The sequence below is a fragment of the Copadichromis virginalis genome, linkage group LG20 (genome assembly GCF_057382275.1).
Source record: "Copadichromis virginalis isolate Kocher_CV1m ecotype Utaka linkage group LG20, C_Virginalis_male_GT1.1, whole genome shotgun sequence".
Lineage (NCBI taxonomy): Eukaryota > Metazoa > Chordata > Actinopteri > Cichliformes > Cichlidae > Copadichromis > Copadichromis virginalis.
Genome location: NC_140637.1, coordinates 2292023 through 2860470, shown reverse-complemented (window position 1 = coordinate 2860470; position 568448 = coordinate 2292023). Strand labels below are relative to the sequence as shown.

General features: G+C 41.8%; 30 protein-coding genes and 4 long non-coding RNA genes across 57 annotated transcripts in view; 20 read left to right on the top strand and 14 right to left on the bottom strand.

The window, feature by feature from the left end:
• tac3a (tachykinin precursor 3a) overlaps window positions 1-1174 on the top strand; it is a 2144-nt gene extending 970 nt beyond the window's left edge. Inside the window, exons 3-7 of the mRNA XM_085444052.1 lie at window positions 1-22; window positions 312-341; window positions 425-478; window positions 561-627; window positions 893-1174. The exon at window positions 1-22 is cut by the window's left edge and continues 78 nt beyond it. Coding sequence (XP_085300178.1) covers window positions 1-22; window positions 312-341; window positions 425-478; window positions 561-627; window positions 893-911 — 192 coding nt within the window. The 3' untranslated portion in view covers window positions 912-1174. The remainder of the gene's footprint in view (window positions 23-311; window positions 342-424; window positions 479-560; window positions 628-892) is intronic.
• A 151-nt stretch (window positions 1175-1325) lies between these two features.
• Window positions 1326-8578, bottom strand: c1galt1la (core 1 synthase, glycoprotein-N-acetylgalactosamine 3-beta-galactosyltransferase 1, like a). 2 transcript variants are annotated; one of them, XM_085444050.1, is made up of 4 exons: window positions 8126-8578; window positions 6976-7230; window positions 5897-6561; window positions 1326-2230 (listed from the first exon to the last, which is right to left on the bottom strand). In XM_085444050.1, the coding sequence occupies exons 2-4, from the start codon at window positions 7184-7186 to the stop codon at window positions 1895-1897; spliced, it is 1212 nt and encodes a 403-aa protein (XP_085300176.1). In that variant the 5' UTR covers window positions 7187-7230; window positions 8126-8578; the 3' UTR covers window positions 1326-1894. The 2 variants fall into 2 exon arrangements, with proteins under 2 accessions (XP_085300176.1, XP_085300177.1); XM_085444051.1 differs by having other exon boundaries at window positions 8357-8578.
• A 4754-nt stretch (window positions 8579-13332) lies between these two features.
• On the top strand, window positions 13333-16980 carry LOC146683991 (uncharacterized). The gene is made up of 3 exons (XR_014917069.1): window positions 13333-13398; window positions 15113-15196; window positions 16885-16980. It is a non-coding gene; the product is annotated as an uncharacterized LOC146683991 (long non-coding RNA).
• Window positions 16981-23934: 6954 nt separating this feature from the next.
• b4galnt1a (beta-1,4-N-acetyl-galactosaminyl transferase 1a) lies at window positions 23935-45494 on the top strand. The gene is made up of 11 exons (XM_085443815.1): window positions 23935-24014; window positions 26594-26805; window positions 26880-27062; window positions 27427-27533; window positions 27858-27895; window positions 27993-28173; window positions 29042-29134; window positions 29237-29424; window positions 29975-30115; window positions 42968-43205; window positions 43384-45494. The coding sequence occupies exons 2-11, from the start codon at window positions 26594-26596 to the stop codon at window positions 43593-43595; spliced, it is 1593 nt and encodes a 530-aa protein (XP_085299941.1). The 5' UTR covers window positions 23935-24014; the 3' UTR covers window positions 43596-45494.
• Window positions 45495-49669: 4175 nt separating this feature from the next.
• On the bottom strand, window positions 49670-56749 carry slc26a10 (solute carrier family 26 member 10). The gene is made up of 18 exons (XM_085444388.1): window positions 56310-56749; window positions 55799-55909; window positions 54539-54696; window positions 54285-54449; window positions 54041-54193; window positions 53883-53965; window positions 53631-53778; window positions 53441-53554; window positions 53165-53242; window positions 52985-53080; window positions 51723-51829; window positions 51462-51531; window positions 51116-51298; window positions 50937-50991; window positions 50673-50761; window positions 50491-50545; window positions 50250-50356; window positions 49670-50158 (listed from the first exon to the last, which is right to left on the bottom strand). The coding sequence occupies exons 1-18, from the start codon at window positions 56572-56574 to the stop codon at window positions 50120-50122; spliced, it is 2076 nt and encodes a 691-aa protein (XP_085300514.1). The 5' UTR covers window positions 56575-56749; the 3' UTR covers window positions 49670-50119.
• Window positions 56750-77290: 20541 nt separating this feature from the next.
• Window positions 77291-79858, top strand: sp5l (Sp5 transcription factor-like). Its single transcript, XM_085443564.1, has 2 exons — window positions 77291-77681; window positions 78038-79858. Exons 1-2 carry the CDS (start codon window positions 77472-77474, stop codon window positions 79076-79078), a joined length of 1251 nt encoding a protein of 416 aa, XP_085299690.1. The 5' UTR covers window positions 77291-77471; the 3' UTR covers window positions 79079-79858.
• A 939-nt stretch (window positions 79859-80797) lies between these two features.
• On the bottom strand, window positions 80798-122743 carry arhgef25a (Rho guanine nucleotide exchange factor (GEF) 25a). 5 transcript variants are annotated; one of them, XM_085442882.1, is made up of 17 exons: window positions 122493-122742; window positions 121428-121566; window positions 94824-95131; window positions 94209-94319; window positions 90579-90703; window positions 89372-89438; window positions 88842-88945; window positions 88587-88656; window positions 87062-87151; window positions 86684-86776; window positions 86327-86377; window positions 85777-85854; window positions 85459-85650; window positions 85034-85214; window positions 83865-84094; window positions 83491-83625; window positions 80798-82724 (listed from the first exon to the last, which is right to left on the bottom strand). In XM_085442882.1, the coding sequence occupies exons 1-17, from the start codon at window positions 122586-122588 to the stop codon at window positions 82599-82601; spliced, it is 2196 nt and encodes a 731-aa protein (XP_085299008.1). In that variant the 5' UTR covers window positions 122589-122742; the 3' UTR covers window positions 80798-82598. The 5 variants fall into 5 exon arrangements, with proteins under 5 accessions (XP_085299008.1, XP_085299009.1, XP_085299012.1 ...); XM_085442883.1 differs by having other exon boundaries at window positions 80798-82721; window positions 122493-122741; XM_085442886.1 differs by lacking the exon at window positions 83491-83625 and having other exon boundaries at window positions 122493-122743.
• Window positions 122744-133601: 10858 nt separating this feature from the next.
• ankrd33aa (ankyrin repeat domain 33Aa) lies at window positions 133602-137076 on the top strand. Its single transcript, XM_085444595.1, is given in 5 exon segments — window positions 133602-133885; window positions 134028-134157; window positions 134243-134383; window positions 135385-136191; window positions 137033-137076. Coding segments are annotated over 5 exon segments (1380 nt in total). The 5' UTR covers window positions 133602-133627.
• A 4202-nt stretch (window positions 137077-141278) lies between these two features.
• Window positions 141279-151595, top strand: acvrl1 (activin A receptor like type 1). The gene is made up of 10 exons (XM_085443424.1): window positions 141279-141865; window positions 146589-146660; window positions 147479-147715; window positions 148034-148239; window positions 148350-148449; window positions 148827-148973; window positions 149072-149347; window positions 149488-149685; window positions 150412-150542; window positions 150652-151595. Exons 2-10 carry the CDS (start codon window positions 146591-146593, stop codon window positions 150793-150795), a joined length of 1509 nt encoding a protein of 502 aa, XP_085299550.1. The 5' UTR covers window positions 141279-141865; window positions 146589-146590; the 3' UTR covers window positions 150796-151595.
• Window positions 151596-154323: 2728 nt separating this feature from the next.
• acvr1ba (activin A receptor type 1Ba) lies at window positions 154324-171113 on the top strand. The gene is made up of 9 exons (XM_085443048.1): window positions 154324-154557; window positions 163924-164160; window positions 164257-164517; window positions 164659-164889; window positions 166424-166591; window positions 166688-166844; window positions 167567-167691; window positions 167787-167917; window positions 168500-171113. The coding sequence occupies exons 1-9, from the start codon at window positions 154494-154496 to the stop codon at window positions 168623-168625; spliced, it is 1500 nt and encodes a 499-aa protein (XP_085299174.1). The 5' UTR covers window positions 154324-154493; the 3' UTR covers window positions 168626-171113.
• Window positions 171114-173590: 2477 nt separating this feature from the next.
• kmt2d (lysine (K)-specific methyltransferase 2D) lies at window positions 173591-203458 on the bottom strand. 3 transcript variants are annotated; one of them, XM_085444911.1, is made up of 55 exons: window positions 202740-203458; window positions 200381-200463; window positions 200091-200199; window positions 199801-200003; window positions 199497-199606; window positions 199248-199410; window positions 198632-198803; window positions 198385-198499; window positions 197989-198167; window positions 197613-197890; window positions 197356-197475; window positions 196408-197201; window positions 196156-196281; window positions 195889-196002; window positions 195661-195765; window positions 195395-195576; window positions 194928-195092; window positions 194664-194773; window positions 194487-194531; window positions 194197-194385; window positions 193915-194097; window positions 193687-193809; window positions 192968-193089; window positions 192743-192872; window positions 192573-192659; window positions 192413-192490; window positions 192157-192315; window positions 191954-192023; window positions 191553-191791; window positions 191374-191447; window positions 191058-191108; window positions 189333-190949; window positions 189082-189240; window positions 188634-188752; window positions 186550-188480; window positions 186340-186463; window positions 185874-185955; window positions 185715-185781; window positions 185340-185572; window positions 182329-185229; window positions 181969-182118; window positions 181697-181861; window positions 181450-181597; window positions 181275-181356; window positions 181013-181185; window positions 180659-180783; window positions 180433-180568; window positions 179955-180076; window positions 178482-179862; window positions 178246-178382; window positions 177887-178017; window positions 177191-177476; window positions 176998-177071; window positions 176785-176893; window positions 173591-176709 (listed from the first exon to the last, which is right to left on the bottom strand). In XM_085444911.1, the coding sequence occupies exons 2-55, from the start codon at window positions 200427-200429 to the stop codon at window positions 176617-176619; spliced, it is 15189 nt and encodes a 5062-aa protein (XP_085301037.1). In that variant the 5' UTR covers window positions 200430-200463; window positions 202740-203458; the 3' UTR covers window positions 173591-176616. The 3 variants fall into 3 exon arrangements, with proteins under 3 accessions (XP_085301037.1, XP_085301039.1, XP_085301038.1); XM_085444913.1 differs by having other exon boundaries at window positions 194487-194528; XM_085444912.1 differs by lacking the exon at window positions 202740-203458 and adding an exon at window positions 202498-202595.
• Window positions 203459-206643: 3185 nt separating this feature from the next.
• dhh (desert hedgehog signaling molecule) lies at window positions 206644-211629 on the bottom strand. Its single transcript, XM_085443609.1, has 3 exons — window positions 210566-211629; window positions 208202-208463; window positions 206644-208035 (listed from the first exon to the last, which is right to left on the bottom strand). Exons 1-3 carry the CDS (start codon window positions 210872-210874, stop codon window positions 207230-207232), a joined length of 1377 nt encoding a protein of 458 aa, XP_085299735.1. The 5' UTR covers window positions 210875-211629; the 3' UTR covers window positions 206644-207229.
• A 5339-nt stretch (window positions 211630-216968) lies between these two features.
• lmbr1l (limb development membrane protein 1-like) lies at window positions 216969-230427 on the bottom strand. The gene is made up of 17 exons (XM_085443608.1): window positions 230176-230427; window positions 225164-225248; window positions 223464-223497; window positions 223005-223144; window positions 222462-222565; window positions 222224-222347; window positions 222062-222130; window positions 221907-221971; window positions 221182-221254; window positions 220828-220914; window positions 220643-220719; window positions 220449-220526; window positions 220267-220340; window positions 219944-220034; window positions 219794-219860; window positions 219224-219385; window positions 216969-218658 (listed from the first exon to the last, which is right to left on the bottom strand). The coding sequence occupies exons 1-17, from the start codon at window positions 230236-230238 to the stop codon at window positions 218573-218575; spliced, it is 1479 nt and encodes a 492-aa protein (XP_085299734.1). The 5' UTR covers window positions 230239-230427; the 3' UTR covers window positions 216969-218572.
• A 19-nt stretch (window positions 230428-230446) lies between these two features.
• dnajc22 (DnaJ (Hsp40) homolog, subfamily C, member 22) lies at window positions 230447-233828 on the top strand. Its single transcript, XM_085443614.1, has 5 exons — window positions 230447-230510; window positions 231602-231724; window positions 232189-232795; window positions 232916-233208; window positions 233295-233828. Exons 3-5 carry the CDS (start codon window positions 232246-232248, stop codon window positions 233469-233471), a joined length of 1020 nt encoding a protein of 339 aa, XP_085299740.1. The 5' UTR covers window positions 230447-230510; window positions 231602-231724; window positions 232189-232245; the 3' UTR covers window positions 233472-233828.
• A 74-nt stretch (window positions 233829-233902) lies between these two features.
• Window positions 233903-255371, top strand: ikzf4 (IKAROS family zinc finger 4). Of its 4 annotated transcripts, XM_085443605.1 has the most exons (9): window positions 233903-234217; window positions 235707-235761; window positions 235860-235967; window positions 236056-236346; window positions 236475-236642; window positions 237495-237647; window positions 237786-237917; window positions 238168-239018; window positions 255315-255371. In XM_085443605.1, the coding sequence occupies exons 2-8, from the start codon at window positions 235722-235724 to the stop codon at window positions 238986-238988; spliced, it is 1713 nt and encodes a 570-aa protein (XP_085299731.1). In that variant the 5' UTR covers window positions 233903-234217; window positions 235707-235721; the 3' UTR covers window positions 238989-239018; window positions 255315-255371. The 4 variants fall into 4 exon arrangements, with proteins under 4 accessions (XP_085299731.1, XP_085299733.1, XP_085299730.1 ...); XM_085443607.1 differs by lacking the exon at window positions 255315-255371 and having other exon boundaries at window positions 233903-234180; window positions 238168-240844; XM_085443604.1 differs by lacking the exon at window positions 255315-255371 and having other exon boundaries at window positions 238168-240844.
• Window positions 245142-248101, bottom strand: LOC146683979 (uncharacterized). Of its 2 annotated transcripts, XR_014917218.1 has the most exons (5): window positions 247825-248101; window positions 247341-247376; window positions 246830-246982; window positions 246375-246465; window positions 245142-245768 (listed from the first exon to the last, which is right to left on the bottom strand). It is a non-coding gene; the product is annotated as an uncharacterized LOC146683979 (long non-coding RNA). The 2 variants fall into 2 exon arrangements; XR_014917217.1 differs by having other exon boundaries at window positions 247341-248101.
• Window positions 255372-258921: 3550 nt separating the features above from the next.
• On the bottom strand, window positions 258922-263635 carry wnt1 (wingless-type MMTV integration site family, member 1). The gene is made up of 5 exons (XM_085443613.1): window positions 263581-263635; window positions 263219-263324; window positions 260970-261223; window positions 260505-260770; window positions 258922-260396 (listed from the first exon to the last, which is right to left on the bottom strand). The coding sequence occupies exons 2-5, from the start codon at window positions 263317-263319 to the stop codon at window positions 259905-259907; spliced, it is 1113 nt and encodes a 370-aa protein (XP_085299739.1). The 5' UTR covers window positions 263320-263324; window positions 263581-263635; the 3' UTR covers window positions 258922-259904.
• wnt10b (wingless-type MMTV integration site family, member 10b) lies at window positions 263463-269597 on the top strand. 2 transcript variants are annotated; one of them, XM_085443612.1, is made up of 4 exons: window positions 263463-264240; window positions 267211-267398; window positions 267566-268017; window positions 268118-269597. In XM_085443612.1, exons 2-4 carry the CDS (start codon window positions 267236-267238, stop codon window positions 268616-268618), a joined length of 1116 nt encoding a protein of 371 aa, XP_085299738.1. In that variant the 5' UTR covers window positions 263463-264240; window positions 267211-267235; the 3' UTR covers window positions 268619-269597. The 2 variants fall into 2 exon arrangements, with proteins under 2 accessions (XP_085299738.1, XP_085299737.1); XM_085443611.1 differs by lacking the exon at window positions 263463-264240 and adding an exon at window positions 265968-266497 and having other exon boundaries at window positions 267136-267398.
• Window positions 269598-272217: 2620 nt separating this feature from the next.
• Window positions 272218-276607, top strand: arf3a (ADP-ribosylation factor 3a). Of its 2 annotated transcripts, none has more exons than XM_085443406.1 (5): window positions 272218-272288; window positions 273425-273616; window positions 273714-273824; window positions 274138-274262; window positions 274353-276607. In XM_085443406.1, exons 2-5 carry the CDS (start codon window positions 273469-273471, stop codon window positions 274512-274514), a joined length of 546 nt encoding a protein of 181 aa, XP_085299532.1. In that variant the 5' UTR covers window positions 272218-272288; window positions 273425-273468; the 3' UTR covers window positions 274515-276607. The 2 variants fall into 2 exon arrangements, with proteins under 2 accessions (XP_085299532.1, XP_085299531.1); XM_085443405.1 differs by having other exon boundaries at window positions 273402-273616.
• A 3228-nt stretch (window positions 276608-279835) lies between these two features.
• Window positions 279836-293214, top strand: erbb3b (erb-b2 receptor tyrosine kinase 3b). Of its 2 annotated transcripts, none has more exons than XM_085443265.1 (28): window positions 279836-280145; window positions 281485-281639; window positions 281751-281937; window positions 282449-282574; window positions 282667-282729; window positions 282895-283013; window positions 283634-283775; window positions 284584-284697; window positions 284788-284905; window positions 284998-285071; window positions 285492-285582; window positions 286971-287173; window positions 287312-287444; window positions 287540-287633; window positions 288198-288355; window positions 288468-288524; window positions 288749-288890; window positions 288993-289112; window positions 289195-289293; window positions 289422-289607; window positions 289692-289847; window positions 289971-290046; window positions 290187-290333; window positions 290701-290798; window positions 290889-291065; window positions 291145-291216; window positions 291463-291754; window positions 291883-293214. In XM_085443265.1, the coding sequence occupies exons 1-28, from the start codon at window positions 280070-280072 to the stop codon at window positions 292785-292787; spliced, it is 4380 nt and encodes a 1459-aa protein (XP_085299391.1). In that variant the 5' UTR covers window positions 279836-280069; the 3' UTR covers window positions 292788-293214. The 2 variants fall into 2 exon arrangements, with proteins under 2 accessions (XP_085299391.1, XP_085299390.1); XM_085443264.1 differs by having other exon boundaries at window positions 288990-289112.
• A 1314-nt stretch (window positions 293215-294528) lies between these two features.
• On the top strand, window positions 294529-299894 carry pa2g4b (proliferation-associated 2G4, b). The gene is made up of 13 exons (XM_085444046.1): window positions 294529-294757; window positions 295851-295979; window positions 296077-296182; window positions 296285-296354; window positions 296456-296548; window positions 296635-296698; window positions 296785-296863; window positions 296945-297023; window positions 297118-297251; window positions 297366-297460; window positions 298524-298651; window positions 298832-298885; window positions 298975-299894. The coding sequence occupies exons 1-13, from the start codon at window positions 294670-294672 to the stop codon at window positions 299032-299034; spliced, it is 1179 nt and encodes a 392-aa protein (XP_085300172.1). The 5' UTR covers window positions 294529-294669; the 3' UTR covers window positions 299035-299894.
• Window positions 299895-302109: 2215 nt separating this feature from the next.
• LOC146683972 (uncharacterized) lies at window positions 302110-302927 on the top strand. The gene is made up of 4 exons (XR_014917139.1): window positions 302110-302152; window positions 302245-302271; window positions 302489-302511; window positions 302607-302927. It is a non-coding gene; the product is annotated as an uncharacterized LOC146683972 (long non-coding RNA).
• A 2903-nt stretch (window positions 302928-305830) lies between these two features.
• On the top strand, window positions 305831-321315 carry esyt1a (extended synaptotagmin-like protein 1a). The gene is made up of 31 exons (XM_085443350.1): window positions 305831-306841; window positions 307629-307670; window positions 309308-309442; window positions 309582-309655; window positions 309908-309980; window positions 310072-310161; window positions 310254-310309; window positions 311382-311502; window positions 311724-311900; window positions 312846-312928; window positions 313104-313152; window positions 313405-313494; window positions 314908-315003; window positions 315082-315153; window positions 315242-315328; window positions 315543-315692; window positions 316103-316285; window positions 316363-316539; window positions 316639-316721; window positions 316823-316871; window positions 316972-317061; window positions 317263-317358; window positions 318467-318538; window positions 318632-318718; window positions 318866-319012; window positions 319188-319306; window positions 319441-319536; window positions 319659-319790; window positions 319862-319967; window positions 320077-320126; window positions 320241-321315. The coding sequence occupies exons 1-31, from the start codon at window positions 306521-306523 to the stop codon at window positions 320266-320268; spliced, it is 3231 nt and encodes a 1076-aa protein (XP_085299476.1). The 5' UTR covers window positions 305831-306520; the 3' UTR covers window positions 320269-321315.
• Window positions 321316-321581: 266 nt separating this feature from the next.
• Window positions 321582-353649, top strand: fmnl3 (formin-like 3). Of its 3 annotated transcripts, XM_085444770.1 has the most exons (26): window positions 321582-322153; window positions 336055-336138; window positions 336262-336342; window positions 336713-336789; window positions 339115-339198; window positions 339610-339756; window positions 340589-340697; window positions 340840-340916; window positions 341322-341415; window positions 342798-342872; window positions 343139-343249; window positions 343356-343505; window positions 344102-344203; window positions 344412-344754; window positions 345137-345232; window positions 345574-345698; window positions 346013-346215; window positions 346302-346605; window positions 346692-346772; window positions 346875-347004; window positions 347142-347302; window positions 347452-347553; window positions 348734-348826; window positions 348939-349062; window positions 350183-350304; window positions 352147-352209. In XM_085444770.1, exons 1-25 carry the CDS (start codon window positions 322040-322042, stop codon window positions 350272-350274), a joined length of 3159 nt encoding a protein of 1052 aa, XP_085300896.1. In that variant the 5' UTR covers window positions 321582-322039; the 3' UTR covers window positions 350275-350304; window positions 352147-352209. The 3 variants fall into 3 exon arrangements, with proteins under 3 accessions (XP_085300896.1, XP_085300897.1, XP_085300898.1); XM_085444771.1 differs by lacking the exon at window positions 350183-350304 and having other exon boundaries at window positions 352147-353649; XM_085444772.1 differs by lacking the exon at window positions 339610-339756 and having other exon boundaries at window positions 350183-350295.
• Window positions 353650-353779: 130 nt separating this feature from the next.
• LOC146683968 (low-density lipoprotein receptor-related protein 1-like) lies at window positions 353780-444816 on the bottom strand. 4 transcript variants are annotated; one of them, XM_085444769.1, is made up of 90 exons: window positions 444211-444816; window positions 433394-433540; window positions 420725-420862; window positions 413338-413457; window positions 413021-413149; window positions 412614-412874; window positions 407033-407195; window positions 406410-406632; window positions 405414-405603; window positions 405161-405304; window positions 404797-405033; window positions 404466-404646; window positions 403923-404145; window positions 403645-403834; window positions 403428-403550; window positions 403008-403148; window positions 402606-402731; window positions 402082-402198; window positions 401898-401978; window positions 401644-401811; window positions 400408-400590; window positions 399481-399678; window positions 399095-399340; window positions 398617-398814; window positions 397394-397598; window positions 397079-397243; window positions 396608-396852; window positions 394897-395028; window positions 393715-393942; window positions 393331-393505; window positions 393005-393099; window positions 392730-392879; window positions 392490-392630; window positions 392252-392380; window positions 392032-392163; window positions 391819-391953; window positions 391601-391730; window positions 391342-391468; window positions 390551-390702; window positions 390342-390466; window positions 389792-390166; window positions 385748-385937; window positions 385352-385556; window positions 385053-385245; window positions 384538-384663; window positions 384318-384446; window positions 384078-384197; window positions 383759-383872; window positions 383429-383578; window positions 383210-383332; window positions 382912-383028; window positions 382671-382799; window positions 382450-382578; window positions 382198-382338; window positions 381863-382050; window positions 380763-380946; window positions 380584-380669; window positions 380370-380489; window positions 380030-380217; window positions 379678-379883; window positions 377572-377760; window positions 377186-377334; window positions 376853-376946; window positions 376570-376686; window positions 376049-376168; window positions 375822-375944; window positions 375604-375729; window positions 375390-375506; window positions 374693-374799; window positions 374467-374599; window positions 374205-374327; window positions 373974-374096; window positions 373744-373881; window positions 373500-373637; window positions 373267-373386; window positions 372918-373165; window positions 372653-372831; window positions 372461-372567; window positions 372236-372355; window positions 371959-372135; window positions 371667-371807; window positions 371407-371580; window positions 370410-370571; window positions 370132-370303; window positions 358156-358257; window positions 357987-358051; window positions 357803-357896; window positions 357636-357674; window positions 356821-356965; window positions 353780-355723 (listed from the first exon to the last, which is right to left on the bottom strand). In XM_085444769.1, the coding sequence occupies exons 1-90, from the start codon at window positions 444281-444283 to the stop codon at window positions 355586-355588; spliced, it is 13659 nt and encodes a 4552-aa protein (XP_085300895.1). In that variant the 5' UTR covers window positions 444284-444816; the 3' UTR covers window positions 353780-355585. The 4 variants fall into 4 exon arrangements, with proteins under 4 accessions (XP_085300895.1, XP_085300894.1, XP_085300892.1 ...); XM_085444768.1 differs by lacking the exons at window positions 353780-355723; window positions 356821-356965; window positions 357636-357674; ... (1 more) ...; window positions 357987-358051; window positions 358156-358257 and adding exons at window positions 365416-367348; window positions 368446-368590; window positions 369261-369299; ... (1 more) ...; window positions 369612-369676; window positions 369781-369882; XM_085444766.1 differs by lacking the exons at window positions 353780-355723; window positions 356821-356965; window positions 357636-357674; ... (1 more) ...; window positions 357987-358051; window positions 358156-358257 and adding exons at window positions 365416-367348; window positions 368446-368590; window positions 369428-369521; window positions 369612-369676; window positions 369781-369882.
• On the top strand, window positions 387541-388922 carry LOC146683969 (galanin receptor type 1). Its single transcript, XM_085444773.1, has one exon. The coding sequence runs from the start codon at window positions 387816-387818 to the stop codon at window positions 388851-388853; it is 1038 nt and encodes a 345-aa protein (XP_085300899.1). The 5' UTR covers window positions 387541-387815; the 3' UTR covers window positions 388854-388922.
• A 5328-nt stretch (window positions 444817-450144) lies between the features above and the next one.
• Window positions 450145-468271, top strand: LOC146683967 (RNA-binding motif, single-stranded-interacting protein 2-like). 4 transcript variants are annotated; one of them, XM_085442827.1, is made up of 14 exons: window positions 450145-450491; window positions 456749-456930; window positions 459740-459798; window positions 460827-460918; window positions 463443-463600; window positions 463845-463924; window positions 464072-464181; window positions 464294-464340; window positions 464434-464527; window positions 464687-464737; window positions 464820-464930; window positions 465083-465163; window positions 465261-465342; window positions 465423-468271. In XM_085442827.1, exons 1-13 carry the CDS (start codon window positions 450375-450377, stop codon window positions 465336-465338), a joined length of 1260 nt encoding a protein of 419 aa, XP_085298953.1. In that variant the 5' UTR covers window positions 450145-450374; the 3' UTR covers window positions 465339-465342; window positions 465423-468271. The 4 variants fall into 4 exon arrangements, with proteins under 4 accessions (XP_085298953.1, XP_085298952.1, XP_085298955.1 ...); XM_085442826.1 differs by having other exon boundaries at window positions 456746-456930; XM_085442829.1 differs by having other exon boundaries at window positions 450146-450446.
• Window positions 468272-469232: 961 nt separating this feature from the next.
• Window positions 469233-478154, bottom strand: senp1 (SUMO specific peptidase 1). Its single transcript, XM_085442825.1, has 18 exons — window positions 477457-478154; window positions 477212-477270; window positions 476931-477118; window positions 476773-476848; window positions 475775-475967; window positions 475480-475624; window positions 475266-475384; window positions 474655-474938; window positions 474477-474540; window positions 474241-474279; window positions 474073-474157; window positions 473835-473975; window positions 473324-473455; window positions 472814-473017; window positions 471491-471570; window positions 471296-471380; window positions 470658-470753; window positions 469233-470567 (listed from the first exon to the last, which is right to left on the bottom strand). Exons 1-18 carry the CDS (start codon window positions 477588-477590, stop codon window positions 470505-470507), a joined length of 2187 nt encoding a protein of 728 aa, XP_085298951.1. The 5' UTR covers window positions 477591-478154; the 3' UTR covers window positions 469233-470504.
• Window positions 478155-479775: 1621 nt separating this feature from the next.
• On the bottom strand, window positions 479776-487826 carry LOC146683965 (protein lifeguard 2-like). The gene is made up of 12 exons (XM_085442741.1): window positions 487579-487826; window positions 486262-486352; window positions 486039-486127; window positions 485827-485891; window positions 485672-485725; window positions 485526-485576; window positions 485390-485429; window positions 485100-485137; window positions 484774-484861; window positions 484562-484657; window positions 481371-481424; window positions 479776-481229 (listed from the first exon to the last, which is right to left on the bottom strand). Exons 1-12 carry the CDS (start codon window positions 487591-487593, stop codon window positions 481080-481082), a joined length of 831 nt encoding a protein of 276 aa, XP_085298867.1. The 5' UTR covers window positions 487594-487826; the 3' UTR covers window positions 479776-481079.
• Window positions 487827-488176: 350 nt separating this feature from the next.
• On the bottom strand, window positions 488177-490491 carry slc61a1 (solute carrier family 61 member 1). The gene has a single exon (XM_085442740.1). It carries the CDS (start codon window positions 490489-490491, stop codon window positions 489046-489048), a length of 1446 nt encoding a protein of 481 aa, XP_085298866.1. The 3' UTR covers window positions 488177-489045.
• Window positions 490492-490546: 55 nt separating this feature from the next.
• LOC146683963 (uncharacterized) lies at window positions 490547-493232 on the top strand. Its single transcript, XR_014917031.1, has 3 exons — window positions 490547-490698; window positions 492739-492977; window positions 493072-493232. It is a non-coding gene; the product is annotated as an uncharacterized LOC146683963 (long non-coding RNA).
• Window positions 491433-503703, bottom strand: nr1d4a (nuclear receptor subfamily 1, group D, member 4a). 2 transcript variants are annotated; one of them, XM_085442739.1, is made up of 8 exons: window positions 502942-503703; window positions 497185-497490; window positions 496996-497084; window positions 496735-496879; window positions 493694-494274; window positions 493417-493602; window positions 493066-493276; window positions 491433-492955 (listed from the first exon to the last, which is right to left on the bottom strand). In XM_085442739.1, the coding sequence occupies exons 1-8, from the start codon at window positions 502961-502963 to the stop codon at window positions 492759-492761; spliced, it is 1737 nt and encodes a 578-aa protein (XP_085298865.1). In that variant the 5' UTR covers window positions 502964-503703; the 3' UTR covers window positions 491433-492758. The 2 variants fall into 2 exon arrangements, with proteins under 2 accessions (XP_085298865.1, XP_085298864.1); XM_085442738.1 differs by lacking the exon at window positions 502942-503703 and adding an exon at window positions 497858-498735.
• Window positions 503704-504550: 847 nt separating this feature from the next.
• On the top strand, window positions 504551-547260 carry rarga (retinoic acid receptor gamma a). The gene is given in 10 exon segments (XM_085442742.1): window positions 504551-505226; window positions 518019-518385; window positions 541544-541692; window positions 541901-542042; window positions 542896-543059; window positions 543391-543567; window positions 543870-544074; window positions 544246-544404; window positions 544570-544881; window positions 544884-547260. Coding segments are annotated over 9 exon segments (1533 nt in total). The 5' UTR covers window positions 504551-505226; window positions 518019-518216; the 3' UTR covers window positions 544940-547260.
• A 2854-nt stretch (window positions 547261-550114) lies between these two features.
• On the bottom strand, window positions 550115-563482 carry calcoco1a (calcium binding and coiled-coil domain 1a). The gene is made up of 15 exons (XM_085443666.1): window positions 563275-563482; window positions 562072-562232; window positions 561879-561981; window positions 558398-558600; window positions 558001-558213; window positions 557631-557779; window positions 557469-557538; window positions 557215-557370; window positions 556591-556845; window positions 555486-555611; window positions 555179-555274; window positions 554356-554443; window positions 553930-554177; window positions 553614-553705; window positions 550115-552116 (listed from the first exon to the last, which is right to left on the bottom strand). Exons 2-15 carry the CDS (start codon window positions 562201-562203, stop codon window positions 552089-552091), a joined length of 1959 nt encoding a protein of 652 aa, XP_085299792.1. The 5' UTR covers window positions 562204-562232; window positions 563275-563482; the 3' UTR covers window positions 550115-552088.
• Window positions 563483-568448: the final 4966 nt, after the last annotated feature.

The following is a 568448-nucleotide window of genomic DNA, read 5'->3' as shown; positions in this document are numbered from 1 at the left end:
CTGATGGGCAGAAGAAGTGCAGGTTAGTGTTTTCGACGGGCGAACATGACCAGTTTAAAAAAAAATATAATAATACATACATACACACACACACACATATATATATATATATATATATATATATATATTGATATTGATATTGTGTGTGTGTGTGTGTGTGTGTGTGTGTGTGTGTGTGTGTGTGTGTGTGTGTGTGTGTGTGATGTATGATGACAGTAATGCTGAAGCTATAAACTGAAGAATAAAATATTTGCTGCAATGTTTCTGAAAATCTCGCCGGTCTTCTGTTTTTGTTTTATTTTCTTCATCAGAGGCTGACGCTGAACAACCATCCCAAAAAAGTAAGATTTTGTAATTTACTTATGGCGTAAAACGACCGTTTAAAATTGTCATGAAATATTGCATTTTGCTTTTTATATATAAGGGGAGATGGATGACATTTTTATTGGACTTATGGGACGGAGAAACGCAGAGACTGGTGAGTGTATGGCAGGTGTCTAATATCCATGTCCTTTTAGCTTTGTCGCCTTTCATATTCATGTTTTCTATATATGTTACAGATAATGGTGCCTGGAGGAGAGAGTATCCAGAGAGGAGAGGCATTTTTCTCAACAAGTGCAGGCTGAGGTGAGTGCTTCTTCCTTATTCTTAAACAGACATCACCAAATGTCAGCTGTTTAGAAAAAATAAGTTAATGATCATCCTGCATAATTAAGGATAAAACCGATTTCAGACATAGAACTTCGGAAGATTTGGGGTGTTTTAAAAGGGACTGGTTTATGCAAACCATCTGCATGCTTTTCATTTCTTAAAGTAAATCTCTACTTGTAGTTCTCACAGTGGATTTTTAGGGTACTTATGTCCATGTATGTGTTTTGTTTTTTTCCTGCAGGTTACTTCAGGGACTGTAGACACTGAGAGTTACTTTCATTTGGCTACAATGACAGAATGTCACCGAGAGCATCAACAGCAAACCAAATGTCTGATAGAAACAAAAAAAAAACCACATGATTCCCACTGTACCTGGCTTATGAAAGTGACAATGTACCAAGCATAATGTACGGTTTTATTTGGAGACAAAGCATAATTAGAAGTAATAAATTCTATTTCTTTATCATGTCATTCTTTTTCTTAAAGTTCAAAATAAATGTAATTTTTATACATAATTCATTCATTTAAATGTCGGTGCAGTTTCCCTTGTTGTTTAAGTGATTCTTCAAGCTGTTGTCTCATGTTGAGACAATACTGTTCAATCACAGTGTTGGGTTAAATAAAATCAGGTGCTCAAACGGTTCAACGGGGGGTTTCAAATATACTCTGAAAGGTGAAAAGAAAACACTTTATTTTGCATTTCTGAAACAAACATCATATCAAACATCCTGGCTCTGGTTTTAAAGCGTGTGTTAATTAGATTGAGTTACAAACGAAATTTAAACAAAATTAATTTATTAACTTGAAGCATTTTATGCCAAATTACTTAATTACTCACAATTAATAATAAATGTCATACATCTATTGCTTTTTCCTGCATAACTCCAAGCACATTGGCTGTGACAATAAATTCAAACACTGATGATGTCAAATATAATTAAGGCTAAACCAGATGTTCATATTGTTTGAACACAGCTGAGACACATGTAGCCTCCACTCAAACATCTCTTATCTTTAACAACTCACTCATGTTGTCATACTCAGCAGAAAAGAGTTGTTAGTGCGCAGTAAAAGGGTTATCTGAAAAAGTCATACTTTTCACCACAGTTCTTCTTGACTAATCACAGAAGGAAAGTAGCCACAGGTGCTCCTGATGTAGTTTCTGATGGCGATCAGACACACTGCAGTTAAAACACATTCAGTACCATCTAAAAACACAACACAGCTAATACAATACAGCGTTTTATTCGACTGCAGTCCTGTTCACAGTGAGATGGGAGTTTAAATTCTCCGTCTCCTTTTCCTCTGTCACCGTATCCTCTTTGGTTTGGTTTCCATTGAGAGAAAAGGCAACAGTTGTGCGATTCTTTCCGTCCTTCACCCCTCGAACTGCTTTAAGTCCCGCTGTTACAGCCGTCTGCGAGTGTGGGCTGACATTCAAACCATGACGTAAAGAGGGCTGGTAGCGTGGAATATAACCATACGCTCTTAGGTGGTAGGTGTAGTACTCCATCACGTACATCAGCTCTGCTTCGATATAATGAAACGATACAGCCAGGTCTGAGCAGCACTGCGGACCCTAAGGAAGAATAACACGTAGGTTAAAAACATAAACCACACACAGAACAATAAAAAGCAACTCACTCAAAATATGTTAACACTGAAGTATTCATATTTTTACTACATGAGTAGCAGTCACCGTCCATAATCACATTGATAGTCATTGCTATTGTAAACCACTGAGTTTTGCTTTAATGCCCACACCTGAGAACATGATCAGTAATCGTCCTTGTACAAAGTGTACACTGCTCTCTGCTTTCAATCTCTGAACTGAAATGTAATTTTCAACAAAATATTGGATTTAATAAAGACAAATAACCACATACGGTCCAAAGAAAAGAGAGTGCTGCACATTAGGGCTGCCACTAACGATTATTTTGATAGTCGACTATCAGATCATCATCCATTGGACGTAAAACTACAGCTTACTGCACCAGCAGCATCTGCTCTTATATAACTATCATTAGCTTACAGCTTTAAGTGTTTAAGGTATGTGCTAACTAAAAATAAAGACAAGATGAGAGTTTATTAAATTTTAATGAAATTTGCAGATTGTTTCAGTGAAATTTAATAAACTCCTTGCTATCTAAACTATAACAGGACACCGGAGTATATTTTCCAGCATCTCACACTTCTGATGATCAGCTGTCTGGTTGACGTTTATTCAGCTGTGTAAAAACTATAACTTTAATCTCAGCCAAAGCGATTTACTCAGGAACAAATAAAATACTAAAAAAAGCCAAACAATAACATTTTTAAGTTATCTAAGTGACTCATATATATTTAACCTGAGTAGCGAAAGACAGCGGTGGGTTTGAACACGATTTGCCGGGAGTCCAGTGTTCTCACGGCTCTAGTGAGCCTTGTCCCCGGGTAGCTATCGAGCTAGTGGGTAACAGACGTCTCCAAAAACGTGGAGCGCTTTTGAAAATATGTGGTGTCTTGATAAACTGAGCAGATATTTGAAGTTTACACAGCTACATTCTCGCCTGAAAATATGTTAAACGTTTATTTTGTGGCCCAGAAAGAATAATAAGAGTAATATTAAAACTAACTACTGTTTCATAAACGGACACATGTTGTCACAGTTTTTCCTTTTCATTGTCTGAGGAAAAAATAATAATAATTGTGGCTTAAAAATATTAAAAGTACATTTATGTTCTTATTACCCTTTAAAAAATAAAAATAAAGCAGCTCCATACTCAGGCAGACAGCACTTGACAGCATCAGTAATGAACCTGCCTCATTTTAATTGCAAAGTACAATAGATTAGTTGCATCATCAGCAACAAATTGACCAATTTTCCCCTCATTCGACAGCACATTGTCTGTGCTGCAATCGTCTACTTTAAAATGAACACTTTCTTTTTTCCAATTCAATTATTGTTTGCAAGGGTCAGGCACACAACTTGAATGTGTTAGATACTCACATATTCATTTATTTTAGTCAGTACTCTTCTGATGATTCATTTAAATCAATGCCTATGTTTCTAATTCAAAGTAAAATATACAAAACATCAGGCAACAGTTTTTAAATGTGATTCTAAATAATTAAATAAATAAAGAGATATAAATTGGTCAGAATTATTGATTATTCCTTCACATGTTCAGAGACCCTGCTCGGTGCGATTAAATCTGTTACTTGGTTAACTGACTAATCCTGCTTCGGGTGATAACCGTAGATGAACTGTAGGTTTGGAAAGGCTTACGTTTCACTCAGACATTTGGTCTGGAAATCAAAGCAAACGTTCCACTGAATAGCTGGATAATTTATTTACTTATTTATCAGTTTATTTAAGTATCACTTATGAACAAGTGGTCACGTTTTGCAACACTCTTTGAGCCAAGTAGTTTTAACCACTTTATCCTTTAATTTATCATATTAGATTTGTGTCAAGCATACCTTTTCTTTATTCAACCTTTTGAAGCATGGTGTCACCTGTAATTTGTAAAACTGTGCTTTCAAAGAAGTTTCCTCAACCCTTGATTACTTGGATTACTGTGAAGGTAGCATTAATGCTCAACAATATACATCCATTAGCCACTTCATTAGATTTTCCTTGCTAGTGGCATTTAGATCTGCCTTAATACTGGCATATATTCAACGAGGTGCTGGAAACATTCCTCAGAGATTTTTCTCAATATGAACCTGACAGCATCATGCATTTGCTGCAGATTCATGGGCTCCGCATCCATGATTCTCATGTTTCACCACAGTGTTCTGTTGATTTGACAGATGGCTGCTAGAAGCAGCCATCAGAAGATAAATACACTGTGGTGATAAAGGGATGCAAATGGTCAAAAATAATAGTAATGTAGGCTCTGGCATTTAAACAATGCTCAGTTGGTGCTGTGCCAAGTGTGCCAAGAGAATATTCCTGCGATACAGGCAGGATGGGACCATACCTTCATGTTGCTATGGCAATTTCTGACCGGACCATCCGATTGTCTTAATGAGCCTGTGCGAGACTGTTTTCTGTTCTTAGCTGACAGTAGTGGCAACCAGTGTGGTTTTCTACTGCTCTGGTACATCTGCTTCAAGGCTCAAGATGTTGTGCGCTGAGAGATGTTCTTCTCCATATCTTGGTTATAACAAGTGCTATTTGAGTTACTATCTGGCTATTCTCCGTTGACTTCTGCATCAACAAGGCATTTTCACCCAGTGAACTGCCTCCCACTAGATATTTTCTCCTTTCTATGTGAACTGTACAGATGTTTATGAAGGAAAATTCCAGTAGGGCAACAGTTTCTGAAACACTTAGGCCAGCCCATCTGAAACTGTCTTCCCCATTCTGATAGTCAGTTTGAAAGTCTCTAGGTCATCATGATCAGGTCCTCATACCTACATTCACTGAGTTTCTGCCATGTGATTGGCTAATTGACTGCTACAGTATGTGTGGCCAAACATATTTTGGAGCAAATTATGTTGCCATCCAAAGGAAGGCCTTTTTTGGTTTTTAAAGAAAACACCTTCCTGGTTTCAGTCAGAATATTGTCAAACCAAATTTGCCAATATTCTGATTGCATGTCTCCATATTTAAAATGTTAAACTGGCTAGCTTACAAGTCCAGATACGCCATCGATTGAAAAAGTTTGACATGGTGTGACACTAAAATTCAAAGAAGGGCTTGAACTGTTGAAAAGTTTTCTATATAAGCTGGCCTCCTTAGTTCTAAAGCAGTTTTGTTAAATGAAAACATGACACCACACAGCAGTAAACATGTTCTTGATCCAACTTTTTTTGAAAGTTTGTATGTGCCTGACATTCAATTCAAAATTTGATTATTTTTCTAAATTAGGAACTTTTTAGTGTTAGCACTAAATATACAGTCTTTGAAGTACTTTCAGTTAAAGACTGTAAACATTATTGCCTATATGACAGTAAGTGTAACTTTCACTAAGAAAAAAGTGTGTACACTTTTTTAAATGAAAGACCTCTGTCACTTGAATGGAAGACATAAGCTAATGACATTAAAGGATTTCTAATTTAAGGTTCAGTCCGTCATCAGCATGACGTCCTAACCTAACTTGCCCCTTTCTAACAAGGTTAATCTACGCGCTATCTGTGAACTGGATTTTAGAAATGGCCTTTGTATGAAAAGATTTCTTTGTTTTTTACCACCACAATGTGTAAGCCCATTTCACTATTACTCGCTCAAAAATAAAACTAATGTGAGGGGACTTGCCTCAACAATTGGGTAGTAGCAATAGCTCCAGTACCAGAAGCTCTTGGAGAACTTGCCAGTAAGATGGTGCTCTGGCACAAATGGGTGAAAAGTTTCTCGTTGCAAAGTGTCTCTGGAATCTCCTGCCAGAACACCCATCTTCTCCAAACACTGACCGAGAGCTAGGTCTTCCACAGGGGTCGTGTGTGTGCAAACTTTGGTTCGAAAGCCTTCCACAAATCTTTTGAGGGCTTCTTTACTGAGTACATAACCTGCTCCCCCACTCATGTAGCCTTGTTTGGTATAAGGTTTGAAGCGCTTGCCAAAATAGATTGGTTCTTCGGAGGAGTGGTTGGACAGAATCCAGCGCAGGTTGTCCACTACCACATAGGTGTCATCATCCGCTTTTAAGAACCAGTCTGCTTCATTCCCGTGGTGTTCGTAGACATAATGGAACGCTCGAATGGTCTTCCAGTAGAGCTGGTCACGGCCCTCCTTTGTCCCCAGGCCCACAGTGGGGAAGTCAGGGTCGTCCACAGAGCTCATGAACACGACGATGTTGCAGTGCCGACTCCAGGTAGCCCTGACATGTTGGGCCCTGCTCTGCAGGTTATACGGCCCCGTCATCACCCAACAGAGAACACGTACTTTCTGATACAACATATCTGCCACCTGGCTGTCTTCATCTGGAGGGACACACGACAGTATATAGCAGTGTTAACTGGTATGCAGTTGACCTGTTGCATTTGTCATTCTACAAGCCACACCACACTCTGCTTAACACATTTGGATACATATGCAGTTAGTTCCCTTCCACATCCTTTCAGCTGTCATTATTTTGGCCATGCCAATTGGAAGTAGCATGAAAGCAATAGTGGAAAAAATCCATATATGCATCACAGTCCAAAGCAGAATAGGTATTATCATCATTATACAGTCTAAAGTAGACTTGGTGCTATTTCAAGTCCGTTGTGTCTGTAAACCAATCTCTAAACTTTAAGGCAAAGTTCAGTCACGGGCTTAGAATGTTTCCTGCACTGTAAATATGTGAAAGCTATTATTAAATTAGAAAAAAAAAATGTATTCACAACATAACACACCTGTACGGTGAGGAAGGTGCAGATTCTTAACAGCAGCTCCCTCCTTCCTCCAGCTGGTCGGCCTCTCCCTTACAGCAGTGACTTTTTCCTGAGCTCCTGACAGAACAGGGTAACTTCTCTCAAACCACACCTGGTGAAGGAAGAAGTACGTACTGCAGGCCCCTAAAATGAAGCCCAGCGAAAAGCCCAATCTGGAGCTGAAGCCTTTCATGGCGATAATGTCTCCACAGCTGCGAGGTCCAAGTTATTGCATGTCTACATGAAACAGCACCACACTCAGTCAATTTGATGCACAGCCAAACCACAAAGGCCAACAAATATCAGTCATTAAACGTCTTTTGCGTTACATGCGTAAGGTGCTTGATAGCAGACTGACTGCATGTAGTTGTACAATTAATTTTGCTATCATTGTTTTCTTTTTTTAATTGCAATAATTTTAAAATTATAATACTTTGCCTCATGATTTTAGTCTTTGAAAAATGTCATTAAAAAACTATTTGAATGTCTATGAAGTCATAGCGCGCTGACACAGCAGTAGACATGCGTTTAATGTATAATGTGCACAAATGACGACATAGTGATTAACTTCGCTGCTCGTGCCTAGAGAAGCCGTTTGATTTATTATGGTGACGTCACGTCAAGACCTCCTTTTGTTTAGTTTAAAGACGGGATGATTAAAACTAATATTAGCAACACTTAAATTCAGTTTGTCGCTGGAGCAAAAAAGACTAGAGAAGTGCTTTTGACACGCACTTCATAACTAACTGTCAGCGGGCCGCTGGCAGTGTTTTTCATTGCGTCTGATGAGGTTAAAGACCCCAAATCCGAGACAGATGTTAACGATTAACGTGACGAGAAATGTTTATGGCAAAGCAGCTTCTCTCCTGTATGCTGCTCTTCTACTTTATCCAGACGATAGATAAATAAAATGACATGACAATCTGGTTACAATAATCAGGGATTCGTCCGTTGAGACAATAAATGAATAAACACGACAGAAACTGCTTGGCAGCAAAACGAGGCCAAAGGGAACCCAGATCGCTTTCCAAATGAAATAAATCAATACCAAAAGTTTCGTGTATGTCCACTGAGTAAATAAATGAGAAATACAAGCCTTTAAGAGACTCCCTCCCTCCTGTATGTTATTTACCTTTGCTGGGGATCAGTCATTTGTGAGCACGATGTGCTTGTCACCCCAAGGAGCAGCTAAAGTATTTCGTGAAAAACAGCACAAGGACGCTACACCTGTCGAGCACACGGCTACATGCAGGTCTCATTCATCCGAAATACTGTTTCTTAGTGAAGTCCTCCCTGCACTGTGTCGCCAAATAAGATGATTACCAGCAAAGAAAAGCTTCTGAGTAGAATTACATTCTTCTACCTCGCGGTGGGTAAGCTCTGAAAATGAACGCTGCCATTGGTCGCCTGTCGGTGACGTATGAGGAAGCGCTCGTCCGAGTCCTGAGAAATAATAATTGTTTCAGATGATCAAGATTTGTTTGTCACAAGTGACACTGGTTTTTCGGAGACGCCGGTGAGACAGTTAAAGGGTAACGCTAAATGATGGCGACGACTTGTCGTCTGCAAATAATCGCCACTAGGTGTCACCCTTACAACGGCTCCAAAAGGCTTCAAGCCAGCTCCAGCAATCATAAGCACTTTACGTTAATGCAAGCTACCTAACCAGAGCTACTGACTCCACTTTCAAACAGAACTCGGAAATTAAAGTACATTCCGAGTCACCTGTTGCCCTGGATCCCCATTTCGTCTCTTGCAGTTAAAGGCAACCTGGCTATAACTACCTGCTCAGCTCCCCAGTTAGTAAAGACGTTTTGATGCTACCTTACAAAAGCTTACATACCTTACATAACCAATAAAACCATGGCTATGATCCTGTTTTTATCTCTGTTCTACAGCTGGGTTCTTAGCTTGCTCCAGATAAGCAAATGTAATATATAGGCAAGGCAAGGCAAGGCAAGTTTATTTGTATAGCACAATTCAACAACAAGGTGATTCAAAGTGCTTTACAGAGACATTAGAAACAAGAACAAATAAAAAGCATGATTTAAAATTGATTAAAACAAGCAAATAAACTAACTAACTAATTAACAAACAAACAAACAAACAAACAAACAAAACAGTATATAAAATCAAAACAGATAAAATCAGAACAGTAGATAAAATCAGTAGTTAAATGTAAGTTTTGAAATTTAAGCTTAAAGTGTGGATTTGGTGCTTTATTCAAATGCAGCTGAGAACAGGTGAGTCTTCAACCTGGATTTAAATAAACTGAGTGTTTCAGCTGATCTGAGGCTTTCTGGGAGTTTGTTCCAGATATAAGGAGCATAAAAGCTGAATGCAGCTTCTCCGTGTCTGGTTCTGACTCTGGGAACTGATAAAAGACCGGATCCAGATGACCTGAGGGATCTGGATGGTTCATACTGGGTCAGGAGGTCATTGATGTATTTTGGTCCTAAACCATTCAGAGCTTTATAGGCCAGCATCAGAACTTTAAAGTCTATCCTCTGACGGACAGGCAGCCAGTGTAAGGACCTCAGAGCTGGACTGATGTGGTCCACTTTTTTGGTCTTAGTGAGGACTCGAGCAGCAGAGTTCTGAATGAGCTGTAGTTGTCTGACTGATTTTTTAGGTAGACCTGTAAAGATGCTGTTACAGTAATCAAGCCTACTAAAGATGAATGCATGGACTAGTTTTTCCAGGTCCTGTTGAGACATCAGATCTTTTATCCTTGATATATTCTTGAGGTGATAGTAAGCTGACTTTGTTATTGTCTTAATGTGTTTTTCTAAGTTTAGGTCTGCATCCATCACTACACCCAAATTTCTCGCCTGGTTTGTGGTTTTTAGATGTATAGATTGAAGTTCTCTGGTGACCTGTAATCGTTTTTCTTTGGCGCCAAAGACTATTACCTCAGTTTTGTTTTTGTTTAGCTGGAGAAAATTGTGGCACAACCAGTCATTGATTTCCTCAATGCATTTACCAAGAGCCTGTACAGGGCCTCGGTCTCCTGGTGACATTGTGATATATATTTGTGTGTCATCTGCATAGCTGTGATAGTTTATTTTGTTGTTGTTTATAATCTGTGCCAGTGGGAGCATGTAGATGTTAAACAGAAGGGGTCCCAAGATGGAACCTTGGGGAACTCCACATGTGATACTTGTCTGCTCAGATGTGAAGTTACCTATTGATACAAAGTATTTCCTGTTTTCTACGTATGTTTTGAACCAGTTTAGTACAGTTCCTGAAATACAACTACAACAAATGTGACTCAATGTAAAGCTTAAAAAATTTAATGTATTTAAATTTACAACATATACAAAAGTGCTAACAAAGCACTTTTGAAGGGGACTAAATTTCTAGAGTTTTGATGTTCTTGAACCTCTAAACACACACAGTTCAATTCATTTGTAGGTCATTTTCACCTCTTGTAAACAGTCATTTGGTATTGTGGTGGAAATCCAAAGTCAAACTGTGAGAGTAATAGGTGTTTTCTCTTTCATTTAGTAACTTCTGCAAAGACAGCAACACTGTAATGCAAATGTATCACTTCTGAGGAGGAAGTGCTTTTTTTGTCTTGTGCAAAAAGAATGTGTTAACAGAGTACGAGCAAATTTCATATATGATAAAGCTACACTTTTTATACTGTATGTACAATCTCTGTTTGTACTTTGTCTATTTAGAGTATACTGTGCACTAAGAAAGAGCTTTAACAGCTGCACAGAGCAAGACTGGTTAATGTGCATCAGCTTATATTTTTATACTGCAATATACAAAAACATAGAAAATAAAAACAAGAACATTTGATCAGAACAGATTATGCAAGCAAGTAAGCAATTAATTAAGTAATGAAATGTTAATTATTGATGCAACAAAATTAACCTCTTAAGCACACACGCCTAACCCTAAATGCGATCTCCTCCCTTTTGTCCCTGTATCTGGGGGCGCTGGTGCTTAAGAGGTTAAGCTCTAAACTAACAAGAGATGAATTCTTATAATTGTAAATACAGCAAGTGTTTCACAGCAAAGTAGGTTATTTCATTTGAGGTCCTAAAGAATAACAGAAAGGAAAATACTGTAAATGGTTACATTTTTTCAAAGCAGGAATGCATAATTGACTTTTATTTTTTTAATTCAGAGAATCTAAAACTATAGTAGTTATTGAATTTGGGTATAAATAAATTTCCATGTTTTGTCCATTTTTACTAGTCGATAACACTAACATAGTGAGTGATGGGGGAAGTCGACTTTTGCAGATCGTTCAAGCCTGGAATGGTTTGATCACTGTTGTTGTTGGATGGATTTGAAAGGTTTTTCCTAACAAATAAAGGACTCTTTTGGGGGTTTTTTTGTTTTAGTTTTTTTTGCCTGCCCTGTTTGGCTCTTCTGCCATCAGAATTATTGTCTAAAGGTGAAGAAAGATGCCCAACGGATTTACTTTACCAAATGGTCCATCCCAGCCTTACCGTAATGGTCTATTTGATTCACCTTTTATTGTTTATTTTCACTTGCTAAATACGGGACAGACTTGACTGAGGAAAAGAAAGGGGAGGAAGACAGAGGGAAAGAAAAACAGCAGAGAAGAGGGATGGGGATAAAGGGCAAAAAAAACAAAAACCAACTGTCAATGGAAAATTGTACTTAGTAGTCAGTATAATATTTTAATGATATAAGTTTGCATATGGTAGAATACTGCATGTAATCATTTGTGTTTAGAAGTATATAGTTGGTGGCATATTGAAAGAATGTCTCATCCTAGGAGGTCTGTAACATTCTTTCAAGGTGCTCTAGCGTCCACCCCCACATCCTGGGAGCATGGGAAGAGGTCGTACCTTGTCTTATTGTTTTACGGTAGGATTAACGTAGCTATATCAGTTTTAGTCTAAGTGCTTTTTGGTTTGATGAACTGCTGGACTTCGAGACCAGCAGGTTTAGGGAAGTCTTTATGGGGTCACACTCTGACCCCACACACACACACACACACACACACACACACACACACACACACACACACACACACAAGCACCCACTGAAGTATAAATAAAGACCGGGGCAGTCCTCAGCGCGAGCCTCAGTGCTGGAGGCTGCCCTTGCTAGCAAGAAGTTCTGTGTGTTTCTCTTCTCTGACTCTTTACTGAAGAAGTGTTTTAGAGTATATTTCTTGACACCAACAAAATAAGCAGACAAAAAATACATATATCAATCAGCTGGATCACCTGTTGAGAAAGAAAAAAGAAAACGAGCAGAAGAAAAAGAGAGCAACATAATAAACAACATCACGATGATATATGGGAATATAACAGTAAATGCTAAATATTAAACATTATTGTGCAGCACGTAAGATCGACAGCGCACAGTGTGCTTTGAGGTAGGAGCCAAAAAGGGTGTAGTTTGTGTGTGTGAGCACCCGTGTGTACACCTGTGAGCATGGACGCGCTTGTTTTTAAAAGGTTCCTTCATGTAATGAGCTGCTAGAGGGTGTGGGGGGGGGCCACAGCCCTGTCCACCAGGGCATGAACAGGTATGGAGGAGATCAAGACTCCAGACATCCAGAGGCCCTCAGAGCACAAGAGACCAAGGAAGACCAACAGAGGGGCAGCCGCGCCACTGTCCCAGAAAGAGCTGGCGAGAGTCCCAGATGAGGGCTCACTCAGCAGCCACGGAGCAGAAGCCAGGGGGGGTTGCAGTGACGCGCCCGTGAGCTCCGCCGGCAGCCAGCTGTGCCTGAGTGACCGAGGCTCCAGGCTCCAGGCCCCAGGCCCCGATAAGCAGCCACCAAGGAGTGAGCCGGTGTGTACCTGGACGCCCATTCCCGGACACAAAGAACTACCAACGCACCGATGTCTGAGGGAGTCCGCCACTGGCAGGGGAAGTGGTGGTGGGGGGAGATAGGCCTCCATACCTTGGAGGGCCTGAGATGTCCCCAGAGAGGTGGCGTCTGATACCCAACCTGACATATAGACACAGACATACAGGCAGACACAGACACAAACATCCATTCCCACCCTCATGCTCTCATATGCAATTACTCAACACTCACCCAACGTGGAGACAGACATACAGGGAGTGTAGAATTAAGATAAGATAAAATAAGATAACCTTTATTAGTCCCACACGTGGGAAATTTGTTTTGCAATTGTTTTGCAATTATTAGGCAAGTTGTATTTTTGAGGAATAATTTTATTATTGAACAACAACCATGTTCTCAACGAACCCAAAAAACTCATTAATATCAAAGCTGAATGTTTTTGGAAGTAGTTTTTAGTTTGTTTTTAGTTTTAGCTGTTTTAGGGGGATATCTGTGTGTGCAGGTGACTATTACTGTGCATAACAAAACAAAAGAAGCCACGAGGCCTGGAGCTGCCCTCCTCTCCCTCCCTGCCCCCCGGCCTCTCCCTCGATAAGGTCTGCAACACTGCTGGTCACTTTACTAAACATCACATGTAAAAGTTCAGATGTGCTTCACAAACATAAAAAAAATATTTAAAACAGAAAGTCAGGAAGACTATGGCTGCTATGGGTTGCTATGACATAAAATCAAATGTCATAGCAACCGGCGGGATAAGTGACTGGTCAAAACAGTTACAGTCACCTTTTCACCTCTGCTTTGATACCAGGCTCATCATCTAGCTGTGAATCCCTCAAAGACATTTTCTCATATAGTCATGTTTTAACATTGGAAAAATGCAGGTTTTGGTTGTGAAATGGAGAAACATCACTATGTGTGCTATGTAACAACTTGAACGTTAGACATTTATCAGATAAATTGAAGTTTCCAGAATCCTTTGAGTCTGTGATGTGAGTCTCACAGCACTTAAATAAAACGTCCAGGACGAAAAGCTTTTAGCTTTTTCTCTTAAAGCTTTTAGCCGCTCTGGATGTGTTCGTTTTCTTTTCTTTAAACATCAGCAGCACATACTGCAAATGTAAATGACTATAAGACAACTTCAGAATACAACAAGATTAGGTGTAACCACAAATTTATAACATATATCCTGCTAACAAAGAGTAAAAGTCCATATATATTTTATTGTACACATTGTAATACATATTTTTAAAGTGGCAGTGGCTCTACTACAAATGACAACAAATAACAGGAATATGCAGAGACTACTGTTAAGACAGTAACAAAAATTAATTGCCAGTCATGCAGAAGTCCGTGGCCACCCCCACAGAGGTTCATTTTAACTCTGTAAAAACCCAGATATTTCCACTTCTGCATAAATAATCACTTTAAATATCTTTTATTGATTTAGGTTTTATTAAAAGGATCTTAAATAGGGACACAGCTGGGCAGTTATTTCTGTCAAAAGCAAAGCGACATCAGCAGAAAGATGTCGATGCTGTTAACAAAGTATGAAACAGTCGGAACATGCACTCCTTTCCACACGGCAGGAAACGACACTGCCAGCCTGCCCACTGGCACTGACCGACTCTTCTTCACAGCTTTTGGACTCGAGTGTCGTTTGCTGTGTGGAGTCTGTGCGCTGACTCTGCAGGAGGAAAGGATGGCACCAGAGTCAGGGAGCGATAGGACACGCCCACACAAAGCAGGCCTGCTACGCCCAGAACGTGTTGTTTAACAAACAAATAATTTAAGTAGAGAGTTTAGTCCTCGGTGATCGTTTTAAAGAGCTCTAAAGTCTTGAATATTGTAGTAAAGCTGTGTAAGTTTTCGGGTTGCCAAAAATGTTTTTATCCAGGAAAACCCTGAAGATATTTTGTGTGCTGCGTCCTCGAGTCCTTATCATGAGCGCACCAAGATGAATGTGACACGTAAACAAAAATCTTCTCCACAGTCCATGATTCATAAGTTTAATCATTCTGCAGTCTGTTTGTTAGCTCTGTGACACACTTCTAATCGACTGATAGGTTTGCTGAAATCTCACAGCGTGTAGGCGCTTTCACCCTGAACTCTAACCCCGTGTGAGCCTTGGCAGTCACAAGATTAAATAAAAATCCAAAAACACATCAGAGCTTTTAACATTTTTATTTATTTTCTCCAAACTATGGGATTATAGGGATTTATATATATTGTGTATATGTGCAAGTGTATGAGTGAATGATCGTGCTGTGTTTAGAGGTAAACGTGTGCTGTTGCTTCCTGTTCCTTCTGCAGGTGAATGCAGCAGTTAACAGTTTATTGGCTCCTGGATCAGCGACCAACACGCTCACCCCGACTGTCATCACCTCCCACGCTCTGGTAAACACTCGCTTGTCTATGTGTGGCACACGTGTCTTTATTCATATAGGCGTCTGTTCGCAACTTGGAGGATTGTGTCGTTCTAGCAGCGATCCTCTTTGCATCGCTGCTGCTGACAACAAGTTGACACGAAACACTTTCCTCTACAGCACCACAGACCTTGAATTCCCTGGAACGTCACTTATCTGTTGTTTTGTCTATAGCTGTTTGTTTAAATTATCTTTATTTCAAATCACGTAACACACAGCAGACTGTGAGAGTTTAGTGTAGAAAACTTCGCTCTCGCTCTGCAGGCCTACTTGTTGTTCCTAGAGTATTTAAAAGTAGAACAAGAGGCAGAGCCTTCAGTTTTCAGGCCCCTCTTCTATGGAACCAGCTTCCAGTTTGGATTCAGGAGACAGACACTATAAGCATAAAGTTAGGGCTGGACCAGGTGACCCTGAATCCTTCCTTAGTTATGCTGCAGTAGACGTAGGCTGCCAGGGATTCCCATGATGCATTGAGTGTTTCTTCTTCAGTCACCTTTCTCACTCACTATGTGTTTATACACCTCTCTGCATTTAATTGTAAGTTATTATTAACCTCTGTCTCTCTTCCACTGCTTGTCTTTATCCTGTCTTCCTTCTCTCACCCCAACCGGTCGCAGCAGATGGCCCCGCCCCTCCCTGAGCCTGGTTGTGCTGGAGGTTTCTTCCTGTTAAAAGGGAGTTTTTCCTTCCCACTGTCGCCAAAGCGCTTGCTCATAGGTGGTCGTATGATTGTTGGGTTTTTCTCTGTATGTATTATTGTAGGGTCTACCATACAATATAAAGCACGTTGAGGCGACTGTTGTGGTGATTTCGCGCTGTATAAATAAAACTAATTAGCATAGAGGTGCCAAACGTGCAGCATGCATTTTAGTGTTCGGGAACAGAAATGTACCCAAAGTTCAAAGTCTCGGGAAACATGTTTGAATCATAAATAACTTTATTCATAAAATGATAATTTTTTTTCATCTTGTTGGTTGTTGTTGTTTTTAGAAATGACCTCAAAGTCATTTTCAATACAAGTGAATCAAAATATTGTTCTTCAGTCCCTAATTACATGTGAAGGTCTTGTATGTGTTTATAAATCCTCTGTGATCTGTTTTTCTCCCAATATCTCAGCCTGTCCATCAGCTAAAAGGATGGTACATTGAATTCAAACATTTTCATTAAGAACTTGTTCTTGTTCACTCTAAAACAAATTTAGAGTATATGCACATATGAAGACTTTCAAGTTTAAGTTTAACTGGCTGAGATCAGATTGAGCTCTGGTTTAGTCCATTGTTCAGTTAACCTTCATCTGAAATGCTGCATTGATATTAAAGCTTGTTTTGATGAGTCATTCTTCCTGTTTTTGATTTGTTCTGCAGTGTCAGGAGTTCTTGAATTAAAGCTTCTTCTTTTTTTTCTTTTTTTTTAACATTTTCTGTCTTTAAATGTGTCATCTGCATTTGTAGAGCGGCTGATAGGAACAACCTGCATTCCTTCCACAGAAAGGAATAAAGACGGATTTCACTGTTAGATACTCTGACTTGTTGATGTAAACAGAACTGAATCTGGTTGGGACGTCCACACAGGAAGTTGAATCATTTGTCAATTGTTTTTCCTTGAAATGTTCATTCCTGTCAAACACTCTTGGATGTTTCTGTCCATTTATCCTTCCAGACTCCGGTCCTGTTGACTCCCAGCCCTCTTCCCTCCACCATCCACTTCTGGAGCACGCTCAGTCCCATCGCTCCTCGATCGCCAGCTAAACTTTCCTTCCAGGTAATAAATACACTGAGCCCACTGCATGCAGTTCCAACATCCTGAAACACAAATCCACAAACAAATGGACGATAACAAGTGCGACAAAATTCACTTCAGTACCAAAACTCCTTCACAGTAAAATCCTTTAATCAGCTGGAAACATGTGCAGGAACTAAAAGACAATATTGTTTTGGTGAAAGAGAAAAGAATCAGTCTGCAGGTGAAGTTTGTGGTGAAAACTGAAAGAAAAAAGTGTTCAGAGCTGGTTCTCACAATAAGATACTCGTCTTTTAAAATATAATCTGTCGGTTGTTCATTTGCAGAGCTCACACTGAACCTTACCTTACAGCCACATAATGCTTTGGTCTTTGTCTGTATGCAGGTTTGGTAAATGAAACCACAGCTTCAGTTTCACAGAAAATTCACACGTTTGTGCAGCAAGTTTGCAGTTCTGCTTGTCGCTTCACGCACGCCGTCATGCACACTGGTTCACGTTCAATACATCAGCAGCTGTTAGTTGGGAAGTTTAGACACTTAGATGCTCATTTACACCAGAAGTGAAATCCTACTGCCTGTGGTGATCCGCTTCATTCCTTCTGCAACAATTCATGTCTCAGTCTGCGCTGAAAAGATCATTTTAGAGGCCGTCTGTCATCATTATCGTCCCTTTATCTCTGTGTGCATGTTTTCTGTTGAGTTTGTCATTAAATAAGTTTTCACCGAAATATTTTTCTGCAGCCAAGTTTTAAACAAATATAAACATAAAAGCAGAAAAATTCTCTTATTTCCCTAAGGCTGTGTTTTCACAGCCCGGCGTAGAAATGAGTGGTTAAAAGCATAAACTGTATAAAAGATGGACGTAGCCACCATCATGTCACCCTTTGGTTTTGGGTTCTGCAGCAAGCTGCAGCTACAGACTGTATGGGTGCATCACACACAGACACCGGCTAATTAGTGCAACAAAACAGAACCACAAACTTCTTGCAGGAGCCGTACTGTAGAATACAGGGAGTGCAGAATTATTAGGCAAGTTGTATTTTTGAGGAATAATGTTATTATTGAACAACAACCATGTTCTCAATGAAGCAAAAAAAACTCATTAATATCAAAGCTGAATGTTTTTGGAAGTAGTTTTTAGTTTGTTTTTAGTTTTAGCTATTTTAGGGGGATATCTGTGTGTGCAGGTGACTATTACTGTGCATAATTATTAGGCAACTTAACAAAAAACAAATATATACCCATTTCAATTATTTGGTTTTACCAGTGAAACCAATATAACATCTCCACATTCACAAATATACATTTCTGACATTCAAAAACAAAACAAAAACAAATCAGCGACCAATATAGCCACCTTTCTTTGCAAGGACACTCAAAAGCCTGCCATCCATGGATTCTGTCAGTGTTTTGATCTGTTCACCATCAACATTGCGTGCAGCAGCAACCACAGCCTCCCAGACACTGTTCAGAGAGGTGTACTGTTTTCCCTCCTTGTAAATCTCACATTTGATGATGGACCACAGGTTCTCAATGGGGTTCAGATCAGGTGAACAAGGTGGCCATGTCATTAGTTTTTCTTCTTTTATACCCTTTCTTGCAGCCACGCTGTGGAGTACTTGGACGCGTGTGACGGAGCATTGTCCTGCATGAAAATCATGTTTTTCTTGAAGGATGCAGACTTCTTCCTGTACCACTGCTTGAAGAAGGTGTCTTCCAGAAACTGGCAGTAGGACTGGGAGTTGAGCTTGACTCCATCCTCAACCCGAAAAGGCCCCACAAGCTCATCTTTGATGATACCAGCCCAAACCAGTACTCCACCTCCACCTTGCTGGCGTCTGAGTCGGACTGGAGCTCTCTGCCCTTTACCAATCCAGCCACGGGCCCATCCATCTGGCCCATCAAGACTCACTCTCATTTCATCAGTCCATAAAACCTTAGAAAAACCAGTCTTGAGATATTTCTTGGCCCAGTCTTGACGTTTCAGCTTGTGTGTCTTGTTCAGTGGTGGTCGTCTTTCAGCCTTTCTTACCTTGGCCATGTCTCTGAGTATTGCACACCTTGTGCTTTTGGGCACTCCAGTGATGTTGCAGCTCTGAAATATGGCCAAACTGGTGGCAAGTGGCATCTTGGCAGCTGCACGCTTGACTTTTCTCAGTTCATGGGCAGTTATTTTGCGCCTTGGTTTTTCCACACGCTTCTTGCGACCCTGTTGACTATTTTGAATGAAACGCTTGATTGTTCGATGATCACGCTTCAGAAGCTTTGCAATTTTGAGACTGCTGCATCCCTCTGCAAGATATCTCACTATTTTTGACTTTTCTGAGCCTGTCAAGTCCTTCTTTTGACCCATTTTGCCAAAGGAAAGGACGTTGCCTAATAATTATGCACACCTGATATAGGGTGTTGATGTCATTAGACCACACCCCTTCTCATTACAGAGATGCACATCACCTAATATGCTTAATTGGTAGTTGGCTTTCGAGCCTATACAGCTTGGAGTAAGACAACATGCATGAAGAGGATGATGTGGACAAAATACTCATTTGCCTAATAATTCTGCACTCCCTGTAGAGAGACACTGTACATACAATCACACTCCCCAAGCGTACTCTAAACCCCGGGTCTAGGTACCCTTGCCCCTGGAAGGGGAAACTGCACCCAGACCCAGGTGGTGTTACCCTTTTCCCTGGGGTGGGGAGAAGCAGACCGCCCCGACGGGGGCTGTGTGAAGACTCCAAACCTCCCTCCGCCCGCTCATATGTAGTGTTGATGCATGTGTGTTCTAAGGTGCATTTAAAACCCAGGAGGGCATGGAGCTACCTGCCAGAGAGCAGCAGGTAAGCGCATAGCCCCTCCTGATAGCCCTCAATGTCTACATGTATTTAAAATTGAGAGGTGGGCAACGACACCAGGGGTGAGGTTGTACACCCTGATGGTCTTTTGGATTTCGTGTAGCGTGCCAACCCCCACGATCCTATATGTATGTGTTATGACACAAGGGAATTCAAACCTATCTACAGAGGAGCAAGACAAGCTAAGATGCTTGCTTGAATCGAAGAGATCTTGACGGTGCTGACTAAATCAAAATACTATTCTATCTTTGATTTAGCTAGTGGATTTAATATCATGCAATCCCGACACCAGTCAAAATCAAGTAGAATATGCACAGAGCATAGAACAAGACATCTTAGCATCATGCTCATCACTGTCGTCTCTATTCAGCTCAAGCAGCTGCACTGGTAGCATTCACACAAGCATGTGAAATTGCTAAGGTCCAAATAATCACTTTATCTGATTCCAGATATGCGGTGATAAATTATTTTGTCACATTACGGAAACAATAGTTTTTAACTAATTCAGAGAAATCCACTGCACATCATAAACTTGTAGCTCCATTGTTGGAGGCCTCGTTACTCCCAAAGACCTTTCTGTAAATGTGAAGCTCACACTAACTCAGAAGACTCTGTTTCTACAGACAGCTATACACTGGATGCTTCAGCCAACACAGCAGCTAATCAGAATGTGAAACCAGACCACAGCATGACATCAAAACCACACGCTCTCCAAACACTGACTTACAGACTACCCATAGCAAGGTTACCCAGAGGAGAAATGTGTGGAAAACAGCAGGAGTGTACATAACAGGTGAGGTCCTGTATGGCCCTAGTGACAAACCATATCTGCCCCACATTTTTTCCCCTCATTATGCTAAATTGACACATAGGAAGTGTCATGGTCCTGGGTCTTTGAATGAAAAGCCTCTTCTACCCAGTCACAGGTGAATCGCGTTACAGTATCCCCTACTCTACAAGTATATATATATAATGTAAACCAACAGACAGGATTGGCATGAGGTGCATACTGAATCTACAAAACATGGAACGTCAGCCTTGTGGAAGAGGGGTGAGGATTGGTGGAGGACGAGGACGAGGACAAAACCGGGTAAGAAGAGGCCAACCACATAGACACGTCCCTGACGAAATCAGGGCAACACTTGTGGATCATGTGATAAACCATGGCCTCACAATGGCCGAGGCTGGTCGAAGGGTGCAGCCAAATGTTGGGAGAACTACTGTAAGTTCTATTATTCAGACATTTCGTCAGGAAAACAGGCAAGCATACTGTAATGTAGTTATTCAGCACAAACTAATTTGCTCTGCACTTTCATAGACATACAGGAGACTTGCATTAGGACATGACCTTATAGATCTTTACATATAGACGTAGTGTAACTGAAGCGCAGACTTGGCCCAGGTGTGGCATAGTGTGCTGTGGTACAATACAGTAATGCTGTAAAGAAAGGAGTTTTGAATGATAGTCCTGTAACAATTACTGTAAGCATGTTTGCGCTTATTTATGTTTGTGTTTTTTCATCTGCATCTCAAAAAGGACTGCCCGACAACCTAGAAGAGGTGGAAGAGGTCCACTTTTGACTCCACAGCAAGAGGAAAGAATTTGTGCAATGGTGGCTGCAAACAACGCTTTGAGACTGAGAGAAATACAAAGAACTGTCATAGAAGATGACACCATCTTCGGAAATATTCAGTCAATATCAATTTCCACCATAGACAGAGTCCTCAGACGGAATGAAATGTCCATGAAGCAATTATACAAAGTACCATTTGAACGGAACAGTGATCGAGTGTAGAAGCGCCATCACCAGTATGTACAGGTAAAACATGTTTGCATATGTACCTCTGTTTACTGTAAAAGTTTAGGCCATGTACTGCACTTACATTTATGCATGTTACTGTAATCTTATTTACAGTTCAAACTGTACAATCTGTTGTGCCAAATGCACCATTACAGACTTTTTTATTCTCATCCTTTGGATAGCGTATCCTGGAATTGGAGGCCAGGGAACCCCTGCACATGTTTGTATATCTTGACGAAGCGGGATTCAATCTCGCAAAAGGCAGACGGCGTGGACGAAAGAGCCACCATTGATGTCCCAGGCCAACGAGGAGGAAATATTACAATGTGTGCAGCAATCTCAGAAAATGGCGTTCACACCCATATTCCTCGTATTGGTGCATACAATACACAACACCTGTTGGCTTTTCTGGACGCTCTTTATAGGGACCTAATCCCACAAAATGAAAGGGATGATCCTGGTGACAATCGGACAATGTATGTAGTGGTTTGGGATAATGTTAGCTTCCATCACTCTGCTGTAGTCAGGCAGTTGTTTGCAGCACACGACAGGATGCTTCCTCCTTACACTCCATTCCTAAATCCAATTGAGGAGTTTTTCTCTTCCTGGAGGTGGAAGGTATATGACAGGCATCCACATACCCAAATGACCCTGCTAGCAGCTATGGATGCAGCTTGTGATGACATCACAGCAGAGTCCTGCAGAGGGTGGATTCGACACTCCAGAAGATGCTTTCCCCGATGCATCGATAGAGCTGACATTCGCTGTGATGTTGATGCAAATATGTGGGCAGACAGATGGGAGCGTTTAAATATCAATGATTGATATGCAGCAGTGTCTGGTTTTTTTGTTTGTTTGTTTTTTGTTTCATGACTACTGCAGTAAGGTTTACTGTCTAAGTGAGTTTATGTTTGCTGTAAAATGTTTGATTTACTGTATTTCCCCAGTTGCACAATGCTGTGAACAGTTTCAATTAAATATTATCAAGAGTGCATATGAACTGTCTTGATTTTTCTTTACAATTTATGGTTTTCAACATGCCGTGCATGCTGTCCAGACTTGACATGTCATTGGGAAGCACCTACAAAGAAATCCGTCACAATGAGAACATGTTCAAACCATTTGATTTTGTGACCAAAGGTGCTGGTGTAGTGACTTGTAATTGTGACAGCCCTGACACTTTGATATAAGTACTTGCTTTTGATGGATATATTATCTGTTTTGATTAAGGGACTTGCTTTTGAAGCATTGACTACTTATTTTGAACAACTGACTTTTCTTTTTGATGAAGTGACTCACTTTTGCAAGTTATCCACCATGTTTTGCAGTTTGCACTAATTGTTTTGAGAAGAGCCTTAGTAGTGGTGCAGAGATCAATTCTGTGAGAAATGCACCAAAGCAAATGAGGGAAAAACTGTAAAAGAAAAAAAGGCACTGTTAAGGAGTTTTTACTGTTTTATTTGATTATGCTTCAAATGTTATGTTATACTTATGTTCACATATTTCACCAGACAGTTTTCTGTTGAAACAAGAAGCTGACTCTGTGACCTTTACCGCAAGAGATCAATACAGAAATACATATCCGCAGAAGTTGACTTGTATCTTATTCTTAGAAATTGACTTGTAGCACACACACTCCGTGACACACACAGCTTACACACAGACAGGAAATGTGATTATATTTGCATATTGACGATGTAACCTATGAAAATAAACGAATACTGCAGTTCGGTGTGATTGCTCTCTGAGTATTTCACCCGTGCAGCACGTTAACTATCTCGAGTGTCTCAGTGTTGTTTATTCACCTGACTGTTAACTGTAAATCTCTGACAGGCACAGACCTCCAAAGTGGCCTGCAGAGTTACACTCTGTGTCGCCCACAAGGGAGCAGCAATGGAACACAGACAAAACCTGTAATCGGCCTGGCTGGTGTGACCCAAAAGGTTATAATACTTTTAAGTTATTGTAGGTACTGACGAGGCTTTTCTAATCATGTTTGTATATGTTAAGCCTTTGACTCTCCAAACATATTTTCTTTTAGCTTCAACCCTTACTATAGTAAATTGTGAGCTTAAAAACAAGTGTGGTTTTGGCAATATATTAATTTGTAACAGTACTATAGCACCACATGAATTTTACAAAACCACTGAATGGATAATAATCAGGTTTCATTCAGGGGACATTCGCACCTTTCAAAAATGGCCTTCTTTTTAAAGAAAATGTTTTACACTTTGACCAGTCGGAAGCAGTTGGTTTGTAAATGAGGTGTGGCTGTCAGTTGTAACGTGTACTGACAGCCTAGAACCCACAAACACGTGAACGCACCCTATGCAAAGCTGGTTGGAGAGTTCTCCGCCGTAAAGAACGTCTTTATCGCAGGGAAGCAGCAACAGTAAGAAACATTTCTTTTTCCTGTACTACTGTCACATATCTTCTGAAAAAGTGCAGGCTGCTGGTTATATTCAGAGTGCAGTGGTTTTCTTTCATTTCCCTTTGTAATGGGGCTACAATGTGTGCGAATATGTTGTGCTAAATAGTTTTAATTGTCTAAGAAAATATGAAACGGAGCATTCTCATTTTGCCCAAAACACTAACTAACATTTTTAAATGATCGTTTAGCCCCCAAGTTTATTTATCAAAAAAAAAAAAAAAAAAAAAAAAGCGTTGTGGTGTACCAGGATCTAGTTAACTTTGAGCTGATTTGACTAAGGCTCTTGCTAGCACTGGGTTTTGCCTTCAGAGCTTCGTAGATTCAGCGAGGTTCTAGAAACATTCCTCAAACGACCATGATTTGAACTTCCTGTTCCACTGCATCCCAACGATTTTCTGTAAAATCTGTTGCGTCAAGTGACTCAGTGATCAATAAGAACAGAAACACTTTTTTAAAGTGTTTGCAAGCTGTTTTTAAAGCTGCCTTGCCTGGTTATAAGTACTGCAAATAAGCTACCAAGAGGTAAATAAATATAAAATAATTAGACAGCATCCCATTTCGGTAAGATGTTTTAATATATGTTTTAATATAAAATATTAATTTAATACAAGATATTACGTTTTCAGCTGGATAAATTAAAAGAAAGAAAATTATCTAGAATATATAGATATAGATATAGATATATATATATATATATATATCTATATATATAGATATAGATAAGAACTGTTGCGCGTTACATCCTGTACCTGCTGATTTGTAAACTAAAGTCTGAAACTAAAGCCTGAAAGAAAGAGTACAGTAGCACTCCAAAATGCGAAGTTATATCTTTAAACACTGCTGTGCAGAAGTCTTCAACAAGCACTCAGTTCATTTGTAATATCATTGCTACATGTATATCCCCCAGTTCATCCAATACTGAGATGAGAGTGGGCATGTTTGAGTGTGAGACCTCGGTCTGAAACTTGATTGATAAGTGATCACTGTTAATAAGTGCCATACAAGGAAGCTACTGTAACAACCTCCAACAAACCACAGTGCGTGGTAAAAACCTGTTCCTCCTGAAGGTTGAAACGAAAAGCTAGTTTCATTACCTGACATATCCAATAATTCAGGCTATAAAGCAGGAAATACTATCAGCCAGTGATGAGTGGCTGAGTGCAAGTAAATAAATGATAGTTATTTCCCACATGCAATGCTAGTTGCCCTCCATATGACAGAAAGAGCAAACACATTGCACACTACACATTAACCCTAGCTCTAGTTTTTAAATGATAATGTCAGCACAGCAAAATTGTACTAATATTGTCATGTTTTCTAAAAGTAAGAACTAATTAGGAGGGAAGAATACGGACCAAATAAATCAAAGACATTAATTAAACTTCCCTACTGTAGTCAGGCTGATCTATTCCTTTGCATTGTGTGTTTCCTTCTTAATAAAAAATGTTTCCTTCCTTTAAATTATGATAACACTTCCTTTTGTGTCTTTTGGAAGCACAAATTTGACATCTTAAATTGGCAAGTCAGTAAGTCTGTATTTTCTTGACAATATCTTGGAAAGTGGAAACATTAAATGAAAGCAGATCTACAATTTTTCACAAACATAACCATTTACAGCTACATTCAGACTTCAGTTGTTAGGATTATGCGTCCGCTGGAGAAGCAGCCAATGTAGCTCAGTCAGTTATATAAAAATACCTATTAAAGACCAACATTGATTAATTGATGGTTACAAACGATCACAGATGGTCCTACAGACTTGACCTGCTGCCTTTCAAATGATTATCTACACAGGTTCTGTAGTTGTAGATTTTGTTTATTAAATCCCACAGAAACTATGATACCGACAAACTGCTGTTATTGTGTATATATATATTTATTTATATTTCTTCATACATTCTTATATAGTTCTATACTGTGTATTGTGTATTTTGTTGTACAGTTATTTCATTTTTAACCTTCATTTTTTTATATTTTATTCCTTCCTAGTTAAATTTACCCTTTTTAATTTTTCATATTTATTTCCTATCCTATTCATAGCCTTTTCCTTTTTGTTTTCTTTAGGTCACGAGCAGTTGTCTAAGCATTTCACTGCATATCGTACTGTGTATGACTGTGTACGTGACAAATAAAATTTGAATTTGATTGTGGTTACACAACCAATGATTTTCCAGTTCAGACCACATAAAATTGTGATGATTTGTGCATCTGCAGCATAATACGTCTTCAAATAAGGTTTGACAGTCCTAATAAAGTTAGGTAAACTTTATCTTTGAAATTATAAGTCTACAAGTTCAATTATTTTATGGTTTAGTACTTTGTACTGTAGTCTTCAGCACATGTTTGCAGTGTGCATGTCTGGCTTTCGGCCTTGCACCTAGATAGGTTTTCCATCGAGCACTAATAAAGTGTAGGCTCATTTCAAGTTTCCAATGACCCACTGAAACACAGTAATTCCAGTGTGAAACACATAATGTCTGTCCCTCCCAAGCCACTTTGCTTTATCAACCTGATGATATCTATACAAATTTTCTTTCTAGATGCACAACAGTTCTAGGAAGTGTGTTCAACTTGCTTTGCTTAGTGGAATTCTTCTGGTCGCCCTCTGTTATTTTTGGAAACCTAGCAGCAAAGAAGTTGACATAAGCTCAAGCCAGGTTACGCCCATTAAAAAATTCTTCACTGGGAAAATTGGAGACGCCACAAATGGTTATAAGAACATTTCCTACCACATAAAGGAGGAAATGGCAAGGTGTGTAAGTGTGACCTTTTCTTTTAAATTCAAGTTTTTGTTCCTATTACTTAACTCTTTGTTATTTCCAACAGTCATTTGGCTCAAAATGCCTGCGTATGCCAGGCTGATGAAGAAACCTTTCACCTACCATTGTCAAATCTGCTCTTTCCACACGTGTGGGCTCACAATCTTGATCAAGCATTTTTGGAGCTCCACCCTGATCCTGAAAGTGTAAAGCAGCACAGAGCTGATGAGTACAACAACCTTCAAGAAAGGTGAAGCATGTTTTGCATCTTTTGATTAAATAAGGAATGGTTTATAAGATTTTAGATGACAATCTGGAAATTTTCCCACATCAAGCAACCTTTTCGTCCAAGAGGCTTTTAATATACTTAGCAGAACGGCATTCTTGATACAATCTGCAATTGTCTATGATCATATTTTAAAGTAAGATATTTTATTTATTTTAGATATACAAGAGGATACGTGAATTTAGGTTTTTAGATGTCACCTGTTAAATTCACTATCAAGCCTGAGTTGATCAAATAAATTGTACTGCTCTAAGTGTACAGACTACAACTGTAAAAACTCACAGCTTTTATGTTGTAGTGTGTGTATATCATTGTCATGTTTCCAAAGGTCCTACAATCCTGCAGATGTGCTTAATGTAGCTGAGGCCAACAGTCCTCTTCAGTATCCTACCCAGGGGGTGCTGGTGCGACCCCTAAAGACAATCATCATTCCTGGTAAAGGCATATTTAACATGCAAAAAAACATTGAAACCCAGTCTAACTTTTACCTTTAAAAGGTCAGTTACACTGGGCCCTACTTTGATTGAAAACACTGTGCATGGTATAATACAGGATGCAGAACAATCACAGGAAGGTTAAGTGCATGTGTGGTCTTTTTATTTAAAGCTACAGAAAGCAAAACAAAACTTAACCGTCTGTGTTCTACATGAGCACTTTCTTGTTAAAAAGAGTAAAACTGCTATTTAAATGGGTGCATATTTTTAAATCTTCTATTTATATAATTTCACTTTGTCTCCAAAAATAACCGTTTCTCTGCAGGTTTAGCCCTTAAAGAAGAAACAAGATCAGTTCACATGGTAATGCCTCAATTATTGTCTTGCACTTTTTTTTGTCATCATTTTAAATATGATTATTTTTAATTCTTTATTGCAACCAATGCTTATCCTGTAACAGGTATCTTTGACTGCAACACTTGGAAGTTTTGATGTTGCTGCTAAGGTGGACATGGTCTCCATCCAGGGAGTGGGAGAGAAGAACATGGTTCTGTCGAGTCCTCTTCTCTCTGCTCTGAACAAACAACTGCAGTTTGTCACCTATACAAACATCGTGTTTCATCCGAAGACAGCAGACACAAGTAAAGCTATGATGTGGATATGAAACTGATACTAAAAGTGCAATGTAGAATGAACCTGTTTGAACATATAAACAGTTAGTGCACCCCCACCCACAATGAGACGAAAGGAAGGCAAAGTTTGGTACGTAACTTTATACAAGCAATTATTTTCTTATCTATTAAATAAATAAATGGGCATTAGAATACAAATTTAAGGAGATTTAAACTCAAGTAGATTTTTTTAAAGCATTGACAGTATTTGATTAAAGAGCTTACACATGCTAGCTAAGCATTAACCATTACAGAATGATAGATGATATCCGTGAACTGGAGGTTACAGATGGCAGTCTGACAGCCGTGTGCATTTTACATTTACTGCTATTTCTTGACTCATTATGTATTTCAGGAAGTTAAAATGTAAGTGTACTATTCAGTTTTTTTCAGCTCCTAGTTGATGATAACATCAGCATATGTCACACTTGTAAAGACAAGAAAGAAACTACTTTAATCAGATCAGAATACTCAGAACTAAATTAAATAAATCGATATATTACAATGTTTATAAAGTATAAGAAATAGCTCTAATATATACAAATAGGACTGACCACAACAAAAATAAAAAGGAGTTGACCAATGTAATGTTTGAGGAATATTCTTGTCCAGAAGGTTCCAATAGAAATTCAACTTGACCACATGGTTTAAAAGCCAATGAAGTAGGTGAGTGAAGGCTTCTCCAGTGGGTTTTTTTAAGACATGTCATTGAGGGCGGGGCTGTGCTTAGGCAAATGCAGCTTACAGCTTCATGTGCAAAGGTTATTTTCACAACGATAACTGCCCATAAATTCTGCAGCTGGCCTTTATCATTTTGTTTGTTTGTTTCATTCTGCAGTTCAGTTTGCAACTAAAGATCACCAGTCATTTTTCACCATCAAAATTGAACACAGAAACAATCCGAAACTTTACAACTCGGGATACCAAAAAGGTTCGTGAGCAGTTACTATGAACACATGTAAAGTTTAGCTTTTTGATGCACAGTGTTTAAAAGTCACATGAGTATTTAATTTGTTGTTCTTGTTTCCCTTAGAGTACAATATTACAGCTCTAGTTACCATCGCCACCAAGACCTTTCTGCGCTATGACAAACTGAAAGATCTCATTGACAGCATAAGAAAATATTATCCCACCGTCACTATTGTGATAGCAGATGATAATGAACACCCTCAGCCCGTGACTGGTCCTCATATTGAACACTACATTATGCCATTTGGAAAGGTAAACAAGTTACTGTTTCTGTATGTAATGACCTGGGCCCTATTCCAGGAAGCAAGGTTAGTGAAAAACTCTGAGTTTGTTAAGCCTGAGATGAAGGACACTCTTCTGGGAGTTCCAGAAAGAGAGTTAACTTCAATAACTGGAATAACAGACTGTGAACTTAACCTGCTTGCTGGCAGGTTTTCTCCAACAATCTGAGTTGGTCTCCAACTCTTCCCCTTCTGCTTCACTTTAACCACCTTGTTTACTTTATTTGTAGGACCCAAATGCAACATATTTACTTTGTTTTTGTGTTTTTTATTCAATTTAAAAATGCCCTCAAACGTAATACTTTTATCTTTAGTTTGTGCCACCTATTTCCTTGTTGCTATGGTGAATCCTAGTATCAGAGCTCCCCTGATAATCGCTTTCTTCTCTCTGCCCAAAACTGTTCTGGAACCAAAACTCAGAGTTGCTCATCTCAGTCAGTTTGACCTGCTTCCTCAAATAGGATCCTGCTTTGCCATTTTTACTGTGGTTATTCTATTATTGATTGCTTTTGTTTATACAGGGTTGGTTTGCAGGTAGAAACCTGGCAGTGTCTCAGGTAATCACCAAATATGTACTCTGGGTGGATGATGATTTCATCTTTACTGCAAACACCAAGTTGGAGAAGATGGTGGACATCCTAGAAAAGACCACTCTGGATCTGGTAAGACGATGCAGTTGTTTTTGTTTGTTTGGTTGTTTTGTTTTGTTTTTAAAGTGAGCTTAAAGGAGTGGCCTGAAACTTCATGCAAATATGCAAACTAGTAATTAGAAAAGCGCAATGTCACTGTGCCCTTACAATCTTTGATTATGAGCAGAATATTCAGTTGTTGCTGAAAGAAATTTAATCACTAGAATTACCATTTTACAAGATTAACTTGTAAAATACAAGTTAACTTCCTTTTCGTGTCATAATTTTCTGCCACTGTATGTTTCTATTTATTCATTCATTTATTACTTATAGTCAGGAGCAGAAGGGAAATGGTGACTGCGTTTTACATTTCTTTTCCCTGAAATTGCCCTGATGACAAGTCTTGGGTGCCAGTTTTGGAAGTGCAGTGGTGATGTAGATCTGAATTACCAGTCAAAAGTTTTAGGAAACCCAATTTTTTATTTATTTATTTTTTTAAATTGAAAGTCATGCAGTTTCCTGTTAGCCGCCTATCACAAAAGCTGTTGTGGCTTTGGGTCTGCCAGACCTCTTCCTGTCAGTTTGTCCCAGTTTCTGAGTCCCTTTACTTGTACTCACGCACACGTTGACTTTCCTTGCAAAGTCTCTGTGGGAAAGATTTTTTTTTTTGCTAGCAACGCACTACTTTCTGCAGTACAATACTGTTCAACTGATGCTCACGAGCGTATGGTACCACAGTGTGTTTCAACACTGCTTTTATGCAGACAGAGGGGGTTTGTAAGTAATCCAGAAAAGCTGGAAAACCTGTAGCAACTTGTAGCACCAGCTTTCAAAGCTTGATCAACCTCCATTGCTGCAGAACAGCTTTAAATTGTTATCCCATTTTGTGTTCCCTGAAAAGGCCTTTTTGTATAATTCTGAAATGTACATTATTTTTCAGTTTTGGGTAACCTTACCTTTTTTTTTTTTTTTTTCCTTTCCTCTAAACCTCTGGCAGTTCACCACTGACCTTTGTACCATTTCAAGCTATTCACTGGGCTTCATGACACAAATTGCAATAAATAACGGGAAAAATTGGAGTATGCTACAACTTTTGATGGATAATTTGTATATTTGACACATTTTGTCCTCTTTGTCCACGGTGTTCTACCATGCAGGCAACGAATGCAAACAATGTAATTGTTTGTATGCCGGCTTGCACACATACGCGAGAGGCACGAGAGTTCTTCTTTACTGATGTTTACTGTGCTTCTCTTAACGTACACAGGTACACCGTAGAACTGGTGAATGCATATGTACAAGGAAATTATATTTCAGCAAACATATTGCAATATAAAATTCACAAAATATAAACAAACATACCACTTTGGCCTGCAAGTAGACAAACGGTGTATTTGGAACTTAGGACTTTTTATTTCTTCTTTGACATTCACCATGAGCAGCTTCTGACCTTTTTTCCCAAAACAGGAAGTGACCTCTGCCCTTACCTTAAACTTAGAAAACTTTAACCGATTATTTACCATGTATCAAATTAACAGTACACCAATCTGGTATGCAAATAATAATAATATATTATCATGCTGTTTACAACTACATGAATGTACTAATTGCTGTGATTTATTACTGTTACTGAAGGTCCGCGGCTCCGAACCGTAGTAAAGGGACCTCTGGCTAATACGTTGGGCTCGTAGCCGAAAACTAGCTTTACTTTGTTGTCTGGGTCAACTTTGCTATTGTGACCAAGTGGTCGGCGGGGTTATAAACAAAATAATAAACTTGACAACGCCACCTAGGGGAATTGCACCCCCAGGAAATATATTTAAGATAAATAGATAAAATGAATAAAAGGACTCCGCACAGATTCAAGGATGCACACTGAGGCAGGTTGGCTTCCAATACTAAAACAGTTTTATTTATAGAAAAAATAAATAAAATATTAAAAGTCAAGATGTAGCGTCATTATTGACAGTGTCCTACAGTAAAAAAATAAAACAATCGTGGAACTTGGACTTACCAGCAGCCGTGGAACCAAAAGAAAAATCACACAAAAAGAATCACTGCAGCCCACCCAGTGCTGTACAAAAGAAAGTGTGAAAACGACCCACCACCTGAGGTCCCAGGGCCACTGGCTCGTCCTCCGTTCACTGAAATAAAACACAGAAAAATATGTTAAAAGGATAAAAAGGACACTGAGCGTCAGGCTCGCTACAGATCATCAAAAAACTAAAACACACTTTAATAAAAGAAATCACACACGCGCACACAGGAAAGGCTTATACCCCACGGGTCAAACTACCACTCGTGCTGGTAATAATTATTCTCAGGCATAGGCCGGTCTGGCTCCCCACCGGCTGAGACCGGCAACCCAGGCGATTTGGAGTCTCAGCACGACGCTCGGGCAGAGTGTCACTTCCGCCCGATCACAGAAGCGTGGGTACGAGCAACAGTCCAAAATAAAATAGAAGAACACCAGGCGAACCAAAAAAAAAAAAAAAGTGAGCCTACTTAATAAAAACAAGACAAGACAAGACAGCAGCTAGGCAGGCGTCTCGACTCTTTGCTTAAAAATCAGGCAGTTGGTCCCTGAGAAGGTGCAGCAGCAATCAAACCCTACAAACAAAAAAGGCAAAGATAACCTTAATCGTCTCCAATTTACAAATACTAGCAGCTATAATATAAGCGGGCTTACCCCAAGACTGGAGGCGCTGTACTGTACGGTGAACGCGTCTCTCCACCACAGCTGGAGTAAAGAAAGAGAAACAGCTGCGCTGTAGCGGGCCACAGAATTATGACTACCAGTTGCTGACTTTTGAGAGAAAGAGGTCGAAAGGAGGCCTACCTGTAGCAGTCACATAATCCGATTGTATCGGTAAATTAACCAATAGGCCAGCATTTACTGCTGTATCGCACCAGAAGCTCGGGAGGAATGATCCAACAAAAAACCGGCTTCCCTTTATACAGGTAAACACCCCCCTGTAATCAATATGCAGGTGGGTTCCTAATTAACCCAATCACATGATACAAGGAGCGAGTGCAGCGGAGAGAGAGCGAGGGTGGTAGAGCGAGCGAGAGAGAAAAAGAAGGGCGAGTAGCCCATCCGGCTACACTAGCGAGAGACAGAGAGAGGCGTTGAAAGACTGCTCCAACGGAACTTATTGTTTCAATAAGTTTCAACAAAGTAACTGTATTCTAAATACCACCTTTATAAACGGTAACTGTAACGGAATACAGTTACTCATATTTTGTATTTTAAATATGTAACGGCGGTACATGTATTCCGTTACTCCCCAACACTGAAGGTGTGTGGTGATTTGTGCTTTTACCAGTAAATGTCCTTTCTGAAAAGGCAAAATGTTAAAAAAAAATAAGTTTCATTCCACATCCTCTTAAAAACCCAGCACTTCCCCTCTGCTGTTGGACACATGAACAATAACCATATGACTGTTCCCACCACTAACACATGACCCTACGCTGTGTTCACTGCATCATTCCATGTTTGGCACTGATCACTACCTGCACTCATGTATATATCATGTATATATCTATCTACTTAGCACTTTTAATTCTTATTCTTATTTTCATGTCTATTTAAGCGTAATTTATGACAGTATGTTTGCACTGAAGCACCGCAGCAATTTCCTAATGTTGTAAACCTGCTCAACATTTGGCAATAAAACCCTTTCTGATTCTGAGTTCACTTTTCCCCTCTGTGGGTGCCATGAATCTCAAATCAAATCAAAATCAAATCACTTTTATTGTCACATCACATGTGCAGGTACATTGGTACAGCACATGTGAGTGCAAAATACAATAATGTAAACAAGCAAAATACAAGAATGGCTACATCTGAAACTAATAAATATATGTACAATATATAATAGTATATGCATTTCTGGATGTGTATACTAAATATTTTTCTACGTGTGTGTGTGTGTGTGTGTGTGTGTGTACACATATTTTACAAATTAAATAGAGTAAACAATAAATAAAATATATAAAATAAAATATACAGAGTGAGACATGTGCAAAACAGTGGCGTTACTGTACAGTATGGAGTGCATAATGTTGAAGTTCCAGTAGTGAAGCTGAGGTGTCTATGACGTGTTCAGCAGTCTGATGGCCTGATGGAAAAAGCTGTCTCTCAGTCTGCTGGTACGGGACCGGATGCTGCAGAACCTCCTTCCTGATGGAAGCAGTCTGAACAGTTGATGGCTGGGGTGACTGGAGTCCTTGATGATCCTCCCCGCTTTCCTCAGGCAGCGCTTCCTGTAGATGTCTTGGAGGGAGGGAAGCTCACCTCCAATTATCCGTTCAGAGCACCGCACTACTCGCTGGAGAGCTTTGCAGTTGTAGGCGGTGCTGTTGCCATACCAGGTGGTGATGCATCCAGTGAGGATGCTCTCAATGGCACAGTGATAGAAGGTCCTGAGGATGCTGGGGCTCATGCTGAATCTTTTCAGTCTCCTGAGAAAGAAGAGGCGCTGCTGCGCCTTCTTCACTGTTTTGTTTGTGTGTACTGACCACGTAAGATCCTCAGCCAGATGTACTCCAAGGAACCGGAAGCTGCTCACTCTCTCCACAGCAGCGCCGTTGATGGTGATGGGGGTGTGTACTTCTCTGCACCTCCGGAAGTCCACTATCAACTCCTTTGTCTTTGCAACGTTGAGGGTGAGATGGTTGTCTTGACACCAGTGGGTCAGGGCGCTGACCTCCTCCCTGTAAGCCGTCTCATCACCGTTGGTGATAAGACCCACCACTGTAGTGTCGTCCGCAAACTTCACAATGATGTTGGAGCTGTTAGTGGCTGTGCAGTCGTAGGTGTAGAGTGAGTACAGGAGAGGGCTCAGTACACACCCCTGTGGAGCACCAGTGTTCAGTGTGACGGGGGATGAGGTGATGCTGCCCAGTCTGACCACTTGGCGTCTGTCAGACAGGAAGCTAAGGATCCAGCTGCAGAGGGAGCTGCTCAGTCCTAGATCCTGCAGTTTCCTGTCCAGCTTCGAGGGAACGATGGTATTGAATGCTGAGCTGTAATCTACAAACAGCATTCTCACATACGTGTCTCTCTTCTCCAGGTGTGACAGGGCAGTGTGTAGTGTCAGGGCTATGGCATCATCAGTGGACCTGTTGTGGCGGTATGCGAACTGTAGAGGGTCCAGTGAGTCGGGTAGTGCAGAGCAGATGAAGTCCCTGACCAGCTTCTCGAAGCATTTGCTTACGATGGGGGTCAGGGCTACAGGTCGCCAGTCGTTCAATGAGGAGATGGTGGAGGATTTGGGTACATGGACGATGGTGGCCATTTTGAAGCAGGCTGGGACTACAGACAGAGAGAGGGAAAGGTTGAAGATGTGTGTGAACACTCCAGCCAGCTGAGCCGCGCATGACTTGAGGACGCGGCCGGGAATCCCGTCCGGACCAGTAGCTTTGCGCGCGTTCACCTTCCTGAAGCACTTCCGCACATCCTCCTCAGACACAGTGTGCGCACTGACGTCATCCGCGGTGCGCACACTGTCCGGTCTCATGGTGTTCGCTGTGTCGAATCTAGCGTAGAATACGTTTAGATCCTCACACAGAGAGGCCGTGGTCTGCGGTGTGCTGGTTTTCCCTCTAAAGTCTGTGATCGTGTTTAGTCCCTGCCACATACGCCGCGGGTTGTGAAACTGTTGCTCCACCCTGTCCCTGTACTCACGTTTGGCTGCTTTGATCGTCTTCCGGAGTTGGTAATGTGCGTGTTTGTAGTCCGATGTGTTCGCGGAGGCAAAGGCGGTGCTCCGTGCCGCACGAACATCTCCGTTAATCCAGGGTTTTTGATTTGGGAAGGATTTAACTGTTCTGGATGGGACGACATCTTCCACGCATTTCCTGATAAATCCGCAGACTGAGTCTGTGTATTCATCAATGTCCCTAGCAGCCACGTGAAACATTTCCCAGTCCGCGTGATCAAAACAGTCCCGCAGCGGAGACTCCGATTGGTCCGTCCAACAGTGCACCGCCCTCCGGGTTGGAGCTTCCTGTTTCAGCTTCTGCCTGTAGGCGGGCAGGAGCAGGATGGAGCGGTGATCTGATTGGCCGAATGGGGCGTGGGGGAGGGCTTTGTACGCGTCCCGGAAAGAGGTGTAGCAGTGGTCGAGTAGCCGATCTCCACGAGTGTTAAAATGGATGTGTTGGTGGAGTTTGGGTGAGACTTTCTTCAGGTTTCCCTCATTAAAGTCTCCGGCTGTGATAAACGCTGCCTCTGGGTGTGCGGTTTCCTCACTGCTGATCGCGCTGTACAGTTCCCTGAGTGCTCGGTCAGTGTCGGCTTGTGGGGGAATGTAAACAGCCGTAATAATCACTGCTGTAAATTCCCTCGGTAGCCAGAATGGCCGGCACTTAATCATCAGGTACTCCAGGTCCGGTGAGCAGAAGGATTTGACCGGGTGCACGTTCGCATAATCACACCAGCTGTTGTTGATCATGAAACACACACCACCACCTCTGCTTTTCCCAGTAAGATCCTGTGACCTGTCTGCGCGATGCACGGAGAACCCCGGTAGTTGTATTGCGGAGTCCGGTACCTTGTCCGATAGCCAGGTTTCTGTGAGGCAGATCACGCAGCAGTCCCGCATCTCTCGCTGGAATGAGATCCGTGCCCGAAGCTCGCACAGCTTGTTCTCCAGAGACTGCACATTAGCCAGTAATAAACTGGGTAACGGTGGTCTGTTAGTGCGCCGTCTCAGTCGAACCAGAACGCCAGATCTTCTCCCTCTGCGTCGGCGTTTGCGGCCTCCAGGGCCAGAGAACAAAGGCGTCTCAGGTGAGATGAATGGGGGGTCTGCAAACGGAGCGTTCGTGTTGCAAAACTTGAACTCCGGAAAGTTATAAGAAAGACCGTCTTTTATGTCCAGTAAGGTTTGTCGGTCGTACACAAGGAGACATGTGCTACTCGCGAAAAAATGAAGGAAAAGTAAAATTAAACACAGAAAAAAGCTGTTGCTTGGGGGAGCTCGCGACGAGGCTGCCATACTCGGCGCCATCTTGTTCTCTTGTGAATCTGAAAGCTCTATGTCAAGCACCATTTGTGCAATCTCTGTGAGTCAACCTCTGTGAGTCCATCTCTGGGCTTTCTATTACCACATTTGTGGAGGCTGGGTTAACAGAGTACGTGACATTTCCTTTCAGAATAACAGGAATTGATATGTTTCACATTTTGTGGCCACAAGTGAAGTTAAATGATTCTGTTGCTAAAACCCAAATCGCTTCTTTAATGTCTTTGTCTTAACTTGGATTTTAGTGGGATTTGAGAAAACTACGGTAACTTTACCTTCCAAAACAAAACTTTAATTCGGTAACTCTGAACCACTACCATAGATTTTTAACCTGTGTCCATACTTAAAGAGGAAGAGAAACAGATGAGTCTAGAGTTTACTTAAAATTGTGAAAGGGAAGTCAGACATTGGAACATGGAGGTGAAAGGTCAGAAGAAGACATGATATCATTATGAATGAGAAGACGTGTAGAAAACTAAATAAGAACCTTTATACACACACACACACACACACACACACACACACACACACACACACACACACACACCTTTATCACTGTAACAAGTATAACGAAATTAATTGCAGTGTCAAAAGAAAGTTTAAGTATAATTACAAAAGAATAGAATAAAAAAGTAGAGCATGATATTCAGTAATAATAAATAGAACCTTATTGCACATAAACACTATAGCACAGGATGTCATCCATTGCACTATTTGCCAGTTTGAATTGTAGGTGATTACTTGTGATTCAAAGCCCTAACAGCTAGAGAGTAGAAACTGCTATCTAGTCTATTAGTCTTTGTTCTGATGCTCTTGTATCTTTTGCCTGATGGCAGCAGTTCAAAAAAGATTATGAGTGGGGTTTGAGGAGTCTTTTATATTTCCTCCTTTCCTGAGACAGCAGAAGCGGTTGAGTATATCCAATGATCCCCTGGGCAATATTTACAATCCCCTGAACTTTTTTTTTCCTGCGCTGTCGTGCAGCTGGAAAACCACAGAGGGAGTAGCACAGGATGCTCTCAATAGAACAACGATAGGACCATAATGGAAGGCCTTAGTCATCACATGCTTAAACTCATCATATATTTTTGCATATGCTGAACAGGCAGTCAGACATGCTGTAACTGTGGGGTAGAAAACAGCATGAACACCATACAGCAGGGGTCTCAAACTCCAGTCCTCGAGGGCATGGAAAAGTTGCATGACACTGGCCCTTGAGGACTGGAGTTTGAGGCCCCTGTCATATGGAATATGACAGGTGTGGTTGAACTGCATGAAGACTCTGAAGTTTCTCTTCTCTTCTGGCAGGACAGGAATGTGGCCTTGTCCTGTGAGCCACCGTAAGGATGTACTTAAGAGTAGAACTGGACTGTCACCGGCCTCAGGCTCTTCACCCATTTCAAAAACAAAGCAGTCATTTAGATAAAATATTAGATATTGTTTACCTGTAAATGCACAAAGTAAATTTAGAAATGTAATTATTTTCAAGAATGAACAAGCACTGATAGTGTAATCTACAGCTGTGGCCAAACGTTTAGAGAATGAGAAGTGTTGTTTGCTTATTTACAAAGTTTGCTGTTTCAGTGATAGTTGTATATCACATTATATCACTTCAAACAGAGGTGATCCAGTAATGCTGCACTAATGAATTAGACTAACTATTCACTTTAGCTAAAGTTATTAAGTTAGCTAAAGAGTTGGGATGCTGTGTAAGACATAAATAAAGCTAAAATACAAAGGTTTGGACACCGTTTTGCATGTTTCCCTACTGTAGGGGTCTCTGCAAGCATACAGAGGGGCACTCTGAGAGGGTACAAGATGACAACTTTGGAATTCTACTAGAAACAGTCGATCATATTTGTTTGTCAAAGCTGAATTCAGGGCAAACTACGCTAAATTAGCGTTTTTAGCTAACAGCTACAATAAGCATAAAAGTTACCGTACGGCTATCATTTGTTAACATGACGCTTGTTCTTATACATGTAGTACATTTATTACCAACCTGAGAGTTTATCCGCTGGTCATTCGACATGACGAATGACTTCTGAAGTCTTAATTCAGCTCAAGACGCTGTAGATTCCCGTCAGTAACACTTTCGGTCCGCTAGTAAAACGTAGTTCTATTAATCTGCGCTTGAACCGGAACCGGATGTAAGTTCCAAAAAACTGAATTGTAGAACTGAAACTGAATCGTGAGAAGTGAAACTGAAATTATGCGAGAGCTGAATTTTTAAAGGATAAAATGCAGTTTCAAAGCAAATCAATTCATTTTCAAAATATAAAATTCAATTTCAAATTAGACTAATTCAAATTCAGTTTTCAAAAGCATTTATTCAAGTTACAATTCAGATTCAATCTCAGCAATTCAAATTTACCTTATTCAAATTCAGTTTCTGATGGCACAGATTTCTGCCCATGTTTCCACCCCATCTCCATTGATGTAAAGAGGTTTAATGTCCATTTTCTTTTTTCTGAAATCCACAACAATCTCCTTTGTCTTGGTTGTGTTCAGGAGCAGGCTGTTGTCCCTGCACAATGCTGTCAGCTGCTCCACTTTGTCCCTGTAGGCAGATTCATCCTCCCCCAGGGATGAGCCCGACCACAGTGGGTCGTCTGCAGATTTTATGATGGTGTTACTGTGGTGAGCGGGGGCACAGTCATATGTGTATAGTGTGAAGAGCATTGGGCTCAGCACACAGTCCTGGGGAGAGCCGGTGCTGATGCTGATGGCCGAGGAAATGTGGGGACCCACCCTTGTGTCCGGTTTGTCAGAAAGTCCTTAATCCATAGACAGGTGGATTATGGGAGTCCTAGGGTCAACAGCTTGCTCACCAATCTGTGAGGGAGGGTGGTGTTAAAGGCAAAGCTTAAATCAATAAAGAGGTGTGCGGAGCTCCTCTGCTTCAGGTGGGACAGGGTAGCATGGAGAGCAGCAGCATCCTCAGTAGACCTGTTAGCCCTGTAGGCAAATTGGTGAGTATCAAACTACTGGCCGATACTCATTCAGGCAGGTTGTGGGTGATTTGTCTTTTTTCTTTTGGTAAGGGGACTATGGTGTAGGATTTCAGACGGGGTGGAAGTGAGGCCTGGTAGTGTGACAGATTAAAAACATCAACTAAAAGTTAGATTTATTTAACTATTTACACTGTTGATTTCTGCAGTTAGTATCATAGTATGCAATAATAATAATAATGATGGATTGCATTTATATAGCGCTTTTTGGGGCCCTCAAAGCGCTTTACAATACCACTATTCATTCACTCTCACATTCACACACTGGTGGAGGCAGCTACAGTTGTAGTCACAGCTGCCCTGGAGCAGACTGACAGAAGCGAGGCTGCCATATCGCGCCATCGGCCCCTCTGGGGCTATAACTGCATTAGACACACACATCTCCTGTCTTTGTCAGTTCAGTTTCAACCATATAGAAATCTGCATGAAACATGAAAGCAGAACACCTGGTCACAACTGCCAAGAGCGGTAGCTCTCTGATAAGATCAAACAGTAAAGGTTTGAGAAAGACAAATGTCAAAGCACATAAAACACAGACAGATCAGCTCATCTCTGTAGATAGCATTTAAACTGAAAACATACCAGTGTTTGTGGAAAAACTCAGATAACCTAGAATCTGCATTTACTGGTTCTTTGTTTTAGTCAGTTCAGTAAATTAAGACAGACTCTTTAAGATCAAAGTAACAAATGATCTTGATGTCTCTGGTAAGGGACCTCTGGAAGGTGAGACCTCTCTTAAACAGTATGCGACAAGGCTGTCTCAATCTGCTGAGACCATAGAAAGATGGGCCGCTGTCCTGTATGGCATTTGAGAAACCAATTCCCACAACTTCAGAGCCCTATACAATACTTCTTATCCATAATGAATAAGAAGTATTGTATAGGGCTCTGGATGTCGTCATTTATGCCCCTGCTTTCCTGTTCCTGCTTTAGTGCCTTTAGTGCCATCTCCTTTCAGCACTGACTGTGACTCATCTTCCACAGTTCTTCCTCACTCAGCTCGGTCATACCACGCATGACCATTATTGGTGCCATGGGTGATGTGATCTAACAACATTTAGGTGACTATTGGGTCAGCAGATTGAAGTTTAATCAAAAAGCTTGACTATGAGAAGTTATTGCTTAAAATTATGTTTTAGTGTTCAGATGCAGTTCTAATGTTCAGAAATCCACACATGGAAACGATGTCATTACATTACACCACATCATCCTGTGATCAAGACATGACCCGATGTCCACTACAAAAGACTTACGATTTTTTTTTTTCAAAATCACAATTTTGCGGGGGAAAAAGCAATTGTAAGATATTATTTTCATGCAAAATAGTTAAATTATCTTTCAAAAAAATAAAGATCAAAATATATTTTTCTCAGGCTCACAGGAGGAAATATTCCCCAAGCTGTGAATGACTTGCTATGTTTCTGTTTTGTCTTATTTATTTCCTCTGCACTTGATATCAACAGCAGCAAGGACACAGGAATGCTGCAACTGTTGAATGCAAAAGAATGCTGTTGACATCAAAGGCTGAGGAAGTTGGGGGAAGGTGGAGGCTGGGGGGCTGTGAGTGGGTACCCTGTGGGATTGGTTGTCCATCAGCTCCTGTAGACATTATCAATTGGCCAAAATTGGAAATCTTTTCAAGTTACTATTCTCTCATATGTGCACTTTGCAAAACATTTGGATTTCTTTTTATTATTTACATTTCCATTCAAGGGCAACTCTGAGCACTGACACACAGGCTGTGTGAGTCAGAAACAGACATCCTGTAAAGGGATTTTCCAGATGGAAATGAAAACACTGGAAATAGTTCGTAGAAAGGAAATTCTCTACTGTGATAACACCATTTTATGTCCGCATATGGAAGAAGCACAAAAAAGAGAACAAGCAGCAAAAGAAAACAAATACTAAAGGAGGAAAATCCCTCAGACAGATCCAGAGACTGCGCAGAGACTGAGGTCACTGGCAGAGTCCTTTCAGCTAGGCAAAGAATATGCAGTTACATGAGATATGAATAACTCATACAACAGTGAAAGTAAGGATTCAGTTGTAATAGATGATGTTATATCTTCAGCATAGCTTAACTTTGATTTTCAAAATGTTATTGCTCAGTTAGTCGTTTCAGCAATTCGATTACCTATAGACTGTTTTCAGGCAGTCATATGATATATTCTACCTATTGAAAGGTGTTAAATAATATATTTTTTTTGGAACAACAAAAATATACCTCAAATGAAATATGAAAATGCTTGAATAAAATATGTCATTGTCATTTCTACAGCAGATTTAAAGCCACAGGAGTTGATCCAAAGTGCTTTTCAGGTCTCCAAAAAAAGAAACCTGGTCTGTTCCAGAAAACATTTGGAAAAACTGTGAAGCTGTGTTTTGTTAACTTTGTTAACTACCAGTGAAAAGCAAAGGTCAGCTATTTAGTGCTCATTAAAATGTGCTCAGATTTAGCATTTTACTTGGTAAAACCAGGTTTGGTAGCTAATCATAGCTTTCTATGGCTGCCCATGCACATGGTTAACTGGGGAGCAACATTCACAAAGTCGATTAAGCCAGCTTCTATCAGTTTGTGCTCGAACTGAAAACTGCTAACAATGGCTTTCTTTCCGTACTGACGCACAACCCTAAATCAATGATCAGCCTTTCTTGAAGAGAAGAAACTCACAGTTGTCAGACTGTTTTTCTTTGTTTTTTTGTTTTTCTGTAATTTTTAAAAATTTTGAACACTACTCCAGAAATAGGGCCCAGATCCAAGTTGCAATGGTTGCCTAGTCAACGTATTGCTTCTTGAAACCATGCATATCTTTTCTGCCTTAACATTATTGTCTTACTGATTTCAGGTTGGTGGTGCAGTCAGAGAGGTGACAGGTTACACTGCAACTTATCGTCACACCATATCGGTGGAGGATGGCGGAAACGAGGGTGACTGCTTACATATCAGACTTGGCTACCACCATGCCATCAAAGGATTTCCCAACTGCGTGGTAGCTGATGCTGTCATCAACTTCTTCATGGCGCGGACGGTCAAAGTGCAGCAGGTTGGATTTGACCCGCGCCTCGCACGGCAGGCCCATCTAGGTGAGTTATTAATTGTTATCAGAATCACAATACTTCAATAATCCTTAAGGAATTTGTGTTACTTGTGTAGAACTTATAGAACTTGTAGAAATTACATTGATGAGTTTCTTCGCAATGAAAAAAAGTAAAGTGGCACAAAATCAAGGCTTGTGGAAAATGGAATACTTTCTTTTTGCAGAGTTCTTCATCGACGCTCTTGGCCACCTCCACATTGGCTCCTGTAGTGACGTCATTGTGAGTCACGCGTCAAAGATCATACTACCCTGGAGTAAAACAGACGTACAAAAAGCCTATGAAAAATTCCGCTACTCATCGTCAGCCACGAATGCTAAAACTCATAATGAAATCTTCTACTTTAAGAACAGGTTCAAATGCATGACCAGTCAATGAAGTGTGAGAAATAGTTTTGCTCGGGTAAAATAAGACAAACTGTTTATTTTGGCTTTTACTGACAAAAGAACTGGGTGGATTACCCAGTTATGATCTTTGGTATCCAAGGTTGGTGTTTGTTTTCTTTTTTTTGTTTTTTATGTTTGTGGCTTGTAGTGTTTCTAGCAACTCTCTGGAAACTTGTAAATCGCCTTTTGACTGTTTTCAAAGCGTTTCAAACTGATTTGCAAAATGTTGACACTGAAAAGGAAAATCTTCAGTTACATAATAAATAGCTTCAGCTTGTGAAGCACCGCATTTTTATTTATTTATTTTATTTAAACGGGTTCTAAAAAAATGGAGTTAAGAAAAAGGTACGTTGTTGCAAGTCACAATATAGCAGCAAGTATTCTACAGCAAAACAGTTCCAGTTTGATAAAAATGGCTTTGTAAACTAATGCCCAGTGTCACATGATTGTTTTTGTTGTTTAAGTTGTTTCATTTGTATGTATTTTTAGTAGGATACTGTTATGCCCCACTTAGAAACGAAGTGTTAACTGGGGTGGGGGGGACACAAAGTGAAAAAGAAACACAGGGAAGCTCTTTTCTTCAGGGTCTCCAAGGCCAAAACAACAAATAAAACACCCTCTTTAACTAAGAAATGAACCAAGAACTCTTTAGCCGAAAACAAAATACAATGGCTGAGCTCCCTGTCTAGCAAAAGCAGGAGAAAACGATTGAAACAAAAATGGCAGAGAACCCCTACCTGCTTCCACTGTGATTAACCAATTACCACTGTAAAGGCACACCGTTGCTCACAATAAAGAAAGAAAGAAATGGGGGAAAGTGGAAGGGGCGTGGCGGTTTGAGATATGCCGTGGCTGACGAGCTGCAATACACCTCAGCTGCGGCTCATGAGGCAGACCTGGAACACAGGAAAGGGAGAAAAAAAAACTCTGACAGAGGGAGAGCCACTAGAGGTCAGTGACCATAACAAACACTCAGGTCAGCACTCTTTGTTTTTTCCCTCTCCCCTAATGTCAGTGATTTCGCAATATCCTGCTGCTGTGACTGTGTCTCTAAATTTAATCTATGAAACCTTTAGTCAGTAATTTACGTAAACAGATGCTGTCTCTGTCTTTTCTTAACAGTATTTCTAAAAATGCTTGTTTAATATTTTTTAGAGTGTATCGTTTGTTTGTTTGTTTGAAAAAAAAAACCTTAGCATCCATTTCCTGTTTATTTTTTATATTAAATTTCTTGTTTTCTGGCTAAGTAATAACACAGAAAAACTGTGTAAGAGAGAGTGAGCACCCAACAGATTGACAGTCAATCTTTAAACAGAAAATATGACTTACATTTCGAGTTTAAGTGACGCTCCTTTAGCAAATAGTGGCCTTGCACTTCTTTCCCAAATCCGATGGAACATTAAAGATGGTTCTCATTAATATCTACTACAGCCCCCTTCCACTCTAAGGGAGGCTCTTTTTTATGGTTAGTGGTTAAAGGTGTAATATGTGAATGAGTGTACATGTTTACCAAATTAGTACTTGTTTTTTTTCCCCAACATCTGCTGTTTCTTACTAGTAGAACCAAAGTTGCTCCTCAACTACCTCACTCAGTCTAGAGAGCAAGACAATCACTGGGCTGCAGAATCCTTTACATGACTATCATGACTTGTGAACTGAATCTGGTCAGCATTTACCTCTTTTACTAACCCCCCCTTTGCTGGGAGGTAAAGTTGGCAATGTTGTTAGTTCCACACCAGAATAGGAGCACATCAACCATCAGCTAAGTACCTACGTACACAGAAACAATCTAGCAATCATTTTGGGGTTGTTTTGTTCTGTGATATGAGTATTTAAATACAGCTTTGTTATATTTAAAATGATGTAATTTAAATAAAAAGCACAGATCCATTATGTGGCCATTGTTTTGTTAAAGCCTACAGGGCCTCAGGAGGAAGAGTGCGTCGTCTATCAATTAGAAGGTTGTTGGTTTAATATCTAGCTCCTCAAGTCAGCATGTCGAAGTATCTTTGAGCAAGACACCAGAACCCAAGTTGCCCCTGATGCGTTCATCGACACTCTTCGACATTGAACAAATGGGGTAAATAATGTTTGTCATAAAAAGCGTTTTGAGTGCTCAGAGTAGAAAAGAACTAAGTGGAAGTCCTTTATCCCTGTATTTTAGGAGAGAGGAAGTTTCCTCATCAGAGTTCATCATTTCTAATAACGAACACAAATTATGAATAAATAATGTGGAACCTATTTGTATACTTCTTTGTGTCTCACTCATATCGCCTCCAGCAATCCTCCACTCAAAAAAAAAAATTGTGGTAACCTGAATATGATTAAAAATAATTAACAACACTTTTTGTAATGGTGTTAAAATCAGCCCAACTTTTATTTTCAAACACAAAGTATAACAGCCAACATACTGGACACTGTTCTGCTGAACAACAAACAATTATATTGCCATCACTGTTATAATCTTACAATGAAACAAAGTCTCAGATGTAATTATTCTGAAAATAAGTTTAGGCCTACCACAACTTTGTTTTGTACTTACTTATATAATCAAAATAAAATGTTTGTTCTGTCACAAGTGCAGTCTCTGATTTAAACAACACATTTGTTTTTCATTCCAACACAGGAGCTGGAATGTTGTAATGTTTTAAGGATGCTTGTTTCCAGTCCAGGCATTACTGCTGAATGACTGTCATGGATCGAGGTGATCCAAATGTAGGTGCAGAAGAAAGTCTTTAACTTCCCTTAAGTACAGTGGCAGTGGATGTGGGTTGGAGATGCAATGAGCTTGAACCTGCAGGCGACCATCTTCACTGACCACACCATCTGTGACGGAGGACTCATCTCTCCTGGTGTCCTGCAAGCAAACAATCCTATTTTTTGGAACACAAACTTCATTGCCTTCTTAAAACATTTTTTCTGCATTTGGTATAAAACAGACTCCAATTTAGACAATCTCAGGCCCCCTCCCCACCGGAGAGGTGACATTCAACATCCCACTTGTCAGTCTAGATAGCCGTGACCACCACCCAACATACAATAATGTCATGAAAGCATCATTTTAAAAAGGGCTATGCAAACATGGCCAATAACTTTCATTCTAATGATCTTCAAAATGATTTGGGCAGAAAACAAATTTTGCTGTTAGAAAACTTGCAGACTTCACTATATGCAGTGTAGACCCTCTAAACTAAGTTTGGGGGATGTAATCTTTCAAGAAATGCAGACCAAACTGTTGTTTGTTTACTTACACAGCGTGTCATAAGATAAGATAAGATAAGATAAGACTTTGTCTGTGAAGGTTCTCAGTCATCCAGGTCATCGTAGTCAAAGGAGCTTGCAAAGAAAAGCGTCTGGACTCTTTGCAAGCTCCTTTGAATAAGACTTTATTGATCCCACAACGGGGAAATTTTTGTATCACCTCAGCTCAGGTACAGATATCAGAAGGAAATACAAAAATACAAATAAGTACAATCAATGAAAAAAAGTAAGATAATACACTATATACAATGGTAGCATACACAGTATGTGGTTATGGATATGGTTGGAAATATGCAAGACATAAACTATATAGCTTGATATAGCTATTGTACCACTACTATTCCTATTTATAGAGACACACACACACACACGTGCACACTAAATATACATATGTATATATATATATATACATACATATATACCTGCACATGTCCATACACATGGAAGGTCCATTATGCATGAAGTGGTGACCGTGGATGTTCAGTGTCCAGTGACTTATGACATCGTGATTGAGGAGTTATAGAGTCTAACTGCTGTTGGGATGAATGATCTGTGAAAGCGCTCCTTCCTGCAGCGAGGGTGTTTCAGTCTCTGACTAAATAAATATATAAATAAAAATCCAACATTTACCTATTGGTAAATATTAGGGGGAAGGGCGCTAGTTAGTGAACGTGATTAGGCGGAGATCTCATCTGACATAATTAACACACTGCTGTTAATCGTGTCGCCACCTATAATGTATCTTTGGAGTAGTGGCGCCCCCTGGAGACAAGCAGTTAAAACTAGCGCCACCTCAAGTTAAATCAAATTCTGTTTGCTTGCTCTTTAACAATATTTTCGTGCCATCATTGGGCCTGATCTATAGACATTCAATTTCACTAGGATAAATGGCAATTAGAGGCTTCCCACCTGGCAAGACAGGCAACACCTCGGGGCCTCAGGCCAGAGAGTTCACAAACTTTAAACTGCAGCAGTGGCAATGTGCAAATTTTGCAAGGATAGTATGAGAAACCTGGCCTCCCTAAGAGGGCCCTACAACGGAGATGGGAGGGGTCGTCTGTGAATTTTTGCCGAGGGTCAGAACAGATCACCACTGATGACGATGGAGCAGCACGTGACCATTTTCTCAGGCTAGACACCCGCAGACTAACTGCTGCTCCAACGTTTGACCACAAGGTGAAAATAAAACATCAGACAAAAATGCAATACAAGTTGCATTTTTATGAAGTGAATTCATCCATCCATCCGCTTCCGCTTATTCTTTTCAGGGTCGCGGGGGGGCGCTGGAGCCTATCCCAGCTATGAAGTGAATTCCAGCATATTTATTTTTATTTTAATTCACGCTCTTTATCTTCAAATTCCTGTTATTACCAGATACGTTTCAATTATAATCCACTTTATTTCTTGTTCCTGGTTTTCTTTCTTTGCTGCCATAATGGTACTCAAAGCGTGGGGAGAAAATTACCTTATTTTTCCCTCTCAGTAGTCAAGTCAGCTTATATGAATTATCTTCTGCACGCCTCCAGTTTTCCATGTTTGCAGATTATCTTAAAACAGGTATTCATTTAAATCCGAGTTTGATTACTACATCGCTGAAATTCCTGGGGGATTTTCCAGTGTTACTTTTATTTTGATTTAGATTTATTTTTTGGAAAGTGTGTGTGTGTGTGTGTGTGTGTGTGTGTGTGTGTGTGTGTGTGTGTGTGTGTGTGTGTGTGTGTGCGTGTGTGTGTGTGTGTGTAGGCAGGCCTGAGTGTAGAATCGGGCTTAAGTAAACATTTGGCCACAGCCTTGTGTATGGCGTTCTAATTAAAGTGGACAACTTCCTACTAATTAGTAAAACACTCCTTGAGCTTTAAAGGGAAAACCCAAAGGGCACGGTATCCCGAGGGCCCTTTGAAATATGCACAGGAAAAAATTAATAACTTGGCTATCCAACATCAAGCAGGGAAATAATTAGGGTTTTTTGTTTTTTTGTCCTGGTTTTTGACTCTCACTACATGTAGTTTTATCAGGTCAAGGTAACAAGAATGTGATAGCAGGGAGGTTTTTACCCGTCGGACAGCAGAGGGCAGCATAACAGTGTGAGATGCTTTCAGTTATTGTAATGAATATAGCAGATTTCATCACATTTTTTAGAATATGTCTGTGTTTTGAAAGTAAAGACAGATACACATACCAGAATAAAAGTGGCATGTTTATGTATTTCCAGTGAAAACTGCATTTTGTATCATAAATTAACCAGTAATCTGCAAGATTAATAACCTGTTTTTCTCCAATTGTTTTTGGGTTTGTTTGTTTTGTTTGTTTGTTTGTTTGTTTCATTTTTTTTATAATACTAAAATATAATTTTCTCTGCTGCTATGAGACTTTGTAGTATTTTTTAATCTTTCTCAGTCCAGACCGTCTGGTTTACAATGGCTGATAAAGTACAAAGACTGCTCTTCTCCCCCCTTCCAAATCTCAGAGTGGCATTCTTCACATTCCTCACCGTTTTCCTTCAAAAGTATAAGTCTTCACACTTAATAACTATTGCTAATCAATACATTGATTTAGAAACCTACAGATGACATTTTACTTCTATTTATTGCATGTTTTTATTCACTAAAATGCTCCAGGTTTTGTTTGTAAGATGTATTCATTGTCAGAACAGCCACTGGGTGGCACAGTCGCCGCAGCTCATTCCTAAAGTCTTTTATTCAGTCTTTCTGGAGTCGCAGTGCTATTTACTGTACATGACTGCATACTGAAGCACAGATTTCAAAATGTATAAATATGCATAGTAAAAGAAAAATATATACAATGTGCATGAAATGCATTTGTATTAAAAACAACAAAAAATAAATACAACCAATGCTGATAACATGCCAAAATACATCATATACAACAATAAAAATACAAAATTATACAACAACTAAAAAAAAAAAAACGGGCGAAAACAATTCACGTCAGTCATATATATCATTTTTTTATTGTTTTGTATTGATGGGTTTTGTGTTGTGGACTAATTCCTTCTGCTTGATTTGATTTTGATTTAAGTTTGGCAGTCAGTCTGATATTTGAAAAATAAAAAACATGGTAAAACTATCATGTAAGAAGTTAACACAAATTAAGACTTCATGCTACAACAGGCTACTGCGCCTTTCAAACACTGGCAAGTACAGTCTTAGCTATTACAGCAGCTAAAATGGTCTCTGCCATTTTAGCACTCAACACTTGGTTGAGGGGAACATAACTCATCACCTTCCTTCAGCCTCATACCCAAACTGTCGTGGTGTTCGCTGAAGGTTTTTCCTGCAACAAACAAGATAGTTAACATCATTGTTCTTATCATCAGAATTTAAAGTCTCATCTATTTATAAAATACTCTGATATTGATATTTACCTTCTGCTGTTGGATATACACCACAGCATCGTGGACGGTGACAAAGATATGTTGTGGATTCATGTATTTCATCAGCCCACTGGACGTTAGGATCTTTAAAACACTCTCTGTGCACAGAGAACAAGCGGTCAGCATGTCTACTCTCTCTAGAAAATATTAAAGCTTCTACATAAAAGTTTGCACAGAATAAAACAGAAAGAACACAATTAGGAATAAAATATTTGGGGTACATGGGCCTCACCATTGCAGTTAGCCAAATATACATGAACTCCAACTTTCTGGCACTCAGTACACATCTAAAGGGGGGAAAAGCAATAAATTGCACTGATTACAATGCATCAAGAAATAAGGAAAAGCCTATATGGTGACATGGTGTAATTCAGGCTCAATGTTTTCAATTAGGTCTTACTTTCACCGACTAACCTGTGTCAGGAGTCTTGCTCCAGCAACATCAACAAATATCACGCTGCTGCAATCGATTAACACTGCCTGGTCATAGCTTTCAGATGTTTCTGCAGAAAAAATGTATTCATTTGAAAGTTCAAACTATTTGCAATACAAGAACGTCTTCAGAAAATGTTAATATGGTGTGAAAAAGTCTCTTGATATTTTTTTTTAAATTCATGAAATAGCAGTTGTATTTAGAATTGTTTACTTAGCATACACTTATTCAAAGTCATTGCTTACCTGATTTGAAGAACTCATTTTCTGAGGAAAACGATGTGTTTGCAATCCCTCTTTCCTACAAAAAAACACAGGGGGAAGCGGAAAGTTACTGAAGTATTTTGTATTTTTACCATGTATGTGTACTCTATTTTTTTTTGTATTTTGTGACTCAGATTAACGAGGAATAGCAATAATCATACCACAGTGCTGACAGTGGTCTCCCTCTCCCGTTTCTCCAGGGCTTTTATGGCCTTCTCCCGTCTGCGGATCTTCTCTGGTGTCAGGCCCAACAGCCTAATCATTTCCTCCCTGAAGAAGCTACGGTTGCCGTAGTAAATGGGCCCGTTGTAAGTCAGGATTTTCACTCCAGGCACTTCGTGGCACTGTAAGAAAAATAGAAATGCATCACCTGTATTCTTGGATATTCATACTGCAAATCCACATGCAAATTTGACGAGATATTGACAGGGTGAGAGAAAGTTTGTATATTTCTGGAGCTGGTTGCTCATTTTCATATTTCAAAGAAGAGAAGTAACCCTCGCTCACCTTGTTATGGTTCTCCAGAGGTCTGTAAATTTCTGTGTTGCTGGCCCGACCAAGCACTGAACAACCAGCCCTGTTAAATCATAAACTTTAAATTAATATAAGAAGTTATGATAGACCACATATGCTACTTACATACATGAAGTATGATGTTTGTGTTTATGTGAGTTTTATTTTTAACCTTCCAGATGTGCACATTTTCCCTTATAAGTGCTTTTGCTGGATTGCACTGTGGTATTTGTGCAGAGGGAATGGAAAATGTACCTTTGTGTGCGGCAGATGACAGTCATCATAGAGAAGACCACCCCGATAGCCAGGCCAAGGTCCACATTGAGTATCACCACAGAGAGCCAAGTTACAAGCCAAACCATCTACACACAAACAGAGACACAATAATGCATTGTCTTGTCAGGATATAACAGGATATAAATTATGATTAATTCTAGCCTAGCAATTAATGCGAAGGTGCAAGGATCAAGCAATTTATGTGATGTGCTCCCCGTGTTCCAGTAGGTCAGGATTCCAGGGTCCTGATTAATGCTTCTTGGCTTCAGGCAGTGTTTATTTCAAAAAGTCTGGCAACTGATGATGCCGTACTTATTGTTTAAAGACAGTACAGGTGACATCAATTTGTCAAATGAACTTGGAATAATTGAGTGTTAGTATTACAAAGTATGGAAGACGTGCATGGAAAAATATTCACAGCATTTCTTTAAATGGCACATACTTTGACACAGTTCAAAGCTGGAGATACTGTTATCCTGCATGATTAAATTAAACATTATAATATACTTCACCCCACCTGTGTAAAATGTTCACTAGACCAAGGAAATCTGTGTCACTAATTCTTAAAGTTACATTAGTTGCTGCACTAATTACTTAGAAGTCTGGATGACAGCTATGAGGCCAGTCTTCTATCTCCACACTGCCAGCAAGAACTTCTGCTGCAATTCTGGAAATTTGAGGAAAAACCCAGCAATATGACATGAAGCTTTAACCCTGTAAAGCCTGAACTATATGAAAATGGCCAGAAAATTCTCATTTTTTTAAACTGGAGCATTTATTTAATCTTCAGACCTTTTTTAAAAAAAAAAAATAGAAATTAAAATATCAATTTGCATATATGTGTTTTAACTTGTATCATGTTTGCTACTGCCAGCATTTTTGTTCAATTTGTTGCTCAGAGGTTTTTTTGTTTTTTTTTTTTATCATAAACAAACAAAAGCAGGTTATGGTTAAAAAAGAAATCCTACTGATGATGTAGAGCAGGGATGCCAAGCTCATTTTACATTACACTTTGATCTCATGTGGGCCGGACCAGCAAAATAGTCCTTTCTGGCAGCGTACAGAAGTTTATCTATATATTTAATCCCTGAGATAGCTATTTATATGTCTATTTGCAGTGTTTTAAAATAAATAAAGATTCTGGCTGCATTAAATAATCATTCTTCTGTTTTCTGGTATTTATTTGTCTTCATAGGTGAGAAACACTTATCGTGTTATAGCTTGCTTTTAAGTGGCCTTACAAAGTCAATTTTACTGATTCTCCACAGGTCAGGTAAGTCTTGGAACTGCAGGAACATCTGTCTGAGGCTGGTAACATTGATGCATGCCAGGACTGCCTGCAGACACAGACAGAGGATAGGATAAGTGAACTTGCCCCCTCTCCTTCTCTAAAGGTTGTTGAGACACATATTTAAGCTCACCTTGGGTAGGAAGTAGAACAGTGGTCCAATTAGCAGAAGAACAATCAGGACAACAAGACTAGTGAACAACCCAGAGAGCTGCACGAATACACCAAAAGACACAAGGATTTCTATGTTAATAAATGTAAAATTAGCATTTTGTATTCTCTGTGCAGATTGTTTGGAAATTGAAGCATGTTTTTCTGCTCCTATTATAACATCAGTATAACATCAGGTGTCACATTTTCTGCTCCTTGGTGAGAACTCTTAGTGGAAACTGAATATCATGTATGCTACCTGTGTGTATCCTCCAGCACTCTCGAGTATATTAGTGGTGGCTAAAGTGGCTGAGCTAGGGAAGCAGGTAAAAAAGGATGACACTGTGTTGGAGATCCCATGAGCCAGCAGCTCCTGAAATAAAACACAGGTTCAGTCCAAATACCTGACAGATTTGCAAGAATCGAGCAGTGACATTCCTACATTTTACCTGGTTGGGGTGTATAGAATATCCATGTTTATCGGCATAAATCATTGCCAGTGACACGGACACAGCATAGCCAACAAATGTTATGGCTATTGTGTCCCCAGCAATGGCAGGGAACATGTGAAAGGCAGGCAATTGTGGCCTCGGGAATCTGAAGACCACAAGATTTGTGAAAATTAGTCAGAGCACTTTTAACTACTGAATGAATCAGTCTTTTATTTTATTTTATTTTTAAATTTAAGTCTAAAAGCTTACCCAGCAGGGATATGGCCAACTATCTCAATGTTGTAAGTGGAGTCCAGTGAGCAGGCATAAGCCACACCTGTGGCAATAATCACCTGAAGCATAAAGTCAGAGTTACAACTGTAAATTATTAAATATATCTTTAGTGTTCACAAAGCTAGTTAACTAACCGTGAGGATCTCCACAGGGATAGGTGTTCGGAGGCGTTTCCTGAAACGCATGTTGAGCTCCTTAACTGGTACCAGGATGGCCAAACACACCAAAGAGATCAGCAGCTCCGCCATGTTAGTGTGAGGCAGGTTTTCCATCACTGATGCTAAAGTCTGAGCACACAAGACCGTGATAAGACTACAAAAAATAACTCTTTGCTCAAATGAGAACACTTCTTCTTCACCAAGAAGCACTGCTTTTTACCTTGAAGAGAGAGAAGGCCCCATTGTGGCGAGGGAGCCGCAGGCCCAGCATGCTTTGCAGCTGTGAGATGGTAACATGGAAGGCGGCAGCACTGGTGAAGGCCTTAACAATTGGCTCAGATAGGTAGGTGGAGAGAAATCCCAGCTGAAGAGCAAACATGCAGAGCTGGGCGAAAAGAGTTTAATGTAACACTGTGAGTTTGATACACACATACACTATTATTTCACTTTATTGACTTTCTGTGTCTGTTTTACCATAATAATTCCTGAGAGAAGTGCTATAGCTGAGGCCACTCCAATTCTCTGGGCTTCAAAGTCACTCGCTTCAGAAGAACTTGAGTTAATCTCCAGAGGACTGGGAACCAGCTGCTCCACCACAGAGCCAGTCATCAAACTCACTACAGCAAAGGTCCCTGAAAAGAGGCCAAACATATCCATAAAGCAATATAAAAGTAATCTGACTTTAATTCCAAGAGATATGCTTCAAATCATTTAACCCTCACATACAGGTGGGGTAACATTGACCTGTTTTTCATAGCCTGAAATGTGATGACTTTTCCTAAAATTAACCAAAACACAAAAAAGGGAAATATATTATTTACAAGCTAGAAGATTCAGTATATTTAAGGCTTGGTCAAATTTGACCTGCATCCATTGAGACATTGGAAATGGTGTTTTTAGGGAATCTTCAAATTGTGAAACTGTCTGTGTGTATTTTTATGTGATACTGGTGGTTCAAGGGGGACATTGACTGTCCCAACAACTGCCTTTGTTCATCACATTTACCCAGGTTCCCCTGGTGTCAGACTCCAGCTGCTCTTTGAAACTGTGAAATAGGAAAACTGTGTAGCAGCAACCATTTAAGGTGCACAGAAGCCCAGAGGTCATTAAATCTGCAACTGCAAGCACGAGCAATGCCATAAAAGAATCTAATATATATTCTGAGATAAGTGAGATTACAACCAAGATCAATAGAACCATTGTGAGTTTCATATGATTATAAAATTTCAACGAATGCACTCAGTAGTTTGCAATAAACAAAATAGTTGTTTTTTAATAAATACTGATGATATAGATCGTAGTTATGATTGTAATGGCTTTTTAATTGTAATAGTTTTACATGGTTATATAGTAAATCCCAACAGCTCTAGAATGTTCTGGACATATTCAAATAATTATTGCTGCTATAAAACAGGACATAAAAACAAACAAACAAACAAACAAACAAACAAACAAAAACACTCCACCTGCTCTCTGAAACATTAATAAAAGATTAAGGTTCCGTTTAATAATGACATGCAGGGTATTTTACAGAGATCTGTTGTTCGAGATTCAGTATAGACACTTATTACGTGGAAGTTCTTGACCTCATCAAAACTTACAGAGAGGGCATGAAATATGCACAGTATGTGAGGGTTACATCTGATCATGACTCTGCTGTTGTCCCAGATTATTGAATTTCATCTTATACACTTCTCTGTGAATAAATAGACACCCTGTGGACTAACATCTTACCTGTGGATACATGGCGACCCGTGCCAAAAAACATATAAAGGACAACAGGAAAGAAAGAGGTGTAAAGACCAAATATCGGAGCCACGGATGTGAGTAGAGCAAAGGCCATGCCTGTTTAGAGGGGGGGGAAGAAGAAGGAGAGAAGGAAAGGACAGTTAATGGTGTGTTGCTTCTCTTTCATTTAGGAATTTACGATCTGTTCCTGTTCTTCACACTAAGGCGATGAAGGTGCAGTGTGACCAGATCAGACACCAACTATGTAAATGTACATTTAAGAAGTTTGAAGTTTACAGTTGAAACATTTTTGAAATACTTGTTCAAAATAAATTTATTTCAAAGTATCAGTATTAATAATGAACTATGTTTTGTCGTGAGATGCTTTTTTTGTTAATATTAAATTTTGGCAATGTAGGATTTTAATAAAAAAAAAATAATTAAAGTACGAGAGAAGCTCCAAGTAATTAATTCTAACGCAAACTTTTTTCTTTTTCTCGACGCAGTGTTCTCTCACCTTGAGGAATATGAAGAATACCGACTGTGAGTCCTGCTATGGTATCTCCTAGAATCCATTTCTTTAGCTTGTATCTTGGCAGCCAGCTGAAAATGGGCACTCTCTCCCTCAACAGGTGAAGGCAGGCTCGGTTTGAACACCTGCACCTCCCTGCGAGTTTTTCCCGGAGCCGCAAGCTTCCACTGGCGTTATCGTCAGAGCCGTAAGCCTGTTTGAATCGGTCCTCCGTGTAAATGCTCCTGTATACAGCAACAGAAGCGCTCATGTTGTCCCTGCAGAGATGACTAATGACACCGTGCAGCCGCAGCAGTTGACTCAGTAGAGGTGTTGTCAGTTAAAATACATTTATAGTTGACTCTACTCTGACCTCAAGAGCCATTCCATTTTCCTGTCAGACTCTAAGTAGCCAATGACATTGCTCATAGCTCTACTTTTTTTTCTTACAGTAATCAAGTTTTTTCACATCTTTGTCCAGCCTCAGAAATCATAAAGGTGTGCTGGTCGATTTTCCCCCCGAGAGAAATCCTCTGGGTCCTACTGCTAAAAGTTTTTTTTGTTTTTTTCCCCAGCAGAAGATAGAAAGCCAGACATACAATCTTCCTGTCCTTCACTCTCAATACCTACTTCTAAACACACACATAGGGGAGACCGGGGATAGTTGTAACGTGGGTCAGTTGTAACACTTCAAATTTCTCCAATCAGGGCTAAGTTTCAAATGATGTGACTCATCCTGTGCATGCCCAATTCAGTTCTGCTATCACATGTGAAAAATCAGCACATTTTGTCAAACACAGACAATTTAACATGAACAAAAGTCATTTGTATGCCAAAAAGTAAGTTTTTCTACTTTTTTCAATGTTTAATAGCATTATCTGCTTTGCAGCTAAACTCATCAAACTTAAATTTAGTTATTTGTATGTCTATGGGGATATATTCTGTGTAGGTCTTTAGTGCTAATGTTTTAGCCGTTGGCTGTAATGTTAGCTAGTTCAGTTGTAACAACAATGCAGATGTTACAACTTACCACACTTTTACTTTAATTTATATTAAACAAGTTGGGGCAACGACATCAGCAGAGAGAGGTTCACTGGTCGCATTTGTATATGTGGTTAATGCCATTGGCAACACTGTTTGTGTTCCCACACATACATTATGCAGACCACTGTGTCAGAGATGGACCAGTAAGAAATATTGGTGGAAATAAGTCAGGATGGGTGCAAGAAACAGATTTCCTCATCTTTCTGAAGCACTCTGCAAACCACACCAAGGTAAGCCATGATAAAAAGTAATGGAATTGCGATGCTGGTGAACAACTACATTTTTTCAGCTTCATTGTTATGTTCAAAATTGGTGCAAGAGTTGTAGGTTATAATGACCACTGAGCCAATGAGGCCAAACTCAAGGAAGACCAATCAAAATTAATGAAATATTCAGTTGCAGAAAATTCCATAATTTGACTTTTTTGGGGGGGTTGGAATATGTTCAAAAGCTAGATTTCTGCATTCTGTCACACACACACACACAGCTACATAAATGGATGTAAGTGCATTCATGTGTTGAATAAACAAAGATTACATGTTAATGTTTTGTTAGTACCCTTATTTCATTGTGTTACATTTCACCCCAGGATATGTTACAACTAACCCAGACTATGGGGTTAATTGTAACATTTCACTCTTTGTGTTTGAGACCATACCATGCAATGGGTAATTGTGCTGCAGAGAAAATAGCTGCACTATTTAATAGCAGAGACATGTAAATACTTTGGATTACATTTTGAATCCACTACCTTAAACGAGCTCCAATTTACAGACAGAAATGTCAAAAATGTTACAACTATCCCCGGTCTCCCCTACACACTCCTTCACACTGCACAGCTATGTGGGAGGTCAAAGGAGGCACAATTGATAAAGTCATACAATGTATAGCACTGTGAAACTCCTAAAGACATCAAAGTAGTGTCGCTGGTGGAGCTGAGGTGTAACCTCAAACCATGTCTGTTAACGAGGAGTTCATTTCCGAGAAGGATAAATGTCTGTAGTGGAGGGGGTTGTTTAAACTGTGTAGCCATAAGGAAAAGAGTCTGCATGGTACATGAAACCTCTGTGAAACTCAATCTTACATGGCATCCTGGTTCATGGATCAAACCACACCTTGACTCTGATCACAGATTGTATGTGATGAGTGAGATCTTCTTTGTCAGACAGGAGTGAATACAAGGGAGCTTTGGATAAATACAAGATAAAACGGGATCTGTATGTTTGTGTGTGTGTGTGTGTGTGTGTGTGTGTGTGTGTGTGTGTGTGTGTGTGTGTGTGTGTGTGTGTGTGTGTGTGTGTGTGAGTTAGCCTGCTGGCCGTATTCTCTGCAAGACGCAACTTGGAAATCTAACCGTATAATCAAAACAGAAATGGTTTTACCGAATGTGTGAGCAAGGGCAAAGCAGAGGGAAATCACAGTCTCAAGAAAGGACTGGTCTGAATGGTGGAGATAAAACTAAGGAAATGGAGAATTTATCTTAAAAGTAAACCCAGTCTTGGGTGCTGTGAATGAATCTCTTCCGTCTCATGAATAAAGTCTCCCATTCTATGAGAAGCTACGTGAGGTAGGGAAGGCAACGCCACTGCTTTCTATTGTTGTACAAGGCAACACCCAGGGGTTTCGGCTTGAATGGACCCAGACCTTGGCTAGAAGGGCATCAAGTTTAAATTTGAAAATTCAAAATGTACTGTAACACACGCCCAAACATCAAAGATAACAAAGCATGAGCTACAAATGTTACTGACCATGAACCCACACGCACACTGTAATATCATTAATATAGAGCACCATACAGGTATAACAATACACTGTACAAGAACTATTATCCCAGTGTGATACCAGAGACAGGTGATCAAAATATTGTAATTATTAATGCTAAAGTTTCACTTACTTTTGAATGCTCAGTCCCAGATATTAAATCCCCCTAAAGAGTTGCAGTTCTATAAAAAAATTATCTAATTTGCTCACACTTACTTTGCTCAGAATCGAAAAATGCTTTGTTGGTAGATTTTAGATTTCAGCCACTGAGTTCCATAAAGCAGTCAGATGTTTTGAAGGTCTTTAATCTGACACTCCATTCAGCAAGGCAGCACAACAATCACAAAACAACTTTGTCAGGTTTGGGAAAAGGTCAGAGTTAGGGTTAAATACGTACTTGGGGGTTAGGTGAGCTTCTAATTGCTTACAATAATTAACTTATCTATTTATAACTATTACTGCACAATGCAACCAAGCTATGAAGCTGCACACTTTGCTCTCGTAGATTTCATCACCACAGTGCATCAGACACATTACATGCAGTCATCTGAGTAATTCTTAAAATAAAACTAATCACTTTTGGAGTTTTCATGAAATCATTTTCACATGTCATGTCACCTCAGCCCAGGGGGTGTTAGGTAATCTCACATACGGCGACAAAGCTGGATCCAGGTCAAGTGATTTAATTCTGAGAAATCTTTCATTCTTATTACTGCGGTTCATTCTCATTTTTTTAAATGAAAACATTAGCTAATTTGAGCTAAAACTTCCCCATGTTGTTGTTATTCCCCGAAAGACAATTCACTGCTAACAATGCAAGGGGAGTCAGACAGGGTGTAGGTGAAAGGTCCAAGGATGTGTTGCAGATGCAAAGCGCTGCATTGGCAAAGTGTGATGTATTCTTGCCTTTATAACTGAATGAAATAAACAGACATGCATGTGAAGACTTGTTTTTGTTCTTGTGTCATATTCCTAGAATTTCTGTCTCTGGTGGAGAAGCGATCCAGTGATATTAGGGACTTCCTTTAAATGCCAGGAATGTGGGCTATTGTGTTGATTAGCTCCAGAGGATTTATAAACATGCCAGCAGAGTGATGTGTCTGTGACTGTTTAAACAAGATATTAGTCAGCTGTTAAAGGAAAAATGCATTGAATAGAAAAGGATATTGAATGAAAACCCCAAACTACAAACAGGGTTCTTTAGGAATGGTAACAATGAAAATGTGAATAACCGAGGGGCACAGTAAGCTACAAACCTGAGTCCTTTACACAGTTAGAGCCACAAATTATTGGACAAAGACAGAATTTCTATCCACCATAGTGGCTCAAACCATAATTAGACTCTCAGCTTTATTTCAAGGGGAATAACACAATAACAGTACTACTACTACTACTACTACTACTAATAATAATAATAATAATAATAATAAATTGTTTGGGAATTGCAGCCATCTTTAGTCGCTGTCCCCTGTTTTCAGAGGGTGAAAATTATTGGAAAAACTAACACAATTTTAAATATAATGATTGTTTTTAATAGTTGGATGAAAATCATTTGTAGTCAGTGACTGCCTGAAGTGTTGAACCCATGAACATCACGAAATGCTGCCTTTCCTCCTTTGAGATGATCTGCTCGGCCTTTACTGCAGCCACTTTCAGTTGCTTTCGCAGTGCAGGTTTGTGTTTAATAAGTGAAAGCAGGCTCTGCTGGCTGAGTTTAGGTGACTTGCTCGGCCATTTCTTTGACTGGAGAAACTGTCAGTCATACACGGCTCTATTATAACATTATCTCCACCATACTCACACTATATATTTTGGTAATGTAATGGATTATTATAGTGAATTCATTAATCACATTGCATTTACAGTTATGTTACTTACATTACAAAAGTTATTCAATGAAATGCAGAAAACACCAGCATCCAATTCTTTTATAAGCACATCTCAGTGCAGTCCTTGGTATTTTTGGTTTCTGTCACTTTTGCAGCTGTTCCATGACATTAAGTGTCTCCCCTAAATGACTTCACCTGTGTTTTATGAGCATCTCTTTTATTTCAACTTCTGTTGTGTTTTGTGTGCATGCTGGTATTTTCTTAGGTTGCGGTGCATCGGACCTCTCAGGGACGCTGTAAGAATGGGTGGATTAAAAGAAAAAAAACAACATCAAGCGTGCCCTTTTTCTTCCTTTGTAGTTTCTATAATCAGCTCATTTCAGTTTGTGCACAGAGAGGAGGGAAGTGGTGGACATCTACAAATTTTGAGGATTAAAATGCACAATATTTTTTATTTTTAATGCATAAAAGGACAAGAGCAGTTTTGTAAAGTGCAAACTGCTTCCAGGATAGAAACACCTGCAACACATGCTGCATTCAGTAAAGCCGCTACTGCCAACACAACATCAAAGATAACAACAGTGACACAACAACTTTGCAAATATCTGCACACACAGCATGCTAACAAAGGAAAACAGACCAGTCTTAAAAATTTGCATGTACTGACCCCATCCTAGCAGCCAGTCTGATCTTCAACATGTAACAAAATCAAGCAGTGAACAGTCAGACTTGCAGCACCGTAGCCTCGTTTCTACCTGTATTTGTTTCTGTATGCCCTCATTAGGACAGGGATTTGTGTCAGTGTGTGGGGCTATAGCCTGTGTTTTACACTATTCATTGGTAATTATGTGCTAATACGCTTCAGGCCATTTTAGGGAGTAATGCAAAAGTAATACAACAAGTAGCATGCTTCATGTCATGAGCTGTTTCTCTCCTTTTCCATAGTTTTCTCTTCCCATCATTTTCATATAAGGTAATCTTGCTTTCATATGTCTACAGATGCGTTTTCTGAACTGTGCTGGCTCTTTTAGACGTTTTCTGACAAACTCTAATCTTGTTTTCTTGTACTTGATTATAACCAGTGGTTTGCACCATGTTGTAAACATTCACGAAGGTGTGTCTCGATTGTAGAACTTGACAATGATTACTTGAGTTAAAAAAGGTTCTTCACTTATCTTCATCAAAAGGCAGATAGAAAGAGAATAATATGCTTTTTCTTACAGCACCCTTTCACTACAGTCAGCTGATAATAGTTCGTATTCAAAGAAAGGAACCATTACTGTTATTTTTATTGCAAGAAAGGACAAGAGCATAATAGTAAAGTGCAAACTGCATCTAAGACAGACACAATGCAACTAAGCATCTGCACCGACAGCATCCTAACACAAAGCTCACAAAGAACCCAGGCCGATGTTGCAGCTGAGTGTATGCTGAGCCCTGCAGCTGGAGCCTGATCTTAGGTACAGGTAACAGAAGCAGTGTTGAGCAGTCAGGCGTGCAGCATTGTAGCCTCCATTTCTACAGTACAATCAGAATTAAAGTCTCTTTGAGCTGGTTTCAGCTTTACATTTTGTGTTGTCGGTGCTGTGTTCATATTAAAACACGTACAGAAAGCTCTTGTGTGTCTCCTCATTAGAACAGGCATTTATGTAAGTGTGTGGGACTGTTATTATTATTGCTAACTGGTAATTATGTGACAGTGCGGTTCAGTTGATGTTAAAGAGTAACGCAAAAATAACATAACTAGTAATGTAGCAAACTACTTTCTCCAGAGAGTAATAAATGTACTGCATTATTTTTAAGAAAAGTAATGAGTAATGTGTAATACATTACTAATTTGAGTAACACTGACTACAACATCGGAGTAAACCTGCTGACACAAAACCAAAAACTATGGGTCCCAACGAGCTTTTTTTACTTCCTTATTTTTTTCTAATTTTTTTTTTTCACTGTTGTTGATGTTTTTGAAGCGCAGAATTTTCCTGGAAGAAAAACAGTTATCTTGTCTAAAAAAAACCTCTACAGTTCAGTGAGGCTTGGAAAAACATCCAATCCGATGGCAGCTGAAGTTTTGTTTGGCAGCGCACCTCATGATCCCACTTTCCTTGTTGCAATAGCATTAATCACATTATAAAAATACCTCATCCAGCCTGTCTCCTTCATGCTGAGTGTGTGTCCTGATCTTACGGGGTCTTTCAATTATTCTCTTCCAGGGAGAGTCTCCAGTTACTTTGTGGCCTATAGTTCCTGCTATTGTTCTTTATCTACTTTATGGGACGCTTGTCCCGACCCCCCATGGCATGTTCCTTTGGAAGTGACCTTGTCAATGAGGCTGACTGCTAGAAGCCAAGCCTCTCCTTGTGTCTCCCTACCTCTCCCAACCCTTTCCGTCTGCTGCTCGTCTCCATCCATTAGTGCCTCTCCTTGTCCTGTCCAAGTATTGTCTGACTTCAGAAATCATCTCCCTTACAAAGCATAAGATTGAGTCATAAATTTATGGTAATTTGTCACTTACATGTCAGAAAGCTCCTGCAAGGGTTAAATGCCAAACAAAAACTAGGATTTTTTCAGACAACCACTTGATTTGCTTCAAAAAGTATATTTTTTTTAAAGAAGCTTGTCTTTGGAAAATACATTAATGAAAGCAAAAATTGCATATTTTTTTTAGCTTTTGTTTTTCTTCTAATAATTTTTCCATGCTTAAATACACCTGTAATCATCATCATCTCTGTCCCCGGGCAACACACTATAATTTAATTAGTGTCAGAGATGTGTAGTGAATTCTACTCGCATGTCCCAGATCTCTTTGTCTCGCTTGGGAAAGGCATGTCATACATAAAGGTTTTCAGTTATTAGTTCAGTGCTTTTAAAGCAGCTTTCACCTTTGCGTGAGTCGGGAAGATTTCGGAGTGGGTGGCTTTTCCTGTTCATTTGTGATGAACGTCTCTTGACCCCCACCACACCTACACAAGTCATGTCCATTCATCAAACATCTGGGCCATGCATCTCCTGGGCGGTAAGGGAGTACCCGCCTATATCAAAAGTCCCCCTAACGAGTGAGCACTCAAAAAGCATCCTCTGAGATTAGATTTTATGCTCTTGTTAGGTAACAATAAAGATAATTAAGCACATGTTCATACTACAGTTCCCATATGATTAAGGCAATAATGGATTTATTGAGTACAGCAAATGTTTGGTCCGCTGGTGGTGAAGGAAGTAAACTTTTACTGCTCTTACATTTGGGAAACCAAATGGTTAACGCTTTGCCTAGGCATGCCGCCTGTCATCTGAAAAGAACAAAAGGTGAGAGCTCTATTCCCAGCTGACCTTCCTTGCTGTGTCATGCTGGCTGTGTCGTCTTTCAGGATGTGCTGTCACACACATGCACAAACACTCACTTTTGTTCAGTCTCATCTGGAGGATTTCTGTCACAGATGAAGTGCACTGCTTTTCCTGTTCACATTTACTCTGCCATGATGATTTTTGATGATTTGGCCACTTAGAATAACTGTTTGATTGAAGTCATGAAGGAGAGTTGTTGTTGTTTTTTTTTGTTTGTTTTTTTTTGTTGTTGTTTTTTCACCTGTCCCGTTTGGCTCTTTTGCCATCAGAATTGTTGTCTAAAGGCAAAGAAAGATGCCCAAGTTGTTTTGACCGGGGCTACTGAGGCTCTGGGTTGACTGGAGAGCCTGGGTTTTGGGATGTGTCACTTCCTAGCCTATGCCAAAGCATTGTGCAGCTCAAGTACACATTGGCGACACAGCCTTGAACCACATTGTAAGAGCTTTGACTGCATTGTCTGTTTCACCTCAACACTTCTGTCAACACTGGATTCACTTTCAGCTTTAGAGCACTAAGAGCATTCCACACAACAGGGAAACAGCATTTCTCTGCATTGTCATTTGTGGCGTTGCACACTTGAGAGTAATAATCACTCCCACAGGCATTGAACAAAAAATGGTGGGCTTGAAAAGAGAAGAAAGAAAGATGGGGGATGTTTCTGTGCAGCATATGGGGGAAAATAGCTTATGTTTTCTATGTATTGTGAAAGATTCCTGTACCCATCAAAGTTTCCCTTTTTGCATTTTTGTCATCATAAATAAGAAGTACGCATGACTCAACTATGTGTATGATATTTAATTTTCAATAAGCCTTATAAATAAAACTTTAAACATTAAGCATTAAGTTATTGTAGGGACGGGGGAGTTTCATTTTCATCTGTACAGGAAAGATCTGCACTAAATATTCTGACTGCAACCTGAGATCTTGCGTCCGTCCTCTGCAGGGACTCCTGTACTTTATCTTGTGCGTAAGACTCTGAGTGGTCCTTGAGAATCACTAGTGCGGCCAGGCTTACCTCACACAGAGTTCATGATGGTTATGTTGACTCAACAGCTTAGTTGTGGGCACCAACACAGTGATCTTTACAGGCTGCTATCTCCATATTGAACACATTATGAGCTGTAGTGGCATCTAGTCATGTTAGTTTTGAGATTTCTACTAAAACTTTACGTAAAATGTATCTTTCCAAAAATGTATACTTGCTAAAGTAAAAGATCCTCTATTACTCCCTGACTCTCAGACTTTGGATTTCTCTACATCGTGAGGTGGTGTGCTCAAGGTTGTGGATCAAAGAGCTATATTTCATAAAAGGCTCGGAGTGTAGGGTCTTTGTCACATTTTTAAAATCATTAACAGTAAAAGTGTCAGAAAGTAGCGGAACAGTATATTAAAAAAATATATGATATGCTTCCCAAACTGTCTGGTTAAGTTTGGGACTTATTCTAAAACAGTAATACTGGCATAGTGTCACGTCCAAGCTGAATGTCACTGTTAGTTCACTACAGTACAATAGTAAGTTAAATGTGCGGGTTTCTCGTACGTGAAACAAAACATTGTTTTCTCCATTGCATCACTTGTGTGCACTTTCATTTACAGTCTGCTTTAATAGTATTCATTAACACTGGATTTCCTGACTTGATCTTGTCAGCTTGAGGGATTGCACGGCAGCTCTAGCACCAGACACCCTCTCCTGCACGTACCAAGCTGAAATAAGCAGGGTGGAGAGGGCAAACAGATGCAGGGGTGAACTGTACCGGCTGCCACTGCCAAACCACCTTCCTGCCACACAGGGACATCACTCATGAAATCACATTTGAAGCTAGACAACAATAGTAAAACCAGAAAACTGTTTTAGCTTTTTTTTTTTATTAGTCTACTTATTGTTAGATGTCGAAAACATTAAGACAATAAATAAATAAAAATGCAGTGAAAGAAGCAGTGGGCTTCTTTGATGTTCAAAGACCTGTAACCCTTCATTATGTTACGCCTTCAGAGTGTTGTTTATATATAATGCTTATCAATGCAAAGTAGTGGGCTGTAAGCATTCTGAAATATAAGTGCAGGGCAGATTTTGTAGTGTGCGCAGTGAGTGAGCTCGGAAGCATCATATGCGCGATACAGCCAGGGGAAAGGGCTCAGGGCATACCATCAGTGATGTACAAGGCTGAGAAAATATCTTTCAAAATATCTCATCTCTGAAAACACATTGGTGTTGAATGGTTTTTGTTTTGCACATTCCTGTGAGGTGCACACCTACACAGTCATCAACTGAGTTCTGGTGCATTTTCCCCCTGATTCTAGGCCAGTGAGGTCTGCTTCAGCGCTCTCCTTGTTTCTTCCTTTTCCCCTTGTGCCACCGCCTTTCTTTTCCATTTCTTTTCTAACTTCTCCTTATTTTTCCTCTGCCTCTTCTTACTTCTCCATCACCTTTACCTTGCTCCCAACTTTACTTTCACCATCAAAGGACACCCGTGGCTCCAGCTGGGTGGCTGCTAGCTTCTCATTTCCTCTCATGCTCTCCAACCATTCAGCAGTGGTGCTCCATCAGGGCTGAGCAGACCCCAGGGAGTCCACCAGAAGCCTCCGCTAGGCGCTCACCGCCACTTCCTGCTCATTTAAGTGAGCCCTCAGAATGGAGCACTATTGTCCTGGCTGTTATCTGATGGCTCCACTCAACAGAGAGACAAAGCCAAGGGCCTGCCCCCCTCCACCTCGCAGGCTGCGCTGAGTTTTTTTTAAACATATCAATAGCTCAAGAAGGGAGTTCTGCAAACACTGTTAAGTGCATAAAGGCACCGCACGAGTAACACAGTGACAGTGAAAAATCACAATTATGATGTTCACAGATTGATTATCCTGCCTATTTTAGGGAGAAAACACATAGGATTTTGTGTAAAATGTAGGGAAAAAACAGAACGCCTGAATTTTAAAAAAGATATATAATTAAAACATAGTGAAAAAAAAGCATTTCCCAAAAATTGCATTAATTAATTTTATTGGTTTATTGCTAATATACAAGTTATTAACACGTTTTATAAAAGTTGAGGGAGAGGCAAATAAAACTGAGACAGTTATGTAATACAGATGGAACAACTCACGAGTAATTAGGTTTTCTTTGCACTTAAAGTCACTTTAACAAGCAGTTTCTCTTTAAGCAGAAATCAAAAACAAATCTAAACCACAATCATGGAACAACCTCAAAACATTGCTGATTAAAGTCACCCCAAATGTGAACACTGGAAAGAAGTGCTTTGATAATTCATTTTCTGCTGAGCGGCTCTATCCTGAATGAACATGATGAAATTTTCACCAGCATTTTGTTACTTTTTCAATCACAAAATACACGTCACCAGGATTTATTGTATGTGCAAATTTCTCTAAGAAATTTAGGATGCACAAATTTAGGGGGGAAAAAGAAATAAGAGAAAACTCCAAAAAGGGAAAGAATTTCAGGAAGCGAAACAGTACTCATTTTATCACAGAAATTGTAGCATTTTTTTTGTAAAATGTCATTTTATCACAGAAATTGTAGCATTTTTTTTGTAAAATGTCATTTTATCACAGCAATTGTAGCATTTTTTTTTGTGAAATGCTCTCACAGTACAGTAGGGCCGATGCAAGTTGGCAGTGTCCTCTTGTGGAGAGATGGGGTAAAGCAAATCCAGTGCTTTCCTCCTTTAACCAGAACGTTTTCCCTCTCATTTGGAAGTTTTTTGTGCCATTTTCTTTTTCTGTTTGAGAGTCTCCCCCCCAACACACACACACACACACACACACACACACATACACAGACAGAGGTAAGGGGGTTTCCTATAGAGACACCATTGTTTGTGCTGCATCAAAGGGAGATTTGTTAAAGGAGCTTTGGTGTGCTGCGATATCACCCACATCAGTCAGGACTACCTGTGCAGGTGCTTGCAACCCTGGGGGTGAGCAGGGGGTCTGGGGCGTGGGGGGCTTAGAGCAAAGCTGGTCTCACTGTCTGCTCCAATTTCACAGACTTCTGACATGACAGGAAAGCCTGTAATAGCAGAAGGTAAAGAATCAAGAGTGCAGAAGAGTCAGGTTTAAGCCAAGTTAAAGCAACAATTGCATGAATCACTCTTTTGCTTCAAATCTATACCCGGAAGTGTAAATATTTGCCCCACAGAGATGTGCTTCTTGCCCTGTTATTTATATTTGCTCCTCAACAGCTCTCCCTAGTGGGGCAAAGACAAACTGTATATTACCTTAACACGTGTGCTCGTTTATTCCTTATAATGTGGAACTGAGAAAACTCTGTTACTGTATTATTAAGGCTGATAGTGAACGAAACACAGGCCTGCCTGTGTGTACAGGATGTAAGCACGAGCAGGCTGAGTAGAAATTTCCCTTAAATATAAAACAGCTGCTGTTGCAGTTGAACAATTAGTGTTAGTGGTGCTATGATTAAAGTCACCATCTCTGCCTGATTACCTATCTAACCTTTGTAGCTCTTATTTTTATTACATATTCCTGTATAGTATGCATTCTACACTGTCTATTACTTACATTAAAAAATGGACATTTAACAGGCCGGAGAAAGACTTAAAAATAAAGGGTTAGATTAATTGAGCCAGAGGAGCGAATCCACTTTTTAACCAGTGGTAATCTCACTTATCATGCAGCTGTTTTACCTGCGAAATGAAGCCAGACACAAGACATTAAAGTCATAATGTACAACTAAATACACCAAATGAGAAAACGAACACTCCTTCAAACAACTGAAGAACACTCTTAACTAAAACTCATTCATCCATCCAGATTTTCCTCTACTTTTTCCTCTCTTCTTTTTTTGAAGATCAAGCAATGGCAAAAAGTTGAATAATTCCGCCTCTTTGATCTGCACACACAAGTGAGAGTTCATTTCCATTTTTGATTTTTTCCCCCTTCCTTTCTGTAAGAGTGCCAGCATCAAGATTTACCTTGGTGTGCAAATGTGCTGGAATAGGTTAAAAGGAAATCTCGCTGCTCTCTCAAAGCACAAGTGCAGATGTTATGAAGTTAATTAAAAATTTAGCAATTCGTTTCTCTCGTCCCAATTTAGGCTGCATCAAATAGCAGAAAACTGAAGGGAAAAAAATGACTTGTGAGAGGAGTCCGTGCAGTCTGTCTTTTTACATGTATAGCAACATCAACAAGGAGGAATACTTCTGTAATGTAAAATTCAGGATGATACACCGATCCTATCCACCTTTTTCCTTCATGCAGCATGCATTATCAGGAAATATGTTACATCCTGTGTGTAGTACATGTATTTCCATTTCAACAAATAAATCCAAACACTGAATATATAGCTCTCCAGTTCCATCTTCCTAACTCTTCCTTTCTCTTTCTCTAAATCAATAATTCTGGACTGAAGATGGGAAATTAGTCCAGCCTGCTCATCTTCTGTTTTTTCAGACACTTTACCTCGTTTAGAAGACAACAGTGATGAACACATTTTTAAGCCTCCCCCAGCCACCAGTCTTCCCAACAACTAACCCAGCTTTCCATGTTTTCTAAAATTGCATCAGTGTGTTGACATAGGCCTGGTATCTTCTACCAACTTTTCCATCCCCTCCCAAATAATAGTGCCATCCACAGAAAGGATGTCAAGTCTCAAGATGCTGCCCACCCCTCTCCACTCCCCCTGTGTGGATGATGCTCCAGGAGGGAGGCGGGCGTAGTTTCTGCACAGGTGCTGCAGCTGCATTCGTACATAATTCCTTTCTGCGCGAGCACGGCTCGGTGTTAGCCTCTATGTGCTGCTTCCCCCCAGTGGGACCCCCTCCTCCACTGAGTGATATTACAAGCGGCAGCCGCGCGCCTCTGATCTACATGCGCTGGGCTCTCTCCTGGTCCTGGGTGAATAGCGCTTGACTTGTTCAATTTGTTTAGAAGCCGCGTTCGACGCTTTGAAGCCACACATTTTAGCATAAATCATAACCTGTCTCCTTGCTAACAACTGCTTTGAAATGCAACATCTGCTTTTGAATCCCCAGCTTTACAATTAGTTAAGCAACATCAATAGATTGACTCCCTATAATTTTTCTTGATAATGAACTCATGAATGAACGTGGGGGGGATTAGTGCTGGGCCCATTTGATTTTTCAAGGCCACGGTCCTGAGCTGGATCAGCCTTCATCAGCCTCACTTTGCTGGGATGCCGTTAACTTCCTGAAGTTCTCTGGATGTTCTGACTACAGTCAGACACACCTGTTAAATTGGGTTACCCTCCGTGGTAACCTACTTAGGAAGTGTCATGGTTGTGGGGCATGTTACCGGGCCATGTTGTTTACTCTTTCATCACACTCTTCAGGATCCCTGTTTGTTGGTTTGTTTTGCAAAGCACAGCCTTCTGTTCAGCTGTGGGAAAAGAGCGGAATCAAACACCCGGAGAGCGCCCTGACGTTGACATTGATAAGCTGGGCTTGTCACTTTCCATTTATCTGAATGACACTGATACTCAGGTTGGATCTCTGGAGGAAGTTGTGCATACACAGAACCCAGGTGCATATGCTGCAAGTGCTGCAAAAGGGAAAAAATATACGTCTTCTAAGTTTGCTTAATCAAATGCATCTAAAGTCATTGCAGTGAATAAAAGAAAATGCACATGATATTGGCAGGAGCTGTGGCTCTTCACTGCACTGTACTAAAGTTAAAACGGATCCATCAGTTGGAAACCTCTCATCAGGTGCATTAAGAATTCCTTTTGCAGGTTGAAGAGGAAAATAACAATCCCAAAGATTTTATTTTCAAAGGCAAGCATTTGATCAGTAGTCATCAATTAAACTTACTGAGGTGCAAATTATACCACAAGGATTAGATGAAAGAGCCTCTGTGTCATTTTCTCCCCTCCTCCTCAAAGCTTGGCTTGATTAGCAGTACACACAAACAGCAGGCTGATCCCTGGCATGGTGGTGACAGGGTGACACTTCCCCTCACATTACGCAGGCTGAGCTGACGGAGGGGCTTAACAGATAGTGGCATCACAGGCGTACATTTACAAATATATCTACTGCTCGGGCTGTGCAGCACTCCTCTGCACATGTAGCCCTTGTATCTCTGCTCCTGCTTTGCATTTCTGATTTCAGCTGGAGCTTTGCCATAAGATCCGGTTACCATACTGATCTCAGTCCTTCTTCCCAGATGGCATGTTTGGGCTTCCTGGGTAATATTTAAGAGACAAGATACTATGGGCCTTTGCTAATGCTAATACAGGCCTTCTGTTACATCAATATTCCAAGTAGTCATTTTCTCCAGCATATACTCATGATACACAATTTTAATAAAAACACAGACTTTTACTAACTCTTAAACTTTAATTCCTGCTTCCTTTGGGAGTGAGCAGCACTAGTTTATATCAGATCAGCTAATATTACCATGACAGGTGCTCGTGTCTCCCGCAGCCACTGAACAACGCTATAAGATCAATTGGCAGAGGTCCCTGCATGCTACAATACCCACATTAACTTGATGGCTGTAAACTGTATTGTCAAGTGTTAAAGGTAATTGTTTACCTGTGTCGTCTTTGTCTAAGTGGGTTTGCATAGGCTCTGTGATTGATAATCCCATTGTTTCTTTCTCATTTTGTCTCTGTGTTTGCTTTTTTATTATTCATTTTGTGTCACATTGCACAGACAGGCAATTGTAGGGAATTCATCTTTTTAGGGAATTTACACAGCAAACCCTATGAATAAACAATTCATTTTTTTCCCGGTAAATTAGTAATCATTAATTTTAAATGCTGTGCTGGGGAAAATAAATTAACATAAAGTTATCACGCTCAAAAGTGCAACAATGGATACTTTAAACGCAGAGAGGACGCCACACGATGTGTAGCACCTTCTATATAAACTCTCTCAATCATAATGACAAATTCACTGGTCATGAACAAATATACAGTATATATCTGATGTAACTTCATGAAATACAACTGAAGACATCCCCATAAATAAACAGATCATTGGCAAATTAACATAAAAACCTGAACCCTTCCCCTCAACATCGAGGGGACCCGGCTCTGTTACAGTGCAGGAGTGTGACATCTCGACCCATGTTTGCAACTGTGTGTTAATCGTGCCACAAAATAAATAAATTAAGTAAATATATACATGCATAATAACAAAGTGCATGAAAAAATAAAAATGCTGTTTGAGGAAATATCTTTTAGAGAAACTTTCAACAGAGTTCAAAAGGCTGAGAGAGTCAGTGCCACACTTCGTTTTGTTTCAATAATAATATGCCTATGTTACATAATAATTTAATAATACATAATAAAGATTGAAACTTTAAGTGTATTTTGTCATCTTTGAACAGACCTTGCTGTTTCCAGCCTACGAGCTAACTGCCTTTAGCTTCACATTTACCACAAAGATATGAAGCAGTGGCTGTTGGTCTTTTCATCTTATTCTCATCACAAAGAGCATAACCTGTGTACATTTGTCACTTTGTTTGTCTTTTTAAGGTAAAAAAAAAAAAACAACAAAAAAGAAAACCTTAAGTAGCGAGTCAATTTATTTATTTTGTGGCACGATTAACACACAGTTGCAAACATGGGTCGAGATGTCACACTCCTGCACTGTAACAGAGCCGGGTCCCCTCGATGTTGAGGGGAAGGGTTCAGGTTTTTATGTTAATTTGCCAATGATCTGTTTTGAATGACTACATGTCTCGTCATGCAACTTTGTCACAACTCTCTTTTTCAGATCAAACGCAATATTTTATAGGCCAAAACCTTCAAAGCATATCATATCCTGTCGAGATGATGAAATGATCATGAAGCACCGTGAAAGTGACATTTGGCAGATGGACTGCATTCATCTTTATCACTGCAGAGTTCCTGTACTACTTTCCTTTGATAAAACATGAAACACCTCCTCTGCTCAGATTTTCAGACTGTGACAAGTGTTTTAGTTTCAGTACTCAGGACTCTGCTCTTACACACACAAACAGATAGATAGATAGATAGATAGATAGATAGATAGATAGATAGATAGATAGATAGATAGATAGATAGATAGATAGATAGATAGATAGATAGATAGATAGATAGATAGATAGATAGATAGATAGATAGATAGATAGATAGATAGATAGATAGATAGATAGATAGATAGATAGATAGATAGATATTGGGGTTGGAGTTGTTGCATGATTAACCTTCAAGAATTACATTAGTGTAATTTATCTAACTTGGCTATGAAGGTGAAGAAAGCAGTAATTTCTTCTCAATCCATTTCTTTTACTGTATATGTATTTCACAAACCCCCCTCCATCTTCCCTGGATCTCTCTTGCTCTCCCCCCCCCCCCCCCTTTCGTCTTTCGTCTCTGGGTGTATGGGTGCATGTCAAGTGATTGTTGAATTGAAATATTGATGTGGAGTATCAAAGCGTGGCGTAGCACTCCTGTGTTTCCAGAACTAACCACGAAGCGCTTTGATCAGATACTCCTGTGATCTGACTTCTGAAGTTGTTAAGAGTGCTGGAAAACAAAATGCAAACAAACTTCAAGTGCTCTTGGTATTGATAAAAGTTTTCTTTGACAAGTGGAGATGCGTGCTGTCTGCCTGTGTCTGCCCAAGACAGGAGATTTTGGGGTTTCTGTACATGCTAATGGACATGAGATGAGGGAATTATTATAGTTCTCTGCTTTTCACACACGGAGCAATGTAAACTGTGGTGCAGGGGTGGGAATCACCTCAGAATCCCGCTGTGATATCAAGACTCCCGAGTACCAATTCTAAGTCTGGGAATTGTTTTAATCCAATTCTGATTAAACTTGTTAGAATTTATCATTTATTCCATTAGCAAACTAAAAAGCTAAATGAAGACACTTGTGAGTAAAGCTCTTTAAGATAAATCTCTTCATGCAATCAAACCTACTGTGCTTACAGGGGGAAATGAATAAATAAATAATGTGGATGTGTTTCCACACCAAAACATCATATTTATTAAATAACTAAATATGATAAGAAAAAGAAAATGAAACACTTTCATCAGTTTCTTTCCCATCATGCTCTAAAAAAAGGAATTTGAAAGCTAGAGAAAGATATTAAAATCTTTAAGGTTTGAGACCAGTTCCAATTACTGACTGTGCCAATTGGAAAGAATCTAAAGTTTCTGGGCTCCACGGTATTCAACGCTTAGCTGTAGAAATGGTCTGGCTGTGGTAGAAATCTGACATATGGTGTCCCTGAAACTACAGAAAAGAACCTTATTAGTACCTTGCAGAGTAAACATCAGTCTTTGTTCAGTATCTCCCTCTGTGCCTCCCACTCCAACATCACACACATTTCTAACTGAGTATGAAGAAGAACTGACTCCTGAATGAGGTATCAACTGATTGCACTGTAAACTCCATCTGTAAGCGCTGCTCTTCATCCTAAAGAAACTGACTGTCATGGTAATTATGACCCATCGTGTCCCGTCTTGTCTTCGTGAATGGTTGAAGAGTGAAGCACTAAAGTTAGCTGCAGGCTTCTGCATGCTGTCTGTCTTATCCATTAGGCCACATTTGTCACACGAGGGCCATTGAAGCAGGCCTGTGTTGTAAAACAGGCTTTCTGACATAGCCACCAGTACAAAGACTGCCTTCCTCTGTGGCTGCCCTTTTACAGTGCAGATGGTCAAGACAGCTGGGACAATTTAGTGATCTGAGGCTTTTAAAATGCCCCCCAGGCATGATAAACAGCTTGAATACCCACTTGCATATTCCACGCAGGCAAAGATTATGTCTGAAAACAAAAACAGCACCATTTGTGTTCTGCAATGGGCAAAAAAACTGAAAAACTCCTCCAAGACTGCGAGATTTTCAAAAATACTAAACTATCACGAGCATCCCTGTAGAGTTTAAAATCTGTTTGTTTTTCTTTGACATGTTTTTGACTGGAAATAGGTGCATGAGAACATCTGCATCATCTTGCCGGGATTTTGAAGTCGCTGGTAGCCACCCAGTCAGAAGCAGCGTGCGATGTATGACGGGGCGCGCCTGATTACCAGCAATCTCACCAGCTGTTTAATGAACACAGGGACCTCTTTCTCTGGAAATTAGTTTTCCCTTGAATACTGTGGAAGCCGTATCCAGGTCTATTTAAATGAGGTAACATGGGGAAGGTAAGCACCACCACATGAGCATTGTTTTCACAGTTCAAAGTGAGGAGAGAGTACTTTGCACTTCAAAGACACTCATCTGGGAGGCAGTACAGTGGGGGTGGGGTGGCGTGGGGGAGAGGGGACAGGAAATAAGAATCAGGGTAATTAACAACTTCTGCTCTGTAATAAACCAGAGACATAGTATACCTCTGCCTCCAAGATACATTCCTATTTTCATGTCCTCCTCACTCTTTTGATTCTGCTCTATTCTTTCAGCCTTTTATTTGGAGTTAGAGAGCTTTTTTTTTTTTACCTAGCAAGGCTGCATGTGACTACATTATATTTGTTACCTCATGCACAGGTAATTAATTATCAAGAAACAAATCCACGTTGTTTTAATCTAACTACAGCATTGATTTGCATGCCGAAAAGCACTGAAAAACATTTTTTTAATCAATAAATCTTTAAGGACAGCAGCACTGGCATCTTTATCCTTTCACATTTCAAAATAAAAACTATAGGTGTGATTTAAGTCTGCATGTCACATCTTTTTTGGATGTTAAGGAGGCTACATAACCTGCGCTTTCCGTTTGGCTTTCACACCAGTAACTTAAAAAAAAGTCCCATAACCAAATGGTACAGTTAGGTGATTAAATCGCTGCCTCCCATGTATTTTTTAAAACCTGCTAATTCACTCACCGGCTAAGAGGAATGAAAGGAACTTTACACTTGTGTTTAAATGTATTTCTAAAGCAGATATATTTTTGTTCCTCATTTCAGATGGCTTCACTGTGGGGTGTGTTTATTTAAGGATCACAGCCTGTGAAACAGTGAGGAGCAGATAAGTGAGGAACAAGGAATTTACATGAGAAACAGGTTCCCGGCCTGGATTTAAACTCTTAACATTGTAATGGTGAACAGATTTACAGAATAAGATTAAGATTCAATCTGCATTTAATGGAGCAGATCTGAGGCGGCCTCTACTTGAACCTTGAAATGTGAGATGTCACACAGGGCAGCCTATTTGACATGTCACCTACTGGTGAGAACTCGGAGCCTTTGATTGAGTTTTATCAATTACGGAAAATACTGGGACTTTCTTTAAAGTTGCGAGCCTTACGTGGCCAAGAAGCACCTGCTGTTGTGTTGAGGTACAAGTTTGTTAGGAGAAAATTAACAATCCTCTAAAATGTCCAGTCAATCTATACAAGTAAGAAAAAGGCTTATATTCATTGTGCATTGTTTCCTTAAGTGGTGCACTTTGTTTTACTGCTGTCCTGTATGATTGTTTCTGCTTCTGCTTGTTGACTTGAGATCATAGTTTGGCCACCTTTTCATTTAACACTGCATCTGTAATGGTTGCCAAAAATAAAAATCCACCCGCTTTCTATCTTTACTTGACTTCCCACAATGGAGTTAAATCAGCATGTAAATACTCCCAGAGTGAGAGAGGTTTTTTTTTCTTTTCTACTTAGCTGGCTCTGTTTATCTTAGATCTTTTAACAGACTAAGCATTTTGTTCTTGTGCAAAATTTAGTCCTAAATGCACTCAGTGAAAGTTGCTGAAACACATAACAGCAACTTGTTTTCTTTTTTTCTCTTACTGTATAGGGTAACAGTTGCGTATGCTTTTTTTGAATTACTGAAGTGGATCTCAAACACACCATGTCAGCTCAAATAAACGCTTTTCTAAAACACAGATTTTACATGAGCCTTTTTAAAATCATTGTTAGAGTCTTTTTTTTTTTTTGTCTCAGAACAATTGAGGGAGGAGTCAGTTGTTGGGGTCAGCGTTTGGTTGAAATTGAGTGAAATTATGAGTAGCCCACCCCTTCACCTAACAAGCCCCCCTCCTTCCTCCCTCACATCTCCTCTCTATTGACGGGCTCGCCTGCATCATACTGAAGACCCCGTTGAGAGGATCTTTTCTCACTATATAGAGAAGATGCAGCTCCGGCGCCTTTGAGATGATCGCCAGGATTTACTCCGCGCCTCTCTGCCCCTAAGTTCTCTAAAGGGCAGGCACCTTCGGCTGTTTTAAAATAACCACCTGGACTGCTAGCACTCTGAAAACATTTACCTAGTGGAGTGAATGTGAATGAACTTCCCAGTGTTTGCTGCCAAAGCGTCGGAGTCATTCAAGACTGTGAGCATATTTTTCTTCTGCGCGACCAGCTGTGGTTTAGCGCCGGTGCGTCGGTGCCTCTCGGCGCAGTTTGTGTTGCAGGTGCTTGGAGAAGCAGCGCGAGGACAGATGGCTGCGCTGACGATACAACGGACCGACAACTTTTTGCACACATTTTTACAGGTTTGTTAGATTCTTCTTTATTTTATTTTGTTTTAAGGCGGATGCGTTTGTTTGCTCCTCCCTTTCTCTGTTGTGAGAGCGCGAGTGTTCGCAACTTGTAAAATAGTATTTAGCTTCTCGGATGGTAAAATCATTTTATGACAACTGAAACTAGCAGGAAACGAGGGGAGGGAACTAAAATAGTTTGCACATATTTTTTTGATGTAAACTTTTTTTTTTAACTTCAAAGTTTAATTTTCAATTTGCATGATTGAAAAAAAATTTAATGCTTGTTTTTTTTTTAAATCAATTTGTTGACCCTGAAGATCATCGAGTAGGACAGGAAACCTGATGTGTTTTTGTATATTATTACACAGGACCGGACGCCCAGCTCTTCTCCAGAGGGGGCACCCAACGCCCTCTCCTTTCTGGCCACCACCTGCAGCCAGGCCTGGCAGGTGGGGAGCACAATGGGCTCAGAGGGTTCTCAGTTCCCCTATGAGGGCACCGTCAGCTCAACATCTGGAATGTTTCAGCTCTGGAGCAATGACATGCCACCCAGCACAGCCCTCAGCACACATCAGATGACCTTCACGGTGCCCAAGATGCAGTTCCCTGGACACATGCAGTCTGGCCTGGGTCACCATCATCATCACCATCACCCCCATCATCACCACCATGAGCTGCCTCTTACCCCTCCAGCTGAACCACCATCATCCTACTCCTTTGAACTCTCCCCTGTTAAAGTGCTGTCCTCACAGCCACAGACCAACAGCCACTACTATCCTCAGCATAACAATGTGGGACAAAACTTCCCCAGCTTCCTCCCAAATTCATCAGGTAGGCATCATTTGTCCGGAGGCCATGTGGAAGAAGGGCAGCAATGGTGGAGCCTTCCCCAGACCAACGCTACCCCTTCTAACCACCCCTTCTCCCTGGGCAGACAGCTGGTTTTGGGGCATCAGCCCCAGATAGCTGCTCTTCTCCAGGGCACCTCCAAAGGTCTGCTGAGCTCCACTCGCCGCTGCCGCCGCTGCAAATGCCCCAACTGCCAGGCAAATGGCGGAGGGTTGGAGTTCGGAAAGAAGAGACTGCACATCTGCCACATCCCAGAGTGTGGCAAAGTGTACAAGAAGACCTCACACCTGAAGGCTCATTTGCGCTGGCATGCCGGGGAGAGACCCTTCATCTGTAACTGGCTCTTCTGTGGTAAAAGCTTCACCCGTTCGGATGAGCTACAGCGGCATCTCCGCACGCACACCGGGGAGAAGCGCTTTGGATGCCAGCAGTGCGGCAAGAGATTCATGAGGAGTGACCACCTCTCCAAACACGTGAAGACCCACCAGACGAGGAAGAGCCGATCTGGACAACCTTCACAGAGCACGGACCCTCTGCTCACCAACATTAAGAGAGAATAATCGCTATGGTTCTTCAATCAGAGACAAGAATGTGTGACTCACACTCACTGCCATAGGTTTGCACTAGAGGGTAAGCGTCAAGCTCCCTGAATATATTCTGTTGTCAAAGCTCTGCTTTGGACTTCAAATACTACCATAAAGTATATTTAGTGATCATTTTGAGTTAATAATTATGTGCTGTTTGGAGCCACGCACCTTTAAAGAAAACTTGAAGCCTTTCTAAGCGATATTATGAGAGTTTGTGCTGCATTCAGTGTACCTTTCTTCAAGCCACACAAACGGATCTCGCCTAACTTAATTGTATCCCTTTCACATTTTCAAATTAATTTAAATTTGATCAGAGTTGGGGTTTTTTTTTGTTATTTTTAATTTTGTGATGTAAATATTTTTTTCATGTGATGAATTTGCAAGACATGAAAAACATTTCAAAAGGCTTTCCTAATATGTTCCTAAATAAATGTATGCCTTAGTACAGCTCTGATTTCTGTTCCCTCGAGCGAATGGATGAATGCCTGTGTTACTGTTGATCGTTAGAATTTTTTTCCAAAACATATGCTAATTTGTCTACTGCAAGGTAAGAATCTTCTTTTTTTTAAAAATATAAACATGAGTGTCTCCGAGCCGCATACGTATCTGCCCTGAAGCAGTAATGTTCATTGCTGCAGATCAGCAAACATGTTACATTTTTAAGTTCTCTGTAAATTGTGTATAAATATCATGAACAGTTTTATTTGTATTATGGCAGCATGTAAATTTGAATAAACATTGTCCTTAAAACGGTTTCTAGCAACGTTCTCGTTTTTACACCTACAAGAAACTGAAGTAAAAAGACAGTTGGGGTCAGTCACAGTTTTAAACTTCTTAGCAACTCATTCAGCAAACGAGTGAATTTCTCAGGGCAATCTGAAGCACCCACTGAGCTAACCTTTTATTCAAATGATATTTTACTGCTTTCAGAATACAAGTGCTGCTCATTGTGCTGTTGGTGTGTGGGGGGAAGATCCTCATAAAGACCTAACATGGTGGCTGTTCAAAGATTTTCACACCTCAAAGTAAATACTCATCCCATTGATGGAGCTGTTTGTCTCGCTCGCTGCAATCAAGTTCACAGCCATGTGGCTTTTAATGAGTGTTTTCATTCTCTCAATGGAGAAAATTGAGTCAACAGATGCAACAGAGGGCACTGGAGAGGAATTCCCTGTGAATAGGACCCCTGTTGTTGAGACCCCCTCAGCAGCGGCAGGAACTCCCTTTGATTTTGCACCCTTGTGAAAGTTAATACCCCCTTCCCCCCTACTCCGCCACAAGCCTCCATATATCACAGCCACATTACGATCGGCCTCGCTTTACTGCCCAGAATGGGGCTTTATTCAAAGGCCAGCCAACCAGATGTCTGCTCATCCAGGGGTTTCTTCCCTTTGTTTTTAATCCTGTTTGAACTTTCTCCAGCTGGGATGCAAAAGCAAGCAAAATGCTTTGTCTTTGTCAGAGGTCCCGCGGTGGAGTCTGAGGACCTCCACGGCAAATTTGAAAGTTTAATCTGAATCAAATCAGAATTTAAGAGAATTCAGCGCAGATTGCAGAGCCCATCGAGTGAATTTCCTTTAAATTTACTTACCTGACATCGAGGTCAAATACTTGTTCAAATACTCTGTATAGATGGTTGTGTATTTTAAAGTAAATAAGTCTCAAATACAAAGAAAAACACAAAAACTACACTCTGTTTCAAAGACACTTTTTAATTCATATGATACAACTGTTTCTACTCAGTCAAGCATGTCATTAACAAACCCTCTCTTGGTTTTATGTCCTTGCTTTTGGTTCTCTGTAGTGGTATTCCTTTGTGTTACATGCAAAACTGCCTGATCAGTAATTCCCATGAAAAACCTCACCACTTCACATTAACTGCAGATACATTTTATGAGATGGTTCAAGTCATCTAATGCCCCATCTTTCAGTTTACTTAAGGTAATTTAGTGTTGCCTTTTGGACCGATCGATTAGCAAGCAGCTTCACTGTTAGCAGGAAGCATGAGGCCTATTGATCTTTGGTGCAGCTGTATGATTCAACTCAACTGAGAATGGAAGCCTTGTGGGGACCTCTATTGGCCACAAAAAAGAACAGACCTACTCCGCTCTCCTCTTCTTTTTGACACCGTCCAGATAGAAACACAAATATCAACGACTGGTGGTAAGAGTAGCGGCAAGCTGAGCTGCAGTTGTGTTTGGCACTGTTGAGGAGGTGGGCGCATGCAGATTTGTCAGCATCGCTCTGTTTATGCAACAACATGTCATTTTCAATGGGACCATCTGGAACGGTGACATTTTTTGGCATACCTTGGTCATTCTTCGTGGTACAAGTGAAAATGTATAATTTATGGTATGCACTGTACAGTATTTAGCCCATGTGGCCAAAAGCTAACAGAGTTTATAGAAATGGTGCACGGCTTTTAACATGACAAAAGTGGACCGATGAAACAATTCATATTAGTTTAAACCAATGAGCTGTTTTAGGGACCCCTGTCCCCAAAAATCACAAGCAACCCAAGTTGGCTTGTAAAGAAAGAAAGAAAGATGTATGTAAAGATGTTGCATGCAGAACTTTGGGTCAGCACAGCAGGCCCTTTAATGCATATCTCGCAACTCCTCTGGAGTTGCCCAAAGAGTAAAAAGTATTCTGAAGTGACGTCATACCCACAGAGAGCCTCCAGGGGGCTTCCTCATGCCTTTTTGTCTGGATCAAAGGGAGGCCGGTCAAACAGAATAACAGAGCAAAGAGGTGCTCTCAACATGGCGGCAAGAAAGAAAGTTCTTTTACTTGCAGATGAAATTTGAGCGAGTAAAGTACTTGTGGCACATTTTGTCTTTCCTCTTCTTGTTAACACAAACGGCAAACTCAGTTGTCAGCAGGGAAATGAAAATAAAATGTAAAAATGTAACTGTGTTTGTCTTCGCAATGGGGCATCAGAAAACAAAAAAGCTCTTCAAGGAAGTTTAACAGAGAGTACAAGAGGAGCCAGAGCCACTCCTTCCACACTCTCATGCGCACAAACACATCCACACATAATTTCATAAACATACATTCAGGCACACACGTAACTCCAGTGACTTCCCCATTTAGGAATGGAATCATCAAACAAATTCCCCTTGCCCTTTCAAAGAGAGAATATAAACTCTCAAAAAAGGTAAAAAGCAGAAACTGTCACAACAGTAAGTGTCCACGGAGTATTTTGTAACTATGAGTCCAGTGACATCCCACTGGGTGCTGTTCGTGTACACTGAAGGTGATCAAGGCTAAGTCACCTCCCTTTAAATGGTTCTCTAAAAAGGAGCAAAGTCATTTATCATAGTTGCAGCCCATAGTTCCTTCATATATTCATCAGGGTCCTTCATTGATCTTCAGAAATCTTGACTGAACCAGGTAAGGTGCAGTCTGGCATAAACAAATAGTCGATTCTTGTCTTCCCAGCTGTGGCCTTAGCTGCCGTCCTCCTGACCGATGACGCACACGGCACCAAAGTTCAAAGGTCATCCTCAGCTAGCTGGGCCAGGTTGCTGGGACGTCGTCCAGCTGATGGACCCGACAATGGACCCTGGTTTCCAGCATCAGAAGCCTGACCCCTGCGGCAGCCCTCTCCTGCTCTCTGCTGGGGAGAGAGGGGATGTTCATCACAAAGACATACCGCATTTTGATTTTCATATCAAAAACAACACGATACACCGTTCTATCCCAGCACTTTTCTTTTACAGCCTCAGCCTGAAAAACGCACTGGCCCACCCATCTTCTGTATGTTCCCCAGCACAAGTATAGGAAACGATTATCTGCGTTTGATAGGCATCTTTTTCTGACTTCCTTTTGCTGAATTCTGTCTCTGCCTACTTCCTGTTTGTTGTGTGCCAAATCTGTCCAACCTGAGTAAACAGAGAGCGAAACGAAGAACAACAACTTCTGACCGGTCAGCGCAGTCCCTCTACGGACACGAGCCAAGTGATGACAGAGGGAAACTCTGCTAATGGTAATGCACGGAATCCCAATAACAGGATGCTCCTATTTTTGAATAAAATTCCGAGCTTCCAGGACAGCGAGACCCGAATTCTTACTGTGAAGCTGTTGTAATCGGGTTTCCTTCAAAAATGTTCAGTTTTAATAATTCCTTTACCATCCAACAGGGGGGGAAATAACTCTTTTTATGACTCAACAATGTCTCTACGGTGTGTCTGAAAAAATAGTTACCATTTTAATGGTAAATGCCTTTAAGGAAATCAGTGTAACGTTAATTAGACCTTATTTCCCACTGTAGAGCTTTGTGACGCTTTTTTGCTATTAATTAATTGTGACGTTTTGTGCGAAATAATTACATGTGTACCATCGAACCAACCCCACAGACTGATTTGTGCATACGTATACACTACCTGTACACTTTGTGTGGTTGGGGTGTACAGCCCATTTGACACAGCTTGACAGTTTGGCTGATCAGTTAAGCCAAGTCGGACATGTGATGGAGAAACAGTGTGGGAGTCAGCAGGGCATGGCTGGACCACAGTGGGCTGCAGAAGCAGGTAAGAACAGATAAGTCTCTAAGTACAGGAGTGCATGCACACAATACCATTTGCTGTTTTTTATTAATATTTTATTTTTTTGCAACATTCCAGTCCAGAAGCAGTAAAAGCTTAAGAGATAAATAGGCCATGCAGTGTCTCATGAACAGAAGGATTGAGTTTGAGTAAGCAGCTACTGCTGGACAGTGTCACTGTATGCAGAGATGAAAGAAACACAAGTGACTTACATCCCTCAGCGAGTAGGTCTCATTGGATCCTTGGCTCTGGCCTTGGCTTGGAAGGTAGAGTGCAGGAAGGGAGGTGTTGTGAGAGTGAAGGGAGGGCAGTTTATGACGGTCAATGGAGGCAGAGGAGTGAGGCCGCAGGGCACTGGCAGCAGACAGAGGGGGCCTCATACTGCGGCCCAGGCTATTAGACTTGCTCTCTCGCCGCTGGTACTCAATAGGCGACTGTAAGGCTGAGAGAGAAACAACAGGCAGGTCTTATGAAACTCTGCTGCTGATTCTGAATCTTTTATAAAACAATGCATCCAGAGGATTTAAGTATGTATTTGTTGAGGAAATGAAGACATCTATGATAAGACATATTTTCATATTATTACAACATCACAGCATTATATTGTAATCATCACCTGCTTATACAGCGGAACCCATACAGGCTGCTCAGTACTACCAAAAGATCCTCAATAAATACAAGTGCTTTTGAAAAGCAATGACTAACATTAGGTTTTGTTGATAATAAAGAAAGAAAGTTAATGGGTTCTTCATGTCAGTGTTCCATAAAAAACACAGTGGATGATACCAAATCCTTACAACTTTAAAGTTATGATCATAAAAATGCAAATTAAATGTAAAGTTCTGACATAACACTACAAAAATCCACAATGACAGTCTTTTATTTATTTCTATTTTTTTCATGCAAAGCCAAAACCGTGAAAAAGTTGGTCAGTATATTTACATATGCCATGCTTTATGCTAACGTCATGCAATCTTGCAATTTTAATAATAATAATTGAATATTTTCTAACCTTCTTTTTTCTTCTAGGTGTGCTGGGAATATAAAGACTACACAGTCTTGTAAGCTTGTCACATAGACAATAAATGAAACTCTAAACTCCAAGCTAAAATATAACTTATAGATGTGAGAGATCCATAAATTACTCCCCCACTGCAGCATGTCATTGAATTTTTATCATCTCTCCCCCTTCGTCTGCTATCTTTTTCTTTGCCATCACCCCCACTGCCCCTCACTGAGCGTGGTTGAGTGCTTGCTCATAAGGGATTGCTTCACTTCACCACGGCTTGAGGTGACTGTTGTTGTGATTTGGTGCTATATAAATTAAATCTGAACTGAACTGGATTGAAATGTGAGTCTTCTTTACTCGGTTGGCACTTACCATTAAGGAAGTTGCGCTGGCTTTCCAAGATCTGAACCACATCATTGACCCAGGCCCTTCCTATCTCTGGGGAGGAGGCCTGCATCTGGAAGCGCACCACACTTCCATCGGGATTGCGTAATGTCAGCACAAAGCGCGCATCATCGCTGTCCACACTGGGCTCCACCCCCAGGCAGCTCACCTGAAACATATATATATGATTCGACTTTGCTTGTTAAATGCTTTGTTAACACACGCATGCCTCTAAAAAGTCCACAAGACAGAATTATGTAAGCCAGGCAGGAATGAGTGCGTTTTGGTTCTGTTACGTAACTTCTAACCTGGGAGTGAGTTGAACTTTCTCTTTTCTTTTTATTAGTGCATACAGTTCATAAAAACATCCTGTGTGGCTCATTTGAGTTTATTAAGGCTTAGTAGGCTCTCACCTTGATGCTGTTTTTAAATATGTATCCAGGGAGTGAAAAGCCTTTCTTCCTGTCTATCGGCTCACTAAAGATGACCAACTGCTCAAACAGGAAGACGCGTCTTTCCTTGGCACGAGACAGGAAGCCACTGTCCTGCTCTATAACAGTGAAGGTGTCCTGCTGGAGAAGCTTGCCCTGGGCTGTGATCTTACCCTGGTAAAGTTAAAACAAAACCAAAAAACGGGGAAAGTAGTTAGACTGTGGTTTTCATGAGCTGAACACAAATTATTCCAAGGCAAATTTTTGGAGGAAAGATGATCCAAACATCCAGAGACATACCTCAAAACCTTGTAGTCTGCCCACATTCATCATGTCATTGCAACGTTTTGGCACAAAACACATCACTTCTACTGCTTTCTGTTTACAAGGGGGAAAGGCAATTAGAAGCACAGTAACGACAGCAACTATGTTGCTAGGAATTTGATTAGCAAGCTTAGAAAGCATTTATAGGGATCAAGTATGGAATAAAGTACATAATTTTGTGAGTGATGTGAGGCATTCACTCGCCTCCTTCTTTAAACTATTACAATCTGCACAACACTATTGTTCCCTCATATTTACCAAAACAGGTCCAATTTTATATTCCTCAAGCCATCAAATTTCTAAACATGGGCAACGCATGGGAGGCTAGATTGATGTGGCTAAAGTCATCCCTAAGATGCAAGGACAGTGAAAGTGTTTGCATATTGTGTGCTTATGGCTGCTTATGTTGATGTTATTGTTCTTATATGGTGTATACAAATGTCAGCCACAATTTGCTACAAGCAAATTTCCCCACACGGATAAATAAATGTATCTATCCATTTAAAGCGCAAAGAGCAAAACCCACCTCCAGCTCCTCCGTGTCCATCCCAGCTTTGGTGTAATACTTTAGGAAGTCCTGTTGAAATAAACACAGCACGGTCACCAGAGCATTCCAGGTTTGCTGGGCAGAATAATGAGAGGCAGTATTTATGAGCTGAATACTGCTCAAGGACTTTTACACACTATTGTTTAAATTTTATATATAGAGCCTCTTTCTCTCCCGCTTAATCGCACCCTGACCAGACAACATTGTGTGTGATCAGCATTTCTGCACAGAGGTTTGTATGTAAGTGTTTTGGTTTTTCTACTTGTATGTTTGCAACCCCATAGCAGACACGGCGCTGGTGTTTGGCTAACAGTACAGCAATGACATGCTTTTTACCTTGAGCAGAAGCTGATACTTCATGATCCTCTGGACAGGTTTGATGAGCAGGTCGTTCAGCTGCAGCCTGTGGCCCAGCTGCTGCCGGAGCTCCTAACAGCGGAAACGGACGCAACATTTTATCGACGTGACAGCACAAAACACGGCAGCTGTTGGCCTGTATAATTCCTCTATGACCATAAAGCACAGGCTCTGCAACTAATACCTATTTGTCTTGTTCTTGCTGTCAGTTGGAATAATAAACAAATGGCAAATCAGAAAACAAAGTCGCACGTACACAGTCGTGGGCATAAACAGAACAGAAATATAAACAGCATCTTGAAGATGGTTAGGCTAAACAGAAAAACTGCACAGAGTCAGACGTTGAAATTCACTCACCTCAAAGTAAGTCTCGATGTATTCTGAGACAATGTGTTCTGACTTGGGCTTGTTCTGACAGTACACAACATACATATGCAGGCGCCTCTCCTGCAATACGAGCCACATTATAAAATAATTTCACTGAGCATTTTGTTACAAAACGTTAGCCACATGGTAAAAGAAAAAAAAGATGAGATGAGAAATACAGATCTTAAGGAGCATTACAAGTAAATGAAAATGCCCATGAAAGTGAGTACAAACATGAGTAATCAATGTGCGGGTCTCTGGTTGCTCTTTGGCATGAAAGGGAGCAGAGCAATAATGATTCGTCTAAGACTGGGCCTTTGAAGCCAGCTCTGTCTGGTAGTGCCTACTCTTGTGTGACTAATTGGCGTGGAAGTGCAGATGTGGCAGACCTGAGAGGCCTAATGGAGTTATATGTAGATGAGCATCAGGTTATGTATAATTTACCCAGGTTGCCCTCTGTGTAACCAGAGCCTTTTAAAGGCTGCCAATATGGGAGTACACCTAGCAACAGACATGGCTCTGTAACCTAGAGAACAGCAAGCTGCTACACCTCAGTGGACATCATGTAACACTGCAGACAGCGACTGCTGACACACGAGGGTTCACGTGTTCATGTGTGTCTCTATATGTGTGCAAGTGAGCACATGTGTTGTATACAAGTGACTCAGCTTGTTAAAAGCCAACTGTGTTTTCTGTTTTTCATTAGGACCGTGTTCCCAGTCTGCTTGTTTTCACAGTTTGACACTGTGCTTAGATTTAGTTACAAGTTTTTTTATTCCCCCACAGGCTTTTTAAGTTAATTGTCCAGAGGGCTCAGCCTTATTGGATTGTTTAAAGAGCTACAGTCAGAGACAGACACACATTTAAGTTAATCACGTTCACAAAAAGAAGCGACATGGTAAAATTGTGCATTATGTCTATCTCGTCTGCATGTGTCACCACTCACTTAGTATACATAAATCTAATTTTTCCTGCTGTATCAGTGTTGTGACCTTATAGTGACTCTAGCTCTGTTCTACTGGCAGAACAATATACTAAACAGGGAATCTTTTTGCATGTGTCATCGTTCTTGAGTCAAGATGTGAAAGAAAGACGACCCTGCTTTTGGGAGGGGAGGAAAAAAATCTTTCATATCAAAAAGTCTGAGCTTAAAATTTATTATTCTTCCTTTTATTCTTGTTTGCTTTTCAGACTGTTTTCCCCTGGTGTTTCCTGACCAGTCCTCCAGCCCAGACTGCAAGATCAGACAGCGTGTCATGTGTGTGTGTCTGTTAGCCATGTGCACGCTTGTAAAAACACAGCCTGACTAAGACGTATCAGTAACAGGGAAGAGGAAGGAGAGATGTTGGCAGCTGAGAGAGACGGAAAGAGGTACGGTAAAGGATAAGCAGGAGCTCTGTGTTTTGTTTTCTGTAGCTCTTTTTTACCTTTACTCCAAACAGCACAAAAAGTAGACCTAGACACGTGCACTATGTGCGTACGTGCATTTGTGTGTGTGTCTTTACACCATACTCACATGTTTAATGAAGAGCTGAGCCAGCCGCTCTGGCTCTGCCAAACACTTCTCCAGCTCTCCCAGGAAGTAGCTACATAGAGGAAACACACACACAGATTTCCCTCCTGCACTTTTTTTCCTTTGTCCTCTCTGAGCTACAAGCACGTACTCTGCAATTTATTGTTTGCCTTTCATTTTGCATGCAGTTAGAGCAAGCGTATATTTTTCACACACTTTCCTCCTCTCACTTCCGTGAGAAAAAAAATAGGGACTTACTCTTTATGCCAGTCAAATATTTGATGAATGTTCCCAAAAACAATTTTGTCTTTTCCCTTCATGTCCTCCTGCACACCTTTGGCGCTCATTGTGGCCATGTAGCCCTGCAAAAAGGAGAGAAAGCAGCCGTTGTTTCTTAAGTCCTGCAAAAATCTGCAGCTGGCTCAAAACAGTAAAAGTAAATACAGTGAAGTTGTTATAACAAAGAGCAGCAATCACACACACACTGTTTTGGAGCTTTAATTAACCTTCAGATGGCAAGAATTCATTTCTGAACCAAAATATCTTGAGCTATTTTCAGCAGTAGGAGATGGATCTCTGGCAATATAACACTCCTCACGCTAATAATTCACAAAATCTGCTTAAGTTTGGAGATGGTGTGATGGAGGCAGACCGAAGTGTGGAGTAAAGTGACAGAACTGTGATGGTTAAGCTTTAGAGCTCGCTTTGAAAGACTGCAAGGATGACTAAGCGTGCTCCTTTTTGTCAGGGAGATTGTGTGTTCTTAGCTGCCAGACTCGGTGGTTTACCTCCACTATGAGCCCCAGGTCTGACACGTAGTACTTCTCAGTCTCAATAAGCTCCTTCAGCACATACCTATAAAAATATAAATGAGGAAAGATTACGGTTAGGATTATCTCACTGAATTCTTTCTGCACCCTGCAAAACACTTCATTTTACAGGTCCCAGTTTGCTAATATATTTCCAGAATGGAAATAATAATAACAAGTTTATAAGGAGTTTCCTGGAAATGAATATGTGATTTGGTACAAGCTAGAGAGAAAACACAGCAGGTATTCAGACCATACACTCTAAGTCCAATAAATCTAATTAGCTAACAGAATTATTAACTGAGGATCAGCTGAACGTGCAAAATTTAAATAAACACCTATGTTTATGTTTCCCGTGACTTGTGACTGCCTTGCACTCGTTATCAGGAGGAAAGCTAAGATACCACGTCATGACCACAGTATGGAGCGTTGGTCATGTGACAACTGCTAATTAATGCTTAGTAATAGTAAACATTACTAGTAATAATAGTAATGTTTTAAGCTCAACAGATAAGTAAGATGATCCACATAAATCATTACAGTTTTACCACCTAAAAACATATTTCACAAATACCTTTTGTAAAAACTTCAATCTAAAACTATCAGTACTTACTATATGAGTCATCTTAAAGCACTGTGTCTGTCTTCAGTATTACTGTTATTCCTTTCATTTTTTTCAGAAGTCAATCTGAATTTTTAGACTAGTAAAAGGAAAAGCTTTACTTTTCTCTTCTTTGGTGCAGTGACCTGCCCTGTAGGTGCTTCTGAACAGACATTTATCTTGTCATAGCAGGAAAAGGACCATCAAACATATTAACAATGGCTCAGTTATTTGAAGTGTCCAAGTAAAGCAGTGTCGCAATGAACCTGAAAATAAAGCAGTCGAATGGAACAAAGGCACCATTAATCTTAGTTATTACTCTGCATATTCTTTTATAAGTCAGACAGCGATTTCTGGAAAATCCTCAAAATAAGTGAAATTGTCATTTAGTTCCACCATCAACTCAACATGCAAGGAGACGCACTCAGCTGCATCTCGGCTGTAAGCTGAGCTGCAAGTGCTAACGCTTTCTAAGAGCAGCTGCACTTAAATATATTGCTGTTTGAGACAACACATTTATTTAAAGAATGGACAACAGCCCGAATTGCCATCGGGCATAAATTAAGTGACGTCTGAAACACATACATGCTTTTCTCTAAGGCACTCTTCCTCTCCTCCTCGGTGTCAGCTGCAGCTGACCATTGGCTGGAGGTGTCGTCCATCAAGACGGACTCGCTGTCATCTGGCAGAACACCGATGGACTGCGTGTCCTGAGGAGGAAGAGACAGGCAGACAAACTGTTTATCAAAGGTAATGTGGATCATGCCAGGAATAAAGTAAACAAAGGGAGATAAAGAGCAGGAGAGAAATGGTAATGATGCAGGTTGCCAGGGTGACCAGGGAGCGCAGAGAGACACGAGTAACAGAGATTGAATGATAAAAAGATCAGATTGTTGTTGTTAATGATGCATGCTGTGACACACATAGAAAAAAACAGATAAAGAGTCAGGGGGGGGCCTGTGCTTGTAGAAGATAATAAATAAAGCTGTTCCTGATAATCATTTAGAACAAACCTGTATTTTGTGGCATTACACTATTGAAGTTTAAATTAATAAATTCATTTGCCAATTGGGAATTCAAACAAACTATATATTAACAGGCATGGCACATCTCCTTTGGTTTAACTTGGCACCAGCATCTTTTACATTAGTACTTCCTGCCTTATTGGCCACGTTGTACCCGAGATAAACCCAGGGTTACTGCGATCTAATCGATTGTGTTCATGTGGTACATACGTGACCTCCTTTTTCAAGCTTTTTCCTGGAATTGATATAATTTCCTGTGGGGGTTCTAGCACAAATATAGAGTCATTGTGCACACCGCAAAGAGGGCCTGCAAAGATTTAAGTCATGACTAACTCAACAGAGACGTGCTTAACATCTGCAGACAACCCTTACTTTGTCTATATTAGCATTCACACTCATCCCTTCAAACCTCACTACAATATGTCTGTCTAACTGTATCTATTTAAAAAGTTGCTCCTTCTATTTTTAAAGCATTTCTTTTTAGCCTTTTGACTCTCTCCTGACTCCGGAAACCTATAGGGGCAGACATCTGTCTTTACCTAAATCCCAGTGTCCCCTTGTCCCAGTCAAGCAGAACCACCCCGCCTTAAACACATACACAAACCACCAGACACACACCTAACCACTCAGACCCGCCTGGCAGAAGGCTGCCCAAAAGAGAAATAAATTCACGGCTGGACTGATACACATATAAGCAAACGGAAAGAGGGACAAGACTCTCCTTTTCTCCTCTGGTCTAGTTCAACTTGTTCACCTGCGTTCCCCTTGATAAACTTGCTGCCATCAAGAAGTTTTGAGCTTCCGGTCGTGTCACAGGGGTGCGTGTGAAAGAGACAAAGCCAAGTAAGAGAGACAGAGAGACTCCACGAAGACCCTCTCTCCCCCAGCTCATCTTGCCCCGCTAGGAGTGCTCCAGCCTAGCTGACAGGTCTCCCTGGTTCCCTGATCATTTCCAGGTGTGCTGTGGCAAAACCCACAGGAAAAAAAAATCCCTTGTCTCTCTCTGTTGTAAGTTTTGTTTTCTAGCCAGAAGCCTGCGAAATAAACTGACAACAGTTTTAGAATAAGTCGAGGCCAAACCTTTCCAAGCAAGTAAGTTCAGTTGAGAGCGAAGTGATTACAAAACTTATTTTTTTCTATGGGTAAAAAAAATACAAGCTCCAAGTTTTATGTGTAGAAATCAAAGAAGAATTTTATTATAAAAGTGTAATTATCTGGATATGAGAACAAAAAAAGGATGTTTGCATGTAGAGGTTTGCACCACAGAATATTTGCATTGACTATATTTTTGTCTTGGATTAAAGCACAGTGTTTTAATCTAATAAATAAATTGTCCATAATTTGATATCTGCCTTTTGTTATTTCATATTTATAGCTGTGGACCAACTTTTGATTGCACTCTTCACTTGGAACACAGACTGCTGCAAATCACCAGTAGTAAAGTGAATTTAAAGGCCCTCATGTAAGGAAACATGAATCTGTGTGGCTTAAAATGTGATTGTTTAAACTGTAATATAGGTATTACGGCCTGTGCTTGAAACTGTATTTTCCACTGCAGAGGTGGCATCAGCAATTTTTTATTTTTATAAGGGATGGGGCAAAGCAATCCTTATGCACACAAGTGCACATCAAAGTTATGATACTGTGATACAAACAGAGTTGGGTGATTTCATTATGTCTCAAGTGCAGAAAAATCTAATTTAACAGCAATAACACCGGTGTCACACAGCAAAGGATGGCTTTGAAGAGCGCTCACAACTAATGCACCACATAACTCTTTTCACAGTTTCTGTCCCGGTTTGAGTTAAAGTTTATTCTTTTAGTTAAGAGTTTTCTGTTTGATACGTTTTATGAGTGAAGATCAGAGACTGTACAAGCTGTTCTTCAGGAAAAAGTGATTTAATAGATCTGTTGATCATTTGTTCCGGCTTGTTTTTTAACACAGCGGCTTGTTAGACCTGCGGACATCGTAAGAAATTTCCCGTGCTTGATCAAAAACACTATAGTTTTATTTTAAAAAGGTGGGTGGGGGAGACGAGCAGCGCATTTAACGCTGAGCCCGTCGGCGGAGAAGGTGGTGTAGATGACAGGAACCATCGGAGATGACTGACCTACATAATTTAATCTCTCTCACACCACCTCTCTCCCTGTGTGTAGCTTTCGCTCTCCTACCAAACATTGGCAGTAAAAACACCACAGCGCTGACCTCATCCCTCTGATGTAATCCCGCTATTGTCTTTCAAAGTGTTGTTGAGGCTGAAATTATAGTTTAAGTGCCCAGGTCTCGATTCAACAACAGGACGCACTTCACAGTGTTTAAATGCTCAGACATCGTTATTGTTTCCTGTTGATGGGACGCAGGCACCGCAGGTTAACGCAACACTCCCGCTGTTCAAACAAACACCATTTTCCAGCGAGCTTCTAGCAGCAAAAAGGGACCAGCCAGCTTAAGACACTCCTTTGCCACAAGCAGTTTGATGGAGAAATGGAGACGGGCTCGCTTCTTTGTTAAGCATTTCTTTGTTCTAAAAGTGAAGTCATCTTTCACCACATTTGCCGTTTCTTATTTATCTCCAGGCATGTCCTTCTGCAACATGTTGAATGTGAGTCATGCATCACACTGGCCACGCTCAGATTCTGCCCTCTGGTCCTCGGGGCATCGATCTGGTCTGAGAGTTTGTCTCCATATGCATCTGTGCATATGTCTGCATTTGTGTACATATATATACACACACACACATATATATGTCTGCATATGTATGTAGCATATGTGGCTACAAAAAGCAGCCCTCCTACGTGCGTTTGTGTGCTCATGTTGCTTCATCGTTGAGCTCCTCCAGCAGCAGTGGAGTTAGTCATTTCCAGCTCTGGCTGGAGGGCCATGGAGACAAAGAGCGCTGATGTCACCTCCCCACCAGGCTACGTCCTCACTGAGAGTATTATTTCTACTCCTCTCTGAGACTGTCAGCTATAATGAATTGGTAATGGATTATTTTCATAGTTTCAATCTCATAGCCAGCTACTAGATCATATAAAACAGGCCTCCTTTCAAAAGATTACTAACTGCATTTAAGTTAGCAACGTATAAGTTCTGCTTGGTGTCATTTCTATGCGATACTTATCATATGTGATATGAGACATAACAGGACAGGGTTGGGTGTTATTTTGATAGCATATCAAGATGGCAGACCTGGGCGTTTGGCAGTGACGTGCAGCCAATCAGCGAGTCAGTTATGCAGCTGGGTGACTGTAGAGTAGCTGGTGACAGGTCCTCAGGGCTTGCCAGGCCATCTTTCCACTCCTGGAATACACACACACACACACACACATACACAAACGTTCACAGTGTCAGAATAACAAAATCTGTTGCGTGCATATGTGTTCTGGCACAGAGAGACACAGGCGGCGCTAAAAAGAAAAAGAGGACACATAAGAGAACAGGGTAGGGTGAGAGACTGCAGGAAGAGCCAGCAATGCTGCTGTCATTCACAGCAACACTGCTAACTGACATGGTACTTGTTCCTCCGGGGATTAACTCTACATCAAACCTGCTTCTCCACTGACAACCTTGCGCTACCTAAAATAAACAAGTGTGGTCAAGATGTTGGTTTTAATTTGTGTTTGCCCAAGAATGAAGTTTTGCATGCATCACAACCAGTTTATACAAATACCTACTGTTAACGAGGTGCAGTAATAATTTCAGTTTACTTATGAGGCGGTTCATGTGAAATGTGCAGAACGGAACTGCAAAACTCACCAGGCAAAGCTTTGTTTGATTAGTTCGTACGATCAAAAAAATTCTCACCGGTTCTCTGTGGGTGACAGGCAAGATGGTGAGACTCTCTACAGGCCTTGGGAGGCTCCCCATATCTTGGTTCTGGCTGTGGGATGGAAGAGATGCAGGCTTTCCCTCAAGTTTGCGGACCTGACGCTCTCCTTTGGCGGTGGATCCAGCGCTAAGTTTGCGGACAGGGTTTGTGAGCCATTTTTTAAGGGTGCTCACAGAGCGCCTGGAGCCTGGGGAGCTGGGGGCCGAGCTGCCTGATGCCTGTGGGGGCAGCGACGCCACGGAGGTGGAGATGCTGCCCTCACTGCCTGCTGCCGAATACGAGTCTGAAGAAAAGGCATAAAGAGACAGGAGAAGCAAAAGGTTACTGGCGAAGGAAAACAATCAATAGATAAGGGTTAAATGGGTCATGAGGCAGAGTAAAGGCTCCAAGTACAGACTTAAGTTAATCAATGAATCTGTGGACTTCGACAAATGTGCAAAAAGAGCATTTTGTTTCAGGGACACAACCCTCGCTTGACTAGTAGACGAGGCTTAACTGCAGGTGTGCGAGGTGATGCAGAACTGAAGGCAGAACACATGTCAACACACCAGGAGTGAAAGATTAACGAGAGAAATCAAAATAAAGAGCGGAAATATAAATTTCTGTTCTACAAACACGGCTGTGCAGGTGTGTAACTACACTATAAAAGATGTTTTCATTATGCAAAGCAGACTTTTTGTCTTCTTTTTTTTTACATTGCTGAGCTGTGCACCAGTCCATGCCATCGTTACTTGACCACATTCTGATGCAAGGCCGACAGCAGAGGTAATGAGGGTCGGTATTTGAAACAAAAATACACTAAAAAGCAGTTGCAGATTGACTGCTGCACACTGATGTCAGGAGGACATGGGAAGTGAGTTGGGGGGTTGAGCTGGGACCGGACATCCTCTTTAATCCTTTTTAGAAGGGGAGCTCCTTGCCGGGGACTGTTTGTTTTTTCTTTATTGTCTTCCTTTCCCATCTTGCCTCGGCCAATCAACCTACCGCCCTTCCTCCAGCCTTTCTCAGTCCTGAGCTCTTCTTCTAAACTGTGCGTCGGGAGTGTTTCATCTCTTCTGTAACAATTTAGTCATATTTCTTATCCATCTTTGCGCCTTAATCCTCTGACACTTGAAACTCTTTCAAGAAAAAACTATTTTCCATTACTTGTAAAAAAAAAAAAAAAAAAAAAACTTTGTAGTTTATGTTGTGCATCTGTTCATGAGAAGACAACACTGACCTGATTTCAGAGCGCTTTATTTGAGCCACAGTCTGTTATTGCAGTTCTCAGCAATAAGATGCAAACTTAAACCCAGGCTAAATCATTCAGCTTAGTTCAGTGTTCATAATTAAAAGATTTAAGAATCTCCACAACTTTATTCACTCAATTTCTTTGTCTGAGAAATTCAATAGCAGCCACAGTACTGATCAATAATAATGAGCTTTGTGCTCTGCACAGCACAAAACTCACAGTGTTTGACGAATCATTAACCTCAGCGCAAACAGGCCATGCTAATAAGATCGTATTTCTGCTAATGCAGAAACTTGTGAATGGTAGGTGATAACTAAGAAAATAACTTTAACTTGTGTATTTCCACCATAGAGATACCATTTCCTCTATTTTTCCCCAGCATGTATCATGCAATTTTCCCATCCACTTTTCTTTTTAATTCCCACCCAAATATCCATATAAAAGTCTGCAAATAGAGTGTATAAGGAGATCTAAGCCTAGCAGAAGGAGCATCTGAACAGAGCAAGATAAGGAACACAAGCAAGTTTAAAGAAAAAAGATGGTTGTACCCTGCAGGGAACTATTGGGATATCAAAATGCATCTGAGAGCCATTGTATTTATGGTTGCATCTGGAAGAAGCAAAGCGTCCACCATCTGTGAAGGTTCCCCAGTCAGAGAGAAGAAAGGATGTGAAAACGCTGGGGAGCACATGTGATATTGTGCACCCTCCCAACCCAGCTCTCCTGACCTCTAACAGAGGGCCAGACCCAGAGGTTTGTATTTCCCAAGGTTCCTGCTCAAGTTTAGCCAGGTCAGCGTTTGCAGTTCAAAGTGCAGAGATACAACCAGCAACATTGTTTCTAACTATCTTGAGGCATCAGCTGAAGAAATAGGCTAAAGAGACTGACACCACTGAAGCGCCTGGAAGCAATTTGAAATGACTGGAGACAGGACAGAGCAGCTCTCCAATTCGAGGCTTTGCATCAGGATGATACAGTAGCTCTGTCACACGTACAGATTTACGATGCACAGAGCGTACATTATTTACTGGTTTTATAACGACTATCCTTACATCTGTCACCATGGCAACTGAGCACTTCCACTGATCATGTATTCTTTGTACCTTATACAAGTCATTACGGAGACATCAATAACACTTTTGCACAGAAACAGTGAGACAACTGTAAGGGGAGATGATGAGCTTCTCCTTAGAGAAACCCACCTCCGCTCGCCCCACACATTGCAAGATAAGTGGAGTTAATACTGTTATACACCTACAAAGAGGAAACTGGGGGGTGGGGGGACTATCCTTCCCACTCTTTCCCTGCTGTGCTTCATGCTGATAGTGCCCACTGAAATTCATCTCCATAATGGCACCACAAAGAAAAGATTACCCACGCTGATTTTGTTAATGCAACTTGACTATTGTTTATGTGCTTATAACAATTAAGAGTTAAGGGCACAGGAGAAAAAGGGCTGCATTAAGCTGCCCTGATCTGTGGTGATTTGTTAATGCTAGGTTTTCACCACTCGCCCACTCGCTGTCTGAGAGGATGAGCGAGTGCCGGGGCGGGAGGCTCATCCAAAATTGCTGTACTGTGTAACTTTGTAGCCAAGTGGGTATCTGTTGCAAAGCACTTCCAGATTTTTCTTAGTGTTGGTCGGTCACAATACAGAAAAGAGACAGCCCACATCATCTAAGAGGGCAACTTAAGAGAGCCATCTTTCACTATTAGTATTTGTACGGTATTGCAGAGTCAATACAGCTATGCAGCAATTTCTCTTTTTCAACTCACAGTTGGTTTCTAGATTAAGCAACTAATAAGTTGGCACAAGACTACAGATAACTGTCTGTCACTATTTCCTAAACCTAAGGTGACTTCATCAAATGTCTTGTTTGCTCAAGCACAGCCTAACCCAGTTTAGTTCAATTAACTATAATTCAAGCCAAGGAAAAAAAAAGAGTTACTCGTTTGAGAAGCAGAAATCTTCAGCTGTTTAATGAATGCTAATAAACTTAAGCAATCCTCAAACTCTGTCAATATAGTGAATGATTAATTTTCCAAAGGTCAGTCTGATAAATCTATTGATTGCTGAACACTACATAATTTCACGTCCGTCCTTTTTTGTGTGGTTCACAGTCAACCATTTGTTATTACCACAGTTAAATTCACTTATAGCTGATTGAATTATCTAATGACTATATGTGGCACAGCTTGTCCAGTCATGTGGAGAGGGAAAACTTATGATTCACTGTTCTCATGAAGGTTTGAGTTAGATGTGACTGAATCAAAGGCAGGGACAGCTATAAGAGCATGTGACTGCCTGTCTCTATGCCAGGTGGGACAGACTCCTGTGGCTCCAAGTCCCCAAGTTGGTTAAGAAGATGGATGGATGGATGATGGATGGATGGATGAGTTAAGAGTAAATTTACTTTAATTTATGTCTGAAATGCAAAAGCAGAGAAAAATGAGAAAGCAAATCTCTTCCCCTCTTTTCAGGTGATTGATGGAGATAGATATGCGCTAAGTGGTCGTCCACCAGAAGAAGTCTGCTCTAACTTCTGTTTATTGATTGCTGAAGAGTGAGTGCTGCTGAGCCAACAAATCAGGCTAAAAGCGTTGGCTTTAATGGAGCAAACTTCACAGCCCCCTCCACTGTGGAGTTCCCTGTCAATCCCATGCCTCTCGGGATCATATAGGCAATTTAGGCATTACTGGACTCCACAAATAAAAAATAAATAAGCAGACATGCAGGTGCCCATATGCTTTTTTTTTCCAGAGAGGCTCTCCTGATGGGCGCACAGGTGCAGGCTGTCAACCTGTTATCCAGAGTCATCAGCCTGTCAGTGTAACAATACACAGCATTAGAGGCGAGCATCCTGCTGCTCAGCACTGTGGCAAACATGTCAAATATCCTGCTGAGTTTGACAAACTTAGAGCTGCCATTCAATACTAGCACCTTGTGGCTTACAGCTCTGGGGAATTGTGGCAATCAACACATAGGTGCCCGCCCGCGTCATTGCTAACAACTCTTAACACAGCACCATACTTATCTTCTCGATTCTTTCTCTCTCACTCACTGCCCTCTCCACCTTATGCTCTTCAGCCTAGACTCAGCTGCTATATTACATTTCACCCACTCAGAGGAAATGGACACCCTTTCCATCAACCAGCAGGGCCCGGTCTGCACTCACGTTCAAACCGAAAGAGCTGAAAGACCACGAGGCAAGTACCTGAAGCACATGACGGAAAATGTTCTAACCAAGGTGCTTTTTACAATGAAACATTTCAAATCATAAATTGTACTCGTCTTTTTCTGGCTTTTCCTTCAATCCTCCCTCCTTCCTTTCTTTTTCACCCTGACACCTTTTTCTCTACGATAAGTTCCTCCTTCTGCCACCCCGTTTGGCACTCTAACGCACTCTTACCCTCTGCATCTCTGTGCACTGCAGTGTTTTTCAGATAATGACTGGGAGCAGGACACTGCACAGCTCCCTCCTCTTATGCAATGACCTCCACTGCACTGCCCCGAAGCTGCTGAGTGCAGCACAAGTTCGACATGCAAAACAAGCTAGCAGAGAAGACAACGCTACAGAAGTAAAAAAAAAAAATGTTTTTAAAAAGTTTTTAATCCTTTTTTATTCTCCTTTCTTATCTTTCGTTTTGGTATTAAGGCTTAAGCAACTGAATCCACAACCTCAGGAATCCTCTGACAGTCTAAAGCAGAGGCTATGGGGTGAGCTGCTGGGAAGAGCAGGGATTCTGTATAAAGATTAAGCAGCAGAGGGGCAAAAAGATGCCAGTGTGATTAAAGTTAAGAAGTTCAGTGAGAGTATGGGAGGAAACACTGACGAGACGAGCGGAAGGAAGGCCATGAGGGCACAAGCGACATACACTTGAGTGCACATAAGCAGGAACTGTGCTGATTTTTAACTGTGGGCACTGCAACAAAGACATGTGCAGCAGCTCAACTCTTGTCGTCCTTGTGTGTGCCATATGTGAGTGTGTTCGTGTCAAACCTTTGGAGTGACACACTGCAGTCAGACAAGTGAACAGTGGTTTCCTGTCCTCCTACTGACCTAGTTTATACGCACGCACGCACACACACATCCACACACCACTGTTATTCCCAGAGCACAGAAGGAAATATGTGCTAGACACATCAAGTGACACGCAAACAAGCCATCAGAGTCAGTCTCCTGCCATCATCGCCCACAGCCAGACTCTGTGGCATATTCTTTATCAGTTTAATGCATCAAAGTGCTGCCAGTCACCAGAAAAACAAGACCGAAAAAAACCACGCTGGCATTAATCCTTTCGTCTGTGGAACAATGTGAAAGAGTAAATCAGACACTTCTCCTGATGAGGGATTATGAAACAGCTCTAATTGATAGTCAGATCTAAACCACTACTGCTGCCACTGACTGTGAAAATCAGGTCAGTGGGAGTATAGCAGTGCAGTCAAAGTGGCAGAGGTTGTGGATATCTCACCTGAGATTTCAATCAGCATTTTCTTTCAACTTGATTCTTAATTTGCAATTTTAAAAAAAGAGGCTGTGACGGCAGTCTCACCACAGAGACTGTCTGCAAGCTCCCAGCAGTGCACAGTGAGAGACTGGAACCATGTTTGTGGTTAGTGGCCTTGAAAACTCCAGACATTCCTCTAGAACCACTTAGAGAGAGACTTGCCAGATTCCGGATTAAGGTTGCAGTGTGGTCCATTTCACACAGATTTATTAACTAAGCACCACAGGATCAACAGGTATTCAGAGATGGAAAGTCCCATATTCACAAATCATGATCCAATAATTTAATCAAGAGCCAGAGTCAAGTCATTTACTGCCCCGCTTTCACTGAACTGTTACCAATGGAGAAACTTTCAAGCAACAGAAGCTCAGCTCTACTTACTCTGAGACAGTCATTACACCCTGCATATGCAGTAACTGCTAAACTCCAGATCCCAGTTACTATGTAACTCAAGCTTTCTCTCTCACTCATTAAAGTTTTAAAAAATTCCAATTGTATGAAAGTGAAAAGAAAGATTTGAACAGTACAAGCCCAAACCTCAGTCATGCTAGAGTTATGGTAAGATGGCAATGTAGCTGGGAAATATTGGTGTTTACCCAGTGAGTACATTCAATTCTTTTATATTCGGCAACAAAATGCAAGTAGTCATGGCAGCAGGTCACCTGGTGGGATGCAAACTGTCTCCAAACAGTGGCGGTCTGACTCAAACTGACTGCAATCACTCTCAGATTGGTGAAGGTATGCAAATAATTTCCTTCCAGTTTAATAAATGCAGACAATTTGGCAACATCTTGTTGTTTGTGCATGTCTTTGTAACAGGGGACTCGACTCCTCTGGTTTTATTCTGATCATATTCTTATTTAAAAGCAATGTTGCAGAGCACCTATGCCATTTTACAGTTAAATCGCCTTCCAACAATAATTATGTCACTAGTTTTGGAGGAATTTGTCAATTTCTGTTTGAGAGATTTAAGATTTTGGCTGTACTCTGAATGTAAGTAGTTAATTTGAATCTCTGTGCATGTGGACAGCAACAGGTTTGCAACAGATAGAACAGATTTGCAATTTTTGCTGATTTACTACATTTAATTACAAACACATCAGCTGTAATTTCCTGAGGTGCATTCGATTGTCAACTGATAGCAGACTGACAGCAGACTGACTCCATGTTATTGCAGTTTTATCGCCAACGTGATGCACCAAAGTCCCCTTGAAGATCACTGACTGTCTTAGAAGTCAAGGAGATCACAAGTTTATTGTAAATGGTTGCAGTAATTTTGGTCTCCACCCCCTGGTTCCCCTGGTGTGACCGTAGCATAAGTAAAAAAACTAATAAAGTCTAAATGTGCTATAAATGTTGCTTTTCAAAGTGCACAGCTTCAGTTTGAAGGCAGAAAAAGAGAACAAATGGATTTGATTTTTATAAATTCATATAAATACTTTCATTTCTTGTAGACCACATCTTTCACACACATGAACACCCCACCTCCATAGCTTTGTTTCTGAATGATGCCCACCTATGGCAGCCGTAACCTTTTCCCTATTTTTTCCTCTTATGATCAGTTAAAGTTGTGAGATGGACCAAATAAATCCTTGTCAGCTTGATACGTGATAAGCTTCTCAATATTTTCCCCTTACTTTGCATCTCAACAATAGCCAACTCTAGTTGAGGGTGTTCGGACATGTTTTTTTCCCTTAAATAGATAAACTGTCAAAGTAATTTTCTCTCATTACTACAGTACTTTGTTTTTGGGGGAGCTTTCTCCAGAAGAAGAAGATATGAGATTGAGATGTGACAGAGAAGAAGAAAATATTTAAACAGACATCCTTTGTTTATCATGAATGATACCGTGCACGTTACATGTACAATACGAGGCCCAGAGGCTGAAGATCAACGCAGCAACTGCCTGTTTTGCTCTAGTAAAGAAGCGCTAGCACACCAAAAGCAAAATGACTCATTATGCTTTTATTTTTTGATTTTATTTGTACGTAATCTATCAATAATTATATTTGATTATATTTAGTGCTACATTTATTTTTACATTACTTTAACCCTGTAGTTGTTAAAGCTGGACAACATTTTAACTGTCAATTTATTGCTTATATTTTATATTATAAAATATCTGCCAATTTGTTCTTACAAAAATAATGGAGAAATGAATAGGAACTGTTTAGTAGAAGTATGCAGCAGCTTAAAACGTCACAGTCACAATTTTCTTTTCCCAAAACAAGAACTAAAAAAACCTAAACTGTGAAATGGATGTTTTCCTGTAGGTGGATATATATCAACCGCTCGTGCTCCCAAAGTAACCATAAGGTTGTTCAGTCTTTATATGAGGTCCACTGAAAAATGCTTTGAGGCATTTTGGGAAAATGAGGGTTGGAAAAGTACTTAAATGACCTTGCAGGCGCTGCATGGCACTCTGATTTAGTGTGTGTGCAATTGTGTGTATATCTTGTGCCAGTGTGCGTGTGTGTGTATGTATGTATGTGCACCCGGATAATCACAGTGATGATCAGCACTACTCTTTTTACCCTTTTTAGCAATAGGAAGCACACACCCTGGGTACTGTCGGTCATCACTATGATTATCTAGTCACACACACACGCATTCACAGACACACACTCACTCTAAAAAAAAAAGTCAGAGAACAAATGGCTGGCACTTGTGTTTGAGGTGGTTGAAAACAACGAGCAAATTAAAAGCGATTGTGATTTCATATGGCAGTGCCAGTCAGGAGGCCTCCAAGGAGAGCTGGAGACAGAGCTGCGATGCACGCTGGGTCGCGGGTATGTGGAGCCTCTCCTTTGGCCCCAGTCTGCCTGACAGCTCCAGTACTGTGCTCTTGCAGTTTGTAGCTGGCTGTGCACAAGGTCAGTGCTCTGCACTGCAAGTAACCATGATGGCTTTATAACAAACTGAGTCAACAATGTGAATTGTTGATTTGACACAAAACTGTCTAACTTCTCTTGTCTCAGATATGCTCTCTCATAAAATTATATCCTGAGTATCCAAGCGTTCAGAACATGTTGTGTATTTGGAGCAAGCATGCGAGGTTTGTGTGCAAAAACAAATATCTCAGCTTTCATTGTAATGGGGCACACAGTTCCGACCTCGAGACCTAAAGATGTGCTGGCATAGCGATTCTCAGTCAGACTTGATGTGCTTTCCAGACACATATTCTCATTCCTTTCCATAGCTCTCCACCTCTCCCCACTCTTATTGCCATAGCAACTAAACCCAGAAGGAGAGAGAGTGAGGGACAGCCGCACAAAAGATTAGCCATCAGCAAGAAATCAACCTACACATGTGGGCGCACGCACTCAGTCTTGTTTTACATAGCAATACACTCGTGAACATATACCTGTCTGTGACACACACACACGCTTGCACGTGCACACACACACAAAGCACAATGATTACTGTAGATTTGCATCAATATTCATACAGTGACAACCCAGCAAATGTTTCCCTGGCTTATGCTTATTAGTAAGACAATGCCAGAGGCACAAAGGATGCTTCTGAAAAGCTTATTCTGAATTCAAGAAAACCATCTGCAGCTGTCAGCTTTTGTCGCTTTTCGATCAGATCCTGCATTTTGAGCAAGAGCTCTCCATATGGCTGTTAAGAGGGCATCTTATGAATACACAAAATCCATTTAAGTGTTTGAGGGCGACCCGAGGCACAGTTCCACCTGTGCCAAATCCATCAGGTGGACAGTTTTCCTATAGGTTAACGAAACTGAATAATTAACATTAAGTAAAGCAATAGAAAATGTGCAAGTGTTGAGTATACTGCCAAATATATATAATACTGTGAACTATTAGCTAGTGTAATTAGATTGTTACGGCAAAAGCAAATCTTTAAAGTCACACTCAGACACTCAAATGTTTCTAAATTTGGCATTTATAAAGTAACAGCTACAGTAGTCTTAGTTTGGCTGCTACAATGTGAATTTTGCACATAAATAAAAACTTATTCTAAAGATTTGGGGGGTTATTAAATACACATTAGGATGTTTTTACATTTTTTTAAATTGTTTTTCTCTTGAGTCCACCAATGTGGCTTTAATCCTTACGTATTGGCTGCAGGCTATGAACAGAAAGCTGTGTCTATAGTAACAATCAGTGGTGCCTGACTGACAATCAGAGTGTTGCAGGCCGATAAGAAGGAAACAGGTCAATTTTTGGTTTGCTGTCTTCTCCAGTCCAGTGTAGAAGGCAGAAACACGGGGGAAAGCTTATTTAACAATGCAAAAACTTTATGGAAGTATTTGCTTGTATCTTTTGCTTTTCTTAGCTGTGGATTCCCAGTAAAAACATACAAGTTTGTTTATTAGTTTGAAAAGAACTCTATTTTGCCCAGAATTCATTGGGATTTACAAATGCTTAAAGGGACAGTTCACCTCCAAATTATTTTTGCTTATATTTTCTACATTCTGTAGAATTATTCATGCATCTAGGTTGTTTTGATGTAAACTTGTTTTGACATAACTGCCTGCTGTCAGCTATATTGGAACTAAATCAAAGTGACAAATAATTATTTGGAAAAAATCAGCAGCAATTCAGCACAAAAAATGCACCAACCCTGCTGTGAGCACTTTCATATAGAAACTGCAAAGTGTGCAGGTAGCTAGCATCACAACAGCAATAATCATATCTTGTCCCATTGTGCCTAACACAATCCTCTTTGCAGATGTGCTTCTTTGTGCAGAGTGACATGGCCCAGGTATGATTCAGTAGATGGATAATAGCTGCCATTAGAGTGCTCAAAACAATGTTCGTGCATTTTTTTTTATTGACTAAGCAGGTCAGCTTTTTAAACGTATGAAAACATAATTTCCATTATACTGAACAGATGACAGACATTGCTACAATCAACACTTCTATAACTAGTCAACTGACGCCAAAACGGGCAAAAGAAAACATTTAAATTAAATTTTGGTGTGAACTGTCCCTTTAAGATACCCCAGAGACTCTTGTGCAACTGATAAACCATGAACTCGCAGAACTATCCTCTAGTGAGGCGCAGAGACAAACATGATGACAAATTTAGGTTAGAAGTGAACCAAACAATAATGCTCTATAAGCTGATCACAGGCTGCGAGGAACTACAGTCCCAACAGTAAATTTGATTAAACACAAGGTAAGTAAGATGCTCAGCTCCTGTGTTGCCTTGCCTTGTGCACTGTTTTGGAAAGTTTCTCACTGAGGCCTCTGTGAAGTATTCTCTGGAGAGAACTGCAGAACAGAGCAGCCAAAATCTCTCCACTCTGACAGCCAGAGGGGACACGACAGCAATCATTGCAGTCAACCTGTCGCTAAGACTTACAGCAAGCATGTTCCAATCTCGCCAAATGAAAAGAGTCAAAAGTTGAAACTTTTTTCACACCACTCACAAGTCTTTATACTGCGGCTGCTGTTTTGAAAAAAAGAAGGAGTAAAACTCCATGAAAGCAAGAGCTGAGTATTAGAAAAGCAAGAGCAAACATTATAGCCCCCCCCCCCCAAAAGGAGGCAGGTATAAAAAGAGCCATATGGACTGAAAGTGGGGGTAGAATCACGGGGGGGAAGTCGCTCCTCTCCCCCTCTGCACTGTTGGAGAATTCTTTCTAAACAAGGTATGGAATGCACTCCTGTGTTTCATAATTTGTTCCCTCATTCTTCTCCTCTGCACATTTACAAACAGAGTCCTAAGGAAGAGAAAAAAGGGAAGGAAAGACTGTGGGAGCCTTGCAAATATGTCAGGGCAAGGCAGTTTAGTAGAGCAAAAAGGAAATGACAATGAACTGTGAAAGAAAGGGACGTGGTAAAAATACATTAACCATATATAAATGTGTGTTTGTTTTAAAGGAGAAAGGGCATAGATAATAAAATAATTAATAAAGAGCGGGAGTTGAAGGAGAGGAGAGAAATGAAGAAGAGAAGCAGGAGGAGGGAGAAAATGAGAACGCCCCAGGAGTGATCTTAAAGCTCCACTTGGTCTTCATATTCCAAGCCAGCAGATCACGCAACATTCAGCCCAAATTCAGGCTGGCTGATTTCTTCATCCAGCTGGGGAGCTTCGCTTTTGCAACAGAGAAACAATATGGTGGAGATCGGCTGGGAAGGAGGCTGGGGGTTTGGTGGGAGGGCAAGAAGAGATGACGAGGTGGAGGGTGGGCTGGGGTGCAAAGTTTAAAAATATCTCAGAGTGCTGAACACAGAGCTGAGCCACGGCAGTCTAGCATACCTTCAATTTCAGCTATTTTTGTTGCTTTTTCCATAATGTCTGAAGTCTGCCTTATAAGCTGATGACAACTAAGTTTCTCTAGCTGAGACATAAAAAGACACACTGGTCCCCCCGCCCCCCCGCATTTGCCAGCAGTGCTGCTTTCTGTCAAAAGCACTCTCAACTTGTTATCAAAATGTATTCGTACATCGCGGGGTCCCAGGTTCGCTGCGGGGATCAAGTTCTTGTCTGACGGCGGCCAAACTGATGAAATGTGCAAGCGCGTGTTCTTGAGCAAGACACTGAACCCAACCACCTCGAGGTCTGCAGCACATCGTGCACTCTGACTAATCTGTGAAGGGACAAAAATAAATGTTCGGTGATTTATTCTATTTTACGAGCTGCGTGTTGATGCCGAACATTGTGGAGCAGCTAAATTTTAATCGCTGCCTGTCACGTGAGATTATTGTGAGTTTTTGCTTCTTATTTTCTCGATGGCTTGAATGCGCAGCAACTGTTTACTACGGCTGAATGCAGAACCGTGGCAGCGATACAGATGATGCAAGTTGCCCCAAAGGCCTTTGATGCTAATCATTTTTTCAATTTGAAGCTAATTTAAACTTACATATATATCAGTGTATGTTTTGGGGTGTTTTTTTGTTTTTTTAATGGTTGTCTTTGGTTTCGTTCGCCCTGTCTTTGCCGTTCAACCATGTAAATATATGTGTGTGTCTGTGTGTGTGAGCGTATGTGTCATTGCTGTGGGGGATTCTTGTCCTAACACACTGCATGCATGAGTCAACACCAGCCCCCAACACTCACAAATAGACACGCTCTCAGATGCAAAGGGAACACATATAGATGCATATGCAAGACAACGCCGACCCTTTTCCTTCTTTGGAGGATCATTAAAGAAAAGGAACACAAAGAGATAAGTGACAGCAGCAGAAAGACAAACATACTTATGGAGACACAGACAGATCCATAGATGGAAACAGTTTTATTATTGCTGTTGTTGTTGCCCTACCCTGACTGCTGCCATGTGACCTTAACCCTCTCACACACAGGTAAAGCTGCTTGTTGCCTCAGTTGTGGAACACAGCAGGTGAGGAATATGTTAATGAAAAAGAAACCATCCATCCATCCATCCATCTTCTTCCGCTTTATCCGAGGCCGGGTCGCGGGGGCAGCAGCCTAAGCAGAGAGGCCCAGACCTCCCTCTCCCCAGCCACCTCCTCCAGCTTATCCGGGGGAACACCAAGGCATTCCCAGGCCAGCCGAGAGATATAATCTCTCCAGCGTGCCCTGGGTCTGCCCCGGGGCCTCCTCCCGGTGGGACATGCCCGGAACACCTCACCCAGGAGGCGCCCAGGAGGCATCCTTGTCAGATGCCCGAACCACCTCAGCTGGCTCCTTTCGATGTGGAGCAGCAGCTGCTCTACTCTGAGCCCCTCCCGGATGGCCGAACTTCTCACCCTATCTCTAAGGGAGAGGCCAGCCACCCTTCAGAGGAAGCTCATATGCCGCTTGTATCCACGATCTCGTTCTTTCGGTCACTACCCACAGCTCGTGGCCATAGGTGAGGGTAGGGACGTAGATCGACCGGTAAATTGAGAGCTTCGCTTTTACACTCAGCTCCCTCTTCACCACGACGGACCGGTGCAGCGTCCACATTACTGCAGCTGCAGCCCCAATCCGTCTGTCGATCTCCGGCTCCCTTCTCCCATCACTCGCAAACAAGACTCCGAGATACTTGAACTCCTCCACTTGGAGCAGGAACTCATCCCCGATCCGAAGTGGGAACCGGGAACGAGTCCGGGAACAATGCGGAAAAAGAAACCACTGAATAACTGAGATATATAAATGTGTATAAAAAGTACTCTTTCCCATATGGTCTGCCTATTACAGTATCTGCCTTTAAGTGTGATCTTAACTCTGCTCCATCCTTATCTTTGTTTGGTTACTGTCTGACAGTCTGCACGTATGTGTGCTAGATTTACTTGAGGGTGCATCCCAAATAGCATTAGATGTGTGGGAGGCTGTGCCACAGAAAAGATAAGACGTGTTAGCTCAAATTGCATGGGTGTAATTCCTAACATTATCAGTGTGTGTGTGTGTGTGTGTGTGTGTGTGTGTGTGTGTGTGTGTGTGTGTGTGAGTGTGTGTGTGTGTGTGTGTGTGTGTGTGTGTGTGTGTGTGTGTGTGTGTGAGTGAGGAGAACATTGATGGTTCCATCATCAGTAGTCTTTACAGCATGTGAACTCCTTCCTCTGATTGCAAGATTTGAAAGTTCGCTCAAAAAGGCGTGAACAGACGTTTGCAGTCAGGGCCTTGTCAGTGCTTGTCCACTTGTCCATTCCACCTCTCCTTTACATATTACAAAATATTTCCCCAAACTCTCTGTTCAGATAAATCATTTGATAAATAATTAGGTTACCTGCTTTTATGCCGTCTGGGCTGTGAATTCAGCTCACCGTGGACAATATAAGACAAAGCATACCATCTGTTTTCAAATGGTTTGTCAACAGTCTTTGCTGGGAAGCAGGCCCCACTAATGGCCCTCTGGAAGCCAATCTGCTAATGCGCTGTGCAGACTACCGCTGGTATCAGAGCTAAAATGATACATGCCTTTCTCTTTCATTAAACCCATCTCCCCACCTGTCCATCTTCCTGCCCTCTCCATCTCGATGAGTAGTGCCCAGATCAATAATCCCAGCTCTTCTGTCAGACATTTCCTCCAACTCTTCCTACCTTCTAGTGCTCGTCGGTATTGCGATAAACACAAATCCACACACAGTGCAAATAACACCCATTCACACATTCCTAACTTAATAAGGACTCCGCTGCCCCTGCACTCGTGTCACTGGATATTGATTAAGATGTGAAAAAAGTCCGGCAGGGTAGCCAGCATGATGCCACATTGATTCAGCTGCAGTCTCTTTCTGCATATAAGCAAACGGGTCAGATTCAGAATTAAAGACTGTCCCGTGCGACTCATTTAGTCTGTGAGCAGCTGAACTTATTTTAGCTTACCCATTGAAAAGTCAAGTGTGAGTATGCTGGTCTAAGCGATAGGCATCCACTAGGAACACATATGGTGTGACATAATAGCATAGTGCATGTGATCACCCGGCCTGCAAGTAAGTGCCATTACGCCTAAGTAGGGGAATGAATCACACCGCACATGATAGTTTCCTCTTAAGTCAGTCATCAGGCTTTTTTTTTTAATTTGGAATCAATGAATGATGGAAATGCATCGTAAACAGTTGTGTCCAAGACAATAGAGCAAAGACGGCCTGTCATGATTTTAAAAAATGACAACAAAGAGGAAATTCTTTTGTTGCTATTGATATCAGAGTTAGGGATGTGGGAGCTAATAGTAAGCTGCCGCTCTGATTATCTCAGCTAAGACAGTGCAGGCACCACTTTGGGCCTTTTTTGAAAAAATGTATGCTTTAGACAAATAGATGGTAATTGATACAGTTACGTGCCTCACCTGAAACAACAATGTCTTGGGAGAAGAACGGAAAAAAGTCTGCATTATTCAGTATTTGTCTTGTAGACGCCACAGTAAAAACAATGGGAAAGTCAGATATGTGATATCTCACAAAAGTATGAGATACAATTATAAAGAAAGGAAAGAATTGAATAATATCAGGTTTTTTATAGACAGAGAGAGAAACAGTTTTTCAATAATATAAAAGTCTACAACTGACCCTGGACCCCCATGTTTTAATCAGAGAAACTGCTGTGCAGATTAATGGAGAGAGCAGTACAGTATGTGAGCACAAAAGCCAGCCGCAACATGAAAAATGTGCTTTCTTCTATGAGGAGGTTTTATAGAGCACACATGGCTTTTACAGACAGGATAGAGTGCTCATATTTCTCTTGTTCAGCTTGCAAAATAAAAATTTAAAATCTCATCTTTTCATAGTGGACCAAAGTACCCCCCGCCATCCCTGCCAATACACTAAAAAATATATAAAATAAAATATATATTTAAGGAAATCCTGACTGTTGGGATAATGTTCTTGCTATAGGCTTATTGAGAGTTCTTTTAATAGCCTGAAATGTTTCATTCCTCCAGTCCCCCACATGTTTATATATTTTGATCTAAGTGTGTGTGTATTTGCTATGATAACATGGTAGAGATGCAGAAGGGAGCTGCAGGCGATGGAAAAGGAGAATATCTATTACATAAGAGATTAAACTGAAGGAATCTAAGGTATGCATTCAACAATGCTTGCCAGCAATATGAAAATCTACTTTATGAAAGCCCCCCCTGCTAAGTACTGAACTTCAAAGGGTATGTCCACTGTTTACAACTTTGATGTACGCTTGTAAAAGGGAACAAACGCACAGCGTGCCACCACAGCATAAAATCGTACACTGCTATTAGACACCGCTGTTGTTTTAACTTTGCCTTGGAGCCACAGTGGCAGAGGTCATGCATGTGTACAAGATGGCAAAACGAACAGAGAAGAAAGACCAAAAGAGGTAGGAACATTAAGACGATTTTTTTTCCTGCTCTAAGCTCAAGGTTACACCGAGTCCTGAGTTTTGTATAAACTACAAACAACCACGGCTGCCTATGGACGACTGTGCCTGCTCATCTGACTTTGTTGTTATTACATATCATGCCACCTGCTGCTTTAACTCAACACTACTCTGGTGGACCGCTGCTATTTATGTTGCACGTCATTACTGCAAACGGAGGGGAAGACAGTGACAGGGGTGCTGCTGGGGATTGTTGTCGTTTTCTTCTGCTCCCCACTGTTTTGGGTCGAGGAATGTTTCAGCGTAGCACAGCCACCCCAACCCCCGACCCCCCGCGCGATTCATTCATCCACGTGCTGCACATAACTGAGTGACATGAACTCGTCATGATGAGGACAGTCACCTTCCAAATCACATGCAGGCTCTTTCCCTCTTCTCTATCCTTACTGGAAGAATGCATGATCCATGTCCTCCTTCCGGTTCCTCACTGTGCTGTGCTCTGTAGAACTTTTTTCACTTGCTCTGAAGTTTGTGCGTGCATGTGTGTGTGTGTGTGTGTGTGTGTGTGTGTGTGTGTGTGTGTACATCTGTTGCTTTAGCTGGAGGTGTAGGGATCAGGGCAGGGGGCCAAGGCTTACATTTAAACTGTTCACATATGCTCGCAGAAAAGAGAGAAGAGATAAGAGAGACATGGGTGGACATCTCAGATAATGTATTGGAGAAGGAGATTAGGAGCAGTGGAATGATCAAGAGAAACTGCACACACACTCACACACACGCAAACGTGCACATACACAACAAACAGGATCACAAAAGCAGTTTTTAAAGCACAATTCCAACCTCAAAGCCAGGAAAATCAGATAATCAGATATTAAAGATCAAATTTCTTTAGGCGTTCTGTGTGTATGTGCATTTGTGTGTGACACTGACCTCTGACTCGTGCATAGCAGCAGCCACACTTGGCCAGGACTTTACGGAACAAGTGTTGGCAGCCACAGCCTCTGTGGTGGCGATGGTGATGGTGGCCCCCTTTCATGCTGTTGAACCATGAGCTGAGGTGGGCATGGCCCGGGCACTCTTTCTCTCTCTCTAGCTCTCTTTCTATCTCTCTATCTATCTCTCTCCCCTTTCCTTCTCTTTTCTTGGTCTCTCTTCGTCACCCTCACACAAGTAGAGGTTTACTCCTCAAAAAGTGTAAATCCCCCAAAAAGGTGTCAGTTGATCCTCCTCTTCAGCTGACTGTACGCAGAGTTAAAACCCATATCCAAGAAACCAAGTGTAAGAATCCCCAAAAGCAATAAGCCAAGAAGAAATCCGCACTCACAGGGCTTTGCATCTGATGATAAGCAGTGAGAGAAACATTCCAGCAAGCTTATCGTTACGCTGAACGTGTTCCTTCTGTCTCTGAGCTCTCGCCTCTGTGAACTGCCTGGTCAAATGACACACTGGGAGACTGCTTCAGAGAGAGGGGGGGAGAGAGAGCGATTGCAAGGGAAAGGGAACGAGAGAGAGTAAGGGGAGGGGTGAGAAGGGTGGAGTCTGTAGCTCTAGTTGCTGGCTATTCCAGGATAGCTTTCCCACTCCCATAGTTTTCTCTCTTCCCCCCTCTCAGCTGTTTTTTTCCTCTGCTCCCTTCTGTTTCCTCTCTCGTCTGCTGCCCCCCATCTTGTCTGTTATCCTCTTTTCTACATGGTTGAGTCTCATTTTAGCGTAAGTAATGCTTAAAGGGGCTCTCACATAGCCAACTCCGAGATCAGATGAAATGACACGCTCTCTTGTGTCTGCTCGGAGCTGGCTGTTGAAATAGTAACACCCAGGTCTGCAGTGATACACGGTGCTATTTACAGCAGAATGGCCATGTTATGCTGAAGGTGTCATGCATTGTCCAGCCAGTATCAGACTCTTTCTGACAGTTTAGGAATGTTTCTTCGTGGGCTTGTGGCTCAGAGTGGGCTTTTCTGGCTGGGACAGCTCCAATATTGACTTCTGCGCTCATTTATGATCACAGAGCTCGCAAAGTGTGTTTCCATGGAGGGAACAGGCGGTCTCATATTTCACAATGTTGGCATTCTTGATGTGTGTGCGTGCGTGTGTGTGTGTACCATCAATCATTTGGGCTGATAATTTCCTGTTCTGAAGTACACAGTGGGACAGTCTAACCAAAGAAGCTCGTGGAATAAAGCAGTTTTGTATCAGTGACAAAGTTGCCCCCCGTAAGGGAATTGGGCTTTGCACTGTAATATAGTTACACCATGTTATCACCATATAGTGTAACTTCATCTTGTGATAAACACCCACTTTGTGAGGTATACCTGTTCAACCTCAAATATCTAATCAGCCAATCAAATGGCAGCAGCTCAGTGTATTTAGGCATGTAGACGTGATCAAGATAACATCCTGAGGTTCAAACTTAGTATCAGAAATACTTAGACAGGCTGGTCTGAGTATTTCTGAAACTGCTGATCTGCTGGGATGTTTGTTTATAACCATCTCGAGTGTTTAAAGCCCAAAAAAGAAAAAATGCGCAGTGAGCAGCAGCTCTCTGGGTCATAATGCTGTTTTGAAGCCAGAGGTCAGAGGAGAACGGCCAGACTGCTTCAAGCTAATAGAAAGGCAACAGTAAATACAGAAGAGCAGCAGAGGACCACACAGAGGGCCAGCCCTGACAGCCAAGAGCACAAAGCTGAGGCTACAATTCACACTGGCTTTCCAAAATTGCACAACAGGAGATTGGAAAACTGGTATCTGGCCTGATGAGTCTCAAATTTTCCTGCAACATTCAGATGGCAGGAGACAAAATCTGGCATGCACAACATGAAAGCATTGCTCTGGATACTGCTTTGTATCAATGGTTCAGGCTACTGCGAGTGGTGGGGAATGGGGTTTTGTCATACTTTGTTCCCCTTAGTACCAACTGAGCATTATTTAGAAGCCACAGCCTACATGGATATTGCTGATGATCATGACCATGACCATGGCTGCATCTAGCAGGATAGCGTGTCACGTCACAAAGCTCAGATCATCTCAAACTGGTTTCTGGATGGATACAGTGTTTTACATTATGAATGTGCAACTGACAAATCAGAAGAATGCTAACATGTTTTCAGCACCTTTTGAATCTATGATATGAAGAATTAAGGCAATTTTGAAGAAAAAAGTGAGTCCAACCTAGTACGAGACCTACAACTTAGACCTAATAAAGTGGCAAATGAGTATATTTAGACATAATCACCAAAGCGATCAACTAGGATAATAAAATATGCTCTTCAAAGTACACCGATCAAACTAATACATGCATTTACAAAACCTGATGAGTGACATTTTTAGAATTTTTAGTTTCACTCAGAGGTGCTTTTACCCAAAAATCTTCAGCAGCAGCTGCAATCTTTGACCAACATCTTTTTGCGAGCAAATGTGTCTTTGGGTAAATGTGTCTGTGACTAAATCGGATCGAGCATGGAGCACATTTGGGCATTTGTGTGTAGCATTAGCTGTGAGTGTGCATATTCAAAGGAGGAACACTGTAGAATTGTTTCCCTTTCTTTCTAAGTCAATCTGATCAACCTGAAAGCTACACAGGGCAATTCTTAACAAAGCGCTGTACACAAAGCATGCAATATTTAGATGTGTACTTTACATCAAAGCACATTAAAGTCAATTAACATCTGGATTATGGCTCATTCTCCATGCATGTGAAAGCAGAGGCTGTTGAAATGTCAGTAAGTAAAGCAAATGCATCCAACTCGAGATATAACTAGCGCGGGAAGGAAAATAAAACTTGTTTCAAGACATGCCACATATTTTGAGGCACAATTACTATTTGATCAACAAACAGTCTTTCTCAGGCCTGAAGCTGCTAAGCTTATGACTCAGCGTGCGAGCCCATCTCAATTTTCCTGGGCACATCCTTTCACAGGCTACAGTCCAACTGTGTGGAAATCACCACCTGATTACTGCAACAAAGACAGGCAGCATCACAGCACCCACTCAGGTTCCTCTACGGGGCATCAATGGAAGCAAGAGAAGGCTGAGTATCAGCTGGCACTGAACCACCATGCAGGCACACACAAGCGCACGCATCACTGAGGTGCACCGTCAGGCACTTCAACAGCTGGCAGAACTGTGTCTCCATCATCTTTCTGTCCAGTGGCAGGGTGGTGGCACACTCCTGTCAGGATGTTTCTGTCAGGGTAAACAGAGAAGCCTGGCTGCCTCACCCATTAGCCATACAAACAGAGTACTTCAAACCAGTGCATTGACTATGCAGCATTTCAGCACTCTGTACATGAAGAGGGATCTAAAGCAGATAGAAAATACAATTCTGGACTGGAGACAGACTTATGCATTATCAATTCCCAGGCTCAGGCAGCACAGTGGTTCACCACATATCTGTAAAGATACACACAGGTCACAGCTTTCCTTTCTCTCTCCCCATCACAGCCTCCATCGCTCTCTCAGTTTCTTTGCTTATAATGGATGTTTTAAGCAACTGTGATTGAAAGGGCAATTCGCTAGAGGATTCTTGAAAGGCACTGCTGAACGTCTCCATTTGTCTGATGCTGATATGGCTGCCAAACACCGTGTGAGCGAAGGAGCACAACTCAAAATGGGCTGAGAAACAGTTGATTTGACAGCAACAGAAACAAGATAAAACAAAGACGGCAAAGAAAGACGACAGCAAACTGTGTTACAAACTGAACAAATACTGCCTGCACTACCAATTAACAAAAAAACAGCTATAGAGCAAAGAAGAAACCGCTCTGGAGACACATTCAAAATTAATGAATATGAGAGAATCTTTTAATATGCTCTTAAGCTAGAAGCTGCCAGATTATGATCCTACAAGTCCCACAGCGGGGGGGAGGGGGTGCTTTTGTACTTGTTGCGTAAGGTTGATTGCAGGCGTTCTTTTAGTGGTGCCGCTTCAAAGCACGACAAATAGGAAAAAATGTTTTCATTTACAGTATTATAACAAATCTTTGGACTATTATTAGACACTCAATGACCAGATCTGACATGTACTTGGCATACTGAGTGCTATGTTTCGTTTTGGTCTTTAACTAACATCTATTTCTGTGCATCAGCCCTGACATTTAACACTGGCAGTGTCCTTCATGCAATAATGGAGTGTAATAAATGAGTACCAAAACTGGACCAGCAGACAATGCACAAAGCTTTGAACGTTAACAGAAATATGGAAAAAATGTTCCTCCCTCGGCTTGAAGGGAGGAGAGGGGGGATGTGAGGTGAGGCATGCATTAACACACATTCATCTCTCTCCTTTTATCTCTCCTCTCTGCTCACTCACTTCTTTCTCCTACTCCCCACATACAGACACACAAACACACACAGAAGACTCCTCTGCTTGTTCAGATTCAGAGACGTGTAAGAATGAATGAAATCTATACATTTACATTCACACTGGACTGGACTCGTTTGCAGATAAGCACACTAGCAAATAGATGGGTATGACATTTTTATGTAGAGCCAGGCAGCCAAGCAGGGAAGAGAGTATTATGTTTCCACTGAAAGAGAGAGTGAGCCGCATTTCAGAGTGTGTGCTCAAAGTGGAATATCAAGTGTGATTTATGAATGTGTTGTAAATCAGCTCATACACAACATTTCCTGCTCATTTCATGTGCCACTCTTGGGATGCATATATTGCAAACACTGTACGCCCTGCTGAGGTAAAAACCTTCATAATGTGTGGCAATAAATTACAGAAATAACAGCAAAATACAGAAAATTCATGTGATATAAACATGCATGCTAATAGATACAGCAAGTCTCAGTTCAGCAGATACGCAGTTGCTTATTCACAATGTGTCCCCCAACCCCCCACTGACATTAGTCTTTCTTCACCCCATCACTCTGCTAAAATCCTGCCAAAATATGCTCACTGCATTTCACTTTTATACCAATTTTTCCTTCCCCTTTCTCCTTTACTTCCTCTCTATTTTTTCCTCCCTATTCCTAAGCTCTCGCTATTTCTGAGTGCTAATTAAGGGAAACTGGCATTTTGGACAAGCCACTATGAGGGGGAGGTTGTGAAGTTGTGAAGTAACTGTCCTGTTCGTAACTCATCTGCCCTGCAAAGAGATGCTGTTTTTGTCCAATTAGACTAAACTACGCACTGCTAGCATACACCGGGGAGGCAGACGGTGTGCCTCTCTCTGTCTGTACATGCATGTGTGTGTGTGCACTTCACTAGTACCACTAAGTACCTCCCATTGTTGTACCTCATCGAGCAGAGCTGCTCTCAGGCAGCAGTTCTGCACTAGGCTGCACAGACGGGAGGTCCATGTCTCACAATATTCACACACATACAGCAAAAGATCTGCCTTTACACAAACATATACTCCCTTTCCCATCCAGCTCTTATTTTTCCAGAAATCTATCCAGCTTTCAGGTTGGAGTTTTCCAGCTTCACCTGACCCACAGCATCGCTCTCTGCCTTTATCTCCTTGGAGCTGAAGTGTAAACCTTGCTCTAAAAGCAGCATGCTACCACTGAGACTGCTGGTGACTGAGTTTGGGGCTTAAGTATGATCTAAAACGCCCCCCAAAGGATAAAAAGTTAATTAAACAAATGCAAACCCAAGGGATTATCTGCTGGAAAAAAATATCAAAAGGTGCCCCTGCTACAGTAAGAGTTCAGCCTGAATGAAATACTTCTATATCCTAATATTAAAATATAAATATTTAAATATATCCACCTTATGCACTTATTCAGTTCGGGGTCACTTAAAAATCACCAAAATACTGTTAAAAAAAAACTTTCTGTATGTTGCTGCTGTGTTCACATTTTTTTCCACTGCCCCCAAGTGGCCAAAACATATTTAGTTTAGCAACAGCAAGCTTAGTGAGCTGATGGATGTTGTGAATTCAAGAAATAGATGTCTCCATAATATACCTGTCAGTCACCACTATTTCACAGGAAGACAGTGCTGACAGTTCAGGTAACATCATCCCTACAAGAACTGAAACAAATACCAGAGGATTAGGTGCAAAAACAAATCACGGTAACATTTAGTCATTACATAGAACCTGGGAGAGTGTAGTATTTCTGATACAGTGTATAACAAAAGCTATTCTAGATTGCACATGAAGGTTGTATACATAAGATGTATAACTAATTGTGTTGGTGAGGTGGCTTTAGTTTGCCAATTAAACTTATATTTATTCTATTAATGAGAGATACATTGAAATTATACTTATGCATCTCTTCTGGGCAAAACTCTGGACTTGTTATAAATAAACAGGAATAATTATGTCATTGACTTATGTGAAGTAATGCTAATCTCTCCGATCTCTGGGCTCTATACAATACGATGCAGCTTCAGGTTGATCTCTGCCCATTTAAGGTCATTCGCACACAGTTCAGTTCCAAGGTCCTTGGGGATCAGCACTCCTTGAATGGCACACTCTCCCAGCCTCTCTCAAAACCAGATATGGACAAAACCATGGATTTCCCGCACATTTCTCCTCATAATAACTTATGGAAAAATATGAATGGTTTAATTTGAGAACCAGTGAGGTGCACTGTGCTAAACTAAGATGACTAAAAAAGAATTTCTCTCCATTCTTTTGTTTTGGTCTCTGGTTTTACACATTAGGAATTCTTATGTGTTTCATGGTTTTGCTTTTTAGCACAATTCAATTGAAAATCTTGCTCTTCCTCAACACTGATGACACATATGATGACACACAAGGTGTGTTGTGTACACGTGAGCTTTTCTTGTAGACATTTATAGGTAAAATTTAGCACTTTGTATTACTGGTTCAGTGAAGATTTGATCTTACCTCAAAAAAGGACAAAACTATAAAACCCAGAGTGCATGGACACACTTACAGCTCTCCATCAGAAATCAGTGTTTTAAATAAAGGAAATATTTGTATTATCTGGCAAGAGTAAAGATGTGAATTATACGTCTGTGAAAAAAAATCTGATTATAGTTAATCAGCCAAGTTGCAATCTTCCCTTCTGTTTCAGAGTTATGGTGTTAAATAAAGGAAAAAAATTATATTTTTAACAGAATGCTATGATATCACAGTAAAGCTGACTTTATAGAAGCCCCCTTTTCATCAGACAGACAGATGTACAGGTCAAAATCCTAACATCTAGCTCTGAAGGAGAGGTCAGGGTTAAAATAACAATGCTGTGGACACAGCCTTGTTTCAAAACAAAATTTTAAAAATGTAATTCAAACTCAAATATAGCTTTGAACTGGTGAAAAACAAACACGACAAGGTGAAATGAGGGAAAAAAGAAAGTCACTAAATTCACGGAAATGAGAAAAACAGGAATGTTTAAGAATTGTATAAAAAAAAGGGGGAATCTGAATTTGTGGATGCTGGCACTGGCCTGTGATTCCTGGGAAGCCACTAGCAGGCATCTCGTTTCTAACACATAACAGATGGCCCTTATGAGCCAACGAACCATGTCTTTGAAGAAAGCAAGGGCCTATCGTCTTTCCTCTGTCCTACATTTAGAAGGTCAGAAATTATGGAAAATCTTGAGGATAAAAATCGAATTATGTAGCACCCTTTCAAGTGATAACGTTGATGAATTACCTGATTCATTTTTCTCAACTGATAAATAAAGATTGAACATTTCTGATGTTTTTAACGATAATACAAAAATGTTAAGTAAAATTTGTATTTATCTTCGAGGTTACCAAGTTTGCTAAATTGCATTTTAAGAAAATTATTAGTAATGAATGTGGCTTTGTGTCAAGGCCATAAAAAGGTAAACGCTTTGTGATTTCATGGGCTCTGTACTGCCAGCTCCAACAAAAAATAACTGACACAGACAAAAATAAATATTAGGTAAGTAGAAAGATACTGCGGTAAGACCTCAAAATAACAAAGCTGCCCCAACTTAATGAAATAAAATAAAGCAGCATTCAGTGTGATATCGAAAATCACAAAGTGAGAAAATTATATTTGTTCATTTACATGTTACAGCCGAGTATAATTATATTCACGTAAACGTAATGTTTCAAATAAGTGACAACGTGTGTTGCCAAACCTTCTCTGGGCTAAGACGAAGTCTGTCTGGCGTTTTGGTTCAGATGTTTTTTCCTTGTGTTTCATTAATTTTCCATCCAATTTTCCATCTAGAGGAAAATGGGCTGCACAAAAACAGTCGAGCTTGTCTGGAGCTGAAATAAACAATCTCCTTTTCGGTCATCATCATTCTACATGGCCCTGAATAATGCATTTCCTTACTTTTTCTTTTTTTTTTCGCTCCGCTATTCTGAGCCCCGACCAAAAAGAATTTCTGGCTGCATCGACTTCAATAGCATTCCCTGTCTGAGTAAGACCGTTACAGATAAGCATCGCTGACAGCTTCCTCTGGCCTCACTCACACCCCTTCTGTAAGCCATATACTGCTCTGCACAACAGTTAGTGGTCTGGCCACATGGTACACACCACCAAACCTCCAATATATACACACACACTCCCTCTAACCCAAACCCAGATCCAGCAACAAAGCTCCTTTTGTTCCATTCCACTCAAGTAAAATGGCAACGCACGCAAGCCTTTCACAGAAAAATCAAAATAAGTTCAACCAACAGTGATGGGGCAGAAGGGGAGGGCAGGCAGTGGAGCATGTTTTCTTGCCCCATCTGGAAAGTATTGCTTGTGTATATGCATGCACACAAGAAGTCTTTTTCTGTCTCACGAACTCATATATGGTACATTACAGCAAAGCAATTTAAGGTTATCAGTGCTAATAGAGGATATAGAGGGTGGAGTTTAATAAGAGCAAACCACCAACATTCAGGTGACTCCAATCTGATACCTTTCCTGAGCTTATTACTGCCTAATGACCACCATCAGATATGGCAGATGGGACCCAGGCCTGTTTTGATGGCTAACATTCAAGAACAGGGTGAACTGAGAGCAAAAACACAGGCAGTAGCTAGTGGCTCACATGAACCTTATCATAAAAAGAAAAAAAGACTGAGGAGTGCACAAGGAAGGTTTCTTAAACGTTACTTCACAGAAATCTGAGATGTTTCATAGCTGGAAGTTTGCGTTTCGGTGAGCCTCTAAGCTCTGACTGGTTTGGTGAGACCTGCAGTGTTTGGTCTAGGGTCACTCGGTGCAGCACTTTCAGGTCTTACCTGTTCTTTCTCTCTGGTCTGAATTTTCTGTAGTACAGGCCTGCTGCTCCCAGTCCAGGCCCTCTGGCTCCCACTGACCCTGGACAGGCCCCTTTTCCTCCTCGCATGATGGGAGGTCTACCTCACCTCCTTCTGAGAGCTATACACAGAGAGATGCATTTGTCAGCAGTGGAGCCCTGCACTCAAGGAGGAAGTGACTGCAAGATTGTATAGAGTACTTATGGTCACATAACCACAGAACATTATCCCAGTGGCTGATTTTTTTCCAGTTTCCTGCATCTTTTTCATCCTTTTCTCCATTACACACTGAACAAGAATGTGATGGAAATGAGGCCCTAGTTTTGCCACAGAGCTTGGATGAGAACCGTTTCTCAGAAATAGGTTTGAAACTGTCTTTAAGTCCAGGGATGGAGGGAGATTAGATTCACTGTTATGGCTATGTCCTATATCTGCCGGAAAGGAAATAATCTGTCAAGATAAACATTTTTTTAAGAGAAACAGAACTTCAAAAAGGAATTCACTGGTCACTGTGGTACCCTCCAACTTCTTTTTTCTTTTTTCTTTCTGTCAAATCAGAATTTGTCCTACAGAAGAGAGGACAGGCAGAGAAAAAAAAGAGAAAGGGGGGAGGAGAATACATTTGCAGGGCTGCAATGAGGCATTAGACCTGCATGACTTTGTTTATGGTTCGATGTTTTAATCAACACTACTGAGCTTCCTGTTCCACTGAAACATCCAAGATTCCTCCAAAGCACTGAACGGAGACTTGCAAACTTTCCATACCCCTCACTCTCTCCTCTCCCTATCCACTATATCTTGATCATTTTGGGTTGATGAAAAGGTTATAGCGATGAACAACAAAGCAACAAAAGCAACAAAAAACACAACCACAAAAACTTGGCATGTACAATGTGGATTTGTGGATATGTTGTGCTCTACGAACTCTGAAAAACACCTCCATGTGTGCGTTCAGTTTGAATTTAAGGCATTATTCTTTCATATAAACAGACAGTATATATCCAAACAGATTTCAAGTGAGCCAGCTGGGCAGCAGTCACAACTCACCCACTGTTGATTGGGCATGGCCACGGAAGTAAGCACATCAGCCATGGCTCCTAACATCTGGTCAGTGCGTCCCTGATTTTTCTGCAGAGCTTTCATTCTCCTGAACACCACACAAAAACTCTACAAGCTTGGTCTCTGATTCTGATGCAATCTTCGTGTCCCGTGTCTGTCCTGTGCTCTTGTTTTCTGCCCCTTCACTGTGCACTGTGCTGCAGTTTGGAGCTGAGCCCACCTCTTTCTACCATGACACACAGGAAACCTCATGCGCAAGAATAGATCAAGGAGGAGCAGGAGGAGGGCTCGTGTCTGTGTGGGAGCGTGCACTTGGTCAGGAGCCTCAGCACGTCCAGGACGCACAGGTGAGATGGCTGCAAGTGTCTGTGCAGCTTCCTTCTCTGATAGTCTGCACTGTTTTGTCAGGAACCTGAAAAACAGACAGATTTTTCTTCTTCTTCAGCCTCCTTCTGAGGTTTTTGTAAAGTCCACAGTCTTCTTCTTTGTGGTTCTTCTAAATCATGAGGTTTGACAGTGTGAAGTTGGCCTTCTTGTATGTTTTCTGAATGCTGAAATGGAGCGCAGTGGCTGAGCACACCACCCTCCCTGAAATCCTCCTTTCTTGTTCTTCATTGGCTATACAATATCACCTCCCCCTCCCCCAAACCTCACCCCTTTCATCATTGTTTCTCTTCTGTCTTTCCTTGTTTCCTTGGTTAGCACCTGTAGTTTTTTTTAAGCTCAAAGTATTTCAATCTGATCTTTCATTGAACTCCTGTAAAACTCCACACTCTCTTGATTTTTGCCCAAGTCTCAAGCCCAAGGCAGTGACACATAGACTGTGCGAACCCTTGAGCGGTGGGGCAGCCCCAAATAAGGTATGAAAACACAGTCCACGAAGCTCAACTATTTGAGACACTGTCGCCATTTCCACATTTATCTTACTTTATTTATTCAACTGCTTAGATGCTCATTATTTAAGCTGTTAAAATCAGAAGACTTGCAACATTATTTACATTTTGACACTGCTGACCAAGTAGAGAGACATTGTCATAAAGAAGTGTGTCTGTCTTTCAAATTCTTAACTTTTATTGGAGAACACTAGCATACTTAATCAAACTTTCAGGTTCAAATGCCATGCGATTCTATCTTTAGTGTCTATCAGTCTTAGATTTTCACTGCAGCAGTCGCTGTGTTCCTCCAAGAAAAACACACGTATTGTACTCCCTGTGCTTCTAGCGATCTATATTTAATTTTTAGAACCTGACTTACATTACTGCTACAAAGAATATCAAGTTTAGTGTGCTAGCATGTAAGCTAGTGTTATTTAGGTCAGAGTTCATAAACAATCATTTCTGTCAAAAGAGGAATAATATTTCCAAATGAAATACTTTATTTATGGTGGTTTGACAGGGAGAAAGGACTGATACAGAAAAGAGCAAGTGTCACTACCAATGGCCATGATTGATGTTGATATTTCTATCAGACTGAATAAATCAAATAGAGTGCGACAAAGAGGAGCTAGGGTGGAAGTGGGTTGCAAAGCGGCTCACAGATGTGCAGCAACTGCAGGCAGCTGGGAGGATACACATGTTTTGCTTCAGTGCTGAACAGTTTGGGGAATATCTTGTCCAGTTTGTTATAGCAACAATAACTAATCACTCACAAGTCAAGCTAACACAGTTTTGTTAGTTAGCATGAGCTAAGCTAAACTTTTTTCATGTAGATGTTTTTCTTTATTTGGACGTCTCAAACTGCAAAAGCAATGCCCCTGCTCTTTAAATGTATTTTTAACAACTGATTAATAACCTATCTGATTGGCTAGTAGCAGTATTGGCACATTTTGATTGGGTGGTGTCTCAACATTTTAGTGCAAACAGAACAAGCCAAGTAAAGCATCCATAATTTAGTACATCAACAGATGATGTAACCTCATTCAAAGGGAATGAGAGGAAAGAACAGTGTCTGACGTGTCTGTGTGGATTCTCCATAAGATAGCACTGATAGCATAGAAGGGTATCTGTTCAGCTATGTGGACGGGTGTTGACACCAGCCTTTTTCAGCTGGGATTGCAGCTGCATGACTTTGTTTGATTGACTCATTTAGCAGGTCAAGGGGCAAACAGTAATGTAATGCTGACTTGTACACCTCTGTTTAAAGAACAGCTTGGTCAATGAAACAACTATTTGAAACTGGATCTTGATTTTGTGCAACTAAATGCAGACAGACCGAAAATTATCTAAAAAATAAAAAGTCCTAAAGACAGCTTGCCTGGATAAAAAGCATTATATTCTTAATGTTCTTGTCTTTTTTCCACTTTTTTTCTGCTCAAGCACAAACTCTCAAAGGTTGTATAACCAAACCTGAAAATAGCAGCTACTCATCTAAAGAATAATTCTTGGTTTAGGTGTCAGTTTAATCTGATGAAACAGATAGGTACCTTTTAATCACCTGGAAACCCACCCAGGCCCAAACTCTTTTTTTATACACCAGTCTCAGCTTTTATATCAAGTAACATCCATGTCTCAGAGTTTTTACCTTTCCTAAGCCAGAGCGCTGCTTGTGTTCCTGTTTTTGTCATATATAGTCAAGGCCAAAGGTGACCATGGTTCCACCATGACAGACAGCTTTAAAGGTCTTCGCAGCATAAATGTTTCATGAGGGGAAGACATCTCTATTGTCTTCCCCTCATTTTAGTGTGCCTTTTTAATGTTTAATGAATTCCTCTATTCTGAATGTATAATTCAGATTAAAGTTAGAGAAACCAATTAATCCCTGCAGTATGTTCTTATTGCATTCTGTAATACACAAAATTACACAATAAAAATACGCTAAGAATATGTCCCAGCAGAATGAGCTAGCAAACACCGATGCTTGTTTACCTCCTTTCGTCTCAGATCCCTGGTGTATTACATGTTGGCTGACTCTCACAGCCATAGCTTACCCTGCTGTCTGGTTAGAGTTGAAACATTGGTAATGTTACACCAACAACAGGTTGGACAATTGTTTGCTGATACATGGCTCATACCTAACCTGGTTGTGAACTTTATTAAAATAGAAAAAAAAACATTGTGTCTGTCTCAAACTGAAAGTTACCAGAAAAGCATCTGTTCATCTGTAAACTTGCCTATAATTCACAAGAATCACTACTCCTCCTAAAGTACTGGTCAAACTTACACAACGCAAAATGATCACCTAATGGCTCAAACTGTGCTCAAGGTCAAGGTCATATTTGTTGTTTCACAGGGGATTAGCCATGAATCGTGATGGCTCGTGAGCTGGATGAGCTATTATGTCATTGACATTCTGGTTTGGTTTATGTGCCATGCTGGTATTTTTTATTGCACGAGTACATCATCACCATTGGGGCTTAGTTGAGTAAATCTCAGGAATGTGTGTGAGAAACTCAAGGAAACTGACAGGCTGTGTAAAGAACACATAAAAAAACATCTCTCAAAATTTTCCCTTCCCTCACCAACTATGAACACATCAGCAACTGCTCAGGGCTAAGCCACAGTTGCCTGGCAATGACTTTTTATTTAATAACAGACTCTAATAACCATTTTTTAGCATTTTCATAAACTGGTATTCTATAGTGAATATGAGTGTAAATGGTGGTCTGTCTCTCTGAGTTAGTCTCGCAACTGACTTCTCAACTGTCCAGAGTGTACCCCACGTATCGCCCTATCACATGGATGCAATGCTTTTCTATATCACGTAAGTAAGAAATTATACCATCACATCCAAAGGCATCTAAATAACAAGCATATTACACTACACACCCAGATGTGTCCATCAAACATATATTTGTTCTTTTTATTTCATTAAAAGATCTTTTTAAATATATATATATATATATATATATATATATATATATATATATATATATATATATATATATATATATTTAAACACAAATGCTACGGCAAGGAGGAGTCAGGACGCCAGGTCAGGGGGGCGATATCATCACCCATCACCCCCACCCGAGATTGGGTACATAGCCCCAAGTGCGATAGGAGAAGGATCGTTAAGTGCGAGAGGAACTGACCTGAAAGATAGGATCATGGCCAAGCTTGAAACCTGGATCCCCCGTAGCCGGTTACCAAGATTACGTGAAGTACCCTCAGAAGGTCTGCTAGATGATGTTAATGCAGCACTACGGACAATACCTACAACCACGATTACCGACACTAACAAGCTGATCTACAATACGGCAGCAGTGATCAGTGAGATGCTTGGCTACAAGTTGAACAGCCACAAGGGGCAGTACCCTCCATGGAGAAGGAGGCTAGAGGGCAAGATCAAAGTAGCACGGAGGGAGGTTAGCCAACTAACGGAGTTGCAGAAAGGTGCGACAAAGAAGGTGCATAAGAAATACAGCAAGCTGTCCATACCTGAGGCCTTAGAAACTGCCAAGCAAAGACTCACAGCCTTGGCCAGCCGCTTGAGAAGGTACACCAGAGAGATAGAAGGCAGGAGAATAAACCAGCTGTTCTCCACAGAACCAGCAAAGGTGTACTCTCAGTGGCAAGGGAACAATAAGAGAACAGCACCACCAAGGCTGGAGACCGAGCAATACTGGAAGAGCATATGGGAGAAGGACGCAACCCATAACGGCAATGCTCAGTGGCTAGTGGATCTGAGGGCAGACCACAGCAACCTCCCCGAACAGGGTCCAGTAACCATCACAGTGGCAGATATCCAAGAAAGGGTCTCCAGTATGAAGAGTTGGACAGCACCAGGGCCCGACATGGTTCACGCCTACTGGCTAAAGAAGCTGACTGCACTCCACGAGCGTCTAGCAGCACAAATGAACCAGCTGCTAGTTAACGAGAGACACCCGGAATGGCTAACCGAAGGTCGGACGGTCCTGATCCCCAAGGACCCCAAGAAGGGACCGGTCCCCTCCAACTACCGACCAATAACCTGCCTCAGTACTACATGGAAGCTCCTGTCAGGCATCATATCGGCTAAGATGAACAGGCACATGGGTCAATACATGAGCGGGACACAGAAAGGAATTGGCAAGAATACCAGAGGCGCAAAACACCAGCTACTGGTAGACAGAACAGTCAGCCGAGACTGCAAGACCAGACTGACCAACCTGTGCACTGCCTGGATTGATTACAAGAAGGCCTATGACTCAATGCCCCACAGCTGGATACTGGAATGCCTAGAATTGTACAAGATCAATGGGACCCTAAGAGCCTTCATCAGGAACTCAATGGGGATGTGGCGTACAACACTAGAGGCCAACTCCAAGCCCATAGCACAAGTCACCATCAAGTGCGGGATCTACCAAGGAGATGCTCTGTCCCCACTGCTGTTCTGCATAGGCCTGAACCCCCTCAGTGAGATCATTAACAAGACTGGCTACGGATACCGACTACGGAACGGAGCAGTTGTCAGCCACCTCCTGTACATGGATGACATCAAGCTGTATGCCAAGAGTGAACGAGACATCGATTCACTGATCCACACTACCAGGCTATACAGCAATGACATTGGAATGTCGTTCGGACTGGAGAAGTGTAGTCGGATGGTAACAAAGAGAGGGAAGGTAGTCAGAACTGAGGGGATTGAACTACCAGAAGGCAACATTGCAGACATAGAGGACAGTTACAAGTACCTGGGGATCCCGCAGGCGAATGGGAACCATGAAGAGGCCGCTAGAAAAGCTGCAACCACCAAGTACCTGCAGAGGGTCAGGCAAGTCCTGAGGAGTCAGCTGAATGGTAAGAACAAGATCCGGGCCATCAACACGTATGCCCTGCCCGTGATCAGGTACCCTGCTGGGATAATAGGCTGGCCAAAGGAGGAGATAGAAGCCACTGACATAAAGACAAGAAAGCTCCTTACCATGCATGGAGGGTTTCACCCCAAGTCCAGCACCCTGAGGCTGTACGCTAAGCGGAAGGAAGGGGGCCGGGGACTGGTGAGTGTCAGCACCACAGTCCAGGATGAGACAACGAACATCCAAGAATACATTGGGAAGATGGCCCCAACTGACCGAGTGCTCAGTGAATACCTCAGGCAGCAGAAACCCAAGAAAGAGGAGGGAGACGAGGAACCATCATGGAAGGACAGGCCCCTGCACGGTATGTACCACCGGCAGATAGAGGGGGTGGCTGATATCCAGAAATCCTACCAGTGGCTGGACAAAGCTGGACTGAAAGACAGCACAGAGGCACTAATCATGGCAGCACAAGAACAAGCTCTGAGCACAAGATCCATAGAGGCTGGGGTCTATCACACCAGGCAAGACCCCAGGTGCAGGCTGTGTAAAGATGCCCCAGAGACAATCCAGCACATAACAGCAGGGTGCAAGATGCTAGCAGGCAAGGCATACATGGAACGCCATAACCAAGTGGCCGGCATAGTGTACAGGAACATCTGTGCCGAGTATAACCTGGAAGTCCCGAGGTCAAAATGGGAGATGCCCCCAAGGGTGGTGGAGAATGACCGAGCTAAGATCCTGTGGGACTTCCAGATACAGACGGACAAAATGGTGGTGGCTAACCAACCGGACATAGTGGTGGTAGACAAACAGAAGAAGACGGCCGTAGTGATCGATGTAGCGGTTCCGAATGACAGCAATATCAGGAAGAAGGAACACGAGAAGCTGGAGAAATACCAAGGGCTCAGAGAAGAGCTCGAGAGGATGTGGAGGGTGAAGGTAACGGTGGTCCCCGTGGTAATCGGAGCACTAGGTGCGGTGACTCCCAAGCTAGGCGAGTGGCTCCAGCAGATCCCGGGAACAACATCGGAGATCTCTGTCCAGAAGAGCGCAGTCCTGGGAACAGCTAAGATACTGCGCAGGACCCTCAAGCTCCCAGGCCTCTGGTAGAGGACCCGAGCTTGAAGGATAAACCGCCCGCAGGGGCGTGCTGGGTGTTTATATATAATTCCAACGACAGGGAGGGGGAATATTTTCATAATTTTATTTTGCCCTATTTCCTTAATTTTTCCCAACCATGATGCTGTCCATATGAAGCTTCATTTCTTGTCTGAATCCCACATCCCTGAACAAATCCTCTCTGTCAATGCAAAATGTATTTACTTACTCATCAATTAAAGCAACTCCACCACACCTTATCTTCCCATTTGTAATAACATGATCTAAATATATGTTTAAAATATGTTTAACTATTTCCTGGATGCTGGAGGATTGTACGTGCTTTAAGGCAAATAGCATTAGAGGTGTTCTGTCTTTAGCAGATAAATGGAATTAATATAGCAGATGCACGGTCCTGCACTGACTGCCAACAGTCTAATATTAGCTAAGCACATTGCTGTTGTTAGAATCAGTCACTAAGCTGGCTAAACTTAGTCCACTTTGTCCCAAGCCTCTTTCTTTTGCTCCACCGCTGATTTGTGCTGGGTAATGTGGTGTCTGGGGAGAGGTTGGGCTGCCTTTCACAGTGATGAGTAAATGACTCTGTCAGGAATTTGCAGAATAGAAAGAAAATAACCCCGACCCTAAAAGGAAAGTCTGAGTACTATCAAGAGGTGGGAATCAGAACAAAATGTACTTAAACTTCTAAATCTCATTCACAACTGATTTTCTTTGAGAAAATGACTTAGAGGTTGCTAAATGTGCTATGCTGCCCTCATCTGGTAAACTTGATTGGCCTTTTTTTGTAGATCTTAAAGAAAAACGGAAAACATCCAAAGTACACCCTCAATCACTACCCCACCCTGTCATGCCAAACAGACTTCCTTTTCCTCTGTATTATTTCCTGTCAATTTTATTTCTGCTTTGCTCCCAGAAGCTATAATCTTCCCCCCACAGGCATGCCCTTTTCTACTCTTCCTGTGTTTCATATCAGACCTACCTCAGGGTCTTGTGTCTAAACATAGAACCTTTTCAGTGACGGTTAAGGTTACTGTGACACTATAGGTCCAATCTGATGCTTTAAAGCCAAAGAGGTGTCTTCGGATAAGGGCTTGTCAGTGGGACATTTGATGGGATTTCTTGGGATTATGATGTTGGAGGTGTGTCAGCTTCAGCTGGCTGTTATCAACATGCTTGTTTGTTAACTCTTGAAAGCAGATAACCATCTATAATTCTCAGGATCAAGCAGCTTTTGAATGAATGTCCAACCTTTATTATAACAGCTTTACTCAGTTATGACTGGGCTCTGCAATGATATCTGCTACTTGAAATAATGTTGATCTTTAATAATGCAGGAGCATTTAGTGATTATAATTTGTTTAAATTAAGCCTAAATTGTCTGCATGCCTTGTTAAAAGTTTGTAGATTTCATTTGGAAGTGTAATAGCTAAGGCCTACAGTGAGGAATCATGTTATTTTTTATCTTGCTGAATGCCACCACACAAACTGTACTCATGTCCAGGCTGTCCATTTCCAAGTTTCATCAGAAGAGGGCAGTCAGCAACCCCTCTGAACAAGAGGTGCTGTCACATAACACAGGCCAACAATCATATGCTTGAAGTGAAGGCTTGGCCCTACTCTAATTTAATATAAGGGTTAATCTGTTTACATGCACATTTGGACCCACGTAACTGTAACACTGATGCTGTGAATACACCTGTTAACAGGATATTCCTGTCCACATATGAGATTCGACACTGTGAGCAGAAAGGCTGTGGTCACGGTTCAAACGGGACATTACTAAACCAACAATGCTAAAAAGTTAACCTAATTTATTTCCGTTATAATATTGGATTCAATATCAGACTTGCTTAAATAATCATGTTAATATGATAATTAAATACCTACAGATGAAGTTTGTGGATAATGAAATATAACTTATGCAAGCACTTCCTCCTGAACAAAATGTATTAACTGTTCATGCCTCATAATGTAAGGACTGGGCATTTTCAAACCAGGTGCTTACACTCACTTCCACAGTGTCTGTGCCAATGCACAATAACTTCATCTTGTGTGCCATTGTTTTTCCCCCATAAGTGTTAGTTTGTTGTCCCAGCAGATGGATTTCCATTCCAAAACAGACCCGAGACTCTGCCTTGCATTAGGCAGACTCACTGGAATTATTCAGGCAGGGGGTCCTCAGCAGCAGAGAGCAGATTTGGGAGCAACAGCTTCTATGATTCAGTCACAGGACTTTTTTTGGACAGTTTGAGGGGTTTGCCCTGACACAACAGACGGGCAGCAGAAAGCTGCAGATGGGCAGCTGAGAGATCTGAGAGATCAGAGAGAAGTAAAAGAGAGAAGAAAGAGAAGCAGACCAACTCAAAAGACTGTAAGGGGAGCAAGTTTGGCCGCTGTCTGTTTCCTTCTCTTAATCCTTAAATCTTCTGTAATCAGGATGAGAGGAAGAGAGCACGTTGGCTGACTTAGGACAGCAGAGTCTATGTTGGGACCTGGCTGATGAGGCAACCTTACTGGGCACTAGTAGAAATGGAGGGAGGGGAAAATCTGGAGCTGCAGTCAGTTTTGGGAAACTTAGCCTTAACCAGGTTCTACTAAGCGCCAGCGAGAAGCGTGGAAGTCCAGGATGGTTTAACTGTCAAGAGGAAGTAAGAAACCAGAGGAGAAAAAAAAGAAGAGGACTAACTCATGGCTGAACTGCTTTCAGGTGAGAGCTGTGTTATTATTTTTAGTAATATTTGTTCTGACATGTGTTGTTTTTGCTTTAGTTTTTATGAACATTCCCTTTTTAATCATCTTTATTCCACCGTTAAAAGGCAAAAAAGACAGCTGACATTTAGAATTCAGAGTAAGATGTCTGGCCAGATTGCAAGGTGTTGCTCAACAGGAAGTGGAGGCCACAGTGGCCTACACATCAACACTAAAGTCAGGGCATTTTATGTTTGTGCAGAATGAGGAAGAGAGAGAAAAGACTTGTGTGGGAACTGTGCATGACAGAGTGCTGAAATACAAGCATTTGCTCGTGGGATTAAGGGATTTATGGACGTTAACAAGAGCTTATTAAAAAGATAACCAATTGGAATAACTTCTAATTACTGTGACTGACAATAGGTGCAAAACTAATTTGCTGAAAAAATGGGTGAGTTTTGTGGTGCATGCAGGACCACAGCCAGCTCTTCTGTTATTTCCAGTCTTTAAAATATAGAGAATTAGAACTAGCTGACACTATCATATTTCTGAGTCTTGAGAAATAGTGTCTTCAGTGGCTTGAAAGTATATTTACACATTAGATACAAACTTTACACTACAGGATATGCCAGTGTGCTGATGTATGGAAGCACAGGATAACAGTGTTAAGACACCATGACACATGCTGTCACTAGACTGGCCTCCCATTGCTTCCAGTACCATATGGCCTTTTTCATCCCAGTTGAGTGTCCCTATGCCTTCTTTCACTTCACTGTGCAGACTGAGCGACCTCGGCTCTGCAGGATTTCTTGTTTTATAGTTGCTGTTATTTATGTGTAGATTTGTGCCTTCACATTATTTACGTTTCAGTTGTCTTAAATATATTTAAATTATGAGACTGCTTTCAAGGTGATAAGTATTTACTGTCTTTCTCTGTTGTGTGGTGCCAGTGAAAAATCAACTGGCAGCAAAGCATGTTACACAGGGAGGTTACCTATGTTGTAAATCAGAGACTTACTTTGACAGGAGGGCTGAGGTAAAGCTCTTCATCCTCTTTAGGCCTCATGCCTTTTAAACAAGGCCTTTTCAGGTCACCAGATCTATTTAAAATGCTAACTTTAAAAGCTGCCAGTCTGTGTTGCTCGTCTCACAATCACACGTGAACTGGTCTAAGGAGACTGGAATGAGACAGCAGCACTTGTTAGGATTTGGCTTTTGCAAAGGAAAAACGAATTATAGACATCGGCACATTTCAAACTATGTGCACGCAGTTTTGTGTGCATACATAATGTGTGTACACCCGGAAAAGCGCTTTCAGTGTTTCGCACATCTGTCGAAGGTAACGTTACTGCAAATGAACTCTAAGCTGCTCGTGGTTTATGCATTGTTTTTTTTGAAAAACGTTATCCCCCTTTAACTACAACAACAAACACCTGTCTGCTCAATCTGAACCTATATATGTGGCTACGGAAAATAATTGTGTGAACTGTGTTCATTTCGTGTGTATGATAACAACATTTACATTTTTCTGTTTAAGATAAGGGATCTCTGCTGCAGGCCTGACACCCAGGTGTGACCAGAGTCAGCGGGGGTTCCAATGGCTGCTGCAAATGACGACCCACACCTGGGCAGTGGCCCATCTGACGACTCAAAGATCCTCCTGGATGACTCTGACTCGGGCAGTGTGCTTTCAGACGACTCCGTGCTTCCCATCTATGAAAGGGACGGAAAATCAACAGAGCCGGCTAAAACATTGTACGAGGCCTGTGCCAAGAATGACACTGCATCCCTGCGCAGCATCATGGAGAGAGGAGTCACAAAAGATGAGGTCATGGAGCTAGACATCAATGGCAGGGTGAGATACATGTCACTTCTCATTTTTTCCACACAGGTACTATGACAATGACTTTTTTTCTTTTTTTTTTAAATCAATTAATGAAGAAAGGTAACCTCAGCATCTATAATAGGCCTATTTATTTATATCTTCTTCCCCTCAGAATGGGCTGATGCTGGCTGTGTCCAAGGGTTTTGTGGACATCGTCGCCTTGCTTCACACATGCCCATTAATAGACATCAACCATCAAGACAATGATGGCAACACTGCTGTCATGATTGCAGCCCAAGCAGGTACATCTGAAGACATCAGATGACTTCAACATCAATTCCTAAGCTGATCATAGAATATTAACATAACATAAACTTTTCAATCCAGGCTTCATCACCATCCTGAACTATATCCTTAACTACTACCCTTGTGTGGACACTGAGATCAGGGACCCCCGTGGGTTCACAGCTCTCATCAAGGCAGGCCTACAAGGCAGAGAAGAGTGTGTCTCCGCATTGCTAATGCATGGTACGTCTAGATGTCTTTCTACATCAAATCTTCTAACAATGTCCCTCACCTGTGACCGAATGTCAAGCCCACATGGAGAGTCAGGATGTACACCTCAGATGTAGAGGATTTGGTTTGGTGTGATTGCAATTAAACTCTTATAGGTATAACAAATCTATTAATGTCCTATATATGTAATATAGAGGGCAAAGCCGGACATCCGATCTGTCAACTAATCTGTTTTTTTTTCTGGACTACAGAGATTAGTCCTGTATGAACTGTGCAGGGACACATTTAAGAAAGCTCTGTAATAATTCAGTCCACGTTCTATTTAAAGTTTAATGATGTCAGACATTAATCTATAATCCATCTGTGTTCATAGTGTGCAACAAAAATATCTGTGTGTATATTTGGTCAGTTAAAGCCTTGATTATTTGCCAAGTAGACTTCCAAAGTCTCCTGAGTAGACATGACTAAGCGTCTTCAGCCAGAAATTGGTTAAACCTGGGATGTCAAACTCATCTTACACTGTGGGCCACATACAGCCAGTTTGATCTCAGGTGGGCCAGATCACCTCAGTTACTTCAGTTTTATTTATTGTTTACTTTTATAGTATACCCTCTGTCAGTGTAAAGACGTTTAGCAACATAAGCAACATAAAGAAATGTTGCTGTTGTAAATAAAGAAATCTCTCAGCATGACTCTTTGGGTTTATATTGTAAAAAACAAATGTGTAAATAGCAGAAAAACACCAGAGGTTTTTGTTATTTCGTTGTTTTTCTATTACTTAATTACTGTAATATAATATGAAAAGGTGTAAAACTTAAAAATAAAAAAATAATGCAGTTTAAAAAAAAAGTATTCCCAGCTATTTTTGTCCCATCTCACCATACTGGTGCTTGCCATCTACCTAATAACCTGTGCTCCAAAAATCACCACATGGTGGTGTTGTTACGCTGAGTTGACGGCAGTTGATTTCCTCCCACTCAACATTTCTACTGTTTTCTCTCCTCGGTGTGCAGGTGCAGATATCAATGCAGTCGACCTCGTCCAAGGGAAAGGTCTAAAGGACTGGGTTCTTAGGACAGGAAGGTTTGAGACTCTGAACAGACTGCGTCGCCTGCAAACTCGTCCTATTGCAGAACAGTTCTGTGAAAGCTACATTCCTGAGTGGCCTGAGCTAAAGCTACTGGTGGCAAAGGCCACTGCAGCCAAAACAGCAGGTCAGAAGCTGAGGCAGCGCTTAAAAGACAGTCTTAGTTTCAGCTTCCCACATGACCCCCAAGACAATGGGGTCATGGACCACATGGTGCGGATGACTACAAGCATCCACAGCCCCTTGATAGCTACTGGTTGCCGTCCACTCTGTCCCACCAGCCCCCCAGAGATTGGCAAGCGACGATTTGCTGTACCGGAACTGCTTGACAAGCACAGCAGCAAGGAACTGGAGGAGAGCATGGTGTCTCACAGTAATGGCTCCATCACTTCAGCTTCACCTGTGTCGGCCACCTCTGTATCACTGACCTCTTGCTGCCAAGACTCAGAGCGCAGGCAAAGCTCACCAACAGGTGGCATGAAAAGCTTCATCCCCCGCAGCATGGCACACAGAAACAGCATCTTCCCCTCAGGCTGCATTCCCAAAATTGAAGTTACAAAATCTGGGGAGCACACTCCAAAGAAGGAGAAAAAGAACAAAAGGCAAAAGGGTTACCTGGAACCTCCTGTCTGGAAGTACAAGGAAGCCAAGGAGGAAAAAAAGAGAGAGAAGAAAAAGCAAGAAAAGGAAAAAGAGGAACAGAAAAAATCCAAGGGGTCCAAACGTTCATGAAGTGAAAACGCCCATTTTTTTCTTTCTAGCAAAACAGTTCTGAAGTGAGCAGCTGACAAGGGAAACACATGGGTGAACCTTGATCTGGAAAATGCACTGGATGGCTTTTTTCAGCATCTTTGCACAAGCTGAAAAATTATGCTAACCAAATAGAATCTGGTTTTCCAGAGACTGTGGTTTACTGGTTTCCTGTCTGAAAGGGTGAATTGTTTTTTTGAGGATGCAATTACACTGACTGCACACACCTGCGATGGTGTTATTTTTCTCTATAAAAGGATTTTACTCATCTTCATTTCATGAACAACTTCTCAGTAGCGTGCCATTGTGGTATTTCACTGCAATATAACCAAATAGCCCATAGCCAACTGTATGTGATCAGATGCCTTCAGGGAATGTATCAAAGTCACATTTAATCAAAGACCGTGAAAGGCCAAAAAAAACCCACAAAAAAAAAACAATTTAAGCTACAAATTAAAGGAAAAAATCAGTGAGAAATGCTCCATCATGGAATAATTATGATGACTCGGAACACTGATTTCTATCCCCTCTTAGACCTGAAATATACTCCCTTACAGACTTGTGCATGGCAGCTGCAGAAACCATGAACAAGTAGCTGCTCTTATTATTTTACTTTCTCTTCTGCTTGAAGGAAGAATGCACAGTTTGTGCAGTAGCAGTATTACAACAAACCAACTACTACAGATGTTTTTTAGTTTGTGCCGTATGGAAAGCACAAGTGTGTTATCTATGGTTCAGTTCCATTAAGCGTCTCAGTGAGCCATGACAAGGACCCAGCATCCCCTGAGTGGAGGTTTAATACACTATTAATGTCTCTTAAAAAGGTATACTGGAGGCATATGTGAACATCTGCAAGGACTCTCCCTGATAATCAAAGCAGTCACTGCAACCTTGCAGATTCCAAAAGTATCAAATGTGTACAGAGACAAGTAACCCCAAGCCATGCCTGCAAAATGTAACTGCAAGGACTAAGGGTTCAGGTTTTCCTTTAATTTGTCATCTTTTCTGTGATTCTTTTGCTCTTTTTTGTGTTTTGCTGTGTCACGCAAATGATGTGAGTGTGATACTATAAAAGGAACAGAGCCATCTCTGAAGCATCTTCTTTCATACTGGAAAACAATGCTCAGTGGGATGCAAATAGAAATCTTCAGCCTGCTGCTTCATATTGTTTGTTTCATCGATTATTATTTGAAAACGAGTACTGTTGCTATTCAGGGAAATATACAATAAGCATATTATTATCATCAGAATAACAAACTGCATATTCAAGAACAGAAACCTGTTGTGGACTATAGCTTAATTTTGGGATTTTTTAAATTATTCTCTTTATAGATAAACGAACTAAAATAATAAATAATAAATCATGCATTTAACTGCAATAAATATCCCAAATACAGCTAAATATGTTTAATTGTGTTCTCTGAAAACTATATATAATTAGATACATTGTGGTGAAAATTTAGACAATCATTTCTGGGGTCATTTAAAGTCAAAACAAGAGATGCAAAAAGCTCAGGTCTTCAACATCTTTATAAAGTCTGTAAAACTGAAACTGTGTCTGCGTGTTCGTGTGTGTGTGTGTGTGTGTGTGTGTGTGTGTGTGTGTGTGTGTGTGTGTGTGTGTGTGTGTGTGTGTGTGTGTGTGTGTGTGTGTGTGTGTGTGTGTGTAAGTTTGGAATAAACTGACTGACCTTTGCAAAGGTTTGTGTGTTGGTCTTTATTACTGACAAAATATTAGTGTTTGGTGTCATCACATAGTGACCAATGGCAATTTAATTTATGCAGTGATTTGATTACACTTTAACTACATGTGTTTTACGTAAAAGATAAACACATATGTAGGCCTATTGTGCCTGCTATTCAACAGTATTAATGAGCAAGTCAAAAATGTCCTCTTTATCATCAATTTGCTTTCAGAAACTGTGAAAAAGGTCTGTGTTTAAAATCATATCACGCTTGATGTAATGTTGATTATTAAAAACATAGAGACTCAATATGTTTAACGTAAAAATATTTTTAAACTACCCTGATCTACTATGCCTTAATAAAATAGAAATTAAATACAATCCTGTGAGAATAAAAAGGATTTAAGTTTGTTTTTGACTGTAGACAGAGTTAGAACTGACCTGAGGTCAGCAGCCAGCTTGTTCCAAACCAGAACCATAAGCAAACTGGGATTTAATTCTGGGAATAGTGGTGATTTGGCGATGCATAGTACTTGAACAGGAAAAGAATTCAAGGTTACCTTCGTAACAGTTCTTTTATACGGGTACGTTCCCCTTCTTGCAGTTTTGTTTCATGAAAAATATAGAAGGGACTCACCGCCAGGGCAACATTTTCCTGCCTGATCTGCATGTGACTGACGAGCCCCGTGTCGTAACCTTGATCACACTTTCACAATGAAGTTAAATAGATTTTCTTAAGCAAGCCCGTGATGCACTCGCTGCAGTGGCACTGCATGACTTTTGAACTCTGACCTGTAATCTTTTAATCCGCTGTGCAATATCGTTACACAACAATTAGCTTTCATGGGTGATAACATAAAATCAATCTTATCTTATGCCTAACAAACTGATTGTGTTTTATATGACTCATTTTGAAGATTATTGAGCAAGCAATGAACTAGCAGCTAAACAGAAAAACAAAATCGGAACATTGTCACGTTTGTGGCTAACTTCCCCACCTCAGAGGGGAACTTGAGGTCAGGCTTAAAATAAGTACCTCTCTAGAGTTCACTGAAAGAACAACACTCTTGCCATGTCTATGCAGACTCAAGCAGTAAACACACATCTTTATACACATAAACTGGGTCAGGGTGTTTGGATTGTTCAGCAGCAAAACTCTCAGAACGCAGTACCACCCTGTAAAGGCAACTATGACCAAAGTTAACACAACATTTTAGCTTATGTGTTGTGTGCACCATGCTGTCTGTGGCTAAGTTATTGGCTGTTCAAAGATATAAATGAGCAAGTCAAAAAGGTCATTTCTTTATCAACAATTTGCTTCTTTTTTTTAAATCAACTAACACTTCCTGTACTCTAGATTATTCAAAAAACAGACTCTTTAAGAAAATCCCAGAGGAAACAAGCTCTTCAAACCTCTGGGATTAGTGGGAAAGAAAATATAACTGCTGAATTCAAAAAGAACAATTTGCTCTCTTCTACATGACAGCTGATGTGAGAGCTTCCAGCTGTGTCTGCTGCCGTAAGCCAAAAAGGAGAGATTATGACGCCTGGGAACCAGGAGGGGAATTCATATTACAGACATGAAGACATCTCTCTCAGGCGCTGTTGAAGGAAGTAATGTCACACAGTGCAGCCTCTCTGGCAGCAATGTATTTGCCACTTAAGACACACATTGACTGCTGACCACAAATATGCTGTACCCAGCTTGAGTGGACATGTAACCCACACAGTAATTCCCACCACATACATTAGACATCCAGAGAAGCAGGATATATTTCTTAAAGGAAACATATGTCTTAAGGTCACCTTCCATTAACAATTTGTTTTGCTCATTGCTACTTAAAGTTTGACTTGCATGACGCATAAAGATGCATATGCAGAGTTCAACATGTCTGTTAACTCTCAACACTCAAGCGATCAAGGTGCCCCATTGTCCAAACAACCCTGAAAGCACTGAGTTCGTCCACAATCTGCTCTAGTTGTTCATTGTCAAATCATGTTTTTCACCATATCTCTGAATCTCGAGCTAGGTTTGCTAGCCATTGTTCTCTGAAAAACATTACAATGTGGTAATTAGAAGTGAAAATGATGATAAAATCAAGCATGTTCATATTTTCCCTTTGCATTCTTTTTTTGCCAAAACAACCAGTTTCATAAAGCCTTGCTTTTTTAAACTGTTTATCCATGTTGGGGTCAGGGCCTATCACAAATACAAGCGTTGGTGATACACTCTGGACAAGCCAACAGTGTAACACAGAGCTAACACAGAGAAACCATGCAAGAAAACATTTACTCATCACTGATGAGTTTAAAATTAACCTGTCTTTCGACTGTAGTAGGAATCAAGGGTAATCCATGCAGGCACAAGGAGAACATGCAAAGGTGACACAGAGAGGCCTCAGCCAGCTGATTGTTCCATGCTGTGAGGTGACAGTACATAACAAACCATGTTTTAGCAGCTAAAGAGTCACATATTTCTGTCAGAAATTAGCAGAGACCAAAACAGAGTAATGCATTTTATCATATGGATCGCCATGACCCTGAAACCTCCCTTAGTTATACTGCAATAGGCCCAGGCTGCTGGGTTTCTTGTGTCTCTTTTGTCCCATCTCCCTCTATTTCTTCTCACCGCCCCTTCCTGATCCTGGTTCTATCTTCCTGTTAAAAAGCAGCTTTGCCTTTCGCCAGGTGCTTGCTCGTAGGGCGCTATTGCTAACTGTTGTATGGCCTTTACCTTACAATATAAAGCTTAGGGTGACAGTAGCTTTGATGCTATATAAATGAAACTGAAATTTAATAAAAATTACATATTTCAAAGATAGATGTATACACTAGTTGCAGGACAGTAGCATAGCTTGAAAACTTTCTAATGTGTGGCTGTTGTAGTGACAGCCTGTTTGTGCTGCCACCAGGTGGACAGGAAATCATGCATTAAATATTGAGTATTCACAGACTGCTCAACAGAAGAAGTGCTGGACCTGATATTTACATTTTTGACAAGGTTTTTTGAATTGGTTGTTGCAAGAAAACAGACACACCAGACATCTGTTACATGAAATGTATTGAGAACAGTCTGATCTCAAGTTTAGGATAAACCCTGCAGTGGCTTCTGAACTCTTGCAAAAGCAGAATTTTGATTTTTAACAGCTGATAAAATAGATAAATAAGCGCTAGCTTCTTCTTGGCTTCACTTGCAATAATATTATTGTATCATAGAGGGGCCTTTGAAGCGCATTCCTTTCGGTGCGGCGCAGACACAGGGGAAAAGGAAAATGAGAGGTTTAGCAAGCAACAGGAAAACCGCTATGAGAACACATTCCAGGCCGAGCAGACCCTGTGCGGTGGGACAATAAGGGGTGGGACAGAACTGTATACTATTTAAAAATCTGCAATCTTGGCTTTAAATCAGGAACGCAGACAAGACCCAAAGTGTTCTTACTTAGTGAGTAAGTAGAGGACTCGGTGGGGAACAGCCAGAAAGCGGAAGGAGTGTGGTTCCAAAAAGACGGCGGTTTGTGTTCTCGGTTTATCAGCGCAGATTTGGACCGAGATGAGATAGTTACAGCTTGTCCCCCTGTCAGGACTCAACCAGCTGCCTTTTCATTTTCACTTCTGCCACGCTGCCACCCTTCTTCCTTTTTTTCTTTTAAGAAGTGTGTGTATTTACGATTTTTAACTTTAATTCGAGGGGGCCGTGAAGGGGTGAAGGAAAAAAAGGACGTACTTTTCTCAAAAACGTCGTTTAGTCGTCATCGAAGCGGCGAAGGATGAGAGTTGTGAGGGGAAACATCTGCATTAGGGCCGTGTAGACGGAGGGAAAATGAAGCTGTTGGCATTGTAAAGCTTTCTTCTACCTATCGTTGACAAAACTTGGACCAATGAGAAGCGCTTGGAGCCGTCTTTGATATGGGAGACGTGAGGCGTTTACATCTGTCAAGTTAAAAAACACAAAAACAACACGAGCAGAAACAGGTAATGGTCGTGGGTTTGTTTTCTTTTTATTCTGTTCACTGAACTATTATTATGAATCTTGTAGCACTGTAACACTGTAACACCGGATTAAAAGTTACCTTTTGACAGCGGCTTACATCAATCCACGTGTTTCCAGATGTGAACAGGTGTCAAATGGCCTGATCTTCAAGTCAGAATTAACAGCATTTACAGATTTTAACTGCGGTATTTGTTTCTTATTACTCGCCGTGTTTTTGTTATCATAGCTAATCTGTTATATTGTGGCACAGGACACGGTGAACTACCTTTATTTATTTCTATGTAACTGAGCACTACGCACAATTTAAATAGCCCACAGCAAAAATTGTGGTCTAGTAGACTTGATTTTAGAGGTGCTTACTTTTCCCTGCCCTGCGTGTGTTACGTGTCAAATGTGGCTTGTTGTGGTATTTTATTATCTGTGTCAGTCCTAAAACTCAAGTAGTGGTCACTCTGTAGTTGTTTCATACTTTAAACATAAGGATTTAACATATCCTATGTTTTATATCTTATAAATATGAGAAACATTCATCTCATTCGTAGGCCCATTTGAAGTAGTTAAACAGCATTCACTGACCACCTACGTCATTTAATTGTATCACTGTATTGCAATTTTATTTCAATGTAACATTGATAGAAAACATCGGTCCACTTCCTAAACTTAAAAAGAAAGAGTGCTTTACTGATAGTATCTTTGCACACTTACTAAAAACACAGATTTTCTTTCATACACAGGGTTTATTCTTCACGCATGGCTATTTTTACCCAAATAAGGATGTGGGTACTTCCTGAACTACTGGCATATGCCTTGTGACCTTTTTTTTCTAACAAATCTTTTAAGGTGAAAAGTCCATTCATTTTGAAGTGTGCAGAATGTGACATTTGCTTACAAAGATTTACACACATCCACACACAGGAAGTGTCTTTTGGCTGCAGCTCATTGTAAAAGTGACACAGGTTCTTTCCAAGTGGGTGCTGTTGCTGATCTCTTCAGGGTGCATCACTCATACCAAGATCTTCATGCATTTTTTTCCCTTCTTCTTCTTCTTGAGAAGCAAAGGCCACTCTCTGTGCACCGTATGTGTGAGGTACAATAATATTTCATTTGTCTTTTCCATTCTCTGACCAACGTCTATTGTAGGTATGCATGTTAGGAGCACTGAGTAAGCCATAAATCCTTCCAAGCTTGTCTTGAAAAGAAGGCACAGTGCTGCCAAGGTTACTGGCAGTTGATGACAATCACTGGATTACACGCAAAGGTTAAACGTTAAAATGACTGAATGTGATGTTTAAGCTGAGAATAAAAGCTTTTACAGTAACTCTGCTTAAAGTTACTTTCCTCCATTTTTTGGGGTGGGGGGTGGGGGGGGTGAAACGAGGCCCAGCAGAAAGGAAGTTTGAGACTCCTTTGCTGTTCCTCCCAATCCAGCTCTTAACTACACCGTCATCGCGATGGAATGAGAGATCTGTCTCTCTGTAGATGACAGGAAGCGATGTCAGTGGATCTTTTCCCCTGTGTAGTTTTAGGACAGAATGGAGACAAACAGGAGAGAGCTTAGAGAGGAAGTTTGCTGGAGTATAAAGTTAGGCTGCCCACGATTGAGGTTGTGATTACTGCACTCTCATATTAGGACCCAGTGCATGGTAAAATTATATCCAGTTGTCAGTTGTCCACCGAGAATAAGAACATTGTGTAGGAGTAGTTGTGTTTATCCTATTCTTCTCCTGGACCCACAGATTTAACACAGTTTACATTCAGTCTGAGTGATTCAGGAAGTGCGCTTTGCTGTTTGGTAGAATATAGCTTGTGGTTTTAGTGTGCCAGAGCTGTGTGCAGCGGGTTGTTGTGCACTGAGCTTGAACCCTAGATGCAAAGAATGTATAAAGATCATTTTAGTGTGATATTTTTAACCAATAGGAAACAGAAATATCTTAACTTAGCATAAGTTTCATGTTTGATTTGACACTTTGATAAGTATAGGAAACTTTAAAGAAGATCTTCCGTAGAATTGAAGGAAAGATGCACTTAAATGCGAGCCAAGCATATATAAATATTCATCTTTATTTTTTACCCATCTGGTTTCTCATCAGTGACATTTGACACGATTTGATGGAATCACCAAAGTGACTACATCCTGTAAAATATGTGGCTTGATGTGCCAAATTTAAAAGCGGATATCTGTGGTTTTTAGCAGACATGTGAAAGTTCTGCTGCCACACATCCAAAGTTCAACGGTTAACTGCTATGAGACATGTGCAGTTGGATAGATTTTTTTTTTCTGTAATCCCCTTTTTTAAAGCATAACTTCTGTGTAATTTACACAGTGTGCCAGCATGTGCAAGTGTGTGCAACTTAGATTTTTCTGCAGCTACAATTTTGAGATGCTGTGAAGGCTTAAAGTTGAAAAAAGGAGAGCTGTGCGCCTGTTATTAAACACCAAAGACTTGAAGTGAGCCTTGAACTAATGCTGAGTGATGTGGCTCCTGCAAAATCACCCTTGCTTTGTCTTTGAGACTTCAATCTGAGAGCTTTTCTTTTACAATTCTCACAGCAGAGTGTGCCACAGTTTGAACATTGACTTTTGGTGATTCCTAGTGTAGCTACAGTTTATCGTGTTACATAAACATCTCACGTGAAAGCAGTCAGTAGTAAATGCTTAATTAATTAAAGAGAAGGGAAACAGAAAACAGTCTGATTATTAGAATTATTCGTGCAAACAACACTGAATGAGTGACTGCCGTTATCTGCTGAGTTGGGTTAGAAACCTTTTAAATCTCATGTTTATTTAAAACAAATACACTCACCACCCATACTAACAAGTTACTGATTGTTAGTATCAAATTGGACTGCCTTTTGCCTTCTGAACTGCTTTAAGCATTTTGTAGCAACGATTCAACAAGGTTCTGGAAGCACTGCTCACAGATTCTGGCCCATATTGACACGATAGCATCACACAGTTGCTGGGGAATTGTTTGCTGCATGTCCAAGATGCAAATCACAACATCCAAGAGGGAATCCCCTTGACTGAGATCTGGTAACTGTGAGATGATCAGAGCTTTGTGACATGGCACGTTATCCTGTGGGATCTGGATTCGCTGTGGTCATGAACGGTATTGACATGATCAACAAATACGCTTTCTGTAACTGACCCTACCACCTGAATGCTACGGCAGAAATCAAGACTCATTAGACCAAACAGCATTTTTCTCATTTTCTGTTGTCCAATTTTTACCTGGTGTGGTCTTCTGCTGCGGTTGTCCATCTGCTTCAAACCAATGTGTTGTCCATTCAGAGATGCTCTTTTGCATAACTGATTGTAGCGAGTGGTTATTTGAGTTACTGTTGCGTCTTGTCGGCTTCAAACAGTCTGTCTATTTCTGTCTGACCTCTGGCATCAAGAAGACATTTTTGCCCAGATACCGGGTCCATATTTTCTCTTTTCTTGGACCAGTCTCTGTAAACACTAGAAATGGATGTGTGGGAATATCTTAGTAGATCAGCAGTTTCTGAAATGCTTAGACCAGCCAGTCAGGCACCAACAACCGTGTCACGCTCAAACCACTTAAATCACCTTTCTTCCCCATCCATTCTGATGCTTGACTAGAATTCTAGCGGGTCATCTTGACCATCTTGACTATGTGCCTAAATGCACTGATTTGCTGCCATGTGACTGGCTGATTTGAAAGTTCAAACCTTAGCATCCATGATGGTATGCTGTCTATTAATATACATACCTGAACATCTGTGAACATCTGTAACCTTAATATACAACATACCAATTTTGGATAAACATATACTATGACAAGCTGAAGCATGGCACTCTAGTAAAAGAGTCCAGGTAATGAACTGCACTTCAATTCTGTCACCCACTGAAAACGTTTAGCACATTATGAAATGAGACCTCAAACTGCTGATTTGCTGAAAATTGGTTTCCTCGGTAACAAAACACTTACATCATGTTGTTAAAAGAGGAGGTGATATGACAGAGCTAAACATGCCACTGCTCCAACATTTCCCAATGTGTTTCTAGAGTTCTAAATTAAAATTCACATTTCATCGTTTATTTCATATTTTGCAACTTTTAATAGTTTAATCTAACAGGTTTAAGTTCATCCTTGCTATCAACGTTAGAGGTCCGAGGAGCAAGAGAGGCTGACTTTTATGTGATGCCTTCTTATTGCGTGACTCTCAGCAGTGCAGCTCTAAACAATGAGCAGACCTGAGTCTCGCCGGCCAGCCGGGTGGGGCCACTCAATAGCAGGAAGCATAGCCATCAACATTTACTCTGCGACAGGGGCAGTCCTGGAGTCGGCGGGCTTGGAGCCTGGTTAGCACAGCGCAACACATAATCTGAGCACGCATACACAAACACTCTGAACAGCCTGCTTCCCCTAAGACCCCTTTTCCCACCCAATGCAATTACAACACAGGCAGACAGGCTGGGCCCTTTGACTGTTTGTTTTACCTCATTGCTTCCTCCTCAGAGTCTGAGCTTTAGCCCCTGTTCAGCCGCTGTTCAGTAACTGTATGCAAATTTAAGCGGAATTCATAATATTAATTACCCAACTGACTTTTTTTTTTACCTAAACCTTTGGATTTTGAGACAGCTCCTAATAATTAAACATCACCAATTGTTTTTTTCATTATGTAATTACATTACCTGGTAATATTTTTGGTAATATTTTGGTTTCCCTGCTTTTTCAGAGATGGGAAGCTCTGCTGTGCTCACAGGGTTGATAGCTGGAGTTATTTTGTGGACGTCTGCCATCCATGGAGGTGAGTTGGCGGTCGGATGTAGAAAATAATTTTCACTACTGTGAGGACATTCCCTTTGTTTCATTCAATTAAAGGTGCATTACAGAGTATTTTTGGTTCTGACGCTAAATCAGATTAGACTAATGTGAAGGGTCTGATTGCACTGCAGAACCCACTGAGAATGCGCCTCATAGGTATTGTTTTGCATCTGCAGCCTGCACATAGACTGGATGGCTCAGTCTGCTGGTTGTCATAAACATAAGTAGTTGTTTCCAGAAAGCAAGTTGAGACAAGAAGGCTGTGCAATACCTGTCAGATGTGAAATGGCAGAATAAACGGGTGCCTGGTGAAGGTAGTCAAATGCCAACTGCAGGGCTGGTTGAGCTATATCACAGCCTGTCTTCCTCTTAGCTTCCAAAAATGTTTGCAGCACCGTAAACTATTTATGGTTTCTGCAGAGTTCTGCTTGTTTTGGGTTTATTATAACACATTTATAGCAAAAGGTGTTTTGTGGCTTTTCATGCACACATGCTACACTTTAACATTTAAAGTTATATGTTACCCTATCCATCCACTGAGTCCTTTTTAGTATCATAGTTCAAAAATATGACGATTTAAAATATAAAAAGTATCTGTTTATTTAGACCTTTCTATAACAACTATTTACTTAATTATATTTGAGGAGGTAGAGTTTAGAATTTTTACATTTTCTTTCAAAACAAAGATGGAATACTTGAATTTCATGTGTTTTTGGCTTTGTTTTACTGGACGTAATTTGTGTTATTACATGACCCCCCATCTTCCAACTTGTTTCAGTGCTGATTTCATGTATTTTCCAGACACCACAGATGATGGGGATCTGCTGTGTGCCTGCAAAAATGACAAAGGCACATGTAAAAATGAAACGTGCAGGGGAAAACATTGTTTTTATTACTGGATGAAAGACGGATATGAGGAGTTGGGCTGTTTCAGTGAGGTCACCAAAGTGCAGTGCTACTCCTCCTTGCCCAACTACTTTACGAAGTGCTGCAGCGAGGACTACTGCAACTCCAACTTCACAGTGCCTCCAAACATAAGTCAGTACCTAAAGCCTTTCCTTTTCAATACTGGAACATCACATTATCCAAGAAACAAAGAGCTAGTGTGTCCCTGTAAATAATGCTTTTGTCTTATTTCAGTTGGGCCTCTGGCTCATCTCCACAGTTCAGTTAACATCTAGCACTGTTTTGCACTTATATTACTGTAGCTTCCCTTTAGATAGCAGCTGGTTCCCCCTTGTGGTCAGTAAGAACATATCAATGTCATGCCACTTGAATTTTATCTCATGAGTTTAATCTTTTCAGTTTCTTTGTGTCTATATGTGTGTATGTTCCTGACTTCTTCTGTGTTTCCAGATGGGGACCCGACACCGACACCCCCAGAAGCTGGTTACCTAGCGCTGTGGATCTCCCTGTTCCTGCTGTTCTTATTTGTTATTGCCTGTGTCTTTGGCCTGATACTACTCCTGCGCTTCCGACGTGCAGCCCGCAGACTACAAGATGCTGAAGGCCATGATGTCAAAATACTCAAAGTCCCCAGTGGAGATGACCCCACATATGGCGTAAGAGACGTTTCATGGCTGACGTCAGACAGAATACAGGAAAACTTTCCTGTCTTTTAGTTGTTACGTGTGGATTTTAAATGCCTGCCTGTCTTCTTTTCTCTCACCAGAATATCTATGATGAGTTTTGTACATCAGGGAGTGGGACAGGGCTTCCATATCTTGTCCAGAGAACTATGGCCAGGCAGATCTCACTTGTTGAGTGTGTCGGTCAGTCTCATTTCTCTTCCTTTTTTTGAACACACAAGTAAAATTATATTCTGGAAATGTGGTCGAGCATGAAAATTGTATGGGATATAGAGATATTCATGACAGCTTGATGTCTTTACTTTTGTGTGTGTGTGTGTGTGTGTGTGTGTGTGTGCGTGTGTGTGTGTGTGTGTGTGTGTGTGTGCGTGTGTGTGTGTGTGTGCGTGTGTGTGTGTGTGTGTGTGTGTGTGTGTGTGTGTGTGTGTGTGTGTGTGCGTGTGCGTGTTGAGAAGTTTTTCTTTCTTTTAATTTTTGTTATATTTGCACGTTCAAATAAACTCTGTTCTATTTTATTCTATTCTATTTATTTGCAATTAATGATGTCACTTTGTTCGTAGGCAAAGGCAGGTATGGAGAGGTTTGGAGGGGAACGTGGATGGGGGAAAGTGTCGCCGTCAAGATTTTCTCCTCTAGAGATGAGCACTCCTGGTTTAGAGAGACAGAGATCTACAATACTGTACAGCTGCGACACGACAACATACTCGGTATGATACCAGTCCTTCGCCTCCAAAGAAAAGAAATTGCACCTTTAAGAAAAAACATTCAAACAGCAACATTTTCTCTGTTTGCTTTTGCTTTTTAGGTTTCATAGCCTCCGACATGACATCCAAGAATTCCAGTACCCAGCTGTGGCTCGTCACCCACTATCATGAGCTCGGGTCTCTTTACGATTTCTTGCAGTACAGCAGCTTGGACCCAGAGAGCTGCTTGAGGATGTGTCTGTCTGTGACCTGTGGCCTGGTCCACCTCCACACTGAGATTGTTAGCTCCCAGGAAAAACCAGCTATTGCCCACCGAGACCTGAAAAGCCGAAATATTCTGGTAAAGCGCAACGGACAGTGCTGCATCGCTGATCTCGGTAAGGTTTGCAAGGATATTCACAAAATCTGCTAACAGTTTATAGCAATGTATTTAGAGAAAGAGCTCTTTAAAGATGCATTTTGTAGTGTGTATTGTACTGTAAATTAAAAGCTTTTTCTGTGTTCATTCGTTCCTCAGGTTTAGCAGTGATACACTCTCAGTCCCATGACTACCTCGATATGGGCAATAACCCTCGCGTGGGGACCAAGCGCTACATGGCCCCTGAGGTGCTGGATGAAACTATCCGTGTGGATGTTTTTGAGTCCTATAAGCAAACTGACATCTGGGCTCTCGGGCTGGTCTTTTGGGAAATTACCCGCAGGACTCTTGTCAATGGTAGGTTAACAGTGATCTGTTTTTAATGTTATGCCTTTCCATCCATTAGCAGAAAAATCTGGCCTTAGATTAAACCTCAGGAAGCAAATGTAGATATATATCCACAAATTTGTTATGAAGCTAATGCATCACACGAGCGAGCGTGTTAAAAACAAGTTCTTTGTCACACGTCTGTCTGCTTTTGTAGAGTATATAGAACAAGCAGCCAGTCCCATGTCTCTCAGCAGGCCAGTGTTTTTCTAGTCTGTGTCTGCCTCTGCTATCCTCTCTCATGATTAGCACTGCAGTAATTATAAACAGTCTTATCTGGTGTCAGCACTCACTTGTACATAGTCCAGATGCCCGTGCATGCAATTTTTATATGCAAGCACACAGCCATGCACCAATGACTGTGTGTGTGTGTGTATGCGTGTGTGTGCATGACTTCCAGATTTCCATCCCAATGTAGTCACCAGGGAGTTCATATCTCTCCCCGTTCTCTTGTTTAGCGAGACATGCTTTACAAAACTCCCACCGCAGCCTGTCTGAGTCTCTGAGTGTGCTCTTTCAGGCTTCATATGAAAACACATTTGTGTTCCGCAGATGTATGAAGAGATAACCCTCACAACAAGACACCTCACTGGGCTTTTAATTTGATAATTCTGACATCTTACTTTGCTTGATCACCCCACTGAATGACAAGAGGGGAACAAGTGATCCACTGTTTAACTTTGGGGGTTTTTTTAGGCATTGTGGAAGATTACCGTCCACCCTTCTTTGACCTGGTGCCCTCGGATCCCAGCTTTGAGGAGATGAAAAAGGTGGTGTGTGTGGACCAGCAGAGGCCCAGTCTGCACAACAGACTCCATTCTCACCCAGTAGGCTATTTGGCATAAACAGACACACACAAGTAGACATAAAAATGAACGCAAAAGTACAATTACATTTTGGAAATGTGGTGTTTTATATTTTTTCTGCCTTTTTAAGATATTGTCAGCCATCGTGAAGGTCATGAAGGAGTGCTGGTACCAGAACCCAACAGCCCGCCTTACAGCCTTGCGAATAAGGAAGACTCTCTCCAAACTGGACCACGACGACTTCAGCATTGAAAAACTGAAGCAGGATTTCTAGACTGAAACGAGGAAACTGGATTGAAAACACCAGAAGGGATTTTGCACCACATTCCAACAAATGAAGTGCATATCATTACCATATTTTGATCTAATCACTCACTCGGTGTCTGTATCATATTAAAACCATATGACTTTGTGTAGAAGCATCTAGAGCCTCTTGTACCAAATGTTATATTTTTTGCAAACGCAAACATTCATCCACCATGATACTTAATACCTCTATAAATGAGGGAGCTACATTTCAGTTAGTTCAGGTTTAGGCCAGTTATTTTTAATTATCACAAAACAGTTAACATAGTTTTGTACTCCTTGTCTAACTCTCTCATTGTTGTGACAGAATGGAAAATCATTCTCTTAGGTATAATGTGGATTTTCCCAAAATGACCAATGATCCTTAAAACCACAGATAAGACAGGAAATATGTAAGTATTTATACACTCAAATGAAAGTACATTACCTGTCCTGTAAGTATGTTTAACTTAACTAAACTAAGCATATATTATCTGCACATAAAAGCAGTGAGATATTTAGATGTAAATACATTTTTATGTAACAGAATTAAATTTGATGTCTTCTTTTGCAACCATATTGTAAATATGTTTCAGGAGAGATATTGTTTTCTACTATTCAGAAATGAGACTGTGTTAATGTTGCTTTAAAAAAAATTTTTTTAAAAACAACTTTTTTCATACATTTTTGTAAGGCTAAAATGTACCATCACAACCACTATGATCAGTAAAGGAATTCACATACATGTAATAATGGATACCTTAAATAAAGAATTATATTTTGGAAATATTTCTGCTTTACGTTTTTTTAAGCACCTATTACTGCAGTTCTCACATTGACCAGCAGAGGTCATCAGACAAACAAGAATCCATACTCCTTACATGGGAGATTTGTGTAGTGTTTTGTTTGTTTATTTTATTTTATTTTATCTGCAGTGTATCTTAAAATTAAGATGAAAAAAATTCTTCATCAGATAATTAGAGAGTCTCTCTACAATTTGTAGGAGCTACATTTAAAAAACTCTCATGTGACCTTCAGTGTATTGTTTGAATACATTTTCTCTGGGTCAAATGATTTAGTTGAGTAATAATTGCCTCAATATTCTCTCTGCTTTGGATTTCCTTTATGGAAATATTGAATGTGAGGACTTCTATTTCAAACAAATTTTTAGATCCTGTTACAAAAGGAGGAACATACATATATGAATACACACATACATAAAAAACTACACATAGAAAATATGTTGAAAGTTAAGCACTGGAGCAGAATGTCAAAAAGAATAAGAAATGTCCAATGGGAATTAAAACTGTGCAACAGTTTTAAAATGTTGCCTGGTCACTGGTGAAAATAAGACTTTCGGCTTCATCCCCTTTGCGTAATATTAGCATTCCAATGTTTTCTTTCTGCATCTGTCATGCTTGCTCTTTATCTGTTTATGTCTGTGTGTGTGTGTGTGTGTGTGTGTGTGTGTGTGTGTGTGTGTGTGTGTGTGTGTGTGTGTGTGTGTGTTGTCTGTCTTCCTAGTTGTTGAACAAATGCCAGTGAGATAATACTCCCTTGAAGTCCCAGTCTGTCTGGTCAGTCAGATGAGGAGCTGGTTATTTTTAACACTGCAGGGGGTTGTTGAAGTATCAGAGAGGCCAAGCTGTGTGTCAGTGAGTGCAGAAGCCCATCTCACATCTCCCTGTGTTTTCCTCCTCTGTGTATTCCTTTTCACTGTGGGATCATTCCCAGTGGCTCTGTAGAGACAGGAGAGATTTGTTCAGCAGACAATGCCCGCTGAAGAAATGTGCAGATAAATTGGACAGGGCCGATAATGGACAGATATAAAGCCACAGAGGAGGCTGTGCAGACACAGTTAGGCTCAAGGATAGATCAGTGAGAGTGCTAGTAAGAGGACAGGTGATAAAAGCAGGCACAGAGAAAGTCCCTAATGCACCTGGTTGCAGCCTGGCTCACCTCTTCCTGAGCTACATTCTCAGCTGGAGGCAGATGAATGTATTAGTATAGACAGGTTTGGTCCCTGAGGAGAGACAACAATCCTGAATAGAGCTGGACCAAAACACCTTGTGCTATCTTTGGATGCACGATTATTTTACACTTTCGGACTGGAAATTGCAAACGGATGTAACTCTCTCTCAAAATCTGATACAGTGGCTTAGATGTGATTTGAGATCAAGTAAAAAATATATATAAATAAAGCAATAAAATGGTCTCTTATGCAGATTTGAACCAGATTTACCTCATGCGCTTTGATCAGGGAACAGCAAACGAGTATACATTTGTCAGATGTTGTTCCCCATGGCTGTAATATCAGTGGGGGATTTGTCTGATAATGAATCAATCACTGAATATGGCTGGATGAACATCTGAGTGCAGCAGAGTATTACTAATCTAATTCCAGTCAAATGCAGGGAGGCCTAGAATCATCTCCTCTCATGGGGCCTGCGATTTCAAGTTCTGCATCCAAATCACAATCCATGATAAGATAAAGGTTTTGTCACTCACACTGGTTTCCTGGTCAGTTTCCATTAGATCACCGTTCCTATGAAGAAGCTTGGTGACTTCACAGCATGAAATTTTGACAGAACATTGTGTTAACAGCTGTGACTTTATGTCAAAATTTTAAGTGTTTTTAAGCAATCAACACGAAAAAGGTGTTATTTTGTTTCATGTTTGTTTTACCTGATGAATTTAAGTGTTGAGCAATAATTCTAATGAAAAGCAGTTTGACCCAGTTAGATCCTTAAATAGATTTTTGTTCACCAAAAGTACAGCTATGAGTAATAAACGCAATCTGCACAGCATATTTGCTGAAGATTAATTCATCCTGCAGCTGAAACACATGCATAAAAATAAATAAATAAATTATAGAGCCCTAGATGCACTTTGTTTACACACATTAAAGCCAGTTGTGGCAACACATTTAGTCACATTTCACAGACATACACACCAACATTATTTTTCATTTTCAGAAATGATAAACATTGCCAGTTACACTCAGTTTGTTCACTTGTTGTTTTCTTTCATGTTACATAATACACAGAGCTCAATAAAAAAAGAAACTTGCTTGAAAATATATATTTGGAAAAAGTGAACTGAGACATAAAAATTCACAGAAAGAAAACAGATTGATTTCAGTGAAAGCAGCACCTGAGCGTGGTCATACATTTTTAGTAGCTAAACCATCAAATGCACAATGTTAGCAATGAACTGAGCTCACAAGGCTCTTTTTGGTATTATATATAATCATGAAAAACACACTGCAATTACTGGATAGTGAAGATTTGACTTAATATATCCCAGATCATTTTAACATCAATCATTAGAATATTATCCAGGCACCTAATTTCCAAAAGCACTTTTAATTTATCATAAATAACACACACAGTGATCACTCCTGCTCTTTAGATGATGTGAAACTGGAAGAAGGCAATTCGCCCACCGCTTTATTTACCACACAGCCCTGACCTCAGGGGCAGAAGGGGACGTGCAGCCCTCAGCCCTCCCCTTTAAACTCGCACGTACACACCCCTTTAAACACGTCACTCGGCTGGCTGGCAGGCTGGCTAGTATCTGGCGGTGGTGGTGTGCGGTTGGACTGTGGTTGTGTTTCAGGTCTGGTCGTGTTGATAACGACACACTTACGACGCATTTCATCGCGGGAGAGATGGGAGTTATGAAGAAATGGCTCTAAAACAAATTGCCCCAACGCTGCTGGCCCTGCTCGGGCTGGTGGCCGTCGGTAATGGTAAGTTTCATCCGAGCACCTCTCCGGCTTTTGTCTCGATGTGTTTTCCTGGACTGGGCATCGCCTGTTGTCGCTAATCGTCATGGCGCTCTCTATCGCGGATTTGGCTAGCCGTGTCTTGCTAGCGTCGACCTCAAAACCACGGCTGCTGTTTGGTCGAACCGGCTGCCGTGCCGTGTTTGATGATTTATCGATATTTTTGGCTTTTATCCGCTGACAAATTCAATTGAGCTGTTGTTGAACACGAGTAGCGAAACCAACAACAACCACAACAACAACATGGTGGGGCTGTCTGTTCCGAAGCGCCAGCTAACGTCTGCTAGCTAAAGTTCAATAATGTTGATAAATCTGTGTTATTAAATGGATACAAAACTGATATAAATATGATTTTATTATTCTGTACGAACACCCCAAGCAAGGAATAGTAGTCTACATGGTGCTGTTGATGCTGAGGTTAATCTCTTGTGTGGCTGTTATGCTAACTTATTTACAAAATAGTGTCTTTTTGGCTTGTGACTGCTTATCGCTGTTTTGCTTGGGGACATCGTATAATGATAGCTGGCTGGTTGAATTTGCGTAATGTGGTCAGTTACAGTTTCGTCACATGTTGTGAGGACTGGTTTCCACGCTGGAAGGAGCAGAAAGGAGCCTCTGAATGAAGGCCTAACCTACTTTGTGCATGAAATGTGTTTTCTGAGGGTAAACACTGGCAGCTCTGCCATCGCTTTCCATTTGTAAAGAGTGAAAAGGGTGCTTAGTGGACCCCCACCCCCCCTTTCCTTCCTGCACAGCAGAAAGTGAATGCTGGCATAGGGCGACAGCAGCCGTACATTCAGCCATCCCAGACAGAAGTCAGAGTTGAAGTCTGGGTTCATTGTGATGGAAATGTGGCAAGTGGGGTCTTTTGAGGCGCCAGTTATGGTCCTTCTTCAGTCCGATTCCTCCCCATCTGCTGGAGCAGCTGATGCCCAGCTTCACACAACAGCACCACATCACAATATATCACTATATGTAACAGCACACACAGTATATCACCAAATATTCAGCCAAAGCACAGAGCGTTTGGCCCCTCAGCGCATCTACTGACCTTTAAGTTTGCTCCAAACGTCCCTTCACTTTCATTATGCTTCAGTAGGTTAGACACAAGCATGTCTTGTTTTATGAAAAACTCTGTTCTCTTCCTTTGAGTTTTGCACCTTTGTTTCAACTTGCCACTCACTGGATACACTTATTATTAAAATGATCCGTGTGCCAGGGGGAAAAATGATCTTTGCTTCATTTGTTATCCATTAAAGTGTACTGTGCTAAACAATTGAGTCATCCTTCTGAGAATCATAAAAACTGTTCCTCCCCCACAAGTTTAGATAAGGGCGCAATACACTAAGGTTGATCAGTTCAAGGCATGCTGGGAAAATTGTCACACCTGAGTGGCCAGTTTGTTTGCCTGGGTTACACCAACATTAACAGAGATGTGTGAAGGGGGAGAGTTGGGGGTGGGTCTGTGACCGGTGCAGACACACACAGTGATAATGGGTCTGTCCATCTGGCAGGGCTTGTCATGCAAGGGGGGCCACGAGTCTATCATGAGCTGCTTTCTCCCTATGTAATGGATTACACCATGCACAGGCTGAAACCAGACAAACCTGAAAGCTGCTTCGCTGGAGCAGATTCCAGGCCTGCGCGAGTATGTTTTTGTGAGAATATGCTTTACTCACAGGTTTGAATCTGTCACGTGTTGTTGACTTCACGAGGATTAGGAGTCACTGGTGTTATGGGCATTACATGTCTACGTGACGCAGTCAGACTGGGTGAATTGAACAAAGTAGCAATGTGATATGGGCACTGTCAACCACAGTGCCGCTAGGTAGGGCGCGTCCCTCCCCTTCTCTCTACATTCTCCATCTCACTTATATAAAAGCCTGCTGCTTTGTCAGAATTTAATCTGTACTTTGTTGTCTGTGGTCCCGTTTCTGCTTTCATTCACTTACTTCTAACAGGGTGGTGAAGAAAGCTTTAGTTTGGGGTTTTTTTTTTTTTTTTTTTTTTTTTTTTTTTTTTTAAATCTCTAGGTTAGAGGAAGGCCATTGGATAGATGAGCTCCTGCTATCTCTTGACCTTTGAACTCACCTTTGGAAGCTCTTCAACATACAATCACCAGGCCTGCCAGACTATTGTCGTTTCCTGATGTGCCTCTTTTCCACTCTTGGATGCATAACCCTGCTGTCTTTCTGGTAAAATGACCGCCTTCTGTCATTCAGACATGGCTTATTAATGTTTCTTCATTTATTTTACACATACAACGTTGATGGATAGAACCACATACATGTGAGATTTGGATATCATGCATCTAGTGAGGTATGATATCCAATAGGAGGCAAATAGAGCGTATAATGTTCTTCCCATCATTTATTTAACACATTGAATGTGTTAAATAAATAAATAAATGAACATTAGTGGCCTATGTGTGAATAACAGAATGCATTAGATCAGAGTTTTCTGACTGCAACATAGTGACCGAACATGAGTGTATTCAGAAGGATTCTTTCCCCCCCTTCTCATTATGAGCAACTGAGATGCACAGCAGGCAACGGCATGATTCACAGTGGCTTACATCAACACATTGTAATTGCACGCATGCCTATACATTTATGCAAGTATATAGGTTTCAGAATTAGATAGTAGAGTGTTGTCGGTCTGCTGCTTTTATGGAAAAAGGCCGTAGTGCTCATTAAGATGTAAGGTAGACCTGCTCAGGTGCACTCAGATTAATGGATAATGTTGCGTGTCTGTGGCGTGTGGTTGTGGCTTGAAACTAAAACATGCCTTCCTTTCAGTTTGAACAGGGAACTCACTCTACAGGGGTAAACGGTGCAGGTGCTTGTGTAATGTCAAATTTGATGTGAAAGAGTTCAGGTGGTGGCTGTGTGAGCTAGTCAGTTTGGAACATGCGTATACCTGCCCATTAGATCAGAGCAGGGAGAATGTACAGAGAGGTTGAAACTTTATAGGTTCCAAGGTGTAAGCCCGTAAAGAGAAGACGGTGTGGACAGGGGAGGGGAGATGGACATTTGGATTTCAAGCAAGATTGAGTTTGAAAAGTAGAACGTGTTTTAAAGGGGCGGGGGTTCCTTCTCCCTCAGTGTGTAGAAGTTGTTTAAACCTGTTCTAGATAAGTTGTATTGTCTGCCAGATCCCTGCAGCTATGTCGTGATCAAATGAAGTTGCATCACATCCTCTGTATAAAATTTCTGGTTGCTTCCTGGCTCAGACACCACCTCCTTTGCAATTTGTGTTTACTAACAATTTCCATAATGTGGCACTGAGCCAGTCGGGGTCAGGTTAGGTCCGGGGTGGTCTAGTTTTCCTTCCATAATGACCAGTGTTGTTAATGACCTCCTTTGGCCCGGAGGCAGAGAGCCCTAATTGCTACAGCAGACGGCATAGCCCCGGACTGACCCGGCTCCTCCATTACTGATGCTAGACCGCAAGAAATTACTATCGCTTTAGAGCCAGCCAACTTCTTGCCTGTCCTCTTCTCTTCAATTTACTCTAAAGTACTTGTCTTTGTTTAAAGAGTTTTTGCATATTGTTCATGAACCTGCATTTGTTTCTGTGGCGTATCTTAAGCATACACAGACATAAGATCTGTGATTTCTCACCGTGCTTCCACAGACTTGATAGTTACATTAATTTATGTCTATAGAGCTAAACTCGACAGCTTCCTCCATTGCATGTCTCTTTGATTTGTTTTTCTTTTTTGTTTTTTCTGACTGCTGTTGGAATTTAGATCAGACCCACACTGCCTTGTAATTTTCTGCTAGAAGGTATGCAGTCTACTTGTCAAGTTTTCTCTAATACTTCCGTGACAATGATTTACTTTGATTAGTGTGATCCAGGGTAAAACTTTTGCTTTTGGAATCCAGTGAGAGTGCCTTATCTAACTAGCTCTTCAAATACCATTTAACCCTATTTTCTCTCCTGGGCTCAGATAGTGTTGGTAGCTTAAACAGAGCAAAAATTTCTTATGAGTAAGTGTGTGAATATGCAAAGTAGTTGCTTTTTTTGAGCTTTAAAGGTAACTGCTGGATTTATGCCAAATCCTTGTGGTGTTCTCGGATCAACGTTGCATTTTGTCTGGGCTGTTTTTATTTTGGTTTCACAATATTATTAGCTTAAGGATTATCTGCAAAATAACTTGATCTGTCTTTTTTCACAATGAAAAGAGTGACATAACTAAAATTTATATTTTTGCCATATGTGAAATTTCTATATATATGTTGTGCTATGTATATATTGTCATTCTGATCATTCTTCTCAGTTATTTATGCAATGAAAATACAAATTACAGCAGAATCAAGGAGTTTTGGAAATTAGCTTTAGTTTTCAGTGCGTCACTTCAGTTTTATTTATGTAACACCAGATCACAACAAGAGTTTACCTCAAGGTGCTTAATATTTTAAGGTGAAACCCTACAAAAATCACCAAGGGGAAAAAAAAAAAAAAGTTTGGACTATGAAACTGCCCTTTATGATCAGACACGTGGCAATGGTGGGACAGGACAAAACCCCCCTTTTAACAGGAAGAACTTGACATCAAGGCTAAACACAAGCAAACTAAAAATAAGTGTGTCAGTGTCTGCAGTGTATTTGGCGCCAGTTGTTGGTCTGTAAGAAAACAGTGTTTGTGTTTAACAAATAATTGTAACCGAAGAGGGGAAAAAAACGACACTTCTGCAAACATCCAGGATGGGTTTCAAGCAGCTTCAAATGTCATTGACTCATATTACCACCATTTTAGAAATCAGTTTGAGAATCTGAGCACAAGTGTCTGCAACAAATCCAAAGTGAACCTGTGCTCACACTCGTGTGCTTTTGAACCCAAGCAGAACAACAGACAAGACAGGAAGGGATGTAGCCTCAGGCTGGTGGTTGGTAGACATGGTAGAAGCAGCCTCGGCCCCAGAGACTTCACTTTAGAATCAGATCAGTAATCTGACCCTGAGATGCAGACAAAGGTAATGACTTTCCTCCTTCCCCTAGCATTGATTAGGACACAGTTGTGGTGTGTGCATGTGTATGTTAGCCTGTGTATGTGTGTTGCACTCACACTGTCTGGTGGCGTCTGCTTGTCTTGATCAGCTCTCAGTCTGGTATCTGTATGGATCTAATTTCAGCCAGTGCATTTTGGTAATGGTTCTCCCCTCCCCATGCACGCACACATGCTGATTGTCTGTCTGAGCCCCCAGAAACCCACAGTGTTTGTGTAACCTGCCGCCCTGCGCCAAGCACATTTACAGTATTTTCTTTATGTTATCGTACACAGAACTTCAGTCGTGTTTTGAGAGCGTTGTTTCCACCAAGTCGGTCTGAACGGCGCATGCATCTGCTGAACGCTGTCATCGTGGTTTATGGGTAAAGTTCTGTGGAATGGGGCTGTTCTGTGTTTTATTTCATTAGGTTCATAGGACCGCCAAATTAAGGCAACGCTGTTTATGGCAACAAAGTTTTAATAATGTTTTCCTGACTGTGTTCTCATTTCCTGTCTCAACACGAACGGAATGATTGGAACTCCGTGCTAACGGCTCAAAGGGATTGCGTTTAGGCTCTGCTCTCCCTGTTTTTGTCATGTGTTCCCTTTTCTGCTCCCTCCCATAAGTTAAAGTCTAGACTGGGTTTTAATGACAGTCGCAGCTGGTCACTTGGGCAGACCTCAATCGCAGCTGGGGGGCCCTGTTTGCCGCCTCCCCCTCTGTATTGTCCTTCCCAAATGGGGACCAACCCCCATCCTGTCTGGCCCAGAGCAGCTCCCCCAAACATCGGGGTTGTTACTGGTAACCCCACTCTGCTGTCCCCTGTATGCCACCCATCCCCCCACGCAAAAGTGCACACCCCCCACTCCAGTCTTTGTTCATGTAGGGCCAGTCCAATCCCCTCCTCATGTCGCCTTAATCTCCACACAAAGGACCAGTGTAAAGACCACCAATTATGTGGATACAAGAGCAGAGTTCACTCAAACTTCACACACACGGCCTTTTCCTCAGATCCAAGTGTATTTAGGCTCGGTAATATTCCTGCAAGTCTGGCTTTGTAACACTTTGGCTCTGAATCTATTGAGATATGCAGAGCGCTGTGTAAACAACACAGCATTTGGATAAATGTTTTTTGTTTGAATTAGTTAAGTAGCAGAACTCCACATTGCCTGATGTTCATCTCGGTTTTTTGGATGGTTTTTTGTTGTTGTTGTTGTTGTTGTTGTTTGTTTTTTGTTTTTTAAACCGCTACCTCGTGCCATCTTTTGCAAAGTTTTGTTTGGGGCTGTGATTTAGCAGTTAGATGAATATATTGGCGGGTGAGCGTTGGCTGAATTCTTGAGCAGTTTGTTCTTTTGGAGTGAATTTGAAGGCCAATTTTTTACTATTCTATTTTGGTGGTCTGCCTCCATGAGCATCTAACTTGGCAGATAAAGAACCTGTAAAGCAGGTTTCAAAGCTTGTGCTAATGAGTTGAGTCGGCCCATATTTTGCACATTCGTGTCCCTCTTTCAGTTTTTCAGAAAGCAGAGGTGACATTTGAGTGTGTTTTAATGTTTGCTGTCCAATTGGTATAAATTATATTTGAAAACTAAATCAATAACTGTACGTGTGCCCGTATGGTTTAGTGACGTGTGTTTTTCCCAGCAGCTTGTTCATTATTAACAGGATGTGAGAGAAATGTCCTCCGCCTAATTGCTTCATCTCGGGCTTTCTGCTCATGACTTTTATTTGGGTGTTTTTTCATCATGCACATATCAATAAATATTACACAGTCACCAGTAGAACCGTTTACGGCTGGTGGACAGATTTTTATATCGCCTAAGCCTGTTTGCTGATTGCATAAATGTTATACATTGTAGTCACAGGGCGTTCAACTTACAGGATGTTTTCATTTAGATAAAAGCATTAGTCAGTAATGAAACATCAGATCATTTTATCTAAACTTGTGAATCAATCACCATCAAGTTAATAATAAATATCCTCTCATGTTTTTGCTGTGCTGAACACACATAATGTTTTTGCTTCTCAGCGTGGAAGCGGGCTACACATGGTATAGTCATGAGGTAGCCCTAAATGAAAGGGAGGACTTCCCACAAACCAAACTCTTGGTAGGCCGCAAACCATCCATGGTAGAGTTGAGAAGCAAATGTGTGTGTTTTCAGCCATGTTTGGTTTCCTTCCTGAGCTTCTGTCTGTGTCTGTGTGCCATCTGTCTTACCACACACAGACTCTCCAGTGATGAATGTGCCTTTTCATTTCAGATCACCGTGTTCTTGTCAGATCACTCCTGTTAGCTCATTATCGTGTATTGGTGCAATATGTTTGTCATGAAAAAAACTTTTATAGCCTTCAATTTGAGTTTTGTGAGGCGATTCGGTTTACAATCCTAAGTGTGGTGAGGAGGCGCTTTGTCTTAAAATGTGCTGCGTGTGTATTTCCTTTTAAATGCTGCTCTTGCTTTTGAGAACGTATTGATGAAAATGGCTCTTGTCTGGATTCACTTGGTAAAAATTTGATATGCTTTACTGAAAAGCCATAAACGGCAGACGTGAAGGAGAGATGGTCCTGGTGGAAAGAGGTGTTTCAGGTTGTCTGAATGTTGATGGAAGTAATGTGTCATCCTGCATTTAAACCTACAGCCATGACTCCTGTCATCGGTTTTATTTTGTTAAACTATTTGCCACGCACTAGCCTGATGTGGCACAGGGCTTGTTTTTCTCTTTTTATCAGGCCCAGCCTGCTTTACCTCTGTGTAATCTGCAGGAAATTCCATCTGCATGCGAACTTGAGTGAAATTTGGACACACTCAGCATTGAGTTCCTGTCACTTTCCCACTCACCTCCTCAAGAACAAGAGACACACACACACACACACACACACACACACACACACACACACACACACACACACACTAACCAGATGTGAAATATTACTGAAACTCTGCTTCAAGTGTTCCACATTTCCAGTTACTACTCGGTGAACAAGCATAGACACATCAGCGTACACGCTACATGCAAAAAATGCTCCCACGCAGAAATAAACCTTCAAGAGTTCAGGGGAAACCACTGCTATGACACCACGGTTTGTGGTTTAGGCCACTTGGATGTTACATGCAGATGTTGCAATAAGTATATCACTCATTGAATTTTTTTTATTACTTTATTACTTATTATTTTTTATTACTACTCTGGTAGTTGCTTAATTTGCTGGAATCTGCTGACACCTTTTGGCCGACCTCTTCGTTGGTTCAAAAAGAGAAGATCACTGAGCTCATCTGGTCAAAGAAGCCCTTTAGTATAAGACACAGAGGATTAGTGGAATTTTGCCACTCTCAACGTCTTTCTTTCCTCTAGGCTAGGCATTGTCAGCTGTCCGACCAATGTTGAGCCTCTTTTTGAAGAAGAATAGGGATTGAAATTCCTCTTCTCTTTGTGTCTCCTCCTGTGTTGTTTTAGGGTATAGTGGTCTTGTCTTTGTTAATTCCACAGTGATTAGTCTCAAGTGGTCCAGCCTTTGTCTGGCCTCACCCACGGTAGTGTTGACAGTACGTTTTTCATTTTGGGTTTTCCTGTGTAAAAGGAACAACCAAAAATAAAAACGGCTCCACATTCCTACAACCAACTATGCCATGCCCTGCTGTGCGCTGTGGTAGGAGTAAACCTTAGAAGAAACCCAATGTGCTGGCCTTGCCCTAAATGAGAAGCATGTGTGGTATGACTCGAAATCACATTTCACTCCAAATCTAATCAGTTTTCAGTTTCTTGCTCTCTGGATTGCTCAACCAGTACTAGTTCTGTTTTAGATGTGGCAGGCACTGACCTCATTTGTTTGCGCGTATATGGACCACCATAGTTTTATTGTGAAAGCGGCAGGAGTTCCAGTGTGTCACCTTTTAATAGGTTCCTGCGCAGAAGTGTGCTGTATTTAATAACACTCTGGTCTCATTAGCTGAAACAGTGGCGGCTCTCGGTGTCGATGAGAAAAAGCCGGGAGAGGAATGGAGCAGAATGCTGCATTGGGGATTTGGCAGGAGCCCTCTCCCCTTGTTGAGTTTCACTTTGTCTGTCCCGACGGGCAGGACTGTCTCCACCCTGCGTGTCTGGGTTCATCTGCAGTGAAGGATCTGATTTCAGGGCTGTCTGGCTGCTTCTGCTGAACACTAAGGATCTGTGTCTGCACGTCATAATATGCCCACAATTTAAAGGGACCCTCATTACATTTTGTATTGAAACAGTGGTGTATGCTTGCCCCCTGCTGGGCACAATGAAGACGTGAACTAGAGGACTCTGTAACCTCGTGGTGATAAACTTCTTTTCTTTTTCTCACTCTCTCAGCTTTACATTGCAACTGCACAAACTGTGAGAAGACAGGCTATGAGTGCGAGACAGACGGTGCCTGCATGGCTTCAACTTATTATGTCAATGGGAAGGAGGAACACGTACGTGTCTGCATCAACCAGGACAGCCTGGTCCCTCCTGGGCAACCGTTCTACTGTTTGAGTGCTGAAGGTTTCTTCAATACTCACTGCTGCTATGTAGATTACTGCAACAGTATTGACCTGAAAGTCCCAGGTGAGACCTCATTAAATACTTTAGAGCAATTGTGACTGTTTATTTATTTTTTTATTTTTTTTAACCCATTTCTTTTGTTTTGTTTTGTCGTCTTAGTCCCAACCAAAGGGGGGGAATGGTCAACCCAAGTGAGCAACTGGGGGCCAGTGGAGCTGGTGGCAGTGATTGCAGGGCCCGTGTTCCTGCTCTGTGTGTTGCTGATGGTCGGGGTGTTCCTGTTCCAGTATCACCAGAGGGCCTACAGCCACAGACAACGGCTGGAGGTAGAAGATCCCTCCTGTGACCATCTATACTTGGCCAAGGACAAGACGCTCCAGGACCTAATCTATGACATGTCCACCTCTGGATCAGGCTCTGGTCAGTATGCAAAAGCAGGAGCTTCCATACATCCTTAGATATATCAGTATGCCCAAATGAGTAACATTCACCATAACGGTGTGAGGATACTTATCAGGGAACTCTTGTTGATTTGTTGCCTGTCTGTTGCCCCCTCTGCAGGTTTGCCCCTGTTTGTGCAGCGGACTGTGGCCAGGACTATTGTGCTGCAGGAAATAATAGGAAAAGGTCGCTTTGGGGAGGTGTGGCGCGGGAAGTGGAGGGGAGGCGACGTAGCAGTGAAAATCTTCTCATCCAGAGAGGAGCGCTCCTGGTTCAGAGAGGCTGAAATCTACCAGACAATCATGTTACGGCATGAAAATATCCTAGGATTTATTGCAGCAGACAACAAAGGTGAGGAAAACTGTTGGCTATATGAAGATACAATACAAGAAGGCTGCTTTAAATATTAATTTTTTTTTTTAACTTTAAATTGGTCAGTCTTTTAAAACTACTTCTCCCTGAAATATTCATATAAAGTTTTAATTATATTTTCGTTGTTTTAACCCTTTAAATCACAAAAAAACTAAAAAAAAAACTAAAAAACTAAATATTTTCCCAAAAAAACATTTGAAGTAATATTTGATTGTTATTATAATTAGGCCTTTAGATGGACTAAAGATTGGCACAAACAGTCATTTCGATCGCCTTTTATTTTTTTTTTCAGGACCAGAAAATGGTCTCCAGGCGGCAAATGCTCCTCCTCTAGCCCGGAATCGGTGCATGCTCCCGGGTTGACTCGCGACGATGACCGGGGCATGTTGCGTCGGACCCCTTTTTCCAACACACACATCCGGTACCACGTCACAACAAATACGTCATTTCCTGTTGACTAAAAAAAAAATGCACCCTCTCGTGGTCCTAGGGACCAAAAAATGGTCCGCACGATCAGCGGGCGAACCCGCTGCTTCACGCCGGAAAAGAGGCGTCATTTTCGGCAGGTCTGTCCAAGCAGCCCGCTGTTTTCCAGCAGAGGTCAAATGTGAAGCAAGGGCACCACCCGGTGGACAAATAAAAAAATTACAACTCCAAGGCCTGTAGTCCAAAACAAAACCCAAGCTGGAAACCTGACGACCCCTTTGACCGTATTTTTTCTGGCGTGAAAAATAGCGTTTATAATGGGTTTCAATGGGACAATTTTTGTCCAAAGGCATAAAGGTGGATGCATTGCTGTAGCTTAGCCATTTTAGGCTAATTTAATGAATTTACACCACAATTAAACAAAAAAAGTAAAAAAAAAAATTCTTTGACAAATTTGGCTTTAATCCACTCAACACAGTGAAAATGGTTTAAAACTAAAAATTCAAAAGACAATAAATGTCCTTAAGAGCCTCCAAGGGTTAATATTTTTATTGCACTTTTTGGGCGTGGTCGATAGTGTGCATTTTATGAAATGCGCTCCTGGAAAAAAAATAAAAGGCGATCGAAATGACTCTTGGTGCCAATCTTTAGTCCATCTAAAGGCCTAATTATAATAACAATCAAATATTACTTCAAATGTTTTTTTTGGAAAATATTTAGTTTTTTTGTTTTTTGGGGCTAAAAAAACAGGGCGCTCATGTAATGAAACTGGGATTTAAAGGGTTAAAACAACGAAAATATTATTAAAACTTTATATGAATATTTCAGGGAGAAGTAGTTTTAAAAGACTGACCAATTTAAAGTGAAAAAAAATATGAATATATAAAGTTTTTATAGCACTTTTTGAGGAATGGACATTTATTGTCCTTAGGCACAAAGGTGGATGCATTTTTAAGGTACCTCCAAGGGTTAAACAACCCTCAACAGTAAAAGTTTAGGCCTTTTCAAAATAAAATGTTTTACAAGCTCGCTGCTGTTTAAGTAGAGTAGATTATTTGATCGACGTTATTCATTTGTTCCCTTTCAGACAACGGCACTTGGACTCAACTCTGGCTGGTGTCAGACTATCATGAGCATGGCTCACTTTTTGACTACCTGAATCGCTACTCTGTCACCATTGAGGGGATGATCAAATTGGCGCTATCAGCTGCCAGCGGCTTGGCACACCTACACATGGAGATCCTAGGCACTCAGGGTGGGACTTTCATGTCTGCAGAGTGGATATGTTATATGTAAAGGGCGAGCATGTTCTTGATGCAAGTGTAATGCTGTTGTGTTGGTTCTCGTGCAGGTAAACCTGGCATTGCTCACCGTGACCTCAAGTCCAAAAATATTCTGGTTAAGAAGAACGGCACATGTGCTATAGCTGACCTAGGTCTGGCTGTCCGCCATGAGTCTATCACAGACACGATCGATATTGCACCGAATCAGCGCGTGGGCACTAAGAGGTAAATGTTTCCATACTTATCAGCACTCAAGTAGATAAAGCGCACAGGGGATTTTACAGGTCTTCCCTGAGGCCTTAAAGAATACATCTGACAACTTTCTTTCTTTTTTTTTCTTCTAATACTTTGAATATCAGAAAGTGAAAACTTTGCAAAGCTGGATTTTAGTTTTCTGACTTTTTCATAATTCTAGTCACTCTTGGATGTAATACCCTGTTATTCTCTGCACCACAGAAATGGGAGACCTTGGTAGAACTTTGAGTGAGATAGATGTACTGTGATGTAGAGTGTAAAAGATGGCAGTAGCTACAATGACCACACAGTGGTTTGTCAAATCCTGTTTTAAAGCCTTAAGATGTGATTTTTCTCAGTGGCTGTCTTGGTGATCTTAAACTGCATGCTCAATTATTGAGGAGGAGGAGAGCTGACTGTGAAACTGCATGCTCATTGGCCAACAACTTGGCATAATGCAAAAATTCAACATGACCAGAAACGAGTCACCGAGGGCAGACGGTGATCAAGAAAGTGTTTACTGGGGTGAAGCGTGAGGGCTGTTTTTTCTCATATTCTGAGGACCAGAAATCTTTTTTGCAGCCATAGGTATCGCCCCCTAGTGGGCATTACAAGGAATGAAAGTTTGAGACTTGTTGGGAGGCTGTTATCTTACTTCAGTTTCTATTAGTGGTGCTAAAGTTGTTGTTCATGCTGTGTGTGTCCACCCTCAGGTATATGGCTCCAGAAGTCCTGGACGAATCCATAAACATGAAACACTTTGACTCCTTCAAGTGTGCTGACATTTACGCACTGGGCCTGGTGTATTGGGAGATTGCGCGTCGCTGCAACACAGGAGGTAAGAGCACAATATAAATAAATATGATACAGTTGGTCAAATAAACAGAAACATGAAATCTGAGACTGAAAATGCTTCTCTGTCATGTACTACAGGTATCCATGAGGAGTACCAGCTACCCTACTATGACCTTGTGCCCTCTGACCCGTCCATAGAAGAGATGAGGAAGGTGGTGTGTGACCAGAAACTGAGGCCCAATGTGCCCAATTGGTGGCAGAGCTATGAGGTATTTCACACCATGTATATGAACAGCTGCACTAGTGGTTTCTAAAAATATGTCCAATGGCAGTATATGGAACCAGTTGGGCTGTATTAGTTTGGCAGTACAAGATGTTCTGGTCTACAAGTATGAAGGTAGACTGCCAACTTCTGAGTCAGTGTTGTGGGGGAGGATTAAAATAGTTTTATCTACTCAGTCGTCCATTGTTAAAATTTGGGGTTCATGATGTCCCTGAGCTGGCTACCAGCAAATAAAGTAAAACTTGGATAAATCAGTTCATTTCTGGATTTAATTTCACTTAAAAAACAAAACAGAAAAACAGCTTTTTACATAAAGTGTACTATTCTTAGCAGTGGTGCCCTCAATATACAAAATAAATGAGCCAGTCCAACAGTCTGTTATTGCCTTAGTGCAAGACGCAGTAATCAACATTTAATGTCCCTGATGTAGGTGCACAGGTCTGTCTTACCTTAAACTCTGACATTTTTCTCACACACAGAGGCTGGTTTGAAAAGCACAGATCGCGACTCATTCAAATGTCTGTGGCTATAAGTCATGTTGTAACACTTTTGTCCTCTTGCTGCGCAGTCACTGCGCGTGATGGGGAAGATCATGAGGGAGTGCTGGTATGCCAACGGAGCAGCCAGACTGACAGCTCTGCGCATCAAGAAGACTTTGTCTCAGCTCAGCGTGGAGGAGGATGTGAAGATGTGAGCGTACAGGCGGCAGAAAGACACTCTGGAGACGCACAACCAGACAACACTCCCATAGGAAAGAAACACTAAAGACAGACTGCAAATGAAAACCCTGCCAGTTTTAAAGCCACACTCCAAGTTGTGACAAGGCCTACCTCACCTTTTTAGCCAAAACTACTGAGAATCAACCCTTCTCCTCCTCCTCCTGACTTTTCTCTCCCTTCCCCTGCCTCCCTTTAGCTCCTCACGTCTCTTCCTCCTTCCCTCTGACTCCCTTCTCCATGGGCCACAACACTACAGCACTACCACTGTTAATATCATCACACTCAACCTTTCTTTTTTCATCTCCCATGGCAGGAAGTAGAACTCTTGTACAGTGAAAAGAATCTTCTGTTTTTGATCATCTGTTTTCTTGTTTTTCCTTTTAACCTCTCTGAAATTGTCCAACATGGACTAAAGTCGTCCAGAAGAGTCGGGCATGTCGTGGGCTTCAAGTTTAGGAACGATTACACATAACTTTCCATTGTGTTGGCCATACAACATCATATTCTGTCGCTGTAAGGAGGGGAAAGAGGCTGAAGCACTGTTTTTTATAGGTGTGTGTGTGCGTGTGTGTGTGTGTGTGTGTGTGTGTGTGTGTGTGTGTGTAAGTAAAAGGTGTCTGGACTACTAGCATGTTCCCAAGACACTACAATGTCTACTGGTGTAGGCTGTAGTTCATTAGAGAAAATCAGTTATTGGACATGTGGTAATTAAGCATGAACAGCTGGATTGTGCTTTTTTTCCCCTCATTTTATTCCCTCACTTGAATCTTCAAACACAAATTAGTTGCACTCAACTGTAGCTTCCTCATCACATGTGAGACCGGGCAGGTGTCACATAGCAGATGCGGTCCAGTCCTGGCGTTTAGTTTGAAATGTGGCAGGGATAATGTTGAATTTATTCTAATTTTTTTTTCTTCTTGGGATGGTTTTATTTATTTGTTCATAGTTTTTACTACATAATGATGAACACTGTGAGATGAGATGTGACAAACCACAAAATTAAATGTCGTAGTTCAGTCAAAGTCTTCAGAGTCGTGGGTTATTGCATTCATTTATTTTTTAAATTTAATTTCTTCTTTTTCTTTTCTTTTTTTTTAAAGTAAAGATGCTGTTTGAAAAATGAATGCAGCCATAACCCTCTGGCGGTGACAGGTGAAGACGTAGTACACACGGGCCAAATAAGAGGCGTATGAAAAGGCAATGAAAACAATCTTTTCTTTTTAAAATATATATATTTTTTGTGTAAAAGATCATGATGGGTGTTTTTTCTTCTGGCTTTAACATTAGACACTACTGATGATGGGTACATATGATTTGTATATACAACATGCATTTTGTTTTATTTTTTTCCTTCTATGCCACAAGCTCCAGTGTGACATTGATCAGTGATTTTAATCTGATGGTACTTTCACGCATCTGTTTGATCCGTCTATGGTTTCTGACTGTCCGAGGAAAGGATTGCGATATCTGCTGGAATTTGTATTTCACTTGCTCCTCTCATGGTAATTTGGTGGTACTACTGATCCCAGGCCATTTTGCTGCAACTTCCTTTTTTTAATTTAATTTAATTTTTAAAATCTATATAAACACAACTATTGCAGGTGCTTGTTGAGTTCTTTCAAGAGCTGAGTAATGCAGATCTGTTTCTACATACGTCTTCTGGGGTGACATCTTTCTCAATGACACTGGAATACTTAGCAGCTTCTTGTAAACCTTACTATTCTGATACTGCCACTGGCTGTTTATTCAGAAATCCAGACGATTGCTGACAGTTCGTGCACAGGGAACATGTGGTTAGATGTAAAATGTAGTTGGGAGTTTTACTGTCAAAGACTGACATGCTGTAAAGAGAAACTGCATGTTTTCATTCTACATCTGACTTTGAGTCCGTCTCCAGACGAGACTATGAAAGTATTACACTGACATTTGTCACCATCGGGCTCTGCACTGTTATGTCCACAAGGGCGATTAGTTAACGTTAGTTACGCCATCACTTGATCCAGAATCCATGTGTCATGTTGGTATCCATTTTTTGCATGCTGTCTCAAACACTGGGTCCTCTGCATTGAGGTAGATAAACTTAAGAGATGATGTTTTTTGTTTTGTTTTTGTTTTTTTCCCCCCACCATTTCCTGTGTGCTTTTTGTTGTTGTTTTTTTTATTTTGTTTTTGTTGTTTTTGTTTTCTGTTTGTGTACCCCAGAAATGTTGCTGCTACTGTTAACATGGGTAGAAGTTCAGCGGGCAGAGGGAAGTGAATAAAAGAAGGGAGGGGAAGTGGGCGACTGCTGTCAGTTGAACCAAAATTGTCAAAACACTCCTGTCCATGTTTGGTTTGTTGCCATGGGTATATGACCATCAGACATCCTGTTCATAGGTAATAAAAAATAATATTGTGCAGATCTTTTCAGAATTAGTTCAAAGGTGTACATAGATGATATACAATAAAATCCTCTTTTTCTTATCCGTGACTCTGGCCAGTGCTCATTTCAGATGTTTGGTTTTCTCTTGTTTTTGTTTTGTTTTTTTTTTCTTCATAAAGAAGATAATATTTTAAATTATGGCTTGTGACTAAAGACAAAATACACTGATGGGGGATTATAAATTACAATATAACTATATTTACATACAAATACTTAGGTGCACTACAATGACTGGTAACATCTCAGGTTCTTATAGGAAACAATTACAGTGGAAGTACATTTAAGTAGTGCTTAAGTAATAAGTACTGCATGGAGTAAATAATTGTAAGTAGTATTTTAATTACCTGGTAGTTTTACAGAAAAGCAATATTTGCCCATCTTACATTATAAATTTGTTATATTGTTGGGGGGCATATTATGGAGTGACTTGCATTTTCCCCCCACAGCCATAAAAAGCTGATTGTCGTCACCCTGCCAGACGGGCAGGTGACGTGGACACCCGTGAAAGCTAAAACTCCAGAACGAAGCGACATAGCAGTTTCACGTCTATGGCTGTATCCCAATTCAGGGTCTGCAGCCTTAAAGTACGCAGCCTCAACGATCCTCAAGGGCCGCGTACTCAAAGACCGCTAAGGCCGGAAGTGCGAGGCTTGTGAAATGGGCGGTCTAGCCTCCGTTGCGCTGCCCAGGTTGCCTAGCAACCATGATACTAACAGCTGGAAACGTGTCATACAGCTGTGTTTGACAGAAATGAAGGAGAAAATCTTTTGTTCATTTGTTTGTTTCTACATGAGCTTTGATCATTCTCTGATTAAGCTCAGCTATTGATCGGTGTATATTTTAAAGTAAAGGCTTTAAAACCAAGTTAGTACAAACGTCACTAATGTCACATAACTTTGCCGACATGTGGCCAACAGTAATGTTTAATGTTCTTCGTTATTAAACATTTGCACATAAGTGACATAATATTCAGTACTTAAAGTTTACTCTTCGGCCGCCCCTCATCCGCCGTTTTTTTTTTTTTTTTGTTTTGTTTTTTTCGGCAAATTTATCCACACGCACCGCCGCGCTATGCATTCTGGGATATGTTGGGCCACGAAGTCTACACTGCCACATCCTTAAAATTCAGGGAAATGAAGGACGCATTTCAGGGCCGCATTTCGAGCAGCCTTTGAATTGGGACAGCCTTCGGCGCGCCGCTGTGACGTAATCGGCCTTGAAATGCGTACTTTAAGGCTGCAGACCCTGAGCTGGGATACAGCCAGTATCATCAGTTTCTCTACTGAAAATCTGGTTTGAACATCGGTGACTTTGACCTCAAGGTCAGAGGTCAAGTTCTCTGAAAATCTTGTGAATGCGATAGCTTGAGTAGGAAGTCACCTACGATTTTGAAATTGACACCACAGGTGGACCTATTAAAAATCTCAACAGTTCAAGTTCAAATCTCATTGACCTCGATCTCAAGATCAAGGGTCAGAGGTCAACTTTTTTTGAAAAGCTTGTGACTGTGATAACTTGTGAACAATGCGACGTAGGATTTATTTTTTTTAAATGGTACCATAGATCTATCTAGCAGGAGGCTGAGGGGTGCCGCTGGCCCCTCCCAGTGTTTTTATCTCAGTCATTATGTTGATGTGCATGTTGGATTTTCTATTATTTATTTATTTTTTACTCTTAGGTTTTTACAAAGAAATAATTATACTTGACTTGCTACCCCCTTTATTGTAGTGTACCTAGCTGTTAAGTATGTGCATGTAAATATAATTTAATACCACTACGCCCTCAGTCATACAGCATTACCAAAAACTACATTTGCTAGTTCATTAAGACTTTGTGACATACATCCATACATGGCAGGTGTTTTACCAAATTCTGACCCTTCAATCCCTAATGTTGCTGAAATGATGGCTTATCAGACTCGGCAATGATTTTCCAGTTTTGCTGATTCTAGCTTCGGTTTCCTTTCCTTAGCTGACGGGAGCGACACCAGTGTGGTCTGCTGTTGCTGTAGCCCATCTGCTGTGCTTTCAGAGATGCTCTTCTGCATATACTGGTTCCAGGAACCCGGTTATTTAATTCACTCTTTCAATCCTACCAGCTAAAAGCACACAGCTCACAGACCTTATCCGCTGACAAGGACAATGGCACAACTTGTTTACTTTCTGTTGGCCTGTATGCGAATATAATTGAGATTTTTAAGCAATAAAACATGTTTATTTTAGAGGTTTTTGTTTGGAACTTCAAATCTAAAATCTACAAATGACCAATTTAAGAATTATAACCATGATGGGAGTGCTCTTACTCTGCTTTTTGGCATCATCCTATGGTTTGCACAAGTGCCATGTGAAAGCTTTGTTTTCCCAGAATAATTTAGTGGATTTTCTTGGTTCATGTATAGAATAGTAAAGCATCCCTTTACTGACCAGTAGGACCACCACGAGTAAAAACGGTTCATATAACCATCGGTTGACCCAAGTATCAAGCTTCGTGGTCACGTGCTGACAATAGAAAATGAGCACATATTTAAAATGCATTTTATTTTTCCTTTACAAGAAACAAAAGACAAAGAAATAAGATGAAGGGGAAAGGAAGTGGAAAACCAGTATATAAAGAGATGCAACCTCTGGCGTCCTGAAAAAAATATGTACAATTCAAAATAATATCCATATAAAACATGCCACATACAATAAAAATGATCATTATATTTATTCATATTCCCTAAAAGTATCTCTGCTGTACAGATGCAACATCTTTTTTTTTTGTATTTTAAAGTACGTGAGGTTAAAAAGAAGAAAAAAAATCAAATTATGAGCAACCTTTATTAAATTATAAGATATGCAGAGAACTTAAATTAAGTTTCAGAGAAGTTAAAAATTATTCAGGCGGAAATCCAGTGAGCGGCATAATGTCTCGTGTTCTTCCCTTGGAATAGAAACATACCAAAAAATATAGATATATATGTATATATATCACTGCTTCGGATACTTGATCAATATCTACCACTTCAGAGAAAGTTTCTGTTATACTACGAGAGTGCAATTCATTACCAGGTTAAGTATGGGATTAACTTTGATTATTACATCATAACATACATCAGGCCAAGTAACCATTTCACAATGTTAACCAACACATTCACTTCTATAGGGAAGATATTAAAGGGAAAAAAAAGCAAAAGCAAAACACTAACAATATTCTAGGGAATTCAAGATTTGTCCATTCAAGACTATATGAATCCAATTTTGACCGATTAAAGGGGGAGGTTTTGGTAAATCAACAAGCAGTAGCATAAATAAAAAGAAAAAAATAAACATGAACAATATTACATAAATACAAATGCTATGCACCATTGTACTGCTTTATGCAAGAAGTGATTTTTCCATGTCTAATTAACAACTCTCTGCGTGAATCCAAACAGCCTCGTTATCACGTCGGCTTCTCGTCGAGAACCCCGGACATTTTCCTCACATCTATTTTTAACAAACTCACCTGAAAGCTTATAGCAAAAAACACTAATAGAAAAAACAAGTAAATGCAAAACACTCTGGTTCATATACATAAAGATATTAGTTTGCCATTTTACATATATTTATATTTATGTACAGCTTTATCTTTGTTAAAATGATATCCAGTGGTTGATTTTTTTTTCCAATTTTATTTTTCTACACTTTTGACTTTGATTACAAAGGGTCTGGATAAAGAGCTGTTGTCCCCCCCTCCCTCAATGCATATAGTATATTTACAGTTTTTACAACTTTGCATTTTAAAATCATGTGAGGTCTTAGGTTAAGGGAAGGAGGAACCAAAGTAGTATGGGAAGGTGGAGTTTTAGTAAAGCTCCCTTTAAAGACTTTTTTTTCTCATTATTCTTATACAGAAATGAAAACAAATGCCCTTTTTTCCAATAAGTCTTTCCCTGCCATCAGTTCAGCCTCGAGGAGACAGTACCAGCACTAGAAAAAGCACACTACAGGGGAAGTAGAAACACTGCAGGCTGTACTCAGGCGGAGGAAGACTTACTACAGTAAAAGTTTAACAACAGTCCATTAAATAATACAGAGAGAGGAAGAGGCATGATTAAAGTTTAAGGTTGACTTGTTGGGGAGTAAAAAACAAACAAAAAAAGAAGAGAAAAAAAAAAAAAAAAAAAAAAGCACTGAATGGGGACAGTAGTCATGCATCTGCTGGCTCCTTTTTTTTCCCCCCCAAACAAGTGGAACTTTCAGGTGTGAAACAACCAGCTAATGGGTACTTGGTTAATTTTGGACCTGCGTGATCCTTGAGCCATTCACTCAAACTCTTACTGTCTTAAGCAACTCAGAAAAAATAAATGTGGATGTTATTGTGCTTTCACACAGCTAATAGCAGGATTTTGTTTTTAGATGCATAAATAAGAACACAAAAGCAAAAAGCTACATCAATATCCAGGATGATTTGGTGGCATACAGAACACCCACTAAGCTTCTGATTGTGACTTTAATGCAATATCTTATCAAAACTGTCATATAGTTCATCTGTATAAATAATTCATGAATAATAATTATGTTGGCTCATTATTGTAAATCATCATCAGCATAGAGTAGATAGAGCAAACCTGCTGCTTAAGATTCCCTGCTTGTCCGAGAAGGCTAAGCCCATAAAAACAACCCTCCCACCCCCAAAAATCACCATCGCGCCCCCTCCCCAACCCCCCGGAGTATTTCCACAGTAGCAGTTAACAGTTTTTATACAAAGCAGTCACTTCTCGCTAAATCAGTGAGGTAGACTGGGTCCAACTAACCCACCATGGGACTCCACACAGTCAGAACATCTGGTGCGACTGAAGCCACAGATCAATAGTATCTTACATTTTTTATATTAACTTACTTTTTTCTCCTCTTTTCTTTTTCCTCTCTCCATCGATCACATGTAGTTCTCACACAGAGCCACATCAAGATTGTCTAGCTAGCCAATATCCATGTTGTCGTTATGAGTCATTGATGGGAAAGTGCCTTGTCTGGGAGGTAAGGGGGGGAGGTGTGGTCAGACGGGACAGGAAATAGGTCCGACTTAAAACATTAAAAAAAAAAATTTTTTAAAAAGTGTCCTTAGTTCATTCTCAACATTTTTAATGGCTTTTTTTTTGTCGAAGCTCCAGATGAGCTCTGTACTACGAGCAGTGATATCAGAGGGTCAGAATGTTTTGGTAGATGGTGAGGATCATTTTCCAGCCACTGTAAGCTTATTGAGACCAGAATAGTTGGGAGGGTTTGAAGTGGGGGATGGGGAAGAGGAGGGATTTGGCTGAGGAAAGGGTGATTCAACTACTCCAAACACGAAAGTTAGTCCCACCATCAAGCTTCTGCTGATGAATGGTGGTCGGCTGCTTTTATTGATTAATGCTCTTCAAACCTTTGGCTACAGGTAACACTTTAGTCTTTTAATAGCGGAGGCCAGCCTTCCTCCATATCTTTATGAACAGCTTATGCACTGGCGATGTAGGATTTTCATAGGCTTTGGCGCAGGAGTGTTCTGGTACCAGCGAGAGGGAATTTTCCATCTTTCTGGTTAGTTCATCCATTTTCGGCAATTCCAGGCTCCGCAGTGGCAAGGGATCTTGTGCTGATCGTCCTCAAAATCAAACTGGTAGTCGTACGTCAGCTGGAATTAAGAGAGAGACAGTTAAAGGCTGCAGATATAGTAGTAGTACAATGAAGGCTGTTTATCACACTGCACCTCCTCTCCTTTAGGAATCCTTCGGCTGGAGATGATGATAATCTTGTCTTCTTTGTCAAACGTTACAACCTCAGCAACACAGTTGGGCGCACAGGAATGGTTGACATAGCTGGTGAGAAGGGAAATGGGGGAAAATCAAATCAATTTGGGGGAAGAAAATAAACATAAAATAAGGGTTTAAAACAAGGCAGGCATGCACAAACAAACACTTACCGGGCTGGGCCACCTGTTAAAGTTGCATCGATCACTTGCTCGTTGTTGATACGGAACATGTAGATCCCTCGGTTCTACAGCAAAAGAGCAAGAAAAAGAAAAAAGGTCAGACGTGTCCTACAGCTGTAGAAAGTTGAGCGGCACAGCAAACAAAGTTTCTGCACCACCCATTCTCCATCAACTGTTTGAGTACCTGCGCTTCATAGATCTTCTCCCGGCGATTGGCCACCTCGTTGCGTATGACAGTACCAATGTACTCAATAACCATCGTATGCTTCTCCAAATCCTTCGCAGCGTACAGCCCCAGGCCCTGAATGCGGGAACGTGCCAAGTACACGTTGTTCTTCCACTCAGTCTTCAAGCGCCGATACTGGGAGGATTTGGAGTGGACAAACTGCTTGCTGTACGGTGTGTTGAGCTCTCCAGTGAAGGTACTCTGGTAGGCCTTGGACACACTGGTGCTGTTAAGAGTGTGAGGCCTAAAAAGAAAGAAAAATGAAAGTCTGAATGTTTTGAATTTTACAGGTATGAAGTTGTTTTGAAGCAAGTTACTTGCATTTGTAACCCACATAAAAATAAAAAGAACTGCACCTATAACTAAATCGGAATTTTAAATTCCAACCGGAGCGTGTCCGTGCCCAACTACTCATAACCAACATAAATTATTTTAGCTTATGTACTTGCTACACATTACATAGATGTTAAAAGAGTTTCATTTTTTAATGTATATTACCTCACCAGTCAACATATTCTGTCTGGAATTTAACTCCGCAAAAATGTTAACATTTAGTCAACAAGCCTCTTCGACGTGATTCACATGGCTGTACAGATTAACAGATATGTCAGAACGTGTTGAGTGTGCAGCTTCTCGCTAAAAATAATGCTTTACCTCTTGCAGTGTGTGGGGACCTTGGGCTCTGAGCGAGCACAGCCAGTGGGATTAATCATGAGTGGGAGCTCCATCAGAGGGTGCCGGCCGTATCTAAATTGGTAATTCTGGCAGTTCTCCACTCCGGGCAACTAAAACACAACAAGTCAGTCAATGATCATCATAATGGACTTATAATGGCTATAAAGCTTATCATTTCTGGTCACATTGAGTTCAGTTAATACAAGATAGAGCAGATATTTTGTGAAGTCTGTAATGCTGTTTTATTACAGTCTGAAACAGTTATCCAACCACAGATCAGTGAACATGGGAGATAAAGACAAAATAAAAAAGGGACAGAAAGTGCTCGGGATTCTTACCGACTCAGTGATTCTCATGACAGCGTGAATTGTAAGGCCATACATCTCCTCCCCTTTGATGTGTTCAGTGAACAGTTTCAACATGGATGATTCCTCACGAAGTTTAGCCACCTGCTGAACAACCCGGTCCCAGATCCCTAAAGACAAAAACAGCAAATTCAACTCTGTTCTTTAAGGTTAAGAAACATAACAAAGGGAGAATAGAGCACAAAAATCAGAAAGCACTTTTGTTTTACCTTCTGGAGTAGGGTCACGGTACTGTAAATCCTCCATCCCATGCTCCAGAACACGCACTTCAAACAGCGGGCGGCCATCATCTTCACTGATGCGGCAGCGGTAGCGGCATCGCTTGTTGGGTACGCGTGTGCTCCAGTAGATGCGTGTGGCCTCGTAGCCAACGGGGAAGATTGCAGTAGCTGAGTGGAAGTTGGCCATCTGGGAGGGCAGCAACTGGCCAATAGCGTGAAAGATGAGACTTCCGACGCGGAACAGGTGGATACGGTCTCCGCGCTGCAAGATGCTGGCTATCTGTTTCACCTCGTCACGCTCGATGTAGACGCGGCGTAGGACCGCAAATGTGCTGAGTTCATCGTCACTGGGCCCCTTCAGTTTATGCTGGGTGCACAACATGGTCTTATCCTTAAAGAACATGCAGCGTGCCCGGATGGCACAGGCAAAGTGGTAGACATTCGGGCAGCGCAGTCTGTTGCAGCTGTTTGTGGCACCAGTTTTCTGGCAGTACGCACAAAGAGTCCGCAATCCGCGACGCAGGGCTACCTCCACGTTGATTAGGGCACCCCCCTGTGTCTCGTACACCTCTGTGGACCACAGAGCGCAATTTAAGTGCACCCATAGGTCCACATCAATATTAAGCAAACGAGCGGGCCCATCTGTGGCACCATCGCCTTCCTCGTGGCAGAAGCAGCACTTGCGTTTATCCCGAGGCAGCCTTTCTGGTCGAAGAGTAATGCGCAGCCGTTCCATCAGTTCAGACACCTCACGGCTGTTTTCTTTCTTAGAGCCACCTTTCCGAATCGAGATAACAATCTGAAGACGCTTCCAGCGAATCCCCTTCCATTTCTTCAGTTTTGGATGCACCACCTCCTCATCAGGTGAGAGAGGCCTGCGTTGCTTGACAGCTTTAGGGGAAGACTCCATGGGGGTGGGAGAATCTTTAGGAGGTTGAGCTGGATCAGTGACCAAATCCTCTACCTCCTCCTCCTTGACAACAGCACTCAGATGATCTTCAGGAGCAGCAGCAGGATCAGAAACTGCCGAGGTAGCTGCTGCGTCTGCGCAAGACTCTGGAGCAGCAACTTCAGGCTCTGTGACTTCAGTTGATTGAGCAGCATCAAGAGGAGGATTAACATGCTGTTCAGGCTCAGCTGTTGTTTGGACATTGGCCGGACTGGAGGGAGACAGTGATGAGGAAGTTGATTTTTTGGAAGGTTCAGCTTCACTAGTTGTAACTGGCAGAGATGGAGGAGGATGAGGAGGAGACGGTGATGGGGGTGGAGACTCCTCCACTGGTATAATAGGAAGGTGGCGCACATCCAAATCATTTACATTGGTTGTATAGCAGTGCTGAACCGGTTTTTCTTCAGTCTCTGCAAATTCCTGAGAGCAAAATGCACGCAGGAGATGTAACGCTTTCAACACATGTAATAAAAAAGATTAAATGAGGCAATAGGAGACCTTTAGGGACCAACCTGTTTAATAAGTGCCAGAATGTCAACTTGTTTCTTCAGTGTACAGCCAGGTAGAGACACATCAAATTGCCTTAGCCACTCATCCTGACTAGGTGAAGCACCATCCTTTGTACACAGAACCCCTGTAAAACATAACATGGATAGATGGTATAGTCACTCTGCCACAATTTGTTTTAAAAACAAAAAACCCCAAAAACATTTAAACACCAAATTTGCTCAACTAACGTGCTTAAACTACAATCATGAGATGGGATTAATGAAAGACGAAATATTTACATTAGCAAATAATATGACAGGTCACTTTGAGGCAGAATTTTGAATGTCTTGACATGTCTTGACTTTTAGCTAAATAGGAACTCACTCCACAAAAAAAAAAAAAGAAAAAAAGAAAAAGACAAAGAAAATAGTAAAAAAAAAAAAAGCCATCAGCAGAAATCTAAAAAAGCTAAACCGTCAATTTATTTATTTTAGTGTGTACCTGATTGGCCAGGTCCTTTCGCAGGCCCATCTCCTCCTGACATTTCAGGGTTTTGGGGAGGGATAGTGACCTCATAAGTACCTGGCATTCTAATGTTGAGAAGCTGGGCCATGGCCATCATCACGTGATTTAGTTTCTGGAAAATATTAGTAGAAGTTTAGATTGCCTCAATAGATTCAGACATAAAAGCTTTTAAAGACAATATAAGATTATGATGGCTTAGTACCTTGGCTGCAGCAGATGACAACGTGAACGTTACAGACACCTCGTTGCTTTTGCTCTTATCCCAGTGGTTGGATGTTGAATCTACCTTGCCGTCAGGAGCTTCGAATTGTTTATTTTCTGTGAATGCTGTAAGCAAATGTGTAAATTCAACATTTGTCTGCATTTCAAGACGCAAACAGATTTAATATTTAAAATAAAAAAATTTGACAATCGTATAAATTCCAAGCAGGTTTCCCCATGACCTATGTATCCATGCAACCATATAAAACAAACTAACTTAGAATTTAATCCCCCATACAGAGCAGCACATTGCTACCTCAGCAGACCGTAGGATGTGACATGCTGAGTAGAATACCTGGGATGGCAGTGCGAGGTATGAGGGGTATGATAGGTGATATTGCCCTGTCCGTCTCCTCCTCTTTAGGCTCCCGCAGGTGAGGAAAACGTGGAGTTTCATCTCCTACATTACTCTCAGGGGATGATGCTGGAATTATGCTTTCTGGAGCATCCTCATCGTCACTTTCCATCCTGTTAAAAGATATTTCACACATTTATAGCCTCTTTATGAAAATATCTATGCTATGGACTGATAACTATGCACAGTTGTCCTTGTGTACCTGATATCCTCATTCTGGTTATGTGGTGGTGTGGGGAGAGCTGCTAGAATATCTACACTCTTTACCTCCTCTTTCACAGAATCTGAAGGAGGAAACAAAATGCAGCATAATAATACATTGCATTTAGAATGCAATTACTGCATAACTGTGGATTAATAATTAACAATAAATGTACCCATCGGCTCTTCAGCAGGCTCTCTGTTTTTCTGTCTCTCAGCCAGATCCTCCCCAGCTGTTACTCCATTGAGCAGTTTGTGCTGTACTGATGGTGGAGGAGTAGGTGGCAAGGAAGATGGGGGTGTTGGGGGGTTGCTGAGGTTGCTCTGTGAATGCACAAACAATATGTTCTTGAAGACTTTGCTCTGAAATTACCTTTATGCCTTATTCAAAATGTTGGTGGTGCACTGGCAGCTTAGTTTGACCTTAGTGAGTAACTGAGAGTAGTAGTCTGGGATATTGTCTAACACTGCATTTCCAAATGAGCCTTTTAGCTGGGCTTTTCCATTGGCTGGACTGCTTCCAAAAGGTGCAAAAAGATCCACACTGGCAGTGATTGACGGCTCCATCAAGGGCAGCAGAGAGAGGCCCTACAGAGTAAAAATCCATTAGCCAAGAAAAGGAAAAAGAATCAATCTTCAGATCATCAGTGGCAAAATATCATTAGGGGGGGAAATGTATTTTGACATTATTGTACCTGTTTGAGTTGTTTTAACAAGGCTTCAGCACTTTTTCCAACTTCTTCCTTCTTGTTTTTCTTCCGTGCATTAGGCCCTCGATCTCCAGCTGCCTTATTAGTGCGCTTTGGCTTTTGCACAGGAGGCCTTTTTGTTATCGATTGCAGATCCTGTAAAAGGTCAAGAAAATAAAACAGATTTTTCCCCAAATATAACATCAGGGTAAAGAGTCTTGATGCATGCTCAATCATCCAGGTAAGTAAATCCCAAAAGGTTGAGTGACGAAACATTTCTCCCATTGAAAACGCTACGTCCAGATAAACAGAATCAACCTTTTGGGATCAGGGTAAAGAGAATGAATACACTTTAGGAAAACATACCTCCATGTTTCGTGGAGTCCCTTGAAGCTTCTGCTCAAGCATTGCCAGTTTGCTGTTGATGTGACCATTGATCTCACTGTGGATGCCTTCACAAGGCCTCTGAGCGCCAAGCTGAATATTCTTAGTTCTTAGGAGTTTCTGCAGCAACTGCTGTCCAGTCTCAGATCTAGGGCTTTGAGTCACAGCAGCACTTCCAGCATTAATAAAGGTAGTGTTGTTCCCAGCGTTAACCATCTCCCCGGTTGCTTCATGCTTTATAGTCCCAGTAGGAGCTTCAGCCGCACTGTCACACTGGACCTCCCTTGGTTCCTGTTTAATATTCTGTATTGTCATTTTGCATAGCTCCTCTTGTTTGTCTTCTGCACCCTGCTGCAACTGACGCTGAGCATTTGTACCTCTCTGTGGCCCATTGGAAGTCACTGAAGCAGCCAGACCACTGCCTGGTGACTGAGTGTCTGCTTTAGGTCCTGGACAATCAAGTGGACTCTTAGCCCCGGGTGACCTGAGTGGAGAAGCCTTGACTTGACTGTAGGGACTGCCCCTCCCAGCCCTGCTGTCAGCTATAGAAGGTGAGGAGACATGAGATGAATGGGGTGAGACTGGGTGGACTGGACTCATGCCAAAGGGAGTTCTTGGAGAATATGCATGCGATGGAGAGCCCTGCACACGGCCTGCCATTAGTGCTTGCTGTTGGTTCTGGGTGGGAGTGGGTGGACGAATCCCCATAGCTTGATTAAAAGTGTGCCGTTGAGAATCCCCAGGGGAGTTGGCTAATGGCTGACGTGGAGATGCTGGCCTCACCATTGGGCCCTGGTCCATTGGGGAATGTGGCACCTGTCCTCTCATATGTTGCTGCATCATCTCTCCCACTTGGAGCTGCTGCCCAGAGACCATCATTCCTTGCTGTATCTGAGGAGCAACACCAGGTTGTTGGCCTGGCATACCTGGCTGGTGTTGATTTCCCACTGCTCCTGGATTCCCCATGACTCCATGTGACATTTGATGGCCTTCCATCCCCATCATTTGCTGTCCCATCTGTGGGAGCTGAGGCCTCAACTGATGTTGTTGGCCCTGACCTATTGGCATCCGCAGCATTTGTCCTTGTTGTCTTTGTGCAATCATGGCTTGGATGTGCTGTATTTGTTGGTTGGGGGGGAGATTGCGGAGCTGAGGATTCTGAGCAATAATGGCCTGGATGTTGATAGGGGCGCGGATCTGTCCAGGAGGAACACCAGGTCTCTGTCCCATCATTCCTTGCTGCTGAGCTCTCATCATACTCATTAAAACCTGCTGTTTCTGCTGTTGGGCCATGATGGCCTGCTGTTGTGAACTAAGACCCATCATAGCAGGTTGTTGCTGCCCTGGATGGTTGTGTCCTGTGATCTGTTGCGGCATGGTGGGGTCCTGTGGCTGCTGTGTGGCATTTTGAAGAGTTTGCTGTTGATGATGTAAGAAATCAGATGTTTTTCCTTCCTCTTTAATTGTCATCAAACTGGGCTTGTCAGTGGTGAGGGAACTTTGCCTCTGGACAGTGACTGGAAGTTGTTGCTGCAGTTGCTGCATACCAGTTTGCTGGTTCCCGACCAAACCCGACTGTTTCTCATGTACAGACTGGGGATTTGATTGTTGCTGCTGGCCTACATAAACCTGATTCTGGTGCTGCTGCTGTCGTCCCAGGTCAGTTTGATGATCATTTGCAGAGCCTAGTTGGATCTGGTTGGGAGTAGAGGGTCCGCTCTGCTGTGGTGGGGTTCTTGAATCAGGGCTGAGGATACCACCTTCTTTGGGTCCTGAGTTTTGGCTCTCTGTAGATCCCTGGGGCTGGGGTGTGTTACTTCCTGCTGAAGGAGAGGAACCCATTTGTGGGGTAGAGGGTTGGGAAAGACCTTGCTCTTGGCCAGACTGGTTGATCAACTGTGCTGGTTGTCTTTGTGTCATTTGCTGCTGCTGAAGGTGGGCTAAATTCTTTGTAATATTTTGCTGAGATGCAAGCATGCGTTGGGCCAGAATGTTCTGTTGTTGAGGAGTCAACTGGGCATGGGGCCCCCTCAGGCCAGGGTGACCTTGAGCACCAACCATACCCTGCTGTCCCATCATCAGCTGAGGCCTCTGCTGCTGTGACAATGCAACTTGTTGGTTACCAATTATTCCTGCCTGAGTTGATACCATGCCTTGAGAATGGTTAATAGGCTGGCTGCCCACAAGATTCTGTGATGGAGCCACAGTCTGGCCTCCAACTATTCCTTGTGCAACCTGGACCATGTTCTGCTGATTAGCCTGATTAGCTAGCATACCCTGCTGAGTGTTCGCCTGTTGTTGTGCCATAAGTTGGTGCCCCATCATACCAGCCTGCGACTGATTGATTAAACTAGACTGTTGATTTGGGAGTGACACTGGTTGTTGGCCCATCAGCTGCTGTTGCTGGAACTTTGCCATCTGCATCCTATGCTGAAGTTGTCTTTCTTGAAGAAGCCTAGGGTCTGCACCTTGCACCCCAGGCCCCTGAGGGAAAAATCCTCCTGAAGGCCCAGGAGGACCTGGGACCCTGGCACCACTGGCTCCAAGAGCCCCAGAAAGCTGTGGCTGGGCTCCTCCAATAAAGGGCTGACCTTGGGGCATTCTGACAGGCATCCCACCTTGGGGTACCATGCCAGGATGTTGCCCCATTACTGGTGCCCCCTGCTGGCCCATCATCATCTGACCAGGCATTTTGGGAAACATGTGAGAGGGCCCCCCCTGTGCAGAATGACCTTGGGTTATAATACCAGAGCCTTGCTGCTGCTGTTGTTGCTGCTGCTGCTGCTGTTGTTGTTGATGCTGCTGCTGTTGTTGTTGATGCTGCTGCTGCTTGCTTCTGTACTCTGCAATTAGATTTGTGTGCTCCTTCTGTTGCTTGCGCACCTAAAACAGAATATTTATGAGGACATCTGTATATCATGTATATCAAATGTGCCAGAAGCCTTTTTTGTGCAATGCAAAAATTGTTTTCAGAACATTGAACATCTACACACCTGGTCAAGCTGCTTCTGAATTTTACTCTGCTCTTCTGTGACCAACTTAAGTTTCTCTGCATCTGCCTCAGCAAACTCTCTGCCAGCCTTCTTAGCAGTGCGTTGCTTCGCACACAGTGCTTTGCGTGATTTGCGATGAACTCCTATCTGTTCTTCCAAAAATTTCAGTTGCATTTGGAGTAACTGCTGGGTATGAAGAAGCCATTCTTCGTATTGGTGCTGTTCAGCATCATCTATAGAAAAGAAATCACAAACCACCCTTAGCTATCCACAAATGTATGGAGACTGCAATAAAAAAAATTAATCTTAAAAAAAAAAGAAAAGAAAAAAAAAAAGACTCAATTCAGCTCAAAAGGCAGTATTGGTCAAACATACTGATTATTCCTTGCACAAACTGAGGAGGGTTAGGCCTTGACTGGGGTGGATCACTTGTCTCTCCCTCCTAAACAGAAAAACGTGGCATTTAAATGACTCAGCTATCATCAGTTTTACAAATTAAATCATCGATCACTTTTTAAAAATAAACCAACATACCTTTGCAGGTCCAGATGCAAGTTGATTTGGATCTGTGGCTGGGGCAGAAGCCAGCCTCTGAGCAAGCAGAGAAACTTGTTGCCTGAAGAGAAAGCAAAACAGTGCTGAGTGACATCCACTTAAAAATATTTAACATGGGCCTCAGCAAACAGGTGTGCTAATGGTACAGTTGATCGTCTAATCGCAGTCTTTAACACTGAAGTTACCATTGCAGGCATGTCTCTGACACATAGCTACTGCAAATAAGTGGTTGCTGAGCAGTTAACCTTGTGAACAGTGGTGTTAGGGATGCTACTTTTACGTTGAACAGCTTACAAGAGCTGGAACCAACAACAAAAACTAGATCTGAAGATAATCACAATCAACACATGCTCTGCTTTCTAGCAGCAGTTTAACAATGGCAAAAACATATCCATGTTATTTATTAAAAAAACAAACAAACAAAAAAAAACATTATTAGAAATACCTGTTAATGCCAGTGGGAACAACCATTGGATCCTGTGCCAACACTCTCTTAATACCCTGAAGGGCAACCATCTTCGCCTTGGCAATGGGATCCATAATGTTATCTGTAGCAAATTTGTCCAAATCTGCAATAATAGGTGAAATTAGTGGAAGTATGGAAAAACAAAAGAAAAAAGAAGAAGTTGTGGCTGTGACAAGACATGAAGCTTACCTTTATCTGGGAAGAAGCTGTTGGTCAGAGTTGACTGTTTTACTGCTGGCTGCTGCTGTTGTGATTGATGGCCAAGTCCTGGCTGGATCACTGGCTGCATCCCTGGCTGCACCCCAGGCTGCACCCCAGGCTGCATCCCAGGCTGCATCCCTGGCTGCACCCCAGGCTGCATCCCTGGCTGCACCCCAGGCTGCATCCCTGGCTGCACCCCTGGCTGCACCCCAGGCTGCATCCCTGGCTGCATCCCTGGCTGCATCCCTGGCTGCATCCCAGGCTGCATCCCAGGCTGCATCCCAGGCTGCATCGTCCTCATCATGGTTTGCTGCTGGGCCATCATGTGAGTTGGCGGTACTATACCAGGTCCCATAAGCCTTTGCTGCTGCAAAATGTGTGACGCACGCGGTACCATCCCTGGCTGATTCATCATACCTTGGGGTGGTGGACGATGGTGGTGTGGTAACATTATTTGCCCAGATGAATGTTGATTCGGATGTGGATTTGGAATGCCTGAAAACTGTTGTGGTATGCCTCCTTGTTGAAGAGAACTGAGCTGTTGCTGTTTCTGTTGTTCTTTCTTTTCATGCTCCAGGAGATCTTGTATTAGAAGAGGCAGTTCACCATCTAATGAGCTCTCTACCTTTGCCAGATCTACAGCAGGAGAGTGCTGCTCCCCTACATCAGGTAGTCCTAAGGGATCATCACCCATATCGCCATGTGGAGGAGCTGGAGGAAAAGGCAATGGATTACCTTGGCCTGGCAAGGGATATGGAAGTCCCCCTAATCGAACAGAACTGAGTGAGGCAGACTGGCTCTCACTTTGTGGAGTCTTTGTTGTTGGTGCGGTCACACCAAGAGGCATGGATACCGCTTCTCCCATTTCAGCTTTCACCACAGTCTGTCCCGTTTGCAGCTGAGGCGTCAAACCTCTGTTCTCTACTTTAACTTTAGAGGCATCAGCGGTTTGTGAAGAGCGTGTTAGTTGAGCAGCAGACTCTAGTGCAGTAGAAGGGACTTTTGTCAGAGCCTTCCGCTCTGGCTCCACCCTGGCTTTGTCTTCCACTTTAACATGTGCAGAACCAGACGACGCTGAAGGACCCTCACTTTCAGCTTCTACCAGCCGCAGCTGGTCTGAGAAGACATCTTTAGGGTCTCCTTGGTTCAGTTCAGGATCAGTGTAAGCCAGCAGGTCAAACTCATCACTGTTGAGTAAGTCATCAAGATGTGGATCATTGGTTTCGAGGTTGTCCAGGTTGCCCAAGTCATCATCTCCTTTGTCAGGGTCCAGGTCAAGAGCCAAATCATCCTCATCTTCTACTCCTCCATCTCCTGGAGCATCGCCTAGCCCATCAAGATCAGGTTCTGGCAGTTCTTCTGCATTTTCTACAGCTGCAGGCTGGGGCTCTGTGACTATACCTGGTTGTGAAAGTCGATGCTGCTCAGTACTGCGAGTGTTTTGGGCTGAAGTAGCATTTTGAGGTTGCATGTGGGACTGCTGAGGCAGTAAAACTGACAGTCCACCCTGTTGTAACCCCTCTGTCTGAATCCCACCAACTTGAGCTATAGGAAGTTGCTGAACATAAGGTGTTGACATCTCTTGCTCTGGGACAAAGAGACGTGGCCTGGGCTGGGGTCCACGGGGTATAAATTGGTGTCGCAGGGGTGGCCTTTGTGAATTATGTCTCAACTCAATGAACTGTGGTGGTGGACCTTGACTCATTGGCTGCATGGATTCACCTCCGTGCCCTGGCATCATGGCATGAGTATTACCCATGCCTTCCATACCTTGGATATTGACAGCAGGGTTAAGATTGTGCCTTATGCCCACAGCTTCCATGCCAGGCTGAGGGAACCTCCTTGGAGCCTGGCCCTGCCACTGAGGAGGGAATGGTGGACGGGTAAACATACCCTGCGGTCTGGAAGATCCTGGTAGCCTGAAGAAAGACAAAATTTTTTTTTTTTCCCCCCCCAAAAACAACGAAAGGGAGTTGGACTAATTTAAGACGCCAATTGTATCTTCAGGGCCAAAAGATTTATGCCTGTATTTGGTTTATTCAATCCAAGTACCTCATTATTTAAATGCTTACCTAACTGGATCAACAACGGCAGGGTTTCCTGTATGTGGTGGGCGAATGAGCTTATCATCTGTGGGCATCTTCCCCGACACAGAAGCCTGAGCACTTGAAGCGGCAGCAGCAATACGTTCCTAAAGGAAGTAAAAATTGTACCATTGTCCCTTGACTCTTTAGTTATTAATAAATCAAAAATAACTTTTTTCATAATGTCTGCATGAAAATCAGAAACTTAATAATAATAATAATAATAATCTGGAAGATGTAGGGGTTTTTTTTTTTTATTATTATTATTATTATTATTATTATTATAATGAATTGGATTTATATAGCGCTTTTCAAGGCACCCAAAGCGCTTTACAATGCCACTAATCATCTGTGGGCATCTTCCCCACATGCATGTAACAATGCCTGCAAGATTTCACATTAATAATGTAATGTTATTCAATCACAGGATCCCTACCTGTGGATAAGGTGGTGGTGCTCTGTGAGTTTTATCCTGCTGAAAGGCTCCCATCCCTCCCCCAGACCATCCAGGGGATGCACTGCCAGCAGCAGCAGCTGCCTCCTTCTCTTGTCTGTGCATTTGTTGTCTGATCACAAATTCCCTCAGTCTTTGGCGCTATAAAACACGAGAAACTTTGATTAGCAAAGAAAAAACAAAAGCATGCAGAAGTGCACTCAATGCCTGCTCAAAGGCAAATATTTTGATACCGGTCTGTGCTTTTCCAGATCAGCAGGGCTGAGTCCTGCTACTGAAGGGTCCTGTACTGCTGAAATATCAGGAATTTCTTGAGTTACTGGCAAAGATGGCTGACTTGACATGTCTGAAGTGTGGACAGCTGGTATTTCTTGAGATCCAGAGGAAGGTGGCACTCGCGAGGTAAGGCTGTCTGCTGACAAAGCCGGCTGAGTTTGTGGCTGTGGTTGCTGCACCATCTGAGTCTGCTGTTGAGTTATTTGAAAGCCTCCCGTGCTCGGGCTGCGGCTGAAAGTAGGGGGAGCTGATGGCTTTCCAGAGAGGGGATCCCCTATAGATGTATTAGTAGAATGGGCTGGAGATGGCTGGTTAGGATGAGGGGATGTTTTGAAACTTCCAGTTCCCTCTGGGCCAATAGAGGAAGTGCGAGGTGGCTTATGGACTGCTGCAAACGGGTCTCTAGATTGTGGCCTTGAAGGTGGCCGAGAACAAGGGTCTGGAGATTGGAAACGAGGAGTAGCAGGAGACTGGACAGAGTAACCATCATTGGACATGCCACCAGGAGTGTGGGGAGACTGGCAGCTGCCCTGGGACTGTGGGCTGGAGGGTACTCTAGGACATTGCTCCTGTTGAGCTACAGCGTGTCTCTGGGGTCCAAGAGAACAATTATCACCTGACTGCGGTCTGGTAGTTAGTGGAGGATGAATATGGGGATCAGAGTGAGAGGGAGACTGCCTGAAGCCTTCAGCAACATGGCTAGGTGAAGCTCCAGGATGAAGTGCCCCACTCTCTCCTTGGTGCATTCGTGGCGTTAAAGGTGCCTTGAACAAACCATCTCCAGACTCAAGCATTCCAGCAGGGGAGCCGGTGGACAGATCATGTCTGCCAACTGCAGAGGAACGTGGAGAGGGTGCACTCATATCAGTCCTGTACTGCCCTGTGCTTGCAGGAGATGAAGCCAATGCAGATGGTGACGGTGATGAACCATATTCTGGCCTTCCCATTCCTTGCTGGGTTCTGAAGGGATCTCCATAGTGGGTATTGTGGGATGGTGAAAAAATGGTCGACTCCCCGAGCCCAGGACCTCTTGAATGAGGACTTTCTGGAGGCCCTAGGGACTCCTGAGAGCCTTGCTGGGATTGTGGAAGAAGACCCTGTTGCTGCTGCAGCTGTGATCTGAAGTAGGGGTCAACCTGCTGAGCCCGTCTGGGGGTTCCAGGAGTTCCTGGTTGCATGTCAAAAGGGCCAAGACTGGCTGGCCGTCCCTGAGGAGGGCCCTGCGGGCCGGAAGCAGAATAACCTGAGGAAGGGGCCTGTACGGGGCTGGCCCCGGCATTAGAGAAAGGTGTGGTTGGGTGTGAGTAAGAATGGGGTGACTGAGGCGGAAGCTTAGCCAAAGGATCTGTCCGGATTTCAGCTGATAATGGAGTTTTGACAGGTCCATCTGAGAAAAAGACAGAAGACGATCCTGAATCGGGAGGCAAGGGAAATGGGCTGTCTGCAGAGCTGGGTTGAGAGGCGATTGATGTTGAGCCTGAAGGTGGTGGGATCTGGAGGTGTAAACTTGGCCGTTCTCCCTTTGCACGTGGTTGCTCTGTTTTTACTGGCCTGCACACTTGACTTTCTGCCTGCTGTGAAAAGGTAAAAAGAGCACCAAAGGAATATTAACCACACACACCGTAAACCTAATGAAGTCATTTGCTAAACTTAATAAAAAAAGAAATCTACTTTTAACTCACCTTCTGTGCCTTGTTTATCCTCTGAGCTGCTCGGTTATCTTTGGCCTTTTGCTACAAAGAGAGAGAGCGAGAGAGAGAGAGAGAGAGAGAGTCGGCTTCTGCACGTATGTACAGGCACACAAGTCCAAGCACGAACTCTTATAAAAACAAGGCTAAAAAACACACAATGGATAAATAAATAAATAAAAAATTAAAAAAGGAGAACCTAGTATATGACCAACTGCAAATTTAGAAATGTGTTAAAAAGAGAATTACAGCAAACAAATGATAATATGAAAGAATAATGTATTAAACAAAACAAAAACAGAGAACCTACCAGATATGGAACCTTGTCAGCAGCTGGGACCTTCCTCCAGATTTTCATGATCTGCTTGCAGCGACTAGCCCAATCTGTGATGAGAGAAATATTTAACACTTACGTTACAACTGTGACATAAACTTAAAAATCATGACCTTGATAAAATACATTGTACAATATGTTTCTTCTTCACTAACCTGGGTAGTCCTGTTTGAGAGTTGGGAAGTTTGTATTGGCATAAAGAACAGGGGAAATAGTTGAGAGCTCTCCAAGCTCCTCATCCTTCTCCCAGCGCTGCAGACTACGCTGGTTATAGGACAGACCATCACCCTCTGCCTCTGTGGGGGTTGGTGGGGAGGAAGGAGTTGCTGGGGTAGAGGGAGTTGCCCAAGGGCTCTCCTCACCGCCATCTGGACTGAACAGCCCTCCTCTGTCCCTGTACACCATATAATAAGTTAGAGGGTTTGTTTTTTGGTCAAATAAAAAGGCCACATGCGGGGGGAAAAATAGAAATAATTGGGAATTAAGCTTCTGCTTTTATATGAGTTGTAACTACATGACTGAGATGCTGTGAAATAAAATGCACTAATGAGCCTACCGCATGTCGAAGAACGGTGACTGAGAAATTCCAGGAAAGGCATCCATCATTCCAGCTGAGGGCAGGGACCCTGCAATTCCGGTAATTGAATTAAAATACAACAGTTTTTCAATCATGCTTTTAATAATTCAGGAATCATACAACAGGTAATAATAGCTGCGGTTTTAATTATATGAACATCTGTAGGAAACCCTTGTTCTCACCTGAGGGGAGAGCTCTCTGTGGCAAAGCACTACGACTGAGTTCTCCCTTATTGCCCTCCAAGATGGGCTTCATACCTCCCAAGGAGGAACCATCCGACACTCCCAGAACCTTCCTGAAGAACTGCTCAGAATCCTGACTCTCCACCCCCTGTGGAAGACCTATCACACAAGCACAACAGCATGGTAGGAAGGAATAAATTATATTACAAGTCATTCTTAAATGCTATATAGCACAGTGCCCTCCGCAGGAACTTACCTTCATTTTTTTCTGCATCAGAATCATGAGGATCAGTTGACACCTGGTTTGTCTGTGATGAGGATGGTGTAGGAATCCCTAAAAGGTGTAAAACTTTAAAACAACCTGGAACTGCATGTTAAAAAGGTCTATTAACTTCACCTGCCACATAGATACTTACCTGCACCGTCTCCCTGAGCCTGGGGGGCTTCACCCCCCTCTTGCTTGAGAGGACAATTTATGTCCACCACACGATCCCCGGCATCAGCTAGTGAAAGAAACAAAAATTTACATATCCTGCACTGACTTTTTTTCTTAACCAGCATCCCAAATTCAAGTTAATGTTCTTACTGTCTGGGGTAGTACTCTTGGTTGGTGCTGGTAAAGTAGGTCTGATGGGGCATGAACCTGGCCTCTGCCCTGGAGGTATCATCACTGCCTTCTTACTCAAGTCTATCAGTGTCTTTCCAAAGAATGCCTCCTGCCGGGAATTACAAATGTTTACAATATATACATCAAATCAGTGGATATCTTTATTTTCACTTTTAAAACATGGCACATAGAGAGACAAGAAACCTGGAGATAAGCTGGAAACATATCCTCGAGTTTGCTCCTCTTCCGACCCCGACGTTTCTTGGCCTGTTCCTCTCCCTCCACTGGTTTAGGATCCATAATGTTGTCTGTGTCAGGGTGGGGCCCTAAAAATGTAATAATAAAATTCAGTTTTCTTTGGTTTAGGTTATTTGCATAAAATACATTGAATCACAACTCTACAAGTTAAGCAGAGATGAGGACGTTCCAAGGGAGCTGAACATTAAAAATGTCTAAGTGTGTGAAGGTGGGGGCATGTAGTGTTTGCATCATGTCGGATTTTAAAGCATTTTGTCACAAATTAAGTCCTGATCACGATGTTCTATTGAATCACCTTGATTATTTTTTTGCTTGATTCCTCTACTTTACCACCTTGTTCACTTCAGCATTGTGGCTTTAATTAAATAAACAAGGGCTTGGTTTGATGTCAGTGGTTGATATAAGTCTAAATGCAGCCTTAGATCACAAAGAAGGTGAACAAGCTACTATGTTCCCTAGCAAGCTTTCTGACCTGACATACCATTGAACAGTTATATCAATTAAGTCACTACCACTGACCTAAAAACAATGTGACACAACAGTGGAGAAAAAAAAAAAAAAAAAAAAAAAAAAAAAAAAACTATATATATATATATATATATATATATATATATATATATATATATATATATATATATATTAATTAATTAATTGTTGTCACAAACCTTCTTCAATAGTTCGCTCAATTGGCTGTCCATCCAACATGGTCTCTCCAGCCAACTGGGCAAAAAATTCTTTCTTCATCCGTGTGTGACACTTCCTTTGTCGCACCATAAAACCTCCAATTCCTAACATAATTAAAGGAAACATATGTTTTAATTATTTTGGATATGATGATACATCTATGTAGATACTGTAAATGCCTTTATACAGTCACATTCATGATTGCATACCAGGCCTGTAAGGTTTTCGCTTTCTTTTCTTGCTGTCATCTGTCTCCTCTGCTCCCCCTTTAAGACCCTCACAGTCACCGTCAGCACCTCCCTCTGCACCTGCATCCCGCTCAGTACCACCGTCTCTCTCAGGGCTCCCATGTTGGTCTATCTTTGATTCACAGTCCATGGGATCCCCACAGCCTGGTTATATAGAGGAACATTTATTTATTTATTGTAAAAGGCACAAAGTAATCCTGAAAACTCTTTAGAGACAAATGAACGAGTGGAAATTGTCCAAACCTTTTCCCTCATCCCCTTCTCCTTCAACCTCTCTTAGATCCATTCCATCAGGACCTCCTTCAGAGCACATAGTGCCAAGACGGGAGCGACGTTGCCGTCTCTTGTGCAGGGGAGACATAGAGATGCTACGAAGCAGGGACATGCCTGACTCTGTAAGCCAAACACCCTCCAAACGGTAGAACTGGGGCTCTAAAAAGTGACAATCACAAATTTAAGTAAAAAATAAAGGGCACAAACTCAGAAAATGTACTTGGAATAATTAACTAACATAAGGAGCTACATCTTCTTACCTGGCTCTTTTATCTTTATTGAAGCCATAATGGCTGACTCTACTACTGTGACCAAAGGGCAAAAAGTAGGGAGAAAAAGAAAATTGTGTCACCAATAAAACAACCAGTCAAAAAACTCACCCCACAATATCTTAATTGTATTTCTGAAGACCTAGACACTGTCAATCTGAGACTTACCCACAGGTTTTGGAACATATGGGGTGCAAGATGTGCAAGCAAAGCCCTCATCAGAAGCCTGTTCCACCTCATCCTCTGTGTACAGACTCTCACAGACGGCATGGACCCATCTGCATAGGCACACATAAAAACCTAGCTATGTGCACTTTTCAACAAATCAAAGATGATATGGAATAATTTATGACATCAAAAATACATAAGTAATGCTTTACTCGCTCTCATTTTCTGGTTATTTTGTGCGTAGTTCCAATAATCAGCACCCACCGATCGCAGTACTGACACTGCAGCAAGAGCTCCTCCTCCATGAAATTCTCCCGGCATACCGGGCAGGTGACGAGGCTGGCGCAAGGCCCGCAGTGTGTGTAGTTGTTCTGCCACTCGCAGTGGAAACCTGGTGAGTTGGATCCACACTGCACACAGCACACACACCTGGACAGAGATAGAGATGTAGTTTAGTGCTTTATAACATTTTTCCAGCTAATATGCAAGATTAAAAAAATAAAACTACTGATACCAATGTGATTGGTGTAACAAATTTTCTGTTGCTACAGAAGCAAGAGCCGGAGGGATGGGCCTCTGAATTGCAAATGAAGGCTGAGCCACCAGTGTTTTACATAATATGCAAATTTGGATATATTCATTTCCATTTGACCCAATTCAAAGCTACATGGATGAACAAAGCTTTGTGCACTTAAGTTTCTTGTTTTTTTATCATGTCTCTCTCTTTTTACCATTTGCACTTCCAACCACCCTTGGGTACAGTGTGCAGGGGAGGGTCCAAGCAGTAGGTGTGATAGCTGACATCACAGTCGTCACACAGCAGCAGACGAGACGGGTCTGAAGCCTTTCCACACACTTCACACACAATACATTCCAAACAACGCCAGCCCTTACGAAGCATCGTCTTGGTGATCTGCAGAAGACATCAAATTTAATCTGGATTTTCAAAACAAAACAATGAAAACATAATCCATCATAAGTTTAGCATTGTTCTTACTTTGCTGTTAACACAATAAGGATGGTAGCACTGGGCACACTGAGCGCAAGCCAGCAACTGCCCCTCTACACCCTTTCCAAAACTGCCACAGACGACACACATGTCCTAAAAATACAAGAGAGAAAACAAAAGAGAAAAATTAAGAACAATAAGTCAATTTGCAGTCATACAGAAATGTCAACACAGCAAATCCACACAGGGTAAGTGAAAACGTCAAAGCAGCTTTACCTGTAGCAGAACAAATTTATCGGTGTTTGAAAAAAGAACAACTGTGTTCTGCATGGTGTCATCTTCTTCTTCGTCTTCCTCCTTACTCAGTCCAGTGTCTGAGGTCATGCTTAGCTGTAACAGTGTAGTAATTTTGCAGAAGTATTTTATTTCAAGCTAATTTATGAAAATTATGAGAACTACATATTACTAAAATATTTTAAAAAGTTAAATAACATTAAAAACAACAACAAAAAACAAAAACACATGCTTAAAAGTGCAGCTCACCAAAAAGGCGTCGATGCAGGAGGCCATAGCTTTAAGGCGTGACCTCCCACCACGCCCTCTCCCTCCACCACCACCACCACTACCACCTCGAGGTCTACGCTTTCCAGGGAAACTACTGCTTCGTCCCTGCAATTCACAGAAACAGCCTTCTCAATGTCAAGTCACGTTATAACAATGACACATTAAAAACAAAGACTTAAATTAGTGCCAGCTATCAAAAAATATATATCAACTAGTACATGGTGACCTCACCTGTTTGACCCTTGAGCGGCCTGGGGACCCTCTGCGTTTGGCCTTTTCTCTGTCACTTCTGAGAGGTTCAAAGGGAAGAGAGTCATCGGTCTCAGTGAGCAAGATGTCAGTGTGCGAGCGGCTGGAAGGTACAAGGCCAAGCTCCATGGAAAGCTGAGGGTCAGGTTCTCCTGGAGAGCCTAGAAAGCCACTGCTGCTCTCATCACCATGGCTCATATTTGACATTTCATCCAGCAACAACTCCGGCTTAACCTCTTGTAGTTTTCTCTTGATGTCCTCACTGTGTCCTTTCATTTGGTCATCATCCTCATCCTCCTCTTCCTCCTCCTCCTCAGAGTGAGGTAATAACCTCCCCTCTATGTCAGCTGCAGAGAGGGACTCTTGTGTGTCTATTGATAAAGAACGATTAGAAAGCAACTGGAAGTCATGGCATGGACTTCGTTCCTGCTTTTCATCCATAGACAAAGGCTCCGTTTTAACCACAGAGACTGTGGAAGCTGGTAACTTCTGGGGATCGTTACAGAACGGTCCTATACAGATGTCACCAGATGCACTCTTCAATAACTCTTGTGATAGTTCTTGTTTAACTGAGGGAGGAGCATCTTGCTTCTCCTCATCCACCTCCATGCTTTCAGGGCCTTGCTGTGACACTGGTGTTGGTTCTACTTCACAGCTGTTGTTAGACTGTGTCTCTGCTGTGGGATCCTGGGAAGCTGCCACTTGACTCTGTGCCTCTTTGGCTCCGTCTTCAGCAGCGGGAGGACAAGAGCCCCTCTGCTCTGTTGTTGCACAGCCTATTTGAAATGAAGGAATGTGTGATTATCACCACTGTCATTTTTACATCCATTATTAGATACAATAATCTTTTGGGGGGGGAAAAAAAAAAATCTAGTTCTGCTTGGTGTTTATTTTCATATATAGTACATCCATCGTGCGACCTTGGTTTACCTGTAGACTCAAGCAGAGGAGCTGGTCCCTCAGAACCAAAAGCTTCTGTTGGTAAGGGTGGCTCTCCCTTCATTGTTCTCTCCACAGTGTTTGTTGCCTGAACCGCTGCAAACTCCATCACTAAGATGAAAAATAATTAAACTAAATAAAAACATTGCTGACACACACACACACACGCAAAATGCTCTAACAGCCATATGCAAATCACAGGCATTTCTTTTAAGTTTGATCCAATGTAGTGTACAGTAACGACTTACCAAAGTCCATAGGTGTCTCTTTATCAGCCTCATCTTTAGCCTGTCCCATTTCTAATGTGTGTTTCTGTCCTGGTGTCACTTCTGATAAGTCTGTATCCATTTGGACTGGCATTCCCACCAATTTAATGTCTCCTTCAGTTTCCTTAAGGGACGTTGTGGTCTGAGTGTCTGCTGTGTATGGTTCAGCAACTGGCTTCCGCTGACCCTCCTTACAAAGCAGGCAAATGATCTCAGCTTTTGGGGGTTCCCCCGCTGAACTACACTCACTGTGAACCCATCTGAGACAAAAGATTATTAAGATTTTTATTTGTTTTTAATGATCGTAACACTGACATGGTCACACATCATGGCAAGCTCTGTTATATTTTAAACTAACCTGCGGCACATGCTGCAACACTGCAAAGCAACAGACGGGTTGGCAGCTTTGCTGCACACACAACATATAGAACTGCGGTGATGCTGGCATCCCTCACACACGGCGTAGTTATCAAACCACTGGGCCGAGCCTGGCAGCACTAGTCCACGGACTCCGCACACCACACATACACGACACCTCTAATAGAATAAAGATTACAGAGCACAATTACCCAAAAAAAGCAGACAGGGAAAAAACAAAAAACAACAACAAAAAAAACCTTTACCAATGTCTTTTTAAACAGAAATAATTTGGATAAAATAAGGTAAGATTATGTTTTATTAAATAAGTGAATGTCCAGTTTCAATATACGGAAATCTTTTTGGATAGAGGGTTAAATAAAGAAAAAGGATTTACTCTGCATTTCCATGGGTCAGAGGGAAGAGAATCCATGGCTGGCTGGAGACAGAAGGTGTGGTATCCCTTATCACAAGCATCACATACCAACATTTTGGAGTCTTCACCTGGTTGTCTAAGAAAAAGTAATAATAAGTGGAAAAGGGAGATTTAATCAATTCAAATAAAATAATCAGTTAAAATAAAAACAAAGTAAAACAGGACACACATCTGAGAAAAAGGAACGATGCTAGACTGTTAGACTCACCTGCAAGTCTGGCACACTTTACACTCTGGACACTGCCATCCTGCCCTCTGGATAGGTGTGGCTCCAATCTCCAGACAGGCTGCATGGTAGTGGAGACCACAACCCGTGCAGAAGAGCAAATCAGTGAGCTCGCCTGCTGAGTCACATACTGCACACCAAGACTCTTCACCAGCTGCATAAAACAAACAAACAAAACAAAAAACAAAAAAAACATATGAATAGGTTTCATAAAAATATTCTCAGTTCACCTTAAATTATCATGAGACTCAACAAGGTATGAAGCTAGCACTTAACTCTCATGTTTTGTTTAAATTTTAGTAAGTTTTCCGTTTTTAAGAAAGACAAGTTAAAAGTAGACAAAAAAGAAATTAAGTTACACAGACAGCTGACATTTTAAACAATAAAGACGTCTTTAAGTCTTGTCAAACTGCTAGTCCACAGATGATGAGCCAGATATACATGGAGCATAACAAATATCCAAGCCAAACAATATGCTGCTTTTCTACTTTTTTGCTGTTTGATTGGCAGCAGGACATCATATGTGTGTGTAAAGTCCTAGTCTGAAACAGAAGCCTTTGTCAGAATTGTGATGACTTTCTTACACAGTGTCACTTACCCAGCTCCTCTGCCTTATCTATGTGCTCTGGACAGAGGAGGACCAGCTGTTTCATAGACTGAAAGGATCCACTGGCTGCTGAGCAGGGAAAGTGGTAGAACCGCAAACAGCCCTCAGCATGGCATCGAATGGTTGCACCCAGCCTTTTGCAGTATTCGCAAATCTGGAGCAAGCCAAGGGTATCAAGTTTGGTTTGTCTTTATATTTTCATCGAGTACATCTAATCCAGGTTAATCAAACTACACTTACCCGCTGTGTCCCTGAGATAACAGCTTTATCCACATTCTCCAACTCTTCATCCTCTGTCTGCTTTACTCCCTCTGACCACACTGCACACCAGTGGTGAACCCAACATCCCCCTGTTTATAATAAAGCCCAACATTAGTAAAATATCTAACCAAACCTCTGTTCTACATCAGCGTGCTCTAGTAGAAAGAACCTAACATGTTTCAAACAATTCTAACAGAAATTAAAAAAAATAAAATAATCATATTCATATACACATATATATATATTTTTTTTTATTTATTTATTTATTTGTTTAGACTTTAACCTGAGTCATCAAGGAGTGCTGTCAGACAAGGCGAATCAGGAAATCCAATGGAAGACAGGTCATCATTTCCAGGCTGTGGCAGTGGGGAAGCTGATGGCTTGAGGGTTGGCCGCTCAGAAAATGGTCCAAAGTGCCTCAGTTCCCGCTGTCCATGCAGACTCCGCTCCACACAGTTACAAAGCGCACAGGCTCGAACGCTCTCTCTGTACACAGGTGAGAAATTGTTGAAAGCACCTTCTTTGGATAAAGCAAGAAGCACAGCAGGTTTTATTATATAATAAAGGGCTTACACAGATGTGCTAGAAGAGGCTGCATTAGCACTCGACGACTCCACAGCAGGAATGGCCTTAGACGCCCCGGCAGAAGAGACAAGCTGCTTTGCAGTGGCATTGTCATCAGCTAGACAAAAGGAAAAAATGTTTAAAGGCAATTTTTTTTTTAAATAAATCTTAAGAATAATTGCATGAAACACACAAATAGCTCCCTTATTCACAATGGTAGCCACAGCTTAAAGGGAAAAAACACACCATTATCTTCATAAAGGTGCAGAAGAGAGTCCAGAAAGCAAAGAAAACATTACCTGTTGGTTCAGAGTCATTCTCTTCGCAGTTTGATTTCTGCTCGTCCATCCCCCGTACTGATTTTGACCTCCCTGACAGAGATCTGCAATTTAAAAATGTAAACTAGCACCAGTTTGCAAATCATTGTCATAGTAATTATTATGGTAATTCCACAATACTGTAGATAAAAAATACATTTTAAAAAATGGGCATACTATTTTAAAATGCTAATGTCATCATCATCACATAATGTAGAGAAAAGAAAAAGAAAATGAAACACAAAAAACCCGAAAGATTTTCCTTATTTTCTCCTATATAAAACTGAGCAGTTAAGTGATCTCCAGTTTCTCACTTGCTGAGACAGAAAACTCCAATGTTCATAATCCAACATATTAAACATAAAAAGCCATCTTAACCACAAAATGCACACTCTACGCATCCAAACCCACTTTTACATAAAAGCCAACAACACAACTAATAAATGCTGCCTGCTGTTTCTTTCCCCCCCTCTCCCCCTCTTTTTTAAAGATAATTTCCTTGTATTTATCCTGTACAATCGAGCTTTTTTCGCAAACTCGTAAAAACAGCGTTAAGGTTATAAGAGCACGATCAATCCGACAACGTTTTAACAACTCAAGTTATTTACCCAGCAATTCATAATCCAAATCGGTCAAGCAGTTTTGGTGGAAAAGCGCGAAATGTTAAAACTAAAATGGTGTTTTGCTAAATAAAACAACCATAAATCGGGATACACAAAGAACATACAACTTCCGTGTGTGGAGCTTCCTGTTGCAGCGGGACTCCTTTCGTGCAGAACCTCGTCGCAAGCATCATAGTTCCGCTGCGAGGTTCACGCCATTAACAAAAATACTGTAAAACAAACAACGAGGGCCTCACCATATTTTACCCACATAGCTAATCAAACGACCCATTCTCATGCGTGTAACGTTTAAAGCTCTTAACAGGCATTTTAAACGAGGTCGGACAACTTCAATTCGCGTAGTAGCCCATATGTTTTTGCTATATTACAGCTTCGCTAGGATTTATAAGTATGATCGCGAAACCGAAAAAGACCCGCACAATCGACATCAGTGCGATGCTGGCAAATAACGTGACGATGGCTTCAAAGTACAAATCAAACACAGAAGAGCGTTTTTTCAGGAGTTACAAAATGTAAATTGTGCCATCATACTTGAGGAAAAAGCCTTCCTGTGGGTTAACGCTGTCATACCCATTTGGTAATGATTTCTTTTCATTTTCACTGGGGCAGGTGGAAGCGGATCCCAGCCCGAGGACGACTGGGCTTTTCTGGTGGTTCATGCACAGAAGCATCAGTTATTACAAGCCGAATTTAACGCTTTTAATACAGCACAAAGTATCAAAAGTATTTCAATCCTTGTCAAAATTACCCAGGGTTGTTTTGCACGTCTTTCCCATTAGTGGGAACACAAAACAAAAAACTCTCAAACAATTTCAACTCAACGCGATTAAAAGTACTATCATATTGCCTGGTGGTGCGCATCATTAGCAGATTGCTAGCTGGAGAATGCAACTGAGCTACTGCACGAAATGAAACGTTAACGTTGCATGTCCGTATTAGACACACTCGATGGAACCAGAAACGGGCTTTCTTCTTGACAACAAACTAGATCTTCCAAATCTAACTCGACTCATATCTCAGTTCATGTGGATACCATATATGTTTTATCTCAATAATACAGTTACTAACACGTAAAGCAAAGTAATAACACGACGAGTGCTTTAACGTCTTAACATCCTGGCTAGCGAAGTTGACGTTAAAAGTGTTAACGTTACAAATTAACTTAAAGGGTAGAGGTGTTTGCTTTTAGTTTATACTCTTTACAAATAGCGACAACGATTTGTTGCAGTAACTGTAAATAATAACAGAAAAGCTACTGATATTTTACAATTGAACAACTGCAGCGCTAAGCACTATTTCTCAATGTAAACATCGACTTCAAAGGGTTGGTTCTGTCCAGAAAATTGCCATGTCCATGTCACTGGCGGCAGGCTGAAACGGAAAAGCTAAAAACTACCAACAGTGACGTAGCTGCAAAGTCTTGGAAAGAGAAAAAAACTTCATAAAATACACAAAATCCCACAAACATGGACATACCTTTAAAAATGTTAACCTGCTACACTGCGTATAATGGCGCGGAAACAGTCGATGTGCAACATATATCAACCTAAAGTTAGCTCCCAGGTAACATTGCTAGTTTTCCAGCAATTACACAGCCCCCATCCACTCGAAGCTAACAGCTAAACACTACCGACTGTAGAGCTAACACCCGGTCTAAGGTCAGGGTTGGCGTGTCTTTAGGTAACAGGTTTAAAGGAGCCATAATCAAAGCAGCTCACCTCACAAAAACAATATCGTCTCCTCATGTATCAGCAAAATCCACAGAGCCACGCAGCGTCCCAAAATGCTGATGGTCGCTTCATTTTATGTACCGGACTAACTCTACGGCTAGCCGGCTGGAGTCAGAGTGGGGGGAAGTGCACGTCGGCGGAAGGCAGGCTGAGCGATGCTGCTAGCTAGATGGATAATGCCATTAGCTAACAGGCAACTTGAGCTTTTGTGTCGAGTACGCTATCGGGGAACTGTTAGTCACAGACACAAGTCTAGTAAAGATTCCCCGGCTTCATACAGCGAATCGAAACTAACTACTTTTCCTTGCTTCAGGGTTTTAGCTGGAATGGCTAACATCAGCTAGCTTTTGCTCTGCTCTGGAATCTCGTTCGCGAGGTCGTGATAAGCTATTGCAAGTTTGCACCACAACAGTGTATGCGAAAATGACAGCGCTGAACTTTGTTGACAAGTCACCAAAAGTATATATTTTTGGCGTCTGGTGTCAGTCGACCGCAGACTTTTCATCTACCTAAATTTGCGAGTCAACTTTGCATGGGTACCCTTGTGTGGGTCACTAGCATCTCTTCTTCACTTCGCGTCCTCAAACGGCTGTTCTGCCAAGTGGCTAACTGCTGCTAGCCGTGCCAGCTAATAACAACTACGTCAAAAAATAATAATTCATGCAAACCAAGGGGCAGAAATTATATTTACTACTAGTTTCTACTACACTTTTTAAACCTCGAGTAAACCTTGTACGAGGCTAATAGTTTTTACCACATACGATTTCAATCTGGTGAGCGCTGACCAGTGAAATATGGTGGACATTAGATCATTTTGATTTTCGGATCCAGGGAGGCCATTTTTCATTAGACTGTTATGATTGTAAGAATACAGCTGCTGTGCACATGTCTGCTGATGAATGGTTTGCTTGTTTAAATGATGGGCCACGATGTGTGTGGGTTCGATTATGTTACATTTGTCGTGGTGCAAATTTATTTTTGTAATTGATTTAACAAATGTGCTCATTGTGTTTAACGATTAATTTTTTCCGCCTGTCTTTCTGATGACCATTGCCGATGGGTCGTAATCGATTATCTAAAAAATAAATAAATACATTTTAGCGGGTCGTGTAATGTTGCGCGTTTTGAAATCGTGTAATCGTGCAATTTGTTACACCATTGTTTTGTTTTGCAATATGCCTGCAAGATAAACGTCTTTCAAGGAAGAATGAATCCAAAGAAGAAGAAGAAGAAGTAAAAACAAACAAAACAGGACGAATAACAATAATCTTTTGTGTTAAAATGCCCAGTCTTTAAGCAGACATTTTAAATCTCTTATCTGATCATTCACATTGAGTGTATGACCTTTCTATTAAAATATTTATCATTGTAATGCAACTTCAAATTTGATTTGCAGATAGGATTAAAGTGCAGTGGTAATGTCAGGGAAGGTGACCAAACCCCAGTTCCTGTCAGTGGGCAAAGAGGTTTTCTTTCTTTATTTTTGCCTTATCACTGTGAGAAAACTATAGTGGTATAGATAACACAGGACAATATAGGTTCAAGAAAGCTGTCCTGAGAACTGCTGTGACACTGACAACAAGTTACAAGACAATCTAATAAACTTTGCATGACAATAAAGAGTTGTTTACAGGAAGCTTTTATTTATAAAGTTGTGAAAAAGTTGTCATTCTGGGGGATTTTTTAACTGTAAAGATTGTATATGTGTAGCTCTAATTAAATCAAGACATTGACCTATTTGTGTCACACCTTCTTGAGCCCATGCTGAAACACCAGGGGCCTGAGGCTGTATAAACACAAAGTAAAGGTCGAGAGTCATTGAGATGATCCAGCGAACCTACAGGAAATTAGGTTGGGTAGCAGTGGGTCCGATTACTAGAAGGTCATAGGTTTAATCATCTACTGTTTAACTCTTATTCTGCCTTAGAGCAGAACGCCCAACTGTTACAGGTACAGTAGGAACCTTGCTTGTACCTCTACATTTTCAAGTAGCCGAGGACAAAAATTCCTGCAGGGCATTTGCAGTAAAAACTCTACCACATCACACGTGTGTGCTTTGGTGACCCCTTGTGAATAAGGAAGCAGCTGAAAGTAACTTTTTTTTTTTTAAAAAGGAATAAAATAAGTCCGGCTGAATATCACAATTGTGAAATTAATGTGAGTGATCTGAGTTCTTAATGGTCCTTACCTACAAATAAAGACAATCATACATATTGCATTATGCACCTGCTGCAGGGGGTGGATCCACAGCTGACCCTGCACTGGTACATTTATGCATTAATTTCATATGTGGAGAGGCATATATACACCTCGGGCTTTAGATTAGGCCGCTGAAATTATTTTAAGCTGAGTGAACACATAGAAATAAGGAATGGTCTTCTGAGTGTGACCTTTTACTCCAATAAGAGTTGGGGGGGTGGGGGGTTGTTTCTTTGTAAAAATATTACAATTTATTGTTGTTTTTCAGGAGTCACCTTAACACACCTAATTATTGTGGTATGCTATAATAAAGCCATTTTTACCATGGTTGACAGGAGCTATTTGCATTGACGAAAATAAAAATACTTAAATCTATTTGATAATTTTAAAAAATGGAAGGAATGTTGGCAAAAATGTCCTTTGCTGGATTTTGTAGCCATGAAAAGTCCTCACTGACACTTGTTTCTGTTACAAATGGTAATATTTATTCAACTTCTCTTTGACTCTTTCAGTGCACGACTGTGGGGAGTGCATGTTTCCATTTTGAAAATAGGTTATTACTGGTCCCCCTGACAGGATTAGTTAACTCCCCATTCAGCTTTAGTAAGATTGGATTAGATTTTGGGTCGGCTGAGACTGGCTGGAAGATAGTTGCTGATTGGCTGATAGATGCACAGGGAGGGTGGTATTAGGGCACCAGGACTCTCCTATTGGACGGTAGGTGAAGCGGATGCTCTCCCCCATCTGCCTCCTGTATCTCAAGGATAATCCCCTGGAATACCTTCACAGATGTTTACAACAGAACTGGAAGACAAGAATATATTCTGATGTAACAGTAATGATGGTTAAAATAAACAGCTCAAGTTACTTTTATTGCATAGAGTTTCACCTGTTTTGTGGCTTGACTTATTAATATTGAGCTGGTTTTGATTTCAGATTCCTGTTACTCTGGTATGGAGCTCTCTCCTTGTCATATTGTCTGCTGGAAAAACAGCATAAAGTCCTCCTATTTGATAGGTTACGACGAACATTTTAACTCATAATACTCTATCATAAATGTTCTGAATCAAATTGAGGCCTGCTAAATTAAAGAGAGGATCAGGAGTGTTTGCTATTTATTAATTTAGATGGTACCAAATACAACTCAGTGGGGTGATATCAGTTCCTCCACAAGGGGGGTGTATAACCTCAGACTAGTGCTGAACAGAACCCTACACTTTATTATGAACCTTTAAAACATTTGTTTACTTGAAACCAGTAAAAAATTAGATGTTTAGTAGTAATGTTTATTGTCTTTGTAGGAAGTCACATTGTACTTTATAGGCCAGACTCGATTTTTGGGTGGGATGCGCAAGCGGGATGTAACAGAATAGAAAGTGGCATTGTAATGTGCAACAGTTAGCAGATAAGGGTGGCGCAAAATAATGCAATTCCAATACGATTAAAAAACAAACAAAACCTGATAATAAAAAACAAAACCCTAAAGTGGGCTTCCAAAAAAGCAGAGATCTGTGACTGAGATAAAGTCAGAGTGTTTGCAGACTGTGGCGGAATATTAAGTACTCTGGGCTTTTCATTAACCTGGGTTTCCACACAGGGTTACACAACATACATTAACTCGACTGTAAGTGCTGGAATCTATCATTTCCTTGTCATATCCCTTCCCCCCCTCCCCCCTCCACACTGAGCAACTAATTTATTGTTTAGTAAGTAAAAATATCAATTAACCTAACATGCAAAACCAATCTACACCACAGCTGAAAAGAAAGGTAGCCTGCCGTTTCATAAAAGTACAATTTTAATTTGATTTATGACATGAAAACAAGCAAGGGCATACAGCACATGTAGTAGATATTATAATAAAATGGAAAATATATATATATATATATTATGATTCAGAAAGTACAAAAATAAAGATTCTATTCGTCAGGGATTTCATTCTTGTCTCATTAGAATATATATATTTCATTTTTTTTATTATTATTTTTTTAACATATATAACTGAGAAAATACATACAAAAAAACAAAACAAAAATATGATAGTCTTTGGTATTACCATTTTTATATTAACTTGCTCAAAGTCTCATTATGTTCAGTTTCTTAAACATTTGTTAGCATGTATAACATTATGGCAGATTATTTTACAAAAATAGGGGAGAAAGCTAGCAAGCATTTCCAGTGTTTTTCAATCCTTTAAGGAATAAATGGGAAGTGTTAACATATTGTATAAACGTAGCAGTAGGCTATGGCACTTATTAAGTGTGCATAGATTTTGGTTCTTAAGGATGAAATGACTCTGAGTCTAAAAGAATGCACCCAAAACTGTAGAGTAGTCTAGCATACCAGTGCACCTCTGATGTCTCCGTCTGCAAGGAGTGCTTCTCTCTACTTTCTATCCTCAGGGCATCACTCACGTTGACTTCTTTGTTCACATACACACCTGCTTTGTCCTTTGCAGGCAAAGTGCTAACATGCATTGGAGTCTTAGTACAACTTTTTTGAATGTCAGTATCCTGCTGCTCTTCTGCTGTTTCTCCCCAAAGTAGCTGCTTGAATGAGAAGAAAAGTCGCAGGGGTCCAAAAGCCCAGTGCGCGAGCCTGTGGTCCTCCACCAGCGCATAGCTGGATGCCAGCACGCCATCAACAAACAAAGTTCCAGCGTCTGTCAAGGGTGCATACACTCCCACGCTTTCTGTTAGTGAAACTGAGATGATTTGGGATGCATGCACTTGCTGCTCTGCTTTATGTATGAGAACACAGTCTCCTTGTCTGACCCTGCTTGCAAACTGAGGCTGGTACTCACTGTTTTCTTGTCTGCAGTGCGGGTCTAAAAAGACCAAGTGATTTGGAGTAAGGGCCAATCTATGTCCATGTTCTGTCTCCAGAGACAGAAAAGCAGACCAGCTTTGTTGATCCCGATGGAGAAACAAGAGGACTTGGCTATACACGACTTGGCCTGTCCCAGATAGGGCCATGACTCTGTCCCCAGGAGTGAGTGACGACAGGCTCTTCTGCATCCCTCCAGCCACAGTTACCCGGGCCCAGCCTGGGAAACAGCCACCTTTTTCCACAGCAAGAGAATGATCTGCAGAAGGATCAGCAGACAAAGCCAAGATGAGTAAACACAAATTGTGTTCCCCCTTTTTTTTTTTTTTTTATAAACTTAAATATCCTGATACATTTCACACTGAAGTAAAGTAATTTAACAATACAAGCATGGCTTTTAATGGCAGCTACCTTCTTAAACTTACCAGCTTTTACTGAGCAGTGGACACGATGTTTGGACTCATAGTGGACCCAGTCGAAGCCTGCTTCCACAGCCAGCTGGGCCAGGAGACCGTACTTTTCAGGTCTTCTATCAGACGTTGTTATATCCACAGCCCGGCCTTCATAGTGCAGAGAGCCAGGAGGATGGTTGCCATCTTCATCCCAGGCCTCTGTCACACGCAAGCGTATCCCTGGCCACTGGTTCATCACTGCAATAGCCAGCCTGTTCAAGCACTCCTTACATCGCTACGGGGCAGAATAAGAAAGAGGGCAGATATTCATTTTGGAGCACTTCAGTAAACTTGTAAATATATTCACAAATTTATCAGCATGAGCACCCATCTCAGCCTACCTACAACAAAAAATTGCAACACAGAAGAAAAACCTTGACTTGACTCAGTGTTGTTTTTCCTCTGAAACCCAAACTAACAGATGATGATTTGTTAGTTTTCAGAAGTAGAAACTGTAGAATCTAAAGAGTTCCTAATTTTCCAAAACCAAGTCACTCAGTCTCATCAGCAAACAAGAGATGTTCAAGAGACAGACACTTGTGAATATTACCACTCTCTAACAATAGGCAGAAAAAGAAAAATGGGGTTTTTACACCTAAGTGCGTAGACTGATTTCAGTGCGCCTCGGCAGAAAACGATTCCAGTATTTCAGCTCTGTCTCCAGCTCCCAGGTTCTGATTGTTTGTCAGTTGGCATCATCACACAGTTCCTCCTCTACTCTGCTAAAGGCCATTTCAACCTTGCTCAAACAATCAGAGTACAAGAACAAACCCTACTGTAGCCAGTTTGGCACATTCCTTGGCCTTTTCAACAGGGTGACAGAATAATCAAGGCCATTCTCTGCCTTTCCAGATTGTTCCAGACTTGAGTTTCTCAGTTTCACCCCTGAGACATGTGATCAAATATGTGCACAGTGACTCCTAACACCCCCGTGGGCCATAATGTTACAGACTGTGTCAGCATTGTCGCAAAATAGCAGGCTGAAAAATAATGACGTCAGCATCCGAGGTGATACGCTCATGCAGCTACTGAACGGCGCTGGCTTGTGACTTGTGCTGTGGCAGGTTTTAAAACCTATAATTATGGCAGTAAAGCTCATTTCGAATACACAACGGATCAACAGCGAAGGAGGAAGTGACAGAAAACCATGGGAGCTAAAGTTGGAAAAGAAGAAAGCGGCGTAGCAAAGGCCTGAGGTTGGGACTAAAAAGAGAGGGCAGAGGGGAAGAATGTATGGGCACGGACTTGGGAATGTGACAGCAAGAGTGAGAAAAAGAGAGAGGGACAGAAAACAAACTGGGTACATTTATCTCGCAATGCCATTGAAGAGAGGCATTTCATTGTCACAACTACAATAGTCGCTTTTCCGACGGTGCCATTACTTCAGTAGGAGGGAATTTTGTATAGGCGACCCCTCTGAGTCTCCAAATGACGCACAAAGAACGTCTTTCACATCTGGGCAAAAAAGGGGGCACATGCACACATACACACACATTCAAACTGGTATCAGGAGGGCACACGTATACAACCACAGATTTCCCTCACATACAATCACTACGGGAGGAGAAGGGACACAGATTAATATCCTAAACAATCACACAAGACCATAGTATCCAAAACCGTGGACTGAGTGTGAATGGAGCTTGTGTTCACATTCAGAAGTGTGGCATTCCAAATGGGTAGTTTGAAAGTTCTTTAATGCGGCCCAGATCTTAAATCCTTGAGGACGTTGACTGCCTTCTCAAGACACTGTAAATTTGGCTACCTATCCTTAGTAATCAATCAGGAATTTAAGTGCCCTGCCTGGATTTTTCTTCTGCTGGGCACTCTGAGAACCTGTCATGGGAAGTGTTTTATTTCAAATAACAAAGACTTTGGTTAAAGATTAAAAGGAAATGTTCCTGTAGAGAAACTCAGCCACTTAAGGGTAGTGTTGAATTACATCCTTATCTTCTTATCTTTAAAAAAAAAGTGAGGTAAGGTTTGGTTAAAGCTTACACAGGCCGTGCTGAGCATTTTTATCTATTAACAGACTGGCAAGTGCAGGTAGATAATGACTGGGATTATATGATTCGTTTTGAAGGTGCAAACAGCAGTTTGTCCATTTAGGGAAATGTAGCTGATCAACCATCCAACAACGAAACTATCTTGAAAAGGGAAGTCAGTCTGAGCATCACCTCACTGAGTCAATCTGGTGCTGCATCTTTGGGCATTTACTGGACTTACTACACAACAGTCATAAGCGATCATGGGAAGCAATGGAAACGACTGTTATCACTGTATCACAGTCATATAAAACAAATCTAAGATTCTAACCCAGCTCGACACCAGTCTCACCTTAGTCGTGAAGCGGTCAGCGCCTGTGTTCTCTTCGTCCTTGAAGACAATGTCTGGGTTGTAATTGGACACAAGTTCGTTGAAACGCTCAGAGTTGCGTGCGATCTTGCCCTCTGCTCTCCCACTGGCCCCCAGGTTGTTCTCTGATAAGTTGGGGAAAAACTGCTTGAGGCGCATGGCTGTGAGCTTTCTGGGCCTCGGACGGGTGCCGTACCGCGGGCCCGGTCCGCATCCCTGGACCAGCCATATAAAAGTCCACACAGCAACCAGGGTGAGCTGTGCCAGGTGGGCCCACCAGAACTGCTTCATTGAGGAGGGTTGGGTCTCCCAGAAGTCAGTGGCTCGCAATGCGTGCGGCGATAGCCCAGGTGTGATAGCTCCAGGTGTGTGACAGCAAGTGAATGAGAGTCAGATCTTGGTCCATTCCAAATCATTGATCATTAGAGGTGATATTTATTTATTTTTATTTAGTTATTTTTTAGCCCAGAGACTGATAAAGTTCCGGGGCACGTAGGTTACTTCATATCCCGGTGTTTCACCTTAATTTAAAAAAAGAAAAAGAAAAAAGTTTTAAAATACCAAGCAAGTGCTTCACTGTTTTGGTGACGGCGCGATCTGATTGGCTGAAGTCTGGCATGCGTTGGGTCACTGAAAATGTGGAAATACAAAGGCTCTTTGAAGATTTCAGTGCGTATCAGCGGGAACTACGTCTCCTGTGATCCGAGAGTCATCTTCAGATATCCTCCGGAGGTGCCTGTCTTGACGCAGGTGTTTTGGTGGATTTCTGCTCACTTACCGCTTCTCTCTCTCCCTCTCTGTCTCTCCCCCACGCCGTCTCCTGGACTGGACACACAAACTGACGCACACCTAAAGCCCGATAGCCGCCTGACTCTGGGATTTTTCTGGACGCTCCAATGAATCTCTCATCCCTGCTGTCCATCCAGTAATGCCTCTACCGACACTTTTTTTTTTCTTCCTTCTCTCCTTCGTCCACTGTCTTTTGTCGCGTTTCAGCGCTCCTGGCCACCTTGCGCCAGCCATTGGTTCTTATTAGAGTCCGGACAAGATTGCCCTCCCTTCCTCTGCGCGCTCCCACCGCGACAGCACACGCCTCCATCCATCCATCCATATAAAGAACACATCATTTGGCCACTTATGTTAACACCGTGAACCCCACCCCCTTATCAAAATACTGTAAAGTTTAGGCATAAAAAACTGAAAAGTTGTAACAAAGATAATACACAAATCTATTTCAGTATTTTGTTTGTTTGTTTTGGTTGAGACAAATTGTTCATTATAAATACGCTTTAAAAACACAAAATTTAGGATTCATTGGGAGCTTTTACAGTAGCTTCAATTTCCAAAGTTTCTTGTCAGTTGAGTTGCTTTGAGCTAACATGTCTTTGCCTCTGTTTGCTCATCCCTCCCACTGCACACTCATGCTTCTGTTATAAATAGACAAGAGTTGAAGGTGAGGACCTAAAGATGGAGCACAAGTGTCCAGCCTTGACACCCACAGACTATGACTTACAGTGCTGCCTTCCTGTGTTTGGGGAACTAGCCTGACCCTCCTGAACCAAGCGCACCCAAGACCTCTTTGGTGGAAACACCCGCTGGCCCTATCATCAATTTATTATTTTTATCCACCCTAGAACAATAGCGGCGAGAATTATAAAAATGTGTCTGATAATGCCCAAAGTGGGAGCAGAAAAGAAAGTAATCACCGTATCTCAAGGGTGGGACATCTGTAATCGCAGAGGGAAGCTTAAATTAATGGCAGATTAAAGGTCAAAGTGCATGTCACTGCCCTATCTCTGGCTTCCTGGACCTAATACATCAGGCCTGTTTCTGCACTGTGGCTGTTTCAGGGAAACAGAGCGGCGGTGGCCTGTCTTTACTGAATGTTTCAAATAGTATATGTCTTGATGTTTGTTGTAACTGAAGATAATAATTTTTTAAAAAGAAGAAGAAGAAGAAAAAGACTTATTTATAAAGTGACTTATTGTACCCTAAACATTTCATTTTGCAGTCACTCAGGTCACTGAGCTCCACACTGACCATGGAAATGCACTCTCACTGGGGGAAGTTTCTAGATGATCCCAGGATGTTGTAGGGAGGGGTGGTAAGGCGAAGCTGCATGTTCCTGTCCTTATGATAAACATGGAGAAAGGTTCGAGTCTGGCTTAGGCAACACAGATGAGAGATATCGGCCTTTGTAACAAATGCAGGGAATAACTCAATCAAAAAAAGTAACAAACACTTTCATATCTACAATTACTCACATCAGTGTTTCTCTTCAAAGCTATACAAGAGAAAAAAGATTTCCATCTGACATGAAAGGGAAAGGAAGGAAGCAAACATCTGTGGGCTGGAGATGGAAGAGAAAAAAAAGGTCATTATTATTAGTTTTTATTTTGGTGCCCCCATCCTCCAGCCTCCCCCTGCCTCCTTCTGGCTCTTAGCATTTTACTCCCCCATTTCAGGATGGGAGTACATGACTGGGTGAATGGTTCAGTTTCCTGCAAAGCCACAGCACAGAAAACGAGATCTTTCCTGCTTGGGTTAGGCTACCCTGCTTTGTTTCTTCCAAACAGACGGCTGTGCTTGCACCTGAGCTGGTGGTCACACTGACTGCCTTTGCACTTACAGGTGCGCTGTGAATTTGGGTCATACTCGACGAATAGCTGATATCTCAGAATGCAGCAAGGGTTTGAAATTAGGATTCAGTAAAACAGAAGTAGCATTTTTTAAACAATCCATCTTTGACTTTTCAAGTGTTAGTCTTGTCTCATAGAGCTGATTAGACATTCTGCAGGATCCACTTCCTCAGATGGAGACCATTAGAAGGGTTTCCGAGGGGGGTGAGGGCAAGGAAAGTCAAGGAACTGACACCTAACCGTCTCCCCCCTCTCTCACTGCCCACCACTGTCTGTCACTGTGTTATCAGTGCAGGAAGCGCAGGGTGGTGCATTCTAGTGCAGCTGCACACACTGTATTGTAACTCTGGTTTTGTATTTAATACATCAGTTTGTGTCATGTTTTCATGTTTAATTCAGGTGTGCCACATATACGGATGTGAGACGTCTACCTTAGCATGTTATGGCTAAGATTAAGCAGGGATGCAGGTCATAAAAAATGCAAAATAAAAATAAACAGAGTACCAGTGAAGTTGAGGCGATGCTGCACGAAAGTGGACAATAGACTGCGAAGGGTGGAACTTCCTGGCTGCTGACAAGCAGGTCAAAGGTCAAACATGATGCTATACCTTCTGCTAATTCCATCCCCAAAATTCATTTACATTGTGCAGTAGTGTGCGGGAGACTCGAGTCACCCCTCATTCCTCCCAAGGAACCAGATTTTCTTGTCTCGATTTCAGTCCAGTCCTCTTACCTAAGAATGGTTCTGTTTTCTTTGTTTCTTTGTTTGTTTGTTTGTTTGTTAATCCTCTTAATATTGGTTTAAGCAAGCATAAAAAAGCACTTAACACAAGGGATGAAACAGAATTGTGTTTATTCAGCTAACAACTTAGCACAGAGCCATTAGTCTTTCAGCACGTTGTTACCAGAAGCATGTCACAGAAACACGTAATCTGTTCCCATTTCTTTATCTGAATTTACAAAAATGCCAATGATAACAGAGTTTGACAGACACAGAATAGTATTTTCACCATCAAGGTGATTCACAAAGACCTATTAACCAAAAACTTATCGCTGTATATCTCTGTATGGTGTGCAGTTTCCTAAAAAAAAAAAAAAATAGGAAACTGGAGGTAGTGGGAAGCCTGAAGTAGATGAAGCAGATGAACAGCATCTGAAAGCCACAAAAAAAACAGGAAAAAGAAAATCCAGCAAGGCCTAACACGGGACCTGAGAGACACATCCACCGTTCACTGAACCCTCATCAGAAGCTGTCTCAGTGGACGGATGGCTGTGAGGGTGTCATTGTTAAGGAAGGGAAATAGGGAGAAAAATCGGAGGTATGCCAAATTAAACAAGAAGCAGAGAACTATTTCTGAAGAATACTTCAAGAAATAATAAAAAAGCTTGAGTTTGGACTGTGTCGAAAAATAAAAGTAGTCGCATCATAGACTTCATGTCCACTAGATTTGTAAAAATCGAGGTTTTTGCACTACATTTGCATTTGTTTTGCACATGTTTCAATAAATCTCTGCACCTATTTTCCCATTTCCCACCGCCAAAATATAAAGAATTGAGGGGTGTCTCAAGACTTTTCCACACTAATGTGCAGATTAAATAAATCAAATTCAAATTCAAATTTTATTTGTCACACACACACAACCATACACAGTATGACATGGGGGTGAAATGCTTGTAGCTGTACAATGCCCGACCATTAAATGACAGAAGAAAAGTTTTACAATATTTACAATTTACTACAAAAATTTACAAATTAACTTAGGAAATACTGTTAAATACTGTTCACTTGGATTTCTCAGTGTCAATTGTGATGATAAGGTTTTTGAACCACTCACACAAAAACAAAGCTCAACACTGCATCCTTCACCCGATGAAACAAAAGGCCTGTGGCAGTCGACTGTGTGAAGCAAGTGTGCCGTGAGTGTGCACACAGGATGGCGGGCAGCTATAGCAAGTGGACAGTGTGGCCCATTATCAGCTGATTAGCGAGCAGGTCTCGCCTTTTCCGGAGTGATTCTGTATTTGCAAGTGTAGAAAAGAGGGAATAACAACCCTTAATGCACTTTGGCACAAACTTCAAATGACCGACTGTCAGGAAAGCTACTCTGTGTCTTTTCCCCCCCACTTCATTCTTATGTTTTGACAATAAAGATAGCCTATCTCATCCCATAACAAGCTGGCTGTTTCCCGCCTTTTCCCTGGCAGTCCCGACATGCATTACTACAGTGTGTTACCGAAAGGGACCGCTGAGACACTTTGATTGCATCGCTATCAAGCTTTACTTTCTGCTACGGTGGAATTGTGATATCTTAGTGTTACACCAACCACTTTCAAGGCTGACAGTGATAGTTAGGGTTGTTTTACAATGCAAATGTGTGCACACAGTGCTCCAGAAAGACAAATCATTCAATCCAGTTGGGCTGTAGCTGGTAAGCTCTTAAGGCTAAAGAAAAGAAAAGAAAAAAAAAAAAGATTCAAGCACAAACTGCACCATTTCTCCAAGGTGCAAAACTGGTTGTTGTCAAGAAGGACTTTCAGGAGCACAGAGGGCAAAAACCCTCATTAATAAAAAAAACAAAACATGTTTAGCATCAATCACCAGAAGTCCGAAGTGCAATTTTCTAGTCACATTCAAAGAAAATGGAGAATAATGGGTGTAAATTCAAAATCACCAACTTTTAGCCCCATGATTAAATGCATCAGTCTGGGTTTGTTCAAATATAAAATCACATTTAACAAAATCTAAATTTTCACCCCGTTTCTGAAATCACACCAACAGTTCTTTCGTATGCACCTTTTAACTGCCTACAGCATAGGTGTCAAACTCTGGACCGCGGGCCAAATTTGGCCCGCAGCCTAATTACATTTGGCCCGTGAAGCCATACCAAATGACTATTAGAGCTGGCCTACTGGTATTATACAGCTAATATATATATTGTTTAGTATTAAGCTTGTTCCATATTCAGTTTCTCAGCAAAACTTGTTTGAGTCCATAAGAAAAGATTCATTCTTATATCTGGAGCAATAAATATATTTCAATAAATATTACTGTTAGCCCGCGACTTTGTTCCAGATTTGAATTTTGGCCCACTGTGTATTTGAGTTTGACACCCCTGGCCTACAGTGTCACTTGCCTCAGAGTAACCGGCCTGCAGATGTCCGAGTAATGTTACGGCGACATCTGAGTTCATTTCCTGTTAGCAAAGGAAATGAAGTTCAAAAACAAAACCTAAACAAAATAATCTTAATTAAAACATCCAAAGAAGCAAAACAAGAGATGCAAGAAAAAAAAAAATCAACAGGGAGAAATTAATCAGCTGGGGTTTTCTTGAACAGACTTTAGATAAAAAAGAAAGAAAAATAGGAAATGAACAATAGGCGAGGGAAAAGGAATGAAACAAAGGAGGTGGGTGGTGGGGATGTGAAGGAGTGATCGTAAGTGAACGCCGCTTCTCCTGATTTGGAAGGTTATCTGGCATTTGCATCAAAGTGGGGAAAGCATGGGCAACGGCTGCAGTGGCGTCGCGGGTGGACGCCGCTGACAGACAGGCCCAAATACAGCTTTCTTCTGCTGCTGATTAAAGTAGTGCACTAAAGGGTGGAGGGACACAGAGGACAGACGTCTCTTACCAGTAACACACCCACTACAGGCCACATGTTAGGAGATGTAACTGCATCAAAGAAATGAATAAATAATAATAACCTTGTTGTGCGTTCAAAGACAAAACAAAACGCATACAAAGAGGTCAAAAACACATTTTTATTGATTATTGTTCAAAAACATTCACGTAATAGTTTAAAAAAAGTAGTATGTAGGAAAATCTGAAACAACAGCATTTCAAGTTTTCTTTTCGAAATCTTTCAGGACAACTAAACATTTTCTTTAACTGTTTGAAAAGAGAGTAGTAATAAATCAAAATGCAAAGTATGGATTCCCAAACAACCATAAATAATAAAAACAACACACAATGCCAGAAAAATCCATAAGAACTTTTTCAGAACAAGTGAAATGAGTAAACCTCAGAGTTGTCCACATATAATGCATACAATAACTAACCAGACAGAATTAGGGGTTATATTGCCATTGGACTTAAGAGATAGTGTCCCCTGCTGGTCAAACCAACAGCAAATAACCTGCTGATACAGCAGCAAAAGTAACCTGTGACACAGGATCACCAACACATATCAGATGATGAGATAATGCTGACAGTAGATAATCTAACCTCTAAAAAAAGCCTGACAGCCACATAGCTGTTCCAAAATATTCTGACATTATCTGATGCATTCACTCCAGTTTCCGACACAGAGGAATGAGATGAAAGCAAAATAAACATCACAGAAAATTAACTGAAAACATAACTTTTGCTAAAGTTAAAAAGTGTGCTTTTACATACACAATATTGCACTTTCCCCACACAAATGCTTAATGATTCACAGTTTGATTGGTTTTTTTAAGGCAGCGAGTTCCCACTAGTGAGTGTCACATGGCATTCAAATACATTTTATAAGACAAAGTGTAAAGCTTTCAGTTTTTTGTTTTTTTTGTAAAGTCAAGCCGTCGTACAAAATGCTCTTAATCCTACTGGTAACCTCAGTGTGTAAAAGACAAAGAAAAGAGCTCCAACACTGAGACCATCACGTCAACCTCACATTCCCTGTGTGTAACCCGCAGATCCGCAGACAACTGAACTGCTCTCTGTCCCATCAGCTCCCCACTAACGACTTCCTTTTATTAACCAACATAACACTGGTGCAGACTGGAACATCCAAACACATGGAAGTAGAAGATCTTCCAGTCTTAAAATAGTGGTGGTACTTAAAGAGGAAGGCGTGGGGAAGCCGCAAAGAAAGAGAGAGCACTCAGTCGACCTGAAGGAGGAAGAGGAAATTATGTCACAGCTACAATGCAATATTTTAAAATAACTCTGCTGACTTTCACATATGTCAGACAAACAGCTGCTAAAGGATCCTCTTTTTACAAAGCATGACTTTGCAGGGGCTCTGTTATCGTTGCTAATATGGCTTTAATCCCTTTTCCCCTCGATCCAGTCACACCTGTGACTCGGTAACCACTTGTACCAGTATTTGCCTTTGCAGTCAAAAAGCAGTATAAACTTGGACCCTGATATATTGGTCACTGAACACAGCATCAAGCGGTGCTCCCACTGGACACAGTGCAAACAGACTCACATTCTTCAGTCTCTTCACACGTGGTGACCTGATCCATGTACCAGCTGGCAAAGAGACTGAACTGTAAATGCCTTTAATCCGCCGGGTACACCTCTGAAATGGCTCAGTTTTTAAAGGTTAGGAAAGGCAGTCATGAGAAGGAAAAAAAAACCCAAAAAAGTCACTGGATTTTAGACAATCCACTGGCCAGGAGGAGCCTGAAGGGGACGGTGGAGCGTGACACAGTTAAAGGTAGTCTGTGGAGACCTGTACAGAGAGAGAAACAAGGACTATAATATCACACAATCAAAAGGTGGAGCATTACATTTGCAAAGCTAGGAAAAATTGTGATTTAGGTGAATTGAAAGTCTATTAACCACAGAACAAAAGTATGCTGGGAGGCAATGGGAAAGTGCAGCAGAGCTGCCACAGCGCAGAGATGCTATCTGGAGTGTGAGGAAGGGGATTGTGTGTATGCATGTGTGAGTTTGGCGTGCCCATGCTCCGAGTGGTTGTTTGTGTTGGGTGGAGGTTTGGAGGGTGTGTGTGTGTGTGTGCTGTGAGGGGTCTAGGGCGGTGTGCCTGAAGGTCCCCAAGGAGACCTGACTCTCCTCCTGTCCCTTTACAATTTCCTGAAAGAATTGTATTCTTTCTATCTGAGGAAGAGAGACCAGCCCATAGGGAAATGGGGCCAAAGGTGGGGAAAGTTATGAAAGAGATATCCAAGTGCAATGAATTTAAGCACAGCTCAGTCTCACTGACAGAAAAAAAAGTATATGCTTACAAACGTTGTTCACTTTGCTTCATAAATTCAAAATGAAAGTAGACTGACCAAAGGCACGGATGAGCTCTCTTTGTACTGCCCAGGTGACCGTCTTTATCAGGGAGGCAGAGGTGAGGCCAGCAAACAGCATGTTGTATAGAAATACAACGTAGAAGTTCCCAAGCCAGTTATATCGACCAAAGTCTCCCAGTAGGTCGAAACGGGTGATCCCTAACACAAAATAACAGAAGCAAAACTTGTGAAAAATGTGCCAAAGCCCCAATTCACCTGCAGGCACAATATTCATGGCATACAAACGCCCTCCTGTGGACATCATTAAAACTACACAAATGCTTTCCATTTTATAGATGCAGTCAAAGCAGAGTCAGGGTAAACTTTTTATTTCATGTAACGTCAAAGACAATTGTTCAAAATGTTGTTGTTTTCCATTACAGTCTAACTAACTTATTAGTATTTCATGCACACAGTGCATTGTTAAGATTGTGTAATATACATAAACATTGACTATATGCTCAGTCACACATAACACACACAGAATTACAGAGGAGCAAAACTGTGGACAAGGCTAGAAACTTTGAAATGTTAATGCCCCACTTCTCATTTGTGCTTCATGCTTACCAAGAGTGCGTGAAAACACCGGCAGTGCAGAGCTCAGGATAAGCAGTGAAACACAGTTGGCGATTATCTGAAAAAAAATTAGAGGTTACCATCTTTAGTGAAAACAACAGTTTCTGGATGAAATATGTGAGCCTGCTGACCACTGGGTACCTGTGTGAGGTTGGTGTCTTGTGCACGAGGCAGGAGGCCAGTGAAGAGAGGGGAACTATAGAAGCCCACCACTGAGGACACCATCAGATAACTGAAAATAATTTTAAGGATAACAGTGGAAGGCAGAGTGGTAAAGAGCACCCAAGAAGTAGGCTACAAAAAAAATAAAAGGTGCTTCCAATGTGTGAGTGTGACAGCATGAGTCAACATCACCCACGCCCTGGTGAAATATCAAGGGCATCCTGGTGAGTGGCTGCGCCAAATGTAGACAACTAATTAACTCTATGTGCACCCAATTGTAAGATGGGAGGATGAAAGGATACAGAATGAGAACTACTTGAACAGCAGCACCCAGTGAGCCAAACATTGAAAAGGAGGCCATCCCAAGGTGAGGGTCCTACAACACACAAAAATAACAATCCTCAATATATCATCACGACTAGCTGTAGCACATAAACCTTTAAAAGGGGCGCATTTATTAATTCTGTTTTGGCAGAAACTCCACCTCCATTCCTCTGGGCATGGCTGTTTCATCCAGCAGCAACTCCAGCACGTTGAAACAGACCATCAGCACACACATCACCTACAGACACAAGAGACAATTACAAAATAATACTTTAAAAAACAAAAAATAATTGTGGTCTTGATAAATTAAACTTAAAGTAGAATTGATGCTTATATTGATAGTCATGCAAGTACCGTCAGTGCGAGAAGCACAAGCATTGCAAGCGGGTAGCCCAGGTTCCGCTGCCATGGGGACGCTTTCCTCCGCATCTCTGTGGGGAAAACAAGAAAGACAGAAAAGCGACAACAACAAATGACTACACTCTGTAATCACTGTGCGAGAACTCCAGCAGAGAGACAGACTGTTCACCCAGTCTTACCCAGGGCGACGCGCTTACTCTGGACGGCTTGGTACTCTTTTTTCAGAGCCTCCATGTTCAGCTTGACCCAGCAGGATGTACTGCCACCTACAATCACACGCATGATGGTGGGAAGGAGAAAATGTCAACCAGTTAATTTAAGGATGAATATAAAAAACAAATAAATGTATTTATATAGCACCTTTCTACACTTAATGACCACCCCAGACTACACATTTAACCACACATTGATAAAGTACTTTTTCCTATAGTCTTCAAACACCTCACATCCACGGCCAATTTTGAATAACCAATTAACCTAACAGAGAGAAGTAACCAGAGGAAACGTTCTTGTGAACACTATCACCTACTTACAGTTGATTTTCCTGGAGAGAGAGTCTTCCTCAAATGTGGTGCAGCTCAGAGTATCTTCAACATCTTCCAGCAGCTAGAGAGGACAGGACCAATCAGTCAATTCGATTTTTAATGAGTTCACAGGCACAAGTTGAAATGGTCATGTTCAGGTGTTCTGACACCACTGCAGTGAAATATAGCACAGACATTTAGGCCATTCACAGCAGTTTTTCACTGCTATTTGGGAAAGTTCAACATGTTAAAGTAAAGCCACGACCAAACAGTAGTACATACTGTTCTTTAAAGAGACTAGTATAAACCAATTATGTACATTTATTACATTAAGTCATGGTGCTCTGCATTTTAATAGACGTTGGAAAACTATTAATTAAACCTCAGAGGCATTAAAAGGTTTTGGTTTCAGAAGCTTCCCATTTTTAAAAACCAACCAACTCATTTGAATTGTTTACTAGCTATATGTAGCTTGCTCATTTACTTTGTGTACTCCCCTGACTAGTGTGCATCAACAGCACACTCAAAATTGATAATTCAGTATGCTTTCTTTAGTTGCACCTCATGTAATAAACACTACAAATTAACAACATGATTGGAACCAGCAGGAAGTGTGGATTTTGAAGATGGAACAAGTTGTGTTAGAAGAAAAGTTGTACTGACTCAGTGGGTTGCTAGCATAGCTTTAGACAACTAGACTTGTTTAAATTCAAGACACTGAGCCTGTGACTCACCCGTGGTTTGACTAGCAGGCTGCCCGTTACACTGAACATTCGTGACAACCCTAAGGGAGTGCACACTGAGGAGAGAAGCACAGAGATGATGATATGCAAAAGCCATAGAACCAGGTTTATAGCTACTCCACCAACTGTGAATGAGATATACTAACATAAAAGCAGCAGCACTCCAAAGAGAGAGATCCCCGAGTACAGATAGGGAAGGTAATACTCCCACAGGTCTGAAATCCAGAGAGAGAGAGATAGAGCATCACAAGTGGCTATATGAAACATATAAAAACTACCTGTCATTGAGGAATCTGTGGTTGACTCACCGTAGAGGCTCTTCCGGGCTATGTTGTCATGTAGGAGGGCTGATGCCACCCACACAATGCCCAGCACAAGCAGGGCCAGCAGCAACAGCAGCACAACTGCTTCATAAACTCGTGCCATTACACCCTACACAACCAAAGTAGATGATGTGTGAGCAGATGGGTGCGAAAACAGGCACTGTGGACTTGCATCCATAAATCATTTTGAGTCTCCAATGTGAGCTTGTGCTAAAAATGCTACCTTTCTGGATCCTGCAAATCCCTCGGACTCAGTGAAGAAATATGCAAAAGGCATGAGGAAGACCAGGGACAAGTTGGAGAAAAGGAAAACTAGGTTCCACAAACCTGTCAAGACAGATTTTTCATTTGTTATTTTTGGGGCAAACGCTGATTAGCATTAGTTTTAGCAGTACCCAGATCGGCCACCATGAGGCTCAGCCTTCCCAACACTGACAAGACTGTATACATACATTGCAATGTGCGATAATTACAGAACAAAATAAGCTAAAATCATTACAGCAAAGGTTACTTTCACATTAATCAGCACCACAGTTCTTCACAATGAGACACTGGCATTCCACTGAGATTGGAAAACTTGACTGAATTGAACAGTGAGGTCACAGCTTCTCTGTCAGTAATAATTATCAGTTTGGACACAGGCCTGTTTAATATTGATCTAGAGGGCATCACTACTGTTCATTCTGTTCCAGTTTTAAAACAGATCTCTATTTGATGTTATGTTTGGTGTCATCCCTGCTTAAAAAAAAAAAACAGACTGATGTACCATGAATAAGAGATCCATTGAGCCACTGCATGTAGTAGCTCTGTGGGAAGGTGAGCAGCACCTCATTGGACAGAATGGAAATGGGGAGAAGGAGCACAGCACAGACTGCAACAGACAGGGTGAATGTGCACAGCCACAGCCTGGAAAAAGAAGAAACACCATTTGTGAGTGTTGTGCATTTATTTATGTTTAGCCTCAAACACCACAGCGTAGATGAAAGGCTACAGTGGCCATGAATAAGGTAATATAGTGCCGGCGTGTAAGGACAAAGGGCAGAGTGACATGGAAGTCACACCATTACACACACACACACACACACAAGGCAGGGCAATAAATCCAAAGCCAAATGGTATTGGGTCACTACACACGTCACACTGACTTGGTATCTGCTCAATCATATGGAGTGGGAGTGAGAACAGACTGATACCAGCTAGTTAATCAGTTGTGTTTTTCACTTACGCAATTTTGTTGACAGTGGCATCTTCGACATCATCTACAAGGGAACAGAGCAACACTCATTACATAACTGACAGACCTCAGTTTGTTTTCACATGTAACTACCTGACTTTTACATTGTAGGAAAGCCTAAGCACAGAACACATTCAGTGTGCGTGTGTTTGGGCGTGTATAGAAGTGCAGCAAAAAGCAACGGCTTCAGAAAGGGGAGTAAGCGGGGGACGAGTATGTTTGGAACATTCTGTTCAAGCAAAACCCAGACTCTAATAAAACTGAACTACCTATAGGCAGGATACAGAAAGAGCGGGGAATTAAGAATACCAAACAAACACTTCTATAAATGTCTCCATTTCCTCTTTAAGCTTTAAAAAATGAATAAATGTTTAAGATCTTGCTACAAAGTTAATGTCTAAATTCACTATTTGAATTTCTGTAGCTCAGTACTACAGTATTTTCCTTACTGTATCAATATTGGCACAGAGGAGAAATATAGATATAGAAGATAAGCCTAAGGAGCAAAAACCAGTTCTTGAATCTTTATAGACAAAAACAACTTTGTGCAGTGCTGTTGCACAATTGTCATTTAGGCTGCAGGGCACAACTGTTCCATTGTTGTTGATGCACAAACTTTTTCAGCAGTGAGCTAATATATAGCAGGTTTTCCTCGTTCCCAATATAAAAAAAAAAATAAAAAAAAAAAGCATCTGGCCATCTCCCAGACTCCCACCCAATCACAGTGGAGCACAGAGACCTGACTAGTTGGACATCTCACATCTGCTTCCAATTGTGGGAAGTTATTGGATTTATTATGTAACTGTTGAAAGTTCTGCAGTCACACTTCAGCACTTTCAACATTTGTGTTAAACATTTACTGCCCAGCTCAGCACCAACAAAAGGCCTGAAAGATGACGGGAAGACAAATAAAGTCCATGAATACAGAATTACTTTGATGGTTACCAAAAAAACCTTCATAACATCTAAACAATTCAAGAGCAAAGAGGTAAGAGTGTTACTGTCAGTGTCTACAATACAGATTTACCTTCATGAAAATACAGAGGGTTCACAAAAAGGTGAAAACTTTTAGGACACCACAAAGATGGTGGAGGCAGTGTTACGACATGGGCATGTACACCAACAGTTATTACTTAACTGTAACTACATGAAGGTTGCTTATTAGCTATAGTGCTATTTTTATAATGTCTGTGTTCACCAAAACACATCTTACTACACTTTTCCAGACAGCGAAAAGTCAGAAAACAAAAAGCAAACATCTTTTGTCATGTGTATGGTTCACATGCTTTCAGCCTAACGAGGTGAATACATTTAGTTACTCTAGCCCTAAGCTCACAGCTGCCTTCCTGCTAGGGTGCATATGTGGTACATTCATGTATGCAAACAATATTGATTTTACTGCTTGCCTGAGCATTATTCAGGTTTCTGAAGACTCTTCAAATAAAGCTCAAAAGAAAAATCCTGCTGCAGCCTGCACACAAACTAGAAAACAAAGACTGCTCAAAATAGAATGGGTAATTTCTGAACAACACCTGTGCTTGGTTGAAAAGTATTGCCTACTTCCACCCACTCACCAATGTAGACAGTGTGCTTGTCAACATCATCACTGATTCTGCTGCAGGCAATTCTTTAGAAGCTTTTGATAGAAAACGTTCTAACAGTGCAGTATTCGTGTGTTGCAGAAAACTCACCTGTGACAAACTCTGCAGTCTTCCTGAATTGGTTAAGGATGAGGTAGGACAGCATGTAAAGGCAAGTAAACAGGAGAACACAGATCTGCAGAAGAAACAGAGAAAATTCTAGTGTTATTTTTGCATTTAAAGGTCTGAGGACAGGCATTAAAAGGGACCAGTGTTTTACATAAATAAGATTAGCTATGTAAACCACCTGTCATGCTGTTAATCAATGAGTCAATGAGCAATAGATTTACTTTAAACTGCTGACATGTCTGGTTTAGTGTAAGTTGGGAGAAAGCAGAGAAAAGACATTTGGGGATTACAGAATGTGTTCCTCACACAGCTTTCCACTCTGGCTATGCGAGTTTGCCTACGCCAAGAGAGACACAGATTACGTCTGAAGATTACCCATTTGGTCCAAAAAAAAAAAAAAGGTCACTGTGATAAACTGAGAAGGATTATGAGAGAGTAAAAGAGAGAAGGGTTAATGCCAGTGGGTGAGTGATCCCCCTCCACACTGCTTACCATTACGTTAAAGCAACAAATTTAGGTTAAACCAGTCTTCCACCAGCAATCTGTTGTCTGGGAAAGCCCTCAACATGCCAACTCTAATTAAATCTCTTTACATTAATACAACAATGGATCAAACCGCTGCCTGCCACAGATAAGACAATAAGCAAGCACCAATGGTAGCTCCTGCTCAGAAACGCACCCAAGTATAAAACATACCTGAGCAACTTGGACAAGCTCAGCAATGTAAGCTAAGCTGCTGAACGTGCAGAAGATGTGACCGTTTAATGCTGAATCCTGATTTATCTGACAGCTAAACTGTGTGGCATTAATTTCACGTCAATACATTTTTATCAGTGCAACAAAGTGTTGCTGTGAGTCATGAATGAACTGATGTTGCCAAACCACAAGTATCAATGAAAACATTCCTGTTCCAGAGCCTCTGGGGAGCCCTGTATGCACAGCACAATGAAGACGTTTGTCCTTAAGGTAACAACAGCAACAAACACAGAGGGAGAGGCTCTCTGCAGAAATACAACGTCGTATAAAACCTGTTGCTAAATCGAGTTTACACAAAAGTTTGTTATTTTAGTTTAATCTTGCACTTGCTGTGTGAGATAAAAAAAACAAAAAAACAGTTGAGAGTCTGTGCGAGAGGAAATGATCAGTGGCAGCACAAAAGCTGCACCATGGAAAAAACAAACGACTGTGCGCAACAACTAATCAGCTCAGTCTGCGTAAATTGTTGAATAATGCAGTCGGATTTAGAAAGGACCTTGTTATGGTTAATCCAACAACAAGAAAAGTAGAAAACAAAGGTTGGGTGAGAAACAGGTAGAGTGTGGTGGGGGGAAAACGTGCTAAATTGGCCATACTGAGAGCTGGCAGGCCACAGAGGGCTGCTGAGGGGAGAGTTTAGAGAATTTCAGGCTCTAGCGTGACACAAAGTGTCAGTGCAGACTATTTCACAATCCACAGAGTAATTCAAAAATTGTTCTGCCGAAGAAAACAAAAAACAGCTGAAGTGCAAATGTTCTCATCTCGCCCAGCCGTGCAGTTTGTGTGAAAATTTACAAAGGAGCAGAAGAACAGAGCAGAAATGTAATTTTGTTTCACCTCATTTAAACATGTGATGTGAATGACAATAAAGTTTCCTTGAATCCTTGAAGAACGAAGACAAAGCATCTCTTCCAAAACTGGACTCGCTTTTAAAGTAGACACCTTAAGCACAATTTAATGGTCTGCAATAATTATTAATTAATACTTAAGCGTTTCAATAGAGTCTCTCAATAACAAATAAACTAAAATAAATAAATAAATAAAAAATTAAGGGGGGGGGGGAGATGATCCATCCAACACATTGTCCTCTGTTTTCCTTCTCTCAAAAGTACTGCAGAAAGTCACTCCTAAGACTCAAACCCATCAGTTCTGAGCTATTATAGTTTTCAGTCAGAGCGCCTGAGACTCAGGTATTATACAAATATTACAGTGCTCTTTTCTAAGCGGGGAATAGATATCAGTGTGTGCTGATGCTGGCTGTTCCAGTTCTCTACTGCAAGATTTTATCATCATGACCTTTTATCGTGCTAGACACTGATCCTTCTTGATCCGACCAGGCTCAGGCTGTGGTCTGTGGATGAGCACTCCTAGCTCGGCTGTTTACCCCCACAGCCGAGCTACGCTCTCTGCGCTTCAATTTTCTACTATCTGCTGATACCCAAGATGATTTACAAGAACACAATCAGCTCAAGTGAAGACATGCACTTGGCTGTAATCGCACTTTCCCACTGATTATTAACTGTTTATTATGCCTTTGGCCAAACAGGTATAGTACATTTCATCGAATTAGAATTTGTTTGGAATTACTGTCGACTTTTAGGAATCCGGTACCAACTGGTCCAACTGGGAGGCTTCTGACCAGAAGCCAGAAAGTGTCATACTTCACATAAATACCGTCCCCCCCCCCCCCTTTTAGTCAAGCACAGAATTTTACCACTTGTCTTCACTCCAACAAGATATCTAACTGATTATTATTATTATTAAACTACTCTCATCTGTTCTCATGACAGGCAAATAGCTGCAAGCATGTTTGTTGCATATAGAAATAGCCTTTATAGCATATCTTTGTCATGCACCTATGGAAAAATGTATCTACCCTGTGCATTGATACGTGCATTATTTTTCCATCACATTTCCTCAGAATCAAAAAAGAAGCACTAATGGAACAGCTGCTTGCATGCTTTGGATATCTAATACGAGAGCATTCTCAGTAGCTAAACCAGCATTTATATGCGTCGGCTAAGGACATGTTGTTATAAAAACATCTCTATTGGATGATACACGCCTCGTTGACTGCCTCTGGCCTGTTGGTAAATAAACAGACATTTAGAAATATCAGTGGCTGATGTTTGTAGTCTAACATCAGTTTTACACTAGCTTCAAATACAGAACTGTAAAAGACTGAAAGAATTTAAAACACTGTTTTCTTTTGTTTAGTTTTTGGCATCTCACAATTGACGCATATCTATTATTATATTATTTATGAATAAGAGTTACAATAATTACCCAAGTAAACCATTAGTTTATCCACAGAAACTCAGTCAGCAGCTGTTCTGATAGCCATTCAGTTATTTTAAAGCAAATATAAGTCAGTTTAGCTTCTCAAAGACCTTTTGGAATATTTCATTATAGGCTAAACAGCTGTAAAAAAATAATCATCAGATTAACTGATAACTAAAACAAATACAATGCAGTAAAATGGCAGCATGGTGGTGCGATGGTTGGCATCATCATCTCAAAGCAAGATGGTGCTGGGTTCGAATCCATTGGCTGTGGACTCTGTTCTACCTGTGTGCGTTTCCCTCCACAGTCCAGAGACATACCTGTTAGGTTGAATGGTGACTGTAAACTGGCCATGAGTGTAAATAGTTAGCTCTACCTCTCACCATATGACAGCTGGGATGGGCTTCAGCTCAACTGAAACCCCGACTTGGATAAGTGGAAAAAGATGGATGGAAGGAATTATTTTTATTTAATTATTTTTGGATATCAAAGAGTTGCTCTTCTACTTTTAAAAAAAATGTCTCATCCAGCCTTTTTTGTTAGTGCAAAATATTATTCTCAGTCTAGCATACATGCACTTCTGCCACAGGTTTATGACTTTAAAATAAGCTGATTAAAGATAGGCTTGGCCTAAAGCCATTAATAACCAGAGGTGCTGGGGCAGCTGACAAGCCTGAGAGGAAGTACTGTGATGAGGAGGTAAGCTGGAGACTTGAGACTTGCCACTTGCTAATAGCATTAGGTATTTGAAAGGGACAATGACAAAACAAGGGCATTAGAAGAAATGCAAGCACTTTATTTGCTGTTCATTTGGTTTTGGTTTATTAATAACTGCATCCTATCTATCACTGAAAATATATACCGCCTACCAAATGTAGAATACTATTTTAAGTGATATTTTCCAGAGGATGTAATCTTGCTTCTGATACCTAATGTGGGCAGACAAAAAAGCCACCAACAGCCCTAATGTGCAAATATCTCAGCCTACCACTTAAAAAAAAAAAAAAAAAAAAAAAAAAAAAGGGGGGGGGGGGTTTCCTAGTCTGTTGGGAAAAAAACCTACATTCTTTAGAGGTTTCACAGTTAAAAGCAAGAATTTGACTCGTCATACAAATAAAAGCAGTCTAACTGATCACAATCTTAATGTATGTTCTTTTGGATTCAGTAAGCCCTGTTCTGATTTCTTTGCTGCTGCAGTGACTCAATCTCCCACAGGAATCACTATTTTTCATATTATACAACTCATCTACACACACACACACACACACACACACACACACACACACACACACACACACACACACACACACACACGTTGTTCCTTAAAACCTCACATTTTTTTCACCTCATGATCTTCTGCAAACCAGAACGAACCTGGAGCTGAGCAAAGCAAACCAAGTTGATGAATCGACTCCTGATGCTAAGATACGAAGGTGATAAAGTGTTGCCTGACGATGCTTTTATGATAGGCTGGTTCAGCAATCTCCAATCTCAGTAGTCGGGCTCCCGTCTGATGTGATGTGAGGGTTAAAGGTCAGGAGCCGTGTGCTTTGCTGTAACTGAACCGAGTCTAAGGTTCAAATAGTTGCTGTTGCTATTATACAAAACTGCGATAAAACAGCAGAGGGGAAAAAAAGAGCATCAACAGTAACAAAATGCTGTGCCTCTCTGCTGCCTGCTCACCAGCTGTATCCGTGCAACAGTTAAAGTTTGAACATGGGTTAAGCTAGCCCAGGGAGCGAGCACATTTCAATCGTTATCATTTAAGTGACTTCAAACTTGTTATCGCTTGAGAAAGTAAGTGGAGTCTACAGCTGAGAAACAAAAGTCGTGCTACCGCTAGGTAAAGTGAAATAAACAGCGTTAACTGAGGCGACTTTCTTACAGTGATGCGACGTTTGCGGGGGGCTCATAAGCATAGTCACTGACGGTTGGGTTGGTTCGGCGTTACTTACTATAGTCTCCCGGACACGGTTGTGGAAAAGTTGCTCTCTAACCGACACGTCGTCCGTTTCCATTCTCCGAAACCATAACAGTGTCCTCAGGCTTAAAAGCGCTGGAGGCGGGTGGAATTGTTAAAAAGTTGAGCGACTTCGCATCTTCTCTGGATATGCTGTTGATGTGTAGCTAGCAGAGCTCGCTCGGTTTTAAAGAGCTAACCTGCTGCTGCAAGGCTGCTCAGCTCCGACGAAAGCCCAGCAAAGGAGGGGTCGCAGGGGGCGGGGCCACGGGAGCTTATTGTTTTGGCAGTCCAGCGATTTGAAATATTAATGTGGACCCAGCTTTCCAGGTATGCGTGTGGTCCACACCCACTGACTGAACAGGTAGCTACACTTGGCTAAAACTAATTTAGAGAGATGCTGGTCGCATTAACTTACCCTCACTGATATAAATGGGGTGCACAGAACGTACAAAAATTAAAAAATTAAATGAGAATCATCTCCTCTCCTCTCCTAGACACCTTTAACGAAACGGAATATGACCTTAATGAAAACTAGGTTTATTTCAGATGCACATGGTTGTTTTAGATTGGTGTGCCTAATATATTATCAAACATTTTCTGACTATTGGGGTATTAATATCAGGGTCAATTGGGGTTTTTCTTGGCTCATAAGTGGTCACTGGGGTTCTGCACACATAAATACCCCTGGTCAGTATATAGTTAAGGTAAGGAGCCTTTGTTAGGTTACATCACTGAAGTATGTGTATTTTGTTTTTTATATTTTTGGCCATTTTCCAAAACAAAATGTTTTTATTCTTGAGGAAATTGAACATCAAGCAAGTTGTTCCCCTATTATAGTTCTGGTGATAATTCTTTGATGGAAGGCTAAACAATACCATCATAGGCAAAAGTTTAATAAGTTTTAAACCTTTATTTCTGTCTGGACTAAATTATTATTATTAACAAATATATTCCCGCACACAAGGATACTACTTATATCACATACAGTTAGCCTCATAATCAGGCATAATGCTAAGTATTACTGATGTATTAATAATATTTATCTCATATTTTAGCTTATATGATAATGAATATCACTTTACAAAATAAAAGTGCTTTGCTTTGATTTAAAAAAATACGATATAACTTGAGTTTTATACTTTAAGCTTGTATTATACACCTTTAAGTAAAATTGTACAGAAAAAGTGAAGTTGTTTTAGGCTTCACTGGGGAGCAGGATTATACTCTTATCCTATGCTGAAGTTTAGCATACAGGCCTAAGGCTATGTCCTTATTTTCCTTACAAAATAAACTTAAGCCCTCTTTGAAGCATTGTCAACAGTGTCCTTTTTTCTTCATAAATGTCGCTTTTAGCCTTTTTACTTGTCTTATCAGTTTAAATGATTACAGGCTCGTGTTGATGTGCTTTGTGCACTCAGGCCGCTGCGCAATCCCATTGTCATGATCCAAAGTCCAACTATTGCAACAACATGCAGCAACTTCAACTACGGAAAGCACTGGAAAAGGATTTCTCTGGATAAGGATTTGAAATTATGGGCTCAGTAAGTAACAAACTCTTTTTTAAAATACAATTTGGATGTATAAGAACAGCAAATATCTTCGATTGATCAGAAAAGATAGTTGCACTCTTTGTCAAAAATGGTATGTTTTGGATCACATAATGAGTTGAGTAAAACTAACAATACACAGCATGAGCTAAGATAAATCCCCCTTATATAATATATTATTTAACCAGGGAAGTGGATGGCAGAGATTAAAAATCTGAGTGTCCTGGCAAAGACCAACAGACAGATCACAGAGGAGGGTGTAACACAGTATAGTTATGAAACTAAATAAATAAATAAAATGTTAGCAGGCGATGTAAGCGCATGGGATTAAAGATCAAAGCCAATAAATTATAAGCTGAACATTTCCATTTTAATTATTTGATTAAAGTATAATATAATTATAAAACACTGATGGAGGTTTGGAGGTATAACTAACACTTTTTGTTACTCTATTGCAGGTATGTATCAAGGATGACTAATATTCACCTGTACAGGAGGTAATCTTCTGAGGCCTCATGGTAAAAAGTATAATTGTTGCCTACACCCTGTGGGCAGTAGGTGGGCCTTTGGGCCTTCACCATTTGTACTTAGGTAGAGACACCCATGCTCTGCTATGGATGCTAACACTAGGAGGATTTGGATTTGGGTGGGTCAGGGAATTTATACGCATCCCTGCTTATGTTAGTGAGGCCAATCAAGAAGGAAATAAAGAGAGAAAAAGGCCTCCCACTTCAATCCCTCCTCCTGTGAGTCCTGTCAGATTTGCAGGACAGGTGTGTGTTGGAGTCTACTTTGGCACTGTGGCCATGATAGGACTGAACTCCCTCAGTTTCTTCTACTTGATTGTGTTGCCTTTATGTGTGGGTGCAGGGGTGCATCTGGTGTCCAATGTTGGCCAGCAGACATCCGATCTCCAAAAGACTTTGACTTCTTGTCTCGCAACCTCCCTGCTATTCTATGGCAGCACATTATCTCCTCTTCCTATAAGCTTGGCTGCCAGTGTCACTGCTGCAAAGCACCGCACGTTCAAACCTCCACGGACACCTGGGAGCAAACAGAAATTAGGTGGGCTGGTTTCACCAATCTGAGATGATTGGATGATTTTACTATGCACGTCGATAATAATCATTCTGATTCAGTTTTAAGTGGCTTCCTGAAGTTAAATATTTTTTGTTCCAACCTCAGGTCCACGGCTTTATAGGATCGGTCTAGGTTGGCTGGCCTTCTCTGCCCCGCTGGCTTACTGTATTTTCCACAACACCACAGCCACCCTGTACTATCTGTCTGACTCTATAGCAGCACTGCTGGATATTTTATGGTTCCTGCCTTGGCTCAGAAGTGTGTTGGAGTACCTTCTTTTAATGCCATATCGGATATTGTGTGTGCTTACTGGAGGAGGGTACTATGAAGATGCCTGGAGGAAGGTGCTAGAAATACTGCTCAAAGAATACACTGAGAGAGAGAAAGAGGCACTGAAGGTAAGAAATGCATGCTGTAAATAGGTCTACATTTTCTGCTTGCCATTTAGCCCGTTTCATCTGGATTTATTGTATTTATGTTGCAGATATTGTCTCTGGGAGCAGAGGCCTCTCTTGAGGAGATATCCCGAAGTTATAGGGAGCTGGCCAAGAAGTGGCATCCGGACCACAACCCCAGCAAGGATGCTGAGGAAATATTTGTGAAGCTCCAGGAGGCTTATGAGGTCCTTCTACGTTGGCACAGGCCCAATCGATTCAATTAGTTGCCTTTTATTCATTGGGGGCTTGCTTGCGTTGTCATTATTTTTTATTGTTCATGAAAAAATAAATCAAGGGCACGCACAGACACTTGTACTTTGTGGTTTATAACACTTATCGACTGTGTGTTTCACAGCTGTCCAGTCCATTATTCAATTCTGGACCATGCAGCAGTTTGCTGCCACCTCCTGGGGCTAAAGATGAAGTGTAATTGTAAACCACCTCATGATAACAATTTTCACCTGGTTTTATTTTAATATCTGCTTGCTTTCTGTAAGACGCGTGTACATGTAGTGTTTATACAGGCGCACTGTATATTTACATATGCCATTTTTTGTTTTTTATTAAACATTTGAGGGTCACTCAGCGTATTGCATCAAGTATTTCACAAAATATATTCATGCGCAGCAGCAATTTGCGGTGCAGAGTCCGACATGATCTAAAAGCACACATTTCACCCTCATTATGACCACAACTCCGCAAAGAAGACACGCATCGATGAATTCGGCAATCACCGACTCAGGAGCTCTGTTGTACAATTATTTGGTCTGTATCCCAGCATGGGCCCGGAAGTTGTTTGGGATTCCGATTCCCAGGTAAAAAAAAAAAAGAAAGAAAGAAAAAAAAAAGAAAAAAATCCCGGAGATGCTGTCGCCGCCTGGGAAAACAAACAGCTATTCAGACAATTAAAGGAAAACACCGATCGGTCGCCAGGTAAGGAAGAGGCTCGTGGACTCCGCTGCGGCTCTTGGTAAGACCATCCGTCGGTGTTAATTTGGAGGTACGGCATGTTTTTTAGTAGTTGGTAGGGTGAATGCCATTTGTCGTGTGGTCGGGTGCCATAGCAACGGCTCATGAGAAACATTGTATAGCCCAGGCCAGTTTTGACGTGCTCAGTGTTGGATGACAGCCGCGTTCATGCGGAGGACGTGGACAATCGCAACTCTTGCAACAAATTGCCGTTGTGAGCCGATTGTTGTCAGAACTAAGCAAATCCAGCGAGCAGCTAAAACAAGTAGCTACCCTGCGTGTGGAGAGCCATGGCAGTTATTTGTAAATGCAGGAATATCTTTTATTGCACATAGTCGCTCGGGTTGGGGCAGCAAGGTTTGTCAAGCAAGGGGCGGCAATGGTGCGCGTCCCTTATTTTTTTCTATTATTCTTTTTCTTTTATTTCTTTTTTGTTTTTTTTAATCGCCGTGCCCTGGTGTGACTGGCGCGTCTCCCGGCTGCATCAGCGCCTGTTGCTCCCCATGCGCGGCCAATGACAGGATATTAATTTTTTTTCCCTGTGATGTGTTGTCTCCGCCCCCCTCCCTCCACGATCACTCCAAAGTCTCCTCTGTCCACTGCTGTCATCCATTTGAGCAAAAGGTGCAGCCTTGAACGTCTTGTGCTTTTGCTTATCTCGTCTTTGAAATTGTGTTCATCGTTACAGCATCGCCTATTCTGGTCAATGACAGTGAGCACAGGCTACTGTATGTCTGAAGACGCTGTAACTCAGCAACGCCTGTGTAGTCTGGTCTTGGTGTAGTCTGCATACCTCACTTTATTTGCTGTGTAACAATCGTTTTATGGAGGCCTGGCATAGATTCAGCCTACTGCATCATCATCATCATCATCATCATCATCATAATAATAAAAACAATAAGTGCAAATTGACAAACTTGATCCATCAATAAAAAATAATATTGTAACTATGTTGTATCTCATACATAATGTAATGTAATACAGCATAATGCAGTATAACTTCAACATTGTAATGTAATCTAATATACATACAGTGCACTGTTAGTATCAAATCAGGCACATAGTCTTGTTGTGGTTGCACACTGGAATGCCTCATAGTTAAAGCCTCGGCAGCTATCCTCTCTACTTCTGCGAGCTTTAACTCCTCCTTCAGCTCTCTTGGCCATAAATGTGGAGCCTCTCATAGTCATTTGCTTGGCGGAGAAGAATCGAAAGGATACAGACATCGTAGGGGAGACCTGAAGTTTACTATAATACTTTGTCATTTTTTTAAGTGAACTTATTAGAGAAAGCATACATTTATTTATTTATTTTTGAACCATATTCTTGAAGCAACAGGCTGTTGTGTAAAAGTACATTTTATATAATTATCCAAGGTGTGATACAGAATTTTTACAGGAGTGCAATTTCAGTCTGTTTGATTCAGAAAGTATAACTATGAATGGCAAACCATAGTATTTACAGTCTGCCTTTAAACTGTATTTCTGTAGGCATCTGGTGAGAGAATGAATGCTGATGACTGCAATGGACGCTCATACACACAAGGTAATTGTAGATATAAAGGAAAAACTACTGTACGCTGGTGTGTGCTGTCTACAGACTTTCATGTTTACTTTAATAACGTGGGCATATTTGTATTTCAGGTAATGGAGGAGAATCATCAACAGAACAGGATTTTTATGGCGGGCTGCAGGGCCCTTCTGCGAGATCTCCAAACAGTCAGCAGTCCTCACCACACCGCTCCCTTAGTGGTTAGTTATCATTCCTTTGTTACATTGCAGCCATACGGTTGTATGTAAGTAAATATATATCTCTTCCTCTCCTTCTCTCTTTACAAAGCAAACTCCATCAAGGTTGAGTTGTGCAGTGATGGCGCTCCACAGCCAGAGAAGAAAGAGGCTGTGAGGATCGACGGCGGGAATAATGACCAGGGAGACCCCATGGAAGAAGCCAGTGCAGAGTTCGCTGGGGCTGGAAGAGACCTAGCAAGCATATACAGTGAGATGGCCAGTCCAAATTCAGCTTCACCAGGACCTATCAGGTTGCCCAATGGGAAGCTCCAGTGTGAGGTGTGCGGGATGATCTGCATTGGACCTAACGTGCTGATGGTGCACAAGCGTAGCCACACAGGTAAGAAAAAAAAGAAGGACGCCCCCCCAGCAAGGCAGTTTTTAAATAAATGAAAGACAAGTATCAGTTGAGTGCAATGCCCAGTGGGATTTGCATCTCACATCCTCTTTCCATCCATGTGTTCACAGGGGAGCGACCATTCCAGTGTAACCAGTGTGGAGCTTCCTTCACCCAGAAGGGAAACCTGTTGCGCCACATTAAATTGCATTCAGGAGAGAAGCCTTTCAAATGTCCCGTTTGCAATTACGCTTGCCGTCGGAGAGATGCACTGGCTGGACATCTGCGCACACATGCAGGTAAATGAGTGACCTCCCAAACAGCAAAATTATTCTTCTTTAACACTTGAGCCAGATTGTCAAGTGCTACACTCACATCACATATGGACAGTTTGGAATCTACATACATAATCTGGCCAGACAACTCTGGTGGATAGCATGGAGAACAGCCAGAATCAGCTGAGAGCTCTGGGCTTTTATAGCCATACAACAGCACCTAACACATCATATACAGTCCATGGAGAGATTTTTTCACAAATGTACTTGTTTAGTTATTGTTGCTGCAAAGTAATACGATTCCATAGCGTGAACACGTGCAATGTGTGACACAGAGGTAAGCAGTAAAAGTGGAGCTCTATTAGAAAGGTCCATTTCCCCCTTCTTTCTATCTCAGAGGAAATAGGTCTTTATGAGAGTTTTCTGTAAAACACATGACAGAATATGACATTTAACAGTATCAAAACAGGAAATCCTGCTGGTGCTCTTGAACAGATATTCACAGGTGTTCAAATACAGTCTTGTTACAGTAGGTCTTGGTCGCTCTCCTCAGGTCTCAAAAGGTTCATTTTCAAAGAAAAGATGATTACAAACTGGATTTCAGTGAATTGACGTCAGTCTTTCCGACAGCTTACTAGGGTGGAACCTTGCGGTAAAGGTTTAGGCGTTTTTTTCTGTCAAGTAACATAGGTCAGTTTCAGGAATTGCTAGTCAGGGGGGAAATCCAAACCTTTTTTTCATTCAAAAAAATTCCCCCAACTATAAATAAATAAACAACAATTAGTCCTATATTTATTCAACAAGTTCCACCAGCTATGGCAACTTATTAGCTATTCTAGATGAAATCAATATAATGTTTTTTTCTTTGAATTACAGTTCCTTCTCCGACGGTGGGAAAACCTTTCAAGTGCAGCTACTGTAGCCGCAGCTACAAGCAACAAAGCACACTGGAGGAACATCTGGAGCGCTGCCATACTTATCAAAAGAGTCTGGACCAAAAGGCGGTTGTCAACACACAGACAGCAAAGGGTAATACATGGCATATAACATAAAACTCACTATTGTTACATAAAACTAACTCATTTCTGACTTCATGCATATTGTAAATGCTAGCTTACACATAATTTGGCAATAGATTAATGTTTGACTGATGTTTTCTGTTCGTAGGTGAAGAGTCAGTAAATATGGGGACAGCTATTAAACCTGAACTCCAGCCAACCAATGACAAAATCCAGTTTGTGGATCGACTGGCTATAAGCATCACGAAACGTAAGAGGTCAACGCCACAGAAGTTTTTGGGTGAGTTTTTTTTGAGTGAAGTAGAAGTAGAAATATATTAGTAAGCCTATTCTTATTCTGTTTGATATCTTTGTTATGTTATACAGTACAAGTGACATATATTTTTAGCTTCATAAGAGCTAAGCAGTTTTACATCCTTGTGCCAAATGGAGACACTGGGATTCAGTTGTGCCAAGACAGCTGGTCAAATATCTTTTTTTTAACAATTTGGGGCACGCTTTGCTTCAACCGATATTTCTTCTTTTCATAGGCGAAAAGCACATGCACCTTGACCCACTCGAAGCACCTTACGAATTGTCGTCTGGCTCTGAAAAAGAGGGAGACCTCATGACTTCACAGTCTGTTGGCAACTCAACTGTGCTGGCCGGTTCACAGCTACACTGTGCCAGGGTTAAAGGTGAGAACCACGAGTCGCCTGCTCTGTCTCAGCTCCATCCCACCTTCCTGTCTGAGCTCCGCACAGTCATGGGTTCCATCGGCAGCAACGTGACCCCTCATGGCCCTCGGGCCCATGGCGGAGGTGGGCTGGCACCAATGTCTCTTGGCCTGGCTGTGCGGGAGGCAGGTGAAGGCCGCGATGACCAGCCAACAGCACACAGCCACACCACCTCACCCAACGGCTGCCCCGACTCCACAGACACAGAGAGCACAGCAGAAGAGCAGAGCACAAGGGCTGCTGCCCCGACAAGTACCTCCAACAACCACCACCTCCACTACCAAACCTCAGCACTGCCCCGCAGCCATCCCACTTCCAGCCCCAGCCAGGCCAAAGACTTGGACCCAGAGTGGGAGAGAGCGTGTCCTGTGCCCCCCACCATAGTAAAGAGGAGCCCTGGCTCGCCCATTTCTTCCAGGGACACTGTGCAGGTGTTAGACCGGGATGGCAGGCAGGTGCGCTCCTTCCACTGTCGGCATTGCCGCATCCTCTTTCTGGACCATGTCATGTTTACCATCCACATGGGCTGCCACGGCTTCCGCCAGCCATTCGAATGCAACATCTGTGGCCACCGCAGCCAGGACCGCTACGAGTTCTCATCACACATCAGCCGTGGAGAGCACCAGGTGGGCTGAGGAGAGGGGACGCTGGCAGGATGAGGAGAGGTGACTGCTGCTCTATAAAGTTGTTGGCTCACGTTTGTTCTGCACCAGATCAGTTGCTTTAAATCCTGTGTGATTTTATTGTAAGAGAATTTATTGTACCAAGGCAGACGCGAGTGAAGATACTTAGTACTGCACCAGTCAAAGTTTAGCAGAGACAAATTACGATTGATTGCACTCCCATATCAAATCATACTGCAAAACCCCTGGTTTTGCTTTAAAAGTGCCTTCTTTGGGGATTTCCTCTTAAGTGAAAAAAAAAATTAGGGGGGTCTGGTGCTCAAAAATCTTGACTAGCCATCTTTTCCTAAGTGATTATGAGTAGTTAGCACTTTTAGGAGATGCGGTTAAGAAAAACATGGCATGTACATTTTAAGAAATATATTGCTTAGCGTGCACTAAGAGCTTCATTTTTGTTGCTGCGGAGGGTATTTTGTGAATTGTGTCAGGTACGCTTAATATGCACTGAGAGCTTTGTGCCTCTATGTTCAGGAGGAGCTTTGGTCACAGACAAAGCACAGAAAGGGATTGCCTTAACTCCTACAGTGGTGCGCTGCTGTAGGAATACATATTGTTTACAGCATGGTTTTAACAGTTTGTGGAGTCAACTCAAAGGAAAATCGAAGAGGAAATGAACTCAAAAATGGCAGTTCAGGGCTGAATTATAGCTAAAAAGTAGTTGGCTTTGGATTTTAAAGTGAGCCTTAGAAGACTGGTGCAGATCAGACCATGAGCCATGCAGTGTACATTAAGAGCCCGACTGAGATAGCCCAGGGTGCTATACCTATACAGGATTGCACTTTTAGGTTCCCTGCTTATATATGAACATCTTTGCTGAAGCACTTGATGGCTTTTACAATTTTTTTTCTTGATTGTTCGACTGCACTGATGAATCGCATATTACTCACAACAACTGGTCCTCTAATTTGCAACGCCAGTATATTTCTAACGAAGCCGGCCTTCTACAGAGTCCTACAGCGTTCTGCACTCAAGTTTGCTGCATTGTGTGACTGATAATTAAATATCAGTTCAACTAAAACCATCCTTTTGTGGTTTCGCACTCAGCGGTTAAAGCTGAGATTTTAGACAGTTTCCATAATATAAGTGAGTTAATAAATTATTTAAAAAATAATTAACAATGAATCACTTTGGATATGTTCAGTTGTCACTTGTGGTTATCTATTTAGTGTTGTTTGTTTCAGCCTTGGTGTATTTAATCAGCTATATTCCAAAACTTATCCAGCATATTCCTCAAGTCCATGAAATGTTACCTCCTGCTTCTTTATAGCACCCAAATACCTTATTGCTACAGTATGGTGAGTTATCTGACAATGTTAATATTGGGAACATGAATGAGACCAAACTCAGTATTCTTGTTATTGTGGGTTTGCTGCTTCATAGTTTTAACTTGATTTCCTTTAATAGCAAGCAAAATGTACTTGAAACTGTTTGAGAAAAAAAGTAAATCTAAAAATGCACTTGGTTTGATAAGTAGAGAAACGTGTGTGTGCGTGTGAATGGAATATAGCATGTGTGCTTGTCATTTTCTGCTTTTATCTAAATTGTGAATTATTTTTGAAATGTGAAGTAATTTCAAGAAGTGAAAGTGAGGCATGGGTTTTTGTCTCCTTGTGTGGACTCAATGTTATACAATATTTTGTGAATGATGTAACATGACAAAACACTTTACCTCAAAGTTCAAGATGTACAACTGCCTCATTATTTTAAAAAAAAGAAGTCATGTTGCTTTCAAAGATGTTCTTGCAGTTACAAATGCGCGCCCCTCGATATTCTAAAAAACTTTTTACTGTCAATAAAGTTACATTTATTGTAAATGGGATTTTTACATTTTTTTTCCTCTCAAGAATATCTTCTTTTAATCTTGAACAATAATGTTACAATACAGATTTGAACTACAAAATGACAAAGATACACGTTATCCTTTCTAGTGGCAAGTTTAATATTTTATCTATTACAGCCGTGTTCTTTTGGATACAAATCAAATTCAGACTATATTAGACATATACAATACATTTAGCGAATATGTACAGTGTAGTTTTAATACAACTTAACTTGACACGATTTACATATGTTTGTATTAACCAGTTTAAATGTTAATCTGAGGCGTGTATTCACCATTTGAGTGAATCGCAATCCGCTGGTGAAATGTTGCTTTCCAGAATTGTTTGATGCAATTAGATTGTAATGTGAATTCTTTAATTCATTATTTCTAATGGGTGTTTGTGTGGGAGGCTAATTTAACTAATTTAACTACGTCAATGTCGTTTTGCAAAACTTCTGAGCTTTATCTAAATGCCTTCATTCTTCAAAGACATTCCAATGTCTGAGTTTGGATGTTGTAGATCTTAAATATTTCCAATCGCTTAACAGATCCAGAGGTTAAATATGGTGTCTGCTCTACCTGGGCTGAAAACTAGATGCCCTATAATGGGCTATGTTGTGACAGCGAGTTTGGGTTGTTTAAACGCATTTCTCACATCGCACTAAATTTTATCATATGCTTCAAAATAAATAAATTAAAAGCCAGCTTTTGAAGTGTTTCGTGGTGTCACATTTGAGCAAAAGCTAGCAGACTAGAACTGAGCAGCTGAAGTATGCAACACAAAACAAAAAACATTTTTATCAGTGACTGACAGGATATGGCTTTATAGATTTATCCAAGGATGCACGCAATAATTATTTCTATAACGCTCATAGACAGCCACAGAGTGTTTTTCAGAGAAATAATCCAATAAAAAGAAGACGATGGGAGATGAAAGAAAAAACAAAGAACATGGAACAAATAAAAAAACTGCTCTAATTTAAAGCAAAAAAAAAGAAAAAAGATATGCATTATGAATAAAAGAGGATTTACGACAAATACGGGAATGAAAAGGCAGAAATGTAATATGCATTAAGCAGAACTGGTACAAACGGGTTACAAGTACATTGTACTCGAGTAAACAGACACGTCTTAAGCTGACTTTTAAAAAAAGTCTCATTTTTGGTGAACGTCGTTGCTCTGCAGGTCAGGTGTCGTAGCCTCAGACGACTATTCAGACACACTGATCAAGAGAAACTGTAGAGTTATTCATTTAACAATTATACTGAAATATGTGTCATACCTGCCTTTTTGTATTTTAATATACACAACAAGTTTCCATTTTAAATTTTAGGCATTTTTAGACGTATTAGCCTAATGGTAATATTTTATTGGTCTACTATTGGCAGGGAATCTGATCATTTAGCTTGACTGAATGACTGATGAAAATAACAGAATATACAATATGACATCTTGCAAGAAGCCACAAGCTCTGATGAAGAGTGTTAACATTCAAAATTTGGGAAAAAGGACAAATCAGTCTGTTCGGATTGTAAAGCACCATCAATTTTAATCAGCATCAAACACGAGCATCACTTAAAATTGTTTAACCCAGGTGTTACAAAAACATGTGGATAGAAAGAACAATAATTTATGTATATAATTATAATTGTAATGTTTTATTAGTTTAGCAGCACAGGAGGTGCATTATATTGTACATTACAGAGAAGATTAACCCTCAAACACGTGTTTTTAATATTACTACATGACACAAAAAGTTGAATATTTTAGATTTAAAATCCAATACATGGCACTTTTTTCAGTTTTTTTTCTGCCTTCATAGAGTAAGCAGTGTAGTTTTTGTTTAAAGCACACCTGCAGCAGGTTTAAGTAGGGATAACCTTAAACATTACTGCTCTCTCCTCATGTGACCTTTGCGCCCATATCACAGCTCTTTGCTTTTCCTGTTTCAGGTTAGTTTTAACCTTTTCTGTCCTTTGCAGAAGGAAAATCTCTTTTGGCTGCTTGCACATACAAATTCCATGTAACTGAAACAGTATTTTTACTTAAATAAAAGCCAAACTCGACACTATAACTATACAAATAATAACATGACACAAACAATCAGTATGTGTGTCAAAAAATGTTTAAATGCAAAGGATTAAATAATCCCTTAGTTAATGTTTTGTATCGATGTTTTTCTGTAAACTAATGTTAAAAGTAATAAACAAGATTTGAACTTATTGTTGGTAAGTTATCTTTTAACTTAAATAGATTATGCTCTGATGTGTACTGATTAAGTTATATGAGTTAATATAAGTTATTATTTTATATAAAAACTGCAACGCTCTCTATATACTGAGGGATATTGCTATAAAAGCAGAACAACAAAAAAAGGCAAATGTCATTGCACCCATAAACTCTCTGATGAAGGCAGTTGTTATGTTGAAGAAGAGTGCAGAGTGTCATTATTGACAGGTGGAGTTCTTGTCACTTTAACCCTTGACTGCATGTGCCGTTCAAAACCACTTCTTAGTTCTCCTCTCATTAGTTTTGTAATCTTCAGCTTTTAAATGGAAAAGATAAATACTACATCATCATGTCCACTAACCAAGCGCAGTATTTTGAATGCTTTAAAAATGGTTTTGATTTCATCAAAAATGCTTCCGTGCATCAGTGCACAAGCTCTTTATGGAAAATTACCTGAAAAACATCATATATCTGTGGTGTGCAGTACAATTCTGAGAAAACAGTCTGCTTACAATACTTGAGCGAGTACTCTGCCTTATAGTGAATTTACAAAGAAATGCCACCTGTCTTCAACAGGAAGTTTTCAGTCAGCACTGTCATTTGATTCTCTATTATGGTTATTTATCACGTTTTTACCCACCTTACACACTTCCAGTAAATCACTACAGCTGTCTATTGCATTTAGGGTTGCCAACTCCCTGAAAAATAAATAAGGGACACCTCGTGGCCAGGGCCGGGCAACCCAGTTGTCTTCACCCTTCCCAGTGTGGTAGCTCTTTTTTTGTGTGTGTGAAATTATTTTTTAACCATTTGACTTGAATTTGATTTAAGCAGATGCATATTCTTTGTGATATGACCATATGGGAAACAAATGATCATTTAGCCATTTATTTTTAGCTCAAAATGACAACATTAACACAGTAAAACAGGTCTCTTTCTTAAACAGAAGCCTGTCATGCTTAACTTTTGAGAATATAAGTAAATCTTTCTTTAAAAGAACTCTGTCCTGCTTAACTTAAAATTATATAAATTAATAGAAAGCAATAGAACGAAAAATATTCTTGTAACTGTGCACATATAGTGCATTTAGTACAATTGGCTTCAGTTGAGGTATTATTTCAGCTTTTCTAATGCTAATCAGCTGCTCCTGTTTGTAAACCCGCTTGTTCCCATGATTACGCACCTCACTGAAAAAAATATGTTGTTGGATTTACTTAATTCAATGGTGGACATTTGTTGCACACAGATGTTTTGCTTTGGCAGCAACTTAAACAATTGAGTTAAATTAACACAATTTATTCATGTTCAATAAACCTGTGCAATTTGTGTTGATAAAATGTGACTTAAACATGTTTTGATGAAGTAATTTGAGCTCTTGGAATATTTTAATCCTTCACAATTTTCTCACGTTATCCCAACACGATTCAATAACTTTTACCCAATACTACTTGGTCACTTAAATACTACATGTTATCTTCAAATTACATTTTGCTATTATATTCTAGTATCAAATACACAATTTTCAAATGGAGGCCTTATAACAGATTGTATTGTTCTCTTCCAAGATGGTTGCTGGCATCCACCAGTAACCTTTCAAAACAACATGTCTAATTTCACTGCAGTAGGTAAAGAATTAAACTGACATTACTCCTCTACTGAATCTATATAAATCAACAGTTAAATAATGTCAGTTCTTCCGTGTTCTCTGGAATCAATCGCAGCAAAGAAATTAGACTGTTTCTTTTGAAAAATGTTGGGAAAGAACAATACAAAACATTCTATTTAAGGCCTCTGACATCAAGATTCAGTTAAACAACAATTATAACTAAACAATTTGAGGTAATGTTAGTTTCCATTAACATTAAATTAGGTTACTGAATTGGCAAACACCTTCCTATTAACACTACCCATTTTACCCCAATAACTAAAGAAATTAGCACTTGCAGGTCAAAAACTTTATTCAAGAGACGCAAAAATAACATTGATACAGTGACTGTCAAAAATTACAGCACTGATCATACTGTGACATCTTGGTTCAAAACAGCACACTTAGAAATATTCAACGTTCTTTACTTCAACTGAATGAAACTGAAAATACCATTTCACACGACCCATATGGGATATTTAGACTGTATAACTGTTCACGCTACATCTCTTCACTAGTAAAAGAAAGAAAAAATACAAAGAGAAATTTAAAAATGCTGCCAAACAGACAAACAGAACTTGTACAGAGCAAAAGGAAAAACAAACAACAACAAAAAACAGCTCGTCCTCATGGCAGTTGCAGAGTATATAAAAATGAACCCTGCGATCCGTTCCTGGAATTGAGCTTCAAAAATGCAGCAGAACAAGTGTGAGATTTAAATGTCCTCTCACCTAGAGCTGGTCACCTCACATGCATAACAGTGAGCTTCGTTGCAGGAGCAGTTTTGTCTTAGTTGTGAGCTTTTCTTGAGAGCTGAGTTGCATCCAACTCCATTGAATCACCTCAAAAGTGTAGCAGAGTTGTGATGGGTAACTCATGTTGAAGGAATAAAAAAGGTCCAAACAGCATGGCTACTGCAAAGGTCACGTTATCCAGATCTTGAAGAACAACATCAGAAAAGTCATTGCCTGGCGCATCTCTGGAGACAGATGTTCATTGTGGTTTTCTCAATCTGTGCAGTGGCCTCAGTCAAGTCCTGGTTAAACACAAAACATTTCTTTAAGATTCCTTTTTAAACTCATCTCTTTTGAATCTACCAGTTCTAATGTTAGAGTAATTTAAACCAATGCAAGCAACATAGTAAATAGCTATAGCCAAAGAGTGGCCTGCCATGCTGCCATTCATGGTCTAACAGAGTTTCTAAGAGAGGGTGAAAAACATAATAATTTCAAATGCTTTACATTAGTTTTTGTTAGAAAGACACTGGCCCATCAGAAATCCAGGCTATGTCACTCAGAAGATGTTAGAATTTAGACTTTCAGCCCCACAATTTGGTTAGCTGTTGGTCAGTTGGTCTTTTTTTTTTTTTTTTTTTCAAACAAAAGCTAATGTAAATACTGGTGGGATTTTCCTTTGTTCATTAGAATGACAAATTTAAAGTTTTTTCACACTGATGTGACCCCTAATACAGGGGTGGGGATGGGGCCTCAAGGGCCGGCGGCCGAGTTCACTACCAGGCCTCATGTGAACTTCAAATTATTAAAGAGGACTACTGGTCCTAACCAGTCCAATGAGGATCAAGTGGATAACTAAATGCATTTTTAAAGGTTGCAAATCCACAATCTACTCATAAAACACTCACCATGAACTCCTGCACCAAGATGTTGCAATTGTCTTTCACACAGATGCGGAGCACTTTGATGAGGGACTCCGAGCATTAATGTCATCCTTGACTATTATAACAAAGAAAACAGAGATTTGTGAACTTTTCAGTAGCACAGAAGAAAATGATCCCAGACAAAAACTCTTGACTTTTTAAACCAGTCAACATGCAACACCAGCATCTACAAAGCAATATCAAAAGTTCCTGTTTGACATCAACTTTATGGATATATAGTTTCCAGAACATTTATTTTTTAAAAAAGATAAATTTTTCTCAGTGGGCCAGTAAATGCATGACGAAAATTATGGCATCCTTTTAGTGGAATCATTACTCACAGGTAATAGTTGACTGTTTCAATGGATGTAGCATAAAAATTTTACTGACCGAATGCAATACATATACACTTTGTAGTTAAAGAATTTTAAAGTTCTTACTGTCATAATGGCAGCTACATCCTTTAGCTTTGTGCCCTGTTCCCCCGATCACTTTGCAAACACTTTCAGCAGACTGTCAGAGAGAAACTCAGCTCCGTCAGAAACCTTGACTGTAAAGGCATGGTTGGGATGCACTGGAATGCTGCATTTTATCTGAAATGACATAAAATTATTTTGAAATAACAGCAGGCACTGTGCTTGGTTAATCAGTAATGTTTTGTTGAATAAAAACTGTGTTTCCAGATCTTATGGGATTAAAAAAAATCCAAAGATGTTTGTTTCTGATTTGCAACCCAACAACCCACAAGTTACAACCTCATTTCAGTTCAAGTGTGCATTAATGCGAGTCCAGTAATCACCTTTCTGGCAATACATACAGGTATAAGATAAACCTATGGCAGATTTTGGATTTCTCAGTTGTATTAATAGGGTCAGTATGCATGCACCTAATAATTATAAAAAACCCATTATAATTAAGTTACAGAAACGAAAATAGAATATACTTTCTTACCATAACACCTTGAACCCACAATCCATCAGCTGACTCCTGGTGAAATGCAGAATAGAGGTCATCTCTCAATGTGCAGCAAAAAAAACAAAAACAAAAACAAAAGGACAGCAGGTGAGGCCAGGAGGGGTAGGGATGTAAGCTAGCATAATGCCGCTGATGATATTAGCTAAAGCTGTTCAATGTCCAAAATCTCACTAACACCATGGTGCAGTAAATACACAATGTAACTGAAGAGTCAGTTGGCAAATCTATTCACACAGAAAACCAAATTATGTTATGAGTGCCTCGTAATTAGGTTTAATGTGATATTACGGCTCTTGTGCCAAAGACAAATTCAAATGAAAAAGCGCCAATTCTTTGACAACAGATAAAACAGCAAATAAGCTAACGGCTCTTTTTTAGCATGTTACATGGCGACACTCTAGACGTTTAACTACATTTGGCTGAAATATGGTAAATATTAATTCAAAAAATCAAGACATACCAAAAACGTAGAGTTGGCTGCTCGACTTGACTGAGATGGATGCCTTTTTTAAACCACGATCCAAAGCCCGCGAGATGAAATCACGCGTGGTTTCACGAGATTTAACGTTGCTATCTTATTGACTTACTTCACCTGAACATGATATGAACAATTTAATACACCCTTTCTGCATATCATGTAGTTTTTACACTATATAGTTACATTTAACTTTAAAACATGAGGCAATTGTGTTAAATACATGCAAGATGCTTACATAAATCCAAGAGATGGCCAGTCCCTTTTTTTCAGTGCTTAACTCATCATCATTATTCATCTATGTATTACTTTTATGTATTATTCATCTATTTGTTGTAATCATCCATCCTTGCAGTTGTTTATTACACAAAATAAATGATATTATCACACTTCTGGCCACATAGCGCTGATATTCACTGCACATGCCCATATTAACCTTAACCAGAGGGTTTAAACAACAAACCAGTGTTTACATACCATATCTGCTTCTGCCGTGACCTGGTGGACAAAAAATTGGTTAAGGGTTCCCCGAGCTTTCACGCCCCTCATGTTCTTCTTGTGCCCACCACTAGAAGCATGCCTATGGAAAAAGTGCGCCGGCACACAGTGCAGTGCGCTTTATAGGTGTTATCGTGCACTTTCCCAGCCAGGTGTTTTCCTTTTCCCAGTCCTCCCTGTACTTTTGCAGCCTTTTTTCTTTTCTTTCTCTGAGGGGAACAAACATTGCTGCTCTAACGCTGGGCTTACACTGTGCGATTTTTGGCCCATTTTGAGCCGATTTTTGAGTGATCGGCCCGATTTTGGCCTTCATCGTGCGTCGTGTAGTATACGTGGGGTAACGAGAAGCGATTAACACCTCACGACCAGCTCCCGATCATCAATCGCTCGTGAGGGTGTCACCACAGCCGCTCACACTGCTCATGCGCAAACACGTAAACATCGGTGAAAAAGACGGCGCAGCACGGCTGTGCAGCGTGTGATCTGGACACAAGTGATGGAGGCACAACTTGTAGAACTTTGGAAAGCTCATCCGAGCCTTTTCGATGTGGCATCACAAAATTATCACGACCACAACAACCGTGAAAATAGTTGGATTTACATTGCTGCTCAATCACAGCTGCCTGATCATGTTTTTCATTAGCAATTTAGCAAAGTTGATGGTGGTGTGTCTGTGTGAGTGAAAGACAGAGAGAGCGAGCGACAGATTTTCTGTTATAACCTTCATGTTATGTTGGCACAGTGTGAGCACTCAGGTCGCATCAGAGCATCGGGTCGTATAGTGTGAGACCCTGCATCGTGACCTGCAAACTTCTAATCCCTGCGAGTCAATCGTGCAGTTTGAGCAGGAGCTGAATAACGTGACTGAAAAAAATCGCAGTGTCTGCCCAGCTTTAGGTGTACTGTCATCCGAGACTTGCACCGCAGTGTCGGCGTTTGTTTCCCTGTTGGCCATGCTTGTTGTTGTGGTCATCTGTTGTCTTCCGGTATTTTCTCCGCAAGCGACCTTTCCTCGACCAATGAGATAATCTGAATTGTCATACTCGAATTGTCATAAGTGTGCTGTCAGCTCATTGGTCACAAAGCAGGAGAGGGGCTGGGAATTATGTTTTCAAACAAAGCGTTAATTCCATTAACATTTATAGACTACTTTTGATTCTCACTGTATTACGGGATAAAGTGCGTCCCTTATTAGCTCAATACGGGACGTGTACTTGTGTTTCGAAATACGGGACGATTCCGTTTTTTAAGGGACGGTTGGCAACCCTAATTGCATTATTTATATAATATATATAATTCAGACACATAATTAATCTGTGTTAACATTACAATGACTAATTAATTAATATAAATGCGAATATTAATTAGTCTAACCTTTATTTTTGTTACTTTTATTGTTATTGTTTGACAGTGCAGCTGAATATGAATTATTATCTAGCTAAACATCTCTGCTTTATACAACTGAGCTGATCTCAGAGTGAGTTCGTTTTGGAGATACCTTGCAGACAGTTTGTGTTAACTATCTGCAAAAAACGTGATCTACTTGGGACATTTTGTGTTTTAAAGCTGCTTCCAGGAAGGTTACTAGCTTACCTTAGCATAGCCGGCTGGTGCAGACTGTAGCAGCTCTCCAAGGAGAAGGAGCTTCGGGCAATTCAGGTTTAAATTAACAACCCCTCTTTTAATAGATATGAATGGTTTACAGCTAAATAAGTCATCCTACTGATTTATTTACGTTTTCACTTTGTCTGTTTTAGCCTGCTCTTTTCACAGTCATCAAGACATTTTGGATACTGTTCTGTTAGCTAATAGCTAACTTCATTGTGGTTAAGTTGGTTAGCACTATAGAGACAGTCCTGTCTCCTTCTGAATGTCTGTAAGATGAAGGAGATGGTGGTTGGCTCCCTGGAGGAAAAAATGTGAATAAGCCCATTAAAAACGTGGCTGATGAGGTGGAAACAGTGGACAGCTACAGGTATTTGGGAGTTCACTGAATGACAACGTGGACTGGAGGACCAGCCGTGATGCTGTGTACAAGAAGAGGATGACCAGACTCTATTTTCTGTGGAGGCTCAATGCGTGAAACAAGATACTGGAGATCTTCCACCAGTCTGTGGTAGTGAGTGTTTCACTGCTGTCTGCTGTGGGTGCAGCATCAGTGCCAGAGATGCCAGCAGATGAAAAAACTAATCAACAAGACTGGAATCATAACTGACCAGAATCTGGGGGTGTTTGAGTCAGCGAGAGACAGGAGGTCACTGAACAAACTGCTCTCCATCACACCACACCCACTCCATTCCACATTACTGAGGCAGCAGCTTACTCTCTCTCAGATTTATGTTTCCTGGCTGCCATTAAGAATTCTTCAGAGAACCAGTCCACCTGTTCTCTGTGAAGCTGTACAACAGGTTGTGACAGGTGAACACACCTTTCTGTATCAAACCTTCCTGGTTCTCTTTCTGGGATGTATAAAGTACATATTATTTATGATGACCATTTGCACTACAAATCCAAGCATTCATTGCTAGATTGATCACTGTTGTATATAAAATTCTGCCCTACCTCACACTAGACTATCCAATTTATACTAAAATTAATTTTTAGGATAAATTAAATAGCTTTCTATCTATCTATGCAGAAGAGCATCTCTGAATGCAAAAGTAGATGGGCTACAGCAGCAGAAGACCACACTATGTGCCTCTCATGTCAGCTAAGAACAGGAAACTGAGACTACAATTCACACGGACTCGCCAAAATTGGACGGTAGAAGATTGGAAAAATCTTGATGAGCCTTGTTGTTGCTGACTACGTCCATCCCTTTGTGGCCACACTGTACCCACCTTCTAATTGCTGCTTCAAGTAGGATAAGATGTTAAAGTTCAAATCATCTCACTGTACTCAAATACGCTTTAGAGTCACCAGATCTACGTTCAATAGCGCATCTTTGGGATGTGATGGAACAGGAGATCGCCAACATGGATGTGCAGGAAATCTCTGTCATCATGTCAACAACAGCTTCATTGACATGATGCTATCAAGTCAACATGGGCAAAAATGCCTTTAGTTTTCCACTGTTGAATCTATGCTGTGAAAATCTAAGGTAGTTCTAAAGGTTAACAGGGGTCCAACCTGGTACCAGCAAGTTTAAGTGTCAGGCGAGTTATATTATCAGAATATTATCAAGTTAATTGAACAAACCAAATTAAAGCTTGTAATTTGGAAATGTCGTCACTAGGTGGCAGCATTTATCAATTTCCAGGCCAGCACAGCTCATTGACGCTTACATGATTAGAATGGCTTTTGTTCCTTAAGGGCACTTACTGTCTTAAAGCATTCGTCATAACACATGACCTGTGTATACACAGCACTAAAAAAAGACATGCACAAAGACATGTTATTCTTAGCTTTCTCAAATTGGGCCTCAGTGCAGAGGTTCATAGACTAGTTCAGACATGTATTCTAACCCAGGATGTGATCAGCAGTCACATTTGACATCTGTGCATTCACGTTGAACAACTCATAAGAAAACTATCAAGTTTTTTTTCTTTTATTTTGTCACAATCACAGAGTGTCCTATCCACAGAACCACCTCAGAGACACGATAGGTCAAGAGTACTGGTTCAGTTTCTTCAGGCGGATATGTTTATCTTCCTTTATGTGCCTTTAACATTTATTTTCCAAGGTCTCCGTGGAAGTACACTTCCACAGATTTAAACTTAGGCTAGTGTGTAGGGAAAACAGCAATTCACCTGACTTGCAGGTTTTCACAAGTCATCCATCTTCTAAAAAGTGAATCAAGCTGCTGTCAAACAAAGCTGTTTCTATCCCAGAAGATTTATGATCAGAATCATCTGTTTGCAAGAAAGATGGGTAGCTGGTAGCCCATCATTAATCAGAATCATTATTCCATCAAGCTAACACACCCATTTGTGTTCTAAAAGATCCAGATGCCAGAAAACATTGCGACTAGCGCCAAGTAAAGCAAAAATGTCTTCCCACATGCTTGCTGTTCAGAGAAGCTCCTCACTGCAGCTGTACCCTCAACAAGCGACAAGATGCATGTGGTATTAATTAATGCTCTTATTGTGCCATTTCACTTATGCTAAGAATGTGTTTATGGAGCAGATGAGTGTCGAGCAAGGTCACATTCAGGTGTTCTCAGGGTGTAATTATTCTTTCAATATTCAAGACGGCGTTGTTGGTTCAGGGCCTTTCATGCCAAACCATGACATTTAAAGCTCAATTATCTTCATTTAAATTTGCACCTTGGGTATTGCATGTCACGAAGATGCGATATTCAATGTCTCTAAACCAAATAGCCGGGCCACACGTTACGATCAGCAATAAAATGATATGCATTTAAAAGCCCCCGAGGACCTTTTCAGAGTGTAAAAAGTATTGAAAGGTTGCCGGCACATTTTGTAGGATAGCTGTGGCTCTGGAAGTGATTAGACCTCAAAGGTTGGGTGAATATATTGCAGAGAGACAGAAGCGGGTGGGAGTAGTATCTTGTGTGTGTTTTAAGTGTGACACGATGAGAGAATGTGTGTGTGTGTGTGTGCGCGTTTGTTTCGAGTGAGCAAGAGAAGGAGACTGGGGCGGTTCTCTTATGCAAGCAGTTCTCAGTATGAATGTAGATTGGAAGATGTGTGGCTCCTGTGGTTGGCTGTCCCCTGTGTCACTGCCTTTAAAAAACACTTGCCAAGAGAAATGTCTTCTTTACAGGCTTTGGCTGCCAGATGCTGGGGATAATGGATAGGACTGCAGAGGGAAAGATGGAGAGGTGCGCTCAGCCAGCCACACAAACACCAAAAGTGCACACATACACGTAACACAAACACGTGCACGCTAGCAGACTTTGTGGGCAGCGGTCCCCTGTAGCGCTGAAGTAAGCTGTGAATAATTCATCTTCAAGTCACTGTACGACTGCCACACATGCATTCTGTTACACACAGGGGAAGTGTTAGGCCTAGTAAGGCATGTCATACTAAGTAGTAAGTGAATGAGCATGCAGACTGGGCACGCTTTAAGAACCCAGAGGTGCCACGTTTTGTTGACGTGGGTAAAACACAATGGCAAGGAATAGCTGTGTGTGTCTATGTCTCTGTATGAAGCTGTGAATGAACACATGGGGCACCAATGTGTGAATGTCAACGTGTGTCTGTGAGCGGGATAGCCGGTGACACAGGAATGTGTCATAGTTCCTGCAAGCCACCCAGCTCCTAACTGCAGCAAATAAACATTCCTCTGCTGCTGTGTCAGTGCTGGAGCGCTCGCCCACTGTCGCTGTAAAACACAGCTCGGAATTAAAACCAAAAGCAGGGCACTTCTTCTTTTTGTCCCCACGAGTATTACTAGAACAGAGATAATTAGCACATGCCGTCAAAAATGTCTCAGTGTTGTTTATTGATTCAAATGAGGCCATGCTGGGCCTCAGACAATGGCCTGCAGACAATAAAACAAGCTGACTCATCTGGTTAAGTGAAGAGCAGTAAATTACTCCATCCGTGCTGTGGTCACTCAGATTTCCTTGATCTCGCACTTAGGCAAGTAAAAGAAATCCAGCAGCGGACAGTTTCGCGAAGATACGTTCGGATGAGGAGAAGTGTTAACGTTCAGCGTAGCCAGACACGTCTCGGTGAAGTTTATCACTGGCTTGTCTGTTTGATTTAACCGAATGTGTGCTTCATCCATGCTGACAGGTGAAATTATGCACAGGCTCATGTTGTGTCACATGGATTCCACCACAGTTTGTGCTCATGTTTCATGTGGATCTCAGAGCTGAAATGTTGCTGCGCTGTACCCGTACATTGTCAGATGTCTGTAAGCATATTCTACTGTTGGTTGTCCTTTCCCAAAGTCTTTCCCTATCATTACGGCTCTGTTTACGGGAGCTCTTACAGTGTTTGCTAGCATATTGTCTCCCCTGGAGTACGGCGCGGTTTAAAGTCGCGCTCTGACGCACAGTTTTCCATCTGAAACGCTTAATTTCAGTGGGACACGGTCTGACATGGCACTTTATCTGTTTGTTGTCACATATCTGGCTTTGCCAGGTTAACCATTCACAGATGTGTAACGAGAGAGTTTTACTTTTTCTTGTTCCATAATGGTTCTCACAGAATCATTGCCTGTGCATTTCAAATGGTACCTAAAGCTGGACGTCAGTGGTTTAGATGAACTTAGGGACACTTTGGTGTTTAGTTAGAGGTGATGTTCCATGGTGGTGAGGTTTTCGTCTCAGGAGTTTTGAGGTTTAGCAAAGAATTTAATATCAACAAAAAATGGGCCAGCAGAGAAAAAGCCATCAAGCCAAGACAATCCAGAGGCCCTGCAGTGTGCGTATGCGTGTGAGCGTGTTGATAGCTCAAAATATATTATCACCCCAAGCACATTCATTCATGTGTGTTCACATGCAGGAGGCCGCAATTGAAAACATTTTTATACATGTGTGAAGAGTGCTGGCCTATTAAACACACACAGACCCCAATACACTTTTATATACACACACACATATATGTGTGTGTGTATATAAATATATATATATATATATACATGCTGCACAGTTATATCCCTCCCACCTTAACTGCAGGGCTAGTTCTCCAGCTCACTCCATAGGGGCACTGAGCCTGACCACAGACATCATACTGATTGCTCACCATGGTCGAGTGGTCTGTCCACATTCCCACCCTGATTCACTTTGTGCACAAAACCCAACAACGGAAAACAGTGGTTTGAGAGTGTCTGAAAGTTTGCGGACAGCAGTGAGCGTTCGCTGTGTCTCTCCTAAATCAGTCCTCTTCTCATGCCTTCCACTGGCCCACCGCACACCCCAGAAACATGGGAACAAGCGAACGCAGGCTCAAAGCGATGTTTTGGAACTTTCTGGAACTGAAGCGAGAGGAGACGCACAAACAGGACGCTCGAGCTTGTATATCTGCTGGGGTGAATCTAACCTTCCCTCCTCTCCTGTGTGACAGGTTGTGGAAGGCCAGAAGATGATGAAGTGATGGAGATGTTAGGAGGCCACGGCCATTGTGATGCTGGGTGGCTGTTACTCCGGAGCTGCCATCTGGCGAAAAGGTCAGTTGCTAGGGGATGATTCTTCTCCTGGACCGTGTCTGCCTCCCAGCTGCCATCCACACACCCACACACGCGCACACACTGGCTCGACTGTGTGCACAAACTTAACACATGCGCACACGCATGCTCTTTTTTTTAGCACTTCCTAGAATCCTGAATTGAATCTGAGTAAATTTGAGCCACTACACTGACCGCTATTAATCCACTTGGTAGTTTTCTGCAAGTCTGAGTTCTTTATTTAATATCCGAGTGACGAAGCTGTAATTGCACATCTTGTTACATAATACCCCTGTGGTCACCTAATGGCACCAAACTCAATTCTTCGAATTATTACACAAGCTTGATATGGGTGTCCCTATAATAACAATGCCCCAAATTAATTTCAAATTGACCCATAATTGAATGCTAGGATTACAATGAGACATGGAGCGAGCACAGAAATCAAATCACTACTGCGTGCCAGACTCATGCCACACCACACTGTCAATCACAAGCACTGTAAACAGCCTTTCATTCAGTGCCGTGGCCCACCCCAATTATTTATCATGCTGCCTTCGAATTAACAGCCAACTCCACCCAACAGGCCAAACATTTTTCCTAGCTGTAGCAGGAATTTTAATGTGAAGCTGCTGTGCCTTCAGTATGCCATGTTTCTTGCATGTGACCTGCTTGCTGGATTTGTGCACGTGTTCTCGTGGCTGTCAGGTCAGTTGCAGGCAGCGTGGCTTTTTAATTCTCGTTGTCGAGTTACATAATTAGCAAAATTGCCCCATTAACCTTCACCCTTTAGGCTGCTGTGGCCTGTTATGATACTACCCAGAGATTTTTTTTTTCTTCATAAAAATAGAAAGCGAATTTACAGCGACGTGAAAAGTAACCATGAGCAAGCCACGGGAACAAAGTGTAAAGGAACTAACGTTTCGATGCACCACGTATCTCACTTATGAGCAGGCTGCGACTGGATGTCAGCGCGGTATTATTATCTCCAGATATTGGCAAAACAGTAGCTGGCAGGAACCAAAACCAAAATGGGACTCAAGCGTACAATTTTGTACCATCTCTATTTCTTTTTTTTTCTTTTTTAATCCTCCCTGTCACACATTCCTGTCCTCCTTCCCTCCTCCAAGTCTGCGCTTCTCCACTGGCCTTCCATAGAGCCAGTGACTTTTGTGTAGTGGAGCTGTTGTTTTTGTTTGTGCCCCTCTCACCATACCATACACCATAGCTGCCTGCTTGCCGCCTGACAGCTCCGTGTGTCAAAGGTGGCTACAGCAGAACAGACTGTGGGAACAGCCGGTTAGCCTTCCTTGGTCCCCTGCTCCCCAACCAGAGGGGCAGCCATCAATCCAGCGCTCCCCCTACCCCTGCACACACACTGAAGCACAAACACACAAATACCCAACTAAACTCATACTCACACAAAAACCCTACAACGCTCACACCCTCTCCCAATAATCCTCGGAAGCAATTTCATCTCGACTCGGGTGGCAGCCCATTGTCGCCAGCCCCTTCAATCTTTCCTTATTAACTCTCGCTTTGTCCCACATCCGAGCTTCTGGACTCATCTCTCCTACATTCCGATCAGTGCTGCTCCCAGCACTCCCAGGCAACCTCCATTCGCTAATCCCACTGCCTACCCACCGCCCCCCCCTCCCAGCAGCCCCACCCCAAGGAACTCTTACTGTTTTTTTTTCCAACCTGCCGATCACCTACTTGCAGAGTAAGGTAGTGGCATTAACTCCATGGGTTTTCTGAAGGCAGAGTGTGAAGGCGGGGTGGGTGAAAGAGGAGGCGGCCACAAAGTGACTCCAGGCCAGACAATTAGAACAATGAGCTGGGCCTGTAGGGGGCTAACTCGCTGCGTCACGCCTGGACGGTGGGGTATTTTGTCAGTTTAATGAATTGTCCGTCAGGCTAGAGCCACATCGCAGGCTGCGCAGGGAGAGGCCAGCAGGGACCCAGACACTAAGTCGGTATTTATTACACTGCCTTTGTCACTAATTGAGCTAATTATCACTGACTCCTTAGCACTCCCACAGGCAGCGCCCCCTCCACTTCACTCTCCACCAACTCTCCCACCTCACTCTCATGCCTGGGATTTGAACTCTGAAAAAAAAAAAAAAATCAACCACTTTTACTTTCTATTGTTTCTGTCTGCCCATGATTGCTGATTATTTCTCTTTCCAGCCAGATTTGCCTCGTTTTGCGTGTGTTTTCACTCCGTCAGCTCCTGACTTTTCTCTCAGTTTGTCAGTTATTACACAGTAAGCCATATCATGTTCTGGTGTGTTAACCCCTGTTTTCCAGTGATAGAAGACAGAGCTTTACTTATGTATAGGTCAACAACATTTTTTCTAATCACTTAGTTTTTTGTTGTTTTTTTGTATTTATAGACATTTCCTCACTTTACTTCTGAATTTGCTTTGCTTTTACTTCAGTTCACTCTGATCTGTTCTTCCAGATAAGTAATATTGTAGCCATTCTCTTCTTATTTTTTATAATGTTTTCTCTAATTTTATACCACAAGCCCACGAACCCCTGTTAAATCTACACTGTAATACGATGCTAATTCAGAAGCACTCTCGTCCCTGCATGTTACTGCTTTTCCTCCACTCTGCCCTTTCTGGATGACCCTGATTGCTCCTTCTCTGTGGTGAACTGAGAAGTGTCACGCTTTCCAAACTCCTGTGGTTAGCTACACTGCCAGGTGTTGAAGTTTTTCATATTTCTTTCAGGCCTTAAGCAAATGAAGCAACTCATATACTGTATAAAATAAGGTATGTGGGCAGATAAACAGTCTGTCTCTGTGATTGGTCGCACAGATGCAGGGATGTTTTGTGGAGCTGGAGAAAGAGGCTGCTTTGGTGGTGGTAATAGGATTAAGCAAAGGACACCCAGGGACAGGCTTATATGTTGGCTCGGTCCATAGTCAAAACACTCTCGAATACAGCAAACACAACACACATAATGGCTGTAATGTTGACACATTCACAAGGGCAGCTTAATTGAAAATATAGACTTTATTGTTCTATCGTACAGTACAAAACCAACTGGAACCTAAGTCTTTTGATTAAAATCTAAAAAAAAAAAGTATTCTCTTACTCTCTAGAACAGTATAAAAATCCTCAGAAATAAATATTTTATATATTTACACTAGTAAAAAAAAAGGGAAATATTCAGTGCATGACCAAACATGAGTGTTTTTTTTACAGAAAAAAAGCAAAGAAGTGATAACAGTCTTTTTCTATCAAGAGTATTTTTTTTTAACCCGCTACGTTACACCTACATAGAAAGAGCCAAACGATGAAAACATCCTCTGACCTGACTCTACTGATAGCATATTCTCCAGCCACTGACAGGCACATAAATCATTTAGAAAACATACAAGTGACATCTTTATAAATATAATCAGATATTTTAATATTTACAGATTTTGGTCCTCTTAGCTGATACACAGTTTGTTTCTTTTTCAGTCTGTATTCTTTAAAATATTTTCATTCAACCTACCTTGAAAAAAAAAACCCCCAACAACGCACCATTTGCCTACTTTAACCTGCAATATTTTAATCCTTCCTGCATGCATTTGTGGGAAATTTGTATATTGGTCACATTTCTATTCATTGTTTTATTAGTGTTTTATGATATTTTCATTATTGATCCCTCAGATTTGCTTAAATCACGTCGTGATATTCAGTGTATTGATAATACATTCAAATTACATTGCCTCAGTAAGATTCACTCACTTGGTTTCTGTGCTCCCTGCTCCTAGTCATGTACAATAAGGACCATCCTGTTGCAAGCTGGAGTGGTACATGTGGCTGAGGTGAATTCAGATCTGGAGAAATCTAAACAAAATGGGCAAATGTGGCAGGGAAACTAGAAGTGGTTGGGTTGCATACAATTCCTAAGTACACAAGCATGGAACAGATATCCCATCCAGGGAGATAAACTTCAGCCAGTTTCATGGGAGGGACGCCAAACTTCAGCAAGAGAAAACAAAACACAGATTTCTTTTTTTTCTTTTTTTTAAATAAGCTTCCTCTTGTTAGAGGTCCTCGCCAGTTTATGAGAGCATATGTTTGTGGCTCTGTGGCCACAGAAACATCTGTGAAACATTGTGTCCAGTTTCTGCCCTTTGTTGGGGAGAAACAAGGCCCTAGTGGTAACTGGTTACAACGATCAATTCTCCACCACATCCTTTTGTCCATTTACTCCTATTTATCTAGCATGTAAACACTTGAGGGACAATTCCCATTCTACAAGTATCGTTGTAGTGTTAATTTACTTAAGGTTAAGTAATAAAGAGTAAGACATACACTCCTTCTATACCCTGTTCACATACTTGTGCTTTCCCTTTCTCCTAAGTTTAAAAACACTGATTGAATTTTTGTGCCAGAATTTCCCTGTATTAGTTTACCCGCCTTGAACCTTTTCCAGCTTCAGCCTAACATCTTAAAGCACATGTGTGCCTAGGTGCCCATATTTGATCATAGACACTGATGTAACGTCCTTGTACTGGTGCAGTTCAGACAACTGACATGACAGCACCAGTGGAATGTGCAGTGGCAGCGTTCAGTCACGCTCTCAGTCCGGGACTTAAACCCACGTCCGCAGCATAGCAGCTCACAGCCATCCAGGCCCGGAGAAGAGCTGTTGCACGTTCTCCCCGATGTTCCCAGAGTGCCAGTTTTGCCATTGTAGGAGCAGAAGTTGGGTGATTTCTCATAATAGACAAGATCCATAGATGAAGGGGGTTTGTGAGCTGGGTTTTCAGGCTCTAGATGGCGTGGATCGGCTCGGTGAGAGGCACGGTTGCTGCCCTTGTTGGCATAAACAACTCTGGATGCGCCATCAAACCGGTCCTTAAGAAAGTCTCCCACTGTGCGGAAGCTGGGCAGGCGCATCCAGCAGGTGCGCACTGTGCAGGAGCCAGACATGCCATGGCACTTGCATTCCTGACGCATCTCTGATGACACAGTCTGAGAAAGGAAGACTAAAGATTACTCATGATATCTCACTCATTAATACATTCATTTCAAGTAGAACTCGGACAAACAGTCTTAGTAGACGAGTAAAGCAAGTCTTACCATCCTGCCGGCTTCGTTATTGTGCAGGTTCGTGAGGTAGCGCAGATCTCTGCCCCTCTCACTGGAGTCCACAAACTCACGGCTGAACATCCGGCCAAAATCCACATTGTCACTGCAGCCCCCCCAGTGCCAGTCTGGTCCTCCAGGACCTCGGCGGCGATAATCGCATGTGCACGTCTCAATGGCCCCCTCTGAGCAGGAACGAGCCACAGCGTGGGTCACTCCTGCGCTGGTAATGGCAAATACAAATGCGGTCTCTCGGCAACCTGAAGAAACAACACAAAAACTTCCCATCAGAACCATATCCAGCGTTTTGGACTTTATATTTGCCTTTTTTTTTTCTTTTTTGCCCAAAACTGGAAATCATTTACAGACAAAGCCTTTCAAATGCGTACAAGCGATTCTGTTACATCCTGTCCAAAATTGTCCAAATATTTCCTGGTGAGAAAGACAAGAGGGGCTCACCACGATTGACAATTTTGCCAAAAACTGCTGGACTGTGGGTGGTCGGGCAGTTCCAGCGGCGGTTGCGGAACTGCCACTTGCACTCCTTTATGGCAGTGTGCAGTCCAGCGGCGATGGCATGCAAGATGCCAGGATTCTGCCGAATCAGCCGGCGCTGGCGACGGCTCAGAAGGGCCAGGCTTGGGTCCAGGACCAACTGCACGTTCTTGGAATTGGTGAGGAGGTTGGACGAGGAAGCCACATTGACAATACCCCTGGCGCAACATAAGGACAAGGGAATTCAGAGTCAAGGAGCTGGCAGTTCATGCATGAAGCTCTATAGGTGACCCTCTAAACTCATTAACTGATGGCTCTTGGCATCCAATGAGTGTTGCTCCTTTGAAATTACAGTTTTCATTATGTGCTAAAGTAATAAACAGAGTCTCACATTCAATTCCAAGATCATGAGAAGACACTTTGTCTCTGACTAACAGTGTATATTTCACTCTTGGCAGATAACATGAAGCTATTTTTATGTCTTCATAAAAACTTGGACTGGCTGCGATTACTTGTCAGTTTCACAATTAGAATATGTAAGCACATTTGTCTGCTAAATACTCAGGATCCATTATGTTATAATAATAATAATAATAATAATAATAATAAAGGATTACAATAATTGACAGATTTCTTATCTGTGTAGTATCAAATTAATGTTATTAGCTTGGCAGTTAAGATTCCCTACATATATGTTAAATCACATTAAAGATAAGCATACAAGGTTCCTCCAAATGTGATTTAAGGTGCAACTTCAGCTAAAAATATGTCCATTCTGTCAAAATGTCATTAAGACGTAGGCCTTTAAACACCCCTCTGTGCCAAATATTTAAAAAGCTATAAAAATGCTGTCATCCATCCACAGCATATAGAAACAAATAACTGTAATTATTTATTACTATAGCATAGAGAGAGAGAGAGATGTTGCTTTTTCTTTCTTTCTTTTTTTTAAGTGTCGTGTCCATATTTGTGCCCAAACGTGGCACCTGTGCGTCTTCAGCTTTATCCAAATCTTGGATCACTGAACGGGGTTTAAATGCACCCATTTCGCTGGTTTTAGAACACTTTTGGCGTTTCAGCACACAGGCTGTGTAATTTTCCACTTTATTTGGTATTTTCTGTGGTTTATGTGTCAACATTTTTCATTCATGTGTCGTGTATTGGCGGCGTTTTGCTGTTCAGCATTATCATCCGGAAAAGCGGGCGAGCCTGGGCCTGTTAGAGGTTTGACCCAGACAGTGGTGCGGTGAGAGGCCTGGGAACTTAAATAATAATCTCATCTTCTGAATATTTTCTTAATTCCCAAAGTCACCGGTGTGTGTGTGTGTGTGTGTGTGTGTGTGTGTGTGTGTGTGTGTGTGTGTGTGTGTGTGTGTGTGTGTGTGTGTGTGTGTGTGCTTTCTAGGCGTCTTTTGGATGCCAGCTGATCTTTCAAATGCTTGAAAGCGCACTGCCACTGTGCGAAAACCTTGTCCATCTAATAAAACCGCAAAAACCGTTTGTTGAATCGTTACCTCAACAAACCCCTGACCCACAGTTTTTTGTTAAAAACAAGAAAATGTGCGAAGCTATAGATCCGGTTTTATTTTGGTTTTAAAAATCTAAATTCTGTACCGTTGCCGCAAAGTTTATGATCGCTTAACTATATCCAGTATTAGATCAACGTGTCCCCGGAAAACAAGAAACAAAAAACAAATAAAAAGAACCCCTCTAAATCCATATTCACTTTATTCCACAATGGACTGAAAAATCTTGTCTCGTGTTCAAACCGCAGTATCCAAAAAAGGAGCCAGAGAGAAAGCGAGAGAGAGGGAATTAAATCAACCGCAAATAAAAATGCTGTAATTATTATGTAATTATTTTATTGTTAAACTGTGTGCTGTGGTTAATTTCACTGCAGGCACAATAAATTAAAGACTGGAAAAAAACACCCTAAATGTTTTTTGGGGCTGTTTCGCTCACGTAGAGCAACCTGGAAGCATTAAGCATCAATCCTATATGGTTGCCCTTTTTTTCTTTTTCTTTTTTTCAAACAGAAGCTGCGAGCGGCTCCAAAACTAACACATTATTTCGATCAAGCTGCACGAAATGTGGCAACTCAATAAAACGCCCTGTTTTCCAGAGGGCTCCTATAAGCTGGCACTTAACTTTGCGGATGAGGTTTTCCAGTGGCATAACGCGATTAGTGCATCATCAGTATCTGCTCAACTCACCACCACCGGCCGCTGTTGTTGACTGCCCCTGTGCCCGAGAGCGAAGACACCAAGAGGATGCAAGCGGCTTTCACCCCTAACAGCAGCGCCAGACTCCTCATCGTGGCTTCAGTTCAAAAATGAGGAGGAGAATGTCATTATTTGGTGATATATATATATATATATATATATATATATATATATATATATATATATATATATATATATATATATATATATATATAAACAAAAAAAAACAAGAAAATACAACACCTTTTGTTTCTTGTTCCAAACATGCAAACATACTGTGTCACTTTTATCTTAATGATCAACTTGAGTTTTGAGTTCTGAGTTTTGAAAATGAGCAGGTTGGATATACTCACCACGCCACAATCCGAGGAGAGGACTTGAAAGGTGAGAGAAGGAAGTCCTAATTAACTTAAATGGCTCTTGAGTGGAGACAGGTTGCTGTGCTGTGAGGTGTCCGGGCAGGATGCTACTGCTGCTGCTGCTGCTGCAGTCCTCTTCACTCTGTCTCTCTCAGTGATGCTTTGCACGGCGCATTGAACGCGTGGGACAGTTCCGAAGACTTGATCCCCTCGGTGACTGATAGGCAACACATTCTTCTCTTATTGAGCGCTACGAGGGGAATAAAAAAGGGATTTGCTGCTCTCATCTCCCTGTTTTTTTTTTCGGAGCCTTTTCAATAGGATTGGAGGGAGGGATAGTTAATGCTCTTCATAGGACGCACAATGAATAAGGAAACAACTGAGCAGAAAAAAGAAAGGAAGGGAGAGAGAGGGAGAGAAAAGCAGGGCAGTCCACGCATATTGTGGAATCTCACGGTCATCACAGAATCGATTCCCTGTAAACGTGTACGGCTAAAAGTATTTTCTTCCCCTTTCAGTGACCGCGCAGCTAGCCTCCGCATCCAGTCTTGCTGAGAGAAGTTCCCCCGGAGCCCTGGAGCAGTGATGAGTTGGTACAGATGCTGTGGGTGCGCCCGCTTTGGTGCTTCGCCGCTGCTCAAAGCTGGTGTCACGGTACAGTATAGTTACAGCGCAATATGAGCCATCTGAAACTGCCCTTTTTACCCGGTGGTTGGATTAGCCTACTCCCTAACCGCATCTCCTCCTCTCTCCAAATGCGCTCTTAAAATGTGCAGTGACTAAGGCCATTTCTGCACATGTTCTTTTTTTCACACTTAAACTCCTACAGATCGAGTTTATTCATTATTACATGTAAATGATATATATGTATTTTTAAAAGTGAATGTTATCCCTTAAGGTTACTTTCCTCTCAATAAAACGTGTTATCAGCCGTCTTTATCATATAAGAGCGAACGCGCACACGCACAGCGAAACGTGAATGCCTGCAGAAGCAATAATAAGCTCGTAATTGTCCTATAACTCACACTGCCTGCTGGGCTACTTAAATATTTTTCAAACACGGAAGACATGAAATATGGCCTCCAATCAGAAGTTTGATGTATGATGAACCAGGAAAAGAGGGGGACGACTAAGGATAAAAACCAGTCCAAACATCTGGCTTGCAGACCTCCCTCGACGCAATGTAACCCAGTGTAATCACAGCTTGAGCCACTTTGCGGCATCTCCATCAAACCCCAGACTAGGAGCAAGCTTAAATGTCCCCAAACTTCTCCATATTGGTTCATTTTGTGACATTTATCTGCTAATTTGCATATTCCACATTAGTCATTGCAGAGGTTGTAGGTTGAGTAATCTCTCCCCCTTCCTCCGCACCTCTCTGTCTCTCCCTCAGATGACAGTAAAAGGAAGTAGGCTTTAAAAAAAGAGAGAAAAAAGGCTTTAATGACAGCCACCCTACGTTTTTACCCGAGCCTTATATGAATTTGCTCAAACGGGTTTCCTGGAGCAGTCATGCGACACCGAGCAGATTAGAGCTTCAATCCGGATAAAGGGGGCCTTTTATATACAAATCAACTTCAAATCACTTTTTAAGCCACTTAGATATACACACCAAGGCAGAATGCTAATGCACTTTTCATTGCTGCAGCTTAGGGAATGGAAGGAGATTAGATGAATTGGTGTCACTAAGCGAACCGTGTTCGAGGGGGGTTTTAACTTAATTTTATGAAAGTAGCACACAAGCACCTTTCGCTCCCAGCAGCAATGTTATGTTTAATTTTGGATAACCTGGATCGATATACGGATTGATTCGCGTCCACACTGAAGGCCCGGGCAACTTGCTACATAAGCTTACTCAACAGTGACCATAGAAAAGATTTTTAATAGATATGTTGTCTCCAATAAGGTGTTTTAGTCTGTCAGTTCTTTTGAATCCCTAAAAATAATTTGTCATTAGAGTTTTGTCAGCGGTCGTAATTGCACAACATTGTAAATAACAGTCTGTTACTCTAGCCATTTTTTCTTTCGTTGCTTTGAAATAAAGACTTTAGATTGACAATGTGAAGTTGTTTCAAGCACAACAATGAGGCGCAGCCGCTCTGATGGAGGTGGGAGGAAGGGGGAGCACAAGACTTAAAAACAGTATTGTTGGAGGGTCTGTTAGCGGAGCCGCCTGCCTGCTGCTGCCTCCCTGTCGTACAGTGGAACCAGCAGCTCTCCCCTCCCCCTTCATTATTTAAAATAACTCACCGCTTTATGAACAAAATCTTCCTTGAGTTTCCATATTTCATCTCATCGAGGATTTCTGTGTTCTCCCCCAAAATGTAGGACCAAATTACCTTATTCCTCCCATCACACCAAAAGAGAGTAGGAACAAGTACATGCATATATAAATATGTATTTTTTTAATCCTTATAAATATGATCATTGGATCCAGTATTTCTAAATACCTGCTTAATTCGAAATCGCTGTCCCGCAATGCTTGTAAAGTGCTTGTGCGTAAAATGTTGGAGACGTCATTTTACGCTTGGGTGAATGATCCCGTTATCGAATAATTAAAGTATCAACTGGTGATCCAATTCTCATCCTGGCCAATATTTTGCAAACAGCCGCCTGTAGAGGCATCTACTCCCCTCCCCTCTTTCTTTCACCCCCCGCCTCCCCCCTCCTCCTCCACTTCATTCTCTCCTCCGACCTCCTCTGTTCTCCGTCTTCACTCCTCGGTCGTTTGGCGGTGCATCGATAATACTGCAGACATCGTCCTTTCGATTTTCTTATTCGACGCGGACCATCACTACCAGTGTTTTAATGTCACGTCGCGAAAGACGCACAACAAAATGGAGCTATCAAACAAACTCCGTTGGGACCAATTCCTGATTTTGGCAGCAGCACTTATGTCACCTGCAATCACGTAAGTGCACTTGAGAGCGCCAGGAGAGTTGCAGACTGTGGCTGCACGAGATTCGGCAGAGTTGCGGGAAGTTCTTTGCATAGGTTACTATTCAAATGAATAATTTAGCTATTTTAAAAAAAAAACAAAAACATTAAAAACGAATTATTAGTCATTGTATTTCGAAGTCTGGTTTCGTGTAAAGTTAAATTTAAAAAAAGTGCAATCAGTGTTAATTGAGTGGTTTAGCTTTAAACGAGTCAAAATAATTCCAAAGTGATTTCACTTTCAGTCTCGTTATTTCTTTATAAGATGCATTTGGCCATTAAATCTGTTTTTGATATTTCTCAGCTGGATAATCTGTTTAGAATTATATTTTCCCTCCTTTAACCAACTGACACTGGAGCAGAAACAGTGCAGCAAATACTTTTGGACGCATTTTATTGGTAGGTGTATTTCCCATAAAGAATGAATTATATCATATCTCTCTTAATTATTTATTGGGTTTGTATTTTTCTTAAGTGTACTGAACCCCCTCCCATTGCCTCATATTCCTCTGGGCTTGACTAATGAACTGTTGACCATCTCCGATGACCCCCCCCCCACACACACACACACACCATCTCACTTCCCCACTCTTTCTCCCACTCTCCCTGCAGGGTGCTGTGTAATGATATCCTCAGCCTGAAGGTGGCAGGAGATCCAGTGCTAACCCCTAACTCTGTGTGCCTCAGGCTGGCAGGCCTCAGTAAACGTCAGATGCGGATGTGTGTGAGGAACCCTGATGTGACAGCATCTGCTCTGCAGGGGATCCAAGTGGCCATCCATGAATGCCAGCACCAACTCCGGGACCAGCGCTGGAACTGCTCCTCGCTGGAGGGCTTTGGCAAGCTGCCGCTCCACAACTCCATCCTCAACAGGGGTGAGAGTCTGAGGCAGGCTAATGATAGTCAGTATGTGATCCTGGGGTTTATGGTAGAAAAGTGCAGGTATGAGAATACAGATTGTGCTGTACACAGGTAAATGACATTTTTAGAGCTGCAGTCTTTATGGTTTCAACCTCTCTGAGTGTGTTCTTCTTGCTCCTAGGTTTTCGGGAGAGTGCCTTCTCTCTGGCCTTGCTGGCAGCGGGCGTGGCTCACTCTGTGGCCTCGGCTTGCAGCATGGGCAAGTTGCGGGGGTGTGGCTGCGAGGCCAAGCGTCGCCAGGACGATGACAAGATCCGGCTGAAACTCACACAGCTGCAGCTGCAGACGCTTCAGAAGGGTGGGGCAGGCATCGACTTAACACGGTCATTACCCTCAGAGCTGAATGGTCATCGTGGCAGCCTGCCCACTAACCTGCGCTCAGCCCACCCCTCAGCCCTTCTCAAGCCCTTACCGGATGAGCTAAGCTCTATGCAAGACACCTGGGAGTGGGGGGGGTGCAGTCATGACATCCGTTTCGGGGATCGCTTTTCCAGGGACTGGCTCGACTCCCGGGGGTCTCCAAGAGATATCCACGCCCGCATGAGGATACATAACAACCGTGTGGGACGACAGGTGAATATTGTGCTTTTCAGCTGTTGTCCCTCCGACCTTCAGCACTCATTATCATTTTGGTTGTTGTTGGAGTTTGCTTACAGTGTTATTCTTTACACAGATAGTGACTGACAACATGACAAGGAAATGCAAATGTCACGGCACATCAGGGAGCTGTCAGTTTAAGACCTGCTGGCATGTGTCTCCAGAGTTCCGTCTTGTGGGCTCCATACTCAAAGAAAAGTTCCTGACAGCCATTTTTGTCAACTCTCAGAACAAGAATAATGGGGTTTTCAACCCTCGGACAGAAAACGGCGCCAGCGGAACCCAAGGGGGTCTCGGCGGAGGGCGTCGTCGAATCATGTCCAGAGAGCTGGTGTACTTTGAGAAGTCTCCTGACTTTTGTGAGCACGACGTGTCCATAGACTCTCCGGGAACACACGGACGAATCTGCAACAAAACTAGCTACAGCACAGACAGCTGCAGCTCGCTGTGCTGCGGCCGTGGACACAACATCCTCAAACAGACACGCAGCGAGCGCTGCAATTGCAGATTTCACTGGTGTTGTTACGTGCTGTGCGAGGAGTGTCGTCACACAGAGTGGGTCAACGTGTGCAAGTAGACGTCAGTCTGTTCCCCCCTCAGTTCGAGCGGCTTTTACTCATCCAGGACTCAAGATGGCGAGCCTGTCCCTTCGCCCACTCATGTTGTTCGAGCTTTTGTTTTTGCTCCTTGTGCAACTCTCCCAGAGATCCTGTTTACCCCCCACCCACCCTCTTTTTTTTAAGTCCATCATCTGGGATCTATTTTCTTTTTGTAGACGCTGTTATTCTCAAAATGCCAAGTCAGAGATTGAAGAGGTGACTCATGTCATTTGTCTTCCCATGGCCTGTTTAGACGCTGGCCTTTCAGCCATGAAAATGGCCCATACTTCATCGTTTGAGACCCACAAAGAAAAAGAAAGAAAGAAAACGCAACAGCAGAGGAGCTTCAGCGTCTACAAGCTGACTCATCTTATTGTACAGTAACAGTTTATTTGAATGTGTATGTCTATAATTGTAAATGTATTATTATTAATATTAATATTGTACTAGAGCCTGTCTTTTTTCAGTGAATGACAGATTGATGGTGGCCATGTGGTCAGCACGGTGAAGCAGTGTGCAGACAGAACAGTCTCATTTTCTTTCTCCATTTGTACCAAAATAATACTCGTGTGTGACTCTGAAAAGTACTAATTTGGGAACTTGTCTCACAATCTCTCTTTACTGATCAAAGAAGACAAATTTTTTTTGGAAGGGCGAATGAATTTGACACAGCGCTTTCTCACATGCAGGACTTTCAGATGCTCGTCCAAGCTTGTACACTTGTAAAACTCAAGATGGGAAACTGGAAGCAACAAATCTCTAGATTGTACGACTAATGATTCAGATTTATATATTTATATAATGGTAACAATAGTAATCACTTCATGAGTATGGTTGCTAGTGGTCATGTTTTTTATGACTCTGTATCATTATTGTGGCAGCAAAAATGCTGTCTCTTGGGTATGACTGTACTGTGATTTGTGTCACTTTCCTATGAAATTGTGACTGGGCTCTTGATATTTCGTGCTTGCTTTTGTCCATTTCATCAGTCTGAGCACTCCTTAGATTCTTCCCACATGTACTACATGTCAAAGTGAGAGATGGACCTACTTTAGTCCTGAAATGACGCTGAAGAGTGTGCGTCTGTTGCTGTGTAAATGGGGGGTAGGCTCTGTGCACTACAGATTTGGGAGGTGAGAGCCTTTTTTATGGCCACTTCATGCTGAGAGAAGGACTTTTTATGGCTGCAGGATATTGTTTCCTTAAAGTATGACTTTTATTACTGGAGAGAAGCATCAAGAGAGCAGAGAATGGGGGTGATTATACCAGTCTTTGCTGTGCGAGCATCTAAGGGGATCATCTGTCCAGAGTTCATAGCCAAGGAAGGGACTTGTTGAACCACGTGCTTTGGGGACGCTGTATCCCTGTTACCTGGGAGACAGACTACACAAATATAAACACATGCACATAAATGCTTGCATGGGTTGGTTTACGTACCAAGACATGTAGGAACGCTGGCACCCGACGCTCAATCAAAAACATGCATGTTGTTGCGCACAAATGAACTGTAGATTTAGCAAAATGCTCCTGTCGCCACTTGACTCGATTTATGATAGCAGCATTCCTCGATATCTTAGATAATCCAAACCGTCTCCATGCTTGGCCTGCTGGGAAAAGCTTTTTTTTGCCACATAGGATTTAATGCCAATTAAGTCCTGTTTGCATGGACTTTGGTAAATATCCCTGAACTCCGAAGGAATGACAGCGCCAGTGGCTGAATTGAGCACTTGATCTTTTTTGGTATTTAGAGAAGGAGCAAAAAAAAAAAAGAAGACAGCGAAGAGGTATGGAATGATAAGGGCTTGGATTTCTGGTTTGGATTTCTTCATTCCTTTATCATTTCACCCTGGAGCTGCTGCGAAAGGGAATTTCCTGTCACTGTTTCTAACCATGTGTGAGACAGAGGTTGGTGGACAGCCTGGGATTGCTTTCTCTCTCTCGCTCTGTTTCTCTTACTTACTTCGCCCCTTTCCCCATTCTCCCCTTCATCATTGCAGACAGAGACACATACATAGCAACACATTGACTGCCCCCACCCCCCCTGCAGTAATGACATCCAGACTGGGCTGAAATTAAAGAGAGGCAGGCAGAGAGAGAGGAAGTAAGGAGAGATAAAAGTTACCCACTTTGACTGACAGCATGATTATATGTATAAATAAGGCGATTTAGTGTGTTTAGTTGGATATGAAGATAGCGAGATAGATTTTGCTGCACATACGGCAGAGATGCACAAGCAAAGGACAAATCGAGTGTGGCGAACGGGGTGAATAAAGTGTACTCTGTATAAATATATGCCTCGAAACATCTGCTTCTCAACTCCCCTTTCATTTTTGATGTGGGACAGGCAGAGGAGAGCGGGAGAGAAAACACAAGGAGCCAGCTACCCAGAACATCAAAGCCCCTGCCTTCAACGTGCAGGCCCTCATTAGTTCAGCTAGCAGAACCAACGAGACTTGTGATTGTGTTTGCTGGGGTGCACGCTGGCAGACACTTCAGAGGAAAGGCTCCCTTAAGTCATAACTCCCCACCCTACCTCTCCTGCCACCACCCGGGCCCGCTTTAACCCCCCTGTAACCCTCTCCAAACTCCCCGCGCACACAAACTCCTGCATGCTTACCCCACCATCCACTCCACCCCGTAATCTGGTCTGCAGCTGCAAACATCTGCTCCCCTCTTTATTCCTCGCTGCCTCCACCGCTGAATTGATAAACACATCTATTACTGGACCACTGACTGGCACACAGCACGGAGGAGGAATGAGGCAAATGTTGGACTCACCTATGGCTGCAGGGCCGGTTTGAAGGAGTGCCGTTTGTTCACATTGGCTTCTTCTTTAGGCGACTTCTTTTCTTTTTTTTTTAATGTCCTTTAATTTCAAAGTGCAGTGCAGTTTGCAAGTGTACAATGCAAAAGTGCATGACAGAAAACAAGAAAGAGAGAAGGCATTGACCCCAGGTTTGGTTTTATTTAACTTCATTCAGAACCTTTTTTTATTTTAAAGAGATGGCTACAGAAAAGAAGAAAAACATCTTATAACTATGAGGGAAGTGAGTCTGCAGTGGTTTGGACTCACATGCATGAAGCAATCTCATTAGATAGCATAGGCGCCAAAAAGCCATAGAAATATTTGACATTTTTAATAAATAAAATAATGCTCAAAGGTAAACCAACTGCAACATCGATTCAGTCTATGCTTTTGTCCCCTCCTGTCACCTCATTATCTGTGAAACACTGCCAGGAAGTATCACTTGGCATCCTGTTACAGTCAGCCATTTACTTATTCATTAAGATGATTCCTGTTTTAATTATTCAAGCGTGCTTGCCTGCAGGCTCTCGTTTAAAACTGGTTTGGGCCCTCTGAAATGTCATATGTGAGATAGTGGGAATAACGCTATCAAACTATTTATTATTCTTTGATGTTCCTCAAGAAAACAAGATAAGCCTCAAATAAGCTGTAAGGTGATGGTGCATACAGTAACTTTTCAGAGCTGGAGACAGCAGCTCCTGGCTTTTAACAAGTCGCCGGGCGATGAGAGATTGGCAATCCAAGTACCGCGAGAACGCGCAGTGTCACAGCTGCAGCTCATCGCGAGACTATCATCCAGTCCTTCGCCTGAATCCAGCTGGTACCCTTCCTGCCGTTGACGGGTAAGTGTGAACGAGATGCAAATGGTGAAATTGCTGAAAGAGGTATACGAGCGCTAAAAAGGTGGTTTCATTTATCACCGCTTGAGTTGCCTTTTAAATGCTGCGAGGGGGGAAATGAACGACCCTTAATGTACGACATGAGGCCGACTGGCGCGCTTGTCGTGACTGTAAGAGGGGGGATTATAGCACACAAATTGACCCGGAGATTTTATCTATGTTTTCAATTAAATACCGACGATGTTAGCTCACAGGATAGCAAGCAGATTATGTTCGGAAAGTGAATGTTATCGAGCCGAAAGAAACGTGATTTGGGTTCAAAATTCATCGCCTGCTTCGACTGCAGCATCCGCCGTCTTCGCCTCGCATTATGACAGATGTGTGTGGATGTGCGGCCACTGCAGCTGCAACGGGCTACGCTAGCACCTGCTGTCCGTGCGTTTGATAGAAATGAATGGAAACCTAGCTAGTCAGAGGAAAAGCGGCCAGTCATTAAAACACACAAGAGGGATACTTCACTGCCCCACAGAAGACTGCTAGTTTAAAATAACCCTCTAAAAACCAATGCGACCCGTGTAGTGTATGTTAGCACAAGTTAACAGTCAAGGTTGGCCTGTAAAGGGCCCATTACCACTGAAGGGCCACCCTCCTCCCTCAGCTCTGTGAGCCTGACTGTGTGCAACCATAGACAGCCTTAGGTTATGTGTCATAATAACGTAATATGAAATGAGTGTTACCCTGGCATATCTTCAGTTGCCTAAAAAGAGCATAAAAAGGTGGTTACTCAGCACCACATGAAAGCTGAGCCACATAACAGAGATCCAGCGTGGCTGCCTCCTTTCCCAGTGAGCTGTCACTGTAAAGGAGCAGCTTTCGAGTCAGGTCAGCTGCCTGCCGGGGTGTGAAGTATATGTTTCCTGGCTTTCCTCTGAGGGGGCACGGCTGCGAGCAGTAAGGGAGGTGCCAATGCTGAGATGTGTTTTTGAACAGCTACTGTCACACCACATGTTTCTTTGTGTGTGTGTGTGTGCGTGTGTGTGTGCGCGTGTGTGTGTGTGGTTTCGACTCTCTAAACGTGGTTCACGGTTTGTTTTGTCTGCTTGTTGCTATGTATAGCAACAAAGCTGCCCGTGTAACAGTTTTGTTGCAGTTGTGCCCCCACCTCCTCTCCTCCCGAGGCATCATGGGAAACATCTTTGGGAACCTGTTGAAGAGCCTGATAGGCAAGAAGGAGATGAGGATTCTCATGGTGGGGCTGGACGCTGCAGGGAAAACCACCATCCTGTACAAGTTGAAGCTGGGGGAGATCGTCACTACCATCCCCACAATTGGTGTGTGACTGTCTGCCTCTAAATAAAAAAAACAAAACATGTGTCTTAGAGATTATGTGACCCATTGTCTATTTGCTTGTTGTCTCCTCCACCCCAGGTTTCAATGTAGAGACAGTGGAATACAAGAACATCAGCTTCACTGTGTGGGACGTGGGTGGCCAGGACAAGATCCGTCCTCTTTGGAGACACTACTTCCAGAACACCCAGGGTGAGATGCATCAAAAGCATCTTAGGTGAAAGACCAGCCAGCATGGTTAGAGTTTTGTTTGTTTTTTTAAAAAAAGGCCTCTCCAGTCCTGCTGCGGATCCTGGAGCGCACGCTCGCCCCCAGCACCTGAGGACAAAATCTGACTAATCCTTCAGATGATGTAATTTGCATACAGGCTCCAGATGTTTCAAATGATCATCATCTTAGTCATGTTCAAATCCCGGACAACCATTAAACATGCTTTGACAATATGCTTTCCTAACAATGTGATGTGACCTGATTGTTTTTGTTCGGTTTCAACTTATTCCTGCAGGTTTGATCTTTGTGGTGGACAGCAATGACCGCGAGCGGGTCAACGAAGCTCGAGAGGAGCTGATGCGGATGCTGGCTGAAGACGAGCTGAGGGATGCTGTTCTTCTAGTCTTTGCCAACAAACAGGTATCCGCCACATTACGTTCCCCCCTGCTTTTACGCCTCTTGCCTCACCAACTTCCTGACGGACACTTTGTCCTCTGTGATTTTGTTCAGGACCTGCCCAACGCCATGAACGCCGCAGAGATCACAGACAAGCTGGGCCTGCACTCCTTACGTCACCGCAACTGGTACATTCAAGCCACCTGTGCCACCAGTGGGGACGGCCTGTACGAGGGTCTGGACTGGCTGGCCAATCAGCTGAAGAACAAAAAGTGAAGGGCCGAGTCAGTGAAGTGGGGAAGAGCCTGGGTGCCAGCTCCAGGTTGTGGTTATAGGGGTTCCATTGTGTTTACATAGAGAAGAAAAATGCTGAAAAGCTCCCAGGGGGTGACTCTCAGTGGCTTTCTCCCCTCCCCCCATCTCCCCCCCACCATCCACCCTCGAAATACTTCTTTATTTTTTTTCCGTTCTTTGATTAATTTGATTTGTTTGAATCTGTGGTGAGCATTTTTAATCATTTACAAGCAAATTTTATCTAAGTTATTTACAATCTATAAACAAATAAATATGTACTGTATGATATTACTGTAAAGGTATATGAATTTGCTCTACTTTGCAGACCTCCACCAACATTTAATTAGCTCAGCAATTGTGATGGATCTCAAATCGTGACGGCAGAGCAGCCTTCCCTCAGAAACTACAGACCTGGTGTAAATTATAAAGAATGTCATAATATTATAGTGGGAGTACTATTACTATTATACTCGTACAGATAAATGTAATATAACTGTCCATACTGCAACCAAATTATGCTCTTCATAGATCAAAACTTTTAGCTATGATTTAGTTTTATTTATGTTGAATTAAACAAAACGTGTCTACTTTCTGGACAGTCGGAAACAATATATTTAATATCGATATTTATTGATTTTTTTGCTTCATATAGTTTCTTTTTCTTTATTCTAATGTGCATTTACTGCTAAAGGCAGCTAGTTAAAAACAGAAAAAGAAAAGAAACCCCAGTATCATTGTACATTACTGCTTCCCAATCTGCATGGAGATATCCCAGTACTGGCTTGTGGGCTTGTAACAGGCCGCTGCTGTAAATAAAGATTTGTTCTAGCTGAGTTGCCTGGCACAGACGGGGTTAAAACAGTTTGTCTGGCATCAGCGAGGTGTGATATCTAAAGTGATACAGATGACAAACAGGTACTCTGTACCAGCTCTGTGGCTCAGAAACAAAATGCTGCTATTGGCCTGCCCTGTGGAGAGTGATGCAACACAGCATGCGACTGGCAATATTAAGAGAGCTTACATAGTTTTGAATGTTTATTTTTGTTTTTTCGATCCGTTTGTGCAGCATCGCTTCTCATGCTGATTTATCCACCGTCAATCGGCATGACATCATGCGCGTCTCACTTTTTCATGTTGCACAAAATTACTCTAGACTCACTGTTATTGTATAGAAGGTGTTGTCTGTTTTTTAAATGGAGTGTTTCTTTATTTTGTTGAGTTATTTTTTCCTTAATTAGCTAATTAGATCAGACTGTTGCATTTTTTGTTTTGGGTTTATTTTGGGGAGTTTTTTTCACACACAAAAAAATAAAATAAGGAGAGAAGATGATAGTAATACTGCATCGTAAGGCATGTTAATACTGTACAAGATCTGTAATAAAAGCGAATTATAATAGCCTGTTTCCTCAGACTACATTTGTTAGTCTTAATCACTGCTGCTGGTTGGAACAATGCTGTACTAATAAATGTTATGGATTTAGTGTAAAGTTTACCGAACAACCTTCTAATATGCAAAAGCATGCTTTTCTATGTTGGCGCAACTGTATATATGTTGATGTAACCGGGAAAGTGGAACCGTGGTTTTCGAGGTGAAACCAAAAGCGCTGTTGATACACCTGTAGATAACGGGGTCAGCGTGTTGGCAGATAACTGACAGCAGCTTGTGTGTGCGTGTGTGACGTGCATTATATTCCGTTCGGTTTGGTGTGAAAATTGTTTTCGTGGCCTTATTTAGCCAGTGGTTTCATTTCTCTTTGATAACAGGTTTATATGTAAGAAATATCCAGCATTCAAGTATCTCACCTTTGATCTGTGACACCGATGCACTAGCAGTTCTGATGTGGCTAAACATCCCTCCCTCTTTCAGCGACTATTTTCTGATTTTAACTTTCAAATAAAGAAAAATATTAAATGAGGCTGCACGACATTCCAGCTGGCGATTTGCTCTGAGAAAAAAACCGAGTATAATATGAAGAGGAGGAAATTTAAGACAGAAAAACCCAAGCAGGTGCAAAAGTGTTGAATGATTGAATTATTCCTGACACTGCATCAATCAATAAAGATACCAGAGTATACATTTGCTTTGCCTTGCTCATTTTTTTCCTTGCTATTGTTTATTGTCGCGCATGTCGGTCATGATTCGAAAACCGTATCACGGTTACGAGCGTGCTGCTTTTATCTTCTCTTGTCTGTGGCTCAAACTCAATTTCAAGTTGACAGTTCGCCCCAGAATCAAATGTGCGAGTCCGTATTTATCAATCATTGTTCTTGGGTAAGTTGCCCAGTTTTGAAGATGTTTGTCTGCTTGAATAAAAGGAAGCTACAGAGTATACTTCTGGTGCTCAAAGCACCAAGACACTGCGTTTGATGTGGGTGGTGAGTGCAATGCGGTAGAACGAGGCAATTCTCACACAAACTCCTGTGTTTGATTTGGAGGTGATGTGTCCTTTTAAGAGCCCTGCTAGGTTTCTTGAAACAGTTTGATCCTCAATTTGTTGACAGAGACACTGCTTTTGTAGTTTTGCTTCTGTACAGTCATTTTTAACTCAAAGGACAAATTAAACATAATGTCTGAGGTCGATTCAAAGTTAGAATTTTTATTTTATAGTTTTTATTGTTATTTTTTAAAACACGAGGCTCTTAAGAGATGTCATTGCAAGTTAGGGAGACCACGTTAGGTTGAAAAAGCCAAATAAATAAAAGCGATAATAAAATAATTAGGAATGGCCGAAACAACATTCTTAAGAAGTATAAATGCAGTGATCAAGTCAGCAGCTCCCAACAGGCCTGAAAAACCAGAGAGGACAACTGGAGTACATGATGGCAGAATTATTTCTATGGTTAAGAAAAACAGCTTCACAGCATCTAACCAGATCAAGCCCACGCTATAGGAGCAGGCGTGTGTGCACGTCAGTCACATCTTGACTGTTGGATTTCAAATCTGTGGCGGTGTACAGAGGCAACGCTACAAAAACTCTTTGCACAACACATTATTGACCTAACCGTACTTCTCCTTCATTGATGAATCCATAATAAACAGTGAAATATTTTAAAACTCTAACTGTTGCCTCAACACATATATGTTCAATGGAAAGTCAATCGATTTCATGTGTGCTCCGGAGGTTTTAAGTTGCACATCTGGCCTCCAAACTGGTTGTGATGTCACAATATCCTCTTATGCCTACACATGTTGAACTTTGATTTAAGGTGAGCCTCATTTTCAGCAGATTAATGGGAAACAGCTTTGACGTCCCTGACGACGCATGTATCACCCTGAACAATGAAGGTCAAAACTCTAAATGTGAGTTAGACTCTTTTCTTTTTTTTACATGAAGTGGGAGCTGATCGAGAATAGTTTTAACTCAGTAAACTGTTTACCGTACCAGTCATCAGCTAAGACTAAAATCAGACTAACAGCACATATTACACAACTGTGGGATCTGGCTCTACACAGCCTTTCTTTTGTCCTTTATTAACTGCTATTATCAGGAGAAGTTTGGCACAATCAGGTAGTTTGCCTGTGGAATTGCTGCACTTCACAGAGAGTCATTTTGTCTGAGCCAATCAGAGGTCCATGTAGGGGAGAGTGCTGCTGTGTCTCCAAGGGTGTGACAGCAGTATGTGAGTCGGAGCTGCTCCCGGGGCCACCAGCCCCCTTGGCCCCCTGCAGGACCGCTACAATAGTGGCCCCAGGGCGGATGCCATAGCTGGGATTCCCACTCGTAACCGGGACACCTTCGCCCAGGGCACAGACACACTGGCAGCAGCCCCACAATCAATTCATCAATCTCTGAAGGGAGTGGCAACTGCAAAAGGCCACAGCAGGCACCCCTCACAGTTCCCCTTGGAAGGGACAGGGCCACCAGGGCTGACACAGAGACTGACACCATGGTGGCGTTGTGAAAGTGCCAAGCTCTGTAAATACTATAGGCAGCTATTTTTTCTTGACGGGGCAAACAGAGAAACTCTCATGTGAAAAATGAACACACACAAAAAAAAGTGCATCTGGTGACAATCTTACACTTTACACCGTTTTACTCGGCAACAGGAAAGTTTCACATTGCTGTTTATGAAACAAAACAACTGACTCAGTCTTCAAGATTTCTTCCAACAGTTTTTGGGCAATGGTGTTTTTTTCCCCCAAAGTTTTCCATTATTCAGTGACTGACTGGATTAAAGGCTCCTTATTTTATTAGAAGAAATTAGAGATTGGATCAAATGTCCAATAAACAGTGTGTAAAAATAGCCATCCATGTGCAAACGAGTCTATCCATCACAGGGCCCTGTAGCAGCTGTGAATTCGGATGCCCAAGTGTCAGACTCTGGCTCCTCCTGCTGGACAGAAAAAGAGGCTGGAGTGGGGCATTTGAGACTCCTGAGTCCAGGCAGATGAACAACAGAGACATTAATTACTGGACACATAAACCGAGCTGTGGTGTTATTTCTTGGCGTCTTTTACCATCAGGTTGTTGAGACGAACATTAAAATCCAAGTTCATCTCAATCTCACCATTCTTCCCATTTCCTGCACATGGATGCTTGCAAACAAACTGCGGATTGTTCGGCTCTCCCTCCCTGCCGCATTCAAAAATAAGATTAACAGTACATCTGTCAGAAGCGGTTAATGATTTCCATCCATTAGTGGCCCGTTTTCACCCGCAGCTCCGTGTTCAGGAATCTTGTCTGCTCCGAGGCCATTTTCTCAAATTAAGCATGTTCTTGTTTTGGGTTCAGAAGTCACTTGACTGTCTGACAATGTGGCCATTGTGGCAGGCTGCTCCACACGCATCAAAGAGGTGATTAACCAGTTGACAGGGCTGCGGGGACAATACTGCTCTTTACGGGGGAAACAGTGCGGCCACTCAGAGCGCTGGGCTCTTACTGGGTGGGGGACCGAAACGCTGCTTCCACTGCTGACAGCATGAAACAAAAATAACTGGTGTTCAAACTGCTGCACACGGCAAATATTCACATCCAAAATCAGCTATTTGCTGCACTGAACGACCTGTACTTGTCTGTCTCACTGGCTCGTATGTCATTCAGCTTTTTTGTTATTATAATGTTTTAGGTGGGGGTGTTTGTAACGTTTTAAGATTTCTGTCAGTGCTATTGAGTCTGTCGTTTCTCGAGGGCTTCATAAATTTAGCAGAATTCTTTGCTTTAGTGTAACAACCGAGGCTTCAGCTCGAAATGACGGACAAACCGCTGATTGGTCGGGATGTTGGCCAATCACACGTCCCCATCTGGGAGGGAAATTCCCTCATCACAATAAACTACAACTTGTTCACTGTTTTCAGTTTTGCAAGTAGTCTGAGGGATGTTTGCGCTCTTATTAGGTGGTTTGAAGGAGTTGCACTTGTCCTTCACTTTGACTTGATCTGATTTTCCCTTTAATAGACACTTTTTTTTACTTTTATACCCCCATTACTGTATATTCTTTAGTCGATTTTTTCCCCCTGAAATACATATTGGCTCTTCGGAGGACTACCTAAACCGCTTTGATATGCAGAGATCTCCGTGAACAGGCTGGACATCAGCATGGAGCAGTGGCGAGTCATTTTACTGGGAGTGATTTTGTCTTGGAGGCTTCGAACATCATCCCAAACGCATGAAGGTGAGGACGTGATTCTATATCTGAAATCCTTTCTTAGTTTGGATCTCGTGAAATTTAGACAATACCGAAATTACCAGACAAATTATAGCAATAGAATAGAATTAACTGTACTTAAAGATGTCTAGTATAAACTGATAAACCTCAGCCTCTCTTTGTTTGGTTCACAGCAGACCACTCTTTCTTAAAAGCTTTTTTATTGTTATGATCCAGGCCCTTGCAGTGCACTTTAAAAATCTGCAGAGAACAGCAAAGGTTCACTTTAAGAACTTCTATTTACCATTAACTGATTGTCACGCTGTCAGTAAATTCTTTCTGATAAAATTTAATGTGGTTTTCTGCAGTTACAACGACATTAATGTGCAATCTTTGCCAACATTCAGATCTCCCTTTGCGATAGCTGTCAGACAATCACACTGTTTTTCTTTCCTGTCAGGAGCTTTTGTTTACTTACTAATTTCCGATCACTGAGCCCTTTCATGAATGTGCTATGCTTCATATAAATACAAAATATTAACAAATAATTTAAGTACTAATGCCTGTTTTTGAGTTATCCCAAGTATGAGTTAAATATTATTGAGTCCTCCCAGATTAGCTGAATATTTCAGGGCCAGTGTTTGCTTAAAATTGCCATGTATGAATATAAGTGTGCATTAGGCAACAGTCCTTTGTCAGCATGTAACTTTCCATTGTTATTATGCAGCAGTCTTCAGGGTCCTATAGCTGTGTGTTATGTGTTCATAACGAAGACAAGAGATATGACTCGTGTTGAGCGAGTGCTGCAGGTGGCTAACATTTGCACATTAAAGGACCAGTTCCTCAGTTTTTTTGCTGGGCACTCAGAGATGGTGTGTATGTCACCTTCCGTTCACGATATTTCCCTTCCCTCTGCCAGAGAGTCCCGTTCACACACGGCCCATTGTCTTTTGGTATGATCTCAGCAATGCGCGGCTTGCAGACGCACATGCACACGCATACACAGAAGCACTGTCTGTCACTGCAGCACTCATCACTCACTGAGACACACTGTCCACATTTATAGCTTTACAACAACGAAGCACTTTATCTGAGGGAAAATTAAAAAAAGAAAAAGTCACTCTCTCTTCTGACCCCCCTGACCTCCTCTTCATCAGCCCCAGGCCTGGACTGCTCCATGTAAGCGGGTAACAGCCTGCCTGTTTCTCTCTGCTTCACATCAAAATCTGTAGCCAGCACAGGCATGAACACAGCACCAGGGAGAGTCACCAACCCTATAAATACCACAGACACAACACAGCCCACAGTACTCACTTTCCCAGTGTTATTTACGTTCATTTTCATCTTTATTCCCTATCTGTGTTAGAAGTGTGTCCAGGGACGCAGAATGGACTCAGTTCCACAGGCTCTCAGGAGAACCAGTACAATCTGATTAGAAACCGGTATTATGGCTGTGAGATTGTAATGGGAAACCTGGAGATCACACAGATTGAGAGTAACTGGGACTTCTCCTTCCTCAAGGTAAATGTCATGTTTCCTTACTCTCCAGTCGTTACATTTGGAAAAAGCGTTAAAAAGTGGAGAGCATATTGGAGAAGTAGCCTCTTATATTAATGGTCTTCTTCACTCTAGAGAATCCGTGAGGTGACTGGCTATGTCCTTATTGCTATGAACCACTTTCAAGAGATTCCTCTGGGCCAACTGCGCGTCATCAGAGGAAACAGCCTGTATGAAAGACGTTTTGCTCTATCGATCTTCCTCAACTACCCCAAGGACGGCTCCAACGGCCTACAGCAGCTGGGACTCGCAAACCTGACGGGTTAGACGAACAACAGAAAAACAGATATTAGAGAAAGAAAGCGTTCAATGTTTGTTCTGTAAAAGAAAATGCTTTCTGAAACCCAAGGCGTTTGTGACAGTGGGGAGTGGTGCATTACATAAAATGGAACAATTAAACTCAACATCTCAGGTCAAGCCTGGTCCTACTGGAAGTCCCTTCCATCACATACAGCTGTGGTCAGAAGTTTACATCCACTCAAGATAGGCATGAATGTCATGGGAACTGGTGCTGCATAAATAAAACTGAAATGAAATGACCTGAGAGATCATTCCTTTTACCTTGTTCCAAATTCTGCATCTTTTATTGGTTTTATTGTCTAATTCTTTCAAACTTTTTTAGTATTTTCTTGGAGGCTTAAAAAACCCCATGAAAAAAATTATCCTCATACTGTTTTTTAAAGTGTATATTTTGATTCGCCTCTGATCCTGATATATCTGCTGAACCGTTTTCTCTGTCTAGCTTGCGTTATGTTTCACTAATGTTTTCACAGAGATTCTGGAGGGAGGGGTGCAGATTATCAATAACAAATACCTGAGTTATGGTCCCTGGATCTTCTGGCAGGATATTGTCCGGGACAGCAGCGCTCCTATTGATATCAAATACAATGGAAAGAAAGGTCACTACTGGTCTGCTATACGTATTCCAATTCATCTCTAAGTCATCTCTTTTTATAAGAAGCACTTATCTTTCTATGTCTCTCTTTTTTAGGCCCATGCCATAAATCTTGCGGAGATTATTGCTGGGGACCAAACGAAAAGCAATGCCAGATCTGTGAGCGCCCACGTTTTGTTTTTCCTTTGCCTCCTCTTCACTTCACCTCATTATATCTCTTCAAAGCTACACAGAAATACCCGGAGACAGACACGCACACAAAGATCCAACACGCATACACATTTATGTGACTTCTGATGAACTCGTCTCTCCTGTGTGTTTTAGTGACTAAGACGGTGTGCGCTCCACAGTGTAACAGCCGCTGCTTTGGCACAAGCCCGAGGGACTGCTGTCACATAGAGTGTGCAGCAGGATGTAAAGGCCCCCAAGATGTGGACTGTTTTGTAAGTGAATTATCTTTTTGTCTTTGGAGAGGTTTGCTGATGAAACAAGAAAATGGCTTTATTTTTATTTTATTTTTTGTTAATTGCATGGAGGATTTAAGTCTAAATTCCTGTGTCTCATGCTGGGAATATTTCCTTACTTCCTGGGCCCAATTCTAAATCTTGAACAGGTTTTCCAGAGTTTAAGGGAAACTAATCCTTTGTTTCCTTTGTTCTTCTGTGGTATGGATGCTCAGTCTGCCTTTAATTGTTGCCATGTGATGTAGCTTGTAAATACAATAGTTCATGCAAGCACATTCTTGTACTGGAGTTTATATTCATGCTTGTGGCTCGCACAACCTTACTTTGATGAAATTAGGTTTAACATCAAGTTAAATTTGGAAGTAGTTGCACATAATATAACAGCATGCCATAAAAAAATTATCCACAGTATTCAAAAACAAAATTCTTGACCTCTTGGTGACATTAGAAGAAAAGTAATTTATAACCAAAATCTGTATGATTCAGCCTCTTCGGGCCATGAATGTCTTTTGAATTGTGATGTACTTCAGCAGCTTCACCTTTGGGCTTTTAGTATTTCATTTTGATTCTCTTCTTTCTGTGTGTGTGTTCCTGTAAAGGCATGTCGTCATTTCAATGACTCCGGAGCCTGTGTGCCGCAGTGTCCCCGGGCTCTGATCTATAACAAGCAGACGTTTCAAATGGAAACCAACCCTAATGCCAAATACCAATACGGATCCATCTGTGTGTCTCAGTGCCCCAGTGAGTGGCCTGCATGTGTTTACAAGTCTAAAAGTTTTCTTGTTACTTTTTCTCTTTCAGTTCTAAGGTTTTAAGCTTCAGGTTGTAATGATAAAAATCATCTGGTCCATGACAGGCTAACAACAACCTCACATTAACAACAACACATGACATATTACACTGTGCCAAAATGCACAAGCAGCATGTGAAAAATAAAGTGCACTCTTTCTGTTTCCAAAAGGATAAAGAGAAAAAAGATTAAGGAAGGATTAATTAATTCACTGCCATTAATTAGTCATTAGCAAGCATGACCACATTTATGAAAACTAGGCCACTTGTAAGGCCACTTCCAAACAAGTCAATCATTCTACGACGAGAAAGATTATTCACAAGTGGAAAACTTTCAGCTCCCCGGGAGTTTGGCGACCTTTTCATATACTACACACTGAGCCTGTTCATGAAGCTGCAGTCAGCACTGATATATAGTATCAGATCTAACATAATGCTAGTTAATGTTAAAGGGTAAGACAGAAAATGTAACAAAGCCAAAAACTAAACACAACATGGGACAGGTACAGCAACTCTAACCAGGAAACAGAGGTTTTCAGGTGTTGTGTTGGATCTGGTGTGTTCATGTGTGTCCCATATTGTCAGGGAGGAGTCCAGGGTGGATAGGAGACATAGAGAATAGAGCAAAGCTGGTAAAAGCTGGTGGTAGGCTTTAAGAATGTTAGAGTCATATCGTGAATCGTTTTATTTTATTTGCTCCTCTGCATGTGTATAATAAAACATATTCCCTGTGTTTTTCTTTTCTTCCTCCTCCTCACAGCTCATTTTGTGGTGGATGGTAGCTCCTGCGTGAGCGCCTGTCCGTCAGACAAGATGGAGGTGGAGAAAGAAGGCCAGAGGAAGTGTGAGCTCTGCAGCGGACTTTGCCCAAAAGGTTGAAATGAATACAAATGCGATTTTTCACTTCTTCCACCAAGATTATATCTCAGTAGTCAGATGTGATTGTTTCTGGTCATCCCTTTAGTGTGTGAAGGCACTGGTGCTGAAGACAGGCAGACTGTGGACTCGAGCAACATCAACAGCTTCATCAACTGCACCAAGATTCAGGGCAGCCTTCACTTCCTGGTCACGGGGATTATGGGGTAACTGTCAGTATGTATGAGTAAAGCGTCTCAGGGTATGGTGCCGTACACTTGGTATGTTTATAGTATTTTTCTGTCTTTTATCTTCACAGAGATGATTTTAGAAACATCCCACCACTGGATGCCAAAAAGCTGGAAGTGTTCCGCACAGTCAGGGAAATAACAGGTGTGCTTACGTGTTAACAGTTGACCGCTTTTTATATTAAATTTCACAATCAAGTATGCATGTTTCCTGCCTGGACCTGTAGTGCTATTCATCCATGTTTGGTGTGAGCTGCCTTTGGAAATACTGGTTGCAAAGATGTCTCCTTTCTCTCGATTATCAAAGCATAATCATGTTTGATTTGGGGTAAACTATCCATTTAAACTTCTGTGAGGTGACAGTCACAATTAACATTAAACTGCTTGCTTTTCTTGTCACATATGAGGCTGTCTTCTATCCCTTGATAACGCACACAAAGGTTGTATCCATCAAATGATATATGCTCTCCTTTGGGGGAAAACAAATATCCAAATTATCTGCGATGTGTTATGCACAGTGTCATTTTCTATCATCCTTAATATAATCACTGTGTTTTATTCTCAGACTTTTTAAACGTCCAGTCCTGGCCCAAAGAGCTGAATGACCTGTCTGTTTTTTCGAGCCTCACTACCATTCAAGGGAGGACGCTCTACAAGTAAGACTAGACTGCAGATTATACCGTGCACGTGTCAGTGAGAGGCCAGAGCAGGATGCTTTTATTACAACAGCTGATGGATTCAAATGTGTGATTTGGCGTTATGGGCTGGGTCATTTGACCGAGCATTTTGAGTTTCATGCCCTTTTGTATTATGATGTTCCTGTTTGTAAAATTTAAGCTTTAGTCAGTTCTGTTGATATTGAGTTCTAATTCAGAATCAGAATCAGAATACTTTATTAATCCCGAAGGGAATTAGGGATTAAATTAGGGACTAAATAGGGAATTAGAAATTCCCTATTTAGCTCTCCTCTGTCTAGGTTCTTCCCATGTCTGTGTCTTCCCCACTATGTTGGCTTTGGTGTCCTGTCTTCAGTGTGTGAGTCTGTCCAGTCCCCTGTGTTTAAGTCTCCCTCACCCTTTATATGTTTCATTGATGTCTTTGTCTCCCGTCATCTCCCCCATTTGTCATGTATACTCTCCTTGTGTCTCTCTCCTCTGTGTCCCTCTCTGTGTGTCTGTGTTAATGTGCATGTGTCCCTCACCTGTTTACGTGTCCTCCCCATGTTCTGCTTCATGTCTCCCCTGTCTGTCATGTGTATCCATGTATGTTTCTGCAGCCAGTGGTGTCTAGTTTCCTCTTTCTCGTGTCCACTATGGTTATGTTTTCCTCTCTCTCGCTGTCTGGTGTCAAGCTTGGGTGTTCCAGTTAACGTCTCCAAGTTTCCTGTTTTATTTTGAAACTCTTGTGTTCCATGTTCAGTGTGTTTAGTTTTGCTTCACCTGTGGCATCATGCTCATTTGTATCAGCTGTGTTTCCATTTCCCTCATCATCCTCGTGTGTATTTCTGTGCTCTGCTGTCATTCATTCTTTGTCAGGTTGCCTGTTATGTTGTGCCCCGGATAATCTTAGCTTTCTAAAACAGAGTTTGACTAAGAATTATAAAATTGACTTTTTATTAAGTATGACCCAAAATGAGGGACTAACTATGTTTGTGTGTAAGGGAAATATATTACTCTTAAACCATGCAGGCATTCGTCTTACTCAGACTAATATCTATCTATAGGACTGTCTGTTGAATTACTCATTTATTTATAAGGCTCCAGATCACAACACCAATTGCCTCAAGGCACTTTATATTGTAAGGTAAAGACTACAAACAAAGAAAGCCTCAGCTACCAGATGAACCCTGTGAGTAAGCACTTGGCAACAGTGGGAAGGAAAAACTCCTTTTTAAGGGGAAGAAACCTTCAACAGGTTCATTGTGAGACTGAATGCATTACCTAACTACTTGGAACTACAACATAATCTGTTACAGACAATCTGATGTTTTTCCATTTGAATCATCCTTTTCTCCCCTCTTCATCCTCCAACCCTCCAACGAAAGCCATTTTTCTCTGACGGTCATGCGCGTCCCCACTCTTACCTCACTGGGTCTGCGCTCTCTGAAAGAAATCAGTGACGGCAGCATGTACATCAGTCTGAACAGCAATCTCTGCTACCACCACACTGTAAACTGGACGAAGCTGTTCAGGGGCCGCCGAGTTCGAGGCAACAACCTCAGCAACAACAAGCCATTGGCAGAGTGTGGTGAGCTGATGGACTAACAGATAACCTTCACTATATTCTAAATGTTATATTTTGAGCATATTAAACTCAGAATTCACTATTGTGTTGTATGTTGTAAGCAAGTAATCAGTGCTGTTCTTACACAGTTTTGTGATGTAGTTGCAGAAGGCCACGTGTGTGATCCGCTATGTTCAGATGCAGGATGCTGGGGCCCAGGGCCTGAACAGTGTCTTTCCTGTAGGAACTACAGTCGAGACGGCACATGTGTGCACAGCTGTAATTTTTACAACGGGTCAGTGGTTGTGAGTTTACATTCTCGTGATTCATGTGTGTATGTTGAACGTATATGTAATATTTTGTTTGGCTTCTTGGATAATATTCCTGCAGGGCACCAAGGGAATTTGCAGGTCCTGATGGCGAGTGTACCGCCTGTCACCCAGAATGCAAGACTCAGAGTGGGAAAGTCACCTGCACTGGACTGGTAATCACTAGCTTTGATAATCCAGTGACACTGTAGCCCAGTAGTTTATATTTATGATTATTTACATAAAATAGATAAGCAGTAAATTTGTTAAAATCAAGATGAAACAAGAAAGGTACTTAGAGACTCTCTACTTCCACTCTACACATTACCAGTGTCAGGTTGGTTGGTTTATACCAAATTCAAATCCTACCATCCGAATGTCGTAGCAGAGATCAGCACTCATTAGACCAGGCAATCTTCTTTTGAATCTTCTATTGTCCAATTTTGATGACAATTGCAGCCTCGGTTTCTTGTTCTCAGCTGACAGGAGTGGCACCTGGTGCGGTCTTCTGCTGCTGTAGTGCATTCAGGAATGCTCTTCTGCATACTTCTAAACAAACATGTGATTATTGTATTTTTTTTCCTTTATTTTCGTATACATTGTATTCTTATAGGGCTTTGTGATACCTCGTATATTGGTGGCATCACTGTTGTGGTTCATTTCTGGTTCATTGTCACTCTAGCAGAGTTTATCTCACATAGTCTCTATTTATGATCCTCCTTTCTCTCTCTCATTGGTAGGGTTCAGATGACTGCGTGGCTTGTGCCAGTTTTCAAGATGGTCCTTTCTGCATGTCCTCTTGTCCCACTGGGATAAATGATGGACAGAAGGGACTCATTTTCAAATACCCCGACAGGAAGGGTCATTGTCAACCGTGTCACCACAACTGCACACAGGGGTGAGACTGGACTTAAAAAAGTCTATATGCCCACGTTTCCCCAAAGTGAAGTCTCCCAATTAGGTTGTTGAATCTCTGCATAATAAAGAAAACTTTGTCTTTCATTTTTCAGATGCATTGGCCCAGGATTAATGGACTGTTTAGAGACAGCCAGACTGCAAGTTAGTAGGTTAGTGTTTCCTCCTGCTGGTGAACATAAGTACACTGCAATTTGTATTGCAGTGTACTGCAAATCTAAATCACAAATCATTCCACTGTTATAACAAAAAAAATATTTGAACTCGAAAACTTTATTTCTAAAAGGGTAATTTTCAGTTTCCCCAAACGTAAGCTGGGTTATAAAATCTTTTCTTTTTAGCTGATGTGCTCACTCTGTTATTTCTCTCTCTGCAGTGGTCAGATCACAGGCATAGCCTTGGGTGTCCCAGCTGGCTTAATCTTCTGCCTGGTGTTATTTTTCCTGGGCATGCTTTACCACAGAGGACTTGCCATCCGTCGCAAGAGGGCTATGAGGAGGTACCTGGAGAGCGGAGAGGTGAGACTTTACAAAACACCCAACTATATCTTCTGGACTGATTTAACTGCATTTGCTATGATGATGAAAATCCCCTTGGAATAACTGGTCTGTTTGTAGCAGAGCTTTGAGCTGCTGGATCCTGGAGAGAAAGGCACCAAGGTTCATGCCCGCCTTCTGAGGCCCTCAGAGCTGAAAAAAGTCAAAGCCCTTGGCGTGGGTGTTTTTGGCACCGTGCACAAGGTACTAATTGGCCTGGATTTGTTAGACTTTCACTGATTATCCACAGATTTGTGTGCAGCTCTACATTTAATTTGTTTTTAAGGGCTTTTGGACTCCAGAAGGAGAGACGGTAAAAATACCCGTGGCCATTAAGACAATCCAGGATAGCTCAGGCCGACAGACTTTCACTGAGATTACTGATGTGAGTCTCCTCTGAAATAAGGTTTAACATCACACACAGAAGTTAATGTAAAGATTGAATGCCTGTCTTTTATCATATGCCAAAAGATGCCCAGTAATCACATTATCATTGCATTGTTTGTTGTGTAGCATATGCTCTCCATGGGCAGCTTGGACCACCCTTACATCGTTAGGCTGCTGGGCATCTGCCCAGGTGCCAGTCTGCAACTGGTGACCCAGCTCAGTTCACAAGGTTCGCTGCTGGAGCACATCAGGCAAAAGAAGAACAGCCTGGATCCCCAGCTCCTGCTCAACTGGTGTGTGCAGATTGCAAAGGTGAGGACAGTTTTTTTTAATTTGCTTTTCCATGCAAATATATTAATAATCTGTGACTACAAGGACTACACATCTGTTTCTCAGGGCATGTACTATCTGGAAGAGCACTGCATGGTCCACAGGAATCTGGCTGCACGCAACATCTTACTGAAAAATGACTATCAGGTCCAGATCTCCGACTACGGCGTAGCAGACCTCCTTTACCCTGATGACAAGAAATACGTCTACACAGACACAAAGGTTGTTGTGAGTCATTGAGCTTGCGATACACACTGAATTGTTAAACAGCTTTTATTGTCTCTTCCAGTAATGCAATCAAACACAAACCAATTTGAGTGTCTGCATTTTTTTCTGTTTATTCAGACGCCAATAAAATGGATGGCACTCGAAAGCATCTTGTTTCGAAGATATACTCATCAGAGTGACGTCTGGAGTTATGGTAAGAGGATGTCAGTGTGTGTGTGTGTGTGTGTGTGTCTGTTTGTGGTGTATGCACTAATAAATTAACCTTCCTCTTGAAACGTCACTGTCTGTGAATTTTGGCGTGGAGCATTTAAATTGTCCTCTTTTCCTGGACAGGGGTGACAGTGTGGGAGATGATGTCATTTGGGGCAGAGCCATATGCATCCGTGTCACCTCAGGAAGTGCCGGGTCTGCTGGAGAAGGGCGAACGTCTGTCACAGCCCCACATCTGCACTATAGACGTGTACATGGTCATGGTGAAATGTTAGTCAAAACATTAGCCTCTCTCTCTCTCTCACATACTCGCACACACATATATCTCAGGAAGTAGAGCAGACTATTTCAGTCTCCATGTCGAAGTATCCCAGCGCAAGATAGTGAACCCTGAATTACCCATGATGCAACTGAAGTGTAAGAGTGTGCAGGGATGTTAAACAAGGTGCTTAGATATAAAAAAAATAATAAGAGTGCTTGTATGAATGTGTGTGATTGGCTTGTAGTAAAAAGTGTTTTGAGTAATCAAGTTAAGTGATTAAAGTAGAAGAGAACTATATTTACCATTTATTCAGGTATTATTCACAAATACATTCTGATACATGATAAAAATTGGTGTTTTTCTTGTTATGTTTAGGCTGGATGATTGATGAAAACATAAGGCCCACCTTCAAAGAACTGGCCAGTGACTTCACTCGCATGGCGAGGGACCCACCGAGATACCTTGTCATCAAGGTGAGACTATGATGGCTACTCATTTTACAACTTTTAGTTCTGAAATATAGTCTTTAATCTTAGTGCCTGTTATTCCTGATTACCCTGCAGCTGGAAGGAGAAGAACCTGTCCCAGATGCAACCCATCGAAGGGAGTCAGAGCGAGGACTTCTGGATCCAGGTTTAGAAGACCAAGATGAGGAGGGACTGGAGGAAGGTTTGGCTACACCTCCTCTTCAGAACTCGCCGTCGTGGAGTGTTTCTCGTTCTCGGATTAATTCATGCAGGGTAAAGAAGGACATCCTGGATTTCTGCACTGTTGTTACAGGATAATTGCAGAATCAGCACACCAATTTTTTTTTTGCAGAGTGGCTCATATCAGCCTGGAAATATAGGATACCTGCCAATGACCACGAGCCCAGCAGACAGCTTCCGCCAGGTTTTTACAAAAACAAACTTTCACACGAATAAATGCAAAGACACATTCCTGATTTCTGATTTGCTCAAAGTTGATATGATTAGCTTCATTTCCAAAGAACTTCACTTTGAATGAGTATGTTACTGGTGTCACGGCCAGCAGGTCAACAAGATATACCTACCTACCTGCACTCCTACATACCTTCATACCTCTCTCCCTCCTCAGGAAGTAACAAACTATCCATCCCTCTTTGCTTTTCTGTCCCAGCTGTGGTTTCACAGGTCTCGTCTGAGCTCAGTCCGGACTCTGCCTGAGAGGTTAGAGGTCAGGGGGAGTGGCAGAGAGGCAGAGGTGCATGAAGAAGGCTTACGGACGGCGAGTCTTCACAGGGCCAGGATTGGCTCAGAGAGGAGTAATCGTCGTGTACCGATCAGCCAACAGAGAAAACTTTCAACAGCCTCCAGTCCACCCTCGTACAAGGTGTGGACGGCAGAGGAAGAGGAGGAGGTGGACAGCTATGGCTATGTCCTACCTGGCTCACCTAGTACACCAGAAAGAGGTAAATTATGAGCAGTAAAATAGGAACAGTGCCTTGTTGTTTTGTTACATTTTGGTTCAAATAGTTAAATCATGTATTTAACCAAAGCGTCTTTCCTAATCTTCTTCCTTCTTTGCACCCTATCACAGTTCAAATCTCCAGAATTTCTCATTCTGGCCAAAGAAACTCAAGGCCTCTTTTCATGGTGATAAATCCCACCCAGGAATATGAAATCATGAACACAGAGGAGAACACTCCTCCTCGTTTGGCCAGCAGCGTTTCAAGACAGGAAGACGACCCCACTGTGGGGATTTGCTGCAAAACCCCACCCTTACCCTCCCCAACATTCATGGCTCTGTTACCCATAGAGGACATAGCACACGAAGAAACTCTGCCACCAGACTCAGCTGTAAGGAGGAATCCACTTCATGAGGCTTGTGAAGGAACTGCAGAAGAGCGAATAAACTCTGCAGAGAAACAGCCGCTCACTAGTGACTTCACTAGTGATATCAGAGCTGTGGATGACCCAGGAGAGCCAGCCCAAGGGAATGGCAGGTATGAATACATGGACATCAGGCACTCTGACTCTACAGAACGAGATGAATCATCACAAGAGAGACGTGGGAGTCAAACATCTGCAAAGAGTGCAGCAGAAGAACAGGAAATACACCAAACAGTGGAGGTGTTGAAAAAGGAGCACAAAGAGGAAGAGGAAAAGGAGGAAACCCAGAACACAAACAACAAAGCCACTCTAAGCAGTACGGCCATGCCCAGGCCAGATGTGCTGAAAGGTGGAGGAGAAAAGGTGGAGGAGTATGAGGAGATGAACAGATTTGGGGTGGTGCCCAGCAGATGTAAGGAAACAGAATACCAGAACCTCCCAGTAAAGGGGAGGGTTATTTGTGAGGAGATGGGCAGTGGCAGGTGTACAGAGATTGGGGAATACATCAAGGTGTGCGCTGGTGTGGGGGAACCTGCAAGCAACACATCATTCGACAACCCAGACTACTGGCACAGCAGGCTGTTCCTCAAACCAGATGCTGTGCGCACCTAATAATGCGGCCAGGGACAGAGTCACAGAAACTGCTGCAGTTGCTGTCATAAATGTGGGCTGTTTCATATTCATGTTCACCTTTTTTTTTCAATTTTTTATGGGTTCTTTTCAGGAAGAAGAAGAATATTTAAAATATTTTTGATTCTTACTTCTTTATTCGGTGAATAATAATTCATGAAAACCAACTGTGAGATGGTACAAAGCCAACAAACTGGAGGGTGTCCTCAAACATGTATTAAGTGACCTTCGTATCACAGTGAATGCAGTAACATGAGATGATTCCCTACAGTACTCCTTATAGTAACATGAATTATTATATAAATTCAAGTGACTAGTTTGCAGCTATCCTACCATTTGTCATCTATATGTGAACAGAAGCATTTTTTTACATTATGTTGACATTTTTATAATAAAACAATAAAACGTTGTTTTTGTGGTTGTTTTATTTTTTTATTTATTTTATTGCTCAGTCATTCAATAAAATGACAGAGTTAAAGAGACTGTACTCTATAGATTTACCGGGGACACGTAAGAAAACGTAAAAGGCAAGAGACGGCACTGGTGACGCGCTCGCGCTACTTTTATTTCAGATGCAGATCAGAGATGACGGAAGTGAGAGTCAACGGTCACATTTTTCCGCTTTTGTTCAAGTAGCGAGAGAAACCGTGAAACTAATGGGCATATTTCATTTCCACCGTATTTTTCAGAGCCTGCTTTTCTTGAAATAAAAAATGTAAATCTTAACTTTATTCCTCAGATAAACTTTTTTCTTAATGTGTATTCGTGTGTGTAGATAGATAGATAGATAGATAGATAGATAGATAGATAGATAGATAGATAGATAGATAGATAGATAGATAGATAGATAGATAGATAGATAGATAGATAGATAGATAGATAGATAGATAGATAGATAGATAGAGACTAAAGGCAGCCAACATCCAAAGAAGAGCTTTGAATATCCTTCAAGAACCCTGAAAATTTTTTTCTGAAGACTATTTAAAGAAATTATATGAAGAGAGTTCAAGCTGTGTTGAAGAATAACAGTGGTCATACCAAATGTTTACTTTCAAGCGCTGAAAGTTCTGTATATTATTCTGTATATTAATAAGAATAGACATCTGACTATTTTACAGAATAGACAATATAAACATATTTAAAATTAAAGGAATTTGAAATGTACATTGTTCCTTGGTTTAGTGTCTGGAAGAGAGTCCTGTCTCAGTCAATTATAGAGGATGTGAGAGGGCGGGTGTGTGTGTTTAGGGCACGGATGGCTTGGGGATAGAAGCTCCTCTTGAGTCTCTCTGTCCTTGCCCGGATGATGCGGAACCTTCTACCAGATTGCAGAAGTTGGAACAGTTTGTTGCCAGGATGGGACGGGTCCTTCAGTATCTGCGCTGCTCTAGTCCGACATTTCCCACTTTCTTAGCAAAATGTGAAAAAAATATAAAGTATTGTGCATGTACCAATTAAACCTGTATATATCAGAGTAGTTATATCTCCCAATTTAAATCCCTCTTATGAGCTAATTATCATGTTATTACAATGTTATTAGGGTGCAGTAAAGTAAAAGTGAACAAATATTATGTTAAAAAAAACGAATAAAATATGAACAAAAAAAACCCAAAAAAGTTAAACGTAAAGCTAACGAACAAGCTAGTAAATTTGGCAAAACCGCCAACCATCGGCCAATGCACCGAGCTGGAAGTGAACTATCTTGACTGCAGAGTGTGTCTTTGGCAGCAGGCGGGATCTGCTGATCGTGCGCTGTCGGCCGGAGTCGGGCGGGCCGGTGTGCAGAGCAGCGTGGTCCGTCCTGAGCCTGACTGAGACCCGCGGGGGGAAAAGTTACTCTCGAGTTCGCGGACACACTGCCAACATGTCTGGAGATGATGAGACGCAGGAGCAAACCATCGCCGATGACTTGGTGGTTACCAAGTACAAGATGGGCGCCGAGATTGCAAACCGTAAGTAAATACATCGCTAACGAGGCGTTTTGATCTCTTACAAGTACCAGAGCCGTGCCTGATGTTAGCTAGCAGTGCCAGCTAGTCATATGCAGGCAGCAGCTATGCCATGTGCCGCAGCAGTGCATCGATAACAAGAAGATCACATTAGGAAGCGGGGGCTTTTTTTAAATAAACAAATAAAATACGGGTTTTATGATCATTTACGCCTAGATTTCTTTTCAAAGCTATCCGCACACGTTTAGCGCCATGTAGCTGTCACAGCAGCACACCGGTAAGCTAGGAAGCTATGTGGCTGGGCTAGCTGGCTATCAGGCGTTAGCTAGCTGTAACTGCTAACGTTAACAGATAACAATGGCAAGTACAAATGACACGCAAGGGTTCAAAATAAGGCAGCTCACATTTAAACGCATGTGTGCAGTGAATTCAGATCCGTACAAATTAAGTTTAATTTAACTTTGCTGGTGACCTGATTGACTAATACGATGTAATTAAAGGTAATAACTGGCGTAAGCAGAGACCGTTTAAACCGACTTTCTCTGTGGCACTATTAATTGTGCTTTAATTCTAGGCTGCCTGTCAGACATTAACATTTATCAACATACCTGATGTTGGAAAAAAAAGAAGAAAAAAGCATTTGTTCACGATCCTTTTTTTAATACAGAGACTGGGTGTTTTTCATCCCCAGCCCTTCTCTGTATGATGCACGAGATCACATGATATGCTGGTCCTTTACATCAGTGGCAGCATGTCCTTATTATGATTTATGTATGATAAGCTGATCTTGATTTAAGACACCTAATTCACTCTCGTCAATGCGCAGATTTGGGCAGACCCACAGCTGTCAGGCAGTCTGTCAAACGTTAATCTCACAGCAAATGTGAAATGGGTTTATCTGTGCCCTCTGATGACAAGAGGAGCACTGTCTCTCCTGCTAATTCTAAACGTTTGGTGGGCCTAAACAGCTGATTGACCCAGGATTAATCAGCAATTAAAGTTATGATGAAAAGAGTATTTCAGGCACTTGTCTGCCGTCTGTTATTTAAACACCATATTAACCAGTTTAATGGCTCTCTTATCTCTTGCCCTGCAGAAGCTCTGAAGGCTGTAGTAGAGGCAGCTAAAACTGGCGTCTCCGTGCTCAGCCTGTGCGAAAAGGGAGATGCCTTCATTGTGGCAGAAACTGGAAAGATCTTCAAGAGGGAAAAGGAAATGAAGAAAGGTATTTTTTTCTTTCTCTTGCTCTTTCTTTCTTTTGGGCTTTTCATTATTCGCCAATCTGACTCAGCACTCCCTCATTCACTCTCTTTCCTTCCCAGGTATCGCTTTTCCTACATGCGTTTCTGTTAACAACTGCGTGTGCCATTTCTCCCCTCTGAAGAGTGATCCTGAAGTCATACTGAAGGATGGCGATCTTGTCAAAATGTAAGCTTCTGATTTTATGCTCCCCATCCTACGGCAAGGTGGGAAAAAAGCACTGAAAACATAAACTAAGCCGAAATTTAACCACCTCCTGTTTGCGTGCAGTGATCTCGGTGTGCACGTCGACGGCTTCATCTCAAACGTGGCTCACAGCTTCATTGTCGGCGTGACCAAGGTATGAGGAATACACCCGCCCTGTAGCAATCAAATGCTTGATTTCCTCCAATAATCCCAATAGGTCTTTAGGTCTTTAACTTACCTCTCGTGTCTCTGCAGGACAACCCACTGACAGGACGTAAGGCGGACGTCATTAAGGCAGCTCACCTCTGTGCTGAAGCCGCTCTCCGCCTCGTCAAGCCAGGAAACCAGGTAAAGCTCTCCCACTGACCAGATCTGTGTGACCAGATAGCCGTTTAGACCTCTTCTCATAATCACCGCTGTTTGTTTTTCATCAGAACACGCAGGTCACGGAAGCCTGGAACAAGATTGCAAAGTCATTCAAGTGCTCCCCCATTGAGGGTGAGTGTTTGTGAACACTCTTTGGTTTCGGTTTCTAGATGTGATTTTGGGCCACTTGACTCATTTTAGTTTTTGAATGTCCGCAGGCATGCTCTCTCATCAGCTCAAACAGCACGTAATCGACGGGGAGAAAACAATCATCCAGAATCCATCGGACCAGCAAAAGTGAGTTCTGTCAGCTGGTGCGTATAGTGGTCGATGTGTAGTCTTTGACCAGTAGCTCACCTCGTTGTGTGGTATTTGCAGAAAGGACCACGAGAAGGCCGAGTTTGAGGTGCATGAAGTATACGCAGTGGATGTGCTCGTCAGCACCGGAGAGGGAAAGGTGAGAAGGATTGAAGTGTATGGTCAACTGTTTAGTTTGGGGGGGTTTTTTCCGCTCAGTATGAAGAATTTGTTAATTTATTTATTTAAATAAGGCAAAGGATGGAGGTCAAAGGACCACAGTTTACAAACGAGACCCCAACAAGGTGTACGGCTTGAAGATGAAGACGTCTCGGACATTCTTCAGCGAGATGGAGAGACGCTTCGATACCATGCCTTTCACTCTGAGGTAGCATCTTTTAACCCCAGTTTAGAGATTTCTTGTATTTCTGCCTTTTCATTTTATTATTACAGAAATTGGTTTGCACCTTCATCCACTTATTTTTCTTTCCATTGTCTTCAGAGCGTTTGAGGATGAAGCAAAGGCCAGGTTGGGGGTGGTGGAGTGTGCCAAACATGAGCTGGTGCAGCCCTTCACTGTACTGCAAGAGAAAGAGGGTGAGCACCACTGTGTATTTAGGAGTGAGCGTGCACTATAAGTGGTCGGTCGACGTGTTCAGCGACGACACGTGAAAACATGCAGCTGTTATTTGTTTAGCCTGATTGGGTTCATGTCTTATTCTGACCCAGTATCATAATAATCCAGTCAGAATTCCTGGTATTTCAAAGGGGTGTGCAACTTTTTTCTTGCAAACTTAGCACTAGCAATACGTCTCTAATCCAACACGTAATAAAAACTTGCTGTTGCAGTTAAAGTAAATGATAACATTTTTAAAAAGAGACATAAATGGAGAGACAAAAAGTGGAAGGACTTGCTTTGGAGGTAGGCATAGACGAGCATGAGTGTTGACTGTGCAGCCCTTCTTGCAGCAGTCGGGCCCTCCACTTCACGGCCTTCACCGTTACATGTCTGAGTGCAGCGGGAGAAACTGAGGTCCAGGTGGCTGCATACTGGCTGGTCAGCTCCGAGTGATAGACTCTCTGCAGTATAGGGACAACAGGCCATAGTTTAACAGTCTTTTAGTGTGTTAGGTAAAGGAAGCCTTGTTATGACTTTTAAGTTTCTCTGCATAGATCTTGTTGACCGATTTTGCCCGTCTCCACAATAGTTCTCCCACCTCCATCTCATCCTGTCACTGTCATCCTTCTGTCCCGCCAACCCTCCTCCCTCACTACATCTATGAATATTCTCTGTGATCTTCGCTCCTGTTCGTCCCAACCATGTCAGCCTTGCCTCTCTCACTTTGCCTCCAAATTGCTCGACCTAAGCTGATCTAATCACATCTAATCCTGCCCGTCTCGATCACGTCCAATGAAAGTCTCAGCATCCACCTCCAGTTCAGCCTCCTGTCTTTTTGTTAGTGCCACCATCTCCAAACCGTATCGGTCTCACTATCATCTTGTAAGCCGTCCCTTTCACTCTTCTGTCGCACATCAAAAATGAAAAAAAAAACAACCTTCTTTGGCCACTAGATGTCTCTGTTGACAAACAATGATGGAAAAACAGGAACCGTGGAGGTGTCTACTACTACTTCTATAACTGTGAACCCTCTGTGTTCAGGCGAGTTCGTTGCCCAGTTTAAGTTCACCGTGCTGCTCATGGCCAACGGACCTCTGCGGATCACCAACAGCCTCTTTGAGCCAGAACTCTACAAGTCTGAGCACGAGGTGGAGGACCCAGAGCTGAAGGTAATACATGGTTTTAATACACAGTCCTCCTCCTGAGGACGATTAGACTAATGGGACTGCTGTGTCTCGTCTGTTAGCTGACTTCGCACTTGCAAAACCATTATGTGTTGATGTATTTAATGCTGTAGCTCATCGGGTTGTGAAAGTCATATTTGTCTACTCCTCCCTCTCCCACTAAAGGCTTTACTTCAAAGCTCAGCCAGCCGTAAGACTCAGAAGAAGAAGAAAAAGAAGGTGAGATCCAGGACGCTGTGATTCTGTATCTCACTTTAATGCTGTTGACAAGTTTCTGCTCTAACGTCGATCCTTTCTTTTAAAAAAAGGCTTCAAAGACAGTGGAGAATGCAACAGGACAGCCGATGGAGACCGAGGCCGCAGAATAAATCGATGCTCCAATAAATTGTGACAGACATGATCCAAAGAACAGACGTCACGAATCCTTCTGTCCCAGCTGTGTGAGGCACTTGTGGGCAAACTGCTGCAAATACCTCTGAGTCTAACTGATGTCAGTTTGGGATGATGCTGCTCCTTAAATCTGTCACTCCCACTAGAACACACTCTCTCATACAAAACACACACTTATATCTCTAGTAAATTTTACTGCCTTTGAGACATCCTTATTCTCTTAACAGTGGTCTGCTACCAGAGAGGATATTTTGGTCAAGGGCATATTCTCACTGGAAAATGCCACCATTTGACTGACCTTGAGCCTTCCATTCATTCTCCAACTGTAGTGAAAGATGTGGAAAATAAAAAGAGTTCGACCGAGCAGCCAAGGATGGCGACTGCACAGCACTGCGTCAGTGTAATTGTGTGACATTAAGATATGAGGTCTTTGAAGTGAAGCCACGCCTCTGTCATGAGTTTAACTTGTCGTGGGCATAAATGTGGACGTCTGTCCCGATTCATCACATCATCCCCCATCGTTCAGTTTAATTGCAGCATTTATACCGCTCTTGCTTGGTTTGTGCTCCACTGTACGCTCGTAAGCCTCTGCTATAAGTTACTCCTAACAGTTTCTAAAGTCAACATTTAGGACCTCCCACATCTAACCAGTAAAAACAAATTGATTTCTTTTCCTCGGTTGTGGATGGTCTTAACTCCTGCCAAGGGTTCACCACTGAGTCTGACAGTCTGTGTTTACATAAGAAGTCCATACCTGTTAAATATATGGATGCTTTTGTAAAACAAATCCCACTTTTAGAGACTATTTTTGGAAACATTAAAAAACCACCTGACATCATTTGTGTGCGTTCTGTTTTGGTGTATTCATGAATAAAAGATTGTTTTTACATTTTAAGAAGGTTAATGGACAACCGCTCTGAGTAGTTCTGCTCATTATTCCATCTTCTTTATCGAGGGTCTGATCCCAGAGGGTTGGGACGCGAGCCACTGGCCATGCTGGAGGATCGGGATTAAATTACGCCCACATGATTGAGAGATCTTGTGTTTGGTTCACAGTAGCTGCATGAAAAAGTTGAGGGAACAATTTAATCACATTTAATTTTGATGGATCAAATATACAAGCTGAATATCTTTACTGGTATATATTGTGTAATTTGTCGAGAGAATCTCCACGTCTTTGAGGGCTGGATTCAAAGTCACTCCTATAATGATGCTCAGGAGTGTGTGGCCCCATGTGCCTGTGTGCACTATGTTAACACCTAGATATGCTCCTCTTGAGACAGCAGATGGTGTCCTGGGCCTTATGTCCTAGACTTGGATCTGAATATGTGAACTTCCAGTGACTTCGTCATCCAAGAACTGTGGGGCTGGGTCTTACCCTATACCAGGAGGATTACTGCGACTGGAACAACAGAAGCCTGAGTTTGGTACAGATTAGCATGTGGACGTTTGTGCAACCTTCCAAGGATGCCTTTTCACACTATCACCCTCTGACCCTCTACCAAACTGGTCATGCTTGATGATGTCGCAGGCAGACTCTTTCATGCCTGTCACACATGCTCAAGTGTTTCATATGTGAAGTGAACGGGCAGTTCTGGTGACTCCATAGTGCTGGGGTCCGGGCACAGAACTCCTATGCCTCTTCATGGAGTATACACACACTACCCTCCAGTTATTTATTGCAATTCAAGTCGTTCAAGTCCACTGATAGCTTAAAATGGTACAAAGGTAAGTGGTGAACTGCCAGAGGTTAAAAAAGGTAATGTTACCCAAAATTGAAAATGTACAATTCAGAATTATACAAAAAGGCCTTTTTCAGGTAACACAAAATAGGATAACAATGTAAAGCTGTTCTGCAGCAATGGAGTTTGATAAAGCCTTGAAGGCTGGTGCTACAAATTCCTGCAGGGGTTCCACATTTTCTGGATTTCTTACAAACCCCCTCTGTCTGCATAAAACTCTGTGAAAAACACTGCGGTACCTCGTGATCAGTTGAACAGTATTGTACTGCAGAAATTAGTGTGTTGCTACAGAATTGGCAAGAAAAAGGCAATTAACAATGGAAGAGAGACAGACCATCATGACACTTACAAATGTAGGTCTTTCCTGCAGAGAAATTGCAAAGAAAGTCAACGTGTCAATGAGTACAGTTTCCTTTACCATCAAAAGTCACTCAGAAACTGGGGCAAACTGACAGAGGAAGAGGTCTGGCAAACCCAAAACCACAAATGAATCAGAGGACAAGTTTCTGAGAGTTAACAGCTTCCGTGATATGTTATCGAGCTGGTTTGGGATGAACTGAACACGTTTATGGCAGCTTCAGCTGTTATATCTGCCAAAGGTGGCTACTTTGATGAGTCAAAAGTTTAGATTACACTTTGGTTTATAAATTTATTCCATGATATCGTTTTTCAGTCCAGTTGCTTATTTGTGCTATACTTTCATTTCAGAGTGCAATGAGACATTAAACTCCATAATTTTCAATTAAAAAATGGAAAGATTGGGGTGTTCTAAAACTTTTGACCGGTGTAAGTAGCCCACTGGAGGTCATTTTGAAGAGATCTGGCAGTACACCTGTTCCTCCATGTACAAAGGAGCAGATACAGATCCATTTGATCGATCTGCAGGAGAAAGAACAAACCTTCCAGTGACTGCACATAAAAATCTGTAAATCCTCAAGAATGAGATCTCCATACTGGATCAACCAAGGCAAGGTTTTCCAATGATGCCTACCAGCGCAATAAAGCAGCAGGTTGTAGGAGGAAAATATGCTACTGTTGGGAAAGACGGAGGAGAAAAGGGGGAAGGTACGTTCAGTGGCAGAGAGTTTAAATGTAGGAATATCGTGGACGGGTGGAGAGGTGGGAGTGAGTCTATTATAAGTAAGATTTGATGCGATCTCTCGCACATGCGCGGTGTGTAAGTATTATTTAAAAATAAATGGTCCAATAATAAAATCATTTGAAGAGCGTTGCCATCTTGAAAACTCAATTTCCCACGTCTCGCTGGCGTCCATTGAGAATGACGTAGGAGGCCATATAAATCGGACGTCTCAACGTTATGACGTCCTTCGTGGAGACGATTCCTTAGCGATCGGTGAGTGGGAATAGTCGGTGTAAGAATCCAAGTTAATCGTCTTAATATGAAATCAATCGAAAGTATCCGTAACATTTTCTTTCTGTTTGCAGCGTCCCCTCGTCGATATGAGAGCTAAGGTTGGTGTTTGGTGTCTCTGTGTGGGATAAATACACTTCCCAGCGGGGCTACATTTGTTAGCTAGTCAGCAAGCTTGTGCAGTTTGACGGTTAGCATAGCCATCAGAATTTAAAGTCCTGCTTAAACAGATGTTGGCAGCTGCAGCCCATTATGAAATATTTTGGCCAATTTCTATGAATGTGTTATAGCTAATTGAACATTGTCTCTTTTCCGTAGTGGCGAAAGAAGCGCATGCGCAGGTAAGAGTTATCCCTTTTGCATTCACACCCGTTTATATATTTACTTTTTTATAGCACCTGAAGTGTGACTGAACTTCGTGACGTCTTCTGTACAGGCTGAAGCGCAAAAGGAGAAAGATGAGGCAGAGGTCCAAGTGAACCGTGCTCTCCGCCATGGCTGTGACGTCACATGCCGACAACAACGGGATGGGTGAGCACAGCTGGAGACCCAGGACCCTCCCAAGTCAAGTCTGAGACCTGGAGCATCCACTTCTACCAGAGGCAGCAGCTGCCGGCTCACGCTTGGAGCTGTGATTGAACATCTGCTGGACGACAGCTTTTCCTCTGGGACATTCTGAACTCTTTGTTCTTAACTCCTCAGCTTTTGTCATATGTTTTTGTTTATACTGTGATTAAAGGTTTTGGTTAAAAAAGAAGACTTGAATAATGTTCTTTCTTTATATTTAAGCAATCTTTTCAAAGGGGAACTAAGTCAGTAAACCTATAAACTGCACTGACTGATCAACCTGTAGTATTCAAGTACAGTATGGCAAGGCATCTTAATACCATATGACCTCCTTACTAATGTTTCATACTTTGGAGCATTGCTTGTGCATTTTAAGGTTTGGGACCGGCATTAAAAGTGGGAACGAAGTGTGCTAGGTTCACATCTACCCCCTTTTTATATAGACATTTTCCTTACTAGATTTTGCCAAATAGAAACCTTCAAACTGAGAACATTTAAAAAAAAAAAAAAAAAGAAGCTAAAATCCAGCCTGAACTTAACCATATGAGAATGGTGGGGGTTAAGATAATGTAGGTAAAAAGAGGTTATATATAGAAAGTGGTGGGATTTTTCTAGTGCTTGGGCAAATTTATCAAAAATTTAAATTTCTTTGTAAATATGTCTGTCATCACTCTTTAAAACCTGAGGATCCTGTATATATGTGTTTGTCTATGAATAACAAGACAACTGATCTAACAAAGATATTTGAATTTTATCTCCTCTAATTCTAATATTTTCACGAGTAAGAGAAATAAGTCACTTGCAGTTAGATATTAATATCCTCACTTAGTGGTTCTAAAGCTATGACATAAGAGAGGTGGCGCTCAGAATGCAGAATGGAAATGTATGGAAGATTTTGCAACAGCAAAGACAGGGACAGAAGTACAACTCTGGAAATTATTTTAAAACCTTATTGAAGCAAAATAGATTTTAAACAACTGAAAGGCTTTTTAAAAGATGTGACACGTGACTCTGTACATGCACTTTTTACCCAGTGGCCACTGAAATAAGTGCCTGGGGATGTTCAAGATGATGAGGGCCGTGCTTCTAGAATGACTTTCTTCTCAGTTTTGCAGTTCAGATCATGTGGCAGGTCCATATCTAGGGACCTGACTTGCTTACAGACAGGCCTGTAATGCAAAGCTACAGATAAATAAAATAGAAAGTAAATCATTTTAGATGCTGTCCAGAAACCATGATTTAAGTGGGTGGGTGTGTGAATGTTTTAACCTTTAGACAAAGCTGACTCAAAGGACAAGCTTGTGAAATATGTCTGTAATGTTTTTACCCTTGAAGCCGGTCCATCAATTCATTCTCTCCTTGGCTACAAGGTGAAGTATAATGAGGCCATTGCTGGAGAATGCAAATGACAATAATATGGAGTAAATGTAATTGGAGAAGCACTCACTGCTTACAGTCCTGATCACAAAATTGTAGGGAGGTAAAGCTCTTTCCCCCAATAAAGATGAGATTTGACAACCATATTGATGAGGTTTGTTCTGAGTTTTTCCAAGGGTAGCCCTGGTAGCTGTATAAGCACTCCCACTGTTGATGCACGCTCTGTCATTTTGTTTGTAACAGATCTGAAATATGACAGAAACCACTCAGCTCACAGTAGAGAAACAATGTCTGCCCCCAGCAGGAGGAAGGAAATGAACATGTTTAGTGAGGTTGTGAGAAGAGAACAGGCAGTTTTCATTCTTTTAACAACTAAATTAAGAAGATAAGACATGTATGTGCAGTATCCTCATTAAAGATTCCTGAAACCCTTCTTTACAAATCTACAAATTATTATTAAAGATAATGACCTTAAAACTAAATGGCATCTTCTGTATTAGGAAATTTCCTGTATAGGGGAAAATATTGATTACACAAGCTCGAATATTACTTGAACAACAACATGCAACATGCCTGTTCTCACGCTGGTAGGTAAATCAATGTTGATAAGTACTTGGCAAAGCCAAATAGACGATCAGATCACATGTGTGCTGGCTTTAACTTTGACACTTCTTGCATTTCTCTGCCCACATTATTTCCTCACAGATCACTCATCACCCTGTGACCACTATTTCTGCTTCTGCTGTAGAGCTAGAGAGCACTTTTTGGTTTTTGTCTTACGTTACCGAGACGCAAACATAACTTGTTTTCTTTAATGTGTTTGGACGACTTGAGGACATTTTGATGATTTTTACATTCAGCTGTGAACATAGGAAACACTGTTTGAAACAAATAACATTGACATTCACGTATACATTTCACTTAGCGGTACATTACACCGTATATAATAAGTAAATACACAGGCCTACAAACATGAAATAAACACTCCTAAATACACATGCAGAAAAGAATGTTGTATGTGTGCGCTGAACATTGCTCTATGATTACAGTATGCAATGCAAGCTGCTTTATCTTCAACACTGGAGTTGAGCAATAAAAAAAAGTCTGAAACTATTTTGAACTTTGACACTCTGAATTTGTGCTTTGTATTTAGGAAAATCAAAATCTTTGGAGGGGAGAAGCAAACAGGGTTTAAATATCAAGCTATAACATGCCAAAATCGAAATGTAAGCGATGATGGGTTTGTGGCGGTTATAAGAACAGAAATTGTGGCTCTAATAAAACTCTGCAAATTCTGAGAATAACAAGCTTCATAAAACATGAGCTCCACATTTCGTGGACTCTCACAGTGAAATTTTGTTGCTTTATAGGACTTGGCTGTTTATTGACAGCGTGTTCTTCCTGTCTATGTACACAAAGGATCATCAAACCCGTAAAATCCCTCCAAGCAAATACTGATAACTGGCTGTATCCAAGGCAACAAGGGGGCTATTTAAAACCTGGCCTGTTTTTCTAGCCATAAATGAAGCTATTAAGAAAAAAGGGAGTGGGAGTTGAAAAACACATGACATGAACATTTTATTATTAATTATTCTTATTCTTATTGTTTTGTTTTGTTTTTTTAAACAGGTGCGTAATGTTTACGCCAGAGTCAGATGGCGCAGATCCCTTAGGTGTCGCGACTGTGCCTCCTGGACCCAGTCTGGAAAAAACAAACAAAAAAATAAAAACAACAACAACAACACTTCCTGCAGCTGATACAGACCTGTCGATAAAGAAACCGAGCACATGTTTATCAGTTGTTGGTGCCTTCATGATCATCTGTTAAAGCTGCTGCTGCATACTGCAGTGGGGATGAGCGCTTGCGCGAGCAGGAGGATTTATTCCGGTCATGCAAAGAAAGATAACGGGGTGAGCAGCCTGTGCATTAGACATACCACTGTGCTCTGGTAGTAGTGTGTCGTTTGGATTAACTGCTACTCTGAATCAAAAGTGTCCCGTGGTGTCTTCCTACACGATAATCATTCGTTCGCTTTGCGTATCCGTAATACGCTCCGCCTGAGCAGTGCATGACGCTACAAGTAAATTCTAGGGTCTGGGTTTCTACTGGATGTGAAGGAGGGCTTGAAGCCAAGCCCGCCCTCTCGAGACTTAGTTCGTGCTTGCACTGCCTTCTCAAGAGCTTTACACGTAAATGCAAGACGGAATAACCCTCAGTGCCCTGCGGAACTGCGCGGTGCACGTCGAAGAAAAGTGACCATGAAGTGACAGTCCGACGCTTGCCGATTATCGCCGACCTGTCCATGGTTATCACGGTGAGTGTTCCCCAACCCTTGCCACTCAAGAAGAAGACGCAGAAGCCGAAAAGCTGAAGACCAGAACGAGGTAGTGAAGTCGGATCTTGCCATGCCAACCGCGGATGCAGAGCCGGGCATCGGCACGGAGCCTCTAGCCCCGGTCTCAGAGAACCAACCCCAGGGTGAACGCGCAGTGAGTGTGCTGTGGTCGTTTGGGAAATGCCTGGGTGCTCTGCTACCAGTGTACCTGGCCGGATATTACGGCCTCAGCGTCAGCATTGTTCTATTCGGTCTGGTGATCTACATGGGATGGAAACACGGGCGACAAGAGAAAGTGATGAGGCTCAAGTCTGCCATGTACCTCCTGGAGAACGAGAGGGAATTCACCACTCAAACGGTTTTCAGAGCCAAAAGAGATTTGCCTCCCTGGGTGAGTACTGACACCCCCCTCTGTTAGGGTCATTCTCTGCAGAGTGCATCACACGCCACATCTGCCACAAATGTCAGGCTGATGCTTCTGGCAATATTATTCATTTTTATAGTTCTTCGAGTGAAAACACGAAGTCAGGTCGACTTTTACTTCATGGCACTCTGACGAATAGAAGCGATAGTTAATAATGTTGATATGTGCAGGAGAATCCTTCTGATTAATTTCCCTATATTTAGATATTCCTCATGTGAACTGCCTGGGGAAGTAGTCTGAACTGCTGCCTTCTCACCGAGTGTGAACTAATATGTCACGATGTTTACTTTAGAGGAACTTGTGAAACAGCAACAGCAATCTGTGATCTAGTGAAAAAAAGCATTTCATCCAGTGGTATGAGAAATTATCCGTGGGCTTTCCTCTTCCCGTTTCGCTACTGTTGACCTTATCTGGCTCCTAAAAACCTGATGAGTCATAAACAACATTCACAGCAGAAGCAAAGACCACCATATCTGGAAAGAGAGCCGGAGGGTCTGTGCGTGTGCGTGTCCTTGTGATGTTAAATGTGCATCATGCGGTTTATGGTTTCCTGAAATATTTTTAGTGACAATATTAGTGCTACTTGTTGTTTTTCCTCTTTTTTTAGCTTTAACATATATGTACACACTCTTAGTAGAAATAAGATGATGTAACAAAGAAAAAGTGCATTGAAATTAAACTCTTTGCATCAATTTCTGTTCAAATAAAAAAGTAAACAAAAACAATAATATTTTATTTACACTGTTGTTCACAGGTCAACTTTCCAGATGTGGAAAAAGTTGAGTGGGTCAATAAGGTATGTTGTTTTTTATTTCCTGCATAACTTTGCATGTGTTGATTTCTATGAGAAATTCATTTTTTTTTAAATATCTGGTTCAACATGCAACTCTTTGCATGATTTCTTCATTTGATGTCTCAGCAAAGCAAAGGAAGCTGCAAAAAAACCAAACTGAAGATAAGGCATTCACGATTCACTTGATTAACTTGTATATTAGCTTCAGTGTCTCCAATTTAATATTAAGATAAAGAGCGCTTGTGTGGACTTTGAGGGACCCGGCTCCAGTTGCATGCTCTCCATCAGTGCAGATAATCTGCTGGTGTGATTAAGAGGCAGTGAGAGTGGCCGGGATCATATCGCAGCTTCTTTGTCTCTGTCAGTGCAGCAGCTTCACGTAGGCACAGAGAAAGCGTGGATGTGAATACTAATAATACAAAACACCCATTTGGAGGGAGAAAAATACAATGAACTCGATGACAGAAGCCCAGACTGTGGGATAGCAATTTGCTGGACTCATCTGTCACCCGGCCCACGTCTCTCGCCTGCAGGTTTCCTGACACATGACCTAGCAACTCACTTCCAGCTGTAAAGAAGCCGAGGCAGCCTCAAAATGTTCTCACCTTTTGTTGCATGTGTGAATTTTAAAAAGTAGTGCATGTGCATATGAAAAACAATGTACAGAGTTGCACTGTTATAAGCATGTCCACGAGTGTAACGTAAATAATGCACAGGTGAGCTGCAAAATGGTAGTAATGACTAGTGACAGTGTAGTCACAGTGTAGAGGTCAGAGGATTGGTAAACTGTAAAGGGTTTGGCACCACTGCTGCACTTCTCTCACTGTGATGCTGAAGATAACACCAGTGTGATGCTCTGTGGACTGATAAGACTGGTGAAAGTAAGGCATCACACAGACTCCCTGTAAATATATTAAATTAAATTTACTGCACTAATGTTTTACTCTACAGACCAATAATTTATTAATTATTTTCTTAAGACTTGGGTGGCTCTCAATCAGAAAGTCCTGGATGTAAATACCTGGAGTTTGCATGTTCTCCCCATGTCTGCACAGGTTCTCTCTCTCTCTAGTCAACCTCTTGTCCCATTACAGCTGAAATACACTTTTTTCTCATTTTGCTCCCATCAATTTTCTTTGAAATTATTTTACGAACAGACAAACCAAACCTATTACATAACCTCCCTGACAGAGTTAATAAAATTAGAATGCAACCCACATCCTCACTTGAACTTGTTACATTGATATGGATTGCATTCTAATCTGATTAACAAGGAGGTTGTGCAATTGGTGTGGTTTGTCTGTTAGCAGAGATGGGGCTCGATCTAGAATTGTGTTTTCATAATTGCAAGGATGGGCTCTATTGGACATTTTGCCTAATATCTACATAAATGCATATCAGACAGAAATGTGAAGAAATGAAAAATAGGAAACATTGTTTGATGTCTTGTTGGGAAAATATAAAATAATCTTAATCCAGATGTCCTTCAATGTATGCAATCCTCGGTGCGTGGTGTGAAGGGAGCTTTGTTTTTTCCTCAGTGTAGGTATGCAATCTCATGCTGCTCTTTTAGAGGTAGGTTTTCTTTTCCTTATTAATACATAAAAACCTTCCCAGTGGCCATGTGTTGTGCTCTGCAGATCCTGCAGCAGGCTTGGCCCTTTATTGGCCAGTATCTGGAGAAGTTACTTGTGGAAATCATTGCTCCTGCCATCCGTACTTCTAGCATTCATCTGCAGACTCTGAGCTTCACCAAGGTTAACATAGGCGACAAGGTATCTGAGCGGCCTGTCACACACACACCCCCACACAGCAATTTCAGTTTGTTACAGTTGACTTTATCTGCTAATGCTGTGTCATCAAGTCTCTGTCAGTCTTGTTTGCTTTGTTTAATAGCAGCTGCTGTGTTCACAGGCGCTGAAGGTGGCTGGCGTAAAGGCTCATACGGAAAATGATAAGAGACAAGTTATGTTGGATTTGTACTTAAGGTAATCCAACACATCTGTGATTAGTTTCATGTGTTATCCCTCTGTCTACCTGCCTAAATAGGTCGGTCAAGTCAAATGCTAAAATGTTCTTGAAGTGTTCTAAAGCTTCTTGCAAGGGCTTGGCCCTGTCTTGAACAACAGAACAGTGTTTACTTAATACAGAATAAGAAAACAGCTCCGTCATAACTCGCACAAGCTGTTTCCTTTGTTTAAACACTTATCTTTAGATCTGTCACTTCCCTTCTGTTACAGCTATGCCGGTGATGTTGAGATCAATGTTGAAATCAAAAAGTACTTTTGCAAAGCTGGAGTAAAAGGAGTCCAGGTACGAGAAGAATCACTGGGATACTCTCACATTGCTGCTGTAATTAAGTGGCCTGAAAACACATTTTCAGAATCTAATTTTCTCTTTGCAGCTTCACGGGATGCTGCGTGTGATCCTCGAGCCTCTGATTGGAAACATACCGCTGGTTGGAGCTGTCACAATGTTCTTCATTCGCAGGCCTGTGAGTGTTTTTTTTGTTTAATGGCTTTGCACTTTGCAGTAATGCAAGGCCTTTTACTTATTCATGTCTATTTGTCTGTATCATATGTGTAGAAACTGGACATCAACTGGACCGGACTTACCAACCTCTTGGATATCCCTGGATTGAAGTGAGTCTATATGATGGAGTTGATCTTTATGCTCACTCGAGTTGTGCAACCTGCCGAAAAAGTTGGAGTTGCACGTTATGGATCTTATTTACACGTTTCAGAGAGGTTATTGTTTATTTAGCTGCTGGTAGTACAGAGGCTTTTCTTGGAATTGAACTGAACTCCAAAACAAACAGATCAGAGCTGAAGAGCCCATCTGTTCACTGGCAGCTCTGTGTGGTCGCATCCTTAAAGGATAGTGTTGGTAACAGCTTCAGTTTTTATTCTTGTCAGCAAACTCTATGAAATTACAAGGAAAAAAAGAGTAAATTATCCAATTTTTCATCTGTTTCTATGCATATCCATTGCTATCCAAAAACTCTTAAAAAACAGTGTGTGTAGTTCTTGGGTAGGTTGACATGTTACTCCTCTAAAACAAACAGTGCATCTTATTATAAGTAATTCTAAGACGTTCCTGGTGCAGTATTGAAAAGAGCATTCAAAAGTACTTATTCATTAACAAACTACACAATACATCAATAAAGATTTTCAACTACTAGTGCCTTCATTTATATTTGGGGGATTTCAAGTCTTGTTCTGGGAATTCTTCAGCAACAATCAGACAAAAATGTGGACAATAACAACCTCATTATTTATGTTTCTAGAATTTAATCATAATGTACTGTGTATAGTTTTATATAGAAGGCATAGTCTCACCAGTGGGATAGATTGTCAGTTCATATTCAGTGTGCTTATGTGTATGCTGGCTTATTCTACTCTGTGTGGAATAAACAGCAAAGTGTACTTTTGCAGAAAAACCAAACAATAAAAGTAAACATAGAATTAAAGCATTATCAGAGGCGTAAATGTATTTCTGATACAGCATCAGTATTCCCTTTGGCAATGCTTTTAATCCTTCAGTCTACATAACTTTAAGAAATCTCCTCGTCTTTAACCAGTGGGTGTTTCTGTTTAGTTCTGTTGCTGGTTTTCATGCTTTCTTTTTATGCATGGACAGATGCACATAACCTGTGTGTGTGTCTGTATGTGCCTCCCTGTGCGTGCCCAACATCATCCTTGCATTCATTTGCAGTGCCATGTCGGACACTATGATAATGGATGCAATTGCCTCCCACCTGGTGCTCCCCAATCGTCTCACTATTCCCTTGGTGGCCGACCTGCACGTTGCGCAACTCCGCTCCCCTCTCCCAAGGGTAACTGTCTCAGTGACGAATGACCTTTCAAATTACGTAGACTGATGCAGATGTGTGTGTGTGATCGTCATATTAGCTGCAAACACATAGACTTAAGGCCGTACAGTAAATATGACGCATGCAATCGAATTTTGTGGCGATACCAGTCGACAAACCTTTTGATTTTATTTTTGTATCCCTGTTTTGTTTTTTGTTTTTTTGCATGTTTACGCACATGCTAGGGAGTTGTGCGTATTCACCTGCTGGAGGCTGAGGACCTGACCGCCAAGGACACGGTCATCAAGGGCTTAATCGATGGGAAGTCAGACCCATACGCTGTGCTGCGTGTTGGAACCCAGATTTTCACCTCTCATCACGTCGACAGCAACCTGAACCCGCAGTGGAGGGAGATGTATGAGGTGAGAGGGCTGCGAGTACGGAATAGATACCCTGTGTAAAGAAACAGGAGATATATGGCTTTGCCTTGACAGCTCCTCCAACCAATTTATGTGCCAAAAGCTATAGGTTCATATTGGTGTCCTTGCTTCGTAGGGATTGCAGTAAGTCCTTGATAGTAAGTATGTCCCTGGTGCTTCTAAGATAAACAGCTTTGTGGAGATTTTATCTAGTTCTGCAGGAAGCTGCTGTGTCACAGATAAGCAAGAATTGTGAAAACTGCTTGCTCAGAACATGTTTATCTTTTCAATTCAAGCCATGAACTAAATAGATATGAAATTATATACATATATTTGCCTACCACAGTAGTGAAGAGTTCTTGCCATTGTGTTGTTTGCATGCTCTTTTGTATGCCGTATGTGGTTTTATCTACGCCATTCTTGTACAAGATCAGAACTACCAGCTTAATATTGTGCACTTTCCCCATGTGCTGCATAAAGAGCTCTAACTAGGACATTGGACACTAGACCTTTGTAGGTGGCACTGGGACATTGGCTGCAGATCCTTTGGAATATGGGGTTTAAGGGTGGCGGCTGGATTTGTCCTGGAACAGCTTGATCGGAGTGGGATATGGGGAGTTTAGAGGCCCTAATTTTACTTGTTTTTTGACCATTTTTGAGCAGCTTTTGTGGTGTGGCAGTAATCATTATCCTGCTCGGGAATACCACCACTGCTGGAGACTACCATTGGCACTGGCTGGGGGGTGGGACCCGTTTAAGAGGGTAGCACATATTAAAGTAACCCAAGGTTTCCCAGTAGAACCTTGTGTTGTAATGAAATGATGGTCGCTGTTACGCACTTCGCTTGCTTGTGGTTTTAATGTTGTGGCTGATTGGTGTATATATTTGTGTATCTGTTGTGTGTGTTGTGTATTTGTCCATTTATGTGTGTGTGTGTATGTGTGTCAGGTGATTGTCCATGAAGTACCTGGTCAGGAGTTGGAAGTGGAAGTATTTGACAAAGACCCAGACCAGGATGACTTCCTGGGGAGGTAGCTTATTCATTTTCATTCATTTACTCTGTCTCTATGTGCTCCTCGTGCCATTTCCATAACTGCTTTTGCGATGTCGGGCCACGATTCTGCTGAAATTTGAACAGCTTGGTCTCATTTATTCTGGGATTGATCAATTTTCTTCTCTGTGTCTTTCTATCTGTTTCTCTTCCAGGGTCAAAATTGATCTTGATATTGTAAAGAAGGCCAGAGTTGTGGATGATGTGAGTAGCGACGCTTGGGAGGTTTCTGACTTAAAAGTTGCATTTTTTTTCTCTGTCTCAGTAAACAAATTGTGAAAATGGGATGAAACAGTGCAGCATAACGGTTAGCATGTGACACAGGAGACACCCATGTGCCTCCTCGTGATCTGCTCTTGTTACGCCACCTTCAGTTCTGCCATCCTGCTCAGGCTCAAGAATTCAGCCAGATAAAAAAAAAAGTTTGTGTAATGAGCCCTCTGTTTTTTTACACAGTGGTTCGATCTGAGGGACGTCACATCTGGCAGTGTTCACCTCCGGCTTGAGTGGCTCTCTCTGCTGTCTTCTGCTGACAGACTGAGTGAGGTGAGGCTAGAGCAGAGTCTAACGCTCTTGTTTCCTCAGTGCTGTGCAGTGTCAGTGATCATTGTTTTTTCCGTCTTCTTATATTCTTGCCATGTAATCTTTGGTTTTATTTCATAATATGAGAATAAACTGGAAATACAGACCGGAAAGGACGATCAGCCTGAGAACTCTCAGGTTAGATGGTTCATGTCGTAAACAGGACCAGCGGCCTCTGCTATCAAAAGATCCATTTTTGAGCAGTTTGACTGTAGCCACAAAACACAAACGTTAGCCATAGGCATGCATGTGTGTGTCTGTTTCTATGTGTGAGCCATGCAACAGACTGGTGACATGTCTAGGATGTACGCTGCCTCTCAACCAATGACATCTGGGATAAGCTGTTAGTGAGTGCAAAGAGTCATGGCAGAATCTACTGCATGCATGGAGAAGAGATGTGAACGATAACTGACCAATGGAAGAGCTTGTTCTTTAGTTCAATCCCAAACTGTGAACACACATTGTAAATGACTGCAGTATAAATGAATCACATTGCTCTGACTTATATCCCCAATGCTTATATTAAATGTAACTACTAGAAGGGTTCTCTGTTCTGTTGTATGTGGAAAGAGACTTCACATACATATATGTGAAGTCAGATCACTGGTGAAGAGATGGCTCTTAAACCTAATTTGAACTTGGTGAATATTTGTGCAGAGGGTTTGTGATGCCAGGACTTTACTTGCCACATTGTGTATAGCTTTCCCATGAAAGAAACAAACAACTTGTGTAATTTCACACTTGCTTAAGGAAATAACCAAAGTGATTGCACAAAACCGCACAAAAAAACAAGCTAAAAAAAATCTGTAATTTTCTGAAGAAGAATAATAGTGAAGTAGGTCAGTGGCAGGAAGACCTGAATTCTTATCTTAATCTAATTTTTTAAACGATTTTTTTATTATTCACTCTGTACGTGTCACCTAGCTATGCTGAATGCACCTTCTTGTTGTTTCTACTGTCAAATTCAAAATACTAATAATTGAATAATAGAATAATGTTTGAAAAAACAAATGGAGAATGGAAAGAACCACAATCATAGCTAAAAGTGTAAAAAAAACCTTGCTGATTTCCCTTTATTATCATTTTTTAAATCTGTCAAAGGAGCCACCAGAGACGAGCGCAGATGAGTCGTCTGCTGTCTTAAACTGCACGTTTACTACAACTACAAGAATCCAAGCATCCAGTTATTTATTGATTAACCATCATGGATCACAAAATGAAAAGTTTAACTTGTATTCATACTCACTACAACAAAATACTGTGACACATCAAACACCCATATAATAATAGGAAGGATGTTTTGAAAAATAACTACTGGTAGGACACTGGACTTGTACATAATTTTGCTCACATGTTTTTCTTTTATTCTTCTACCAGGTGATTGCGAAGAACCAGAATTTGACCAGTAAGGTGGCTGAACCTCCGTCTGCTGCCATCCTAGCCGTCTATCTCGATCAGGCTTATCAGCTGCCTGTAAGAGCATCACAGTTTGATTTATGTGGGATTCAGTTTTGTTCTGTTACCCAAACTGATCTGTTTCAAATGTCATAGATGAGAAAAGGTAATAAGGACCCAAGCCCGATGGTACAGATTTCTGTTCAGGATAAAACTAAAGAGAGCAAGGTAAGAGTGATGAGATGAAGAGTAACTAGTGATGAATACCTCCCTCCGGCCTCTGGACATTATTAATGATTTATTCTTGCATTTGCAGACTTGCTACGGTACAACCAGCCCAGTGTGGGAAGATGCTTTTACCTTCTTCATTAAGGATCCTCACAAACAAAATATCGACATTCAGGTGAGTCATCCTCAGAAGCAACTGAACTCACTCATTAAGCTAGCTGCTGAGAGTTTAGGTATAGCTATACACCTAATACCTAAAAACCTCCCTATAGCTTACCTTTCCATCTGTTTAAATTCAGACTTGATGTATTTTCTATAAACTGCCCTCTCCTCCTTACTTTGCCTTTCTTATAACCCTAACTCGACCTTTTTTGTTGTGTTTCAATCAGGTCAAAGATGACGACCGAGCTCTGTCCTTGGGCAGTCTAAAAATCCCTCTGGCCCGTCTTGTCGGGATGCCCGAGCTCACCATGGATCAGTGGTTCCAGTTGGAGAATTCGGGTTCAGCCAGCCGCATCTTCATCAAAATTGTGCTGAGGGTTGGTATTTCACATACACAAATACTTAAACACTTATTTTGTGCACAGACTTTAATGGGTAGTTTGCTTTAATAAATTAATACCTGAAGATGCCTTCAGCAGTGAGATACGAACTCCAATGTTCATATCAAATGTCCAAAGCAAATTCCCACCATAAGTCAGAATTTTGGGTTATTATCTAAAAATGTTGAAATTCTTATCTGTTTTTTATGAGAAAATAACTTGAAATTGAGAAAACAACATGAAATTGTGATATAATAAGCCAAATCTTTGACTTATGGAAGCAGAAAAACGTTTTTTCAGTGGCAGAAATTCTATATAAAGCTGTGAACCTCTTTTTTGATTATCACAGGGAATAAAACATCACTGTTTGGTTCTCACTGTTGCTCATATTTCTTGTTTCCTGCTAGGTTTTGTGGCTAAGTGATGATGCCAGTCCTACAACTCCTTCTCCTCGCCCCACAGACCCTGGGTCTACATCAAGTCAGGGGGGAACTACATCAAACCAGAACCCTTCAGGACCCGGTGGGTTGACTAAACCTCAGCCAACACGACCACAGCACACCACCCCCGATCCAGAGTTTGGAACTGAGGTAATAAAGTGAAAAAGCTGCAGACAGCACTTTAATACACATCCTCCAAAAACAGCCACACCACTGTCTGCCTGCAGGGAGTGTTGCGAATCCATCTGATGGAGGCCCAAAACCTGATTGCCAAAGACAACTTTATGGGTGGCATGATGAAGGGGAAGAGCGACCCCTACGTGAAGATTCGTGTCGGTGGTATAACCTTCCGCAGCCACACCATCAAAGAGAACCTCAACCCTGTCTGGAACGAACTCTATGAGGTGCTATCACTTTTAAAAGTTTCACTTAGATATTCTATCCATCTGATCAGATCATTCAATTTTAGATTACAAATACTTGATTTCTTTTTTCCTGTTTAGGTTATTTTGACCCAGCTTCCAGGTCAAGAAATCCAGTTTGAGTTGTTTGATAAGGACATTGATCAGGATGACTTCCTGGGAAGGTGAGTCCTTACATCACACAAAAAAACGTGAACATTTCTGACTAGTTTGTTTTTAAACCTGCTGACAAATGAAGGATAAAATTTTGTGCCTTTTTTTGCAGGTTCAAACTTAGCCTACGAGACATCATCAGCGCACGATACACCGATACGGTGTGTGCCATTATTAAAAAGACGTGACCAAATAATATAGCAAATATTTACATTTGTATTCTTATCATAACTTAAATTTTTTGTAACACTTTTGTTTCAGTGGTACACTCTAAATGATGTGAAGTCTGGTCGAGTTCACCTAATGCTGGAGTGGCTGCCGAGGGTCTCTGACCTCTCCAGACTGGAGCAGGTTCAGTATTTCTATTTTCCATTGTCTAATGACCTGGACGCGCCCAGCTAAATACACTTACAGTTAAATAAAATACACAAAAGATTTTGTGTCCTAAACTTAAAGCTAGTGCTGCAAAGGAAACATGAACTGCTAGTTTCCTATTTCAAGTGTCTTCCTGAAACGCTCTCTCTCTCCTGTCTTTGCCCCTCTTTTCTACAGATCCTGCAGTACCAGTCCCTGCAGTCTTTCCAAAACAAGGTGGTGCCGTCAGCCGCTCTGGTGTTCGTGTACGTGGAGCGTGCCCACGGCCTTCCGGTGAGACCATATCGATGAGTGTTTATGGTCATTTTTTTAATATTTTGCTTCCAATGAGCCAGACTTTCCAATGAGCAATAGTTCTAGAGACTTTCTGGAGGTCTTAAAAAGTCTTTCTTTGGACATTGGCTGTTTTTTTTTTTAGACTTTTTCAGCTTGCTGTGCCTGGTCATTTCAGAAGAATGCCTTTTTGTGTTTGTTTAGCCACAAACACTTGTCTATGTTTTACCTATTTCAAGGATGAAGCAGTATTTTAAATGGTAAACTGACTGGTGCTTTTATAGCTCTTTTCTACTCTGCCTGTGCACTCAAAGGGCCATATACAACTAGTCTCAGTGACACCCATTCACATGCTTTTTCAAAACCAAGTGCTTTCTCTCTAACAGTCACGCATATTCATAGAGGAAACTGGGGTTAGTATCTTGGCCAAGAATATTTGGCAAGCAGTTGGCACCAAATTACAAACTGGTAGGTGACCTGCTCTAACTCCTGAGCTACAGCCCCGCAGTTGTGTCTACACGTACTATAACAGATAACAATTTGCTTTAACAGAACCGATTTTAAATTGTATCTGTGGGAACTATTTGACTAGCAGCCCATTTATTTTACTCTAAGAAAAACGGTTATAAGATCGTTTTTTACATCAACAAGGTCATTCCCAAAGAGCTATTAGCTTCACATGGTGGCACGACATCTCCTTAAAAACATCTGAGGAAACTGGACAAGTGGAGGACAAAAGAGGAAGTGGCATGCTAAAATCATGCACAGTGTTGCTCAGCAGAGCGGTACAACAGTGAGTGTCTACAGTTGTCTTTAAACACAGTGGTGGAATTATGAATGCAGAAATGCACCAACAGAGAACAGAACAAAAGGCAGCCAACATCCAAAGAAGAGCTTTGAACGTCCTTTAAGAAGCCTGGAGAACCATTCCTGCAGTCTACTTAAAGACATGACAAGAAAGCCTAAGAGTGTTCAAGCTGTGTCACATCAAATATTGACTTTCAAGCTGGTTAGACAGAGTACAAACTGTTTCTGTCTTATATTTCCACGCTGATGCTGTTGCTTACAGTTCCTGTAGTGCCGTGTAATCATTCGTACGTTATTTCAGCTGAAGAAGAATGGAAAGGAGCCAAAAGTTGGAGCCGAGATTATCCTTAAAAATGTTTCATACAAAACCAAGGTAGGCTCTTAACTCACTAAAGATGTTCACTGAAAATAAAGGGAAAAAATGGTGTTTCACAAAAGTCACATTTATTGTTTGTTTTTTCTAAAGGTCTCTGAGCGATCCACGTCCCCTCGATGGGATGAAGGCTTTCACTTTTTGACTAGTGACCCCAGAAGTGAAATACTCACGGTCAAGGTGCGAGTCATTATCTATATTTATCTGAATCATGAGGATGCAAAGTAGATGCATTTGATTCACACCATTTGTCAAAACTAAAACATTTTACACCAATAAAAGAAGTAGAAGATGTGTGCGTTTATTTATGTCTTTGTTTCCTTGTAGCTTTCCCACAGCTGGGGCCAGGCTCTCGGCTCTTTGACACTTCCTCTGAAGGAGGTGCTGGCTGAGACAGACTTGGTTCTGGACCGCTGGCTCAATCTGGATGGAGCGCTGCCAGAGAGCCAGATACTGTTGATGGTCATACTGAAGGTACTGCAGACAGGCTGCTTATTTTCACTGTGCTGTAGTAGCTTTTCTTGGAGCAATGCTATACTAAGTGCTTACTGACTGTGTGCCATTATCTAAACTAGTCCATGATGTTTATTAAGTCATAATTATTGAGTCATGATTTTTATTCAGTGATTATTTTTAATATACCTTGCAGATCCTGGACACTCAGCTGGCAGTGTGTCGTGGGGCTGTAGGGGAGGGAGGTGTCGATGGCGTCATCCCTAAATGGGATCCTTCTCATCTGGACCTCAGACACAGACCTGGATTCTCCATGTGAGTCACACATAGGGGTATAGTAGTCCTGCTGTGTGGTGCATACCTGCACTGTAAGCGCAGTAATATACTTAAGTGACTGTCCAAATGACACCCAAATGTCAATAAACATCATTTCTCATCTGTGTCTTTAGGGTGAGTGACAACCCAAACTCAGCAGGACAGGTGAAGCTTACCATCGGTTACTCCATGGAGGAAAACCGGCTTTTCATCACTGTTCACTCCTGCAGGTTTCTATAAGCCATACGTTACCCATCCCATCATCATCATCATCATCATCATCATCATCATCATCACACTTTAAGCAGAAAAACCATCAAATGTTGTGGATGTGATCTCTTTATACTGACAGAGCATTGGTAGCGCGTTCCAAGGATGGCGCAGACCCGTATGTTTCCTTCATCCTGTTGCCTGACAAGAAGGCTACCACCAAGAGGAAAACTGCGACCAAGAAGAAAGACCTCAGCCCAGAATTTAATGAGAGGCAAGACAAACAAATAGGGCTGTGATTATAGCGACTGACCTCTCTCACATTAACCTTGCTTGTTTCTGTAGGTTTGACTTTGACTTATCAGTCGAGGAATCCTCTCAGAGAAGACTGGACCTGTCTGTGAAGAACAGTGTCTCTTTCATCAGCCGAGAGAGGGAGCTTATCGGCAAGGTATTTGTAATCGGTCACGTCTGAAATTCAGCTCGTCTTTGCCCAAGGTTGTGTAAAATACTTGGCTTTAATCTCAAGACTCTTCTTCTCTCTCTCTCGTTGCCTTCAGTTGCAGCTGGACCTGGACCAAATTGACCTCAAGACGGGTGTCACACAGTGGTAACTATTTAACCCTTTCATGCATCAATTATAAGAACCACAGTGAAGTGTTTTTATTCTTCTTTAAGCATGACAAAAAACAATCCATTGTCTTTTCTTTCTTTTTATTTTCAGGTACGACTTGGCAGCAGAGACCAACTAAAAGAATCAATGCCTGATCCTCAGGCATCTACTTTCAAACATAAGCATTGCTTCTGTGATCTGTGATTTGTGCGTGTGTATATTCAGCTTAAATGGAAATTTCCACCATCACTGAAGAAAAAAAAACGATGACATATCTGCTCCAGAAAAACACAGTCCATCAGTATTTATGAGCAAAACTTTACTTGTCGCTAAATATTCGTGAAGTGATAACTGTGCTGAATCCATTCTGTCTCAGGCAGATATTTAAGCTGAATAAATATTTGATAATAATGCAACTATGTTGCATGACAAACCAAGGTTATGTGTGTTTAAAGCATGCAAAAAGTCCTCTTGCATTTTAGCTTTAAAAGGGCTTATATATTTGTCCAATTTCCAAAGGTACGACAACATTTTATGGATTTTCAGCATCCAACAAAACGGGAAAACATTTGTTTGAATTTTATTTGTTACAGTCTCCAAACAGTTCCTGTTATGGCTTTGTTTATGTGGGTTTATATTACTGCCATAAGTATTTCAAAACTGTGCAGTTTGTCAGTGTTTATGAAATATGTTCCAGATGAAGTTTTATATGTTTTAACCAGAACTTTCTGAATGTTAATTTTTTTTAAACCAAAGTGTTACAAGCCTTCAAGCCCAAATTTCCACTGAGAACAGAGGTACGATGCTGTACAGTCTTAATCACTGTGCTTTTACCAAGAGAAAACTTTGTAGATGTTTTGTCCAGAGCTCCTTTGTGTTTTTATGTGTTTGTAGTCCTAAATGCAAATGGCTGATGGCTTACAGTCATGTTTATGCTTTATTTTTACACGCAAAACCCTTTTTGACCTCATGAGAAGCAGATTATTGTATACCTGTTCCGGGACAACTTCCATGTCCCATCATGTCTCACCTCACTGCAGACACTTAGACACTGATTTGTGGTAAAGGGTGGGAAAAAACAGAGTGTCAGAAGTAAAAAGGAAAACTGCTGTGCTTTGATAATTTCAACATATCATCATGCATCTGCTAAAGCTGTTGATTAAACTTTGCACTCCTGTGAATCCAACCAGCTTTGTCATCTATTTATTTCTCTGATCTTTCTTGTCATGGCCATTTCTTGCCAGCAGGTCGCGATAAAGTGCTGACAATCGGCTTTTCCGTCCAGCTGTATGCAGGCTCACTGCTTACAGATGTGAGGGGCGGGAGGGAGGGAGACAGATTGCAATGACTGACATGCAGTCAGACCAACAGGAGGCATGCCACCCCCAATGCGGGCAGGACTCTAGAAGAAAACCCTGAGCTCTGAGTGGAGGCAACAGCAAAGACCTTAATCAGGATCACACAACAATAATGAATGGAAACACGTCGGAGCCAAGAAAGTTGAGCAGCACCTAAAAGTAACTGTCGGTCGGGTTTTGAAAGTTATCTGTCATTGGGGAAAATTCGCTGTAAGTAATGGATTGGCCAGGCAAGACAGAGGCTACTTTCTGGAAGATGAAGCAGCTGCACTCTTACTTTTAAAAAAGAGACTAGAGTCAAACACTGTCAACTTAAACGCGTGATTAGGGGTAAATGGCATTTAGGGACTACTGCAGTGTCAGCTTTTTTCTTCTTCTTTTTTCTTCAATAATCTGTTTTTGGAGAGAAGTGGATTATTCGGATTAAATCGCGGATGAGACTCTCGGAATACTTTGGAGATTTCTTTCTTTTTGCTTCTTTTACTTGGATTATTCTTGTCGCCGTAAGAAGCTGAGGCAAGTTTCAAGTCGACGGCAGGATAAGGCATTAAAATGGGTAATATAGAGAGTGTGGACGGCCAGTCGGAGATGAAGCAGCACATCATGCCTCTGAAGGTGCCCATGCCTGACCCCACCGAGCTGGAGGAGAAATTTGCCATTGTTTTGGTAAGTTAACGGGCTAATAACCGCACTTTTGCCACGGTGCGGTCGAATAATCGAGTAGTAGCTGTCTGTGTTTTGCTTTTAAACTTGTTGAGCTTTTAAACTTGTCGGTAGTGGGTTTATTTTCCCTTAAAGCACTGGATCACAGTTATTAACAACCCATATAGTGGACTGTCTTGTTCTTTCTATATATGAAAAAAAGTTTATTTCTTGCTCTTTTTTGTTTATTTGTTATTTATTGTTTATTTGTTTATTTATTTGGACTATTATGGACCATTATGAGCTGCTGATGTATTAAATGAACCGTCCCGCCCCTCATTCTCTCCCCACTCCTGCGGTTCTTTTGTCTCTCCAAAAGTCAGACAACTCAGCGTTTGGCTGAAGTGGCACATACTGAGCGCGGCATGGCGAGAGTGGTGGAGGTGGTGGTGTTTGGTAGGGGGAGAGGTAAACGGGATTTCCCCCCCTCTCCTCTACAGGATGGAGGACATTTTCCTGCATATCCTTGACGGAGAACATCACAGCATTCTGCGTTTATTTAGTTTAGCCCCTCTCGCTGCAGGCGACTCATCTAAAAAACAACATTTTCTGAATTCCCCCAAAACTCCCACACCCGAAGTATCCTCCCCTTTCCTACCTCCCTACACCCTCCACATCAGGCCCGAGTTTAGGCGTTTAGACGCTTTGTAATAGCGAGCGCACCGTCGACACCCACCTCCCTGTCGATCAGCGGAGTCGAACAAGGATGACAGGGTGTCATTTATGCGTCAGAGGGGGCATTTCAGCGTTCAGCACATCACAAAGCGGGACTTTACGGCTACTTTCTCTTTCAAGCACGATCGCGTGTCTAGATTCCTTCATTATTCATGCGCTGAAGCGAAGAGGAGATGCTTTAATGAAAATTTGGGTTTTGTTTGGGGGTTTTTTCCACTTAGGTGGGCGGAATGTGATCAGCCAGCAGCTCGACTTTGACTATACAGTTTTAATTTGGGGATTCCACAAAAAGTCTCGTATTGTTCTGATGAAAAAATAAGAAAACATATGTTTCCATCCGTCCATCTTTTTTTTTAAATTCAATTTTCTTTTTATGTAAAGCCTCTTACTCTTAAAAGTTTTCCAAATTGTCAGAGAATCCCCCTTAATCTCTTTCACGGCATTTACTTAACGTTTTAATTCAGTTTAACAAACTCAAAGAGTAGTGGCAACAAGTTGTGGTTTTATCAGGGTTAATGTGCAAAACTTGGTCTGAAACTTTCGTTTCCTGCATGCATCTTGTGAGATTGCTGTTCAACCATGTCAGACTTAAACATTGTCGTGCTTGAGTGGTGACAGCCCTCTCATCTTAACAAGGAAGCCAGTAAACTTTGAGTTTAGATGGGACAGCCCGGGTGTGCTGGTCGCAAATCATGTCAACATGCAGTCCTTATAGTATGATATAATATTGAGGCCGTGATGAGGGTTCAAATGAAGATTTTACTTCAGTCCACTTTTGTCATAGTAACACAGTAAAAGTCTCGAGCCATCTCTAATTTTTGTATATTTTGCTTCCAAGTAACCTGACGTTGTTGCCATTTTTAAAGCTGTCTTGAACAATATTTCTCCAGGTTGGTTCATTGGTTGAATCTATAAAAAATGCCAAACATAACAGTCTCACAGGCATAAAACAGTATTTTTGCATCATTAAGGTGATCCCAAAAGAGCTAAAAGCTGAAAACATTCACCATAATGTGCAACGTGATCTTAGAAAAATTGAGAAAACAGGTGGAAAAGTTGCAGGCCTAAAAACTCTCTGAAACATGTGGAAGTCACGTGTTTGAGTCGTGACCTGAGAGATGCACCTGGGCTTTCAGCTCAGCCAAATTGCACAAGAAGTGGACTGAAAATCAGCTGCAACAGGTCTTTACAGCGGTGTCTACAGCCACTGTTAACACACTGGAGAGTTCTGTCATGGAATAAAAACAAAAAGCAGCCAACAACCAAAGAAGAGCTTTGAAACAACCAGGAAGACGCCTGGATAAATATTCATGAAGACAACTTACCAATATTGACTTTCAAACTCTTTAGAATTGCACAAAATCTTTTGCCTTATATACTGCATTCTCATTTATGTCCGTTTCCTATGTTCCTAGCCATTTATAAAGAAGTAAGGGGTGGCTCAAGACTTCTGCACAGCACTGTATCTGAGACAACATTTGACGGGAACTTTGGTACTGGAACGATCACCAGGACATGTTTCCTTCCTAACTGTTTTAGTCACAGTGTATTACTCACAGGACTTCTTTAAACTGCTTGTTTGAATACTTCTTCCACCTCCGCCTGGCTCCTTGCCTATCATACTGACACATAACAGCATTCAGCTGAAATCTGAGTAATCCAAGATCTAAAATTTAGACTTTTTTCTGTTTCTATTTATTTTCCTTGTCAAACAGTAGCATCCTAATTTCCCATGGGTGCTTATTTTGTGCTCCTCACTCCACATTTTCAACATTACCACACCCAGCTCTGACTTTCAGCTGTCTAAGGCCCTAATTACAGCATCAAGCACCGAAGATGTGAGTGGATCCTCGCAGCATCACTCAGACGGTCTCTTTCTTGGACCTTCCATGTTTCTGGAATGAAGCCATTATTTGCTTGCCAGAGCAATCAGCAGCCACGGAGCGAAGCTCTCGTATGAGGAGACTAACGCAGCAAGAAGCCATTCAGCCCCTGATTTTGAATGCTGTGCTATATCTCAGCTATTACGACAATTACACACTGTGCTATGCTACAAGCTCTACTACGACAGCCCACGGCATGTCCCTTTGATGCAGATAACTTCTTTATGAAGTGAGTGGCTGTTAAAAAAAAAAAAAAAAGTCAGAATAAAAAGAACTTCACTCGTCTTTCACATATAAAAACACTTTTTGGGTATTTTTTTTATCAACACATCCTGCCTAGGAAAAGTCTAGCTGTTTGAAAGTACTGCAGCACAAATCGGTCCCTGTTATTATGTTCTGCCGTGCAGAGCAGATGATTTCTATGCATGGAGCAGTAGACTCAACATTTCAGTTGTGTTTTCGAGTGGGAAAAGTTTTCAACCTCTCCAGCCTCCACCTCACTCTGGCCCATAATAGCTCCACATTTCCTTTACTTTGTGGGAAAGTGCAACGTTCTTCTATATATTCAAGTCCTTATCAGACAGTGCTTTTCTCTCGGCCCTGCTAGCTGTTTGTTGTGAGATAGCGCTACATCAAAGGCTCCTGATTTTGCAGTTAGAGCTCTTCTGGAAGGCAACCTCATGGCTTGGCTGTCTGGGGCTGGATCCCAAGGTGCACTTCCCATACTATCATACCGCATGTGCCAAGCATCTGAGACACTTCACATCACTCTTTCTAAGCTGAGCTGATTTCTTTCTTCAGCATTTGTTTGCAGAGACATAACTGGCTTCGCTTCAGCTTCAGCGCTCCATAAATGGATATTTTGAAATGGGTAATTTCTCCTCCTCTGGACCACTGTGTTTTCTATGCTTCATGATGGCATGCTGGTGCAAATGGTTGGGACTGCCCAACTCTCTCTCAGACAGAGCTCACAGACATCCCACTGGAATGACAGCAGCCCATAATGATGTCATGGGCTCAGCAGCCTTTGCGAGCGTAGTAATATGCGTGGGCTAATGACTTTAACAGAATTTCTCTACTGTAGATTGTTGAAGGCGGTGGAGGAGGGGCGAGACCCCTGGGTTGGCCTCGACTAGTTCATGCCGTCTGCTAATAAAATGCCTGGGTCAGGTTTAACCGGCTGCATGTGTTAAAAGCATCTTCTCATTCCATCTCCTCTCTTTTGTCCAGCATCTTCAGAAACAGTTTCAGCCCAGTTTTGTGCGGCTGGAAACAGCTGCCTGGTATTTTCTTCCTGTATTTTACAGGGGAAATTGCATTGTAGCCAGTGGTAGTTGTGGTTGGTTTGCCTTACAATGAGAACTGTGTTCCCTCCATGCTGCTACTGGTGCATAACGTTGCCATTAAGTTAAGCTTGCGATACAGATCTTTGTAGACCCCACAGACAGACAAGTGTAAATACATCAAAGCCATATTTGTAAAATTATATCTTGGTCATTGGTAGAATTCTTTTAATAGTTTTGGCTCCTTTTACCCCCTCTTTGTCCTTGGTAACTCTCACTTATCCTTGGTTTTGTGCAATTCCAGATGGATATGGAGCCTCTCATTCACTCACCCAGTCAGTGTTTCCTACCTTCCCGTTCCCCAAACTCACTCTCGGTGTGGCTTTGCCCTGCACAGTAACTTTCTCCATATGACTCTGTCTTTATAAAAATAATGTGAGATGAGTGAGTGGCATTTCAAAGCCTGGGATCTTTTAAGGTTCCAGGTTTGTGCACCAATCCACTGCTGGATTCCTGTGGCCTGGTCTAGGCTGAGGCCACAGGAGACCTCAAAAGGAGGAAAATTCCCTTTGAACTGGCGGCCTGCCACTGTTCTTGGTTATAATGGCTTTACCAACATCTTTAAACGCCGCACACATCTTTAAGAGCTGTTACAGGAGCAGTGCAGGATTATTTTCACTTCTTGATTGCGCTGGAAACCGCCCTAAACCATTCATCTTGCTCCGCTCAGCTCCCCGTGTCTATTAAATGCTGACATCAAGTTGCGTCATGCGTGGATGTGCTGTTGCAGTTTTTCTTTCGTCTTTTGATTGCTCATGAAAGAGGTTTTGAGATTAAGCAGCAGCAAATGTTGGGAAAACTAAAGAGAAGGTTAGATCTGTGTCATTTGTCAGATGTAGTGAAATGCTGACAATGTAACTCCAGTGCCATGTCTTACATCACTGTTTCTTGATGGGGAAGATCTAAGGGAAGCCGTAGTGTCTGCTGGATTCCACTTAAGAGGAACTAATAGATTCAAGCTGATTGATGTGTTTATCAGACATAAAACCTAAATCATTTTAATGTGTTTGATGATAATTTGAGTTTTTTTATTTGCCTGATATCCCAATTCCACATTGCTTCTTTTCTCAGAAGGAAAAGCTGCATTAATTATATACATCTGGCTCAGCCACCCACCACTCTGTCTCAGAAAGAAAGGGATTATGGGAATTGAGTACACACTAATAACTTAGTCCTAGTGCAGCCAAGCAGGTGGGGTGGGGGGATCAGCACAAGGCTATCCACCTGGCTCTCTGCACCCTGAGGCTACAGTTCTCCAGTCTGGTTCAGGACTTTACTGCTTCACTTATTCTCTCCTTGTAGTTATTTTGGAAAGCAAGGGTTAAGTTACAGCTGGGTGATATAATATGTACATATAGATCAGATCAGATTTTTTAAGAAAAAGTTGGCATTTTGGTCACTTGGCTCAATGCTTGCTTAGAGCTATATGTGAATACTGACCCCACAGATAAGGGTTGTTAGCATAAATACCATAAAAAGGATTAAGTCTAAGAGGCTATTTTGTTTTAAAGCATGTACAGTACTGTGAAAAAGGCTGTTAACTAGCTTACGTAATTAGAAAAAAAGGTCTGGCTCCCTGGAAACAAAATATACAGACACGAGGGGTGGCTCAAGACTTTTGCACAGTACAAGTCTCTATAAAGTCAAAAGGCTTTGAGGTTTTCTTATTAATGTGTTACACGAATAAAAATGAAGTGTTGTGGTGACAGAACCACGTTAGCTATTTGGTTACGTCAAGCTAACCCTCTGCTCGCTTCAGCTTCACATTTAGCTAACTTACTGATAGTTCAAATAAGTATTGCCCCAAAATACTATACTATTCTGTACAAGCAGTTTACTTATTAATTTTTTTATTTAAATGTTTTTTTTTTGGGGGGGGGGGGGGGGGGGGGGATTGCATGTGCCGCTAACGCAGCTGCACCAGGGCTGTAGGTTGAAGAAGTGGTTTCCTTTTCAGTACAGTGGGAACCCTGACCTTGCAGCTATACTTTTTTTTAAACAGATGCTAGGAAGTACAGCTTGATGCTGTCTCTGGTATAGACCTGCCTTAGTAACATGATGAATAATGTCTCGTGCTCAGCTTCAGTGTCATTTAGTAATCTTCCTTAATGTGCTCATTTCTTACGATCACAGTTCTGTTTTTATGTTACGTCTGAACTTAATGAAGTCATATTGAGAAACAATGGGAAACTTTCTTAATAGTTACGGTTATTGATGGGAGTCTTGATTTTGTATTGGTTTTGCTTCTGCTTTATTTTATTTGCACCACTTCTTCTTAAAACATAACCTTCCCTTTGAGGAAGCAATTCCTCCAAGTATTGGTCTGATTCAGAAAACTTTGAAATGTTTCTCCATAGCTCAGGCTCAGATTTGGGCTGGGCATTGTGTTTAAAGGCCACACTGGCATGAGTTATTGAAGCCTTCATGCACCTGCATTCCTGGCATTCACTGTGTATATACCCTGTTGGCTGGTGTGCTCACAGCTCTTGCATGAACTCACAGGGTGAACTAACAGGATATTTTCTCCACAGCAATAATCTCCTGCTTCCGATTAATGGCTAATTGCTGTATTTTTTTTTGTGTCTTCTTACATCACTCATATCTTTGTGGTCGCATTTCCTAGATACGGTAAATAAACTGTACAATATCGGTGCTGCTGCAGTCATTTTACATCACTGTTGTTTTGGAACACAACAACTTCCTGGAGACCTGTAAACAAGTTTGCGTTGCACATGAGGTCATATTTGAACCGTTTGGAACATCTGTCTTTAAGATGACCTTGAGCTCAGGACATTTTTGCTGTTATCTCAGGCTCTGACTGTGAATCAGCCTTCAAAGAAGTCTGTGATGATAAAGGCCTTTCATTTCAACCCAGCTATCACTGCTGTCGATCACCGCTGCACCACTGCTTAAATAATCAGGTTAACAAAGGGGTTCTGGGAGGTAGCTCCGGGTTTATGAACTGGAAATGGCATTTCTCCAATTTCCTGTTATTTTGTTGAGTGTTGTGAAAAGCAGATTGGAGGGAAAGTTATATCTCTCAGCAGACTGAGCCAGAGGTCAATGACGAAGAAGGGAGGGTTTGGAGAGTGTTCGGGCTAAAGATGGGAAGGCCGGTGACTAGAATGAGGACAGATAAGTGCGAAAGAGGCTGAAAATATTACACCACAGCTGCAAACTGTTGCCTTTAAGTCTTCATCTAATGGGGATTTAACACAATGCTTTTCAGCCAGTGAATCTGTCTGTTCTTATGTGCCTTATGTGTGTAGAAATAGAGAAATCAAGAATCAATCTGATAATAATTTAATTGTTTTTTGTCATTTATCAAATTGAAATGGCGTCTACTTCTATTTCCAGCCTAACACATAAATGAGAATCAGCTGCTTTTCTCGGTTTTGTGGCGTTATAGATGAATGGGTTTTGAGATTAGGCTTTAATCTTCTCGAACTAGTTATACATAAAGGGGAATTAAGAAGAGAAGGTTCTAACTGTATTGATTAAGTGTTGGAAAATCGAAAGCAGTTGCAGGTGATTTCCGTATTTGTGTCTTCACTTAAAATACACGCTCTAGGTTTTGCATAGTGAGAATGTGGTTTGCCTGTCGAGACCGTGTTTCCACATAAACGAGGTGCTTTGCCCTACCTGTTACATTAATGTCTTAATAAGAAGCTTGTGACTGTGCCTGCTCATATTTACTTTGTAAACACAAACCACCATCATGAGCGGCGAGCAGGGAGGGGCACTGACCCCAAGAACTTTTGCTGCCCTGCCTTCAAGAAAATGCATCTCCCCCTCTCCACTCTTTGTCCCTCCTCTTTTCAGTGTGTGTTTGGTAGAACTGGTAGCAGCTGGTTTGTTGGCCCCTCTGTCTTTCAGGATCTTTGTGCAGGACCTACGCATTGTTGCGCTTGCCCGGTTTGGGTTACCTTGCAAAAAGAGCGACAGGTGATCAGATATCTCGTAGACAAAGGGGGGCAGTGTTTTCTCACACTCTGCTCCTCTTCCTGTCAAATCAGTTAAGCTTTACCTGCATACGTAAATACATTGTTTGAGTGAATATGCAGTAGAAGACAAATGTTTGTTTTACATGTAGACCAAGACCGACCGATATATTGGATGAGTACCGGCCAATCAGAAATATCGGCATTTGTGATATGTCCTGCTGAAAGATGCTGAAACCAAAAGGTTACTTTTATTTAAAAAAAAAAAATTGTGCAGAATACAATGCAGAAAAAATACTTAATGTAAATTTAAGAGTGTTTCAGCAGCGCTAATCTGACTCCAGTTTATGTAGACGAGTAAGCTGACATTGATGCAGTCAAGCGGGATCTTCACATTAAGTCGCAAAGTAGTTTTTAAACAGATTGCTGGAAAGTAATTAAATGATTTCCCTTCATGATCTCTTTTCAATAGAACATATACATTTTTTTTAAACCCATTATATTGATCGTGGAATTGTTTTTACTTCCCCAAATATTGCTACTAGCTCCAAACATTACATACTGGTCAGGCTCCAATTACACAGCTACACAACAAATTTAAAAATACCCAGGGCAGTTTTTGATTTCCTGAAGAGTTGAGGAAGTGTCTGCAGCCCAGTGACGACAACAGCTGAGCCACTCATCCTGTCTCCTCTTATTGTGCTTCCCTACCAAGAAAAAGGGAGGACTTCAACAATAGCCCAGGCAGCGACATTCATTAATAAAAAGCTACAGGCTGTGTCACAAACAGCCAGTCTGGTTTATGCTTTTACCACATGTCTTATAAACAATTCTGGCTTGTAGAACTCTATTTCATGTGTATGACAAGTATAATATGTTAGGCAATTATCCATTTGGTTCTGTATGTTCGCGTTCACTTCGGATGTAGTCAGGTTTTTTTAAACCTCTGAAGGAGACATTTATCTTGAACTGTGTCCAGCATATTCTGGTACAGTAGGATTCCGAGTATCACTTTAAATCTAAGCTATGCATTTAATAAGCTTAAGGGAAACACTCTTGTGCCAGGTTCTTTATTCATTGTGCTTTCTTTGCCCCCTTGCTGGATGTAACAGTCAGTAGTTTGCCTGTTACCACCCTCCTCACACAGCACCTTTTAATAATGAGGACCAGGTCTTATCTTACCCTTATTGGCTGTTTCATTATCTTCCTTGTGTTACTGGATTATTGAAGGATGTCTCTTGTTCATATACAGCTGTGTTGCTTGGGAGCAAGAGTTTGCACAGAGAAAACTGAAGAATAAGACAACAAGAATGCACATATGAAGTAAAGTGCATGATTTAATGATCGATGGCTTCATGAACAGTAAGAGTAAGTAGCTGATTAGTTTTAGTAGAATCTGTTGAAGGTCATTGACTGGCCGTTGTGAAACAACTGTTATGCAGAGACATATTTTTAAAAAGTCCTTGCTTTGTCCTGCAATAGGGTCAGTGTGTCGTCGGCCCTGATTATGGTAGCAATTGAGTTAAGCCACAGATCCCGTTTTCCTGGACCCCACCCTGATGACCAGACAGACAGGTTGGGGGGAACGAGGGCCGTCTGGGCCTCCATGTTTGAACTACGACAGTGAGCTCCTTAGCCACCCACTCATTTTCCTGTGAGATGATGATAACTGTCTGCTCTGTGTAAACCTATCAAAGCAGATAAAAGACACAGACTCTGCATTTCCATCCCACCGACAGACCACAAAAGAAAGAATCACACTGAATGTATCTTCTTAGTAAGTCACTTATTTCAGTTAAAAAAGTATAAAGCGCCAAATCACAACAACAGTCATCTCAGGGTGTTTTACACCATAAGATAAAGACCCTACAGTACAGACAGAAAGGTAAAACTGTCTTTTAACAGGGAGAAACCTCCAGCAGAACCACAGTCAGGGAGGTGCAACCATCTGCCACGACTGGCTGGGGGGTGAAGGGAAAGAGAAGAGACAGAAGAGAAGCGAAAAGAAAAAAAAGAGCATAGGGAGACAGGACAAAACACAGACTAAGGGAAAGAGATGACAAAAATGTAATGACATGCTGCCATGATATATAAACATGTGGGGAGTGGAGAAGAAGTGTTCAGTCCATCACATCAAGTCTTGCAGCAGTCTGAACCTATAGCAGTGTAACTAAAGGATGGTTCAGGGCCACCTGGTCCAGCCTTAACTATAACCTTTATTAAAAATGAGGAAATTTTTGGGGCTAATCTCAAAACTAGAGAGGGTGTCTGTCTCCTGAATCCTGAAGAGCTGGTTCCACAGGACCGAGGCCTGATAGCTGAAGGCTTGGCCTCCCATTCTACTTTTAGAAACTCTAGGAACCACAAGTAAGCCTGAGAGCTGGCAGTCTTGCTCTCAAACTGCAGGGTTGCTAATTTAAATCCATATTATCAGACAACTCAAAAAAAAAAAAAAAGAGCAGTTTATCCTGCACCATGTTTTTAGCACCAGTGACTTACAGAGTAAACGTCTGTTGCGTACCTGGGAACAACTTATGAGCAGCATGTTGTCCTCTGCAAGAACAAACAAGTTGAGGAAATTCCACAAGCAGAGCTCTCCAATTAAAAATCTTTTAGTTTTGTGCACACTGGTGTGACGCGCTATCCCAACTGAAAGTGTGAGAGAAACTGAGAAAAGCTGTGGAGGAAACATCTTGTCCTGCTTTCAGACTGGTATCTCTGGGGACTTCTGGTGGGACTTGCAGGTCAATAACGTAACATCGGGCCGATTGTAAATCATTTGGATTAGGAAGCTGTCCAGCGTAGGGCAGGACGGAGTTGCCCTGGCGACTCTAATTTCTCAAAGGTCCATGGGCTCTTCAAAACATCCCCTCACTTGTGGGGGTCTGTGTGTGACTTGAGCGCTCTGCTTAGGACTTCCTGGACTCTTCTTAACCAGAAACATGACCCCATGAACTACTTTAACTGTTGACGCTTTAAAACCTCTGTCATCCTTTGTTAATGACGGAAATGCCTGTTTCAGAATTTATCCCCTCACGGCTGACCTCTGCTCTGCACCATCGAGTTTTCCGTCTTTATTTGTTCACTTTACAGTCATGTACACTAAAGAAAACCAAAAGAAATGTTTTAAAGACAGAACTTTTGCACATCTATGTTATGGTGTCTGCATTTCACTTTTTTTTTTTACCATTTAACTGATTTAACCTCAGTAAATTAACAGTTTAATGCACTGAGATCAAAATGGCTGTGTTTGCAATCTCCACCCTTTGCTCACATTTGGGACCTAACGATTTGTCAGATAGCAGTGACAATAGAACTAGTTCATCTGGTTGTGAAGTGTATCGGTGTTGTGTTCAGCTGGATTTTGCTTTACACAGCACCAGAGGGCATACACTGACCCTGCCCACCAGCCATTGTTAGCGGTTTTCTGTGAGAGGAAAAAAGTTGGCTCAAATGTCAAAGGATGGGAATGGCACAGCACCGAATCAAAACAAAGCTCCACACTGAATCCTTTGTCATGCCAGTCTCAGGTCAAACAAGAAAGGCCATGCTGGAGGAGAGAATATGTGGGCAACGAGCGCCAAAACATTTTTGGCATAGCTGTAGTATTTTCCCTTTAAAACATTCCAGTGATTTCGAAATTATAAAAGGCTCCTGCCCCCTCTCCTTTAGCTTCTTTTAGCTTCTTCTAAACACAGGAAGCGAGCGATAATATCACTGTGGGAGAAAGTGAAATGAAATTAGCTAAATTGGGTTACTTGGCTCAAATTACCCAAATCTGGTCAGAAAGGAAACTTTCCCTCCGCCTTTTGCCCCTCTGTCGCTCACACTGCTATTTATTTATAGTACCCGAGGCTTCAGGTGACAGTTGAACATCATTAAACAGCAGTACGTGATGTGTCCTCATTGCTCAGAATAGCTTTTCGGTGAGTTGAGGGATTCTGGTCATTAATTTGTCTTTAGCGAAATATATTTTCTTTTTTTTAACTATAATCAATTATGTTCCTATTTTTATTTTTTCATTACTAAAAGGAGTATCTGTGCATACATCTGGTCTGCATGTTTTCCAGTAAATCAGAATTAAATTAGTACAAAAAGGAGACCCTGCTCTTAGCCTGTCTCTACTTTCATGTGCACTGACTGAGAAACCAAAGGCGGCTTTGGGGCCGGGGTACAACCCGAAGCGTGCGACCATAGAAAAGTCGTGACTATTTCGCTTAACTCTTTACCTTACCTTCACAGAAGAGTGTACGATAAAGGAAATTAGGGCTGCTGCTTATGATTGTGTTCGTCAATTATTCATTTGATAGCTATCCTGTCAATCATATGTGTTTATTTGTCTAAGAAAATCACAAAAACGTTCCAAAATAAGAAGCTAATGTTTGTCATCTCTACGATTATCAAAATAAATTTCAATTCATCCTCTGACCAGCAAATATAAATATATACAAATACGTATTTCTCTTGCCCCATGATGACCAGCTGTAGATTATTATTCAAAAATATACAACGGTTTTTAATCAGTGAACAGTGATAGGAGGCAATTTGGAACAACCGTCTTATTAAAAATTAAAAATTATTGATCTGTTTTTTGGAAAAACCCAAAAAGTTCAGACAAACCATTTATTAAAGACACGTGGAAGATCTATGACCTTCCTAAAGATGGTCTTGTAGGTAAATCTTGTCCCAGGAGAGGCAAAGGAGGAGAGAGCAGCTTGGGGGTCAGACATGAGAGAAGTTTACTACTATAAACTACTACTACAAACAGGACACATTCCTCTTGTAATTCTGAACATCTGGTACCCATGTTACTTCTTTTTTCTCTCCAGCGTGGGTATTTTGGGTTAGTCAAAATAAGCCATATGTGAAATCTTCACACTGCTTTCCACTCTGGTGATAGCCTGTTATAGCTCTGCCCTGCATTTTCTTAGTTTACCTTGTTTATAGCTATTCTTGGGCATCCACTGCCAGCTCAAAGTTGTTTCGCTTATTTTTGAATGTGTGCTGCAATCTGTGATCACAAAGCTGTGAACGTGTATAGAAATTATTAGCTCTTTATGGTCCTGGCAGGACCATATTTGCCTCCATATTTGGCGCTTGCAAGGACAAAATGATTCATGACGCTGTGATGGAGTGAGCAATGATTTGGAAAAGTCATTTTAATATATTCTCGTGCGATATTTCCACCACTTCTGGTGACTGAGTTGCTACCATAGAAACAAGTATGTGTTGTTTTCCACACTGGAACATGCCAGCGTGAACATCACATCTGGCCTGGTGGGATGGGTTAAAAAGGCAAGCTGTTGCATTTTAGACAGCAGTCTGAGTTATAGCTGCAGGTTAAAAGTCAAGCTGACGGGCCATTTGTGGCTGAGCTTTGGGATACTGTTGACACTGTTGGAAATGAGGGGTCTGAGTGCAAAAACAATCGCACATTTCTTCAAAGAGAATCAGTGAGGCAGTCGGTTTCAGTGACTAGTTTGCTCCTTATTGTTGCACTTCCTCCTATCTAAGATTTCCATGTCAACCTCTGTTTATAAGCATTTGTGTCATTGGAGGAAGTAATTAGTCAAACACTAGTTTCATTCAGCTTGCGTTATTTTTTTAAAGCAGTCATGAGGACATGAGATCCTAAATTTGTGCTTAGTTTCTAAATACAGATTACATAATATGGGGTTTAAATTGAGCCCAGAAAAATGGCTGCATCAGGTCATCTCGTGTGGCATTCAAGTGTTGCTGGTTTACATAACAAGTCTGATGACAGGTCCGGTAATAGGCCGGTACCCTGATAGCAGCATGTTGTGTTATGAAGAAATGTGCTGCCTGAACAATACTGAGACCAAAGAGTGAGAAGGAGATGCACGTCGTCTCCTTCAACAGGATGCCAAATGTCAACACAGGAAGTGAGGTCACGGTATAAGTCTTGAAAACGTTGTCATCAGTTTGCTGATGGCGCCAGAGACTCATAAAGACACTATGAATGAAACGAATGCTTACATTATTTGTTTTTTTCTGTTTCCCAGAACTCTATGAACCTGCCTCCAGACAAAGCCCGGCTCCTCAGACAGTATGACAATGAGAAGAAGTGGGACCTGATCTGCGACCAGGTGAATTTGTGAACTTTGTATCATTAATTAGTAAACCTGCTGTAAGACTACACACACCTGTCCACATTTTGGTGTGGCTGACTGCAGCAACTTACATCACGCCGCTCTTTTGTGTATCTTCAGGAGAGGTTTCAGGTGAAGAATCCTCCTCACACCTACATCCAGAAGCTTCGCGGGTACTTAGATCCTGGAGTAACACGAAAGGTGGGACCGTACAAAAATCATAAAGTAGAACCCGGCTGATTGATGCGTGTCAAAGTCTACTTACAGGTTACACACACAACTTCTGTGACAGCTCTGATGCACCTTCTCCTTATCTCTGCTTGAGGCATTATCAGCTGTTACCAGCTTAAAGTATCAGAAGTTCATTGGTCAGGTTGCAGGGTGTTTGACTTCTCTGGTTCTCCTTTATTCATCCTCTATTTTACAGTTCAGCCTGAAGATGAGGGCAACACTAAACCTGCTGAGTAGGATTATTGTTGTTTTTGAGGAACTGAAAAGTTCTCATGAAAACTGCCTAGAAAGCACAGCTTCAATGTAACCTGTAATAACCAGCATTCGTTGTGTCTTACAGAAGTTTCGCAGGCGTGTGCAGGAATCTACAAAAGTCCTGAGGGAACTGGAGATTTCACTGAGGACAAATCACATTGGGTAATCATGTCTTAGCTTCTATTTTTCTGGTGAATTATGCAGGTCTATTCATCTAAAGCTCAAGGAAACCACATTATTGTTTTGCCCGGTAAAGAATATTCTATTGTGTGTCCCTGCTGCTGCTGCTGCTGCAGGGACCCAGAGCTTTTTCTGGTGCCCAGATTCCCCCCTCCTATTGTTCCAACTGCCAAGCTCTGCAGCTCCACTTCATAGAGCTGGTGCTCATAATGCCCAGATGGTAGCCATTGTATGGCCTTGTCCACTCCCCCATAGAAGGCAGCAGGAAGCTTTGTTGTATGCCAGAGGGACAGGAAGCCCGGCTGACCATTGCTGAACCCAGTGAAAAGCACAAGAACAAACACAAGGATACATGTATGTTTACAGAAGTCTCGCATAGTAAAGCAAACCACATTTTTGCATTGCAGACTCAAAAGCAGTACATTTTCCTCCTCATCCATCACACACGTGGATGCTATTTTATCGATTCGTAGCCTTCAGTGTTGCAGACATGATCTACGTAATCCGTAGTCATGGAGGTGCTGCAGTGACTTGCCACTTAATCCGTGAACCAAAGTAAAACATACCTTCATTTTTTATGGACTTCATTGAGCCACGTGAATAACTCTTATACAATTTGCCTTCATCAATAAAGGACTTTTTCTTTTTCAATGCAGTTTCCAGAAAGGCTCACAGGCAAAGGAAAAGGAGATCTATTTTCAGAAGACTTTTGTGGGTGGGATTAAGTGTAACAGATGCCGGTTTATTGTGTGTCTGAATCCTCAGCCCTGTCTGGTGTGTTATTCCTGAGATTGCCAAGAAAATCTGAAATAGCAACTGGTTGGAGAGAAGTACAGGGAGGAAAGAGTGAGGGTTCACAGCAACGAGGGAGGGGGGCAGGAAGCTGATGATCAAGCCCACCTCCTCGTCCCCCCTCCTCCCTCCTGGACCCGGTCTAGTTGCTTTGTTCGCTTTCCTCTGCTCCTCTGCTCACCTCTCTTCCTTTTCCCTCTTCCTCCTTCCCTCCGCTGTCAGGGTCCTGGTTGGTTTCCTGCCTAACTTGCCATTGGCTGACCAGCAATCTGTCATCACAGCCATCATTTCAAGACTATTTTAAGAACCTTTTACCTCATTCCATCTCCCCCTGGAGTTCCCTCAAAATGTGGGGAGGAGGTAAAGGGGTCTGTGGGGGAGGCAGACTAAATACTGTTGAGTGTCAGGGGTTCTTCCTGAGCCCAGCTCTCTTAGCCATATGCCCTCCACATTCTTTCTCTAGCTGCAATGGGAATTCCTTTGTTTGGAGAAAACTGGAGTGAGGAAAACTGAAGCCTTGCTCTGCTTTACTTTCCATGGAATTTTTTCCACTTTCTTTTAGAGCTATTGAAGAGCCGTCATCCCAAATAATTCTCATTTATTACAACTTTCGTCTCATTTTTTTGTAATTATGTTGCCTATAATAGTTACCGAAGTATCATTACCTGGATATATGGTAGATCTGTATAACTACAAATCAGATGAACAAGTAGCATGATGTGTCCGAAAATTCAGCTGGATGTGAATGAAGCGGAATATGAAAGCTTAAATGCCTCTAAAAACTTCCAGCATTACTTAAATAACAACTATGAAAAGTTCAGCCAAAGTTGAACCAGTGTATGAATAATTTGTTTAAACCTGCCTGCTAGTCTATCCATGATTTACAATTACATTTAAAGCTACAATAAAGAGATCCACTAAAGAATAAATAGCAATAAGAAAAAGAAAGACAATATAAAGAATCTTCCTTTCACTTATGTAATTTATTAATTTATTAGAACAGTTGCTTAAAAACTCATTGATATTCGTTGCGGTTGAGAGAAGTACTGGGGCTCTACATCTAGTTACATTATCACACAGCCTTTCCTTATATACATCTGTACACATCTGTTTTATCAGTTGCTATTGTGATTCCACGTCACACAGTACAGTGATAAATGTTCCCTCAGCATTTTAAAGTTCATTCTTCTGTCACGTGCTCTGCTAGCTGTCCTTATTTCAGTTATTATTTGTTCTTTTTATAAATTAAAAAAGAAAAGCAAAACAAAGCAAACCCAAAAGGACAAATAACTGGTATTACAATTGATCAGCAGAAAAGCCAAAACTAGACCTGAGTTGTTCTAAACCAGTTCTTTAAGTACAAAAGGATTTATGAGAAGGCTTCAGAATAAGAAGAATCCTAGTTTTCTTTATGTCTCTCTCTCTCTGTTAGTCGGTAACGGGCTGTCCGAAAGGATAAGGGTGTGCTCTGGATCTGGCGCCCCGCTAACCTTTCTCTGCTTTCATGCGTCACAGGTGGGTCAGGGAGTTCCTCAATGATGAAAACAGAGGTCTTGATGTCCTTGTTGAATACCTCTCCTTTGCTCAGTGTGCAGTCATGTAAGTACACACACACACACACACACACACACACACACACACACACACACACACACACACACACACCTCTTGACCAAACCTTTCCTTAGGAACTGGGTTGGGCTGTGAATCCAGCTGCTGAGTCTTTTAGAGCCTGTGATATTAGTACATTGCATTCATTGGATGTATTTCCTGTGTCTTGTTGCATACTTTGTAACGTGAATGCATTTCTGGACGGATGCTACCTGGTTGAGTGCTGAGCTATACTTTGGGACAGAATCTGTGTGCTGAGCTTTATCGTGCAGCTTGATGACAGTTCTTGTGATAATGCCTGGCTCTCTACTAAGCTGCCTTGCAAACCTAACCTCCCCCATGCCTCTCATCTACACCCCTGTGCCTCTGTGTTGGCTTCTCTGTTTGTCTATGGCCCAGGTTGGATTTTGAGGGGCTGGAAAATTGGGAGGATAGCTTCTTGGACAAGTCTAAATCTTGGAGCAGGTCCATAGAGGATCTGCACCATACGAACGCCCAACCCTTCTGCAACACTCTGGTGCGCTCTGCCCGCCAGTCTGTTCTTCGGTACGTATTGCTAAGCAAGCTTCCCGCTATTAGCTTCCTCTGTTACTGCCTTGCTCTGCTAACCTTGAATGCTATATTTGCATGCAAGCCCATTGTCTTAGTACTGGTTTGTTAAAAAGTCTCTGACCTTTAGTGCTATCTGTCTCTCTTTGTTAACCGTTCTCCTTCATCTGCCCAGATGTGCATCTGCACTGTCCACAGATGAGATCCAGCTGTGAGCAGCAACATATGTTGGACAGTTGTGATTCTCCTCTTCACCACTGTAGAGACATGACTTAAAGACAGATAGGGTGTAAAGTCTGATCGGAAAAACAGATATTATATAAGGGTGCACAAAAATAGTCCACAAGGACAGACTCTAGACTTATAAATATTATATAAATATATTGTCAGATAAATTACTACTGAACTGTTATTGGTAGAAGGTATAAAAAGTTTTTCCGCCCACATTTGTAACAAAGTATGGAAAAAAAAAACATATTCTTGATGTTTGGTTATCCCGATCATAAACCTTACCAGAACAGTTACCATGAAATGACTGTGCAATACAGTTACATAATAGCAGTCTGTGAACAGAATTCGGTCTGTTAACAGCAACAAGGAAACCAGGCATTTCCCATAATGCATCTGTAACCTCAAAAGCCATCTAAGTTTTTTTCTGTCAGACCTCATTCTCTGTAATTTTCTCTTTCTGTCTCTCGCTGCGACACACTTAAAACAAAAATCATAGAAAATAGTAGATACACTTCAGAGCTCTGTTTGACTAACAGAATAGAAGCCAGAACATGAATTTCATTGCTGAATTTGCTTTAATGTGCTGAATCTGTTGCAGCTACGGCTCAGTCGCGAATAGCAAAACCATCAAGAACTCCCGCCTCGTGAGTCAAAAGGATGATGTGCATGTGTGCATCATGTGCCTGAGAGCAATCATGAACTACCAGGTACCAGGAACCACCTACGACCCACAATCAGATATGTCTCATAAACTTGGAGCATGATATGCTTCCTGTGCAGTCAAGTGCTGAACCTTTATGCAGGTTTTCTGACCACATCCTCTCTGTCTCTCTGTCTCTCTCCATGCAGTACGGTTTCAATATGGTCATGTCTCATGCACATGCAGTCAATGAAATTGCTCTCAGCTTGAACAATAAGAACCCACGGTAAGAACTCAGGACCCCTCCTCCATAAAAGCAGGGCCGGGCCAAACAAAAGGGGAAACCCTGCAGCCAATTCATACGATATGCTTCTCCGTGGGCCTCTGCTTCTCTCTGAAGTCGAGGATCAGAGGTGTATACACGGGTCGTTAAGGGAATGTTTTCTAAAGGGAGATTTGTGGTAAACCACTGAGACTGATTACTTCATAATAAAGTCTATGAGGGTAAACACGTAAAAACCATGGAAACACCCACCAAAGCTTCAGACATTAATGCAGATTATGACTTTTGAGCCCTGTATGTTAATATCTACACCAATTTTGAGGATGCTTGAATTTTGTGATAGAACATATAAAACTGTACTTTTTAAAAAAATGTAGTTGTATTGATGAAAGTTTGGTGCATTTTCAGGACAAAAGCTTTGGTCCTTGAGCTGCTGGCTGCTGTTTGTCTTGTCCGAGGAGGTCATGAGATCATCCTTTCAGCATTTGACAACTTCAAAGAGGTGCCTATTGCAACTTTTTAATGAATTTTTAACAAGCTCTCAAGTTGTTATGTTCAGGATTAAGTTGTAACATATCGCTGGCCTAGCTATGTCTGAATATACTAATCAAAATTTAAGTAACATCAATATAATTGCCCTAATTTCCCACATCACTGGCGTGCATAAAGGCATAAAGGTCAAGTGTAGCGGGCCGAAAACTGAGAAGCTCTGAGAGATTTTATCTATCTGAGGTTGCAAGCAAAGCTCTATGGTGGCGTGTCTGAGATTATTGGACTCATTAAGACATCAGATGTTAAGTAACCTTGAACAATAATCAGAGGATCACTTCCCAGTGGGAGCCAGTGAACCAGAAAGATTTGCTTAGCCTTTTTGCTTTTTGCTCGTACAGTCACCTAAACTCCGGAACCAGACAAAATGCCTTACAGTCCAAAGCCTCAGCGAGACCCAAGAGCTAATCAACTCTCTAGTGGAAACAACATAGTACTGCTGTTTTTCCAAAATGATGCATTAACACAAAGTGACAGGTGTCTGAGATCTCACAGGGAGAAGGTCACGTTTGCTATTCATTCTATGTTTTTATTCATTTCATTTATTCAACCTTTATTTAACCAGGAATTCTCTTGAGATTAACATCTCTTTGTCAAGGTGGACCTGGCCAAGATCGATAGCAGTTGCTGTTCATTTGCAGAAGTCTTTATGAGAGCTCTGAACTCTCCCAAGAAAAAAAAGCATTCAGCTGTAATGTGCTCTGACTGTTATTCTATGACTGAGGTGCCAAATAAGAGAATGCTGTTCTATAAAGCTCAGAGAAAAATCATAGCAGCTGTACTGGTCGTCAAATTTTAGATCCACAGCTACAGTGTTTGTGTGCAAGGAAAAGGATTTTTATTTCATCAACTTAAGAAACAACGTAAGTCAAACACTGAGATTATGTTGTTTGCAAGTAGAAAAACAGAATAAAAGAAATAGTTGATTTACCCTGATTATGCTTTTGTTGATAGAGCTGTAACACATCAGTGAAAGCAGCAGTTTATCAGATATTTGTTATGTCCACAGCACAACATTATGAAGCCATTGGCTTCATTGATTTTGCTGCATACTTCATGAACACCTCAGCATTGTGGTTTGCTCCAAAGGCATGATTTTTTTTCTTAATTAATAAATAAATAATTTGTAAAGTGCCATGGACAAAAAAAAACATGTAGTATGGTTGATTTTAGGTGATAAATATAGGTAATATTTCCCTAAGGTACCACTTTGACATTCAATAAAAACGTCCTTTCTCGGGTCTCTTATTTTTTGTCTACATCGGACAAAGTTTTTGTTCTACTTTGTAAACCAGAGAAAAAAATCGTTATTTTGCTTCACCTGGTGTGTTTCAGGTTTGCAAAGAGAAGCATCGCTTCGAGAGACTGATGGATTACTTCCGCAGTGAAGAGGGAAACATTGACTTCATGGTAAGACAAGCGTTTAGTTACATACAGATGTGTCTTTTTTGTGTGAGAGTACATCCATCAGTACAAATAAAAATGTCTGGCTCAAATGCCAAAGGTATTTTTTATTATTATCTGTATAAAGGAAAACACACTTTTATACAAGGTGCAAATGCAAAATCCAGTGGACTATATGTCAGTTTTAAGATAAAATATCCTGATACAGATTATACGTATCAAGTATATAAAGAATATTAATGAGCTGGTGTCTGTTTGCATTTGTTCTCCAGGTTGCTTGCATGCAGTTCATCAACATTGTGGTCCACTCAGTTGAAGACATGAACTTCAGAGTGCATCTGCAGTATGAATTCACCAAACTGGGACTAGATGACTTCCTGGAGGTAAAGAAATAATGTTGTGCTTAAACTGGGCCAATCGCTCTCATTGTCCACGTGGAGACTATTCGCGGAGTGTCACTAATGTTGAATTTATTCTCTCTCGTGCCAGAAATCTAAACACACGGAGAGCGACAAGCTGTCGGTTCAGATCCAGGCTTACCTTGATAACGTATTTGATGTGGGTGGCCTGCTAGAAGATGCCGAAACCAAGAATGCAGCGCTGGAGAAGGTGGAGGAACTGGAGGAGCACCTGTCCCACGTAAGTGCACCACCCAGTCTGGACCACCAACACTGCTCTCTATACACATTTATGAGATTGTTGTGGTTCACCAGCTATGTACTTAAGTTGGCTGTTTCTACATGGCAATTAGAAATCTACTCGGTGTTTGCACTTCACAAGTGGTTCAGGATAATAATTGGGTGGGGAATGCTGGAAAATGGAGTGCGTGAAACAATCTTATTATTGTTCTCGTGTTGGCTCGGTCTTTCTGGGCTATTGCCTTTGCATCCCACGCTGCTTTGCAAAGACCTTCTTCACATGGAAAGGTCGTAGGCAGCCCCTGACATCATTCTTGGAATTTGAAAACAAACTCTGCTCTCAGAGGTCAGAAATGATGGGGGAGGAAGAGGGTGAAGATTCTCTCTGAATTCCTTAGCAAAGATGTGTAATGTAAAATCAAAACTGAGAGCTGTGTCATGTTATTGCTGCATCATGCTGCTCGCTGTATCTTATTTCTTAGTGATGATGCAGCGTATGGGGAGGAGGGATGGGGAAGTGGAGCTGGGAAAGATGCCCACTGTGTGGATCAATTCTTTCCTTCTCTCATCTCAGTGTTGCTCCATCTTCTCTTCTAGGTGACTGAGAAGCTTCTGGAGGTTGAGAATGAAACAATGATGAAAGTAGCCGATCTGGAGAAGCTGCTCATTCAGAAAGATAAGGAGCTGAACGTAATACGGGTAAGCCACAGTCCTATCGACGTGATATTTCTTGCTCTCCTCGCATCATAAAGGCTTCAGATTCCGTGCCTGTTAGCAGAGATCAGGTTCATATGCTTGTGGCTAAATTGCTGTATTAGCAAATTAGGTCACAAAGAGACAGGATGTTTGTTTAGCTTGTGGAGTCACTGTGCATTATGCTCTTTATCACCCCCTGGTGACTGCTCAGGAGACATACGAGTCAACCAGCACTCAGGTTAACACCCTGAGGAGGATGATCAAGGAGAAGGATGCTGCATTTCAGAGGCACTTCAACATTGAGAAGCGTCTGCTGGAGCTCGAACAGCAGGGCACCATCCGCTTGCACAAGAAACCTGATGGAGACATCGCCATCGAGCCGCTGGGCGTCGGCAGTGCCGGGATACCCTTGGGAAACATCGGAAAGCTGTCTTTGGGTTCAACGGCAGGGCTGACAGAACTAGGAGGACCCGACACAAGTTTACCACCAGCCAGCGAAGCACCTCCGCCTCCACCGCCTCCTCCCCCTCCCCCTCCCCTGCCATCTGCTTCAGGTGATGACAACACTGTGACTCGCAGTCTAGTGATTCATGTATATGTATGTGAAAGTTGACTTTCTCATCTGTGGACCCTCAGAGCAGATTTATTTTCAGTTCCCTATATTTGTTCATTCGTGCCAAACCAAGTGATGGGTCACAGCAGTGTTCTTCTAAGCCAGACAGGAAAGGGAAACATAAGGCTGGTTTCCTTTGTCTCCGGAAAGGCCGCACTGACTGTTGGAGCACTTTCCAGCCTTTTATCCAAACTAGACTTTATCAGGTTTCACTAACTTTAAAAATCAGTTTTCAGCGATTGTCAGGCCGAGGTGGCAGCTCACGTAGAACACGAAGCTGTTGCTAAACATGCAATAAAAATACTCTTCTGCATTAATTACAGGACACACTGCGCCAGTCCCACCACCACCACCTCCTCCCCTTGCTCCTCCTCTGCCAGAAGCTTCCCCCTCTGTCATCTTGAGCGTAGGTCTGTCAGGTGAGCGTGCACACAAAATTAAACTTGGTTGTCTTTGCCTTCGATTTTAATGTTCAAGGTTGACTAGATCAGAGGATTGTGGGTGGCAGGAGGTAGAGTGGATTACTAATCTGAAGGTCGGTAGGTTGATCCCTGGCTCCTCTAGTCTGTGCGCTGAAGTGTCCAGAACTCTAAGATGCATCCGTCGGAGTATAAGTGTGTGAACGATAGGCGAAAATCACTTAGCCATAGAAAAAGATGGTTGTATGAATGTGTGTGAGTGGCTGAATAAAGCTTCGTGTTGAAAAGTGGTATATAAGTACCGTTCATTCTGAATTCAACGAACACTTTCTTCACCACAGCTATCAGGATCAAGAAGCCTATAAAGACCAAGTTCCGCTTGCCTGTGTTTAACTGGACGGCCTTGAAGCCCAATCAGATCAATGGCACAGTCTTCAACGAGATCGATGATGAACGTGTGCTAGAGGTAAATCAAGAAGATAAAACCTCTTTCATGTTAAGATGTAGGTCTTGGTTAATATGTGTCAAATTTGAATTTATGGTAAATTAGTATTAATCTCAGTAAAACTTTTCCATAGTCAAAAGCTCAGGTTTCTCTAGTCTCTTCCAGTTGAGTTCAAACCTTAATAAGAGGAAAAAGTAAAGCAAAACTAAACTTAAATGATAAGAGCAGTGTGTCGCGAAATAACCAGCTTCATACCAACACCATAACACTTATGTGTTCAGGACTTTTAACATCAATTTAGAGCAAGTAAAAGTTGAGTTGTTATTCACATGCAGGAGCTGGAGCTGGAGAGGTTTGAGGAGCTATTTAAGACGAGAGCCCAGGGTCCAGTTGTGGATCTTTCCTGCACAAAGAGCAAAGTAGCCAATAAGGTGGCAAACAAAGTCACACTTCTGGACGCCAATCGCTCCAAGAACTTAGCCATCACACTGCGAAAGGCTAACAAGACAACAGAAGAGATCTGCAAAGCCATAGAGAAGTATGCACCTGTCTTTTACGTAAACTTTACATACTTACATAATTTTCTGTGGAACAAGTTACAGGTAACGTGTTATCTTCACTCAGGTTTGACCTCAAGGCCTTACCTGTCGACTTTGTGGAGTGCCTGATGCGTTTCCTGCCCACCGAGGCAGAAGTGAAGGTGATGCGTCAGTACGAGCGCGAGCGGCGTCCGCTGGATCAGTTAGCAGAGGAGGATCGCTTCATGTTGTTATTCAGCAAGATCGAGAGGCTGACGCAGAGAATGAACATTATCACCTTTGTTGGAAACTTTGCCGACAACGTGAGCATGCTCACGCCACAGCTCAACGCCATCATTGCTGCTTCTGGCTCAATCAAGTCGGCACCAAAGCTCAAGAGGATGCTTGAAGTGAGATGTGTTTGTTGACTTTCACAGCAGCAGCGTTTGTATTTTTTAATGCATATATTCACTCGGTGCTTTTGGTTTACTCGTAGATCATCTTAGCCCTAGGAAACTACATGAACAGCAGCAAACGAGGCTGCGTTTATGGTTTCAAATTACAAAGCCTTGATCTGGTGAGTAATCAGTAGTGAAGTTTACTGGAATTCCAGTCAGCACAAAAGTGTGCTGCAGAGTTTATTATTAAATTGCTTTTCCTAACAATGTTTTTTACACAGCTTCTGGACACTAAGTCTACAGACAGAAAGATGACATTGCTCCACTACATAGCTCTTATTGTGAAAGAGAAGTACCCTGAACTGACCAACTTCTACAATGAATTGCACTTTGTGGACAAAGCTGCAGCAGGTGAGCGTGCACCAAATATTAAACTCTGTCAGCAACCTCGTGGAGATGCAGTATTTTCACAGAAAGGTCAGGTGTTAACATCTGGATAAAACGCTACGTAATATACTTAAAATATGCTCTGATGTCTGCGTGCAAAGTGTCTCTGGAAAACGTCCTGCTGGATGTTCGAGAGCTGGGGAAAGGCATGGACCTCATCCGGAGAGAGTGCAGTCTCCACGACCACTCAGTCCTGAAAGGTTTTGTCCAGGCTAGTGACTCACAGCTGGACAAGCTACAGAAGGACGCCAAGATGGCAGAGGTATCCGACAGCGTCTTCACCTCCAAAACCTCAAATTATCCGCTGGAACAAATGAAAATGAAACCTTTTTCGTTCATTCATCTCACTGACATCTGATGCGCAGCCACTAACTCGACAGTGTTTACAAACATTCTCTTTCCCAATTCCAGGAAGCCTTTAACAGTGTGGTGAGCTACTTTGGAGAAAGTGCCAAGACGGCTCCACCCTCCGTGTTCTTCCCTGTGTTTGTGCGCTTCATCAAGGCGTACAAGGTGAGGACGCCAAGCAGAAGCTACATCTCTGTAGCTTTCCTCACTTCCTCAGCTGGTCATTTGGGAAGTTCCCTGGTTTGCTGTCAGCCTTGCTGAGAGCAGAGCGGGGCAGAGCTTTGGCTGCTTTTGTGGCACAGGACGTGGCGTATACTCCCAGGCCAAATAACAGGAAAGGCCAGCTGGGTCTGACTTTAGAAGCTGCAGCTGTGGTGTTTAGACTCGTCCCCCCCCCCTTTACCTCCGGACTGCCTCGCCCTGCCCCAACACACAGCACGCATCCTGAGATTGTTCTCCATCTAGATTTATGGGATCTGCTCAAGGAAATGTGCAACACAAGGATTTCATGTGTCTGTTTGAGTGTGCGCATGTGCTCTAAAGGAACTGTTTAACAAACACTTGTTGCCTCGAGTAATAGAATATAGTTTTCTACAGTTTTTAAGGCCTCTTATTGTCAGACATAGAAGCTTTAATTTAACTTAAGTGAGAGCCAAAATAAACAGAACAGCCAGGAGTTGCCGTAAAGCCACAATACTAAACAAACTAACGAGAAAGAGAAGGTTACAATTTCAAGCCCAAACTTCAAATTAACACGAGAAAAACTGGAAGAAAATGGGCTGAAAATGTTCTGTGTCCCGTAGAGCTTACTGTCAGTCAGTTAAAGACGTTAAAGAAGAAAGAGTATCTTTAAATAATTTGTTGCTAACTGTGAAATCACCTGCTTTTTCTTAGTGGCCTAGGAACAAGTTATCGCTGAGATTCTTTGTGTTCTTGGAGAGAAACTATTGTTTCTGTCATCCACAGCAAATCAGCTCAGATTATCTGGTTTAAAAAAAAACAAAACGAAACACATTGTCAGATTTTGTTCATTTTGATTCAAGTCAGGGAAGCTGTTGCCTTGTTTTTAATATTTCTGCCCAGCTTGGCTGATTTATAATTATCTAAAGTGTCATATTCACCATACTTATTGATCCCTTTGTTTATCTTTCTCCGTATGTCAAGCTGTTCATTTAAGCGCGTGCGTGGTCCTGGTCATGTTTAGTAAAGCGTGGCTTTCCTGTTTATGCCCAGCTTTTCAACTGTTTTTTCTTTGCTTCACATGGCCACACAAAAGCACGTTGTTGGATTTATTTCCACTGAAGTTTCTTGTCACAGATGTGTCATCTATTTCTCTTCTCAACAGGATGCAGTGGAAGAAAATGAACAGAGGAAAAAGCAAGAGGAAGCAATGAGAGAAAAGTTACTGGCTCAGGAGGCGAAGCAGCATGACCCTAAGGTGCAGCCCCGCTGGATGAACTCTATCACGTATTTACTCAGTGCTAAATAAAGCTTTTTCGTAGGCCAAGAATCACAGTGAAAACGAACAAATATCCTTTCCACTGGTTCAGGTTCAGGCCCAGAAGAAGAGGCACCAGCAGCAGGAGCTGATCGCAGAGCTGCGCAGGCGGCAAGCCAAAGACCACCGGCCTGTGTACGAGGGCAAGGATGGCACTATTGAAGACATTATCACAGGTGGGCCAGACAGGACTGTTAAAAGAACCCATGTGCGTGCCAGCAGCCCCGGTGTTCCCAGGCTGCGGATGACTGTGGTCATCGACTGCTCAGCTCCTTTGAAGTGCACCTTGTGCTACGTGCTTCAGACACCAGCACATCTGGAGCACAGCAAATAGCAAGCGTTGTTCCATGCCATGCTGTCTAGTCTGTTAGGGGAAATGCTGCTGGGTATCAAAGTGTGTGTTTTCAGAAAGGCCGGGTCTCAAGAAGTAAATTGAGGTACTAATAATTAGGATCCACGACAGCCTCAAGCAGCTGTTCCTGGAGGGATCATGTTTTTGGCTTTCTATACCTCCATACCTCTTTAATGTCCTCTAATCTGGCACAAAAAAGTCACTTGTACTATAATTTCAAAGATCGCCGTGACCTCATAACAAAATTTTTGCTCAAAACTAAAGTCTAACTATGACAAAATTGGAGGAAAAATGATAAAATGATGACATGTTGTATCCAAAAGATCAAAAGGTTAACTTAGCTGTGATTGAGCAACATTATAATGTTGGGCTAACATACGACATTCAAACAGTGGGCAAAAAAGTAAGACAGAAGTGGAGATTGGGAGGTAGGTAGGTGCCTGTCTTCACTGCTCGTACTATACCAGTCTGGACAGACATGGATATAAACTGCACACGAGCAGAATAGCAGAATATTCTGTTTGCAAAGAGCGGACAGTGATTGGGCAGTGTGCAATTTCGTTTCCTACATTAAATTTTTGGAGATGCCAAAGTTAAATCATCTTGCAACACACCTACGTATTTTAAGCCTTTATTGGGAGAAAACCCTGCATCTACAGCCTCAGCGTAGCACATAACCTAACTGATGTTTTTGTGATGATCATTAATAACTGTCTAAAGTGTAAATAATATGAATGTTGCTTCATTATACTTTAGTGTTAATAATAGGAATAATTGTGTGTCACTACTATCAGAGCTCTAACTGTGTTTTATCCAGTGGACGGCTTTCAGGACATGTCCTTAACCTTATTAAGAACGTTAGGCTTTCACAAGGTTTGCCCCTCCCCCTTAGGGCAGTGTTTCAGGTGTGACATGTTTTCTCTTCCTCCGCCTCCTCCCCCCAGTACTGAAGAGCGTGCCCTTCACGGCCCGCACTGCTAAACGCGGCTCACGTTTCTTCTGTGAAGCCAACCTCTGTGACGACGCCAACTGCTAGCCCTTCCCCTTTAATGCCAAGGTTGACCAGGTTTCTCTCATACGCATTTTGAACCCCCCACCCTCCCTCGCAACCCACTACCACTACCTCCATGTGCATGCAGCATGATTTCTGTCATCCCACCCCACCCTCAACTATGACTACTGATGACTAACTCGGGCCGTCACTGGTTGTTTGTGTTGAGAAGACTCCTATCAGGTGTCTGGTGATAGGAGTCAGCCAAACCTCTTTGCCTGGAGCTGAGAAAGTTGCATTGAGTGTCAATATGTTTGTGTGTAAAATATGTTGACACGCTTGCAGTACAGTCCTGACTGTGATCACGTGTAGGACATCATGCATGACACAGTAGGCTTTTGCGTTATTATGCCATATTTCTTTCAAATTATCCGATACCAACGGACTGAATCTAAAGAGGTTTGGCTAGCAGACTGTTTTATTTTATCAGCACTGCCTTGTTCCATGAGACTAACTTGTTTGGTGTTGGTTTTTCCGGCTAACATGTGACTCTTCTTTCCTCAACCACCACTGTTTATTCTGCCCCCCTCCAGCTGAAAAGAAGATTAATGACAGTATTTCCCACTCCTAGGAGAGGGTAAGAAAGGTAGCCTGGCTGAAAGCCGGCCTGCTTGGCCCTCCAGCTCCTGTGTGCTGCTACAGTGATGTCAGCTGCTTCAGCTAGTGCTTCAGTTGCAAGCAAAGAAACACACACACACACACACACACACACACACACACACACACACACACAAGTTTTAGAACACTATAAAATTTGCTAGCAAACAACACAAAGTTGAACTTGTAAAAAGAAGAAGTCAGCATAGTATTAAAAAGAAACAACTTACCTGCTTTTAAAACAGCCATTAAAATATGAACTCAGGTGTTTAAGTGTCTACAAAGCCCACCTCAGAAGCAACACCAGTGGCATTTTTCTTTTAGTATTAATGTCAAATTTATTCCTTAGAAATGAGTATCATCCTCACCCCTTCCTGTTACGTGTTGCATGTTGTCCATTGTTTATTTACCTCTCACCTGTCGGCAGCGTCCGCCATGTTTGTCTGTGCTAAATGTCATCTGCGGTGTGCTCAACAGCTATTTGGTCAACAGGCTCTAGAAGAAAACAGAATCAAACTTACGTGAACACAGTCTGTATCCACACTTTTGTTTCCTCTGTGACAGCCATCCTGTTTGGTAATCTGCAAACTCAAGAGCTTGTTGACCACTGTATCGTAACCAGAGTGGTTACTTTGTAACGTCCTCATTGTTTAGTGTTACTGATTTGCCAAAATCACCGTCTCAAAGCCTTGAATTTCTCCGTTTTGAAGCACAACTTCTAGCAGTTGAAATACAAGGCTATGGGAATGTGACATTCCTGCCACATTTGCTAATTTTGTAGCTCTTATGGACAATTTCAGCTTTAACCCAAAGTTTTAACTGCACAAGTGTTTCCAGATTTTCTGGATTTGAAAATTATAACAATAAACACTCAGTTGTCAGTTTATTAGGGAGCTCAAACTAATGCAGACTAACAACAGTCCTGCAATAAAGGCAACTTTTCATAGTTTCATCTTCATTGTAAAAAAGAGGAAATATGGTTTGTGGTGCTGTTTTCATGTACTGCATTATACAGTAAGGTGTTCCTATTTGCTTTTCTTTTTTTAGCTTAACCTCATTTACAGAAATGAGGGAACAACTGATATAAATTAGGTGTACCTAATAAAGTGAGAACTGAGTGTACATCCTCTGCTCTTCTTGCTTAAAAACACTCTTAAGAAATTGAGATGTAAACAGAAGCAAATGTCCAGATTGACCTCTTGGTCGTCTAACATGTGTGTCCCCCTGTCTCTCACCCCCCCTCTCCATGCCTACTCACAGATCTCCGAAACCAGCCTTTCCTGCGAGCGGACGCGTTGATCCGGAGCGGTTGGAAGAGACCCTAAACCACTTATTCGTCACTTATAGTCCCCTCCCTATTGTAACCCTTCCCTTTGTCCCAGTGGCGCATCTCAACCCTGAGGCTGCAGATCACAAAGACTGAAAAGCGAGGACAGGACAAAGCCCTTGTTTTAGCCCGGTAATTTATTTATTTATGGATGCCCTTTTACAACCACTTTAAATGAGCAGGCATGATTACAGAAGCACAACGCGCTACTACTCCTTCGTCACCGCGAGCAGAAGGCTTTCCCTGCTCTGTCGGCACTGACCTTTGGGAGGATGACCAGAGCACAGGTGAGGCCATCTGAGGACTGGAGGAGGAATTGTGCTTTCACTAACAAGTGCCTGCTAGCATGTGGATCTTAATGTGGACATTCCTAAAACCCATTAATATCCGAAGGTTACGCAGTCATAGCAGGATTTAAACTGGGAGGCAGCCAAGATAAATTGCCGACTCTTCTGCTGCTGCTGGGACGCCTGCCTTTAAGACACCTGCAAAAGCCTCCTGCAAATAACAGAGGAGGTGCGATGTTATAACAGACATTCGTGGACTGTTTCGCAGCGTTACGCCAAGTCTTCGAGACGCCTTCAATCAGACTTAATATTGTTTATTTTGATTGTATCTGGGAGCAAAGACCATCACTGTACTGGTTCTTCTTGTCAAGCTAGACAAACCAAATTAATCCAAAGTTTGATGTTCCGCTTAAGAAGTGCCTTTTTGTGTTATTTCTCGTCAGTCAGCCATAATTTGTTTATTTTACATCTTTCACTTGGTAAAGATTGTATTTTTTACCGCCTTGTAATATAACATTAGCCTTATAATCCTGACAACAATATGCAAGTTGAAGGCACAAAAAAAGCTTAAAGGTATGTTAGTTCCTTTTTACCTCTAGTACATCAGAACAGCTGACACGAGAGTCCCCAGAGTTTTGTGCCTTGACCAAGTGGTGGTTAAAAACAGAATATTACGTGCCTTGATAACACTTCCTGTCACACCGTGCGTGACAGTTAGGAGGTGACAGACGCATGAAGGAGACTCCAGGTGGACTACTGTTTCAAAGGCACACTTGCTGTTTGGTTAGCCTGCTCTAAATGTATTATTAACAGATGAAGGATGAAGTGCATTTAAAGCTCCTTTTTCTTATCCGTTTTAATACAGATTATTCCTCCTAACAGCTTTAGAGACTTGCATGACATTGGCACAAAGGGAGCAATACATCTTAACACTACTTAAATTTGGCTCAAGATTGTATAAAACACTATTCTTGTGTGTACTGAAATCAAAAGAAACATACTTTTTTTTTTAAGAAAAAGCTATTCTTGGGATTGTCTGTTGACTGAAAGACAACACTTCCTGTTTAATAAATATGATGATTTATGTAACAAGACCAAAGACTTTCATTACAATTCAGAAGCCTTTCCAGATTAAGCAACATCCAAACAAGTGCTTTCTACATGTTTGTGTTTTATTTCTTCATTCTTTAATGATAAGTGAGGCTATTTCCTAATGTACTGAAGTATGAAGTAGACTGCTTCTCCTCTCCATCTTTCCAAATGACAGACACGGCCATCGTACATTTCTACTATAAAAATCCATTTAATTCCTTATATCAAAAAGAAATCGAATTATAACAAAACAATCAGAACCACAAACGTGGGTTTTTGCCAGTTAAAGAAATTCTCCAAATGAAATATGATTGTTCCAACTTACATGGTGATTTAACAGAGCAGGATGTTAAAAGCAAATAAGCAAGAAAAAAAAACAGAATTTAAAGAAAAAATGTGATGAATACTGTTAACATTTGAGGACTAAAGCCAGAGTTTCCTCTTGGTTAAGTGTGTCTGTGTGTGTGTGAGCACCATGCAGTGATATGGTAGGTATGGCTGACAAGCTGAGGTGATTAAAAGCAATACGGTGAGCAGTGAGACATAGAGCCACACTTCCCAGACTAAAAATCCGGATGGTTAGCAGCAAAGCAAAGGAATGGAGAAAGGAATTCTTATCAGGAAGCCGATCAGTCTCCTTCCTGAGAATGCACTTAACAATGAGCATTAACCTAAATTACATGTCCATGTAATTACATACAGTGAAGGAAAGAAAAAAAAAATCCAACCTCCCACAGAAGTACGTACCATCAGACGGTCTCCCTGGCCTTTCCTGAAAGTATGTTTACAATCAAAAGACGAGGAACAAAAGTTGAAAGCAACCGTTCTCGGCTAATTACTGGTCGCAGGTTCTTTTTTTTTTTAGAGGATGACCGGAAATTCACAGAAGCTTGTCTCTACTCCAGAAGAGTTTCAGAACAAAGCCCCAGCTCCTGTCCAGGGTGTCCTGCAGTAGGCTAATCCAAGGCCACGGATATCATCCCAGGCTTTTTCATCCTGGAATGTGGACTTAATTACAATCATCTTCATCCAGCGCACACTAACACACTGCCATGATTCATTCATCGGTGACACAAAGTATGTCAATTATACAATGACTTAAAAAAACAAAAGAAAAACATTAAAAAGTACAGACTGCTATTTGTTACTGATGTTTGTATTCCTGGGTATATTTTCAAGACACTTTGTTAATAGGTTCATATATATGGAAATATATATATTTATAATATATATATATATATGTAACTTTAGTCTGTGCAAGGAGGTAAAAGACAATCACTTGAATGTAGCTCTTTGCAACAACAGATCAGATGCCGAGTCTCTTGTGCATACACGTGCAGTTAAACATCACCTCGCCTTTCCCTCTAAGACCTCCAGTAGCAAACATACATATACACAAAATGTGAACCAGCATCCAGGAAGCATTCGTGGTGAGCACTGACGCATCTCCTCTCTTTCATGAACAACGAAGACTTGGCAACATTTTCTAGGATGGAACAAAAATGGTTTTTTTCTCTTTTCCCCTACACAATTTATACAAAAATAAAAAAATTAAAATTGTTCCACTGCCATTTGTATCTTTTACATTTGCACAGAGGTAGTGGCTGAATGCGTGAGAAAGCTGTGTGTGTGTGTGTGTGTGTGTGTGTGTGTGTGTGTGTGTGTGTGTGTGTGTGTGTGTGTGTGTGTGTGAGAGAGAGAGAAGTTGTGAGGAAGTGAGCAAAATGAAAAAGAACTGGATAAAATGTCTATAAAATGGTTTCTTTTCCGTCACCAGAGGATTTGTTTTCCTTTTTGTCAAAGAACAAAATATAATACTGCAATCACTTAAAAAAAGTAGTTCTTCATTTTATACATTTTATACAGTGTTCTCGTTTTTATGTTTTTTTGTTGCTTTTCTTTTCAGTTGGTAAAGGCATAAATTGAGAGAGCTCGCTGGCTCTAGGTTGGGCGAGGCAGGGCAATGTTGGCAGAGTTCAGTCCATGCCGAGGTCTATGCCAGGGGGTCGCTCATGTCCTCGTCAACCTGGGAGAGGAGCTCCTTCTTTTCATCAGTGCTCGCCAGAGAATTGCGGCTGTTGTGGGCACCCATGTACAGGGTGGCATACACTGGGTTCGTGAAGTTGGTGGGCTGCGGAGTGAAGAAAATTTCTCAGTGACTCAGGCAAAAGAAATGAAAAGATTTGGTATATTGTGAAAGAAGCAGTATTTTTCTTATTCAAATAGGCTCAGCTCGCATAAATAACAAGATGTTTCCCAGCTCAGTGCTGAAACCCTGGCAGACATTTGTGGTTTGTTATGTTTTCTGTGTTTGGTTATTTGTTTCTGAAAGTCTGGGCACTAATCATCTGCCCCCAACAAACCAGTAGGTGTATTTCCAGTGAAGAACTTGCAACTTCTTTTTAAGCACTCAGGACTTTATGGACAATTCCTCATTTGATGTTTTATGATTGTGGTGAAAAGTGTTTGAATATAGTGACCATGAGGGCTCCAGCATAAAAGCTTTATTCAGCTGCTCCCCTTATTCACAGTGGATTTCCGTTCCTGACACCCCCAAGGGATTTTTGTCTCCAGCTGGGATTAAACTGGAGATTTTTTCACTTCTTAGGTGAATGTAAAAGAAATGGTATTTATATAGTGCCTTGTGCTTTTATCTGCTGAATGCATTCACACACACAGAGGTAACTCAGGGTTCAGTATCTTGCCCAAGCATTGATCTGTATACAAACCACTCGAGCCACAACGTGTAAACCATGAGACTATGGAGCCACTCATCAGAACTAAAGTATATGATTCACATAATTCTAACAATATTCATTCCAAAATTCATTACAGATGCCAGAAGTAAATACCATAACGACACCCACTGGTTTCCTAAGTCTTGCTTTAAAGCTTTTGCATTTGGACTGTGGTGATCTCGATGGCAAAAAACTGGATATAAATGTAGAAAAGTGATTACAGATCAGTCAAGACAGAAAACTGTTTTTCACTAGACGTCCAAAGGACAGGAATATATTGAGAAACCCAGCTACTTTCATCCAGTGTTCTTTAGATCACAAAGAAGGGTCTATTTACTGTCTATAATGACTCCACAACCAAAACCAATTCATTAAAAAAAAAAAAAAAACTCACAAAAGGACTCATAAATGTGGAAATATCTGCATGGTTAGCCACTACCAGGCATTTTCAGATATTTTGTAATGAAACTGCTTTTTTAAGCTTTGTTACCTTGTCTGGGTCTAAAGCAAAGTCGGAGTCCAGAAGTTCCCCAGCATCATCATCAGGATCTCCTTCATAGATCTTATAGGCAGGGTTTCCAATCTCAACATTCATGGCCCCGTTGGTCATTCGGTGGTGCTGGAAGCCCTTGGCACTGCAGAGAAACAGATCAACAATTATCTTAGAAGCAGATTCAGACCCTTGTTTAAAAGAATTGATGTGCTAACCTCAGAAGAAAGCTAGAGTGACTAAAAGGTGTCTTATCATAAACCCATATCATAAATTCACTCAGCACTGGCTATGTACAATTGACAAGAACAAGACAACATATATCAAAGGTTTTCAAATGAGCTTTTGTGTCAAAAGGCCATTTGATCAAACCTATCGAATATACTGCAGCATGTCCATTGCGGAGAATGCTGGATTAGATTGCAAATATTCGGCTGTTTGCAAGCATATAAACATTTTTCAGAGATGCACAGTTATACATTTTACTCTGCAAGCACATTGCCTGAGCCTAATATTTACAAATGTAAACAGGGAAAGGCATGGAGGACAATGGGAGGACGTCAAAAGTTCAACTACTCGTGCATCACCAGAGCTATTCCAGAGTGAGTAGGCCCCCTGTGTTGTTGGGTGGGAAACCCCATGGAAGCCAAACAGAAGATGGCAAGCGAGGACAATGGAAAGATTTCGGCACTGAACGACAGAATGGACAAAAGGATAGACAAAAGCATAGCAAAGGCAGTCTGACTGTATTTTAGGGAAAGGAGAGGAGAGGAATTGGGGGTCAACAGGTGAATTATGTAACCCTATCAAGTTACCGCGAGCACTGAGAACAAGATTTGCCCGGGCATAGAGACCTGGGAGACAGGGAAATAGATGGTTATCAAAAGGTAAGAGAGAAAGAAAGACCAGAACGGTGAGGACCAGATGACAAATGGAGTTTGAATTTTTTAAAGATGAAAAAGCGTCCCGAACTAGTACTCACCCACGCATTCTCTGCTTGTACCACAAGATGGCACCAACCACCAGCAATGCCAGCAACAGCAGCAGCAGCACTGGGACGATGATTGACGCAGTACCTATGAGTGAACAAATAATGATAAGCAAATAGGACCAAAGTGCATGTTCTATGAACAAACTTTGATTTGGTCAGGGAGTGGCTGACTTACTACCACTAGAAGACTCTATAGGAGCTGTGATATCACATCTGTATCCCCTCCATCCAACAGCACACCTGGTTATAGAGGTACACAGTGGATATGTGGGTAAGTGTGCTAAGCGGACATTAAAACAATAAAATATTATATATATGCCTGTTAATGTCTACTGGGATCTTACGTGCACTGTGGCAGCAGTGTGCGATTGTCTACTGAACACTGTCCATGTGCGCAGTAGTTTGAACAGGTATAGCAGCTGGGTTGGATCTGACCATTTGGACAGCTTCAAACATACAGGAAAAAAATATTAAAGAAGATCCTAATGCAGCAGAATAACAATAATAATAATGATTCCCACGATTTCAGAATGATATATTCCATAACCACGTCCCACACGATACTCACCTGCAGGAAACCTCCCCTGAGGCTGACGTCAAACATTTGCCCGTTCCGCAGAACTGACATTTGTCCAGCTCACACTGGTGCCCGACGTACTTGGTGGGGCACAGACAAAGTTTGGTGCCGTTGGAGGTCTGTAAGCAGGTTCCACCATTCTCGCAGAAGCCTTAAGACAGCAAAGAAAGAGAAGAGTGGCAACGGACCGGTAACCCATAACAACGCATGTAAACGCATGGCAACGGACAGTTAACCCATAACAACACATGTAAACGCATGGCAACGGACAGTTAACGCATGGCAACGGACAGTTAACACATGGCAACGGTCAGGTAACCCATGGCAACAGACCGGTTACCATGGCAACGGACCGGTTACCATGGCAACGGACCGGTTACCCATGGCAACGGACCGGTTACCCATGGCAACGGACAGTTAACCCATAACAACGCATGTAAACGCATGGCAACGGACAGTTAACCCATAACAACGCATGTAAACGCATGGCAACGGACAGTTAACGCATGGCAACGGACAGTTAACCCATGGCAACGGTCATATAACCCATGGCAACGGACAGTTAACCCATAACAACGCATGTAAACGCATGGCAACGGACAGTTAACCCATAACAACGCATGTAAATGCATGGCAACGGACAGTTAACGCATGGCAACGGACAGTTAACCCATGGCAACGGTCATATAACCCATGGCAACGGACAGTTAACCCATAACAACGCATGTAAACGCATGGCAACGGACAGTTAACCAATAACAACACATGTAAACGCATGGCAACGGACAGTTAACGCATGGCAACGGACAGTTAACCCATGGCAACGGTCAGGTAACCCATGGCAACGGACCGGTTACCATGGCAACGGACCGGTTGCCATGGCAACGGACCGGTTACCATGGCAACGGACCGGTAACCCATGGCAACGGTCATATAACCCATGGCAACGGACAGTTAACCCATAACAACGCATGTAAACGCATGGCAACGGACAGTTAACCAATAACAACACATGTAAACGCATGGCAACGGACAGTTAACGCATGGCAACGGACAGTTAACCCATGGCAACGGTCAGGTAACCCATGGCAACGGACCGGTTGCCATGGCAACGGACCGGTTGCCATGGCAACGGACCGGTAACCCATGGCAACGGACAGTTAACCCATAACAACGCATGTAAACGCATGGCAACGGACAGTTAACCCATAACAACGCATGTAAACGCATGGCAACGGACAATTAACCCATAACAACGCATGTAAACGCATGGCAACGGACAGTTAACGCATGGCAACGGACAGTTAACCCATGGCAACGGTCATATAACCCATGGCAACGGACAGTTAACCCATAACAACGCATGTAAACACATGGCAACGGACAGTTAACCCATAACAATGCATGTAAACGCATGGCAACGGACAGTTAACGCATGGCAACGGACAGTTAACCCATGGCAACGGTCAGGTAACCCATGGCAACGGACCGGTTACCATGGCAACGGACCGGTTACCATAGCAACGGACCGGTAACCCATGGCAACGGACCGGTTGCCATGGCAACGGACCGGTTGCCATGGCAACGGACCGGTAACCCATGGCAACGGACAGTTAACCCATAACAACGCATGTAAACACATGGCAACGGACAGTTAACCCATAACAACGCATGTAAACGCATGGCAACGGACAATTAACCCATAACAACGCATGTAAACGCATGGCAACGGACAGTTAACGCATGGCAACGGACAGTTAACCCATGGCAACGGTCATATAACCCATGGCAACGGACAGTTAACCCATAACAACGCATGTAAACACATGGCAACGGACAGTTAACCCATAACAATGCATGTAAACGCATGGCAACGGACAGTTAACGCATGGCAACGGACAGTTAACCCATGGCAACGGTCAGGTAACCCATGGCAACGGACCGGTTACCATGGCAACGGACCGGTTACCATAGCAACGGACCGGTAACCCATGGCAACGGACCGGTTACCATGGCAACGGACCGGTAACCCATGGCAACGGACAGTTAACCCATAACAACGCATGTAAACGCATGGCAACGGACAGTTAACCCATAACAACGCATGTAAACGCATGGCAACGGACAATTAACCCATAACAACGCATGTAAACGCATGGCAACGGACAGTTAACGCATGGCAACGGACAGTTAACCCATGGCAACGGTCATATAACCCATGGCAACGGACAGTTAACCCATAACAACGCATGTAAACACATGGCAACGGACAGTTAACCCATAACAATGCATGTAAACGCATGGCAACGGACAGTTAACGCATGGCAACGGACAGTTAACCCATGGCAACGGTCAGGTAACCCATGGCAACGGACCGGTTACCATGGCAACGGACCGGTAACCCATGGCAACGGACCGGTTACCATGGCAACGGACCGGTTACCATGGCAACGGACCGGTAACCCATGGCAACGGACAGTTAACCCATAACAACGCATGTAAACGCATGGCAACGGACAGTTAACCCATAACAACGCATGTAAACGCATGGCAACGGACAGTTAACGCATGGCAACGGACAGTTAACGCATGGCAACGGACAGTTAACCCATGGCAACAGTCATATAACCCATGGCAACGGACAGTTAACCCATAACAACGCATGTAAACACATGGCAACGGACAGTTAACCCATAACAATGCATGTAAACGCATGGCAACGGACAGTTAACGCATGGCAACGGACAGTTAACCAATGGCAACGGTCAGGTAACCCATGGCAACGGACCGGTTACCATGGCAACGGACCGGTTACCATGGCAACGGACCGGTAACCCATGGCAACGGACCGGTAACCATGGCAACGGACCGGTAACCCATGGCAACGGACAGTTAACCCATAACAACGCATGTAAACGCATGGCAACGGACAGTTAACCCATAACAATGCATGTAAACGCATGGCAACGGACAGTTAACGCATGGCAACGGACAGTTAACCCATGGCAACGGTCAGGTAACCCATGGCAACGGACCGGTTACCATGGCAACGGACCGGTTACCATGGCAACGGACCGGTAACCCATGGCAACGGACCGGTTACCATGGCAACGGACCGGTAACCCATGGCAACGGACAGTTAACCCATAACAACGCATGTAAACGCATGGCAACGGACAGTTAACCCATAACAACGCATGTAAACGCATGGCAACGGACAGTTAACGCATGGCAACGGACAGTTAACCCATGGCAACAGTCATATAACCCATGGCAACGGACAGTTAACCCATAACAACGCATGTTAACGCATGGCAACGGACATTTAACCCATAACAACACATGTAAACGCATGGCAACGGACAGTTAACGCATGGCAACGGACAGTTAACCCATGGCAACGGTCAGGTAACCCATGGCAACGGACAGGTTGCCCATGGCAACGGACAGGTTGCCATGGCAACGGACCGGTTGCCATGGCAACGGACCGGTAACCCATGGCAACGGACCGGTAACCCATGGCAACGGACCGGTAACCCATGGCAACGGACCGGTTACCATGGCAACGGACCGGTAACCCATGGCAACGGACAGTTAACCCATAACAACGCATGTAAACGCATGGCAACGGACAGTTAACCCATAACAACGCATGTTAACCCATGGCAACGGACAGTTAACCCATGGCAACGGACAGTTAACCCATAACAACGCATGTAAACGCATGGCAACGGACAGTTAACGCATGGCAACGGACAGTTAACCCATGGCAACGGTCAGGTAACCCATGGCAACGGACCGGTTACCATGGCAACGGACCGGTTACCATGGCAACGGACCGGTAACCCATGGCAACGGACAGTTAACCCATAACAACGCATGTAAACGCATGGCAACGGACAGTTAACCCATAACAACGCATGTAAACGCATGGCAACGGACAGTTAACCCATGGCAACGGTCATATAACCCATGGCAACGGACAGTTAACCCATAACAACGCATGTAAACGCATGGCAACGGACAGTTAACCAATAACAACGCATGTTAACCCATGGCAACGGACAGTTAACCCATGGCAACGGACAGTTAACCCATGGCAACGGACCGGTAACCCATGGCAACGGACCGGTTACCCATGGCAACGGACAGTTAACCCATAACAACGCATGTAAACGCATGGCAACGGACAGATAACCCATGGCAACGGACAGTTAACCCATAACAACGCATGTAAACGCATGGCAACGGACAGTTAACGCATGGCAACGGACAGTTAACCCATGGCAACGGTCATATAACCCATGGCAACGGACAGTTAACCCATAACAACGCATGTAAACGCATGGCAACGGACAGTTAACCCATAACAACGCATGTAAACGCATGGCAACGGACAGTTAACCCATAACAACACATGTAAACGCATGGCAACGGACAGGTAACCCATGGCAACGGACCGGTTACCATGGCAACGGACCGGTAACCCATGGCATCCTCACCCCTTCCTGTTACGTGTTGCATGTTGTCCATTGTTTATTTACCTCTCACCAGTCGGCAGCGTCCGCCATGTTTGTCTGTGCTAAATGTCATCTGCGGTGTGCTCAACAGCTATTTGGTCAACAGGCTCTAGAAGAAAACAGAATCAAACTTACGTGAACACAGTCTGTATCCACACTTTTGTTTCCTCTGTGACAGCCATCCTGTTTGGTAATCTGCAAACTCAAGAGCTTGTTGACCACTGTATCGTAACCAGAGTGGTTACTTTGTAACGTCCTCATTGTTTAGTGTTACTGATTTGCCAAAATCACCGTGTCAAAGCCTTGAATTTCTCCGTTTTGAAGCACAACTTCTAGCAGTTGAAATACAAGGCTATGGGAATGTGGCATTCCTGCCACATTTGCTAATTTTGTAGCTCTTATGGACAATTTCAGCTTTAACCCAAAGTTTTAACTGCACAAGTGTTTCCAGATTTTCTGGATTTGAAAATTATAACAATAAACACTCAGTTGTCAGTTTATTAGGGAGCTCAAACTAATGCAGACTAACAACAGTCCTGCAATAAAGGCAACTTTTCATAGTTTCATCTTCATTGTAAAAAAGAGGAAATATGGTTTGTGGTGCTGTTTTCATGTACTGCATTATACAGTAAGGTGTTCCTATTTGCTTTTCTTTTTTTAGCTTAACCTCATTTACAGAAATGAGGGAACAACTGATATAAATTAGGTGTACCTAATAAAGTGAGAACTGAGTGTACATCCTCTGCTCTTCTTGCTTAAAAACACTCTTAAGAAATTGAGATGTAAACAGAAGCAAATGTCCAGATTGACCTCTTGGTCGTCTAACATGTGTGTCCCCCTGTCTCTCACCCCCCCTCTCCATGCCTACTCACAGATCTCCGAAACCAGCCTTTCCTGCGAGCGGACGCGTTGATCCGGAGCGGTTGGAAGAGACCCTAAACCACTTATTCGTCACTTATAGTCCCCTCCCTATTGTAAACCTTCCCTTTGTCCCAGTGGCGCATCTCAACCCTGAGGCTGCAGATCACAAAGACTGAAAAGCGAGGACAGGACAAAGCCCTTGTTTTAGCCCGGTAATTTATTTATTTATGGATGCCCTTTTACAACCACTTTAAATGAGCAGGCATGATTACAGAAGCACAACGCGCTACTACTCCTTCGTCACCGCGAGCAGAAGGCTTTCCCTGCTCTGTCGGCACTGACCTTTGGGAGGATGACCAGAGCACAGGTGAGGCCATCTGAGGACTGGAGGAGGAATTGTGCTTTCACTAACAAGTGCCTGCTAGCATGTGGATCTTAATGTGGACATTCCTAAAACCCATTAATATCCGAAGGTTACGCAGTCATAGCAGGATTTAAACTGGGAGGCAGCCAAGATAAATTGCCGACTCTTCTGCTGCTGCTGGGACGCCTGCCTTTAAGACACCTGCAAAAGCCTCCTGCAAATAACAGAGGAGGTGCGATGTTATAACAGACATTCGTGGACTGTTTCGCAGCGTTACGCCAAGTCTTCGAGACGCCTTCAATCAGACTTAATATTGTTTATTTTGATTGTATCTGGGAGCAAAGACCATCACTGTACTGGTTCTTCTTGTCAAGCTAGACAAACCAAATTAATCCAAAGTTTGATGTTCCGCTTAAGAAGTGCCTTTTTGTGTTATTTCTCGTCAGTCAGCCATAATTTGTTTATTTTACATCTTTCACTTGGTAAAGATTGTATTTTTTACCGCCTTGTAATATAACATTAGCCTTATAATCCTGACAACAATATGCAAGTTGAAGGCACAAAAAAAGCTTAAAGGTATGTTAGTTCCTTTTTACCTCTAGTACATCAGAACAGCTGACACGAGAGTCCCCAGAGTTTTGTGCCTTGACCAAGTGGTGGTTAAAAACAGAATATTACGTGCCTTGATAACACTTCCTGTCACACCGTGCGTGACAGTTAGGAGGTGACAGACGCATGAAGGAGACTCCAGGTGGACTACTGTTTCAAAGGCACACTTGCTGTTTGGTTAGCCTGCTCTAAATGTATTATTAACAGATGAAGGATGAAGTGCATTTAAAGCTCCTTTTTCTTATCCGTTTTAATACAGATTATTCCTCCTAACAGCTTTAGAGACTTGCATGACATTGGCACAAAGGGAGCAATACATCTTAACACTACTTAAATTTGGCTCAAGATTGTATAAAACACTATTCTTGTGTGTACTGAAATCAAAAGAAACATACTTTTTTTTTTAAGAAAAAGCTATTCTTGGGATTGTCTGTTGACTGAAAGACAACACTTCCTGTTTAATAAATATGATGATTTATGTAACAAGACCAAAGACTTTCATTACAATTCAGAAGCCTTTCCAGATTAAGCAACATCCAAACAAGTGCTTTCTACATGTTTGTGTTTTATTTCTTCATTCTTTAATGATAAGTGAGGCTATTTCCTAATGTACTGAAGTATGAAGTAGACTGCTTCTCCTCTCCATCTTTCCAAATGACAGACACGGCCATCGTACATTTCTACTATAAAAATCCATTTAATTCCTTATATCAAAAAGAAATCGAATTATAACAAAACAATCAGAACCACAAACGTGGGTTTTTGCCAGTTAAAGAAATTCTCCAAATGAAATATGATTGTTCCAACTTACATGGCGATTTAACAGAGCAGGATGTTAAAAGCAAATAAGCAAGAAAAAAAAACAGAATTTAAAGAAAAAATGTGATGAATACTGTTAACATTTGAGGACTAAAGCCAGAGTTTCCTCTTGGTTAAGTGTGTCTGTGTGTGTGTGAGCACCATGCAGTGATATGGTAGGTATGGCTGACAAGCTGAGGTGATTAAAAGCAATACGGTGAGCAGTGAGACATAGAGCCACACTTCCCAGACTAAAAATCCGGATGGTTAGCAGCAAAGCAAAGGAATGGAGAAAGGAATGCTTATCAGGAAGCCGATCAGTCTCCTTCCTGAGAATGCACTTAACAATGAGCATTAACCTAAATTACATGTCCATGTAATTACATACAGTGAAGGAAAGAAAAAAAAAATCCAACCTCCCACAGAAGTACGTACCATCAGACGGTCTCCCTGGCCTTTCCTGAAAGTATGTTTACAATCAAAAGACGAGGAACAAAAGTTGAAAGCAACCGTTCTCGGCTAATTACTGGTCGCAGGTTCTTTTTTTTTTTAGAGGATGACCGGAAATTCACAGAAGCTTGTCTCTACTCCAGAAGAGTTTCAGAACAAAGCCCCAGCTCCTGTCCAGGGTGTCCTGCAGTAGGCTAATCCAAGGCCACGGATATCATCCCAGGCTTTTTCATCCTGGAATGTGGACTTAATTACAATCATCTTCATCCAGCGCACACTAACACACTGCCATGATTCATTCATCGGTGACACAAAGTATGTCAATTATACAATGACTTAAAAAAAACAAAAGAAAAACATTAAAAAGTACAGACTGCTATTTGTTACTGATGTTTGTATTCCTGGGTATATTTTCAAGACACTTTGTTAATAGGTTCATATATATGGAAATATATATATTTATAATATATATATATATATGTAACTTTAGTCTGTGCAAGGAGGTAAAAGACAATCACTTGAATGTAGCTCTTTGCAACAACAGATCAGATGCCGAGTCTCTTGTGCATACACGTGCAGTTAAACATCACCTCGCCTTTCCCTCTAAGACCTCCAGTAGCAAACATACATATACACAAAATGTGAACCAGCATCCAGGAAGCATTCGTGGTGAGCACTGACGCATCTCCTCTCTTTCATGAACAACGAAGACTTGGCAACATTTTCTAGGATGGAACAAAAATGGTTTTTTTCTCTTTTCCCCTACACAATTTATACAAAAATAAAAAAATTAAAATTGTTCCACTGCCATTTGTATCTTTTACATTTGCACAGAGGTAGTGGCTGAATGCGTGAGAAAGCTGTGTGTGTGTGTGTGTGTGTGTGTGTGTGTGTGTGTGTGTGTGTGTGTGTGTGTGTGAGAGAGAGAGAAGTTGTGAGGAAGTGAGCAAAATGAAAAAGAACTGGATAAAATGTCTATAAAATGGTTTCTTTTCCGTCACCAGAGGATTTGTTTTCCTTTTTGTCAAAGAACAAAATATAATACTGCAATCACTTAAAAAAAGTAGTTCTTCATTTTATACATTTTATACAGTGTTCTCGTTTTTATGTTTTTTTGTTGCTTTTCTTTTCAGTTGGTAAAGGCATAAATTGAGAGAGCTCGCTGGCTCTAGGTTGGGCGAGGCAGGGCAATGTTGGCAGAGTTCAGTCCATGCCGAGGTCTATGCCAGGGGGTCGCTCATGTCCTCGTCAACCTGGGAGAGGAGCTCCTTCTTTTCATCAGTGCTCGCCAGAGAATTGCGGCTGTTGTGGGCACCCATGTACAGGGTGGCATACACTGGGTTCGTGAAGTTGGTGGGCTGCGGAGTGAAGAAAATTTCTCAGTGACTCAGGCAAAAGAAATGAAAAGATTTGGTATATTGTGAAAGAAGCAGTATTTTTCTTATTCAAATAGGCTCAGCTCGCATAAATAACAAGATGTTTCCCAGCTCAGTGCTGAAACCCTGGCAGACATTTGTGGTTTGTTATGTTTTCTGTGTTTGGTTATTTGTTTCTGAAAGTCTGGGCACTAATCATCTGCCCCCAACAAACCAGTAGGTGTATTTCCAGTGAAGAACTTGCAACTTCTTTTTAAGCACTCAGGACTTTATGGACAATTCCTCATTTGATGTTTTATGATTGTGGTGAAAAGTGTTTGAATATAGTGACCATGAGGGCTCCAGCATAAAAGCTTTATTCAGCTGCTCCCCTTATTCACAGTGGATTTCCGTTCCTGACACCCCCAAGGGATTTTTGTCTCCAGCTGGGATTAAACTGGAGATTTTTTCACTTCTTAGGTGAATGTAAAAGAAATGGTATTTATATAGTGCCTTGTGCTTTTATCTGCTGAATGCATTCACACACACAGAGGTAACTCAGGGTTCAGTATCTTGCCCAAGCATTGATCTGTATACAAACCACTCGAGCCACAACGTGTAAACCATGAGACTATGGAGCCACTCATCAGAACTAAAGTATATGATTCACATAATTCTAACAATATTCATTCCAAAATTCATTACAGATGCCAGAAGTAAATACCATAACGACACCCACTGGTTTCCTAAGTCTTGCTTTAAAGCTTTTGCATTTGGACTGTGGTGATCTCGATGGCAAAAAACTGGATATAAATGTAGAAAAGTGATTACAGATCAGTCAAGACAGAAAACTGTTTTTCACTAGACGTCCAAAGGACAGGAATATATTGAGAAACCCAGCTACTTTCATCCAGTGTTCTTTAGATCACAAAGAAGGGTCTATTTACTGTCTATAATGACTCCACAACCAAAACCAATTCATTAAAAAAAAAAAAAAAACTCACAAAAGGACTCATAAATGTGGAAATATCTGCATGGTTAGCCACTACCAGGCATTTTCAGATATTTTGTAATGAAACTGCTTTTTTAAGCTTTGTTACCTTGTCTGGGTCTAAAGCAAAGTCGGAGTCCAGAAGTTCCCCAGCATCATCATCAGGATCTCCTTCATAGATCTTATAGGCAGGGTTTCCAATCTCAACATTCATGGCCCCGTTGGTCATTCGGTGGTGCTGGAAGCCCTTGGCACTGCAGAGAAACAGATCAACAATTATCTTAGAAGCAGATTCAGACCCTTGTTTAAAAGAATTGATGTGCTAACCTCAGAAGAAAGCTAGAGTGACTAAAAGGTGTCTTATCATAAACCCATATCATAAATTCACTCAGCACTGGCTATGTACAATTGACAAGAACAAGACAACATATATCAAAGGTTTTCAAATGAGCTTTTGTGTCAAAAGGCCATTTGATCAAACCTATCGAATATACTGCAGCATGTCCATTGCGGAGAATGCTGGATTAGATTGCAAATATTCGGCTGTTTGCAAGCATATAAACATTTTTCAGAGATGCACAGTTATACATTTTACTCTGCAAGCACATTGCCTGAGCCTAATATTTACAAATGTAAACAGGGAAAGGCATGGAGGACAATGGGAGGACGTCAAAAGTTCAACTACTCGTGCATCACCAGAGCTATTCCAGAGTGAGTAGGCCCCCTGTGTTGTTGGGTGGGAAACCCCATGGAAGCCAAACAGAAGATGGCAAGCGAGGACAATGGAAAGATTTCGGCACTGAACGACAGAATGGACAAAAGGATAGACAAAAGCATAGCAAAGGCAGTCTGACTGTATTTTAGGGAAAGGAGAGGAGAGGAATTGGGGGTCAACAGGTGAATTATGTAACCCTATCAAGTTACCGCGAGCACTGAGAACAAGATTTGCCCGGGCATAGAGACCTGGGAGACAGGGAAATAGATGGTTATCAAAAGGTAAGAGAGAAAGAAAGACCAGAACGGTGAGGACCAGATGACAAATGGAGTTTGAATTTTTTAAAGATGAAAAAGCGTCCCGAACTAGTACTCACCCACGCATTCTCTGCTTGTACCACAAGATGGCACCAACCACCAGCAATGCCAGCAACAGCAGCAGCAGCACTGGGACGATGATTGACGCAGTACCTATGAGTGAACAAATAATGATAAGCAAATAGGACCAAAGTGCATGTTCTATGAACAAACTTTGATTTGGTCAGGGAGTGGCTGACTTACTACCACTAGAAGACTCTATAGGAGCTGTGATATCACATCTGTATCCCCTCCATCCAACAGCACACCTGGTTATAGAGGTACACAGTGGATATGTGGGTAAGTGTGCTAAGCGGACATTAAAACAATAAAATATTATATATATGCCTGTTAATGTCTACTGGGATCTTACGTGCACTGTGGCAGCAGTGTGCGATTGTCTACTGAACACTGTCCATGTGTGCAGTAGTTTGAACAGGTATAGCAGCTGGGTTGGATCTGACCATTTGGACAGCTTCAAACATACAGGAAAAAAATATTAAAGAAGATCCTAATGCAGCAGAATAACAATAATAATAATGATTCCCACGATTTCAGAATGATATATTCCATGCTGTGCACTGTTAGGAAGCACAAAATCCACAGATTGCTGGGTGACCTTGGGTGAAGAATATTCTGGCAGTTCAAAATAAAAGCCAGCAAATATTTACAAATCCAAGTCTAATCGATGTAGCACAGTAACCACGTCCCACACGATACTCACCTGCAGGAAACCTCCCCTGAGGCTGACGTCAAACATTTGCCCGTTCCGCAGAACTGACATTTGTCCAGCTCACACTGGTGCCCAACGTACTTGGTGGGGCACAGACAAAGTTTGGTGCCGTTGGAGGTCTGTAAGCAGGTTCCACCATTCTCGCAGAAGCCTTCACATTTACCTTAAGACAGCAAAGAAAGAGAAGAGGGTCACATACTGTTGATGCAAAATACCCTGCTTAGCAATCTATTAAAGAAACAGAAACATCCTCAGGTGCTTTTACTTACTGTACTGACACTGGTCTCCCAGGTACTCTGGCAGGCAACTGCAGGTTGGCTGGTTGCCTCTACTGACCAAGCACGTGCCTCCATTCAGGCAGTTGTCCTGACAAGTGTGGCGATTGCAGTTTGGCCCTGTGAAGCCTTTAGGACATCTGCAAGTTGGCAACCCTAGAATACACAATTAAAATATATAAAGATATAAATGTTGAATAAAACTGAAATTTTAAAGTATTACATTTCATTTAACATTTGACAAAAACACAACCAAAACTGCTGACTCAGTTCCTTCTCAGGTTTCTTAAACTAGAAATTCCACTGGTTTGCACACATGACAGAACCAGTGAAGTGCCAGTGAGACAAAGGTTTGGAAATATGTGGAATTCATGCCTTCTGCTGCAGCCTGTAATTGCTATCACTAATGAGTACTGAAGACAGACATCAAAAGAGTGGATTTTTTTTAATGATTTAAACAATTCTTGGAATAGGGGCGGGAAAAAAAGCTTCTTTCCTGTGATCAAAAGCCTTGGCACGTCAAATTCAACCTGATTAGCACAGTAACGTTTGCTAATCAGCAGTAAACTCAGGGTACAGCTCAGGCTGATGATCGTCAGCCAAAGCACTGGATCAACTGAATTTTTTTTTTTTTTAGCCTGAAGAAGGATAATGTCAAAGGATTGTGTTATTAAGGTCTAGAAGAAACTTTATGGCAAGCAATTCAATAGTTTGGCCAAATTCACTGTGGCACAAGAAGAAGAAAAAACAGCTCTTCCAAAGGAGAGTTTCTCCTCTGGGTATGAGAAATGTAAATGTTGATGTTATTTCATGCAAAACCTGTTGAGATACTTTGTCCTGAATAACACAAATCAGACAGACCAACATTACCATCTCCGGAGTCATCATTGGCTTAGACTGTGGCGTCTTTACCACACAGTATAAAAATGCCTTGAGGCGACCATTGTTGTGCTTTGGTGCCGTATGATAAACCTTGAATTGAATCTCTCACCGGCATGAGAAGCAGTGCAGGTGCCTCCGTTCTTACAGTAGTCCCTGCATTGGTTGATTTCACATCTCTCGCCTATGTAGCTGGGCTGGCAGCGACACTTTGCCACCTGACGGTCGTTGAAGAAGCAGCTCCCACCGTTCTGACACTGGATATCGCACGGAACTGAGGGCGGGGCTGTCAAAGGACACGGCACTTTGAATTTAGTGTGTACATGTTAACCTTGCTAGAAGGGAAGCCACTTGTTTATGTAGTGTACATACAGAACGGTGACTGGGTGGGGTTTGGTCTCTCCGCACATGTGCCGTTGTCTGCAACGTAGTTGTTAGGGCAGGTGCACACCGGCCCACTGGGGCTGAGGAGACACAGCCACTCACACTTCTTTCTGTCACACGGGTTAGTCACTGGTGCAGAGAGAAACATGACCAGTGAGAAAATCCATAAAGCGTGCATCAAAACAAGGTGTGTGGTGTCCATTTTAAATTAAGACTGAAGCAGACTATGTGTGAAGAAAAATCCTTGGACAAATCAACCAGCAATATGTTTGATACTCACTCTCTGGCTGCTTGTAACGGTGATACAGGACTATGTCTGTAGCATGGTTGATGCCTGTGGTGAGATTCTCCATAGGGCCTTTACCAAACTTGTTGACCCGGAAGACAAAGTTGTTAATATATGTGACCCCATAAATGTAGTCCTCAAAGATATCTATGCTGAATGGATGGAGCAAATCTAGAGGGGAAAAAAGTGCAAAATACATATGGGCGGGCAAGTGTTAATGTCACATTAGCAAACTTGCATGTAGTCTGGAAAGTTGCAGAATAAACTCAACTGTTTTTGATGCCAGAGACAGCAACGATAGGGTCAGAGCCATCCAGACGAACACTGCCGATGACTGATAGTTTAGCATCTGCCCAGTAAAGACGCTCATTGAAGTAGTCCACAGCTAAGCCTGCAGAGGCACAATTAGAGAGCCTTAATGAGAATGTTACACTGTGTGGATGAATAATTATGCGTATCTGGATTCAAATAAATTCAGACTCGGAGCAGTACTTACCTGTCGGCCACTGGATGTTCTCCTGGACGAGTGTTTGTCTTAGAGTGCCGTCCATGGCGGCCGTCTCAATTTTAGGGTGGTTGCCCCAGTCTGCCCAGTACATGGTACTAATAAAAAATCCAGAGTCAGAACACATATGTGCAAAATATAAGACAACAGAAAAAGAAATCCTTAAAAGAATGATCCATTTACCCTCTCTGTGGATTCACTACAATGGCATAAGGCTCGTCTATCATGCCGTAGATGAGGGTCTTGGAATGCTGGCCTGACAACTGAGCCACTTCAATTACATCTCGGCCTGAGTCAGTCCAGTACAGGTTACCAGCCACCCAGTCCACAGCAATACCACGGGGCATCTTCAGGTCTTTGATCTGGATAAAAGCACAAAGTTGAGGTGTTTGAATGATGGCGTGTATATTGGTGCTCTAGAGATTTTGCATTATTTGACCAGCATTACCTGCAGGTTGTTGATGCTAGAAGATGACGATGAGGATGATCCTGGAAGCTCGTAGGAGGAGATGCGCCCCGTGTGCCAGTTGGTCCAGAAGATGCGGTTGGTCTTGACGTGCAGGTCCATCGCATCAATGCGCACACTGGCATCACCCTGGAAGGTCTGCTCATAGCGCCAGTTGGGCATGCCGGGGTCAAGGCTTCGGATTTCATTGTCGTCAGCGATGTATAGAATCTGCCGACTGCTGTTCATGTCTGGAAGGAAAGAGAGAAACCGTTGCAGTGACGCTCACCTTGAAGTGAACAATTATTACAAGACTTGATAAAATACTTAATAAAATAAGCAGCGCATTTACTGTCAGCCTTGCAGGTGTCATTTATCCTGGTGAAGTACTTGTGGCAGCTGCATTTGTAGGAGCCTTTGGTGTTATTGCAGATGTGGGAACAGACTCCAAACTGCAGACACTCGTTCTTATCTTAAAAATATGAGAAAAGAAAAAGAAAGTCACATGAAATGTAAAAATATTGCCCAGCCCTTACCCTCTACATTGAGGGTTAAGAGCTGTCATGATGCACTTTCTGCGTGTACCTCCACAGGTGTGGTGTCCTATCTTTTGGAAGCCTGGTTTGCAGGAGCAGAAGGAGTCTGTGCCATTGGTGACACAGTGGGCCTCATCTCCATCACCACACTGAGTTGTGTTACTCCGACAGTCGTTTAGCTTTGTGTCTATAGGACAAAAAACACAAGTGAAAGATAAGCCTGTGGATTTAAAGGGTAAAACTTTCAGACCTTAGGTCCATGGTCAGTTATGCAGAAGTGAGTGAAGATCTACCCGTTTTGCAGTTGATCTCATCAGAGCCATAGTCTTCGCAATCATTAAAGAAGTTACAGCGCAGACTGGAGCTGATGCATCTGCCATTGGAGCACAAGAACTCGTCTTTCTCACACGTGGGAACAGATGGAGGAGCCTCTGTTGACAAAAACGCAGACATAAGTCAGCATCTCCTCAGTCAAAGATGAGGAAGTAGGAGATTTTATAACCAGAACAACTTCCTAACTTACGGCAGTTCAGTTCATCGCTGTTGTCTCCACAATTATTAACGCCGTCACACCTCCTTGACACTTGCAGACACACACGGTCATTTTGGCAGCGGAACGCTCTTGTCGGCGGACACTGGAACTTCCCTAAGAGTTGGACGGAAAGAGAAGGGAAGAGGAAAGAAAAATAGGTGAGAAGAAAAAAATGCAATAGGAATTCAACATGATTTTGATCAGCAAGACGGCAAAACTCACTGCATTCTTCGGGTTTCTCATCAGAGTTGTCCCCACAGTCATCCTCTCCATCACACTTCCAGGCGAGGGGCTTGCACAGAGTGTTGTTACACTGGAACTCATCCAGAGGGCAGTGACGGCCAGCTGCAGGAAGAAACTGATTTTTACTACCGGTATGTGCTCGTGTAAAACCTGATACAAGCTCATTTGTTGCGAGTCAGCTTTAAGGCATCTGGGATCTACTTTTCTCTTAAAAATGACACACCCACAGAAATATGCTTACCAGCACTGCCACAGTTTTCCTCATCGCTGCCGTCCATGCAGTCAGGATCAGCATCACACCGCCAGCGGATCGGAATACAGTGTCCATTCTTACACGAGAACTGGTCCTGGTCACACTTCAGATCACAGCCATGCTAAAGAAACATCATAGTCCATCATAAACACAGACATAACAGGAAGTGCAAAAAGGATTTTTTTCTTTTCCAAACAATTTCAACAGATCCAACCTCATCAGATCCGTCCGCACAGTCATGGTCTCCATCGCACTTCCACCTCCCAGCAATGCAACGGCCGTTGGTGCAGGCAAACTCGCTTTCTGAACACTGTCGAGGCACTACAGAAGAACACAAGGCTTGTGTCACTGACAACATGAGCACAGTTGCGGTGAGCTATGGCCATTTTACCCTTCAGCACAAGACAAAGAGTGTAACAATTACATGAGGATGACTATAGACACTAATGTGAGAGAGTGAAAGGAGCTGTTTTATTACAATTTATTGTCAATATAACTGGTTTTATAACTGTTGGCTTTCTGTGGTTATATTTGCTGTGATAGCCAATTAGCACTGACGATGAAATCTGTACAGAGCTCAGCTTGCAGACTCTCACAGGTCAGAGGGACAGTGAATGAAAACACTATTTAATAACAGATACAGAGAGGTGCTCAAAATGGGAGTGGTTCTCTTATGGAGATGAAGTAACTTACCTCTGGCTCATGCCAACAGGACAGTATGAAATGAAACAAATAATCAGATGAGAAATGGGCAATGAATTAGCACCAAACAAACGCTGTAGCAGTTAAGAGTTAAAAAGGTGCAAAGTGACTGTTACCAGTGAAAAAGACACGGGCATGAGTGTAAATGACAGTGGACAAGGTAAAATGACATATGGAGGGACTGTTTCCAAGCTCAAAGTGATACTTACTGCAGTTGTCTTCATCAGAGTTGTCCCCGCAGTCATTGTCATAGTCACACTGCCAGCGGCCCGGCACACAGCGGTTGTTCTTACATCTGAACTGGTATGGCTCACACGTCCTCTCAGCTGTCCAAGACACAAAATTATTATTGCCAATGAAATCAAAAAAAGAGAAAAAAATAGAGAGAGAATTTTTACTTAAAAAAGAAAACACAATATTTACCACACTCCTCTTTCGGTTCATCTGATGCATCGCCGCAGTCATCCTCGCCGTCACACTTCCAGCGAGCGGGAATGCAGCGGCCAGAGTCTTTGCATCGGAACTCGTCCACACCACAGGTCATCTGGGCTGCAAAGGGAAACATATGGGGGGCAGTTACACTTAAAGCTAATTAGGATGACTCAGAATAAACAACATGCAGAGTAAAGTGCGAGTCCTACTGCAATTGGCGGGCTCATCTGATCCGTCCACACAATCGTTGTCACGGTCGCACACCCAGACACGAGGTATGCAGCGTTTGGTGATGGCACACTGGAACTGAGTGGGCGCACATGTGACTTCAGCTGTGGGGTGGAGATGGGGGGGGAATAACAGGTTTGCAGTAAGTGTGGAGTAAAAGAGAGAGAAGAAGGGGGGAAAAAAACCCTGAAAACGTAGGTATACTCACGGCAGTCCTTCTCATCCTCGCCTTCTCCACAGTTGACCTGGCCGTTACAGCGGAAGATGCCTGGAATGCAGCGGCTGGGGTGGGAACATTTGAACTGGCTGGGCAGGCAAACATGAATGTCTGCGGTGAGATAAGAAAGAGATTAAAAATGAATGAGCAAATAACATTAAGGTAATTTTTTCCAGTTTATTTGCTGTTAAATTCTGAAGGTTGGTTCCTCATGTAGCTTTCTTTATTTTTCACTGACTTCACATGTGCCTCGTGTGTATAAAGTGTGAGTCTTTGTCAAATCATCACATGATCTCAACTCTCTCATGTTCCAGACTTTCTCTTGTTCTCTCCTTTTGTCAATGTTGATTTTAGACTCCTGCTGCTCCACGTTATCTATTTATCAAAATTTCTTGTTTTTCCTGTCAGTCCCTGTTCTGTCTTATACTGGGTCCTCTTGTGAAAATTTCAAATAAAACAGTGACAATTTTTGTACATAAATGAACATATATTACAAAAAAACAGGCACATACCACAGTTGGCCTCGTCTGAATTATCCTGGCAGTCGTTGTCTCCATCACAGATGTATGCAGGGTTGGTGCAGATGCCTGTGCCACACTGAAACTGCCCTGGTCTGCAATTGAATTCGGCTGTCGTGGAAGAAGTAGAAGTCACGCGGTGTTTCAAGATCATACCGACAAACATTTCACTGTTAAATTGTGGGCTAAGGTGAGATCAAAAGGTATAGCATGCATAAAGCATGCTAGATGACTGCCATACTCCATCACGTCCTAATTATCTTCTTCAAAGACTTACGGCAGTTTTCTGGCTCATCTGAACGATCTCCACAGTCATCTTCTGTGTCACATTTCCACCAGAAAGGAATGCATTTGTCATTCTTGCACACAAACTGCAACAGGAAGAGAAGTGAATCAAAGTGATGATAGGGCATTACATCAGGGCTTCACTGGCTCATTTGTCGTTGACAAAAGCGTAAGCTAGGTATTGTATCACCGGGCAGCCAGCCAACTGTCAATAAGCAATGACCAGGCATGAGTAGTTTATCAAATAGGCCACAGCGGGGAACTGAGATATGAAAAGCCAGTTATCAATGGGCCATTTTTCCATTAATGATGTTTACATCATTACCTGGCTGGCTGTGCAGTTGGACATGCAAGTGCGCTGATCGTTTGCCAGATAGAAGTTGGTGGGACAGGCACACTTATAACCCCCACCAGGAGAAAGGAGGCAGAGATTACTGCAGCCACCGTTGTTTATCTGGCACGGGTGGTTGAGCACTGGAAAAGATAAAAAGAGGGAAAATGTTTTCACCACATGGTTCACTTATTTTTCCACCCCCAACCCTTAGGTTTTAGATCTGAATTAATGTAGGGAATATATTTGAATATACTGAAAATAAGTTATTACACCACAGACAGAAACTAAATCAATACTGAAATGTTACTTAACAGCAGTAAACAGTTTGCGCACTAAGACTGTAAACTTGTTCAAAAGACCACATTTACTCCTCCTACCCGGAGGTTGGCGGTAAGGATGGTAAATGTGGATGTCCATGGGTCGGTGCAGGGTGCTGATCAGGGTCGTCTTGTTGGTACCCAGAGTCTTATGAGCTCTGTTGATGGACTTTGTTTCCCAGTCGGTCCAGTAGATGTATTCTTCAAACAGTGTCATGGCAAATATGTGAGGGATGTCTTGGCTGAGAACTGTGAGGATACACAAGAATAAACAAATCGCACTCTATATTTGAAGACAAATCACTCTGGATGTTTCCTACTGCAGCCTTCAGTAGGCTGATTGGAGGAAATGCCTTAAAACAACATATAATACAGTCACCAAAAAAAATACGTGAATGTTTTTTGTATCTCAAATATACATGTGAATATGTCAACATATTCAGAATGTGAAGCTCTTGCTGTTCCTGTGTTGCTGTTTTGCAAAGAGAAACCTTTGATAAAATCCTGCACTGTTAATGGCAAACTGAGGCAGGGTGGGGCGCGGACATGCACCATATCTCTGTGTTATATAATAGGTTCTACACCTCATTAGGTGTTACACTATTAACCACTTTTCCTGCTCTTGTATAATACGTTTTATTCTCACTCTCAGTGTTTGTGTGTTATGGAAGCACACCATAGCAATGCATCACATGCTGACAAATTTGCAAATGCTGTGTGTGTGGCACAAGTTCAAAATACCTCGACGGCGAGAGACCGTAACTTCAGCGCTGACTTTAAAGAATAATGCACCTTAAACGACTGACGTTGTGATGTAATAGCGGTTTTTATAGCATCAAGTTGAGCTGAGGTATTGGTGAGATTAACATTAATTGCCCTTTGATCCATTCTTATCTCAATTCAAACAGGCCAAGTCTTGTTGCACAAAGACACACAGAGGCACACTGGTGTTTTATGGCATATGTGTATCCAGGGATGGGTGAATAATAATTTATAGGATGCATTAAATCTAGAGCGCTGAGCTGAAAGAAGTCAGTGACATTTTATGATGACTTCTTAATGCCAAATAGCTTCAATTCATCTTGATAGATCAAAAATGTTCATGAAGCACAACACTCTGCTGGAAGTCTATTCTGTAAGTTGTAAACTATCCCATAATTTAATGCATATGCCTAAACAAAGAAAAAAGGATTCTATCCCTATGCTATCTATAAGTTTTAAGCACAACTTATAAAATGTGGGAAGTATTAATGCAGATGACCAATGCACTCCAGAATTCCTGCATGCTAAGCCGTTTAACAATTCCAGCTATTGTAGTACATGTACTAAACAACTGAGCCCTATGCAGATATCGCACACGCTCAGAGGCCTCTCCTACCAGAACAATCTGTCCTATTCACAGTTTGTGTCTTCTGGACTTGAGTTGCAGGACTCCAGAATAGCAGACAGCCATGTAACCTGCCTGCTCATGCCTGGTGTCTCTCAAGTGTGTGTGTGTGTGTGTGTGTGTGTGTGTGTGTGTGTGTGTGTGTGTGTGTGTGTGTGTGTACGGAAGAAAGTCACTCAGATTTCAACTCCATGTGAACCTGCAAAATTTCCTCACAGGAAAACCTAACCCCTCTTTAATCACCACTATGGTCTTGTCATAAACGGTTTATCCTGTTAAATGAGTTATGATCTATAAACCACGTAAAGCTCCTCAGCTCCCTGACACATTTATTTAAAAGATTAAATCAGTTCATGGACAGAAACTGTGACACTTAATAGCACACTGCTGCCTTTTACTGAGAGGTTTTACATAATTAGTCTTTGACAAAAAAAAGGCACTAAAGATGAGAGTATTTTGACTCTCACATGCTGTACTTTCCAAAAGTCTTGAAACAACCCGTATTTCTTTGAGGGAAAACTGGAAATAAATGCTGTGATTTATTGAAACATGCAAACACGTCTGGAAACAAAAATTGAGTTTGTATATTTACTTTCAAGACAACTCTGAAAAATTACAAGAAGCAGAATACAAAGAAATGACGAGTGGGTTCAGAGCCGGTGTTTCTTCAGACAGATACAACAATCAAAAACAAACAATTGAAATCTCAGAACTTTAGAAGATATGGCACCACCAGTCAAACAGTTTAAAAAAGTGAATGTGTTTACTGGTCTGTTTACCTGTGTGTCTGTTCTTGCCATCCAGGCTGGCAAACTCAATGTAGTCCTCCCTGGCATCAGCCCAGTATATACGGTCATTGATGAAGTCCAGGGTTAATCCATTGGGCCAGGTGATCTTATCCTCTATGATGACACTTCTGTTAGTGCCATCCATCCCAATTCTCCCAACGTGAGGGCTGTCACCCCAGTCAGACCAGTAAAGATAACTAAGATTGGAGAAAGACAATCTTGAAATTACAGTTGTACATTCAAATCTAAATCAGCTTAAGATGAGAAATAATTAGGAAATTATACATTTAAGTTATATAAACAGTGAGTGTAGCTGGTGCTGATCTGCAGTGTAACTTCTCACCCATAGCGTACATCCAAAGCCACTGCACGAGGTTCCCTCAGGCCACTGTTGACCAGCACCGTTCGGTAAGCCCCATTAAGTTTTGACACCTCAATGGTGTCTCGGCCTTTGTCGCACCAGTACAGGTTTCCACCGACCCAGTCTACCGCCAAGCCATCGGGATTACTCAGAGAGGTTCGGTGCAAAACCTGCCAGGTTTATCAATCAATACGTAAGATGATGATGATGTAGTTCCCAATCAGGGACTCACGGGTTCGCTGCATCAATAATCCAGCATTCCACAATAAATATTGCTCGACTATTAAATCAAAACGAAAGGATTTCAGATGTTCTCACTCACCTCCATGTTGCTGCCGTTCATATGCATGCGTCGAATCATGCTGCCCTGAGTGGTCACATCCGTCCAGTAGATCATCTGCTCTGCATAGTGGAAGTCCAGTGCTACTGCATTATTAAGACCCTGAGGGGGGGAAAAGGAAGGAGCAATATTAAAAATGAAAAACACAGAAGAAAAACACTGAATGTTTCTTTAAACTGTCATCTGTGTGTCTTACCTGCTTTATAAGAGTGTAGTTGGTACCATCCAGGTTCAGTTTTCTCAGGTAGTACCGATTGGCAAAGATCAAGTAGGGCTCTTCATCTACACGCATACATCACATAGAAAACGTACTTTACTGCTTTAGGCGTGCATTTGCTGTGAAGACGCACTGAAACTCACGTATGTGTGCCTTACCCGATGTGGACTTGCAAACAGTGGGGTCATTGGGGCTGAGCTCAAAGCCGTCGACGCAGAGACAGTGGAAGCTGCCGTGTGTGTTGATACAACGTTGGGAACAGGGGTAGGTGGTTGTGCACTCATCTATATCCACACATGTCTTCCCATCACGCTTCAGCTGGAAACCAGGATGACACCTGCACTGAAGGTGCCAAAAGCACAGGAGATGTGTCAAAATCTCACAGCCTACGGATCTGGCCGCTTCTCACATTTAGCCTGGACCGGTTACAAAGGCGTGCCAGCGTGTCTCAATCAGCTCTCAATCGGCCACAGACATGTGCGCTTTACCTTCACCAAAAGCTTTATTTCTGCTCACTTTCTGAAAAAGAAATCCAGCTGCTGCTGTCAAAAGTGCTGCGTAAATAGCTGCAAATCTCATTTGCAAAGTCGTCTTCCAACAGAGTACGGGGGTAAAGGATAAGCTGACATTAATATGTGTTTAAAATAAATATGGCATGAACATCATCGCAGCATAAGGAATGGTTAGAACACGTATTCATTACTAGTCGGAATCGTTGTAACTGTCACTTCCAATAAACACATCTATGTTTCGAAAGAACACACACACAAATTCTGCTCTGCCATCCAGAATACACAGAGGAAGCCACATTTGTGAAAAGTCTCTGATGGCAAAGTTTCAATATATACAATTAAGTTTTGTGCAATCATAATTAGTCAGTTTGCAATACTTCTGAAATCCCAGACCAGGATTCTTGAGGTGAACAAAATCTTATCATTTTCAAATTAAGCCCTGACCACAACCTCGCCACCACAGACACAGGAGTTCACGCAGAGTTCAACCTGTTCCAGGACTGGCCTCCTACTTTCAAGGACGAGGCAAAACATGTTTTTTCGTCTTGCATAACTGCGTGCCTGAAGTGAGTGGATCCCAACCTTTTAAAATCAGCTCCTCGTTGACTCATCGTTACTGGCATACACATTGTTTTTCCTGTGTTGACTCCATGAATTTTAGTAAAACTTTTTGGCCCAATGAAGCCTGTGCAATAATTTCATTAGTCATGATATTTGTTTTTGACAACAAACAATGAATTAGTTACCTTGAAGCCGATCTTGAGGTCATCACAGAGCTGTGTGCAGCCGCTCAGCTTGCTGTTGAGACACTCGTTGATGAAGCAGTTGAGTTCATCGGAGCCATCACCACAGTCGTCGTTGCGGTCGCACAGCAGTGTCTCATTCAAGCATTTTTTATTATGGCACATGAAAGCTGAGTCATTGCACGTCCTCTCTGAAATCATAGACAAATAGCAGGTTATATCAGAGTGTGAAGCGGGATGTGGCTACGTCTTTATGAGCAAGAAATTTAACATATGATTCACACCTTATTATGCTGGCAGAGAAATAAAAGATGTAGTGAAAGAGAGGAAATGAATACCAGAGTCTGTGCAGCGAGGGTTCTTGGGAGCTTCGTCGGAACGATCCTGACAGTCAAACTCTCCGTCGCACTCCCACTTCTTCTGGTTAAGGCAGCGGCCATTGGCGCAGCGGAACTCATCGGGACCGCACGGCGGATATTCTACATCAAAACGCATTTGTTATTAATCTCAATTTTAGTTGGTGGTTTAGCAAAAAACAACATTCATTTTCAAGCAAAAGGCTAAATAAGCTTCCAGGATTGAAAGCTCACCACATTCGAGGGATTCGTCCGACTTATCGACACAATCAAAGTCATGATCGCACACAAAGTGCTTGGGGATGCACTGCCTGTTCTGGCACATGAACTCGTTTTCAGGATCACACGTGTTGTTGGTGTACACTGGAAGCAGATGGAAACATTTGTTTTTAATGCATGGGGAACTGTATCGCTTCTCTGCACTTTTTCTTCAATCTGCTAACTGTGTCACTCACTGCAGCCAGCCTTCACACTCTCATCAGCTCCATCAGGACAGTCGTTGTCTCCATCACACTTCCAGCGCTGCGGCACACACATATGGGAGCCTGGACACTGGAAAGCCTCAGGACTGCAGGTTTTGGATTCTGTAACGACATCATGTAGAAGTCATACATGGATAGGACGTCAGGAATTGTCATGGAGTTTAAGGTCTCCTTTGAATGTGAGAAGAGAAGTAGCGAGAAAAATGTCACATACTGCAATTCTGGTCCTCATCAGAACCATCGCCGCAGTCGTCGGAGCCGTCACACACCCAGTGGCTGGAAATGCAGCGATGGTTCCCGCATTCAAACTGGGTGGATGTACAAAACTTGTCTGCAAGAGAGGGTGGGGAGCATTTTACAGTCATTATTACATTTAAGCTGTGTTTTTCCATCTGCAGTGGGAAGCCCAAAGAAAAACAGTCTGGCTTTCTTTTCGTTTTCTTTTTGCTATGATTTGTGTGTTTTCAAGATAAAGATAGGGGTATTAGAGGACAACTTCGCAGAAGACTGACCACAGTGTGTCTCATCAGCCCCGTTCTCACAGTCATTCTCTTTATCGCAGGTCCAACTCATAGGAATGCACCGACCGCTGGGGCAAGCAAAGAAGTTGACTGGACATTTAAGCTTCCTCTTATCTGCAACACAACAGAGAAAAAAAGAAAACATAATCAAGAACCTCTGGTAGGTTCAGAAAAGCTGAATGTCTTTTGGTAGTGAAAGATAACACTTACCTGGACAGTTTCTTTCATCAGAAAAGTCACCACAGTCATTGTTGCCGTCACACACCCACGAGGGCAGATAACACAGAGTGGTTTTCTCACAGCTTTGGAAAGAGGCTCCTTTAACTCCAAGCCGGAAAAAACGGGAGCAATCAGTGGGTTCTGAGAAAAAACAGGAACAAGTTTCAGGAGCTGCCCTTTAAATTCTGCAAAATAAATCTTAGACCGTTTCACACGAATTGCACTGAAGTACATAGTCAAGTCTATATTAATATACTGATTAAGAAGTGCACTTGTGAAAAAGAAGAAGAAATATTGTTGAAAATCGTGGCAGTTACATACGGCAGTTCATTTCATCGCTTGCATCCTCGCAGTTGACCACCTGGTCACAGCGGCTGTAGTTGGAGATGCAGCTTCCATCTTTGCACTGGAACTCTCCTGCTTTGCAAAGTGTCACTGCAAGCACATACAGCAGTTTCACAAATGACAAGTGGAGAGAAAATACATCCTCAAAACCACACACAAACTCTCCGTTAAGCACATTTTATGATTTCCTTAAACATGCAGGCAGAACAGAGGTGTCATGAAAAATGTCGACACTATGAGAATGTTTAGACTGTTATCCTTTGTGCAGCTGCTACTTTGGAAACAAACCACTTACTGTTGCAGGGCAGTTCATCTGAATGATCACCACAGTCATCTGTGCCATCACACCAGAAGTGGTGACCAATGCAGCGGCCGTTCATGCAGCGCCTGTAGCCTTTCTTACATAGTCGATTGGCTGTGAAGGAGGACCAGCTGACTTAGCTCAGGCACAGAGGGTTTTTTTTTTTTAAACATCTCTTGCAGCTACTTATTCATTAACTGAAATTCACCACCTAACTGCTCTGTAAAAACTCACCACAATAGGACTGCTTCTCATCAGACTTGTCCTTGCAGTGGGCCATGCCGTCACAGGTCAGACTGTAGTTGATGCAATCACCATTCCCGCACTCAAAGCCATCGACACTTCCGCATGATACGTTCAGGGCTGGTGAGGGAGAAACGTTTGAATTCAGAAACATTTATCCATTCTGATGAAGACGGCAACGTTATGAAGTTTAATTCTTCCTCTTTCTTACGAGAACAGGTGTTGTCTTCGAGGAGTTGCCGGTCTCCACGGCAGCTGCAGTTGACCCGGCCGTCGGACGTAGGCAGGCACAGGTCCTGGCAACCTCCGTTGTTTGTTCGGCAAGGAGAAAATTCACCTGAGGAATTTTTTTAGAAGCTCTTTAAACTGCATGTCGAATGACTGACAAGCATGCTGATATTACATTTCTTGCAGTTATGAACATTTGCATGAACTCTCTAGCTTGGCAATATTTAAAAGCCTGTGGAAGTTGGGTTTTTATTATATACATGGCAGCAGCTCTGTATACCTCCACTTACAGCTAAGTGTTAGCAGCCTGGCAACGTGTGCACATGCAGGTATAATGCAGACAGTAAACATGATACCTGCCACAGTGTCATACACTAAACAAACTACAGCCGAATTTCATTCATTTTGCAGTTATATAAACATAAATCAAATTACTGGGCAAATTAAAATGTTGACCTGATGGCAATGGGGCCAAATTGCAGCAGTGGTGATACTCACAGCTGTTGGTGTCATTAGCTACAGCAACGATGCCCATTGGTTGCTGAGGGATGTCAGCACGCAGCACTTTCATGTCTCCTCCAGTGTACTTGTCAGCTCTGAGGACAGCCCTCCTCACCCAGTCAGTCCAGAAGATGTAATCTCCGTACACAGCGAGACCGAACGGATGGACGGGCTCGTTTTTCAGCAGCACCTGAGGCATAAAAAACAGCAGGTGTAATTCCATAAACACGAGGCGCAAGTCCATGTTTTAGGGAAAGTTCAAAAAACAACAAACAAAAAGGAAAGCGCTGCCTTACGTAACGGTTGCTTCCATCATATTCACAGCGCTCGATCTTGTCCAGCGTGGCGTCAGAGAAGTAGAGTTTCTCGGCGCGGTGATCTATGGCCAGGCCGTTGGGAGTTTTAATGTCGCTGCCGATGATCACGATCACGTTGGCTCCGTTCAAAGAGGCCCTCATAATGCTCGGAGCCTGCTCATTCCAGTTTGTCCAGAACATGAGACTACGGTGGGAACAAACAGAAAACAAGAATTAAGAGCAGTGGGAGCTCCCAAAACGTCTTGGTAAAAGAAAAAGAAAGTTACACTTGACTGAGCCAAAAATAAATCCACTGCTTAAGAGAAAAAGAATAATTGTATTGGAACTGGGCCCTGATTTAGTGCAGAGCAGCAAATTTCAATATTAATGACTCACTCTTGACACTCGTCCAACACAAAGGCTCGAGGGTGGTCTTCTCCAGACATGGTGACTACGGTGTTGCGGTTGTAGGCCACAGAACGGCTCTGGTCCACAGTGTGGCGAGTGATGGTGGACGTTGTATAACTGGTCCAGTAGAGTGTATCCCAGCCGCGATGGTATGCCAGGCCCTCAACTGACCCAACATCTGTGATAGGAAATATAATATCTGATTTTTCAGATTTGAGTTCTTTCCTGGTGTCGGGCCAACACTTTGAGAAGTAAAAGGCTTAACAAATGCTTTAGATTACACTAAAAAAATATCACCTCTTAGAGGCATTAGTGGGAGTTTTACAGAGAATTCAACACATCATAAATCACTGTCAGGGTGTTACCACGGAGCACCTATGAGACTAAAGAGGAAGTGGAGCTTTTAAGGTTTCCCCATCCACATGCATCATCTAATAAACTGTGAAACATGGACGAAGATTGAGATAGAGGGGAAGCAGCGGCCACTGAAACAGGGAACAGTAAAATGGAAGTGATGCCATACAGAACCGAGTGTGCGTCACAGCTGTTGTTCTTGGACAGAGTTTAAAGAGTCTGTCTCATCGTGTCATTTTATGGCGACCCGCCTGCACATACAAACACAGCTTCATGTGGATACTCTCATTCAAGCTCTGAACTCTTGTTCTGGGAAGAAAATTGCAACTGGGACAGGTTGAGTCACTTTAGGGATAAAGGCCAGGGTAAAGACAAAGCAGCTTCCCCCTGCATCGATTTTTCCTCTTTTCCCCCCCCCTCTCGGTACCCACGCGACACACATCATCATGGAAAAGAATACCGTGCTGCAGCCTTGCAGGCTCCACGGTGTGCATTCATCTCTGCTTAGTTACATTAGCAACCACATTTATGACCACTTACAGCCGACAATAAAAAAAAAGGATACTCTACATAACTGTTTGCTCTCAGCTGAAAGCCTTTAATTGCCTTTTAATAGACAAATGTCGAAGTGCCATAATCAGCAGTAATGCAGGACAATTTTGAGGCTGAACACATTGTTAACAGACTTAAATAAATCCAAAAGAGCAGCTTGGGGCCAAATACAGTCACACAAACAAGTAAGAGTGATGAGTAAAGCTGATTCAAGCCAGGATTACGTAATAAGGATCACCAGGGCCCACCCTCCCACTGGGTAATTCAGCTCAGCCCCCTGACTGTGCAAACAACAGAGAAAACCTGACAGGAAGATGATTACCTCTCAGAACAGAGTCTTTCAAACACTCACGAGGGAGAACAAGAGCAGGGCGAGTGGCGCCTGAGAATTACTAAGCGTTAGTTACCCTCATTTTCATCACGCCTCATCTTTTTTTTTTCCTTAACGGATTTAGCACCGCATTAGATGCAGAGCAACTCTTCTTCCGGCGGAGTCTACAGGTTGAAGAGCTTTCACATGGACAATGAGTCTCCGGTTGATGGGAATACTTAAGTCAAGTGCATTGACTGCCTTTAGAGAGGAATGCCAACTAGCAGCTACTGGGATGGATTCGTCCACTGTTGCTTGGTTTCAAGAATCAATACAGCCACAGAGTAACTACATTATAAAGGACGAGCTGATGCAGCTAAGGAAATGCAACTCTGCAAAGACCGCCCTTTAAGGTCATCCTTTCATGTTTTCTGGAAAAGAAAAGCTTGATAACAACAGTGCATTTTTCTGATCCATTTTCCCAGAAATGGGGAATACCATATCCAACCATCGTTAAGTGATTTACATTTCTTCAAGTGGCTCGGAAACCATAAGAGTCACAGTGTGAAAAAGACTCTGCAAGTGCCAGATATAGTCAAGTCTGTTTCTTCTCCCCTTTTCCTGTGAGTCAGTGAGAAAGCCAGCTGACCAGTGTGATCTTATCTGCTTAACTAATACTATCATCATGAAACCACTAACTGCCTCGGCGGAGTCTTTTTTTCCTCTGGAAACTGGATCCAACAGCTGTAACACCCAGAGACTACATGAACAAGCTGTTCTGCTGCTTAACATTAACAAGATATTAAATTAATTGCTTAGCAGACTTACGGCGGGGATTGCATGGAGAGTTTGGGGCAGCAGATGAACAGAAGCAATCTGGGCAAAATGACTGGAACAGATGAGGTTTTGATTAAATGTTTAGTCCCCATCTTGGATGGGCTGATTCTGTTGACTGGGCTCATAGGGCAAACTCTGGTCATCATCATTCTTACTAGGAGGAGGAGGAAACAGAACCAGCCCCCACACAGCACAGACATCCTACTTCTGGTTCTGAGCGCTGCTGACCTGCTGCTGTTACTCTGCCTGCCCTTCCACACCTCCGCTATCACCCTGGGCTTCTGGCCTTTCGGCGGCTTCCTGTGCAAAGCTATCAGTTTCCTGGGCGTGACCTGCTCGGTTGCCTCCGTATTTACCATGGCAGCTTTGGCTGTGACTCGCTACCTTACAGTGGTACACCCCACCTGGGCCTTCCGCTTGCGAATGCACAGGCGCATTAAACTGACAGTAGCTCTGCTCTGGGTGCCTGCCTCAGCTCTGGCAGCACCGCAGTTTGCATTTCGCACAGTCACCGTGTCCAGTGTTGTGCAGTGCTTCGCCTTCCTGTCTGACTTCAGCCAGCTGGTCTACAGCATCGCCCTTTTCCTGTTTGGCTTCGCTCTGCCACTAGGCATCATTATAATGATGTATGCAAAGATTTATTGTTTTCTTCGATATGCACGCCAGGTGGGGAATGCCTCTCAGCTAGAACGCTACCAGAGACAAGTCACTCACACTTCAGCCCTATTGGTTGCCGTCTTCACCATCCTGTGGCTGCCCTCCTATGTCCTCATGTTTTCCTTAATTGGAGGACATTTAAAAGACTCATCTGGCAACAAAGTATTTGCCATCGTGGCCAGGCTGCTGGCAACCTCAGTGGGTGTGGTAAACCCTGTACTCTACAGCTTTGTGTCTCAGAAGTTTAGGCGAGACTTACTAGAGCTTGGAAGAAGGCAATGGGCACGGTGCAGAAACTGTGTGAGTGGCTGCCCTTATGCAATGAGCAGAGACATGGTACGGCCTTTTGAGGAGGACAGTACCTCAGGGAGAGGCCAAAACTGACTTTACAGAAGGAGATCTGGAATTAAGACTAGTTAATACCTCCAAACAGGCTGAAATATTACATAAGAAACTCTCAGTGACATTAAATATAATAAAATTAATTCCAGATGTAAGAGATTTACTGCAGATTGCCAAAGTGATCACTTTCTTGATGTTTTTCCACATTCGTTTTTCATCCAGCAATGACTGACTTTATTCCATTAGCACATGTGGAAACAGGACTAGTCTTGGTTTCATTAACAGTGCGTTTTAGTTAATAACTTGGACAACAGACGTCTCTAAAACATGACAGAATGGGATTATGTAATCATGTCAAAAGTTAATAAAATACACTCCTCTAACCTGAGCTGGAGCTTATTTGGAGCTCAATAAGTTCTACATTCAGTACACGATGTAAGACGTCTTTCTTAAAACTGCTTCAAACCCTTGTTCTCAATGCAAAATGAGTAAAAACACAAACCCTGTGCACCTTCCTTGTTCTCCTGCTGTACTTAACAAAATAATTCATTTTTTGAATCTTGTTAGATGTGAACAGCTCTGGTTCAGGGCTTTTAAATATGATACTTCACTCTTGAATTATTTAAAGAGAGCGGGATTTAAAAGGCTCTTCAGTGGTGAAACAAGCAAAAACCAGGGCGTGGGTGTTGGTGTGCGCAAGCAGTAGCAGCTCTGAAGTGATGTCAGTCTCTACTGGTTGAGTTACAGCTGCGTGTTCATTACACCAGATCCTCCCGGATGCTTGTATTGTGTCTGCTGACACCGTAGAGGGGACAACATTCAATTATTAATGGAGAGGATTTAAAAAAATATGGCAGCAAAGAGCAACGCAGCAGAAATATTTGTCAACAGAGGTGGGGAAGTCTTAAAAGCAGCAAAACGTAAGGTTTTCCCGACGCTTTGACAGAAACGCGAAATGCATCTGATGACCCCGCACTTACTTTCCACCACGATCTTGCGGTCTGTGCCGTCGTCATTGATCTGCTGGATGTTGCCAAAGTGAATGTCGCTGAAGAAGACGCGGTTGGCTCCCCTCCCTCCCCCGCCATGGTAGTCAAAGCTGAGAGCGATGACATTCTTCATGTGATCGGGATCCTCGAACGGCTTAATGGGCGCGTTGAGGTTTGTCTCGTCGGACAGGTGGATGCTTTTCAGGATGGTGCGCTCGGAGTACAGCAGGTAGCCGTCGTAGTCACGGCAACTTTGGTTGTCCTCTGCCAGCATGCCATGAGCACAGGCGCAGGTGCGCTCCCCATTCCCACGGAAAAGACACAGCTGTTCACAGCCGCCGTTGTTGTTTTTGCAGACGTTCGAGCCTGTGGAGAGAGTCACACAGTTTATTAGCATTGCTGTTACACGAACACTGAACACGGTTAAATGCTAAAGGTGGCGATTCATTTTGTCATTGTTAGGCAGCTGCCATCTTATTAGGACATTTTCAACAGTAAAAGCAACTTTTTTAAGCTTATGATAATATGTGTTTGTTTTTACCTGTCTGTCTGGCTCTATTGAAGACTTTAATATCTTTGAGCTGTACACCGATGCCTGTCCTGAGCTGCACAGCATCTGTGGCGTTGTCTTTGCTGCCTCTCTTAATGGAGCCATTAGCATGGGTCCTAAAAAAACAGAACAAGAATAAAACAGTCAGTAAATGAACACTTACAATATGAAGTATTGTTCAAAACAACATAAAGACTGACCTGTCACTCCAGTAGATGTACTCCTCAAATACAGATACAGCAAACATGTCCATGTTGTTGTTGCCCAGAACCAGCTCCCTGTTTTTTCCAGTCTCCAGGTTGATGCGCTCGATCTTGTCTGTCCTGGCATCGCACCAATAAAGCAGACCCTCCTGAGCACAGGAAGTAAAAAAACAACAACTGTGATTATTCAGGACAGACCAAAATCCTAAGATTTCAGTTCAATTGAACCTGTATTTGGGAAACCAGTTAGCTGATAACCAGTTTGTAATGTAAGCTTTTAGTGAATATCAAGTGAATTTAGGTGAGTCCGATTTAAAAATAAATTCTCATTATTCTTAAAATATTATTACCATTTACATTAAGAAATGTTTAAATTATAATTTTAAATATCTAACAGCTTTTAGGCTTTTAATAAAACTCCCAGACTGGATAAGACGCTCCAAAGAATAAAAAAGGTTTAAAGATCCTTTTTTAACTTTATTTAAAAAATGAATCCAAGAGAAAGTCCTTTCAAAATCTAAAGAATGTTTTGGATAGATATGGATTAGAAATGATCAAATGAGAATGTTGTCTCACTGTATTTTAATTTTTACCACTTTAATATTCAAAATAAACAAAGACCTTTTTGGCATAAGAAAGAGCATCCATTTAAAGATCAGCTGATCAACAGTCCAGTCTCTGGAAGTATCTATCACAGTATAAATTAGCACACTAGATGTTGGAAACACCCTCTATTAATAAAGCCAAGTGTGTGAAAGATTTTAAGTGCGGTCAGTTGTTGTTCACACCTCATAATCAATGGAGATTCCATTTGGCCAGCTTATGCTCGCATTGACCATGACCAGCCTCTGGGAGCCATCCAGTCGTGAGCGTTCAATACGAGGATACTGACCCCACTCAGTCCAGAACAAATACCTGCAGCCAAAGAAGCAGGGGAGTATTTGAAACTTTAGTCAGAGGAAGAAGTATGCTTAGGAATACACGCCAAGTAACTTAAAGCAGCATTATTACAGAAAGCAAAATGAATCTTCTGGCGAGGAGCCTTACCCTTTCACTGGGTGGACAGCTATGGCTCTGGGTTTGTCCAAGCCCTGGGAAATGACAACATAGCGGAAGGAGCCGTTCAGCCTGGCCACCTCGATCACATCAAAGCCCTGGTCAGTCCAGTAGATATTTCCTGTAAAAGAACACGTCCATCAATCAGTCTGCATCTTTTATCTCTACTCAAGCAGTTTAATTTTGATTGTCATTTTGCATGACCACACCTGCTATCCAGTCAACAGTGATGCCCTCCACCCTGCCAATACCGTTGGTTACCACATCTTCCCTCCACGTCTGATCCCTCTTGGCTCTGCTGATGGTACTCAGACCCATGTCCACCCAGTAGATTGTGTCATTCTCTGAAGACCACACAAAAACGGGTTTAAAAATATCACTCAAGCTGGGTTATCTATTCGACGTCCCTTAGAGTCACTCACCAGCATGGAAGTCGATGCCAACAGCCAGAGAGGTTCCAGAAACCGGCACCAAGGCATCCGATTTGTCTGCTGGGTCGAGAGGAATTCCTCTGATTCCCTCGTGAACAGAGTAAAGCAGGAAAGAGCCCATGCCTGCTCAGAGAGATTAGGTTATTGATTTCTCGCCTCACGATGCACTTCTCCCAGTTTTCCTACTCTAGTTACTGTAGCTGTGTCTTACCTTCACAGGACTGTTGGCCCGTCTTGAGGCTGTATCCGGCAGTGCACATGCAGGCCCTGGTTGTCGGAGAGGTGGGCAAACACAGCTGTGAGCAGTCACCATTGTTGTTACTGCACAGGTTGACACCGGCTAAAGAAAAGATCAGAGGAACAAAGACAAACATTTTCTTTACTAGTATTTGCATTAAATGCAGGAGACTTTACATCCACTTCAGAACATGTAACTCTTTTTCTGTTACCTTTCTGCACATCCTCATCATAGATCCTCATGTGCATCATTGGGGAGGTGTTGTTTCGCAAAACTTTCCAGTTTCCTCCATCCTTCTTGTCACATGTTCCTATCTGGTCAGTTCCCTGATCGGCCCACCACAGCTTGTCTCCTACATAATTGATGTAACCAGAATATAAGCCAACAGAAAAATGATAAATATACAGAGGACAAGGATGATAAACTTAAAGTATTACACTTTTCTTCTTACCCATAATAGCCAGCGCAGTCGCTTTGGTCAATTTGCCTTTAACACCTTCAAGGATCTCGAGTTTAGAGCCATCCAGCTGACAGCGGTTAATGGTGCTGTTTCCTGAGCTGATCCAGTACAGCTGCTCCTTTTCATAGTCAATAGAGAGGCCTGAAAGCAAATAAAAATCATGCTGTTATTTATGTATAGTACATGTGCTACACTAACATGTTTGTTCTGGGCTTTTCCTCTGTAGAGAATCTGTATTATTTACTGATAGGGGTACATCTGCTCACCTACTGGTCCTTTCTGGTTGGTGAAAAGTGTGGTGCGGTTGCTGCCATCCATGTTAGCCATGCTTATACTGTCACCGTCAGTCCAGTAAAGCTTCCTGTGATGGGAGTGTGAATATTATGAAATATGGAGAGAGGCAAGAAGAGTACAGTACTAAACAAGGATAAAGTAGATCAAAGATTAAGACTAAACTTGAAGGGAATAAAAAAAAATAACCTAGAAGTAAACAACAAAAGAAAAACCTTTCAATCTTTAAGTGAGTAATATTAGGAGAAATAACTGACATATTAAACTGAATGCAGACATATTAAGTGCCGGGAACACTCACCCAAGCAGAGGGTGGACCACTAGACAGTGGGGCTTGTCCAGTCCCTGGATGACGGCATTCTTGAAAGATCCATCCAGTCTGGCCACATTGATCTGCTTCTTATTGGCATCGTAGCTGGTCCAGAAGAGGTTCCTGGACACCCAGTCTACTGCCAGGCCATGGGCATTAGGAAGGTCTGCCAAATTTCAGAAGCAAAATGAAGCTTTGCAGATTTTTAGAATATGCAGCGTGCTAACAAAAACTGTTTTTATTTATCTTCCCAAACCCTCTTATTATACTTTACAGCGAATATTAAATTATGAGCCTTATTTTTAAAAAAAAACAAAGAAAAGCAAAGAAGTAAATAAATCACGGACTGACGGATATTCCTGAGACTGTTCTTACCAGCAGAGACCACAGTCTCCACCCCTGTGCCATTGATGAAAGCTCTCTTGATGGTCTGTGTTCGCACATCTGACCAGTAAATCCGATGCTCCACAGCATCATAATCCACCACTGTCGCGTTGTCTACATCCGGCACGGTGAAGGAGATTATGTAGTTATAGTAGGGGTTGTCAATGTCAACACCTCGGATCTCGATCTGACGAGCGTAAAGAAGGAACTTGCGAGACTCTGGAAAAGAGAAACAAACACTGGATGAGATGAGATCTACTAAAGCACGTTATTCTAGCAGGAATGCAAAACTAGAAAGAGAGGAATAAAATGCATATTTCAGGCTGGTTTTTTTTCACATGTAAAATTAGACATGTCAGTTTTTCCAACTCCAATGTTGGAAATGAAGACGTCAGGAAAGATTTAGAATGACTTGAAGTTGAAATTTCATATTAGGCATAAACACCCCTTTTTCAGCTACATACATTCTAAATAAGGAATTAGGCAGGGTTAGGTTTTTACTTCTTATACTTAAGAGAGATAAAATATCACCTGCTAAACTGAAAATCTGCATAATCAGCATAAACAACAAATGATTTTAAGCACTGAATTAGAAAGTTTGGTCCAAACTTATTTTATTTGGTTCAGAGTGGAATATAAGTGCTTAATTAAAGTTCTCGTTTTAATGTGCATCCAATTATTTTTACATCTAAATGGCTCATGTTTGGATCATTTTTGGAGAAATGCAAAAATATGAGGTGATGAAAAAGAGAGCGTCTGCACACATGTACAAAAATTCCCCACAGCTACCCTTCGAAACCATCATGAAACCCACTCGTGCAATCAAACTGCAACGAATGAAGACTTCCCTTCATCTTCAGTGACAGGATTTTATATGAAATTACATGGAACTGAAAGCTAAGAAGGGAATATGGAGCAAGCGGAGGCGACGTAATCAGATCTTCTATCAGAAAAGATATCCTGTTCAGCAACACGGCTCACCGTAGCAGTCAAAACAATTGCATGAAAAGATTCCAGCAAACACAAAGCCCCTCTCTCCCTCCTTGATGAAATGGATTATATGTGACAGCGCTGTCTGTATATCCTCCATCACAGCAGATTTGAAAAGGTAAGGGGAAAAAGAATGTGGGTGATGTGCGCTTTTCTGCTGTGAAACAACGGGTCTGTCCTTACCTTTGCAGGTGTACTTGTCGGGCTGCAGCTTCATGAGGTGAGGACAGGCGCAGGAGAAGGTCTGGTTAAAGTTGATGAGACACAAGTGGGAGCAAAGGGGTTCACCGTCAGCGGGGGCACATGGGTTGGGGGCTGAAAGGAAGGAAAGGAAAAACATTAATTTGGATGTTTCAAGAAAGCAAGAGAGACAAAAATGCAGATGAGATGTGTTTTGTGAGAAACACAGGAAGAGGAGGCTCACAGTGAGCTTTGAAGATTTCAGTGAATATAATACTAATAACTCTGCATTGTGGTGTTAGACCGAGACATGCTGGAGCCTGCTTGTGTCAGAGGAATTAAATTAACCTTTTACTCTTTATTTATTGGCCTTTAAGGTAATTAAGTGGGGGGGGGGGGGGGGGGGGAAGATTTGTGCCTTAAGGAGTCCACAGACTGCGTGACTATAACAAACGTATAAATTCATTACAATGTGCATCATTCAACTTGTGCAGGACATGAAGTTAGATGCATGGAGACTGTACAGTGTAAGAGTGAGATCGTGGGTTGCACAGCTGCAGCTCCTCCACTATTTGCTTCTGAGCTACTTCCTCTTGACAGGATTGTGATAACAGCTGGAGAACTCATTGTACAAACAAGGCTTCTTCTGCTACAACTCAGCTACACATTCTTCTGCATTGGAATTCCAAATATTTTGTTTTCCATTTTTATTTTAGTTTAGGTTTTAGTTTAGCTTTTTTCCCCCACAATAGCACCATAGATATGGTCAGATTGCCATTTCATGCTGCAGTCATTTCATTCACATAGGCAGCAGCAACAGTCATGGTGTGAGACGGTCATCCTAAATTCTGGGCTCAGGCTATCATTCAACATAAAACAATTGCAAATTTCAAACTGTGACCAGTGTATGAAGCAATATCATCACAGTTATTTTACACTGGCTATTATTTATCAAGGACAGCCGAAACAGACATAGTTTAAGACAATAGAAATACCCCCAACCCTCCAAGGGCCAAGAGCAGAGTATAAATGTGTGTGTGAAAGGGTAAAGGTGGCCTGCAGTGTAAAGTACTTTCCCATTTCCTTTGTCTTCCAGGTCTGTCAACCCAGCTTGCTGCTTCGTCACTGTCATAGTTATTGGTTGCAACTGTCAATCAACAGTTTTGTCAGATCCCTCTTTCCCTGTCACCAATTACAGACCCAGTGCCTCTCTACTGCCCACATACCCTTGGGATCCCCTAACCACTGGCTACTAAACAAGGTGACAGTGCGACATGGCAAAACGCTCAAAAATAAATCCGACGACCCTTTTGCAATCTTGTCAATCATGCGTGTCTGTGAGATCAGATCAACATATGACATTTAAGTTGCAGGGGGAGGATTTTATTTCCTACCCGGCCCGTGGGAAATGCCAAACAGTGAGGTGACTTTTTGATCAACAAGGCAAAAGCGGGAGGTGTCCAAAACGCTCACAGTGTGAGGAGACAAGAAGTCTCGCAGGTCTAAAAGGTCAGCTGTCTTGGGGGAACAGGAGCCATGAATAACATGGTGAGCAATGAACTGTGAGCTCGCCACCCTTCTCCTTAGAGTTACAGCCCAAAAACATTCAGCCATGCTGACAAGCAGGGGTAAATGTGTGACACGGTCGCTCTGCCTATGCAAGCATGTGTTTCTCTGTGAATGTCTATGCCTCTTTATCTGGTATGCTACATACCCTGGGGTTGCCTGGATGGGTGATAGACCTGCAAGTCAAAGGGCTGCGTGTTGGTGCGCTGCACCACAGTAACGTTGTGTCCTGTCCATTTATTGGCTTTGGCCAGAGTGTTAGTCCTCCAGTCAGTCCAGTAGACCTCGCCTCCGTACATAGTGACAGCAAAGGGGTGGGACAAATACTCATGACCCCGCAACACTTCAATCAGCCCCGAGCCATCGTACATTGCTGAGTAGATAGCATCCGACCTTGAGAAACAACAGAGAGATGTATAGTATGTAAGAGCAGAGACATATCAGGTTAAGTATGTTCATGTTATTTATTTGCTCTTTAAATGTAGTTTGTTGTAAGCAAAGAACAAAACACTGGTGTAGCAGCCAGAGATGAAGAAAACTGAGCGAGTGGGTGATGGAATAAGTGGGTAGATGCGGTGCAACCTGAGCCGTATATTTAGAATCTAGTGGCAGATGCTACCTGGCATCAATCCAGACAATGCGTCTTTCCATGTAGTCCACAGTGAGTCCGTTGGGCCACCCACCACTGCCGGTCTCCCTGTGGATGGTGCGTCTGCCTTCACCGCTCATGGATGCTGCCTCAATTCTGGGCAGACTTGCATCCCAGTCAGTCCAAAACAGGATACTGGTGACAGAAAATGATCAATGTGAGGAGGGATTTTACAGATGTGTACAGCATCATCGCATGAGAACTGGTTAATGAAAGAAACAGTAGGATGAATATATCCATCAGATATATATCCAAGTTTGGAATCCATCCATATATGGTTCTTACCCATCTCGAGGATCTAGGGCGATGGCCCGGGGATGCTCCACTTCGCCGGCTAGCAGGGTCGTTCTCATGGTCCCATCCAGTTTGGCCACCTCAATCTGGTCCAGATTGCTCTCCACCCAGTAAATGTTTCCTGCTATCCAGTCCACAGCTAGGCCTTCTGGAGTAGCCAGCCCATACTGGATCACCACCTCAAAACTGGTCAGGGCTGACCGGAGCAGAGAAAATCCGTACGGAAAATTTGAAGATTTTTATTTTAAAGCTACACATCAAACATGACAATTTTATAGCATGTGAAATTTTAATGCTAGCAAAGTTTTAAGAATGGGGGGGAGCATGGTTTGTGTTACTTTGACTAAAAGAGAGAGAATCTCAAGATGGCACATTTATCACAAACACCCCTGAAGACAAATCAAACCCCACATCTAAGAAAACACACAAGACCTCAAACATTTGGCTTTAGTGCAAACTAAGTGCAAAACCACAACTTGTGATCAATCTTTGGCTCCGGGTTAAAGCACACATGTCTTAAAATGCCTTCCAGTAGTAATTAGAGCGAGACGGGTATGTCTTTGCAGTGTGCTTGAAAGAACAGTGGAGTGATATCTGCCTTTATGTGTCTTTGTGTGGGCCAGGGTTCCTTTATTAAGGCGCTGGCACTACCCAGTTTATGCCCACTACTTTGGAGCTGCTGAAATGACCTACTTAACAAGCAGCAGGAGGTGATCTATGAGCTGGTCACAATGTTCCTGCTCAGGAGCCTTGTTTTAATGTTAAACTTGGAGGGCTGGGAACTGGAACAGCAGTGTGTTGTGCCTCCTACGCTACATCAGTGTTTTGGCTGCAGTCAGGCACAGCAAGTACTGAGACAAATAGGAAGAGACAAAGCCTTCCGTGTGCCCCCTTAGTGCTGTGCTGAGAACACAATTTGATTGGCGAGCAGACCTGGGTTTTTGGAGCACGAAAGGCTGACCATGACCTGCGGGATTTATTCAGGGTCACAGACCACCACTGCTGACCACAGCCTCTTTGAAAAAACAATTGGCTCTGAGAAATTAGAGCGTATTTGTTCAGCGGAAGTTCATTTCCACGAAATGCTCGGTCAAAATCACGATTTGCTTATGTAATCACCACCTTGCAAGATTTTTGTTTTACTTTAACAAAAAGATTATAAGATACAAAATCAGAGCAAAAAAAAAAAAAAAGAACACAACAAGCTAACTCACCTCCATTTTCAGACAGTTTCCCACGATAGATCTTGTCCTCCACAACATCAGTCCAGTACAGGGTGCTCTGGTTGAGGTGGAAGTCTAAAGCAATGGTGTTTCTAAGGCCTGGTACAAGCACACTGAACTCTCCTTTATGAAGGTCAATCCTTCTGATCTCATGGCGATTGGAGAAGATGATGAAAGGCTTGAAGGGATCTGAAGGAGAAAAGAAATCTCACTCAGCAAAGCGTACGGAAAAACCAAATCCCAAATTCACGAAAACCCCACGTTGGTCATGGATCAAATCCTGTCACATCTCACACATTTGCTCCATATAACATTTCTAGTTATAAATATGTCAAAATGCTGGCTGCTCAGCCTTCTGAAGAAACATTATTAGTGGAGTAAATCCTCTAATAGTTTAAAGCAAAGTGAGACAAAAATCTCTACAAGACAAAAGTCCCTGTTTCTTGGGGGGTGGCGTGGGGGGGCTTACCGGTGCTTTTGCAGCTCTCCATGTCAGACTCCAGCTCCCAGCCCTCATAGCAGGAGCACTTGACACTAGATTTCTCCTGTTCACACTTCTGGCTACACTTGAGATGTTTGGCGCAAAAGCTCTGGATGTGGCAGGTCTTGTTGTCAGCTCCCAGCTCCATGCCCAGCGGACAAGAACACATGAAGCCTTCCCCAGGAATAATGCTGCAGTTGTGACTACAACCCCCATTGCCCAGCGAACACAAGTCTGCAGGCAAGAAATAAAATGAAAGGGTTGGCGTTTATCCAGAAAGGTGTTTTGAATGTTAAATTGTAAGTTAAATCACAACATAACATTGAACAGATGTTGTGCTTTCTGAGTTCAAAGTTTTTCCAGAATATTCTCACCACAAAGTTTCTCATCGGAACCATCCGGACAATCGTCTGTGCCGTCACACAGCTTCTCGGGAGGCAGACAGATGGAGTCGTTGGTAGCGCACACGTGGTGAGACAACTTGCACACCAATGCCTCGCAGTTGTCCTCATCCGAGTTGTCCTCACAGTCACTGTCACCGTCACACACCCAGGCTTTGCTGATGCAGCGAGCTGAAAAACACCACAAAATACTCATTTTTAAGCTTGTGTCATTTAGTTAGCGCACCGTTCAAAAATACATTTTGGCCAATGCTGCTTCGGCACTGAGTGGACAGAATGATGATCTTCTTTTAAACTTGTACATTTTGTTTGAGCACACTAAACGTCACATCTGGAAGCTGTATTTGTGACATCGCAGCTGCTTTGACAGCGAATCGTGGTCTAACTTGCAACTTGTCTACAAAGTAAAGAGTAAGTCTTTTAGATATTTAGGACAAATCTTATATGTAGCAGTTTTGAAATAAATAAAAAAAACAGTTAATAAATTAAGTTTATAATAAATTTTAAGAATCTCTATTTAACTCACATTTCTTGTAGGAAAATCCAAAAATCATTTATGAGTGAAAGCACTGCTATTTTACATCACTGCGTACGTCTGGAGGCAATCTCTATTATATTCCTCTATTAAATACAGTTTACAGTTAAATACAGTCACATCATTATATTGACACAAGCACAAAAAACAGTGATTTCCAAGTTCCAGTTTTTATGTAATCCTGATGACAAAATGGAAACCAGTGGCAACAGTCGAACATTATCCATGACAGTCAGTAAATCTTCCACTTTCTCTTCCTCCTGCGATAAAGCATTTCATTGCTTTCTTGCACAACAAATAATCACATCTTTTATTCATACTGTCCAAAAAGTTCACCCTTAACTAGCATCTGGCAAATTCCTCACCAGAGTCCCTGCAGCTGAACTTGACCGCAGGGTCACAAGTCTGAGTGAAGCCCTCGCAGTTGCTCTCATCGCTCAGGTCCATACAGTCTGTGTCGCCATCGCAACGCCAGCGCTTGGGAATGCACAGGCCGTCCATGCGACACTGGAACTCGTCTCCGTGGCAGCCACCTGGAGGTCGGGTTGCTAGAGAGACAAAATGTCATAGTTAGCCAGCAAAAGTGATGATGTGTGCAGAGAAGCAATCAAACACGAACAAAACAGAAATCACAGCTCACAGCTACAAAGACCACACAAACAGATGCCCAAAAAACAAAAGCAAAAAAACTGGGATGAGAAAGAAAAGGCCGTTACAGTCATTAGTTATTGTGCAGGTATCCTGGGATGCTGGGTGACAACCTGACTCTGAGCCAACCCAAATAACAATAATACACATGGCTCACTGACTGTAGCGGAGAGATTAAATGCATCGCTGCAGAAACGGCACAGTGACATCTCCTTATGACAGCGTTCGGCACAGCTAAATAAAACTGGACTCCTCGCGGCACAGGACCACAATATATAATAGGGGAAAGTGATGAAACCGTTTTATTTTATTTCACTTAATAACTTCCAGATGGCAGCCAAGAGAACTCGCAAACACACGCAGCCGGGCACACACAACAGAGCACAGATTGCTCATTAGACCAGCAGGTCACGCTGGGCCCGGATTTTGCATGCTGGGACTTAACAGCATTTCGGCATGGATCAAACGGTACATACAACATCGGACACTCACAGTTCACAGGAGCTTCTAGGCAGAGCAAGGCTAAAGGTAATTGTGCAACACTGAGATGTGATGTCGTTCATATGAAAAAGCAGCACACCCCGAGGAAACACTCCAAACATGTAAGTTCATATCGCTACAGCACAGTCAAAACATCTGTGCTAGTTGCACGACACCGTGAAAGAGTTATGAGATTTGTTGTCTAACCACAAAACATAGCAACAGAAATGGATCAGAGGAAGCTGGAGAGCATGTAGGGGCATGTGGAGTACAGGAAGTGGGATAGGGAGAAGCTAAACATGTTGTGACGTTGTGACAACCCCTTTATGAGTGCAAATAGCAACCTGTAAATATAATGATAGCATCTTTGATAAATGACAACGAGAACCTGACTCAGCTACAAGACACGAGAGCAGACGCTACCATAACAAAAACAAGTTAGAGCAGGACTATTTCAGTTTGAGCTAAATTACCTTGGTTGGTACAGTTGGCATGAGTCTCGTCACTGTAGTCTCCACAGTCATTGTCGCCGTCGCAGGTCCAGTATTCTGGGATGCAGCGGCCGCTGTTACATTTGAACTGGACGCTGGAACAAGAGTGGCTGCAGCCTGCTTCGTCGCTGCTGTCTCCACAGTCATTGTCTGTACATCAGCGCACACACGCAAGATTTTTAGATTGGATTCTACAGTACAGCGTGACAAGTGGGGAAGGGAGGGATGATACTCACCGTTGTCACAGCGCCAATTTATATTGATGCAGCGGCCATTGGCGCAGGTGAACTGGGTGAGAGGGAAACAGGTTGGATACGCTGCGGAAAGGGAGCAAAAGAGGAGTGTATTTAAAAAATATTTATAGAGAAAAATGTGATATTCAAGGAAGAGCAACAAAATGAAAGAGCAATAAAGACTCACCACAGGAATCAGGTTCATCTGAGCGATCTCCACAGTCATCATCAAGGTCGCATGTCCAGGAGATGGGGATGCAGCGCCCACTGGCACAGGGGTATTGGTTGGGTGGACATGTGCGAGCTGAAAGGGGAAATTATACATTTGTTCTCTGCTTATTTTTTAGGGTCTGCGCTGTTACAGAATCAAACCATGCGAAATTGCCTCAAAAAGTACTTCCAGTCGCTTTCAATCTATCTGACACACTCAGAGAGCTTTAACTAATGGTGCTAAAGATTTATACATCTTCCTGAACTCTTTGTAGATTGTTGCTGGCATCTGCTGCATGACTAAATGAAAACTAACAGATCACTTTGGATCGCTTTACTCTTACATGCTTCCTCCAATTAAAACAGTTTTAAAGCGGAGTCATCCTCTGATGACTGCATCATTTCTTTTCCGATATGAGCACAGCTGTATGGTCTGGAATTTACTCTCTTTCTCCCTCTCTGTATGCTCTCCGAACTAGATGCAACTCAGCTTGTATATACCAGAGCAGGTGGTGTTCGATTCATCCTCATCGTTTCCACAGTCATTGTCACCATCACACAGCCATCGCAGGGGGATGCAACGATTGTTTTGGCACTTAAATCGCTCGGCTGAGCAGGTGTGCTGGTCTGGGGGAAGAAACAGAAAAGAACAAAATCTTAGAAAACGGTTCAAAGTCTGTCAAAGTAGCAAATGAAGAACATTCTAGTCGAATGTGACCCTTTGCTTTTCGGTATTGACTCATGATGTCAGAGTTAGCAGCCACGTAAACGCCGCATGGAAAGAGACAGATGTTGGAAACTTTAGTTTGCCCTCTGTCGGGTTGCGTTAGCTAAGACCCTTAAACACCCTTTTGTTTATCTTTGTGTTGCTGTGTAACCATGACAATGATGCGGCACACTTACAGCAGAGCTCAGGGGCTTCATCGCTGTTGTCCAGACAATCATTGTCTCCGTCACACTTCCAGCGCTCTTGGATGCAGCGGTTGTTCTTGCAAGCAAACTCCCCAGGCTGGCACTGGGGCGGGGGAACGTAGGCGGGGTTGGCTAGAGAGGAGATCAGGGGTAGGAGCAGAAACAGATGAGCCATTGAGACAAGAAGCGAGCATGTGAACAAAAGCTTTTTAGTGACCAAGTTAGCTTTTGTTAGTCAGCTCTTAAAGTTATAAAAATATTGACGGAGCTTAGTTAGAATTTCTGCACACATTTGGAAACACTAACATTTAAAATATCTTGCAAATTGAAAGCAAAGTGTGGATTTTGTTTTAAACTCATCTCTTGTACTGCCAAGCAATATCATCTTCTACTGGTAAGACAGCTAAGTACCTCTGCAAGTAACGTTATTGCCATCAAGGATCTGATCATCAGCACAGGCGCAGGATCTGCCATTAGGAATGGCGAGGCACAGACTGCTGCAGCCGCCATTGTTGACTCGACACGCGTTGGTTCCTACACGAAGTCAAAGTGGGAAGAGACGCAAAACAGTGTCACGTCATCTTATGTTTAATGGGAAAAGGGAAAAAATAAGTAGAAGGATACGTACCTTGCTGCTGGTGTGCATCGTACACTCTGATCTCAAATATGGGCGGCCTCTCATTGCGGAGTAGAGTGACTGTTTTAGTGACTTGGTCCAGTTTGTAGATGCTGCCACCGCGGTACTCGTTCCAAAACAGAAATTGTTTGTAGTGGCATAAGCCAAAGGCATGGTTAAGCTCCTGCCCCTCATACACCACCTGTTAAATCGAGAATGCATCTCAAATTCTAGTAGGATAAAATTGTAATCAGACAACAAATACGACATAGTCCCAGAGTTTCACCAACCTTTCGCTCAGTGGTGTTTAGGTAAACCATCTCAATGCGGTCGTAGTAAGCATCCACCCAGTACAGGATTCCCTGGGGAATGTCCAGACTCAACCCATTGGGCCACAGGACAGTTTTGCTAGTGAGGAACACTTGGTGATGCGAACCATCCATCCAAGCTTTCTTGATCTTGCCTCTGTTGCTCTCTGTGGGATCCTCCTCCCAGTCAGTCCAGTACATCCATCTGGGAGACAAGGTGAGGTATTACCACATTCGAAAGGTGAGACATTTCTGGATCTGAACTGCAGAACCTGTTAAATATAGCTTTACGCTGTGATGCTCTTTGATGCAACATCCCACAACAAAGCAAATGAGGGAGTATCTAAAAGAAAAGAATCTCTTGAAAACCTGCCAGCTCCTACACATAAATGTGACCAGCGAGTCAAAAACCTACCGTGTAAGCAGCCCACACAACTGCAAGGCACTCAAAACATACTTCATCTCAACTGAATGCTGATGGAAAGAAGATTCATTAAGTTAACAGCCCCCCCCCTCAAGTCTCACCCGTGCTGGGGGTCCACAACAATGGCTCTAGGGTGGCTCATCTTGCCCTCAATGAGAATCTTGCGGGTCCGTGAAGCCTTCTCCAGCCTGGCAACACTGATAGTCTTCTTTGGTCCATCGTCTGTCCAGTAAAGATTATTTCCCATCCAGTCTACTGCTATTCCCTCTACCGTGTGGATACCTGAGATAAGCAAAAGTAGTCCGTGTGAAAAAGCTACTGGCTGTCCAATCCAAAAGAATAAATAGAACTGAATCTGAAATAAGCTGACTTCATTATTTTTTTTTTTTTATCCACAAATTCTTTTTAGTAGCCTGAATTTTCAGTCTTTACCATCCTTCAGTATGACGTCTCTATCTGTGCCATCTATCTTCTGCCGCCCGATGATGTAGCTTGTGGCATCAGCAAAGTATATGAATTCATTGGTGGCGTGGAAATCCAATGCTCGGGGGTTCATTAGGTTCTCGATCGGAATCATGTACTCATCGGGCACTTTAGCGTTCATGTCCATGCCCCTGATGACTCCAGGACGACCCTTGCCATACACCAAGAACAACTCGTGGTCCGGCTCTGCAGAGAAGCATCATAAATGAACAATTATTCTGTCAGAGATTTTCAAACCACTATTACTTCATTCCCATCTCCCATCATCAAGTCAAAAGGTTTTCATCTTTGTCAAATCAATTTCTTCACTCACTCTTGCAGGATTTGCCATCGCTGCCGAGGCTGAAGCCCGAGCGGCAGCGGCAGGTTCGGGTCTTGTGGCTGTTGCTCAGCAGACATATGTCAGAGCAGCCCCCAGCTTTTCCGAACTGATCCAAAGCACACGCGTGACTACGCACTGAGCGAGGAAACAAGCGCACAACAGTTATGTAACGATTTGCTTTGAAAACACATTTGCCTGGCAGTAACTGTTATTTGTGGACGTTTATAAAAGTCTCACTGCGCACCTTGAGGTTGACGTCTCTGATGGTACACGTGCAGCGCAGCTCCCCGATCTAACCGGGTCACCACCTGGAAGTCGGAGCTGTTGAAGCGGTTTACTCGAATCACGGTCGTTTTGGAGTTGAGGTTGCCTTCGTTCGAGTTTGTTGCATAGAGATAGTTCTCAAATACAGTCAGCCCATACAGATGCTCGATCTGAAATAAGATAAAGGAGAAAAACATTGAGGGGAAAAAAGAGATGTTGCATGTCAGACATAATATCTCTGCATTCTTAGCAAAAGGGTTTGCTCAAGCTGGCTGACTAATAGTTTGGGCAATATTGTTTGTGCACATTTTATCTTCAACACTGTCCTGCAAATCCAGCTTAATTCAACTTGTCTATTGAGCAATTGATCGGTTTAAATTTAAGAATGTGAATAATCTCTGTAAGACAGAGAAAACTAGAGAAACACAGACAGACAGACAGATAAAGAGCGAGTGTCTGAGTAAACTTGGCACGGAGCAGCACAAAGGCTTCACTCATCTGCTGTAAAGGAGAGAGGGGTCTTACTTTTATAAGGGTCTATTCTGTGCAGCTCTCCTCTGCTGTCAGAAAGATGTATGGGCTGAGATCACATTACCTCCCTCCACCTCTCACACAAACACACACCACCACCACAGTCCTGATTTCATTAAGATCATTACTTCCCTATAAGTTTGAGCCAAGCTCCACTAGGGCCAGACTAATATGTTTAGCGAGGCACTAGCCAGGAAAATCACACACTCTTTAAGTAATATCAATCAAGGCAATAAAAAGGACCTATCCCCAGGAGAGGCATGCACTCTTTGCGGGAAACGGGAAAAGAGCTTTTTCTCCAAACATACGATTAAATCAGAGATATGGAAAACAGATGTTTTGTGAGTACCAAGCTGGGTTGATAAGATGCATGCCTTTATTCTTGAGTGCGTTTGCGTGTGATTAGGTGTATTTCTTATGGTTACACTGATCCTCAAATCCTCACCATCAGACCCTGGATGATGGTGTGCCGATTCTTGCCCTCATAGTCCACCACTTCGATGTAATCCAGGTAAGCGTCAGCCCAGTACACCAACCTGTTCACCAGGTCCAAAGTGATACCGTGGGGGAAGACAATCTTACTGTCGACCAGCTTAGTGCGGTTTTGCCCGTCCATGTCACAACGCTCCACCCTCGGTGTAGACCCATAGTCTGTGAAGAACACTTTTCTGTAGCAGGGGGAAGAGGATAGATTTCAATTACAGAAGGTTTCACAGAAAAGGAAATGGACTAGATAAATTTAGTTGACCACAACTAGGACAACTGTATTAGACATCGGAATTAAATAAAATTATTTAAAGACAATCGCAAAAAAGAGAAATGATCCTTTTAAAAGGAACTACCAGATAACAGATTGTCAGTATCAGGAACTTGAAACAACCAACATGGAAGTATTTATGTCGGAAAGAAGGATCCCGTCTAGGTCCGTGTCTTGAGAAAGTGCTCTGATTTTCGCCTGGCTGCTTGGTCAGCATGTCGCCTGATCATAAGACAGCATTTTCCTGTTGAGCAGTGCTAAAACAGGATGAGGGCAATCTTAAGTCAAGGAGCCTGGAGGCAAATACAGACCCCATCACTGGGTCCAGGGCGATGCCTTTAGGGTTGTACAGCTCTTGGTCCAGCAGGGTCACACAAGTTTTGCCGTTCTTGTTGCAGACAAACACCCGGTCGTCCACGTCATCCACAAAGTAGAAGTTGCCAGTCAGCCAGTCTATAGCCATCTGCTCCACATCTGATGGACGCAGAGGAGAGAAAGGGAGAGAAGAGGATGAAACAACAGGATAAAGAAAGAAAGAAAAAACAGGGTTGTGGGAGTACAGTCATATAACTCTTAGTCATAAACCACAATGAATCCAAATACTCTTTTTTAATTTTATGATATCAGGAACCGTTCCAAGAATACTTATACTTACTGCTATCTTGATACAAAAAAAATAGCAGCAATGAATTAATGTTATTTATTGTGTAATCTTGCAGGTTGTCCATTACAAACATTCCACTTGTGTTTGATTAAAGCATGTAGAGTGCGGGGAAGGAAAGGAAAAGAAAAAGGTGTTGTGTTAAGAGTTAGAGGTGAAGTCCAGCACTTTCTAAACTTTGTAAACTCTTATCAGTGAGTAAGACAGAATTCCCTCGCAGACCTCATGTCTGAAGACATGCTCTTGAGTAAGATTATTAAGTATTAAGCTGACACTGACCCATTAATTGCATGTGTGCAGTGCAGAAGGGTCTACATGATTGCTAATATGAGTCAAACTGACCCGAAACTCTTGCGACACCTTCATGAAGGATGTCAACATTTTGTATCCACTTTAAGTCAGTTTAAGGAAGAAACTTTGCAGATGGATGCACTGATGGGAAGAGATGGTTGTTTTAACAGATTCCACTGCATATTCTTTAAAAGCAAACCAGATCACTGCACACACACACACACGCACTATCAAAGTGACCACACACACACACACGCTCTTGTTTACATATGCCTCCATTAACCATTTCAAGTGTGTTAACCTGAGGTGCCTTTCCAAACCTCTGCTAAAATTTCCAACTCTTCATTATATGCATTTAGATTATAATATAAACTCTGATAAGAATTTTTTTTTAAAAAGGATGTAAACAGATCAAATCTAATGGCTCTCTTACACTAGACCGAAAGTAGGGTGGCAATATCCTCGCTAGGTAGAGTTAAATAAATAAATAGGTGGCTACCCGCTGATGGCACTGAATTTTTTCCACAATCACCACAGCTACTTGCAATCAGACTGCAGGTACTGTGGTGATCAACTGGTTGTCCATTTGGGGCATTGCTGGTCATCGCGTGCAACGTGCAACACTCTTGAGCAACACATTCAACCACTCACAATCATACAGTGGTCACCTGGTTCCCTCCCTCTCAGACAGATTGGCAGGTTTATAAAGAACTGTTGTCCAATTTGTAAATGCAGACAGTTTGTCAGTATGTTGCAATCAGTTTGACTCAATCAGTAGTTTTTGCCAATCTATCACAGTTAATTGTTTGTAATTGCCAACGTGTCCCCATTTAATCATCTTAGACACCAAAAACTGTTTTTGGATGGAGACCACATCATGACCAAAACAAAGGGACCAAAATCAGAAAGCGCCAACTTTAATTTGGGCTGCATGCGTTAACACATCTGAAAGTGAGCCAGTAACCTCTCCCCAAGCTTTGAGCATTTAGAGAAATAACTGCACTGGAACGCTGCAGCAATGCTTCGATCAAAGCGGCAAAGAACTTCAAAATGCAAGGACTACATGAGATTTGAAGTTTGCTTGATGAAATGCCATAAATAACACATTTTTATGCGATTGAGGAGAAGATTGATAACTCTGACCATCTCACATCAAAACTGACTATACATTAACTAAACTAAAAAACAACATGGCCAAAACTATATAGGCAAGTAGCAAATGTTCAGCAGTCCTGGGTGTTTCAAAAACACCAGGATCAGAATTCTGACAAAAGAAAAAGTTTCTCATGAAGTTAAAAGGGATAGTGATATTCCCATTGGTATCTCTCCTAAAACCCAACTCCTCTACAAAAATCCAGCTGGAAGCACGCCTGCACAAGGCATTGATTAGATTCATATACAGAGTACAGAGACAGTTGTGCAACCCAGTGACTGCTGCGTTGTGTAACAACCTACGGAGCCCCTTACTCCAGAGAGCCAGGCAGTCTGTTGACGTCTCCACTGATGCAGCTTCTGGTAAGTGGAAAGTTTGCTGGGAAACTGAATGAACCCACCTCTTTCTTCTCATCTAACCACTCTACCCTCCAACCCCCTTTTTCTCTTCCTGCCTGTTACACCTACAGCTTAAAGCACTTGGAGGAAAGGTTTAAAAAAAAAAAAATAGGAAGCATACAAGGCCACAGCCTTAGCAGTTCTTCAAACTAGACAAATGTCTTCTTATATTTACATGTCAGTACAAAGCAGGAAAGATGTTGATTTTTCAGCTTCCATAATCCTCTTTGTGCCAAGAAGATCCTATTAATCTGCACAAAAACGTCACTGACCCCTAAAGAGCAGAGTTTTGGGAGTACTGCGATTATGCTTGTCTACAGGGATGTGACATTTGACCTCTATTTAAGAGGCAGTTATACTATGGCAAATCTCCCCCTGGAACAAGTAAAAAGGAGATGTAATTACCTAGATAAGAAGATCTGATGAAAGACAAAAACCTTACATGAAACCTTCTGAAAAAGATGCCCAAAAAGGACAACATCAGAAAGACAGACATGGTGAGATGTGCTGGTCCCTGCTGTGGAGCTCCGCTTAGAGGGTGGAGAGGATGGGACGGGTCAGCTCTGCTCTCCTTTTATCTTCACAGTAGGAGAATTAAACATGCAGACAGAGCTGGCCACATCTGGAACCTTTGTACACTTATCTGCGCTTCTCTTTCAGGCTCCCAAAAGCTATAAATCAACCAGTTCATGTGAACCCTGCATCAACCCTACACCTATCCCTAAGTCTGCCCAGCGTGCTATTACTAGAGCACCTGATCCCTGCTTCTATTAAACAGAACAGACATAAGCAGTTTATACACATGAATGTCCAGTGAATCAGGTCCAGACATTGTCTGCAGCTTCCTTTTCACACATGGATAATGTCCTGCGGACAGCAGGACATTATCCATGTCAGAGAGATGCTTACTACCTGAAATACTATGTTTGGTTTAGGCGACGGTTGCTGCCAGGTTTCACAGGATATGACACAAAGCAGCACGCTCACGTCCTTACTGTCTATTCTCTGGACAATCACCTCCTTTATTAAGCCTAATGTACATTACACAGACGCCGCACTAAGGGACCTGGAATGATAAAATTTGTTTAAAGCCTGGTCCGACACATTCGCCTATTTTAATTGTCACAAAAAATTCCTCTGGGTAGCATCTGGAAAAGTTCAGGGCAGAAGCGAATATGTTAAAACCTCTGTAGCGAACAGGTTTGGACCAGTTTTATGAGCAGATTTTGAGTTGAAGGAGGTTGTACGGGTGCACTCTTATCTCAAAATGCTTTCTTTTTTAAGCGTCGCAGTAAAAAGGATACAGAGGAAAACAATATATAATGAAAAAATCCAACAAAAGAATGGATGAAAGTGTCAAATCTCACTTCATGAAACATAATGTTACTAAGTAATGGCTGAACGACTCAAAGGTATTTGGGTTTGTGTGCGTGCGCATGCTGAAGTGACCTGACTGGACATGACTTGAGACGGCTCGAGGAATGTAAGTGAGTGTTCAGGCTGACATAAACCAACAGAGGAATGTGAATACCATTGATATGACCACTCACATATACATATTGCTTCAAGGTGTATCATATAACTACCTTCGGTTTCGCATTCTCAATTTCATCCTTCCCTTTAAATTTCATTTGGTGTTTCTCCCGATTCCACACCTCACAATAATTTATCCCTTAGACCACTTAAAAGAGCACACTATCAGGGAACGTGGACTCGGGTTTGCATACCAGAAATAGAAAAATCGGTGATTAAATTAAATTAAATTAAACCTATATATTGCCAAATCATAACCGCAGTCACCTCAATGCATTTTATATTGTAAGGTAAAGACCCTAACAGAGAGAAAACCCCAAATCAGATGATCCCACATGAGCAAGCAGTTGGCGAGAGTGGGAAGGAAAAACTCCCTTTTAACAGGAAGAAACCCGGACAACCAGGATCAGGAATAAGGAGCCATCTGCCACGACCAGTTGTGAGTTTTGACTCTTTTATTAAAATGATAATAATATTCCGTGTGACTGTGGACATTTTCTATATCAAATCAGATCACGGATTCCTAATTTAGGCGAGAGCTGCAGTGAGTATGCCACAGGTATCTTCAGTATGACATCTGATATCTGACACTCGCCAAATACATTTATCAGCAGTGCTTCTTCAGGTTGATAGAAATGTTTTTCCCCGAAATATAACTGCGCTGTGCTTTCAAGAAGACGGGGTTCAAAAGAGCACTGGACCAAAAAGCAACAGCAAAAAGCCAACACAATAAGGGAGAGACGGGATATGAGGGACTCATGACTGAATCAATAGACTGGAAAAACCCCAGAGTTTCTAAAGCTTCTAGCCTCTGCCCCGGCTGTCAACAGTGACGACTATTACACAAGCTTCATTTGAAGTGGATATGAGCCAAGGCACTTTCAATCATGACACAGGTTTTGTGTCCCACACTTCAGGGTCTACACACCCCAGATACTCCACTTGTTTTCTTCCTGTCTGCTGTTCTTCGCCTGGGGCCAGGTTCTCAAGGGAAAACTTCTCACATGCATGTATGTGTTTACGAGCATGCAAACCATGCCCTTGCTTTTTGTGTTTTGTCTGCAAATTCTGCCCCCATTCTTAGAGAGTAACGGCTCTGTCAGCCAGGTGAATAAAAACAGACCTTGGCAGGCTTGCAATCACAGATAATTCATTTCAGCATTATATGAGTAAGTCTCTCAATAGGAAGTAATCATATACTGTGCACATCCATTTGTGTGCATCTGGTTGTTACTCGGAGCCTGTGAGTTCAGACAATGCACAATGACAATGCTACCTTCACAAAACAGATGTGCTGCCTATCCACCACATCTCAGAGGACAAAATGTACAGTCCTGGGAAAGACTTAGAAAAAGGCAGAGAGCACTTTTGTCTGGCAAACCCTAGTGCCAAATACCATCACATAAGAGACCAGTGTCTGATCATACTAGCATGGGTCAAACAAAAGCAGCGGAAAAATACTTTTCCAGGCTTCTGAAAAGCTCCGCACAGTCAGTGCATGAATCAAACTTCCCAGCAGGTTGCTTTTACCTGTCAAGAAGTATGCAAATGAATAACTAAAGGCATGCTGGAAGCCTTGTATGTATTATATAACTGTAAGTCTGCTACACACACATTGCTTCTATGGGATAGTTTAGTGGTGTGTCAGGGTGCCCCTGTTCTTTAGAGGAAAAAAAATCTTTTGAAAAATAAAGTTGGCCTCAGCATTTCTTCTTGGCACTTTCAAGTTGGTTTGAGCTGCTTTTGGGAGACAAGCTTACAGTAGAGTTTGAGCTAGCAAACCCACAGCTGACCACTTTTAAAGAAAACAGGAAAATATAAACTATGTCAACAACTGTCTGTAAACTTCTACTCACGGTGCAAGCTGAGAGAGATGTTGATGGTGCGGTTGTTACTGACAGACTTCAGGTCTTGGATGCTGGCACACTTAAGCTGGGTGGCAGCGGGGGTATCACCCACATCTATCCAGCAAACAGTCTCCTCCGCATAGATGAAGTCCATAGCCATGGTCTGTTTGGTGGCGATGGAAGGAACCCGGGTCGCGGAGCCACTCAGGGAGGTGCATCGGATGTTGTTAAGGTTGGCGATCAACAGAACAGGCAGACGATCCACAGGCTCTGGGTGAGGTTAACAAATTTTTAAGTAGAGGAGAGAAAATATTAGGAAGGAATATGATCTCCTGCATAATGTTTTGGCCATCCATTTCCTGGTTCAGCGTGAACTATAATCATTGGGCTCTGTCGATTCCTGTCCACCCCCTCACCATTTTTGGCTTTGCAGGAGCGGTTGTCTGGCTGCAGGAGATAGCCCTCCACACAGCTGCAGGTGTAGCTGCCTTCAGTGTTTGTGCATGTCTGACTGCATGTTCCATACACACCACACTCATTGAAATCTACACAAAGAAACACAAAAGCGCATTAACACACACAGTAAATGATGAAACTTTAAGATAGTGTTCTCTTCTCTTCCAAAGGCTGGTTGAATCACCTCTACATGCTGTCCCCTGCAGTCAGCAACCAGATGGTTACTTTCTGTTTGTCTTAGGCCAAACTAAAATGAATTTGCCAAATCACCACCCACCTTTACATTTCTTTCCATCTGCAGCAACCTCGTAACCATCTCCACAGTAGCAACGAGGCCCATCATGAGTCACTGCACAGCCAATCTCGCACCCATGGGAGGCACAGTCTGGTGCGTTTGCTAAACCAGGGAAAACAGAGCAACATAGAGCGTGTTAAATACTGCTGAAACATGAATACTATTAAGGATAGCAGGGATGATCCCAGGGCAATCTTTACAGAGGCATGCTATCGTGTCCAATCCTATCCTGTCTTACAGGACTGCAAGACTGCGAGTGCATGTGAATGTGTGTATGAGACAAAAGGACTGTGGTTAAGCGTGTGTATTCATCTGTGCATGTGACAGACGCGGTGATTCGAATGTGCACACATTAGAGAGCTTCTTCTTTTCCAGCCTCAGAGGAAACTCACGGTCACATCCTTTTGGCATGAAATGAAAGAGGGGAATCCGCACATCCTCATGGCCTCTGTAGGTTGTGCATGAGCATGCAGAGGTGTGTGTCGGGCCAAGAGCATAAATAGGGTTGTGTGGCTGTGATAGATTCTTGTCACATGACACTGCTCATGAGTCTAAATACATTAAAACAGTATGTACTGTTTGTCATGGTGCTTTAAGGTGACTTTTTCCTCATTCAGTGAGGATTTCCAAAGCTCCCTCAGCAGAGACACGCATATAAATCGTTTCATATTCCAAAGTAAAGTACACAGATGAATCAGTGTTCACCATACAACTATTTGCATTAAAACAAACATTTTTGTAAAGGAACTTTCAACCACTTTAAGTCATTACTTATTTTGCTGCTCAATTACCAGATTAACAAGTCAATTCTTTTTTAAAATTGGTTTTAGGACTGATTATTAGCTAGATAAGACTTCATCTTCTAACCTCATATCAATATGAACAGCAGGACCGAGGAGAGAGAGCATAGAAAAAACAAAACTTAAGGTCAAAGCAAATTTCCCCCAAAAATAGAAAAGATAAGTAAAAAAGGAGGCTTCTAGCAGCACAAAGACATTTAGCCCAACCTCCAACAAAAACAATATAATCGTTCATACACTATGTGTACTGCAGCTAGTCGTGGCACGGCTGTGAAGAGTGGAGACTGGACCTATTGAAGGACCCTTATTATATAAAGCCTGTGGCACTTTAGGCAATAATGACTCTTTTGTTGTGGCTCCGTTGAAAGGAAGAGTCTCCAGCAAACATTGTGGCCCATATCGAATCCACTCAGCAACGCTCACGCTGTGAGAGACCACAGGCAAGCAGAGAGCTAAAATACCCAGCATGTTTATCACAGCCCAGGTTCATGGATTCCATTTAGCAAAGGCTGGGTGAAACAAAGTGACATTATACTTAAATATTATATATTATATTAAGGAATATTCTAATATTAAGGACTATTCTGTTATATACCATAAACGCTATTCATAAAAATCCAACAAATGAAAAATTATTAAGTGGAATCTGTAACGATCCGTTATAATAACGGTCCTATGAATTAAAAAGGATGATTTGGTTTTCATACATTTGACAGAGTTTGGTCAAAGTAGGTTCTGGATTTAAATGGAGAGCGAATTCATGTTAAAATTAAGGCTAATGTATCGCTGAACAAATGTAATATTTTACCTTAGTCACAGTTAAAAAAAAAAAAAAAAAAGATTCTGGGATGTGAACATGAAAAACGTACTTGATCCAACCTCAGAGGAGAACAGATGAATGGAGAAAGAACTGAAGAAACAATTAAAAAAGAAAAGAAAAACAAGAAAGTGAAGGGAGAGGAGAGGCTGGAGGTGTAAACTGCACATACAGGACTCGAGGATGAGGTTAGAACGTTCCAGCTCTAAGCAAACAAACAACAGCTGTATGTCAGACGTTTGACCAGAGCTAATGAACGAAGCAAACAAATCACACAGTGACACACTGGAGACCTTCAGTCTTAAACCAGCACGCCAGAGTCATTGATCCTGTTACTGCAAGGATGGCAACCCTCAATTTCACTATAGACCTCTATGTGGAAGAAGGGAGACATCTGATGTGAGGACTAGCAGGCTAAAGAGTTTTTAAACAACAAATTTAGTTTGAATGTCTTAAAATTCATGTAAACACTCAAGGCATCAGTGAAAATAGGATTCATGTATAGTAACGACAGAAAAGGTTGCTACTTGAACTCTGAGGTTTCAGTAAAATCCCACCAATATGTGTATTCTGACTATTTGTGCTAAATTAGGGCCTGCCTTCAATTAACACACACACACACACACACACACACACACACACACACACACACACACACACACACACACACACACACACACACACACACACACACACACACACACACACACACACACACACACGAGTAAATGGTGTGATTAGCACGACACAATAGCATGAATATGATGAATAATAATAGGAGAGAGGGTGGAGATGGAAAGAAGGGAAGAACTGTCCTTGGACTCATTTCCTCAGCCCGTGAGGAAATTTATGAAAGTTGGCATTTTCCTCTAAAACCCAATCATGATGCTGACAGGCTGGCTACAGCAGTGACACAGGCTGAATGAGACAAACACATTTTGGTGTTGAGTTCATACAGTTAAAAAACAAATGAGTGACTTAATGAATGTCAGCAAAAGACAATTTATCATAATCTATCCACCAAGTGGCTTGAAAATGAATCAGCTTTATTTTATAAAAAAAAGCCTTTATTTCTATACATGATATCATAACTGTATAAAGAGGCGATTTCAGCGTGTGACATTTTAAAGAAAGGCGTTTCACAGGACATTCTTTGCGCTCTCACTGTCTGCAGACAGGTTTACACATGCTTTTGCCTTCTACATGCCACAGACGGAAGCCTCACATTATCCTACATTGTGTCATTAAATGATGGCATTTGTCACGTTCACATTTTTTGGCCCCATGTTTTGTAAAAAAAAAAAAGAAAAAGAAAAAAAAGTTCTGGCAATCTGAAGATTTCTTTTTAAAAATGGTCTATATGTGCACCTTACATGTTTTAGCAGTTCACATTAAATATGATGTTATTGTATCTCGAGTTAAGACGCTTCATTCCCTTAAACTACTTTGTGACTGTGAGCATTACAATTGTGGATTCTATCACACACTTTATATTGCAGTAGCTGATGGCAAAAGCTAACATTACTATAAAGCTATATGTCAGTGAGCATACAATGTATCTCCTGCCAGTTGTTTGCAGGCTTGATAATCAAATAGGGCAAAGTAACCATTTGCAAACACACATAGTGCAGCTTGAGTAATGAGCAAACAGTAGCTAGCTTATTCCCAAACAGTGGCAGTATGCTGCCCACATGTCTAAATTTAAACTTGCACAAATACTCAAACACAAATGTACAACGACTCACAAAGTACACCTGCTGTAGCACATTCCCGTGCATGGCAGCAGCACAACTTGCTAAATAAATTCAATACATGCAATTTCTTTTATCTTCAGCCAATGATCATTTATGATTAGATTACAGCACTGTAGAGCCTTCACTTTTAACTGCAGCCCATAAACCAATTTAGGTCAAGACCCACTCATGAATGAAGCTTATAATGTAGTATTTCCACAGGCAGCTTCAAGTCCGATTGAAGTCCGATGACCGATTGTCATTGCACAGTTACACAATGGAACGTGAAGGACAATTAAAGCTCTGCATAAACAACAGCGATAGCTCACTACAATAATCAGGGTTCCAGTGGGGTGCCTTGAAAGAGGGGGGAGGGGGGGGGGGAGACTCAATAACACTGCCATGACCCCATTTTTTCTTGCCTTGTCAATCATTCACATCTAAGAGGCAGGTCTAAAGTTGCGTCTTGAAAGAGAGGCTTCCTCACCCTCAAAGAAAAGAGAAACGCAGGCCTGCAAATCAACCACCTATACGACAGAAGGACTTCATAACTGCCAACAGTCTATTTGATTAAACAGGTTTCATTTACTTGGTTTGAACTCTCGCAAAGCCACATGGTAACTTTTCAAATGCTCTTGTCCTGAGCAAGGCACAGGGACCCATGGCCATAAAAATATTATACATCGCATTTATCTGCAATATTAACAATAAACTAGAACTACTATCTTGAGGTTGTATGCTTCAGTTCGCTAGTGAAGCTTCAGTTTACATCCATGGCTTTGCAGACTCATTGTATACATTCATGTCACAATGACACAGTGTTCATATTTTTGCTTCTGTAGGCCACCACAGCAGATTCAAAATGAAGCAAACTGTACAATGACTGAAGTGTAGTCTTCAAGAGGTTTGACAAAATAATGTCATAATTAACTTTTGGAAGTTGCAGTTATTTTCTGACCACTCAAAAATATGGATGGCCTCCTTTGCATTAAATACCTGCACATTAAGAGGTCCAATGAACAGCTAGAAACACTTGGAACCAACTCCAGATCTTTTAATAATAATAATAATGGATTGGATTTATATAGCGCTTTTCAAGGCACCCAAAGCGCTTTACAATACCACTATTCATTCACTCTCACATTCACACACTGGTGGAGGCAGCTACAGGTGTAGCCACAGCTGCCCTGGGGCAGACTGACAGAGGCCAGGCTGCCATATCGCGCCATCGGCCCCTCTGGCCAGCCCATAAACTTTTATGTTTTTAATATATGAAATAGCGAGGACACTGGATACAACTGGCCATGAACATACTTATTAGTCAATGCTCCGGTTCCTTTTGAGCTTGGATAAGTAAGTCCAACATTTTCTGAACAATATTCTGTTAAACATCCTGAATTAAAGTTGAGATGTCTTGACTGCTTTACTTCAAAGGGCATTTTTCAAATTGTGTGTCCTTGTCCAAAATCTATAAACCTGTGTGCCCATGTAGTGAAGACTCCGGCCACAGACTTTATCAGACGATATGATCACAATTACTTTATTATCTTATTAGACATTTATGCAGTTTAATAATATCAATTTAACAACTACCCTCCTTTTTGACAACCTACTTTTGTTCCTAGATTTAATATGGGATGACCAGTATATAAAGCTGGATGATATCATCTTTTTCTAATTTGCTCCAACTAGTATAATCACGCAAGATCAAACTTAAAGGTGACCAACATTAGAGTATATTCATGCATTTGTGTAATAATTTCACTGATAATTATAAATGTTTGCATACAGTCAGGTGTCAAATTAACTGTCTGATTCACATCCCATCAAAGCACTAATGTTGATTCCCTTTTATCACTCCAGTACATAAAGCGAGCTACTTAACCCCAAGGCTTTCCGCACACTGTGAAAAAACAGAAAACCTATTTTAGAAAGCTTGAAATACCGTGCAGCATTCCCCTTTCTAACCGCTTGTCAACAACTTTGACAGAATTACTCAGAAACGCTGAATGACAAAGTGTGCTTTCAAATATCAGTGGCCAGGTATACTTGCACAACCTGGCAGTTTGTACGAGCAAACACTACGAAGCTTGTGAAAGCCTTTTCCCTGAAATGAGGCGGTCTCACAAATGCCAAAAGTTCTGGACACACAGCTCATGTGTTTGGTTGCATGAGTAAGAATGTGACTTTGTAAGTGTATATTTGTGTGCACATGTGAGGGCATGCATGTATGCATTACAGGCACACACACATGCCGGTGTGTTTAAGTACTTGTGTGCGTAGAGCGCTGCCTTACTGAAAACAGCTGGACCTGTGTCCTCAGGGCAGTGCACGTTGTAACGGGATGACATCATCACCGCGTTGCATAAAAGGCTTGTGTAGCAGTGATGACCGCTGTGTGGGTTACTAACACTTTCACCCACACTGTGGTTCAACACATCTCGTTTTCTTCTGGTCTCAACTAATCACACAAACTTTTTTTTGTAATGACTCAACTCAGTGTGGAGGATTAATATTGATACAGCGTGGTTCACGATTACTCTTTGAGCACATGGAAGGAAGCAAACCGAAAATAGAGATAGAACCTTGCATCAAATGCCTAAAGCTGTAAACTGATACAAAGATAAAGCCAATAAATGATAAAGAGATCAGATCTCTGTGTTGCTGATAGTGGAACAGACATCAGACGCTTTGGTTAATATGTTTTTTTTAAAATGGCAAAAGATTAGCCAATGTTTGAGAGCTCAGCAGACTCACCCTTGATCCAGGTCTCTGATACTCTGAAATTTTACTGTTGATGGTAAATATCTGATTTAGATTTAGTAATTTCATATTCCAGGAAAAGAGCAGCACAATGGAAAAGGAGAGGCACAAAATTACGAACGCAGATGTCCCAGCGTTGAGTCAGAGCTCTGTCAAGGCCAATACTCTTCTGCACTTCTGCAAAGAGAGTACTTGAACTAAGAGTTTACATCAAATATCAGCTCATAATAATGCATATTAGAACTCTGCCCCACTCTCTCCAAACAGCTGCTGTGCCTTGCACACCCCCCTGTGGGGCCCCTTTGGGAGCTTTTCTACTGCAATGTCATTGCAAATGGTGTATAGATAGTTTAAAGAGGAGTGGTTAAAGTTTGTCTGCCTGTATTATTGCAGGGTCTTTACCTTACAATATAAAGCACCTTGTGATTTGGCGCTATATCAATAAAACTGAATTGAATTGGCATGTCTGTTGACAGGCTGCCTGTATAACCGAATAGTGAATATAAACTGCTGCGATCCACATCCTTGATCCAGATCCTTTATTATCGCTCTGATTCACTAACAAGTTTCTTAGTCTCCAAATAATTCAGCTGACACACAAACAACCTCCCCCCCACCCCAACCAAAAAAAACCCCAAAACAAAACAAACAAACACTGTTGTTTATAATGGAGCACTGTAACAAAAAAATAATTTCCCCCAGGGATCAATAAAGTATTCTGATTCTATCCTTCTTGGCAGATGTGACAAAGACAAACTTCAGACAGTTACAGGATATCTGAGCACTACCTTGCAGAATACTGAGTCAGCTCTCAAAAGGCAGCCAGTGTTTGCTCTTTTGTTAGCTGCAACAAAGAAATACACTATGGACTCAATATGTTCCATCACTCATTCTTCTGTTGTCTCTAATTAATAGGGGAGGATGTGATGGGATTTTTCTCAGCTGCATCTGGTCTGAATGCTTATTATTCCTGCTAGGATTGGGGGAAACAGCCTCATAGCAGAGCTGATTGATAAATTAATGACTTTTTTTTCCCTTGAAAGAGAAATTCCATAGTAATTGCACAAGCTAGGACAGGCCAACTCATTAAATGGCCCAACAGAGGGGATGACTCGATAAAAATGATGGTTTGGGATGGAAAGACAAGAACATTTTGTCTATAACAGAAACTGTCTGGTTAATTTTGACCCACAACAAAGGGCAAAAGTGTCAGTATGACAGAGGAGAAGGGGTGTGTGTGTCACTTTGTTTCCTACCTCTGCAGTGAGGCCCCTCATCCCAGCCGTCAGTGCAATCAACGACTCCATTACAAAATCTGCTTGCATGGAGACAAACTTCCACATCCAGGCATGGATATTTATTGACAGGACACTGGTTCACTTTGTTGTGTGTGCCTGGAAAACATGCAAAAGATTTTTTAAGTAAAAGCAGATGTATAAGGCAATATTTTAAGGCAGTAAAACTCAAAGATGAAGCAGAATAATGCATGCATCTAACCTCCCCCCCCCCCAAAAAAACCCCCCAACAACAACAAAAACAAAAACACATTGTAAATTCACAACTGAGCTTAATGAGGCTTCATAAAACTATTAAACACATTTTACATACTTAAAAGTGAATTCCTGGCATCAAAAGAATTAAATTTCTTTATGACTCATTAAAGAACTCTTCTAATGTTGCTTAATTTTATAACATTTATTGAGGAGGCTGTCATGTGCAAAGAGAAACTGTACAGAGATTTTCCTCGGTTGTCCATTAGTTTTGCATACTACTCTGGTGAGGTCCTGGCTTATTATTTCCTAGTATTATATGGACAAAACCCTTATAGTTAAATCCGCGACCTTTAAGATCATCACAGGTGAAAGATTCCCCAAAGGGAATTGTGTCTAGGGATGGGGATTGATGAGGTTTTATTGATACCAATTCCATTATTGAATTTGCTAATCGATCCAATTCCCTTATTGATTCTTGACCCAGTTTCATATGAGAAAACAAGTATGCCTGCAGATTTCCAGTGCAGTACAACTACTTTATCATTTATTTATTTATTATTTAATCCCAAACAGACTATCGCTTAATGCTAGATGAAGAAATGAAAGAATGTCATTTATTGAAAGCTTTATTTGAAGTCAACTAAAATCATGTTAAGCATCTGTACAGACGAGCTGCTCGGCTGGTAGCACTTGTGGTGCTCATCCATATCGCATCAAATGCATGACACTTGAGCAAGTGAATCCTGTGTTGCAGGAGATGTTTCAGCATGTTTCTGGCGTTCCCACCTCAATAATGATGTTAAAGACATTACAAATAAGTCGTTATCATGTTTCTGCATGAAGCAATGCTTTGGATCGCTTCATCCTCTCTGCTGTGACCCCCTTTTTCTGATAACACTAGACATGCATGTAGCAATACTGTTGATTTGCAATCAGTGTGCATTGCCAGCACCTGCGGACACTGATAAAGGAATTGATAAGCTCCAACACCGGTTTTCAGTTCCAATCCCTATTTGTGTCTCCTGTTGGGACACAACCAGCAATATTTTTGCTTGTCAGGCAAATGTGTAAACCACTGCACAATAGAGCCATCATAAAACAACAACATATATTAAAACTATTCTGGGCTTTATATACTAATAATAGAGTTTTAAAATAGTATCACCAGTGTGCCAGAGAGGCAGAATTCAGAAAAGGGGTGCAGCAGTCGCTGGCTACATAGAAGGGCTAAAATTAAAGAGATAAGGCTAACATTAATAAACATTTGCAGATAAAAATGTTTTATCTTTTACTCTAAATGGCTCACATTACTTACTATGGTTGACTGAGTTCCAGTTGGTTTAGGTCACTTCTATTATCAGAGAATTAAACATTTAGCTTTATAAAAAGGGCCTAAAGTTATTTTGCTGCCTGTATTTACAGGCCATAATGACTTTGTTTTGCTTTTAGATTTGCTGCTGTAGGCAACAAGTTGCACGATTGGTGCACAGTGTGTGTTTTGTTTTTCTAAGGTGCAAATTTGACACTAAAGGCTTCCTGCATGTGTTACAGCACAAGTGATACACAGCACATGCAAACATGCGGTTACCTTTAATGCGCTCACATATTAAAAGAGAGTTTGCAGCATAAGATCACTTGGTAGACACTGAAGGAAATTTTTAAAAGAAAACACTGATAAATACTGAATCTTAAGGAGTGCAGAGGACAGGGGCCATAATGTCCTCTGGCCTAGAAAATGCTGAGTTAAAAAAAAAAGACCAAAACATACAGTAGAGGCAGCGTCTCTTCCCTCGATCTCTCCCACTCTTCTTCTCTCTCTAGCTTTCCTCTCGGCCCACACTGCAGAGTAAACAGTTTGCCTTGGCTGTTTTTCTTCTTCTTCTTCCTCCTCCTCCACCTCTCCCTCTTTCTTTCTTTCTAACATCTGCTGACCCATTTTAGAAAAACACTTGAAGCAGAACAAATAAAGTTCACCTCCTTCACAGGAAACGATCTGCAGAGTTCTGCAGAATACATGTTGTGCTGGGATACGTTTTCAGAGGACGCTATCTGAATATGCACATAGCCCGAGCAGCAAACCTGCTTCAGATGTTCGCATACACAAATTCTCAGTTTTCTGAATATTAACCAGCTGATGCAGCCAAACTGCAGTTTATCTGACACTAGTTGCAGCTTTCCTGATTGTAAACCCAGCAAAGCAAATGCAGGGGAATGAAAACATAGTTTTTAAAAACTTGCTGTGTTATATCTTTGTATAATGCATATCGTTTGAGTCTTAAAAGAAAGTTACACGTCTCTTAATGCCCAAGACAAGCCATAACATACATGTGGGAGAAAGAATATTTGCCTGCATGGTGGCATTCCCTGATGAAAACCACTAGCATTCCTTCTGAGGCTCCCTGATCCATCCAAGAGAGATTAGTAACCACACACTGAACATCACATTTAACTCTGTTAAAACAAGTGCCTTAAAGTGACACGAGCTTCCATAACGATCCCACATCAGCAGCCTGCGTGGAAAATGTGCCACATTCAAACTTAGAATTAGCTTCTCATACATCTGGCTTAGGGAGGAGAGTAGCTCTCCCGTATGGGGGATGCTAGCATATTAGCAGCCCTCCTACAGCCTTGGCCTCTAAGCCAGCCTGATTTACATGCAACACACTGCCAATGTGGGGATTTTTACATAAACGACAGTACCAGGAATAATCTGCCATGTACACTGGAAAAGAAACCCTGCCAAGGATTTAGCATTTGTCGTCAGTTCTCGGGGGAGTATAAAAGACGAGTCGGAGTGCAAGACATCTGAATTATACCAACAGCAGAAACATGCATCTTTGCAACTGTGTGTCGAGGGAGCTTTTTTCTTGAAATGTGATCTGCTGACGACTGAGCAGACAGGTAAACTCACACACTCGCTAATCAAAGTAAACCAGGAATCGGATTTCTGTGCTCTACGGCCACCGAGAGACTAAAAAGATTGATCTCTGCTTTCCATCACACCCACAACAGGCTCTTCTTCTACACACATCTCTACTTCTGCTGACAGGGCAGCAAGCAGCAGAACTTTTTGGAAAACACACTAACAACTGCTAACAATCAAAAAGACTGACTACTTTGTGTTTCACAACACAGTAATACATTGGCAGGAGCTGAATAACGACCAGCAGCAGAAAGCTAAATAGAAAAGACAATATGGAGGATTAAATAACTTGTGGGGGACAATAGACATGAACCCTGTACCGGCTGCTCCAGTTTGGGAAATTGTTGGCAGTGTATTTTACTGGAAGCAGCCTTTTTCTATTACTTTGCAAAGCTGAAGGGGAAATAAGACGTTTTAATACAGCTCTGCAGCTTTTGGTGAGCATTTTTTGCTTAGACCAGGTAAACCAGGTAGCAGGTAAAACATCTCATCAGTGGGCTGCTTTAACATTATCTGGATAGGTTTTCTGCAGCTGCTGAATCCTTGAACTAAGACAACAGCAGGTGGCGTTTCTTAGCGGTTTGCTTTTGCCAGTTTGTAACAGCTGAATTTCTTTTTCTTGTATCAAATAATCTATTGTACTTAAACTGTACAATGACAAAATATAAATTATATGAACAAAAGGGGTATTTGGATCGATCCCATTCTGGTTTGAAGTACTTCAAAGTATTACACGGCCTACACGGTGCTTTCAGTGACTAATTCTATCTACTGTTCAGTTTGAATGGTTTCTAATCTCAAATCTGGTTTCCCAGGCATGACTAATTGTTAGTGACCTTTCGAAGCCGATTACGCTGACTGGTTCTCACAGATGGTTTTGACTCTGCATTGTCTTTAAAAATAATACAATTTTCAAACAAATCCTATGACAATAATAACGATGAGAATGAAATGCAATTTGTAACAGATTAAAAAATAAGTGCTCCATGACAGGAGAAAACCAAACATAGGAGACGTCTTCACTGCTCGAGCCCAGAACTGAAATGATGTCAAACAAGATGAACTTTCATTTGCACCCAGCTTTTACAGACTTATGTGGTGTCACTGATGCAAAGGTGTAAACAAGTCAGAAGTGCCGTTTCTGTGTTATAAGATCACTAAATCCATGTTGTTAGTATGTAAAGAGTTGGGCTCATTTCTTCTTTATGGTTTATTACTCTTACAATAACCAGTGTTAAAGTCTGTAGTGGTTGGGTATTTCCTCAATTTTCACACATGCAATACGTCTCTGAAGTGTTTCCAGCAGCGAGAATGCCGCTGACGCACTGAGTCGGAGTAACGTAACTTGTCGTAACAATGTCCTTGTTAATTTGGGTTGAACCCAGGACTGTATAGGCGTTGGCTGAATAGCAGTGGTGTACACAGCTGACAGCCTTTCCAACAGTCCTCACCTGATTCATCATTTCAAGCGTTCACATATAAGAAGGCGAGGAGTTTCATGAAAAGCTTCCCGGCAGCGATTGTGAAAACAAAACAGGAACACAGAGAAACTTCTACGTTGAGCCCCAGGTCTTAGTTAATTTATTCATTGACTGCCAGGAGGTCGCACATAACAAAACAACTTTACCGTATCTCCGGCCTTACCTTGCATTTGATCCTGCAGTTTATATTCCACTTTATTCACATTCTCACAGCATCATTTATTTACTGCTCTCCACAGCAGCTATTTTCACGGTTATGCACATCACTGTGTCTTATGGTTGCCAACTTTCCATCAGTTTCAATCACAACACAGCTCAGAGCAAGGGACTGTTGATTGTTCTGTTTGCTTGTTGGTGAGGTCAAGCCCGACTTTTTTCTTTAAAAAAAAAAAAAAAAAAAAGAATATTAACCGACAATTTATTTGTCTGGATTAAGTCCCTCATGCTTTTGTTATCCCACATAACCAACCCCCCCGCCAAAAAAACCCCATCTTTGCTGTCAACGTACAGAAAGAAATACCTCACTTAATTCTATGAGACCAGTTCTGCAGCTGTCATTTACATTTTATTAATTTTACTGACATTTTTACTCTTTAGCATTATTAAGCCACCTCACTCTGAGATTGCAGAGATTCTTTACTGAGGCAGAAAAAGGGAAAATTACAACTCCCACACCTATTAGCGAGCAGAATGAGGATCATTACATCGCTGCACTAAACATCAGGATCATTTAACAGTGATATAAGCATAACCTCACAGCGGCCTCCGGGATCTTTATTGTTAACTGTTCTCCGTGACTTACTTCTTTCATTCTCGACGTATCACATGTGAAAAAAATTATCTGAGATTCATCGTAAAACAAACTGAGTTGCAATGCCAAACTCGTTTAACTGTCACGGCATTTCTATTGCAGTGTGCAGTCTTTGCCAAGAGCACAGTGCACACTTTAGATAATGCATCACCTTCAAAAATAAGCACAGCTATCCCTTGTATGTCGTGGGTTCCACTAAGGTTTTACTGATGGACACCAGTGAAAGACGGTCTTTCCTAATGTGCGCTTCCCTCCTACACCTCAGGCTTCAGATCCAACCATCCCCCATCCTCAGTAGTTATGCAATTACCTTAAATTTAGATCCCCTGTCGATCTTTTGTTCTGCTCATAAAAGCCCGCGTTTCTTCCTGCTCTCTGGGTTCCATAGCAGCCCCTGACTGACTCCCATACAGTCTGCTGTCAGCTCGAATTAAAATGTCACGCAGGGTGACAGGCAGGCCTACCCACTGATGGACTCTCCCCACTCTGGAGTCACACACTTTGCAGCGGCATACAAAATGAGCACATGACTATGGCAAACCCTACTGAGGAGAAATCCACTGGGAGCAGACGTGTGTGCTAGTTTTTACCCAATTGTAATGAAACAGTACAATAAATACAATGGCACAACTGAACTGTATTGTAGGTTTTGTGTATCTAATACCTCTGTCTTTCTCTGCATGGTACAATCAAGATACTGACAAGGATCGTGTGCAAATGACCCAAAATTCATGTTTGAGTATCATGCACACAGACATGACTACAAAAGGGTTCAGCAACGGTAAACTCATTAAATAGCAAAACATATTTGGAAAAAAACAGCACTTCTCTTCCAAAAGTTCCAATGAGCGTTAAAATGGATACACACTTTGCTTCAGTTTCACTATTTTGTTGGGAAAAGTACATTTATCCATTTCAAGCTAAACACAGACCAAGCACAGGATTTGCCTGCAGACAGAAGAAAATCATGTCAAACTAGTAGTTTGGAAAATGGTTGAAGTTTAGATTTTGTTATTCCTGCTATGGACACTTTAGCCCTATGAATATCCTAAATAAAATAATAATAATCAAACAACTAATCCACAGATTTAAAAACTATTTTAGCAGCCCTCCAAGCTTGTGTGGATTATTTCTCCAGGCTGAATTCTTCGAGTGAAGCAGCACATCGCATCTATTCACCTCCTTGTTTACCCAAATGTGCTGGCATAATTGATAGGTTGTTTCACTCAAACCATTACTGTATAAAAGCTGTTGCAAAAAAATATTTACAAAAAAGTCATCTCCGCAAGCAAAAGAGACTGCATAGGAACCATAACGAGTAGGGAACAGAGATGAATCTACTTAAGCCACCGGACAGGGAGGAAGACGGACAGACACGGGACAAAGAGAAAGATGTTGGGAAGGAGACAGGGTGTGTCGGAGACAGCAGAGAAAGGGAAGTGGTGTCTGCGTGGTGTGTGAAAGCCCTGCGATCGTGGTCTTTTGATAGGCTGGTGAAGCTGAGGAGGGCTCAGGGCTATAGACCAGAGGGATTTACAGGGCTTTTCTCCTTCCTCTGTGGAAGCAGTGTGTCAGCCACTGCCACTACAGACCCTCTTGCCCCTGCCTAGTGCCCCCTGTGACTACAGCTACATGACTGATTATAGGCCATGAAAGGATCCCCCCCAACCCCCCAAACATTACTGTAAAAGGCTGTTTCAACAGAAAGAGGATCAGAGCCTTAAAAAGACATTTCCATTTTCCTCCTCAGCCTAAACGCTAATCTGCTCATTTTCTCCTATACAAAGGCTTTTTCTGTAGGAATAGCTCCTTCTTCCCATGACTCCATGCCTGCATCCCATCCCACCATGACAGCGGCCGCCAAGACATGGTTGTCCTGGAGAGGCTGCTGATGCATGACAGGCAAGGGACCAGGCTGGCCAGCGTCCAGAGGGGGCGCAAGGGCAAGAGATGGACAGATAACCTTGTTGTGTGGCCTGCAGCCGCCTCAGGCAGCTGCGTGGAGATGATAGCTCAATCTCCCCATCAGACCTCCTCATTAGCTCGGCCCCAGGCCACAGCATGCACTGACATGGAGCACAGTGTTTGGGCTAGGAGGCAAGCTATATGCTGTGAGGTACTATGCGCTGTACAGCACTGTGCCACTACACCATTGCATCAAAGTCTCTGAAGGAGTTTCCAATATGTTCATTACAGCAAACTGTAATGGTGCAAACACCCAAGATGAAATAATATGATAATAAGCTGAAATAAACATTTCATAGAAAGCAGTGTGTGTTTTGTGGTCCAGATTTGGTCATAGTTTCATTAAATATCTTTAGCCTCTTTGGACAAGAGCCCCTCCGTTTCATTATGAAAGTGCATTCCAATGCATATCCCCTCAAAATTACTTTCCGCCATCAACAAGGAAAACAAATCAACGTGTGTGTCTGACTGCATCTACACAACATACTCGCCACATCAATAAGCCAATGGGGACAGTTATCATGCCAAACTGATAGTGTGAGTACAGGGAGTATCTTAATATTTACAAGAGCTAACTACTTTCAATTAAAAGGTCATTTTCTCCCCCCTGAATGGGACTTGATGATACCCTATGAGGAAAGAAAAGCTGTGTATTTGCATGACTGAGATGCAATTCAACCGCCTCTTTATAGTCATCCTGTGAACATTTTCATGTTAAATCAGAAGACTTAAAAAAACCAAACTACCAAATTAGAGGCAGACAATCGTTGAATCTGATGTTAAAAGGGATTCCTGCATGGAAAATGCTTCTCGTGATTGAGAAAGTGCTCACATGCTAGACTTCTTCAAACATCTGTTCCCACTCTCTGGCTCAACCACACTGAATGTGGGTCATGCAAGAATCATAATTGCATACAGACTTGACATACAGAGAGGAGGAGTCTTTTTCCCTTCTTTTTAGAGCAAGTGCTTGTGACAAGGAAGCAAAGTAACTACACAGCACTTTTGATTTTACCAGCAGCATCCTCTATAAGCCCTAACCAGGACTGCTTGAAATGAAAGCTATAATTGTCATGTATAAAAAAAGATTAGTCAGTCAGTTATTGCTGTAAAATCTCAAGACCTCGGTGAAATGCTTTCCCCATCCCTCTAAAACTAAAAAAGAAAAGTGCCAAAAAAAGCTGCTGTTGCTGTTGAACGGAACCAGCAGGAATACTAATGAATGTCAGTGACAGTGCGAGTAACGATGTCTCAAAGGATTTACTTTTGTTTGTGGTACTAACTAGTTATATAAACCTTTGTATTCTAAGAAATACCGCTCGTGTGGAAGTGTTTGCACAAGCATAAAGGTAAATTGGATGGTTAATAAGCACAGCGTGATAGCAAGCTTTTATCCACATCTCTTTATCCCACACTGCATCAGTTCTATGCACTTAAAGGCCTGCATTGATATAACAGCCCAAACACCCGTCCCTGACCACTTTATATCTGCCAGATAGGGCCAATTCTGCAACGTTTTACAACTACCTATAGTAACATTTAAAAAGCAGCAGTCCTAAACAGAACACCATCGTCGAGACACACAGAGTACAAACTCCTGCCCCGAGGCCACATGTCAGGGACTTCCTGAGACCTAAGCCTGTATGTAATTGAGGTGAAATGGCCTGTCTGGACTGAACTGAAGCCACGCAGTGAGGGGGAACCAGTGCAGTCCTTGGGAGTGGCTAACAGGGTCACACTGACAGCCAGGAGTCTGTACAGGCAACCTCATGATGGATGTTTGAGAGGGAGGTGTACACTGGCCCATACACCGAAAGCCTGCGTAATTCCATGTGCAACCCCCTCCCACCCCGCCTCCAAAAACCACATGTTCATACATGGACCGCCTCACCACTCAGCTTCAATGCCCCTGCGATAAATAAGCCTTCAGACTAATAACGCTAACACACAATACTGACACCCCCACCTGGATCAAGCTAGCACCCCAGTCACAGCTAGCGCCTCATGCAGTGTTACTACCCTGCTACTGTGGGTGAAGCTCGTCTTTAGCTTCTCAACATAATTACAGCCTAGATGAGTGGCTTGGAAATGACAGGCAATTAGGCCTCCAGACAGTATGATACTGAGGAGCACCCTTACTTCCAGAAAGGATACTTGAGGTGTAGATGAAAGATCCAGACAAATACACACATTTACGACTTCCCCTCTCACACACTCTGATAACAAGTGAATTCATGATCACTGTAAGCAAAGCAGGTGTAATTTTCAGCAGAAACGACACATGCATCAGTCCAATTAGCTGGACCGGTGTCAAGAAACAAGCAAAAGGATGAGTAGAATAAACCAAGCAGATTCTTACTTGAACTTTTGAAAAGCTTCATATGTGGCTGCGTGCACTGCCTGCAGTGTCACTGTTTGATTTACAGGATGGACAGACTGTGGGGCAATCCCTTAGCGGGATAGAAGCACAGCCAAGGAGCAGATGATTAGAAAGCAAAGAAAAAGGGGAAGATTGGGAGGAAATGATTTTTTTTCTAAGCCGATATCCCTGTAAGTGTTCTCTGTAGACCAAGTGTGCAGATGGTAATTAACTTAAACGGTAGATAATGTCGTAATTATAGTAGCGTGCACCACTCTATTTCGCGTCAACATTAACACACAAAATTAGACTGTGGTTTGGAGGCATGTCGAAACGCAAGTCTAGAGAGAGGGGAACTTCTCGTAATTCTCTGCCATCAACATAAGTTTGAAAGTAAAAGTTAGACTGCTTTTGTAAACGTTGAAGCTGATAAAATAAAGCAGTGGATAAACACAGGATACAGTGAACTTTTCGACATAAAAACAGTGCACCTAAACAAAGCCTCTGCAGTTAATCCAGATTTTAGCCCTTTCACATGGATCATTGCCTTCCTTTTTATCTACCATTTCCATAACAGCTCAGTTGTGAGCAGCCTTGTTTACAGCCAGCTGCACAGATCATCCTATGATGCTTTCCAGTAGGGGAGTAACCAGACCGATGACCTGCAAACTGTTTCGCCCTGTGAATGGAAAAGCCAGGATAAAGGGAAAAAGACTTTTCCATTCCTCTGAGTCAGAGGAGGATTTTAAATAACCTTTAGAGCCATACTCTTTCAGAGTCTCTGACTCCATCTCTGCTGGCTCAGGCCCATTTGCTCTGTAGCTTTATCTGCAGCCCTCCATTCTAAACACTACTCAAATTTAATGGATGGCTCAACTAAAAGACTTTGGATAAAATCACAGTCTGGCCGCCTTTCTTTGTGATACTTAAAAGGCGCCCGGCCTTTAATTTACTTATTAGACTGCAAACACAGAGCGGCACAGCGAGAACGTGCATTTACTGCAGTAACATGTTTATTAAGGATGCTTTAAAAAAAACAAATACGAGTAAAGAAGCGCCTTAACTAAAAGATAAAACGAGAGGCAGCGTAGAGCCCATGGGAAGCGGGTAATTGAGCAGAACATATCTTGATGTTCTGGTGAAACCCTGCTCTCCATCTCTCCCTGCAGAAGATGAATCACACCATTGTTTGTGTCACCAAAATTACATAAGAGCTTTGCAGACCTCACTCAGTTCAATTGCATGGTAGAAAAGGGCAGAAATTGAATAACTGCATCTTGCTAGAATGAATTAGGTGGACCACACACGTTTTGTTTTTCCAAAACGCCTTTAAAAAGAAAAAAGTAAAGTCCTTAGCTAAACTAATAAAGAAAGCGTTTGGCTGTTAGCAGTAAATTATCACGGTAAAATGTGCATGACTCTTTAAATATGGGGTCGTGACAGATGAAGTAGATGAGAGAATCCTTTCTTTTTAGTTTGAATGAGACACAGATCATCTCTTCTTTCTTTCTACTTTATAGGAAAGGAAAATGAGACTTTCTCCATTTCAGCACTTTTACATATAGGAGATCACAGCATCCTATGAGTAGTGGTGCGTTACTGCTGGGCTATATTACATCCACAGTAACTAGGACCGTTAACGCTGTGAGTCACTGCCTTGCCTTTGCATGCCAGTATACGGTGAGAATCCTATGAGAGATGTAAGGTGTGGCACAATAATATTATCATTAGCGTCTCCATATAAACAGCAGGAAGGCTTTTACCAGAGAGTTTATGGATGGAGAAGCTGTTAGATGTGAGTGGTTGGGACAAGAGTCTTTGGGACAGATCCCGCAAGAGTCCAGACAAGAGCAGACACATCCCTGAAGATTCAGACTAAACAAGGCCACATTAGAAGAGCCATAATTCAGCCAAGCAGCATTCTTTGCAGAAAGAGACAAACCTGCCTCCTTATTCAGTCCTAAATTTAACTGTCTGAACATTGCACTGCTTTGTCTTCAAAGCCATTTAAGGCTAGTCATTTTGATGTCTTACATCATATGCAGAAAATACACCGTGATGCATGGGCTATAAAAAAGGTCACTTTTTTCTCCAAAAGGCTCCTCATTTTGATTACAGTGCACCGGCCAAAGCAGGAAAGTACCAGTAATATGGCTGCAGGGTAAGGTTGGGTGATACGTAAGAATTTTCCAACCAACAATTGTCAGTCCAATAAACTGATGATATTTACGCATGCACAGGCTTTTTGATGGGCGTAGCAATGTAATCATGCACGGACTGATTTGCGTGCTTAGAACACAAAAGAAGTCCAAACACGGACAACCTAATTGGCTTGGTGGAAAATGCATGAAAAACGTTTCCCATTGATGTCACACATGGCACGGAAATGTTGGCTGGAAGAGACATTTTGATTTTTAACTTATTTGTTGTTTGGTTGAGTGTGTAAGACAGACGAATACTGGAACAGCCTGTAAACACGGTTATACTGGAAAAAATAAGCAAGTTTCTATTTGTTTCCTTCCCCACCGTTGTGTTTTTTTTTATATTTAAATAAAATGTTTTTGGTTTTTTTCTGAAAACAGGCGACTGTCGTCCTTTCTTTCTGTTATGAGTTTGAGTAAATGAATCGCTGCTGCACTCTCAGGAGGGTGCATTTGCTCGCAGCTGTGGAGAGCGCCGTTAAAACAGCGCTATTATTTATTTCTGTTGACTGCTTCTGTTAGCTTCAACCAACATTATAAGCAAACTTACTCATGGGCAAATAAATAAATCGCCCTTGTAAAAACGATCGATAGCCTCAGCCCATCGTCGATAGTCAATATATTTGTCCAATCGCCCAACCTTACTGCAGGTGACACACAGGTTTTGGTAGCCGTTCGTGTAGAATATTTACAGATATCTGGAGATTCATCTGAGCCATCTGGACAGTCCTTCTCCCCATCACAGCGCCAGCCTTTGGAGATACAGGTCACCTGGTCCTTACATACAAACTGTTTAGAGCTGCAAGTCTTGGGCTGCTCGTCTGCTTTGGAGCTGGGAGCTGAAAAAGAAAAGCAGGAAAGAAAGGTGATGGTCATAGAATCATAAAATTTAGAGAAAAAAATCACATTAAAAATGAATGAAATTCTAATACTGGTAGAATAGAATAGAATAGAATAGAATAGACCTTTAATTGTCCCACAAGGGGACATTTGGTTGTAACAGCAGCCAAAAAGACACATATACAAACAAACACTACACAGGACACAGAACAGAAACATACACAATTTTTCTTACATATTTGCATTAAGGACAATGGTTACTATATACAGAGAGTACTGTACAGTTAGTAAATTAAATAAAAATAACTACAGGTAAGAGGCAAACCAGGTTGTAGTCCGAATCGGTTGATTAAATTATTGCAGTTACAGCGCAGATGTAAACATCTATGTTTGTTGGGAGCAGTTCTGATTGTACAGTCTGACAGCTGCAGGGAGGAAGGACCTGCGGAAACGCTCCTTCATGCATCTAGGATGCAGCAGCCTGTCACTGAAGGAGCTCAGACTAACTTTATTTTTATAATGGATAAAAGCAGAAAAAAAACACACTCTCCTCCATACAGACTCTAATTTCCAAATTCAAACCGCATAGATCCTAACTCAGCCGGGCAAAGCAACATGAAAAAGTTACAACTGTGCTTTTTGTGTTCAAAGTTTAAAAAGAAAAGAAAAGAAAAGGCATTCAGAAAAAAAGCTCCACAACCAACAACGTTTCTGTGTTTGTTTGCTGTTTCTCCCTTTTCTTCCGCAATAGAGGAAACAGCATGCTACTATTTTTAAATTACTATTGAAGCTGTGTTTTGTTTTGTTTTAAATTCTCACTATACAGGCTCTTTCATGTGTCGTGGCTCAAGCACAACTGGGCCACGACACATGGGTCCCCTGGGTCGCTGCCTGACCCATGGGAAACTGCAGAACACGGTAGTCCTGGGCAGCAAGTCAGCAGAGATTGCTGAGGCGTACCACACAGGCTAGCCACACCACAGCAATGCTCCTGACACATCAGCAGTCTGACAGTGCTGACATGTTTGAATTTACAAAAACCCATGTCACACAGAGCTCTACCTACAGCAAGAGGCTTGAAAACATATTTTAGTGGCATCAAGCCTCAGGAACAATTTTGATATTATATTTGGTCCTCGCTCTTCCCCAACTTAAAAGAGAAAAATAATAACTTTGCTCGGAGTGCGGGAAAGGGTTTTTTTTTTATTTTGTACTAAACAAAAACATTTAGGTTAAATATATCACACACTATCAGTGGGATTCTCTTCACCTGGCAGTGAACAGTACAGCATAGGTAACCTAACCAAAGACAGACAGAAGGGGGTGGGGGCACCTAAGGCTTCCTAATTTCAGACACCCCTGCTACTAGTAACAGCACAAGTCCCCACCAGGGTTTAGTTTTTGTAATTTAGCTCATTTAAGCTTATAGTACTAAACTCAGTTTTCATCATTATTCTTAAATATATTAGTTAACCTTGAGAAAGCTGAAATTGTGCAAACATTTCCTCTCAGCATACAGAAGAGTGAAAATGGGCAGCTAGAAAAGCACAAAGCAATTGCTTTCTTTTATGCGAGTGGTCAAAAAAAAAAGAGAGAGACTACAATGGTTGTTGTTACTGTACTGTTGTGCAGCAATGCTCTGGGAAGGACAGCACCAACAGTCTCATTGTGATTCTCTGCAGTGACTGAGCCCTCGCTCACCCTGGATGACTTGCCTCCCTATGTACTTAGCAGGCAGGGAGGTGTTTGGGGTGAGTGGTGGAGGGGTGTACCGCAAGCGGGCCAGGATGTGACTGAAATCACAAGAGAGCGCGGAGCTAGTGTATCATTGCAATCACGTCTCTTTTGACTGTCAGACTAAAGGCTTTGGAACTGGACTTTTCTTTCTCTCCATCGGACAATGTATGTTTAAGTAAAGCAATAAGACTTCTGAGTGTCATGTTTTTGTACTACAATAAGAATCTAAAGGGCTGCAGGGATCAAACTGCAGCACTCCCATTATACAGCAACACCTTGATACTCAAGGAGATAAAGAGAGAGTGCTAGATTTTAAAATGCAGAGCTACAGCCTTGAGTTTTTTTCTCTTCTCTCTTCTTAAACAAAGGCTGGAGGAAAGCTTAAAAACAGTTTCAAGTGGTGCAGAAGAAGAAGACTTAAATGTAGCTTTAAGACATCATACTCCAGAATCTGTTAAATGTCACAAGGCTCCGATAGGAGGCTAAATCTGAGATACTGTAAGAGTGAGAAAGGGAAGCAGTATAAGAATGGACAGAGACCATGAGAGATGGAAGCTAGCCATGGCCTGAGGCCAGCCTGTTACTTTTGCTTTCTTTCAGCCTACTGATGCCCTGATGCATTCTGGATGGCGAAAAACACACATTAGCCTGTGCTCATATGTCTTGATTTACTCTATCTAGAGAGCCAACACCCCAAAAATAGCGTCACTGGTTGAGCTGAGCTGAAATGAATTGAAGTATTGAAACCTCCTCTAAGTTTAGATGCTGTGTGAAGCAGCTAAGCTGATCCAGTTATTGCCTGTGAGTTGACATGAAACTGGAAATAAAATTCTGTGGGATCTAATTTTATCATCCCTTTACACACCAGCATGAAATGACCGCAGAGGGGAGAACCTCCGAGTCTAATTGGAGGTTGTGGCTGAGGAGGGGTTGGAGAAGGAGAGGAAGACTGGCAACCCTCCCCTTCAGCAGTGCTTTTTCAAAGCCCACTGAAATATCTCAAACAGAGATGTGAATTGTTAATTCAGGCTTCAAAGTCATTGTTTTTTTCCACAGCTAATGCCAGTTTTGGGGATGGGTGGGTAGGTGAGGGTCCAAATTAAACTGGGCTGTTAAAGTACTAGTACTCACATGAAAAAAAGTCATGTGTACACCTTTTATTTAGGCTCCTGAATCAATGAATATACTCTACTTTCATGAGCTTGTACAAGGCTGGTGTTCAACAGAGTTCCCTCCTGATAATGCCATTCCAACTAAAGCTTTTCCTGGCAGAGCTTAACAGCAACTTCATAAAACCTCTGTGACTAAATACTAGAAAATTCAACAGCATCGAATATATTGCAACCACAAAACAAGAGGAATATCACATTTTAGAAAGAAACAACAACAACAACTCCTTCTGTTTTTCACAACTTTAAAAAAGATCAGGTATGACAACCACATCCTTCCACGCTAAAGATAATTTGAGAGAAAAAAACATCCTGTGGGTATCTGCTGAAGCAAAAACTCGTCTAATTAGAGAGAAACATGAGAAACATAACCTTCAGAGCCTAACGTGAAATCCTCAAGAGTTTAGAACTTCATACCATTGCTCAGTTTTTGCAACTTTGGAAACTCTACAGGAAAACAAGCTTCTGCAGACAAATTACATTGTGTGCAAAAATATTTATCGGCTGTTATTTAAAGCATTTTTAAAAAAAGAAGAAGAAAAAACCTTCCACATAAACAAGGTCTATTATTTAATTATAGTTCAGTTCTGTTGCACTGACGATGTATTTTACTGAAGAAATCTTTGTAGAAAGAAAGATATTAAAAGCTTTCCATGTGAACATAAGGCTAGAAGTGAAGGCCAATATGCTACCAAAGTGTCTTTAATATGCATCCAATAGAAACAGGATTAGTTTTTTTTTTCTTTAAAAAAACAAACAAACAATAATTTAAACCTCTTAGGCGGTGAAGGAGAACTGTACGGACACTAAATGAAGATCTTGGTTGAAATATTAGAAATTAGAGACCAATTCTACCTTGATATTTGTGATGTTGTGTGCTATGCAATTTTACTTACCAATAAAAAACAAACAAACAACAACATTCAAGAGTTTTCTTCTGGTTAATAGTCAATGAAAACTAACTGTGCAACTGAGCAAATACCACAAATTTCATTTTTCTTCATTGATATAATTTAACTGCACCTTCCTTCCTTGGTGCTGTGAGGAAAGACCAAAGGACTAAGCATGACTGTCTGACACAAAATCCTCCACACTGTTGTCACTAAAGGTTTTTGAACAAATGCTGTGTTGACACCCACAAAATGCTCTAAATCACTGAGCTACTTCCTCCTATGTGGATGCTCAGGCTCCATTTGGCTGACTGGGTTTGACTTCTAGCACACCATCACTTGTATGAGGCCACACTGTACTTCCTTATGCTGAGCAGCTAAAGCTCTGCACTGTCTAAACAGGACACACTGACTTGCCCCCAAGCACTGTACATAGGAAAAAGCATTAGATACGAGCGAATGAGCAAATACCTGAATGTATACAGAGCCTGGCTCTTCTAGAAACATCCCTCCCGAGTGCCTTACAAGAATATAGTATTTTCACTCCTTTTTTGTTTTGCTTTTTATAAAGATGAAATATACGTGTTGCTTTGTTTTTATCCAATCCAAAAACTTTAAGGTTGAGAGAAAGTTCGCTGGGTGGAACAGGATGTAGTGGTGAGTAAATGGTGCTGTGGCACCAATTCAGCTGCCAAGTGATGGAGGCCTCCAGACACTATCACCAGCTGGGGCACCACACTGACCCAATTTCGTCCCTCCCAATCTGTCTGACTCAATATGGCCATCCGTGCTGTACAGATCAACTCCAGATCCATGTAGCACATTCCAGCACCTTCTAATTGGTTTCATATGTATAGCTTTGCCTCAAAAAGACAATCAGTTACAGATGAACAGCTAGACTTTAAAGGAGCCTTACAGTTTTCATTTTGAATTCCAGAGAAAAACTGGTTGTTTCTCTTTGCTAGCCTGTTAGCAAAGGGTTAAAAAAGTTCAGTTTGACTGCTGTGTACCAGAAGCTCGGCATAGTTAAAACAGTATATCACCGCTATACGGACTGTCCTATATAGGCACAAAAAACAAACAGCTTGATATATTAAAAGGCACTTTTGTTTCACAAGCATGCATCTAAAACTGAGCACATCCCAGAGTTCAACCCGATCAATGCCCTTGTGGAATATTTTGAGGCTGAGCAATAGAGCATGGATTTTATTGTGAAAAAATAAATGGGCCTCTGGGTCTCAGTTGGGCTACTAGGTGTGATGACAGTGACATGAGAAAGTGGGAATGAAACCAGGGCTGTTCCTCATCACCCATCACTTCGGCCCTTCCCGCTCCTTCTATGTGGCGCACAAACCTTTCAGAGCAGCTTAGAGAGAAAAAAAACACACAACAACAAAAACCTCCAAAACACACACAACCCAACTACAGGCTGTAATTAGAGCCTTGAGGTCACATTTAAAGCGAGTTTTCTGTGCTTCGTTTAGCAGAAAGTCAAAGCAAGAATCCCTGCATGAAAATCAAGTAGCCAATGTTTTTTGTATTCCATTAATTATTCAGATGGAAGAGAGCATTTTCTTCTAACCAAAATCAGTGCACTTTCAGTGAGAAGAGGGTGGAAAATAAAGTACAGCCTCATATGTATAGAACAGAACAACACAACGGTGATAAACACAATCTGACCTAAGGCCCTTCACAGGCCACTGAAGCAGCAACAACTTGGCTTTGTGCTGAAGCACTTAAACTAGCTCACAGTGAATTTGTATCCACTGGCTATTCAAAATCTAAACCACACCAGGCATTTCACTGAGGCTAAACATGCACGAACAGCAGAAGCCTGAGTCAGAGTTAGCCTCTCTCTAGCGCCTAAGAGGCTTGTTGTTGTGCCACTGCACAACAAAAGTCTACAGCTTTGACCTCACATGTAACCCGATGAGGCTCTGCAGGTTTTCAAAAGCCTGCGCAGTAAAATGCAATGCAGTAGAAGACATGCATTGACTTAATTTGATTGATGGATATAAAAGAAAATGTAAGTAGGCTCAGAGTCTGCCGAACGAAAGCTCTTCTAAACCCTGTAGTCTCTGCAGAACACGGCTCCGTGAAGCCACAGAGGAAAAGTCAACCCAGATTCAGCAGTTATGAAAACAGAATCTGCGAGCTAGAAATTAATGCTGGACCACATAAATCGAGGCATTCGCTGCAAGTCAGATGCTTGCAAATCCTGAAAGGTAGGAATAAGGAACCAATTCACTATGGCCACAAACAGGAGGGCTGACATGAGTTGGAAGATGATTGTTTCTTTGATTTAATGTGACTGGATTGCTATGAATCCCTCATTAGACTAAAGGAGGCAGGAGGGGGGATGTTACTGGCTCAATAAATGCCTGGAATGAGTCACAAACAATACACAAATGAGTTGTCATCCACTTCACATCTCAACAGATGACCTCTTTGTTAGTGGTGAAATCATCAATCCGGGCTGTGAAATCCCAACTTTTTTTGTGTGTTTTCACAAAATGTTCTCAAGATGTTAAAACACAGCTGGTACCTCAGCACCAGCATCGATTAGTTAAAGCTAATGAACAGTTGTCTCTTGTAAATAAAAGTTTCAATTATAAATTTCCTTCAGAATAACAGGAGGACACAGCTTTTTAATTTTTTTAACTTGTCATAAAAAGCTATGGATCGCTGCAAAAACAGTTAAAGTCAAATACTACACTTAGCGTTCAGTCGTCGAAGTATTCTCTGAATAAACTGCAACAGGTTAAAAGAGTTACACAAGAGTTCAGCAAGACCACCGCTAATTATTTTTTCCTACAACATCATGAGAAGTGCTTGTACTTTTGCCCTTCCTGATGCAATCCTAAAGGGATTTGTGACACTTTTTGGCATTGAACCGGGAACTCTTGTAAGATCAATGTGTAATGGCAGGGATAGCTCAGTAGGTAAAGTGGTCGCCCCATGATCGGAAGGTCGGCGGTTCGAATCCACTTAACGGCTACCCTGAGGTACCCCTGAGCAAGGTACCGTCCCTACACACTGCTCCCCGGGCGCCTGCTTAGTGGGCTGCCCACTGCTTCACTGAGTGAATGGGTCAAATGCAGAGAAAAACAAGTAATTTCCCCATGGGGATCAATAAAGTATCCATTATTATTATTATTATTATTATTATTATTATTATTATTAAAACACCATACTATGGAACTAGCAGTAGATGTGCCTTTGCCATCTCAACACCGTCCAGTGGAAAAAACCACTGAGACTAAAGTAAACAAGTTTAATAAATTGCAGCAAGCCATGAAATTGGGACGCTATCTTCATGTATAAAGATCCGCTCCTCTTCCCAGGTGTGAAAGCAGCCGAGTGTCTCTGCGATCGATCGGATCTCTAGTCAAGCGCAAAGACAGTAACGCTGCCAACGTCTTAGCGTGCATGCCAACAATACTGACACACAAATCGGAAGTCTCTAAAAAAAACAAAAAAACAAAAGCTGACAAGCTAGGTGTTCAGCTTGTAGGATCAGTAGTCTCACAGCTGTGCCAGATGTAAAACAAAGTTTTAATCTTTTGCAGTTTTGTTCATGTTCTGCAGCTTTAAAAAATATGACATTTCTAAGAGTTATCATAGTAACACTGGACGGGAACCGAAAGCAAATTAAAACACGTTGCCTGAGTCAATTGTCGCAAAAAACCCCAAAACAAAACAAAGCAAAAAAACCAGTATATCTTACAGATCTTAATTACCACAAACCCACACTTCCTATTTGGCTAAAAAAGCCAATCCGGTTCTTTTTGTGGTTTTAGAAGCCGAACAGAATAAACAGTGATGTAACTTGTAGAAAACACCAATTACAGCACATCCCTGCTATTCAAAGTCAACAAACACTGTGGTCTGACTCCTTCGATATGTGGCCAATAACAGTGAAGACAGTTGTGTTAATCTCATTTTACCTTCCAGTCACAGTTGACTGTGATGCAGCGCAGGAAGTGGGAGGATAAAAGTGGATCTTCACACCGACAACAATCAGGAACACCGCTTTCAGCTATCATCATTTCGCAAATATTTGTTGCTCAAACCAGAAGAACAAGAATGCAAAACCTCCTGCACATAAGCTTTACATTAAATTTCACATAGAAATCAAAGAATGTATACAGTCTGGACATCTGGCTTTATTTTACTCCTACTTTTTACTTTTCTTTTTTTTTTTTTATTCTCTTTGACAAGACTCTGAATGGCAGGAAATCTTTCTGGGGGATATCTACAGCAGATGGGTTTGCAGTCAACAGTCATTCTCAGGTGTACAAAGTTACAAAACCCACTCCCCAGTGACCTCCACTCAAAGGAGCTGAAGAGAGCAATCCAAGTTCTATTATCTGTTGAATTTGTACGAAGGACGCCAAATTTTTCCAGCAGATGTTTCCAGTGACAGCTCAGAGGAAAAGGTCTCGTTACGAGGGTCAGGCAAACTCACTCTAGACTCCTCAGGAATTCAACCCCTTCTGCCTCTGACCCACATTTAAACATTTCTCAATATCTTTGGCCTCACAGGAGTGTTGCTGTAAGGATACTCTATAATTGGTTCAAAATATCTAAGGTTTTATTTAACATTGTATCATTTAGCATGATGAAATCTGTTATTTTGAAACATAAAAACCCTTTAAAAAAGGAATCAGATAATGAAGTAATATCCTGTTTAATTCTAAACTACATTTACTGTAATGTCAATTACAGCTGACATGATTAGCCAATTCTCTCCCAATTAATCAGTTAGGTTTGCCACATATATTCCTGATTCATCACTTAGACTATTAAAAGGTCAGAAGATTGTTAAAAATTCTTAACACGATTTGGCAACTTTAGCTGGCTTATTTTAGATTTTTTAAAAACCACACTGATAAACAGCCCAAGAAAACCATCGATTAAAAACCTGGAGCTTCAATTTTCTTCTTCTTCTCACATCTCAACTTTCTTTTACACAAAACACAAAGCGTATGACGTTCCATCTTCTCAAATGTTAGAATTTGCTGCTTTTTTTTGCTTGTTTGCTCTGACTGAAACAGCAATGGGGTTTAGGCCTGAGACATGGACTAAACAAGCCATTTGAATGGGACATTCTGGGCTCTATAAATTGTGTAAGAGACTTCTTCTTCTTCTTCTTTTTTTAAATGCCAGATCACTAATGAAAATATCCATTTGTTACAGCCATAGCGATCACACAGTTGGAGCACCCATCAATTCAAATTCAGCCTGTATCTCCTCACACTCTCCAACAAACTCGTGGATTCATTAGAAGATCAGTAACAAAGGGATCTGTCCAGATGATTAATTGTTCATGTTTCCCCACTCACTATAAGAAAAAGGATTGAAAACTTTGCCTTAGGGCTCCCCCCCTCCCCTTGGCCCAACACAGTTCCTCAGCTAAATCAACTGCTAATAATGACATAAGACATAGCTCCATGGTTTCCATCCCTGATTCCCTGTGATGTAACTTTTGTGCTAACTTCAGACTATCACATTTTTCATTGTTATGTGACTCTTGGTGAAGTTTTTTTCTTTTTCCCTTTTTTTTTGCTACACCCTCCCAGCTCTTCAGCAACAACACCCCTCCTCCTTAGTCACATTTAAGTTGGATTAATGGTCTCCTCCCTGTGTCCAGATGTTACATAGTGATGGAGGAGGGGGAAGAGGAGCTTGCCCCCTCCTGTAACCTCAGCTATGCCTTTCCCTCTGGACAGCCTCCCTCAAAAAAATCTGATGAAACTTATATAAGAACTCCAAACAATGAGCGGACCTCTGTAGCATTAACAGATGTTAATGCCTTACTTCACTCTCGGGCACTCAAGTAAGCTTACGCTAGAGAAATAAACAGGCCAGAGGCGGATGATGGCACCACCTGTGAATGAGTTTTATATTATATGAGTGTAGTTTCAATATATAATATGAAAAGAAAGAAGAAATCTGAAAATACTTAAGAAAAAAGGGAAAGCTGTCAGCTCAACAGGTCTGCAATGCATTCTCACAAGAGCATTGGCGCATTTGATAGCTCATTATTGCCATCAGGGAAAAATGTGGGGAGTAGTAGGGGAGCTGAGACTTAACAGGATAAATGCACGTTTTGTTCGTTTCACTATCACTCAGGACCTGGCTGTCACAAACACTGTGATTTCCAGGCATCTCCAAACGCTACACGTCGGGGCAAGCCGCGCCATTAAGCAAGCAGACACAACTGTTGTTTGCGTTTGTGGCAAGTACCTGAAAACAAACATGTAAACTGACCTAAACGATGCCTCCGCACAGGTTTGATACTGAAGTCGTGCTGTACCGATTTCGTGAATTGAAGAAAAAACCCAGCCGACTTGGTTTGAATGGAAAACCGTAAGATGTAATATATATCTTTTATTTCTCTTTTTTATTAAATGCAAGGTGGATTTGGGCATTCTGACACAGCCAGTGAGAAATCCCGTCTTCAGTGAGAAAATAGGTCGCTCGTGCCAGTGTTGTGATAGCCTTTTACCTGCTTCATATTCTAGCATGACTAACCTGACTGTCTCCTATCCTTACAGGGAGGCCCATTCTGTCTGCTCAGACAGGGGCTCTGCTTTAAAAAACGCAGCCAGATTTTAGGCCAAAAACAACCACAGCACCGCTTTATCCGTGCGCTACTTTCTCTCGTTTAAAGGCTTCCCAAAAACGATCGATCTCCCCCTCCTCCGAGGAGCCACACTGTGTTATTATCACGGCAACCTATTCATGGTGTTCGCTCCAACTCTGGTGAACGCAGGCCTGTGCGCAGATGCTTTGCAGACGGGAGGAAAAAAAGTGCTCATGCTTTTCTCGAGTATCACAATGCAAGATTAACACAACAGGCTTTCTTACCTACGGTCGCACCGTTAGGAGATGCGATCTCCAAGCAGAGTATAAATCCCAAGTAAAACAACCTCATCGCCATCTCCTGATGAACTGCCCGATGGCACTGCTGGTTAGAAAGGAATAGATGAAAAAGTTGGCCGGATTTCTAAAACCAAGCAGCCACCTCATCCGAACCCTCTCAGTGGTCCGGGTGAGATTGTCCGGCACGCTGGCCGCTTCGAGACGGGCTTCTGCAATAAAGGGAGACTTGCTACAGCCCGATGAGGCTATAGGCAATGCTGCAGCACAGTCATGTATATTTCTAATTGATTATCGGAATTCAAACATGATGCACAGTGTACCCTCTGTCTCCCTGTGCTTGCTGGGGTCTCTGTTTCACCACACCATGCCACCAGAATCGTCCGCTGGTATAGAATAAGCTCGGCAGCCGCCGACTCCGTTCAGCTCATTCCGTGCTAAACTTAAAAAAAAGAAAAGAAAAAAAAAAGAAAAATTAAATGGTAAAAATCTTTTTTCCCGACTAAGCGCCAACGTCTCCTTGTGCTTGTGGCAGCATGAGTGGATGGTCAGCCTCTCAAGCCCCAGCACTGTGGATGAGTCCGTGACGTAACGACTGACTCCTCTAAAAAAAAAAAAGGATAACTAAGAGGGAAACGACCCATCTGCGCATGCCCCAACACGACTCTTTTTTTCTTTTTTTTCCCCCTCCTGTTTCATGGGCTTTTTCATCAACCGTGGAGGTGGGATAGAGAGGTGGAGCTGCAGCTGTCCTACTGATAAAGCCATGTTGGCTCAATTTTCTTTCTCCAAAAAGTTAGAGTAACGCAGTAAGTTCTGTTTTGGTTTTTTAGAAAAACAGCAAGCTGTTTTAAAACGTGCTGAACGCAACGTCTGGGTTAAAGTATACCCCCCTCCCCAAATAACTTAAAGGTAATTAACTTTAAACAGGTAGAAGAAATAATTAAGAGTGAAATAAAACCTTGCCTTTAAATGTAAACGCGGTTTTCTCGTCATTATCCCAGTATCACATTTTTATTTAGGTTACACGTCAAAGGCGTGAAGTCTGAGTGCAATAAATCGTGTAGCCTGAGGGGGTGGGGGAGACGTCAACCTCTGGTTTCGTTACTAAATCATGCCCCCTGGTGGCACGTAAAAATGACAACTCGATGCGATTGTTATGAAATACGTGTGGGGGGGGTTCAGTATTTATATGTGTATGTGATATGTTTTACCAAAGTTAACAATTAAATTGCATTTAAAAACTTATATGTAGATATATATATCACCATTTTACTCAAAGAGCAATGAGACTAAACGCATTTCCAAAAACATACAGACTGTTTTTTTTTTGTTGTTTTTGTTCTTTGGGTTGTTTGTCTGTTTTTAAACAGAGCTTTTTTTTTCTTTTTAATTATTTCAATTTGTGAAAAGACCGGATAGGTTCATTAACCATCCAAACCTACAGGGGGCACTAGAAACTTAGATTTCGAGAGAGGCATGCAGACTAACTCAGTTCACTAACAAAGCAAAATAGAGTCCAGCAGTTTATTGCAATGGTTGGTAAATTTTACCTGATAGAACATCTGAGAAATGTCCGATTAAAGAACCGCTTGTTTAAAAAGAGAATAAAATGCCTCTGAATGCGAAAAATGCTCATAAATGACTCTTTCTCTAAGTGTATGGTGGGTAATGCAGTGGATGTCTCCCACTCAGTCAGTCATGGGTACTAAAAACAACAGCTGTGCATTTCGCTGCCCAAACTGACGGTCATTTTGCTGCCACCAGTGTTAAGAATAGGAATTTCTTTTCAGGGGTGTTCAGCTTACAGATGTTTACCCAAAGCCCGAATCACACGAGAGAATGTCAAGTATGCAGAGAATCTGTGAAAAACATGCTTGAAAATTCTGGATGTCTGTTTAAAGCAAGCATATTTAATTTGAGTTCAAGCATGAAACTTGAATATAAATAAAAAGAAGGTTTGCAAGGAAATGCTGTGGTGGTAACTTAACTGTTTTGCAGCCACGCATTGCATGCATTTCAGTAATGCTCCCTTGAAGCTTTTCTGGAAAACATATTTACTGCCAGCAAATTTGTCTGCTTTTTTTTTTTTTTTAAACTTGCTGTACATCCTGTCTGTCAGTGCACTCAATTACCGCAAACCCTTGTGTCACCTCCACCTTTTGTGAAAGGAGGTTTGTGCATTGTCATTTAAAAAAAGACAGACGCCAGCATGTTGTGTGGGAGACAGGTTGAAAGAGTGCCAGCATAAACACTCCCAGACCACATGTTCTCCCAGGGCAGAAGGGCTGGCTTCTCTCCAGGCACATCTGCACACAATCCCTCAGCTCTCAGCGAGTGAGCCAAGGAGACAGAGCGGGGCAAAGGAGGGAAAGGAGAAGGGAGAGAGAAAAGCATTCCCAGACAGGGAGAACCTATCTGTTATGTGAAAAGTACCATGGTGTCAGTGATGAAAGTGATGACATCTGACTTAAAGAAACAAACAAAACAAAAAAGACAAAGAGAGCGAGAGAAATGATGAAATTTAAAATACAGACAGACAAAAATTTACTCAGTTTGAAAAAGAAGTAAAGTTTTGTGACTGAGGACTCACCACCATCATTGCAAATCTGTACATCTGTATCACACCGTTAGTTTACATGCCAAGGTCTGCTTGGCTGCAGTCATTACTTGTATCCTTGAGAGAAGATGGATTGCTGCATAGACAAAGCTGCTGACTCTCACTTAGCCACAGTCTACGTTTTTTTAATGTATGCATGCCTTATGGCTGCAGATGCATGTGATTTTCCACACATTTTTACCCCGATGTACATATTTTTTTTAAACACACACGCATCCCACTTCCTATTAAGCTTTCCTCAAGGTTTTTCTTGTTTTCTGCCCTTTGGTTTACTGGCAGAATGTGGCGCTGTGCTTTTCTTCTTCTTCGTCTTCTTTTTTTGTTGTTGCTAAAAGGTAATTACTGAGCAAGCAATGCTGACAACACCTGAGGAATGCAAAGCATGCAGCACTGGGCTGTGTTCTAACCACCCACCAACCTCTCCCCACTCACCACACCTCGCTTCTCCCCATCTGTGACCCTCCCCCATTGCAGCCAACTAGCAACTACTTTCACAGGGATCGTAGATGCAGATGTTATACGCAGCACTGACGTGATTCTACCAGGAAATATGAATCAACAATAGGTTACTGCAGATTAAACTTCTTCATTAAAAAAATCAATGAAATTATGATTTTTTTTCTCTTAGTGTGGAGGAAAATCCTATCCAAAAAAACCCTTCCTCTTTCCCAACAGGCCCTTTTATTCCCGTTACTGGTGAATTTGCAGTGTGTGTTGGCTAGCTCGGGCACACTGCTGACTGAGTCACTCCCCAAACTGTCCTTGAGCTCTGTGGAACTCACAGCCCATCTGGCTGAGTACTTGCACAGATACACACACATCAAAACATTGCATAGATTTAAGCAGGGGAAGTAAATGACTATGGGTGACCCAGTTGTGGTCTGAAACTGGTCCAGTCGAAAAAGAATCAATATCTGGCTGGAGAGAATGATGCCATACATAGAATAATGTTATTTTGTCAACCAATGCATCAAGTTTTGACATTGCACGCGTGCACATACTTGGGAGACAGCGATAGAGGGTGGAGAGAGACACAGAGATTATGAATTCAGCTGAGCCTCTCCCGTCTGTCTGACTAGACCATCATGATGAAATCTGGATGAAATCCCTTGTGCATGTAGATCAACCTAAGTTTACGGGCTCGGTCTGAATTTTACAGTCAGAGATGTAATATTCACATACGACAGTTAGGTAAGAAACAATATAGCTGATGTTGCGTATGTTTTCTGCAAACATGAGGATTAATCAGAATACACAAGAAAAGGCTCGGGGGTAAAAAGATTTATATGGCAAGCAGCTCGTGTTAATAAAAACAGTTATCGTGCATTGTGAAAATATATTAATAGAAGGGTGGGAGCGCATTTTCATTTTACTTAGAAAATCTTGACATCATTTTCTATTTATTTTTAATACATAAGTATGGAAACAATTAGTAGTTCCAGTTGTCCAACAAGTTTTTAATGACAATAACCTATCATTAGATCATTCCCGTTAAACACACACACACACACACACACACACACACACACACACACACACACACACACACACACACACACACACACACACACTATTTAATGACTACATTTCCCCTTTTGACACAAAAGTTGGCATAGCAACATTTTCTAATCTCAATAATCAATATTAGCCCTCCTCTCCTCTGTTGAGGGATCCCTCTGTGACTACAGTTGCATATAAATTTTGCAAATAATTTAGACATCATCTTGCCTATTTCACCTATTTTTAAAAAATTTTTTAAATAAGATTTGATTTAATGAAAAAATGATTTAAGAATTGTAACCAATTGCAACCAATAGTAACCAGTTTGAACATGGTTAAAAGACTGTAAAAATCTACATATAGACAGAATGATGCAATGATGTGAAAATCATTTAACCACCATATTTAATAATAATTTAAAAAAAAGTATTAAGACAAAATATTACAATACTGCTGATATTTATTATTTCAAGAACAACATCAACACTTTAGATGTCAGCCTCATGTTTAAAAAAAATTAAGATTGGCAACTATTATATGCCAGGATCCTATACTGGCATATAATAGTGAGTATGGATTATAATGTACATAGTATGAGTATCTTACACATCAGTGAAGGTACCATGAATACCAAACATTAAACTGAGGTTTTGGAGCAAGTTGTTTTTCTCAGGGAAAGCCTTGCTTATTTCAGCAAGACAATGCTTAACCGTGCTTCTGTTCCAACAGCATGTCTCCACTGTGCAATAACCTGGTGTTTTATAGTAACCTGCTTACAGTTCAGACCTGTCACCCACTGAAAAGATCTGACACAGTAAGAAGTGACATTTCTGATGGACTCCCCTGAACTGTTTAGCAATTTATTTCAAGCAGAAAAGGAAAACGATTACACAGAAGTAAACATCATCAGCTGTACCATCTTGTTTTTCTACTATTGTCAGTTAAACAAAGTGTGTAAAGGTTTTGCAAATTCCTGCATCCTGTTTGGATTTATATTTTACACAGGATCCCAACTTTCTTGAATATGCAGCAGTGGTTCATAGAGCTGGTAGGTAATAGTTAGCCTTAAAGAGCTGCTGGCTGTTTGTTTACTGCACCTGTACATCTTGGTGTGGTGTTGAAGTTAGGGGGTAAAATTTCAAAAGAAAAACAGAAAAAGGGCCAGATAATAAGGCAAGGATGGGACAAGTGATTGTGTAAGACAACATATTTGATGTGTGGGCTTCATTTTCCTCAGATGACAAGGGTCAGCGTCTGTTAGTGAATTTGGCCTGGTGCTCTGAAAGGTTTGGAAATGCACTTGGCAAAAGTATAGAGAAAAGAAGGGATGGCTGAAAACGTTATTAGAGAGTCAATCTAGCTTTAATTATATAATTAAGGAGAATACTAATTAATGCTTCTCTTTCCATCTACATTGGCCTTAGGCAAAAACATTATCTCAACACGTCCCAGTTTTTTTCCCTTTTCTTTTTAAATCTCAGTAAGCTGCTGTATTTCAATGTCTACTTCCAACTCAGGAAATAGTAGCAGTGATCTGGTCCTCCTCATTTCATATGCACTAGAGGTACTTGACCCAGGGCTTGTGTATGGCTTGAGCAAAGAAAAAGCCAATAAAAAGTGTCTACTGTTAGGGAGATCACCTTATCTAAATCACCATTCCCATTCTTCAAAGTGCACTTTAAGCGCAGGCAGCTCTGCATTTCTTCTTCCTAATCATACTGGGTTGGAGGGATGACTTAAATGAGCACAACACTGGAAGTTAAAGCAAAAAAAAAAAAAAAAAAAGTCTGCTAGGTAGGTTATTTATCTCCCTGCCTAAAAGGTGTTATTATTTGGCGAGAAGGCACAACTGGAAGATGAAGTCAGTATAAATAAGCAAATAGCCCAGTGCTTTGAGCGGAGTACATGAGAGTGCTGGGAAACGCGGCTCCAATCACTACCGCTGTTCCTGGCTCAATTTCCCTGGCTGACGTCAGCTGACTGCCTTGGCTCTCTCCACTCTCCGCTCCTCCGGACACAGCGCCGAGTAAAAATGCTGCTCTCTGTGTCGCCAAGGACAGGAATCAACCCTTACAACAGCTACAACGGCAAAAACACCAAGAAGGTAAATAACGACACCACCGGCCACTTCTATCGCGTCTTTCTCAAAGTAAGTCATTTTCCCCTCTCGATGCGGTGTTGTTCGAGCTCTGGCTCTCCAGTTAAAAGCTGCTCGGCTGTTTAAGCTGCAGTGTCCTTGAAAGTGGATCACAGGCGACGTTTAAACTCGCATACTTGCCATTGCGGTGTTCGTTTCCGGCTTTTTGCTTGTTCTTCTTTAAACTGTTACACATTAAAACGGGGCCCGTTACGTTGTTGTTCGTGAAATAGTAGCAGGCTACAGTTTGCTTTCGTTTGTTCTGATACGGCGTCTGCTCGCTTCCTATACCGAGCCTGCACACAGTACAGCTTATAAATGTGTTGTGGAGGCACGCTAGGCTCAGGATAAGCTAATAAAGACGAAGCATATTTGACTTTAATATGGATTCGCCGGGTTTTAATGTCATATATTCGGCTAAGTTCTCTTCTCATTGAATTAACCACAAGTTAGCAAAGTTTTTTTTTCCCTCTTTCACGCGCACCAGCATGCCCCACCCCTTCTGTCTTACAAATGATTACTGATGGCACTATAAGGAAAGTTACTGAGCCCACGAAAGAAGTCTAGTGTAATCGATTTTTCTCTTTTTTTTTCCAGTAAAATGACAAATAGTTTTTAAGATAAATGTTGATTATTTTGCATACTGAGATGAGTAATTGATGAGGTGACGTGCAACCACTTTTCTGTGCAGGCTGTATGGATTTTTCTTAATTAAAATTCTGGAACTCGCACATGTGTAAAGATTATATATAACGTTTGCAGTCACGGGGAAATGTTACTTAAGTCAACGATTTGAAGTTTTCGTTGTTTGTTTTTGCTCGTGATAGTGGCAGCATTTTTTAAAAACTAATATTTAACCCCAATTTTTGGATTTATAATGTTGGTATTATAGGTATTTTGCATCACTATATATGTATATTATCTACATAGGCATATATAAAAATATGCCAACACGCTATAAAACGGCATTACGTGTGAAACAGCTGAAACGCTTCCCGTCTTTCCCTTCTTTTTCCTCGTCATTCTCTCTCCTGCCTCAAGAAGACTGGAAAGAATTCAGATTGCTCAGATTAATGATCTGGAATTCCTGGAATCCTGGATTCAGACATTGTGCTCACTTCTAGAGGTGCTTTGCAAACTGAAACCCTTTTTTTGCTGAAAGAAGACATGCACACACAGTTTTTTTTCACCCCTACACACACACCTTCACAAAGAAAGGGACTTGTAAATCCAGTGTCAAGTGGCAGCCCCTGGTCTGTGTCATTTACTACAAGAAACAGGGCGGAGAAAAGAGAGGGATTAAGAGACACCCCACCCACCCCCTCTTCCTCTGCTTTTGATTAACTCCCTGATCTTTTTTTTTTTTTTTTTTTACTTTCTCTCTTTTAGCCTTACAGGCTGTCTAAGTGTTAAGATGAACCCAGGTTTTAGTCAGGAAGAGAAGAGCAAATAGGTCTCACCTTCGAGCCGCAGGACATCAGGGGTTTCCTTATGTGGTTCTTTCCACCTTGCTGTTTTTCTCAGTCTTTTTTTTTTTTTTTCGCTTGAAGCAACAGAAATTTAATATAAAAAGATTGCATCTGTAATACTAAAATCGTTTCCACTGCCCCTAAGGTTTCTTTAACCTAGGAGGTAGGATGGATCTATCTTTCTGTGATACAATATATCATCAATTTATAAAAGATGCTGTTGTTGCGTAGTGCAAACATGATCGACTTTGTGATGCTAGTAGTTTGTGCATAGATCGAAGGCTACTGTATGGTAATAGAAATAAGCAAATATGCATTTAATGTTAAGCAAAATGAATTTTTGCTTGTACAGTTTAATTCATCTGGGATTTTTATAGGCTACTGTGTTCTTATCTTGTGATTAATATGAACTTAAATCAAACAAAAGAACTAAATGTGGTGTCTGACCGATGTTGCATTTTGTTTTAACATGCTCTGTATCAACAGATTTAGCATTAAAGCGTCTTACAGTGAGACTCATACAGTTAAAAGCATGCGTTCTGCCTCATTTAGCACTCATTGTTCTTGCTTGGGTGAAAAAGTCCTTGAGTCACCTGCTCTCCCTACAGGAATCACCTGTGCTCCCTCCAACTGTAATCACCTCATCGGTCTTTAGCTGCTCTCTGCAACATGGTGTAGTCCCCCCCCCCCCCCCTTTTTTTTTTTTGTAGTTATGCTGCTTGCACAGCTGTGGTGACAACACACAGCGCTGATTTATCTTTCTTAGGCTGTAAAGAGATAATCGTATAGTAACCGGGAAGTGGGGACTGCATAGGGAAGCAACGGAGCATCAGTTGTTCATAGGCAGATAGCATTGATTAGTTAATATATAGTGAAAATAATTAAATAACATCCTCATGCATTTTTCATTCAATGTGCGTGTGTATGAATATATATATATATATATATATATATATATATATATCTCATTACCTCATGATCAACATTTCAAGGACGTGAATTGCACCGAACGGTGGCGTCTCTGGGAATGTAGTTCAGTTTAAAGAACTTTAATCTTGAACCCATGGTCCTCGTTACTCCTTGTATTGATGTGCTGCAGAGGAATGTAAAGAATGCTGACACTGTTATGGATATAAGGAGCAGTGTAAACAGATACTGTATGTCAGCGGTTGTGGATTGACAAATAACATGCTTGCAGCTGGGAAATCAGTGGTATGCAAGGAAGTCAGGTTTTGTGCAATGATTAACTGAGAAGAAATGTAGCCTGTAAAATGAGATTTTTAATTCCTAATCATTTAAATTAAAGGTATTTGTCACAGGCTACCCTTTGCATGCATATTTTCATGTGTTTGCACCATTACATTGGAAATTACCTTACATGGGTGGCAAAACACCTGGAGCGGGACTGGGGCAGATGGGGAGTAGGTGTGGAGCTGACTCACTGCCATCCTCTTTTCAGATGGAGCCTAGCAGAGCGCTCTTAATGAGACACTACCTTCTGACTGGAGAGCACATGAGAGGGATTAGCACTTTCCGCTAACAAGCTCAGATCCCAATTAGTAAGGCTTCGCTTGCCAGAATCGGGCCCGGGCTCGGTCTCCCGTCGGATCCTGTCTCCCCAAGCCTTTGCAGGTGCATCCCTCCTGACAGCCTGTGCAGGCCGCTTATCATGAAGGCGAGGGAAAGCACCAGAAAAGACTGTGATTGTGGAAAAACAAACAGTGTACTGATGCTAAAGAAGAGAGGGAGATTAGAGAAGCAGGATAAGATGAATGGGGTCTGTGGTTTTCTCAGCTCGAATAAAAAGATAGCTTTCAAGTTCGGAAGGATGACTCCATATCGGTTTGGAAATCATAAGGCAGCTGAGTAGTGGGGAAGCATAAAAGTTTGCACATAAATCACTATATAAAGCAAGGTTTGTACTAGGAGAAACTCCATATCCTTTCATTTATTTTATATGCCTGTAGCCTGTTGTTAGCTTGACTAAAGATTTGGTTTTGATATTCATCTAGTTTGTTCAGAGGTTTCTATAAATATAGTTTAAATAAAGGCTCCACGGACAGGAAACATCTTTAAGTCTCTAATGCTGTAAAAATTCAAACTCTATATAATCAAGTCCATGTACAATGCTGTACCATTAGCCACTTACATAATGTGTCTCTGATCCTTAATAGTGTGTCATTACAGTGTAAACAAAACACAACAGAGGCCCTCCAGCCTTTCTTTCACAGCTTGGAAACCCTTTGGTTTGAATTCATGTTACATTAAAAAAATTGCTGAAATACAGAAATGGCACCAAACTAAATTTTGATATCTCCATCTTGCTTCCTGTTCCTTGTTTCCTGCTTTAAACAGCAATATTTCTGTGTTGGCTGGCATGTGACCAGTCCTAAATGTAGTGCACCCCTATTAGTCCTGTCACTGTGGTTTGTTGAAGCAGCCATTGATTGTCTGTTTTTCTGCTCTTCTTGCCCATGTGTGTAAGACTGTTTCAGTATTTCTGGGCTGGTACAGTTTACTCAAAGCTGAATTTTGAACTCCTACAAATGTAGGGATCTAACAGTTATGAAACTGAGATCTGCATACCGCAGTGTTGTCTTCCTGTATGGTAATGTTGAGCGTGGTGGTTAGCTAAGCATGTTTGTCTGGTGAAAGCTGTACGGATTCAAGATCGTTCAGGTAATGGCTAAATTCGAAGTGCATCGGAATGACAGAGTTTATGTTTGTCATCATGGGTGTGCATTAAAAATATTTTTCACTTACATCTTCAATAGATGTGCATTCATTCATTTTTTTTTTTTTAAACCACTGTTAAAGGTTTGGAGAGATATTAGTTGGTTGTTGAACGTTACCCTTGGTATTTAAGAAGGAAGGGAAGAAGACATGGGTCATAATTAGGCTGATTCCAGCTGTCTTTCTTCCTTTCTGTTAATAAGCCGATGGCCTGAGGGTGACCTTGTGAGGTCCAACAAGCCATTGGTGCAGGAAGATCAATCCCTTTATTGTAAAGATGCCGCATATAGCTAAAGTCTTACTTTGAGTTGGATACAAGGCCTAATCGATCCAATACATCCATCACATTCCTTCTTATTGCAGGATTGGGATCTCTGCTGCTGTCGGATGACAGAACTTTCTGATTTTTAAACATGCCTGCTGTTAGGCAAGGGTTAATACACATGGCTTGTGTGTTGTTGCTTGGTAATGGATTAAAACTATATTTTGTGACTCACCCACCGCTACAAGCCACCCCATTGTTCTCTGTGGTTTGACCTTCTGACCTCAGTTAATCAAACTGTTCCTCCTCCTCCAGCAGTAAGAGGGGACGCAACACCAAGGCCAAGCGTAGCTGGCGTTTGGATACATTTTACTTCACTTCCCTACTAATTTAATTTGGTTGGCACAAGATGGGATCAGCTGGAGTAGCACTGTATACAGCTGTCATTCTTTGTTTGCTATCTGGCCACCGACAACACTCTGGGCATTCAAAAAAGTCATGTGTCAGTTAAATGAGTCCGCTGTGGTCTTAGAAGTTGCTTGTATAATGTTTGTTTGTTTGAAACCACTTTGCTGCTGATGGGAAGCTTAAGTATGTTTTCAGAAATGTATGCAATCACCCATTTCTGCTTAATAGAAAGCTTTAGTTTTAGCAGGTTTTTGTCAATATCCACCTAAAAGGAATGCTTTATAAAACTTCCTGAAAGAGTCTGTAATAGTATCATTCTGAGTGAACAAAGTTTGCTTCATCAAAACAGCAAAAAAATAAATAAAAAAAAATAGGGTGTCTTTTTAAGCTTTTCAGCTTTGCTTCTGTATATAGTTTCATTTTTAAACCAAGTTCTGTAGTTTTGGAGAGGTCTCTGTAGGTCCTCAAGGATTTTGATGATGGATGTTGTGCATGTAAACTCACTTTTTTAGCTGTCATTGTTCTCCAATGCACCTGTCTAGCAGCAGTCTTCTGCTAAATGAAAGGTGCTTCTGTAAAAAGTACGCAGGAAAGCAATTAAAGAATTAATGTACACAAAGTTAAGCCATTCAGTCTGATTGGCTAACTGTGGACTTTTCCACTGTTCGCTGGAGAAAGTCCTCTTTTCCATCTGTTTTTAGCAATCTTCCCAACACGAGTTGTGTGCCATCTGTGAATCCTGCGCTCTTGCGTTGATGGTTTGTAGAGATGCCTGTAGAGTTGGATCTGCACAAAGACATACTCATGCCAACCTGTCCATTCTGTTGTTCTATGGCAGCCACAGCACAGTGTGCTGAGAGGAGGCACTGGCTAGCTTTTAGAACTCGTGAACTAGCTTTAGATGCTTGTTTTGATGGAGGTTAAAAAGTCAGTTCACCAAAACGTACATGAAAATATGCAATGTACAAATAAAAACAGGCATTTTAAGATGTCTCCATATTAATTTTGCATATCCTAGTAAATGTGGCTGATTGACTGAATCTTTGTATATGAATGCAATCTGACTTTTATTATTTAGTATTTCTGTTTTTTGCAAATACTACAATGGTACATACTATTTCTTCTCATATTTTGCTTCATATAAATAGTATAAATTGTGTAATCGTAATACTTGTTATATCTTATATTTCTGTTTTTCCCTCACAGTGACCTGTTATAATATTTATCTGACTGGCCTGACCTGTCCAGCCAGATTAAGCATTAAATTGATGCTGATATCTTGTCTGTGTCTCTCTAGCCTCAACTGGTTGGTTTTTTTATTTCCAGTTAATGACTGCATCCATGCGTACATCCAATTTCATGTACCTAAAAAGAGCCCTCTGTTTCCTCCACAGCAGACATATGTGTCCCCGTCCAATCATCAGATGGCTCCCCCAAGCCCCAACAGCAACACCACCACAATTAGCAATGGCAGCAGTAACAGCAGCAGCGGGGGAGAGCAGCTGAGCAAAACCAACCTTTATATCCGTGGCCTCCACCCAGGAACCACAGACCAGGATCTGGTCAAACTCTGTCAGCCGTAAGTCACCTAAAACACATTTACTTCAGCGTGCACTTACACCCAATAAATTTCTCTGGCTGTCTGAGGAAGCATGAACCCGGCTAGAGCAGACTAGATTATAATGGGTGATGGCTGGTCGGCTGCAAGGATGAAAGGCTTGCATCTCTACTTTTGGCAAATAAAGAAGATGTATAGTTTCTATACAACTTAAGTGCACAGGAACACTAAACCATACCATATTTGGTATTTATGTAATGTACAAGAGGGCCACATTTATCCATGCATTTTTTTTTAACACATCATGTAGTGGCTTTTTGGAAAAACTAACAATCACTGGGGCTGCAAACTAAGACCTTTCAGCCTGACATAGCTGAGCACAGACTTTCCAACAACTAGGTACAGAATGTTTAGTCTCACTCTCTCATGCTAATTCATTCTGTCTCTTCGTGCTCATTCATACACTTTTAATCTATGATTATTTTTTCTCTTATGTTTTAGTCATGATACAGTATGACAGTGAGCCCTGTCATCCAGATACAGCGTCACTTCTGCACTATAAATATCATGCCATGTTGCTCATCAGTGTGGCTGTGAGTCTTCGAGAACTTTGTTGTGGACAGCATGTAGTCAGACATCAAACAGCAGCAGCATCCAATCCATCTGATATGTTTGTTAGGCCTTCAGTGGAAGACATCAAAACATGCAGGGCTGAGATGAATGATCTGCTCTTAGTTAATTGAATTATGGAGCCTGGTGATGAGAACCAGAAGAGCAGAGGAGCGTAGTGGGAGAAAAGGAGGGAAAAGAGGGCTAGAGAGATTGAACGAGGGAGGGTGAGGCCTGCTATTTTACAGCTGTCTGGAAGCTATGGCTCACATGAGGCAGCCCAACCCTACAGGAAACGGCAAGCCCAGGGGAAAGGGAAAGACAAACAAGGGCAATGGTAGTGGGGGGGTCAGAGGGGGAGGAGTGAGTGGAGTTCAGGGTTTGTGTGTCAGGTGGTGTTCTGTGGGGGTAGTTCTCATATTTCTGCTTTTACGGAGCAGATAAAAATCACTGCATGAAATGTGCCTTTTAGCAGAGCACATTAAGGCTGATGTAATTTTCAGTTAAACTAGAATGAAAGAGGATATTGTGTCCAATAATAGTTAAAGGGGTAACGGCTTGTAGATGAGGATGTAAAGCAGCAGGAAGACTACTCATGTAGGGACTCTGACTTACTTTGCTCTAGTTGGAACCGTAAATCTGCGTATACTTTGAGGACGCAGCACTTCCAGAGCTCCCCTCCCCCACACTGAGAGTTGTTGCATGCAAGCTCTGTGATGTACTGTGTACCAAGTGAGGGATGAGAGACGGGGATGGGATTGGGGGTTGGCTCTCCATTGGCCACCGGGCCCAGCATTTGTGTCTCCGGGTGCCTTGCTGCCGCTCTGGTTATGCAGCAAGTGTGCAGCATGAAGAGCTCATAACTTAAATGCTAGTTGTTGTGAGAATAAGCAGGCTGATGGCACTGCCATAGTGTATATGCAAATGTAGGAACACAATGCTGGCATATCCATCCAGTCAAGTGAGTGGCATTTTGTCACTTGGAGTCAGAAATGCATTGTGAAATTGCGGTTTTGCATATGAGGGCAAATGGCCCTCCAGCTTATACACACTGGATGGGATTGCAGAAAATAGACCAAATGAATGACTGTAACATGAAATATCTCTGTTATAGTAGATAAAATATCAAAAATGTGTGATTGTCAACACAGCCCAACATGCTCTCGTGCATGTTATAAGGACAAGGAAAACCCAAAGAACAAGCCCACATCAGCATTCAGGTTGGGATTTGCTTGCAAGGTAGAAAAGTGTTTGGGTTTTTTCCCCCTTACAGTCCTCAGAGTTTGGCACAATCAAACAGAATAATCAGATGAAGTTCTGTAATGTGAATTTATATGACTGTTTGATCTTCTTGTCCTACATCCTACACAGATGACCTTAAGCCATTTAAAAAAAGTGGGGGAAATGCTTCCAGGCTTGTGTTTTTATTTTTTTGTTTGTTTTAAATGTGTTTTATAAAAAAAAAGAATATGTTAGACTGTCACATTACAGCTAACAGGTCATCAGCTAATCCTTACTTACAAAAGTCAAATTATTTATGAAATTGATTTCTCAGAGTGAGGCAGTGGTGCTGTGCCACTAGATGCAAGTTGAATTATATTTCAGGGGGCACTAAGACCCAGTGGAGGGTTAAAGGCTGTCTAGAGAGAAGCTGGTTAGTAGAATGAGAGTGTGGCTGGGAGCCAGTATTGGACAGGACAGCCAAGGAGAGGCATATCAGATTACACTGCATGCACATGCCTGGAGAGATGGGGATTGATAGACCCTGCTGCACAGAACCATTCGCCCAAGTCGAACACTATCCTATGTATTTGCAGTGTCTACGGCTAGGTGGGGCGTGGGGTGTGGGTAGTTAATGTAGAATTTTCATATTTACGGTGAATTATGATGCAATCTCTGAAAAAATTGATGGGGGGATTCATATCTACCAGTTTGCCACAGCATGTTGGATTTCCCTGGAGATATGATCCCTATTGACATTTGTGTGTGAGCTAGAATGAATAAGATATGGTAAATCTATAGTCCTCCTAAAATGCAGAAGCCCACGGGACAGTATCATTTTTTTCTAACTGAATTTGCCCTGCCTTGGATTTGTTATCAGATGAGGTCATTGTGTAACTTTATTGAAATCTTTAGATGATTTACAATTTAGTCATCAAGAGTATTACATCTATACACAGTGGAAGGACTACCTCTGAGTGCAAACCTCACTGTTTTTCAGGTATGGGAAAATTGTGTCCACGAAGGCCATCTTGGACAAGACTACCAACAAATGCAAAGGTGAGGGTTTGTTGTTGTTGTTGTTGTTGTTTTAATTAAATGAAAAAACACAGCTGTTCCATGCTCATCCATAATATTTGTTGAAATGTGGCCTTTTAGTTCACTAACGCCTCTTCTAGTCAGCTGATCATTGTGTAGCATATCAAGTGGTAAAATTACACCACAAATATGAAACTAGTTTCTCATCATGGTTTTTGCTGAAATGTGTGGGAGGAGAAATACCTCATTTTATTTAGGTGGGATACTTTCTTGATAGAATGTGGGGGAGGCAGCACAACTGGTCCCTATTTGGTCTCCATAGGTTCACTGTCAGATCTGACTGTATCACACATTTGCATCCTGCCTTGCGTCACAGTTTTGCTTCTGTTGTTTTTTTTAAAACATGGTCCAGGCTTGCTTGCATGTGTGAAAATGCTCATAGTTACACATCGCTGCACAGAAAATGAATAAAAAACATAACCAATACGAACATGTTAGAGGGAATGGAGTTTCTGTAAAAATCCAGCAGAGAAGGAGAGGACTACTCTGAGCCCACAGCACCGTCAACCTTGGACTGGGCGAATGGGCTTGCGTGTAAATAAGAGACCGTGATCAGATGATCCGAGATGCCAAAGTTCAGAAATCTATAAAGGAGCAAGATCATGTGGGGTCTGGTGTCTGATAGTTTATAGAAATCACTCCTTTACTTCATGGGAAGCCAAAAAAAAAAATGTTGGTGCGATGTGAAATCTATGGCTGGTATCGGTAATGTGCAAGGTTACAGCATACTGCTGATAAAGTCAATAAAGCTGTTTGACAAGTGCATGAAGCCGTCAGCTTCACACTGTACCTACTGAGTAGGTGTGTGTTTATTTTTTTTTTAATATGGGCAGCGTCCTCCATCTGTCCCCCAGAGGGACGCACATTCCAGTCCTAGCCAGCTGTCTCTTCAGATTCATACACTGTTACCACGAGTACCTCATGAGTTCAAACTGTGCACCTCTCCTGCAGTATGCACATCTCACTGTCATATATTTTGTTCCCTGCAGGCTATGGCTTTGTCGACTTTGATAGCCCAGCCTCTGCTCAGAAGGCAGTGACGGCACTGAAGGCTGGCGGAGTGCAGGCTCAGATGGCCAAGGTGAGAACTCAGCTTGAGGTATCAAAATTCGGTGGGTTAATTTATAACTGCTTGGTGTAAGTTTAATTTAGCCTGAAAGAGCACTTTATCAGTGTCTCAGCAAAAATGTTGAATAATGATTTGATTCATTAATTTCACATTAAATGTTGACTCATTAATCATAGAGGGAAAAGGTTGCTCCTTGGATTTTTCTACCTCTTAAGAAATAACAGATCTCTCTTGCTGTTTCTAGCGCCCCATTCTTTAAAAAAATAAATAAATAAAATCAAAAATCTATCACGAGATATTCCTTTATGCTTAAATCCGCTTTTTTCATACATAAAATCGCTGGCTTCATCAGTCTGCATTATGTTGTTCAGAAACGGTCATTCTTATGTTAATTTTCCCTGCAGCTTCATCCAGACTGGTAATGCTGGAGCATATGTCATGTGCTTGACATTTGACTGTATATCAAGTGACTTAGTTAGTGTCAGATTTTTGTTACTAGTTTATGTAACAGAGAGAATGAAAGGGTTGCAGGGATTTTTAAACCAGAGAATCATCCAAACACCAATTACTAAACGGGGAGAGAGAAAAAATCATCTGCCCTGTTTTGGTGAGGATGTTCTTACCTCAGGCTTTTTGAGTTCAGCATGTTGCACAGCTTCAATGCAACATTGCTCATATGATTAAAAGGCGGCATTTGGAAACTTAAACATAAATCACCTACATGTTTAAATAACATCAGCAATGTTACAACTTCTGCAGAAAAGTAACCAGGGTGCTGTTCAGAGGTGAAGCCAGCACCCTGCAGCGCTGTCACAATAATAGTGCACTATAAGACTATTTCTGTGCACAAAGAGTCCACGGATGCTTACATGTATGTATGTGTTTATAGTGGTGATGGTGTTTGGAGAGCACGTCCCAGAGCCTGCTCTTTGAGCTCCCTGCACAAAGGACCTGTCTGTTCTCCCTAGTGGCATCTGACTCAGTGTCTGAGCAGTTCCCCAGTCAGCAGGGCACAGTGCCCAGCCACCCGCCCTGTCACACGCACGCCCACAGACACACAGAGCCCACTTGACAATCGCACACGCACTTCAGCAGCCTTGCCTCAACCGGATTATGACACGCTCTCACGGACTCGCACACCACCGGCGCCCTGGGAAAGCTGATCTCTCGTTAAGCTGGATCACTGACATTCATACGGCTTCTTGCTCGCAAAATAACTTGATTTCAGTCACCCTTTCAGCCCGGCTTTACAACAAGACTTGTGTGTTTGCGTCAGAATTCTCTCTGACTCACTGTGACTCATTCACAGATGAAATCCACAACTGGGGCTTCTCTGCTGCTCGCTCTCATGGGTTCAAGCCTCATTGCTAGTGTACACTGCGGGGAGGGAGGAAGGTGAAGGAGAAATCAGCTTCATCGCAGGTCGCAGCGATTACACATGCATTATTCATGGAATGGAAATTAACTCGCGCTGCATTTACAGGTTTTTAATCACATCTGCACTCTGAGATAATGAATATGCATAATGGTTAGAGGGCGATACAGATACCGTCGGTCACATTAAATTTGTTTTAAGCAGGGCACAAAGGAAATTGGAAGGGGAGGAGCCTACAAAACAGTTCAAGTTGCTTAGAGTGAAACTTTCTTTCAGCATGTTTTCTAATCATTTTAAATTCAGATTTGGAAGCGCTGCATATTTTCTCTGGTTTATAAAAGCCGACAGAGCCAGCATCTGTGCCTGCATTCAAGGTCAGGATTACCACATGAATATAGCTGCCTGAATGCAAGCAGTGCATTAGTAACATGATCGAGGAAACGGAACGACCACGTTTTTGGTAGCACAATTCGTGAGATGTTCTCCAGATTGTTCCCGAAGGTCTTTGTCCAAAATGTCACTGCTCTCTCTCTCTCCACCAAGCGAGAGAAAGGGAGAGCACGTAATCGCTTTAGATCATCCAGGGATGGCAAGCCATATGAAATGTAATTATGCTTTGATATCGCAGTGGCTGAATCGCCTGCTTTCATCCTCTTAAGGTCCTGGCTCTGAACAATGACCCCCTTTTTTAACCCTTTGGAAATAAAATATAAGTGATGGAAAATAAGAGAAGAGTGTAATGAAGATCTGTGCAGATTACATTTGTAATAGTGAGCTATAGAAATAGAACTGAAAATTTCACTTGACTTAAAATGAGTTGAGCTGAAATCCAGCCAGAACTTTGTTCACCGTCTCTTTTCTCTCCAGACCTCACGGTCCACGTCTCACGGGTCCAAAATGAAATCTGACTTCAGCTTCAGACCTTCTACCTTTTCTTGCTGCTTCTTTTTTTTTTTTTTTTTTCATGTCCTCTGCCTTACATCCTCCAAATATCAGTCATCTCACACACTTCCTGTTCAAAGGTTATGTAAATTTCCCAAATGTTTGCTGGCGGCTGTATTTTCTTGGAACGCTTCTATGGTCATGCCTCAGCTGTTGTTCTGTCACAAGGAAACCAAGAGCCCCAAATCATTCACCTCCCTCTGGCCTCTCTGTGGTTAGCAACAGGAACAAGACCCCACCAACCTGTACATCTCTAACTTGCCGCCGTCAATGGACGAGCAGGAGCTGGAGAACATGCTGAAGCCCTTCAGTCAGGCCATTTCCACACGCATCCTCCGTGACGCCAATGGAACCAGTCGAGGAGTGGGCTTTGCCAGGTACACGCTGTTGTAGGACAGCTGGCTGAAGTTGACTAGTTGTGCTGTAACCTTGTGTGTATTTAAGAAAATCTCAAGTCCAATGGGAGTACTAAAGTTCAAAGCAACTTTTTTTTAGTATAATGTTGGGTGAGTGGGCCCTCTGGTGGTCATTGTAGGTAGAAACCTTTCAAGCAGAAACTGTCATTCAAAGAAGTGATGGATTGGCTCTCTAGTTTTATTAAGCACAAAATATGTCCCTTAGGATGGAGTCGACAGAAAAATGTGAGGCCATCATCCAGCATTTCAATGGGAAATATATCAAGACTCCACCTGGAGTTCAAGGTGAGTTTTCTGGAGTTTTTTTTTTGTTGTTTTTAAATTTGAGGCTGAGTAGACTGTCTTTATTTATTCAGCATCAAGACAACAGTCTTATTAAAACGGTTTTAGAAAACTGAGTGTTATCTCCTGTTTGGAAAACCTCTGGTTCAGCACCGTCAGAACCCTTGCTGTGTAAATTTGCTGATGGAGGCCAGAAGAAGCGCCAGAGCCAGGGGAAATATCTGCAGAACGGTCGGCCCTGGACAAGAGATGGAGAGACTGTGAGCTTTGTTTTTTTTTAGTTTATTTTTTTATGCCTGTAAGGGGGGGGGGATCCAAACACCTCATGTTTCTCCCTCATAATGACATTGCTCTTTTGTTTTCTTCCTCCAGGGAGGAATGACCCTCACCTATGACCCAACCACAGCCTTACAGAATGGGTCAGTATGCTGGCTCATGCTAATCTCTTGTATAGCCCCAAGGAGTGGTGGTCTAAGCTGTGGTCACTAAGAAATCTGTGCCTCTTTCTGCAGGTTTTACTCCTCTCCCTATAGCATTACCCCCAATCGGATGATTGGACCAACCTCCCTTTCCCCATATATGCATCCACCTGTGTCCACCTATCAGGTACTGGGGTTGTTGTGTTTTCAATTTTATAGCTTTTTGGTTTGAAATTTTTTTTTTAATATTTCAGCCATATTTTCTTCTTTATTTTCTGCAACTATTTTGTAATGTTTCTGCACGTGTGTTTTTATATTAACTGACACGTCTTCGATTTTCTTGCAGGTACACAACCCGTCCTGGCTACATCACCAGTCATACATAATGCCACCCACAGTGAGTATCCGGCAGTTTATTTGTTTTTATTTCTCTCAAGACCCTTTTAATTTAGCTTTGATTCTTGATGTTCCCCCCATAGGGAGCTGTCCTGACACCTGGGATGGACCACACCATGTCCATCCAGCCAGCATCAATGATGGGGCCTCTAACACAGCAGCTCAGTCACCTCTCTATGGGCAGCAGTGGTACAGTAAGTACAGTGCACAGTATCTGGCTATGAGAAAGGCCAGGGTAAGAATTGTGTGGTTTGTGCCTTTTGAGTTTCAGCTTCTTTTTTGTATTTGAATTCTTCTCCGGGTGCAGATTCACACAGCTAATGAACTTATTTCCATTCTCTTCCAGTATATGCCTGCAAACACATCTATGCAGGGGACCTACATACCCCAGTACACCCAAGTGCCTGCCACCAACATCTCAGTTGAGGTACTGCCCTCCACCTCTCGCCTCCCTTTGGAAACATTTACCCCTCAAACTTTTACATAACTGCAGATTAATTAAATATTTGGTGCTTCTTTCTCAGGAAAGTGCCGTCCAACAACCTGTTGCCATAGAGACACCAACAGAGCATGCAACCTACTCTTACCAGCATAACAAGTAAAGAGGTGGGTTTTGACTGATTCCCCCAAGTGACTGTGTGTGCGTGCGTGCGTTCTAATTGGCTGATCTTGTCACCCTGCGTTAGATCTTCATCTGGGGCCCGACTGACTCTTGAGGGGTCCCAAGAGCTGAGATTCCCTGTGTGAAGAACTAGACACTCCAGGAACACAAACTGTTCCACACAAAGGACAAAAACAAAGATATTTTCTATGAACTCAGATTTTAAAACAAACTCTTTTACTTCAGACAAGCAAAGCTGGAGGACAGCAGACGGTGGGGAAATGGAAGAATGGAACAATGAGCATCTATTTTGATAACGGTCAAGAAAAGTTCAAAAAGCTGTTAAATGTGTCGTGTATGACCATTGATCATATTCTTTTTTTCTCTCTTCAAAACACTACTCCGGGGAGCAAGGATGAAACCAGGAAAAGAACATTTCAACACCATGTTTTAGGTCATGTTCTGCTTTTGTAAGATATGCAGTTTTTGTTTTTTTACATTTTTCTCCTTTTTGACTGATGCTTTCAGACTTGAACCTGCCTTTTTGTAAATAGTTCTTTGGTTATTTTTTTGTGTGTTTCTAGCCTCGTCCAATTGATTGATTGGTGCAAATATTCGGAAGCAGAAAAACTGAAGTCCTTTTTAGAAAAAGCTGATGTTGTAAGACTGATATGGTGCTGACATCGATTAGCTTCTTTCTCTCACAAAGGCAGCAAGTTTGTCAGGTATGAAACCTTACCTGAAGCAGTCTCACTTAAGTTTTTTGGCACTTAAATTTATTTAAAAGAAAAAAAAAGTTTAGTTCCAACAATCTCAACAAAGCTGCAGACAATCAGAAGATTACACAGAAGAGAACATTTTAAGCTGATGTTCGTTGCCGAAATATTTCAGAGCGGACTACTTTAAAAGAGATGAATAGATTTAAAGCATTCCAGTTGTTGTTGTTACCCGAGAGTTTTAAATATTGATTCACTTTGAGCTGCTTCACGTGATGAAATCCAAAGTTGTTTAACAGGGATCACATCTCACTCAGAGCTGCCTGTAAATAGATTGAAATGTATTCACACTTTCGCTCGACTTCCTTGATACATGTGATGTAATGTGTCAGTGCCCCTCCCTTTTTTTTTGTTTTTTTTGTTTAAGTAAACAAGGATGCAGATTCTTCCCTGAATCCCCCAAAAAATCAGATTTTCTGAAGCGGGAATGAAATGTTGTTATTAAAGTATAAAGATGTAATTACACAGACATGGAGATTAACTGGTGACGCATGAATCTGTCCTGTTATATCTGCAGAAAACACTACTTAGGTGATTCATAACGGCCAGGCTATGGCTTTGAAACTGGCCATTGCTGTGTGTTTGCAATCTTCTTCTGCATTTCTGGTTTTTACCGTCATGTTTTTTGTTCTTAAACATTATTTAAAGGTTTCATTTTTTTTAATTCAGTTTCAAAACTTTTAAGATTGATCTTATTTTTCAAAGAAGCTTTGATTTTTATTTTTGATAGTGTGTTGTGTGCTTCATAGTGAGAAATAGAGGTTTTCACTTTTTTCTTTGTGTTTTGCGTACTTGCTTTGTTGTGGTTTCAGTGTTGATGTCAAAGAGGCTTTAATATTTCAGTTCTGTCAGTGTCACCAGTGTTGGCACTTTTAGACATAACTTCTCATGATGGATGAAGCATGTATGCTAGGTTCAGATGCATTGTTACAGAGTTGCACCGCATGCAGTCGGTGTAAGAGCAATTTATGTTGAAAACCTTGACTTACCTCATCCTGCCAGAGCAATGTAGATTCAGTTTGTGTTCAATGTTCACAGGCAATAGCCAACTACAGTAGGTCTCATGGCTGATCACAGCTGGTACTGTGTCCACATCCTTTAACTCTTCCGTCCAATGTTTGGAAAACATGCCCCAAGGTCTGTTGATCTATGCAATTAATTTATTGTCCTTATAAATGCAATACTACGAATATCCAAGAGACACCTCGTGTTGCGACAGTGGATCACCTCACAGTGACTTTATATTCTGGCTGACGTGGCTTTTCTCTTTTCATTTTAAATAATTTGTTTTGGTTTTTGTGACACATTTGTCTATGGTTCATTAATTGTAAGCAGAATTGCAACATCAAAAGGGAACTTTTTCATACCAAAACGCGGTTGTTTTAATATGACTGTAGGAAAAGTAAGAACTCCTAAAATAAATAAATATGGCAGATTTTTTTTTCTCTCTCCATATGTTTTGAAGGCACATTGCCACTTTTTGTTTAGTTTAGTTTAAACACAGGCACCATAGCATTGTTTTCATCATTCCGCTCATTTTCCACTTTTACGGTTTGGATAAATATCGTCCCATCTCGTTCTTTCTTAGCTGTTACTTGTTTTCCTCTTTAACTACAAAACCTTTTATTTCCAGGTGACAAATAAACCTCACAGAAATGCCTTAGATTTCACTGGAAGGGAGTGTGAAGTGCTACTCAGCTGTGTTGGGCTTTATCTCTGACTGGAATTGTTTTCATGCACTGCAAACTGTTGAAGTTTTTCTTTTTTTAAACTCCTTGAGATACTAGATCTATGAAGCAAAGAAATGTTTAAATGCTGATTCACTGTTGTGTGTTTACCATTCCACGATTTTAATCCAAATATATTGAAGACAAAGAAATGAATTGTGGCTTATTGCTGCTAATTTTTAAATTATTTCATCTGAAGGTCATTTAATATATCAAGTCAAAAATGGGGTCAGTTTTGTAACCATGTCCATGAATTTGTCTGTTTATTGTGCGCATCAACCTCTCCGTAAGTGTTTGTGCCATGATGCAGGGCTTTTTGTTTTTTTTCCTTCATAGAGAAGAAGTCCCTTCAGTTTTTAAACTTTCATCCTGGTTTGATTTTTGAACTTGCCATTATTATTTTTTTTTTTTTTAATAAAAAATTTTTTTTTCACTGTGACAGTGCTTTTGTTTGTTTGTTACCTAAAGTCCCTTTAGCAGGTTGAAGACAACATGGGATGTGCTGACCATGACAAAACTTTACGGCATGCTGAGGAAAAACCTACACATAATCCAGGCATCTTAAATGCCATGTGGCTGAAACCCAACCAACAACCACTGATCTTCGATCAGTTGTCAATGGCCTGTTATTAGCGTTTGTTGATCAGTGGTCATGGAAATTTGCATATTAATGATCAAGGAACTGACCTCACAGCCCATTGTTCATTCAGTAGGCTAGTTTGTCATTGTGCAAAAGTACTGTTTGTGGCTGGGGAAGCCTGCAGTCAGCTTAGACTGAAGAAGTCACCTGGATGAGTGATGAAATGTTTCTCCCACTGAAAATGCTACATCCAGAAACGATGCTTTGGGATTTACTTACCTGGACGACTGAGCGTGCATCAAGACGACATTATGAGATATGCCATGTTTTCATCTAATCGCACTTTGGCAGGTATAAATAACTTTGCTTTTTTTTTTTTTTTTTTTAACTTATGTTTAAGTTTTCAAGATTCAGCTAAAGAAATGTGAACAAATGATGTATTTTAGCAACAGGCTGCTGGTAGCAGTTTAAAATGGGTTCTTTGATGTTACATGCAGACATGCCAATGGGTCATACTTTGGGCTGAGAGGCTTTTTTATGCTTGAATTATTCAGTCAATGTAAGTGGCTTAAACAAACATTCCTTTGAAATGGTCAGAGGAGCCAATGCCCCCCCCACCAAAAAACCTTTGAAAGACCTTCAGAATGATAGAACTACTGCTCAAGAGCACTTTGAAAACATCCCTCTCCTTAGAAGTAAAATATAAAGAAATCTGTGGCGGCTCAACACCAAAGACAAGTTCATGCTTTACCTCGTGTCTTTGAAACCACAAATTAGTTTGAGTTTATGTGAAAGTATTTGGAGAAAAAAGCCACAATACATGAGAATTTATTTCTAAAACAGACTCGAGTCTAGATAAAATAGATAGGAAATACATTCTTAAAAAAAGTATTTTACATTGTTTGCTGTATATGTTTTAAGTATATACAAAGTTCAAAATATACTGAATATACCAAAAGGTTGTTGAACAAAAGAACACCGAAATACATAAAATAGACTTTTAACCTTATTTTACACCATCAAGAAAACTGGATAAACAAATGACAGAACTTTTACCGTACTCTTACGGTGTAATTGTTTGGTTACACCTGCAAACCAGCATCAAGGAGAAACAATGTTTTTTTTCACTCTAAATCATACTCTGAGGTTATGTCACATTAATTTCTCAGCTTTACTGAAGTGTCATAAAGAACTGAGTGGCATTGTATCAATTTACCTGCAACAATGAGGTAATTACCTATTTTAATATTAACTTCACCTTATAACATCAAAATTCTCGTCCAAACACAGACTAAAGTAAAATCCACACATAAGCTGCAACTCTGAACTTTGTAGACATTACAGCAAAGCTGTATGCAGTAACACAAAAGTCCAAGTCAGACCTCCAAATGTCTTTAAGCTCCAGATCCCTGACAGAAAACCAGTGTAAGCAGGTAACTGGAGGATGTGTAGCAAACCAATAGGTGTCAAATATCCTACATGCTTTACCCAGGCAGGCCTGCCTGAAACAAACTAAGCACTTTTAATATCAACACGATGTGTGTAATCTCATGTGTGCCACCAGATTGTGCCACCATTGTGTGGAGTTCTCATGTGTGAAGATCAGGGGGGAAATAGAGACTTTGACATTTGGGAATGTAATCTGCTTTTAAAACACTTTTTTTTTTTTTTACTTTTACTGATAACACAATACATGTTAATCAATGAGTGCTCAATGACAACTGATTGTGGCACAAAAACATGTAATGAACATTCCACCTCAGAGTATGATTTGCACAAGTGTAATTTCAAAAACAGTTCTGACTGGACCGTACAAATCAAAGCGTTTGAGCTGCTGTCTGACACACACACAAAAAAAACTGTAGAAGAAGTTGGAGGCAGTGATTTGTTGCTCCAGCAACATCCTTTCAGCTACTTTTAGCCGAGGATGGAAATCGCTGAGCTGGTTCCTGATCAGATGAGCTGGTGTGAAAGTTGTTCCCAGAATTCAAGTCTCCCATCTGCGAGTCCTTTCCTGGGGAGTAAAACTCAACCATCATCAAGATGTGAGGCAACTGTACAACTTCACAATTGTCATCCTCACATCACAACAGCTTGTGGTTTACAATCTCCCAAAGGATCCTTTTTCTGAAATATGGCATATGTTTCTGTCAAAAACAAAAGAGCAAAGACATTTTTAAGCCTTCATTATGACTGCTTACTGAAAAGATACTCTCACTGATGCTGTTTGAAGTTACCTGCGTGAAAGTGATTGGTTTGTCTTTGGTAATGTAATCTGCATATTTGCATGTGAACATTCCACAGTCGCTACCATTCATTTGCTGAGGGATCTCCTAAGAACAGGAAAAGAAAGAAGACAAGTTTGCACGTGCAAATCAAACCTTGATTAACCTACAGTGCAAAATGACATCTGACACTTTGACAAATTATCTATAAAATGTCTTGACAGTAAAAGCTGCTGAGAAACTAATTTGAAAATTCAGAAAACAAAAGTCACAAACATAAGAAACTGGATCTTTAAACATTTCAAATCATCCACGCTCCAATAACATGGCTTTCGTATCTTGTGGAGGCTTACAAAAGCAGCAGAACATTGTATACTTAAAATCTCAGACTGGACTACTAACATTTGTCACTATTTTGAAACCATTTGTTACCAGAAACCTAGTGAGGGCTTTACAAAAAAACCAAAAGAACTTTATAGATCTACAGCTATCAGATTCAACTGTAGAACAGTGTCTGATAGAAAAGAGAAACAAGTAAAATGCCAAATAAATAAAACGATACTGTGAGGCAGATAATGAAATCCCATCTAAAATTCCTGAAACCATGTGATTTGAACACTTGTCACAACAACCTTGTCTGTAGAACTTACATTGCGTGTTTTGCTGTGCAGAATCCAGCCTGAGGTATCCAGTTCTTTGCCTTTTTTGTCCTTACTTTCCTGTTGCAGGTATTCACTGGAAAACAAAATTGAAGTGCAAAAGTGCAAAACTCAGTGAGTTATATTTACCTCTCAAAACACAGAACCCATTTAAACAAATATTGCACATCTGCTACAGAAACTTACAACAATATTTCACATGCTTTATCGTTGTTTCCTCCCATAGAATCAAAGTACATGATGGACTTCTTGCGGAAATCCACCACCTGAAAAAAACAAAATGCTAAATAAAATCCCAAAATATTTATATCCACATTTTAACTGACCCTTAAAACAACAATAAATTCAATAATTTTATTACACGACAGAACAGTATTATTAAGAATGCAATGGTTATTGTAATCACACTGATCCTACTGTTTCCAGTTTAAGTCCAACATTATGAAGTTTCATTATTTACTTTATCGTAAAATAATGGAAATAAAGCTGAAAGCAAAATCAAAGTCTCCATGAGTGCTTCCAAAATGGTTTTTTCCCCGATGTGTGATTCAAACATGATTTGAGAGGCACTTGTAATTTCAATGTACAAAAACGCTAAGATACTAACAGAAGATGCATTTCTGTTGCTGTGCATAAATTACTGACTAAAGACAGCATAAATCTACTATTGGTTTTTGGTTTTCAAAGGAATTGTATGCAAAAATACTATATTAAATTATACTATACTTTATTTATTGAGGGCAAGGCCAAGAGTTGTGTTCCCCTAGACTTCTACTGGGGATTTGCCTGAATAGACGTGAGCTCAGATGGGATAGGGCTTTTGCCATAGTGGCTCCCAAATTGTGGAATTTGTTGCTGTTTCACATTAGACAAGCCTCTTCCCAATTTCTAGATCTGCTTTTAAGACCCCACCTCTTCTGTTGTCATTTTAATTGTATTCATTTTTTCAATATATTTAATTTCTAATTTTGTTGCTATGTCTAGCACTTTGGTCAGTGGTTACTATTTTAAAGTGCTTTAGTTGGCTTGGCCATCTTGTGACCACCACTCATTTAGCGTCTCTCGCAGCTTCCAGAATTCACTCACCAACCACTCAGGTAATAAAGACTTTTCCCCTCACGACATCACATCACATCCATTATGCCCAACAACTTTCAAACAATCAGGCAAAAATCTGGACCAAATGTCTTTTCTGAAAAGGTGCGTCTTCCATATTGGCTTCACATTTGAGACTAAGAGCCTATGTACATTTTTATACTGTGTATTATTACACAGTTAGGTCCAATAATCAAGGTGTATTTATTTGTAAAACGTTGGCTCAAAGTGAAGACTTTTAGCTTTAGATAATTCAGAAAAACCAAAACACCATTGAGGAACTACAGCCATTTTTAAACATGGTTGCCTGTGCTGTCAAAGCTTATAATCATCATATAACACTGACAAAGCAGGCCTGTTTATGCTCGCCCTTAAACCTTTAGATTACTTTCTACAACAGCCATTGGGACTTACAGAAAGGCACCAGTGCACCCCCAAGTGGACAGGAACCAACAAGATGTCTTTAGAAAAGATGTCCATCTTTTTGGTCCAGCGGCGGACAGCAGAATAGCCACTGCTGCGCAGCTTGGGATAGAAAAAAGTATTGAACGTATTGACTGTTGGCATGTTGGAATCCTTGCTGCGCTCAACCAGCAGGTTCATGTAGAAGTTGATCACCTGGGAAATTAAAGAGAGACAGTTTAGATCAAGTGGACATGTGCACTCGTTTAGTTGTGGATCATAAATCTAATCGTGTACTGTTTTTTGTTTTAAACAGAAGATGTAGAGAAACCGATAATTTCTTTTTCTCTACATCTTCTGAGGTTCTCCCCCTGGCAAACCAGGGGAGGTAGGCGGTATATTCATCAAGGCAGGACCTACACTGTTCTTCATCCATGTAGCCACATTGGAGCTGTGTTTCTTAATTGTGTCAATAAGATCTCTATTTTTTCCCCCTTCATTTCTAATACAACATTTACGCACCTCATCATTGAGCCAGTTGAGGTTGCTCAGGGTTTGCAGGTCTTTACGTGTAAGGCTGAGACCAAAACCTTCACTTAACACTTCATGAGGATTGCCCCCTCGCAGCACCCTGTTCACTTCAGCCTCCATTTCCTTAAGAGGAAGAATGAGACGGTATACATGTATAAAACCATGAAACAGTACTTACATTTTTATATATATTTTATATTAGTCTGACAATATGCAAGGACAGTAATTAAAAGTAAAAGTCCCTTCATGTTCTTAATCAGAATATTACTGATAAATGAGATTAAATGAGGAACCTTAACAAAACCAACAGAGAGCACTTAATTTTCAAAAGATTGTAGAAGAAATCTCTGCACATCTATCATCAAAATGTAGTTGCAGTTTTACTTTTTAAAAGATAAATAGTAGTTAGAAAACATACTTCCCTGCGACAGTCTGTTGTGGTCACTCATTTCAATAAATATATAATGAGCTATGCAAGTACATTAGGGTACAATTTCCATACCTCTGTAAGTTCAGGGAATTCTGGTTTCTCTTCCAAAGACGTCTCTTCTTTTATGATAGGACTCAAAGGAAGCTCTTTCTCCAAAGGAACTCGAACAAAGACTTCGACATCTGGGCTACGCTGCTCCTCGTCAGACAGGCGCTGAGAACCAGAAATTACAAAGCAAATTAATGCAAAAGGGAAAATAATGAACATGCCAAATCTTAACCCAATAAGGTTTTGTGAGTTGACCACTCACCTGCTGCAGCAACTGAGCAGCCAGAGCTTCTTGCTCTTCTATCTGTCTCCGTCTTTCCCTCGCCCGGGAGTCATACATACTTGTCCTACAGGAAGAATTTAAAAAAGGAAAAAAGTCCTTTTTGCACTATTCAAATGTCGTGTAAATTAAATAATTTAATACACTTACAATTCTTTGATCCATAACTCAGCTTGGAAACATGGCACACTGTTAAGACAGAAATGTATCGTGATGAGATATGTATAAACCTTGGTTGTGCTGAAATCTACCTAAACACTTAATACACATACACATTTATAAACAAAATAAGAAAACAACTTGAAATGTTTGGCTATATATGCCTCTGTATTATGTTTAACCAAGTTACACTTCAAATAGCAAGCCTGACCAAAAGAAATACTAACCTCGAGCTGTCTTGTTTTTTACTTTTTTGCTCATCTACAATAATTACAGAGTCGCCATCATGAGCTGTAAGAAAAGGCAAGAATAAGACCCATGAACAACCACCAAGTAACGTTTAATTCACTTACAATAATATGTTCCACGCTCTCCCCATTTCCATCAAGTACTCAGTATGATTACCTGATGACTGTGTGTCCTGAGAAGAGTTATCCTGCAGAGCTGATGGAGAAGGAGTTGATATGAGAGTAGCTCCTCTGCTGGAACTGAGGTCCCTGTCCAGGGACCATGACTGGATCTCTGGCTTGCTGGGGCCCCCCAGTGGACTGGGAAGGTTGCTGGAGCACTGGCTAGAGACTCCTCTGGGGCTGGCGGGACTGCTGGGCCCCTCTGAAGTTCCTCCTGCTGCTGACCCAGTTGGAGAAGAGAACTGCAGCAGTCTGCGGCTGGTGGTCAGGAAGCTGGTGCTAATGGGACAATGACAAGTAGAATGGTACAATAAGTGACTGGTCTGGAAACAACATGATTACAACAACAGGATAAAGTGGGGTAGGCTGTTCTGATCCCCACATACCATAGCTACATGATAATGTGCACACCAGGAAAAAAAGAAGATCCCCTTTGAAGTCTCTGGCTCAATGCACATGAAAGCCATGTCATTCCATGCTACGCAAAATAAGAAGATATGAAAACTACCTTTCATGCTTCTCTCACGCCCCCCCCCCAAAAAAAACAAAATTATATCTCATTACACATTTTTTGTAACAGGAACATGGCATTGATTCAATACGTACAAATCTCTGTGAGACCTCACAATAGTGTGCGAGCTGCCATTGTGAAGATAAGACGACTGACCACCAGAGACCATAGTAAGAAGCTGCCTGTAGACCTCCTTCTCCTCCTCTCGAACAGACTGTTAAACAAAGAAAAACCCCAGTATGAACACACAGACATGCAACAAATAGATATGAAGGATACACACAGTTCATTACTGCTTTCATAAATAACCTCCTGTGCTGTGCAGCGGGGCCTGGTCTTGGGTAAGCAGCCTGATGAGGTACTGTGTGTTGGGCTCTGCACCACTTTGATGGGAAAGGTCTTCTCATACATGCTGGTGCAAGAGCTGCTTGTTGCACCTACTCCACTAAACGAACTGCAGACAAAATTTTGGATTTACAAAAAAAATTATAACAATGATTGAATATTGCTTACATGTCACAATAATAAATAATTTAACAAGCAGCAACTGCTGAAAAAGAATTTTCTGTCAGACACACAAAAGATGTAAGGAATACAAGAATACCTTTGAGTTCCATGCGCTCGGAGACTTAAAGGCCTGCCCAGCCTTGGAGAAGGCTGCCATTTAGGGGTGATGGAGGGTGGCAAATTAACCGAATGCCCGTTTGTTTTTGGCACCTCACGATGCACAGGACTCATGCACACTTGTCGCCTACAAACTTTTGATCCCGTATTTGACTTCTCATTACGCAACCACTCTGGAATACAGGGAGAAAGTACAGTAAGAGTTACAGCCCAGACAGGTTTTGAAACCTTAAATGCAGATCGCATATCATGACTTACACCTGATATATGCTTCAGTGCAAAATCTACTCCATAACCTATTAAGTAACCTGATGTGCATCTTCCAAGAAACCCAACTACATGTCGGGTCAATGTAGCCCGCAATTATTGTGACTGCCCTATTCATCACCATCGAAGCCTAAATCAGCCCTTAATACTGCAATACATTCTAATACTTCTATATTTTATTATGTAACAAGGCCTGTTGTATTGTTGCTATCAAAAAATTATTCGCAATGCTGCTGAAACTAATGTCACTGTGTCACCGTCCAACTACTCTGGACCTAACGTACCTGAGATTGATGACAAATTAGTGTTTATGCAATTAAGTAGTACAAGAGCAGAACTGGGGTATGAAAATCACAAAGCCCATACAGTCTGATACAGTACATTTGCTAAAATATTTCCAATTAAAGACTGTAGAGTAAGAAGGTATTACAAACAACAAAATATAAAGGTTGTCAGACAATTTAAAAGACATACTTGGAAGCTGAAAGCTCTTACAGCAGCACTGTCCTGGAAAACACTGTAATTCAACTGGTGCCACAACATCCAAAACCCAGTGAATGTTTTAAAACCTTTTAGTTTTAATCATAGTTACTTGGAGTGGACAGGCATTCCCAGAGGGTGGAATTCTGGAAATGCTGCATATGCCCATCTCTGTTCAGCTCAGTTTTGTTAATACAACAACTTTTGAAAAGTTTAAAATGTTAAGCTTACCAGATTTTGACGTTTTCCACTCCAAAGTTGTTGAGGGAGCAGCAAATGTCTCATTCTGAGAATTCCTGTCAAGGATCTAAATCCGAACACATACAAGTTAAATAAGATTCACGTGTGCCAACAGTCTTTACAGGGACACCCATAAATCTGCACCATACCAGCCTCCCTGTCCAAATTGCTGATGATGTTGAGGGGCGCGGATGAGGTTCTCCAGGTGGCAAACCAGGGGAGGTAGTCAGCATATTCCTCAAGGCAGGATTTACATTGTTCTTCATCCATGCAGCCACATTGGAGCTGTGATTCTTAACCCCTTCAGCTGCATTCTTGACTGAGTCGATAAGATCCCCTGTAGAAATTTCAAACACACAGAAAACAATGTGTGCCTATACTCTCCACAATTACATTCACAACACACATAACAAAGTGAGTTTCTACTTACCCATTCGTGATTTCTTTATCACCAAACCATCTTGGTCGATGTTATGGCCATCTTCCAAACTTAAAGAAAAACAGACGGTATCCTGTTAACAACACGCTACCTCGTTTTTGTCAAACTTAAGATAACGGCTAAATGGACAGCGAGCTAAAACATTGCGGTCACACAAACACTGCACTCATAGTTCTGTCTGGGTTTAAGCTTCTTGGCATTGATTACCAAGGGAGTTCAGATATATCTGCTCGTACCATTCAAAGGGTCTTTTCCTCCTCATCTGACCATCTCTTGGTGTGCGTTGAGCATGTGGGTGTTCGGCAGCTGGTACACCATTGCGAAGACTGGCAACGCTCGTTTCTATCCATTCGCAGATTTTATTCAACATGGCTCAAAAGTTTTGGAAATTACGGCGCTAGTTTCAAGACAAATCGCTGTCACTGATTTCAGTCAGCCTTAGTGTCAATGTAGTCAAACCCAATTAAGCTAATGTGCTTTTTTTCGACCGGGCAAAGTTAGCCGAGACTGCTTCAAACACCAACACTCCTAACAAATGCCATTTTATCACCACACGAACACTCGCAAAACCGCCTGATATTTAGCTTACAATTAGCTAGCTAGCTACCTAACTAGCAAACTAGGCTAACTACCCTGCTAGCTAACGTTGTTAGCTACACGGCTAATTTATGAAAGTATGTTTAAATTACGACGGGAATGCGATAAGTCGCAACCGACGCGTTCAGGAAAACGAAAATCATGTTGGGTTACACCCTAACTCATTTATATATCCTTAACGTGACAATAAATTGTAAATAAACTCGTTGAAGAATAACATCTCCCGCTTCTTCCTCATTCAAAACCACAACATGGCTGAACCGAGCGTCTGACCATCGTACATTGTGATTGGGTGATTGGAGGTTGTAAATTCCAGTGTACCTAAGGCTAACTGGTCGATTGCAGAATGGTGGGACGCCTTAGGGCTCTGGTTTAACGGAGGGTCTTTGACGTTTAGTCCTACGTCACAGCCGTAGGACTCGACTTGTGGATACAATCAAAGCGCACTAAATCCTGTGTATTTCTTTTACTGATCAATTGCCTTTGACCTCGATGGAAAAAGCAATGAGGTCAAGGACAATGGTGAATGAGAGTTATTTCGTTATCCATAATTTCCTTGTACATGTACAAAGATAATAAAGGGCTATTCTGTTCTATTCTTATAGGGGGGAAATGCACTTACGGAACTGTTCTTATCCCAAGTGGATGAAATGCCATAATTTCACACGTTTCACAGTACTGACCCACACATATGGTTCTTACACACACACTGGACTTTCTGGACTTTGGTTTTGCACAACACTGGTCACTATATTCTTCATTTCCGGTTAATACTTGTACAGCTGCTGTTATTGTGTATATATTTATTTAGATTTAGATTTCTTCATACATTCTTATATAGTTCTATATTGTGTATTGTGTATTTTGTTGTACAGTTATTTTATTTTCAACTTTAATTTATATATTTATCTTTATCTTATTCTTCCCAGTTAAATTTACCCTTCATTCTAATTTGTGTTGTACAGTTATTTCATTTTTAACCTTAATTTATATTTTATTCCTTCCTAGTTAAATTTACCCTTTTTAATTTTTCATATTTATTTCCTATCTTATTCATAGCCTTTTCCTTTTTTGTTCTCTTTAGGTCACGAGCAGTTGTCCAAGCATTTCACTACATATCGTACTGTGTATGACTGTGTACGTGACAAATAAAATTTGAATTTGAATTTGAATTTTTTCTTTCTTTTTTTTAATCTTAAATTAAAGTGTTGCCAGATGCTATTTTTGAAAGTTCTGCAACACACAATAAACCAATTTGTTCCATGAGAGATACACCAGTAAGGATGTTTCCTTAAAATGTATGTGTTTCTGCAGCAAATCACAAGTGAACTGTAAAAGTGGATTGTCTATTTCTGGATGACCTTGTGCTTGTACAATAAAAATGATAAATATGAGTCTTTATGAACCCATACACTCACTGGACACTTTGCTAGTATGCAGTTGAACCCCCTTTGGCTTTCAGAACTGACTTCATTTTTCAACAAAGTGCTGGAACCATTCCTCAGACAATTTGGCCTATTTTGACATGATAGGATGACACAGTAGATTCAATCTCCCATACTACCATACTGGTCACTGGATATTTTCACTTTTCTGGACCATCCTTGGTAAACCCTAGAGATGGTTGTGTAGGAAAATCCCAGTAGATCAGTAGTTTCTGAAATGCCTAAATTACCTTTCTTTCTTCATTATGATGGTCATTTACAACTTCAGCAGGTCATCTTGGCGATCTATACATGCTTAAGTGCACAATGTTGCTGTCATGTGCTTGACTGATTGGATATATACATTAACAAGGAATTGAACAGGTGTACCTAATATATTGGTAAATCAATGTATAACGTCTTTTAGCATTTGCTACTTAACCCATTCCCAGTATAGGGGATGCCCCAAACTACCAAACCCAAGAATCCCTTTGTTCAGTCAAAGACTTAACTGATACAGATGAAACAACAAGATACTTTTAGCACAATTTATTTAATCAGAGAGAACCATGATGACAGTCATACGCATTCACCCGATATAACATTAACATCTAGCGTGAAATGCAGGGCCCTGATAAAACGTGAAACTGCATCAATGGAATCAAATAAAGGTTATCCAAGGCCACTTTAGAAGACATATATTTATTTTAAGCATCTAGCTCGCTACACATTTTATCTCATACACTTTCTAAAATACATCTTTCTGTCTTAAAAAAATAAACTTCAAATCTTATGAAATATAGCGTTCAAATCCCTCTCTAAGTACAGGCCTTATGAAAAATAAAAGTCAATCCATGCACATATGGCACTGTTATGTTTATATTTTACCATTTCTCACCACTTCAAACCAACTACAGAAGTGTACATACAGACCCCCCCAAAAAACTATAATGCTGAAAATGAAGGCTTCCTCAAACTAAGTACTATTCATGAAAAAACATGATTTAAAAGAGTTCAGATTCAAATGCAATGACATACCATAAACACCACAACAAGGTGAATATAGTGTAATATCTTACTGACCAAACAGTGTATAACATTAACATAAATCAACAAGTCAAGGCAGAAATCAACACCAAAATCCCACGTTGAATAAATCTTTTTTTTAGATTGTCATTCAAACTCCAGAGAACGTGTTTCCTACCCTCAAACTGTTAGACACAGTGGGGTTTCTTGTAATTCACAGTAGTAAGACAAGAATAGATACGACTGAAAACAGGCAAATTATTCAAGTCTTTTAAGCCTTTTTAAAGTTTCATTTGTGCTTCCAGTCATCCACATGAAAACCCACAGCAACAGTGCCATGATATAATGACTGAATTTGGCATAGTTAGATTTTTTTTAGAGTCATCCATAATGTATCTCCTAATGACTATCAACATCTATTATTTGCAGGAAATTTATTATACCTATGCAAGCATGACAATAAGAGACCCATATAGTTTTATATGAACACTCACAGTCTGATAACGCTACATGAAATGAAGATGATCACTGATTATTGAGTGTTTCTGGGTGATAGGCCACAGTTTGGCTCATGGCTTCACAAACATGCTAGAGACGATGGAAAGGTTATAGACATTTTATGTGTGAATACTCACATACCCCAGAAATTGGTGTTTACTTGTACAAAGTATTGACAACCTCATCTGTATAAGGCAAAATAAATAAATAAAGCTGTTAACTGGGAGCCTCATCACCACTATCAACAACAGCTTAAAAGACTCTTTTTATGTTTGACTACATTTCTGTAATTGGTGCAGCTCTTGTCGACAGGTTTACTCTCGCTTTGTTCCAAAGATCTGGAGGAAAAAGGAGAAGATGTAGACGATATCCAGGTAGATGTTGAGAGTGGCGAAGACGTATTCTTCTGGACTCATGGTGTACCGCTTGTTCCCCATAAGGAGTTGGGTATCAAATGCCAAAAACTGCAACACATATTAATAATAATTTTAAAAAAAGCAAAAACAAATAACTCAACTTTTATATTGTTTGTAGGCACCTACTGCACGTGTTCTATTAAATGTGACTGGGCCTATTAGTAATAGCTCATCTCTTTATATGCTCACCATGGTAAACAGTATAGCTCCCAACACAGCATAGACACCATCCAGCCAGGGTACCTGAATGACACATATTCATTTATTAGTTGTGATTCCACTTACTAATTTACAATAAGCAATCAGCTGAAATACCATTATATTTTATTATATGTTCTCAATTTGGAGTTGAGTCTGTATTAGTTTGAAAACATGTACTCATTTGAAAGACACTACACATTATGGACCATATACAAAAACACAAAATCAAAGCAATTGTGATGAGTGTAGACGCTGAAAAAGCCTTTGACTCTGTCAATTGGAAGTTCCTCTACAGGGTACTATATAAATTTGGCTTTCATGATATGATTATTAAAACGATACAAGCATTATATGATAATCCTACAGCCAGGATCAAAATTAATGGATGCCTATCCAACAGTTTTACCCTAAAAAGGGGCACTAGACAGGGCTGTGCATGGTCACCGTTACTTTTTGCACTATACTTGGAACCACTAGCTCAATCCATCAGGCAAAATAAGGACATTAAGGGAATTTTTATCAAAGGGACACAATATAAACTGGCTTGCTACGCGGATGACATTTTGATTTACCTTGGACACCCAACATATTCTTTACCCAAGCTGATGCAGTCATTTGAACAATACGGCCAATTATCAGGCTATAAAATTAATATAGGTAAAACCCAGCTACTCTCATATAACTACAGCCCACCAGAAGAAATAAAATGTAGTTACTCTCTGGTATGGCAAACGGAGTGTTTTAAATATTTAGGCATAAATTTACCGAAAGACCTTACAAAACTATTCGAACAGAACTACCTACCCTTATACAAAAAAATAAAGGAAGATATAGTAAGATGGAATTTAATTCCTTTCTTTAGTTTTAATTCAAGAATTGATTCTATTAAAATGAATGTATTGCCAAGATTTTTGTATCTATTTCAAACCCTACCAATAGAGATTAACCAAAGTCAATTTAATGAGTGGGATAAAATGTTATCTAGATATATATGGCAAGGTAAAAGACCAAGGGTTCGCCTTAAAACACTACAGCTGGCTAAGCAAAAGGGAGGATGGGGCCTCTCTGACCTCAGATATTATTATTTTGCAGCGCAGATGAGAGCAATAATATGCTGGTGTAACCAATCATACACTGCCCAATGGAAAACCATTGAGGAACAAATGCTGTCTATACCTATTCAGGCAACTCTAGCTGACAATAACTTACAAACCTATATAAAAAATACTGATAACATGTGGGTGAAAAGGACCCTTAAAACATGGAGAACTATTATAAAGGAATATAAACTCGAGACCAATATTACAGTTCTTAAATGGTGTGCTTACGACTCAGAGTTCAAACCTAATGAACTGGATTCTAGATTCAAGGACTGGACAGGTAAGGGCATAACAGCCCTGTGCAGTATAATGAAGGATGGAAAATTGTTCAGCTTTGACATGCTTAGAAAAACATTTTCATTAGAAAAAGAAGACTTCTATCGATATCTGCAGTTAAGGCACTATGCCGACACGAAGATGAGAAACGTAACAATGATAAACACACGCTTGATGGAACTGTTTATAAAAAGCTATAACTCAGAAACTATTGATAGAATTGTATCATGTCTCTATAAGGGTCTAATGGATTTGAAACCACATTCGACTTCATATATTAGAACAAAATGGGAGAAGGAAGGAGGGATAAAAATATTAGAGGAAGAATGGACGGCAATATGGAGATATCAGTGGATGTGTACCAGCTCACAAAAGTGGAGGGAATTTGGCTGGAAGTGCCTAATTAGATACTTTATAACACCTTCTCAGAAGTCTCATTATGATGATAACCCCCCTGCTTGTTGGAGGAACTGTGGAAATCAAAGTGCAAATCATTACCATATTTTCTGGGACTGCTCAATCTTGAGGGATTATTGGAGAGAAATACATAATGCCTTACAGGATATCTTTAAACGTGAAATATCTCTCGAGAGTAAGACTATGTTCTTTGGATATATACCTCAGGAATAGCCTAAATATGATAAACATTTAATAAATATTTTATTGGTGGCCTGTAAAAAGAATATCACCAGAAAATGGTTATCCCCAGAGAGCCCAAACATAAGTACATGGATGGAAATCACAATGGAAATTTATAACATGGAAAAGATAACAGCTTCTGTTAACCACAAGCTGGAGAAATTTACATCATATTGGGAAAACTGGGTTAAATATATCACGCCTCATAGGCCAGATTTTACTATTACAAACCAATAATTATGATGTATGTATATATATTTATAGGATCACCCCATACCAACACATCCGTGTTTTTTTTTGTTTTTTGTTTTTTTGTTTTTTGTTTCTTTTTTTTGTTTTGTTTTTTTGTTTGTTTTTTTTCTCTTTTCTTAGGTTTGTTAGTTTTGTTTTTTGTTTTTTGATTTTCGGATTATGTGATGGTTTCAATTACTTCTATCGTTGTAAGTATTCTTCCCTTATGACTTGGATGTAAATTAAAATACTATTTCAGTATTTAAGGCAGATAACCTAAGTATGAAGAATGCTTACATGATGTACATACTGTGAATGCCTGCTTTTGAAACCTTAATAAAAATATGAATTAAAAAAAAAAAAGAAAACATGTACTCATTTGAGGGACTTTATTCATTTTTACTATTTTAAATACTGTAGATTTAAGCAAAAGCAAAACAACAACCAGCCCTATTTGACTACTGTATTAAACTGCTAAAACAAATAAAAAGAAATGTGTAGTTATTTATTGTTTTTTAAGACACAATGGTTAGGTAGTCTAAAAATACGTCGAGAAGATTTTTTACTAGAGTCAAAGGATGTCTGAGAGTTAGCTATACTGCTGAAAATAGCAGGTATCTACCTCATGCAGAAGGGTGAGGAAATGTTAACAGTGTCATAACTCCTGTCAAAGCAAAAGGTGCTTTAAAGAATCAAAAATGTGAAACTATTTTTTCTTTATTAACCACCGAATTCCACATGTTTGTAATCTCTTCAGTAGACTACTGTTCTACATGACAGAAAATAATAACAACTGAAAAAACCTTAAATGAGAAGTTGTGTCCAAATTTGTGTCTGGTGTCTTAAATCCCGGCTGTTCTGGTACAATCAGCTAACTCGTGTTTACCTGACAGAAAAATTATGCGATTATTGGATTAGTTTGATCACACTTACATATTGGAAAGGGAGGACAAGGGCCAGCACCAAGCCAGAGATGAACATCACCATGCAGAAGACAAAAAGCACACCTTGGTATGAGGTCACATCAAACTGCAAAGAAGAAAGCACATCAAACCAGACATATGTAAGTCAACATGTAGGAAAAGGTGATTCAGGGAAGTTAGATTCACAAGTGCACGGAAAGAAGAGCATTTCGGTTTTCTCACCTTGGTTTGAAAGCTAAAGACTGTGACCAGGAGACAGACTGCTGCTGTAATGCCCAGAGACATCACCACTGACTTGGTGTTATAAAAGCTGTTAAAACAGCAAACGTGTAAAATGTTATGCAATTGTTACCACAGGGTGGGGGGTTCAGGATACTTTTTTTTAGGTGGCCTAAAAAGCACTGGCACAGATCGGATTATTCTGCTAAAATAAATAAAGTATGCTAACTTTAAACTGACATGCTGTAAAGAAAATACACTGCTGGCTATAATTATTTGAATATAAAATCCATTAAGAAGACAATCTAAAGAAGGCATGCAAAATATACCTGGACAACATCCCTGTCATGTAGGAGAGCGAGAGAGTCTGTAACATAGGACAGTCAGTCGGAAAATATAGGCATTATATGCAAATAACAGCATAACAAATAACATCACCTTAAAAAAAACTCTATATATTTATTGTTAGATTTCCAGAGTTAACTTGCAAGTCAGCTTTTAAATGCACAAAATAATGAGTTATATCTTACTGCTATAAAAAAAAGTTCAGAGAATCCCATCCATGTGTAAGCAAGGTCATATTTATTAAAAAGATAACACACATCAGCGATATACTTACGAAGATGACAAGCAGAATCAGGTTCCATGGAAACTGTCTCCTGTAGGGGTAAACAAAGACCAGTGTTTCAATATTTGATGTGATGTGAACTGTTTCCATATGATGTGCATTTCCTTTTTGATAACTTCTGCCTCACCTTGGTGCAGAGCAGCAAGACAAGGTCAGATAAGTGACAAAGAAAACAGCGCTGCAAAACAACAAGAATATTGTTTGATATGTCTTTAGACAGAAGAGACACCAACACAAAATAAGTGTACACTTCTGAGGGATGGTGTTACTTACTAAGAGGCCCAGTACCACCCAGGATTAGTCTGAATGTAGTCCTTCACAGGGTCACTGTAAGAGAGTGGCTCAGGTAAGTGTGCTACCATTCGAGGCTTATACAATTCAACATGAGAGGATACTGGAAAAAAAATCTGCTTTCATCAGACGCTCACCAGAATGTGAACAGAGCCACGATCGCGAGAGTAACCAAGAGCTGGATCATCAAGATGCTGTACACCTTAAAAAAGAAAGAAAGTATTTGTTCTATGTACTGGCCTATAAAGTATATAAAAGCACTTGATCAACACATTATCAGTGATGCGCTGCATTCACAGTCACAGTGTTATCATCAGTAAGCATTTTAGGTAATTAAGCTTTTTCATACCTTTCGGATGAAGACCCTCCTGATGTTGCGATCATCCCAGTTGAATTCTGTCAGCATCTCAACATCGTTGTAGCAAGGAGCACTGACGCCTAAAGGGATCATCACAATATTTGCTTATGTAATCCCATCACTACCACATGAATTCAACAGATGGCAAATATTTAAGAGTATATGTAAGATGAAGACTCTTTAAGATGACTTGAGGGATAAAAAGCAGCCATACCTGCAGTAGCTTCCTCATAGCTCGGAGGTGCAGGCGCCACCAAGGCCTCTCCACTGGAAGAGCCGTTGGTGGTCTTGTTTGCAAGTGCCAGCTGGTTGGATACAAGATGAACACTTTGTTATCTTCAACTTAACATTTCTATTTCAACGAATAGCAAACCATTTTTTTCTGACTATCTCCTATGTTTGGCCTCTTTATTTAATATTAAATCTTGAGTGCAAATGGTTCCATATCTGGAATCACATATGACTGGGGTAAAGGGGTTTTAATTTGTAGTTTTTAATGTCAACAAAATACATATTGATATGAAAGTGAGGACTTGTAGATTTTTGATAGGTGTTGTACTATACCAGGATGAACTGCGCCAAAGATTTGGAGTAATGACTAAAGAAATGTATAATAATAACAAAAACATAAATATTGTTTATAAAAATAGTAAACAGCTATTATCAACAGCTTATATAAGTGTAAAATGTTCACTTTCCCATTAAAGTTTAATTTGGTGCTTTAAATTTAAATGAAACCTCAGCTCATAGTACCGATGATCTAACCCTCAGCTCAAATAGCAGCTGCTCTTAATAATTGACACTTCACCGGACACGTCAGGCTGCCTTGTCACAATTTCAGTGGGGTACGTCAAGTTTTAACCCATTTTTAGTTTTAATAACTGTAATTATAACGAATTACAAAAGGTTTTGATTGACAGGTTTACGCGCATGAAGCCTTCAGCTGTCAAGATCTATATTTAAAGATAAGAAACACCCACGGGGATCATTCGTATCTATATCGTTAGTCTGGAAAACATAACAGACAGGCGATGTTAAAGAAATAAGATGCACAGTGATAAGCTTAAAACAATAATAATCCAGAATCCTCAATGACTGATGTAACCGCCTGGATGTAACCATGCAGCCAGGTCTACACAATTAAAGGTTGTCATGGTGATGTGACGCATTTGCTAAAGTATCACTTACACAAAATGTGAAAAATACTTTGAATATGAAAAGAAAAAAATAAATTAAGTAGATTAACTTCTCACTAATGAGAAACCCCGTGCGCTCGAGTCCTGCAGAAAATGTGACGGTGCATCGCGCAAAATTAGTTATTCAAGTAATTCTATGATTACTGAAAATGACGAAAGCCAGTTTCATCTACAGGTCCGCATTGCCATTACGCACCTGATAATAATGGGACTAAATGGATTGGGTAGGCACTCACATTAACTGTTAGGAAAATATTCACAGTAAATAAATTAAAAAATATTGATTTCGACGTCTCAATGAAGTCCTAACTGAATAACGACATTAAAGCTCATACCTTGCCCTGCGTCATGATGCCTGTGTGTTGTCCAGCAGTAGGTAGCCCCGGTGCGTATTCCAAACACACAATAGCGCGGTGGGGTCTTCTTTATTGGGATATTTCTCGGAGTCTGGCGAGACTAAGACTGACAGCTGTGAGAAAGGACTGGGACTGATGTGGTCTTCTCGCCTCTTTAGACTGAATACCCAACCTCTGACGATACAGTGATGTAATCCAAAAACAACGCTCAGACTCGAGCAGACACCCCCCTCCCTCACCCACCCAGGGATGTTCTAGCAGCATCCAGATGAAGTTGCACCATAGAGAAACGCTGGGACTGTACCACAGCACCGGGGAAAATAGGGAGTACGGATCTCTGCATGATGCGTTATGAGGACAGAAGTCCAGACGAATCGGGAAATATGGTCTGCAGCAGAACCAGGACAGCGGGGGTTTGCAGGGTACAGTGACATTTTCAGATTTTCAACACCAGTTAAGATTTTCCTTTCTTCTTCTTGCATCTGAATGCTGTCAAACATGCTTTTAGTCAACATCTGACAATGACATTCAAATCACACCATCAGTATTTTTAACAGCTAAAACGATTCTGACTGAATCTGAATTGAGATTTTTTAATGAAGAAAACTCAAATCAAAGCGGTTTCTCAAAAACATCAAAATAGACATGTTATATAATTTGTAATAATGATTTGTAAACTCCTGTTGAATAAATGTTATAAAAACAACCATATGCCACAAAATAGAACTCCCTCCCAATATAATTTAACATATTACAAACACTTTTATTTAAAAGTGTAACACAAAGAGCCATATAAAGAACATCAAAACAGAGCATTTTGCAGATGACACAGGAAAGACATTCAAAGTAAAGCTGCTGCTGCTTGCCTGGTTTAAAGGACACCCCGCCCGCCCCAAAAAAACAAAACAGATCCTGCTCAACATACAGGAACCAATGCACTGCAGAAGAAATAAAAGAAATATAGTAGACACTAACATTCATTTGCTAGTCTACTTACTAGCCATCACCTAATTTCAAATATCCATTCAGGTCTCTTAAGTAAAATCTTTTCAGATTTGTCTTTAAGCATTAGGTGAAGGCTCAGCATCACCAAATCTTCTTGGGATTCTGGCAGGTGAAATCCCTACAGACAGAAACACTTCATCTGGAATAATTAGTGGACTGATACAAAAAGTATCAGCCAAGTTTTCAACAGTTTCATTGACAAATGTTCCCAAAGACATTAACAAAAGTCTGTAACCAATAAACAATAAGGAATCAACATGACATAAAATGTTAAACATTTTTACCAAAACACCCCACAATTTCATTCAACTCTGCTTTTGGCAAAATGTGCACCTAAAAGTAGTCTGGTTGAATATGATGTCTCTAGGTTCAGTTAGACAAAACTGAGATAAAACATTTTAAACCAGACAAGCAAAAGTGGACATGTGGCTGATCGACTTGTTACATTTCCCATTCTGCTCTGTTTCCCTCCAGTCTCAGATCTGTGTCATTTCTACCCAGGGTGAAAAGACTGACCACAGCCATCAGAGCTGCCAGCATCATGACGGCACAGCCTCCAAACATGTGTCTGGTGCCCCCACCACCCTCCCCTCCACCTGTTCCTGATACCTCCCCGTGGAGGGCCAGCAGCCCTAAGCAGGCCAGCAGGTGCAGCGGCAACCGGAACCAGGCCAGCACACCGGCCCGCTTCTCCTCTGGGATCACCCTGCCCTGAAGAAAGCTGAAGGCAGGGAAATAGAGACCACAGGCCAGCTCCAGGAGCAGGAAGGCCAGAAAGGATTCATGAGGTCTAGGTTGTCCTGGGGCAGTGGAAAAGGTTAGCATAAAGAAAGAGAAGAAGGCCATCAGCACAGCAAGGCAGAGTACGTGCCCAGGCTGTAGACGGTATTGGGTTGAGGTGGCTAGGCGGTATAGCGAGGACCCAACCATGCTGGCAGCCATCAGGCAAGAGAAGACTATTCCTAAAGGAGGCCCATGAGGGTCCAGTACTGGGGTCCACAGAAAAACAAAAATGTAGAGGACACTTTCAAACAGAGCCTGGACTCCCCCCAAGAGCATGACTCTCCTGTCTGACAGTAGGCAGCGCAGCCCCTCGTGGCAGCTGCGTGAGAACCGTGCTTTTGCAGACAAATGGGTCACACCTCCATTTGGAGTGCCAGTGAGCAGAGTCTGTTTGTCTACTTCAGGAACCCCTTGAGCCTCTTCTTTGCCCCAGTCAGTCAGGACTACCCAGCCACAGCAAGCCAGACAGGGGACTGCCAGGAGAAAGGGGGCTACTGGCCCAAGGTGGAGCCACTCAGCCAGTAAGTTAGCCACCAGCCCTGCACCCACTGCGAGTCCGTGGTTCCAGGTAGCGGCTTTGGTGAAGGTGCTGGGGATCCACTCCTTGGGAAAATCATGGACATCAACATGTCGGTGCACGTACCAGGCTTCAAATGTGGTTGCTAGCAGGGATGTGGACAGTCCCCCCAAGATGCGGCCCACAATCAAAACAAAGTAGTCTCTGGAAAGCTTGGTGAGACAGCAAGCAGAGTATGACAAGCAGAACAGAAGACAGGTCTGCCTGCGGCCCAAAGCCTGAGGGAGCCAGCCTGCAAAAGGAGCAAAGAGAACACAAGAGGCCAGACCACATACATACAAAATGGCTATTTGGGATTCCAGGAAGCTGTAGTGGAGGTAAAGTTTGTAGAGATAAGGACCCTGGAGCCAGTCTGCCCACAAAGCCAGAAGGTATGCCCTGAGGAATATTGTCTGGAAGCCACGGAAAGCTGGGTTGGCTACAGCTGTAGGGGTGGACTGAGGTGGGGTGACGCGGCGTGCCGTAAGCTCGAGGCCAACGCACAGGGCAAGCAGGAAAACTATGGCAAGATACGCTGTCACCAACATGCTGTCATGAAATGCTCCCACTGGAGGTCAAAGCTGAGGTCTCGGGGGATTTGCAGCACTTTTCTTTCTGTTTCTCAGCGCCTGCGGACAGACAAAGTGGCCAAAATATTACAGACAGACGAGTGTTCATGAGTCAGGAACTCGGCATCGTCATTCTTGCTTAACTTGGAAAAACCCAAAACATTTTGACAACAACAACAGGTCCAGGTAGATATGGCACCGTAACTTCAATCTTACCTACGTCAATGATTAAACCGCTAACTTACGACAGTTAAGTCGCTCAAAACAAGCAGATAATTATCAGCAAACAGATGTACCTGCATGCTATTGTTGTTTAGCTAAGGCTAGCCTGTGAGCTAACCTGCCACTAATATGAACAGCTCGTGCTGGCTTCCCCCCGTTTGCTCTATTCTATCATTTTTATGTGACAGAGCTTACCGTAACGTTTAACAGTGGTCCCATATTATTATTACTGAGGCTAAAACGATGACGGCATGTGAAGCGATTAAGTGACAGCAAATGATACGTGGAAGTGAGCACTCGCTAGCACACCATCCGCTTCCGGGATCCGCTGTACATTATTCTACCAGAAGGTGGCACCCTTACTTCACTTTGTTGGGGAGAAGGTTGTGCTTCTAGACATCTTGTATTGCAAATTTATAATCTATCTTTTCCATTGCAATTGACAGTCTACATAGGTACTGTAAAGTTGCTTACAGCTAATGTAATAATAGCCTAATTTATTAATGCAGTCTGCTAGCAATAAATTATCTAACGTTCACATAATTGCACAATGTATAAACTTGGTTAACACACTCACAGCATACTGCCAGTGTACAGTGTTGCACAACTACGGGCCTAATTACTCAACATAGCCTATGTTTCTTTTCTAAACTGATATTTCCCACACAAATGTTTACAAAAAAGACACAGAGGCAGAATAATACATAATTCCAACTTTATATCATTGTATCATTTCTATTTAGGAAGAAAAATGTACAAAATGTACAAGATGTGCTCAATCAGCCATAATCAAACAAGCAAACAGTGAGATGACCAATCAAATTAGATCTCTCACCCAAAGAAAATATTTCTTGTGTTTGTATGACAAACATTGGGGCCAGAGGAAGGGTGCATGTGGAGTGAATGCTGGTGATTTCAGGGATTATGCTGGTTTGTTACATCATCTAATATAGCAGGAGGAGTGTCTAAGCTGTTTGAGAATCCCTACTACACATTCTCCTGAGCAAAGCTCCCTTGGCATAGCCAGATCCCCACCAAATACAGGAAGGTCATTACATTCTTCTTCATTACACCAAACTCATATGTCTGATCCATCATATCAGTTCAATAATCGATACATCAACATTGGGTAACATAATATTTACAGCAACAAAAAATAAACACAGGAACTACAAAACCCCATGTGCACTCCATCGGTCTAGATGTGATACGGTACAGTGACAGACATTATGTTTTTGTGAAATAATATTATAATCGTGCTGTCTTATCACGATGACACATTTAAATTCAAGGTGAGCCAAATGTTTTCTGGAAGGTTAGTCAAAACTTAGAAAGAGACTGCATCCTGTCATGTGCAGGTTAAAGCAGGGATCCCATTCCAGTACTGATGCAGATGGCATGTTTGTAAAACAGTGACACACAAGTGCCTTAACATTTCAGGTATCACTATGTATTATATACAGATTCCCTTTTTCTTAAACACAAACTGACACATGGTCAATCATTACCAGTGGTCCCTAAGTAAAAAAAATTTCATATACAACATCCATCATTTAGCGGCTGCTTAGTGATGGTCTGTTAATACTGTATGACTTGCGGAATAAACAGAAGTGAACTGGCTTTTATTCTTAAGTATACAGGATATAATGAGCAAGTGCACAAATGATTTTTTCTTTTTCCAGAACGGTGCTAGTAACTCTACACAATGATTTAATCTTTTTCTTTTTAACTGAACAATGTCTCTCAAGTGGTGTGGAGGTTTATGCGTGTACATGAGTTTGTTTTTATTGTATTGTATTTTTTCCTCTCAAAACATTGCATGACGATCAACAGCAATTCAAAATATGTATGTAGCCCTCATTTATCCTTTTCAAAACAACACTCATCAATTGCACAATTCCTTGTTCCTCAATATTGAAGGAAGTCCTGCCCTTGGAAGATAATATCTGTATGTGTGTATGTACTGTGTATTTTTCTGTGTGAAATAGTCTTTTTCCTGTGCAGTCTGTGAAAGAGGGGACTTCTTAAGGATCAATGCGAAAGGCCAACAGTTTGTCAGAGTGCAGGTTGTTGAGGGTGCGGAGGTCTGGAAGGCGCAGAAGCAGCTTGGAGAAGAGGGTGGTATCATCTGGACGACGGCGAGTGATCAGTGAACGCAGGGCGCGGATAAGGCCCTCCTGTAGCTGCTCCACGGCCCTCGTGTCCGAAATGCCGGAACGGTCTGAGGAACACAGAGCATACCGGTGTGAGTGATTTGAAACAGTTAGCACGTTGTGGATTCATTATCGAACTGTCACTGCGGTGCAGCATTTGTAACTGTTGTTCTCTAACCTGCAGAGACCAGCACCACGGCCATGAAGAGAGCCATTTCATCAGGCTCTAGTCCCAGAGAACTCAACTTCTCACTGAATTCAAACATTGCATCCAGCAGAGAGCCCATGCCCAAGGCACGCAAAGTGGGCAGCGGGTAAGTTTGGCCATTCAGGAATGTCACTGTATGCTCCCCAGCATTGAACAAGGTGCAGAACCTCACCATCAGAACCTTAACACGCAAGAAATGGTGAAAAAAGACGAAAACAAAAAGATAAACGTGAGACAAATGCTTTAGCCAAAAACACATCTGGACACATTATGATGCATTTATCATTACCAAAATGTATAACTGAAAATGTATGTCATTACCTGGAAGGTGCCTGATTTTAGCAGCATGACCTGGTCCTGTTGGCTAAGCTCTTGAAATCCTGGGATGCCTTTAGCAAATTCTACAACCTCCTTGACAGCAGGGGTGAAACACTGAGAGAAAGACTCCCATATCTCCTGACTTGTGCGTTCTGCCCCTGACACAGGGCACGCGTTGAGAGGACAGGCCTTTGAAAAGACAAAAAACATCAAGTCATAAATAGCTTGTCGAATAATGAATCATACAGCAGTCCTAATTCAGCGAGCGTCTTGTACTTACCAGCACTTTAGCTCCTGGAGCTAACTTCCATGGGCAGGAGGGCTGATTTTGGGTACTGCCTGCAATGCGGAAACTGTCATGATTGGCAGAGCTTCCCCTTTGAGGTATTGTAGCATTTGACTTGTTGTGATTCTGATTTGATGACACTAAATAGGTATACCGATTGCTGTCCATATTGTTAAATGCAGGTTGGTTGTGATTAGAGGAGACTGGGCATACACTGGCGGGGGTAACTGGGCAAGACTGATAACTCTGAGCTGAGGAGGGGTGAGATGAAACTTGAGGAAAATTGCCATCCTGAGAAAAGGGAGATGTGTTGTTGTTGTTGTTGGAGATGATGTTGCCTGACTTGGATGCTCGCTCCTGGTTGCTGCTGTTGCTGGTGAAGATGTCACGATAGGCTCTGGAAATGGCTCCAATGGCCTCTTTTGAGGTACCGTCGTCTGTGCTGGTGGGATTTTCCCTCACTGAAGGGGAGTCCATGTCCATGGCAGCCGACTCATTTAGGCTGTTCATGTAGCTCTGCATCTCATCCAGAAGTCGCTGCTTCTCTCTCTTAGGGATACGGCCAAAACGCACCGCTAAGGAAGATACAAGCAGAAGAGAAAAGGTTAGGTTCCTGTCACCGACAGCACGGGCAATCCCAGTAAATGTTTGTTTTGTGCTTTTCATTTCTCCGTTCTTGTCTTTTTCTAAATAAATGGTAATCCTTTTTCTTATTTGATCAAATACAATAATCCAAATCAGCAGCTCAACAACAACGAAAGTTACAAATGAATTCATAGATTTATTCATTTTTATCAAGAGATAAAAACTCGCAGCTTAACATGCTTAAACTGTTTACAGTGATTTCAAGGTGAATCACACAAGTGGGGAGATGAAAATTTCCTTTTCTTCATCCATACCCCCCCCCCCCCCACCCCCCTTCTCACAGTAACCATCAGCTGGAGAGGCTATTTATAGACCCCCTGCTGCCATCTGCCTCATCCTCTCCTCTATCCACCACTATCGTCTTCCTCTACTGCTCCCTCCCTCCATTTGTAAGTAGGGCAGTGGGGCAACATCGGCATGATGTCACTGGCACTGAGATCGTGAGAAGGAGAAGTATGAGAGTGGTGGGCTTGAAGAGTTGAGGAGACAGAAGTGAGAGCATGAAGAAGACTGACACGAGGGATGGCGATGCTGGAAAATGACTGTGTGTGCGTGGCGCTCCTGTTGTGCAGTCATACTGTCAAACTGTGAGGACTTGCCTCCCTTTTGGGGACAAAAGTACTCATCATGTAAATCATATAATTATAAGGTCAAGATTTGACTAAGGTGAAGGGAGGATTAAGGTCTGAACCGAGCAAGTTGTGGTTATTGTATTCTCTATTCTGGGTAGTGCATGTCACCAGGAAGCGAATGCAAGTGAAGAAGTGTGTGTTAGATAAAAATGGTACATCTTCAAAGACTTGAAAGTAGAGCACACGCGATTTCTTTTATAAAGCATATAAGTGGTATAGTGGTGTATACATATATGTATTTATATATATATCAGTTGCATACTGCATACAACCACAATTTAGAATAAAAAACAGAATGACAATAACTGTGCAAAACTGAGCGATCAAGAGTAGTTGTAGTAGTAGTTTGCAGGATATACTAAAGAAGCTTTTGTAATCTGCAGAGTAACTTGATGAGGATGTGGCCAATAACGTAACATGAGCTTAATCCCTGTCATCATGGTTTAAAAAGAAGCAAATGCACACTACTGAGCTGCATATGCAAATTATGTTGAAAGGCATTTTAAAATCTAACCAGAAGGAAGAAACCTAAAGAAACTTTCCTGTATTCTGTCTGATTACGGGAAGAAAAGTGTGCCACCATGCCAACGGACTTCAATATTTGCCTATATTGCAGCGCCAGAGTTACACAGCTGCCTGGTGTGAAATCAGGGTGTACTATTTATTGTGGGCTGCAGTCAGTTGCCTGCGGTTTTCCTGTTTTCGTAATGCTTGAAACTGAGCAAAAAGGGGTTTCTAGGTTGTGGTCCTTAACGCATTCAAAAATCTCCCGTAAGAGGGTCAACCTGAATGTTCTCTCATTTGGATGCATTTTGCCACCGTCTTTTTTTTCTTTTCTTTGCTGTGCACCAAAAGTGTCAAGCACATGCAGAAATAACACTAACCTCTTTACTAGATTAGGCAATGCAGAGTACTGGAGGGTGGAGATAAGCAGAAACCATACTGAGAGGAAGAAAACAGGCAAACTACACCAAGTAGGTCATGATGTATGAGTACACTATAGGGCTGATTCTGTATTGTTTTTCTAGGTCAGCCCAACTGTTTTCTTAATTTGTGGTGATAGGTGATCAATCACTGTTCAGCTTTCAGAGCCAGAATGAGGTGAAAGGAGTGTTACGCCTGAAAAATTCTGTCATAACGATGGTTTCTGCATCCCTTGCTTAATTGTTGCCCTGTCCCTTATTAATTGCAGTAAGATGTTCTATGGGCATACACAAGGTAATCACGTTGACCCTGTTCCAATTTCCTAAAATAATTCCTGTGTTTGCTGCAGTTTTCCCGATGATAGATAGCTTTAGGGACTTCAAGGTTCCTCTACTCATAAATCATTGTCTGAGGGAGAGATGTAAGGGGAGCTGAGGGAACATAGTGGGTACATATAAGGGGGAGGGGCTGCACTGAACAAGAGCATAGAGGTAGGTGTTGGTGGATGCTGCAAAGGGCAGCAGAAAGACACTTAGTAACTTAAAAAGAGTGATACAAAGCCAGATGGTACTTACAGGCAGTGCAGTGACAAAGTAGGAGGGCAAGACAGGTGCAAGTCTTCCTACAAACTGAGTGACTGAGCTACTGGCATGATGACCTCAAAAGTCTTCCTGCATTACATTTTTCACTCAGACCTACATATCAGTACTGCACCACTTTCTGTGTGCCCATTTCCCTGCTGCTTTGGCTAATCAGAGCACTGTGGTATTCTGGCAGAAGAGCGAGAGGAGAAATTTCAGTAAAATAAAATAAAAATATGTCAGGATGTCTCACCATCTCTTGACATGCCGACAGAGAGGCATTTCTTGAAACGGCAGTGCTGGCACCGGTTCCGATTCATCCGCATGATCAGACATTTCTCATTCTTCACGCACATCTTGTAGTTGATGTTTTGCTGGATGCTGCGTCGGAAAAACCCCTGACACAAACAGACATGTTTACATATATACCATGTGAAACCAGGGCACAAAAAAATCAACACATATATGAAATATTCCACAGTTTTTTCACATTTCTTTCTGATTATTGCCTTACCTTGCATCCCTCGCATGCATGCACTCCATAGTGGAAACCAGATGCAATGTCGCCACAGACTTTGCAAAGTAAGACCATTCCACCTGTCTCTGAGGAAGGAAAGTGAACTGTGAGATAAGCTGCAAAAACACACACATACGTATATGAAGGAATAAATATTTATGCATATCGATAGTTAGGAAAACTTACTGGTGAAAGTTCCCGGGAATCCGCATGGCCTTTTCCCCGCAATGGGGTGTGCATAGGAATGCTGTGGAGTAGCTGCTGGTGTTGAGGGGCCACTATAGACCTCTGGGAATTGGAACACCAGTTTGGAGGATGGAGTGTTGCACCCAGCTGCCCTTTGTTTCAATGCCCCAATCTCCGTGAAGGTAACCTCCTCTGGAGATGAGGGCTGGGAGTGTGAAGAAGGTGATTGTGTCTGGTATCCACTGGAAGGGCTGCCAGGGCTGGGACTGGCACTGCCAGAGGAGCCAGCATACAGGATTACTCCTCCTGAAGAGAAAGAATGGAGATGTTCACATAAAAAGACTTTAAAAAAAGCCTTGTTTAAATTTGGCTGGATTAGATGATTTATAAATTAAAAAAAAAAAAATCTGGCTACCCATAATTGCTTAGAAAACCTGCAGGGCTACTTTATAGATGTGGATGTGTTGTGATGTAATGTTGCACAATCTGTGGACAGCGGCTCTGAGTATCTGCAGCGACGTCGCTGCACGCTGAGTGTAATAGGCGTAATGGTGCGCTCAAGAGGATAAAGTGGGCGCTAAAAAGACTGCCGATGGCACAGCAACGAATCAGAGAGACGTACACTAGAAGAATCACTTAAAAATAATTCTTGCGTCATGCAGTCTTAAAGCACCTGTAAATATTAGCGGATTCTTTTTTGTCATTCAACTGTGGCTGTTTCCGAACTTTCGTTTCTCTCTCGCTCTCTCACTTCTAGTCAGGCGTTGTGGATGAGCGGAGACACGACCTCACGTGTCTGCGGGGTCTGCTGCCTCCTCCGCTCCAATAATAGCCTCGCTCCCCTGGCACCGTGCCCAGCGCCAGCTAACAGCACGACACCTGACCGCCGCCTCACATGCGTGGACTCCTGACACGGTTACTGGCCGAACCAAATCCGCAGTCTCGTGTTGAAATCTAACACAATTTGAAGTCAGATCTGTGTTTATAAACATACGCTGAATGGGACAGCCCCCAACCGCCGCCACCCTCACTCACTGAGCGTGAGGTAGCAGCGAGCCTCTGCTACTGTCGTTCCACAGTAGAAGAATGTGAGTCACGTTTTTGTTTTCTGTTTTGTTTTCTGTTTTTTTTTTTGTGCAAAGGTAAAACCTCGATTTTGTGGTTTGGACTGCCGTAATAACAAGGCAGTGTGCAGCAGAGTCGACTAGAGACACATTCAAGATTACAAATTAGGCTCTGTACGCACTTATTTCAGTATTAAAAGCAGTCTAAAAAATATGTTTCCAACTTAAAACTCTTTTTTTTTCAAACTTGCACATGCAGCTGAGAGTGGCACGCTGGTTTTCGCTGAATGTGCCTGGAGACCGATCCCTTTGCTGCGAACAGCATTTGTTTAGCGCAAATGTTTTGATAATCCTTCCACCAGCACGTGTTGGAGGATTTGTTGACTCATGCCAGAGTCATAGACAGATCCAGCAGACCAGACCTGAGCCTCACCTCCTTGTGAGCCTACACGCAGACAGTGAATGCCCAGCCCACGCCGACTCACTCCACCCAAACACATTGCATGTCCACCTGAAGACTCACATGTACAGTAGCCTTGTGTTTATGAATGACCCCCTCCCGAGCCACTGTACTGTGAACGCTGTTAATGAATAATCCGTTTCTGCTTTTGAATAGTGGTGCAGGAAGTGTCCAAGCAGGCTGTGAAGTGCTGCTGTAATTCATTTCTGTTCTACACATAGATTTTCGTTTAAAAGATAAAACTCTATCTTTCATCTTATGCAAATAGTCCATTAGGAGGGTTATTAAAGATCTGTAATACATACAGGAATGTATTGATCTACTGATTGCAAACACAGGTAATGCAACTCCTGCAAGGCTACATGCCATATTAAAGCACCTGAACCAAACTCCAGTTTTGTCTGATCCTGTGCCTTGCACAGGATTTCCCACGTACTCAGAGGATTTCCATGCACCTTGCTACAACGTGCACAAGATTCCCACAATTCAGGTCAACGCAGACAGCATCAATTGAGGACGCGGTCACTGCCCATCTTAAGTTTAGTGTACCCGTGCAAACGCTAATCTGCCTGGGACCAGAAAGCAGGCAGAGAAACGTGAGCACTGGATCCTCCACAGGCGGTCTCTCTCTCCCTTCTGTTTCCCTCTTTATCTCTTACTTTCACTGGCTGAAGTGGATAGAAGCACAGTTAAAGTGACTACAGTCATAATTTTTCCCCTGGGGGTAAAGTTTCTAAATATAGATCCCGACTTTCTGGGAAAATATTATTTTTTTTATTAGTATTATTCTAAAACAGAAAATATGCAGGTCTCTGCGGCCAATGAAATGAGTTTGTGCTATGCTGAACACAGTTTCTACTTGGGTTGTTTGCAGAAGACTTTGTTACCTCGGGCTCGTGAAAGTAGGTCAATATCGCAGGAACTTGATAGAATTGTGTCTATGTGCCTCTAGCAGCTCTCTCGAAACTGGTGCCGCATCACACAGCAGCTCTGGCTCATGCAATTAAGAGGGCGAGCTGTATTAGAGTATCACAGTGGGTGGCTATGGCCTATTTTAGAGACCCCAAGAATATGATTCGTCGTGTAACATCCTGTCTTGTTTCAGTCTGTTCTGTGGTCTTGATAAAGCGTCGGTTTCATTGCTATGCAAGCTTTCAGCATTTTAACAGTCACGTTCCACTCCAAACGCACGATGAATGCACGAGTGCCCTGAACCGATTCGTCGGGGACAGATGTTGCAGAATCAAAATCGACTCAGCTTTGTACTACACTGCAAGCTCGCACTGATTTAAATGAAAGGAGGGGGCGGTGTTCAGTAGAAGCAAGTGGTGCATGAGGCGGGGAAACGTGACCAGAGAGAAAAGAGTTAACGTGTGGAATTGCTGACCCACTGACCAAGCTCTGCCTCACCACCACCGCAGGCGGCATCGTCAACACAGAAGCGTCCGTGAGAGCGGGGTAGCGGCAGGAGGAGGGCCCGGATATCTCACGCGTCGCACGCGGCTCTGCAAGGGAAGCCACGTGAGGAGGGCTTTTTGACAGGGCTTTCACCGGGAAGATGTGAAGCGTGCGCTCCAGCCGGGAGCCAGAGCTTCTACAGTCCGCCAGAGGCTTATAATTAAAGAGCCAAATTAAATAGAGCAGCATGTTATGCGGCAGGGTGGTCTGACCGCGCACCAGCAGCAGCAGCAGCACAGCCGGGCGGTGCAACTAAGTTTAAAACAGCAGGGCGAAAACTGTGTGTCAGTGTGTGACCAGACCAAAGTATCTCGGAGAAAATTCGCGTGAAGATAGAAACACGTTTAATTCAAAATCCATCTGTTTGTGATTAGTCATGCCCTGGGATGTTAAATGTAATTGTTTTCTTTTATTTGGCTGAGTCTTAATTTATAACCAGAGGACTGGTTCACTTGTAACTCAGGTCAGCTGCACCACTCAGCATCTTCCATTCTGAGTGGTGCAGCGATACAGGCTGCTGACAAGAAATTGGCCTATATTGTGATAGGGCTACTCATATTTTTGAGGACACAGGTGTCTTACTTTGGGATACACATTTTTTCCCGAGTTTGAAACGTCTTCTAGCCTATTTATATGGCCTATTTTCCCCCCATACTTCAAAAATAATGGGGTTGGATTACTATCTAGCAAATGTTTAAGCACTGAGGACATAATGTTGACAAAAACGGGGCTTTTTGTCTGAATGTTTGTGCCAGTTAGTCAGCCTTAGCACCAACGCACTCTTTTACAGCCAATGGCGAAAAATGGTTTGAATACTTTAATGATGCTGAAAATATTGCAGAAGATCTCCACCAGGGGTGTGCCAGAGGACGGTTTAGAGAGGAAACTAAAGTCCCTGAAGTTAAGCAGTGAAGGGCATAGAACTTCTTCTTTTTCTCCAATTTTGCTTACACCATCTGGTTATCATTTGACGGCTAAATGCGAGCAAACATTGTAGCTATGTACTATTATAGTGCTACAGAGCTGTCATTGCAGGTGTCATAAAACGTTTTCTGACTTCCACACCCTGGTCCAACTGCCTTTAAAAAAAAAGAAGAGCTGATGTGAATACTAATGTTGATAAATACTTTCCAATGCGTTCCCAACCATTTGTATGTTATTATATGCTCCAAATATTAGTTTTTACTGATTTATATTTCCCCAATAATTGGCCCTGTGTAACCTGTTCCAGCTGACTGTAGCCTACTCCCCTACATTATGTTTACTAGTATTACATAACAAGCCTGCTAAGCTATATATCGTGAATTTGGGTCTATTATTTGAGTTATAAGATCTTTTATGTATGAATAAATTATTGCATTAACCTTTGGGTGAATGCCTCCTTCACATGCAACAACTCACTCACTCAGTCTGTAACTCATTCTTCAACAGCCTTGGCAATTGGAGGCATGTGGTTATAATAATGTTTATAGCTTTGTTTAGATGACTGAACTCATAAATCTAATTATGTTTGGTCCCAATAACATTATTGAAATATTAAAGGTCAAGCCAATGTGGTTACCATTTGAAGTATTAAGGGCTACAAAATGAGGAAAAAGTGGGATGTCATTAAAGACATTTTATTTTATTAATTGAACAAATAAATAAGAAAAATATAAATAAACAGTTAAATAAAGATATAAAAACTTTTGGAAAAACCTTCTGCTTCACTGCTTCTGCCTCTTGGACAGACAAACAACAAAACTCAGCACCCCAATCTTTGTTTTTATCGGCTGAGTAATACTACAGCTAATATATGATTATTCATCTATTTACTCTGGCCCACTTTATCAGTGAAATCTCAAAGTCATAACACAGTTAGTGGGTTCGTTTCCAGTTCTATTGCACAGGGTGCGTCCATCACCTGTGCCAGAACGTGACCGTGGCTGTTGTAAATGATTCACCGTCAATTAGGAGAGGGAAGCAGAGAGCATGTGCACCCTTGACTGATCTCGAGAAAACGCTGCTTAATACCACTTAACGGATAAAGGTCCTTCCATTATCAGCCTTTGTATTGTAGGCACTCCAGAAATGGCTTTGATAAAGGAAAACAGGCACGCCCCCTACGCCAAACAGTGTTTTTCTGCATGATATGACAGGGCTGCAGTTTAAATTCTGGCATGACAGATTATGATTACAGTGCCGGCCAACATACTGTAACTCCACGTGAGTTTGTTTTCGTGGGGAGAAACAGGAAGTGGCCAGCCTCCCTTCAGTCCCGAGCGGCTCACCTTCCCAGGCGTTGTTGCGCTCGGACATTTGAACGATGCACAGCAACGTCCTGGTAGCTTTGCATGAAGTTTTACTTTAAAATCGGGTTTTGTTTGACCTTTAAATTCACAGTCTTAATTAAAACCACTCAGCTCAGAAATGAGTAAAATACAAAACCCTCAAAATTAAAGTTCATCCACTCGTTGCTGCATGTAATGATAAAAAAAAATCGCCACAAGTAAAAATGAATGAATAAATAAATAAATCAGTGGTTTGCACAATTATTAAAGCAGTGGGATATCGCATTTCTGTGATGTATTCATTTAAGCTCTGCTTCATTTCAATCAAAATCAGCTCTGTTTTACACTTAATAACACATTATGATCAAATCAAGCTGAATTGCTATCGTTTATTGATCGCTGGTACCAACATGAATGAATATCCATCAGTCGTTCAGTTCTAACTTTTGTCATAATCACCATTGCTAGACATTTGCAGCACGCCAAACATAAAATAGAATCTTACCACCGCCGGGGCTGTTATCCATTTCTCTCTTGTGGATGATTAAACCTCTGGATAAACTTGATAGCAGACCTCCGTGAATGTCACGTCACTAGACTGGAGCAAAAGTCTTTTAAAGGCAGACGAGAAAGTCAAAAAAGAGTTTTGCGCAAAACACCTGCTCCATAGAGCGCAAAAATAGGAAGCACTGATTGGAAAGAGTCCAGTGGTGGTGAAGTTGTTGTTTTTTCTTCTTCTGTAATCTGTAGGTGATTCAGTAGATGGCACCTCTTTTCTGTTAGATCTGAATTAGTCACACTGGTCTCCACCAATGATACCTGGATACCTTCTGCTCTCTGAGTACTGCACCTCTAGCTCTAGCGCGCGTGATGTTGCACGACCGAAGATTAAACTATTCTCACGAATTCCAGGAAAGTGGAGTCAGCATATCCTTGAACACACTGTCGGACTTGACACAAGCTGCACACCCACTGATACAAACACCCACATCAATCACGTTGCAGGTGAGTAGGAAATGTGACCGCCTTTTCCGTTCTCCCCAACTTGTGTCGTGGCTGTTTGTGTAGGATTTGGCTCACTCTTTGTATGTAGCGGAGTCCCGTCTCTCCCTCTCTCTCCTTCACGCTCTTGTGCGTTTTCATTGGCGGGGATCCGGGGCTGAGGGGAGTTTGATGCGCTTATTCGAGTGTGGTGTGTGTTCAGTAAAGCCACGCTACATGTGCGCGGTGCATGTGCCGGAGAGAGCGCTGCCCTACTGATACACATTTTATGCAAAATACAGAGCGTGTGGTGAGGAGGGATGGAGAGATTGGAGGATGGAGCACATGGACAAGAGGCGTGGCTCACCGTGACTGCTCTGACAAGCAGCGCCGCAAACGGATGGTAAACATCGAGACATGCCAAACATCATGCAAATGCCAAGTCCAAAGCGCATGTGCCAGGGGAAAATGTAGACGCGCGAGTGGACTTATGAACAACATGCTCATTGAGGAGACCACGTGCGAACACAAAGCATTTGTCAAAATTGGAATTTCAGCAAAATGTGGATCCTGTGCGCTTGTGATATATTCGCGTTTTGGTTTTTTTTGCCCGTGGCTTGCGTGTGAGGGTGAATTATTGCATCAATGCCTTATTATTGTTATTATTAATAGTTAAAATAAGTTTCTAAATTGGTTGGGGACAACAAATTGTCGATAGTGCAGTCGTTGAACATTAGCTTTGAACAAGCAGGCGCGTATGGAGGTAACTTGTGGAAAGCGCCCCTCGGTGGCAATTCAAAGCATTAACGCTTAACAAGTGTTTCAGATCACAAGCACAAATGCACGTGACTCCCGGTGATTCCACTGTGTAGAAAACCAGCCGTTCTACTTTAAAAAATGCCGCAAACACGTTTTTATTATTTGCTTAAATATCTAAAGTAACCCTAGACATAGGCTAATTTTAATAAAAACAAACGAGCCATCAAGTCAAACAAACATTTACTTTATTTCTAATTTATTCTTAACAACAACAACAACAACAACAACAATAATAAACGGATTTATCATGGATTTTATTATAGGAAGAAGTGTCTTGCTTTAACATGTAATGAAAATTATTTGACTATTTTGCTAACCTAAAAAAACCCTTTAGTCTTTCTCAGCAGCCAATCTACTGAGTTAATTGTTTTAATGGCCCTATTCGACTGAATGACTCTATTAGCCCAATAAGGAGAATGTTAACGTCGGAAAACTGTATTAAATAGCCTATTATGTTTATTATAAGATTGCACGAATGTAATAGTAGTAGTAGTATAGTAGTAGGCTAATAGCAAGTTTGCATTCCTTCAAATTAGATATCATTTTAGGCAACGAGGAAAAGTTTAGTATTTATTAGCTTCTGTAAGTTCACATTGAAGTGTTCTTTATTTTATTTTGACACGTGTACTTTTTTGTTGCTCACCTTTGTGGTGGTTTCCATCGTACTGAGCGGAAGTGTTGCTGCACTCCTCCCCTCGCACACTAGGTGGCGTAGTAGTGTCATAAATCTGTCCGCACGGTGGTTCCCATCGACGCCCCTGAAGCTGCTACCGCGACAGTGACCGACTGGCAAAGGATCGTAATCTGACAAATGACTGAAAGATCCCTGAAGCAGAGCAAACACCAAAGAGGACACCTTTAAAGACTGTAACTGACTTTGCTTTGTCTCCTTCACAGAAAACCTCTGTCTTCTTAGTTTCTGTGGAATAAATAAGCTCGCGTTGGAAGCCGAAGCATAAACTTCTCAAGGCCAAGAAGAAGAAGAAGAAGGTAAGACTGTGTACTTTACATAAATCATCTACCGCCGTGATTAATTGCATGTGTCTAAGAGTAAACGGAGCTCAAACGGCGTCAACCCGGGCGTGTGTTTACTGTATGTATGCGAAGACTCACGCACTCATTAGAACACGTTACGGCAGGGCACGGGATAATTACAGGCTGCTGAAACTGTTCGGGGACTGAGCGAGAGAGAGAAGTCTCTGCCAACATACACACCTGCAGAGAGCACTGCTCTGCCCGGGGCTTCAAACACAGTCTTCATCACTTTCTTACAGTCTTTCTGCCTGTGCGTACCTCGTCTGTCACCCGGCTCCCCACCGCCCACTCCCTCCCTGCCTCACACACACACACACACGTCATGTTGCGTGTTATGTGAATGACGCCGGGTGTGCGGTAGATGAGAAGTTTATTCCAGAATGAACCACCAAAGTAGTCTTAGATTGACGTCCAGGATGGTTGATTGAGCTCAGAAATTTCCCAGTAGCAGAATGTGCGGAATTAGCCTCATGATTAGTTTTGTTCTGTTTCCCCCTTCTGTACAGAAATGCACAAAACTAAACCTTTGTCTGACTTCAGCATACTAAACATATGCCTAAGTGCTCAAGAAAAGGAAAACTTGTACTTTTTTGTGCACTCTCCCTGTGCAGTATTTAGTGCCCACGTTTCTCACAAGGGCAGTTTTATATGCAGGGAAGGAGGCATGGAAAAGAAGACCTTTCCTTTTGAGCTCACAGATTTGCAGTAATTACAGAATCACTTCCATATGTGGCTCTCTGGCTGCCTTCTGGCTGCCCCCACCACCCTTCTCTTCCCCACTGCTCTCTCTTTCCCTCTCCCCTCTTTCATTTGCATTCTCCCCAATCGCTCTTTTTTTCCTGCTTTTATTTTTTTATTTTATTCTTGGCTTTTCTTCGTGCACTCGGAGCATTTTCTTTTTTCTCCCTGAAAAACCACAGCTTAAACAAAGTTTATGATAATCAGAACATCCTGGCATTTTTGGCAAACAGTTGTGCATTTTGGTGATTCAATTAGATGATGCTTGCCAGAATAAAAAGAGCTTGTGTTCTTTAGTATGAGAAGAGAAGGGAGGGGGGAGAGAAAAAAAAAAGAGACATGGACCAGAGAGGGGAAATGTTGAAAAATACGGAAATATGAAAAAGAAAAGGAGCTCAGTGAAGAATTTGAGAGGCAGGAGTGTGAAGGAGGGAGAGGTGGAACAGAAAATGAGGCAGGGAGAGGGAGGGCTGGAGTAATGCTTTTTGACAGAGGTGGGTTCAAGATGGGTTCATGGTGACATCATGGCTGATTTTGTATTTTTCTTTTTTTTGAGGAAAGTATAGACAGGAGAACCGTTCACCTTTCATTGGACACACATGTTGGGGATCAGGCAGAGCGCTCATGTGCTGGCACACACGCTGGTAGCTGTGTCGACAAATTCTGGATGCACCCGAAGTTATGCGCAAAAAGTGCCGACACACACACACTTTTACCCCCCCCCCCCCCCCTTATTTCTTCTGTAGTAGTAAAACAGTTTTTTTGGCTCCCTCTTGTCTCTGCTCAAAGCTTTTTGTTCATTTGTTTGTGTTAGAGGAGTTCATACTGGTATATGCCCTCCGGTCCCTTGCACATACATTTCTCCTTTGCTCATGAGTAACTCATTTTCCTGTGAGTAGTATTCCTCTGTGTATGTTTTTACTTCAAGGCTGCTGGACTCTAAATGAGCGCACTTTGCCAGGTGGGATGAATGAGCTCCTTCATTTCACAGGATGTGTGTATAAGACTCTAACCAAGAAAGAGCAGGCGTGCGTACATTTGTGTGTGCATAAATGTGTTTGTGCAAATGAGCTGCTGTGTGCCGTTGCCCCTGCGTCCCTTGCCCGTCTCAGCGCGGCACCAAACTTCTCATGACATCAATCTGAATGTGGGGAAATAGTGATCTCATCATAGGCATCTTGTTACTGATTGAAACCCGCCGCCACTGACACCGACTCCCTGCCCCCCTTCTCACCTCCCCACCGCCAATGCTCCCCTCAACCTACCCCACTCCACCACATCCATCTGTGTCTCAAACCGGCCCTCCATTTTTCTTTTTATTCCACACCTCTTTCTCTCACATTCCCTGTACTACCCCCCCATATCTCACTTTAACCCCTCTAACCTCACTTCCTCCCTCTCTTGCACCCTGCATCATCCCCCCTTTCCTCTTTCCTTTCTGCCCTTACTCCCTTTCCTCTGCCGGCGAGCCCCAGGCCTCTACTTCTCTGCTCCGCAAATGCAAATACGTGGAATCTAAAGTGGAAACACACGCCTGAGTATGATGTTTCCATGAATATTTCATATCTTCATAAACACACCCGGAGAAACTGCAAAGCTATGCGCTCAACAATGCCTGTGTTTGCCGGATGACTTCCTGTGAGGAATTGCCTCTCTGTGTTTGACTTCTTGTGAGAGCACACTGTGTTAGGATTGATGTCAGGGGCAGTGTGTTATGATGTCACGGGCTGAAGTTAATGATACGAGAATGGCAAGGGCCATAGGCCATGTTTCCAGTGGTGCCCAGAGAGAGAGATAGCACCCTGATCTGTCTTCATTATCCCCCCACTCTGCAGCCTCCCAGACACAATGATCATAAATCTCAGCCTGGAGCACACTTCACTGACACTGAAACACAAACACTAGTAACCTCTGACCTTCTCACTGCTACTGCCTACACACACTCATCCATGCACGCAGACACGGGTGCCCACACACTTACTGCAACTGCACAGTGCTCAAATGCCCCCCCCCCCCCCCCCCCCCAAGCTCACTGTCATAATTTAATAAGGGCCACAGCATGCTCCGTGCACCGCCACACACAATACTCTTCATGCACTTGACTACACATTCTGACACAGATGCATGGTCTAAGTCGGCCTGATGGCTGCACACATACTTGAAAAGCTCATATTAGAATTGGTGATTTTTTTTAAGCATCCTATGGCTATATTTACTTTCTTGTTTTATATTACACAACTGCTGATTTAGTAGTGCTTCATAAACATTCAAGGGATTTCTATCAGCCTTAGTAGCCTCATAAGCAGCACATAAATCAAATATAAACAAGATAAAGATCAGCCAAAGTTTTTTTTTTTTCTTTGCAGTGTGGCTTAGATCTGTGCTTCCTGAACATAAGGTTTCTGCAAAAAGGCAACAGTGCCTCTCGCCACTTATCCATTCATTCACCCTGATTTTGTACCGGCATCAGAAACGTCTGGAGGAACAGTTTGGTGGGCTACTGTAGCCCACATGTGTTCGTAAAGATCGAAAGCTCACAGGAATAACGAGAGTAAAGCCGAAAGGTTTTTTTTCCTCATTAGGATGGCTTGACTTTATCCCGCAGACATATTGGGGTCAGTGTGTTTGAGGATAAGATCTATCTCCGCATCAGGCCAGTTGCTGAGGTTTACAAACAGAATAGGCGGACGGCCGTGGATGTGCAGGTAGCTTTGGAGACAAACAGAAAAATCCACATGCTGCAATGTTTGGTAGTTCCGGTTCAGACCATGAGATTTATGAGCTTTATGAGATTCATGAAGTTCCCCAATGAAGAACAATAAAGGATATTTTTATTCTATTCTATCTTATTTAGGAGATTGTGCCGTGATGCATGGCCAACAGGCCTGAAAGTCACGACTTTAGATGAAGTTCCAGAGTAAATATTACACGTATAGGTTAGTTCTGATTTAATTTTGTTTTCAGTGTTGTACTTGCTTTGTTTAGACTAGCTGTTCCCTATCTGTTGTTTGAATGAAGTAGGCATGTAGTTACACTGACCGTATGTGGTTTGTTCTTCTTCCTTTTTTTCTCTTTGTTTTTGGGTGTGTGTGTGTGTGGGGGGGGGGGGGGGGGGGGGGGGGGTAAATCTGAGAAACCATAGTCGATATGAAGAGGTGCCTGTTTAGGTGCCAGTTGAGGTGTGCCTTCCCTCCCAGTTTTGAGGTTTGAGGTGCTCCTCATAACCAAAACAACTTGAGAAACATGACATTCAGAAAAAAACAGGGCACACGCCCAGAACCACAAACACATAAACACAGATCTGAAACATATGATCTCATATGGAGAGAGGGGCACGTTCAGGGGCACACCCAGATTTGCTGCTGTCGCTGCACAGCCCTGCCATCTCACTCGTGACTTCCTTGCAGCTTATGTGCCAACGCTAGTTTCGATTCAGGAACCAAAGTGATATATTTAGAGAGATGGGTCTGCTTTTTTAAAAACACATTTTCTGCCTTAAAAAACAAAAAACAAAAAACCCAAACTATTCCTTATAAAGTTTGTCAGTAATTAGGCAAATGTCATGTATCCCCCCCCCCCCCCCCCCCCCAAAAAAAAAAAAAAATCATGCCAGTCAAGGCCCAGTTCTGTTTTTTATTTAATCCCAGTGCCAAATGTTATTATATCAATTATTTGGTGTCCAATACTGGCTTAATGGGTTTCAAAGGGCTCCTCATGCTTGCTGTTTTAATGTTAAGTGCTGTTGTTGTAGCAGCATTAGTAATAGCAATAATAGTAGTAAGTTACTGTCTCAACTGTGGAAAGATTGGCATAGAAACATTGTAAGCAGTAAAACGCAGGCCAATGCAAATATGAGTCACACAAAAGGAGCACCTTCAGTGTGGGCCTGTGCCGAGCAGACAGTCCATTAAGATTGTTCCATAAATTGATCACACCAGGGATAAATTACATAGCGAAACATCATAGAAATTCTTAGAGGGATAAACAGATTGGCTCGCTATTAAAACAGTGTCTGTGTTAAATCAAAACAATATAAAGTGGATGATCTGTGTTCTTCGGGATACTAAAACATCCTCTCCTAATAAACCTACTTAACTTATTGATGAAACACAAATGATCTAAGATCACGACATGCGGTTCAGCATGCACAAACAATTTGTAGGTAAACTGACTCTTCAGCCAAGAAGTTAAGAGGTGGGGGGAGAAAATAATTCACCCAAGAGACAAAGAAGGGAGAGAGAGAATTAAAAACAGAAACTTAAGCTCTCTGGGCCCTTTTCTTCCCTCCAGGCATTTTGTGGCTTGTGAAAAAATGTGCTGTATATTTGAAGCGTCGGGGTCACGTGACAAAGGAAGGCTTTATGAATCAGAGTATAATTATTTCTAAGTGAGTGAGAGAGTGTGTGCCTGTATTTGGAGAGTGAAAGACTGATTTTTAAAAGGTAGAGACTGGAAAAGGAGGAGGAGGGTGGCAGAGACAGGGAGGGAGAGAGAGAGACTCACTGCTGCTCTGTCTTTGCTGTTAGAAGGACTCTGTTGAATGTGCACACATCTTTCCTCCTTTTCATTGGCTCGCTCCAGTCATCGGACCCTTTTGTCGAGTGCTTTATCTCCCCGTCTGCATCATCAGCTCGACATCTCGTAAGTAATTTGAACTTTAAAAGTTTAGAGTCGCTAACTTTCGTGGATGCTTGCTTTTTATTTTTCTCTCTCTCTCTTTTACTGCTAACAGAGTGTGTGTCTGTGTGTGTGTGTGAGAGAGTGCATTCTCTTCTGAGACTGGTTCAGCCGTTTTAATTGAAGACAGAGACCGAATGTGCGAGACACTTGAGAGACTTTGAGACAATTAATCATTGTGTTACAAAGTCCGAGCAGATTTTCATGTGTAAACACTAAAACGTCCCCACACGTGTTTGTTTGGATGCGCCTGTTTCAGTATGTTTGCTTCTTTGTGCTTCATAAACACGAGAGCGACACAGAGTTTATGTGAAAACATACTCGAGCATGTGTGTATGCCTGCATGTGCACACATGTGCTTATTAGCGAGTGTTTCAAGTGTTACCCAGTGCCTGTGGAGCTCTTTATTATTAGCATATGTGTGCGTGTGTATGTGTGTGTCAGTGTGTACACAATTGCATGTGTTTGATGTGTATTCACTAGAGGAGTCACCAGTCCTTGACCTGTTTTTTTTCTCCATTTTTTATAACCACCATATGAACACTTGGAAAACACGAGTGTTGTTTTCCATATTTTAAACAACGGAGACTAATTCCTCTGGAGTGAGGTGTGCCCGTAACCCCGGTTTTAGTTTTGTGGGATGTTTATTAATTGTGCTCCCACAGTTATTTAGCTATGATGTCAGAGAAGATTATTTATTGATGCTGGCATCTGCGCTAGGTTAACAGGTTCAGCTTGTTACAGCCATGTGTAACACAGTGCATTTAATGCTGTGTGATCTGGATATCAGATAGAGTTCAGAGTGTCCTCCACAGTGTTTGGCTTTGTCGCTCCACTGGTGAGCAACAAAGCCACGGTAAACTGCCTTCCTTGAATCCCTTGGCTTTCCACCTGCTGACACTTGGCGGTGAACTGGATGTATTTCGCATGAGGAACAGGCTAATTAAAGTGAATTGGAAATAAACAGCCACTTGGCCCAGTGAGGGAGGCCTGCTCGAAGGCCAGTGGTTTCTATGTTTCCCCTCCGCTTTGGTCTATCAGTGTGACAAGTCGTGTCATCTGGAGTGGAAGAAGCCGAGCTCATTTCTGTGGCAGAAAAATGTCACAGCACTTTTCGCCTTCAGCAAAGCGCTCTTGGGCCTTATTCAAGGACAGGGTACCCATACAGAAGCAGCTTTACCTTCATGGTGCGCAGCCACGGCAAATTGCTTGTCTTCCATGACAGTTTGGAATCAATTATTAATGTGTTTGCTGTTTTGCACACCAGATAAGTGTGTGCCTTAGCTCAGTATACCTGTGTGCAGTGTTGCATCACTGGCCTTGAAAACATCCTCTCAATATCAATGTTGCTCACATGCTGTATCATCTGTCATTACTGATTAGTAGCATATACTGGTGCAATATGCTGTATTTCAATTAAAGCAATAACTTTAAAACTAATACATAGCAGATAATACATTTTATTACCCTGTACAGCTAGTGGTAATTTCTTTAGTTCTAAGTATGGTATACAGCAATAAAAGAATATTTTATGGTAAATGGCCTGTATTTATATAGCGCTTTACTAGTCCCTAAGGACCCCAAAGCGCTTTACATATCCAGTCATCCACCCATTCACGCACACATTCACACACTGGTGATGGCAGCTACATTGTAGCCACAGCCGCCCTGGGGCGCACTGACAGAGGCGAGGCTGCCGGACACTGGCGCCACCGGGCCCTCTGACCACCACCAGTAGGCAACGGGTGAAGTGTCTTGCCCAAGGACACAACGACCGAGACTGTCCAAGCCGGGGCTCGAACCTGCAACCTTCCAATTACAAGGCGAACTCCCAACTCTTGAGTCACGATCGCCCCTTTATCTCCTATAAATCCGTCAAAGTTTAGTAATGCCAAAGCTGTGTGTGTACGTCTCTTTGTTTGTGTGTTTCTGTGTGTAGGTGCTGTTGATAAATCCTTGGTTTTGGTGGAATTACTGAAACAGCAGTTGAGCCAGGAAATCGTCTGCATTGCAAAATCTGCTAACAATCCTTCTTTGTGACATGACTTTGAGTGGTAAATCAGGGAGTTGTTGATACCTGTCTTCTTCTGGAATTTCTTTAGCAATTAAGGCGAAGTGGTGGGGAGGGGTTAGACAGGTGGTTTAGGAAAATCGAGGGGCTCTCTGCTGCCGCACTATAATTAACCAGGAAGCTATCTGCACGCCATTTCCTATGTCTGTTTTTGCAGGTGTGCCATTCTGATGTGAGGATTTACATCTAAGCCTCCACCCAAGTTCTCGTTAAAAGACCTTGTGCCAATGGCAAAAAAAGATGAACTTGTGTGAAAGTGTGGCCTTTTGAATGCTGTGCTTGCTTATGTGTGTGTGTGTGTGTTTGGGCCTGCATGTGTCTGACTGCTGCTTTGAGTCCTGCGGCTAAAGGCAGCAGTGGTGAAACCCATCCATTACTCTTCGCTCTACACAGAGAGGATTGTTTTCAGCGTGTGTTTAGGAAGGGAAACCCCTCCATTGTTGCCTCCGTGGATCCTTACCAGTTCTTCCTTTACGTCTTCCTACACAGACATATTAGCAGCACAGACTTTGACTTTCACACTGCTGCTATTTTAAAGTTTCTTCCCTCACCTTTTTTTTCTCCGCCTCTCTCTATATTTGTCATGTTTGCTTACTGCCACTTGCCCTTTTCCTCATCATTGCATGTTTTCCTGTTTTGCTTGACCAACTGCTAAAAGTCTCTGTGTTGTGTACTGCAGAGAGAGGCGCATCATGGAAACGGCAAGCAGTCAGGATGACTTCATCATGTCGCAAAGCGTTTTATGTCTCACTGTGTGTTCTCACTCTTTCCATAGCTCTTCTCACAAGTGCATGTCAACTCAGATCGTTATGTGACATTATGATTAAGTGAGAGCAGAAAAATTATTTTAAAATAGTGACTAGGTGACAGTGACAGTCATGGCGCTCTTTAACAAAAAAAGAGGAAAAAACAATCCCTTTTTTAAGTGACAAACGATTACACAGAGGTGCTTCTTTGCATTGTTGCTTCAAGGAAATGGTATTTGTGTGATGCCAAGAACAGGCAGATGTCAAACAAGTTTCAGGTGATGGAATGCAACTGTGTTTGGAGCGTCTGTCATTTTGGAGCCATTAACCAGCTACTTGTTGAAAGAGTGGAAGCTGTCAGCTTTGCATCAGATAAAAGCGTCACGGCTATTGTTTTCTCAGGTAAAGTACTGCTGACGTTTGCAACAAGATCACCCGTGAACCTGTTTCAGTAGGAGCGTTTAAATTTGCCTGTGCAGCTCTGAATCCATTAACGGCTTTTGAAGGCTGGATGTGGGCATGTCAAGCAGTGATTATAACAGTAAACGTGTTTTTAGCTCCGAGATGTTGAAACACTGGTCCGTTGGTGCAGTTTGGACACCTGGACTTTGAAATCATTCTTTAACAGCTTGGTGTACAAACTACTTAAAATATAACTCTTTGCAACACATCATTTCCTTTATAGAGTTAATGAACATAACTCACTTTGTGATGTCAGCAGTTTAAAGACAGTGCCTGGAAGGCATGCACAGTTTTCTGTCAAAAAACTGACAGGAGTGGGCAAGTCAGAAGTGGAAAAAGAGTGAGAGGATGTTTTCCCTGCCAGGATAGATGGCACAGTTCATTTATCTCGAGGCTGTGAATGTACAATTCAGAACTTCTGGTAAAGGCGCTGGGTTTCTGCTCTGCACAGGATAGTTCCACAGTTCCACAGTTTTTAATTTTACCTCACAGAAACATGTATATTTTGACCCTCTGCTGAGTTGATGAAGCTCGACAAAAAATCTGTGAACTCGCTCAGTTTCTGGAGAAATGAAACAAAGAGAGGTCTCTGTGTCAGTGTGGTAAGAGTGGGGAAAAGTGCCTTTATAGCCATACAAATATAAAATTCTAACTGAATATTCTTCTGTGTTCTCACTGACTGGAATAAGAACCTCAACCGGTAAACAAACCAGGAAAGTCATGGCATCCAGAGTCCTGCTCGCGTATGCCGAGTAATCACCTGTGGTTTCTTTTGCAGAGTTAAAAAAACAGCTGCCTCGCTTGGTAGTGTGGTGCAGAGCTTCCTGAGATGCTGTGATTTATTTGTTATGTTTGACTGCAGTTCTTATTGCCTGAGGGGCTCTGTCACAACAGTTAAGGCACAATTGTTGTTTTGCTCACAGAGGACTTGATACCCTTTGTCTGACAGACATTCAATCTGTGGGAACTGTTGTCTCTCTCTCTCTCTCTCTCGCTTTCTTTTTAACTCTTACTTGATTTTTCATTTTGCTCCGTCTTCTCCGCAAAACTCCTCAGCAAACAAGAGAATCTCCTTCTCCGCATGCATGCCTGATCTTGTTGCATTGTCTCCATATTGCCAGGTTGATTGATCCAACTTCATTTGCTACATGAAAATCATTGGATTATCTCAAGTGTAACCAATGACTTTAGTCTAACATGATGGACTGCAGTGAGCTCTGACACTATTTACAGAAACAAACCAAAGCAAATTTAAACTGCTACAGTGCAGCTCTCTTAGGCAATGATGGAAAGTCCCAGCAGCAGCCGTAAACCCACCCATAGCTGGCCCTGGTGCTCCTTGCTTGCCTGGCTGCCTGCTGCCTCCTGTGTGCCCCCCAGGCTCAGGGGAAGTGGGGAGGCCCTCCATGCCCATTTGGCCCTGGCTAACAGGGGATGAGGTCACTCCAAATTCCCCTTATCCCCTTATAGCCCCAGACGGGCTGGCGAAGTGAGCCTACCACAGGACCCAACATAAAACATAAATGGCTCTGTAAAAAGCTGCTGGGCTGATGTGACTCATTAAAAAACTCTGGCGCCAACTCTTTTATTAATTCATTATTGTGTTTAGGGAGCGTAACGTTACTGGGTTCTGTTTTAAAAGGCTGCGTCTCTGTGCTTCAGTTCTTTTCCTTCTAAGTGTTCTTTTTCTTTCTTTTTTTAATGCATTTGTTTTGCAACACATATTTGAATGTGGAGTGGAGCTGTGGTTTATTCTGGTAGAATTCAGCCTCTGGACTGTCTCTCAGACCGTTTTAAACGTAATTTCTGAATTAATATGCCACGCTTTCCTCCTGTCAGAATACATAATTCACACGCACTGATTTGTAAACTCCGCTGTCAGTCTTCTTTTTCTCACACAGTCACCCATTTCTTTTATCCTCCTCTCTCTTCCAGCTCTTGCAGACACATTGTGCTGCCTCTATGGGGCCTGGTCTGGTTTGAGTTCTTGAAGCAGATCTCCAAATGGCCCGAACGCTTGCCAAGTACATACTCATAACCCGCACACACATGCACATTATGAGGCTACGCGTTGCTGGCAGTCTTGTTTTTGCAGTCTGTACCTCTTCTCTCATTAGGCCCAGTGTGAAATCGTGTGATGTCTCCAGTAATGTTTTTGCGCCTTGGCTGCACAGTGGAATCACTACGCAGGGTCATGGTACAAGTTGTATAAGCAGTGGAAGGATGGAGGGATGGGGCACAGAGGATAAGACTGGGTATAAGGATATGATTATGTAGAAGAGGTGTAGGCGGGTCAGAAGTGGAAGGGGTGGGGTGGGGTCCAAGGTAGGTTGGAGGAGAAATATACTGGAAAAAGTAAAGACGTAAAACAGAGAGAAAGAAGGAAAGAAGAAGAAAGATGGCAGTATGGCTGTGTTGGCAGGATGGGGGTGGGTGCCTATCCGCGGCTGCTCCTTCCTGAAACGTGGCCACCCGAGCCTGCCTGGGCCCTGGATGCACATGTGGAACAGTTTACTGTAATGGAACTCTAAATTAGTGGTGGTTTGAAGCTGCCTGCAGCAGTAGGGTGTAATTAACTGGCTCTGTTGAAAGAGAAAGAGCCAGAAAGAGAAGCAGGGAGGGAGCCAGAGCCCTGGAAAAAGGCACGGGGTGAGAGGTGTGTGTGCGTTCATATGTGTGCGTGTGTTAGGGGATGCTCTCACACATGTGATGTGTGGAGTTTTTGAGTGCTTGATTGCGTGTGTGGCGCATATGTGTGCTTCTTGGAAAGCTCTCCCTTCTTTTTTCCCGGGCATGGCGCCACCTCTTAGTGCCCCCATGTGCCCAGACCCTGTCACTGTTCCACTGTGCTTTTTCGCTCAGTTCAGCAGTTCACTGGTTTAGCCTTAGATCTTTCCACCACCCCCACTCCACCACCCCACCCCTCCATTTCTTTGTTTATACCGAATTCATTACCAGGATTTTTTCCCTGTCTTTTCTCCCAGATTCACAAGCCACAGCAGTTCCAAATTCCTTGGCTCTGCTCTTTTTCAAAGCCACATATAAAAAACAAGCTGATCACACCACCCACTCATGAAATCACACTAAGGAAGCACAAGCAAAAGGAAAACATGAAAAAGAAAATGGGAGGCCTCTTTTATATTTCACCCCCCCTTTTTGCATTGAGAGTCGACAGAGGGGCATAACTGCAGCCTTGTCTGCACTTGAGCCTGACTTGTCTATGCCCACTGTGTGGTGTCAAAGTGACGAGAAGGCTGCAGGAGGCTACAGCCAAAATGACTCTGTGGGATGGGAGCCTGACCTCAAGAGAAGATAGTTGGAAGTGACAGCAGCAGTTAGCAATCAGTGGATCTCATTTTCCCTACTCATCGACCCCCCCTCCTCCCTTCTTCATGCTCTGGACCCCGTGTCTGGGCCCCTGGTCCTAGGGGAAAGAGGCAAAGAGGCAGGCTGCTGTGCTAGGCTGGCAGCAGGAACAGAGGAGCTCTTTATAATAGAGTTCTGGTGATTTAAATCATATGGTATAGCCTGGAATCACTGTAGAAGTCTGGAAGCTCTTCAAAACTGTACAAGAGCTCCCTCTCTCTCTCCCCCTCTCTTTTCCTCCTCCCTCCTTCCTTCCCACTCTTCACTGTTATAACTTTTTCCAAACTTCTTTCTTATTTTCTTTTCCCCTCACCCAGTCCCAGTTTTTTTCTTTTCTTTCTGGCTTTTCCCTCTCCGAGCCTACTCATTCTTTTTCTCTCTATCTGTTATGGTTCTCGCCATCTCATCCTTCCTCACTTCCTCTTTCCTTCCCATTCGCTCATACCTGTTGGTATGAAGTTTACACATCCTTCTCGCATTAAAACTGTGGATGAACTATTATCGGACCCAGATGGAATCAGAGTTGATGTGAGGTGAATCCTGTTTGTTGAATCTAGAGCAGATCTTAGCATCAAACAAAACACTAATCGTATCATCATGTTCATGCCAATCAAAAGCACTTATTCTTATATTTTATGTGAAATTAAATTAATAGGAAATTATTTACTCTTATCCTCTCATCTGCAGAAAAGAGACAGCAGGACTCTTCTAAAGTGGAGTCCACCTATCCTTCAGTACCTCCGAGGCCCCCTGTCGCCCATACGTTCTCCACGTCTTAAGACTCTTCGACGGACACACATCTCAGCCTTGTGGAGGATTCCAGGTGTCGAAAGAGCCGTTACCTTCAGCCAGCCGCCTGCTGTGGACCCTGGGTGATCCGTCGCCATGGCTACAAACAGGGAACAGCAGGTGGGTCACATGACCGGCTTCCCACCTGCTGTGTACCCCTTTCCCTTCAACTCCATGAGAAGCCACTCCCCCTTCGACCTGCTGGCCAACAGCAGCCTGTTTGGGAGATTTGGGGCTGACCTGCCCAAAGAGATGGCTGCTCTCTGTAAGTCATTTTCATTACTCTGTGTGTTTGTGCTTGACTTGCCTTTCCTCTCATTTTCCATCTCAGTTCCAAGAATGCATACGGCCATTACTTTATTTTTAGTCAGGTCGCATTAAACACCATCTACTGGAAAAGGGGAAATATGGCTTAATTTAAATTGCACTACATTATGTGTAATTTTGTGGAAATGGAAAACTTTAGCGTCTGTTTGTGATATAGGACCAGTGGTAGAAAAAAATCCCCCAAAGAGACCATGAGGAAAAAGTCTACTTTCATCAGTACAATGATTACTCTGCTCCTGTGGTTTCCTTATATGCTTTATGCTTGTAGATGGTGTGGTTATGACCGCAAGCTCTGGCTCTGGCTTCACGATGCGTGCGTGTATCCGTGCGCGTGTGCGTGCCTGGACCTCTCACAGAGCTTTTGTGAGGCAGATAATGCACAAGTCTGTAATTATAGACAAAACACATTGAATTATGTATTAAGTGATGAGTACTGAGCATCAAAATAGTTAAAATGAGTACTAATGCAGTTCAAACATTTGACTTGGACAGCGGTGACTGATCGTATAATTAAAATGAAAGGTGAGCTAGACACTGGACTTGATTCACAGCAGCGTTCCCCTGTCAACTGTGTACTTCTATGCTTGACCATAGGGGGCACTGTTACATTCTGAAGCGCTGAGACGGGGATGATGTATAGAGAACAGAGCACAAAGAGGAGATTGTTGGCAATCCAGAGTCTTTTTCTGTTGTGCAAAAACTAGCAAGATGAAACGCACGGTGCCGACGTACATTTTTCGTTGTTCAAAACACCTGCTTGTCTCAAAACCACTAATCAGCAACAGGATTCTAGGTCAGGGAGGATCCTTGTGTGGAACCACTGCGGTATAATTCACTGATGATAATAATGCCAGAAGAGAGAGCGAGAGAAAAGAATGAGCACTTTTGTTGAGGTTAAGCCATGAGGTAAAGGTAAGCAGAAGTTATTTGAAATCTGATCTGGGTGCAGTGTTAAAGGGGCGGCAGGTGGTGGTGGTGTGTGGTAGTGGAGGAGTAATAATGGGTGTGGGTGGCAACAGCTGAGCGCGGAGCCTGCCTGTGTGTGCAGCCCCCTACTCCCCCCACCACCACCGCAGCATGCCTGAGCACCTCTCCAGCCTTTCAGCCGTCAATCACTACCTCACCCCCTCTCTTCCTTCTCACTGCCACTGCCCACCTAATCCTCAAGGTATTTTCACAGAACCAGAGAGAGAGAGAGAGAGCGAGCACCTGGGGGTAATGTCCTGGTGTGGTGGAATCCAAGAACACACCCAGCAAAAACACACACACATATATATACACACAGGCAAACATGCACTCGGAGACACTCTTCCCTCTCAGTTTCTTTTGCTCTCTGTCTGGTTCTCTCTCATGAAGCCACACACACACACACACACACACACACACACACACACACACACACACACACACACACACACACACACACACACACACACACAGCAGTTCTTTCATCTAAAAACTAGAAACATACCCCTGACGCAGAATGAAATCCCACCACGCTGACAGATGGATTCTTTATGGTTTTTATGCTGGCATGACTTAAAACAAAAACAAGTATCAAAGCACAAACAGACGCAGGCAACCACATGCACTGGGGCTTCATACACGACTGCTTGTACTGACACATCCACGCTGGCAGTAGTATCGTTCGCAGGGGTTAAGGACTGCAGTTATTTGGTTTAAGCTTCGGGTCAGAGTGTGAGAAAAGCTGGGGACAAAGATCAAGTCAGGATCACAGTGACAGTTAGCTTCAATTTGTCGAGACTGACATGTTTTTTTAAGTGTCTCTATATTAACATAGCCGTGCTGGTTGAATGGTGTTTACTGTCACAATTTACTATTTCATTATGTTTACATTACGAGCTGCAGCTATTGCTTGAATGTCAAATAAATGCCTGTCAGTTGAATATTAAAAGAATTGCCTGCTGGACTAATTCTGCGTTTCACTGTACAAAAATACATCTTAGTTCAGTTTAAATGCTGGCAGCTCAGTGGAAAACTCTGTTGTTTTTTTTATCTGCTTTTAAAACATCCTATTGGTGTATCCCTTGACAAGGAATGTTACAAGTCATTTTGCTGACAGCAGTCTCATTCCCCGCTCTCTTAAATGTTAGTGGGGAAGACAAAGGGCCTCGGTTTGGACATTCCCCAGGCCCTCTTTTTCTTCTCCTTCTACTTCTTCAGGAGTTGACTTGACAGTCCTGCTCATTGTTGTCAGGCTTGTCTGTACGCCAGACTGAGAAAATACCTTTCACATAAAGGGAGTAGCACTGTGGAAATTTCACCGTGTATCTTTGTGTGTGTGTGTGCAGTCAGTAGCTCTTCATGCTTGCACAACTTCAGAGTTTTTTGCGTAATTGTTGTAAGAAAGGTACCCTGGGTGACACCTACCTTTTGTTTAGATGTGCACACTGTGCTGACCTGCCAGAGCACCTCCCATGGCGGTGCTCTGTCTTGGCACCAGAGTTCTTTGGAAATACCTGTTTTGCAAGGAGGTGGGAAGAGACAGAAGAGGGATGGGAAGGGGTGGGCCGACTGTGTTTGCACATGTCCGCATAGTAAGCTTTTCTTTTTGCTTAATGCATAAATGGAAGATCCAGAAAACCTCAGTGCCTCTCTTCAACCTGGGTGTGCTGCAGACTCCCACTGTAGCTGCTGATATCTGAATAAGCGTGCAATGGCGTTTGTTCATCTGTGAGAAGGTCTGATAGCTCTCTGCAGTGTGTTGCTGAGGCTGTTATCAGTTGATCCCTGTCATTACGGGAGCCTTTCAAACAAACAGTTGGAAGCCCATTAAGGCCTCTTATTATGTGATAACATCGTCACTGAGCCCTGAAACACCTCGCTAAGCTTTCACCAATCAGGGCCAGAGCGCTGGCCTCAGACTCAGCCGTGGGGATGTTTTGAAAAGCTAGTAGGTCTTTTCCTTCAGCCCACATGGCCTGGCCGAAAAATCTAAAGTCCTCTGCTGGGCTCAAACTTTCCATTCATACCATAATTTGTAGGGTTATGCTGAGTGATGAATACAGAAAACCCATGAGAGGCCCAGCTGTGAGCTGCATCACAGTGGGATGAAATCAAAAGCACTGTAATAATAGAATGGAATGAATAGCGTGTTGAAACCTGTGTAAAAGCTGGCTCACTTTGCTCTTTTGTGCCTCTGGTGGAGAGAAGGGCAATAGCAGTTCATTTAAAGTGTCTGTTAGACATGATGGACTCGTGCACCAGCATTAGCATACAAGCAGTGTGGAACATATGCATGGATCTGCGGTTGCACACACACACACACACACACACACACACATACATATGCAGTTCAACACAAAACATCTAGTTCGGCAGATTGTGAAAAAGGCCAAAATGTTCCAGCAAAACAAAAAAAACAAAAAAAAAAACACGCAGAGTGACATAATTAAAAACACTCTTTGCATACTTACACACACACACACACACACACACACACACACACACACACACACACACACACACACACACAGAAACAACATAAGGAGGTCATGTTGGCTTAGGGAGCTAAGGGAGTTGCGTAAAGGAGCCATTTTGGTGGGAAATGTGGTACGGCAGGGAACGTCAAAGCAAACCTTTAAATGGAGGCGAGGGACAAGGGAACGATGTCAGCTAGCAGAGTGAAGCTTTCTCCACTGGAGGTGAAGCAGAGCACAAACGGCACATTGAATCTCCATTTATTTTCATAAGGTTGAAGTGCTGGGTTTAAGCCTAGCCTTGGTGGTGTAGAGTAGGATTAGTAGGATTTGCCTCTGTGCACATGTGTATGCTAATGTGGGCATACTACATATCTGATGAAAGCAAGGGGCAGAGAAAAAGATGAAGTGATCTATGTATGGATATGAAAATGATGATTGCAGCCCCGCAACCCAATACTTCCTTGTAGGTACATATTTCCCTACACACACAGGAAAACCAAACGCTCATCTGTGTTTCTCATTGTTTGAACAGCTATAAATAATTGACATTACATTTTTTGCTATGTTGGGTGTCGGTTTAAAGGGAAAAACACAACACAAAATTTCCTCATTAGTAAGGCTCAACAGCTTAGGTCACAACATATCACTATAATGCTTTTGCTTGTATTCTACAGGAAGGATGACTAACCTTTCTTCTAAAAAAACATTCTCTCTTAAACATACACACATGATTTGATTGTGGTGTTTTATCAGCTTGGTCACAAGTTAGATGTTATATTGGGTTGAAGACTACAGCATATGATTCACATCATTTTCATCCACATGAAGCCTTTCTGTGGCTCCCCACTCCCACCCCCTCTGCTTGACCATTGTCGCTCTGGAAGAATCCATTCTCATCGGCATTGAAATGTTTCTTCGTGGATACAAACTCAAGTTTGTATTCATTTGCCGTGATCTTTCCTTTGAGTGGATCCAGACAAATTCCCATAAATTGTGTTTCTTCAAACACCAAATGAAAACCATGCAAGAAACAAATACCAGATCATTTAGGTCATTGAAAGTGAGCAGGTGGATGGATATACTGAACTACACTCATTTGCCAAAGACAATAATCTTAGTTTGGCTGCAGCTTCTGAATTGTGAAAGATGTACTTTATATTGTTTGGTAAAACCTCGACAGTAATAGAGTGAAAATCGGAACAATCAGATGACGAGTAAGTACTTTGCAACAGTGGAAAGGAAAAACTAATAATGTTAAATTTCTGCTACTACTACTAATAATAACAAAAATAATTTTTCTTGTGCTTGATCATCACACTAAGTCATTATTAGCTCTTCTTCTTTCTGACTCTGGTACTAAATGCCGTGAGTGTCAACACCTAAACAAAAAAAGCTCTCATATAGCTGTTTGCTCGCTGGCATCTCTGCTCCTGTGACCATGATAGCAAATTAGCAATGCAAGCACTGGACCATTTTGGACTATACTTGTGTGTGATGACAGCATGTGCAGCGCTGTTTGGCTTTGTCCTTCATCTGTCAGTGAGACTGAAGTCTATTGGCTGTAATAAACAACTCTGCATTGTGTGACATCCCTGCTTTTATCTCCCTAGGCGATCACAGGCCTCAAATGACAGGTGCTCCACTCCTTTTTGGCAATCAGTTGCACTTATTATTTTTTCACTAACGCTAGCCCTGATTCTGTAGTGCTGATTTTTTTGTGTAAAAAACGATCAGTTTTCCTGTAGACTCCTGGTGGAGCATAGGTCTGCAACAACACCGTAAAAAATGATAGTAAGTAGAATATCTGCTGCTCCATGATGATATCCACCTAAACCCCGCTGGCTTATGCACTTCAGAGTTCTCTCGCTCGGTTCCCTCTTTTCTCCTCTGCCTTTACCTTGGATTTCCTCTCATTATCCCACACTGCAAGTGGGAGCCAGATTGCCCTAAGTGCTGGAAACTTTCTGCAACTTTGCAGGACTTAAATGTGTGTGTGTGCATCTGAAAAGCCAGCAAAGGTTGCCGATAACAGAGGGACCACAAAGTGTACTACAGCTCTGACATGATGACAGATGAAGATAAACATGCTACTATCAAAAGTGGGAGGGTGCTGTTTTCAGACAGTCTTTGTGGGCACGTGCAGGATGAAAATTGCGCAATGGCGAGAGAGGAAGGCTGGCTTCTCTGAAGACGTGGGAGGGCACACAGGTCCAGGACGTGCCCATGAAAACAAGACGGGGGTTTGCATTTTTGGCCGAATCTCACTTTTTCTCACAAGAAAACATGGGTAGCAGAACATCATGACAGTGCAGAAAGAGCGAGAGAAAGAAGGAGGGAGAAAATGTGAAAAAGAAAGATGGCCACGAGTGTAAGACCTTAGCATGTGTCAGATCTTTGACTGGTGGAGCAATTGATGGATGAAATGGACAACAACACAAGGATTGCTCTTCTTTTTTGCCTGATGTTACTTTTTTAGTTTAAAAAAGAAGCTCTGCTCTGCTTACTGAACAACCCTTAATGGGATGTGTGCACTTTTAAGTGTGCGTGTTCTGCGTAACCTGAATCTGGCTGTGGTGGGAAGGCTTCCTGGGCTGGTGTTCAGTGTCTCTATCATCACCAGCAATCTGTTTCAGCATGTCCGCACGCTGCACACATGCCCACATCAGAAATGGAAAAGCTTTACATTCCTTTCAAAATGACTCTGTTGCGTTTAGTGCAAAGGCCTCTGTCTTTATTACCTCACACACGATTGCGTTGTTGACTGCTTGGCTAGAACCTGAATGACTGTATACAGAGGAAGTGGCAACAATGTGTTGTATACGTCTTATCTGTAATTGGCATCAGAGTGTCAGACAGTAGTAAAGCCTGACTGGGTTCCAGCACACGTGGAGCAGTAAGCAGACCAGATCCAGCTGACTGGATAAAATCGTGAGACACGCACATAAAATCGTAATTAAAAAAACAAAACCTATTTCAACATTTTAAACGTGTGCTCAGATTTGTTCTAATCGCTTAAATGAAACATGATTGAAAGCAGACGTCAACATGGAGTGGCCAGTGAGTTGGCAGCCACTGAAAATGAACCATTTCCAAAACCTGAAACAAAAGCAGAAACTTTGTCAACTAAAACAAATCACGCAGTCAGGAAAAAGTGGCCATAGGGAACTTGATGAAATGGGGAGAGTATTTGGAGAAATGGGGTGGGGGGGGGTATTATGGAGAGAGATGGAGAGACTTGTGAGCCAGTGAGTGAGGGAGAGAAGAAGGGAGGGCAGGATAAGTTTGGGGGAAAGTTAGTGGCCCAGTGGGGGTTTCTTCCAGAGTTCAGCCTCTCTGGCTGGGGAAGGAAGGGAAGGAGGGAGGGGAGAGAAGGGGAGGCAGGGACCAGCCTGGGTCAGCAGCAGTATGGAGTATGTGTAGATTAGATGTCTAAACTCACTCGGCAAACCCTCTGAAGCCCTGGAAGGCTCACAGCTCACAGTGTAGTTTGCCAATAACTGGAGAACCTGGAGTTGGTGGTCTGAATTATAGTCTCAAACACAGTAAAAAGAAATGTCAAAACCAGTGGAACCGGATAGGGTTCGTAAATCTCTAAAAACAAAAGAGTGTGAACACATGATATTTGAAATAGATTTTTTTGCAGCTTGTCAGCCCACAGAGCAGCCCTGGCAAACCGCGCTGATGTTACATAGAACATTTGAGCACCGGGGGATTAGCCAGTTCTTAGTTTCCAGGATGCTGTATGAAACTAGCAGCGAGGAAAAGAAAACAGGAAGGAGACGAAAGACGAGTGTGAGAAGAATGCTTGTGGATCATAAAAATGTGACTCTAGGCTGTGATGATTTAATCTGAAATGTATCCAGACCAAGACATTTTTTGAATTATTGTGAAAATGGGTGGAAAGCTAGAGAGAAGAAAAGTGCCCCCCCCCCTTTTTTTAACAACAAACTTCAGCTAAGCATTGGCATCTCTGATAGATGCCAGTTTGTTGTCCCCGTGTTGTATTCTTGCCATCATAAAGCTTTCACTGTATGACCTGACAGCTGTATGAAGAAGCACATAAAAACTACTGATGTTGTTTACTATTTGATGAAATAAAAAGAGCTATTAAACGTGCGTCAGTTTGCGAGATTGAGTGTGTGAATCTCAACTCACAGGTGTGTGTGTGTGTGTGTGTGTGTGTGTGTGTGTGTGTGTGTGTGTGTGTGTGTGTGTGTCTGTGTGTGTGCGTGTGTGCCAGCTTAAGAAAATAAACCTGAAGTCTCCATTGGAGGAATAGCTTTTAAACCAATAAACATAGTAATGAAAATCATTCAAAATAGCCAGAAATGTGAAAGCATGGTTTCTTTCATGAGACAGGAAAAAGAGTGAAGTGTTAGACAGAGGAGGAGGAGGGAGGAGGGAGGACGCTGTGTGTTTATGGAGAGCGTAGCCAGCAGCACAGATTGACAGGAAATGGTGTCTTTTTTGCCTGCTGGGCTGTACCACTTGTACTGCTTTGACAGGGGGAGATGAATGTGAGGAGCTCACAGACTGAAGCTATTCTATTATCATATATCTCCCATTGTATCACGCTGTTTGCTTTAGCCCAGCCAGAGTCCATCCCTCTGCTGAGCAACAGTTAGGACCAGTGTCAGGCTTTTTCATTGACCTCACACTGCCCATTGATTTCCTTTGATTCACTGCCACTCTCAGGGCACTGCAATTTTTTAAGCTGAATTGTTTTTTTTAATCAGTGCACAGAAAAACCATTGTTATAATGAAGGTTAAATGTGTAGGGTATACGTTTTAACTGTGAATCCACAACCACTAAAATATTCAGCTGCCACGAGGCTTTTTTACTGCATTAAAATCATTGCTTGAACAACCTGATCGACGCTGCTTCCTTGGATGTCTTTTGCTATTTCTACGTCGAGATATAAATCACAAGCAAGGTCAAGTAAACCTGTGAGAAGTGTGTCCAGCACATGGTGTGTTTGTATATTGGAGATATTTGTCTGTGTAAATGCACTGCGGGGATTGAGCAAGGCAGCCCTCATTCATCACTGTTAAAGCACTTCCAGAGGGAGCGACAGAAAGAACTGCCCATCCTCTGTTCCCTCAAACAGACAGAGGAGAGGGAGGGATTTACCCTGGCATCTGGTTTCTGGGTTCAGCCACAGCACAATGTTCTTTCTCTTTCTCTCTCTGGCTCTCTTTTTGACACACACATACACGCCCGGGCCAGTGGCTGGACTTTAATATGGTTATGATTAGAGACGGGGGCTCAGTGAAGGGAGGGAGGGGGAAAGGGGGTCTTATTTACTGCAGGGAACTGGGGGAGGTGCAATGTAAAGAAAGCCAGAGACAGGGACCAGATCTGAATGGAAGACGGTGGGGTTGGGGTAGGTGGGGGCACTGTTTGCATTTAGGGCTGAAATATGAAAAACAAAAAATCGTGTGTTCAAAAAAACAAACAAACAAACAAAAAAAAGCACAAGAAGAATGGGGAATAAAGTTTTGTGCTCCAGCCAGATCAGTTCTTACTCCAGTGCAGACTCTGCTGGACGGCCCCTTACACCTCCCCTCCTCCTGGGTTCCTCTCTCTCTGTCCCTCCCTCTCTGGCATTCTCTGTCTTTCTCTCCACCCCCTCTTGCAGCGTCATGCCAAAGCAGTTGGTTCACTCCGCCGTGTCTGGGGCTCAGCGAGAGCTGCGAGAGGCTGTTATTTAGGTCTGTTACAGCAGACTGGGAGCAGCTCACCCAGGGGCAGGGGGGAGAGGAGAGAGTCAGAGTCACGCTCAGCTCAGCCAGTCAGGAACCATATCTGCATTCCAGCTGAGAGGGAAAAAGGAAAACTCCAGCATCGAAAGGAAAAGACAGCAGAGAGAGAGTGACAGCGCGAGATAAGTGAAGGGAGGGAGAGGAAGGTAGTGAATCTAGATAGCTGTTGCTGCTGTGAGCTCTTGTCACTGCTTCAGTGAGTGACGTGAGCAGTGGAAGCAGGGTAGGACACAGGCAGGACTGAGGGCTCTCACTGATTTTTGCCGAGGGTGGGGGGTACCATGTTCGACTGTATGGAGGCTCTGGGAATGGGCCCCCGTCAGCTCTATGATGTCACCAGCCGTGGTGCATGCATGCTGCGGAAAGCGAACCCCTTTTTTGCCGGGTTGGACCCCTTTGCTTGGACGAGCACTGCCAGTGTTCAATGTAAGTGGCATCCTGTTTGGATTCTTCTATGACACAATCATGTTTCCCCCTCTCTTCTCACTCTCCTTTTCTTTCGGTCACTCCTTCCTTCATTTTCTCATTGCTGGCTTGTTTACCCCTCAGGGCTCGGCCAAGGGGGCTGCTGTCAGGGGCTACAGAGCAACACAGGAAAAGACAGAGACAATCCTCTCCTCCTCTCCTCTCCTCCTCTCCTCTCCTCTCCTCCTCTCCTCTCCTCTCCTAGCCCACAGCCAGTTTGAGCTGCTCAGCCATCTGAAAAAAATTCTCTGCTATGATATTATATGCACTGTGTGTTGGGTTTTTAAAAAATGTGCTTGTGTGTATTCGTCTGTGTGGTGAGTTTGTGAGTTTGAGCCCACAGAGTCAAGTTTCAGTAACAATGTTTGCCACCTGGGGTTTGACCTTGCCAGGTGCTGCATACTAGAAAAGGAAAAGGTTTTGGTGAGTGACAGGAAGAGATGACAGTGACGTGTCAGATGTACTCTATCTGGTTTATTGTCTATTCACAGCATGAGTTTAACACTAGAAGTGAGGTGTCTGATGAATTTCACATGAAAAGTTAATGACAAATGTTGCCTGTTTTTAATAATACAGTTAGTTAATAATAAGTTTTGCTGGGCCTGCTGCAGTCTTCATAGGTCAGAGGTTTGTTTATGCTGCTGGATACTAGATGGATAATGATATTCCTCCAGAGCCAAACAGCCATGAATTAGTAAGCGGATTAATTATTTAGCAGATAAATGTATGAATAAATAATAATACATACAAATCTCAAGAAAGCAGAGATATATTCTGGCCAACGTTCTCTTCTCTCTTTTGCTCGTTGCATCTATCCACTTCATTCCCCCCCCCCCCCCCCCCCCCCCCCTCCCTTCTTCTGCCGCTGACTTCAGACAAGGCTCTGACTCTAACAACAACTGGGGTCCATTTTCATCTACTTCCAGGGGGCTGCTACTGCTGTGAGAGAGTGTGTGAGAGTGGAAAGGAGTGGGGGTGTGGGGTGTGTATGCATGGTATGGTGGGAGAAGTGTGGAGGGAGCCAAGCCAGATATGACAGTGGAAAAACAATCAAGAATATAAGAGGAGCCGGAGCGATCAGATAAGCAGCTTAACTTTGCTCTCGATTTTTCAGAGCTGCTTGAAAGTGTTTTCAATTTTTTTTTCATGCTCTTCCGTTTGTTCGTCCTCCCTTCTTTTTTGTGCCTTTTTACTTCCTTGGGGGGGGGGGAGTCATCTGTCTTCATTAATCGTGAAGACACCAGCATTTCAGTGGCCGTCATGCACACTGGCTGAGCTTTAATGAAGACAGATGCCCTGTCAGTGGAGGCTGAGGCCAGAGGGGACTCCAGCCACGCCAGCCTGCTCTGCTTAGCTAGGGGAGCCCTGATGATAACAAGATGAGATTTGTTTATTTAATCAATCAGGCCTCTATGGTCCTTTCCTTTTAACCCATTCACACACATGCACACATTTAAAAATTAGGCCTCAGATTCCAGAAGTATATTTTTCTTTCAGGTCTTTGTTCCACACAATCAAAGTTAAAAAAAGGAAAGGGGAAAAAAAAGTCCAGGGACGCTGCCCTGAGGGTGAGAGATCTAAGTTAGCAGAGCAGAGCAAAGTGGCTGGTGTGGTGTACTGTTTCAAACCCAGTGTGCCCAATAACCTTTGTAAACAAAGCTGTCCTATCCCTGCACAAGGAGCCATAATGCCCCTCTTTACTGAAGCAGTTGCCTCCCATTGTCCTCATCAATGAAGCTGATGAATTGATGTTTGAGTCTGATATCTCATTAAGCCAGCCCAGCTGCACAACAGAGGGACCTGTCTGGCTCTTAATGCCACAGTCACACAAGCACGCACACTGCACACCAAAATAGCCACTGTGTTTGTAAAGCAAGTCACCTGGCCCTGGATTAATACAATAATATACTGTTGTCACACAGGTTTTTTTTTTTCCATTTGTAAAAAGAATTCAACTCTTTAGCAATGCTCTCTACAATGTGAGGATAAAAAAAAAACAAGGTTTAGCAGAAATGCAAAAACAGTTTTTCTCTGATAACCTGTGTGGAGAATGTGCAGAGAAAATGTTTGTCTGCCCTAAATCTTTCACAAAATGAGTATAACCTCCTCTCTTTGCAGTAAATCTTCAGCGGTGATAAGTGTCTCTGCTGTTGGCCATTAGCCAGGGACAATCAGAGGACTTAAAAGTGTGTGGTCAGTTTTCTTGTTTTTTTGTTCAGGAGTGGGAGACCTTAATGTCAGAGGTTAGGCAGAGGCTACAGCCTGGCCAATGTCAGATCTACTGCATGTGTGGTAAGCTCGTCAGCTTGCTGAAAAGGAGACTCTTTCAACCAGCTTGGCTTGTGTAATGCACTTAAGTGCCTTATGCCACAGAGCTGGTACTACATCTGAGCTGGCCTACACATAAGGATAATGGACACTGATTTAGTCGTACGTCAATGAGAACTGAATTAGTCAACTGCCAGGGAAGCCATTTGAGACAGCCTATGCCGACAAATCCCCTCTCTGTCAATGTTCATTTGCTTAGAAGAATGAGGCAATTACGTTTAGCAGTTCTCCAGGGTCAAAAGAAGGGAAAGTGTTTTTTCTCACCAAAGTACACTCTTAGCTCGATGTTTTTGAGCACACTTTGGATTGTAAGTCTAACAAACGGTATATATAAGAGCTGGACATGACAGTAACAGATTGCTTGAGCAATTTGTCACTATGTGTGTCTTCACACACACACACACACACGGGCGCACACGCTTCTTTGTTTTCCCTTAATGTGCTGTTCAAATGTGAATTGAGGGGCTAATTGAAATGGGGGGTATAGATCTCGGCAGCAGCGGTAGAGAAATAAGAGCTTCCTGTGACCGCTGGCACATTCTGGCCCGATCATTTTCTCCCTGATAGAAGTCTGCAGTTATTTCATTATAATTACAAAAGATTCAATTAAAAGATTAGAATGCCTGAGGGGGCAGGGCTGGAAATAGATGGTGGTATGTTGGTTAGTGGGTGATGTGTGTGTTTGTGTGTTGGAGAGAAAGAGGGAGAGTACTTACACTTCTAATCATTGTCACTAACGTCACGTGTTTATATCGCTGATTTTCTCAAGATAATGTCAAAACAATGTGCTCAACTTTAAAGGAATAAGCCAGTCCAGGGTCAATGAGTTGTAATTGATATGAAGGAGCGAACAAACGTTAAGCAGGCTGCAACTAAATTAACTTTTTAAACAAAAAAAAACATTAAGCTAGAAATGTGAAAAAAACTGGCATCAAAGAAAAGTCTGTTTTTGGTTTTTGATCGCAAGCTTTAATTATAAAAAGTACCTCATTTAAAGTGCACTCTAAACTGTCAGGCCTGCACTACAGTGTAATAGGCTCTAAATTATTTATTAATGTGTTGAGGAATACAGTGTCCTGCGTGATATAATACAGTAGCTCAAGCAGCTGCAGTAGTCCTTGTTTTGTAGTAAATAATACATAGCATCAGAGCCAAGATGGTTATTAAATAAAATCGCAGGCCTGTTGGTTCATTCTAACCTTACAACAGTTTATGTTACATGTTATATTACGCTGTGGAAATCATTTTAATAGGGTGAAGCCATTTTTGGTGTCAGACCTGCTGGGCTGCAGTATCACACCACCTTGTTCACAGATCTCTGTCAGCCCTGCAGTAATAGCTGAGCCCATTAATAGGCAGTGCTGTCTATAAATAAACAGATTCAATCCTAGCAGTTGCTTCAAGTTTTTTCCACAGAGCCCCCTCCTGTGCGTGGTTTGACTTATGCATAAATCAGAGCGTGTTAACCTATGCTTGTGTGTGTGGTGCCTGTATGCGGACTCCTCTGATCAATGTATGTTCAAGTTTACGTGTCCACTTGGCTGCTGTTGGGCACCCAGACTGCTGTGTCAAAAGCAGAGACGGACAGTGTGCCAAGCTGGATTCCTCAGGCCTGTGCTGGAATCTGGCTCCGCTCTAACAGCAGTTTATAGCCCCTCAGCAGCGTCAGTCGCACCGCTGTAAATAAAACTCGTCAACCGAATGTGAGTCCTTGAAAGGGCTGTTTTTGTTTTCCTGTCCGTCGTGTTTAAACAGTATTTCACAAGAGCGAGTACTCTGAAATTTTACGTGGACTCGTGACGAGCTGACGATTTGTGGATCGCAGCACGATAAACGTGACTGTTATGAGGCAACTGGGCTAGCAGTTTGCGTGAGCTCCAGATCAGTATAAAATCTGGACTTTTGTGAGTTCTTTCACAATAGTTTGCTGGTCCCAGAGGTATTGTGGCTGCCCACCCTAACACCCGTGTCTGGCTGCTGCTATTGTAGCTGTTTACTGAGAACAGCTCTTTGCCTGCCAGGCACATTTTCTGTTGCACAAAGGCGTGGACATTTGGCAAACTATGCATACTTACGTGCGTGTGTGTGCTGTATTAGTGCATGCACCTGAAAGAGTTTATTTCACTGGTGAGCATGTGATGTACCACTGCACAAGCATGTTTGTTTATAGCATAGAAGAGTGTGCATGTAAGCTGAGAGCTGTGTGTGAGCTGGCTGTGGAACGAGCAGTTCTGTTACCAGCGTGTTATTGACTGACGGCTTGGCTCGAGTGTTGCTACGGGCTCGGCGTTAGAAGAAGTGGAGCCCTCGTATAGCCAAGTCGGGTCTAGAAACCCAGACGAGTCCAACTGTCCTCCTCCTGTGTATGTGTGAATGGGTTGTGTTTACGCAGCCGACAGCGTTTGGCAGGGAGTGGTGAGCGGCTGGTGTAGTACAGCTATTATCTGGGCTCAGGGGTGGAGAGAGATGGATGAGGACTTGGCCTGGAGTGGGTGGAAGGAGGGGAGGACCGAGGGGAGGGAGGGAGGCAAATTGGTGTTGTTTTTCCCTTTGACATTAGTCAAATTCTGCCAGTGCGCATATGTGCAACTGACATGACCATCCTTCTGGAAATGGTGCATGAGTTCATTTGTGTACACTTGCATTAGCTTGTATTGTTTGTGTTCCTTGTGGGTGTATTTTGCTGTAAGGAGGAACAGGTGTGTGTGCGTGTAAGCTGGCATGCCTGTAATTGTGAGCCTAGCTGACAGTTTGGGACTTTTTACAGAAAGAAGATGAATGCCAGTGGAGAAATTAACAGATGTCTGTTTGAGTGCGTGTGCGTTTACGAGTGCACATGAAACCAGGTTATTGGAAGAAATCAGGTTAAACCAGGAAACAGGAGAATGTGTTCACATTGTCAGAACTTTACATACAGCTGGTCAGTAATCAGATTTCTCTGCTCTGTTGTGTTTTTTAACTAATACCGTCACACTATACAGTTTCTCCTCTTGTCTCTCAGTATTAGGAATAATCTGCCTGTTAGCTGCTCTGACTTATTCATTGTAGCTTTGTTTTTAGGCAGATTTAGGATATTTATACTTTGGATAAAAGAACAGTTTCAGCATTCATCTTTTCTTTCATCCCACTGTATTGCCTTTCCAGTGCTGCGTTTCCTGTTCCCCGTTCCCTCTTTGGCACGCACACTTGTAATATCCCTGTTAATCCTGTTAATCCATTTAAGTGTAAACTAGAGTCTGCAAAATAAGGTTTCATTCAAAATCAGGTTACTCCAGAAAAAGAACTACTACCAGGTTACTAAAGTAATGTTAACACACTTACTGTTTCTCTGGGCCCCTAGAGTCAACGTTTTGCTCTAAATCTGACACAAGAAGTGCATTCTCACCTAGACACGTGAGTATTTAGTATTTAGTATTTAGTATTTATTTATTTATTGTCATTGTCAAGAACAATGAAATTGCGTTTGGGGCTTCCATACAACCCCCAAAAAAAGAAGAAAATAATAAATACCCCTTAAAACCCAAGTGTACATATTTAACCCAGTGTGACTCCAATGCAATAAGACAATCCTTAGCAATAATGTTCGTAGAAATTCAGACAAAGACCTGAGAAACATGACAAAATACAACAATGCAACCCATTCAATATTATTGTACTGTGAGATATGATATCAGATATGATAGTTATCTATTTAAGAAAGAGGGGGGGGGCAGGAGGGGGAAGAGAATAAAGATATGATGCACCAATGCAGACCAGTTCATTGCTATTAAGAAGTTGGATATGGTTATTGTCCGTGAGAGGGGGGCAGAGAGTTCAGGAGCCTCACAGCCTGTGGATACAGGCTGTTGGCCAGTCTGGATGTTCTGGCCTGTATAGACCTGTACCTTCTCCCTGAGGGCAGCAGATGGAAAAGGTGGCGCGCAGGGTGATGTTGGTCCCGCAGGATACTGTGCACCCTCCTCAGACAGCGAGTGGGGAAGATATTACTGATCTCTGGCAGACTTGTTCCAATAATTCTGCCAGCTTCTTTCACCACCCGCTGGAGTGCTTGCTGATTGGCCTTGGTGCAGCTGGGGAACCACACTAGAAATCCATACGTCAGAACGCTGCTGATGGCACAGTTGTAGAAGTTCAACATCAGAGATCTGGGAATGTGTGCGCTCCGCAGTCTCCTCAGGTAGTAGAGGCGCTGTTGGGCCTTCCGTGCAACTGAGGTGATATGGTTGCCCCAGGACAGGTCCTCGGTCACAGTTACCCCCAAGAATTTAAAACTGCTCACCCTCTCCACCGCCTCACTGCCAATGAAGAGAGGCAGATGGTTGTTATGGCCCCTCTTCCGGAAATCTACAATGATCTCCTTGGTCTTTTTGGTGTTTAAGACCAAGTTATTGTCGTGGCACTATGACTCTAGTTGTTGCACCTCTGTCCTATAGTTTGTCTCATCATTGTTGGATATAAGTCCATTGTTGGAGACACTCTTAAGCACAAAAAAGCAGCACATGCTCTTCAGTGGCTACACAGGAGCAGATAATATGTCCATGTCTCCACCATAGCTTGACCTGTGAGTGAATGGGTACTTGCAGTAGCCTGTTATCATGCCTGGATTTATAAACTTCTGCCTCACGGTAAGAACATCTCCCATTTGCCATAAAACACTAGAGACAAAACCAAACAGACAGACGGACAGCCAGTTTGACAGGAAACAATCCAGCAAATGAATTAGGGGCTGTTTGGGATGATTTCTCGCCTGTTTAGGAATGCTCGATCGACTCAGGTTAGCTGCTGTTAAGGGAACTGACTGGCTGGGTATTGCTTACGTTCCCAGTGATGTGTTCATTCAGTGGTAATTGTCAAAATGTACCTTTAATACTTCATGTATTAGTCTTATGTGGAACTTTGTTTTGTGACACCTCTAGAGACCGTAATGGAAGGAAATGAATCGTTGTGTGGCTCAAAATCTGGCTGTCACATCAGTCATCTGAGTGCCTCCACCCAAACGGAGTTGGGCAACCTGTTGGCGGTTTGCTGCCAAGCAAAAGTGAAAAACTGATATGCATCATTGCTTCACTGAGACACTCAAAGCAGAAGTTTCTCAGAGTGGCTTTAATACCTTACAGGATCTGTGGTTTTATGCCAGTTGAAGGGGACTGCTGATTCTTCAAGAGTTACTACTTATGCATGGATTGCTCACTCAGAAGTCAGGAAGCCACAGTCATTTTGTCACTGCTCTGCCAGTTTTGATCTTAGTCTCTCTGAGTTCTTCCTTCTTAACTTCTTCCAAGTGACTGTATAGAGGAAAATGCTGCGATAATGTGTATTTGGCAGAGTAAACTCACAACAGAAATCAGTTAAAAAGCTGGGTGCATGATTTTTAACATTTTTTTTTAACAGTGATCTGCATCCTATGTAACGCCAAGTGAAAAGGCAAGAGAAACCGCTTTGTGTAGTGTGTGCAAACTCTTTGGCGTGGACATTTACATGTTGAGTGGAAATGAACTGTGTGCTGCTAGTCGTGGGCGTGTTGTTCCTTCCAATAGGAGGTTTGCGTTTGCATGCTTTGGTGTGTGGTGCTTCCCCAATGTGCCGGAGTGAATACTACTGTTGTTGTTTACATTATCCGCCTTTCCACTCACTTCCTCTGACAGAGCAAGGCTGCAGCCACGGCTGGGCTACTTCTACTTTTGTAGGTTTCTATTGTTGTGGGGAGGAAGCAATAGCAATTGAACGAGCGCTAGTGGCCTTGCCAAAGACAGGCAGGTGAGAGCCAGGGCTACAGATGGTGAGAGGAAGTCTGGGAGGACGAGAAACAACCCGAGGATCAAAGACTCAGGGTTTCCCTCGATGACTGCTTTCTCCTCTCTCTTCACCTCGCCTGCGCGTCTGTTTCTGCTCTCTGTCTGCTCCCTTGCCTGCCTGTGAACTGTCCTGTCTTCTTGACATGATCAGTGGCCCAGCACTGTGCTGGGTTGCCAGGTTTGGGTTCACTCCTCAGTCACTGGAGGTGAGCTGTGCTCCTCTGTGGTGGGCAGATGAAGAGTCAGCTGGAGCTCACGGCAGGGATGAGGAGGTGCATTTTTTCCACAGATCTGCACTTGACTGTCTGGTTTTTCCAGCGCTGGTCATAAAAGGCCACTGACTGTCTGAAATATTTTTATTGACGTTATATTTTCTTCATTTTTTCCTTTCCTTAATACCGTCTTGCACTAGTTTGGTACAAGGACATTTGAAGGAAATTTTATTTGCTGGGTTCATTGGGGACAGGCGGCTCAGCAGACGAGTTTGGCTGTTTGAAAGCAGCTTGTGTGTTTGTTGACAGGGCTGTGTGGTGCAGGAAAAGGGGGGTGCACGCTGCCAAATGTTTGCTTGCTGACTCCATCAAGAAAATATCAAAAGGCCCTTTATGAGGTGCTGTAAAGAAGACCAGGTGTTTTGAGAACACCACCAGACTCCAAGGGTAATTCCACTTTTTAAAACATGCCCCGGGGATACATTCTTGTCCCACCTGCTGCCTTTCCTGCTTTTTTCATTTTTAAAGGAAAAAGGGGTAAAAAAGAAAAAGATTAAAATGTGCCTTGGCAGCAGCTTGTGTGCCATGTCACATTGTGTCATTCTTCAAAAGTCCACAGTTTTGTCATTAGTACTGACAGAAGCCATGAGCAAATGGGAAAATGTTTTTACTCAACATGCTGGTCTGGCGTCAGATCGCATGCATGCGTCACAAATGTTTATCGATGTTTGTCTCATTGCTTTCTTCTGGTTCCCAGAGAATGGGTTTAATTCCCTTCAGGAATGTGTTTCTTAATATCTATTTTCAAATCTCAAACCCGAGCCATCTCCTGATTGGCCGTCTTCTTTTCACAGGCGTGTTAGTGTGTCAGTCTGTGGGAGACCAGGTGATGAGCTTTCTGACAGCTGTTGAAAGGCGTTGCTACTGCTCATCACCTTTAATGAAAGTCCCCCCTCCCCTGTCAACACAGTCAGGAATTCCTCCCATTTTTCTCAGTGGTTTTGTTCCTCCACTTCTTTGTTTCTCTCGGTTATAGGCCGGTGCCATTTTGAGTGCTTGTGTATATATATATATGGGTTATATATAGGTGAAACAGAATAGCAATGGGAAATGAGAGCACATGTATGGAGGTGTAGCAGTAAGGGATACTGAGAAGTGGCTACAAAAGCCAGTGACGAAGATCCTCCGGAAACGCTGGTACTGAAAAGAGGAAGGAAGCAGGTCTGTTGTGTGGGACCTTGTAGCAGAAGCCTCAAGAGTGATAGCAGGAAGACATGGGCAAAACAAAACAGAGAAGGAGAGTATTATGTGCTGGCACCACTGACAAGGGTGTGGTACTACTTTCTTTTCCTCTTTCATGAAACCCATTTCTTTACAGAAACCTATTCGTGTGCTGATGGTCGGTCAGTCGTACCCTATGGTGCTGTAGCCTCTGCCATGGTGTAGAGGGCCAAAGGCACCCTTGAAAGCCCCACCTAGTGTGCCAGCAATTCTCCCAGCCCACTGTTCACCATCCTCTCCCAATCTGCTGTCCTTCTGCCACTACTCTCTGCCCAGTCCCCAACCCTCTTTTCACATTGAACCCTACTGTGTGCCCCTCTCTCCCCCTCTGCCTCAAAGTCTCGACAAGAGGTACAACTTTACAGGATCTTTAGTGAAAATAGAGGTGGAGACAAAGGCCACGCATGCCCGTGCATGCAGTTTAGCACTAACAGGGAAAACATCAACAGAGTGAGTCGCACACATAGAGGAGGGGGTGTTTTAATGGGGACTGGAATTCAGTGGTGCACTGTTACAAACAGTCCGGGCATTTGCAAGTGAAATATACACTACAGAGACAGAGCAGAGCCGCTGGCTGGAGTTGCACGTGAATGCTGGACAAGCACAAAAATAAACACCTACACGTATCCTACAGATGTATTGCACTGTGAGTGCACTGGGCCCAGAAAGAATACGTCTAAGCGTTTGCTCTCACATGCCAAGGCTGGAACTTTTGGAGCAGTGTCGCACTGAAGATTCAATCACTCCAACAGGTCACGTACTCAAAATCTGCAAGCCTATTGTGAAAGAATACTTGTTACAGTGCCAGAATGTCATATGCTGCTCAGTTAAGAGGAGTGTGTTGCAACACAAAACAGGAGCTGCATAGTCATGCGTTTGCTCACATACATTAGAAACACTCCTTTTTTCCAGCTGAGTGAACAGCAGGCAGCCTCAGTGTTGCCAGGAAGTCTTCTGATTATTTCTTTAGTGTTTCTCCTTGTTCTGGCTTTCTTTTCTCTTCTGTTGGATCTCTTGATACTAAAGGGAGTTTGCTTGGCTCGGTTAACTTGACCTAGAATTCACTGTAATTGACCTAGTTGAATTCACCTTCAGCTACACAGCTATTTCTGTCTTGTGCAGTTATATTTCACATCTAATGAGGCTGTGCTGAATGCTGCAATGCTCATCCCATCACGCTCAAGTATTTTAGTGTAATGTTGCTGTGTGTTTGTAGTTTGTAGCCACTGAGTGTGTTTATGGGACCAACTTGCTCAGTGGCAGGGGGACCACTTGTGCACAGCAATGCAACACGGGATCCGAGAATAAACTGATACTTAGCAGGAAGCTAACAGTGACTGTTGATAACTTAGCTATACCTTCTTCTTGCCTTTCTTTTTCTTCTTCTCCTCCCCCAACAGCAGCACCCATACCACCTACCCCACTCCTCTTCTCATCTGTCTGTCATCAGCTCACAGGCCTTAGACAGCGGATTGTCATGCAAATGGTGCCCCAAGCCTCAAAGCGCTGATAAGGAGGGCCTCTCATTTCACTGGGCTTTGTTTTCTAAACAGTGATGAGCTGAGTTGAAGAGACTGAGAAAAGGGGCTCGGGGTAGCTTTCTGAATGGGCCCTCTGACTGTGGCGCCCTGGGGTAAGTGGTACAGGGGATTTGAATGGAGTAGGCTGAATGAGGCAAAGTCTTGGAGGTGGATTCAGGAGTCATGTTCTCTGGCAGGAACCAGGTTCAACGTGTTGACAGAGCCTGATGTATTTTGTCTGTCACCGCTGCCCGGGTTTTCTCCAAGATGGACTTTCTGTGTTTGGCCCGCTTTCTTTATCCATTTAGACGGTGTCAGTCAGTGTTCGTTACTTGACGCCACATATGGTTTGTCCTTTTCTAAGGGGTTGTCAGCGCTCGGTTTGGAGCCTCATTTGCTGCTGTTATTATTGCATAAACAGTGGTTCATGGTGCGTTCAGAGGGTTTCTGTTCTCCCACTGACCCTGCCGTTTTGTTACATTCTGGCCAAGGAGATATGAGACTTGCTGTAGAAACATTCAGGGGGCGTAAACTTTGGATTTTAGATTGATTTGTGCATTTGGCTTTGGGATTGGTCTAAAAACTAATGGAAAACATCTTTGACTTGAGCAAAATGAGGTTTTCAAAGGAGGACTGCGGATTTCTGAAGAGTCGCATATGAAAAACAGATGTTTAGGCAGCAGGCAACAAATAAAAAATGTCTGATGTATTTCTGTTACTATCATTAATGAGGTAGTTGCAGGCCAGTCAGAGCAGCTACAGCAGAAGTAGTAGTAATCGTCAACTTGGTCTTGAACAAGACTTGCCCTCAAGAGCAACTTTGTCCTCCCCCTCTCCCCCCCCTCCCCTTCCCCTTTCTCTGTTTTATATCAAATTCCTCTTTTTACGCCCTCTTTTTTTCTCTCCTTTTTGAAGTCTCCTCTCTCTAGTAAAAAAAGCCATGCTGGTGGTTTTTGATTCTGCTTTGGGTGTGAGAGGGGGGAGTAAGTTGGGTGGGGGGGTGGGGGGGGGGTTGTAGGTTAAGTTTAGGCAAGTCCTCTGTGCTTTCCATTGAAGGTGCTGGGGAGAGGTGGGGGCAGTAAAAGTTAGAATTTTAGAGCCTGCCTGTTTTTTATTTTATGATTGGCTTTTTTTCTCTCTTGCTCTCTTTTTACGGGCTGTGAGCTACAGCTGGTGGTGTGAATAGCTGCCCAAGGTGACTGAGTCCCAATAAAGTGCAGGCCAGCCGGGCTGGGGCCTCCAGTCCAGCCATGGGACTGCCTTTATAAGCCAACTTACGAGCCTAGTCCTCTGTTAAAACCTGGCAGGGCTGCACTGAGGAATTTAGGGCCAGGAAACAAGAGAAAAATAGGGTTTGTGTGTCAGGGGATGGTGGTGGGATGCAGAGTAGGGGGTTGAAGTTAGAGGGTGACCAAGGGTGAAACTGTTTGTGTGCAAGTGTGTGTTTGTGGTTTTGTGGCATGTGTGGTTAGCATCTTATATTTCTCAGGGGGAGTATGGAATCCATACCCTGCACACTTGAACCTTCCAAAAGAGCCTATATGGGGTCCACTTTGGAATATAATGAAGTGTAATGTACCATATCAAGTATGTGACTCGAGTAAGCACTGATGTCACAGCTGTGCCTCAGTTTTTGAGACATAGAATCAGGGCTCTGCACCAGCTTTGCGTGTCCGTGCATTTGTCATGTGCCTGTGCTGTGCGTGCAAGATGTTCACACGAGATGTTGTCAATGTGTGGAATGAGGAAAAGCCAGCTTTGACTCTTGACTTTTCTCAACTCATTAGCTCGCTCTGTTACCTGCCCTTATCAAAGAACCTGTCAGACACTGTCAGTTACATCTTAGTGATGTAAAAAGCAGTTTTCTCACAGCTGTCAAAGAGCCCTTCTTCTCTTATTTATTGTCTTTACATAGACAAGAGTTATATGCGAAGACAATATGACAATATGTTCTATGCGATATCCCCAAAGGGCCCCTGAGTTTGGCTCCTTAGTGATAATTGGTACCAGGAAATGGGAACACTTGATAGTTCATATGTTATTTATCTTTTGAGACTTAAATGTGTCTCACTCCACGTCCAGGCAAAATGCGAGCATGACTGTTAATCAGTGTCTGTTGGTGGAACCTCAGTCATATCTGCCGTGTCATTTCTTAGTGTGGTTATCTATCCACATCTGCTACATGTATTCACAACTCCACATGTGGCCTTTGCAGAGTTAGTAATAGTTGTACGATAATGATTAGTAACTGATCATGTGCTCCACTGTCTTTTCTTTCCATGTTCACAGCGGTGGAGACCCAGAGCAACAGCTCAGAGGAGATGGTACCCAGTTCTCCGTCTCCACCTCCCCCACCTCGAGTCTACAAGCCCTGCTTTGTGTGCCAGGACAAGTCCTCCGGGTACCACTACGGGGTCAGCTCATGTGAAGGCTGCAAGGTGAGAAGAACCAATCTTTTGAACACTGGGTTTTCTGAAATAGAAAAAAATTTCGATTCTCTATTTTGCATTCACATGATAAAAGAGGGATGGACAAAGGGCAGGCTGAAAGAGATACAGCGATATGTCACAGCCTTTATAATGATAACTGTATTGCACATTCTCCCTTGCCCTCTTCCCTTTTGTGTCTTGCTTCCTGATGTTCCAGGGTTTCTTCCGTCGCAGTATCCAGAAGAACATGGTGTACACTTGCCACCGAGACAAAAACTGTCAGATCAACAAGGTCACACGCAACCGTTGTCAGTACTGCAGGCTGCAGAAGTGCTTCGAGGTCGGCATGTCCAAGGAAGGTGAGTCCCCCTCTGTTTGGAAAACTGGGTCACTCTCTCACTTGCACATAGAGACTGAGAAACTAGGCAGCAAAGACAGAAGCAGATGATGAGCCCACCAGGGGTGGTGATCAGGGTGAGGCTGGGCACTGTACCAATCATATGACTAATCCCTTTACAAAATGAATCTGACTTCCTGTTTCACCACAAAACCTCGCCCCTCTGGCCAGCAAACAGACACTGCTTTCATTCATAAAGACAACACGGGAGAAAACAAGATTTGGGAGTTTTGACCAACGTATTGAGAACAGGATTCACGCCATTTGCGCAATCAGAAACACCAGCTTGTTGGGGGGGCCTTTTTATTTCAACCTTTTGTGTAGCCAGCTGCGTGTAAGTGGCAGTTTCTTGCCCTTCATGAAGCCCGGGGGACATGTATGTGGGTGTAATGTTTGTGTGGGATGTGTGTTAAGACCGGGATCACATTGTGCCTCTGCTATTACTGGATATCCTGAGAGGAAGGAAAGTATGGGAGGAGGAGGAGGAGGTGGGAGAAGAGGCAGAGAGAGGGAGAGAGCGTACTGGCTTATGTGCACCGGTCAAGTGGATAGAGAGATGGACAAGGAAGCCAGCGGGTGATAAGAAGGAGATAGCCAGTGTCCGTGCCGGGCCTCAAGGAAATATGTTAATGCTGTTAAGAGCAGAAAGGTTCTGGTTTCCACTAGCGTGTAACTTCTCCTTGGCAGCAGTGAAAGACACTGAGCATGAATGCTGAGTTTGTTTTCAAATGTCATTACAGATAGATTAAATTAACTTTCTGTATGAGCTTTAACATTGTATGTGGAACTAATTTTGTTTTCTCCCCTTTACATAGCGGTGCGCAATGACAGAAACAAGAAGAAGAAAGATGTGAAGGAGGAGGTTGTTCTTCCGGAGAGCTATGAGCTAAGTGGAGAGCTAGAGGAACTAGTCAATAAAGTCAGCAAAGCTCACCAAGAAACTTTCCCATCACTTTGCCAACTGGGCAAATACACCACCGTAAGTCGTGCACATAAACCCCTATCTTTCACTGCTGCATTTGGAAACTGTCTCTCAGCTACGTCAGCAGTGAATGCTCCCAGATTGCATGCTTATGAAAATTCGCAGTAACTTTCCCAACATAGTGGTGGCTTAACTAATGCAGTTCCCCATTAAGCCATCTGTGTGGCCTCGGAATGATTGATGCAACATGTAAATGGAATTCTTTCCCCACAGTTGACTGATGTAAAATGTAAATGTGAGGCTCGGTGAATCTTGCCTTTGATACAAACGTGGTTGCACACCTCCTCTTGTATGACATGCTGAACTGTGGGTGTTTTTGTTTGTTCAGAACTCCAGCTCGGACCATCGAGTCCAGCTCGATCTAGGGCTATGGGACAAGTTTAGTGAGCTTTCCACCAAATGCATCATCAAGATAGTAGAATTTGCCAAGCGGCTGCCGGGTTTCACCAGCCTCACCATCGCTGACCAAATCACTCTGCTTAAGTCCGCCTGCCTGGACATACTGGTGAGGAGCTTTTGTTTTCCCTTCTGCCCTCTTCACTCACTTTTTGTAAATAAATGATTCTGTCAAAGCTTATGCTGAAATATGGGTATGCTTCCACCCGGTGGTAAGAAGTGGCAGTGCATTCAAGTTTGGCCAGATAATGCAAAATCTATCATATATACACAACCAGACTGGAGTAGTTGGCTACCATTTTGAGCTACTGCAGATATTTTTAGTGTTGTAAGAAGTCATATTACACTACTTTACATTTTATTTACATTTTTTAACGTTCAAAAAGTTTTACACCTTGTTTTGCTTTTCAGATGCTGAGAATCTGCACACGCTACACTCCAGAACAGGACACTATGACGTTCTCAGATGGCCTGACTCTGAACCGGACTCAGATGCACAATGCGGGCTTTGGGCCGCTTACAGACCTGGTTTTTGCCTTTGCAGGCCAACTTCTACCCCTGGAGATGGATGATACAGAAACCGGTCTCCTCAGCGCCATCTGCCTCATCTGTGGAGGTACTGCAGCATGCACCTACTCTTGATTGGTCTGTTATAAAGTGGAAAGGACTTTAACAAAATAAAAGTTAAACATAATTGATTTTTGTATGTAAGAGATTATTTAAAACTGTGCCATTTATTTAAAAAAAAGAGAGAATGAGAACATGTGTTTGCTGCTTTTTTCACTAGACCGCATGGATTTAGAAGAGCCCCAGAAAGTGGATAAGCTACAGGAGCCTCTGCTTGAGGCTTTGAAGATCTATGCCCGTCGTCGCCGCCCCAACAAACCCCACATGTTCCCACGCATGCTGATGAAGATCACTGACCTCAGGGGCATCAGTACGAAGGGTAAGAATGGAGAGAGTGCTTTCTAAGATTGAACTCTGTACACTTTCCCAAGGTCCTTGCCAGAAGAATACATCTTTTACAGGACACTCTACTAGTTCAGCTTCACTCTTCCTTTTATTCTTTATGATGTGTCCATGTATTTTGAGCCTTGCTTTCTATTTTCAGGTGCAGAGAGAGCTATCACTCTGAAGATGGAGATCCCAGGGCCGATGCCTCCTTTGATCAGGGAAATGCTCGAGAATCCGGAGGCCTTCGACGACCAAACAGAGAGCAATGAGAGCCCGCCGCCTCCACCACCGCCCCCACCACCACCCGCGCCTCCAGCCCTGGTTCTAAAGCAGGAGGCTGAGGATGAGGACGACAGCTGGGCCACCGAAAACGGCAGCGAGCCATCACCGGAAGAGGAGGACGAAGACGACGACGACGATGTGGGAGATGAAGATCGAGACAGGGGCTCGGACAGTGACGGGGAGCCCTGGGTGTTTTAACTTCCATAGATGGGTTGAGGAAAGGCCTTGCTCGGAGGGCGCAGTGAAAAGAGCATTTCACACACACACACACACACACACACACACACACACACACACACACACACACACGCACACACACACACACACGCATACAAGCATATAAGTAAACATACACATATATAGCACAACCTCATTCACTCTTCCACCTCAAGAAAATGCTGGCCTTCCCTTCTCCCTCTCTCTCTCCTGACTGCACATCACTGTGTCCTCCTCCACTGAGCACAGCAGAGCCTTAAGCGTATAAACATTTCTAACTCAGGCCACACGGTCCATGACAAGTGAAATGCAGAAAAAATGAGAAGTCAAGGGAGAGATGACGGTAAACCAGATGAACTCCTGGCACGGCCAAGAGAGAAGTTAACGTGACAAAAAGAACATAACCTCTTTGAGAAAGCTAAATGTTTGTTGTTTTCTCCCCCCCCCCCCTTACTATTGTTGTTTATATCTAAACAGGGGAACCTCCAAACTAGACACCAGAACTAAGCAGTTGACTTTGATTGATTACAACAAGCACATTTAGAGCAAGAGTACAGGGCAAAGCCAAATTGAGTATGCAACTCTTTTGTTGTTATTTTTAAATATTGTTTTCATTCTTTTTTTTCCTTTTTTCAGTTTATGAATAAGTCCTTACATATCTATATACCATTATATTTTGTTTTTTATTTGTTATTCTGGTTTTATATATGAATCCTTTAGACAAGTTTTTATCTTTGAAGAGCTTTCCTGAGAAGATATTCAGAGGGAAAGAAGGGTAATCAGAACTGGCTGGGTCTTCCTTATCAGCTACATATGCTTAGCTCGGGCTTCTTGGAGCACTTTGGCTCCCTGTGGATGATAATCAACCCAGGACTTTCTTTTTTGTTGCAGTGACTTAACCAGTTTCTGTTATCAGGTAATTGGCATTATTCTTTTATGCTGTTGTTGCGGCCAGCATGTGCTGTCAGTGCAGGAAGTATCTTTGTGCCAAAGTTAGGAACAGTCATCTGTGGAGCACGAGTTTAACTACTGGCAGGGACTCCAGATACAATCCAGCGGTCCTCATGGCAGAATGCTCACTCACATGTGCACTAAAAACACACTCTAATTATCTTGGACAGTGTATCCACAAAAGCGCAGAACAAACATACACACTCCTTTCGCTCTATGCTGAGTGGTAGCAGATGTGCCAACCTGGCACAAAGTGCCGGGATCGGAGATTCAGACTTGACCGTATATATGTAGCACTTTTGTGATCATCTGTTTAAGCAAGGCACATCTCTTCCATTAAGTATAGAGCAGCTGTCTGTGAGCATATGTCCCAGTTAGCATGTCAAAACTGATGGTAACATCAACATATTAAATATGACGGATCTTAGAGCTCTCCCTGATGATATCAGTAGATTAGCACACTCATTCAACACAGATAAAAACACCCAAACATACTAGTATCATATGCATCAACACAACCATTAAAGGCATATGCAAAGCAGGAATCTTTATGGAAGACATTTTGGAATCAGACTCAGGGCTTTTCAGTAAGGACCAAACCCTAGCTGCTTCCCAGCATGCTAGAAACAGGCAATATTTATGCGTGCATTCTTGACTATGCGATTCTCAGCCCCACTTTGTGTAAATAGAAGATGACAAGTCTGAAAAACAGCATGGATACCAGTCTGACTCTCCACAGAGCGAGGAGGGACCACCATCATCGCCATCCTCATCACAATCACCGTCCCACCTGCGTTCACACTGGTATCCATGCAGGAAACTGCCCCCTCATCCCAAAAAGCCATTATATCATCTTGTCTTCTTGTGTATATTCTCACTTTTTTTGAAGAAGAAGAACAGTGGAGGATTATGTGTTCTCATGTATCATTTCTTTATTGCCAAAATGTCACAGTGGGCGATCAGCTTGGAAAGCACGGCTGATATACAGTACAGAGGTTTTTCTCTCCCTCTTTGAAGCAATACGAACATAGTTTCTGTAGCAGCGAGAGGTCCCATCCTCTAAATATGGGCAGGTCTCCTCATTGTGTGTGTGTGTGTGCGTGCGTGTGCACGTGAGTGTGAATGCTTTAGAAAGTTTTCAGTCATGGGTGGATGTCCTTGGCATGGTGCTGTCACACAGAAACTCTTGTGTGACCTCATCCTTTCTCTCTCTGCTACGCCGTCACGGTGATAGTGACGGTAATGCAGGCAAAACTTTGAGATTATGTTATGTGTTATGTTATTGTTTTTTTTTTTCAACATGGCCAAGGTGTTGTTCTTCCTCTGTTTATGTCAACTCTTGTCATACAAAGAAAAGCCATATAAACAGTGAGAGGCACAATAAACTACTTTTGAGAGATTCCTGGACTTTTCTTTATTACCATTTCTTTGTGCTAAAAATGATGTGATGTGTAAGTTCGCTTATACCAGTGTCAAACTTATGAAACACAGTAAACTGCACTTTTGAATGAACATAATCATTCATTACCGGGGTGCAGCAGTAGAGGGAGCTCTTGCACTGTGACTGTAGGGTGTGCTGCATGCAGCTGCGTTTACTGCTTGGAGGATAAGGGCAGGGTCTGTTGGGTCATGGAGAGCTGTGGGTGCAGAGGCTAATAAATCACAGCCTCCTGCTGAACAAGGACATCAGATAAAGGTCTGTTCCTAAGATTTGTTCACTCTGCAGTTAAAGGAGTGCAGGTGGCAGCATAAAAATCATCAGAGAACGACTCTTTTCCTCTGCTTTCATCTCACTGTGATCAGAAAGTTAAAGCATATCTAGCCATGAATTCTTTAATGAAAGCTGTACGAGAAGGCTGCAACAGCACAATAAATTATCTCAGTTTTTAGATGCATTACATGATATATCAATTATTATTTGGTGCCATTAAGCTTTGGCTCAAATGAAATAAGATAAAATTACATTTGGCTGTGCAAATTTGTGGTAACATGTTTTAAAAAATATGCCCAAGTATTAATCATAAAATCCATTCATAATGAAAATATCATTTAGCTCCTGCATAGCTGTTAATGTGGCTCATGTTAGAGGTCTGCTGGAGGAAATGAAAGCGATTCTTCTACAGTCAGTAAGCTGCTCAAGCCAGTGCGCTCAAATTATACTGAAACTGTGTGAAATTTGAACTTGCAGAAGTGACCCAGCACTCGCTAATGGCCTGTGAAAGGACATTCAGTCACTGAACTCAAGTCAAAAGCTTTGTCAGAGTATGCTGTGCAATCTTTAAACCAAGCAAGGAAAGGCCTTGTTAAGAAGAGTTTTTTTAAGAGGACCAAAAGTCTGCCCGCGTGTCTGTGTCAAGGTTATACTGCCTATCTTTACTGTATCACTGCTGCTGATATGATCACTCACTCTCTCAAGAGCGGGAATCCTCTTTATAAAAGGCTTCTGACAGTAAACCTTTTCTTTTTAAAACCCGGCCACGTTGATACTAATGCCACACCTTTATTTCATTAATAGAAAGAGAGAATCAGAGCAGGGTGATAAACACAGATGAGATTCTATCAATTATATGATTGCTTTAATTATCATTAAAGACAGATCAATAACACCAGACTGGAATTAAAATAAGGCCCATACATTATACACTATTTTACAAGGAACAATCAAATTGCCTCATATACTGAACCCTGGAAGGTGTTGCCATGGGAACCCATGCAAGGGTTTGGGCATGCTTGGGGGGAATTTAAAGGAGCCGGTTTAGTTTTCTATATGCTCATCCTCACACATTAGTGACGGTTGATTAAATAATGACTTGAGATGGGTAGGCTTATTCATTTGAAATTAAAGAATGGAAATGTGACACCTAGAGGTACAACTTCACAATGATTTAATAAAGTGTGAGAAAAAAATCACCCTTGTAATATTCTTACAACCAAAGGACATCAATTATTAAAAATAGTAAAGAATCCATAAAAGCAGGCCGTGAGTGTGCATACCAACGAATATCATTTGAATATTTAAACCCACACTGATATCCCGCTGCACATCTGAGCTGTAGCTACAACTCGGTCAACACACAGGAGAGATAATGGACCAGCAGCAGCTGCAGGGCTTCAGAGAGTGATCTGCAGGATAAAGCTCAGTGAACCCAAATGCTTCTGGCAGCAGTTAGTGAGGAAGGTGCTGGGCTCGGGGTGTGATAAAGGCAGAGAGTGTTGGTGCATGTGACCCAGGTTTGATGTGATAAAAAACTGTAGGGCCTTTCTGTGTGCACCTGAAGCTATATACAAGACAGAGAGGTGCATATGTCATGTGCTGGAAGCATGGAGCTGGGTGCAGGGTCATAATGTGAAATACCACATCATTTACTGTGTGCCTCCTGGATGGGTCAGAACAGACAAAAAGGACACGTTTGCCATTTGTTACATATGCGGCAAATCCACCGAGGGTTGGGGATCACAGTCAAGGAGGGAGAGAAAGAGAAAGGTGAGGAGAAGGTGAGAAACGTTTTCATGTGCAAAGACCATAAATTTAACACCTTCCCCTGTACGAGCAAGAAGGCAGACGGGCCATCTCACTGAAAGGGTAATGGAGAAAGTGATGAAGAAACGGGTAAAGGTATCTGTGACAAGAGTGAGAATGGAGGGCGTGCCAGAAGGGAGCCAGAGGAAATAAACAAGGCCAGGTAGAGGTGGGGGCGATTTGGGAATGAGGAGCAAGCACTGGGAAGGCGGGCAGGCGGGCAGGCGTCGGGGTCATAAAAACTAGGAGATGTGTTCTGGCCTCTGGGTCTTCATATCTTTTACATTTCTAATTAAAAGAGATAAAGAGTGAGGGAGTCATCAATCCCACAGTGATTTCCCAGTTAAGGTTTTAGAGGGGGCTGTAAACTAGGCAGCCCGGCATCATTGATTTTATAATTAGCTATTGTCACCCCAGACTTAAGATGGAGGGAGTGTGGTAGAGGGGCACGACGAGAGCTTAAAAGACAGAGCAGCACGACTCTGCTGGTGGAGTGAGGAGGATGAAGATGATGAGGAAGTCAGCCCTGAGGGGGGACTGCAGGAGAGTCAAAGGTGAGGAGAGAGAAAAAACCCAGAATGGGAATGTATATGAAACAGGCAATGAGCCAAAAGGGAATATAGGCTATAGAGCCGTGTGAAAAGAAATGGCATAGTTAATTACCAATGAAATGTCATGTGAGGATCAAAATATTGCTATAATCATTGGCCAGAAAAAGACACATTAGACCCAATAATGGATACATAAACGTTTTTATTATGCAGAACCCCACCCAAACCCCATTACATGACTGGTAAGAAAATACACAGTGTACATGTGGGATAACCTTCACATACAGAAGTTCAAAACAAACCGTAACCACTGGAGTTTTATTGCGGTGTGAGACAGTGTCCTGATGAGGAGCACTCGTACTGGAGATCTCAGTGGAACAACAAAAAGATAACTTCCTTGAGACATAAAGTCAGATTACAACTACAAACAAGGACTACTGAGAATACGTTTAGTGTGCCATCTTCTGGGAAAGAACACGGGGCTCCTTAAAACCTTTCAACCATCCACATATGTAGTGTAACACAAGGTAAATGAGGCGTCGGAAAGACGTTTACTTCTTTCACTCCTAATTTTATAAACTTAAACATTAGGATCAATTCCTTCCATATGTATTTTTTTACATCTACCTTTACCATACGATGTTGGCATCACTCCCTTCCATTAGCACCAATACCTTGCAACAACGTAACCTTTAAACAACCCATTAAAGTATTTGAAAGCATAAAGTAAAAATAGAAAAGAGATAAAACGTGAGTAAACACAACACACGTGGGTAATGGTTATGATAACAATGATGAAGGACACAGATGGCATATTGGTGAGTATCAATATCAACTTTTCATCTAAAAACTCTTCTCTAGTAAAAATAGGGTGCAAATACAGCAGATAAAATCAAGCATCAAGGTATCTAGTAAATTCTCTTAGCCAAGCATGGAAAATTTTGTTACACATTGCACAAACTGTGAAAACTGTACACCTGTTTCAAACTAAACCTGAATATAGTTTAATTGCAGCATAACTCAAATTAATTATAAATAGAAAATCATGAAAAATGCATATAATATTGATTAAAACGTAGGCAGCATTTCTTTTATTAGGCAGTATATTACCTCAGGGCTGGGGGAAAGTATCAACACCATGATTCTGATGTCAGGATCTATAAAGATGACTCTACTTCATTATTTTAGGCACAAATTTAGAACTGCATCACCATGATTTCTGTGCAATCTAGCTGTGATAAAGGCTGATGCTAAATATCCCGAATGAGCAGCTAGAGAATTTCAATAAACCCAGGTTCATTAATAAATAAAAAAAATTGCAGCTTTGCAGTGTAAAGCTAATAAACATTAATTTCATAATAACGATTATGTGAAGTTACTCAAGTAGAAAGTTGCATGTCGTCCCTATTTAAATAGACCTGAAGCACAATCTGTTGAATAAGCTTTCTATTTCAAAAGCTCGTCCTAAGCGTCAGCATCCCTAAATCACCTTAACTGCATCTGCATGACAACAATCACCTGCTAATGCATACAAGAAAGTTCAAATCAAATCTTAGTTCTGAGTAAATGGAGGAGAAATATGATGTCATAGACCTACATTACTGCAATATAATTTAGCATGATGCTGTATCATTACTTTATGCCGCCATGAAAAGTGCTCGAAGCTGCTGTGGAGAATTTAATGCTGGAAGAGAGTTTTGCTATGATTTCCAGCGGAGCTGGGCCTGCACAAAACATCATAATTACAGTGCCTGTCATGACTCCTGATCACAAATGCAATAAAAACGACATAACATCCATCGTAAAGCTCTCGACATAGCAATGATTCAACAGAAATCATTCTGCTACAGCCTGCAAACTCTCAAATGCCAGAGCCCACGTCTAAAAGCCTGCTGCTTCAAACTGTGCACCACTCTTATGTCAGTCATAAATATTGTGTTGACCTGCCACCGCTGGCAAAAACAGTCAGGGTAAAAACACAGCAATCTAGAAGGACAAAAAACAAGGTTTATGGCAGATACAACATAATTGCATATTAAAATTCTGTCTGTATATAGAGCATAAGCTGTATTTGTGCTTGTTATAGGAAGTAATGCGGAAACAACAAGGTCCCTCTTTCCCTTTTTGATCACTTGCTGTGGGTAGGTGTCCACTGGTTACCAGAGCGAGGTGTCAGCTGAACCACTGGAGGAAGAAACAAAGGAGAGAGAAAGGATGTGTGAGTGTGTTAAAAATGGAAAGAAACACACATTCTGGTTGAAAGAGCAGGCGAGACGAAAGGAGTGGGTGAGTGGGAGAGCGAGAGCCTTAATGATGCTGAAAATTGGCCCGTGACTGCGGTACACCCCTCAGGTAAATCATTGCTACAGCTTGCTGTCAACTCGTCTGTCCCCTTGTCCTCCCATCTCGCCCCTCCCATGCCCCGAATGTGTCTCAAACAGCCTCCCTCGCTTCACCCTGACTCAACTTCTTTTACGACCACGTATTCAAAACTTCCATCTTCGAGTCATATTCACCGTGCCACCATAAATAACTAGTTGCACATGTCTGTGTGCATTAGATACCTTTGAATTCATTGTGCACGCATCAAACCATTTCTGCGAGAAGCCAGTGAAGGAAAGTAACGGAGTACATTTACTCAGGCATACATACATTAGTTCACTCCCCAGTTTTGAGATACTTTTCTATGTTCCAGGGAGAAATATGATACTTTTTACCCCACTGCAGTTTTATAGCGGCTTTGTTCTTTAATTACTTTGCCGACTAAGACTGTACACACAAATCAAGTCATGAGCTCATAAAATATAAAGACAATGCTAGAGTTTAAAACCAGCCAGCACGACGGGGTGATATCTGGTGGCTTGTTTTGCCTCAGAGAAATTTTCATTTCCATATGCAGTCAGCAACGCAAATCTTTTTTGAACCTTAAATCTTCACCTGTGCACAATTTGTTGCAATCCCTCACGTGTTTAGCAATCCTACACCCTTTATTGAGAATATCCTTCAGTGTATTTTGAGTGCCGACAAGAAGTTATTTCTGACTTTTAGAGGCTATAACACTAGCAGTTTATGAAACTGTTATATCATCTGCGACATTAAATACTTCCTTGTAATAGTAAAAGGAAGCGGTTGAAGAACAAATATGCTTGAGTAAAAACTGTCCCGTACTACACATATTAGCAAAATATAAGTACTATGTCTGCCGTAGCATGGCCCTCATCACGGATATATTATTAGATATGATATTAATAGATTGTTACTACTAATGCAATAATCTGAAAATAGCATGGTGCATGTTAATATGGAGGTATTGTTTGTGAATTAAGGTCTTTTCAGTGTTTAAAAGAAGAAGAAAAATGATCACAAATCTTTGCTTCTTTAGATATTGTACACTTTGTCTCTCTTTCACTGGTAAAAAAGACTTTTTAACAATGCAATGTATTCTATGATCTGTACTATCGTACCCCATCCTAACGCTGATCAAAATCAAAGGGATAACTTTGGCTTTTAACATTTTAACCTAATTTTCTGTAAATACATAAAGTTTATACTTTAATACTGGTTAAAAAAAAGAAAAGAAAAAGAGTATTACTCCGTTAACACTTCACAGTAATGGGTATAAAGAGTAAGTGTTACATGTATAAACATATAAGGGTACGCGTTTGTAGTGGAAAGCTGTACCTGAGAAAAGTATCCATGGGGTCAGGCAACAAAAGAGCTGTTTCCTCCCCAGAGCTGTTCCTTCTACACTCACGTGGATCGCATTCCTCCTCCTTAATACAGTAAAACACACACACACGCACAGGATGACACTTAACACATATCTATCCAGCAGCTATTACCATCCAATAACTTGCACACTAGCAGCCTAATTGGTACTAGGAGATAATGTCTATATCAAACGACCCACTGCCCATGTTTAACTGGTGTGCATGGCTATCAGCATGAAGGCATAGCTCAGTTTCAATATCACATATAATTATGGTGCACGTCTCACCGAATCAGAGCTGTGTGCCAGAGTGTCAGCGGTGGCCTGGTGTGGAAGGGAGAGCGGTGCCGGCTGGTTGATGACCACTTCCCTCCTGCTTACCTCCCTGGGGGAGAGAGGAGGGGTGGCAAGGAGCAACGAGTCAGGCTGCCCCTGCTCACATAGGCTGTAGTGTGCCAGGGGGGTCGGGGGATGGAGGATCTGCAAAGCCTCTGGGTTCTCATCCTCCGAGTCAGATGACACACTGTCAGGACGGCCTGCCAGACAGAAACATTAGTTAAGAAATAGCGGTCACTTTTCCTCAGAGCGCTGCTCTTGTCGTCCACAACACGGGCCAATCTGAACAATATTTAGTGTGGCTCTTGAATGATAGTTAACACTTTTATTGTTCACATCTGCAGGGCATACAGTAGATTGATGTGTAGCTCAATTCACCTGTAGAGGCAACTGGGGCCGAGTTCCAATTGGCGCTTGCAACTGTTCCCATCTTCTGTTCCAGCTGACAGATGTACTCCATCAACTCCTGTGGTGAAAAATGCAGTCATCACCCTTATAACCCTCAAAATGTCAGACCTCTTCAAACCAGCACTACGTAACATTATTGCACTGTGAAAACACAACGGAAACATTTGCCATTATATAAATGTTACCACAGTACAATGAACATTTAAGTCCTTCCTTGGTTTCTCATGTGCCGCACATTGGCTGTTGTACTTAGATATGGCTGGAGTTATAATTAGGCTGGACAGTAATTTAGAAAAAGAACTGAATATTTACTTCTGCCTTCAGAGTGAAAATGTTATGGTAGTTAGCCAACAAAACTCTGCAGGCACTTTAACAACAACAGCACCGACTGCCCTGAAATCCACCGATTTATATTGCACTGTAAACAAATTATATTGCACAATAACAAGAGGACAACCACAGGGAGATGATTCCCAACAGCAGGGTCATTCACAATAAGAGTATTACTGTTGTTATATCAGTAAGGATGTGTGTTCATTATTAATACAAAGATTTTAGAAAAAATTGCAGGGGTGTGCCCAGGCTTTATAGTCACACACTAAACTAGATTTACATTTAAAAACTAAACCATGAGACCTCAGCAACTGATAATGGCACAAAGTCTGTGACACCACACACGCACAGTGTTAAATAAGTACACTACCCACCCAGAGTTTATCGTTCGCTGCTTTTTAAAACTAGTTTCTGTCAGTACTGATTCAAATCATGCACCGTGGCAGACAAGGTTTCTAACCTGTTTCTCTGCAAGCAGCTGCTCCTTCTCTTTGTGGGCAACCCTCAGGCTGGCCTTCAGCTCCTGAAGCTCCCTACGGGTTTCACTCAGCTGAACCTACAAGCCAGATATCACAAAACAGCAGGGTGAGGTATATTAGACCCACTCGAAAGACACTTTGACTTTTGTGTGATGTTCTAGAAGTAAACAGCCAACATCTAAATGATGCCCATTCTGAGTTTGACCTTGTTTTTGCCAGTTCAAACAAAACTATTTGTTCACACAGATACAGAGTAGGCTATAATGTATATGAAGCAGCTTCTCTCACCCGGTTGCAATCTTTTTCTCTTCCAAGCTCAACCTCTAGCTTCACTCTCTCCATCCTTTCCTCTTGCAGCCTCTCCTCCATCGCCTGCATCTCTTGGCTGAGTTTCTCCAAACGCTCATGGTCTTTCTATGAGGGTGACACACAGACACTACTACTTACTGTATTTACTTCATATATAATTTATTTGCCTCTGCCATTCGATCTTTAGGTTATGGACTCAAATATTGACTCGATGTCATACCACCTACACATTACACCTACAGAAGCTGCTCAGCCATGAAGCTCCTGGTGCAGTTTCCATGCTGATATTAAGGGAGTTTGAAACTCTGGAGTTACTGGGTCAGAATAGCGTTGGGGCCCCTGCTCTCTGTAGCTTTACATGCTCTGCCGCTTCATGGCTGAGTTGCTGTAGTTCCTAAATGCTTCCACTTTCCAATAATACCACTTACAGTTGATTGAGGAAGAAATTTCCCAAACTGACTCATTGCAATGGTGGCATCATATTACGGTACCACGCTCAATTTAAGCTCTTCAGAATAGGTACTTCATGTAATACACATCAGGCAATAGGATTGAACACACCTGAATTCAAAGAGTCAGAGGTGTGACCCAGTACTTTTAGTAGAACCAGCCATATAGGCCCATTTTGAGAACTATAGAACATTTTGTTCTTTTTCTCATTATTATTAATATCCACTTCATATGTCGAATGTTACATATACCAAATATTACAAATACAAAACCCTGCAACAACTTTGAATCAAAACAAAGACTTGTAAAAATAAAATCAGGTCTACTGGGTGTGACATACTTAAACCATTTTTATCAAAAATATAACAAACTGTTCAGATGTATAATAGCAATATATTGCTACCCTCTCCCTTGCACCTTCATATCAACATAATGTCGCACCTGCTAATATTGATATAAATCTCCCTTTTCTCATTTCTCTTTAAGCATTTAAAAACTGATCGTTTTTTCTTCTTTTATTATGCTGCATACAATTGTTATTGATGCCATGGGAATATTTCACTTTGAAACCTCGTGGCATTTATTAGTGACATTCTACATTTTCCAGATTTCATGCTCTACAGCGATGCAGTACCTCAGCCGAGCGCTGCATGTTCTGCCTCTCCTGGGCCCAGTGGGCTCTTCCCTCCCTCAGGGCCAGACTGGAATCTGCAAGCTGAAGGGTGAGCTGAGCAGCCTGAAGGCGAGCCTGATGCAGTTCAGCTTGCCCCTGATCCCTCTGGGCAACCATAGAGCTGAGGTCACTCTTCAAGCCCTCAGCAGCTCGTTCGCTCATGTGCAGCCGCTCACGCAGGCTACGCATTTCTTTCAGAGATGCCTCATTTTCCGCCTGTGCATAAAGGACCAAGAAACCATGTTGGTTACTCATCTCATACTTCAGGTGATTTTCTGTATATTGCCAGACCCAAAAATATCTAAGAGTGGATTTGAACTGGTCATTGTTGTTTGTTTGTAATTCTTTTAAAACATAATTGCTGAGTTAAAATACAAAAAAACATGTTCCAAATAAAGTAGCAGTGATCACTTTCCCCCCCAAAAATCAATTCTGATTTTATGTCCAAATACTTGTAACACATTTCACAAGAGTCGAGTTGAAAACAAACAAACAAACAAAAATCCTATTTTTACATCCTCTGAGTGAGCATCCTGGTCGAGTTTCAACCACTAAAACATTCATTAATAAGTCCTTTGGTTTGACCTCTTTCCTGTGGGCTGTGGTGAGTTTCTGGGTGAGGGTGGTGATGGTGTTTTGAAGCTGCAGGACACTGGTGTCTCTTTGGGCGAGGGAGTTCCTCAGGCCCTGGAACTCCTTTGACAGGATTTTGAGCTCGCTTTCTGTTTGTTCCAGCTTAGTCTAAGGAAAAAAGGCAAGAGATGGGAAAACTGAGATGTTGGGGGGGGGGGGGAGGACCATGTTTTACTATGTTACACAGTATGTTTTGAACTGTGCACCTGCAGGCTTCTTCTCTCACTCTCCTCTTCTTTTCTCAGAGCTCCTGCCCTCCTGGCTCTTTCCTTAATTCTGCACATACAGATTTTGTTATAGACAATCAAAACTATTCACAGGACCCACATAAAAGTAAAAGAAGGACAAATGAGAAAACCATGTCAAACCTCTCTAACTCGGTCTCTTTTTCCACAGCTCTCTGTGCCAGGGTTTTGATGTCGTCCTCTAGCTCTCGGATTCGCGCTTTGCTTGCCTCCCTGGCATCCATTAAAGCAGTTTTCTCCTGGGCTAGTGATTCTCCTAATGCCTTTTCCTCCTAACAGACCAGAGGCGTGTTTAATTTTTGTGTTAATATAAGAACTCGGGCAATTTCTTAAATGTCTCCTGCTTACATTTTTACACTTAACACACAGGGACATTATTTAAGCAGAAATGCTTTATCTGAGAATGAGGGCACTGCTGTAGGGAAATGGAAGCAGGCACATCGGTTCTAATCAAATGACTGTGCCCACCATTTGCATAAGCTTCATACATCACCTTCTGCTTCTTCTGCAGCTCATCAAGCTTCTCTAGAGTTTGGTTCAGCTCTTTCTGAAGCCTGGCGATATCACCCTCCAGCTCTTTGCGTCTTCTGTCCCAGGCCTCTCTCGCTCGCTTGTACTCCTCATTCTCTTTCTCTCTTTGCTCTTTAACCGCCTCCTGCACCTGCAAAAGCTCAGCGCGCTCTCGCAGACATTCCTGCAGTCGATTCTAACAAGACAGAGAACAGAGGAAGCAAGCAGCATGACTGTGTGCCCGTCTTTGTGTAACTGCAGTAAACAAGAGTATTGATCCCCCCCCCCCCCCCCCCCCCAGCAGATGTGTTTTATAAGCACTCGTTAATTTTGCAAAACTGAAAACACACACTCTCCCATGCAGTATCTTATCCACTCACCTGCAGCAGCTCAGCCCTGGGGACCACCAGCAGCATATCTGTGCCTGCCTCCTCTCCATGGGAGTCTTCCTCAAGAGTCACCAGATCCTCAAGTGGCTTTGGTGCACAAAAAGTGAATTTAGAGCTGCGAGAGCACACCTTCCCTTTAGCATCAATATATACGAACTCATACTCCTGGGAGCTGGGCTTGGGTAGGTAGGAAGCTAAAATAGTGATTTAAAAAAAAAGCAAAAAAAGCAAAAGGTTATATTACAATCTGCAGAGAAGAATAATTGTTTTTCAAAGTAGCCATGCTTTAATTTAGACCCTACTTCCCATTATACTTTTAGTCAGTCTAAATTACATACCTATAATTTTGGAACATCTAATCACAATTTAAATTAATGTTCTGGTAAATATGAACTATGAGTCTAATACATTTATTTGTATTATATTGCTGGTTAAGATGATGTGTTTGCCATCAAAAATCCATTTCACAGACCCTTTTTACAGCAAACATTTTGACTTGTCAAAGTAGGGAAAGTGTATGAATAATGGCTGTATTCCACTTAGGGGAGGTCCCCCTTTTGCACATTCTGTTTTATTGCCATGAAATAGGAAACTTAATGGAACTAGGAAGACATTACTTTGACCTGCTCCTCCCCTGCTGTGACAACTAAAAATACACGGGTGACAAATTCAAGTAAAAACTACTCGCTGTAAACTTAATGGCCTTTAATTCGTCATCTGTCTTACTGCAGTCTAAAATGGCCTAGCTTTGCAAACTTGGATTAAGCCCACTGCTAAACTAAAACATTTATTAAATAAAGCTATCTTCTCATTTAGTCTTAGAAACTGTCTGATAATACTTCAATTCAGTAACACCAGGTTCACATGTTGCAATACAGCTTCTGGCCACTAGTGGCAGCAGTGCGGCCATTCACGGCAGGTGAGCAACAAAACGATGACGTCTTTTATGTAACTTGTGTCCCATGGGCTGTGAGGTCTGTAAGCGTCTATTCATTGTCGTTGTATCATTTGTGAAAAACCGCAGAGTACCTGAAATAGCAGAGCGTCTCTGGTTAGCTAAGCTGGCCAAAGTCTTAAACAGGTGTTTTAAGTGACTCTCGGGCAGTTTGGTGCTTTTTTTCCACGTAAAACTTGAAGAGAAGCTCAACTTTGCGAGTTGAGCTTCTCTGCGCCATTTATATGTTTGTTGTAAACATCGTCGGCGTAACAGAAGCAGTTAAACAACTTTGTATGTTCTGCTTTTGTCCTGTAGTGTCAAAAACAGCTAGCTCCAGCCAGTGTTGCCAACTTTCAGTTTTCAGACCCCTTAGCGACTTTTTTTCTAAAGAAAGTCGCTAAAAAAGACGTGAAAGCTCGTATCGCTTTTACTCTCAACAAGCAGCGGGTGCTGTAACGCAGTCAGTTCTTCTTTTACTCTTATGCTGTTTTGTGGATCACAAGGTTTAAAACTACTTATAAACACACACACACACACACACACACACACACAAAGTAACTCCACCAGAGTGCCTATTTCGGGTCACTTGCCGGTCCAAGCCCGGATAAAGGAGCAGGGTTGGAATTGTGACATTAAAAAAAACAATAATTGCTAAAAGAAATTTAGTTTGTAGTTCTAAATAAACTCTAAATGCATTTAAGACTTTTTTTTACTCACTTTATGTCTCTTCCACGATGTTATTTCTCTCTCCAACAACATAGGTTACAATTAGATTAGCATGACCAATTATGCAAATTAGGCGTTGACGTCATTTAGCGACTTCTAGCGACTTTTAGGACAGCCAATAGCGATTTTCCTTACTGAGGAGTTGGCAACACTGGCTCCAGCAAGCTAAACGCTCATTAAACAACACGTGTTTGTTTATCACATTATAAAATAGCTTTTCAGTCGCCTCGACTGTTTGTGCTATGCTGCTATGTCCTGTTGAAACCACAGAAATTAATCTAGTATCAATTCAACAAACATCCTGTTAATGACGCGGTCCATGCTTTCAGCTGTCCTGCCAAAAAATGTTTTCCTGCTATTTAAACCGCTGTAAATGACTAGCTGGCCTATAATCTGTCAAACGTATCTCTCATGAAGGATATCGAGTCATTATGTGCCAGAAAGAAAATTCCCGTCACAAAGTAGAAGCTACAATCAGTTTTTGGCAAAGTGACTTTTATATATCCTTTATGAATCGATGTAAAAACTATCGTTGACAGTAAAAACGTCTTCTCCAAAAGAGAGCTGGCCAAGAGGGCAGGAGAAATTGCAACAAATATAACATAACAGTTCTATAAAGATATTTTAAGTGGCCCAACAGGACTGGATTGATTAAAATGTAGAGCACAAAGTGGGTATGATAATGCTGAGTTAAAAGACACTTGCAGAACAGGTCATTTCTTTATTTTGTACGTAACCACTTCATAAATCTTGTTGACTACAGCCTATCTACCAATATAAGCAAAGCTATTAGTCATAAAAACACATCAGCAATCACTGTTTCGCATAAGACTGTCGCTCATAAAGCTGAAGGCTTACAAATTTTGAGAGCAAAATAACTGCTTTTCAGACCAGCTGTGCTACTTGCATAACGTTAAGACTTTCACTATCACCTGAATCTGCTTCCTTTTCATGCACCTTTAACCAAGCATACTGGAACTGATGATGATACACCTCCTGCCTCCCACACTAACCACAAAGCAGTCAGCCTTATTCTGTGACTCCTTCCAGCCTATAAAGTAAGTTGATCTAATATCATTATCTCACACAGACCATAGCTTCATGTTTGGAGTGATTTACTTAGAATTACTGTTTCACAATACGGCTACAGCAAAGGGCCAAGATAGAAAACAGACAGAGGGAATGACACACGGTAAAGTTTATGAGCTGTATTTCAACTTCGAGCACCGGCTAAGGTCACAGAAGAGGCGACCTTCTTTTTAAATCACAGCATTGCTGCTGATAAGGAACCATCTGTACTTTCTTTAGTTTCCTTTCTCTGTACTGAAGAATGACATTGACAGTATGTTTAAGTTAGCGATAAATCACTTTACCAGGGGTCAATGCCACACCTGCTGCACACGTGCCCCTCACCCTCAATCAGGCTTATCAGCTGCCCCTGACACACAGGACAAAGTGAACACTGTATTCTCCAGTGAGCAGCAGCAGTCAGCAGAGCAGCCTTTGGGCCATTGTCTTACTAAAGAAATGAATTCAAACCATGACAGAGAGTGTCTCTGTTAGAAACCAAGTTAGATATTTCTCTTGTGCAAAGGATTTTTTCCCCTTTTTTCTGCTGAAGAATTATTTTAAGATAGAAATAAACATTTGCTTCCACTCAGCATGTGATTCGCTAGCTTTTTGTAAACAACAGAGCAATTCATTTTACAGAGGCATCAATCTCCTGCTGAAGGTTTTATGCGCTGATCTAGTACAGATCCTGTGTGACTATGGGAGGTAAACCCAGTTAGAAAACAAAGGTATGAATACCCTGAAACTGAACACAGCAGTTGACATCTGTGCCCTCTTGGTAGTCAGCCGGGGCTAGCGCCCATACAAAGGTGTGGTATTCCTTTACTGATGTCCATCCCTCCTGAAGAAGAAAATGTGTGCACAGTGTTAACTTCCAGTTGGATATTATTTATTTAGTTGCTTTTCCAGAAATTCGTCAGAACAGCAATACCTTGAAGAGCCCTATCCAATCATTACTGGCCCATATGTGCCGTGAGCTCAGCGTGTAGTGGCAGTCGACTCTGCTCTCAGGAAAGTAGCTGCAGCCCACGTTTCTAAACTCCACCTGCCAGTCCTTGTCCATGGCAACACAAAACAAATGCTCTATTGCACCTACAAGAAAGAAGGTAAAAAACAAACAAACCCCAAATCAACCTAGAAACCAACATGCACAGTTACATTACACAGCTATTTCTGGAATATAGGTAAGAGGTGGTCCCTGCTGAACAAACAAGAGGCCCCAAGTGTGTGAGTATTTTTGTTCAGTGTAAGATCTAGACTGAGTGCACACTTAAGGAAACAGCACCGATGCACAACTAATCCTCAGTGACAGCATGGTCTTAAGGCAACATGACACGTTACACAGGTTGTCACCAGGGGCTATTTCAGTCATCTTCAAAATCATTTGCTATTATACAGCATCACGTGTAAGCATGCAGGATATGGGCTCAGATTCCACTCGAGGTTACTTGCCACGAATTTGTGGTGTCCCTGCAGTTAACCACACTGCTTGCCTACCGAAAGCACTATTTTTGTGTGTGGTGTAATAACTATGGTATAGGCAACATTTATGATGTGATGGTACACTGTTACACAAACAGGGTGAAACACATGGTAAATATACATTTTAATAGAGCAGCAGAGACAAGCATGATGAGATTTTCAAAAGGAACAAAAATAAAGCAAGCGCACCTTAAACCCAATGAGGATTTACAGCGAGCATGTTCTTTAAACTTGGATTAACTTTCTGTACTTTACATTTATTCCCTGTGGTAGAGTCAATAATCACAGATGATACAAGTTTTCTATTTTTGTTTTGCAAACAAACATCCGTTCGGACAAGATAAAATACAGACAGTGCGTAAAACAATACACCAGTGATCAAAATAGCTTTCCGTGGACTCGTTTTACATGGCACGAGGCTTAAGGCCCAACAGTAGCACATGTCAAGAAAACAGTGTTATGCCCGTCGATGAAAGCTTTAAGCTGACAAACAAACAAACACAGGCACTGCGGACAGACCTGAATCCGTGCACGTTAGTCATATTTGTTAATTTGATGGAAATGCAAATAATAAGAGACAATGCAGGGCTTTGTTAACTACCAAAAGAGATCTGCGCACATTATCTCGACCCGTTTCTGATGTCTTTGTTACCTTTACGGTCCTCAGCCCTCTGCAGACGGTCCAAAGGAGCCCTCTACGTGCGAGGTACCGGACTGACAGTCCTCAAGAAACCCACGAAAGAACACGGCCGATGCAGACTCGCTTTCCTCACGGAGCTCAGCTGGACCAACAACGCGAAATAACAACAAAAAAGCCAAAGCAAAACACAAGCACCACAGCTTCTTCTGCACCGTGGAATTATGGGAGCTGTTGTTCACGATGTAGCTGAAACTATGCCGAGATACTCCTTTTTAAACTACAACCCCCAGGCTCACAGTAGACTAACAGATCCGCTGAATGTAATCTGACGCGTCTCATCGGCCGCCGTTGTTTTTCGCATCGGATATCTGCCAAACCGCGGCTGTCCTGCTCGTTCACCAATGGAAAGAGTGTGTGTTATTTGCGATGAGAGGAAGACACTCTTAGCGGATGTAATAATGAAAACGGATGTTTTTATTTGCAGTGATTGTTCGAGTTCATAAATATTTGCTACATTGCGCTGTAAACAAATCTGCGCATTATTTTCCATGCAGGTAGACTTCGCACTATGACGGTTATTTAATTTGATGGTAAAGTATTACAGGTTGTATAGTTTTTGCCTATTTATTTTAGTTTAAATCAGTGTCCCCCGGGAGCCTTTTCCACTTCATGTATTATCTATACTTTGATGAGGAAAATCAGGAACCACAGCAGATCCTCTGACGTCAGCCCACGTTCCAGATTTGATGGAGGGGAATTCGGATTTTAGCCAAAATTTTTTCCAAAATAATCCAGTGATCCTGCATTTTGGAAGCGCCCCAATTTGGCAGTTTCTTTAGGGTAAGCTTGATATCCCACAACGTCTTCAAACATGAGGACAAATAGAGCGCATGACGAGGTTACAGTGCCGGGCAGCAGATGGCAGTATACCATCTTGAAAACCAAAATTACACATGCAAGTCTAAACACACAGTGCGGTCTTTTAAGCCCACAATGAAAATATATCACAGCCTTTTTGTCCTTTCACTATTAGATACAAGATAAAAGGGGGGGGGGGGGGGGGGGTACACTGTCTCTCTATGCTGCAAATTTTAAAAACAGCCTGGGTTCACCATCTCTAGCTTTGCCTTAATTCATAGTTTTGATTTTGCAGATATATCAGAAGAGAAATGCAAATATGGCTGTGCAGATAGGTCTCAAGGCTACAGTAGTAGTATTGTCTATCTGGGTTCACAATGTGTTATTCTGAGATTTTTAATTAAAAAAAAACATTAAAATACTGGTTTTAGTTGAACTGATTATATTAAATGATTTAAATTTAAATTAGAGTTAAAATGGCAAATAAGTCTTTAACTGCAAAAAGCCATCAATAACAAAAACCTATTTAACAGAAATGGAAATTAAAAGTTAGCATTCTCTATTAAAGGTTATTAGTCCTCCACAACCACAAGTTAAATAATGCTCAGCCTGTATTATTATAGTTATTGATGTTAGCTCATTGCCCATAGCCAGCCTATTTATCTCTGCTCATTGATGAGACACTCCAGTCACACAATACTTTACTCCTCCTCAATTAGTAAGTCCAGTTTGGCTAATTTAGTCTGTTGACGACACTATAAGGATGCTTCATGTAATTTTATGCCGACGGACAGTCAATGCTGAGACCCTATAAATTGTGTTTAAGTGGATTAATAGTGTGCTGAGCCTGTGTGAGCAAAGTGGTGATGGAAATAGTGGCTCGCTCTCACAGTGGGATAATTAAATAGGTTCTACTGTGATGACTGGCTTATTCAGTAGCCACTGTTTACATGCGTGTTTAGCTTTAGGTATTATTAAAGAAAAAGATTTCTTATGTTGAATTCTTCAACATAATTCAGTATGGTTGTCTTACGGGTTCCCTGGAACACAGAAAAATCAGATATACCAAAAATACTAGCATAAGTATTGTTTATGAATTAATTCTATATGCTTATTTCTGCTGGTTTTGTGCCACCCTATTTTATTTTATTTTATTTTATTTTATTTTAGTGTTGTGTCTGATTTCCCATAGCCTTGACTTTGAAGCGCCATTGTTGTGTAAAGTTAGAAGACAGTTGTGCAGTAGGAGTGTGAAGGCTTCACCATAACAGAGGCTAGACTTAAAGTGGATTGTCCATGAAACTGCTTGATCTTGACCTGGCTGCCTGCTGTTATGGCTCCTCTGCCTATCATAACATCCCACCTCTACCCTGCAAACTTGCGCACACATGCAGTTATGCTGACCGTGTGAATTTACAGCTCTTTTTTGTTTTTTGGGAGGAGATGGCTAACATTCACACTTTGAGGCGTTAGGTTGGGGGAAAAAATAGTGTTCTGGCACAAAACGTTCAACATGTTGTTTATTTATCTGTTGTGGAAGTACTCCACACAAATTTAATCCCTGTCATCTGCTGATTTCTAGCAGCTTGGCTTGGAATTTCTCTCAATGCTAGAAAATGGTATAGCCCCTGAGTGCTACTGCAGTTTTATTACCTGAGGTGGTTTGTCTGAATATAGCTTACCACATGTCTCATTCAAAGGGAATGGCAGGTATGTGTCACTAGTCATAAATTGCAACTAGCCTTCAGCAGTAATCAGTTGCCAAGGAAACCTCAAATGGGATTATGACCTTCTGTTGTGTATAGCCAAGCAAATTGTTAGAGTTGTCAAGATCCAAGAGACAAACATTAAAGATTTATGTCAGTAAACAATTTATTTTCTCATCATACTAAGTTAATGGGTAGCGTGTCTTGCGTGGAAATAAAACTGAGAATATAAGTTGGCGGCATTTTTTTTTCTGGCTGGGTATTACTTAAAACTATACGGGCAGTTTTGACTTTAATAATGGTAGTTACTGTGTTTTGAAGTAATGTTGTCTTGTTTTAAGATATAGTCAAAGAAAGGCATTACAAGGTAGAAAACAAAGAAAGAAGAGCAGAAGCAGAGTGCCTAGAAGGAGGGTAGAGTGTTGGGAGGGTGGAGATAGAGAAATGGGGGACGGTGGTATTTAGTATGCACGGCCAAGCTGCCCCATCTGCTTAGCGCAGCAGTCCCTGTCGTATAACTGTCTGCAGGCCGTGGGCCACATAAAGAATGTCTCAGATTTGATGTAATTCCGCAAAATTAATGACAGCTTTACTCGGTATGGGCCGTGAGGGAATGATTAGTGTTTGATCGTCCATCTGATCAGTTCCCTTGGCTGGCTGCTGAGAGATGCTCCACTATATGCCGGTATGTTGCCTATGGCAAGCACACATGCACACACAGATACACCTATCCCAGAGTAATTCCTGGGCCCCCATGTTGTAGTTTATGTTTAGGTTCTGGTTCGCGTTTCCCTCAACAAAAACATCCAATATCTTGTAAAATTCTCTGTGCTGTGACACTTCACATCAATGTGAACACCTACTGATGTGCTGGATGCAGGTCCCACTGGTAATGTGAATGTGCACAGGGCACTTTTATATTAGGCTGTGCGGTATTTCAAAGAAAAGTGGGACAACCAGCATCCAATTTAGAGAACTCGGAGGTCACACTATGACCTTTTACAAGATATGCTTTACTGCAGCTGTGATTGGAATTGGGTATTAGTTTTTAAAAGAGATGGTGAGTGGATTGGGAATTTGAGAGAGAAAAAAAATTGATCCATTGGATGGATTGCTGGAGTTGGACAAGTGGAATACCTCTCGTCGTTTTAATTCAGCCCCACCTCAGCGTTCCCAACCCCCATCTCTTTCCTCCTCTTGGGCTGCTGCGTTTACAAGCGAAGGGGGCATTCTGTTTTACAAGTGAGCCTGGTGCGTCTCGGTGTGCTAGCAACATTAAAATTGAACTCGTCTTATCTGTGCAAACCGCGAGGCTTTACATCATAGGCTGTCGTGCTACTGCCATGAGGCCCCACTGTGCTTTTATGTAATGTGGTGCAGTCAAAAACCCAGTGGACAATTAAAGTGAGCTGATAGATAAAGAAGTGATTGAAGACCAGAATCTTAGTTTGTGGAATGCCCTGTGTGTTGGGGGGAGGGACACTTTAGTGGTTTATTATTGTTAACAAGACACAACATCTCACGTAGACAGACTGAACTGGAGACACAGTTTTCAGAGTTGCATCTATTTTTTGTTTTTTGCTGAGTTGCATATGGCAAAGCTAATTTCCCATCTGACCATTAGTACTCTGGTCAAGTCCAAAGCATGGAGAGCCTAATTCAGCAAAGGCTTGGGGAGGGCTGTTTCTGCCAACACAGATTGTTGGACAGATTGGCAGTGCTTCACTCTGTGTTGATGCAGTACTTTTCCCTCAAATTGTGCACAATTATAACAAATCACTTGCAAAAACACCATTAAAGTAAACAAAAACTTGTTCCAGTTCAATTGCAACTCAGTCCATTATCCTCTCTGTTTTCTCCTTCCTCAGTACTTTAGAGTTTTTGTCCTTCCTTCCATAACACTCATTCCAAATTATTTGAACGTGTTTCCTCCTGCTTGGGTTCCCCCCTTCCCTGTTGCCATTCTCTAATCTCCTTTCATTTTGCTCTTTTTCTTGGCCCACTCTTCCTCCCCCACTGCTTTCTTTTTCTCCTCTTCATTTTATATTTTTGGCTGAGCTGAGGACCTTTCCTGGTGCAGTGACCTTTCTGGTTTTAAATTAAGCCCCACTGCGGCACGTCTCTCTTCATAGATTGCCAGTTACGAGCCTTCAGAGAACCGCAAAAAAATAACGATTCTGATGAAATGGCCCCTTTAAAAAGCTCTTCCAAATTCCTTTTACATTTTTCTTTGCCTCTTCCCCCCTTTCTGGTTGCATTAATATTCACACTAATGAGGAACATCCTAAAGAGCAGACCATGGAAAATGTGAGAAGAGACATATGCATGTGCCTCCCGACATGCACGTCATACACATACTGTTGCTCATTGCTAATGGGGTCTAATTAAATGCCACATATGTTTGAAGTGATTTATGAAATCTGGGCATCCAGGGCTTGCATTATGATTGCTTAATCAGAAAGAGACCATTTTTCAATGAATAACACAGTTTGTGGCCTTTTAGAAGAGACCAATGTTTTGCATTATGTGATTAATAGGCCTCTAATAAATTTTTTTTAAAATGATAAATAGTTCTTACTGCGCTGAGGTCATAGTTCTTTTACCTGGTAGTCCAGCATTTGT

What these genes read in the sequence shown, in the direction of transcription:
- c1galt1la (XM_085444050.1), bottom strand. Translation starts at nt 7,186, where the DNA reads ATGAAAGGCTTCAGCTCCAGATTGGGCTTTTCGCTGGGCTTCATTTTA. An exon ending in GCACCTTCCTCACCGTACAG is followed by an intron (nt 6,562 to 6,975) that starts GTGTGTTATGTT and finishes GTGTCCCTCCAG; the next exon opens with ATGAAGACAGCCAGGTGGCA. An exon ending in GCTACTACCCAATTGTTGAG is followed by an intron (nt 2,231 to 5,896) that starts GCAAGTCCCCTC and finishes ATTCTTCCTTAG; the next exon opens with GGTCCGCAGTGCTGCTCAGA.
- b4galnt1a (XM_085443815.1), top strand. Translation starts at nt 26,594, where the DNA reads ATGCACAACAGTTCTAGGAAGTGTGTTCAACTTGCTTTGCTTAGTGGA. An exon ending in ATAAAGGAGGAAATGGCAAG is followed by an intron (nt 26,806 to 26,879) that starts GTGTGTAAGTGT and finishes TATTTCCAACAG; the next exon opens with TCATTTGGCTCAAAATGCCT. An exon ending in CAACTCGGGATACCAAAAAG is followed by an intron (nt 29,135 to 29,236) that starts GTTCGTGAGCAG and finishes TGTTTCCCTTAG; the next exon opens with AGTACAATATTACAGCTCTA.
- slc26a10 (XM_085444388.1), bottom strand. Translation starts at nt 56,574, where the DNA reads ATGAGCGCTTCTGTTGCTGTATACAGGAGCATTTACACGGAGGACCGA. An exon ending in ATATTTGGCTAACTGCAATG is followed by an intron (nt 50,357 to 50,490) that starts GTGAGGCCCATG and finishes CTCTGTGCACAG; the next exon opens with AGAGTGTTTTAAAGATCCTA. An exon ending in TGTATATCCAACAGCAGAAG is followed by an intron (nt 50,159 to 50,249) that starts GTAAATATCAAT and finishes TGTTTGTTGCAG; the next exon opens with GAAAAACCTTCAGCGAACAC.
- sp5l (XM_085443564.1), top strand. Translation starts at nt 77,472, where the DNA reads ATGAACTTCCCAGTGTTTGCTGCCAAAGCGTCGGAGTCATTCAAGACT. An exon ending in TTTTGCACACATTTTTACAG is followed by an intron (nt 77,682 to 78,037) that starts GTTTGTTAGATT and finishes ATTATTACACAG; the next exon opens with GACCGGACGCCCAGCTCTTC.
- arhgef25a (XM_085442882.1), bottom strand. Translation starts at nt 122,588, where the DNA reads ATGAAAGCTCTGCAGAAAAATCAGGGACGCACTGACCAGATGTTAGGA. An exon ending in TGGACACGGAGGAGCTGGAG is followed by an intron (nt 85,855 to 86,326) that starts GTGGGTTTTGCT and finishes CCTTGTAAACAG; the next exon opens with AAAGCAGTAGAAGTGATGTG. An exon ending in CCAGCGCAACTTCCTTAATG is followed by an intron (nt 84,095 to 85,033) that starts GTAAGTGCCAAC and finishes TTTCTCTCTCAG; the next exon opens with CCTTACAGTCGCCTATTGAG.
- acvrl1 (XM_085443424.1), top strand. Translation starts at nt 146,591, where the DNA reads ATGGGAAGCTCTGCTGTGCTCACAGGGTTGATAGCTGGAGTTATTTTG. An exon ending in CTCACTTGTTGAGTGTGTCG is followed by an intron (nt 148,450 to 148,826) that starts GTCAGTCTCATT and finishes CTTTGTTCGTAG; the next exon opens with GCAAAGGCAGGTATGGAGAG. An exon ending in GCGACACGACAACATACTCG is followed by an intron (nt 148,974 to 149,071) that starts GTATGATACCAG and finishes TTTGCTTTTTAG; the next exon opens with GTTTCATAGCCTCCGACATG.
- acvr1ba (XM_085443048.1), top strand. Translation starts at nt 154,494, where the DNA reads ATGGCTCTAAAACAAATTGCCCCAACGCTGCTGGCCCTGCTCGGGCTG. An exon ending in CAGCGCGTGGGCACTAAGAG is followed by an intron (nt 166,845 to 167,566) that starts GTAAATGTTTCC and finishes GTCCACCCTCAG; the next exon opens with GTATATGGCTCCAGAAGTCC. An exon ending in ATTGGTGGCAGAGCTATGAG is followed by an intron (nt 167,918 to 168,499) that starts GTATTTCACACC and finishes CTTGCTGCGCAG; the next exon opens with TCACTGCGCGTGATGGGGAA.
- kmt2d (XM_085444911.1), bottom strand. Translation starts at nt 200,429, where the DNA reads ATGGACGAGCAGAAATCAAACTGCGAAGAGAATGACTCTGAACCAACA. An exon ending in TGTTAAAACAACTCAAACAG is followed by an intron (nt 181,862 to 181,968) that starts GTACAATAATGT and finishes TTTACTCTGTAG; the next exon opens with GGCCTCTCTCTGCTGCCCTT. An exon ending in CCGTGACCCTACTCCAGAAG is followed by an intron (nt 178,383 to 178,481) that starts GTAAAACAAAAG and finishes TTTTGTCTTTAG; the next exon opens with GGATCTGGGACCGGGTTGTT.
- dhh (XM_085443609.1), bottom strand. Translation starts at nt 210,874, where the DNA reads ATGAAGCAGTTCTGGTGGGCCCACCTGGCACAGCTCACCCTGGTTGCT. An exon ending in CTGACCGCTTCACGACTAAG is followed by an intron (nt 208,464 to 210,565) that starts GTGAGACTGGTG and finishes TCTGCCCCGTAG; the next exon opens with CGATGTAAGGAGTGCTTGAA. An exon ending in CCACTGCTCAGTAAAAGCTG is followed by an intron (nt 208,036 to 208,201) that starts GTAAGTTTAAGA and finishes ATCCTTCTGCAG; the next exon opens with ATCATTCTCTTGCTGTGGAA.
- lmbr1l (XM_085443608.1), bottom strand. Translation starts at nt 230,238, where the DNA reads ATGGAAACGGACGACGTGTCGGTTAGAGAGCAACTTTTCCACAACCGT. An exon ending in GACTGCAGAGTTTGTCACAG is followed by an intron (nt 223,498 to 225,163) that starts GTGAGTTTTCTG and finishes GTTCCCTTGTAG; the next exon opens with ATGATGTCGAAGATGCCACT. An exon ending in CCATGCCCAGAGGAATGGAG is followed by an intron (nt 220,341 to 220,448) that starts GTGGAGTTTCTG and finishes TGTGTGTTGTAG; the next exon opens with GACCCTCACCTTGGGATGGC.
- dnajc22 (XM_085443614.1), top strand. Translation starts at nt 232,246, where the DNA reads ATGGTAAAAAGTATAATTGTTGCCTACACCCTGTGGGCAGTAGGTGGG. An exon ending in TGGGAGCAAACAGAAATTAG is followed by an intron (nt 232,796 to 232,915) that starts GTGGGCTGGTTT and finishes TTCCAACCTCAG; the next exon opens with GTCCACGGCTTTATAGGATC. An exon ending in GAGAGAAAGAGGCACTGAAG is followed by an intron (nt 233,209 to 233,294) that starts GTAAGAAATGCA and finishes TTTATGTTGCAG; the next exon opens with ATATTGTCTCTGGGAGCAGA.
- ikzf4 (XM_085443605.1), top strand. Translation starts at nt 235,722, where the DNA reads ATGAATGCTGATGACTGCAATGGACGCTCATACACACAAG. An exon ending in ACCACACCGCTCCCTTAGTG is followed by an intron (nt 235,968 to 236,055) that starts GTTAGTTATCAT and finishes CTCTTTACAAAG; the next exon opens with CAAACTCCATCAAGGTTGAG. An exon ending in ACATCTGCGCACACATGCAG is followed by an intron (nt 236,643 to 237,494) that starts GTAAATGAGTGA and finishes TTTGAATTACAG; the next exon opens with TTCCTTCTCCGACGGTGGGA.
- wnt1 (XM_085443613.1), bottom strand. Translation starts at nt 263,319, where the DNA reads ATGAGGAGTCTGGCGCTGCTGTTAGGGGTGAAAGCCGCTTGCATCCTC. An exon ending in AACAACAGCGGCCGGTGGTG is followed by an intron (nt 261,224 to 263,218) that starts GTGAGTTGAGCA and finishes ATGTTGCGCCAG; the next exon opens with GGGTATTGTCAATGTGGCTT. An exon ending in TGGCAAAATTGTCAATCGTG is followed by an intron (nt 260,771 to 260,969) that starts GTGAGCCCCTCT and finishes TTGTTTCTTCAG; the next exon opens with GTTGCCGAGAGACCGCATTT.
- wnt10b (XM_085443611.1), top strand. Translation starts at nt 266,424, where the DNA reads ATGGAGCTATCAAACAAACTCCGTTGGGACCAATTCCTGATTTTGGCA. An exon ending in CAACTCCATCCTCAACAGGG is followed by an intron (nt 267,399 to 267,565) that starts GTGAGAGTCTGA and finishes TCTTGCTCCTAG; the next exon opens with GTTTTCGGGAGAGTGCCTTC. An exon ending in ACAACCGTGTGGGACGACAG is followed by an intron (nt 268,018 to 268,117) that starts GTGAATATTGTG and finishes TTCTTTACACAG; the next exon opens with ATAGTGACTGACAACATGAC.
- arf3a (XM_085443406.1), top strand. Translation starts at nt 273,469, where the DNA reads ATGGGAAACATCTTTGGGAACCTGTTGAAGAGCCTGATAGGCAAGAAG. An exon ending in CTACTTCCAGAACACCCAGG is followed by an intron (nt 273,825 to 274,137) that starts GTGAGATGCATC and finishes TTATTCCTGCAG; the next exon opens with GTTTGATCTTTGTGGTGGAC. An exon ending in TAGTCTTTGCCAACAAACAG is followed by an intron (nt 274,263 to 274,352) that starts GTATCCGCCACA and finishes GATTTTGTTCAG; the next exon opens with GACCTGCCCAACGCCATGAA.
- erbb3b (XM_085443264.1), top strand. Translation starts at nt 280,070, where the DNA reads ATGGAGCAGTGGCGAGTCATTTTACTGGGAGTGATTTTGTCTTGGAGG. An exon ending in CAGCGGACTTTGCCCAAAAG is followed by an intron (nt 284,698 to 284,787) that starts GTTGAAATGAAT and finishes TCATCCCTTTAG; the next exon opens with TGTGTGAAGGCACTGGTGCT. An exon ending in CTTTCACTGAGATTACTGAT is followed by an intron (nt 289,294 to 289,421) that starts GTGAGTCTCCTC and finishes TTTGTTGTGTAG; the next exon opens with CATATGCTCTCCATGGGCAG.
- pa2g4b (XM_085444046.1), top strand. Translation starts at nt 294,670, where the DNA reads ATGTCTGGAGATGATGAGACGCAGGAGCAAACCATCGCCGATGACTTG. An exon ending in TCAGCACCGGAGAGGGAAAG is followed by an intron (nt 297,024 to 297,117) that starts GTGAGAAGGATT and finishes TATTTAAATAAG; the next exon opens with GCAAAGGATGGAGGTCAAAG. An exon ending in ACCATGCCTTTCACTCTGAG is followed by an intron (nt 297,252 to 297,365) that starts GTAGCATCTTTT and finishes CATTGTCTTCAG; the next exon opens with AGCGTTTGAGGATGAAGCAA.
- esyt1a (XM_085443350.1), top strand. Translation starts at nt 306,521, where the DNA reads ATGCCAACCGCGGATGCAGAGCCGGGCATCGGCACGGAGCCTCTAGCC. An exon ending in AGGTTAACATAGGCGACAAG is followed by an intron (nt 309,443 to 309,581) that starts GTATCTGAGCGG and finishes CTGTGTTCACAG; the next exon opens with GCGCTGAAGGTGGCTGGCGT. An exon ending in AGCCCAGAATTTAATGAGAG is followed by an intron (nt 319,791 to 319,861) that starts GCAAGACAAACA and finishes TTGTTTCTGTAG; the next exon opens with GTTTGACTTTGACTTATCAG.
- fmnl3 (XM_085444770.1), top strand. Translation starts at nt 322,040, where the DNA reads ATGGGTAATATAGAGAGTGTGGACGGCCAGTCGGAGATGAAGCAGCAC. An exon ending in AGAAATTTGCCATTGTTTTG is followed by an intron (nt 322,154 to 336,054) that starts GTAAGTTAACGG and finishes TCTGTTTCCCAG; the next exon opens with AACTCTATGAACCTGCCTCC. An exon ending in ATCTGCAAAGCCATAGAGAA is followed by an intron (nt 346,216 to 346,301) that starts GTATGCACCTGT and finishes ATCTTCACTCAG; the next exon opens with GTTTGACCTCAAGGCCTTAC.
- LOC146683969 (XM_085444773.1), top strand. Translation starts at nt 387,816, where the DNA reads ATGGAGAGTTTGGGGCAGCAGATGAACAGAAGCAATCTGGGCAAAATG.
- LOC146683968 (XM_085444769.1), bottom strand. Translation starts at nt 444,283, where the DNA reads ATGGCGATGAGGTTGTTTTACTTGGGATTTATACTCTGCTTGGAGATC. An exon ending in AGATGAATCTCCAGATATCT is followed by an intron (nt 420,863 to 433,393) that starts GTAAATATTCTA and finishes CATGTTTTCCAG; the next exon opens with GCACACACAACAAAGTGAAC. An exon ending in GGGCCAACAGTCCTGTGAAG is followed by an intron (nt 392,164 to 392,251) that starts GTAAGACACAGC and finishes CTCTCTGAGCAG; the next exon opens with GCATGGGCTCTTTCCTGCTT.
- LOC146683967 (XM_085442826.1), top strand. Translation starts at nt 450,375, where the DNA reads ATGCTGCTCTCTGTGTCGCCAAGGACAGGAATCAACCCTTACAACAGC. An exon ending in GACTCCACCTGGAGTTCAAG is followed by an intron (nt 463,925 to 464,071) that starts GTGAGTTTTCTG and finishes CCTCTGGTTCAG; the next exon opens with CACCGTCAGAACCCTTGCTG. An exon ending in GGACAAGAGATGGAGAGACT is followed by an intron (nt 464,182 to 464,293) that starts GTGAGCTTTGTT and finishes TTCTTCCTCCAG; the next exon opens with GGAGGAATGACCCTCACCTA.
- senp1 (XM_085442825.1), bottom strand. Translation starts at nt 477,590, where the DNA reads ATGTTGAATAAAATCTGCGAATGGATAGAAACGAGCGTTGCCAGTCTT. An exon ending in GTGGAAAACGTCAAAATCTG is followed by an intron (nt 475,968 to 476,772) that starts GTAAGCTTAACA and finishes CCTGTATTCCAG; the next exon opens with AGTGGTTGCGTAATGAGAAG. An exon ending in GGGTGCACTGGTGCCTTTCT is followed by an intron (nt 471,571 to 472,813) that starts GTAAGTCCCAAT and finishes TGTTTTTTTCAG; the next exon opens with GTGGTGGATTTCCGCAAGAA.
- LOC146683965 (XM_085442741.1), bottom strand. An exon ending in CTATGAGGAAGCTACTGCAG is followed by an intron (nt 486,128 to 486,261) that starts GTATGGCTGCTT and finishes TGATCCCTTTAG; the next exon opens with GCGTCAGTGCTCCTTGCTAC. An exon ending in TCTTGCTGCTCTGCACCAAG is followed by an intron (nt 485,430 to 485,525) that starts GTGAGGCAGAAG and finishes TTACCCCTACAG; the next exon opens with GAGACAGTTTCCATGGAACC.
- slc61a1 (XM_085442740.1), bottom strand. Translation starts at nt 490,491, where the DNA reads ATGTTGGTGACAGCGTATCTTGCCATAGTTTTCCTGCTTGCCCTGTGC.
- nr1d4a (XM_085442738.1), bottom strand. Translation starts at nt 497,888, where the DNA reads ATGACAAAAAAGAATCCGCTAATATTTACAG. An exon ending in GAATCCGCTAATATTTACAG is followed by an intron (nt 497,491 to 497,857) that starts GTGCTTTAAGAC and finishes CTTTCTCTTCAG; the next exon opens with GAGGAGTAATCCTGTATGCT. An exon ending in ATTCCCGGGAACTTTCACCA is followed by an intron (nt 497,085 to 497,184) that starts GTAAGTTTTCCT and finishes TTCCTTCCTCAG; the next exon opens with AGACAGGTGGAATGGTCTTA.
- calcoco1a (XM_085443666.1), bottom strand. Translation starts at nt 562,203, where the DNA reads ATGGACAAGGACTGGCAGGTGGAGTTTAGAAACGTGGGCTGCAGCTAC. An exon ending in CCAGGGCTGAGCTGCTGCAG is followed by an intron (nt 558,214 to 558,397) that starts GTGAGTGGATAA and finishes CTGTCTTGTTAG; the next exon opens with AATCGACTGCAGGAATGTCT. An exon ending in AGCTGCTTGCAGAGAAACAG is followed by an intron (nt 554,444 to 555,178) that starts GTTAGAAACCTT and finishes TTTTCACCACAG; the next exon opens with GAGTTGATGGAGTACATCTG.